The following is a 559,655-nucleotide window of genomic DNA, read 5'->3' on the forward strand; positions in this document are numbered from 1 at the left end:
CCTTCAGCCTGGAGGAGGGGACTGCCGAGGACCCCCCCAGCAAGGGGGCGGTGAAGGAAGAGAAGAGTGGCGGGGCGGAGGAAGAGGAAGAGCTCTGGTCCGACAGCGAACACAACTTCCTGGACGAGAACATCGGCGGTGTGGCCGTGGCCCCCGCGCATGGCTCAATCCTCATCGAGTGTGCCCGCCGGGAGCTGCATGCCACCACGCCCCTCAAGAAACCCAACCGCTGCCACCCCACCCGCATCTCGCTGGTCTTCTACCAGCACAAGAACCTCAACCAGCCCAACCACGGGCTGGCCCTCTGGGAGGCCAAGATGAAGCAGCTGGCGGAGAGGGCCCGGGCGCGACAGGAGGAGGCCGCCCGGCTGGGCCTGGGCCAGCAGGAGGCCAAGCTCTACGGGAAGAAGCGCAAATGGGGGGGTGCCATGGTGGCTGAGCCCCAACACAAGGAGAAGAAGGGGATCGTCCCCACGCGGCAGGCGCTGGCCGTGCCCACAGACTCAGCAGTCACCGTGTCCTCCTACGCCTACACGAAGGTCACTGGCCCCTACAGCCGCTGGATCTAGGTGCCAGGGTGCCAGGGAGCCAGCGTACCTCAGCGTCGGGCCCGGCCCGAGCTGCCTCTGTGGTGCTTTTGCCCTCACACCTGGGGGCGGGTTGGGGGTGCAGAAGTCTTTTTATCTATATATACATATATAGATATGCATATATATGTATTTATGGTCCAAACCTCAGAACTGACCCGCCCCTCCCTTCCCCCCACTTCCCCAGCACTTTGAAGAAGAAACTACGGCTGTCGGGTGATTTTTTTCGTGATCTTAATATTTATATCTCCACGTTGGTTCCCCCCCCCCTTGTTTGGGGGCTTTTATTTCCTCTTGTTTTTAAAACTCTATCCTTGTATATCACAATAATGGAAAGAAAGTTTATAGTGTCCTTTCACAAAGGAGTAGTTTTAAATTCCATTTAAAATGTGTATTTATTGGATTTTTTAAAAAGCGAAAATAGTAATGGTAAAGGATCGGCAGGAAAGGCCAAAAGCGCTCCTTCCTGCCCCGTCTTGCTGGACCCAGCGAGCCTGGCCCTCTTGGGAGCTGGCAAGGTTCTCGCAGCCCTCTGCCCCTCATGAGCCAAGTGCAGACTGTAGCCACCCGGTCCATCCCTCCTGACAGATACGCCTTCCCTTCAGGGGAGGGAGCCCTCGGGACAGCTTCTGTCCTCTCAGTGGGATGGGAGAATCTGGAGAAGAACACCTGGGGTCCCTTTTCCAGTCACCGGCTTGGCGTGGGGGGCGGGGGGCGGGAGGCAGGTGCACGCCCAGGCCAGGCCCTGGAGATGCTGGCGGCGATCTCCCCCAGAAACCAGGTTGGAAGTAGACAGCTTCAAGCTTGCTAGTCTCCACACTGAATCCTCTCTGTCCGTTACAATAGATCAAGTCACATGATGTCACGGTTCCCTAGGCAGCACCTCCTTGATGGAGCTGGAGTTGAGAGGCTCTTAGGAGCCATTTCCACCGGGTTGACAAGCCAATGAATACTGGGCTGAAGGAATTTGTCTTAGTGGCGTTTTTTTTTGTTTTGTTTTTTTTGTTTTTTAATGCCCCAAAGCCTATGCTGTTATTGAAAAAGGGCTACTGTATCTCTAAAACAAGAAGTTGAACCCAAGCTGTGAAAAGCCGGCGTTGGCCCGTCGCCCGGCGCGCGGCGCTGTGCAGAGCCTGGTGCTGTCGTATCGTGCTGGGACTTCCTCGGCTCTGGGGCGGGTCGCGTCCTGCAGGGCTCAGCACGCAGTGTAACAGCAGTGAACGCATCTCTCTCTTCCTGGATTTCCACATTGGACCCTGGTGCAGGCCTCACCACCCAAGCCCACCCCCTCCCCGCCCTCAGGGGCGGGGGTGGGCTTGCACTTAGCAATTTTAAAATGCAGGAGTCCAACGTTTTCAGCAGGTAGCTATGAGTTTCCTCCCTAATTGGTGCCATTTCTCTATTCGATCATCTTCTCCTTTCCCTCCTTTCCCCCATCCACCCACTTTAACTTGCCCATTCTAAAATTCTGGTGCATTCGTTCAGTTCTTTGAAATGAGAATGTGGTGCTTCATTTTTGCAACATTGTGGAGAGAGGTTGGGCCTGACTGGTGGAAGCAACATTCGTGGACAGCAAGACAGACGTCCTGGCGTGCGTGTTTCTCCTGTGGTGTGAGCGACGTTGCCATCAAGCTGCCCGTGTGGATGTGTGTGGTGAGTGGGAGGCTTACAGCAGGACACGCAGAGGGGAGTATGGCCACACAGTGAATGAGAGCCAAGCCCTGAGATACATGTCCGGTATTTGTCGAGCAGTTTTATTCAGATGTGGGTCTTCGTAAAACGAGTCTAACAATCAGATGACGATGCTAAAGGCGAGTTCCTGAGCTTCCAGGTGCCTTGTAAGAGCTGAGAACCGACCCGCTGGGTGTTTGCTGCAGCTGGTCAGAAGCACTGGCGGAAAGTCGCTGTAAGACGTCCTGAGCATTTATGTGGTCTGGTTTTAACTGTACATAGTGAAAGATTTTTTTAAGCACTTTTGCCTAGATTTAAACAGCAACTTGAAAAAAAAAAAGTATGTTTTAACATGTAATTGTGGGAGAAATTGTAAATAGTAGCTGAATATTTAACGTGCTTTGTCTATCCTTCACTTTTACCATATTCTGTAAAGTTGCATTTATTTTACAGGACAAAAATGAAATATTATTGCTTTTGAAATAAATACCCAAGAGCTTATCAGGATTTAGAATTATTCAGAACTCAGATTTATAGGAAAACCTCTGACCTTCAGTTTGACAAGCTAAAGGAAGCAGAGTCTTTAATAAGCATGCTAAGTTTCTAGTTTTGAGGAACAGTTGGGTCCTTTAAATGCTATTTTGCTTATCGCGTCAGTACTTTTATGCAGGTCTCATTTGACTCCGTGCTTAGGTAGATGCGGGGGTGCCTTGAAAACTTCATTTTAAATGATCTTAAGCAAGAAATACAATATTTTACGAAACATTTGGAGAATGTGACCGTCTGTATGACCCGGGAAAACCCCAGGTTGGCTGTTGGTTTGGAAGGTCCCGAGTGTAACCCAGGTGATTTGGATACTTGGCATGTGTGAATCTTCCCGACGTCTGTTAAATATCCTCTTCCCCTCGTCACCCTTTGGTAGCAAAGCCATTAGATGAAAGGAGAAACCGATACAAGCTCAAAGCATGCGATGTCTGTCCCCGCAGCCCCAACAGCCTTTGGTCCGTAACTAACTCTCTAGACTAGCACACAGGCTGCTGAGAGGTGAGTCAAGAGGCAGTCTCCATTGGATGTCCCCGTTCCCCTCAGAATGCTGTTTCAGAAATTAGGTGGTGCTGTTGCCATGCTCGAGTCCGTGCTGATTTTTACACACTACATGTATAACCTACCTCAAATCTCAGTCATTAAAATTAGCATGCTTTAGACGTATATTTAAAAAGTAACTATGCACAGCTCCTTATTCCCCCCCTTGCTGCTGAAGGTTTCTTAAAGAGAAAAATCAAATTTTTATTTTTTACTGGCACTATCATTTTTTAAGTCCTAAAGATGATTAACAGACATTTTTATCATGAGAAGAAAAATAAAGCCATTGCAACTAAAGAACCTACAGCATGACCAAGTGTTAGAGTACTATTATAGCAATGAGAAACGACGGAGTCCTAGAGTCCTCTCCCCAGTGTGCCCTGTCCACAGACACCATCCACACGCACTGCGAAGATCTGGTCTCCCCCTTTGTTTGGTTTCCCCTGCCTTTTGCATGCAAGGGAAGTGCTTGCAAAGTTCTGTGCTAAGAGATTTTTAAACTCATCAATCGCTTTGCGGCAGGTTCTCACAAAATAACTGGTGCTAGCTCAAGACCCCGTTATCAGAAATCGTGACTAAAGTTGTTTCATGGATTTTGAGGTTTTGTTGTTTCTGTTGTCGTTTGAGGTTTTTTGGGGTTTTTTGGCCAGGGCTTAAGTTTCCCACACGCTGGCCTCGTGGGTACTGCTTGCCCTCTCGCCGGGGTGACCGGTGCGCATGGAAAGAGATCGTACCCTGCCCCCTCCTGGTCCTTCCACCAGCCTCTTTTGGAAACGGTAGTTTACAGAGCAAGGGACTTTTAAAGTGCTAAAGCCAGGAAAGGAGCCGAGCTCAAGTGCTTTGTATCAAACAGCGCTAGATGCGTGAGGACAGTTGTTGAGGAGTAGACGGTAACCCGGTCTCATGGAGAGAAATCCAGCCCGACTTTGTGAAGTTGCGCCGCCGCCAGATCTCAGAACCAAGGCGACGCTGGGGGAAGAGTTCAGTGATCTCCCTGACGTGCCTCAACCGTCTCTTCCCTTTTGTTACTGAAGTGTGTTTTATGGACTAGCAAGCATTTTTATGAATTGAAATAGTCTAAATAAAATGGTGCTATGGTGTTTTAATGTGACTGTCCCTGATCCTGTCCTGCTGCGGTGCTATCAAGGTTCTGAAACCACAACCAACCAAAAACAAGGTGGGCTCCAGTCTCTCTTGGCTTCCCCCTCCCCCTTTTGGTGCTGTCTCCTTAGACCTCTGTTTACCGTGCTGAAACCTGCTCTGAGCAGTTTTTCTGTCTTGTTTTATTCTTCTTCCCTTGGTGGCCGGACACAGAAAGGCAGGTTCCGACGGCAGCTAGCTCCCTCACGTGACGGGAGTGGCCCGCCTGGCGCGGCAGGTGCTCTGCTGACACCTCTGTCCTCTCGGGCCTGATGAGAAAGGAAGGGTGAGGGCTTTTTTTTTTCTTCCCCTCGTTTCTGAGGAAGGGGAGTCTGGTACTCTTGCTGCCCCTTCTAACATGGCAGGCATTCTCGTAGTTTCTTCCTGCAGCCCAGGGTGCCAAGTAGGCACCCCTGAGGGGCTCAGAGGCACTCACATACCAAGGTGTTCCACGTGGACCTCCTTCCTCCCCTGGCGCTGCCAGGCCACGGCGGGCGGCGGGCTCGTTCCTTTGCTCCTCACAGCCCTTGGCCCAGCATTGCTCCTGCCTGTCTCTCCTCGTGTTCCCACCGAAGGAAGGAGCTTTCTTTGCTCACTTGATGCCACTGAGGCTGCTTTTTAGTTGGTGCTACTCTACATTTTCTCTTGGGTCCACATAAGTTGATGTTTGGAAAACGTAACAGGAAGCTCCATCTTGTGTCATCCACTGTCACGGTAATTTTTTTAAATACCTCAAAAACAGGACATTGTGACAACTTCAGTAAAGTAGATTCCGTGAGGGTCTGACACCTGCAGGTGGTCCATCTGATGACTGACTTGACCTTAAAGAATCTGGGGTCACTGTATTTTTCACTCGTCAGCAGTTAATCATGGCAGAACATCTGAAGGAAGGAGTGTGGCTGACTTCATTGTGTGTGCTTTGTACGTTTTGCTTTCGGATAAAATGTGAATCTCCTGTGCCCGTCTCATTGAGCTTTTTCAGGCATTGTTGCTGTCATTGGAAATGGCTTCCTCAGAACCTACTTTACTAGCCAGCTGCGTCTGCTGTAGGACATGGCCAACTTCGACATGCCCTGGACCAAAAGTTTTTGAGGTGCACATCCCAGCACGGGTTATACCGCCCCCCACCCACGCGTGCGTAGAGCGTTTCCACGTGAGACCCTGTCTCGGCGCTCCCGGCCCCTCCTCCCACAGAGCAAAGCAATAGGCTTCTCCCCCGAGCAGAGGCTGCAGCACAGAAACGCGAGGTCTAAAGTCGCTTTTTGCCGAAGGACCAGTGAGTGATTGGCCGACTTCCTCAGTTGCTTCTATTCTGATATCAGGGATGCTTTTTGTAGCGGTATCATTTGCGCTCTTCTCATTTTGACTACCCGTCGTCATTCAGGGAAAACTCATCACTATTCACATGGGGATTTAAAAGATACTATTAGGCTCATTTGAACATCCAAAGTTTCTTGATTCCGGTACCTTTTTTTTTTTTTTTTTTCTTTTGAGGGGAAAAAGGAGGAGAAAAACAGGAGTGATGTCATTTCTTTTTCGCATATTCTAATTATAAAAAGAAATAAGGGCAGGTCATATTGTGGCATATTAATGCATTAGACTTAATCTAGAACCCCTGTAGCTTTTTGATGTGTTTTATTTCTTCTTTGAATTCCTGTTTGGTTACTTGGCTTCCAATGGAGGTGAACTTAACAACCATACTTGAATATCCCGTCTTGACTTTGTAACTGTGGCTACTTGAAATGAAGTTTATCTGGGGTTGATGGATGAATGGTAGATTTTTGCAATGTCTCAAGGCAATAGGATGTGTATTATTAAACTGTAGATATTCTTAGTACAGTAAATTTATGCTGATAATTTTATTTTGTATAATTTTTACCTTTTTGTTAATATTTTTTCCTCCCACTTTCTTGGTTTGCCTCCTGAGCTACCCCTCCTTACCCTCCCTTCTCCCCCAGTGTTTCAGTAAATTTTAATTTAGGGTGCCTAGAAATTGCAAGTATGTATCCTTTTTTTGATTTGTATTTTATTATAATTTACACAAACAGCTGGGTTTGTGAACTGTATTACTCCTGGTATCTTTAAAATATTGTGGGTGTTTTAATAAATTTTATATTTATTTTTTGCACTCAAATTCAGAGTGGGTCATTTTTTCCCCTCTTGCTCTCCAGCCCCCCCCCCCCCCCCTTGAGCCAGGCCCAGACTGTGGCACTTAAGGTTCCCTATAGCCCTGCGCTCCCACTGTCCATTGCGGATGTGCCACTGAAGCCCTCACTAACAGCAGCCGAAGAGCCTGGCCCGGTCTCCTCCTGCCCCCTGCGTAATGCTCAAGGCCATCAGCTTTTAGAGCGCATATCCAGGGGCAAAAGGGAGATGGCCCTTTTCTCATCTATGTTTCTGCTTTTCTTTTTTCCCCTTTTATCCCTTTTTCAATTTGGAGACCCCCCCATTAAGATTGTTCACTTCTGATGTAATATTTGCTAAAGAATGGCTGAAGCCAGCTTCGTTCTGATGACCTGAACACCCCGTGTAGTAGGAAGAGCCAAATATGGAGCCCGAGATTTTTTGGTCTGTGGGGAGAAGAGCATTCCCATAAGGCCCCCTTTTAATTCAGATCGCCAAGCCTGCTGCAGCAAACGTGGTTCTAAGAGGGAAGTTGATAGCAATACAGGCCTACCCCAAGCAGCAAGAAAAATCTCAAACTAACCTTACAATTAAAGGAACTAGAAAAAGAAACAAAACCCAAAACCAGCAGAAGGAAGAAAAGAAGATTAGAGCAGAAAGAAATTATATAGAAACAAAAAGGAACAGACCAATGAAACCAGGCGGTGATTCTTTGAAAAAAATCAACAAAATTGATAAAGCTCTAGCCAGACTCATTAAAAAAAAAAAAAAAAAAGACAGACTCAAAATCACTAATGAAAGAGGAGAAGTAACAACCAACACCACAGAAATATAATTGTAACAGAATATTATGAAAACTCATATGCCAGCAATCTGGACAACTTAGAAGAAATGGGTAAGTTCCTAGAACTAAAGAAGAAATGGAAGATTTGAACAAAGCAATTGCCAAAAATGAAATTGAATCAGTAATCAGAAAACTCCCGACAAAAGTCCAGGACCGGAAGGCTTCATAGGAGACTTCTACCAAACATTTAAAGAAGAGTTAATACCTATTCCTTCTCAAACTATTCTAAAAAATGGAAGAGGAAGGAAAACTTCCAAATTCATTCTGTGAGGCCAGCATTACCCCGATACCAACACCAGATAGACACTACAAAAATAATAATACAAGCCAATATCTAATGAACATAGGTGTAAAAATCCTCACCAAATATTAGGAAACCAAAGCCAACAATACATTTAAAAAATCATACACCATGATCAAGTGGGATTTACTCCCAGGATGCAAGGTTTGTTCAATATTTGTAAAACAATCAACATAATATATCACATTAATAAAAGAAAGAATAGGGGCACTTGTGTGGCTCAGTCGGTTAAGTGTCTGCCTTCAGTTCAGGTCATGATCTCAGGGTCTTATGATTGAGCCCCATGTTGGGCTCTCTGCTCAGTGGGGAGTCTGGTTCTCCCTCTCACTCTGCCTCTGTGCGCTCTCTCTCAAATAAAATTGTAAAAAAAAATAAAAGGATAAAAACCATATCATTTCAATAGATGCTGAAAAAGCATTTGACAAAGTACAACATCCATTCATGATAAAAACCCTCTGCAAAGTAGGTCTAGAGGGACTATGCCTCAATGTAATAGAGGCCATGTACGAAAAATCCACAGCAAACATCATACTCAATGGTGAAAAACTGAGAACTTCTCCTAAGGTCAGAAACAAGCCAAGGATGTCCACTCTAACCATTTGCATCCAACATAGTACTAGAAGTCCTAGCCACAAGCAATCAGACAACATAAAAGGCATCCAAATTGGTAAGGAAGAAGTAAAACTTGCAGTTTACAGATGACCTGATACTCTATATAGAAAACCCTAAAGACTCCACCAAAAAACGACTAGAACTGATACATGAATTCAGTAAAGTCACCGGATACAAAATCAGGGTACAACAATCTGCTGCATTCCTATACACTAATAATGAAGCAGCAGAAAGAGAAATTAAGAAAACAATCCCATTTACAATTACACCAAAAACAACAAAATTCCTAGGAATAAACTTAACCAAGGAGGTGAAAGACCTGTACTTTGAAAATTACAAAACACTAATGAAAGAAACAGATGCAAACAAATGGAAAGACATTCCATGCCCATGGATCGGGAGAACAAATACTGTTAAAATGTCTATACTATCCAGAGCAATTTTAAGATTTAATGCAATCCCTATCAAAATACCAACACCATTTTTCACAGATCTAGAACAAGTGATCCTACAGTTTGTATGGAACCACAGAAGACCCCGAAAGGCCAAAGCAATCTTGAAAAAGAAAAACAAAACGGGAGGAATCACAATCCCAGATTTCAAGTTATATTACAAAGTGGCAGTAATCAACACAGTATGGTACTGGCACAAAAACAGACACATGGATCAATGTGACAGGATAGAAAACCCGGAAATAAACCTGCAATTAATGTGGTCAATTGATCTTTGACAAAGGAGGCAAGCGTATGTAATGGCAAAGAGTCTCTTCAACAGATGGTGTTGGGACAACTGGACAGCTACATGCAAAAGAATGAAACTGGACCACTTCCTTACACCAAACACAAAAATAAGCTGGATTAAGGACCTAAATGTGAGACCTGAAACAAACAAAACAAAACAAAAAATCCTAGAAGAAAGCACAGGTGGTAATTTCTCTGGCATTGGCCATAGCAACATTGTTCTAGATAGGTCTCCTGAGGGAAGGGAAATAAAAGCAAACACAAACTACTGGAACTACATCAAAGTAAAGAGCTTCTGGACAACAAAAGAAACAACCGACAAAACAAAAAGACAACCTGCTGACGGGGAGAAGATAATTGCAAATGACATAACCGATAAGGGGTTAATATCCAAAATATATACAGAACTGATACAACTCAACACCAAGAAAACAAATAATCCAATTAAGAATGGGCAGAAGACACGAACACCCATTTCCCCAAAGGAGACATCCAGACGGCCCACAGCCACACGAAAGGGTGCTCATCAGGGAAATGCAAATCAGAACAGTGAGATACACCTCACACCTGTCCGAGTGGATAAGATAAACACAAGAAACAACAAGTGTTGACAAGGATGTGGAGGAAAAGGAACGCTTGTGCACTGTTGGTGGGAACGCAAACTGGTGCAGCCACTGCAGAAAACAGTACGGAGGTTCCTCAAAAAATTAAAAGTAGAATTACCATATAATCCAGTGATCATACTATTGGGTATTTACCCAAAGAATAGGAAAGCACTGATCTGAAAAACACTGGCCCAACGTTTATTTATTTATTTATTTTTAAAGATTTTATTTATTTATTTGACAGAGACAGACAGCCAGCGAGAGAGGGAACACAAGCAGGGGGAGTGGGAGAGGAAGAAGCAGGCTCCCAGCAGAGGAGCCTGATGTGGGGCTCGATCCCATAACGCCGGGATCACGCCCTGAGCCGAAGGCAGACGCTTAACCGCTGTGCCACCCAGGCGCCCCCTGGCCCAACGTTTATTGCATTTTTTTTTTTTTATAATACCCACATTACGGAAGCAACCGAAGCATCCAGTGAGAAAGGAATGGATACAGAAGAAATGGTGTGCGTATATATCTGTATATATACACACTGGACTGATCCTCAGCCATAAAAAAGAATGAAATCTTCCCATTTACAACAACATAGACAGATACAGAGGATATAATGCCAAGTGAAATAAATCAGTCAGGGAAAGGCAAACACCATATGATTTCACTCATATGCAGAACTTAAGAAACACAACAAATGAACAAATTTTAAAAAAGGAAACAAAAAAACCCCCAGACTCTTAACTATAGAGAACTGGTGGTGGCCAGAGGGCAGGTGAGTAGGTGGACGAATGAAATAGGCGAAGGGGACAGAGGGCATGCTTGGCGTGAAGAGCACTGAGTAGTGTATAGAATTGCTGAATCACTGCATTGCACACTTGAAACCAACATAACACTCTATGTTAATGATACTGGAAATAAAAAAATTAAGTTAAAAAAAAAAGTGCTGCCCCCTTTACAACAGTCATCTGAAGTGCAGCCCTCTGTGCCCCACTTTAGGGAAGATCAGAATAAGCCTTCCCACACTGCGGTCAGAGCATACACTAACCTCCACACGGCCTGCAACAGACCGTCCAGACGGAGCCCATTGTGCAGGAATAAACAAGACGGAGGGCCAAAGATGGAGTCAGTGTTGTCAGCACTCCCACAGTTGCCTAGTACTTCCCCGTATGGATGTAGCCGCATTTAATCATCCATATATTATTATTGAACTCTAAGATCCCAACTTTTTACAATTATAAATGGAACCAATCTACGTCGGCCTCCATAAGTCCCACCTACTGAATTTCTTTCTACTCTAAGAGGCAGCCCCAGGACTACATCCTTAATTCCCTGAACCTCCTGGGGACATAGCTCTAGATCCTATCCTACCTGCCCTTACCATGCCCCATCTGTACAGACACGGCATCGTTCCTTATATGGGGATCCCTAGAAATAAACACTGCCTTCCGGATGTGATCCGGCTGACCTGAGCCAAACAGGGACACCACAGAGTCCCATGTTCTGGACGTGCCATCCTTACAAATGCATGCCAAGGCTCATTAACTTTTCAAGCAGCTGAGTCATGCTCAGGGCTGTGTGGCTCAGTGAAAAGAACATGGATGGCCCTTTAACGTCCCGATTGTGTGATGGGGAGATGAAATGGCTCATCTCCTATGTCATTTTGTCTGTAAAATAGGCTGAGGACACCAGGTAAGACTGATACGAGCAACAAAAAATACTACACAAGTAAAGGTGCCAGACATTCGGGACACGTCAGGTAATAGAACCTATATCGTTATTACTCTTGGCACAAGTCCAAGATGTAGTGACCTCAACCTCTTATGTGAACTCCTGTCAAGTCCACCAACCTCCAGCCTTCCTAATCCATCCCGTGTTTTTAATTCTACACACAGCACCTGAAGTTTAGCTGTTTTGTTTTTTTATGAGAGAGAGAGAGAGAGCGTGTGCGCGAGCGAGCGAGCACACAAGCAGGGGGAGGAGACAGAGGGAGAAGCAGGCTCCCCGCTGAGCAAGGAGCACGATGAGGGACTTGATCCCAGAACGTTAGTATCGTGACATAAGCCAAAGGCAGCACTTAGCCAGCTGAGCCACCGAAGTTTAGCTGTCTTAGACTGCTCAACTCCTCCTTCCTGTGCGTGTTGAGTCCTAGCTTTGTCCATATTGATTTATGCTGCCCAGCTACGCAAACTTGCTCAACAACCTTATCACAGGCTCATCGGCTGATGCTCTTGGGGCTCCTTAAGCTTGGAGAGCTGTTAGGCGTCCATGTCTCCCGTAGTACTCACAGTAATTGGCACTCACCATCGGTTAGAGGACAGGAACCCTTTAGTACCCCCGAGGCATGGCGGTTTTGCCACAACTACATTCACCGCCGAGAAACCTCACATTCTTATCAGAGCCACGAGGTCCCCACCGAAGATGTGAGCAAAGCTTCTTCAGAGTCTAGGTCCCTAACCCCCTCCCCACTCACACGTCCAGAAGCTTTGGCAGAGGCCTACTCTCCCTATCACTGAGAAGCCCAATCCCAGGCCCCACGAGCTTGCCCAGTTTCCCTTCCCTGTCCTCCAGCATCTTCCCGTGCTTCTCTCTTCACACACTGATCCCTCCTCCTCAAGGCTCACCCCGCACGCCGCTGCTTTCCATCCAGCTGCCCCTAGGCTTCCCCTCTACGCCCTGCCCCAGCAGTCCCCCCCCCCTGCGCTCCTCTCCTGTCTGCGCGCAGGGACCGCGCGGTGCTGCTCCGTCCTCGTGCTCCCCGCGGTTCTCACTGCTCTCCATCAACACCACACTCCTGCAGGCATGGACCACATCCCAGCCCCAACTTCCACACCTCCCTCCCACTCCGAGAGAGCTTTGAGGCCAATGCGTCCATCCTCACTGACTTCTCTGAAGCTTAGACTCCAAATGCCCTGGAAATCCTTCGCTCCACTGGACTACCAGTGACATTCCACTGTCCCCAGAACTTGAAGCTCTCTGGCCCTCTCCTTAGGTGGCTCTTTGTGCCCTCATGTCGTTTAAACACATAGGACATGCACCCCCATTGCTGGAAAGACGGCAGAGGAGGAGGACCCTAAGCGCACCTCTCCCAGGGATACAACTAGGTACCTCACATGGGTGTGAGTAACCCAGAGGACGACCTAGGAGAACGAACGCCACAGCTCAATGTAGATCGGAGGCCACATGGAGGAGGGTAGGAAGGGCAGAGACATGGTGAGAAGTTAGCTAGACCCTGGGACTGTCCGAAGGAGGGAGGGACCCACAGTACAGAGAGGGGAGAAAAACAGATGATCGCACCAGCGAGCCCACATGGGGAAGACAAATCCCCGTAACATTTGGCTTTGAAATCCAGAAGGGCCAAATTTCATGAGTTCTTACAAGGAGGATTTAAAACCTGAAATTTTAAAAATCAGCGGGCTCTGCTCTGGAAGAGCCAGGAGCACAAAAGGAAACTGAGTCCCCACCCCTAAGGAGACAACAGAATAAACAGCTCACGGAGCAGCAGCACAGAAGCAGCAGCTGGAAAAATGCTTGGGGCATATGGGAGGGAGTGTTACTAGTCTGGGAGAGCCAGAGGGGCAGGGATGGCAAGGGGAGACTCCTCCAGGGACAAAGGAGCTGGCAGGCACCATTTCCCTCCCGTGCCCCCCAGCATAAAACACAGCCACCTGTGGAATCCAGGCAAGGCCGACACTACCTAACCTTCCAACACCCAATACCTGCCTCCCTCCACACCTCCTTGCGCTTCAGCGGCTCCGCCCCCTCCAGCCAGGCCTGCCTCAGTCCCAGCACTGCAGGTCCCTCCCCGACGGCAGGTGTGCAAACCTTGCAGGCACTGTGCAGCCTGCCCCGGGCGTGTTGCGGATCGCTCCCTCCAATACACTCTTGGCCAGAGCCCACCCGAAGCGGGACCACGAGCCTGGCAGCGTGCCCACAGCCCCAGCAGGAAGCAGCACCTCTCCACGCTGACTCCCGCCCCGGGGAGAGGAGAAGATAAATGCACACACCGGTCAGACTGTGACCCCAGCAGTGGGCTGGGGGCAGGCAGCTGGTCTGACTGCAGGCCCCGCCCACCACCAAAAGCGTCTCGGGGCACAACACAGGGAGAGCACCCAGTTCTGTGCTACTGCATCTCCGGCAAACATCTGCTCTGACTCAACTAAAGCCCAACACGGCCCCAGCCTGGCCCACAAACATGGGGACCGAACCCTGCCCACCACAGGCCGAGAGCCAGTGCAGGTGACCGGAGCGAAGGCAGAAGCAGCTCCGCCACACAGCAGGGCGCACGCAGCACAGGTGAGAGACCGTGAGGCGCCGGCACTAGGGAGCAGGGGCCACTGCACCACACGCACTGCGGGACCTCTTCTTCCTAAGGCCACAACTCCCGAGCGGGAGATGCAGCTGACTTGCCTAATACGGAGACACAGAGAGAGTGAGACAAGATGAGGAGACAGAGGAATGTACCCAAAGAAAGAGCAGGACAAAAATCACAGCAAGAGACCTAAGCAAAATAGAGACAAGTAATATACCTGATAGAGCATTTAAAGTAATGGTCATATACAGCCACTCTGGAAAACAGTGTGGAGGTCCCTCAAAAAGTTAAAAATAAAGCTACCCTATGACCCAGCCATTGCACTACTGGGTATTTATCCCAAAGATACAGACGTAGTGAAGAGAAGGGCCATATGCACCCCAATGTTCATAGCAGCATTGTCCATAATAGCTAAATCGTGGAAGGAGCCAAGATGCCCTTCAACAGATGACTGGATTAAGAAGATGTGGTCCATATATACAATGGAATATTACTCAGCCATCAGAAAGAATGATTACCCAACATTTGCAGCAACATGGATGGGACTGGAGGAGATTATGCTAAGTGAAATAAGTCAAGCAGAGAGGGACAATTATCATATGGTTTCACTCATTTACGGAACATAAGAAATAGCAGGGAGATCAGTAGGAGAAGGAAGGGAAGAATGAAGGGGGCGGGAAACAGAAGGGGGAATGAACCACGACAGACTATGGACTCTGGGAAACAAACGGAGGGCTTCAGAGGGGTGGGGGTGGGGGAATGCGATAGGCCGGTGATGGGTATTAAGGAGGGCACGTATTGCATGGTGCACTGGGTGTTATATGCAAACAATGAATCATGGAACACTACATCGAAAACTAAGGATATACTGTATGGTGACTAACAGAACATAATAAATTAAAAAAAATAAAGTAATGGTCATAAAGATACTCCTTGGACTTGAGAAAAGAGTAAAAGACATTAGTGGGATCCTTAACAAAGAGATAAGAAATAACCAATCAGAGATCAAGAACACAATAAATAGGATTAAAAATACTCTAAAAATGGAATAAATGCTAGACTAAAGGAAGCAGAAGAATGAATCAAGGACCTGACAGACAGAGTAATGGAAGGTAATCAAGCTGAACAGCGAGAGAGAAAAAAATTGTGCAAAATGACAACAGATCTAGGGAACTCAGTGACACCATCAATTGTAATAACATTCGCATTATAGAGATCCCAGAAGCAGCAGCAAGGAAAGGGGGCAGAAAATATATTTGAAGAAATAGTTGAAAACTTCTCAAATCTGGGGAAGGAAACAGAGATCCAGATTCAGGAGGCACAGAGGTCTCCCAACAAAATCAACCCAAGGAGGTCCACATCAAGACACATAGCCATTAAAATGGCAAAAAGTACTGGTGAGGAGAGAATTTTTAAAGCAGCAGCAAGAGAAAAGAAGAGTTACATGCAAGGGAAGCTCCATATGCTATGGCTGATTTTTCATCAGAAACTTTGTAGGCAGGAGGATAGTGGCCGGATATAGTCAAAGCGTGAACGGAACAGATCTGCAGCCATGAATACTCTATCCAGCAAGGCTAGAAGGAGAGATAAAGACTTTTCCAGACTTTCCCCAGACAAAAGTTAAAGGAACTCATGACCACTGAACTAGCCCTACAAGAAATGTGAAGGGTACTCTTTGAGTGGAAAGGAAGATCATAAGATTAAGAAAAGCAGGAAGCACAAAAGCAGTAAAAATAAGTATATCTATAAAAATTGGCCAAGGGACTCACATAATAAAAGGATGTAAAATAGGATACCATACACCTACATTGCGGGGAAGGAGAGGAGTAAAGAACGCTTTTGAACTTAAGTGACCATCAACTTATATAGACTGCTAGATGCAGATGCTGTTATACCCAAACCTAATGGTCACCACAAATCAAAAACCAGTAATCGATAAGCAAAATAAAGAGAAAGGAATCCAAGTATGTCACTAAGAAAGCCAACACATCATGAGAGAAAAGGGAAGAAAGGAACAGAAGAACTCCAAAAACAACCATAAAACAAGAAACAAAATGACAATAAATACCAATAATTGCTTTGAATGTAAATGGACTACACAGTCCAATCAAAAGACATAGCATATGGCAGAACGGATAAAAACAAGACCATCTATGTGCTGCCTACCAGAGACTCATTTCAGACCCAAAGACGCTGGCAAAGTGAAAGTGAAGGGTTGGGGAAACATTTATCATGCAGATGGGCGTCAAAAGAAAGCCAGGGAGGCAATACTTTTTTAGACAGACTTTATTTTTTTTTATTTTAAAAAAGATTTTATTTATTTATTTGTCAGAGAGAGAGAGAGAGACACGGAGAGAAAGTGTGCACAAGCCGGAGGAGCAGTAGGCAGAGAGAGAAGCAGGCTCTCTGCAGAGCAAGGAGCCTGATGTGGGGTTCGATCGCAGGACCCCAGGACCATGACCTGAGCTGAAGGCAGATGCCTAACTGACCAAGCCACCTAGGCGTCCCATCAGACAGACTTTAAAACAAAGATTGTAACAAGAGACAAAAAAAGTCACTATATAAAGTGGACAATCCAACAAGAGGCTATCACAATTATAAATATTTATGCACCCAGCATGGGAGCATCCAAATACATAAAGCAGTTAGTAGCAAACACAAAAGTAGTTGATAGTAACACAAAAATACTAGGGGACTTTCACATCCCACTTACATCAATGGACAAATCATCCAAACAGAGAATCAACAAAGAAACATTGCCTTTGAATGACACATTGGACCGGGTGGATTTAAAAGACGTATTCAGAACATTCCATCCTAAGACAGCAGAATACACGTTCTTTTCAAATGCACAAGGAACATTCTCCAGAATAGATCACATATTAGGCCACGAACAAGTCTCAACAAATTGAAAAAGATCAAAGCCCTATCCCGCATCTTTTCTGACCACAATGCTATGAAACTAGAAGTCAACCACAAGGAAAAATCTGGACAACCATGTGCGACTACATAAAGGTGAAATATCATGCTACTAAACAATGAATGAGCCAATCAATAAATCAAAGAGGATTTTTTAAAAAACATGGAGACAAATGAAAATGAAAACAAAATGGTCCAAAATCTTTAGGATGCAACAAAAGCTGTTCTAAGAGGGAAGTTTATAGCAATACAGGCTTAACTCAAAAAGCAAGAATAATCTAGGAGGAGGAGGAGGGGGCAGGGGGAGAAAAATCTCAAAATAACCACCTAACCTTGCACCTAAAGGAGTTAGAAAAAGAACAAACAAAACCCAAACCCAGCAAAAAAAGGAAACAAAGATTAGAGCAGAAAAATTATAAAAACTTAAAAAAAAAAAACCCACAATAGAACAGATCAGTGAAATCAGAAGCTGGTTCTTTGAAAAGATAAACAAAATTGATAAACCTCTAGCTAGACTCATGAAACAGAGAGAGAGGGAGGGAGGGAGAGAAGAGGGAAGGAGGGAGAGAGAGGGGGGAGGGAGAGAAGAGGGAAGGGGGGGAGGGAGAGAGGCTGTCTAAAATTTAAAAATCACTAATGAAAGAGGAGAAATAACAGCATGAGAGAAAGACAAAGGATTGTAACAGACTACTATGAAAAGGTATATGGCAACAATTTGGAAAACTAAGAAATGGACAAATTCCTAGAAATACATAACCTACCAGAACGGAAGGAAGAAACCGATATAGCAAATTTGAACAGACTGGGTACCAGCAATGAAATTGAATTAGTAACCAAAAAACTCCCAACAAACAGAAGCCCAGGACCAGATGGCTTTACAGATGAATTCTACCAAACATTTAAAGAAGAGTTAAAACCTATCCTTCTGAAACTATTCTGAAAAATAGAAGGAGAACTTCCAAATTTATTCTGAGGCCAATATCACCCTAAAACCAGATAACAAAACCAGATAAAGACACTACAACAGGGGCACCTGGGCGGCACAGCGGTTAAGCATCAGCCTTCAGCTCAGGGTGTGATCCCAGCGTTCTGGGATCGAGCCCCACATCAGGCTCCTCGGCTATGAGCTTGCTTCTTCCTCTCCCACTCCCCCTGCTTGTGTTCCCTCTCTCCCTGGCTGTCTCTATCTCTGTTGAATAAATAAAAAAATTTTAAAAATCTTTAAAAAAAAAGACACTACAACAAAACAAAACACAACAAAACAAAAACTACAGGCCAATATCTCTCATGAATATAGATGCAAAAATCTTACCAAATATTAGGAAACCAAATCCAACAATACATTTAAAAAATCATACACCATGATCTAGTGGGATTTATTCGCAGGATGCAAGGGTGGTTCACTATTTGCAAAACAATCATCATGATGTATCAACAAGAGAAGGGATAAAAACCATACGATCATTTCAACTGATGCTGACAAGGCATTTGACAAAGTACAACATGCATTCATGATAAGTAACCCCCTGCAAAGGAGGTCCAGAGGGAATGTGTCTCAATGTAATACAGGCCATATATGAAAAGCCACAGCAAACATCATACCCAATGGAAAAAAAAACTGAGAGCTTCTCCTTCTAAGATCAGAAACAAGCCAGGGATGTCTACTCTAACCATTTGCATCCAACATAGTACTAGAAGTCCTAGCCACAAGCAGTCAGACAACATAAAGAAATAAAAGGTATCCTAATTAAATTAGTAAGGAAGAAGTAAAACTTGCAGTTTACAGATGACCTGATACTCTATATAGAAAACCCTAAAGACTCCACCAAAAAACGACTAGAACTGATACATGAATTCAGTAAAGTCACCGGATACAAAATCAGGGTACAGCAATCTGCTGCGTTCCTACACACTAATAATGAAGCAGCAGAAAGAGAAATTAAGAAAACAATCCCATTGGGGCGCCTGGGTGGCGCAGTCGTTAAGCATCTGCCTTCGGCTCAGGGCAGATCCTGGCGTTACGGGATCGAGCCCCACATCAGGCTCCTCCGCTAAGAGCCTGCTTCTTCCTCTCCCACTCCCCCTGCTTGTGTTCCCTCTCTCGCTGGCTGTCTCTCTGTCAAATAAATAAATAAAATCTTTAAAAAAAAGAAAAAGAAAAAGAAAACAATCCCATTTACAATTACACCAAAAACAATAAAATTCCTAGGAATAAACTTAACACAAAGAGAGAAGATTTATACTCTGAAAATATAAAACTGATGAAAGAAATTCAAGACAACGCAAACAAATGGAAAGACATTCCATGCCCATGGATCGGGAGAACAAATACTGTTAAAATGTCTATACTATCCAGAGCAATTTTAAGATTTAATGCAATCCCTATCAAAATACCAACACCATTTTTCACAGATCTAGAACAAGTGATCCTACAGTTTGAACGGAACCACAGAAGACCCCCAATGGCCAAAGCAACCTTGAAAAAGAAAAACAAAACAGGAGGAATCACAATCCCAGATTTCAAGTTATATTACAAAGCGGCAGTAATCAACACAGTATGGTACTGGCACAAAAACTGACACATGGGGGCGCCCGGGTAGCGCAGTCGTTAAAGCGTCTGCCTTTGGCTCAAGGAGTGATCCTGGCGTTCCGGAATTGAGTCCCACATCCGGCTCCTCCGCTGGGAGCCTGCTTCTTCCTCTCCCACTCCCCCTGCTTGTGTTCCCTCTCTCGCTGGCTGTCTGTCACATAAATAAATAAAATCTTAAAAAAAAAAAAAACAGACACATGGATCAATGTGACAGGATAGAAAACCCGGAAATAAACCTGCAATTAATGTGGTCAATTGATCTTTGACAAAGGAGGCAAGAGTATGTAATGGCAAAGAGTCTCTTCAACAGATGGTGTTGGGACAACTGGACAGCTACATGCAAAAGAATGAAACTGGACCACTTCCTTACACCAAACACAAAAATAAGCTGGATTAAGGACCTAAATGTGAGACCTGAAACAAAACAAAAAACCCTAGAAGAAAGCACAGGTGGTAATTTCTCTGGCATTGGCCATAGCCACATTGTTCTAGATAGGTCTCCTGAGGGAAGGGAAATAAAAGCAAACACAAACTACTGGAACTACATCAAAGTAAAGAGCTTCTGGACAACAAAAGAAACAACCGACAAAACAAAAAGACAACCTGCTGACGGGGAGAAGATAATTGCAAATGACATAACCGATAAGGGGTTAATATCCAAAATATATACAGAACTGATACAACTCAACACCAAGAAAACAAATAATCCAATTAAGAATGGGCAGAAGACACGAACACCCATTTCCCCAAAGGAGACATCCAGACGGCCCACAGCCGCACGAAAGGGTGCTCATCAGGGAAATGCAAATCAGAACAATGAGATACACCTCACACCTGTCCGAGTGGATAAGATAAACACAAGAAACAACAAGTGTTGACAAGGCTGTGGAGGAAAAGGAACCCTTGTGCACTGTTGGTGGGAACGCAAACTGGTGCAGCCACTGCAGAAAACAGTACGGAGGTTCCTCAAAAAATTAAAAGTAGAATTACCATATAATCCAGTGATCATACTGTTGGGTATTTACCCAAAGAATAGGAAAGCACTGATCTGAAAGGACACTTGCACTCCAATGTATATGGCAGCAGTTTTTACAATAGCCAAATTACAGAAGCAGCTTAAGTGCCCATCAATAGAATGAATAAAGAAGATGTGAATACATCTGATATACAATATGTGTGTGATATGTAGCTCAGATCTTCTTTACACACACACACACACACACACACACAGGAATATCATTCAGCCATAAAAAGAATGAAATCTTGTCATTTGCAGCAACAGGGATAGATCTAGAGAGTATAATGCTAAACAAATTAAGTCAGAGAAAGTCTTCCTGTCATCGGATCATCCCCTCGGTGCCTCCCCCCGCCCAGGCGTGCGTCTCAAATACCAAGGGGCTTTCAGGCTCAGGGTAGTACAAGTAATACCACCGAGAACTCACTCCTTTTAAAAATCTATTAAAATATTTACATAAACTATAAAACTACTCCAAATAAGTTATCAACAAGAACAAAAACATCAATGAGATTTTACTCAAAGAAGTCTGAATAAATAAGACAAGTTATCTGAAACCAAAGAGAACTTTTACCGCGCAAAGAACATACATTAAGAATTCAAAGACAGCAACGACTCCCTCGCAAGACGCAAGTTTCGACAGGGGCTGCTATCTATTTTCAAAAAGATTAAAAAGAGTATCTCGCCTACTGAACAAAATCAAGATTACTAGCTAACGGACCAAACGTTATCTATGCCGAAAGCATAACTGATGTGCAGAGAACAGAAACCAAAGTAGATTTGGCAAACAGCTGTTTGACGGGGAGGGCAACGCGCGAGGCCACAGAAGAGCAGGAGAGAGTGCTGGCGCGCCTCCTGAGAATAGGGACGGTCCCCGTAAAGGACATAGAATAAATGGCTCTGCATCAGCAATCCAAGGTCTATGGGAACAGAAATACCCTGAATGAGGTCAGAGGAGAACGGACAGCTCCGAGGCACCTTGGGCTGTGGCTCATGCCGCTGAGACGTCGGAGTCCTGGAAATTAACTTCCTCCCCATCACCCGAAGACGCATTTCTGCAAAGATATTTTGACTCTTCAGCATGCTCGCATTTGGAACCTGGAGGAAAAGCTGCTGCCGCACGTCCCAGGCCCCCCCTCTCCGTAGCTGGTGCGGAGCACCGTGCTCTTGGCCGCTGCTGTGTGGGGCGCTGGGCGCGTGGGGCCAGGCCCACACGACCAAGCAGTTACATGTGTATTTTAATATTACTGTGTATCGTATATTTTAACATCTAGTTACCACTAGTTAACAGCTAGTGTACCCTCATCGCGCTCCCTTCTTGGGAGTTTCCTAGCTGTACTTGCATGTTTATTTTTCCATAAGAACTCTGGAATGAACCTGCCTAGTGCCAGGAAAAAAATGCTTGCTGACACTTTCATTTGACTCACATTAAACTTATATAAGTCACTTAGAACTGACGTTTTTACGCGGTTGAGTCCTTCTATACAAAAACAAGGTTACATTTTCCATTTGTCCAAGTCCACTTCCTGTTCATTTACAAATTATCACACATGGGCTGCAGGGCAGGCCTGTAGGTGAGGAGTGATGGGGGGTGGAGGGGGGTTGGAGGAGACCCAGGAGGCAGCGGATGCATGACGCGTGACAAGGGGATGGGATGGGGGCTGGTCAGGGAGGGACCTAGAAGGAGCCATGCCCCCGGGAAGCACCACTTCCCACCCCCTGCACCTGGCCTGGGACACAGAGGGATCGGTTTGACTTCGAAAACCACACACAGTGGGAAATTGCAATTCTTGAGAAATACATCCCATGCGTCAGGGACGGGACAGAGATGGACTCAGCTATGCCGAGCACCTCAGGACCTTTTGAAGAAATACCAACCTAGAAAGAAGTCAAAGGAGGAAGGATACAGGCACACATCATGGAAAGCTTTCCCTCCTACCCTGTGAGCCAAATAAGTGATCACGCCGGGAAGCCCTAACTGACCTGCCAGAACTTGACGTCACAGATGACTGTGGAGTGAGCGGGCTGTGGTCAAGACGTGCGCAGGAGAGGGAATCGAGCTTTCATGACACACAGACGACAGATGCTCACGGGACAGCAACTTAAACCAGGTCAAAGACGATCTGAGCAAGATCGCAAGAAGACTGGCAGAGCTCAGCAGTGTGTTGAGAAAATGATGCTGACAGGAAGGTTTTAAAATGTAGATGGTGAAAAGGCACACCACCAAGCTCAAAAGCATTGCCGATGGCGGAGGACAGCAAAGCAGAACCCGCATCGACGCTCCAAGAAATGCTACCGTGGGCCGCGTGACTATTAGATCCTCATCGTTCCAACATCTTGCAGGAGATACAAAGGGTGGAGGCAAGGAGGAGAGCGAGGACGGGAGAATCAACGAAGACGTACAGACATTGATCAACGGGCGATAGCAATCAATGAAATGTTCTTGGAAACAGGAAAGGCAGCTGAATCAGTGATCGGGAAAATGTCACAGCTGGCAATCGGAACGGTCAGGCCAGAGTCTGAGCCTCGCAGAGACATCGGAGGAGGACACTCGGCCAAAGAAGAGTACCGTGTCTGAGAGCAGTCTTTCCAATTCCAGAGAAGGCAAACCAGAGGTCAAATCTGTTAGCAAATCCAAAAAGAAGTTACGGCTGTCCCTAAGAATAAATAAGTCTCCCAAACAGAAAAAGGAACTCATTGCTTCGGTGAATTCATGATCTTCAAACCCCAAATTCACCGCTTCCAAAGCCTCAAGTGCAGGGGCTATGATGCTAGATGATTTCAGTAAACTTCCGCCTCGACAAAGAAGGAAGAAGCTATAAAAGAAAGTCAATGGATTAAATAAAGAAATCCAGATGGAGGGGCGCCTGGGTGGCTCAGTCGTTAAGTGGCTGCCTTCAGCTCAGGGCGTGATCCCGGCGTTCTGGGATCGAGCACCACATCAGGCTCCTCTGCTGGGAGCCTGCTTCTTCCTCTCCCACTCCCCCTGCTTATGTTCCCTCTCTTGCTGGCTGTCTCTCTCTGTCAAATAAATAAATAAAATCTTAAAAAAAAAAAAAGAAGAAATCCAGATGGAGATGGATCGAAGAAACGGCATAACAGAGATGAAGAATGACTCTAAAACCCTCAAGGAGGAGACCCAGCCAGTTTGGGTCACAGGTTCACAGAAATTGCCCCAAAACATCAAAAAACTGTGACAAAGTCTGGCTGGCTGAGGTTGAAGGCAGGCTCCCAGCACCAAGCCCGACAACAGAGGAAAATGTACAAACCCTCCAACGCCAAATAATGGTGCGCAAGCCTGGAGGGCGCCACAGAGGAGCCGAGTCCGGAGGGTGAGGTGCGTGTTCTGGGCACGGATTTTAACAGTGCGTTTGATGACAAGGAAGCCCTTCCCACCGTAGGAAGGTGTAAAGCTCTCTGAGTCTGCGAAGGGCAGAACCAAGGAGAAGTCCCAGCCCATGACGCAGAACTGCCCAACGGCAGAGGAAACAGGAGGTGAATCTGCCTGGGAGAAAGGAAGTGAGCAGGGTTACGTTCCCACTTCCTTTGTCAGAGTCTGTTTGGTCAAAAATGCCAAAGGTGCTAAGTTGTAGATTTCATATCTCTTTTAAAACTTTGTGGGAAAGGGAAAAAGGGAAAGGGAAAACGGGAAAGGGAAAAAGGGAAAAAGGGGAAAAGGGAAAGAACTGGAATGGTTTCTCCCCACAACTGAGATTGTTACAGTCAGGTCTTCAAAGCACAGGATGGATGGGCCGCGCCAAGGGACAGGTTTTTACAGACTCCCATAGTAGGCTTCTAGGCTTCGTACGCCTGTTTCCCCTCAGTTTTTGTTTTTCCTAGCTAGACAATGATTTTATGGCTTGAATACACAGACAAATTTATGCCACCAGGACAGAGGCTGTGGATAACTGGACTTTCCAGCTGGGGGTGGGGAGGTGGCGGGGGCAGGGGACGACTTGTTCGGTCTTAGAATATCGAGCCATCCGGTGATTATAGCTCTTGGTCAGAATATAGTCCGAATTTAGCATCCTTATCCTTCCTGTTCCTCTCAAGATGTTTTCAAATAGCAACAGCTTTCTTCATCACATGGTAGAGACCCTCAGGAGCAAGTCCTTTGGCCTTAAGAACTCTCAAGATCGTACTGCTGGTCACAAAACATACTTGTGCGACGCCGTGAGAGTCTCTGCGGCTCACTCCGATTTCCCAGGAGCGTGCACACGACCCACGATGGCGGTGCTCACACGGTGGAAAGAAGCCCAGCTACTCTGGACTCTAATCCAGTCTCTCGTGCTAAGAGAAAGCTTTGCACCGAAAGCTGCCAACTTCCCACTTACACTCGTGCCACTCGAAATCTGATAAACCGTTTTTCTTTTGGCAGCATCTGTATACAACAAAAAAGCTGGATTCTACCTTCTAACCATTGTTTTTTTTTACCACAAAGGATAGCATCATGTGTGCAAAACACTTCAGCTCTTTTATATACACTCCTACCATCAATTAGACTGCATCAGAATGTTACATTTTGTAACTTAATAAGTAGACCTAAGCTAGTTTGTTAAATTTTCCCATCACTTACTTAGGGGAAATCATGAACAAAATAAAGTCTCACTCTTCTTGAGTAAAGAAGTAAATGAGAAAATACTTTTACTGGTAATAAGCCTTCGTATTTTTCCTTAAATGCAGTTAAGATCGTGGTCACTTCATCGTGATTATGCTAGCATGTCTATTTGATCCCACATAACCAGTTGAAATTGGAAAAGTTTGGACAATTAGCCTGTTGATTGTTACACATGACATCAGCGGACCTCTCTCTGCAGAACTAACGCAGAGGATCAGGTGTTCTCACGCCGTACAGACATGTTCACATGCACACAGCGTTTGTCTACTTCTCAGCCACCCTGGTTCTGTTTCAGCACGTTCCGTGGCAAGAGGAGCTGTACTCAGCTCAGACGTCCCTAGGCCGGCCTAGAACTAGACTACAGTGTGGCAGCAGCTACAGTCACCCACAGACACTCAGCATAGCGCTTCTCAAAAGGTGGATTTTTTAAATCATTGGTATCTTTACAACTTCACTTTCAAATTGACTGAGATTTTTTAAAAAACATTTTATTTATTTATTTGACAGAGAGAGAGAGTGCACAAGCAAGGGGAGCAGCAGGCAGAGGGAGAGGGAGAAGCAGACTCCCCGCCGAGCAGGGAGCCCAATGCAGGGCTCGATCCCAGGACCCTGGGCTGAAGGCCGATGCTTAATTGACTGAGCCATCCAGGCGCTCCTTGACTGGGATATTTAAAAAGCAATAAATGTAAAGGTTCACTTTAGAAAATAATATGATTAACTTCAGCAAGAATAAAATAAAATGTTCTCACCAACTTTAAAAACCTGCCCACATAGGATTTGCATTCTTAAATTGGCACTGAGGCGGGAGGACGGATAGTGAAACTAGTCACATGCATAGACAGCTACCAAGCCGAGTGTTTAATCACGCTCAGTAATGAGATCTACCCAGAGACCAGAGAGCCAGCTATTAAGTTAAATGGGTCAGAAGAAAGGTGTCAGGTTGAGATGTTCTTCTTCTTTTTTATTATTATTTTTGAGAACTATTTATTCATGCCCTTCCTACTTTTAGACAGGAAAATTAGCTTCCTGTTTCTACACTATGGGCTCATTTCATAAGCTCAAATCAGAGGATCAGAAAGTGGCAGGACAGGGGCACCTGGGTAGGGCAGTCGTTAAGCGTCTGCCTTCGGCTCAGGACGTGATCCCGGCGTTCTGGGATCGAGCCCCACATCAGGCTCCTCCACTATGAGCCTGCTTCTTCCTCTCCCACTCCCCCTGCTTGTGTTCCCTCTCTCGCTGGCTGTCTCTCTGTCAAAAGAATAAATAAATCAGAAAGAAAGAAAAGAAAGAAAAGAAAGAGGTAGGACGGGAGTCACGCTTGCTGCTCCGCCTGGCTCCGGTTCGAGGTCCCAGCAGTGAGTTAGCGTACATTTTACAAGGGCTACCAAAGCGAAATGTTGTGGACTTCACTTGACGACAGCCTGACTTCCAGCTATACAATTTTCTAAATTTTATAATGAAAAGCTCTGTTGAATTATGCCTTTACTGACATGATATTGACAACGCTACTCATCTTGACCCAGACCTCTTCAGGGGAATCCAGTTCTCTTTTCTCATGTATTGTAGCAAGAAAATCAGCTGCGCCGCGAACCATGAGGATTGGTTTTCACGAGCTGGAAATGCCTCTCCACACTGCGGCACCAGTGGAATCCCAGCTTCGGACTTCTCACCAAACGAAGGGGAGACTGAGGACACAGACAATCTGACCTCCCTATACTAGACGAGGGGCTCATTTCCAACTTGTTAGCCACCAGAGAGGGCAAAATAAATACTGAAAAAGCCTAAAATGGGGCAAGTCAACATTAGCTTCTAAAAAGCCTGCCTTGAAAAACATCCTGTTCTTTGAACTTTTTTTTTTTTTCCCTTTAGAGTTGTGCAAATTTGATTCAGAAAATAGCTCTGTTGGTTTGCACAGGGCGGGGCAGGCGGCTGTGTGCACGACATCCGTTTACGTCGTCAACTCGGCTCCCAGAACAGAGGAAGATGCGGGGCAGGGGTGGAGCAGCTTAAGATAGTTTGCATTTTCAGTTCTGCTAGTCGATGCCTGAAGAATTAGAAAAAGTACAATTTCCAAGGCATCAGAACTTTCTACTTCCACCCAAAGTATTCTTTTTTCTTCCAACAGTTCTCTGTTAAATAAAAGGACAATCTCAGCTTGTTTATAAGGTTTTCTTCCTTTGTCTCTAATTACACGCTTACAGGTTAATAATGTGTGTGGAGAAGCCTCTCCTACCTAACCTTGTTTATAAATCTACCAAACCTCACCCAAGACAATGCTGTCTTTTAAACCCATCCTGTCTGGGGGAAGCTGCTACTTTCTGATGCCTCTAACTCAAGGCACCTGTTTTATTTTTAATAATGCCAGGGCACTTTTTTGGTGTGGTGTCTAAGATGTGATGATTTAATGTTTGCCAAAATGTCTAGGATAGAGTGACTTTCAATTGGCCAACTGGATGGTGACTTTTTTTATACTTTTTTTTTTTAAAGATTTTATTTATCCATTTGAGTTAGAGCAAGAGCACCCAAGAGAGCAAGAGAGAGAGCACAAGCAGGGGGAGCAGCAGAGGAAGAGGGAGAAGCAGGCCCTCCACTGAGCGGGGAGCTCGATGCGAGGTTCGACCCCAGGACCCCGGGATCATTGCCCGAGCCGAAGGCAGACGCCCCACTGACTGAGCCTCCCAGCTGCCCCTGGATGGTGATTTCTTTTGCAGTTTTGTCTTTGTTACAAAAATTGCTTTCTGTAGCAAAAACTGGTAATAGATATGCAAACAGTTAAGAGAAAGGAATCCAAGTATATCACTGAAGAAAGCCAGCAAACTGTGAGAAGAGAGCAAGAGAAGAAAGGAACAGAGAAGAACTACAAAAACAACCATAAAACAAGCAATAAAATGGCAATAAATGCATTCCTACCAGCAATTACTTTGAATGTAAATGTACTAAACACTCCAACCGAAAGACAAGGTGACAGAATGGATAAAAAAAGCACCATCCGTCTATAGGCTGCCTATCAGAGACTCACTTCAGACCTGAAGACACCTGCACATTCAAGGTGAAGGGACGAAAAAGCATTTATCATGCAAATGGAAGTGGAAAGAAAGCCTGGATAGCAATACTTATTTGGACAAAATAGACTTTAAAACAAAGACTATAACAAGGGACAACAAAGGACACTACATAATCATAAAGGGAACAATCCAACAAGATATAACAATTATACATATTTATACACCCAACATGGGAGCACCCAAATACATAAAGCAGTTAAAAATATAAAGGAAGTCATTGATATTAATACAATAATAGTATGGGACTTTAACACCCCACTTATATCGATGGACAGAACATCCAAACAGAAAATCAACAAGGAAATGTTGCCTTTGAATGACACATTGGACCAGATGGGTCCAACACATATTCAAAACATTCCATCCTGAAACAGTGGATTACACATTCTTTTCAAGTGCACATGGAACATTCTCCAGAACAGATCACATGTTAGGACACAAAACAAGTCTCAACAAATTCAAAAAGACTGAAGTCACACCATGCATCTTTTCTGACCACAATGCTATGAAACTACAAGTCAACCACAAGAAAAAATATGGAAAGAGCACAAATACACGGAAGTTAAATAACATGCTAAATAACGTGCTACGAAATAATGAATGGGTTAACCAAGAAATCAAAGAGGAAATTAAAAAAAAAAAATACATGGAGACGAAAATGAAAACACAATGGTCCAAAACCTTTGGGATGCAGCAAAGGCTGTTCTAAGAGGGAAGTTTATAGCAATACACCCCCACCAACTTCAAGAAGAAAATCTCAAATAAACAACCTAACCTTACACCTACAGGAGCTAGAAAAAGAAGAATAAACAAAATCCAAAACCAGTAGAAGAAAGGAAATAAGAAAGATGGGAACAAATAAAATAGAAACTAAAAAACAATAGAACAGATCAGTGAAACGAGGAGCTGGTTCTTTGAAACAATCAACAAAACTGATAAACCTTAAATGAGACTCAGAGAGAGAGAGAGAGAGAGGACTCAAAATCAGAATGAAGGAGAAATAACAATTGACACAACAGAAATACAAAGAATTATAAAGATTATGAAAAATTATATAACAAACTGGACAATCTAAAAGAAATGGATAAGTTCCTAGAAACATACAATCTTCCAAAACTGAACCAGGGAGAAATAGAAAATCTGAACAGATTGCTAGTACAAAATTAGATTGATAATCAAAAAACTACCAAAAAATAAAAGTCTACCAAACATTTTTTCTAAGATTTTTATTTTTAAGTAATCTCTACACCCAATGTGGGGCTCAAACTTATAACCGTGAGATCAAGAGTTGCACGGTCTACCAACTGAGTCAGCCAGGCGCCCCCTCTACCAAACATTTAAAGAAGAGTTAATACCTATACTTCTCAAACTATTCCAAAAAAGATAGAAGGGGAAAGAAAGCTTCCCGACTCATACTATGAGGCCAGCATTATCCTGAAACCAAAAGCAGAGGAGACACTATAAAAAAAAGAATGACAGGCCAATATCTCTGGTGAACATAAACACAAAAATCCTCAACAAAATATTAGCAAACTGGGGCGCCTGGGTGGCGCGGTCGTTAAGCGTCTGCCTTCGGCTCAGGGCATGATCCCAGCATTCTGGGATCGAGCCCCACATCAGGCTCCTCTGCTAGGAGCCTGCTTCTTCCTCTCCCACTCCCCCTGCTTGTGTTCCCTCTCTTGCTGGCTGTCTCTCTGTCAAATAAATAGATAAAATCTTAAAAAAAAAATATTAGCAAACTGAATCCAACAATACATTAAAAAAGTCATTTACCACAATCAATGGGATTTACTCCTGGATACAAGGGTGGTTCAATATATACAAATCAATCAACATGATGGATCACATCAACAAGGGAAAGGATAAAAACCACATGATCGTTTCAATTGATGCAGAAAAAGCATTTGACAGCATACAACATCCATTCATGATAAAAACCCTCTGCAGGGGCACCTGGGTGCTCAGTCAGTTAAGTGTCTGCCTTCAGCTCAGGTCATGATCCCAGAGTCCTGGGATGGAGTCCCAGGTCTTGTTCCCTGCTCAGGAAGGAGCCTGCTTCTCCCTCTCCCTCTGCCACTCCCCCTGCTTGTGCTCTCTCTTGCTCTCTCTCAAATAAATAAATACAATCTTAAAAAAGAAAAAAAAAAAAACCTTTGTAGCGTAGGTTTAGAGGGAACATACCTCAACATAATAAAAGCCATATATGAAAACCCACAGCTAACATCATACTCAATGGTGGAAAAACAGAGTTTTTCTCCTAAGATCAGGAATGAGACAAGGATGTCCCTCCCCTCCCACCACTTTTCAACACAGTACTGGAAGTCCTAGCCACAGCAATCAGACAAGAAAAAGGACTAAAAGAAATCCAAATTGGTAAGGAAGAAATAAAACTTTCACTATTTGTAGATGACATGAGATCAAATACAGAAAATCCTAAAGACTCCACCCCAAAACCACTAGAACTGATAAATGAATTCAGTATGTTGCAGGACACGAAATAAATATACAGAAATCTGATGCATGTCTATAGAGTGTAATGAAGTAGGAGAAAGAGAAATTTAAAAAACAATCCCATTTACAATTGCACCAAATATAATAAAATAAAAATACCTAGGAATAAACTCAACCAAGGAGGTGAAAGACCTATACTTCGAAAATTGTAAAACATTAACGAAAGAAATTGAAGAGGATGCAAAGAAATGGAAAGACATTCCATGCTCATGGATTGGGAGAACAGATATAGTTAAAATGGCCATACTGCCCAAAGCAATCTGCAGATTTAATGCAATCCCTCTCAAAATACCAACAGCATTTTTCACAGAACTAGAATTTGGATGCAACCACAAAAGACCCCAAATAACCAAAGCAATCCTGAAAAAGAGCACAACTGGAGGAATCACAACCCAGATTTTAAGATATACTACAAAGGTATAATGATTAAAACAGTACGGTACTGGCACAAAAACAGACGCATGAAATTAAAAATAGAACTACCATATGACCCAGCAATTCCACGACTGGGTATTTACTCAAAGAATAAGTAAAGACTAATTTGAAAAGATCTATGCACCCCTGTGTTTACTGCAGCATTATTTACAGTAGCCAAATTAGGCAAGCAACCCAGGTGTCCATGGATAGATGAATGACTAAAGATGTGGTGCACACACACACACACGCACGCACGCACACACACACACACACACACACACACACAGAGGAATATTACTCAGCCATGAAAAAGAATGAAATCTTGCCATTTGCAACAATGTGAATGAATCTAGGGAATATAATGCTAAGTGAAATCAGTCAGAGAAAGACAAATACAATACGATTTCACTCGTATGTGGAATTTAAGAAACAAAACAAATGAACGAAGGGGAAAAAAGATAAACCAAAAAACAGTCTCTTAACTGCAGAGAACAAACCAATGAGTACCGGGGGGGGGGGGGAGAATCACAAAATGGGTGATGGGGATTAAAGAGTACACTTACGATAAGCACTGAGTAATGTACAGAATTACTGAATCACTAAATTATACACCTGAAACCAATATAACACTGTATGTTAATTATACTAGAATTGAATTTTTAAAAAAATGATCAAATCAAATCAGGGATATGAGAGTATTATGCAAATTGCTTTAAGCTGAAAAAACTAAACTATTATTTATGCTCAACCCCAAACATTTTCCCCAGAAGGTGAAACACACTGCAAATCTGAAATCCCTAAACACCCAAATGCTTACAAATATGGGTGCAGTTCCAGGGTGCCCTCAAAGAAAAGGTTTCCTGTGACCATATGTGGTTGAGGAGTATGTTTTTGGTGTCTAAGGCACAGTTCTTCTTAAATCTAAAATAAGCAGAGGCTAGTCTTTTTTTATTTTTATTTTTTTATTTTAAGTAACTCTACACCCAAGGTGGGGCTCAAACTCACGATCCAGAGATCAAGAGTGGTATGGGTTTCAGAGGGGAGGGGTGGGAGGATGGGGTAACAGGGGCATGGGTATTGAGGGCACGTGTTGTGGGGAACACTGGGTGTTATACACAAGTAATGAATCACTGAACACTACATCAAAAACTATACAGCGGCTAACCGAACATAAAAAAAAAAGAGTGGTATGCTCCTCCGAGTGAGCCAGCCACGGACCCCAAGCACAAGCTTGTCCTTAATGACAAAAACAATTGCTTTCTGTCAAACACATCCATCATTACCCCCACAGAATTTATTGATACACACTGCTATTTAAAAACTAAAAGGTCATCGACAGCAAGGAAATTCTGAGAAACTGTCAGGGCCAAGAAGAGATGGAGGGGACATGACGATGACAGGTAATGTGGAGCTGTGGAGGGGACACCGGGGACAAGATATTAAGGAAAAACTAAAGAAATGTGAATGAACCAGGGCTTTAATTTGTAACACCGAACCCGAATCAGCTCATTAATTGTAACAAATGTGCCACGCTAATCTCAGCTGGTAAGAGGAGGGGAAGCGGCGTGGGATACACAGGCATTCTGTACTATCTTCTCCATTTTTCTGTAAATCTAAAATAGTTCTAAAAACAGTTATATAACCGTCCTAAAAACCGTTTATTTTAAAAAAGCTAACATTATTACTTGATCTTCAGTTGTTCTCACTTTTTACTCTTTCATCCGCTTGTTGAGCTGGCTGCTCTGCTCCCTGCGGCCCTCTGTGCTTGTATGGCCGCTGGGGACCTGGCCACCTGGCCGGGGTTACAGACGCTCGGGGTCTGAACCAACGGCGTTTGAATAAAGGTGAACGCGACTGAAGACACAGGCATCTTTTACTTGTACCTTCTTATCTGCCTCCCTAATAAGCATTATATTTTTCTAAAACAAAACAAAATTAAAGTGCATACACTTTCTTTGAAATTCCCAGTGTCAGGGTGTCTTACCACGACCTAAGAAATGAGCTCAATTTCCTGAAAGGAGGCGCCTAATGACAGACTTAGTCCTACCAGCGTTACGAGAGCAAATGCAAGCAGAAAACATGTCAAAAGTCGGCTCAGTTGGCAAGGGGAGAACTGCGAGGTACGGCTGGTGTGGCTTAAGGCCGTCTGGGTTGCAAGTAAGAAACAACTCTGCTGACTCAAGCCAAAGGTTTCCGACACGCACGCGGGCACACGCGGGGGCGGCTTACCTTGCGGGCCCGAGGGAGCGCAGGGTAGCGAGGCTGTGCGCGGCGGTGCCCCGGAAAACTCGGGAAACTCCCAGCTGGCAGAGGCCTGGCTCCTTTTTCCTCGGATCCACAGGCTGGATCCCGCCTAGGGCAGGTGGGGGCCCCGGGGGCGCCCCCAGCTCAGGCAGCATGGGTGCCCTCCCACCATTCACCCCGTGAAGTTAGGGGGTGGGGGCAGCCCCCCCCCAGGGGGGTAGGGGGTGGAGGCGAGCTGGCAAACTGACGCAAGCGCAGCAGCTCCCAGGAAGGAAAGCGGGTGGGCAGGGCAGGCCTCACCCAGGTTTGGGGGCAGAGGTAGGGGTCGGTCCTGACTCACGAAGCTCTAAGGCGTGCGGGGCGGTTCACGGCTGTATTTAACTGCCTGGTCTCTGCCTCGTGCACCTGGGAACGCCCCAGGTGTGAGTATTTTTAAACACCCCAGGTGGTTCTCATTTGCCGCAGGATTGAGAATCACTGTCTTCTCTATTCCCCAGTGTCGGCTTCCTCTCAACTCAGATTTGCCGATGCCCCGCCTGGCATCTCCCAGGCCATTTTTCCAACTTCTGTTTCTCCTAGATGGAATCTCTCCTTATTTCCTGATTTGAGTGCCCTTATTGTTTGCCTGGAGCTTTCCAGCGGCCATGAGCTGTCCTTGGGTCATTGACTCTGACCTTTCCAGTTTGGATTCCCAAGAAAGAATTGGATTCCCTCACTCTTTGCCAGGGCTGGTATAGGGGTGGGGCTTCGTGGCCCCCTTCCCCTCGCAGGTGCAGCCCAGCCGTGCCCTGGCTGCTAGTTGGGTGGTCTAATCAGGGGAGAGTGGGGCATTACATGAACCCTTGGGACCAAAGGGCCTGGAGGAGGGCTGTGTGTGGGGTAAGGTCCCTTAGATTGACTTAATCTGGTCAGCAAGCAGCTATCTCAAGATGCTTTAGATTTTCCACTGGAAAACTGGACACTGTTTTTAAAAGGACACTTGACTCAGAAATTGTACCATCTCGACTCAGCAAGTAGCACTTAATCACAAAGCTAAGAGTTGGCTGTATAAACAATTTATTCTTGTTTAATCAACTAAAAAGAAACACCGATTCCTCCAACTTTCCTTTTAACCTTGAAGGGAGAACACCTGCAGAGGGGGTAGGGGAGTTACTTGAAAAAGTTCTTGTGGCCAGATTTGGGAACAGACATGTGGCTGTGGTAGGGCTGCCACATATCTCGGGGCCTGAAGAGTCGCCTGGGGTGGGGAGTCGGGGCGAAGCCAGGGAAGACTCCGAGTTGCCCCGGTGTCCCCAGACTCCCAGCGGGCCTGCTGGACCCCATCACCTTCCCTCCAGCCACGAATACCTGTTGTTTGTCCCCAGCCTCTTCTTGGAACAGAACCCCCACTTTTTGAGGCGACTGCTGTTCTCTCCAGTCCAGAGAGAGGCTGCCACGTCACGTGCCTCCTGGGTGGCTACTGATTCAGGGCGGGCCCCGCCAAGGCCTTCCCTGGCATTCTTTGGACTGGAACTTGGAAGGAAAGTCTGCCCTTCTCGAGGCTTTGACATACAAATTAAGAGCTATGGGGTGCCTGGGTGGCTTAGTCAGTTAAGCATCTGCCTTCGGCTCAGGTCATGATCCCAGGGTCCTGGGATGGAGTCCCACATCGGGTTCCTTGCTCAGCAGGGAGGCTGCTTCTCCCTCTGCCTGCCCCTCCCCCTGCTTGGGCTCTCTCTCTCTCTGACAAATAAATAGATAAAAAATCTTAAAAAAAAATTAAGAGCTATGGGCAGTACAGCGAGTGAGCCATAGCCTGGCAGTGTGTGGTGAAGGCCAGTCTACAATAAATGTATCTATAATAAAGCTGATCTGCAGAGAGAAGCAGACAGGAGACGTGGAGACCCAGGGGTGTCGTGTGCTCCTGACGTTTAGCCGTCCCCGTCCTTTCTGCAGTTTGGCCCTCCACCTCTTCTCCAATATGTGAAATGCCCCCGTGTCCTGCCCATACTGCACAAGCGTACCAATGCACACAGTTATCTACTGCTCTAGAACTTACCTCGAAACTTAGCGGCTTCAAACGACAAGTATTTATTACCTCCCAGTTTCCGTTAGTCAAGAATTGGGAGTAGCTTAGCTGAGTGGTTCTGGCAAGCTGCAGTCAAGATGTCCGCTGGGGCGACAGTTGTCTGAAGGCTCAATGGTGACTGTGACTCAGAAGGACCCACTTCCAAGATGGCTTACCCAAATGGCTCTTGCTTTGGCAGGTTTGGTTCCCTGCTGGCTATTGGCAGGCCTATTTCATTGGCTGTTGGTAAGAGGCCTCAGTTCCCCACATGGACCTCTCCACAGGCTGCTTGAGTGCCCTCACAACATGGTGGCTCCCTTCCCTCAGAGGGAGCAATCTGAGAGGAGGAAGCCACGGTGCCTTTATGACGTAGTCTCTGAAGCGGCCCCTTGTCCTTTCTACTGGATTCTGTTCTTTAGAAGCAGATGACTACGTCCAGCCCACTGTCAGGAGGACAATTAGGCTCCACACGAGTAACCAACATGTATCTAATTCTGCGATCTCTCTGTTCTCGCTGACTGCTACCTTCTTCTGGCCCCTCGGACTCCATTCTTCGGTGTTTCGTCACTACGCCACCTAAAAGCTGTCCTCTGGGGCGCTCCTTCCAAGCTGCCTCTGATCCTCTGTTCTGTTGTGTCCTGGCTTTTCAGCTCTTACGCAACTCAGCAAATCTATTCCATGTAAAAGGCGGTTATGCCTTGGCAGGACACCAATCCCTCCCCCATACTGTGGAGATAGAGAATATTTTTAAACCCCAAAATGGGGGCATGGTATAGGAACAGAATATTTAAAATTTGTGCTGCTCCAAAACTCGGGCCCAAGGTTGTTTCAACCACATTACTTAGGGAGGTACTAGGGATCTTCAGAAACGAGACCGACCACTGGACTCCCTGGTGAGCAGCACGACAAAGGAGGCATCTGAGGAAGGAGCGGACGGGCAGCCTGCCATCACCGGGGTGACCGGGGTGCCGAGGACTGAGTGGCAGTGGACACAGTCTCTCAAAAAGCTGCCCAGGAGGGATGTGGGGGTGGGAAGGCAGGAGCCACACTGTGAGGGGCGGATGAACCCATCAGGGATCTCTCGCTTGCAAGCAACAGACACTGACCAGACTGATGTGAACAATAAAGAATTTAGTGAAAGGACATGAAACAATCACAAAACATCTAGGAAGACTGGCGAACCAGCTTCTGAAATGGGCAGGAACAGGAAGGCTCTGTTACCAGAGCCCAGATCATGCCACAGACCCAGACACCACTACCACCACCACGGACTCCAGAGACAACAGCTTGTGACACTGACTCGGTCACTGCCAGCAGCCAGGACGCTGGACACGCTGCCGCAGCGGCCGGAGTGGATGTGCCGCTTCCCCTCCTTCTTGGCTCACCTGCTCCCCATCCGTCTGATGGGCTGAGTCTAGACCAGCGACCTGTACGCATATGCAAGGGAGCTCGGAAAGCGGACCTTTCCCTCTGCTGCTGTGGGAGACGGGCTACACCTCCAAGATGCAGAGGGCAGGGGGTCTTCAAACAGGAAGAAGACCTTGATCCTGGCATCCCAGACCCCTCTAAGTCCACTCCAGGGAGTCGGAAATTGAAGGTCTAAGATCATTCTTGTAAGAGGTTTGGAGGGGAAGGGAAAGAGAGGCACGCAACTGAGGGAACAGCAAAACCAAAGGGTATTTTTTTCCTCTTCTCTTTTTTTCTTTTGGGTAAGATTAAGGGGCCTTAATAGTTTCCTAGAGAAGAAACAAGAAAGTCTCTTGACACGACAGAATTAGCTGGCACTCCCCTCAGTGCGTAGCAGCAGGACAGGAGCGTCCAAGGATGGGAGAACTTGGGACAAAGGACATTGCCTCTGAAACAGAGGAACTAGACGAATCACCAATGACTCTTCAAAAGGTTTCGGTTGTCTGTTGCCTTTAATTAAATTCTAAATAGAGGACATATTCTACAATTACAATACGGAAATGTCTATGAACAAAATAGATAACTTTTTTGGCAAATGCCTAGAAAAGGATGGTGTCAGCCAAGTTCGTCCAAGGCGTTAAGCAGCAGCATCTACGCGGCCAGGATGTCGTCAGTGTTTGGGGACGGAGGTAAATATCCGCAATCCGTGCATTCCTTTGATTTCCTCTTTCAGTGCCTGAGTAAGGAGAAGAGCATCACTGTTTCGCATTCGACACCGACTGCGTAAGCCTCTATGAGAGCATCTGTGTAAAGCTCTGTCTCCGCAGGAGGCTCGCATGGGCTTCGTCTGAGCAGTTTTTCCTTTTTTTTTAGAAAATAATATTTTATTTTTTTTGAATTAATGTCTAATGAGGCTCAAAAATCAAGTTATAAAAAGGCAAGCAGTGAGGTATCCCCCCACACCTGCCCTCCACCACCTCCCATTCCCACCTCCATCCCCCAAATGAGAGAAATGGTGTCAACTTCTTGTATGTCTTTGCAATGATTGAAAAATGCATGTTTAAGCTAATATGAATATATATCCACGCTGCCACCTTTTGATAACACAAATGGCAGCACGTCAAACACATTGTTGGACACTTCCCCTTCTCCACTAGCCACTGGAGATCTTAATCGTGGACTGCCGGTGGACCTACCCATATGCTCGCTATTAGGTAGCTATGTGCCTCTGGCCCAGCCTGATTGGTCCAGGGGGTGACATGTGACCCAAACTGGGCCAATCAGAATCTCTGCCGGGATTTTTCAGTGTGAAGCCTTGTCTCTGGGGTCACTGTTACCTGAACGATGTCAGTTGGAGGTGGCTGGGGGCCATGTTCTCCAACAAAAAGAGAAAGCCCATCTCCAGTGGGAGAAAATGAGGCCAACGCACGGAAGCCAAAAGCTCAGCGAGGGGGAGAGAGAGAACATGAAAAAGACCAAGCAGATGAAGTATTTAAGACCCTGAATCTAGACATGCCAGGCACCAGATAATTTAATTGCACGGGCCAATAATTCCCTTTGTTTGCTCTTGCTAGCTTACAACAAAACAATTCCTACCACGTGGAGTCAGGTTTATAGGGAGAACAATCCTTAGCGATAATCCAGTCCTATTCCTTTCTTTGATAAAAAAGAAATAGAATCTACCCCCCTGTCCAAACTCAGCATGCGAGGAACAAAATCAGGACATGAACCTGATGTTCTGGCCACTCCTCGTTCCCCTTGGGCTCCTGTCCAGCCCTGAAGCCAGGAGCTGCTGTGTGCTGGAAGCCAATGAACTGCCCTGCCCCTTCCATATTCACCTACAACCCCTCCACTCTGCAGACAAGAGAAATGCCCTGGGGAAAAAGCTTCATGTTGGGGGGTGGGTGGGAAGAGAACACAGCTCCATAGGCCACAAGCTCTCTGCTTTCTGTAGGCACAGAATGCTCCCTAAAGGCTGTCCCTGTCCCTGTAATTGGGCTGTCACCTAGGCCACAACCCTTAAAGCCTCCTTGGATAGGCGTGGGCCCAGCCACACCTTCACATGGAAGGCCTTGACCCCTCGTGTTCTGTGCACTTGGCCCTCCCAACGCCTTCTACCAGTTCTCTTGCAGGCTTCTAAGGGCCTGTGACCCAGGTCACAGTATCTCTCAGCTACAGAGGGCCTTAAACATCACGCGGGTCACTTCACAGTTGAGGTCCTGGTAGGGAAGTGACTTAGCCGTAGCCCCCCAGTTTCTAAGATGTAGTTTGGCAAACATTTTTCAGCGCCCGCTGTTGTGCTGGGGTCACAGGTGCAAAAGGCATGGGGAAAGGATGAGAAAGGTAAAGGGAAGTAATACAAGGGCACAAAAAATGGACACGGTGGACAGTGACAGGCGCTGCTGGACCACGAGGCCACAAGCGCAGCTGTGGGTGTTCACGGGAGGGAGTCAGCACCTGCGCTGGCCGTTCGCGCAGCTGGGCAGCTGGGAGTGGGACGGGCAGAGGGACCAAGCACCGGGCCCAGGAGGGAAGGCCAGGAACCTGCCACAATTCACCGGGGGAAGCCTGGCTGTGAGTCAGGAGCAGGCGGTGTGAGACTGAGGCAGGCCACAGGGGGGAGGGTGGGTCTGGACTCCTGGGCATTCCAGGTACCCGCTGCAGGGCTCTGGGCAGCGGAAGCATGGGCAGAGGCAGCCTCAGGGGCGGGTGAATGGGCAACAGACAGGAAAGAGGCCAGAGAAGGGGAGAGGGTGCCTGCTATCGCCCGAATGCCTTCCACATGCGTCACGATGCCGGGCACGTGCGGCCAACACCTCATGCGATCTTTGCCAACACGGACACTGAGGCTTGGGTCCCACTGTGAAGCAGACAGCCGAGAAGCAACCAGCTTCCTCTGACACAAAAGGGAGCTCAGTGCTCACTTGTCTCCCTGTGGCTGTTCCCCAGGGCGGGAATAGGATGGACAGCATCCCTGCGGCCTGGCCCAAAGTCAAGACCAGTGACTATTCCAGAAGAGAAGTCTGATGAACCCCAGCAGCTGAAAGAGGCCAGGCTACACGTCGGCAGGGTCCCTGAGGAATGGCGCATTCCTGCTGAGGGTGGAGCAGGTGTGAGTCTGGAGGGCGGGGACGCCCTGTCCCCAGGGAATCAGGCAGGGACTGTCTGACCGGCAGTGGATTCCAGTATCAGATGGACCAGGTGGCCTTTTCAGGGCCTTCTGGCCTGAGAGTCTCGATTCTATTAGGGTGACTAAGCACGATCAAAGAGGAAAGCTGCACCCCAGCCCAGGACCACCAGGCCCCCACCCGGGAGCCGGGGACCCACAGCATCCAACCATCACCCTCCCGGAGAAGCTGCTGACTCAGCACCCACGGAACAGAAGCCGCGGCCTGGATCTGCTCGCCTCACCTCCACTCCACGGGCCCCTCAGAGCTGGGATTCCCAACACCAATAAAGACGGGCAGCGAACTCCGGGTCCAGCCCAGGCCCTGCAGGCCATCCGACCTGCTCTCGAAGACATTTCCTTCCGTTCCTCCCAGAGACTCCCTCACAGCCAACGCCTGCAAATGCAGTCCTCTGAAGATGCCCACGAGGGCACAAGTCCTTGCGGCGGGTGCGCCAGAGCCCCGCACTTGCCGTGCTAATGCGGCCTCCGCGCGGGCTACGGGGCGGGCTCAGCAGGCGCCTGGCTGTGGAACCACACGGCCCGCCAGTAGGGCCCGTGCGGGTGAACGGCAGCGCTCGGAGGGCACAGAGCTCGGGGGGCACAGCACGCTCGGGGGGCACAGCGCACTCGGGGGCACAGCGCTCGGGGGGGCACAGCGTGCTCGGGGGGCACAGTGCTCAGGGGACACAGCACACTCGGGGGGCACAGCGCACTTGGGGGCACAGCGCTCGGGGGCACAGCACGCTAGGGGGGGCACAGCGCGCTCGGGGGGCACAGCGCACTCGGGGGCACAGCGCTCGGGGGGCACAGTGCTCAGGGGACACAGCATGCTCGGGGGGCACAGCACGCTCGGGGGCACAGCGCTCGGGGGGCACAGTGCTGGGGGGGGAGCACAGCGCTTGGAGGGCACAGTGCGGCGGCTGCGGTGCCCCGGGTCCAGAGTGCACCCGTGCCAGCATGGCGTGCTCTGAAACAGGAGCGTGTGCGGCCACCAAACACTTCAATAGTCTGTAAGCCCATAACCATACCAGGCCAGCTCTCCTTACTGCCTGCAAACTCTCAGCAAAGACTGGTGGAGCTCCCTTAGGTGGCAGCTGCCAGGTGTGGGAAACACCGCAGTGAACGAAACAGAGCCAGGGCCGGCTGCGTGGAGACGGCTTCCCAGGGCAGCGGCAAGCGCCGTGCAGGGCTCTTCTGCTCGAAGGGTGCCGGGGAAGCCCGTGCTCTGCAGGGGTCCTGAGGAAGCCTGGAGCCCAAGATGATGTAGGGGACAGTCCCCCAAACCCAGGGAATGGCCGCCTTTCCCCTAGACACATAGCGGGCTCTGCCCAATGCTGAGGACAAGGATGACAATGGAGACGGCCGCTGACGTTTACCGAGGGCTTACGAGCTGTCAGACAGCATTCTCAGTGCCACGCGTGTGCTCTACCACTAATTTTCAAAACAGCCCTTTGAGGCAAGTACTGTGTCTCTCCCCGGTGACAGATTAAAGAACCGACGCACAGGGAGGTCGAGTAAGTTGCTCAAGATCACACAGCTAGAAGGTAGCAGAGCCCACGTGGGTAACGCGGGCAGGCACACTCCGGAACCTGCATCCTCAGCCACTTGTAATGATGGCCCCAGGCCAGGGGAGGCGCTCAAATTCACAGCACCCTTAGGAGCCCAGGCGCAGCAGGCAGCCCTAGGAGTTTTGGGGACAAAACCCAAAGTCCTACCGGTTGGGGATGATATGGGCCAGTGAGGTCCTCCCGGTCTTGCCTTGGCTCCCGCCCCTGAGATCACGTGGGCCGAGAAGCACTTCGGGGGAGCCGAGTAGCTGTTCCACCCCAGCCCTCCCTGCAGACCCGCAGCACACCACATGGCCGTAGGTGTCCGCATGCAAGTGAAAGACTAGGCTCCGTGAGGAAGTCAAAGACGAATCCGAAGGGGAACAGCCCACAGAGGGATGACAGGGCTAAGGGACAGACAGCAGGGACGTAAGTATCCAGGACGCAAGGCAGAAAACGCTGGAGTCGGAGGCCGCGGGGACATTCCTTCCCTGCCAGGCAGGTGGAAGGGGGCAGCGTTTGAGCTGGGTGCCGGAGGAGAGGAAGGGAACGCTGATCTGGGCAAAGGTCCAGAGGCACAGACAGAACAACGGGCAGGGAACATGGGAGGGTTCATCTGGAGAAGGGTGGGGAAAGGCCTGGAATAGCAGTCTGGGACACCTGAAAAGGGGCCACCCAGGGATTCTCATGACCAGAGCTGTGCTGGGCAAAAATGAAACTAGTTCACAATGTGCAAGACCTTCCGGAATGATGTCAGACACACCTGCTGCAGGGGGTGCTTTGCAGATACAGGCCAGGGGCCCAGGCTGGTATAAAGTCCAAGTAAAACAAGCATAGATCATGAAGAAGCTGGACCTTAGTCTGGTTAAATCTGATGTTCCAGACTCCTGATATCCTGTCACTGGGTCTGGGGCAGCTGGAGCAATTCTCAATCATGCCGTGCCTCAATTTACCCAAAGAGATGCTAAAAAAAATTCTTCACATCTACAAAAACATCTATTATTTAGTACTTGTATGTCTACAAATATATACAGTAAACATTAGTAGTATTATGCAAAGAAACATAGAAGGAAATGTAAACTAACTATTGGGTGGCTTGTTTTTAATTCTGAATAAAATGCCTATTTGCCCACAGTCTGATTCCAGATAGTTCCAGATTACCTTTTGCTCAGGTCCTGAATGCTGTCTGCATGGCGTAGTATTGCCTTATTCTTTCCTGGGCTGACAGTTAAACACCAGCCCCGCTCGTCAGGCCCTTTCAAGACGCAGGAGACCAATGGCAACGGAGCCGTGTTGCTTCTACTGACCTGATTTACCATCTGGTGCTGCTGGACAGTTCTCTTCTCCTTAAATTCTTCTGACTCGATCCGGATTTCATACATCGCCCCACAGCCTCCTGAAATAAACATGACTCAAAAGTGTTTCAGTGATTAACTTACGGCAGCCACCGCCCCATCTGTCCTCAAAGTTCCGCACAACCCAAAGAAGGTCCGAGTATTCTCATCTAGCAGGAAGTTGCTAACTTGGCTAGAAACACCTCATGGCTGGGGCGCCTGGGTGGCTCAGTCAGTTAAGTGTCTGCCTTCGGCTCAGGTCATGATCCCAGGCTCTTGGAATCGAGCCCCGCATCGGGCTCCCTGCTCAGCCAGAGGCCTGCTTCTTCCTCTCCCACTCCCCCTGCTGGTGTTCCTCTCTCTGTCAAACAAATAAATAAAATCTTTAAAAAAAAAAGAAAAGAAAAGAAAAGAAAAGAAAAGAAAAGAAAAGAAAAGAAAAGAAAAGAAAAGAAAACACCTCATGGCTCATGGCTGATGACCTGACCACCATGCCCCGTGGGCAGCCTGGGTCCAGAATGTGCTCTTCCTTTTGCAAGGCAACTGCACTTACCCAGGATTATTCCTTGTGGGGCATGAAAGAGAAGGCACAAAGCACAGAAAGCCTAGGAAATGTAGGTTTGCCTGTACTTCTGTTGAGTAGACCAAGAAACCCCCTGGAAGAGGGAGGGGAGAGGCCGAATTTCAGGGTTCAACCTTCCAAAGGAGTATTTTTAAAAATGCAAAAATCAGTATTTTTAAAAATGCAAAAATACACTAAAGTTTGGTTTGAATAAACCTGTGTAATACTAACCCAAAGAAAAGACAGGAACAGAAGCAGGCGAGAGACAGGGGCACAGCAGGACGGGGGAGGCCACAGACATGCTGGTCACGAAGTTGCGTGGGGCGCTCTCTCTCTCTCTTTTTTTTTTTTAAAGATTTTATTATTTATTTATTTGTCAGAGAGAGAGAACATAAGCAGGGGGAGCGGCAGGCAGAGGGAGAAGCAGACACCCCACTGAGCAAGGAGCCCGATGCGGGACTCAATCCCAGGACCCTGAGATCATGACCTGAGCCGAAGGCAGACGCTTCACTGACTGAGCCCCCAGGCGCCCCTGCACGAGGCTCTCTTCAGCCCCTCCTGGTCTGTGAGCAGCCTCAAGGGTCTCGTGCTAGGCCTCCTCGGAGAGGGAAGAGCTTTCTGGTCAAGCTGTCAAGGCAGAGCTTGTGGTGGACATATCCACCCCCACCACCTGGCTGGCGAGATTGTGCTGATGACCGACGGAAGCGTGCTGCCCCCACACGAACCAACGCGGGCGAGAGAATGCGGCCCTGGTGCCGGGAGCACCGGCCGCTTTATGAGAAGCGCAAGGTACTCAGCAGACTTTACGCGTACCAGGAATCCGAGCTTTGGTTAACCAAGCTTCCCAGTCTCGATTCCCTTTCCACACTCAGTACCAGGAACCTGAGCTTTGGTTAACCAAGCTTGCCGGCCTCGATTCCCTTTCCATACTCTGTTCCAGACCGAAGGTCAAGTTCCAGCTCTGCCTGACCTGGGCAGGTAGAGGACTGGGAACGTCGAGGTCTCAGAGCTGCCCTGGGACGCCACAGAGGGCTCGCCTGACCTCCCGTGCCGACAGGTCTTTGGATCCATGAATTTATTTATAGTTTCAAATAAAAACTACTTTCTAAACTTTCTACCAATGCTTGCAGATGTTTGGTTTTCAGAGAAGCCAGTGAGCAGAGGCGATGACGGCAACGCAGGGTGCCAAAGACACGTGGATATGGAGATGCAGGGGGACACCCGTCTTACTGCCCCTGCTAAGCTGTCCCACACATGCGTCTGACGAAGGCCCTGTCCTCCTGGCCGGTGGGTGCAGAACCCGCCTCCCAGCCTGTTCCTAACACGCAGCCAGTCAGAACTTCCGAGGTGCCTGGGGCTGGTAACCGGACTCAGGACAGAGTCCGCCTGTGTCCCCCCGTGTCCTGGTGCTGGTTCCAGCTCTGCCACCTCCTCCCTGGGAGGGGCTGGGCAGGTTCTTTGGCCTTTCCGGGCTCGGCTCTTCATGGGGAAAGTAAGGAAGTTACTTTCAAAAGCATAAAATCCTTCTGGGATCCGTTTAAGCTCTAACATTCTAGGGTGTCAGAAGAATGTGGAGAAATTAATGTTTATCTCGAAGTCAAATTAAAGACTGTGGACCTGAGCCCCAGGGTGGCCGAGAGGGACCTCATCCGAGCCAGGCCAGGCTAGCAACCATGAGTCCTCCCAGCTGGGTCTTATCCCCACACACTTTCCCTCTGACGCTTCCACATCCCCACCTCCGGCCGTTGGCTGGGAGGCTGAGTTCCATCTGTCCAAAAGCCACACGTGTGGAGAAGCCGCTGATGGCGAGGGCACTCTGCCCAGGCCCTGCCCCCTGCCCCTGCTGAGGGCAAAACCCTATCACGCCCTGTGGGAAGACGAGTGAAAACCTCACCTGAAATGTCGGTGACTTGGATAGCTGTCGCTCCAGGAAACTTGTCTTTGAGAATTTGGGTCACCTTGAGCTCCCCCTCAGTTTGCGAGGTAAACATCCGCTGGGCACAGTGGAGAAGAGGAAACTGCCACAGAACGGAGAAGAGTCAGGGCCGAGCGAGATGATGGCGCCCCCAGGCCGGGCTGGGCCACTGTGCAGGCCACCTGCCATTGCGCTGCCAGGCAACCCGCACCCGGCAGCGGGGCCACAGGCTGCATCCCAGGGACCACATGGCAGTGCATGTCCACTAAAGCTCCCCAAGACACAGAATAAACTTTTGGGGGGAGTAAGTAGAGGTGGGGAGTGGAATTGTAAATAACTCACTTTGACTCCAGAGCAAGACAAACTTAACCAATCTTGAACTCACGATAATACCGTGAGAGAGACCCCATGATGAGGTCCGTCTTGGAGGTGAAGAACGGGGGGACTAAGGCAAGTGCTAAGGTTGGGCCCACTGGTAAGATGCGGAGCCAGAGGCCGGGCAGCCTGCCTCAGACGTGCCTCCCCAGGCCAGTGTGCCACCGACCACGCACTGCTGAGACCAAATGCCACCTGTCCTTTAGGCCTGATTCACACCCTCCAGTGGGCTGTGGCCTTGTGACTGACTGCTCACTAAGCCAGCTACACTTTGTGACATCTACTAATTCTTACTGGGGAGAAGCAGAATTCTTTTAAATGACCTGAAGGAGAAACATTTTTAGGTTATTTACCACCGGCAACAACACTCCCTCTGCCCCCAGTGGCTACCGTGGGAGCCAGTGCTTCTGATGGGAATGTGTCAAACCAGGTCTGCAGCCCCTTGACTGGGTTGAGCACATGCTACAAGCGAGACTGAAAAGAGAGCATGGCGGGCCTTGGAGTTTGTTAGGCCTCTTGATGGCAAAGTAACCTGCACAGAACGGTGCCTTTTGAAGCTAGTCAGGGAAGATGCCCAGATGAGAGGTATTGCCTGGGCTCGGGCTGGAGGGGGATGGCAGGTGGGACACACGAGCGCTGTTCATCTAGTGTTGGTGCTGAAGGTACCGTCCCCTCACCCTTCAGTCCTACCTGTCTCAAGCTGTTCCTGATGGCCCAGAGCAGGGTCCTGTGTTATAGACTCTCAAAGCACCTCTTGTTCTTTTCTAAAGTAGGTTCCCCACCCAGCGTGGAGCCCAACACAGGGCTTAAACTCACCACCCTGAGTTCAAGACCTGAGCTGAGATCAAGAGTCGGATGATTAACCAACTGAGCCACCCAGGTGCCCCGTGAAGCACCTTCTTTAAAATGACCTGTGCACTGGCTCTTTCACCAGCTGGTTTCAAAGGCCAAGACTGAGTCTGTCCTGTTACTGTAGCCTTCCAAAGTTGGGCCAGCACAGGCCCTCTGGGAGACTTGGGTGATGGGTGGATGAATGAATGAACAAATGAATGAACAGAAGGAGCACACTATTCAGGGCATGCCTACTTGCACCTGCAAAGAAGTCTCCGTTCTAGCAGACAGTTGAAATGCAGGTCAGAAGAAAGATCTGGAGTGAGACTGAGTGCTGTGTGGAGGGACAGAAACTTGATGCTGTGGGCCTGGCTAAGATTGGGATGGGGGGGCTGTGGAGCTTCCTCTGAGGACAGAGCTTTGAGAGGCAAGGGCAGAAGGTAACCCGTGGCAGGCAGAAGCAGTAATCGCTAAGGGCTGAGGGTACTTAGCATTGCTGATTTCTCGGGAGGTCTTTCCTCCATTTTAGCTAACCTGTAGGCAGCGGCCGTTACACGAGCAACCTACTGACAAAATCCCTAGAATCCTGACTGTCCACGCTGAAAGCCACCCGCTCTTTAGGTTGGGGGCAGGCTCAAGAGCGGCAGGAGGGAAAGAAGACGGGGAGGCGAGCAGAGTGGATGAAGTGAGGAAAGGATGAATCAGGAGCGAGGAGAGAAAATTCAGAGAGCGCGTGGTGAGTGCCCTCTGCTGGGCTTCTACGCAGGGCGTGTGGGGCTCGGAGAGGGTTACGGTCGCAGAGGTGGGAGGACTTGCCCAAAGCCCAGAGCCCAGAGCCCTCGCACTCTCCGGCACCAGGACGCCGGGCCGTGACTGCCATGTCCCCGGCGCAGTACATCAACACCGCTTTCTCGGCGCCCGCCGGATCATGACTGTTTCTGTGTCTGTCCCCCTCGTCCCCCACCTCCACCGGCTCGGGAGCTCCGCCAGCGCGCGCCGGGGCCCGACGTTTCTCCGAGGCCCGCCGCCCGGGCCCACTGAAGAACCCAACCAACGAGGAATGAATGAGAGAAAGGAAGGGGAGGCCCCCCGGGCCGGCGCCGCGCTCTCCGGGAGCCCGTCCTCGAGCCGCGGCCGGCCCCGCGGTCCCTCCGCAGCTCCCGCCCGGGAAGAGCAGCCCGGTCCCGCCCGCGCTCACCCCGCGGATCCCGCGGAGCAGCGGCGCTGCAGCGGCCGGGCTCCACGCCGCCATGCCCGGCCGACGCGGCCCGCCGCCCGAGGTCGCCGCGTCCTCTGAGAGGCGCGGAGCCGGACTCCGGGAGCCGCCGCCGCGGGCGAGGCCGCCCCCTGCCGCCCGGAGGCCGCGAGCCGCCCCGCTCCGGCCCCGTCCTCGCCCCAGGGACGCCTCCCCGGAGCCTGCTGCTCCGCCGGCTCGCGACCCTCGCCGGCCCGGTCCTCGCCGCGCTCCACCAGCCTCCGGGGGTCATGCCACCAGCGGGCCCTTCTTGCCCAGCCTGGGGACGCCCGGGGTTCTCGGCCCTCCGATCTGAGCTGCCCACACGCCAATGCCCGTCGCGCCCTAGGTAGGACATCTCCCTTGCCGTCCCCACCGCCGGCAACCTCGCTTCCAAACTGGAGAGTGTGGGTTTCTCCCTCCAGAGCAGGGGAGCCGTGGAGGGACTTTAAGCAGGGGAGTCGTGTTCAGATTTGCGTTTTAGAAAGATCGTTCGGGCTCCTGCGAAGAGGAGGGGCTGTTGGGGGCTGACACAGGACAGAAGTTCTGAGGCTACCGCGGCGGTCCGGCTGAGATTTGAGGTCTCAGCGAGAGCTGGGGCAGCAGGGATGGAGTAGTGCATCTGGATACTTGGGAGGGGAAGGGAAGGGAGTGACTGGATTGGGCGGCGAGGGTGAGGAAGGGGTCTGGCGTGGACAGTGCAGTGGGTGGAGGACAGCTTGGAGGTTTGGAGTGAGGGGCGCCGACAAACTTCGTTTTGGTTTTCCCTGCTTTAAGGTGCCTGCAGGACCCGGCAGCAGAGAAGTAGCCCGGAGCCACAGACCGTGGAATCCTGAGATTGCAGTGGAAGCTGCCGCCCTGAGGACGGGTAAGATTATCCAGCAAACCTGCCCCACCTCTGGACTGATTCAGACAGACGTTGAGGCCAAGTTTCGAGCGAGCCCTTTCTCTCTCTAGCGGTCTATTTTGGCAGCGTGTGGTCTGGTATACCCTGCAGGCTTCCCCGGTTCTTTTTGCTCTTGCGTTCCAGCCTGTGCAATCAGTATGTTCATCCAAGCGCAACGCTTGGATGAGCTGGACGGACCTACAGTTGCTCTTTGAAGTGATCACCTAGATATATGCTTATTCGGTCCAGTATTGAGTGACTTCTGTTCTGGGTCTCACAATTTCTCCTTTGGATTACTCTAATAACCTCTCTCACATTTTCCGCTTGATTCCTTAAACATCATGGTCGGTGGGATTAGGGATAACTTGCTAACTTTTCATTTTTCTTCACAGGTATAATTTAAATTACCAAAAATATGTTTCCCATTGTGTAGTAGTCAACCGCCCTTTGCTCCTCATACCACGTGGTTCAGATGAGGTGGACCTATCCCCAGCTCCGGGAGTGGTCACATGACCCAGGTCTGGCCCCTCCGGCCAGATTGGTTTGAGTTGGTGGCATGACCTGAGCCAGACCAGTGAGAGTTGGTCTAGAGACTCCTCTGGCACTAAGGAAAAGAAACGGTCCTTTCCCCCTGAGTTTCTAAACTGTTAGAGGGCCCCGCGCTGGTTGCCATCTTTGTAATCCTATGCGCCAAACCCATTCTGGGAAATGAAGTCAATACAGAAGGAGTTGTTGAGATGTTTGACTCTGTTTGTCACGTAGTTCCAGAAATGAGCACTAAAGTCATTTTAGTTGGATGGGTTTGTCACTTGTAAGATACCCACGTTAAACTCACTGATTTTGCCAAATTCCTCCTTTATTGAAAATCAGTACTTTTGCTTATCTTCAAACTTCCTCTTCCTCCTAATTTCGTGATTGCTCACATTATTGTTATTTTGGACCATCACTCTGCCCTAGTAGTCTTCCCTTCACGTCTCCACACTGCTGTCAGAGGCATCTGAAGTGAAAACCTGTCCATGATTTGCTTATCTAAAATCTTTCTGACCCTCCCTCACCTACTGGCAAAAACTCAAATTCTTTCCTATGATTTAACCCCTACCTACCTGTCCCTCTGACATCCACCCTTCAGTAATACTGGACGGCTGGTACCTCCCCGTACAAGCCATGCTACAAGCTTGCTTCTGCGGTTCCCCACCTTATAAGCCAGTTTAAGAGTTGTTGTTCTCCAGGCAGTCACCTCTGATTGCCCCACAGTAAGCTTAAGGGCCCACAACTTGTGCCTAACTTCTATTGCACATGTGGCAATCAGAGAACTCTACCAATTTATGTAGGTGTCTGTTTTTCCCAGTGGTCCCTGAGCTCCAGCCCAGGCTCTTGATTTAATCCTCTTTGTCAGCTGCCCAGCATGGCATAGAACAAAAAGTTCACACACTAGGATTACTGAACAGAGCTGAACAGTGGTTTAGCCATTCTAGCTCCAGAGTGTGAATCTGAACCTCTTTAGGAAAGGATCTGCAGAACAATCTCACCAATCTTAGGCTTCTAATTAGTTCCAACTTAACATTTCAAGTGTAACTTTTTATGATAGAAGCAAATAAAAGGCCAGTTTTACTTTGTTATGATTAAAAGTAAAAAGCTTTAGTCCCGGGAAATGGGTCTGTCCCTTCTGCATTTACCCTTTTTCGCCGTGAACTTGAGATTCTCTGATCTTCACTTGTATTAGTCCACGGTCACTCACACTTACATTTACGTCTGAGCTAATCGCAAAAAAATCCTTCAGGAGGATCTCTTTGAATACATCTTTTTTTCACCTCATAGGTATGAGTATAAACTGCAGTCATTTTGTTTTTTAGAGACTCGTAGCACTCGTGAGCACACAGAATTTTTACAGATGCATCCCAGAGAAAAAGACTGGCCTCGCTGTGAACTAGCGATTTGAAGTCAGAGCATTTGTGCCACCTTCTGAAAAACACTGAAAAATTCTTCACATACCTCTCAGTTACCACCCCCTTGCCAGGTGGCTATAAGGATTAAATAAGATAATCTGCTGAAGGACTCCCCCAAATGGGTAGGTTCCCCTAAAGAAGTGATTTTCAAAGCGCTCCTCAGCCACAGGAAAAGAGCTTGGCCAGAATCTGAGTCAATAATTGACTTCCTTCACTTAGCCAATACACTACAAAAAATGTCAGCTGAGCTGAACAGCGTGCCCAGAAATTTACATTCTAGTGAAAACTCCCTTGTCTTTTCACACAGCAGGAACAAAAAGTTCAGAGCAGGAGCCAGTCCAAATTTTTCAAACATGCAGCATCAATTTTGCTGTAAACTCTAAACCTTCAAGTAAAATCCACAAACTTCCCCAGCCTCTCTAACAGCCAGGACAGAGGAATATGACCTAGGATCCACGGAGTCTGAGGCGCCCATATATTTGTTTAATTTGTCACCTGTGTACACTTTTTGTTAGGAAGAGACAGGAAAGGAAGAGAGTCTTAAGTAAAATTGTTTTTTCTAGCCAGGGCTGATGCATCTAGCTTTTGGGAGGCAGGGATGCAGAGACTGACATCTCACGGCCAGCAATAATGGTGCAGGCTGTAGTGTCCATTCCGAGCCCTTCAGCAATGAGTTACTAGCGAGAGGGCCCAAGACACGGTTTAGACACTGTTCTGGCAGTGTAGCTTTCAAGCCTGACTCTGGCCCTTCCAAAGATTATTTGGGTTATTCTACTACTCATTTATAAAGTTTAAAATAGCTATCAAACCAGACATTAGACACCATTACGTTTTTGTGAGTGATTTTTAATCCTATTGAAATACAACAATCAAAAACTGATCAAGAGTTTATATTTTATACAAAATAGGGAGTATTAACCCATATTATTTAGCCATATTAACTTCTAAATTTTAACTCTAATCAAAAGGTCAGAACAATTCTAGCATTGCTATTTTGAATTAAAATAAGGCACCTGTAATTTGGACCTCTAAAAATAACTAATACTTTCTCCTACAGGAACAAAAACTGGCTGTTTGGGGTGGGCGGTGTCTTGTAGATAGGCTGAACACTCAGTTCAAGGTCAGAAAATCGTGAGTCCATTCTCTCCTCTTCCCTTTTCTCAGTCTCACAACCAGGAATATGCACAAGAGCTCGGCTTGGTTAGTGCAGGAGGAGACTACTAATTTTTGTCTGGGATGGGTTTTAGCCACTGTAATCATAGGCTGAGTTTGTTTCTTGGGGGCTGGGGCCCTAGTATTATAGAATATTTATTTAGGGACTTCCCTTTCCTCTAAGCTTTTAGGAAACATTTTAGCTACTAAATGATAAGCAAAGACAAACTTCTATAGAAGCAAAAATCTTAAGTTTCACATTTAAATAGAAGTGTGAGGGGCACCTGGGTGGCTCAGTCGGCTTGTGTTTGACTTGATTTGGGCTCTCGTCATGGTCTCAGGGTCATGAGATCCAGCCAGTGTTGAGTCTGCTTGCTTCTCTTCCTCCCCCTCTGTCCCTCCCCCCTCACTCAGGGGAATATGCATGTGCACTCTCTCTCTCTCTCAAATAAATAAAATCTTAAAAAAAAAAGAAGCAGCATTGAGACATACTTTAAGCAGTCATTTAATATATTTTATTCTGATGAAGTTACAAAAGTAGATACAAAATACTTTCTTTAAAAGTACAATTAACTGACTTAGAAAAATAGATAAAGCCCCTAAAGTTTTAAAAATACAACATAAATTTTCATGTAAAGAACATTTAAAAATATTTTAGATGGTAACCAAGACTAACTTATGCCAACTATTGCTGATGTGGACCAAACACAGAATGTTCTATAAAAAAACCCTATAGCACACTGGTAATCCATTTGGGTTTACAAAATACTTGTTTGGAACAGAATTTGAAAATGAGAAAACCCAAGTGAATTTCAGTGCAGCTGCTTCAATAAAGCAATTACACTGCTATCACGTGGAATACCATCCCCCAAAGCCTGTTACCGTCTGAAAGAGCAACATCTAATGTGAACACACAGGAAGACTGAGGGACAACTATTTTCCCTCTTTGCCAGAATTCTACAATAGTAAAAATCAAATCCACTTAACTGAACTGACCTCAGGAAGAGAGACCATCCCTGTTGAAGGGGCTCGGTGTTTGGGGTCTCCGCCAGCGTCAGGCCGGAGTTCTCGGACAGGAGGCAGCCTCCCGTAGCCAGGGAGGGAACCCCAGCACCAGGACTGCTGCTGCTCAGAAACGAATTTCTCAGACTTGGACTCTCTGGGGCGGATTTGCTTATGCTGATGAGGTAATGATGTTATGTTTAGAAGCTCCACTTCTAGGACAACCTCATTGCTCCGAGAGAGCGCCAACAGTGTAATCAGAAAACCTCCACAATGTCTGCACAAGTTAAAGCCGTCAGCGGATCGCTCCTCTTGCCTCTGCCCTACTAGGAAAGCCTGCCTTTTGTTATCAAAGGCCTGATGAGTGCACATCTGCATTTCTCCAGCAGGCAGTGGCTTACAGAAGCCAGGGCTCTACAAGGCTAAGATGAAGGGAAATTTGTTAGCTGGCAGCCCTCTAAAAATCATTTTATTCACAGTCTGGAGAATAAAGAAGACACTTGGCTATCAAAACAAAAACCGTAGTATGAGGAAGTTTCAGTATTTAAACAAAAGTCTGCACGTCATTGTCTAAAAGTTTTTTAAAGGCCCGGAAATGAAGCACCATAGGACTACCTGCGTAATTTAGCAAGCACTCTCCCACCCCACGACAGTGTCAGACGCTGACAGGAGGTGACCTCTGATTCGGAGGGCAGGGAGGGTTGTGGAACAGGCAGAGCCCAAGCACAGGAAGATAAATCACAAGGGATGAGTCCAAAACAGACTGATTTCTTCCAACTCTTCTCAAAGGCTGGCCCTCTAGCCCGGTCAGGAGGCCTCCCCCTCTCCCCTTTCTCCAGTTCTCTGCTCGCTACTCCCTGGCTTTAGATGGGAACAAGTAGTGTTAACTTAATGGTTAGGTGCACTGTTGGGTAAGCCTGATTAGCCTGGGAACCTGGTAATGTGTGTTTATTTTAAAAAAGGACATTCTGAGTCTCAAATTACTGACAAATTTTTATTTATGTCTAGCATGTGACCATCTTTGGTTTGTTGGGATGGACTCATGAAGAGAGGGAGGATTTCTATCACTGAAAACTAAATGGAGAAAAGAACTCCTTTAAGAATCATTTGAAATATGAGAAATGATGGAAAGTACAATCCTGATTGAGAAATAGAATTTCATTCCTTGAAGACTTAATTAAAGCCAAAGTTGAGAGGCAGTAACATTCTGGGTGGCATCTGGAAACCTGCTTTCTTGTTCATAAACGACCCACACAAACACACAGAACTCCAGACAGGGACCTTTAGATAAGCTTAAAACATGGAGTGTGGAATGTTTCAGAGGGCTTTTCTCTCTTTTTTTCATAAGGGATTATACCAGTTTTTAATTCCTGAAACAATGATGTATGCTTTCAGCCTAAATAGATGAAAGGTTTTGTTTCCTTTAAAATTCTGTATATCTGGATATGAAATTGAGTTACAATAAAAATGGAGTTCCTAAGCAATTTTTTTCTTTATACTTTAGTGGAATAATAAAAATAAATAACAACAACAACAAAAAAACCCTAACCAATCTAACCTTTTATCAAAGCCATCAAGGGAGTTGGTGAGCACTCTGCAAAAATCCCAGCTCTGAAATCACACAGAATGCTGGACTTCAAGCAATGCCAGTCAGACAAGTCTTCAGTAGACTTATGCCCAGTACATTCTTGACAGGCAGCTGGAGTTTACTAAGTTCTAGAAACCTAATGAAATAGACCTTTATTTCACTAAAGGGGAAGATTTTTTTTTAAAATCCCAGTAGAAATAGAAGAATTTCAAGTTTTGATACAAAAACAATTAAAACAGGATTAAACCACTATCAGGGCTCAATCCATCCTTTGACCACTAAGAGAATGAAGATCTTTTACGTATTCCTCCCATTTTGTTTACACACTTACACACACACACACACACACACAGCAGCACACCAGACTTAAGCCGTGTTATAAAATGTGCACACCTTCAAGGTTTTTTATTATGGTCTTAAATGTTATCCTTGTGGGGGTAAAGTTTGGGCATTTCTGCACTACTCTTAACTAAGTCTCAAGTCACAATACAAACACATAGAAGCAATTCCTGTTTTTGTTTTAAAGGACACTCAAAAGAAAATAATCAAGTACTCTGAGTACTTCCTTTCACTCTCCTTTGCAGGATCTCAGGGGCTCTGAAAAACAACATGAATGAAAATAGTGGTTCTGAAACCTAAATTTGTCATAATTTTTTGGAGTTTTCTTTCTTAGCCAAAAGCTACCTATTAAAATTAATCTGAATGAAGCATTTCAAAATAAAAATGTACAAGACTATCCTTACATGCTTTAAGAAAATTATTTCTGATATACATATTCCTAAAACTTTAGACAGGTTTATGTGAATAAAATCCCAAATAAAGATTAAAAAATAAAGTCATTTTAGAAATAACTCTCGTTACTCCCATACCACATCGGTCATATGAGGATTTAAACTGCAATCATGGATTCTGAAAAAATAAAACATATATATATAGTCTTACCTATAAAAACACTAGCATACAAACTTCAAACTAAAAGGTTATCCAAAGTAACACACAAATGCTCTAAATCTTAAGGAAACTTAAAAATACCTCTTCTATTTGTAAATAAAAGCAGAATAAAACTGATCTGATTGCATTATTAGGTAATCTGTCCTGGAAACTTGTTAATAAAGTATTGGCGGAACTTCTCAATAGCCATTATGCTAGAACCTGAAGCACTCAATCATTTTCTTCAGTAAAAGAATAAGTAAACTAATAGACTGCATGTTAGTCATCACATATTACAACGAAGTCTGACCTGACAATAACAGGAGTGGTCACACAGCACCTCAGACTCGGCGCCTCTTGAATTTCTCACGGAAGGATCAGGCCAATCCACCTGTGGGACAATTTTATCAGTAGACACAAACAACAGGTGTCTTTTTATCCTGTTCTCTTAAAGTCTGTATCACTAGTCTATAACAGATAGCAATGAGATAGCTCTAGCAGATGAAGCAAGAGGGTAGCTGTGTTCTAGAAGAAACATTTATCTGTCTTTCGATCCGAGCTTCTCAATTAATTCCTGAAGAGGTGCCAACTCACGCCTATCAATCAGATTAAACTCCTAAAAAGAGAAGAGAAGTAAAATTTAGAAACAGGCCTAAAATTGAAACACTATAAATGTCATTCAGAGAAGGGATTCCCAGTCCTGGTTTTTTGAAATCCAAAAAAATGATGAAATGATCTCTGTGCACATTTTTAAATGGGATCATTTTTCCTCACTTTTTAAAATATAGGGGACTTACCAAAGAAGCAACTGTATGTATTAGCATGAGCCTCACTGCGTAAAACATTAAAATCAAACCTGCATATATGTTTGCTGTCGTTCCTAGATCTATACTATACCTACACCCGCAGACCTGTGTGTCTATACTCCAGCTATGCTACTTTTCTATACTCCGTCTGTATCATATCTACCCTGTGTCTGTATCTACATACCTGTATCAGCACCTATACTCTATCGAGACCCATGCCATGCAACAATCTCAGAAGGAAGACAGAAGAGCACAGTACCTTCTCTCTTGTGTGGCCCATATAATTGAAATACACAGTATCTACTATAAAACTACTGGCTTTTCTATCAAAAAACAGTATCTAGACAGACATATATGTACATTTTGCAGAGAATTATATCTCTCTAAAGTTGCTAAAGGAGTCTCAATTCTCTAATATCTTTCTCAAACAACGCAAATTATTTTGATTTTAAAAAGTTCGAATTCCAATTCAGGCCCCATTAGGTAATAGGCCACATCTTTGAAGGGGTTGGTCCTTTTTGAAGTTTCTGGCTGCTGACTTCATAAGATTTGGCCTGAAATGGGACTTCTGGAAGCTTAAACCAAGAGAGCAGCTAACAAGTTCATCCAAAAGTTTCTCTCCCAGGCACAGACATCTCATGAAACAATCGCCAACGTTTTTCCATAGCATCTCTTCACTCAGCAGCGGTGATGGAACAGAACGGTGTGGACAAGCTGCCCTGGGGTTCTGAACTGTCATATCCTAACCAGAGACCTGGCTGGGGCAGCCAGAGGCAGAAAGCCCAAAATGGGGGTGATGCTTTCTATGTTGCTGTGCCCACTAACAAAATAACACGGAAAAGAGCTCTACTTCTACTTTGCTCTACATCTATAAATTAGACAACTCTATAAATTATGAACAAATGAGTCCAAGTCAAAGGACAAAGAAGTCAACATGGTTCAACTTACCTGAACAAAGAAAATAAAGTGCTTAAAGGAGGTGTTGAGGTGGGCCTCCTCTTGCAGCTGCATCACAGAATCAAAGTGCTGGTGATAAATATGGGCATAAACCCGGAACAGACGCTTCAGAATGGTCTTTGCCACAGACATGAAGTTTTTGGGAAATGGGACACCTGTAATCAAACACACATATGTACCAATTGTCTTTTACGTAACTGAACAGCAGAAGGTTTAGAAGCTGCATAAGCAACTCCATCACACAAACACACACATTCACAATATAAGCCTGTTTTCCATATAAACATTTTTTTAAAAGGCAAAGAAAAAAAAATCCCAAACATAAATACATGAGGTATCCTCACGTAAGCATACTTTTTCTGACTGCCCTAGAAGAACAGGCACTGGAATCAAGTTTATAAGGTGCTGCTGAATCAAAGTTATAACAAACATAATTTTAACTGTTTAATACTGGAGAGTTTCTTCCTAAAATTAACGCAACAAATATTTTGACTGTAAATAAAACTTTTATTTTTGTAATTCGTAACTCTAAAAAAAATTTTTACACACACACACACACACACACACACACTCTACTAGGAGTGAAAACTAAGCAAGAGAAAAAGGCATTATAATCTACTGTCTACAAAAAGTATTTATCTTCTGAATTACTCTGAAAAACCCGTCTTCTTTCTTTAATTAGGAGTCCCCAACTTTTTATCTTTTCAAAGTGCTATTTTCATTTTCCTGTGGAATACAAGATAGGGACAAACTTCCTGAAAAAGGGAGGAAGAGCACCTCACTATTTTGCAAAGAAAATAAACACTTCCTTAGAAAAGAACCGGGAAAGGGTTTGGTAATCTCTCTCCAAGCAGTGCTGGTGGGGATGTGACTGCTCCCATTCCTGAGAATTCCGGCTGACAAGATCGAAGTCTTAGGAAACAGGGACAGTAGAAAGACAATACAAGTGGCACTGAGTATAGTATATAAACACATTAAGAAGTCATCAGCTTCCAAAATAACCTAGATTAGACAGCTTTAAAGGCTATTCCACAACACTACTCAAGGAACATTTCCTTTTCTTCAATCTTTTAGAAAACAAAGGTTAAAAACTTTTACCTTTCCTACATTTTAATTTATTTCTTAACCAGTCCTTAAAAGCCTGAAATTTAGTGTATTCTGCTCTTGCAGAATTTTTCTGGTCCCTGCCCCCACCCCATCTTAGGTAACAATTGGGATTTGCATTTTTTTTTAAAAACTGTATTTATTTAAGGTAAGCTCTACCCACAATATGGGGCTTGCACTCACGACCTCCTGAGATCAAGAGTCAGTCGCATGCTCTACGGACTGAGCCAGCCAGGAGCCCCTAACAACTTGCATTTTCAAACTTTATTCTGGAGCTTGTGGGCATGTTTTTCTGGACTGGGGTCTCGTACTCACATACTGAAAAGCTGGATTTTTAGGTCAAACTCCTTCTCTCAGAATTTACAAATATGCATCTTGCTAATAAAAGGAACAGTAATAATTTAGATGTATTAGTTCAAAATGAGTAACAGTTCTATCTAATCAGAATAAGTAACTGGGAGAAGTAAGATGTAGATAATAGCCTAATTGAGGGGGGAAAGGATTCCAGAACGTTAGGCTGGATTACTGAAGAATGGAAAGCCGAGAAAAGAGAACAAAGTTTTAAGTATTTTTTATCTTCCATAAGCGGAAGACTTTAACGAATAAAGAAACAGAAGTAACTGGTCTTAAACCAAGCACTTTCCGAGCTGAATTGAACAGCAACATTCAAGCACGGTCAATATACAATAAAGAATCTGTGAGAAAGGAAATAAATGGTTTAATAATAAAATAGAAAACCTGACCAATAGCAAACAGACGGGGTGTAACATGATACACGAGTTTTTCTCCCAAAAGAGCCACTAATTGGACCGCAAAAAGGAATCTGTTAGGGTCTGAATATTTGTGTCCCCTCAAAATTCCTATGTTGAAATCCTAACCCCCTACGTGATGCTATTAGGAGGTGGGGCTCTGGGAAGTGATTAGGTCACAAGGGCAGAGCCCTCATGCGTGGGATTAATGTCCTTATAAAAGAGGCCCCAGAGAACTTCTGCTGGCTCCTTCCACCATGTGAAGACTGAGAGGCTGGCAGTCTTCAACCCAAAAGTGGGCTTTCACAGGGACCCAACTATGCTGGCAGCTTGATCTTGGACTTCCAGCCTTTAGAACTGAGAAACAGATTTCTGTTGTCACAAGCCATCCAATCCCTGGTAGTTTTGTTATTAGCAGCTCAAACAGACAAGACAGAATCCAATGTTATTTGTAAGACACTCTTAAACTAAAAATGAAAAGACTGATCTCATCCATAAATACCGATGCCAAATTTTTTTAACTCTTATTTTTTTTAAAGATATTATTTAATTATTTGACGGAGAGAGACAGCCAGCAAGAGAGGGAACACAAGCAGGGGAAGTGGGAGAAGAAGCAGGCTCCCAGTGGAGCAGGGAGCCCAATGCTGGGCTCGATCCCAGGACCCTGGGATCACGCCCTGAGCCGAAGGCAGACACTTAACGACTGAGCCACCCAGGTGCCCCGCAATGCCAAAATCTTAATCAAAATATTAACAAATAAAAAATACTCTCCCAGTAAAACATTTAAAAAAATACTGGAGAAAACCTTATGGTAAAAAAAAACAGACACTGGGAAAATATCATAAAACTCAACAACCATACCTGCTTTTTTAAAATTTACACACCTCTAACCAAAAGCAAGATTCCTGCTTACTGCTGAAGTACGAGAAACACTTGCATAAAAGTAAGTACACAAGAAAAGGAGGTCTGCCACATCATCACCATTACTCAGCACTGCTCTGGGGCAATGAGATAAGAGTTACACAAGAAGTATCCATATCAGAAAGGAAAAGGCAAAATTAATATTACCTTAGTATGATGTGATTGTATACTTAAAAAACTCAAGAAAACCAACCCAGAACAACTGAAGCAATCAGAATCAGATGGTCAATTTCTGCAAAATTTTATATAAAAATCAAAAGCTTTCCTATATACTAAACAATAACCATTGGGAAGCCAGATATCAATTTAAAAAACCACAAAACGTCTAAAAATAAACTTAAACTTGAAGTATTAACATAAAGTAAACTATAGAACTTTACAAGAGGAAATTAAAAAGAACAAAAAAAAGAAGAAATGAAGAAATGTACCTTGTCCTTGGGTAGACCCAGTTTTGTCGAGAGAACAAGACTGCCTATGTTAATCTACAACTTGAATGAAATAATAATCAAAATCTCACAAATATTTTTATTTTACCTTGCCAAAATGATTCTAAGTTCTTTGGAAGAACAAATATCCCAGAATAGTCGTGAATATTCTGAAAAAGAAGAGCAAGGAAGAGAGACTAGCCCTACAAGATGCTCAAAGATACAGGCTATGGTAATTAAAACAGTGTGCAATTCCTATAGGAACAGATGAAGAGACTGAAAGACTCCAAATTATGTGGCAATCCGGTGTACACATATGATAACCCGGGGAGAAAAGACACATGTGTTTGATAAATGGTACTGGACACACTGATTAGCATTTATAACTAGAAAAAAAAATAAAGGGAGCCTTAAGAAGAAAATTTCTGGCAAGAACAAAGATTTAAATGTAAAAACCACAAAAGTACTAAATGAAAACAAGGATATTTTTGTAATCTTGAAGTAGGGAAAAGCTTTCTAATCATTATATTAAAATCCACACAACATAAAGGAAAAAATTAATAGGATAAAGTAAGAAAGTTACATATGGCAAGAATATCTCAAGAACAAAATAAGACAAAGGCAAGCTGAGGAAAGATACATATGACATATATGTCAAAGAATTAATACCCTTACCATACAAAGAAACAGACAAAGGATAGAACAGAAAACACACAATGATCAATAAACCAAAAAAATCTCAATGTCATCAATATATTTTGAATGTACATTCAAACTTATTTACCCAAACTGAAGAGATTAAAAAATGAGTAGCCAACCAGTACTAGTGAACAAACACAGGCATACACAAACATGGATGGAAGGAGTATGCATTTACAATCTTTTTGGAGAGGAATCTGGCAGTCTTTACATTTTAAAGTAACAGTATTAAAAAGAACGCAACATATTTATCAGTTAAAAAGGAAAACAGTTCAACATTAACTCACCAATCTTAGAAGGAAAAAGAGTTTCATCATCAAGCTGATCCTGAACCCAAGTCATCAAATAGTCAATGTATTTTGGTGCAGAACATTTGATTGGCTTTTTAATATTAGTACCATCTGCCCAATGATATTCGTATCTGGAGAGAAAAAGGTTTTACTGATAAAGTTTTCAAAAACAGTAACAAATATACAACTTGTAATCAAAGTAGGTCTACATTTTGTAAATAACTTAAAATTACTTCAAGTTCTATTGAAGGTTACTCAGGGTTCCCTATAGAATTACCTGAAATAGGAGAGTTATAACTGGAAGACAAGAGGAGGATAATGTGGCAGCTGACAGTGCCAGAATGGATGTTTTTTTAACACAGCCCTGGGAAAGATAAAGGAACTACACATTCCTGGCAGAGGGTGCTAAGGACTGGGTCAGGGACAGATGGATCTCCCACATCCTGCAACAGCTGGCCATCAAGGTATCAACAAGAGAGTCAATATAATAAGACTCTGTTTCCTGGAGGCGCCTGGGTGGCTCACTATGTTAAGCATCTGCCTTCGGCTCAGGTCATGATCCCATGGTCCTGGGATCAAGCCTGGCATCAGGCTCCCGGCTCAGTGGGGAGTCTGCTCTTCCTCTCCCTCTCCACCTCCCACTGCTTGTGCTCTCTCTCAAATACACAAAATCTTTTAATAAATAAATAGTAAAAAAATAAATTCAACTGGAAAAAAATCCAAAATCTTAAAAAAAAAAAACAAAAAAACAGACTTTCCTGGAGAGGGTATGAAAGAAACACCCTTAGGCATGCATCTTTTCCTCCCTCCCTTTGCTGAACTAGAATGCATAATAAGACTTCTGCAAAACTTCACTGTGTGAAGCATTTAAGCCATAGATAAGTTTAATTTTCTTATTTATTTTTTTTAAATTTCTTTTAAGGAAGTCTGAGAAATAAAACTTAACACAAAATAAAAACATCCCTCCAAAATACTGTAATTAAAAATAGAATTACAAACTCACTGGAGACCTTTTTTTTCTCTTTATACCTGTAGCAGATTCAGGAAAGAATTTTTTCCCAAGGGGTAAGTATCTTGATACCATGTATCATCACATAAAATCAGTCATTTATTATTGGGAAAAAAATTAGAAAGAAACACTAAAACATTAATCTCATCACACCTTGACTTAACATTACTAAGGGTGATAAAAAGTTCCACGTTTCTTAATGTTTCTTAAAATTTATCATAGTCAATTTTTTTTTTTTGAGAGAAAGAGACGGCACAGGTGCATGCACAAGGAGGAGGGGAAGAGGGAGAGAGAGAATCTCAGCAGACTCCCTCCTGAGCACAGAGCCTAACAGGGGGCTCAATCCCATGACACTGAGTTCATGACCCGAGCCAAAATCAAGAGTCAGCCAGCCACTTAACCAACTGAGCCACCCAGGCACCCCTATAGTCAAATTTTTTCAGTCTAGCATCTTTAAGCCAGATAATTAAAGCAGCACCATTTGGACATAATTAACACTAAATAAGCACAAGAAAAAAAAATTGAACATTCATCACTTAGTATAATGCAATTAAATACTAATACCACATACCAAAATATTTAGTAATAACTAAAAGCTTATAGGGAAGTATTCAAGAACTCATAAAATTGAACTGCTTTTACAGAGGCAAACAGATTTAAAAAAAGGTTTTATTGTTTAATTTATATCAATTAGTGATTAGCTATATTTAGTACTTCAAATGCCTACGTAACAGGCAGTACATATACCTTGGACCTGCAGACATGACTGGACAGCTGGCTTCAGTGCAGAATTCTGTAATAGTTCCATACAGCATGTTGATCTGGTTGAAGAAATCCACAGCTGGAAACGTAATAGCAGAATTGTGTTAAAATGTTTGTGCAAACACAATAAAACACCCAACCTGGCAGCTGAAGGAAAAATGGACAATGCCTTCTAGTTCTTGAATAAATCCTTAAGAGAGGCAATGATGCAGAGGTGCTGCACACTGAAAACAGAGCTACCCTCTTTTAGCCCCGAAGTGGACCCACAACTCTCTGGTCAACTCATCTTCGACAAAGCAGGAAAGAATATCCGATGGAAAAAAGACAATCTCTTCAACAAATGGTGCTGGGAAAACTGGACAGCCACATGGAGAAGAATGAAACTGGACCATTCCCTTACACCATACACAAGCATAGACTCAAAATGGATGAAAGACCTCAATGTGAGACAGGAATCCTTCAAAATCCTTGAGAACACAGGCAGCAACCCTTGACCTCAGCCAAAGCAACTTCTTCCTAGACACATCAGCAAAGGCAAGGGAAGCAAGGACAAAAATGAACTATTGGGACTTCATCAAGATAAAAAGCTTTTGCACAGCAAAGTAAACAGTACACAAAACCAAAAGACAACCGACAGAATGGGAGACGATACTGCAAATGACAAGTCAGATAAAGAGCCAATATCCAAAATCTACATAGACTGTATCAAACTCAACACCAAAAGACCAAATAATCCAATCAAGAAATGGGCAGAAGACATGAACAGACCTTTCTCCAAAGACGACATACAAATGGCCAACAGACACATGAAAAAGTGCTTAACATCACTCAGCATCAGGGAAATACAAAGCAAAACCACAATGAGATACCGCCTCACACCGGTCAGAATGGCTAAAATTAACAAATCAGGAAACGACAGATGTTGGCAAGGAAGCGGAGACAGGGGAACCCTCCTACACTGTTGGTGGGACTGCAAGCTGGTGCAGCCACTCTGGAAAACAGTATGGAGGTTCCTCAAAAAGTTGAAAATAGAGCTATCCTATGACAGCACAACTGCACTACTGGGAATTTACCCCAAAGACACAAATGCAGTAATCTGAAGGGGCATGTGCACCCCAATGTTTATAGCAGCAATGTCCACAAAAGCCAAACTATGGAAAGAGCCTAGATGTCCATCGACAGATGCATGGATAAAGATGATGTGGTGTATATCTACAATGGAATATTATGCAGCCATCAGAAAATGAAATCTTGCCATTTGTAACGACATGGATGGAACTAGAGAGTATTATGCTAAGCGAAATAAGTCAATCGGAGAAAGACAATTACCATATGATCTCACTGATATGTGGAATTTGAGAAACAAGGCAGAGGATCATAGGGAAAGAGAGGAAAAAAATGAAACAAGACAAAAGCAGAGAGGGAGATAAACCATAAGAGACTCTTGATCATAGGAAACAAACTGAGGGTTGCTGGAGTGGATGGGGATGGGAGGGATGGGGTGGCTGGGTGATCGACACTGGGGAGGGTATGTGCTATGGTGAGCACTGTGAATTGTGTAAGACTGATGAATCACAGACCTGTACCCCTGAAACAAATAATACATTGTATGTTAATTTAAAAAATTCCCTTCTCTTTTTAAGTTGTCACATCTAAATTAACTTTTAATATATATTCACTTTAATATAGTAAGTTTTCCAGCACAGAACAGCAGGAAAATAAAATCTTAGCAATAATTCTAACTTAATGGTGACTATTATATCATTAGAATATATAATTTAATTATATCCAAAGGAATGAAAAAAATCCATTGTTTCCTATTGATCGGGACCAGACAATACTATTTGTGTTGGGAAAAAGCAGAAAGCATTGTAGAAAATTCTATGAAGGAGAAGGTGTATCAGCTGAATCAACAGGCATTGAAAACATCTTATCATAAAAAACCTGAAGCCTAATGCATACTGAGGACATAAAAAGGACACTGGAGACTCCAGCTACCCGAAGGGACAAAATTGAAAGGAATAATAAACGACATGTAAGCGTTCAGAGAACAGGCAGCATGTTGAGGGGCTGAGGTAGTCAGGGAGCACTTCCTACAGGAGCTTCAGCTAGATGTGAAAAAACATGGAAGAGGAAGGGGGTAAGAAATGAACGTATCTGAGTCAAATGTTCCTCTGCAAAGACACCCACATAAGCCTTGGAAAGTTTTAAAAAATGTTTTAGTTCCCCGTCCAAAGGAGTACCTAAAAACCAACTAGGGCTTTTCCACGTTTCTTAAAAATGTGGATAAAAAAAAGCTCCATCTTGTCAAAAGGAATTTTATATAAAACCCCCTCACTTCTTTTTTTTTTTTTTTTTTAAGATTTATTTATTAGAGAGAGCGAGCAGGGGAAGGGGCAGAAGGAGAGAGAATCTGAAGCAGGCTCCACGCCCAATACAGAGTTTGATGTGGGGCTCGATCTCCCAACCCTGAGATCATGACCCGAGCAGAAATCAGAGTCGACGTTTAATTGACTGAGCCACCCAGGCGCCCCTAAGCTAATTTTAAAAGATCAGGAATTGCAATAAGTTCTGTGAGGAAAATAACACAAGGTGATGAGAAAGAAAGTAACAGAAGGAGAAGGCTTTTCTGAGGAGGGGACGTCTACGCTGAGACCCGAAGAAGAGGAGAGAGCAGCCATGAAAACTCCCTCACTTCTAAACCTTCCTCTTACTTAGTCACATTTCTAAGAAAGTAATACTTAGGCACTCAATATTTATTCAAAACAAAGAGTATGCCCAGATAGTGTGCTGGTTTATTGGTCTAAAGCAGCTGTTCTCCAAACATGGTCCCTGGATTCCCCTGTTTCAGGGGGCATATGTGAAGTCAGAGCATTTCAACTGCTCCTTTCACTCTGATTCTCTCAGGAGGCACAGTGGAGTTGTCCAGAGGCTCCTGAGGTGGGACATCACAACAGACTGAAGGCAGAAGTGGACAGGACAATCCAGTTGTCTCCTATGCAGCCAAATGTGAAAACAGATTTCTAAACATGCACAACAATGCCACACTTAATACTAAAATTCATTTTGGAAAACACTCATTTTTCATAAAAATATATTTATGTTAACATGCAATGGGTTTGTTATTTTTAGATGAATTTAAAAATAAGTATTTAAAATTTCTCAGTTTTAATTTCTAACACAGTATCACTAGATACAAGCTACATAACTGAAAGGTCTTTCAGGTTCTCAATAATTTTTTAGAGAATATAGGGATCTTGAGGCTAAAAGGTTGGAGAACAGCCTCTCTACAGCAAAAAGCCTCAAAGAAAAACTGAAGGCTGAAGAAGGCCAACAGATGCCTTCAGAAACACAGATGATAATTTGAGTTCAGGTTAAAAAACCCGGGAAAGGTCTTGTCTGAATACACAATGCTTCACAAGGTTCACAAAGATCTACAAAAACGTACAGTGATAAATCTTCATCCCAACCACTCCAGCTTCCCCCTACAGATAACCACTACATTTTTTTTGGTCTCCTGCCCCCTAAGCACCTGTATCCTGTCTTACACAAAAGATTCAACATATCACATAGTTCTGCACCTTGTTTTTTCTTTTAGTAATATGCATAATGGCTTTTTAATGTACTGAAAAAAAAAAAAAAACTTTTCTTAATATGACTCCTAGAAAGTTTTAAATTTGTAGCTCACGTTATATTTCTATCAGACAGTGCTGATCAAAGGAGTGATTATCAACAGCTGAACAATACCACATAACAAGACAGCTAGACACTATGGAGGGCATTATGGACACTGCTGGAAGTATATGCCAACACTCAGTCTTCCAAATAAACAAATTCAAACCTGAATTTGAGCAACACTCCAAACCCATACTAATGTGGGAGCCACTAGCCACATACGGCTACTTACATTAAAATTAAATTTAAAATTCAGTTCCAGTCACACGAGCCGCATTTCAAGAGCTAAAAGGCCACAGTACAGATACAGAACATTTGCATCATTGCAGGAAGTCCTACTGGGCAGTGCTGCTCTGATCTACCATTTATAGGAAATAAAAGGAAGAACAGAACATGATAATGGATGCCTTGGGGATACAATCAACAAAATTCATACTGTGGGAAATAAATGAACTGGTTTCTTCAACAACAACAAAATAGCAAGGAAAAAAAAACTGCAACGAGGGGAAACCTGTGAATTAAGAGATTCAAGAAACATTACATATAGGCCTTATTAGTCCTGATTTAAACCAACCGTAAATTTTTTTAAAAAGAAACATTTAGAAGACAATCAGGGAAAATGTGAACACTGACTGGATATTTGCTAACATAAAGGAATGGCAGTATTGTCATTATCTTTAAAAGGGGGAGTTCCTGTCTTTTAGAGATATGGAATATTTATAGATGAAATAATGTTTTTGGGATTCACCCCAAAACAATCAGGGTGAGGTGGGCTGGCTGGGTCTCAATGCCAGTGTGGACAAAGTAGGGGAGAGACAGATGAGTGGGGAGAGGTGGAGAAGGGAAGGAGGTGGGGAGGGAGGTATTAAAATATGAAAAAAAAATAATAATAATCAGGGTGAGATACAGAAGCATGAACTGGCCATGAATCGACTGTTGAAACTGGACAATGGATGCCTGGGGATTCACTGTACTAGTTTCTCTACTTTTTTATGTTTGAAATTTTCCATCAAGAAGTTTAAAAATTCCTGGAACATCTGAAATTCCTAACAGATTTAAACCTTGTCATCTGGCACTGATCTCACCTCAAAAATGATAGGCTCAAATACGCAAATCCCTAGCCTCAGTATATATAACTTACCACGTCGTGCCCTCATTTTCTTGAACTTGAGTGACTTTCAGCTCATGGGTCCCTCCTAATTTCTCCCAATCTCTCAATGTCCTTCTGACTACTCTTAAGCCACAACCATCACGTCACTGCCCACATGAACTGCAATGGACTTCTGTGTATACGCAGGCAGATGAGAGCTGCTGGGAATTGGGGGTGCAATTATGAAGATGGGCTCCATGCAAAGTCATGGTCTACCACAGGTAGAATTTTGTATTCCAATCTTTCATTTGACCTTATCCAATAATTCCTACCATTCCATCCTCAGAAATTACCCCAAAGCTCTCAACATTTCTCCTCAGGTGTCTCTATCCAGCCATACGAGCTACATACCCAAGTACTCTGAAGAGAACAGAACAGTTTTGGATGTATTTGTACTTAGGAGTTTCTTTACAGATAATCCATTATACTACAACAGTTATACCTGTAAAAGAAAATTCATTAACAAAAAGATTTTAGCAAAATTCTTCTATACAGCAGCAAAGCTGAATGTTATTAGAAACTTACTGTTAACAGCAATCCATTCATTGAGGTCCTCTCCCTCTGGCAACATAACAGCTTGTCTCAGATTCCCGCTTCCTAGAGTTGCTTCTGCATGTTTTAAGAGTTCATACTGATGAGAGCCCTCAGGGATATTCTTCTTTGGTTTGAATGTTTTAGAAGAGCGGCTACTGCTGTTAGGTTGAAAGTAAATCAATTTTTATCTTAGGACTGAAAGCAGAATGGCATAATTTTAGGCATACAAATTGTTCTGAAAATAAAAAAATACTCCCTGAAAAGTGGCAGGATGGGGAGGGGGTGATGATCACAGAAAAAGAAGGCTTTAAATTTTTTTCCTCACCTAGATTCAGGATTAGCAACACAGTTGCCTACAGAACGCAACTTTGCTATGCCTCATGAAGTAGTGTGGTGTAATAGGATTCCAGTCCTTGATCTGCCACTAATTCTGTGACTGTCTGAGAAAACGAACTTCCTTTTGGCTTCAATTTCTACCTATAGAAAATGGTGGGGGAGGGAGGTAGCCCTAAGTTTGAATAGCTCAAAAATCCAGTCTGCTGTATCAAAAGATTTGTGATGCCATCAAAGCAAATCACAGATGTAACATTAACATTTTGAAGTTACTAGCAGGGAAAATAACTGAGAGACAACTGGTTACTGCAAAAAAAAAAAAAAAAAGTTTTTCTGTAAGGAAGCTAACAGGATATGAAACCCAGAAAAAATGGAGGGGTTTCTAACCATAAGAATTAAAATTTCCATAACAGAACAAAGAGACAAGTAACAAAAAAAAGTACCCACAACATGTATTACAAAGTATTAACTAAAAAAAAAAAAAAAAAGAGTATTAACTAGATAATAAAGGGCTTCAATAATCTGTTAAGAAAAAGGTAAGGAATCCTTTAGAAAAATGGGCTAGTGATCAACAGGGAACTCAAATAAAAATACAATGGCCAATAAACATATGAAAAACCGTTCAACTAAAATAATTTATTTTTCCTTAATCTGAATGTCAGATTACGTTACAACAACTATATTAAGTGTGAGCTAGGGTACAGGGAAATTAGTATTTTAATACACTTGATGAAAGTGTAAAGGGTATTTTGGGAAGGCAGTATTATAAACAGTATCTATAAACACGGAAGTGCTCCCAATCCATCCCTTCTAGGTATCCCTCCTAGATGTGGATAAGGATGTGCTTCCCAAGATTGGTTTAAGAGTGAAAAACCTGGAAACAATCCTAAAACTCATTAGAACAGGAATAAAAAATTTGATCTATCCATAACATGGAATACTACATAGTTAAGAACAAGTTACAGCTACATGTATATCTCAAAGTCATAGTTAAACATACTGAAACCAAATGTACAACAGAAGCCCATCTTGTAAATACATACAAAGTGTCAGAAAGGGGGCACCTGGCTGGCTCAGTCGGTAGAGCATGCGGCTGCTGATCCCGGAGCTGAGTTCAAGCCCCACATTGGGTATAGAAATTACTTAAAAATAAAATCTTAAAAAAAAAAAAAACTAACATGAAATGATGTCTCAAGATTCAATATGATCTTCATCTAAATTAATACTTTTGTGGGGCACTGGGTGGCTCAGTCAGTTAAGCTTTCAGCTCGGGTCATGATCCCAGGGTCCTGGGATGGAGCCCCACATCGGGCTCCATGCTCATCAGGGAGCCTGCTTCTCCCTCTCCCTCTGCCCCTCTCCCCCACTTGTGCTTTCTCTCTCGTTCTTTCTCTCAGATAAACAAAATCTTTAAAAAAAAATTTTTTTTAGGGGCGCCTGGGTGGCTCAGTCATTAAGCGTCTGCCTTCGGCTCAGGGCGTGATCCCAGTGTTATGGGATCAAGCCCCCCATCAGGCTTCTCCACTGGAAACCTGCTTCTTCCTCTCCCACTCCCCCTGCTTGTGTTCTCTCTCTCTGGCTGTCTCTCTCTCTCTGTCAAATAAATAAATAAAATCTTAAAAAAAAAATTTTTTTTTAATTCTTACAACTCAAAAACAAAAAACAACCCAATTTAAAAAATGATCACAGGATCTGAAAAGACATTACTCCAGAGAACATATACAAATGGCCAACAGCATACCCAAAGGTGCTGACCATCGTTAGTCATTAGGAAAATGCAAAGTAAAATCACAATTAGATAACATTTCACATCCATCTGGGATGACTATAATCAAAAAGACAATTAACAAGCGCTACCTATGGTGTGGGTAAACTGAAACTCTCATACAGTACTGGTGGGCATGCAAAATGGTGCAGTGCTTTGAAAAACTTTGGCAGTTCCTCAAAAGATTAAACATAGCATATAACTCAGCAATTCCACTTCTGGGTATTTACCCAAGAGAAATGAACATATGCATCCAATAAAAAAATCTGAACACAAAAGTTCATAGCTGCATTATTCATAATGGCCAAAAAGTGGAAACTCAAATGCCTGTCAACAAAAGTTTAAAAGAAAAACACAGCGTCACATTTCAAGCCAAAAAGTAACTAAGCAACTGAGCATCCACGAACCAACCACTAACTAAACATTAACTCACAGGAAAAAGACTTCGGGGTGGAGGGAGAGACTGTTCCAGTAATATGGAGATTTACAATTACAATCTAAATCATACAAACTTTCAGACATGGTAATCATACTGTGTAAACCGTATTTCTAAAAAATAATTGAAAGGCGGGGAAAAAACATTTTGAACAAGGATATTCTCAGTAGTGCTATTTTGTAATAGCAAAATACTAGATAGAATCCAAATTGCCGTGTATTGGTTTGATAAGATTTCAAATCCACTTGTTTATAACAGGTGAAATTTATTTTAATCCACTTGTTTAGGACAAAGACAGAAAAAAGGTTTTCATGTAAGAATGAAGTAAATTGTGTCACGATGTCATCATCTCATCTGTTCTCACCCGTGAGAACTCAGTAGTTCAGCTGCTGAAGGGGCCCGCTGGGGCTTATCAGTGAAAACTTAACGAAGAAGCAACTAAGCTAGGAGACATTCTGACTATAAATACTATAAATTTGTGCGGAGTACTCCAGTGTGTTCGGTCTGGGCAAAGTGACGCTTTGCTGATCTAAACAGCTCTCTGAAAACCTGGAAGCAACTGGCCCCTGCCAGGCAAATGCCCAGACCAGAAGGAAAATCCACTTGCTGGTCAACGCCAGCGCCTGGCAACAAGAGCTTTCACATTAGTGCTGGCAGTGGGACCTCAGCACTGGGCTGGCTAAGCCCAACCCCTCTTCTCAGTACCAACTCCCGTAAAGGTACATCTCAACTAAACTTGGACTTTATTTCTTTCATCTCTCCTTGTCTGGAACAATAGTGTATTTAATCTATCACGGACTTGGAGTATTGCATTAGTTTAATAAAAAACACTATCCGGTATGCTATTGGCCTACGAAATTCCCACAGCAAACTTGTGTTAAATACATTGCCCACAAAGGCAAACTCAGTCTCTGAGCATGTGACCCCCAAAGCAAAACATTCTCACAATAAGGAACTGGATAAACTCTGTTTAAGGAACGCTACGTACTTTAATAAAATTTAATAAAAATGTCAAATATGTGAGTGATGTCTTCACACAACCCATAAATTTAAGTAATGTAACCAGGTAGAGAGAGCCACCTGAAAATATTTTCAGCAGCATTGTTGGAGCTATGCTTCCCAAACCTTCACATGCTAAGAATCATCAGAGAATTTACAAAAATGTCCACTTAAGCCTCATTTGGGCCCCAGACCTTATCTCTAAAATAGGATTCTACCCAGGAAAAGTTCATTACACAAAGCCACAGTGGTGCCTGGCTGGCTCAGTCAGTAGAGCACGCTCCTCCTGATCTCAGGGTTTTAAGTTTGAGCCCCATGATGGGTGTAGAGATTACTAACTAAAATCTACACAAAGTCACAAAGCGGGCTGAATCCGAATTGGACAGGAGTCTGCAGGCAAGGCCGCAGCTTAACTTTAAGCTTCTCAAACTGCGGCACTCCACGGTTTCCTGGGGCAGCGTCTTTCCGCGGGGGTAATTTAATACTGAAGATAATAAAACTTGACAGACGGTGGAGTAAAAAGCTAAGTCAGCATGGATCGGTACTAGAAGGCTCCAGACTTGAGAGGAATCTGGAGCCCAACGGCGGGGCTCGGGGCTCCGCCCCCAGGTCGTCCCTCCGCCTTCAGGGGCGCTGGGGCGGAAAAGTTTGGAGGCACTGCCGGCCTCGGGGCCTCTCTACTCCGCAACCCTCTCGCTCCGCTTCCTTTGCCTCGACCTTCACCTCCGTCTGCCTGGGCCCACGTCCGGGCCTCTCCCGCGGCCCGCGAGGGGAGAGGGCGGGGGGCGGGCAAAGCAAACGTCCGCCACTCCGACCCCGACCCCGGGGCCCTGCCCTCTTCTCAGGCGTCAGCTCGCCCCCTTCCTCGCCCTCGCCCTCGGCCTTCAGCCCTCGGGGCCCTCGGCCCGGCCACACTCACAAGAGGAAGCTCATCTTCTATCCTCGGAGGGGAGGGGCCGCTGGCCCCCGCCGCGGTCTGGATTCGGAGCCCGCGCGGGAACCACGAGGAAGCGGACAGTCCTCAGCTCGCGGCCAGCGGAAGCACCGGTCACCGCTGCTCTGAACCGAGGGTCGAGCCGGTGCAAGTAGCTGCGCTAGCCTCCCCCACCTTGCCGACCCGAAATGCGGAACCAGCAAAATCTCGCGAGCGAAGGCTTCGGCACGCCCCGCCCCTGCGAGAGGGACTCGACGCACCCCTCTTCGCCCCGCCCTCTCTTAAAGTTCAGCCAATCAGCGGCCTCCAAGCCGGGACTTCCTCCTCCTGGGGGCGTGGTCAGTTCGTGGTCCCTGGCCTGGGGGAGTGGCTCACCTTGTGTTTGGTTCGGGTGGTTGCGGTTGGTTTGCAGGCATCGTCTTGATAAGGCTGGGGGTCTCCAAAAGCGCTGCAATTTTTAAGAATTTATTTTGCTTTTAAATTAAGATATAATTCACATAACATGAAATTAATGCTTTAAAAATTTACACTCCAGTGGTATTTTTCCTCTATTCAGAGTTAGCAACCATCACCTCTAATTCTAGAACATTTTCATCACCCAGAAAAGAAACCCATTAGCAGTCATTCCCCTTCCTCCCTCCTGGCAACCCTTGCCAACAACTAGTCTACCTTTTTTTTTTTATATGGACTTGCATCACCTGGACATTTCACATAACTGGGTTTACACAGTAAATGGTCTTGTGACTGGCTTCTTTCACTTAGTATAAAGTTTTCTAGGTTCATCTACATTGTAGCATTCCTTTTTATGGCTGAATAATATTCCATTGTATGACTGTACCTATTTTGTCTGCCCATTCATCGGTTGATGGGCATTGAGTTATTTCTACTTTTTGACTATTATAATTAAGGCCGCTACAAACATTCCTATAGTGGTTTTTGTATGGACAAATGTGTTCGTTTCCTTGGGGTATTATACCTGGGAGTGTCTGGGTCATGTGGTAACTATATGTTTAACTTTTTGAGGAACTCCCAAACTGTTTTCCGAATTGGCAGCATCATTTTACATTCACACTGGCACATGTCTGAGGGTTGTAATATTTCCATATCCTTGATGACATTTGCTATTGTCTTTTTTTTTAAGTGTTTCTGGCTGCATTTACCTTTTTTAAAAAAAGATTAATTTATTTATTTTAGACAGAGAGAGAGTGTGTATGCAAGCAGTGGGAGGGGCAGAGAGATAGATTCCCAAGCAGACTTCCCACTGAGACTGGAGCCCAATGAGGGGTTCCAGATGGGGCTTGGTGTGGGGTTTGATGCCATGACCCCAAGACCGTGACCTGAGCTGAAATCAAGAGTCCACTCTCAACTGACTGCGCCACCCAGCCACCCCACTATTGTCTTTTTTATTGGAGCTATCTTAGTGGTGTGAAGTGATAATCTCATTGTGACTTTTATTTGAATGTCCCTGTTGGCTGCTGTTGAGAATCTTTTCATCTGCTTATGGGCCATATGGAAGAAATTTATTTTTATCTTCCTTTAAAGTTATCTCAGCCCCTTAAAGGATGGTACAACAACATAAAAGGGTTTCCAGTTCAATAACATAGTTCACTGTCTCCATGAGATCACCATCCCTCTGTTCCTCAACACCCGTCAGTCCAGATTCTGCACTCCACCCAGCCTCCCGAAAAAATTTGGCTCATCAAGCTCTCCAGTGTCTTAGCTTCTATATTCCATGGGTATTTTTCAGTCCTTATCTTACTTGCCACTTAGTTCTATCTGGCCCATCCTACCAGACTCATTTGATCACAGTGATTTCATTTTTCAAGAATCTCTTTCTTAAAAAACAAAAAAAAACTCTTTCTTACTCGCTGTGATCTGGTATTTTAAGGTGCGACTGGGGGACACAGAAAAGGGAAAACCATGGCCAGAATGTTGTAATAGTTTACTTTAGCCACATTTTTTTGGTAACAAGTGACAGAAACCCACATTGTTTGTATTTCCATCTGAACTCTTATATTTTCTTTCCGACTAGACTTTGAGATTAGTTAAAAATAAAGTCTTTAAAAAATAATAATAAAGTGAAGCAAGATAGAAGAGTGACTAAAAAGCTCAGATGACTGTCTGTGTTTGAAACCTGCCAGTGCTACTTAACAATCACATGAACTTTTAGGTATTTTATAACCCTTTGACTCAGTTTTCTCATCTGTAAAATGGGGAACAACCTCATAGGGTTACGGGGATTAAACGAGTTCAGGTATAGAACTCGACTTAGACTATTCTTGGAACATATACTGTATTAACTTTTGCTATTTAAAAAAGAAGACATTTTGACATGTCTTATTGAGACAGAGAAACTGAAGGGACCCCATGAAAAAAAAAAAGCTTTTTTTCCCCCCTCTTTGCTTCTCTTCCAGCTTCTATCCTTGCTAGGAGCTGCACCCCTACCCCACTCTACACACACCTTGTAATGCAATAGTATATGTCCTCCTTGTGAGGGACAAAGAGATAATAATGTCTTTGGAGTCCTCCACCACAGTATATGATAACATCTGTGGAGTGACCGGGTGAGGTCATCATAACGGTTCTCTAAGACCACTGACTCCAAATACCTTGATGCCTAGACACCTGGCTTCAGGGAATGAATGATTTATGGACACCTGGATCCTATCCTTGTTCTGACCAGTTCCTGAATGCCCAAGAGGATGCGTGCACTACAACAGACCACAATCACTAATAAAACCCCAGGCCCCAAGCAAAGAGGAGACTTATACTCTTTTCCCTTCCAAATCTCCTGGAGGTTCCGTCTGTATCTCTCTCACTCTCTCTGTGCATATATATATATATATATATATATATATATATTCAATAAACTCTGCTTTCACCTACTGCTGGCTCAGGTTTGATTTCCATCCTGCATGAAGCCAAGGACCCTCTTCACTAGTCCTGTGGGACCCCCTCTGGGTCCTCAGACCAGTCCCACCCATGTCATTATCCCCTTTATTGGATGGCCAACTTCCTGACAGCAAATCTCTGATTTATTTACCTTTGTGTTTTACACGTGTCTACTGTGGGGCCTTGTGTCAGAGTAGATATTCAGAAAATACTTGCCACGTGAATGCAATTGGATAGCTGGCTATATATTATTTTATTTAATTTATGATTTTTTAAAAATTTATTTATTTATTTTAAAGAGAGAGAGTTGGGGGGAGGAGGGAAAGGGATGCTGAGCACGGAACCCGACTTGGAGCCCAATCCCACGACCCAGAGACCACGACCTGAGCTAAAATCCAGAGTCAGATACTCAACCAACGGAGCCACGCAGGCACGCCTATATATGATTTTAGACTAATTCCTTAACTGATGTAGTCCCTGAATTTCAGTAGTTTTGTGTAGCTTGGGAAGAATTTATATCTCTTTGCCCAGAAAGTACATGCTCACTTTTTTTTTTTTTTTTTGGTCTTTTATCTACCATGGGTTTCCCCAGTGGAGAACAATTTTTGATCACATGACTGTGAAATGACCATATACGGCAGTACATATGTTCTGGGAGTGATGGAAGTGCCTTCCCCAGGCACTTTTACCATGTGGGAGAACCACAGAAATATATCACTAGGATACTGGAGGGAAAGCTGAGGAAATTCTGTACCCGTGGCTTCTGAGAAAGAACCCAGCCATTAAATGCTAGAGCAGTGGTAAACTGGAAACTAGGTCTATGTGTTTTGGATACCCATGTGTTTCCTATGAGAATTTTTTATATAGTATTTTCAGCTTGTTGTACACATGTTCTCTTTCTCCCTCACACACAATTATTCTAGACCATGTAGTCTTACAGAATTACAGTGTGAGCTGCATGTGTAATTTAAAACTTTCTAGGAGAGAGAGAGAGAGTGAGAGAGAGGAAGAGCATGAGCCGGGGGGATAGGCAGAGGGAGAGGGAGAAGCAGAGTCCCCGCTGAGCAGGGAGCCCACTGCTGCCACTGCCACTGCCACTGCTGTGATGGCCACTGCTGTGATGGCTGGGGCTGGATCCCAGGCCCCTGGGATCATGACCTGAGCCAAAGGCAGACACTTAACCAACTGAGCCACCCAGGTCCCCCTCTAGGGTATATATCTTAAAAAGCAAACATAAACACAAACAAAAACCCCAGGTGGAATTAATTTTTTTTTTTAAAGTTTTCATTTATGTGACAGAGAGAGAGAGAGCACAAGCAGGGGGAGCAGCAGGCAGAGGGAGAAGCAGGCTCTCTGCTGAGCAGGGAGCCTGAAGCGGGACTCGATCCCAGGACCATGGGATCATGACCTGAGCCAAAGGCAGATGCTTAACCGACTGAGCCACCCAGGTGTCCCCAGGTGGAATTAATCTTGACAATATATTTTATTTAACCCAATATACCCCAAATAATGTGATTTTAACGTGGAATCAATTTTAAAATATTGAATGAGCTTTGTTGCTTTTTTTCATTCTAAGTCATCAAAATATGATATGAGGGTATTTTACATACACGCAGCTTAATTCAGACTATCCACATTTCAAGTGCTCAGTAGCCACATATGACTAGTGGCTGCCGTATGGGATGGTGTCGTTCTCCATCAACTGTATGACCCTCTGATAACACAATTTCAGTACCGTGGGTCCATTTGTGCTTGCTCTTGTTGATACCAAAGTGCCAAGTTGCTATGATCTAATGAAACATTAACAGAAGCAAATGATGTGAAAACAATGCATTAGCACCAAGTGAGAGCTACATGATGCCACGTTGGAATGAAGAAACCAAGGAAAAGAAAAATTGTGGGAGAAAAAGTCATAGCTCAGTAGATGGTGGTGCACGATGCCCAGTGCCGAAGACCTTGCCCCGTGCCCGTCACTAGCATATCCGTACTGCAGGTGATTTCATTTCCTCCAAGTATAGCCCGCACGTTAAGTGATGATGGTATTTTGATTTTATGAACTTCAGTAGTTTCGTTGGTGTTTAATTTATAACTGTGTTTATTGATAGCTGTTAAAAGCTATAAACATAATCGCTTCTCGGCCTTTTGGCTAAGATCAAGTGTAAAAAGCTATAAACATAAAATCATGTATGGACTTATAGTTTTATAATAATTTATATTATTTAAATAATGTAATTACCATGAAAATATTTCCAAACAGCATGGGGAGAAAGGAATTCATGAAAGTTCTTCCCACTTTTAATGGGATTGTTCAAGTTGGGCGTCTCCTCTGAGGATATGAAAGGCCACCCATTTATTAAAAATCCTTTCAGGATAGCTAGATTTAGGGGTGGGGGAAGTGAGGAGTCTCAAGTATTGGGGAAAAACCTAGGTCAGTATTTGACCAGGATATCAATATACTTCACTTAGAAATCAAAGATAAGATTTCTGAGTTGGGGGATGCCTGGGTGTCTCAGTTGGTTAAGCGTCTGCCTTCTGCTCAGGTCATGATCCCACAGTCCTGGGATCAAGTCCCGCATGGGGCTACTTGTTAAAGGGGGAGCCTGCTTCTCCCTCTGCCTGCCCACCCCCCCCCTTATACTCTCACGCTCACACTCTCTGGCAAATAAATAAATAAAATCTTAAAAAAAAAAAAAAAAAGCTTTCTGAGTTGGGGGAGGGAGATCTCGAGCTAATTACCAATTGCTGCAGGGCAATTGCCCCCTTCCCGAGCCAACATGCACAGCCTATAGTTTATGAAGACCGGGGAGGTTTACTCCCTCCTTGGCTCAGTTGGCTAAAGAGATCATTGCCCACCATCTGTTCACAGCAGATGCTGAAAGCAGAAGCTAAGCAGTAAATTATAAAGTAGCCAGTACTGCCTTTTCTGAACCTCTCCCAGCCCCCACCGCCACCCCCACCCCCATTCATCACGCAGTTCCCCTTTCCAGCTCTCTCGGACAGCATTTGCAACCTCGCATTTTCATTCTCTGTAAGTGTCCTGTCTCATCATTCGCAGATCTCCAGCTTTGCGCACCCACCCCACCCACAGGCAGGGCCTCTTCCCACGTGGCTCAGGGCAGGGTTCCCGCCCCTCCCGGCTAGCCGGGTCTCTCAGCAGCAGCTAGTGTTTCAGCCCCGGTCACAAGTGAGTGAAAAAAGACAGCAGTGAAGTTCCTAAGCCGTTCTTGCCTGTTATCTCAGGGCTCAGGTGGCAGATTGTGAAAGAGAAATCCCATTGTATCAGACACCGAAAACAATCAGCCAAGAAGCCGGATGAACGTTCCCACTTTGAAAATATCTTAAGTCTAAGGTCAGACCTCTGCCAGTCACCTGGACTGGTGAATAAAATACATGGTCCTTGTCCTCCTGGAGCTTACATTCAGTTGGAGGAGATAGGTATTAAGCAAATAATCACAGAGCTACTCTTAGGAGGAAAAGCACAGAATGCATTAAGAGCCTTCTGAGAGGGTCATGAGAGACTTAAGAGAGCCTGGGGAGTCTTAGGAAATGCCATTGAAGCCGAGCCCCCAGAAGATGAGTTAGCCAACTGTAGAGAGGGGGAGAGGGTCCACCCTGAGTCAACAGCATTTGCAAAGGCTTTGAAGTGGGTGTTTGCTCTGATCAAGGCACCGAAAGAAGTCAGCAAATGTGGCAGGCAAGGGAAAAGTGAAGGGAGCAGAAGGCAGTCACCGGGAATCTTGGATCTTATGTGAAGCAAGGTGGCCAGTCACCGAGAGGTTTTCAGAAGGACGATGCCAGCTACACTGTAAAACGCTGAAGCAGTTAAGAGGTTATTGCCGTTGTCTGGGCGGGGGGGATGGAGTTGAGCTGGACTGGAGCTGCTGAGAGAGGTAGATGGAACTGAGATCTATTCTGGAAAGAAAGAATAAGCAGGTCTCAGTGCAGAGCTGGATGTGGTCAAGGCTGGGTCCTGTGTTTCCGGCACAAACGACTAACAGGTCGCTGGTTTGTCCCAATTACTAAGCTAGAAAAGACTGGGAGGAAAAGCACCTTTGGGTGTAGATTGGGAGTTCTGTTCTCAATGTGTTAACTCTGAAATGCTGACAATACAGATACACTCAGATGTGGAGCTCAGAGAAGAGACCAGGATGGGGCTAAACCTGAGAGTTAGCAGGGCGCCTGGGTGGCTCAGTCGGTTAAGCATCTGCCTTCGGCTTGGGTCATGATTTCCCGGTTTTGGGATCGAGCCCTGCTAGAGCTCCATATGGGGGGGGCGGGTGGCGCTCAGTGGGTGGCCTACTTCACCCTCCTCCTCTAACCCTCCCCCTGCTGGTGTGCGCATGCTCTCCCTCTCTCTCCAATAAATGTTAATATCTTAAAAACAAAACAACTTGGGAGTTAGCAGCATGTAGGTATTTACAGCCATGGCAGAGACTATGGCAGAGACTAAAATAGCCGAGGGATGGGTAGAGAGTGCCAGGATAGAACCACATATTTAGGGGCGCCTGGGTGGCGCAGTCGTTAAGCGTCTGCCTTCGGCTCAGGGCGTGATCCCGGCGATCTGGGATCGAGCCCCGCATCAGGCTCCTCTGCTGGGAGCCTGCTTCTTCCTCTCCCACTCCCCCTGCTTGTGTTCCCTCTCTTGCTGGCTGGCTGTCTCTGTCAAATAAATAAATAAAATCTTAAAAAAAAAAAAAAGAACCACATATTTAAAAGCCACATAGAGGGGCGCCTGGGTGGCACAGCGGTTAAGCGTCTGCCTTCAGCTCAGGGCATTATCCCGGCGCTATAGGATCAAGCCCCACATCAGGCTCCTCCGCTATGAGCCTGCTTCTTCCTCTCCCATTCCCCCTGCTTGTGTTCCCTCTCTCGCTGGCTGTCTCTATCTCTGTCGAATAAATAAAAATAAAATCTTAAAAAAAAAAAAAAGCCACATAGAGGAGAACTTGGAGGAGAAGCAGCCAGAGAAGTAGAAGGGAAAGTAGGAGGGGATCTTATGAAAGCGAGAGCAGAGTTTCGAAGGATAAGAGAGAGGGTCAATCCTGCTGAATGATCTCAAAGTTTCCAGTAAGATGAGGACTAAAGGGAAAGTCTATGAAAGCAGCGACCGTGGGGAAATGTGACAGCTTTCTCAGCTTTAGGTTTCACCTCAGTGATTCAGGACAGAAGCCTTGTAAGCCGCCATCCGCGTTGGGGGAGGGACCCGGGCAGGAACCAGATGTACTGATGAAAACCTCTGTCACCCAGGCATGGCCTGCTCCACTCACTCAAGAGCAGCTTTCTCTGAAAGCAGTCTTTCTTGAGTGAGAAATGGAGAAACAAAATCAGGTCAAGTTGCTCTCTGCCATGGAGACCCCAATGACCCCAAAGTTTTAAATGCCTTTTCTCTCATATTTTTTCACCATTTTACTTTGCTCTATTAATTCTGCCACTTACCAGCTGTGCACTGAGGGCAAGTTATTTCAGCTCTTTGTGTCTTACTTTCCCCATCGGTAAAACAAGGATAATAATACGATAGGTGTGAGGATTAGATAATACATGGAAAACACTTAAAACTGTGCCTAGTGTATGTTGGCTATTGTTAGTCTCAAAAACCAAAGTTTGGGTTATTAACTTCTTTCCTTTTCTCTTAATGTTCAAAAACAAATTTTCTTGGCGTCTTCAAGAAGGAAAGGTGGGACACCTGGGTGGCTCAGTTGGTTGAGCGGCTGACTCTTGGTTTCAGCTCAGGTCCTGATTTCAGGGTCCTGGGATCGAGCCCCCCACGGTTGCACTCTCTGCTCGGTGGGGGGTCTGCTTGTGGATTCTCTCTCTCCCTCTCACTATCCCCCAGCTCTCTCTCTAATAAATAAATAAATCTTAAAAAAAAAAAAGGAAAAGAAATGAATTCTAAAATTAGATCTGCTATTTACTAGCCATGTGATTCTGGGAAAGTTACTAACCTCTCTGTGCCTCGGTTTCTTGACCTATAAAATAGGATATTGTAGTATACTACTTTATAGGGTTATTGTGAGCACGAAATGAGTTATTAAGCATAAAGCATTTAGAACACAAAGCCCGGCACACAGTAACAGGTAAGTGCTACCTGTTAGTTACGCTGTTCTCTGCGGCAAATCATTCCCCTCAATATTAGTACCACCTTTAATCTTAAATGGGATAAAACCGGGACAAATAGAAAGTGTGTAGAATTATTTTCATGATAGGGGCGCCTGGGTGGCACAGCGGTTAAGCGTCTGCCTTTGGCTCAGGGCGTGATCCCGGCGTTCTGGGATCCAGCCGCACATCAGGCTCCTCCACTATGAGTCTGCTTCTTCCTCTCCCACTCCCCCTGCTTGTGTTCCCTCTCTCGCTGGCTGTCTCTATCTCTGTCAAATAAATAAATAAAATCTTAAAAAAAAAAAGAATTATTTTCATGATAAAATACATGTTGTAATTGATTTATAATTAATTATAAGGAGATAATAAGCAAGAACATCCTGGATTGGCATCCAAGTACTGATATTTGGGAGATAAGCAGAATTTTCCATAACAATCCTTGGTGCTGCTCTCAGAATCATGTATTTTTAAGCACTCTGGTAAAGCAGCATCTCTATTTTTTTAAAAAAATATTTACTTGAGAGAGAGTGAGCACAAGCAGGCAGAGGGGCAGAGGGAGAGGGAGCAGACTCCCTGCTGAGCAGGGAGCCCGATGTGGGGCTCAATCCCAGGACCCTGGGATCATGACCTGAGCTGAAGGCAGACACTTAACCCACTGAGACACCCAGGCATCCCTATCATCTTTATTAAAAAAAAAAAAAAATATATATATATATATATATATAGTCATACAACATTTTTGTAAATGGTAAAAATTTAATGAGTTCATTTTAGCTGGCAAAAACAAAAAAAAAAAGGAGAAGGAGGAAGAAGAAGAAGACAAAGAAGAAGGGGAAACAAAGGAAGGCTTGTCAGAGTATAAGCTTCCGGGAGAATCATGTCCTTAAATGTTCTATAACCTTGTCAGGATTCCTTGTTCTACATTCTGGCCACTATCTTCTGCCAGATGCACTGTCTTCCATCTGACCTAACACGACAGTGATAGACATGTTCTGTGGAAGAGCATTAGTTCTGGATGAAGACACACCTATGTTTAACACTGGCACTGCCATTACGAGCTGCTGATCACGGGCAAATTACTTTAAATTTGTGAATTTGTCTCTTCTATAATAGAGATAACAATAGAATGACGTCCCAGGAATGATAAGATTATGTGAGCAAATGTAAGGCAAGTACCTAGCACAGTTCCTGGCATGTGGCTAATGGTTTATGAATTTAGTTCCCTTCTTCTCCAACCTCTCACTCCCTGTCCCCTTTCCTTTCCTGCCAAATACAGTCAGGTTTACTTACTTCTCCTTGAAATTCTAGGGGTGCCTGGCTGGCTCAGATGGTTAAGCATCTGCCTTCGGCTCAGGTCACACACGGGGTCTGGGGCCTGGGCTTGGAGCCCTGTGTCAGGCTCCCTGCTCAGCAGGTAGTCTGCTCCTCCCTCTCCCTCTGCCTCTCCCCTCTGCTCATGCTCTCTCTCCTCAAAGGAATAAATAAAATCTTAAAAAAATAAATAAAGAAATTAGAAGAAAACTGAGTTGTATCACTTCAGGGTACCACACTGCTTCCCCCAGATACAGAGGAACCCCTCAAACTGAAGGACCCCCCAGTTCAAAAGACAAGAAAGAGAACTGAAGAAAGAACCTAAATCTTGGAAATTCTGAGGCCAGTATTCTCCAAACACAAGATTCTTTTTTTAAATTATTATTATTTTATTTTTGAGAGAGAGAGAGCTTGCAAGCACGAGCAGGGGGAGGGGCACAGGGAGAGAATCTTTCAAGCAGACTCCCAGCAGAGTGTGGAGCCCCACTCGGGGCTTGATCCCACTACCCATGAGATCACAGCCTGAGCTGAAACCAAGAGACGGATGCGTAACAACTGAGTCACCCTGGTGCCCCATTCCCAGCTTTTTATGAGCTAGGATGTACTGCCTGTGAACCTCCGGGGCTTCTTTTCCCTGTCAAAGGCCCTGCCAAAAAGGCTGGATGTACTCCCTGGCTTCCTTCTCCCAGCTTACATTGTCACTATGGCCATAGAGGCGATTCCAGTCTAAAGTCAAGAAGAGGAATTTGCCATGAATTATGGGTCCCTCCACTAAGCTCCCAGAGCCCCCTGGGCATACCTCTATCACTTATCCACTCAACTGCTAACATGATTTGTCTTTCAGCCCACTGGGCTAAAAATCTGGGTAGTCTGAGTTTGCATTTTACTTGACAGTTTTATATCCTTACTTCCAAGCACAATAGTATTTGTTCACATCTGCTGTCTTAAGGGTTCTCAGTACCACATTTTTATTTTTACTTTCTTTTCTTGTTCACTGTTACGTCTGCCTTATCCCCAAACGCCATGAGGGCAGAAATTTTACTGTTTTTTTTCTTTTTTAACTTTTTTTTTTTTTTTAAGATTTATTTGAGAGAGAGAGAGAGAGAGAGAGAGCGAGCAGGCATGAGCAAGTGGGGGGAGAGGCAGAGGGAGAGAGAATCCTAAAGCAGACTCCCCACTGAGCACAGTGCCAGACCCTGAGATCATGGCCTGAGCCAAAACCAAGAGTCGGCTGCTTCACTAAGCCACCCAGGTGCCCCACTAGTCTTTCTCTTTTTTAATTTTGAAAAAATTTCAGACCCATAGGAAGGTTGCAGGAAAAGTTCAGAGCTCTTCACCCACTTCCCAGTTGTTAATATGTTACATTTGCCATATGGTGTATCAGTTTCTCTTTGTGTATATACATTGTCATGGACTGCATTGTGCCTTTCCCAAAAGTCATTTATGAATCTCTCATCCCTAGTACTTTAGAATGTGACTGTATTTGGAAATAGAGCCTTTAAAAACATAATGAAGTTAAAGTGAGGTGGTTAGGGTATCTCCAAATCCAATCTGACTGGTGTCCTTATAAGAAGAGGCAATTAAGATATCCAGAGAGACATAGCAGAGGTGTTCTGCCATAGGGAAAAGGCCACATGAGGACAGCGAGAGGGCAGCCATATGCAAGGCAAGGAGAGAGGTCTCAAGAGAGAAAAAGCCCTGTGGACACCTTGATCATGGACTTCCAGCCTCTAGAACTGGGACAAAATAAATTTCTGTTGGTTAAGCTACCCAGTCTGTGATATTCTGTTATGACACCCTTAACAAACTAATATTTATACAGGTGACCCTTGAACCACACCGGTTTGAACTGCTTGGGTCCACCATGTAGAATTTTTCTGATAAATACAGTACTATAAATGTATTTCTCTCTTCCTTGATTTTCTTGATAACATTTTCTTTTCTCTAGCTTACCTTTTTTTTTCTTTCTTTATTCATTTATTTGTCAGAGAGAGAGAGAAAGAGAGAGAGAGAGCACACAAGCAGGGGGAGTGGCAGGCAGAGGGAGAAACAGGCTCCCCGATGAGCAAGGAGCTTGATGCGGGACTCGATCCCAGGACACTGGGATCATGACCTAAGGTGAAGGCAGACGCTTAAGTGACTGAGCCACCCAGGTGTCCCTTACTTTTTTTTTTAATTTTAAAGATTTTATCCATTTATTTGAGAAAGAGAGAGCATGAGCAGGGTGAGGAGCAGAGAGAGAAGCCAACTTCCCACTGAGCAGGGAGCCCGACACAGGGCCAAGCCCAGGACCCAGAAACAGAGCGTGACCTGAGCCAAAGCCCGATGCTTAACTGACTGAGCCACCCAGGCGCCCCTCTCTAGCTTACTTTATTGTAAAAAAATATGTGGATATAATACATATAACATAAAGTATATGTTAATTGACTTGTTATCAGTAAAGCTTTTGGTCAACAGTAGGATATTAGTAGTTAAGTTTCTGGGGAGTCAAAAGTGATACAAGGATTTTCGACCATGTGAGGGTGTGCATAACCCCCTGTTATTCAAAGGTCAACCATATTATATTATGCTATGTTATATTATATATATATTTTTTCTGAACCATTTGAAGACATGATGTCTCTTTATTTCTAAAGGCAAGTACATTCTTTTATGTAACCACAATATGATTAGGTAAAGCAGGAAATTAACACTGATACCATGCTATTAGCTGATCTACAGACTTTATTAATATTTTGCCAATTGTCCTGTAATATCGTTTACAGCAAAGAGAAAGGAAAAGAAAAGTGAAATAAAGAGAAAGAAAAATAATTTTTTTTGGTTCCAAATCACATGCTACATTTGTCATGTCTAGACTTTTCTAATCTAGAACACTACCTCATGTTTTGTTTTTCATGACTTTGACATTTTTCAAAAAGCAAAGGCTGCTTTTCTTGTAGAATGTCTCTCAGTTTGGGCTTATCTGGTATTTCCTTGTGATTAGATTAAGATTCACCAGTATATTCCAAAATTTCAGGAATATGGCTTTTTCTGGGACTGTTTTAATATTCCAGGTCTGTGTTCTCTCCTCTCAACGTGTAAATGAAAAAGCTGTAATAGTTTTTAGGGGGCTTAATGGTTTAGGAAAAAATCACTTCATTCAATTTGCAGACTTGTGAAGAGTTACGAAGTGATGTGTCCTCCTTAATGCATCATAATGTGTTTGTTCCATTACTGATGGTGTTAACTTTGATCACTTGTTTAAGGTCGTGACTTTCAGGTTTCCCTGTTGTGAATTTACTATTCCCCCCCCCCCCCTTTGCTATTAGTAACTATTTTGTGGGAGAGATACTTTGACACAATGCAAAAAGGGTAGCCAGATAAAATACAGGAAGCCCAGTTTAATTTTAATCGCAGATGACCTTCGAATACTATCCTAATACAAGTATGACCCCTCCTCCTAAATTATTTATCTAAAATTCAAATTTAATTGAGTGTCTTCTATTTTTATTTGCAAGATTTGGCAACCCAATAAGTACATACCTTGTTCCTCATCCAGCTTCATTCGGTTGTTTTGACATCCATTGATGATCCGGTTTTACTATGATTTTGCCAAATAGTTTCTTTCTAACTCCATCATTCTTCTATCTGCCTGTCTTTTTATCTACTTTCTACGCTGCCTGGCACACAGTAGGCGCTCGGATATTTCTTCAAGCAATGAATGAACAAACTCTCGCTCGCGCTGGCCCGGCTTCCTTGACACCCGCTGCGTAGGCAGGGGCTTGCCTTCCTTGGCCAATCTCTGCAGGCTACCGAGGCTTCCGAGCCTCCCAGGGCCTCGTCGCTGGCTCTTCTTGCCCCAATCACAAGCAGGGCTTTACTGGGAAGGGGCCAATGGGTGCGGGCGGGAGGCGGGGCCTGCCACGCGGCCGCGGTATAACCGCAGGGCCCGCGCGCGCGCTTCTCTCCTGGCGCGGACCTTGGCGCGGGTGATGGCTACTGTTTCCATCGTGTCTACGTTGGCCACCCGGCTGCTCCGGCCCGCGCAGAGCTGCCGTCTCCGTCATCGCCCCTTCCACCTTTCGGTAGTTCGGTAAGAGGGTCCGGGAGCTGGGTCAGCGCCGAAAGCCGAGGGGGACCGAGGGTGGGGGGCCGCCCGGGCTCCGGAGGAGCGCCGAGGGTTCTACTGAGCATCTCTGTCCCAGGCGGTGACGGGGCGACGTGGCAGCCGAGCGCGGCCGCAGTCTGGGCGCTCGCTCCGTGGGGCGGGCTGATGCCCGGAGCCCGCCTTTCAGACGGAGCCGGTCTCCGCAGCCCCGAGGCGTCGCCCTCTCTCGGGGCCAGTCCGTAGGCGGGACGGGGCCCACGGCACGGAGTGAAGGCGCAAGCTGGCTCTGGGGCGCCCGGATTTACACGGGACCGCTCGGAGGTTACCGGCCAGAACCTGCCGATCGCCCTTGGCGGTATTGCCAAGCCGCTTGGCGAAGCAGAGGACACGCTTTGGCGAGCGCGGGGAAGGGCTCTGAATGAGCAGCCTTCAGAGCGCGTCGGGATCCTAGCGGCGGAGGGGGTTGGTGCAGTCTGATGAAATCCCAGAGCCGGCTTGCTTGCCGGGTACCCGCTCTTCCCTCCTCCTTCGGGAGGTGGATGTGGCTCCCGCAGTTCTTCAAGCTGCCCCTCTCCTTCCCAAGAAAATAAATGTGCCGTGGTCACCAGGGCTTTGATGAGGGCCACCCAGGGCTAGTCACTGCCAAGCTGAGTAAATTGAAGACAAAAATACCCTAGAGGAGGAGAGAAAGAGCTCTGTTTGCCTTTTCTTAGGGAGGTAATAGGATTTTTCTGATCTTTCTAGACCTCAAACTCCCTTTTTTTTTTTTTTTTTTAATATTTATTTGACAGAGAGACAGCCAGCAAGAGGGAACACAGGCAGGGGGAGTGGGAGAGGAAGAAGCAGGCTCCCAACGGAGGAGCCTGATGTGGGGCTCGACCCCAGGACTCAGGGATCACTCCCTGAGCCGAAGGCAGACACTTGACTGGGCTACCCAGGCGCCCCTCAAACTCCCATTCTTAAATCTAGGTGGAAGAGTCTTCTGGGGGCCTATGATTTCTCTCCCTAAATCTGCGCACTCCCGCCCATCTTTAGAGCCTTTGCATTGCCAGCGAGCTGAGCCTTGTAACAGCAGCCGCTTCTTTCATCCAGGCACCGCGCTAGGCAGTGTGAATTCAGGGATGGTCATAAGTCCTGTTTGCCAGTGGAACTCACTTACCTGTCAAGGGGCAGAACACGTATGTACTTTCCACTCAGTGTAAAGAAATGTTATTAGAAACATTGCAAAGGTGCTGTCGTAGCACAGAATGCCCATTAATGCGTTCTTGAAAGAAGACCTGGGATACTCAGCCCTTTTCTTCTTCTGACCCTGACCTGCCTTTCCAGCCCCATCCCTCATTACTGCCTGTTCTCTCCATTGCTCCCTTCCTGAGTTCTGGCTGCGTGTGCCTGTGGCTTTCATGATTGAAGAGATTTGTAAAGACCCTCTAATTCATCACCTAGAAAACTGAACCAGTTTATTCACTCTCCAGTAACAGATGCCCTCCTTTCACTTACGTTTCTGAATGAACAAGTAGACTTCCATATCTCTGAAGGCAATACTATGGTATTTATGGTTTCCTTGTTTGGCTTTGATCACTGCTGGCTAGTAAATGTAAAACAATAATATCTTTTATGAGTCTGCACGTCTTGCTTTTGAGGGGGAGGATTTCAGGAACATAAACTCATGGTTGGAGAGATAGTACTATAGTACACTGGGAAAAATGGACTTTGGAGGCAGGGGTTGGTTTGCATTTGAATCTTGTTCTACTTTCCCCTTATGTATACCAGTATTAGTATAATAACCCCGAGGTAAATGAGAGTAATGTATGTAAAACTCTTAGCAAAATACCTAGTGTTTAAGAAATGTTAGTTCCATCCCCCTTTGTATGTAATTAGTAGATACTCGAACTCTCTCCAGAATAACCTGATCATGACTTGTAAAATGCACCTAGTAATTGTTTTTATGGAAAATTACAGTGCTGTAAGCTACTGAATTGGGAAAGCAAAGATACTGCTGAGTTGGATTTTAGTTTTGAATTTTATTTGAACAGTCCTTGTAACTTTTTTCTAGTCTGTTCACTCATTTTATTTTGTTCTCATTTGTAATTTTAATGAATTATTAAGCACATCTGTGAAAAGCATTTAATTCCTACATGAGCGTTAGCTAATATAGTTAATACATTTCAGATTCCCTGTGGGACTGAGCTGAGCCTCTGTTTCTGTTTCTTTTGGGGTAGCAGTTACTTTATCTGCCCTTTGGCAACAGAGATGATGGGACATGAGGTCATGACTCACTGGCAGGACTGTGTTTCACATTTTGCAGAGTTGTATATGCACAGGACGGCTAAAGCGGCTGATAGTACGGAAGATACTCACTGTATTGTTGCTTTGTTTTTGGTTCTTGTTGCTCTTTGACAGTTTTTTAAAAGCTAATTGGCATAACATCCAGAACCTGCCTTTGGGACTTGGAACACTGGGTTCTCCCAGAACCCTGTGTTCTTAACTGTAGTAGATCACTCTTAGCCCAAATGTGCTGCCACCATTTTGTCTAAGTTCATTGCTTTCAATTTTTTTTTTTAAAGATTTTATTTATTTGAGAGAGTCAGAGAGAGTGTGGGGTGGGGTGGGTTTGGGTGGGGGAGGAGCAGAGGGAGAGAGACAAGGGTGGAGCCTGATAGGGGCCTGTCACACAACCCTGAGATCACAACCTGCGCTGAAGGCTGACGCTTAACTGACTGAGCCACCCAGTCACCCCCTCAAAAGGAACTTTTTAAGGAAATGCAATTTAAGACTTAATTGAATATTTATATGTGTGTATATATGTTTATGTACATATCCTTATGAGTAAGTACATATATATTATATAGAGTAAGAAATTAATTTTTATTGAATATATATGCCTTGCACTTTATATATGTTATTTCATTCAGTATAAATCACTGCTGTAAGCTCTTTTATAGTAATCTTTCATTCTTCAGCATTCCAGGGTTGCGAATGCATTTCTGGACTGGGGCTATTCCCCAGAAGTGCTGCCAGAGGTGTTCGTGTCCAAAGCCCTTTGAATGAAGTCCCCTTCAACTCTAGTTCTAAAATAGATTTGCAAACGTTAACATGTTTTCAGTTCCTTAATATACCATGGGTGTATGTGAAATGCTATTATATATTTTGTGCTATGCTAGTATCATTACATAAAATTTGGGTGAAAGTACTGTTTGCTATAAAATTTTATCTTTTTAATACCTTCCAAGATACAAATACAAATTAATATAAGGTTTAGATATAAAATTACTGCTTTATATCTAAGACATTTCGATCTGGTTTAAAGTAGGTATTTAATCTTAATGGAAAGGAAGCATGGAAGGTTTAAAGACTGTTGAAGCTTTAGGGGCGCCTGGGTGGCACAGCGGTTAAGCGTCTGCCTTAGGCTCAGGGTGTGATCCTGGCGTACTGGGATCGAGCCCCACATCAGGCTCCTCCGCTATGAACCTGCTTCTTCCTCTCCCACTCCCCCTGCTTGTGTTCCCTCTCTCGCTGGCTGTCACAATCTCTGTCAAATAAATAAATAAATAAATCTTTAAAAAAAAATAAAGACTGTTGAAGCTTTAAAATTCCATTTTAATTAGCAGTGGTCTTAAGAATGAATCATACCTGGGGAGCCTGGCTGGCTCAGTCGGTGGAGCGTGCGGCTCTTGATCTCGGGGTTGTAAGTTCGAGCCCCATGTTGGGCATAGAGATTACTTAAAAAAAAAGAGAGAGAGTGAATCATATCTGACCATTCAAGATAACCAGTACCTTGGTGTTATCCCTGAGAATTAAATACGTGCTATAAGGGGAAATTTTTTCAGTATTTCAGACAATCGTGTGTCTCATTGGTCTTGAGGTTGAAGCGTTCTTCATGATACCGAGGACAGAAAGGAAACTAAAGGGAAAGACTTGTTTCCACTGAGACCTTTATGCTTAAAGAACAGATGCTCATCCTACATTAAGAACTGGGAACTTTATTATGGATATGTACAGAAATAAGAAAACCAGGAATCTTCTACATTAGAATCCAGGAAGAGCTGCAGAAACAGTTCTTATTGGGAAGAAGTGGTCTTTCAGAGATTGGAACATGGTTTTGGGAACTGGAGTTTCTTCTAGACCCTGAATTTTCTCGTTGCCCCATCAACAGCAGTTTCCGCATCTCTTACTCTGTCCTACCATGAGTGTGACTGCTGTTCTCTCTGTCTCTACTTTTTTCTATGTCTTTCTTCAGCTCCTCCCACCAACAAGTCCTCTTTGGTTCTAGCGCGTGAATGTGTTTCGGGGCGAAGCTCTTACCAGTCTGGTTAGCTATACCATCGCTCCTGTCGCACTGAGCTTGTGCGCCAGCTGGACCGCTGGCCAGCCTAGAAGTTGTCCTTGGCTTCAGATACTCACTCCTGGTCTGTCAGCTGTGGATGGGCCACTGGGGTCCCAGGGTGGAGCACACTGTCACCCACGGGGTGGACCCTCCTTGTTCTTACAGAAAGTCTTCTCCAGGAGGGGCTGTGGGGAGCAGTGGTAATTTTGAGGTTTGACCTGTCCAGAACAGTGTCTGTTGGTTTAATTGCATAGCATAATTTGTATATTTGAAAGCATCATAGAAATTAAAAGCCAAGTGACTTAACTGGGAAATGGTTTGAAACACATGACTGGATGCTAATAACACAGGCATAACACAAACTACAAAATGGCATATAAGCACAAAGGAAACACAAACCTCATAGTGGTGACAGGTCGAATAAAACAATTCGAATTAAAACAGTGGAAAACTTTTCTTTTTGTTTTTGGTCTATCAATCTGTCAGTGATCGGGGGCAGGATGGTGCAGTGGTAAGAGCCTGGCCTCTGGATTCAGACAGAGCTGGCTATGAAAGCCAAGCTTCCGGGTAACGACAGTAACTATTTCGGTCAACTTCATCTCCCTAAACATGTGGCTGGACACAGATTTACCATGCTGACGTTGCCCTTCAGATTTCCGTTGTCCCTTGGCGTGGGCACCATATGTTTTCATCTACTTTTTAAGTTTGGGGTATTTAATAACTTTTTTTTTTTTTGGTAGTCTGATCTTTACTTTTCACAAAAATTTAAACTACTTGGTTTTGTGACTGTTGTTGCCTCCTGCAGAAATGAAGCCGTTGTCATTTCTGGAAGGAAACTTGCCCAGCAGATCAAGCAGGAAGTGCGGCAGGAGGTGGAGGAATGGGTGGCGTTGGGCAACAAGCGGCCGCACCTGAGTGTGGTTCTGGTGGGCGAGAATCCTGCAAGTCACTCCTACGTCCTCAACAAAACCCGGGCAGCTGCAGAAGTGGGTATGTGTTCCTCGCAGGCCCTGGCTGCTGTCAGATTGCGGCTTCTCCAGGCCAACTCCATTGTCATTCGTGATTCTTTCTTCTGATTAGAAGACTCAAGCAGAGGAGGCTGTTGGGATTGAACTGTATCCAAAATGTGGTCATAAAGAAATTAGGCCTATCTGTTGAGGAGGCTTCTAGACTAGGATGGAAGGAATATGGTTGGTATTCTTGGTGTCTTCTGGAATATAAGCTAAATTCTGTCTTTAGTCTTAGCATCGGACAAGGGACCTTGACCACGGTTTACATGTGCTTTCCTTGACCAATAGTGAGAGTCTGGCTGAAATGCTTGAGCATTTGGTTGAGGAGGCCTCAGTGCTATGGCCTAGAACACAGTCCTTGGTTTGAAGGATGTGACTGACTTCTGGGAAATAGCTTTCTGCTTCTCTACCAACTGGGTCCAAAGCCAATTAAATCATACAGTCGGGGGCACCTGGGTGCTCAGTTGGTTAAGCACCAACTCTTGATCTCAGCTCAGGTCATGGTCTCAGGGTCCTGGGATCGAGCCCCACGTCAGACTCTGTACTCAGTGTGGAGTCTGCTTGCGGATTCTCTCTCTCTCTTTCTCTCGCTCTCCCTCCCCCTCTGTCCCTCCCCTGCTCTCATATTCTCTTGCTCTTTTACATTAAAATCTTAAAAAAAAAATCATGCAGTGGTTAGAGTTTGGAATGGGTGATGGGAAGTTTGTGTTCAAGGTCTCACTATACCACAGACTCTGTGTGATGTAGACCTGGGGTGGGTGGGCTTGGCTCTGCCTCTTCCTGCTCCTCTGTGGGTCGGTGGTATGAGCCCTGGGTGCCCTTCCCTTCTGAAAGGCTGTGAAACCACTGGGGCTGTGGGGCCATTGACTGGGCCGTGAGTTCTTGATATCACTAAGGATTGAGGCCTGCCCTTTTCTTCAAAAAACCTTTAGAACCTCTAGAAAATGGCAAGCTGTGGCTTTTTAAGATACCAGGAGGAAGCACAGTGCAATGGAAAGAACACGGACTCCAGAACTGGAAGGACTGCCTTCATCATTAGCTGGCTTATGTTTCAGTTCTGCTGAGCCTCAGTCTCCTTGTCTGTAAATTGTAGCTCATGAGAATAGTGTAGAATAATATAGATAATTGTCCAGCCAGCATTCTCTAGCATGTATATTTGCGAAGTTACTTTTTTAGGTGCCTTGGGAACTGATTTGGGCTTTTTAGCTACCAGGGTTGGGTATGATAAAGAATGTCTATGTTAGGATACCAGGGCAGGCAACTTAGCATTGCTCATTAAATGCCTCGATATATTTTTTTTTACCTTGGAATTTTCTTATAGGAATCAACAGTGAGACAATTGTGAAGCCAGCTTCAATTTCCGAGGAAGAACTGTTGAATTTAATCAATAAACTAAATAATGATGATAATGTCGATGGCCTCCTTGTTCAGCTGCCTCTTCCAGGTGAGTTTTGGACTGTCACTCAGAATGATTTCTGAGTAGAGGATTCTTAGCTACTTTATACACCTGGCCCCTCGTGGATCTGACTTACACAGGAGGTAAACTAGAGAGAGTGAATATTTTATCAGGTATGTGCCGACTATTCAGAATACCAGTTACTCCTTGAGTTGGAATTGAGATCTTGATCCAAACTGGCAACGGAGGGAAGCAGTTGTACAAGAGGGGACTGCCTTTGGTGTTGGCATTTGGCTTTGCGTGGTGTGTGTTCCTTCTGTGCAGACCAAGAAGTCAATCACGGAGAAAAGTCATGGAGGGGGAACGGGTTTGCACGATAAACCAGATAAGCTGGAGTCAGGCAGCGCAAGTATGCAACAGTGACTTCAGGCCGCTGCTCTGATTTCTCTTTCAGAGCACATCGACGAGCGGAAGATCTGCAACGCTGTTTCCCCAGACAAGGATGTTGATGGCTTTCATGTAATTAACGTAGGGCGAATGTGTCTGGACCAGTACTCCATGTTACCGGCTACCCCGTGGGGTGTCTGGGAAATAATTCAGCGAACCGGTAGGTGTATCCCATAGTTGTATGTCTGTGTTAGTATCATGAAAACAGAACTTGCCTGTGATAGCAGTACCTACAGTCGCAGAGTGGACACTCAGGCCACACGTCCTCTGGTCCTGCCCCCAGAGCCCGCCTCTCCCTGCGGTTGCTTGTTTTGACTGTATTTGCCTGTATTGACTGCGTTGCTGTTAATCCAGAAGCCTCCCTGAGGGGAACGTAAGGTTTCATTGTGTTGATAGTGCACACTCATAACATTTTGTAGCTTCCAGGGTGCTTTCTCTCATGTTCTTTCCGCCTTCAGGATGGGTAGCAAGTGGTGGGCCCCCTTGACTGATGAGGCAACAAGCTGAGTAACTCCCTTCCTTGTCACAGTTAGATTCATGTCCTAGGCCCTCTGCCTGCCTTCTTTGATGCTCCTTCTGACATAGTCTGGCAACTCCTTTTCATGCAAATATATGTTTCTTCGTAGGCATTCCAACCCTAGGGAGGAATGTGGTTGTGGCTGGGAGGTCAAAAAATGTTGGAATGCCCATTGCAATGCTGCTCCACACGGACGGGGCGCACGAACGCCCTGGAGGTAAGGAAACGGCTTTCAGAGGAGTGTCCCTGCTCCCTGCCGTGCGAACCTTCAGAGGGTGTCCTGTGTTTGTTAAACTTTGTATTTGTTGCAATTTTGTTAGCAGAGATTTGGGGAGTAATCTTTGTAGGAGAAGCTAACTATCACTTGAGGCTACTTATATTCATTTGTTAGGGAACTAGTACAGAAATGGGTATGCCTCAGAAATATATTTGAGTTCTGAGTGTAAGCACGGTCGTAGGCAATCAGACATTTTCAGTTATGGCTTTGATAGTTTGAACTAAGAAACAGTTCAAAGTTGGTATCCCATTGTCATTTGATAGAAAAAAAATCTTAGACCATTGCAAAGGATTGACTTGATAGGACTGTAATGTGTCATTATGTCAAGTTCTGATAATTTGAGAAAAAGACTCAAATCAGATAATTTGAGAAAAAGACTCAGAAATCAGTTGTCACGTGTGGTTATCACAGGACCTTACATGATTATATCAGAAATAACGGCAAAACTATGTATTTTTAGATACCTTTTAGCACGCTTTTTTTTTTTTTTTCCAACCTTGAATAATTCTAGTGATACTTTGCTTAGGAAAGGTAAAATTCTTGAAAGACTGCTAAATAGGATAAGGAATGAATTTAATTTTAAATGATTCCAAAGAGCTAGGATGAGGGGATAAAAGTTATAAGAAACTGGGTATTCACCCAAGGGATACAAACATAGTGATCTGAAGGGACACCTGCACCCCAGTGTCCGCCATTGCCAAACTATGGAAAGAGCCCAGATGTCCATCAACAGATGAATGGATAAAGAAGAGGTGGTATATATACACAATGGAATACTACTCAGCTGTAAAAAAAAATAAAAAAAAAAAAAGAGAGATCTTACCATTTGCAACCATGTGGATAGAACTAGAAGGTATTATGCTAAGTGAAATAAGTCAATCAGAGAAAGGCAGTTATCCTAAGATTTCATTCATGTGGAATTTAAGAAAACAGGATCCTAGGGGAAGGGAGGGAAAAATAAGACGAAATCAGAGGGAGACAAACCATAAGAGACTCTTGACTAGAGGGAACAAACTGAGGGTTGCTGGAAGGGAGGTGGGTGGGGGGATGGGGTAATTGGGTGATGGGCATTAAAGAGGGCACTTGGACTGAGCACTGGGTGTTACATGTAAGTAATGAATCACTGAACTCTACTTCTGAAACTAATAATACACTATATGTTAATTAATTGAATTTAAATTAAAAAAAAGAAACTGGGTATTAATTGCTGAAAAGCAGCTGGTACTTAGCTGTCCAGAAAATGGGGTACACAAATTAAGTCAGTTACTTCTTAGGAGATGGTGAATTTCTAAGCTGGGTTGCCTAGTTGGGACCTAATCCAATCTCAGCTTTGATTCCGAAATCAAGAATGTACTTTTTAATTCCTAGGTGACGCCACTGTTACAATATCTCATCGATACACTCCCAAAGAGCAACTAAAGAAACATACGGTTCTTGCAGACATTGTGATCTCTGCCGCAGGTAAGAACCTCAGGGAGGGGATGGAAGGACTTCACCTCACAAGGGAGATGACAGACCTCTTATCGTGCAATTTGTCTGCCTCCCTGCTGCCCCATTCACCATTCTCCTAGCAGTGATACTGTCTGCGGCCCATAAGCATAAGGAGAGAACCGCGTTTGCGGCATTGGTTTCTGGCATTCCACTCTTGACTTGATGGGTGAATGTTACTTCAAAAACCTCTGAATATGTCTGTCCACTGTATGAAGTTCCAGTGGTTCCTTGGCTAATGGTTTTTACAGGTTTTCATCAGAGAAGCTAATTAGTTCTTCCAAATCAGATAAGACTGACTGAAATTGAAAATTGAAATCAGATAAGACTGACAAGTAGAATCTTCCTTTCAGGACTAGTGATCATTCCTCTCATTCCTCCCTCGTTTGCAGGCATTCCAAATCTGATCACAGCAGATATGATCAAGGAGGGAGCTGCAGTCATCGATGTGGGAATAAATAGAGTTCAAGATCCCATCACTGCTAAACCCAAGTTAGTTGGAGATGTGGATTTTGAAGGTAAATGGTATAATTTTCTTAAAATATAAAATCAGTAAATACTACCTTTAATGGACATTTAGGACAGATCATTTACTTTTAACTTACTTACTCTGGGGGCACCTGGCTGGCTCAGTCAGTGGAGCATGTGACTCTTGATCTCAGGGTTGTGAGTTCGAGCCCCACGTTGAGGGATAAATTACTTTAAAAAATTAAAAAAAAAAAACAGCTTATGTTACTCTGGTAATTCAAAATGCATTCCACATGAATTAAGAGAAACTTAAATTATAGTCATTCTAGAACCAGTTTAGTTGTTCATATCATAAAATTAGGGGGACCGGGTATAAACTTTTCAGGGAGCTGTTTGTTCTTTCCTTAGGGTTACTTAATAATTAAAATGACTCCATCACTTTTAACAGATCTGAAAATTTAATGAATGACTCTCTGAAACCATTGAGTCTTCTAGAAGGTGTTACAGAGTTATCATTTTCACATTGAAAGGAGAGATCACAGACCTGGAATAGGAAAAATGGTCCAGGAAAGAGCACGTTCCTGGATTTTAAAATATATTAGATTTCTCCTTTCAGTTCTTATCATGTTTATCTCAATTTTAGGCTGGTAAACCTATTTCTAGTTTTCTATTTCTAATAAAGCAATCATACACAAGCCTAGGTATCTAAGTATTTTTCCTTTAAGATTGGGTTAGAAAAAAATCTTCTCAGTTTCCAGAAAATTGCCTTGGTGCTTTGGGCAAACAGTATAGTTAAATAAATATAGTAAATAAGATAGAGTAAAAGTAAGAAAATGTTGTAGGCAGGTATTAATTGGTAATATATTAATAATATAATTATACGTCACATATAGTTAACCCATTGAGGTATTTCTTTTTAAACTGATTTAACATGGAAGAAAAGTATGGATGGTAAATTATAGGTTATTTAGGTGTATAAATATTCATTGAACAACCCTTATTACATGTTCTTTTAGTATGTTTAAAAGCCTTTACTCCTGAGTAATGTAGATAGGACTTTTTTTGTTCTTACGAGTTTGAGGCTTATGAAGGTGCTTATGTATATTCTTTCTTTTTCTTTGAATGCTTCTTCCGTGGTACGTTAAGATGCATACATTTCCTTTGCCATGATTAAGGCAGTCTACCTGTCTTGTTTCTACGTAGGAGTCAGAAAGAAAGCCGGTTACATCACTCCAGTCCCTGGGGGTGTTGGTCCCATGACAGTGGCGATGCTGATGAAGAACACCATTATTGCTGCAAAAAAGGTGCTGAGGCTTGAAGAGCGGGAAGCACTGAAGCCTAAGGAGCGTGGAGTAGCAACCAACTAACTGTTGTGTCTTCTGTCACGAACACCACGCCAAGCCAGTCCGAGAGGCGAAACAGGCCAATAGAAATGCAATATTTTTTATTTATTTTACTGAAATGGTTTAAAATGATGCTTTGTATTTATTGAAAGCTGAAATGGGTGGGTGTGTGTGGGCATGGCTCTGCCATACCTCACCACGGAGCACGCCGGCCTCCTGCTGCGTCGCGTGAGCTGCCAAGAGACGCCGTTCATCTGGCGATGAACATGGAGGACATCGTCCCATTGAGAGTGGGTGCTTAACTTGGTCAGGCCACTTCAGTTAAAATTTGCCTTTTCTAGGATTGCATTTCCCAAGTGCTATTCCAATAAGAGTTGATACTCGCTTTAGGTTCCAAACCTTTTGAGTTCAACTGGTCAAACCAAAGGAAAAATGTTGCTAGAGAAAATTAGGGGAAAAAGTCAAAAGGAAGAAATGATAATTGAGTAGAAAAAAACATTACTGTAATTTTACATACCGATAGTATGTAAAAGTACATGTGAATGATGTCCTTAGCTGTCATTCTGTGGCTTAGTCATTGGGAAGACATTCAGGGTAGTTCCGCGTGCTGTCAGTCCTCGTCCCACATGTGTTACATTCACAAGGCTTTCCCATTTTTCTCTAGGATTGAAAGGCTTATTTTATTTTATAGATTGTGTGTGTTGTCATATTTGGCTTTTCCTCTATCCTTAAACTTCATTGTTACATCTTTGTACTCTTGGGGATGTCTGTATGGTTTCCTTGGGATATCTTGAAACCTATGTTTGAGAAACAGAACTTGGGCTTGATAATCATTAGGATTAGGGCAGCTTGTATAAGTAGGCAACTTACTTTTCCACCAAAGACTTGTCAGCAGCTGCCTGCTTTTCTCTGATGTACCTGTTGGCTTTCCCCAATGGGTTTTTGAGAACTTGAGTTCATATTGAATTTAATCAGACTTTCTGATTAAAAGGGGTTTTTTTTGTGTGTGTTTCACTATTTTATTTTTTTTTAATAAAACACTTCTGACTGGTGTGGAATGAGTTTTCCAAAATACGGTATCTTGCTGCTACATAGTTGTGATCTAATCATAATTAATCTTTCTCACTGGATGTAACGGATGTCGATATTGCTATATTTGGTGACACCTAATCCTGTGCCTTAACCTGATACAAAGCGCTGTGGAGAAACCAGTCAAGTCCTTTCAGTCTGATGTCCCAACAGCTGTGCCAAGCTGGGAGTTTAATCTGTAAGAGTCATTTAAGTGGTTAGGCTTGTTCTGGGTGTTTTCTAAACCATGCAGTTCAATTTACACATTGTTGGATTTACAAAGGACTTCTTGATGTGCCTGCTGACAGCCCCCTCCTTCAAGCTCCCCGCTCTCTGCTGTCTATACAATTATTTTTTCAGTGTGTGTGTTTGATTTGACAGATAGGAAAGTATTTGCTGTGCACATTTTGAGGCTGGGATAGGTCCCTGTGTATCCTCTGTTCTCTACCAGGGCTGAGTATTTTGGCTTCCAAGCAGATCCCCCTGCTCCTGCTCCAGGCAGCTTGAGGTAGAAAGAAAAGAACAATGGGGAGCTGACTTCCTCCTTCTGCCAGCTGCCTTTATTCTTTTGATAGTTTCCTGGAGATGAAAGAGGATAGTTTGCTGGAGATGTTTTTGTAAGTGAGGTTTAGCTCATGTCCACATCCCATGTTTGCTGACTTGACCAAAATTATTAAACATGGAGCAAGGTGAGCAGACAGGGTTAAGTTTTATTGAATTATAGTTACAAGTGGAATTCTGACCTGCTACATGGAGACGTAACAATGTCAACCTGTTAAAAGCTGTCAAAATTAAAATGTTCATGTATATACAAAATATAAATGACATAATAAGGTGAAAGTTACAGTGATCAATTTACAGCAACAAAAAATTAACATTGTAGTTTCCAACTTGATTAATCAAGCACATTTACTCCGGAATCCATAACATTTCTACAGTTTAATTTGGACAAAGTGCTATTGGAAATCAGCCAAGTTTTAAAACTGAAATGTTAAGGGTCGATTGTTAGATCTCCCAGGATTGGTGCAGCTGAAGATAGAGAATTTATCCTTAAATTCAGGGGATGGTTCTGGATTAGTGAGCAGCTAAGTCATTTTGCTGCAATCAGTACAGCAGGAGAAGTTTAGAGCTTTACCTCTTGGCAGTATCCCTTGGAAGGGAGCTCTGAGATTTACTTAATCAACACAGTTTTCTAGGGACCAGGCACTGTATGAAGCTCTGAGGATCGCAAACACAATTAGCTGTCCTCGTACCCAAAGTGTTGATGCTCTAGTGTCATTTGTCTTTTTAAAAAACAGAAAAGAACGAAGAAAAAAAAGCACCTGCTTTGGTCATCATGAGTAAACGTAGTAACTAACCGAAGTGATTTCCTTGAGATTCAAATCCATAGTTGTTTCGGAGAAAGTACATGTCAGCTGCGTTGTGGCTGTCAGGCACATAGTAGGTGTTGAATAAACAAGGTTGGTGTTTGGTAAGTGGGGATTAAAGATAGACTGGTAGTAAGTTTCATGAGGAAGGGTTTGCTTATTGAGTTATTAATCTACCCAACTTCCAATCGTTCCTTTAAAGTACTAATCTAATACTGCAAAGTTATAATCATTTTACATTAGCGCTGCTTAACACGCAGTGGACCTGTGGGTGGGCGTTTGACTTTGGGAGCAAGGCCACTGAAAACCTGCAGGAAGGACCTACCCGAGGGTGGAAGGAAGTCTTACTCTGGATGTGGAAGACCAGTGATATTAACTTAAAGGATCATTTTGTTGAGATAATGTGGTTGAAAGTTTCATTTTAACAAGAGCGATTTTATTTTGAAAATGTGCCCACTTTCATGTGTTGGTTCTTTCATTAGCAGACTTTGGGAACTGGCTTTTCAGTCTGGGGACGCTCCAGTCACACTTCTGTGCTGGCCCAGGGCCCACAACGCATGCAGATGGCGCAGACTTGCCACAGGAGCCTTAGAAAGCTGCACGAGATGGGAAGGGAAGATAGGGCCTTCTATGCATTTCTTACTATGCCAAGTTGCAAAACAAATTTTCCAACTTTGGTCTACTGAAGTATGAGCGTTTCAGTGGTTTGTTCAAGACCATCTAGATACTTTAAAATCTAAGCTTTAAAAAAAAATCTAACTGGTATTTGTTTCAATAAAAATTTACTATTGCCCCCTTTATCTCAGCTATATTTTAGGGGGCAAGCATTGTTTTCATTTCAAGAAACGTTACAATTTCTATCCTGGACTGCATTTTAAAATAAGGTACCATGTTTCCGTTGGTTGTTTTCATAACTACAGAAAGGAGGAGACAGCTTTGCACGTAAGTAGTACTTTTCATCCACAGATCAGTTTCCTATCGGAATGACTCCAGCTGTTTGGCAAATAAGGAAACCGGCTCAGAAGTTCAGGGGTCTGGCCCAGACCGCACAGTGACAATGCAACCGTGCCCTCCCACGGTGAAGCTGAAGCCCTGTCTGGGGGCAGCTGTGTCCTAGAGGGTGGTCTCGCCATCAGTTTCTCTTCCGTATCTGTCCACGTCTGTGAAGTCACAGTCTGACTCCATTTCTATCTTCACCTGTGGCACCATGAACACTGGGCTCTGTGAATAGTTGAAAGCAGGTGAAGCTGGACAGGAAATTCTGAAGTGCAGTGTGATGCTGGATGAGAAAAAGAGGGAAAGAAGAGGGCGTTATCTAGTACTTGGTGTTTTCCACGCTCTCGCCCGGAGCAGGGCTCTAAAGCAAGTGGTTTGGTCCTGGCTTAGGAACTGAACACGTCAAGGTAGCGAGCGGCATCCTCTGCGCCTGGCCTGCGGCTGTGCTTGCTGAGCTAGTCTCGCCAGGGGCCTCAGCCCGGTTTTCACATTGCTGCCAAGGCGAGCTTTCTGGATCACAGATCTGTCTGTGATTCCCACCGTTCAAGAGGTAGAATCCAAGCTCCTTAGTGTGGCCACACAGGGCCTTCTACTTTGCACTCCTATTTCTGATTTGACTGCCTGTCCAGCCCAGCAGTCTTCACTGTGGGTCTACTTTCAAATGGTATTTCAGGATTGTTCCCACTGCCTGAAATGCCCTTCTTTTGTCTCTTTTCTTCTTTATTCTGCGCACCTGGCAGACTCCCATGTATCGTTCTTGGACTCTCAAGATAAGGCCGATCCCCCCCTCAGACACTGTCCTTTCTCTTATGTGTGCTCCATTGTTCTCGGCTCGCGGAGCCGTAAGTCTTTGTTCGAAGGCCTGTCTTTCTAGACCCCCAGGGATTAAGCATCATGCCTGGGGAATCTCGGATGCTTAACCTTTGTTAAACTAGATCATGTTGCTGAGCCTTTTCCTTCACTGAAACGGACCTGTTCAGTGGTCTCCTTCCACCTACTTACACAGAGCTGGTGAAACACCAGTGCAGCTGTACCATGTTTGTATGTGGAAATGCCCCATCCTGGTCCATATTTTCTCTCCATGGACTGAAATTGGAGCAATTAGAGGTTCGATTTGGTGTAGGCTACTTAAAAATGAAAATAAATCAGGATAGACTGCTTTTCTCCCAACACCCTCATATATAAAATCAGTGGCATTCGTGTAACGGCGTAGGAACCCTGACTGGGGAGGTAGGATGAGAAGGCAGGCGGCGATGTAATTTGGACGTGTGACACTCCTAGGCTAGAGTGCCCTTGGGTCTGCTGTACGGGGGCTTGTTACGACGTCCCGTCTCATCCTGGCAATGTGCTAACAACTTTGACTTCTTAGACGATCTCATTCATGTTTTCTAAAATCTCGTGGATGACTGCATCTAAGCCCGGAGGTTATTCTGCCTGTAGCCTTGGGCTAGCCTGTGCCTTTGCTCGTGTGTGATGTAGTACAGTGATTCCCATCCCGTTTAGGGCACCACGTAGGGGCGCCCTACCATCTTCTCCAGTAAGAGCTGAGGCTGACTTTCTCTTCTATTTTTGAGCCCTCCTTGTTTTCAGTCATCAAGTTGTCCACTTTTTTCATGGCTTCTCATTAACAACACTAAGGTATCACAGTTGGCACAGGGGCCCCTGGAAACTAGGCCTGGAATCCTTTCTTGACTATTCTCTCCATTTTTTTTTTTTTAAAGTAATCTCTATGCCCGACCTGGGGCCTGAACTCACTATTCCGAGATCAAGAGTCGCACGCTCCACTTAATCTTTGATGTTTAGTTAGGCTTCTGACCTTTCCTAATTAACCATGCTAGTACTTTATTCCACAAAGTACTGGAGTACCTAGTGTTGATCTTTGAGCTCAGTTATCCTGGCATTCAATAATGTATACTTCAGTCATATGTGGTTTTTCTCTATATTGTTTTCCCCCCAGTGTTTTCAGTTTTACATAGTATTTTGTAATTTCCTTTTCTAAAGTAGAATACCTTCGTGTATTGTAATCATGTTATGTCAGTAAGAGGACAGATTTGTTACTTGACACCAATAATCAGGTCTGACCCCCTCTGTCTCCCAAGGTGGACCGGCAAAGGCGTTTTACTGAGACACTGGCTAACCTGGGAAATCCTAGTCCCTCCACCCTCCTGGCCACTGCTTAGTCTCTTATCTAATACCCAAGGAGTCTAGCCCACGGCCATTACCTTCGGTCGAGTTCTGAGTCACTGAAGGAAGAATCAGAATGAGTAACTCCAACTGGAAGATCTTTTTCCTGGCAGGAAAATGACAACGTCAGTTGTGGAGCAGGTTTGAGGAGGATGCTGGAGAAGACCTTTCTCTAAACCCAACAGCCAACACTACGGAAGAGGAAATCAGGGGCCTCACAGATTGCTTCTGGCTCAGTTACTCCTTCCCCAGAGGGCTGTCAGCCAGCATAGGTGGGTGTGGGGCAGGGCCAGGGCCAGGGAAGAGTGAGAAAGGGTGATGGAAGTATACAAATGGGAAAGAGAGTTAGCAACTAAAAAAGAGGTACTAATGACGGAGATGTGGTGGGAAGCCCCTCAAGGGCCCTGGCAGGAGCCTAATCTGGGTCTTTTAGCAAAGTGGCAAGCTCTGCATTAAGACCACCGAGATGAGGACTCAAGCGGGATCTTTCTGATTACTCCAAGGATAGGCTATGGTCTTGATGACAAGACCGCCCTCCGGTAGGGAGCTGAAGCTGGGAGGGGGTAAAGGCAGCCACCGAATCCCCCAGGATCTTTGTAAGCAATGCCCAATCCCTCCCAGGCAGCCTCCCTTTCAGCAGTTAGTCATCCAGAATCACAGCCCAACCACTAGGACCTTCCAATTTATGATCCAAATGCTTTGCTGCCTGTTTCTCTAAAGGGGACAGCTCAGCTTGGATTTGAACCCTCAATCATTTTCAACAACCACTGGAAAGCATGGGAGGCTCAGCAGGTCATGTTTGGATCGATGTGGTCTGACACAATGCAAGAGAGGGCCAGATGGTGCCACCGGCATCAGGAGGTACCAGGGGAAAGGAAAGAATGAGGGGCTTTGCCTAAATGGAAGTGAAGCTTGATCTGGCATCTGCAGGATTTGATTTGGGGATTCCACTGGTTGAAGTCTGAATCCTTGTGGCCCAGTTCTCACTGAACTCTGCCTACCACAGGAGTCCTCTAGCATCTAAGACCATTAGGTCCCCCTGAGTTAAAGATGGAAGTTCCTTGGAGGAAGAGGTGGAGAATTAGTAGTAAGTAGGAAGGGAGAGACACCATGTGTTTTACTTACTGGCAATGCAGTGGATACCATTTTGGGAATCTGATTGGACACTTTCCATGGGAATCTTTATAACTGAGGGAGGAGGGAACTGGGGCTGGAGAGAAACAGTGGGAAAAGCTGATAAACACCACCAATTCAACAGCTTTGACTCTCTTGCCAAGTTGGAAAATACATGCATCCACAATGTGCCAACCACCAATCCTCTCTACATCCAGTCTAAACAGGGTGCCGCAAATCCTCTGGGGCTCACTGAGGGGCAATCACAGTTAGCCTGCTGTCCTAAACAGGACAGAACTCTTCCAGGAACATTACTGATCAGAACAGTTTCAACTGTCACAGTAACCAATCTCTCAGGAGTGAATCTCACACTATAGCTGCTGTTGCTGTAAAGACGTGTAAAATGAATTTGTGCAAATTGAATCCCATTTTTCCACTGAATATATCATGCTTTTCCCCAACCCTGAAATAGTTCCTGGCACGTGGTAGCCACACAAATATTTATTGAATGAATCAATGAAAGAGTAAGCATTTGTCTTTAAAAGGCACTTAGATTCTCAGTTTCTTTGTTCTCAAGTCCTGTCTTTGCAAACCATCTAAATTGTCAATGAAAAACATGTGAATGAATGATGGGCCTCTTCCTACCTGGAAGAGGAAAGCAATTAAGGACAGGGGAGTTTGGATCTATCACTACCATCAGAAGATGATTTGATTGCCACCAATCAGCCAGCAAATGAACAGCTTTGATCTGCAAAAGGCAAAACCACTAGGATGGTTCAGGTGGATACAGGGATGTGGGTTCAGGTCAGGCCTGGGAGAACGGGAGCCAGGCATGTGGCTAGATGGCATGGACAGCTTAGCATATTAGAAATGATCACATTCAAAGTCAGGAACAGGGGGCGCCTGGGTGGCTCAGTCAGTGAAGTGTCTGCCTTCAGCTCAGGTCATGATCTCAGGGTCCTGGGATCTAGGCCTGCATCTGGCTCCCTGCTCAGCCGGAAGCCTGCTTTTCCCTCTGCCCCTCCCCCCACTCATGCTCTCTCTCAAATGAATAAAATCTTTAAAATAATAATAAAATGAAAAATCAGGAATGGTTTTCTTAATTCCCTTTTAGACATTTAGCCATATGTCCATCTTGGGTGAACCACTTCCCTTTTGGAGGACCGTTTCATCATCTGTAATGAGTACTTGAACTAGACAATCTTTCTGCTTCACATTTTGTGAACTCTAAGTCTGGACTGGCTTCCTGTCTGTTGACTCCCTGTTTTGGGGGTGGGATGGGGAGGAAGCATGAGAGAAGAGTAGATGGGGCAACCAGGTGGTCCCCAGCATCTGGGGAATGTAGCCACCCTCCTTCCAGTGAGGACATGCCTCTCTCCCCACCTTCTTCCCTAATACCCCAGGGGCAGGCAAACCTTGTTCCCAGTCCTTCCACCTGTCCAGGAGTCCAGTCTACTAATTGGTGCCCATCAGACTCTTCCCCTGAGACCTACTCCATTCTTTGGAGGTCGGTCCTCATAACCTCCCCCATGATGGAGCTGAGTCTTCTGCCCTGTTCCATCAAGGACCTGCCCTGCTGTTGATAACGGCCCCAGGAGCTCACAGAAATGGGAAAGAATGGGTGTGGCAACCAGCCTTTCCTTGGGTTGGGGGCGGGGGGCTCATTCACTATGGCCCACGCTGAGGATACTCCCATAAGCAGACAAACTCTCAGCACCCCACACCAACACAGGCAGAAGCCTCAGCTCATCCCAGACTAGGCCCAGGTGATCACAGCTGGCCACCTGACCTGGGCAGAAGTGGAGGTGATCACAGCTGGCCACCTGACTTGGTCTCTTCCCTCAGCCCTGGCCTCACATTCTCCCCACCTCCTCATCACTGTCTTCATGGGTCCCTTTCCTTCTCTTCTTCTTCTTATCTGTCTCCTTCTTCTCCTTCTCTGGAAGGATGTTGTCAATCCAGGCCAGATCGTGCTGGGAGAAGATGAGGTCCAGAAGCCTTCGAACAATGATGAGGCCCAGGATCTGTGGGGAGAGTTCAGAGAAAACCATGGGCTCAAGGATCCAAACTCAGACAGTTTTTTCTCCCTCAGCTATGTTTAGGAACTTTCTCTGGTATCTTTGGAGCCATCTCAAGAGCTCTGACAAAGCATCATTTACCACCTGCCCAGCTTGGTTCCTCTCATCTGGCCTTTCCTCAGTTGAGTGGCAAAGCCTACCAATGAGCCAGGGGACAGAGCCTGTGATAGCTGAGGTGGGGGAGCCAGGCAGAGACCAAGGGCCACAGAACTACAGTTATTCTTTAAATCTGTGATCCTCAAACTTGAGCTTCCATCAAAACACCTGGAGGGCTGTTAACACATACACTGCTGGGGGCTACCCCCAGAGGTTCTGCGTCAGCAGGTCTGGCGTGGGGCCCGAGAATCTGCATCTCTAATAAGTTTCCTAGGAGATGCTGATACTTCAGCATCAGAGACCATGCTCTGAGACCCACTGTCCCTCTGTCCCTATTTCTGAGAGCTGCCAATCTCTCTGTTAACAAGTATAAAGTACACTGAATAAAGTGTACTGGGATATCAGGAATTTTTACAGTAAACTCTAGAAAGTTTGGTTCTGTTCAGCATACACAAATTAAGGGGGGAAAAATGTGTGCTTTGGGGAAGGATTAAATACTGGCCTTTTAACAAACTCAATGGGCCCAGGGTAACTAGTTATAAATATTGCCCCTTCACTCCCAAGAACCAGCCACTAAGTGAAGTCAGGGAGAAAACCAGCCAGGATTTAACTCTGGTTCCTCACTGACCTGCTTCTTGGGAGCAAGTAGAGGTTGAGAGCTGGACAGACCTGGGTTTTAAAAATCCTGGCTCTGGGGCGCCTGGGTAGCGCAGTCGTTAAAGCATCTGCCTTCGGCTCAGGGCGTGATCCTGGCGATCCGGGATCGAGTCCCACATCAGGCTCTTCCGCTATGAGCCTGCTTCTTCCTCTCCCACTCCCCCTGCTGTGTTCCCTCTCTCGCTGGCTGTCTCTCTGTCACATAAATAAATAAAATCTTTAAAAAATAAAAAATAAAAAATAAAAAAAAAATAAAAATCCTGGCTCTGAAAACAAATTAGTGGTTGCTAGGGGCAGGGGTGGGAAGAAGCACTGTCTGTATAGAAATGGCATGAGTGGGGGGCTCCTGGGGGGCTCAGTCAGTTAAGTGTCCCACTCTTGATATCAGCCCAGGGTTGTGAGATCGAGCCCCCTGTCGGGCTCTGTGAGAGGCATGGAGCCTGCTTAAGAGTCTCCCTCTGCCCCCTCCCCCTTGCTCCTGCTGTTGCACATATGTGCTCACTCACTTTCTCTCAAAAAAGAAAAGAAATGGCTTGAGGGAATTTTAGGCGTGACGGAACTGTTCTGTATCATGACTGTGGCTGTGGAACCACTAACCTGTGCATTTGTTTTTTTGTGTGTGTGTGTTTTTTAAAGATTTTATTTATTTATTCGACAGAGAGAGACAGCCAGCGAGAGAGGGAACACAAGCAGGGGGAGTGGGAGAGGAAGAAGCAGGCTCATAGCGGAAGAGCCTGATGTGGGGCTCGATCCCATAACGCCAGGATCACACCCTGAGCTGAAGGCAGACGCTTAACCGCTGTGCCACCCGGGTGCCCCAACCTGTGCATTTGTTAAAACTCATAGAACCACAGAGTGAATTTTACTGCATGTAAATTTTTAAAAAATCAATAGGGGGAGGGTATGGATCTTGGCTCAGGTCCTTTCGGTTGTGCGGTTTGGGTCACTCACACATGCTCTCGGAGCCTCAGTTTTCTCACCTGTAAAATGGGGTAGTAGTACTTCAAGGCTGCTGTGGACTAAATGAAACAGCACTCCACACATGCTAATCGTGCCCATAATTTCCTTTCCTTTCCTCTTGTTACCGCTAAACCCCATGAGGGCCCTGTTGGAGGGGACCCATTCCCTTTCCCTGGAGTGGTGGTTCCCAACCTTGACTGCACATTTATGCTCACTTGCAGACTTACTACAGGCACCAATGCCTCGGTGTCATGGACAGATACTGATTTAACTGATCTGGGGTGAGGCCCGGGAACAAGTTTGAAAAGCTCCCAAGTGATTCCAATGGTCACCCAGGGTTGAGAATCCCAGGTGGGCATATTTCAAATCCTGCCTCTCTGTCCTCACTTTGGCCCCCAGTCCAGCCCTGTACGCTTTCCCGAAGCATTAGCCCACAGGCTCCTGCACTGTCCCCCAATACCCCCCTCTCTATCTGGCCTGGTCTCATGACCCGAATCTTGTTCTGTGCTTGCCTCTGTGACCCTGAGAGAGGCGGGCCATCTGTGACGGCGGATCTCCCCGCCGGGGACGCCTGCCCAGGCCCAATTGGCCGAGCAGGATGGGGAGCCCGCGCCCACCTTACCATGACCGGGAAGATAATGGCGGCCATCGTGGACTTGAGGATCCAGAGCACCGCCAGGCAGAGTATCTGCACCAGCGTGAAGAGGTGGATCCGGCGCAGGGGCACGTGCCGCAGGAAGGCGTGGTCCGGCTGGTGCTTGGCCGGCATCAGGAAGAGCTTGCAGCGTTCCCAGAACTGGTGGAGGGCGCGAGCTCAGCCAGGCAGTGGGGACCCCGCGAGGGAGGGGGCCCTGCTGGGGGCTTGGGACTGCGGGAAGGGGTGGTGCGGTGGGGTCTCATAGAAGGTAGCCCCTTGTCCGGACTAAGAATGCACCGGAGGGGGACTGCAGGTCTAGGAAGACACACAGGGAGCCCTTAGGGGAGGAGGCCTGAGCCCTGTCTGTGGGGCACAGGCCTGAAGCCGGCCACAAATGGACACTGCCCCCATTCAAGGAAAATGCAACTAATTGCAACACAAAGATATCCAAGACATCTGGTGTATCCTGCTAAATAAAGAACAAAACAAAAGAAAACATTTTCTTCTGCTGGAGTTGCCTTAGAGAAGAAGAGAGATGTAGTGAAAGGCTCACTGGAGTCAGCCCCATCGGTGTTGTGAATCATGAGCCTTTCCCTCGTCTGTAAACTAGGTTTCACGGCACCTATTACACAGATCTCATTACAGAACATCTGTGAAGGGCCTGGCATAGTGATTTTACTTGGCACACAGTATATGGTAGTATCTTTATCACCCTTATTCTTCCGCTGAACTGGGAAAGGAAGCACTTGGGGTTTTGGTAATATGGCAGCAGACGTGGAGAGCTGACTCCGGGGCTCTGTGGGGTGGGGAGAGCTTACCTGGATGCCATTCAGGGAGGCCACGCCCATGTAGAGGAAGACTCCATACAGCACGGGCATGGGGATGTACTGAAAATGAGAGAGGGAAGCAGAGCTTTGGACTGGGTCTTTGCCCGGGGCGGGCTGTTGGCCACCCTGTTCTGTATGACAGCATCTGCCAAGTCACAGAGGCAGCCTGGCCTGCCTTGGCTTTCCCCAAGCCATGAAGGAGCTGGATGTTTAGGGGAACTGAGCCTCTGAGAGCAGATCTGGAGCCAGTGTTGGTGGGGAGGGCTGTCCTGCCCCCTTCTCTTTATGCAGCTGCTCCCCCAGCCTAGACGCCCTGCTGTCCTGCTTCTGTCCCTGCAGCAGCCATGTGGTTTGGCTGAAGACACACCTTCTGGGACGTAAGAAAGCTCCATAGAAACCCCCTGCTTGTTCTTGTCAGCTCCTTTCCCCTCCCAGCCCCAGCTGAGGACCCCACAAAGCTGTATTGCTCTGGGAATCTTTATTGAGCTGACCTCCCTCAGCAGAGCACGTGCTGATTAACAAGAATTACATACCCTACACAATTGGATTTAAAAAAGAAACAAAACAGATGTGCATAGGTAAACCAACCACCACTAATTGCCAACTAATGGCTAATGGTCTGGTGGGCATCTTTCCTTCTGATCATGCTCACAGGTAACTTGTTAGCTTTTTCAAAAATTGGACCATATCACTCATACTGTTCTACAATCATCATTATGACTCTTTAGAAGCCTTTTGAGGTATTTATCCAGTCTCTTTAAGCTATATTTCTGCTTCTTTCATTCTTCCCCCTCCCCCACTTTTTTCTTTTTTCTCTTTCTTTCCCTCTTTCTTTTTTTTTTCTCTCTCTCTCTCTCTCTCTTTCTTTCTTTCTTTCTTTCTTCCTTTCTTTCTTTCTTTCTTTCTTAAGATTTTATTTATTTGACAGAGAGACAGCCAGCGAGAGAGGGAACACAAGCAGGGGGAGTGGGAGAGGAAGAAGCAGGCTCCCAGCAGAGGAGCCCGATGTGGGGCTTGATCCCAGAACGCCGTGATCACACCCTGAGCCGAAGGCAGATGCTTAACGACCGCGCCACCCAGGCGCCCTCTTTCTTTTTGAGAGAGAGAGAGAGCAAGGGGCCACGGGTGGGGCAGAGGGAGAGGGAGAGAGAGAATATTTTTTTTTAAAAGATTTTATTTATTTATTCGACAGAGATAGAGACAGCCAGCGAGAGAGGGAACACAAGCAGGGGGAGTGGGAGAGGAAGAAGCAGGCTCATAGCAGAAGAGCCTGATGTGGGGCTCGATCCCAGATCGCTGGGACCACGCCCTGAGCCGAAGGCAGACGCTTAACCGCTGTGCCACCCAGGCACCCCGAGAGAGAGAATCTTAAGCAGACTCCATGTCATGCCCAATGTAGACCCCAATGTGGGGCTCAATCTCACAACCCTGAGATCATGACCTGCACTGAAATCAAGAATCGGATGCTCAACCAACTGAGCCGCCCAGCACCCCCTCCTCCTTCCCTTTATCTGCCCCTTTGACATGTGCCACTGTGAACAAGGCTCTGCCTCGGTTCCAGGGCAGTCATGTTGGAACACGTGGGAAATACAAAGTCCTGTGCTCAACTTTAAGATGCCACTTAGGATGTCCAATAAATAAGTAACCTCTTTTAACATAAGTTAGACTGGGTTCATTTTTTAAACACAAACCATGATTCGGACCCATATGCTGTAAACCTCAATCCAAGACATTTGATCTTAAAGTAAAGAAGGGAAATATGGGCCACTGCTTCATTCCATTTGTATGTGGGTTATGAGATTTTTTGCCCAGTTATGAAACAAAGTAAAAATTCCCATGAACACTATCCTAATCATTCTCAAAATGTGGGAGCAATTGAGAGAGAAATAAAATCTTTTTTTCCCTAAGATTTTATTTATTTATTTGAGAGAGAAAGCAAGTGAGAGAGAGCACAAGTGGGGTAGGGGGCAGAGGGAGAGGAAGAAACAGGCTCCCTCCTGAGCAAGGAAGCCCAACATGGGGCTTGATCCCAGGACCCTGGGATCTTGACCTGAGCCAAGGGCAGACACTTAACCATCTGAGCCACCTGGGTGGCCCACAAAATAAAATCTTAGATAAAAGACTTAGCTATAGTCTGTAATAACACAAATTCTAGATGGCTTAAAACTTCCCTTTGGACCTCATGAGGAGAACTGGGCTAAGTGTTAGAGAATTTGCAGTTATCCATGCCTGATTGAAAAGTCACCCTTCAACCCTAGGAAAATATCTCCTGTCCTGTCATTTGCAGATTCAAACAGCTTGCTTGGCAAATCCCAAAGGTCCATGACATCACACTGACAAGTGATGGGGCTGTGATCTAGAATTCTAGATTAATCCACACAAATCTTCCTAGGATCCCCACAGAAAGCCCTTTTCAAACATTAATGAAACAGTAAAATGGCAAAAAAGGTGCCTCTAGTGTTAGTTTTTTACTCTATGTTGGAGGAGTTGACAATGATCACAATCCCACAAACATAAGGACATTGCAGCCTTCCCATATGATTTGCAGCTGAGACCATGAGAACACCTCATGGGGATCAGAGGGGGAGCTTCTGATATGGCCAGGGGTTCCCCTGAGGCAGAATGCTGAAACCCACGGTCCTGAAGAACAGCGGCAAGGTGCGAGCAAAACATGAACAGAACAGGACAACCCCTCAGGGCTTGGGAAGGACCAGGGATCTGCAGAACAGAGTGTGTAAGGTGTTTATGCCACCTGTCAGAAACGTGGCCACCTCATCCTCCAACGCCCTCACTTGGCAAGATAACCGAAACTTTGCAGATTGGTGATGACAGGGCTGAAGATCATCACTGATCCTCTAGCACTAAAAATCACTGTGTCTCAATCAGTACAACCATCCACTGAGAGAGAAATTTCATCCCTTACTGCTCAAAGTGTGATCTTTGGACCACCATTACTGGCATTGCCTGTGAGCTTGTTAAAAATGGAGAATTTTGGCCTACAGGAGGGGAGTTAAGATGGCGGAGGAGTAGGGGACCCCTTTTTCAGCCGGTCCCCTGAGTCGAGCTGGATAGGTACCAGACCAGCCTAAACAACCACGGAACCAGCCAGAGACGCAGGAAGATGCATCTGGATCTCTACAAATGAACATCTCCAGCGCTGAGTATTGAGGTACAAAGCAGGGAGCCGTGAAACCGCGCACAGATATCGGAAGATAAACGGAAGGGGGAGGGAGCCGCCGCGTTCGGGCGCCGGGAAGCGGTAGCCAGCTGCACGGGGGAGCGGGCGGACTCGCGGACGCACCCGTGAGAGAGCGGACTGAGACCGTGAGCCGGGGAACACGCGACCAGACTGAAACGGAGCTCGGAGCTCCTGTGTGCTCACTGGAACCAGGCTGAGACCGGGAGCTCCGGGAGCGCGTGGGGGCGGCTGGCGGCTGGCAGCGTTAGAAACACAAAGGACAGAGACGCGCCGGCCCTGGAAGTGAGGGCTGGGACGCTGGGTGTGGGGCGCACATCCCGGGACACTGCAGGGTTGAGCAGCACCAACAGAAACAGAGTTAAAGTGGCCAGAACCTCAGTGGAGAACGGTCTGCAATCCCTCTGTTCTGAGACAGAGGCTGAGATTCGGCCACTGCTGCTCTGACTCTCAGAAGAGGCACAGCAAACCCCCAGGGAAAGCCGCCAGAGAACAAAAGCCTGGAAATACAGGCTCACAGTGTGCCCATCCCCATCCCCCCTCGCAGGGGACACGGAGACTCTACCCAAACGGGGCTGCCTGAGTATCGGCGCGGCAGGCCCCTCCCCCAGAAGACAGGCTGAAATATCAAGAAGCCCACATCCCTAAGATCCCTATAAAACAAGGGCGCATGGCCTGGGTCCTGGTCAATAATTTGGGCTCTGGACAACCCCGCAACCTCTCCTCATCAGAATGACGAGAAGGAGAAATCCCCCCCCAGCAGAGAAAAGACAATGAGTCTGTGGCCTCTGCCACAGAACTAATGGATATGGATATAACCAAATTATCAGATATGGAATTCAGAGTAACAATGGTCAAGATGATGTGTAGACTTGAAAAAAGTATTAACAAAAATTTTAATGAGAATATGGAATCTCTAAGGGTGGAAATGAGAGTGAATCTGGCAGAAATTAAAAATTCTATGAGCCAAATGCAGTCAAAACTAGAGGCTCTGACGGCCAGGGTGAATGAGGCAGAAGAACGTATCAGCGAATTGGAGGATGGGTTAGTAGAAGAGAAAGCTAAAATAGAATCTGGACTGAAAAAAATCCATTCTCATGAATGTAGGTTACGGGAGATTACTGACTCAATGAAACGTCCAATGTCAGAATCATCAGCATCCTCGAGAGGGTGGAGAAAAACAGAGGTCTAGAAGAGATATTTGAACAAATTGTAGCTGAAAACTTCCCTAACTAGCAAGGGAAACAAACATTCGTGTCCAAGAGGCAGAGAGGACCTCTCCCAAGCTCAACCACGACAAACCTACACCACGTCACGTCATAGTGCAATTCGCAAATATTAGATCCAAGGATACAGTATTGAAAGCAGCCAGGGCAAAGAAATTTCTCATGTACCAAGGCAAAGGTATCAGAATTACATCAGACCTGTCTACACAGACCTGGAATGAGAGAAAGGGTTGGGGGGGCATTTTTAAAGTTCTTTCAGAGAAAAACATGCAGCCAAGGATCCTTTATCCAGCAAGGCTGTCATTCAGAGTTGATGGAGAAATAGGGGTGCCTGGGTAGTGCAGTCATTAAGCGTCTGCCTTCGGCTCAGGGCGTGATCCCAGCGTTCCGGGATCAAGTCCCACATCAGGCTCCTCTGCTGGGAGCCTGCTTCTTCCTCTCCCACTCCCCCTGCTGTGTTCCCTTTCTCACTGGCTGTTTCTCTGTCAAATAAATAAATAAAATCTTAAAAAAAAAAAAGAATTGATGGAGAAATAAAGACCTTCCAGAATCGCCAGTCATTGACAAATTTCGTAACCATGAAACCAGCCCTACAGGAGATATTAAGGGGGGTTCTATAAAAGTAAAAAGGCCCCAAGAGTGATACAGAACAGAAAGTCACAATCTATAGAAACAAAGACTTACTGGCAACATGGCATCATTAAAATCATATCTCTCAATAATCAGTCTCAATGTAAATGGCCTAAATGCTTCCATAAATGCCACAGGGTTGCAGATTGGATAAAAAGACACGACCCATCCATTTGCTGTCTACAAGAGACTCATTTTGAACCTAAAGATACATTCAGATTGAAAGTAAAAGGATGGAATACCATCTTTCACGCCAATGGACCTCAAAAGAAAGCTGGGGTAGCAATTCTCATATCAGACAGATTGGATTTTAAACTAAAGACTACAGTTAGAGACACAGAAGGGCACTATATTATTCTTAAAGGACGTATCCAACAAGTGGATATGACAATTATAAATATATATGCCCCCAACAGGGGAGCAGCAAGATACACAAGCCAACTCTTAACCAGAATAAAGAGACATATAGATAAAAATACGTGGGACCTCAACACTCCACTATCAGAAATAGAGCACCCATGCAGAAAATTGACAAAGAAACAAGGGCTTTGAATGCCATACTCGATGAGTTGGACCTCATAGATATATATAGAACACTACACCCCAGAACCAAAGAATACTCATTCTATTCTAATGTCCATGGAACATTCTCAAGAATAGACCATGTTCTTGGTCACAAAACAGGTCTCAACCGATACCAAAAGACTGAAATTATTCCCTGCATATTCTCAGACCACAACGCTCTGACATTGGAACTCCCACAAGGAAAAATTTGGAAGAAACTCAAACACTTGGAGACTAAGAACCATCCTGCTCAGGAATGATTTGATAAACCAGGAAATCAAAAATCAATTTAAACAATTTATGGAGACCAACGAGAATGAAAACACAACGGTCCAAAACCTATGAGATACTGCAAAGGCAGTCCTAAGGGGGAAATACATAGCCATCCAAGCCTCACTCAAAAGAATAGAAAAATCTAAAATGCAGTTTTTATATTCTCACCTCAAGAAGCTGGAACAGCAACAGAGGGACAGGCCTAATTCACGCACGAGGAAGCAGTTGACCAAGATTAGAGCAGAAATCAATGAATTAGAAACCAGGAGTACAGTAGAGCAGATCAACAGAACTAGAAGCTGGTTCTTTGAGAGAATTAATAAAATTGACAGACCACTGGCAAGACTTATCCAAAAGAATAGAGAAAGGATCCAAATTAATAAAATTATGAATGAAAAAGGAGAGGTCACAACCAACACCAATGAAATTGGAAGGATTATTAGAAACTTTTATCAACAGCTTTATGCCAATAAACTAAGCAATCTGGAAGAGATGGAGGCCTTCCTGGAAACCTATAAACTACCAAGACTGAAACAGGAAGAAACTGATTTTTTAAACAGGCCAATTAATTATGAAGAGATTGAAACAGTGTTAAACAACCTTCCAAAAAACAAAACTCCAGGCCCGGATGGTTTTCCTGGGGAATTCTACCAAACATTCAAAGAAGAAATAATACCTATTCTCCTAAAGCTATTTCAAAAAATAGAAACAGAAGGAAAGCTACCAAACTCATTCTATGAGGCCAATATTACCTTGATCCCCAAACCAGGCAAAGACCCCATCAAAAAGGAGAATTACAGACCGATTTCCCTAATGAATATGGATGCCAAAATCCTCAACAAGATCCTGGCTAATAGAATCCGACAGTACATTAAAAGGATTATCCATCATGACCAAGTGGGATTCATCCCTGGGATGCAAGGGTTGTTCAACATTCGCAAATCAATCAATGTCATAGATTTTATCCAGAAAGAAAAACTCAAAAATCATATGATTCTCTCAGTAGATGCAGAAAAAGCATTTGACAAAATACAGCATCCTTTCCTGATTAAAACCCTTCAGAGTGTAGGGATAGAGGGTACATTCCTCAATCTCATAAAAACCATCTATGAAAAGCCTACAGCGATATCATTCTCAATGGGGAAAAGCTGGAAGCCTTTCCCTTAAGATCAGGAACACGACAAGGATGCCCGCTCTCACCACTATTATTCAACATAGTACTAGAAGTCGTTGCAACAGCAATCAGACAACAAAAAGGGATAAAAGGTATCCAAATCGGCAAAGAAGTCAAAATGTCTCTCTTCGCAGATGACATGATACTCTATATGGAAAACCCAAAAGAATCCACTCCCAAACTATTAGAAGTTATAGAGCAATTCAGTAATGTGGCGGGATACAAAATCAATGCTCAGAAATCAGTTGCATTTCTATACACGAATAATGAGACTGAAGAAAGAGAAATTAGGGATTCCATCCCATTTACAATAGCACCAAAAACCATACGTTACCTTGGAATTAACTTAACCAGAGACGTAAAGGACCTATATTCTAGAAACTATAAATCACTCTTGAAGGACATTGAAGAAGACACAAAAAGATGGGAAAATATTCCATGCTCATGGATTGGAAGAATTAACATAGTTAAAATGTCCATGCTACCCAGAGCAATCTACACTTTCAATGCTATCCCGATCAAAATACCGATGACATTTTTCAAAGAACTGGAACAAATAGTCCTTAAATTTGTATGGAACCAGAAAAGGCCCCGAATCGCCAAGGAACTGTTGAAAAGGAAAAACAAAGCCGGGGGCATCACAATGCCGGATTTCGAGCTGTACTACAAAGCTGTGATCACAAAGACAGCATGGTACTGGCACAAAAATAGACACATAGACCAATGGAACAGAATAGAGAACCCAGAAATGGACCCTTGGCTCTTTGGGCAACTAATCTTTGATAAAGCAGGAAAAAACATCTGGTGAAAAAAAGACAGTCTCTTCAATAAATGGTGCTGGGAAAATTGGACAGCTACATGCAAAAGAATAAAACTTGACCACTCTCTCACATCATACACAAAGATAAACTCCAAATAGATGAAAGACCTCGATGTGAGACAGGAATCCATCAAAATCCTAGAGGAGAACATAGGCAGCAACCTCTATGACATCGGCTAAAGCAACCTTTTCATGACACATCTCCAAAGGCAAGAGAAACAGAAGATAAAATGAATTTGTGGGACTTTATCAAGATAAAAATCTTCTGCACAGCCAAGGAAACAGTCAGAAAACCTAAGAGGCAGCCCACGGAATGGGAGAATATATTTGCAAATGATACTACAGATAAAAGACTGGTATCCAAGATCTACAAAGAACTTCTCAAACTCAATACGTGAGAAACAAATAAACAAATCATAAAATGGGCAGAAGATATGAACAGACACTTTTCCAATGATGACATACAAATGGCTAACAGACACATGAAAAAATGTTCAAAATCATTAGCCATCAGGGAAATTCAAATCAAAACCACACTAAGATACCACCTTACGCCAGTTAGAATGGCAAAAATTGACAAGGCAAGAAACAACAATTGCTGGAGAGGATGTGGAGAAAGGGGATCCTTCCTACATTGTTGGTGGGAATGCAAGTTGGTACAGCCACTCTAGAAAAGTGTGGAGGTCCCTTAAAAAGTTAAAAATTGAGCTACCCTATGACACAGCCTTTGCACTACTGGGTATTTACCCCAAAGATACAGATGTAGTGAAGAGAAGGGCCATATGCACCCCAATGTTCATAGCAGCATTGTCCATAATAGCTAAATCGTGGAAGGAACCGAGATGCCCTTCAACAGATGACTGGATTAAGAAGTTGTGGTCCATATATACAATGGAATATTACTCAGCTATCAGAAAGAACGAGTTCTCAACATTTGCTGCAACATGGACGGCACTGGAGGAGATAATGCTAAGTGAAATAAGTCAAGCAGAGAAAGACAGTTATCATATGATTTCTCTCATCTATGGAACATAAGAACTAGGAAGATCGGTAGGGGAAGAAAGGGATAAAGAAAGGGGGGGGTAATCAGAAGGGGGAATGAAGCATGAGACACTATGGACTCTGAGAAACAAACTGAGGGCTTCAGAGGGGAGGGAATTGGGGGAATGGGATAGGCTGGTGATGGGTAGTAAGGAGGGCACGTATTGCATGGTGCACTGGGTGTTATACGCAACTAATGAAACATCAAACTTTACATCAAAAACCAGGGATATACTGTATGGTGACTAACATAATATAATAAAAAAATTTTTTTTTAAATGGAGAATTTTGGGTCCTACCCAGACCTACTGAATCAGTATCTTTTTTTCTTATTAAGTTTTAATTCTAATTCCAGAATAGTTAACATACAGTGTTATATTAGTATCTTTAACAAGATTCCCAGGTAATTATATATATATATTATATTATATATTATATATATATATATATATAATATATAATATAATATATATATAAAATTACCTGGGAATCTTGTTAAAGATTATATATTATATTATATTATATATATATATAATATATATATACACACACACACATACACATATATACACACATATATATATACACACATACAAATAAATATATATATGATATATAAATAAAAAGAAAACATTTTTTTCCTTTTTTTAAAGTAGGCTCCACGCCCAGCATGGAGCCCAATGAGGGGCTTGAACACACAACCCTGAGATCAAGACCTGAGCTGAGATCAAGAGTCAGACACTTAATTGACTGAGTCACAGAGATGCCCCTCCCAGGTGATTTTTATACACATTAAAATTTGAGAAGCCCTAGAGCAGAATTCTACTGGAGAAACTGGTACAAAGGTATAGTTAATAATTGATTTAGAAACATTGATAAAAATAAAAACACTAATAACTAGGATCCAATTTGCACCCTCTAAAATCTGTGGCACCAAGGAGATCTCTTCCCTGTTTGCTACATAAACAGGAATCGAAGATCCAAGGACGCCTGGGTGGCTTAGTCAGGTAAGTGTCCAACTCTTGGTTTCGGCTCCGGTCATGATCTCAGGGTCCTGGAATCAAACCCTGCGACAGGCCCCATGCTCAGCAGGGAGTCTGCTTGAGGATTCTCTCTCTCTGCCCCTCCCCCCTTCCCTCAAATAAATAAATAAATCTTAAAAAAGAAAAGAAGTTAAGATCTCAACTGGAGTATGTCTTGGGTAGACTGCTGTCCAATGTAAGTTCTCTGAATCTGGTATGTACTCAGCTATGCCTAATTTGACAGACATGGGCAAACACACAGTTGCAAAAATTTAAATAAGCTTTATGGAAAATTTTTCTTTCAAAATTTTATGTATTTATTTGAGAGAGAGAGAGCGTGTATGCATGCAAGAGAGCACAAATGGGGGGGGGGGCGGGGGGTAGAGGAAGAGGGAGAAGTAGACTCCCTGCTGAGCAGAGAGCCTGACACCAGGACCCTGGGATCATGACCTGAGCTGAAGGCAGACGCTTAACCAACTGAGCCACCCAGTTTCTTCTTGGTGGAAATAAATGCAGGGATTAAATCTAGGACCTCAGATCTGGGTTGTTATATTTTTCTTGAACTGGCTATATAAAATATCTTCCCTTTAACGTAAAATTACCCTAATATTTAGTACTGGCGTCAGCTAGTGATAATGCTTTAATCACTTAACGAAAACGATTTTGAAAGCCAGTCTGTTGTTGTTGTTGTTGTTAGAAATGATTTTATTTTGCTTGGTTAAGATGGAAGACCATGGATAGTTGTCAAGTTGTGATGGGGAAGGTCTGCCTCAAGGACACTTAAGCTATTATGCCAAGGAGCAGTTTTGAGCGGAATCAGTTTGTCCTTGAAGAGCTATGTGCAAAGTTGTTGACTTCTTCTGAAGGCCTATCTTTATAAAAAGGTATAAAAATATAAATAAACACATAAAATGAAAAGATATATACCTTAATACAATCAAATGAGAAATCCTAAATCTTATGATCAATAAAAATCTAGATAGGTCTTCTCTGTTATAAAATTTATCAAATAGATAATTGGTGGTGAATACAATATTATATTTTTTCTACTCTTATTTGAAAAGAACCTGGGTAAGATTTTGGGGGGTGGGGTAGGGTAGGATTTTTCCGATCGTTTGTCATTGAATACAAAGACAATATCAGACAGAGCCTTTGGAGCCAGGCAGACTCACGGAAATTTCTCCATGATGGCCAGAGCAATAATCAACTTTTCCCCGTATCTGGCTTCAGAAGAGACCAAACCTGGTGACACTCTGATCATGAACTTCTGTGCGAAAATAAGTGTTTCAGCTGCCCGGTCTGCGGTACTGTGTCATGGCAGCAGGTGAACAGAACAGGTGAGCAGCTGAATGGCAGAGACGGAGAAACCTGAGCAGAGAGGGGTCGTGGACGCCCACTCGGAACGAACTCCCACTTGATTTCGTCTCTTCCAGGTGGTCTGGAGGGACGTGAGCAAAAGGAGCTTCAAACCATGTGGGGGGAAAATCAGTTACGTGCCCAAGACATTGCAAGACAGAGGAGCGGAGAACAGGCCACAGGAAAATCTACAGAAGCCTTCCCCTGTAAGTGTGAAGCTTCAGACGACAGGTGAGCAAAGAGGTGTCTGGCGAGCCCTAAACCACAGCGTGGAGACACAGCCAGCTCGGCAAGCTCCTGATCTAAGCAAGGATGGGACTCGGCCAAGGACGCCGGGGTGGCTCAGTTGGTGAAGCGGCTGCCTTCAGCTCAGGTCATGATTCCAGGGTCCTGGGATCAAGTCTCACATTGGGCTCCTTGCTCAGTGGGGAGTCTGCTTCTCCCTCTGCCTGCTGCTCCCCCTGCTTGTGCTCTGACAAATAAATAAAATCTTGGAAGGAAGGAAGGAAGGAAGGAAGGAAGGAAGGAAGGAAGGAAGGAAGGAAGGAAGAAGGAAGACAAAAGGGATGGAACTTGGCCAAACTTTCTGAGGGAGGAGCGTCCTCCAGAAAGGGGAGGATGGACCCTGGGAAGAGTGGAAAAGAGCAGTGAGGATTGCCTGGTGCTGCTAAACAATGCAATATTCCAGAAAACAAGGATGATGATGAAACCTCTCTTCGGGTCCTGCCCCTTGAGGGTCCACATGGAGACCCTCTCCCGACCCCTGACGCATCCGGCCGGTGCTCTCGCAGGCTGACAGGCCCTGGTGGAGGGCGCAGAGCCTCACCTTCAGGACAGGGGCCAGGAAGACAGAGATGCCCGTCAGGATGAAGACGATGGTGCCGGTCACTCTTTGTTCCCTAGCAGACAAGGGCACACGGTCAGGGTGGACTGGGAGAGGCTCCCTGACCATTCTAGCCTCTGGCCCTCTGTGTGCACCGAATGGTGGTGTCCACGCCCTGGCCTCTGCCCTGTTCCCCCATTCCAGAGAATAAACCTGCTGCCTGAGGCCCTGACCGGCTCATGGGAAGAGAGGGAGCCCTGACGAGGCAGCTGGAGGGGCATTTGGGAGGGTGTCCAGTGCAGTGACTAATGGTGGAGGTGCTGGAGCGGTGACCTCGAGCTCAGCTGTGTGGCATCAGGCGAGGCCCTCCATGTCTTCAGCCTCAGTAGAAGCAAGATAGTGGCAACTGCCTTGGGAGTCGTTGTGAGGATGAAATGGGAATGTGCACTGCTAATGATCCCTGTCCTTCGACTGCAGGAAGATCCCATGTCTGTGGGGCATGACTAAGGGAATCGGAGGCTGGCAGAGCCGGCGTGAGGGACGGGAGAGCAGCTATGCTTTCCTGAGTGCCCAGGCCCAGGCAGCAATCCAGGTGCCAGCAGGGGCACACTGCTCAGGCCCAGTCCTCTGGGGCTCAGGATTCCAGGACGGGACCCTGCCCTGGCCAGAGAAGGCTCAGCCGGGGCAGGCTGGGTAGCCCAGGTGTCCCGAGGCAGTGAGGAGAAAGTCTCTGGACAGCCAGTGTCTGGTGTGGGCTCACCCTGGAGGCCCTAAGAGGTGGAAGATGCACATGGCTGCCAGTAACAGGTAAGGGAGCAGACGCGGGCATGAGAGGAGGAGGAGGGCATGGAAGTGACAGGCCATGGGCCACCATCTAGGGAGTGGGAGTGGTCCTGGGAAGACTTTCCAGAAGAATGGAGACTGGGGAGGACCTGTACCCACAGGAGGAGCTGGGGAACGGTGGGGGCGGGGGTCTTTAAGAAGAAGAGACAAGAGGACGGGTCAGAGGGGGCAGTGGGGACATTGAGTAGCCCATGCAGGTGAGAGGTCAGTGTGCACGTGGGTCGTGGTGGCGTACTGCTTACAATCCATTACCAAAAAAGCACCACTTAGAACTGAATTTTTGTCTCCCTCCTCTCTCCCTTGGGAATATCACTCCTATTCTCACAGTTGCTGGGCTGTCAGAACAGGGGCCCTTTTTGCCCAGATAACTTGATGGTAAGAAAAACCTGCTTCCCTTCTCCCCACCTAAATACCGCTGCTCGGGTGGTCCCCAGTCACTGCTCCCCACCTACCTGACCCCTAGGAACTGGGGCTGCTCCCCAGGGGCGCTGGTCTCCGTCTCCATCTTGAGGCTGTCAATGTGGGCGATGGAGATGACGGTGGCCGCCACATACCAGGGGAGCCCCATGAAGGAGCACAGGGCCATGAGGATGCCCACCCAGAACAGGTCCAGATGGTAGCCAGCAGCCTTCTGCATGGGGTAGTGGGAGGGGAGAAGCTGTCTCGGGGGTCTGCACCTGACCACCTGTTGGTTTGGGGGGAGGGAGATAGAAATCTCCCCAGAGCAGCCGTTTTGTGGAACATGGCTCAAAGGCTCCCCTCGGCCTCCGTTAGGTACTCTTAGGATGTCACCACCCTGAGGTGTTCAGGCATCACCAACCCCAGGGTTTGTTGAGCCGGGGAAGAGACACAGGAAAGGGAGGCGAGGGGCATTTGGGCTTGGAGAGGCCCTGGGCTTGGGTCCTTGGGAAGAAGGGCTCCTACCAGGGGCCACAGTATCTCTGCAATTCATGAACGAGGGGTCTTGGCCAGGGCAGGCTCTAGGCCAAGCTAAGAGTGGTTTAGATTGGGATGGGGGAAGGGTAGCCTGAATCTCTTCAAACCCAGAGGCAGGGAGGGGAGCTGCAGGGACCAGGAGGGTTAAGGATTCTCCTCTGCCTCAGGGTTCTGGGTCAAAACCCCAGATGCGCTTGGACTCCCAAGTTCCTGGTCAGGAGGCACAGAGCTGAAAGGCCACTTGGGGACAAGCAAGGAGCCTGTGCCTAGTGGCCCACCCTGGCCTTGGTCCTGGTCCTTGGATCAAATCACCCTGGCCCTGGTGGCCTTACCCACATCTGGAGCATCTGGAGGTCACATCTGCCCACACATGCACCAGAACTCCAGTCTTCTGACCTCACATCTCGCTTTATAAACGGCCCCACATTTTGATAGACACACCATCTTCCTTCTTTGCTCCTTCTGACTTTGGGGGAAGAGAGAGGTTGTGCTCCTGCCCCCAGCAGCCGCCTTACCCTCAGCTTGTTCTCCTTCCGGTTGACTATGACGGCGGTGATCTGCTGGTCCATGAAGATCAGGATGGTCACCAGCAGGGCGGGCAGGGTGCTCGCCAGGTACACCCACCAAGGGTTCTTCCCGAAGGGGGCCACGAACCAGCCTCGGTCAGGCCGAGTGGGCTGAGCGGAGCAAACGGAAACGGCCCCTTCCTCTCTCCCCTGTCCCAGTGCACTTGCGGCCCAGGGCCCCACTCTCCCTGACCTCCCTCCGCTCCGGGGTGCTGTGTGAGTGCAATCTTTTCCTGTCAAGGCCACAGATGCAGACAGCCTTGGGAAGGGCATGGTGTCTGCTGCGCGGGGGTTGGCTGGGAATGGGGAGGTGCAGAGCCACAGGCTGTTGGGAGAGAGCGTGCAGTCCACTAACTGCAAGGTAACGAGACGCAGGAATGAGGCCCAACAGGTGAGAATAAGGAATTTGACGGGCCTGGTGCCTGACGCTTCTGCCTCTCCTCTGAGTCATCTGTCTGGGGAGCATTTCAGGATGGTCTGTACAACCCCAAACATTAATTCAGACTTGCATATTAACAACAAGGGCTCGTCTGTGCAGGAGCTGGGCTGAAATCTTTTGTTTTACTTAAGAGCAAGAGGTACTTTTTGTGTTTAAGCTACTAAAGAGAACCCTGAAGCAATCGTGAGAGGTCAAGCTGTCAAAGGCAGGGAGGGCCCGTGCTAGACCCTGTACCCACGCCCAGGGTAGGTGGTTCGTGCCCCTTCCTGAGGGAGCCGGCTTGAGCTGAGCTGCAAGCAAACAGCGCCAACTCAGGACTGATTGGAACTTGCTGCGGCAGTCATTCTCAAGCTCGGCAGGCCTTTTCAGGGGCGGGGGTGGGGGGCGAGGAGCGTTGATTAAAATGCAGAACTCTGGGCCCCATCCCCAGACTTTCTGATTCCACAGGTCTGGGGTGGGGCTGAGAAGATGATTTCTAACAAGTTCTCAGGTGATGATGTGATGTTAGTCTGAGGACCACATTCTGAGAATCAGTGTTCTAGGGATCATTTTCAACAGACCCCAGGTGACCCCGCTTAAAGACTGCTGGAGCCAGGGGACCACAGCCCCATAAGTGGAAGTCAGGGGCCTTCTGCTGGGCTGGCGGGGGTTGGGGGGCTCAGCACCTTCCCCAGTCCGTGACTCCACAGCAGGATTTCACTGTGAATATGTCCCCAACCTACCATCCCAAGGGACTGCCCCCTGGGAGGCTGTGTGGAGGAAGGGTGGAGCATACCCAGAGAACCCCCCAGGTCGGTTGGCTGAGAGTCTACGGAAGTTCGATCGGCATAGAGGGGAAAGGAACTGCAGCTGGTGGACAGGCAGGGCTAATGCCTAGAGCAGGGGCCAGGGGCAAACCTTGATGACACTGGGCACGTGCAGCTTTGGGGTCGCCAGGCCGAAGCAGGCATCAATGCCACAGAACAGCAGGATGGAGAAGATAATGGAAAAGTCGGCTACCAGGGCCCGGACCTGCAGGAAGGAGATGGGCAAGTGAGGGAAGCACCTGCCCACGTCCCGGAGGGCTCAGTCCTTCCCTGCCCCACGAGGAGCACAGGTAAGAACTCGGGCTTCAGCGTCAGCAGACCGAGGCTCAAATCCTGGCTCTGCCCTTGCCAGCTATGTGACTTTGGGGAAGCAGGGCATCTCTTGGAGCCTCAGTTTCTTGATCTGTAAAATGGACATAATGATAGCACCTACCTCATAGACATAAGTGCTGCACTATGACACATTCAGAGGGCTTGGCATAGGTTCGTGAATGTGGGAATTGTTATCAGCCATGTGGCACGTCACCACTGCTGAAAACATTTTCCAGTGTGACAGATGGAACTGGGTCACGCGTAAAGGGTGGTGAGGGCAAGGCTGAACGCTAAAGGAAATCCTAGCTCCTGAAAATGTGTGGCAGATGGCTGCGCGGCCACGTGGGCTGGGACGGAGGTCCCCGATTCTGCTGGGAACCCGTCTGCTCTCAGACCTTCTGTCCACTAGGAGTCCTTCATCTCTTGCTCCTGTGTCTCAGGATGCCCATCCTAGGCCAGGTTCCCGACCTCACGCCCCCTGCCCTCTGACCAACGTCCACACTGCTGCCTTTCCTATATCTCCTCAAAGAGAGCAGTTTCCAGAGAACAACAGGGAAAGAGGTTAGGCAGGGCAGGGCAGGTGATGGCACATTGAAAGCATTCCCTGTACCCCCACTCCCCTTTAAAATTGTTATTAAAATAACATCTGTAATTAATGAAAAACCCATATGGTGTAGAAAGCCAAGTCTGCCACCTCACCTTTCCTCACTCCAGATGTACCCATATGTCTGCTTGATTTTAGTTGTTCTGGTGGTTTCCTCCACGTCATTATCTAATACGCTATACTTTTATATTTTGATTTATTAATTTAAAGCATGATCTACTGATAAAGATTTGGCTTACTTGCACCGTTCCTCCTGCCCTTTCCTCAATCCCAATCTTTGAGAGTTATTTTCAAACTCTATGGGTTTCCTTTGTACTTTCAAATCATACAGTGAAGCTTCTCTTTCTGCTGACTTTGCCAATCACTGGCGTGCCCCGTCATGTGAGGCTAGCTGCCTCCCTTCCCACCACCTCCCCTCCCCATCCTGTTCCGCCTGTGACCCTTCCCTGTGGATCTTTACATTGCCAAAGCTGAGAGCACTGTGTTCCATAAACACATGTCTTCTGTAGTTTATCTGTAAGGTGATTCTGAAAGTTGAAAATCAATAGCAGCTTTATAGTACTCTGACCATGTAAGCCAAGCAGTGTGCAGGGTTACAGTTGTTTTCCTGCAATATTCCCAGCATCCAGATCAAAAAGTTATTAAGTTAAACCATATGAATTTGCCGTTTTTTTGCAGGGCAAAACAGTCCAATGCACTCCATTTCGTACGGTCTGACCTAGCATAAAGATGGCTATGATGAACAGCTGTGAACTCCCCGTACCTTATGAAAATATACCCAGTCAATCCTTCTCTGTGATCCAGTGGCATCCCTGTCTCTGCTCTCTAGAGAGACCCACGGCTCAGAATTTGGACTTTATTCTTCCCACAAATGTCTTAATACTTTTACTAAATATGTATATAGCCCTAAACAAAATATGGTGTTGTTTTGCACATTTTAAAATTCTACATACATGGTTTCATATTATTTGCAATCTTCTGCAATTTGCCTTATTTGCTCAATATTATGTTGGTGCTATTTTTCCTTGTGGATATAGTTCTGGTCTACGTGTATGTGCACTGCAGCTTAATGTATGACTGTTTGCCATTTGTTTCTTCATTCTCCTCTTGATATATCAACTTAGATTATTTTCATTGCTTTCCTCTTATTATCAATACTTCTGTGAACATTCTTGCACACATATGAGAATTTCTCTGGGGTGTATTCCTGGGAGTGGAAATGCCCACTGGAAGGTCAAACCCATCTTCAGCTCTATCGGAGAGGGCCAGCGGCTGAACTGCTTGTGCGTATTTATATTCCCCCCCCCCCTTTTCACCTCCAACACTTGGTATTCCAAGACCTTCATATCTTTACCAATCTGATGGGTACGAAGTGGTATAGTCTCATTCTTCTCTGCAACACTAAATTCCAGGAGGTAACAGAGCAATTCGTAAGAATTTAAGGGGGAAAATGTTGGTGATAAAAGAATTTCCTACTATATGAATTATATTTCATCCTTCAGGAAATAGACCATCTCAGATGTAATCACTGCTCTAGATCTTTTACAAAAGAGCTTACCTGGATATGATCTGGTTGGAAGCAGGGAGGAAGGGAGGGAATTTGTCTTAAGGATGCATTTGTGTTGCAAGCACACTGTTTTTTCCTCAGCTCGTACATTGCAAAACTTCTTAAACAGTCTTTTATTGTTAATAAATATTGAGAAAAATTCAATTATTTATATCAATTTTATCATCATTATCATCAGGTGTAGTAGTAGTAGTAGCAGTAATATTTATTCAAGATGGCTTTAGGAGAGGGGTGCCTGGCTGGCTCAGTAGAGCATGAGACTCTTGATCTTGGGGTCATGAGTTCGAGCCCCACATTGGGTGTAGAGATTACTAAAGATAAATAAACTTTAGAAAGATGGCTTTAGGAGAGTGCTTGTGGGATTTATGGTGGAAGTGTGTTGCTGAAATTCTTCTGAGCATCCCTCCCCATGGCACAGCTATTGCTCATGTATGCAAGTGCTGTTTTGATTAATTAATGTTTTATTCTGACTACAGAAAATGCAATTAAAATTAGTATTTAATATGTCAATAACACAAAAAATCAAGGGCTTAAGATTAAATCTAATAAAAAGTGTGCAAGAGCTTAAGGCCAAAACCTAAAAAAAAAAAAAAAAAAAAAAAAAAGAAGAAGAAGAAAAAAGAAAAAGAAAAAAAATGGAGAGAAAAAAAGACCCAAATAAATGGTGAAGGACAGAATATTCATGGATCTGAGGACTCCAAATTTAAAAGGTGTCAATCCTCCCCAAATTGACATTTAGGGTCAATGTAATCCTATCAAAATTCCAACAAGTTTTTATTTTAGTAAAATTTAAGATGATTCTTAGAAAAGGACGACAAAGAGGGAGAGTTTGGTCCATAACACATACAGACTTATTATGAGCCATACAAATGAAGACTATGAAATAAGCGGAAAAATAAACCAGTGAAACAGAATAAAGAACCTAGAAACAGACCTCATCATATCTGAATATTTGACATCTGGCAAAGGAAGCATTGCAGAGCTGTGGGAAAAGACAGTCTTTTTTTTAAAAAGTTCTATTTATATACATATAAAAAGAAACACTATCTCACACTGTATGTCAAAAGTAATTCTGATATAACATGAAAGGAAAAACAATAACACTTTTAGAAGACAACAGAATATCTTCTTGTCCAATATTTTCCTTGAGGAAAATTCTGATACATTTGATTACAATAAAACTAAGAATTTCTATTAGTCAAAAGATACCACTAATAAAGTAAAAAGGCCAGTCACATAAGAGAAGATATTTGCAACACATATGATTACAAAAAGTTTTCTATCTAGAATATGTAAAGAACTCTTGCAAATCAGAAAGAAAAAGACAGATTGCCCAATAGAAAATGTGTGAGAGTTGAATAGGCACTTCCAAGAAGAAAGTCAAATGGCTATGTGGCCAATAAACACACAAGATTTTCAACTTCATTAGTTACTGGGGAAATGAAAAATTTAAAAACACAATGAGATACTACTGCACAGAAAGACTAAAGATAAAAGTCTTACAATACCAAGTGTTGCCAAGAGGGCTTGATAACAAGGGAACTCACTTCTCTCTGACTCCAAATCTGTGCTCTCAATCTGGAAAATCCTGGTGGGTGAGCCAGTGCTGAGGTAGTGGTATACATCCTGTCAGTGGGCCAGAACCCTCAGAGGGAAACTCAGTGGGGTTTCCTTCTGAACTGCCTAACTGCAGGCCCCTTCCTCACTGCAGGGTGAGCTTACCTTGGTAGGGAAATAGCGGCTGAATTTGAACTTCTTCAGGGTCAGGGTCATGGAGTACGTCCCAAAGAAAAGGATGAAGGACATGAGTGCCAGGTCTGGAATGAACTGGCAGGAATTCCCAAGCAGCTGCCCACCGTAGTTCAGACACTCCTTCTTGCTCAGCAGAGACCAGTCCAGTGCTGTGAGGTTAAGGGGGTTGTACTTGGAGACCAAGCACAGGAGAGAAAGGGTCAGGGCCTTCCTGGGGAGTCAGCTGTATCCTTGCCCCTAGAGTCCCTCAGGCAGCCCCCACACCCCTCCGATCCTCCACAGGGCCCAGCAACAGAATTATGTTCCTGGAGACAGGCTGTGTCAAGGAACAACAAACTGCAGGGCCCCTGGGAAGATTAGGAGCTGACAAGTGTTTCCAGTGTGTTCTAGGATGTACTGCTGAGTTAGTGAGGAGAAGCAGCTCGGACGGTGGGATGCCCTCTCCTACGGCAGGCTTGGCTACCAGCTCAGTCACCTATGGATCTCTTTCCTGGAGCATGTTATGTTTATTCTTCCTTTCTCTTCCTCTATGCACAGCTTTTCACATGTTGGGGCTTACACCCCACCCTCGTCAGATCTCTCTTGGGTCAGTCACTTCCCCTTTTCATGTCTAGATGACTAAAATCCAGGTACACAAAACAATTACATATATGGAAATATATATATATATATACACACATCTCAGTGTATGCATGAGTGCATATATAGACATACATGTGTATATACACAAATACGTGTTCATACACGTTTCTAAGTGTAATAAAAGCAGAATAATTTATAATAAAATTTCATATACATTTCAAAAAATTACTGCATAAATATACAGGAACCTGAAAAATGAAGTAAACAGGTGTTTGCAACCACCTGTAATGAATGTCTGGATTAAGGGGGGTGTGGGACTTTGATATAATAGTGGTTTCCAATGACTCACGCCTCCCTGTGTCCACATGCCTCCACGTTACACCAAATGTCATCTCATCAAAAAGTGGTCTATTCCTCCACCCTTTTGAACCTGGCCTGGCCCTGGGTCTGCTCAGACCAAAGGAATGGGGAGGAGGTGGCTCTGAGCAGGTTCTGGAGCCAATGCCTTGAGGAGCCTTGCAGGCTCTGCTCTCACCCTCTTGGAAATGTGAGACCGCCATACTGTGGGACAGCTCAGGATCAGAAAACACCACATGAAGAGAGAAATCCAGATTTGCAAGACATCTGCTGAATGTCAGGGCTTCCCTCAGTCACCGAAGCTATTAAAGCTGCCCCCTGTCGGGCAGGATGCTTCCACTGCCCCACCAGTGCCGCCCCACATCTCTCTCCCAGCTCATCTCTTGTGGTTCCCACACCCTCATGCTGTCTTGGCCGGGCTGGTCCACTCACTGTCCTCAGGACATGTTTTGTGTTTTCCTTGTTTGCCCTTCTGTCTGTGCTGGTCCCTGGGCCTGGAATGTGCTGCTCTCTAGGGAACCAACTTTCCTGACCTTCAAGACCAGATGACATTCCACTTTCTGAGGCTTTCTTCTCCAGCTTGCAGGGTGCCTCCTGTCTCCTTGGCTGGAAGGACACATTTGACCTATATTTGACACATGGCATTCTCTGCTTCTCTGTCCCGTTAGCCTTCATGTTCATCTCCACACGTATATTACACGCAAGCTGGAAGGCAGGCAGGGGCCACCTCTGGTTTTTTGTGTCCTTTCAGCCCTCAGAGTGTACCCAGTACCTCACACATAGTAAGTATCCAGGCATAGGCACTGGCTGATTCCATTCTTCCTCCCTCGAAATCAGATATTTGAAAGACCTTAGGTTAAGTTGCCAACTGAGCAGTGGGCTGCCTCTGCAGGGGTGACTAAAGGAGCAACCTCAGGGACACAGAAAGTCCAAAGATCTCCCCCAAAGCCCACCAGGAGCCACTCTGCTGCTTCTGGACTTCCCACCGTTGGAGCCACTCAGGCTGGGCCCCTCTCCTGAGGGCCACTGCTCATCATTCTGGGGAGAGGCAGACCAGACATGACAGGGACTCGGAGCACACAGGAGATCAGACTCAGCGGGGGGGGGGGGGGTAGCAATAACAACCTTTCTGGGGCTGGGGAGTGGCACTGTTAGGTGGGAGTAGGAGGTGCTAGGTGGAAAGGCAAGGAAGAAGGTGGAAACCTGGCTGGGAAACTGTGTTCATACTGCTGTTTCTGCAACCATTCCTCACCTCTGCCTCCCCTTCATGTGTGTGAGCCTGTGTCTGTGGTATTTATGCACATGGATTTAATAGGACATGTTTTAAAGGGGAGGTTTTGACAGTATATACTTACAATAAAAGTATGCATTTACACAGCTCCACAGGTGACCCTGATGTGCAACTGGGACTGACCTTTGCAAGTCTGGCTTGCCATGAAATGGCCTGTTTCCCAATTTCTCTCACTCTCCCCACAAAAGCCCTTGAATGTCGGAGTAAGAGGAGAGGACACTTACCAGAGAAGTGTTGGTGTTTGGTGTCAGCAGGGCTGAAGCATTGAACACGGTTGTATTCGCTGTGGATGAGCACAGGACACGGAAAGGGTCAGCAGCTGCTGGGCTGGGAGCCTGTGGCCCTCGCCAGGTCCCCACATTTTCCATCTCCCGCCATTGCTCAGAGCCCAGGAGTGACTTCCCTTGTGAGGGCAGCTCATCGTGCCCTGGCCTCTCGCCACTCTCCTCACTCTGCCCAGTGAGGACAGGGGTGCTGGAGGAGCCTGGGTCAGAGCTCTGACAGACCCACTGGGTCAGTCTAGGACAGCTCCTGTCTGACCCTGAAGCGCTGGCTTTAAAAACCAAAGTAAGGGACCTGCTGCCAAGACACAGTGCGGACACAAGCTGGTGGGTAACGGGCCTTGTGAATCCCTACCAGCACCTGGATCCACATCTGTGCTCTAAGACATTTTCAAGATTCACTCTAGGCCACACACTATGCCAAACCTTACACACATCATCTGGCCAAGTTCCTAAACTCCCAAGTCGTCTCCCCCCTTTTATTTTTTTTTAATTTTTTAAAGATTTATTTATTTATTTGACAGAGGGAGACAGCCAGCGAGAGAGGGAACACAAGCAGGGGGAGTGGGAGAGGGAGAAGCAGGCTCCCAGCGGAGCAGGGAGCCTGATGAGGGGCTCAATCCCAGGACTCTGGGATCACACCCTGAGCCGAAGGCAGACACTTAATGACTGAGCCACCCAGGTGCCCCTATCTCCCCCCTTTTTAAAGATGAGGTCACTGAAGCCCAGGGAGGTTAAGTAACCTGCCCATTGCCCCAGTCGCACAGCTCGGATCCCAGGCAGACTGGCCCAGACTGTGTGCCTCCAAGCTCTACACGGCAGGTGTCCCTTCCTGTACAAATGCTGCCGTTCTCTCCCAGCCCCTGTCCACATGTGCTTTTTGTAGGTCAACTGTAAGAACACATTGGCTTTGATATTGAATTTTCTAACCTGCCCCTAAATGCATGCTGCAGAATATTAAACCCAAGTCCAGGACCTGAAGGAGAATCAGAACCCAGAGTGCTGCTCTGAGCGGTTGAGCACATCCCTCGTCTGGACACTCCTCTACCCAGCCTTGTGTCCCGAACTGTAAGTAGAGCATATAAAAGGGCTCCCATCACAGGCCACGAGAAGAATTGAGAGCTGTAATTCCCTTCCTGGGGGATGTAGCCATTCCTTAAAAAGGCAGGCCTTGGAGGCTGCTGTTTGCCTTTTCTCTCACTCCTGCACTGCATGGGTGGAGAAGGGCCAGGTCCTCCTTGCCTTTCTTCACCCAGTGAAGGCTCATTAAGTAGTTTCAATGCAGCAGGTTTGGGGGTGGGAGGGAGGCGGCCAGCTAGGCAGCTTGCTGGCAATAAATCTGAAATGCATGGCAAGCTATTTGGCTCCTGCTAGCTGTCCATGGTTGGTTAGGAACCCAGAGTGAAGTAGAGGCTATTCTTGAAGCTTCCTTCAACTTCCAAAAAGCTGTCATGGGATGGATGTGATCACAGGGCCCCTCTCCTCTGTGTTGCCCACTTCTGGGGTAGTTGGGGCTGGGAGCAACTAAGGAATTCATTCTTGACCCAGGGCAGAATATTCCTAAAAGTTCTACAAACCAGAGATATGTTATGATTATTCTGAAGAAAGCTTCACTTACAAATCAGGACATCTGCTGCCTTACCTCATACCACTGACCAAGACAACATGACGCACAGTTAACAACAGAGAAGAGAAAGTGGGCAAGGCTAACTCAGGGCTACCCTCACAAACACTAGAGGACTCCCAGTCGACACTTGAGCCTAGGGAGTTCAGGCGCCTTTCCATTGCCCAAGCTTGTCAGACCAGACACTCCTTTGATGTCTTCTGCTTAGGCTGAGCCATTCTTTTTTATTGGGTAGGGTTTATCTGAAAGCCACTTTGAGATGAAGAAGGATGAAATATAACATGGAAAATTCCAGAAACTGTCCAAGTATCAAATACTTTTAAATTCTAGTGTTTACAAAGTGGTACTCACTTGGGATTGAAAGCAGCCAAATCAGTGTATGCAGCATCCATAAATAGAATACAAACCAGTTACAATGGAAACAAGATTAAATTTAAAAAGAGCACCCCCACACAATGAGCTCTTAGGATCAAGAGTCAAGAGTCGGGAAGAATGATAGGGTGCCTTTGCCAGACTGGACTTTGCAGTAAAGCTAGGAACATGGGACATTTGGTAAGCAAGTGGCCCATGGACTGGGAAAGAAACCCTCCTCACTTAGGTCCCCCCTCCCCCATCTCCTGTGGTCAAGAACTTTCCTTTTCATATTCTAATCAAAATGAACTGGTCCTGATTCCAGTTCCTTTACTCTTGGTGAAGAAACTGAAAATCTAATCTTACCAGGGTTAGTGGCTAATAATGGCTACACATTACTAATAGTTCAATAGAGCAATTCTCAAACTTAAGCATGCATCAGAATCACCTGGAAGGCTTACTATTCAGCTAGTCCTACCGCAGAATTTCTGATTAACAGGTATGGGGTGAGACCCAAGAATTTGTATTTCTAACAAGTTCCTGGAGGTGCTAATGCTGCTTTATGAGGACCACACTTTGAGAACCATGGCAGTAGAGTGACCCAACATGATGAGGTGACATCAGGCACCTGGGCAAGACCAGAGGGGGCGCTATTTGGAGGCAAATAGATTTTATTAAGGCCTTCAAATCCAAACCTATGTCCCCTGTTCTTAGGGCATGTCTGTTTGGTTTCTCCTGTGGACAGATGATTCTCAGAACGACCAAAGTGCCACATATGACCCCAGAATTTGGACTGTTTCTAAAGGAGATTGAGGCCATGTACTTCCAAAAGCCATATTTGTGGGAACATTTGTGTTCAGTCAGTACAACGAAGCCACCGTCCAGTGGGCACAAGCAGCAAATGGGAGTGCCCTGATGGGGCCCAGGCCACAGAGGAGAGACTCAATCCAGGGCCGAATGAAAAGGGCCTGCAAGTAGGATCTTTTCCATCCCCTGGGCAAGCAATATGTTCTGGCTTGGGACAAATGATAACTTCACCTATTGTTGGATTTTAATGAAATAAGTCTAAATTAATGATAGAAAAAAAGTAAGTCTAGAATTCTTTACAAAACCAGTGCAGTAGCAGAGAGAGAGGGGGTATTACCAAAACTATACTACCTGAGGTCAGGAGATCTTCCTCTCCATGAGGCCTAGTCTAAAGCAAGGTGCACAGTGACCGTACAGTAAATATTTTGGATTGACTTATGATCACTCTTTTATCAATAACATGTGTTCTAGTGTTAAAGAACACAAAATCTACTTGTGTCAAATTCCAGTCTAATCTGGTATAGATTTGAAAGCCTCACAAGAGTTCCATGAGACTGGCTAGGGCCAGCATTGATATCCCTCTTTCACACCTAGGGAAACTGAGGTTCATTGTGTCCCTGGGTGGTCTCTGGACCTCAGTTTGCTCTCTGTGAGTCCATCTTGGTGGTGCTCAAAGATATATGGATGGGTATCTCTCTCTCTCTCTCTCTCTCTCTCTAGATCTATGTATCTGTGGGTGTCTCTGCTCGCAGCATCCTGGCCACCCCAGGCACAGCCCACTGAAGGCTTTGAGGGCACGACTGGACTGTGAAGGGAGGCCAGGGGTTGAGATTATAGGAAGCCCTAACTATACAGATGACACTGTTTTGGTCAGTAAGGAATGCCACAGGAACGACACTGAGTATTAGCGGGTTGACCAGTTGGTTGATTCAACCTCCCACCCAGTGCAGGCTTTTTTTTTTTTTTTTTTTTTTTTTTTTTTTGAGAGAGAGCAAGATAGCAGGGATGGTGGGGAGCAAAGGGAGAGGGGGAGAGAGAATCTTAAGCAGGCTCCATGCTCAGCACAGAGCCTGATGCGGGGCTCGATCTTATGCCCTGACATCATGACCTGAGCCAAAACCAAGGGTCGGCACTTAACCGACTGAGCCACCTGGGCACCCCAGGAATTCTTTCTACATAACCCTTGGCAGATGGACATCCAGGTAGTGTTCAGGTCACTTGTTACCACCCAAGGGGGCTGATACCTCTCAGGGTGGTATCTCCTACATTTGAGTAGAGAGCTGTGGTGGGGGGAGAGTGAGTGGTGGGGGCCCAGGGCACATCTGGGATTACCGGTCACCTGTGTCAGGGGCGACACACTCGCATTTGTAGGTGGTGATGGAGTCAGGCTTGAAGTCCACGTTGATGGGGTAGTACTTGAAGGCGCCAATCATCTTCTTGATGGCATCATAGATGAAGATGAAGCTGATGAGCGTGGAGAAGCCCTCTTCGGTGAAGCGGGTGATGTACTTGATGATAAAGCTGGCATCCGTGGCCACCAGGATCAGGCACTGGACGGCGGAGTGGAGGCCAATCCAGAGGCGGAACTCCATGTAGTCCAGACCGTTGCCTCTGGAAGACAGAGGGAAGGAAGGGGCCTCGAGCCCAGGGCTCTTGGATGAGCTTGGCCCCCCAGACCCACTGTTAGTGGCTCATCTGTCCCTCCTGTGGCACAGATGCCCTCCTAGGAACTGTGAGAAGACCAGGGACAGGGACAGTTCCTGGGTGGGGTTGTCTCATCTTTGCAAATTCTGGGAAAGAATCTCACAGGAGTGGCAGGAAGGTGCTAAGACATCTCAATTCTCACACATTTGGTAACAAACACCCAGGGTAAATGGAAAACAGGAAATATCAGGGTGATGGAGCTAGGGGGTGGCCTTAAAATGGCCTCATGTTTTAGATGAGGCAACTGAGCCCAGAGTGGTGACAGGAGCTGCCTGGTTCGGGGTATAGCGTTCGGACATCCAGCTCAAGGCCACATTGACTTCCAGTCATAACTGTTCATAAACAATTAGTGAGAATTGTCTCCTCTTGTCTTACCTTGGTGTCTCCCTATCAGCTATGCTAAAATGCACTAGGATGGCTAAAGGCAAGTAGCTGGAGGGAGTCAGGGGGGACCCCCTGGCAGTCCTTCCCATAGGTAATAAAGGCAGCTTTGGTACCTCCTCCTCACCCCTGCCTCCCTTTTGGGCCTATTCCCCTGTCCTGGCCTTGGTATACTGCCCTAGGTGCAAGAGCAGGCACCAGGGGCTACCAAAGGCACCTACTTGCTGAAGTCGAAGAGGAGCTTCTCAAAGATGAGGATGGGCCCTGTGCTGCTGAGAATGATGAGAGGCTGTCCCGAGAAGAGGCAGAACAAGGAGCCGGCCATGGCAGTGCCCAGGAAGCTCTCCATCACTCCCTGGGGGCATGAGGAGTATGAGGCTCAATGGAGGCAGGAGAAGGGGCCTCTCGGTACTGGCTAGAACCCAGCCAAGGGCTCAGGCCACAGTGTTCATCTTTTCTTTTGGGCCCTCTCCTCCCAAAATTCACTATGTTGTATATCTAATATAACTAATATAAGATTGCATGTCGACTATACTTCAATAATAAAAATTAACAAAAAAGAATAGAGTGCAATTAACACTACTTAATACATATAATAAATGTTGAAAAAGTTTGATTTATGTCATCCTCACATTTGGACTTTAGAAACATGATTTATCTTTAGGTCTTTTCAAATGTTGGCTTATTATTTTTTGAAGGGTAAAGGATTACTAAAAATGATGGTCTGAACCCCATGGCGGATGAAACCCAAGCCTTGGTTTTGGGGTTATGGGATGAAGCTCCTTACCGCCACCTGGTGGCAGCAGGTCTTACGGAAGTTTGCCCTCCTGGCCCCCGCCCTCACACACACACCTGATAATTGTCAGTGGCATCCCCCAGAAGCCCACCAAAGGTGATTGCGTTGGTGATGCAGCCGAGGTAGATGAACAGGATGGCAGAGATGGACTGGATGTGGAAGCCATCGTAGAAGTCACTTGGGAACCAGGGCAGCTTCCTCTTGATATCCAGACACAGGCCACCGAAGAACCTGCTCAAGACAGGCCCAGGGGCTGCTTTCTCCCCACAAACACCAGCGCAGGGGCAGGGGTATTTTACAGGAGCTGCAGAATCTGGGGCGAGGAAGGGAACTTGACTAGAGAGGGATGGGGACAAATGTTCTACCAGAACACTTAAAGGCAGGGAAGGATTTTCACGGGACTGAAAGTTTGTGGTCAGCATCATCCTCACTGCGGTGGTCGTGGACAGCCTGGATGGGGGGGGGGCCTGATGGGGAGGGTCCTGGAGTAGACATAACATTGCATGGGGAACAGGAATCACGCGGTCTACAGAAGTCTGGCCATCCTCCTCAGATATGTCCCTGATCATCCGTGGGGCACCTGCCTGTGCTTGGTAGACATAGGTGTGTCCAACTTTAGGGGAGAGAGACATCCCAGGTTCATCAAGGGCAGGTTCTGAATCTTATAACTGGTTTCCTTATTCTCTGGAACAACTGAGTGGGGAATTTTAGGTTTGGAGACAGTGTTTATTGGGTCTACTATTCCCCACAGCTCCTAATGCAACGCTTGGCACGGAGCAGGGTTTCTCGGCCTCGGTACTACTGACACGTCAGGCTGGGTGCTCCTTTGTCGTGGGGCTGTCCTGTGCCTCGTAGCACGCTGAGCAGCATCTCTGGCCTCTGTCCACTAGATGCCAGCAGCACCCCCTCTCTAGTTGTGGCAAACAAAAATGTCTCCGGACATTGCCAAATGTCTCCTGGGGGAGGATAGCGGTGCAGGCAAAGTTACCCCCAGTTTGGAACCGCTGGCTGGCATAAAGCCAAAGGTATATAAAACATGATTCCATTCTCAAAGTCGATTTCCACATAGCTTTGCAGGGCCATGTCCTTTCCTAAATTCAAAGCGACCTGAATTATTCTAAGAGTCAGCTAGGAAACCCAACCCAATTTCTCTCTGTTAAAGAAAGAAAAAAGAGAAAAAAATTCAAATGGTACTGTTACGGATTAAATTGTGTCACCCCCAAAGACACATTGAAATCCTAACCCCAGTACCTGTGAATGTGACCTTATAGGGAAATAGGGTCTTTGCTGATGTAATCAAGTTAAGAGGAGGTCATGGGGGTGGGCCCTAATCCAATATGACCAGTGTGCTCAGAAGAGGAGAAAAGTGCCACAGGTGGGGGGAACACCACGTGAGAACAGACGCAGAGACCAGAGCCACACTGCTGCAAGCCAAGGATACAAAGGATCCCTGGCCGCCGCCAGAAGCTCAGGAGAAGCAAGGAAGGATGCCACCCAGAGTATCAGAGGGAGCTTGCCTTGCCGAGGCCTTGATTGGAACTTCTACCCTCCAGAACTGTGAGAGAAAACTACTGCTTAAGCCACCTACAATGTGATACTTTGTTAGGACAGCCCTAGAAGACTCATAGAGTAACAGTGTTTAGAGAAAAGTTCGGCTTCCTCCACTCATGTGCTGGGCGCCACTTCCCTACTCCTGCAGCAACCCTTTGCCAGATCCAGAGGGGTTTGGGGGGCGTGGGGAGGAAAAGAGTGCCGTGGCCAGATCCCGTGGCCGGGAGGGGGCGCTGCAGGCAGAGGTGGGGAAGGTGCCCGCAGCTGGGTGAGAAGAAGGCAAGCCTAAAGGTTGGGGGGCATCATCGTCAGGCCTGGGGTGGGCACCTTCCTGTCCAGATAAGCTCTTCCCCGATTTCGTGCATGGCTGGCATCTCTCCGTCATCCCCGTTGCTCCCTCCGCCGGCCCCGCCGCCACTGCCACCGCCACCGCCTCCGCCTCCTGCGGCCGCCCCGCCGCCTCCCCCTGCAGAGCCGTTCATCTGGCCTAGCTCCATCAGCGAGAACACGGATTTCCTGTAAGGAGCACGGGGGAAGGGGACTGTGGGACTCCCAATCCTTGGACGAGCTTAGCCCCTCCAGAACTGTCCGGAGAACACCTTACCTCTCCCACAAAAATCATGAAATACATTAAAATACAGAGACAAATGTAGAGAATGATCTCCCAGTACCATGTACAGGTCACCCAGATGTTACAGACGTTCACGTGCAGCATATTGCTTGTTTTTTGTTTGTTTGTTTTTTGAGAAATAAAATGACACCAGAAAAAGAAATAGTATAAACCCATCTATGCTAACCAGAAAAGCCATGGACAGACTCGGGGCTCCCTTTGAACCACTTCCCTCCTTGCCACCCCTCCATCCACATACACACCTCTTGTCAGCAGAGGGAACTTTCTTGGGGGGTTCAATTCGGATATTTGGGTCCCATTCCCCAGGGGGAAGGACGATGACCTCATCCAGAAACTCATCAATCCCCGCTATCAGATCTTCCCGATTCCGGGCTTTATAGGCCACGTCACTGAAGAGCTGGCAAGGAAAGAGGAAGGGGACATCTTGAGGTCTACTTCTTAGCCACCTCTTGGGAGCACATCACGTATAGCGTCGGAGAAAAATCTCCTGCCAGCTCATTGTCTGTCTTTAGGGAAGGACAGAGCCCTGCAGGTGAAATTCTGCACAGTGGGGAGCTGCGGACCTTGGGGGAGGACCTGAGGGCCAGGTCTCCTTGTCCTAGCTGTAGGACTTTGGCTGAATGACTTCACCTTTCTGCTTTCAGTTTTGCATGGAGCAAGCCCATTCAAAAACTTGTTCAGAGCCCAGTCCCAGAAGCTCAGATATTTTAGATCTGATTATAACTTCCTAACCCCTCATCCTTGGAGGGTCAGGCTACACCCTTCCAGGCTGTGTCCAGGGCATTCTTTCTGACGTACAGATCGCGCCTGTGTTGAACATCTTCTAGGCTCCCCATCACCTCTGGGACAGAGAGAGCTCGAAGCTGTGCCTACAGGCTCTGTGTCATCTCCGGCTCCCCTCCTGCTCTTGAAGTTCTTACACTGAGCCTAAGTTGAATCACTTCTATCCAGCTTCTCCATCTCCAAGCTTTGGCTCCTTTTCCCTTTGTCTGGAATGCCTGCCTCTTAGGCTTGTGCGGGGTAGACCTAACTCCTGCTCATCCTTGCAGAAGGCCCTCTTCTGTGTCAAGCCTTGCCTGGGACAGTTAGGATGGGGTTCACTTCAGAGTTACAGGTCTGTCTCTCCCACTTAATTGGTGCTCCTAAAGGGCAGTGACTGTCCCCCGATTCTCATAACCCTCAGCACCCTGGCACATAGATGCTTGAATGTGCCTGTTGGATAAGTGAGTGAATGAAGGCCCAGTGCTTATACAGGAGCCGTGACGGTCAGGAGTACGTGCTTCTCGTTACCACTTACATCGTCTACCATGAGGGTTGCAATGGCTCGGCCAATTTCATTGTAGGATTTTGCTCTCCCAGAAGGTCCAAGCAGTATGAACAGAAATCTGCAAGGAAGATGGAGGAAGAGGAGGAGGAAGAGGAGGAAGAAAGCAAGAAGGAAAAATAGAAGCAGGTGAAGAGAGGGATTCTCTGGCCCTGGACATTACTCATTGTTAATTCATGAATTGACCACACACTTGTCTCTTTCCTCCTTTGAATCCCATATTTGCTCTGGAAAGACATTTCTTCTTCACCTCCACCAGCTTCCCCTTGAGCATCCTCACCATTGTCTTGTTGCCCAAGCCCAGCCAACAGTGTCTGTCTCAGCTCCTTCTTTTTTTATGATTATTTTAAATAAACTCAAACTCTCCCTTAGTCAGAAAATTTCCCTCACCAGCAATTCCCTAATTTTCCTTCTACGTTTCAGGGTTGTCTCCAACAGCAGTTTGTGATGACTGCATGGACAGCTGGCTTCCTTCAGGTCGGTGGGGGGAGGTGTCAGATTTCAGTGACCCTCACCTGGTGGGGACAGGGACCTCAGTCACTCCTCCCAGCATGGCCGACTGGATGAGACGCACAAAGGCAATGAACGGCTGGTCCAGGAAGTCCACCTCGCCCACGAGCACGTTGGAAGCTTCTGAGTCCTTGGGGATCTTCTTCATGAATTTGTTTTTCCGCTGGTCAGGGAGGGGGAAACAAGATGCCCATGGATATTCTCATCAGTGGTTTCAGCTCTCAGTCCCCCCCCCTTCAGATTGCTCTGAAGGCCTGACTTTAACAAATTCTCCAAGCGCTCTTCAGGAGACAGAAATAACCAAATACTTTGCCCTGTTCTGCAGATGAGGAAACGCAAAATGGGTTAACCCCAGGACCAAGCAAGCCTTGGGAGACAGGAAGGAACAGGCAATGACTTGACCCCTAAGACATTCCCAGATGGGTGGGAACTTTGCTCAACTGAAGTGTGAGCCGAGGGGTCAGACAAGAGAGCCCAGGCTTGCTGGACACCAGGCCTCACCCCCCAGCCCCCTGCGGCCCAAGCAGATGGGAGTCAGCTCTTTCATGCTGGGCGCCCAGCCCTCCCTCTCTGTCTTCACCTTGGATGGCTGTGGGAAGGATGAGGCCCATTCTGATGACCAGGGCAGACATGTTTTGTTTTCCCTTTGCCATCAGCTTCCGGGCTGACAGGAGCCCCTGGACCCCACCTCCCAATCTGCAGGAGACTTCCATGCCCCCTAGTCACCCCCAGGGGAACTCCCAGGAAACTCATAGCTTCTTAGATTTTCCAACTAAGACCATCGAAATGCTAGGGGCTAGTGTCTGTTCAGGACAGGAAGGTCAAATAGGCAGAGAGAGTGGGGTCCAATATGAGAGGTACCGGAGACAGGCCCTTGTCCCAAACTTATTCCCACTCTCCACATGTCAGACTTCATTCCTAGGGGTTAAGACACGGACTCCTTCTGAGTCCCACTGTACAATGAAAATGCCTCAGGGACAGTCACATACAAGCTGTTCCTCGTCTTTAACATCATAGGATGCAGTGGTTTCTCAGATTGCTTCCCCTCCGGCAGCAAGGGGGTGGGCAAGGGACAGAGATCACTTTGTACAGAGAGGATGGGGACAGAGGCTTTTGTGAGGGCAGGGATGTTGGAAGTCCACAGTGGCCAACATAGGAAGAAAGGGCCAGAGAGGGAGGCAAGTGCTAAAGAGAGCCTGTGGACACCACAATTTTGCCACCCTTTCCTCCTTGGCTGGAGTCTCTCCTGTTTCTCATAAGCACAGTGAGGACACAGACTCCTTGTGTCTCTTCCTGTCCCTGGGCATGGGCATGGCTCACAGCTGGTCCCTGATGGGGGGTATGATACACACGGGGCTGGGTGGCCTACCAGCACAAGGAAAGGCACATGAGTGACGGCTACACCCTTATCATCTTTAAAATCCAAACAAACAAACAAAACTCTTCACAGGCCCCCAGGCCACAGTCCCAAGGACACTAACACAGCAAGACTAAGCGTGGCCAGGAGTTAAACAGGAAGGCCAGAGTCCCTCCGTTGTAGGCGCTGTCAGCTGATTCATAAGCAGCTGGGGGTTCCCTGGGCAGCTGCGGTCCCCCTGCCAGTTCCGTGCCCCTGAGCTTCTAGCAGGGAGGAATCCAGGGGACAGGAGGAGAGGAAGGGTGGCAAGAGTGCCCTGGAGAACCAGGCTTTGAAAACAACAAGGGTGTTGTTCCAAGCAGCACACCCATAAACCAGGAGAGGAGAAGGGCCGGGGTCCTCCCTTGCAGATTGTGGCATGTTTGCTAAGGAGGCTGCCCTGGTGGCATCCCAGATGAGCCACACTGGCCTTCTGGCCATCCTGGCTCCGCCACAGTCTGAACATGGGTTTATCCAATGTTGACCCCACTTCCTGAACCCCGTGGGGACTCTGTCCACCTCTGCTGAGTCTCTGCACACAGCGAATCCACGCTCTGCTCACTGGGAACCTGCTGGCCTGTCCAGGGCGGGTGTGGGGTTTCGAAGGAAGATGCATCTGAGGGGCACCCACTGGCTTCCAAGCCATTGTGCCCACCAGCCACGCAGCTGCAGATACGGAGAAGCAGTCCCACTTGGTCAAGACAGCTGGACGCTGGGCTCCAACCCCTAGATCAAGGCAGTATTACCCAGGGAAAGCGACAGCTAGTATTCTTAGTACTACTTAGATAGTTATTAAAATCGTCTCTGAGAGACTTTCACCGGGCAATGCTTTCTTATCATGGCTTCACCGTCTGTGTGCATGACTATAGTAAAGCAGGATTCCTCTCTAAATAACATTCCAGAATATTCCTTCCTACGTTGCTCCCAAAGTAAGGGCTTTAGAATCAGACTGCCTGGGTTAAATCACAGTTCTGTTACCCTTCAGCCGCATGGACTTGGGCACATTATTTAACTGCTTTAAGCCTCAGGGTCCTCACCAGTAGAGATGTTAAGAGCACCTTCGCCCTGCACACAACAGCTTAGCACGGGGTAGTGTGTGCAGTGTGTGGACCTTAAATGTGGGTTTATGTTGTTCTTCTTATTTTAGCCACCAAAGGGCCCTGAGACTCTGAGATGAGGGACTGTTTTTGTTTTGCCTTCCACCAAACTTCGGGGTGCCTTGAAGGCCTGGAGGTCCCCCAAGCTCCTGAGGGGTTCTCACCAAATTTCAGGTTTCCTTCATCACCTCTCTTCCTATTCCTGGGGGTACAGGCAAGGGGACTGCTGCCCTCAAGATGTGTGGGGGTTGCACTGGAAGGGGGCTCCCACTGGGGTTCCCCTGGGGGCTCTAGTCATGGGTTACCTGGGCTGTGGGCCTTAGAACTTGGACTCAACCTGTTTGTAGGGTTCTGATCTGCTCACGGGGGTTTCAGCCAAGCTGGTGGGAGATAAGAACTGACATTATCTTCCCCTGGCCTAGGATAAGACCCACTTGTGGGCAGTCCAGGGGATCCACCGGCCCTGCTGTCTTCACGGGGAGGCCCCACTGCTCTTCTCTGCCAGCCCAAATCCCCACTCCCTCCTTAAGGTTGCTCGGGGGCCATGGAGGAGGTGAGACTCTGTGTGCTGGTCTCTGTCCAACAAATCCCAAGCTCAGGGATGGCTGGTGTTTCACCTGATCATGCTTCTCTGTCCCCCACTGCCCCCAGTGCCTGGCACAGCGCCCACATATAAGGCTTGATCAGTACCTGACTGATGGGCTGGCTAGTCACCAAGGCAGCCCTGAGCCCCCGCCTGGATCCTTCCTGGGGACTCCTACTCCTTCATGGGAGTGGAGTTCTGCCCGTAGGGCCTCCCTGCCCCTGAAACCAACGGCGCCTTCCTGCCCTGCGCCTTCACAGCAGCCAGTGCAGGGTCTTTACTACCTGGTCTGTGTTTGGGGTGCGAGAAATATCATTCATGCTTCTGCTCTGGGCGTGACCTAGGAGAGAAGGAAGAGAAGGAGAAGTCAGGTTCTTGCAGATCCTTTTCCCTTGGTCCCTACACACACTTCTCCCAGCTTCACAACCAAAGCAAGACCCCTTCTCCCCTCGCCCCCTGGAGCTAGCCTCTACTTCTTTTTCTTCTCTTTCTTTCCTTCCACTGCAGGTTCTCTTTTTCCCTCCTCACTCCTCAGTCTGTTGCACTCCACCCCTCCACCCGCCCCTCCTTGGGCAGAGACCAAGATGTCTGCTCTGTGCCAGGTCCTGGGGGGGGGGGACACGACACATTATCAGGAGAGTTGCCAGGTGTCACTGAGCTTAGACTTGGAGAGAGAAGACCACTTTCACCTCTGTCCTCCATGACCCATGTGAGTGCTACAAGATGGTCAGGGGTTTGGCTGGCAGAGGGAAGAAAGGTGGGGCTCTCTGTGGGGAGAACAGTGATGGCAAATTATTTGAACTTCCCAATGGTTCCTTCCCCTGTCCAGGCAGGAGAAAGTCAGCTCTCATTTCCCAGCAGCAGCCACATCCAAGGGGCACTCTCAGACCTGTTATTTCTTGGCTTTCTGTGGCCTGTCGCACCCCCTGGTTTCCAGCACTCTGCCCTCCCTTGGCTCCCTTCTTATTTGTATCCAGGATCCTCTCCTGCTGGGCTCAGGGCCTTGCTTTGCCTTCACTCCCTGCTGCGGCTTCACCCCCTCCATCCTTGTTCAATCAGATCTACCCGCATCACTTCATGCCCACCCTGGGCTGAGGATGCCCAGATTGGGTCTCTGTTCCATACCTCTCTCCCGGGCCCCAGAATCTACCGGGCAGCCCCACCTGGATCTTACACTCAACACACTGGGAAACAGAGCTCACTGACTTCCACCAAATGACTCCCATTCCACACCTTACTCTGCTCAGTGTCCCTCCCTCCCATCACCAGCCTGGGTGCCAGCCTTGCCTTCTCCACTTCCTCACCTCCTGCTTCTCGCATCCCACCTTGACCCTTTCCTCTCCAGTCTTGCTCTGACAGTCTTTCTCTTCCAATCTTGTCCCCGTTCTTTCTCAAATAGGAATCTGATCCTGGTGTGCCTCCACTTAAAGCTTCTCCGAGGTCCCCATTACCTTCACAATAGAGGCAGGGAGGGTCCTTTTGTAGGGCATGTGGGCCCTCTTCAGTTTGACCTTCTTGCCCTCAGGCCCTGCCCTCCTCCTGAAGTGAACCGCCCCCTTCACAGTGCCTTCCTTCTGCTCTTTGTTTCTTTTGCTTAGAACACCCTTCTCCCCCATCACCCTCACCCCACCACATGCTCCTAGAAAACCCCTATTTATTCTCCAAGACTCAGGCATGTCTCCTCTTTGAGCCTTCCAGGGGCCACCGTGGGGTAGGATGGTATGCACACAAAAACCTTTTCTCTGGGCCTCCTTCTCCATGGTGTTGGGCACAAGGGTGACCTCAGACACAATGAATAACTGGGAGGAAGACTTGCCCCAAAGCCATTTGGTGCCTGCTGCCTCCTGGCATCCCTACATGTAATAACCAAGGCCAGGAGGACTAGGGACCCAGGGGCACCAACAACAGAGAGAAAAGACTATAGCTGAGGCCTTGGCCAGGGCCCACACTGCCCTCCAAATCATCCCTTGGGCTTGGTCAGGGCACAGCTGGTATAACTTGCTCATATTTTGGCCTTTTAGTAAAAGTACTTAAAGGAACATACCCTTCTCACTCCTTTTTCTTTTCATTTTGCAGATTCTCTCTTTTCTTTGCTTCACAGCTCACCTGTGTGTTTCCCCCGATGAACTGCCTGAAAAGCCCTGTCTGTGACTGTGCACCTCACAAGCCCCTTCACCCATTCCCAGGACTCGGCGGGGGGCGGGGGGGGGGGGGTTGTGACTGCCAGCATCCCATGGTCGTCATGCACAAGGCTGTCATCCAGTGATGGCAGTGTTCTCTGACTGTCCCAGGGGAAAGTTCCAGGCCTGTTTCTAATTCAGTTTCGAGGAAGATTTCTTACCAAAAATGGGACTGATGATCATTTTGGTGGAAACAAAGGTACAGACTAAGACAAAAATGCCTAGCACATAGGATTGGGTACTGATCATGCGAGCACTTGATTTAGACTTGCATCTGTCAGAGCAATTACCTAGACACTTAGGGTAGTAAGTTAGGCCCCAAGGACAGCCCGGGTTTGGGGTGGAGGTTAGATTTCTCCCGATGCCTGTCCTGAGAATTCTAGATAGGCCCTGGCCTTTATCTCCCCGACCCACGAAAGCTTATGGAAGCTGGCATGCCCCAGCCGCCACGGGCAGCTGTCGTGTTGTCGTGCGGCAGCCGAGAGCACACTCACACAGCTGGCCGTAATTGGCACTTTGTCGCATCCTCAGGTCCTCGGTGGAGTGGTGGAGGCTCGGACCAGCCACTGGGCCCCGCGCTGGGCTGCGATCTGGGGGGAGGAACAGAAGGAATTTGGCGTCAGCAGCCTGCTGTCAGCATGGCTTACATTTCCAGTCATTCCACCTAAACAAAGCTGGGCCGTGAGACGTGTCTCTTCCCCTTTCAGGAAGAAAGCCTATTTTGGTTGTTTTATGTTTTGCCTTTGAAGTAAGTTAATAGTCTGAACAAGATTCCAGAGAAAGTATTCGTACTCTTGAGAGTGAGATAGATACACAATTATCAAATAGGCAGCAGGTGTTGTAGACTGCTGGGTTCATCCCCGACTCCACCACTTACTAGCTGTGTGATCTTAGGCAAGTCACCTAGGCTCTCGGTGCCTCAGGCTGCTCATCTGTAAAATGGGGAGAACAAGAACAGCACCCAGCCACAGGGTTTCTGTGAAGATGGAGTGAGTTAACGCATGTGGAGCACTCAGAACAGTGCCTGGAACATGCTAAGCGCTGACTCTAACCTGCTGTTGTTACCATGCTAAACACTTGCCATTCTAAAACAATTCATCTAAAGAGATTCCTCAAGGTTCTTTCTTTAGCAACCTCATCGACTTTGTTCTGATTACTGCATTTATCTGGCAGGTTCAGCGAGGCTACTGTCTGGGCGTCTCGACTCTGCAGTATTAAGAGTGGAGGATTGCAGGTTGGAGATGTGTGCTTGGAACAATCACTCTCCCTAACGGCCCTAGGCTCTGCCAATCACAGTGACACAGCTGCCAGATTTACAAGCCCAGGCACACTTGAGATGAACCCAGAGCCTTCTATCACCTTGATGTACTTCATTTTCAGCCAAGGCTCTTGGCACTTCTTGGGGATTCAGTGGGAGACTTTCGAGCTCCTTCCACACACATGCCATCTCTACCAGCATTTTGCAATCCCAACCGCACAACAGAATCTCCTGGGGAGCTTTCTAAACTCCCCGTTCCCAGGCCATACCCCAGACCAACTGAATCCAACTCTCAGGGTGAGGCTGAGGCACTGGGACATGTTTCATACTCCCAGGTGATTGCCATGTGCAGCCCAGGCAGAGAACCAGCTCTCTTCCTAGGACTAGTTCTGTTCTGCTGGTGGGGACAACATTGCAGTATGGCTGGGGTCTCTGCAGGCCTGCCAGAGAAGGAAGCTGAGGGATCCCCAGAGCCTCAGAATTTCTCTGGGAATACAAAGTCCAGGAAGCTTCCACATTGCCAAGACTATTCAGCCACCAAGGTGGGCTCACCCGGACCCTGGGACCTGACACCAGCCCCCACATGCCCATCGCCCACCAGCATATGGCCCAACTCACTGGTGGTGGAGGAGACAGACTTTCCAATGTCGACCAAGGAGCGGTGGATGGGCTTCTTGGTTTGGTGACGGTGTTTTCTCAGGAGGACATAGCTGACCCTCTCCCGGAGCTCGGGCCGCAGGAGGCCGTCCTCGATTTGCTTCTCAATGACATCATCTAAGTGGGGAACAGACATGCCTCGTCCATGTGGGACAGAAGGACCAGGCGTTGACGGGGGGGGGGGGGGGGGGTGTGTCTTCGGTTTCATCTGTTATCAGTGGGATTAAAAGTGACTAGAGGAGGCAGGAGATGTGGAAATAGTCCCAGCTTTGCCTCAAACTGTGGAAACATGAGGTCACAGACCTGTGGGTATGTGTACGCATGTGTGTCTATGTGTGTGTATATAATTCCACACTCTATCAATGCTATTGTGAAAAGTCAATGAAGTACCCTAAGAAGCACAAAAGTGTTCTGTGTTTGATGGTTTTACTCCTAACATGAATTCCTTTTAGAAAAGCATTTGGGGCAACATACTTGTGGCAAATCTGAATGTGGTAGAACAAAATTTGCAAAATGTTTTAGGGACAAAAGACCAGCCTTATTGTCTCCCTTCACCACTCCACCAAATGAGAGCTGATTTCCTAAAGGTAAATGATGATCCATTTACTCTGACCAGAAACAGGTTGCCATGGCAATAGGTATCTGTGTCAATGCTAGGAAGCCCCTCTCCCTTTTGCTCCCTTGCTGGATGGCGATTTAGAGGATGGTGTTCTCCCCGTCAGAGCTCTACATGGGACCGAGACCTGGAAGTCACTGTGCCGCTGTCTTGGGAGCGTCAGACCCAGAGCCTGGTCTCTGCAGAATCCGGCGGGTGTCACACAGACCCGGCGCGGGCACGAGGCTGCCAGGGCTTTCAGGGGCCTGGAATTCCCTGCCTCACCTATGATCTGTGGTAAGGAGCCACTGTCCAAATCCAGCAGCACCGTCCCCGTCTGTAAGCAGGTCCGCAGCTCGAAGAGGCTGTGCAGCGACAGTGTGGACACGTGGGGCTTGCTCCAGCGTTCGCCTCCTTCCTCTACCTTTTCTTCAAACTTTATCCACCTGGAAGGGGTTAGGATGGGGCTCAGCGTGGCCACTGCCCTCAAGAGCAGCCCCCACCGGCGGGTCTCCTCGGGGCAAGGGGTATTGGCCGGCAAGTCATGCGCATGCGCTGCATGTCGGGATGTCTCACAGGCAGAGGATCTTGGGAAACCCTTCACTCTACCCCCCACTTCTGATGTTGTGCTCAGAGTAAAGTGACATTCCAGAGGAGGACATAAACGGGCATGAGGGGTCTTTTTGCGGGTGGCAGAAATGTTTCTGGTGATGGTTGCACCTGTTCATTCACCAAAAATCATCTAATTGTACAGTTAAAATGAGGGAAGTTGACGATAACCTATAATTATAAAGCTGTTAAAAAAAAGTATCAACTGGAACCTGGCTATCCAGGGCCGGTCTCACATGTGTGCAGGGTTTGCCTTACAGGGGGTATTGTTTGTGGGGAACAGAGAAAGCGTTCCTGATAAAAGTATTTCCCCACAGCTTCTGCTGCAGGGCCTGGGGATTCTACACGTCCACTCTAGGTTCTGGTTCTCATAGTTCATCTTAAAATCCATATGTCATCTGGGGAAGCAAAGAAATTAAACCAAGGGCGTATAGGAATTCGTTCTTTCTAGAAGACAGAACAGAGGCTGGGTGGACGAGCCCAGTGGAAAGGCCCGGGGCGGCCCAGCAGAGGGCAGCAGCAGACAGCCTGGAGAGCTGCCAGGAGCGCACCTCCAGCAGGCTTGCTTTGCAAGATGTCAAGCCCAAGTTAGTGGGTAGCTTCAAGCTATTCCAATCAAAATCCCAAAAGAGTAGTTTTGGAACTCATGATTAATTCTGAAGTTCTTCTGAAAAAGTAAATGTCTGAAAATGGTTGCGGAATGTCTAAGTAAGAAGAATGGGGATGGCTATGCTGTTAGCAGATACAGAAACTTGCCTAAAAGCTGGCACGTGGTTCCAGTCCAGATATAGACAAAGGGATCAATGAACAACCGTCCAGAAGCAGACCTAGGCCCTCATGGGAATTTCGGTTTTGATAGAGAAGTTGTTTAAAAGATGACCAACTTAAAAATTAAAAATAAAAAAAACTTACCTGCCACCTACTTCTCAGCAAACTATTAAATTCTACATGGATTAAAGTCTAAACATAGGGGCGCCTGGGTGGCGCAGTCGTTGGGCGTCTGCCTTCGGCTCAGGGCGTGATCCCCGCGTTATGGGATCGAGCCCCACATCGGGCTCCTCCGCTGGGAGCCTGCTTCTTCCTCTCCCACTCCCCCTGTTTGTGTTCCCTCTCTCGCTGGCTATCTCTGTCAAATAAATAAATAAAATCTTAAAAAAAAAAAAAGTCTAAACATAAAGTTAAATCTATGATAGAATATTATTGACTCTTAAAAATAGAAGAAACTCTGACACATGCTACCACATGGATGAACCTTGAAGACTTTCTATTAGGTGACAGGAGCCAGGCGCAAAAGATGAACACTGCGCGATTCCACTTCTGCGGAGACCAGACCTGAAGTAACTAAATTCGTAGAGACAGGAAGTAGAGTGGTGGCTGCCAGGGAGCGGGGAGTGGGAGCTACCATTGGATGAGTAGAGTTTCAGTTTTGCAAGATGAAAAAAGTTCCAGAGATACATGGTGGTGATGGTGACTCCATCACCTTAGGTGACTGTATCTAAGGCCACTGAACTGTACACTTAACAACGGTTGAAATGGTAAAATTCATGTTATATATATTTTACCACAATTAAAATAAATAATTTAAAATGTATAAACAACAATGCAAATATACTAGAAGAGAATATAGGAGAGTCTTCTTATATTCTTGGTTGTATAAAAAGAATTCCTAAATAAGATATAAAACCACAAAAGAAAAATGGGCAGCTTTTGGCACATAATAAAATTTCTGTATGACAAAATAAGACAAAGTTCCAAGAAATGCAACAAGTGGGAAAATATTTACAACACACAGGGCATCAAAAAATTGGTATTTATAACACAATTCCTTCACATCAATAAGAAAAACTCAAATTACCCAACTGAAAAGTGAACAATTCTGGAAAGAAATGAAGATGATCAAGAGACTTTCAACTTTACTAGGAATTGAGAATATTCAAATTACTGCAGATGGAATGACATTCTTCATTTCTCGTATTGGCAAAGGTGAAAAAGACTGGTGACTTCTGGTGTTGGTGAGAACATCGCCGCGGGAAGTGCGAGATTAGTGGGTGTGCGTACATAGTGTCTGCATGTGTGCATACGCTGTATGTGTACAGAGGAACAGCACAGTCCTGGTGTGGGGAACTGGGCAGCTGCTTTCAGCATTTAGTGTGCATGTCTTTTGATGCAGTGGTTCCATTTCCAGGAAATTATCACAGAAGTATCATTACATACCTGCATATAGTCAAATGCATACAAGGATGTTCACTGCAGCTTTGTTCATTAAGGTGAAGGACAGGAAACTGCCAGTTTCCAGTAGGAGGAAGGTCACAACGATTCCCTACATCCCGGCTGCAGAGGTAGAGTATGAGGGTGAACTCTGCATACTGACAGGATGGACAATACCATCCCATTTTAAAAAAAGAAACACACGCATCCGTGTGTTTGGCCACAGGTGTCTAAAAGTGCCTGGCAGAAGCTTTGGAAGGCTACCTGTCAAATAGTTATAGGAGTCTGGGGAGAGGGGTGGGTTTGCTGGTGGAGGAGGGGCTAAGAGACTCTGACTCTGGGTTAATTAGCGTAGTAACAGGGCAGCCTGTGCAGCCAGACAACCAGGCTGTGAGTCCCAGCTCTATCATTTATTAGCTGTGGACCTTATCATTTTGTTTTCTTCAGGAATAACAATACTATGTAGCAGTTAGAGCAGAGCCCAGCACAAAATGCACATGATGTGTTAGCTATTAATGTAAAAATAAAGAATATTGCTTTTGTAATTTTAGAAACAAAAAATAAAGTAGAGGCATTCAAAGATCTCCCAACCAGAGGACACTATGGTTGATATTTTGATGACTATCATTATTATTATTTAATTTTTAGAGAGAGAACACACTTGTGCATGCAAGGGCGGGGGGTGGGCAAAGGTGGAAGGAGAAAAAGACAGAGACTCTTAAGCAGGCTCCATGTCCAGCGTGGAGCCTGATGTGGAGCTCGATCCCTCAACCCTGAAATCATGACCTGACCCGAAATCAAGAGTTTGACACTTAACCGACTGAGCCACTCAGACGCCCCTCCATGACTATCATTATAGATCTCTGTGTGCGTGAAAGCACGTGTGTACATGTGCGCACACAGTTTTACATTAATGACACCATAAGGACATAACTACTGGACATTCTTTCATGTCTACAAATGTCTATAAATATTTATATCATTTTAAAGGCTGTTTAGTATTTATTTTACTGTATGAATAGACCACAATTGATATGAATAACCCTCACTTGGTGGACATTTAGGTTCTTTTTTTTAAGATTTTATTTATTCATTTGAGAGAGTGAGTACGAGTAGGAACGGGGAGGGTCAGAGGAAGAGGGAGAAGCAGACTCCCCACTGAGCAGGGAGCCCCATGTGGGGCTCAATCCCAAGACCCTGAGATCATGACCCGAAGGCAGACGCTTAACTGACTGAGCCGCCCAGCCGCCCCCTAATTATTCTTTATTATAAACAAGGCTGGCTTGAATATCCTTGGCCCTGCTCAATAATTTCCTTAGGATAAATTCTCAGAGGTGGAATTGCTATGTCTGTACATTTTTAAGTGTATGATATACATTGTCAAACTGTTCTCCAGCAAGCTTCTGCCAATTTACATCTCCACCAATGTACAGGAAACCTCGCCTTCCTCTGAAGTCTTTCAAACCCTGGTATTGTCATTCTTTTTCACTTTTGTTCTTTTGGTAATTGAAATTTTACATCACATTTGCATTCTTCTGATTACTAGTGAGGCTGAAAATGTTTTCCTTTGTCAGATTTCCTCTTTACACAATTGTGTGAGTACTTTGCATTATGAATGTCTAACATCCTGATTTAATGCGTTTATTTGAGACCAGTTAACCAGGTGCCTGGCAGGGCCTTGAGGGCTTGAACGGATACAGGATGGGAGGTTTGATTAAAAGAGGCTTGGGAGGTGAAGACCTACGACATGGGGGCTGGAGCGGAGACCACACATACACTAGCCTCAGGGTTTACCAAAGTGTAGCGGACTTTTTTAAGTGGGAAAAATCTGCTTGGGAAACATCAGCTAAATTATGGTAGATCCAAGTCTGTATGAAGTCAATACAAAGTTTTTCTAAAAGATGTATTAATATAAGGGTTGGTAAGGAAGAGATCAAAGGATAAGTCCAAATGTTTTGATTGAGAAGATGCTTACCTTCTCCCTGAGTCTTTCTCCCATACAAGCAATCATATTGCCCTGTTTTTTCTCTAAAATACACAAGATAAATTATACTATCACCTTGTCACTGAAGACCCTTTGCTACTCTACGGCCTTGCCCTATCCACCCAACGGTGTGATGTATCCCAGTGCACGGGGCTCTAGGGTTGATTGCTCTCTACACTGTCTCATAAACATCCTGGGTGGACATTCTTGGGCAGCTCTCTGCCATGACATCTGTTCTTCTGTTTTCTGCCTATACAAATGCAACTCTACCCAGAAGGAGTGGGTGAGAGCATACCTTCTCTTTGAAACATCTTCTGTTAACTCCAGATAGCAAGGACAATCGGTTCTCTCTGCCTCCCAGAACTTCAACTCTTTGCACTGTGTTAGGTCCCCACAAAACATCAGCTCTACAGACACACACACAAGGATGTCAACCTACCTGAGCACAGTCTGCAGAAGAGCAAAGTTACCTTTTCCAGGTTCAGGGCAATGCCAGCATCCCTGGAGAAACTGATTTCAAAAAATTCCAGGATACTCAACAACTTTACTAGGAACAGCTGTCCAGGTCCTCCTTGCAACTATTTTGGGAATCCAGATGTTGGAACAGTGAGCCTGTACCCTGAAACTTACGTTTTTGGTGGCAACTACTAGACATTGAGCTCACTTTTGCCTTGAGTAGAACATGGAAACATGGAGGACCCAAGATATGCAGCAGTGATTTTTAACTTTGGCTATCGATTAGAAGTGCGTGGGGAGATTTTGTAAAATACAGATGCCTGGATGGTCACCCCTTCCGGAGTGTGGCCTAGCCACGAAAGCTCCCAGTTTATGTGACTGTGCGAGGGTTGAGGAGCCCTTGCTTTGGAATCATATAGAACTGTGTCACACAGGGATAGCTGGACTTGTCTGGGGTCCCAGTGCAGACACACAGCTCTGTGCACATGGGTCCCACTCTCCTTATACAACAGGAAACATGGCTTTGAGAACACCAGCTGAAAGAGCAGAACCATATCTCCAGAGTCTCTTTCCTAGCATGGCCATTTTTTTGTTTTTGTTTCTTTGACTTTTATAATTGGAGTACATACTCTGCACCAGTGTGTCTCACTCAAACTTTAATGTACATACAAATCACATAGAGATATTGTTAAAATACGGATTCTGATTCAGCAGGTCTGGAGTGGGGTCCCAGATTCTGCATTGCTAACAAGCTTTCAGGCATGCCTGTGCTGCTGGTCTCCAGATTACTTTTGAGGGTCATGGATCTATACAGTGAAATGTCCTCTTTCCTCTCTGTTTTCCAGATCTGACCCCTTCATTCTCTACTTCATTCCCAGCAAGAGGGCCTCTTCCTCTCAAACCTTTCCCAGTCACCCTGGTTATTTCTCCGATAGTAAACACTGAGGACAGGGTTCTCAAACTTAAGCACACATCAGTATCACTGGAAGGCTTAGGAAACACAGATTACCGGGTCTCACCAGAGTTTGAGTTCATAGGTCTCGGGTACAGGGGAAGGAGCACCAAGAATTTGGACATTTCTTACAAGTTCCCAGGTGATGCTGATGCTGTGATCTAGGGACCACATTTTAAGAACGCCTATCCTAGGATAATGATTCTTAAAACGGGCTGCACAGAAAAATAACTCGGATGCTTTTAAAACCTTATTGTCTAGATCTATCCTAGACCAATTTACATCAGAATAGCTGAGTAGGGGGCACCTGGGGGGCTCAGTGAGTGAAGTATCTGCCTTCAGCTCAGGTCGAGATCCCAGGGGCTCAGATCAAGATCCAGGGTCCTGGGATCGAGCCCCACATCAGGCTCCCTGCTGATCAGGGAGCCTGCTTCTCCCTCTCCCTCCCGCTCCCCCTGCTTGTGTGTGTGCTCTCTCTGTCAAATAAATAAATAAGATCTCCAGAATACCTGAGTGGGACCTAGGCAACTCTGCTATAGACTATTCTAGGTAAAGTTCCTGACTTCTGGGGCTCAGAGGCTAAAATAAACAATTAATTGTAGTCAATGATGTTTTTTGGTTATTTGGATATATACCTGCTTCCCCAAATAGACATTAAGCTTCTTGAGGACAGGACCACTGTTCCCTCACTGGTGTCCCCTTACCGTCATTAATTGCTTGCTCCCTCCTGCTTGAGGGTAGTGAGGCTGATCACTTTGGGTGGACGCCTAGCTAGGAGGAAATGACTGGAGAAAAGAGACAATGGTGGGTCTTAACTGTATTTAAAAATACTGAGAACAATCTAAGCAATGACCATGAGTCTAGCACCATCACAGACACACACACAAAGATCAGTGGGGCCGGAATGGCCTCCTGATAGAAGTAGACACTGCCACCTGTGAAATAGGCTTCTGAAAAAGGCAGACAGGAATAAGACAAGCCTAAACCCCACCATCACTTTATAAGAAATAGAGATGTTAAACACCATTGCAGAGACACAATGCAATCCAGAAGGTGCAAAACCTATAGGACGAATGATGCCGTTTCTTTAGCAATAACAATTGCGAAGGAAAAATAGAGGAGGAGGAACCTGTAGAGTAAAAATGACTTCAGAGGCCTATCTCCCAAATGCAGTATGTGGACTGATTATAGATAGATAGATAGATAGATAGATAGATAGATAGATAGATAATGCCACCCGAACCACCCAGGCACCCCTGGACCAATTATACTTTTAAAAATAGGAGATGATCTGGGAAATATAGACATTGCCTAGATAATTCCATTAAAATAAAGAATTAGGGGTGCCTGGGTGGCTCAGTTGGTTAAGCATCCAACTCTTGATTTCGGCTCAGGTCATGATCCTGGGGTTGAGCCCCATGTCAGGCTCCGAGCTGGGCATGGAGCCTGCCTAAGATTCTCTCCCTCTGCCCCTCCCCCCACAAAAAATTTTTAAAAATGAAGAATTAGTGTCATTTTCTTAAAAAGATGGGACAGTGACCTTACGCCAGTTAGAATGGCAAAAATAGACAAGGCAAGAAACAACAATTGTTGGAGAGGATGTGGAGAAAGGGGATCCCTCCTACATTGTTGGTGGGAATGCAAGTTGGTACAGCCACTCTGGAAAACAGTGTGGAGGTCCCTTAAAAAGTTAAAAATTGAGCTACCCTATGATCCAGCCATTGCACTACTGGGTATTTACCCCAAAGATACAGACGTAGTGAAGAGAAGGGCCATATGCACCCCAATGTTCATAGCAGCAATGTCCACAATAGCTAAATCGTGGAAGGAGCCGAGATGCCCTTCAACAGATGACTGGATTAAGAAGTTGTGGTCCATATATACAATGGAATATTACTCAGCTATCAGAAAGAACGAGTTCTCAACATTTGCTACAACATGGACAGCACTGGAGGAGATAATGCTAAGTGAAATAAGTCAAACAGAGAAAGACAACTATCATATGATTTCTCTCATCTATGGAACATAAGAACTAGGATGATCGGTAGGGGAAGAAAGGGATAAAGAAAGGGGGGGTAATCAGAAGGGGGAATGAAACATGAGAGACTATGGACTATGAGAAACAAACTGAGGACTTCAGAGGGGAGGGGGGTGGGGGAATGGGATAGACCGGTGATGGGTAGTAAGGAGGGCACGTATTGCATGGTGCACTGGGTGTTATACACAACTAATGAATCATCGAGCCTTACATCGGAAACCGGGGATGTACTGTATGGTGACTAACATAATATAATAAAAAATCATTAAAAAAAAAAAAAAAAAAAAGATGGGACAGTGATACTATGGTTGAAATGATATCCAAATAATTGAAAACAGGGTCTTGAAGATGGTCTGTGGATCAAGATCCATGGTCACAGCTTTATTCACAATAACTAAAATGTGGAAACAACCCAAGCGTCTGCCAACGGATGAATGGATAAGCAAAATGTAGTATATGCATACGGTGGACTATTACTGATCCTTAAAAAGGAAGGAAATTCTGGCATATCCTACAACATGCATGAACCTGGAGGACATTATGCAAAGTAGAAGAAGCCAGTCGTGAAAAGATAAATACGGTATGGTTCCAGTTCTAAGAGGTATTTAGAGTCGTCAAAATCTTGGAGACAGAAGGTAGAATGGTGGTTTCCAGGGGCTGGAGGGAGGGGGAGAAAGGAGAGTTATTGCTTCATGGGTACCAGGTTTCAGTTTTAGAAGCTGAAAGAGCTGTGAGGATGAATGGTGGTGATGGCTGTACAGCATTAAGAATGTATTCAAAATCACTGCACTGCATGCCTAAAAAATAGCTAAGATGGTAAGCATTATGCTAAGTATATTTTACAATAAAAAAATGGAAAAGAAAGGAAGAAAGATGCATTATCTTTTAGAAGCATACACTGAAATATTTGCAGATGGAATGCTGAATGTCTGGGATTCGTGTCAGCGTGATCCAGTGTGTGTGTGGCGGGGGGGGGGTGGCTGGCAAGCAGGGGAGAGAGACACAAGATTGGCCATGAGTTAGCTGGTAACCATTGAATCTGGGTGATGGGTACGTGGGGGTTCATTCTACTACATACTACTTTTAAATTTAAATTTTCCGTAATAAAATGTGTAACCACTTTTCTGAAGGAATGAAGGCTTGGGCTCTTTAAAGAGCCTTTGACCAGAGCCTGCTTTAAAAACTCTCAGAAGCCTGATAAAATGGTTAATGTGTGATCCCAAGCAACTCATTGCAAAGTGACCTTTATACCGTGGTTGGCTTCAAGAAAGTAGGGAATTAGAGTTAGAGAAGCAGGTCAAGTGGAAAGAAAATCTCCCGCTAGGAAAGAACCCGCAGGGATTTTGTCCAGGCTCGGGGGCGGGCACCAGGTGCCCCTCTTGTGGCTGGGGTGGAGCTGAACAGAACCTTGAAGAGTCACATGTCCCAGAAAGCAGTTCCCTGTCACGCAAAGAGGGTCTGGAACAGAGGCCTTTTCTGTGACTTGTAACTCGGCCACAGACACAATTAGAGAAATCACCATTCAGTTAATATCTAGAGTGGTAGAAAGTGTCATGGGGGCAAGCTACCTGGTACAGCCAAGGCTTTCCAACACTTAAACCCAGGATGTGAGAAGAAGAGGGGGTTCTCCTTTTAGGCCCTGGAAAGAGGCGAAAACCAGGAGACCTGATTCTAGCTCCGTGGATGGAGACTTAAATTATAACCCCACTCACCCTGCACTGGCTAGCGTATCCATCACTCTTAATCTCAGCTGCACTAGTGTCATCTGGGAGCTTGTGACAAATTCCAACACCTAGGGCTGAACCCCAGAGTAACGACATCAGAATCTCAGGGGCCTGAGAATCGGACATCAGTACTTTTAGAAAGACAAAGGTCTTTAAGAGGACAATGAGCAGGCCATTAGGTGTGCTTACCAAAGAGTAAAATCTGGAGAATATAGACAAACATTTTGATTAGAGCGAAGGTCTTGCTGTGCTTATTTTGCATATCATTATCATTAGATTATGTCCTGGTTAATTTGTTCGCAAAATTCCCCTAGAACATCCTAAATTTAAAGATTAAAAAAATGTAGGCATGCAGGGCTGGCTCAGTCAGAAGAACACGCGACTCTTGATCTTGGGGTTGAGTTTGCGCCCCACGTCGAGGGCAGAGATTACTTAAATAAACTAAAAACTTCAAAAAAAATAAAGATTAAAAAAAGTAATCTCCTATAAAATGCAACCTTCAATGTTAAGGTTAAACATTTGCCTCTGAACATTTGTTGTAAGACTTATATTTGTGTGAATTATTGCTTAGATAAAGTTATGTTGGGGCACCTGGGTGGCTAGTTGGTTAAGCGCCTGCCTTCAGCTCAGGTCACGATCTCAGTGTCCTGGGGAGCTTGCTTCTCCCTCTGATTCCCTCTCCCTCTGCCTGCTGCTCCCCCTGCTTGTGCTCTCTGTCAAATAAATAAACTTAAACAAAAAGTTACATTTACTCGCCTGAAAGTTGAGAAGTACATACTACACTGTGGTAATTCTCCATCTACTTGGCCTCACTAACTTTATTCTGTACCTCTCCCATCCCTACCCCATCACCCATTGTCCAAAGACTTGACTTCCATGTATCAGTTACAAAGCATCAAGACATGGTGTTTTTGCTTGCTGCGTGGGGCCAGCTGGTAAAAAAATTTTGTAACTTTAACAGATTCATTTAAGAGTGACATGAATGTGAGTTTTCCCCCATCATCCAGCAAAGCTATTTAACTTCACTTTGAGTCATATCAATATCCTGATTTTCCAGTAGAAACCAAAAGCCAGAATCTTCCTGGAGATATCTGAAATAGCATTAGATATTCCCTAGTTTCAGTCTTTGAAAGAGGCACCAAGAGATGATACTTGGAAGAAAAGTTTTTCAAAATGGGGACTCCTAAACAAATTCTTGTCCATTCCTACAATTTACTTGGCAAATTCTTCCTACATAATGATAAGCACATGCATTAAATATAAATGTAAAGTAATAAAAAAGTTATTTCTACAACTGACTAAAATTCCACATATTGTATTTATGTTCACAAACCAAACTTGACAGTGAATTTGAAAGACTATAAAGTATAGAAGACTGAGTGGGCAGGCATGAGTCAAGGGTCAACATGTATATGCAGAAGTTTAGAAGGTACCAGGAGGAGAAAAACCTCACAGGTCTCTTGGGGAATCTACCCCAGACTAGACTCAGAAATTTGTCTTTTTATTGTCCCAGAGATGATTAGTTCCAAGGCTATGACTAATATTAACCAAGTTCACAAGGACTGATGTATAAACCCAAATTTACAAGGAGGTTTCCAACAGTTATGGAGTTAGTTACTGTCATCTTGCAGCCCTTGCTTTCTCTCCTTTTAGGCAGATGCATGGGGAAAGCCAAATTATCATCAGAAAGATACAGAATCAGAATTGAGGCTAAGTGACTCAAATGTTTAATAGACAGGATAAAATGTCTGTAATCTTACATCTCTGCAAATGAGATTTGTCTGGGACTGGGACCAGACAAGTGGGCACCTCAGTTGTAGACTGTTCTGGAGTGAACCCCACATGCTTCCACGGCTGACTAACTCCCTGTGATTGAAAATCTTTCCTTTTGCTAGCACAGGAGTCTCCTCTAAGGGCCTCTGGTTATGCAGTGCAATTTGGGCATTACTGGAGCACCACTTCTCAGAAAGTGCACCCAGCAGTTTGCCAGCAGGGGGCAGGCAGAGCTGTGTCATTCCGGGAGCTGTTGTGAATGGAATGGGGGTGGGCACTCTGCCCCCAAGGTCATACATTTGATGAAGGGTCCGTCCTGCTGCATATCATGTCTTCATTCAGGGGTAAGGGGGAGCCCCTAGCTAAGTGAATGCCATCAGACACAGCTACGGCAAATTCCTAACTGGTTCCTTCAGGGAAAGGCTTCTGGAGCCAGATCTCTCTGAAGGCCATTTGTCTGTGTGTCCAGGAAGGACCTTGGCTTGACGGTCTCCCTCAGAGTCTGCTGGCACCCGCTCCTCCCTGTCTCTCAGGAAAAGCACTCTTCTCTATGTGGGTGCTCCCTCCCTCACTTCTGCTATTCAGGCCCTAGTTCAAAGGTCACTTCATCCATGCAAAGCCTCCCCAGGGACCCAGCTTGAAGAGACTACTCCTTCCTCTAACTCCCATCCCATCCTGTGACATTTACCACATGGCACTTAAGATAACAACAGTGGCTAAAGCTTACTGAGCACATACTATGCACCAGGTGTTATACTAAGAGCTTTACATATATTATCTCACTTAATCCTCAGATCAGCCCCTTGAGGAAGGTCTGTTCTATTCTCATTGTCCAGGTTAGGAGGCCAGAGACTTAGAGGACAAAGAACCTGCTCAAGGTCATGCAGCTATAAGAGGCAGGGTTTGCGGGCGAGTCTTTTGACCCCAGAGCTCTGTTCTGACCACTTCACGGAATGCCCCTGGGTTTTAGTTATCTGTGTCTATGAGCCCATGCCTGCCTTTTACACTAGATTGGGGTTAAAAAACCACATCCTATGTGTTAAGAGTGCCTCACAGTTGCTTTTGTATGGCCAGCTAAGAATAGTGTTTACATTTTTAAAGGGTAGTAAGAAAGGAGGAAGAAAAGGAGGAAGAGATCATACAGGAACAGAAAGCCTAAAATGCTTACTACTGCCCCTTAGAAGAATTTTGTTGACACCTGCACTAGAGCATAAGCATCTCAAGAACAGATTCATACCTGTCTCATTTCATTTCTCCCATAGAACCTAACACAACATCCCCTACAATATTTTTAGAATGAAAGGAGAAAGCCTGAAGACTTCTGGAAATTCTGGTTGGCATTAGAAGTACAATTGCAGCCAAAGAATAGATTACATGAAGTGCATATCTTCACTACTACATATGTGAAAAAGACATATTTGGGATGTCTGTTCTGCTGCCATTCATGGGGATATGTTCCCCAGGCCAGCTCACCCCATAGCTCCCCATAACTCTGATATGGGTCACAGTGATGGGACAACCAAAGTTAGGCAAATCAGATGCTCTTTGAAAAATTAGGAATTGGGGTTAAGAAATAACTACACATTGTAGGATGGTCCCTTGAGTAGAACAGACGTAAACATGGAAGCTAAGGAATTTCCAAGGACAGGGACAAACGGGGGCGGGGGGGGGGGAGCCAGCTGCAGAAGAGTGAAGACGCTGCTCAGAGAGAGGGAGAGACCAGAAACAGAGAAAGAGGGCAGCCTGGCTTCCTGGGCCCGGGCCTTAAGATATCCGACCATCCCTGGGTACCATGAGGTCACCCCATATTCTGCTGATGCTCCCTCTTTTTGCATAAGTTAGCTTGAGCAGGCTTTTGTTACTTGCAGCCTAAAATGCCCTAACAATGACAGGGCATTTCTCTCTCCCTTGGCCATCCTGCACAGGCCCTGACAGCTCACTTGAGCTTAGGCTGTGGCTGGGGAGCTCCATGGATCAGATGGGGAGGCTCTTGCCTTTAGCACAAACACCACCTGACAGTGTTTCCAGGGAGTCTATTCCTTCAGCATCTCCGGAGTCTGACAGCTCTGATCCCAACAAGACAGGAGACAAAACAACCAAAATCAATGTGTGGACCTTGTTTTGATTTGAAGTTGTACAAACCAACAGTAAAGGGATGTTTTTGAGAAAATTAGGGATATTTAAATGTAGACTAAATGCCATATTAAGGAGTTGCTCTCAGTTTTGTCAGGAGATATGATGGCATTGTGGTTGTGTTTATAAAAGAAGTCTAATTGTGTTTATAAAAGAAGTCTAATTTCATAAAGTTGTATACTAAAATGTTTACAACATGTGGGATTTTCTTTAAAACATTGTGGTAGAAACAAACAACAAAACAAAATTTCTAAAAGCAAACAAAAAAAGTGGTGGAGATCAATATTAATCATTGATGAAAATGGGTATAGGAATGCCTGGGTGGCTCAGACGGTTAAGCGTCTGCCTTCAGCTCAGGTCATGATCCCAGGGTCCTTGCCCATTGGGGAGTCTGCTTCTCCCTCTGCCTGCTGTTCCCCCTGCTTGTGCTTGCTCTCTGACAAATAAAATCTTAACAACAACAAAAAGAAATGGGGTAATAGATACATGGGGACTCATTACACTGTTCTCTCTACTTTCTGTGTTTGAAACTTTCCATAATAAAAAATTATAGATATTTAGATATTTAAAAGTTAAATATATATATTTAGATTTAGATGAATACATATTTACATATATATCATATACACATATATATGTATGTGCGTATATGTCTATGTCTATAAACCAACTGTCGTCTTGTCAGGCAAGGTCGTCTGATGATGGGCTTTCTTCCCTCCTGACAACTGCATCTGAGGGAGCCACCCGAGGATGTCCTTGGTTGTGGAGAGGTGATCCTTCCTGCTGGCCAGCCTCTAGGGGTTCTGAGGAACTGACAGCCAGTCAAGCCACATCTGTGAAGCATTCTGCCCTTTCCTCACTTAGCCCACTCACTGGCTGGCTAATCCTATCTTGCCGTCCTGAGTCCACCAGGTAATGGCCTTGTGTCACTCTCTGGCCGTCCCCATGGGGACGGACTGGTGCTTACCCAACCTGATGCTTTGAAGGCACTTTGAAGGTGGCCCCTCCTGGTGTGTTAGGCCTCAGGCAGCCCCCACCCTGAGCTGTGCTAACTAGAAGTGATCAGGAAATCCCTGGGGGGACACACACCCTGGCACAGTACTCCCTCCCCCATTGTTCTGAGTTCACACAACTCACAGGTGAGAGCGCTGGCTGCAACCAGGGCCTCTGAGGCCTGGGGGAACACTGCCTACTTCTACCTGGGCCTTGATCCAAGTTCTGCTTTGTATAAAATCACTTCTTCCCCACTTACCCAGCATAAGTGTCAGGTATCAGTGTTTGACTAGCCGAGGGAGAGGGAAGCACCATGTTAGCTACTGGGTGTGTAAGCAGCTTGATAAAGACTGTGTGACTATTCAGACCAGGAAATAAGCATCTAGTCAAAGTCAAAAACCTTCAAAATGTTCATCTGACCACAAATCTCCATATGTGGCTCCACTGCACTCAAATGGGAGGCCCCAGGACCACCTGGCCCCCTATAGCTCCCGCAGTCTGCTCTTCCGCTCCACCCCCTCCTCCAACCACCACCAGCCCTCTCCACTCCTTCTAGGAGACCCCAAGCCTCGCTGCAGCTGCCCTGCCCTCTGCTCCTTTCTTGGGCCTGTCACACAGAAGGGGTGTGGCCTTCCTAGCTGGGGGCTCAGGGCCCTGCCCCCTCCCCCAGCAGCTCCTCTCTGGCTCATGGATCTTTACACCACTCTCCTTCATCTGGCTCCTTTCCATCAGTGTTCAGCATGCTCAGATCTCTCACGCTCACAGACAAGGAACAAAAGCCTCCCTTGAGAGACCTCACTCACCGCCACTTTTCACAGACAAGCATCTTGGAAGAACCATTCCACTGAACCCACCCACCGCCCCATGTCTCCCCTGAGACTGCTCTCGTCTCTCCATCCTATGGATATTCTTCTGTTCCTCCCCCACTTGGTGGCCACTCCTTCCGTCTTGAATGTCTGCCCCTGGTTTCCAGGACACGGCACTCCTCTTGCTCCCCTCCTACTTCTCTGTGGCTTCTTCCCAGTCTCTGTGGTGGGTTCCACACCCTCTGCCCACCCCTCAAATGTTAGTGACCTGGGGGGTCTGCCCTGGGAACTCTCTTCACATCACAGTTCTCGGGGGCAACCTTACCATTTTCTATGGGTTTGATTCCCCTCTAGACGCCGAGCACTGACAAATCTAGGCTTCTGCATGGAGCTCTAGACCTCCGTACCTACATGGTGACCTGCTGGACACCTCCACTTGCAGTTTCCCCAAACAGAACGTGTCCCACAGGAACCTCATCACCAGCGTCCACCAGAACAAAACACAATGCCCAACACAACAAGAACTTGCTATTCCTCTTGTGTTTCCTCAATTGCTACCCCGAGTTACGCACTTGCTCAAGCGGGAAAGCTGGGCATCTCCCGGACTCTCCTGGTCCCCAACATGGCACCTGTCACCAAGTCCTGTCAATTCTTCCTGCTGAGACAGGTCTCACATCCTGTAAAAGGAGCAGTGGCTGCCGGGGAGTAAGGAAGAGAGCGACGTGAATAAGCAGAGCACAGAGGATGTTTAGGGCAGGGACGCTACTGTGTAGGATACTCTCATGGTGGGTGCATGTCCCTCCACGTGTGTCCAGACCCATAGTAGGTCCAACACCAAGAGTGAACCCTAATGTAAACTCTGGACTTTGGGTGATGACATGCAGTGCAGGCCATCAACAGTGACAAAAGGACCACGCTCATGGAGGACGTCGGTCACAGGGGAGGCGCTGCATGCTCAGGGGCAGGATTCACATGGGAACTCTGCACCTTCTGCTCACTTTTGTTGTGAATCTAAAACTGCTCTAAAAAATAAGGTATATTTAAACGGAATATATATATTAATATATGTGTGTATATATATTAAATTATATGCTCGAAAACATAGGTCTCAAATCCTCCCCTTCTGTTCCCACTGCCAACTTCTTGGTTCAGGGTCCCATCTTTCAATGGTCTTGCCTCTTTTAATACATTCTCCACCCTGAAGCCAGAGTGGCCTCTCCCAGACCATCTGCTCCTCTCCCCCTCGGTGGTCCTCTGAAGCTCCCAGCATCAGGTTCAAACTGCACAGCATGGCCTGTGTAGGCCTCCACGACTGGGCCCTCTGCAGCCCAGCCACAGGGCATTTCTGCGCCTTCCTCTGTGTGTCTGTTCTCCGTGTTCCCAGAGCCTCTCCTGGCCCCCTCCATACCCTCTCCTGGCTAACTCTGACCTATCTTTCAGGTCTCAGGGTGAACACCTCTTACTCCTGTTTGTCTTTCTTAACCCCTGCTGTCTGGGCTACGTGCCCCCACACTGTGCTTTCACAGCACGCCGTCATCAAATGCCTGTTCATCCACTTTTGTGCCCCATTCGACGGAAGGCCCAAGTGAGTCGGGATGGCATCGGCCATGTTCATTTTTGTATCTCCAGCAGCTGGCTCAGGTTTATAGACAGTAAACACTCTGTAAATCATACTTGAATGAATGAGGTTTGCTGACCTCTGTGCTAAGAGCTCTCAGCTTCCTACTCTGCTTTAATCCATAGAATGGTCCCAGGTGAGTAGAGAGACCAGAGGGCTGGGGGTGCATTCTGCCCCCCTCCCAGGTTAAGCAGGGAAATGATACTAGGAAGGCATTCTACAAGATCTTAAGTGGGAGCAGTTTCAAAGTTGAGACAAAGTTCAGGCTTCCCCCTCTATCACATAGGGAATGTGCCAGCATCTCCACACATAGAGGCTTTTGAAAATATACTGGTCTGGTTTGACCCAACTAAGCTGACCCACTTTTTCTGCCCTTCTTGCTGCCCTTTCCTAGTCATCACACAAATGTCCTCAAAGCATAGGTGTCTCATAAGAACCTCTGGAAAGTTCACTCTTTTGGTCTGCTCTGAGTTGAGATCAGAGGCAGCTTGGATTTGGAATTTTCTCTCAGAAGTCTTGGAAAGCTCTAAACTCTTGGCTATCTCTGAGTAACCCCAAAGGGCCCTCCACACTTGGGTGGGTTCCAGCCCAGGTCATTCTTCTCTTCCTGTCCTTGCAGCCAAGCCGACTTGGGTCTGAGAGAGGACAGCATTCTGGGTAAACTGTTTGCTAGTAGTGAGGGGGTTGTGTGCCCCCACTCACCTGACCCAGCCCTCCCTTCAGGCAAGGTCAGTATCAGCAAACAGCCAGCTGCATTTCCCTCCCGGGAATGCTAAAGAGATCGAGTTAGTAAAAATCTATCTTGTTAACAGCCTGACCTACCAGCATTGATCACACTAGAAGTAATGCCTGCACACACAGACTCCAACATGCACGCAGGGCAAGGCTTCAGTGGAGCTCAAAAAGCCATTTAAATCCGTCCAGAGGTGACTCCTTCTCCGAGGGCTCAAAACATCCCTCAAACTAATAACCCCTGACAAAGCACCACCAGGGAAAATTCCTTGCGGATTTGAGATTTTCACTCTGTTAATCTCCTAACTCAATAAAGCAAATACTCCTGCCACAAATTAAATACTTTTATTAAAGGGTCCCCTCCTCTATTCCCTTTGATGTGGGTGTAGGCCTGCATCCCTCCCAGGGCCTGAGTGTCTGTGTGAGGGGTTATCCACCCCCTACACCACCATCATTTTCTCCCATTACCCCAAGGAGGCCAGAACCCACTAGGATTTGCAGATTCTTGGATTCTGGAAACTTCTAAGACCTCTGGCTTCCCGGAGGAGATCTCACAGCCTGTCAGCTGAGGGAAATGCTTCCCATTCCTTTGTGGGGGTGTGGCCTGGCCCCAAGCACCTCTACTGTTGCAGTTTGCCTGGAGGAGTCGCCGGCACAACTATCCAGGCCAAGGTAGATTTGTTGGCCAATGGTCAAGCCCTTCCTCTGAACTTTCTACAGGCTTGTTGGTCAAACCTCCAACAGTGAGCTGCATACCTGATGTGGTTAGCTGGACAAAAGATTAAAGGAGGCAAGGTAGAGAAAGGGGACTCGAGGTAGGGAGGCCTGAGCTCCTCTCCTCCCATTGTTTCCTGCTCCAAGTTGGACGCCAAGCTGCTTCCCCCTCACATCTGCCTGGAATTGGGTTCAGCCATTTTAACTTCTTCTACCCATTACTTTCCTCTCACTATTGATTTGAGGTCCACTCAGGACCCTTCTAGGATCACCTCAGATGCCGTCCTCACAAAGCCTACCTTGCAGGGAAACCCACCAGCTTGCACATGGTAACTGTCAAATCAGACTCCTTTCTATTTCAGGAGGAGCCTCCTTCTAGAAACACCACCTACAGTTTATCAGTTTCATTACAGGGTCTAGAGTGCAGAAGACTCAGTGAATCCATTCTCAGAGAGACCAGAAACAGTATTTTGTCTATGGTGGCAATCCTGTCTCTGAGGGCTCTGAGACCTTTGAGCAAGGGCTCTGTGGGCGTGTATGATAGGTCCTCGTGGAAGGTCTGGTCCTGGCATTTGTTGCCAGGGGTCCTTGATGCAGACCTTGCCCAGGGGAGAGAACACCCTCTTCTTACTGGGTCTCTAAAAAGGCCCTTCTCAACGTTTCTTCTATTTGCCCACCTTTGACAAGAAAGGGAGAGGAAGCACTAGCTCCTCACAGGCATTAAGACACCATAGCCCAGACTGGGCCCTGGTCTTTTAAAACATCCTACTCTCTCTTCTCAGCCCTGAATAGAAGCCCTGGGCTCTGTGACTATCTCCATTTATTTCCCATCCCAGTGAAATTGCCTCCAGACTCTCATGAAAACCCAAACCGAGTCCCTGGAAGTTGGAGGAAGGAGAGGGAGGTAGCTGAGAAAATGGGGAAAGGATGACAAAGTACATAAGCCCTCAAGCTAGGGTCAGACAGGCCTGGGCTAGAAGCCAGACTCAGCAGCACGCACACTCTGACCCTTGCAAGCTATTTCCCCCTCTAAACCTCAGTATCCTCATCTATAAAATGGAGATAATAATAGCTCCCACATCCTTGGGGTCATTGTGCAGCTTGCTTAGATGAGCCTGTAAACTATTTAGCATATGGTAAGGGCTCACTGAATGGCTGGTAAGTAGAGGCTCAAGAGCTTCCAGACAGAGATTGGGGCAGGCCACGAGGCTAGAATTCATTCCTTCCCAGAGGCCCGCAGGGATTTGGAAGTCCACCCAGTGGCCTTTCTTCCAGGAGAGATTAGAAGGGGGAGGCTTGGGGATGTCCAAACTTGCCCTTCCTTACTCTGCAGAGCAACTGCCCAGGTGAGCGAGGTTGGTGGGTGAGGGAGGAGCCCAGGCCATGGATGGAGCAGGGGCCAGGATCTGGGCGTCCTGGTGGCCCCCAGGCAGAGCCAGTCCCAGACACAGGTAGCGGTTAGTCCAGGCATTCTCAGCTGGGGCAATAGCAGCCCCAAAGGGGTCTTGGGGAAGCAAAAAGTTTTAGAGATTGCCATGGTTTATGGCATTCCAAAATTCAAGCCAACATGACAGAATCACATCCCTTGGTATTTAATTCCTCTCGTTAGAAATAAATTAAATCAAATACTAATTTAATAAAGTTAATTTAAACTAAAGTTTCTTGGGCATGAGGGCACACTAATACAAAAATAAGGTTGAGAAAAATTGGTATGTATGGTCCATCTTCTGGACTTTCTCAACTTGCTTCCCAGGGTCCCTCCTCTCTCACCAGCTCTTCTTGCTGCCTCCTACCATAGCCTTCCTTTTCCTTAGACTCTTGGCGGCATTTGGTGTTGCTGACCAGTCCCGTTCAGTTAGGCCACCTTGTCCCAGGCACTGGCTATGACCAGCGGTACTCCTTACTCCAATCCTCCCTTGGCCCCACATCCTCACCACGTGGTTCCCCAACAGTCTTCTGACTCTTCTCCTTCTACTGCCCCTATATTTGCAGTTCCTCTGCCCCTCACATGTGCCTCCAGAGCTCCACTCTGTTTGTCCCACCCCAAACTCTGAGTTTCTTTTCTTCAGAGGCCCACTGGACCACTCCACTTGGATTTTTCATGACATACATTTTTCTTCCTCCAGGAAGCCCTCCCTGCCTACCCCAGCCCCTTGGTGCTTTCCCTTCTCCTATAGCATTTAGTTTGAAAGATTTGACAAGAAAGAATATATGTCCTTGTATTATTCTCTCATGGCCTCATGGGGGTCTGTTCTACTTTCCCACTTGGATTTTAATTTGAGAATAAAGAAAGTGATAAGTATCTGTGTGCTCAGTGTCCAGCCCAGTTCTGGACACCAAGGCAGGCAGATGTGGAGGTCTTTAGGGGCCAGGGAGTGCCACAGCTGAACACAAGGTGCAAGATGCCACTGGTCAATGGTCCTTCCCACCAGGAGGGTCAGCTCAGCCTGGGCCCCAGACAGACTGCCGTGGGAAGCCACCTTCTCCCTTTCCCGGGACTCCACCTCACCTGGCTGACTCCTTCCACTCCATCTGGTCTCCATCGTGCTGCAGAGTGTCCATCTCTGTGAAGAGGGTGGGGTTGGGAGCCTCATCTTCCTCCCCCAGGATGTCCTGGAGCTGCTCAGCAGCTGGAGACCCTGCAGAAAGAGGGCAGCAGGGTCTGCTGAATGGCCTGCGGGAGGCTAAGGGCTGCAAGGCCAACTGAAATGCAGCAGAAGCCAAGCTCAAGGGAAAAGTATTTCCAAAGTTAGTAAAACTAAGTCCAGCTTCCAGGTGAAGCTAGACTCAAGCCTCTGTGGGTTAGACGTGGGTGAGATATTCTTCGCGATAAAGGGGATAAGAGGATTTGGTCTTCATTCAGACACCAGGGTCTTGTAGCTGACAATGAAAAAGGATACAAAATGGCCAAAGGTGGGCAGCAGCAAGGACGGGAAACAGAGAAGTGAGAAGTGAGGAAAACTCTGACCCAACTTCAGCATAACAAACCCAGAGGGACCCCTTTTCCCACTGGGCGCCAAACCAGTCAACTCCCAGTGTTGGCCTTGAAGGGGCAGTCAGCCTGTGAAAGGACGTGCTTGTACCAGTGTGCTGGGGGAGCCCACCTTCTTCACGGGCATGGTGACAACCTATTCCTGAGCTCCCATGCTGCTTTCCAACTGCCCACTGCATGTCACCTCCTGGCTGTCTCTCAGGTACCTCAAAAGTCAGCGTTCCAGCACTGAACATGTACCCTTCCCCACACATGCTTCTGCTTCCTGTTTTTTGGGTTTTTTTTTTAAGATTTTATTTGACAGAGCACAAGCAGGGGAATGAGCAGCAGGCAGAGGGAGAGGGAGAAGCAGGCTCCCTGCTGAGCAGAGAGCCCGACATGGGGCTCGATCCCATGATTGACCCTGGGATCATGAACTGAGCCAGCCAGGCATCCCTTTTCTTTCCTTTATTTCATGAAAGTCTACTATGTGCCAGGCATTGTTCCAGGTGTTGGAAAACAAAGCTGGAATGAAGGCCCATACATCCCTGCTCTCTTGAATGTCTATTCTAGTGGTAGAAACAGACAAAAACAGGTAAGCAAAAGCATAGCGATCATTTCAGGTAATGATAAGCATTCTGAAAAAAGATAAAATAGAGCAACAGGAGAACTACATTAGAGAGATTGGTTAAGAAAGACCCCTCTGAGGAGTGTGTGTTTGAATTGTGACTTGGAAGAGGAGAATGAGCCACTTCTGCATTTCTGGAAAAAGAGTGCTCCAAGTGTTTCACAGACCCTGAAGTGAGAATGTGTTGGCCGTTGTGTCTAGAGCACGGTGAGCAAGAGAGAGGCAGGATGTGATGTGGAAAGCCTTGGTTAAAGGCATAGCTGTCCACCCAACTGTACAGGCTAGACACCCTTGAGTCATCTTCACCTCAACCACTTTCTCTCACCTCCATCCCCCTATTGAAAGTTTTCAAGAATACTTCCCTCTTCACCAATCCCTTTGCCCCTGCCCAGTTCAATCTCTCATTGATTGTCTCCTGGGCTCCATCAAGTCTTCCCCTTCCTCTTCCCCCCTCCGTCCCCTCAATTTATCATCCCCACTGGCCCTCACTCATTTCTTCATGGATTCTCAATGGTCAATAATTTCAACTACTTGGTCATCATACTCCCCACTCTTATTCCTTGACTTCCCAGTAAAACCAGGCAACCAATGGCAAACAAGAATTCACTGGCCCAGTCCACCTCTACAAGAGTGTCCTGGGGGCACAGGGAGAGACAGTGTGATATTGTGGTATGGTGGAGACAAGGCGCACAATGGGCTTGCAATCCAGCTCGATGTGGGTATGAATCCAAGAGTTGCCACTTGCTCATGGGTGTTTAGTCTGAGTGAGCAGGGTTGTTGGGAGGAGCAAGGAGGTAAGTCAGATAAGGAGAATAAGATGCATGACACGGCCTGGAGTGTATCCCCTTCACCACCAACCCCAGCACCCAGGCTCATGAGCCGTGATGGAGAAAACCATCCAACTGTGCAAATAGAGGGTTTCCATTCCAGCAGGTCTCAGAAGTGCCGCTACCTCCCACACATTCTTGTCAGCACCATGTCCCATGTCCCTCGATGCCATTCCTAACCTTGCTCCTCTCTACAAGCCTCTTGGTCCATCTCCTACCCACCTCACCAAGGAAATAAAGGCCTCCAGATGTGAAATCCATTGCGCTCTCCCTTCTAGTTCTTCTGTACCCTTACCACTTTGTAGTCCATTTTTGAACAAAGGAGTCCTTCCTCCCGCTTAATCTCTGGCCCTATTTATTCTCTTCTGCTGGATTCTTATTTTATCAACTAGCCTTTCCTTACCTTTGTCTTCAACTTCCTATCTCCACTCTTTTTCTTCCAGCCTATAAACAGTTCTTCCTAACCTAGAACATTCTCCCCTGACCCCGCCTGCCTTCCAAGCTCTCTGCTCTCCTTTCCCTCCAACTTCTTGAAGTAGTGGTCTCTACTTGCCATCTCCACTTCCTCCTTGTCCAACCAGTTTCCAATCTGCTGCAACTGGTTCAGCCCTACCACACTAAGGGACAGAAATTTCAAACTGGCAGCTCAAAGTTATGTTTAATTTAGCCCTCACAGAGTATAAAAGTTTTTGAAATTGTTGCTAACATAAAGAATTGTGAGATTTCATAGAACAATCCAGATTTCTGAAAATTCAGATGCTCTGATGACTGTGCCTACATTCCTGCTTGGCAACAATCAACTAGGGCTGAGTGATGGCTGCTTTTAGGTGGGCATACATATTTTTTAAAAGTCCTTCTATTTGAGTATAGTTGACACACAATGTTATAGGCATATGCATTTTAGTTTGCCACAGCCCCCACTGCTCCCTACTCTACCCTACTAATCTCATTTATGTTATGCACCTGAGTTTACAACCCTGCCCTCAGATCACTCTTCTCTTATTCTCAAACCAGTAAATTAATAAAAGCAAGCAAACCAACAAGTCTGGCTTATCAGTGGTGCTTACTGCTCCCTCTGAACGGACATTCTACTCTTGGGTCTCATAACAGTACTTTCTTGATACTTTTTCCTATGTCTTTGTGGACTCCTAAGTATCTTTCCCTGGGCCCCTCTTGCTGGTCTTATTTAAATCTTCATCTTTCCCAAGATTTTCTCCTTGGCCTTCTTTTCTTTTCTCTTTCTACACTCTACACTATCTTGTGTTCTTTATGGCGTCACCCTATAGATGAGGTCACCATGTCTCCAGACCCTGCCTGTATTGAGCATTTCCAACAGTCAACTGGATTACTCCAGCTGGGAATTCTGCAGCCTTCGCAAGTCAACCTCAGTATATTCAAAACGGTTTCCTTATTCCAGCACCCCAACCCTGCCCTTCTCTGTTTTGAATGATAGCACTGCTAGCTACCCAGCCATCCAGATAAGAAATACTGGACTCACTCCTGAAGCCTCTCTCTCTCTCACCATTCATGTCCAATCAGCCACTAACTTCTTTCCCTTGCTTCCTAAATGCTTTTCAGCCCTCCCCCCCCCACTTTTTTTTGCACACTGCCTCCATTTTAGTTCAGGTTCTCATTATTTCCTGATCCTATCACTGTGAGAGCCTCCTACTGCTCCTATGGCCCCGGTTGCATAATCCACCCCCCACTCCCTACGTGGCAGCAGTTTGCTTTTAAAACATTTCAAACATATTCACGTGATACACTTCTGGGAGTCATGGTGCTCCTTGGGCAGCACCATAAAATATTTTGCATAGGAGTTAGAAATAAATTAATAGTATTTTCTGCTAGTAAAATTATCTGTATATAGCTCAATCTACCTTTAGATGAATTTTATTTCTGAATTTTTCTGTTACTTTAAACATAGTCTTTTCATTGGGTTGATTGCTGACACTTGCTAGCAGACATCAAAGGTTAAGGAAGTTTTATAGAAGAAAAACTAACAATTGGACAAATAACTTTATTTTTTTCTTTAGACTGGGAGCAGACTAGGACTCTGATTCTGAGAGGACATACCAATTCTCCATGAAACCGGAGTTCAAGAACTACTCTTTTAAAATGTAAATTTGATTATGTTACTCTCCAGGTGAAAAACCCCTAATAGGCTCTGCATTACTTAGAGCTGAGGGTCTAGGACATGGCTCAAAACAACCCTTGTGATCTGGCCCTTACCTGCCTTTTTAGGTTCTATCACGTTCCTCAGCCAAATACCCGAGAACCTGGTCACCCTTAACCCCCGATACCCTTGACCCCAGCCACTCCCAGTGTCAGATACCTTTGACCCCAGCTATCTCTGACCACAGACACCCCCAGACCCCAGCGACCCCCAATCCCAGATGGCCTGCACCGCAGCCACATCGGACCACAGACAGTTCTCTGAAGAGGAGGGCACCTCACGCCCTGGATCCTTCTGCCTACTGCTCCCTACGTTTGGAATTCCCCTTCCCCTTCAAGGCCAGATAAGAAGACAATAGATGGAACAGTCATAGAGAGAGGAGACAGGGCAGAGAGCGGGATGCCTGAAGCAGCCCTGTCTGGGACATTACCTGCTCCCTGGAACAGCTGAGCGCTGCGGTCTCCGGCTGTTGGCACTGCCTCTGGCCCCAGCCTGTTTCTGCTGCTGCCCCCCTGGCCACTGCCTCCAAACGTCCTCTTCCCCGCCGGGTCACAACAAACTCACTTTTGTTTCCAGTTAAGCACCAGGGGAGGTGTGGGGAGAGAAGAGGGAGAGAGAGACAGACAGACAGACAGACAGACAGAGAAAGGCAGAAAGAGAGGCAGAAAGAGAGGCAGAGAAGGAAGGTGGGAAAGACTGGGGAGGTGGAGAGAGAGGGCTGTATGGGGGAGAGAAGAGAGATGTAGTAAGTGTGAGAGAAATTGTATGTAAGAGAGAAAGGCTGTGTTGAGGGTGAATTAAAGATACCGTGGGTATGAGAGAGGTGTGTGTGTGTGTGTGTGTGTGTGTGAGAGAGAGAGAGAGAGAGAGAGAGAGAGAGAGAATGTGAGAGAGCAATGTGAGGGGCGGGGGTCCTCAAGTGCACTGGAGAGAGAAGGGCTCAGTGGCGCCACAGAGGCTCCAGCAAGCAGCCGAGGCTTCACAGCAGCAGGGGCGGTGGCGGCGGGCCTGTGAGAGCGCCGGTGGAACTGCCCTGTCCCCCCTCCCCCATGAGGGCTGCAGGAGAGCCCAGGCACCTCGCCTCAGGCCCCTTTATAAAGGCAGAGGTAGGATTTGCCGGGAGACTCCCTGGGGCCTCCTTAAGAGCCTTGGCCACAGGTGAGCTGGTGGAGAGCTGGCTGCCAAGGCAGCGTTCTCTCAGCAGGACACGGCCCCAGAGGAGGCGGGTGGTTTGGGAGGGTTGCTGTGGGGTCTCGTGTTTCAAAGCAACCACGCTTGGTCAATAAAGCTCCATGCACCTGGCTTCTCTCTGTCCCCAACTCTAAACCCAAACTCCTCATCCTCTCCGTCTTCATCTACTTCCATGACAAAGTGCCAAACACCATCCCTCCGTGGGTGTTTCCTGAGAGCCCGAGGACGGACGGTGGGAACTGGTCACTTGAGGGTGTGTGGGGAACCCCACTGGGGAATTATTTTGCTCTGCTGAGAAATTCCTAATCTCCTGGGTTCGGTTCAACAAGTGCTTACTGCCTACTTAGAATGTGCCAAGGTTGATTAGAGGTCACTGGGCGGCTGCTGCTCCGAGGGCTGCTCTGTCTCTGCGCTAGGGCGGCGTTCAGCCGCTGTCGAATCCACAAGCCCTTTACTTCCCAGATGAGAAACTGGAAACCCAGTTCACACCACAGAAGGCCCCAGCAGGCCCCAAATTTGGGGAGCCTAGAGGAGAGCAAAGTCTGCCGACGTCCTCTAACCCACACTGCCCACCCGTGGCTGGCCCCACTCATCACATTTTCATACCTGAGGCTCAAGGATCATGGACGCTCGCTTTCAAGTTGAGGAAACAGCAGCGGAAGGGCAGGGACGTGTGTTTAGGTGCCGGGCTCCAAGCAAACACCACCGTCCGGGACTTTCTGCCAAGGCAGACTCCTCAGCAGGACAGGACACGGAGGAGACAGGCCCCTCCCCAGGGTCCCAGGCTCTACAGGTCACACTGCAATGTGGCTGAAGCCAGCCCATCTCCTGAGCGCCCCTGGGTGGCTACTACACGCCACACTAGGTCAGGGGCTGGGGGTGGCCCCGAAACACCACAGAAACACCCAGCGAGAGCACCAAGGACGCCAGAGGCTTCTCTTTATTCCTGCGGTGCTTTAAGAGCCCAAACCTGGGCTTAACACCTGACTCCGCTAATTACTAGCAGTAGGAGCTGGCAAAGCATGAAGCTCTCGGAGCCTTAGTTTCCCCCTCTATAAAGTGGGGCTAATCACGCATACCTCACTAGACTGTGGTGGGCATTAAGTGAGATAATATATGTGATGGGGCTGGCACAGTGCTCAGTATACACCAACCACCCAGTACAAGCTCCAGCTATTACCATTGCTGCCAATGGGTCTGACGCCTTTCTCCCTTATTACCAGTCATCAGCCTGGCCCTTTTCAAATTGCAAGGGCTCGATCCTTTTCAGGCTCTAAATGCCCACGCGGCTTCCGTGCTACCTCCTGACCCTCCACCCCGAGGCCCCTCCACTCTCTCGGCCCCTCCCTCCTGCGCACAGAAGGCTTAGCGCAACCACATGCAGGGCTCCCGGATCAGGGTGACTCTAAAGCACTGTGGGCCCCACGTGCAGGCAGCACATCAGAAGTTAATCCCCATAATGAGGAACGCCACAGATAATAGCCCCTGTGGTTGACAGCACACAGCTGAGGCTCACATAGTGACGGCTGGAGGACTGGGCTCCAGCAGCAGCTGCTGGGAAAAACATAACCGAGCAGGAGCCAGCTTCAGGAAGCCCGAGAAGAGAGGCAAGCAGAACTGTGCTTTCACTGAGTGGGGACTGTCCAGTCACTGGATGAGCAAAGCACAGAATGATCTAGTGGACTACAAACCAGCAAGGCTTCAACCCTAGTAAAGACCTGGAAGGTATTTAGGACAGTCAGGAAGTCAAGATGAGGACTTGGTCCTGGGGCCCTGGGCTCTGGGGGAGCCCTTTCAGAGGTTCCCTCCCTCTCTCTTGGACTCCACGCGGATCTCTAGTTTGCCAGCTTTGCAAGGTTGGAGTCTGCCTTGCTCCGGTCATGCTGCTGGCCCCCAGCACAGAGCTCACACAGCATGGGCACTCAATAAATATTTGCTGGGTGAATGAATTTCACTGATTAACACTGAGTGTATCAGCTGGGATTAGGCTTGGCAAGAAAGGAGCCAAGGACAAGGGAATGCTGCTGGGGGTGGAGCTGGGTGGGGACTTTGGATAGCTCAAGGCCACTGAATACTGGGGAGTGGGAGACTGACCTAGAGTTCTAAAGCCATTCTTGAAATTGTATGAAGAGGGTCTCGAGAGGCGATGTGAAGGCTCCAAGTCCTAATTTCATGGACAGTAAAGTTCTTTTTCTAGGAAGCTCTCCTAAAACTCCAAATGTACTCTCTGAGAGAAGATGAAGAGAATCTGCCCCCGTTAAGTGTTTACAGGGATTTAGAGATTTCAGCCCAGCCCATACCCCTCCCCAAAATGATGACCCTCTGGTAGCTATGTTGGTGGAATGTAGGACCTGTGCCCCTTGGCTACAGGTAATCAGACCACGAACAGTTCACTGATCATCTGACCCAAGCCTGGAAACTTTGAATTGGGTCTCTAAGATAGCTGGGGTCTTTCCTGATGGTCTCCGGAAGAGAGAGAGCATGTAAACTGGAAGACAAGGGCACAGAAGATGCAGAAAAGGTTACAGATGGAGGGGAATGGAGCAGAACCACAGGAGAGGCAGAGGAAGAGGCCATCCATCCTGGAGAGGGGATTGAGAGGTGCTGTGTCCACTTGCTGAGCCTGGCTGTTTATTCTGCTTTGGGACCGTGAGAGGCTTCTTTGGTCTTATGATATCAACAAACACACACACACACACACACACACACATTCCCTCCTTGCCCAAGCCAGCTCAGATAGGTTTCGGATACTTGTGATCAAATTACCTTCTTAATCATGAGTGCCCCTTATATGAAATTCTAGGGTATGGAAATTTTCTTCTATGTACCTTCTCAAGAACCCCAAGTGTAAGAGTTATAAAGGACGTTGAGTCACTGTAGTAAGAACAGTTAGGATAAGAAAGAATGGGGAATTAGTAAATGAGGGGAGAAAAGCAATGGCAGAGCAGGCCAAAAGCAAGAAAAGAAGTAAGGTCAAGGCAAAGAAACCCTGGCCCTGGCCCTGGCCCTGGTGGAGGGCGGAGCTGCGCCAGAGGATGGGCGGAGCCTGGCAAGGGCACTGCTGGCTCCCTTACAGGCCCGTGGGTGGAACCAAGGCTGGAAGATCTTGGTGTGCTGGGCAAGCCGGAGACTCACCCAGATTCAAATAAGAGGTTCCCTCAGCCTTCCCTGGGAAGGGCATCAACCTCAACAGGAAATCAGACTTGGAGCATTTGCAGGAGACTCCCCAGAGAAAAGAGAACAGTGACACTCCTCTCGCTGGAGCCCTGCGGGAGGAGGTTCTAACAGTTCTGGGGAGACAAAATAGTAAGAGGCAATTGATTGTACCATAGCCATTATTTATCGTGTAAGGTGTGTGAGATGTTACCAATAGTCTTCAATTCACATGTTTTGTTTTAGTGACAATAAATGCAGTAAAGTGAAGAAATTGTGATTTAAAATCAAAACAGACAGTTGCTGCGTCTCCTGCCTAGGCCATCAGGGATGTGCGGGCCCCGAGTCACACAGGGAATCCTGACATGGCCTGCAGAGGCCCATGGGGAGGGGGAAGGGGGAGAAGGAAGCGGCAAGCCTCTTTCAGGTCTTCGAAGGGCTAGACTTAGAGGAGACGGTCTCTGTGTTTAGGTCCACTCATTATGTGGCCTCAGCTGTGCGAAAATGGGCCCTGAGCCAAGGAGGGGCGGAAAGAGAAATTGTTGTGACTGAAAAGTGAGGGGACTGGGTGTGTGTGTGTGAGGAGGGGGCTCAGCGCTGAAAGCAAGGAGATGTAAGGGGATTTGGGAGGGGACAGGGGCTGGGCAGGAGTCCCCCCAGAATATGGTGGGAGGCTGGAACTGCAGAGGAGAATGCCCAGTGGGAAATTTCCAGTGGCCAGAGGATTTTTAAGAACAGGGATGTCTAGTATCTCATTTTAAAAATTGTGTATCTCTGCGACATTAAACTTGGTTCTGAAACTCTGGCAAAGCCTGCCCCTCACAAGTATGCCATATGTGACCAATTCTGGAGAAACCAAAGAAGGTATGAACTCCATGCCTGAGCTGGCCTGGAGGTGAAGGCAGAGGACAGGTATAGGAGGTGAAACACAGGGAGATGACAGGGAGGGACTTGGAGCCAGGGTGACACTGAGATTGGCAGCCCTGGGAATACACAGCAATTTCGGCAAAGACGTGGACCTCCCCCAGGATGAAGCCAGGGAGACCACTTCAGCTAATTCTCCAGGAACACAGTAAACCTGGCTAACGTATGGTGTATGAAAACTATCCAGTATTAGCACTTTCCTTGGTTCACTTGCAAACTTGGACTCTCAACCCCATTTTCCCCTCAAGGTCTTAAGGTCACTAACTCAGGATTCTTTTCTAATAGGATTTTTTGTTTGTGTTTAGAACAGCCCTCATGGCTAGGGAGGGAATGCTGTATATGTTGATAACTCCAGGAGATCCAGGTTTTAAAGTGTCAAAGGACAAGAAGAGAGAGAAAATACATGCTTCTTTTGGGAAATATGTTTTAATTTGCTTTCCTGCCTGCCCCCCCCAGCCCAAAGGGGGCATATAAAGTCTGGAACGATCCTCATTCTTTCTCCTTTTTTGTCTTCCTTTCTCCTGTCTCTCTCCAAGTTGTATTCTTCCAAGACACAAATTTGTAAGGTACACAAAGGGAAGGTAGCTACCCCATTTTAAAGCTTCAAACTCTAAAAGAACCTCGACTGTCTTTGCACCTATGTTGGAAATAGCCTGTTTCAGGAACTATTCTGGAGGAGACGCTTTAGAGACAAGTATGTGTTCTGTCTCAACCCGTGCTCCTTCCTCATCAGAAATGACAACAGAAGACCAAATGAAATATATCCTTGATCCTAAGGCCCTGGGATGAAGCTCAATATGAGGCTGAAATGCCTGGCTGGATAACAGCCTTTCTCTCCTTTACTGCTCATCTTGGGGTGGTTTTAGCAACCCCAGAGTTAATACCGGGCAAGTAGAAGAAGACCTTAATAATTTTTCACACCCCTCCCACCAGAAGGATCTCATAAGCCCTTGGTACCAATAAGGACAGCCAAACCAATATCCACTTGTAGAGGAAAAAGACTTGGGATCCTTGCTCTTAAATTGGGTTAATGTGTATTAGTTGAACTAACATCTATTAAGCGCCTACCACACACCCACCATATTATTTATTTCTTGCCTGCCTCAGGAGGGACTCAGCAAACTCAATTTTAAAAGGGCATCTCATCCCTATATGTGTGTGTGGGGGGGTTTACAGGTGAATGCCCCAGAAGGGGAAGGTGAGGCATCCAGATCCAACATGGGGAGCAGAAGGTCTTCCCGGGGCGCCTGGGTGGCACAGCGGTTAAGCGTCTGCCTTCGGCTCAGGGCGTGATCCTGGCGTTGTGGGATCGAGCCCCACATCAGGCTCCTCCACTATGAGCCTGCTTCTTCCTCTCCCACTCCCCCTGCTTGTGTTCCCTCTCTCGCTGGCTGTCTCTATCTCTGTCGAATAAATAAATAAAATCTTTAAAAAAAAAAAAAAAAAAAAAAAGAAGGTCTTCCCAACAGGTTGCTTGCCTCTGGGTCTCTGATGTTCCTACCCCTGAGCTGGTCCATGTGCGCATGCGTGGTTTCATCAGCGCTCATCTCTTATGCTAGAAAGCTCCAAGGGACTTCCATTAACCCATCTCCCATATAGACACGTTTACTCTGAAAAAGCCACAGGCCTTGGTGGACTTGGTGCCAAGGAGAGCAGTTGTTCAGGGCAGCTGCAAGGTTGGCCTTTGGGAGCATGTATGTCAGATCTCTTCCTACAGGGACACTGAGACACTGTTACTGCCTCTGATATTCCTTTGAAGGTTTAGATGGTAAAATAACTAATTTTGCCTTGCTCAAGACAGTGGAAATATATAATAGAGACCATGAAATACCATTTATTGTGCAGATTTAGGATATGCTGGGGTGAAATCATGTCCCTAGAAACAGTGAAGTCTCAAAAGAATAAAATGTCACAGCTGGGCTCTAAGGATTCCAGTCTTTTCACTTTTCTTAAGATTAAGACTTTTCTTTCCACAGGAAGGAATGAAAGATTGATTTTTAATCAGCCCAGAACTGATTTCTGCAGCAACAGCAGAAGGCCTCAGGGGATTTGCTGGCCTGGGAGAGAGCTTCCCAGGGGTCTGCAAGCTACCATGCAGGTGCCTAGACAATTCTGTACCATGCCTTCAAGCTCCGGTGAGGAAAGAGGGTGGAGGTAATGTGATGTGAAATTCAGTTTAACTGAGCACAATGCCTCCTGCCAAACAGTCAAGTCTGTGGTTAGGGCAATGGCTGTGTGGCCCCTAGGAATTTGGAAATGAGGAAAGAATTAAACCATGAAATCAAGTTGGAATGGATCAGAGCGGAAGTCTCAAAGTCACTAGAGAGAGAGACGGGGCTCAGCCTGACTAAAGGTGTCCCTGGGCAAGGAGGTTGGTCTGCAGGGGCAGCAGAGCAGGGGGTGCTGAGACCCCTGACCCCAGTGGGACATCACTGAGTCTCCAGAGGATGTCGCCGCATCTGGGCTCCCCAGCAGATGGCTCCCCCCAGATGCGCCCCCCAAGAACTCACGGGTCCTGCTGACATGATCCACATTGCTGTCCCGGCTGCTTCCCCTGTTGCCCGCGCCAGTCAGTTCCTGCTGCGGCTTGTCCGGCTGGAGGCCCCAGCAGACCTTTTGCAGGCCCGGAAGACGTCCCTGCTGGTCTCTTTTCCTTTGAGGGTAACTGGGGACTGAAAGCCCAATGTGGATGGAACGGCAATCTGTGGGCACAGCAAAAAAGGGGGGTGGGGCAAGGATTACTGAAAATGGGCGTTTCTCCCTAATGTCCTGCAATTACAAAGAGCTAGGGCCACCAAAGCAAAATGGAAGACATGGGATTCCTGGCCAGGGCCACTGCCCCGAGTCTTGGGTTTGACAGAATTCCATTTCTGAACAACCCAGCAGTTGCTGGAAACGATACCCTTAGTGCTGTAGTTAGAACTCAATTGGAATGAGCAGAACTCCCATCACTCTGTTCTTGCTTGTCCAGAACATCAGTAACCACGTAACGCTTATGACACATGGCCTGGGATATAGTCCCTCAGTGAGTCACAGATTTAGTCCAAAATGCCAACCCCCCTCTTTGGGAAAGCTGTATGTATTTCCACTGAGGGCTGCTTTTACTCATAACCAAAGACTACATAGAATATTTACGAGAAAAGTGAGTGACTAAGGATTTCTCAAAGCTGGTTTTGTATACTAGCATTTTCAAGAACTAGAATCACCAAGAACCTTAATTTCAAATTCCACTAAGAAGCCTGGCTGCTCTGTGACGCTTCCGGGGGCCTTTGCACACAAAAGTCGCTGAATTTTTCCAGCTCTCAGGATGGACATTCTGCTATCAGTGTTACATATGTTGGCTTGAATTGGTCAAAAGTTTTTAAAACAATCAATAGATTTAGTTTTATATTTACAGAATTGAGCAGATAGCACATAGGAAGCTAGACTTCCATCCTACCCACCCTCAGACCCCCACTCCACAAACAGTTTCTCTTATTTTTTTTTTAATTGAGGTAGAATTGACATATAACACTGCACTCGTGCAAGGTGTGCAACATACTAACTTGATAGATGTGTATGTTGCAAAATGATCACCACAAGAAGTCTAGTTAATATCCATCACCCCACACAGCTGCACTTTTTTCTTGCAATGAGAACTTTTAGAATCTATTCTCTTGACAACTTTCAAATATACAATACAGATTGCTAACTATACTTACCATGCTGTACACTCTATCCCCAGAACTTATTTATCTTATAACTGGAAGTTTGTACCTTTGACTACTTTCACCCCTTTTGCCCACCCCCAAACTCCTGTCTCTGAAACCACTGATCTATTCTCTGTTTCTATGAGTTTGGTTCTTTAGATTCCACATACAAATAAGATCATACAGTATTTGTCTTTCTCTGTCATTGCCGAGACTGCCAAGGAGCTAACCCTCTGTGTTTTCTTCTTGGCATTTTGTTGTTTCAGGTGTTACATCAGTCTTCTATCCATTTTGAGGTGTGTGTGTGTGTGTGTGTGTGTGTGTGTGTGTGTATGGTGTAAGATGTAAGATAGTGGTCCAATTTAATTCTTATGCATGTGGTTGTCTAGTTTTCTCATCAGGGAGACTATCCTTTCCCCCACTGTATATTCTTGGTTCCTTCATCATAAATTAATTGAACTTAAAAGTGTGGCTATATATCTGGGCTCTCTATTCTTTTCCATTGCACTATGTGTCTGTTTTTATGCCAGTACTATACTGTATTGATTAGTATAACTTTGTAATATCTTTTGAATCAGGAAGCGTGATGCCTCCAGCTTTGTTCTTTTGCAAGATCACTTTGGTTATTCAGGGTTCTTCATGGTTCCATACAAATTTTAGAATTATTTGTTCTATTTCTGTGAAAAACACCATTGCAATTTTGATAGGGATTGCATTGAATCTGTAGATTGCTTTGGGTAGCATGGACACTTTAAAAATATTAATTCATCCAATCCGTGAGCATGGAATATCTTTCTATTTATTTGTGTCTTCAGTTTCTTTCATCAATGTCTTATAGTTTTCAGCGTATAAGTCTCTCACCTCCTTTGTTAAGTTTATTCATTCCTATGTATTTTATTCTTTTTGTAGCAATTATAAATAGAATTTTTTTCTCAATTTCTCCTGAAACTTCAATATTAGTATATAGAAATGTACTTTTTGTATTGATTTTTGTATATTGATTTTGTATCCTGCAACTTTACTGAATTTGTTTATTAGTTCTAATGATTTTTTGGTGGAGTCTTTAGGGTTTTCCATATATAATGTGTCATCTGCAAATAGAAACGGTTTTACTTCTGCCTTTCTAATTTGAATGCCTTTTATTTCTTTTTCTTGACTAATTGCTCTGGCTAGGACTTCCAGTACAATTCTGAATAAAAGTGGTGAGAGTGGGCATCCTGATCTTATTCCTGGTTTTAGAGGAAAAGCTCTCAGCTTTTCATTGTTGACTATGTTAGCTGTGAGCTTGTCATATATGGCCTTTGTTATGTTGAGGTACATTCCCTCTATACTCAGTTTGTTGATATTTTTGATAATGAATACATGTTGAATTTTGTCAAATACATTTTCTGCATCTATTGGGATGACCACATGATCTTTATCCTTCATTTTGTTAATGGGGGTATATCACATTGATTGATTTGCAGGTGTTGAACCATCCTTGCACTCCTGAAATAAATCCTACTTGATCATGGTGCAAGACCCTTTTAATGTATTGTTGAATTTGGTTTCCCAATATTTTGTTGAGGATTTTTGCACCTTTGTCACCAGAGATATTGGCACAAAATTTTTTTTTCCCTGTAGTGTCCTAGTCTGTTTTTGATATCTGGGTAATGTTAGTGTCATAAAATGAATTTGAAAGTGTTCCCTTCTCTTCTATCTTTTGAAAGAGTTTGAGAAGGATTGGTATTAATTCTTATATAAATGTTTGGTAGAATTAGCCAATTAAGTCCTCTGTTCCTGAACTTTTGTTTGTTGGGGGGTTTTTCATTGCTGATTCAATCTCCTTACTAGTAATTTGTCTGTTCAGGATTTCTGTTTCTTCACTACTTAGTTTTAGTAAGTTGTATCTTTAGGAATTCATCCATTTCTTCTAAGTTGTCCAAATTGTTCACATATAACTTTTCACAGGAGTCTCTTTTGGTCTTTTGTATTTGTGTGCTTTCAGTTGTAATGTCCTTTCTTTCATTTCTAATTTTATTTATTTGAGTCTTCTCTTTTTTTTCCCCCTTGGTAAGTCTAGCTAAAGATTTGTCTATTTTGTTTGTCTTTTCAAAAAATAGTTCTTAGTTTCATTGATCTTTTCTATTGTCTTTTTAGTCTCTATTTTACTTATTTCTTCTCATATCTTTGTTATCTCCTCCCTCTACTAACTTTGGGCTTAGTTTGTTCTTCTTTTTCTAGTTCTCTGAGGTGTAAAGTTAGGTTGTTTACTTGGGCTCCTTCTTTTTTCTTTTCTTTTTTTTTTTAAGATTTTATTTATTTATTTGACAGGGAGAGAGACAGCCAGCAAGAGAGGGAACACAAGCAGGGGGAGTGGGAGAGGAAGAAGCAGGCTCCCAGCGGAGGAGCCTGATGTGGGGCTCGATCCCAGAATGCCAGGATCATGCCCTGAGCCGAAGGCAGACGCTTAACGACTGAGCCACCCAGGAACCCCTCCTTCTTTTTTCTTAATGTAGGCATTTATTGGTATGAATAGATTACCCTATTATTAACAATTTGCATTAGTGTGGTACATTTGTTATAATTAACCAACCAAAATTGATATATTATGATTAGCTATAGTCTATTGTTTACATTGTTTCACTCTTAGTGTTGTATAGTTTAATGGGTTTTGACAAATGCATAATGACATGCATCTACCATTATAGTATCATACAGAATAGTTTCACCAGCCTAAAAATTCCCTGTGCTTCACCTATTCATCCCTCCCCTTCCTGAATACTAAAGCTACTTTCCTCTTTTGGGCCTTTACACTTTGTTGTCTTTTCTTTTTTTTCTTCTTTCTGCAGAGAAATGAGAATGGGTGGGGTAAATGAGTGGGAAGATCTTTTTCTCTGCTTATGTGAACTGCAGCAAAAATGTTTGACAACCACTAGTTTAGGATAAGTTTGAGTCTGGAATTCCATGGTGACAATTTTCCAAAGAGCAGGCTGGACAAAAAATATTATTGTAACTACAGTAATTCCCCCTTTCCACAGGGGATATGCTCCAAGTTCCCTAGTGGATGCCTAAAACTGCAGATAGCACTGAACCCTATATATACCATGCTTTTTCCTACACATACATACCTATGATCAAGTTTAATGTATAAATTAGGCATAGTAAGAGATTAACAATACTAAATAATAAAATAGAATAATTGTAATAATATTTTATAATAAAAGTTAGGTGAATGAGGTCTCTCTCTATCTCTCTCAAGATATCCTATTGTGCTGTATTCACCTTTCTTCTTGTGAAGATGCAAGATAATAAAATGCTTACATGACGAGATGAAGTAAGATAAATGACACAGGCACTATGACATAGTGTTGGGCTGCTACTAACCTTCTGATGATGTGTCCGAAAGAGAATCTATTTGCTTCCAAACCATGGTTGAATACGGGTAACTGAAACTGAAGAGAGTGAAATCACAGATAAGGGGGGACTACATCTTTTTAAAGCCCAAGGACGGCAACTGAGAGTTGAAAGCTGCTGCAGAATGGGAAATTAGACTCTGTGTTCTTACGTCAAGATCTACATTAACTTGATTTTATTTTCCTTGAGGGGAGGTCTGCCTCTTGGCTCAAACTTCTGAAATGCAGCTGCTAATGTCTGGGCATTCATTGACTGTAGATATCACACAGAAACTACATCAGCTGAACCTTGGAGAAGCATATCTACCTAAGCCTTTTAGAGATATGTTGAGTGTCTACTCTGGTGAAAAGACTCGATGAGTCATTCCTAGGCATGGGAAAGTGAGTTTAGCTGGATGTCAGTGTCCAAATCTCTTTAGAGCCCAGCTCACCTGAGCTTACCTCACTGCTCACTCTTCGGAACCTCCAGTCTTTCTTGGCTGTAACCAGGAAGGTGAGGTGGAGATTTTTATGAAGTACAGCCTTGCTTTCTAGTGGACCAATATCAGAATGTTGGGTGCTCCTCCTTCCTTCCCTCCTCTCCCTCCAGTATGGTGTGACTTCCCTTGCTCGAGTCTACCATTTCTTTTTTTTTTAAGATTTTATTTTATTTATTTATCTGACAGAGAGAGACAGCCAGCGAGAGAGGGAACACAAGCAGGAGGAGTGGGAGAGGAAGAAGCAGGCTCCCAGTGGAGAAGCTTGATGTGGGGCTCGATCCCAGAACATGCCTTGGGATCACGCCCTGAGCCGAAGGCAGACGCTTAATGACTGCACCACCCAGGCGCCCCACAAGTCTACCATTTCTTAAGCAAGCTGTTATTCGAGTATGCCATGGACACCAGTAAGAGGTAAGTAGTTTTAATCTAAAGGCTTAGCAAATGAGTTCCTATTCTCCGCCACTGAGGCCAGGAACAGAAATGAGAGGCAGCTGATATATCAGAAAGACCTCTGCCAAGAGTCACCTGCCCGGGATGCTCCCTGGCTTGTTCTTCACTTGCTCTATGGCCATGAACATCTGCCTCTCAAGGACTCAGTGTCCTCACCTATAATGTGGGAATAAAATCCCTTCTCTACTGTCTGGGCAAGGTTTTTGAGAAGATATAATGGGATGGTATATGGGAACATCATCAGAAAATTGTAAGGGCTATACACATGAAGAATATGCTTATTAAAGAAATCAGGGGATATAGGTATCAGGAAAATATGTTACTTTCTGCCCTGGATCTAACTTGTCCCTTTTCTTCCTCGCTCCCATCATGATCATCAGAGTGTGGCTGAGTAGCTAGTGAACTGTGGAGAATGGCTAGCCCTCTCCCAAGCCTCCTCCTTCGTTCTGCGGGACCTCTCCACTCACTGTGAACATCTTGCAGTTTGACTCAGGACAATGCCAAGTTCTCCTAGAAACTCCTCAACGGCATTCTTCTCCATTGACAGCCCCAAAATGGCTCTACACATTCTGCAGCTCAGCAAACATCCAGCTGGGCAGTGAGATTAGTGTTTCCTCCAAGTGGGGCTGGGGCAGTGGCAGGACAGTAGCCTGTCTGGTTGCCTCTTCATAAGTCCTGTGGTTGCTTCTCTGTAGAGTGTAGGAATTTAGGTCTTCTGCATCAGCGATTTTGGAGCAAGAGATACCCCCATTCAATATCCTCTTGCACTAGTTTTAACGGAGCTGTCATTTTTAGAATCTATATAATGGTGGCATCTTGTATGGTTTGCAGATCTTATAAAATTAGGTAAGTTGAATTTTGTGTTGGGGATGCTATGCCCTAATTCATAGAAACAAAGCACTAGTTTCCTGTCTTTGGCCCAACTATGTGGTCTCTTTAAGATACTGTGAAGCCTGGTCCCATTGGATCCAGAGAAGACACCATGCGTGGATCAGGGAAAGGGACCAGCTCTCTAGATTTCCCCACTGGAGGTATGTTATAAGGATATTTAAGAAATTGGCAGACACCCCTAGGATTTGCATCAAGTTCTCAAAATGACCTTACCTTCCTGATCCTGACATCTTCTCCTGTAGTTAGCGGGGTCCAGCTTCCCTACCCCAGCCTTCTCTTCTTCCACCTTCATAACTATAAAAAATGAACACAGCCTCAAAATACATACAACACAAAAAGGTAGGATTCAAGGAGAAATGGCCAGATCCACACCCATAGTAGGACACCCTAAAGCAGATGAAAAAACTAAGGCAAAAGAATATAAAACAAATTGAAGAAGCTCAAATAACTAACTCTAACAAATAGAGAACAGATCTCTTTTTCAAGTACAAATAGAACATTTATAGAAAGCACATATCTAGGTCACAGGAAAGCCTTAGTAAATTTCAAAGAATCTGTATCATACTTCTACAGCAAGAATGTGTGTGTGTGTGGAAGATGTAAGATATTCTTACATATATATATATATGTAATACACACACACATATATATAACTTTAGAAACTAAAAGTAATTTCTACTCATGGATTTAAAAGGAAACCACAATGGAAATTATTAAATATTTAGAACTCAACAATTACAACCACTAAATGTTGAAACTTATGGGATGCAACATATTTAGAGGAAACAGGGAAGGAAGTAGAGGAGGGAGGAAAATAAATGTGATAAGCATTCAACTAAAGAACCTAGGAAAAAAAAAAAAGAAAACCCAAAGAAAGTAGAAAAATGTAAATAAAAAATAGAAAACCAAAAAATAATGAAATAGAAACAAGAATAGATGGTTAATAAATCCAAAGAAAATTATTTGAAAGATTATTAAAATAGGCAAACTATGCAAAACTAACCAAGAAGAAAAAGGAATATTCATGAGTAAACAATATTAGGAATGAAAAAGAGACATAACTAAAAATATAGTGAAGAATTTAAAAATTAAAAAAGAATGCCATGAAAACTTCATGCCAATACATTTTAACTCTGATAATAATAATAATTACCATTTCAATGTGCCAGGAACTATTTTAAATGCTCTGCATGAATGACTTAATTGCGTCTTCTCAACAACCTTATGAGATAAGTAACATTATTATTTCCATTTTACAGATGAGGAAACTGAGGCACAAGAGCTTAAATGACTGCCCAAATGAAGGAACAGAGATTCAAACCCAGGCAATCTGTTTCTGGAATTAAAGCTCTTAGCCATGAGGCTGATAAATGGATATTTTATTAGAAAAATAACAGAAGTGATCAAAGTTGACTTTAAAAGAATTAGAAAACCTCAATTAACCAATAACCATTAACTGAAATGTTTCTGGGAAAATCATTACAAACAGTCTTTCCCATATACCATGTATAATTATTGAACCTGGATTATAGGTACAAAAGGATCATCATTTTTTTCTATTTTTGTTTTGTCTGATTTTTTTCCTATAGTGAAAAGAAAAATAAACACCAGGAGCAGACAGTTTTAAAAAAATGTTTTATCTGAACCTTCAAGGATTAGATAGTCTCTAAGTGATACAAAATGCTCTTGAAAAGTAGGAAAAAAAAAAAGGAAATTGGAGGCAGTAGATGCATCTAAAGACCAGAATACAGGGTAGAACTAAAAGCAGGAAAGTTGGTTGAAAATCTTCATAAGGGGTCAATTAAACCCTCAGATATCTCTCTCTCAGGCTCCAGGCTCTTAGCATGAGCCCCCCTCTAGAATATGGAGGGGTTAAGCCAGAAGACCTCTGGATAACTAAGGGCAAGAAGGAGTCATTTCATTGAGGGAGAGGTGGGGAGAGGATTTAAGCGAAGGCAGTAAGCCACTCAGCCCTCTGCCTACTTGATTCCTAGAACTCTAATGAAGGTTACACACTCCAGGTGGGAAATTGGAGGACTTACAGATCCTGACATTTTGGGGACCTCTAACAAATGGTGAGGGCTCCACCCAATTGCCCAGCATGAGTCTATCATTCCATAAGTCCAGACTGTCAAAAAGTTCTTTGACAGCTCCACTCCAAAATGATGGCCAGCCAAGAATCACCAGAAAGAGACCAAAACAAACAAGAAGAGAGGAAGTTCAAGGGAACAGGAGCAATACAGGCAGCCAGAGAACGATTTAAAAAGCAGGTAATTCACATCTTCAAGTAGACTAGAAAAGACCTTGTATCCATGACAAAAAGAAAACTAGAATGCTATAAACCTGGAACTTTTAAAGAATAAGAAAGAACTTTTGGAAATTAAAGACATATCAGAAGAAAAATTTCAGTAAAAGAGTTGGAACATAAAGTTGAAAAAATACTTGAGATAATAAAGCACAAATACAAAAAATTTCTTTAAATAGTAGGAAAAAAACAAGGAAATCAGAGGACCAATCCAGGGGTCTAACATCAAAGCAACAGAAGTTCTCAAAGAGAGATCAGAAAAAATAATGGAGGGGAAATTATTTAGGACCTGAGAATATTTCCCAAACCAGCATTTGAATTTCCTGGTGGAAAGAACTTGCTGAGAGCTCACAAAAATGAATTTAAAACAAAATCCACTCCAAGTGACATCATTACAAAGTGTTAGAATACCACATATAAAGAGAAGACCCTAAAAACTTTCTAGAAGAAGAAAATCAGTCACCTACAAAGAATCAGATGTGAGAACTGGCATTGGACACAAGGGAAGCTATAAGACAATGGAGTTATGCCTCCGAAAGTGAGAAAAATTTATTTCCAACCAAGATTTACAGTCCAAACCAAAATATCAAATGTGAGGGTAGAAAAAGGGCATTTTGGGGACAAGAAATGTCTTAAAATTTTACCATGTATGCACTTTTTTCAGGAAGTAGTTGAAGGAAGAACTCCAGCAAGATAGAAGTACATCCAAGAAAGGAATATAGCATCTAGAAAATGGGATTCACCACAGAAGATTGTTACAGCAGGCCCTGGGAAGAAGCTGTGTAGCAGTCCAGAGAGCAGTGGGTGCATCTTAGATCAGGCTCTGCATGGGTTCTCCAAGAAAACTTGAAACTCATCAATTATCTGGATGTGTTTCACTGTTTTGAGAGGATACCAAGATTCTTTCAAGAATAAAGAGTCATGGAAAGGAAAGGTGATCATTGAACATTATGTAACTCAAATGTGACCAATATTTACATAGTCATAATACATAAAAATGAATACTAACTTAACCAAAAACTGTGATATAAGCAGGGCTGGTATTCCACCAATGTGCAGTATTATGCGTATGTTGTTGTTTGTGGCTGGTGTTCAGGTGTCCATTCTAATTGGTCAGTGTCAATGCCATATGGGTTATTAAATACTTTTAATTTCTACATTGGATGTAACTATCGGGAGAGATGAGGATTGTCAGGGGGAGGAGGGTTGTAAGACACTTGTAGAGGACACTGCTAGCTACCTGCCTGATGTCCATCCCCCTTCCTGTTCTGATTTTATTCAGGGCAGCAATGAGGCTGACTAAAAACAATCACTTCCCCCAATTGCCCTTCAGCAATCTCTAAAGAGATATAGGAGAAAGAACCTAGGATAAGATTCCTTTCCTGGATGAAGCCTCTGAGGAAGAAAGTTCCTCCATTGTTCCTTCTTCCTTCCTGGATAAGGTTGCCAGATTTAGCAAATAAAATAGAGTTTCCCCAGTTAAATCTGAGTTTTATATACCCAATTAATACTTTTTAGTATAACTATGTCCCATCCAACATTTGGGACATACTTATACCAAAAAGATTACTCATCGTTTATACGAAATTCAAATTTAACTGGGCAGACTGTATTTTATCTGGGAAACTATTTCATCTCTGTATCTGAAGCATAGACATGATGCCCGGAAGTGCAGCAGCCATCTTGCCATCATGGAAATGGAGGCCACATGCTAACTGTGGATACAAGGGGAGGAAGGATCCTGAATCCTTAATGTCTTCACTGAGTCATTCTACAGCACTGGACAGCCCACACTTGGGTTTCCCATTATGGAGAACAGTTAAACCACTTGTTTAAATACTATAGTTCACTTTTCTGTTACTCAAAACCATACCTGGGTCATAGGACAAAAGACTCTGGGACCATATTTACTGGGCAAATAAGATTGGGTTCTGTTAGTAAGGAAAACAAGGGGAATGGGCACTGAGTGGTCATGTAACAGTGTCTGCTACACTTTCCAACACCCATTCCCTCCTTGTCTTGCCTATTCTGTTCAGGTAGAAACACAGGGTCCTTCATTGCTGTAGACACCTTCCCCAACTCCAAGCATGAATTGTGATCTGTCTAAATTATTTATGATAATCATATGGCCTTTGACCAGTAACCAATCTTAGGACTAGTCATGTAACCCTATCAAGCCAGTGAGATTTAAATGAAAGTCCATTGGGTAGGACTTCCAGGGAAGCTTTTATTTCCCTAATAAAAAGTGACAGACCCCTCTGGAATGCACATTTGGCCAATTACCCTCCCTATTTTTCTGCACAGACCTTGGACATGAGACTTCTAGATGAAGCAGCCCTCTTGCAACAATGATGTGACAGGTCTGAAGAGCAAAGGCTCGGGCTGAGGACAAAACAGAAGGCTAGAACAAATCTCGGTTCCTGATAATGTCACTGAGCTCCAGACTGCTTATCTCTGGGCTTCCTGTTATATGAAAAGAAATCTACTTTTCATATTTAAATTGCTAGCCAAGGTTTATGTTACTTTTAGCTAAAGACCTGCCCAGGGGTGCCTGGGTGGCTCAGTCAGTTAAGCATTCAACTCTTGATCTCAACTCAGGTCTTGATCTTGGGGTCATGAATTCAAGTCCTGTGTTGAGCTACACACTGGGCGTGGAGCCTACTTAAAAAGCAATAATAATAAAAATGTAAAAACAAAGACCTTCCTAACTGATACATAATGGAATACTATGGGGAGTTCAAACAAATGAACTAGATTTCTGTGTATTGACATGTATAAATCTCAAAAACGTAAGAAGTAAAAAAAGCAAGTTGTAAAGATACATAAACAAAATGACATTATTTATATAAAACTTAAAAACATTGTTTTAAATTTTATTGTTTTCTGCAATAGCAGAAAATCACCCAGAGGAGTGAGACACACTGACTTCAGGTTACTTCTGGGGAAAGATAAAGTTTAATGCTGATGTTTTAGCTGTATCTTTGATATTTTGGATAGATAGAGATGGAAATGAAGCAAATATGATAAAATGTTAATATCTGTTAATTCTGGACAGTGATAGACATTTACAAATTTGAAATATTTTATTATTACAAAATTTTAAATGAGTTTTTTTAAAAGAAATAAGAGAACTCCCCACCACTATGACATAACAGTCTCAAATAAAATGGGCTGAGTACCCTGCACAAAGAATGACTGGTGGGAAAAATCCTCACACTTTGATATGTCATTGTGAAATTTTAGAACACTAAATAAATGTGAAGAAAAAAATCCTAAAAACTTCTAGAGTGAAAGAAACAGGAACAGGTCACCTACAAATGAATAAAAATCAGACTATCTGATTTCTCATCAGCAACTTGGATAACAGAAGATGATGGAGCACTTCATCCAAAATTCTGAGGGAGAATGATTTCCAACCTAGCATTCTCCACTCAGCCAAACGACCAGGCAAGAGCGAGGGTAGAAGACATCTTCAGCCATGCAAGAAACCATTTTACTTCTCGCTTACAACTTCCTACAAAGTTAAGTCTGTTACCACAATGAGCCAAGAAGGGGAAGACAACGGGATCCAGGAGAGGGCTCCAAGCTGAAGAATAACGAAGGGAGGTCCCTAGCTGGCAGCTGCGCTGCAGCCCTAGTCCCTCCTCAGTAGAGCTAAAAATGACATTTCAGAAGGAGCCACCCAAGGAAAAGATGAAATGCCAGAGATCTGATACACTTCTTGGGAATGTGGAACAATTCAAGACAGTGACAAAGACAGAAAATGCAAAGAAAGGCAATTAGAAGTACTAGGAAAAAATTGAAGTTACAAGAAATAAAATGATTATGGTACACGGTCATAAGAGTATAAACACTGATTTTTGAATTAATAAAAACAATGATGATATATCTACATTGGGAGAATGAAGAAGAGATGGGTGTGGTATAAGATAATTACTTACTGTAGGTGGCTAATATCCAACTCTGTTAAATAGCAGGAGATACATATATAAAAATAATATGTATATATTATTAGAGGGGTGTAGGTAGCCAACAGAAAAAGCTAAAAGAATTTCAGGTGATCATCTTTAGGAGATGGAACAGTGGAGTGTTTAGAAAGCTGGAATGGAGTTTTCTTGTTTTTTATTATAAGCTCTTACATGTGTTACTTGATTTTTAATTATGGTTATACATTATTTTTATTTTAAACATTTTAAGGCAAATAATTTACTATGACACGTATACTCCCACTTCATGTGATAATTGTATCCCCCTGAAAATCCATGGTTAATTTCAAATTCGTTCATTCAAAGTGAATCATGTTTACATATTCAGGAAAACTGCAAAACAAAGAACCTTTAAGAAAATGGTTCACAGGAGTTCTCAGACGTAAGCCTGTGTCAGAATCATCTGGAGGGCTGGTTAAAACCTAGATTTCTGGGCTCCACTCCAGAGTTACCGATTCTGTCGATCTGAGGTGTAGACTGAGAGTTTGCATTTCCAACAAGATTTCACTTGATCCTGAAGCTGCTAATCCAGGGACCACACATTGAGAACCGCTGTTTTAAGGAAATAACTTCAATTTATATTTTCTGTTAAACTGAATCACCATACACAGAGTTTAATTCACATGAGTTTCACATACATAACAATATCACATCTTTGCGTTCAAACCGGGCATTGTGAACTGGTAAGCTTAGCAAGGACACACTAGTAGCTCCAATTGGTTGGTGATTTTTTGAGAGTTGATATTTTCCTCGACCCTCGTAGCATGAGGAAAGAAAAGCTGAATAACAGATCCTCTCTTCCCATATAGAACCACCTCCAGAGACCATCTCTCCCCAGCCACAACCAGCAAAGGCCATGTGACCCAGCCTGGCCCATCAAACACTCCCCATTTCCCCATCACAGAGATTGGTTCCGTGCTGATCCCACGCCCAAAGCTGGGCCACTCCGAATTTTTCCTAAGACTTCTCCACTTGATCCATCCAAAACCTGCCTGCTCTGGCTCTGGCTCTGGCTCTGGCTGGTGAAGCTGATAAGCTTGGATGCTACTATGTTGCTTGCCACAGGGAGGGAAGCATCCAAGAAAAGTAGAGAAACAGAGTACTGGTAACACTGTAACTCCCTGAGTCAGTTAATTCTGAATGGGCCTGACTAATACAAATGAAATAGAATTTTCCAGCATGTTTTAAAAACATATTCTTTCATATTTCAAGTACTATGGATTTTCGGATTGGAAACCAAACACAAGTGAATGCAAAATGACGAACAGAGGTAAACAGATGAAAACTTTATGGAACTATAGAAGCACAGAGATGTAATGTGGTTCATATTCAGGTAGATGCATACCTCCCAGTTCTGCACTAGTTCAGACCATTCCTTTCCCCACTCCTCTGTGCTGGGTCCTACCTCCTCACAACTCGGGAGAAGCTCCCTTCCAGGAGGATGCAGAAGTAGGAAAAAAACCCAGGCTGCCCCAGAGCATCTTCAACGGAATCCATTCGTTTGCAACAACTCAAGAAGAGCGCTACCATATGCAAAATGGTTAGATTATCAGCAGCTGCACGGCTGATGACAAAAATTTGCAAAAATGACCTATCTCTTGAAACAGAATTTCTATCTCCACCATTCTGTATAATGTACATTAACTGAATGTCAGATGTCTTGCTTTCATAATCTCAATTAATCCTGATTAAAATTCAGTGAGGTGCATAATTTTCACCCCCATTTTATAGATGAGGAAATGAATATTCAGAGAATTAAGACATTTTTCCTGTGTCACAGGCAGAGCTAAGATTGAAATTGGATTCTCTCTGATTCCCCAACCCAAGGAAGAAAGGAAGGCAGGGAAAAGAGAAAGGGAGGGAGAAAATGAAGGGAGGTAGGGGGGTAGAAGAGGAAAGAAAGACGTGAAGACATAAGAGACAGAGAAGTCTGGAAGAAGCCATCGACTTCTGAGTTCTAGGCCCTTCCTGAGGTCTAGCTGAATTCCCATCTCCAAGACCTCCCAATATCCTTATAATGAACTCCTCTTTTCTCTTTAGCTAGCTTTAGTTGATTTGAGTTATTTGCATCCAAGAATATTAACAGGTACAACCATCCACCACAATATGTTGCCAGAGGAATTTGTTAGCAACACACCAGCCCCGGGCATGCTACAAATGAAAGAACTTGTAACAGCAGTTTTTCCTACACCAGCCCTTCCACGGCTTCATTCCCTTATCATTATTCTCCCATCTTTAGACCCTGGGGGTGAGTATGGCTCTACTATGAGGGATCAGACCAAATTCTCTTCTGTCCTGAGTCACTTAAGGGACCCATTCCACTTTACTACCCTGCCACCAGCCTGGAATCCCATGGTGGATCCCTGAGAGTACAAACCCTACTGACAAAATCAATGCCCTAAGCCTGTAAGGCTAAGCACCAGAGTGCTACACCAGGGAACAGACACACAGGGTCCCTACCCAAGCCGCCTTCATGTCCACTGCAGCAAGGAGGGGCTGATACAGCCAACCTGATGTGCATACAGCGCATTTTGACTATCATAACCCTGGTGATTGAATCGTGGGCCATTTAACACTGCCCCCTCCCCAAGCCCCCAGAGGCACATCAGGTCAGTCCAACAAATCCACTTTGTTTCAGATACTTGCTCTAGACAATGCAAACAAACAGAACAAAATAGTTTACTAGGGAGGAAGGGCAAAATAAATGGGAATAAATCCTTAAGACTGGACATCCATATGTCCAGGGGGAAAACGAACTAGAAAAAAGATTGCATTGTGTCACATGCACTGGTCAGGCTTTTGGGAGCCTTTCTTCCCATCCCATCTTTTAAGCCATCTGACATTATACCTAAGACCAGGGACCAGCTCAATGTCGAATCCAGTGAACTTCTCTGAGAGCTCAAAGTATTTCAAAAAAGGACCTCCCGGAGAGCTCATCTGGGATGGCTTTGTGAGCTGACCTGACAAAAATGACACAGGGTCCTGCTGGGTTTTAAAGACTAAACTTAGAAACTACAGAAGGGCCACCCTCCCAACTGAGAGCTTATTCATTGTCTCTGGGCCCATGCATGCCCCAGAAGAGGAAGAGAAAACAAGCAAACAAAACATCCCCTAGCAAACCACCAGTAACAAAACCAGGTGCAGTATCCAAACCTAACAACAGAAATGTGTAATGAAAGGAGGCTAGCCATTATTTCGTTTCTATCCTGAGAAGTTATATCAACAGATGGAATCTATTTTCCCATAGTTTTCGGGGAAAGAAGGGAGTCTCAGGGTTCTTGCTTACTTCCCATAAAAATTTCAGCCAGTCTTGTGAATTTGTCAAAGACAAAAGAAATTTGCATTTCCTAGGAGAAAAAGATTCTCAGTTCCATCAGATGAGAACAAAAATGAACTAACTTGCCAGAGTGTCAGAGAGAGTGCGTTTCATGCCATTTCGGTTAATTTGGTGTGAGGTTTTATGCCCCAAACCAGTGAACTCAAGACACCAGGGTGACGATAACAGTATAATTTTTTTAAAGAAAAGGCAAATATCCAATGCTCATTTGGAGGATTTATTCAGCTTTCATGGTATTCTCCTTCTCAGTGCGCATGAAGCTCACTCTCAAATACTGTGTTTGCATTGTCAAGCACATTTTTCCTTATCTGTATAGTTTTGTCTACTATCTCTGAAACTCCAAGCTGCAAACTTACCTTCACGCTCTTAGCACTGGAAACCAGGATCCAATCTCAGGAAGGCCAGAGTCACTTGCTCTGGTGCTGTTAGGTGGCAAGAAGGACGCTCTGTGATTTCCAGGCTGAACAGTATTTGGGGCATTGGAGATTGACTTGTGGGGCTCAGTGGAGGCCAGCCATGTGACCAGGGTGGGGGAAGGGACACTCCTGCAGGGCAAGGGACCGATGCCTGCTCGGCTGACATACCAGGGTAGAGCAGGGTCTGAACAGAGCTGGCCATAATTATAGGCAGACTGCTTTGCTCTGAATTTCTTCTTGGATTTTCACTTAGTTACCTTCTTATGGCAGGGTTGTGTCTCAGCCTTGGTTTTTAAATGCTTGTTTATCTCCCTACATGATTTCCATCCTAAGTCCTTTTTGGATTCTGTCTTGGAGGGATGTTAGAGCAGGAAGAGACCTTACAGGTGATCAGGACCACCCCCCACCCCAGGGTCACGCATTTTACAGATGGGTGGCAGCACTTCCAGGAGCCTGCAGAGGCCTGGGTTTGGTATTGTGTACTGGAGGACCCCAGCTGCCTGGCACCCCAAATTACAGCTCACTTGAATATCTTCAACCCTTAGGTCGTTAGAGCTTTGAGGACCACTGAGATGCCAGTAATGAATCTGACCACACTGCAGGTGCCTAAATCTGCAACTGTCAGATTAGGCCATGGCTTAGAAATTGTGGCAGTTTGTATTTGTGGTCAAAGAGTTTATATAGGGGCTCCTGGGTGGCTCAGCCAGTTGAGCATCCGACTCTTGATTTCGGCTCAGGGCGTGATCTTAGGGTCCTGGGATTGAGCCCCACCTGGGGCTTTGCACTCAGCTCGGAGTCTGCTTGTCCCTCTCCCTCCCCCTCTGCCTTATCCCCCCTCACTCATGTGCTATCTCTAAAGTAAATAAATGAATCTTTTTAAAAAGGGGAGTCTATATAAACGTGTACTTATGCTTATGTATCTCTATCACAGTCTTCTCAAAACACTCCAAGATGATCTTTTTGAAGGAATTAGGGGACATCAGGAGCTGAAGAGATATTTGATCTTAAAGACCCTGAAAACTTCTCAGGACCAGAGCCATGTGAGTAGCCTTCTAGTTCACCTCTGTTTCTCCACCCAAATGGTCTGTGCTGGCTGCCTGCCAACCAAAAGGGGGCTAGTGGTAATGACGGTGGCAACGGTAGAGGGAGAAGTGGCAGGGGGAACGGTAGCAGTGGCGATATGGTAGCTGGGCATACACAGACGTCGTAGAGGCATCAGTGGAGGCGGTGGAGGTAAGGATGGAGGCGATGAGGCATAGCTGGAGGTGATGAGGAGTAAAGGAGGTGGCGTAGACAGTAGTGGTGATGGGGGAAGGGGCAAGAAGACCCCCTGAATGAGAGAGTAGGAGATTCTTGTTACTGACTCTTAGGCCAATGACCCCAGATGAAGCTGACCTGCTGGGATGTCAAGTGTGAAATGGAAAGTCATGGCATTAGAAGTCTGAAGAACCGGGGCGCCTGGGTGGCACAGCGGTTAAGCGCCTGCCTTCGGCTCAGGGCGTGATCCCGGCGTTCTGGGATTGAGCCCCATGTCGGGCTCCTCCGCTATGAGCCTGCTTCTTCCTCTCCCGCTCCCCCTGCTTGTGTTCCCTCTCTCGCTGGCTGTCTCTATCTCTGTCAAATAAATAAATAAAAATCTTAAAAAAAAAAAAAAAGAAGTCTGAAGAACCTCATTCTGTCCCCAGAACTGTGCAGTCTTAAGGTAATCACTTCACCTCTCTGGAGTCCAGTTTTCTTGAAGTAGAGTTTGCACTTAAATGGTACCTTGTTGGGGGAAACTCATCCCTCTCCCTCTAAGCCCTTTACCCTTCCCTGTAAAGCAGTAGCTTCTGTCCTTTCCAAAGTCTGAAAGAGTACTCTTCACTTACCTCCCCACCTCCTCACTCACTTTCACTTAGAGGAGGATGAGTGACTCAGACAACTGGCACATTTGGGAGAATAAAATGGGCACGTGCCATGGCTCAGATCCGTCTGAGAACTGCCTGCTTCAGAGAAAGTCCAAGCTGTGCTCCTCTCCTCCTCTCTTCACAGCAAACTTCCAGGGCAGGTAGGGAGTCCTCCAGGGTTGGGTAGACAAGCTTAATTCTGGGGGAAAAAATTAGGAAACCTGATTGTGGTTGTACATTCTAAACCAAATTCTCCAATCAGCTTTACCTGTTACAAAGTTATTTTGACTTCTACCTATGGGACTTCTGTACCTTATTATTTCTCATATGATTCCAAGCATAGAGGGAAAGATTGTAAAGAAGTATCCTCCTCAGATCCCAATGCTGATGAATTAATGAAAGAGCATACGTAGAGCTGATTGGACTAAACGGTCTCTAAATTTCCTTCAAGTTTAACATCCTGTGATTCTACGCATCTGTGTCTCTGGAGTAGAACAAATATTTGTGAAGCTGGGAGGAAGGCTGAGACTCTTAGCGGACAACTTCCTAATCTCTGACTCTCCTCTTTTCTGCTTTTCAACCCGATGAAGACCTCTAGTCTCCAGACATCTTCCTCTTCTTCCCCTCCACCAGCCCTGCATGGCTTCTTTACCCCCATTCTGGTCTGGACCCCATGATGAATCACTTCACCCTTCCTTCACTGATACCCATAACCTCCTGTTCCTGCCCTGCCGATCTTTTGGTCTAAATCAGCCCCACTGCTACACTTCTCCTGTACTGAGCTCTCTTTTGTCTCTGGAGAAAGCCTGTATTCAGGGGGAGAGAAGAGCAGAACAGCACCAAGATAGAGAGTGGTAGAAGTGTGTGTGTGTGTGTGTGTGTGTGTGTGTGTGTGTGTGTGACTAAGAGACAGAATGGAGAGAGACAGACCTAGTCCAATGGTACCTATGGCCAGCTCTACCCCTGCCCTTCTCCATGGTTTCATTTCGTGAGTGAAAAATGTTGAAGGAAGATCTGGCTATTTCATTTGTCTCCTCTCCCTTACCTCTGGCCTCCTTCACTTACTGCTAAGGAGACTGGTTTGCCCAGCTGGCATTAAGCACTTGGACAAATCTTGAGGGCTTTCAGTCCTTCCACACCACCAGAGTGATAATGGCTGAGACCAATGCATTGGCTTAGGAGCAAGGGAAAAGATTGGACCCAGTGGGTTCTTAGTCAGAATTGCCCCCCCCCCCACTCGCCCAGGGGACATTTGTCAATGGCTGGACACATTTCTGGCTGTTAACACTGGGATGAGAGTCCTACTGGCCTCTAGTGGGTAGAGGCCAGAGATGCTGCTAACATTTTACAATGCACAAGACACCCCCACAACAAAGAATCAGCTGGCCCACAATGTCAATAGTGCCAAGGTCAAGAATCCTGGATTAGACTGCTCAGCCCCCTGTGGCTCTAGAAACCAAAATGCCTCTAACCCAGGCCAAAAGAGTATTTCACACGGGCTCACCTCAATCACCAGGATGCTACAAGAAGGGAGGAAGGGTAAAGATCCTTAGTAATTTGCAGTTTTTGACACCTGGGCCTCCATCTCCTTTGGAGACCTGGCACACAAGGGTGGTTACTTCAAAGGGACACATTCCCTTCCATCTTCTGGCTAAATGCCACCTGAACCCCACCCGGGTTTAATAGATGGCAGGGCTTAGGCAGATTTGACATTGGGTCCTGGCATAGGGGGTGAAGTCTCACAAAGGAAAAATGAGCTTCCTACCCCTGTGTTGGTGGGAATAAGGATTCATTCGGGGCCCCAGCAGGCTTACCTAGAACTTTTGCCCCAAAGAGGTTTTCCACAAGCTGGGCAAGCCTCATGCCAGTATGTGTGATTTTTGGCTCTCAGATTGTTTGTACCAAGCTTTGGCGGGTGGTACAAGACTGGCTGCCCCAGATTCTTGTCCACTTTAGCTGCTTTTGAACTGTATCCAGGGTTGAGGAGGGAACATACTGTGGCATGTCAAGACTGTACAGGAAGGCAAGAAAAGCTGAGAGATATCTTAAAGGGAAGCTGAGAAACCTGAGCAGGCCAGGCTCAGGTTTTGCAGAGGATGGGTTCTCTCCCTCCTCCATCTCCATCTGCCCCCAATCACTGCTGTGGCCTGTGGCCAGCAATAGCATAGACCTCGGCTCACTCTGCACCAACCACACTGCACGTCCTATCATCCCTCCAACATCCCAAGCTCATTCCCACCTCAGGACCTTTGCACTTACTGCCTCCCCAACCTTCAGCTCTCTCATGTACTCAGCTTTCTGGTCAAATGCCATATACCTAAGAAAGTCCTCCCTGACCAGCCTATCTAAAATGCCCCTCTCTAGTCTTTAACTCTGCCTTATTGGTCTATATTTCTATCCAAAACCACATTATGTATTTGTTCATTCGTTACTTTCTCTTCCTCTGATATGGCAGGGACTTTGTCTTGTTTACTGAGGTATCTCTGACACCTATAATACAGGCTTATAAATGGTTGGTTCGAATCCTGGCTCCACAAACTATGGGATGTTGAGCAAGTCACCTGTCTACTTTTTTCTTCAACTTCCTCAACTGAAAAATGGAAATATTAATCATACCTACACCTCAGTGGTTGTTATGAGAACTGACTGAATCCCTGTATATAAAATCTTAGGTCAATGTCTGGCTTGCTGAAAATAATTAGTATCAAGTAGTAATACTATAATTATTATACTCCCAGGAAGTTCACGCCATGCCTATTCTGAGGAGGTGGGGAGTGGTATTCCTGGCAGTTTGCAGGAATGGAGCGGTCATTGTTACTTCTCTAGGAACCAAAATCCCTCTGCAGGGCGCCGGGACCTTTTCTCTCCTCTGGACCTGCTCTCTGCTGCCCTCTGAAGGCCCTCGGTGGAGGCTGGCAAAAGAGAATGTTAAGGACTCCACGGATGACATATTTCTCAAACAAAAATGAGCCATCCCATATATATGTATGTATATATATGTATATACACATATACATATATACATATATAAAGATTTTATTTATTTGACAGAGAGAGAGGGAACACAAGCAGGGGGAGTGGGAGAGGGAGAAGCAGGCTTCCCGCAGAGCAGGGAGCCCAATGCGGGGCTCGATCCCAGTACCCTGGGATCATGACCTGAGCCGAAGGCAGACACTTAACTGACTGAGCCACCCAGGCGCCCTGCCATCCCTTTTTTTAAGCAAGCCACACTCCTCAGGTGGTAAGCTTGGCCCTTGACAAAGCTGCCACTGGAGCCATCATTTGACAAACTCAATTATGAACCACTGAGGCCACAGAGGGGACTGCAGGTGCTTGGGAATCCATCCCTGAGGCTCCAGGAGGGACAGCGAGTGGGAACCCCCTTCTCCCTTCCCTCAGGCTGTACTTCCTGAGCCTGGGGACAGTGATCTGAGCCACCTTGGAAACCAACCTGAGCCACCCTGGAAAGCCATTCCTCACCCTGTGCCTCATTCCCTGTTGGACTGTGTGTCCCCATGTGGGTCAAGTGATCTTCATGTTGTCCGCCTAAAATGAGAGGGAAAGCCACTCCTCTGGGGGCTTCTGGATGGTGATTCATTAACAAGAATCTGGAGACACACACACGCTGTCTCATAAAAAGATATAATGGGGGGAAAGATTTCATTTTCAAAAGGAACAAAACTCCTAAAACATCTAGAAATAAACTTGCCTAGAAATGCATATTTTATATAAGAATGTATGAGAAAATTTTGCTAAGAAGTGTAAAATAGGTAACATATTCCTGAATGGGAAAATTGAATAGGGTGTATATGTTCAATATTCATAAATTTATATACATTTTAAATATGACAAAAAATCATGGTTAAGATATTAGCTTAGAATTTATGGAGCTTTTACTATGTGCTAGGATCTGGGCTAAGAGCTTTACAAAATTACCTCAGTTAATCCTATAGCAACCCTATGTGATCGTTATCATTTATGAAGGAAAGGGCCGGGCAGTGGTTAAGAGCAGGAGGTCACATGACTTTGGGCAGCCTACTTCTAACCCTGAGACTTGGTTTCCTCATCTGTAAAATGGGAATGATAGTATGTATCTCATGAGTTTCTGCTTAGGATTAAATGAGATAATTTGGAATAGTGCCTGGTAAGTGCCAAGCACGTAATTAATATGAACTACTGTTATCCACATTTATAGATAAGGAAATTAAAGCTCTGAGAGGATAAAATAACTTGCCCAACTTTACATAGCTGGTAAATGGCTGAACTAGCCTGGGGGGTGGAGTTAGGGAGGTTTTCCTAAAAGATATAGAAAATTACAAATCATAATAGTTAAAACAGGAAGCACACCTTATATAAGGCATTTACATATGCCTTGCAAAATAATGTTCTGAATGATTAGCTAGTGCCTGCTATTGAATGAATGAATGAATGGCCAGCCTGCTATTTTCTTTACTACAAATTCTCTCTCCCCCATTCAAACAGCCAGACCATTCCATGCTTTGCCTCAGGGAGGGCATGTGAAAGCAGAAAATAGAGCTAAAAGGAGCGTTTTCCCTCAGGGCAACAGAAAAGACTCCTGACCAAACCTAGACTGAAGTATAGGAGAAGATGGCTATGATGATCAAGGCTGTCCCCTCCCCCTCATCCAAGGTGGCACAAAGATATGGAGAGGGACTCGGTGCTCCACAGGGACTTCTAGGTACCAACAAACAAGGACTGATGGGACAAGCACAGACGATGTCAAGGGGAGGGGCCTTTGTAGGTCCCTAAGAATCCAGCGACCCACCCGCTCTGACCGTGAAACGGAAACTGAACTGACAGGGATTTGAAAAGACAGCACATTTTTTTTAATGGGGGCCCAAAATACATATGGAGACTGTTAGAAAATAAACTAACGTTTCTTATATGCTTCAGTTTAGAGGCTGAAACTGGGATTCCAAAGGATAGATTTTTAAAGAAAATAGCGTTGGAGAAATGCGCTATTAAAATTTTCCACTTACAGGAGAAGCTTGGGCAGTGGACAAAGGCAGCAATGTATTTATTTATTGGACTCAGCACATTCATCTCTGCCCTGAAATTAAATGTGATAGTCCTTAAGACTGGGGTTGAACTTGCATCCCAATTTGCCTTGGACAGTCACCATCTGCCCACTTGTCTTGGCTTCATTGTGAGTACTGCCCCCTTTCATTCTCAAAAGCCTTCCAGTTTGGGCAATAAGTTATGTGGTTCCTCTGTTAAGATTTTAAAATTCAAGCAATCCTGTGGGTGAGCAACTCTTAGCTAGATGCTATGAAACAGAAAGTAAGAATGTCCAGGCCTGGGCGGCTAGAGGACAGCATAGCAATGAAGCGAAGCCTCTGGAGGGGCTGAGAATCTCGCCTGGATGGGAAAGGAAGGGGCAGGTGGCGCCTCGAGAGAGGAGTCTTGGTAAGGTTGAAGGTCGGGTGCTGTGTGGAGTTAAGAGGACACTGGCTGGGTTAGAATGGGCTGTTTGAACTTAATCTTTCACACATGAAACAGCTCAGGGTGTTTCAACAACAGCGTGGCCCAGGTTATGCCCACGGAGCAGGCAAGAAATGGAACTTAGATTGCGTCTGGGGTTAGGGACTGGGGAGCTAAAGAGAGACTTGGAAAGGGGGGATGTCTACTCCATACCCTTTTATTCCTATTAAATTTTTAATCTTGTGACTGTATTGCCTATTCAGAAAAAAATAGAAGCAAAATGGAAATTTTAAGGAACCCAGGCTACCTTGCCCATATTCTCTAGATAAACCGTGAAATCATTTTGTCAAGTTTTTAAAATGCCATCAGTAAAACAAGTGGCCTTGAAACATTTGAAAAGATGTTCGACCTCATTAAAAAAAAAGGGGGGGTGCACTTGGTTTGCTCAGTCGGTTAAGGTTAAGTGGTTAAGCATCTGCCTTTGGCTCAGATACTGATCTCAGGGTCCTGGAATCTGACAGTCAGGCTCCCTGCTCAGGGAGAGTCTGCTTGTCCCTCTGCCCCTCCCCCACTCATGTTCCTGCGTGAGCGTGTGTCCCCCCACATGCATGCGCGCGCTCTCTCTCTCTCTAGTAAATTAATGAAATCTTCAAAAAGAAGCAAATTAGAGCCACAGTAAAATACCTCTTTTTAGCTTTCAAATCCACAAATATCAAAAGGTTTCACAACAGCAGCAGTGGAAGGAAATAGGCCCTCTTCCACACAATGGCTTGTGGCCCTGCAGTTGCGCACAGACCCTATGGGGCCACTTTGGCAATATTTATAAAACTTTAAAATGCGCATACCTTTGGGTAGCAGCAACTCTTTGTCTAGAAATTTATCTTACGAATATACTCCCACCTGTGGGTAAAGACATATGTGTGGTTTGGGGCAGTTACCCACCTCCCTGCATTTTTACATCTGAGGATTATCATGGGAATTAAATGATATAATACATGGAAAGAATGTTAAAGGATTTAAAGATGACACATAACGAATGCTCAATAAATCCTGGCTGTTATTATTACAGAATGGTTTGTGGCAGCAAAGCACTGGAAACATCCTGAATGTCCCTCTATCAGGGACTGATAAAAAAAGATTTGTCTGTACTTTGGAAAACCATGAAGGTTTTAAATAGAGTGAATACACTTTAAACAGTGCTAGGAAATATTCTTTAGAAATATTAAGTGGGGGGAAAAAACAAAGTGTAGAAGAGGGCTTATGGTTTGTCACCATTTGGGGGGGCAGGTGGGCTTGTGGGGGCATAGCCTCTCCAGGGAAGAAGTCAGAAGAACCTGGTTTCACTGAAGATTCCTGCTTCCTGGGAGCAGAACCAGGAGGCAGGTGCTCAGAGGCCGCTGGTATAGCCTCTTGTCCCTTTTATATTGTCCACATAGGGATGTATTTGCTATTCAAAAACAAATAAATGTCTACTTCTGGATATATATCCCAAAGGGTTAAAAAGCAGGGGCTCAAACAGCTACTCGTATTGTATACCAATGTTCATTACTCACAATAGGCAAAAGGTGGAAACAACCCAAATGTTCATCTATAGATGAATGAATAAACAAAATGTGGCATATCCATGCAATTCAATATCACTCAGACTTTCAAAGGGAGGAGGGGTGCCTGGCTGGCTCAGCTGGTAGAGCATGTGACTCTTGAGCTTGGGGTTGTAAGTTCGAGCCCCACATTGGGTGTAGAGATCACATAAAAATAAAATCTTTTTTTAAAAATTTAAAAATGAAAGGAAAGAAATTCTAACACATGCTACAACATTGCTGAACCTTGAGGACATTGTGCTAAGTGAAATAAGCCAGACCCAAAATACTGTATGATTCCATTTATGTGAAGTACCTAGAATAGCCAAATTCATAGAGACAGAAGACAGAATAGTGGATCTGGGGCTGGGGGAAGGGGCAATGGGGAGTCACTGTTTAAAGGGTACAGAGTTTCAGTTGGGGAAGATGAAAAAGTTCTGGATACAGATGGTGGTGATAGTTGTACAACAATGTGAATGTACTTAATGCAATTAAATTTGTACTTTCAAAAATAGTTAAAATGGTAAATATTGTTATATATATTCTACCACAAAAAAATAAATAATTTAAGTTTAATTTTAAATAAGATAATATATAATTTTAAATACTTTTTTTGATAAAGATTTTATTTATTCATTTGAGAGAGACAGACAGACAGAGAGAGCTCCCAGGACCTGGAGAGCATGACCTGAGCCGAAGGCAGACGCTCAACCATCTGAGCCACCCAGGTGCCCCTAAACACTTTTTTAAAATAGTCCTTTTTTTACTTTGATTGGAGTTATGTTAGATGTAGAGATTGATTACAAGGAGCTATAATGTATGAAACACAACAAAGAATAAGCCCTAAAAAAGGACCCTTGGTCTCCGAACCCTGGCATTCTCCGTGCCAGGTGAACCTACTGTGCTGACTGGCTTCTGGGGGATTCCTGATACAGAGCAGAGGTGAAAGGCTGAAGCAGGACCAAGGGAGGAGGGCAAGCAACTTCATCCAAGACAGGAAAGAAAAAGGAAGGCAAGAGATGACGGGTAGGGGCAGAAGCAGAGAAAATTCCCACCTGACCACATAGATTTTCTCCATGAGGAAGGAGGTAAGGGGTGGGAGTGTGTGCCTGGGGTGGACTTTGAGGGTAGTGGAAAGGTTGACCTTCAAGGGGTCAGACCAGGGATGTGTAAAAGAATTGCCATGTCCCCCACTGAGGACCCTGGTGAGGCTGGAGAACAGATATGTGCAGAGCGAATTTTCCTACTCCTCTCACCTCTTCTCCCTCCCCACACAATAACCCTGAAGTGTTCACAGACCCCTGGGAGCTAAATAAGTGAGGAGGAGTAGAAACCAGGACTTTCCATCCAGACCAGCAACTACCATAGGCCTCTCTTCCTCAGCAACACCAGGCTGGGATGGGAAGAGGCCCCAATTTTAAATTGAGATCGAGGTTTGGATTATCACTGGGATCAACGTTATAATTTCTGAAATGAGACCAAGGCCAAGGGTTACCAGAACAATCATATGACTTGTCTAAATTTCATCCAGGGGCAGAGTAAGATTCAGTCACACAGAATAAATTTAAAAGAGCAATCAGAGGTGAAAACCAGGTTGCTTTCTGATTTTACCCCATGAGTCATGCTTGTTTAATGCAACACTTATAGTATCTTCAACTGTTACTTAACATGCATATATCTTGCACCTCCCTCTAGATTGTAAGCTTTCTGAGGGCAGGGCCCATGTGCTATTTATCCACATATTGCCACCACAGCCCAGCAAAGAGCCTTGCATGTCCTCAGTAAGCCATAGGGTTATATGATTTGGTGCGTGGGGACAGTATCGCTGACAACATGACTAGTGTACACGTGTACCACGGTAAACTGGCTAAGCAGCTAGCAGCAGCCAGCCAGTACTTTCGAAATTCCTTAGCTAGATCACTGAGTTCATGAAATACACTTTAAGAAAGGGGGGAGAAGGTCACCTGGGTGGCTCAGTTGGTTAAGCATTCGACTCTTGGTTTTGGCTCAGGGTCCTGGGATGGAGCTCCACATTGGGCTACTTGCTCAGCGGGGAGTCTACCTCCCCACCCACCCCTGCTCTTTCCCGTACTCATGATCTCTCTCTTTCTCTCTCTCTCAAATAATAAATCTTTAAAAAATCAAAAAGAGCCTGTGTTCAAGGAATTCTGATATAAAATGATGTTGCAGTTTGCCCAGATTTAGGGTAAAAGGCATAGAAAGGACGTAGATGTGGATGGTCACGTTCTGTTTCTCTGCTAGAGCCGCTCTTGTTCTGAGCTAAGGGGAAGCAGGCTAAGACCCAAGAGGAGGGTGTGATCAGACCCGGCTCACGCCCTGCGATAGCAGGAGTGAACACGGCAGTGCCCCATTAGGCTTCAAACCAAGCTGAATCCATTTCTGAGTAAGGAATCTTAAAGGGCTCCTGTCTTCAAGATTATATAAAATGATCCATATTATGTACTTCTGAGAGAATAAATTAGCAGAAGCAGCACAGAGCCCAACTCTTTAGATAGGGAAGTAGATCTCAAGTAGCTCAAGAAGCAAAATTTTCCACAGATGAAGGTTATGAGAAGGAAACTTAAGACCAGTTGATTCTGGTTTGCAGATGGTAACATCGAAGAACACACTCTGCCGTCTATTTCATGTGACTGCACCTCTTGTGCTGAAGTACCTCCTTTGTGGGCATGGGCTCCGTCAACAGTCACAGAGCGGGGAGGGAGAAGGGGAGACATTTGAGCATCTCCATCAGTACGTCTAAGTGCGTGATTACTGTCTCTCTGAGAAGATGAACTGAACTGAAGGGAGAGTGGGCAGGCATTCAGTCAAGCACAAGCCACTTCCTGAGCACCTTCAACGGATGGGAGAGATGGCTCTCCGCAGACTGGGCAACCCAAATAAGCTAGGGGGCTGAGGGGGAGAAAGAGCATAGTTGGTGGCTTTTTAGGATACTCCTGAGAACATTCCTCAGCTCATGAGCTCACAGCTCAGTCCCAAATCGTAAGAAAGTAAAAAACTCTTCCTCAGGGACAGAAGACCACAGAGCTGAGGGCTCTGGATTTCTAAGTTAGAATTTCATCAAGGGCTGGGTGACCCTTTCTTGGATGGACAACTAGATCCCCAGAAGTCCTGATTCGCAAAAACTACAGTCCGTTACATCTAGGAAGAGAGATGAGGACTAGCTCCCTGGCTTCTCATACATCACCTCCCTCCCATTCCCTAGAGCCCGAAAAGCAGATCCTTGGTAAAGTTCACCTCCTTCTGGTAGGAAAGCTTAGTTGAAGTGGGGATTTTTATATAAGTCTCATGTTTCCTGGACTCATAGGAGCCTCCAAGAAGATGCTGGAAATAACCCTTATTGAATTGGAAGAAGCTTGAAGTAAGCACAGGGCCAACCACGACTTCCACGGCTGAAGAACATGGGTTTAAGAAGGGCAGTTAGACCTCCGTGCAGAGAATATAACTAGATCTAGATCTCAGCCCCTCAGAGCACAGCTGACGTTGCACAGATGCACGTGCACGTAGATGCTCCCCTCTCCAAGGTGGGGGCAGGGGCACGCAGAATAGCAACACCACCACAGGACAACCTGGTCATTGTCTCACCTGTCCTTCACCATGATGAAATAGTTAAAAATTAATTGAAACAACAGATTGTTCCTTATCTTTGCTCTCTAAATCTTGCATAGGCCTTTAGCAAAAAGCAACAAAATTCTCACCTGACCCTCCGTGGGCTGGAGATTCCTGCCTATACTACTGGGTTCATTCATTCGCATCCCCAAACCAGAACCTACAACCAAGCTGTTAACTCCATAATATTTAAAATCCACTCTACTCACCCCGGAGCAGTAGCCTGTTGCTCCCGGAGCCCTTGAATCCAATCCTTGAGGGTGGGCCTTGCAGTTGGAACCCACCCACTGTTCCTTTTTTCCTACCTCCGCTATTAACATAGCGCCTCCTCTATTACCTCACCAATCAACTATTTTAGAACCAAAAAGTCTTTGTCTATTCACAGACACTGTAAAAGTAACATTTGTTTTAAGTTTTTAAATCTAATGTCCGTGTCTTCCACAATTCTTATTGGTTTATCTAATCAGCATGTCCTAGGAGGTTCATTACTTGCGGGTTTAGCTTGCCCAAGCACATCGGAGCCAGCCGAGGCGTTTCCCCGGACAGAACCAGCTCCTGGAAGAGACAATCCCCGGGAAAGATGTCTTCAGAGGCCTGAGATCAAGAAGCACGTTCCACATCCCACAGCCCCTCCAGCTCAGTAAGCCCCAATTCCTGACTTTTCAGAGAAGAACATGGACAAGAGAAACGAAGAAGGCATTTGAACAAATCAAACCCTACAAGAAAAACATTGAATACTTTGTGATTTTTCTAAGTTTTCTGCTGATTTTTGCCCTCATTTTAACTGCTTTGTAAGTAGGAAACATTTAACGAGGGAGCGATCAGTGGGAAGAGGGCAGGGAGAAGGCAGAGACAGTGAGTAGGAAGTGAGGGGAAAAGAAATGCTAGTGGGGGAGGGACACACAGTGTTGGGGTGTGGGCGCACAGTGCTGGGGGACAGACCAGAGTGTTGGGGGTATGGGCACACAATATATGGGTGCAGGCACACAACATTGGGGGTCAGACACACAGTGTTAGGTGTAGGAACACAGGGTTGGGGTGTGAGCACACAGGGTTGGGATGTGGGCACACAGGGTTGGGATGTGGGCACACAGAGTTGGGGTGTGGGCACACAGGGTTGGGATGTGAGCACACAGTGTTTGGCTGTGAGCACACAGGGTTGGGGTATGGGCACACAGGGTTTGGGTGTGGGCACACAGGGTTGGGGTGAGAGCACACAGTGGGTGTGGGCACACAGTGTTGGGGTGTGGGCACACAGTGTTTGGGGTGTGGGCACACAGTGTTGGGGTGTGGGCACACAGGTTTGGGGTGTGGGCACACAGCATTGGGGTGTGGGCACACAGGTTTGGGGTGTGGGCACACAGGGTTGGGGTGTGGGCACACAGTGTTTGGGGTGTGGGCACACAGGGTTGGGTTGTGAGCACACAGTGGGTGTGGGTACACAGGTCTGGGGTGTGAGCACACAGGGTTGGAGTGTGGGCACACAGGTTGGGGGTGTGGGCACACAGGGTTGGGTATGAGCACACAGAGTTGGGGTGTGAGCACACAGTGTTGGGGTGTGGGCACACAGGTTGGGGGTGTGAGCACACAGGGTTGGGGTGTGAGCACACAGTGTTGGGGTATGGGCACACAGGTAGGTGGTGTGAGCACACAGTTTGGGGTGTGAGCACACAGTGTTGGTGTGTGGGTACACAGGTGGCGATGTGAGCACACAGTGCTGGGGTGTGGGCACACAGTGTTGGGGGTGGGCACATGGTTTGTTTTGGGTTGTTGGCACACTAAGTAGGAGGGATGAGAAAGAGGAGCATGCTGAAATCTCTGGTAGCCTAGGCATCTCTGGACACCAAGCACTGGGCTCAGTGACACACACACCTTCCTTATTTAACTCTCAACAGTCCTGCCAGGCGAGGATTTTCATCCCCAGATGAAACCTTGCAGATACAGAAACTGAGACTCAGAGAGTGTAATACTAGCCCATGGACTTACAGATGTAGGCAGCAGAACAGGGGTTGGAAGCTCCATTGCGAAATGAACTCCACCCCTTTTCTTACCCAGGCCCTACTGTAGATCTACTGAGTGTCTTCAAACCCACATTTCAGGGTTTAGCATTTCTTTCAGCTAGAAAACTTACCATCTTATAAAGTCCTCACTCTGTTCCTAGCTCACTGGGGTTTCATGCAGCAGACAGGTGGGAAGGTGTGTTTTGGAGGCCGTGGCTGAGCTGTAACTTTAAGCCTACATCCTACTTTCTTTCCATAATGCATGGAATCAGACTAGCGAGACTAGGATGACAGACTCGCCTTGGTTTGCCAGACACTCTCCTGGTTTTAGCTCTGAAAGAACTGCAACCTAGGAAACTCCTCATCTGGGGCAGATAGTACAGCCTGGTCCAGAAAACACTGCCTCCAGCCTCAGGGAGTTTCCAGCAAATCGGGGATTAGGCAAATACACAAGCAGAAGAGTGCAAGGCCCCATAAAACAGCACAAAGGGAGGCAGGGGTTCAGTAAAAGAAAAACCATATGTATTTAGAGGACTGATTCATTTCACAAATGGTCACTGCTTACCTTGGAAGTCCTGGGCCGTAGCTTAGGCCCTGTGTGTTAAAGAAACACTTCATGGAGGGGCAGCTAGGTGGCAGAATTGGTTGAACATCCAACTCTTGATTTCTGCTCTGGTCATGATCTCAGGGTCATGAGACTCAACCTGCAGAGGCCCCACGTGGGCCCCTCAGGGAGCTCCATGTCGGGCTCTGCACTGGGCATGGAGCCTGCTTAAGATTCTCTCTCCTTCTCCCTCTGCACTGCCCCCTCACATGCACACTCTCTCTCTCTCTGGAAAAAAAAAGAGAGGGAGGGAGGGAGGGAGGGAGAGAGAGAGGGAAAGAAAGAAAGAAGAAAGAAAGAAAGAAAGAAAGAAAGAAAGAAAGAAAGAAAGAGAAGAAAGAAAGAAAGAAAGAAAGAAAGAAAGAAAGAAAGAAAGAAAGAAAGAAAGGAGGGAGGAAGGAAGAAAGGAAGGGAGGAAAGAAGGAAAAGAAGGAAAGAAGGAAAGAAAAAGAAACACTTCATGGAAAAAATGGCCTTCAGTATGATGTGAAGGAAAAGGGTATAGGGGTGGGAATTTGGAACAGCAGGCAGGAGGGAAGGAGCCATAAACACAAAGACCTAAGTGATGGAGGAATGCAGTGTACCCCAGGAACTGGGGGGCAGTTTCCCTGGTACAGGGCAGGTTTGGGGAGGAAAAGGATTGGGCCATTCTAGGGAGAGACATAATTGTCAGCAAATGAGTTGGAGCTCCAAGGAATGTGGAGCAGGACTTTGTATGAGAATGGAATGATTGGCTTCGGAGTAGATTGTAGCACAGCAGGGAAGACCCGTTGAGCTGTTACTGCCAAGCATTCCAGGGAGACCCTTTGGTTTCTACCCACCCAGGTTTTGCTTAAATCATTTGGGTATTTAGTTCAGATATTTTAGCTTTTGATGTCTGTTTTTGTTTTTCACTTCATGCAGGAATTAGAGGGTGAGGTTCACCCTGGGTAGTTGGTGAGGGGCCAGGATGCACCAAGGGAACAGGTCTGCAGGCTGAGGATCCTTCCTGATAAAGGAAATAGGGAGGGGACTGCTCTGGCAGCAAAGGGCTTTCCTGCTTGTGTCCCGTGTCCACTGAGGGTTCACTGGAGCGCTTGCCTCTTCCTCTGTCCAGCTCTAATGATACCTTTGCTGTCAACCAATGCACATTCTTACTCTTTTTTTTTTTTTTTTTTTTGCTTAAAACAAAGCACATAATTCTAAGAGTTCTTATTGACTGTGAGAGCCTTTCTGCCCTGCTGTGTGTGAGCAAAGGGCCAGGGAGGGTGGAGGCTGGGGCACACGGCCTGACATGCCCCCACTACCCCCGACTGCCACAATGCCTGCTGTCTTGGGGCCACAGGGCTGTCCCACTCTGCCTAATTCTCAGGGGATCCCTCTTCTCTCCGTGTGAGGAGGCAGTTGCTCAGCAAGTGTGATGCAAGTTCAGTTTACGTCCAGAACTCTAGCAGCAAGGGACACTGAGAAATAAGGTGTGGGGCTTTCCAATCTCTCCAGTTACGAGGGTGAAACGATAGGCCATTAAATAGGCTCAAGAGAGCCTATCCAAGAACGTACCACAGGGTTTCTAAGTCTTGACCAATGGTAAAGCTGTATTTGGTCTTCCAATCGACGATGATGTGTCTCTTCCATAAAATAGAACCCGAGGTGAGGGCGGGGGGGTGGGGTGGTGAGAGGCATCCCTTCCCCTCACTGTGCCCCAGCCTGAGCCATTCAGCCACAGCTAGGAAGCCGGCTCTGCAGGAACGTGGCCGTCCCACCTGAACCACGCGCATGGAGTGAGGCTGGAGGACTTTCCTGCCAACGGGACAAGTGCTTGGTGTCAGATCCTAAAGAATCTACCGCACAGCAATCCCTCCTTCCCCGCAGGTTCACCTTCTGTGGTTTCGGTTACCTGCAGTCAACTGTGGTCCGGAAGCAGGCGCTCCTCCTTCATTAGCAGGTCAGCAGGAGCCTAAGCCTACTTGCATCACAGCGCCTATGTCATTCCCCTCACGTAGTCTCATCACGTAGGCATTTTATCATCTCACAGCATCACCAGAAGGGTGAGTACCATACAATAAGCTATTTTGAGAGAGAGAGAGAGCACATTCACATAACTTTTATTACAGCATATCATTATAATTGTTCTATTTTATTTTTAGTTGTTGTTAATCTCTTACTGTGCCTAATTTACAAATTAACATAGGTATGTATGTATAGGAAAAAACATAGCATATAAGGAGTTCGGTACATCTGTGGTTTCAGGCATCCACTGGGGGTCTAGGAACATATACCCCACAGGTAAGGGCGAACTACCATACTTGTTTTCCTGCACTGCTTTGGAATTTTTCCCTTTTCTTTTCTTTCTTTCCTTTAAAAAACTGTAGTTTCAGTTGAACTTAGGGAGGAGAGAGAAGTAAATGTAAGGGTTCGGTTCATCTTTTTTTTTTTTTTTAAGATTTATTTATTTATTTATTCGACAGAGATAGAGACAGCCAGCGAGAGAGGGAACACAAGCAGGGGGAGTGGGAGAGGAAGAAGCAGGCTCATAGCGTAGGAGCCTGATGTGGGGCTCGATCCCACAACGCTGGGATCACGCCCTGAACCGCCCTGAGCCGAAGGCAGGTGCCTAACCGCTGTGCCACCCAGGCGCCCCAGGGTTTGGTTCATCTTGAACTAGAGTTTTTGATTCCTATTAAGGCTGAATTTTTTCAGCTGGTATTGAACAACTGGATTATTTGTGAATTGTTATTCATATTTATGTTTATATTGGTATGTTTCTCTTTTCTTATTTATGCATAAGAATTACTTATCATATATTGTAATATTTTTCTAAGTTTGTCATTTTTATTCAATTTTAATGGCCTTTCCTTTTTTTCCTTACTGAAGGGCTTCGTGTATGTGCATGTGTGAGTTTTAACAAAGTCAAATTTATCCATATTTTTCCATTAAGGTTTCTAGTTTTGTTGCCAATCTCAGAAACACTTTAACCATCCCCAAGTTTATGTACACCTATATTTTCATCTAGTTCTAAAAGTCAACTGACTTAAATTTAGCGTATGGTGTAAGATAAGGATTTAACTTTATTATTTTCCCCCCTGCTACATCACCATTTGTCAAACTATGTATCCTCTCTCCAATAGTTCGAAATGCTACTTTTATCACATCCTAAATGTCTCTGTGTGCTGAGTCTGTGCTCAGCCAACCATCCTGACAGCATGTTACACACTCAGTTACTTTTTGCTACCACTCACTCTCCCCTCAAACCACTGTGCTGGGATTTTTGCTCCCACTGTGTTACAAACATTCCTCTGGCAAAGCTCATCACCAGACTCCTAATAGCCAAAGTCTGTGGATGCTTTTCAGGGCTTAGAATTCTTGATAGACCTCTCTGGTATATCTGATATTGCAGACAATTCTTTCCTTCTTGAAATCCCTTCTTTTGGGTTGATTTGTTTGCCTGTTTGTTTTGGTATATTTGAGACATTTGGATCTTTAGGTACATGCATCTTCATCTTTGCTGAATCCTGCCACGGTGTTCTCCAGAAGGACTATGGTACTTCACAGCCCCACAAGCAGTGTGAGATAGTCTAATGGGGTTACTTAGGGACAAGCGTTGGTAGAGCCGGGACGCTCCGGATCTCTGCCCCGCAGCATTTGCTCAGCTCCCCACAAATCTCTCTCTTGTGAACTTGAAACCTCCTGCCTGCCTTAGCTAACCCCATGACCATCCCCACTCTCCCCACAACACAAACCAATTGAGAGATTTAAAGGCTCACTTGCCTAAAACCTCGTGTTTGCATTTTGTCCCCTGTCCCAAAATCACCAGAGGCTTTCCAGGGCAGTCAAATAAAGTCTGAGCTCCTTGGATAGGCAGCCAAGGCCTTCCCTTTGCCCAGCTTCCTCATTCTTTCCAAGACTTATCTCCCCCCACTCTCTATAGGAGAACACTTGAATCCAGGCAAGGGGACCCATCCTGGTGCTGGGGGGTAAACCAGTACAGCCACTCTGCAAAAACATGTGGCAATATTTAATAAGGATGAAAATACACATACCAGGGCGCCTAGGTGGCACAGCGGTTAAGCGTCTGCCTTCGGCTCAGGGCGTGATCCTGGCGTTATGGAATCGAGCCCCACATCAGGCTCCTCCGCTATGAGCCTGCTTCTTCCTCTCCCGCTCCCCCTGCTTGTGTTCCTTCTCTCGCTGGCTGTCTCTATCTCTGTCGAATGAATAAATAAAATCTTTGAAAAAAAAGAAAAGAAAATACACATACCAAACGACCAAGCAATTCCACGTTCGCACATGTGTACCGGAGCACGTGAACAAGGATATTTATACAGCATGGTTTGTAGGTACTCAAACTTGGAAGCAACCCAAGTGTCCATCGAGAGCAGAATGGATAAGTTCCAGTCTCTGTACCCTTTCTCACTCTGACCCTCACTGACCTAGCATCAGTGGGGATATTTCTTTTTCAGATAACATATCTTCATTTAAAACGGGAGCCCAACTGCCTACTTTCCAAAATAGTTCGGATTCTTTCCCCCCACTTAAAAATGAATTTCCTGTATCACTGTGTAAACATGTAGGAAAACTCTAACAAGTTGTGGTCAACTACTTGTTTTATCATTGTGTCCATCTAAGTCCATTTTTCTTTATTAATCCACTTTTAAAAGTTTATATACAGTAAAATCCATTCTCTTTTAGTGTTCAGTTCTAAGAGTGTTAACAAATGCATACAACCTATCCTTTGCTTTTTTAAATTTATTTATTTTTTACAAAGGAGTATCAACATGGGTCTCACGTAATTGATCTTAGATTTTATCCACTGAGATCTGAGACTTTGGAAAACAAAGTTTGATTGGACAATTTGGTAGGCAAGTTGTGTTTACTCCATGAGTTCACAAAAGTTTACCTGTTTCACTTGTTGGTCCTTGCTCAATTGTTTGCATATGTTCTGATTGTCTAGAATGGCCAGTCATGGGCTGACCCTCTCCACCAAGATCAGAAGGGAAAACAGGCCTGGATTTCAACTCTCTATGGACACTTGACAAGCCATTGCCGCAGGTGAAGTGTCCAGCCAAGGATCTTCTAAACAAGGTGTCCTCAGCTGCCAAGTACGTAAGCGACCTAAAACTCCAGGAGAGGGTCTGCCACTTCTGAGCTACCTTGTCATCTAGAAAGTGCCCAGATCTGATAGCCTAAGCATTGAGGGAGAGTGAACACTTGTCCCTACACTTCTCCAAGAAAGGCAGGAAAACTTGGACCTTAGTAGGCATACAGTTTTCAAAGTACCTTAAATCAACTAAGTTAACTTTTTAACCATAAGTCCACCAGTTCGTTTGTTCTGACATGATGCAATGCAAAAAATGTTTAATATTTCATTGATTAAAACCTAGAAATACTTGCATGCCATCCCACCAAGAGACCAACTACTATCTCACCCAATATTTTATCCCTCCCTACCCCAGTTGTTTTGACTTCTATTCTTCAGTGGATGACCTAAAAAATGGGATGCTAAGCCTCACCAAGATGGTGACCTTGATGGCCAGCGCCTCTGGGGTGGCCAGCGCCTCTGGTGGGCTATTAACTTATCTTACAAATTTCCAGGTGGTGCAGATGCTGGTTGTCAGGAGACCACACTTTGAGAATCATAGCTGTAAATCTAAAAATTTATAGGAAATATGGAAGGCAGAGGAACCTATTAACACCATGAGGATATATTTTAAATCCAGACTCTGAGAAATAGTTCCTTCAACACATAAATTATAAGGCAAAAGAAAGCAAGAAAGAACCTACAGACAAAAAGAGACTTAGTAGGCATGGAGAGTAGGGTCAAGATAGTACAGTTGAAATACAAGCCTTGACCTCTGTATGAAGCTGAGTGTCAGCATCTATCAGATTCTGCCCAGTGCCTCCAACAGCAGCTACAGGCTGGACTTCAGGCCACCCTACTTAGACTGGTCACCTCCAAATCGCTTCAAAAGGGAAGGTTTCCTATCAACTCGAGTATAAAATATCATGGGAGCTCTTTGTTTGGGCACCAGTAGAAATAATACCCTATCATTGCTGAGGAGATAGTGACAGATTCCAGCTTCTACAGTCTAATCTGGTTCCAGGATGACACTGGGCATAGTGCTTTCATTGACATTTACTTTATAGATCAAATGACGCCTTTGACTTTAATATCCTTCTGCAAAAATCACTTCAAGTGGGTAAAGCAAGTATCTAAGATGTCCAATGAATCTCAAGAACTAGATACTCAGCCCAAGTTGGATCTGGGCTTCAAGGAAGGACAGACCATCAAGTTGAGTAGTAGGAACATTGCAACCAAGAGATGATGGGTCTCTAAGCCCAGGACCACAGGGCACTGGGGACCTAAGTTTACTCCCAACCGCCCTTGGAGGCAAAATCACTATTCCCCTTCCACCCTCAGAGGATGCCATGAGCAATCATGTTGCCCCCATCACCCATTCCAAATCTAACCATGGAGGCAGTGACACAGATAACCTTTTAGGATGGGCTTCTACTCCTGTCATGACACCAGCTCCAGTCTCCAGACTCCAGTCTCTCCAGACTTGGGGAGACTTTGGCCCTGCATCCAGCTCTGTTCCAAACCTGGCACCACAGCCATCCAACTAAGTCCAGGACTGAATAGCCTTGGCAGAACATCAAGAACGGACTTGAAGAATAAAAATGACCACGAGAAGATAGGGAAGAAAACCCCATCCTTGATGAAGAAAACAGATGAGGTGCAGAAGAGATTTTTTCTAAACAATTGCAATATATATTTTTTTGGGGGGTGATCAGAATACTTACACAGAGGAGCCAGCAGATATTCTTGAAGACCTTGTCATAGAGTTCATCACTGAAATGATGCACAAGGCGATGTCAGTTGAAAGACAAGGTCGAGAACAAGTTGAAGATTTCATCTTCTTGATTTGAAACGATCCAGGGAAACTTGTTAAGGTTACTCGTGATTACTGTGAATGAAGAATTGAAACAGGCTGGAAAAGAATTTGATGAAGCCTACTATAGATCCTGACATGTTTCTAATTTCTGAAGCTTCATTATCTTGTGGGGCAGCCATATATAATAACTGAATATTTTCAGCAGTAAGGTCTATGTAATTGGAAGATGGGAAAACACAAAATCTTCATGTCTTCAATTTAAGAGTGATATTTGAGATTTTAATTGCCTGCTTTGATATTACCATACTTGAATTACTTACTGGGTTTCAATGACCACACAAAAGTTATCTTATCTTGCGAACCACACAGTTCCTTCTGACTTTCGAAGATATGATGAAGTAGTACTTGTATTAGGTGTCTTTCTGCCATTGTAAGCTATACTATAGCTGTTTAATATGTGAAATCTAAATGTCACTTTTGACCCTGTGATACCTGAAATATGTTTCATGTATTTTCAAGTTTCTAGACAACAGTAATCTAACAGATTATTAAAGATAGTGAACAGTTGAATCACTATATTGTACACGTGAAACTAATATCACACTGTATGTTAACTGGAATTTAAATAAAAAGTGAAAAATAAAGAGAGTGAACTGGTTTGTGTTTCTGTTAAGTAGATGATATTGGAATATAGTCTTTGGTAAGAATGTTTATGTCTTAAAAAATAATTTGCTCTATCCTTTTCATTAGATAGCAAGTGATTTTTTGGAGAAACTAAATTTCATGTGAATGCTTGCATCGGAAAGCTTTTTTGACTTGAAAGGTTTGGGGCTTATACACACTATATAGTCAAGCTGTAGGAGAAATCATTCTCCTGGATCAGATTAAAGCTTCTAAAATACATGCTTTTAGTAGTAGTTGGAATGGAATTGCTTAAAGACCTGATGGCAGAATAAGCATTTGGGGTAGTGTTTTATTAACATATTTGTTAGTTCCTGTTCATTGTGGAAAGACGTACTTGATTAAAACCAAATATGGCCATGGAAGCCACTTCCTCACCTTCCTGCAGTTCAGGATATACGTATTTTGCGTGTATTTAGCTACGCTTTATTAAATTATTATTGCACTTAGTTTAAAATAAGGATTTAGGGGCGCCTGGGTGGCTCAGTCGTTTGGCGTCTGCGTTCGGCTCAGGGTGTGATCCTGGCGTTCTGGGATCGAGCCCCACATCAGGCTCCTCCATTGGAAGCCCACTTCTTCCTCTCCCACTCCCCTTGCTTGTGTTCCCTCTCTCGCTGGCTGTCTCTCTGTCAAATAAATAAATAAAATCTTAGAAAAAAAGAGGAAAAAAATAAAATAAGGATTTAAATTGCATTTAAAGAGATCGGTGAATGTTACTATTTGTGAAATGGAGCATTTTGTGTGCTGTTTATAAACATTATAAATCAGTAATTGGGAAAACTCTACTTTCTTAAGCTACTAATACCAGGAATAAAATATGAAAAATTAAAAACAGATGACCCATGACCCTGGGGACACAAATCTTTAAGTTGGAAAGCCCTTCTCTGTCCCAGAACTAAAACTACTGGACAGTCTTTTTCTTAACTTTCCCATGGCGTGCAAGCTGGTTTGTGGTTCCCTTTGACGTTACTTGCTGTGTATCTGCCATTTCCTGCCCATTAACAAGGCAGGCACAGTGGGGCTTACTGTGAAGGGCTCAGCAGGCCAGGGAGAAATGACCCCTAACATCTGCTAAAATTCTTCTCCACCTTTTACATTTCATGTCCTTCAGTCATCTCATGATCCTTGCGCACCTCTTTGTGAAGTCTTACTTAGCAATTTCAGGGACAAGAAATCCTTGCACTTCCTTTTCCCCTGAGCTGATTCTCTGAAAAGGGATAGACTAACCTGAGCGACTATAAATCCAGAATTTGGGCAGGGGTAGGGATGGAGAGAGTTGTCTTCTCTGGGCGCTGTTCTATACCCTTCTTCAAGGCATCCAGGGCTGTCTGCAGCTCCATCACCCTCTTGTACGTTCACACTTCCCTTCCTATGGGAGAAGGTTGTGTCGATGACATCTCCACTATTCTTTTCTGTTGGTTGGAGAAGCATATCTTTGGCCTGTAGGTGTGGCTTGGATGAAGGAAGTACAAGGGGCTGCTCTCAGTTATATTCTAGGGAAGTGTTTGTTTTCTTGTAGTTCCATCCTGTTGCTGCACGTGAAGCAAAGCTTTCCTTGGTGCTTGCCCCATTGTTTAATCATTGGCACGTTTAGAATTTCTAACCTGACCTGTGGAGCAGAGAGGTTGAAACCACTTAGCTCATGATGAGTACCTATGTTGCCATGCTGCCTGGGTATCTGCCCATTTCTGTGAACATTTTTTTTTTTATCTGTCTTAAAGTTCTTCAGTAGAAATGTGTTACATTATCATTTACAAAGTTGAAGGGTCATAGCTCCAGCTAATTGACAGGCTTCCCAAAGTGAAGGCTCTAGTACCCAACACCTAGAGAACCTCAAAAGCAGGTTGCTCTCCCACCACTTTCCCTTCCCCCAGCCTCCTTTTTTGTGTACAGTGCTATGAGGAGAACATTCCTTCACAGGTCAATGGGCCCTATCAATTTGTTTAATTAATGGGCAACTTGAGGCAGAAATAAGAGGACATAATTTCTTCTCTTAGCACGTATTTGGATGCTGTTATGGACCGAATGTATGTGTACCTCAAAATTCATGTTGAAATGATAGTATTTAGAGGTAGGGCTTGTGGGAGGAGATTAGGTCATGAGTGTGGAGCTTCATGAATGGGACTAGTCCATTTCTAAGAGGCCAGAGAGCTTGCTTATTCTCTTTTTGCCATTTGAGGATCCAAGATGTCAGCTGTCTGTGACCAGAAGAGCACCCTCTCCAGTACATGACCATGCTGGCACCCTGATCTCAGACTTCCAGCTTCTAGAACTGTGAGAAATAAATTTTTGTTGTTGATAAGCCAGCCAGTTTATGGTATTTTGCTGTAGCAGCCCAAGCGAAGATAGATGCTTGCAATCTGAATGAAGGAAATCCTTATATTTAATTTCAAAATACATTCTCTCTTGATTTCCCTCCTTTACCTCTTCCTTATTTTGGGTCCATTTTTTTTTCATTGTACTCCCGTTCCAGCAGCTCTATGCTTGCAGAGCCACGGCAGGGAATCTTTAAACTAAAGTTTTAAATAGAAAACACTGAAAGGAAAATCTCAGGGCACCTGAATGGCTCCATTGGTTAAGCATCTGCCTTCAGCTCAGGTCATGATCCCAGGGTCCTGGGATCAAGTCCTGCGTCAGGCTCCTTGCTCAAGAGGGAGCCTGCTTCTCCCTCTGCCTCTCTCTCTCTGTCTCCCATGAATAAATATATAAAATCTTAAAAAAAAAAAAAAAAAGGAAAATCTCTACAATCATTAGTGACTAAGTACTGGCAACTTATGTTCTCAATCTTCCTTCACATTGTATTTTTTGTATTCTCAAGACGATTTTATATATATGCGTGTGTGTGTCTGTGTGTATATATATATGTATACATTGCTGACACATTAAAAATAAAGTTTAAGGCATATGCAAACAAAGCATATGTGTTTTAGTGCAATAATGGTAATTTAGAAAGAGGGACTCAAGAGACAACTATTTGTAGTGTATTGTCTTTTCTTTGAGCCTTACCCAAACACACATGCTGTAAAACAAAACATTTATGAGACAATCAGGGTAATCTGAACACTGGATATTTGATGAATTAAATTTTTTAGATGTGATAATGGTATTATAGTTTTCTTTAAGAACACTATCTTTTAGGGATACTAAAATACTTTGAAATGAAATGATAAGATAATGCCCAGGATCTGCTTCAAAATAATCTGGAGGGAAAGGAGAGCAAAGGGGTATAGAGGAAATATAATTGGTCATGAAATGATATCGGCAAATGGAGATTCATTACACCCTACTCTCATTTGAATGTTGAAATTTCCTATGAGAAAAAGTAACAAAACAAAACACAGGATGACAGACATATTTACTCTGACCCCAGTTATTTGGGCAAGATGAGTCTAGGTCTCACTCCCAAACTCCCCAGGCTTGCGGAGAGGAATGGAGATCAAATGTCCCAGGCCACCCCTTTGCGCACCTCAGCGGTAGTGGCCATGTGTCCCTGGAGCAGCAGTGCCTGTTTCAGCTGGCACACATCGTACAGATGAAAGCAGCCTGGGTGAATGACATGTTTCTCAATATACCTGGAGGAGAGGGCTACATGGAGCGTAACACCCACAGGGAGGCAGGAGGAGCCCTCACCCGCAGAGCCCATGTTCTCCAGGTGCCCCTGGGCCTTCTCGACAGGGGTCAAGGTATTCCATCCTACAAAGCTTCCCCATTTGGGCACCTGGAGCTGTGGAACCCACATGCTCGTGCTCGTGGTTTGCTTTCAGCCCCAAGGCTGGGTAGGGCACCATCAGCTCTGGGGCACTGCACGTTTCCTAGGATGAGCCAGCAGAGGCTCAAGTCTCTGTACTGTCCCCCATCCTTGGTACAGAGTGCCTCACTAGGCCTCTCTCCCCCATCATCACAGCCCAGTTTCCAGAACCATCTTGGGCCCCATGAGCAGCTCCCATTGCCATCCACAGGCAATGATGCTTGCATCAGCTGTCTGCCATCCGCTGGCCACCCAGCTTCCACGATTATTGGGACACAGTGCACACATGCTGCTCTCTCCCCTTTCTGGCCACCATGACCCAGTTTCTGCTCCCTCTACCCCACTGAGACTGCTCTGGTCAGCTCACCAGGCATCTGACAATCAGGTGCTACTTTCTAGAATGCAGCCACATTACCTCTGAGCTATATCAGAGGCTGCTCACCACATCTCCTGAATCCCTCCTCCTTGGCCCTGACATTTCCTCTGGGAGCCTCTGCAGGCTCTTGAACACTTAGGACTGCCCTCCCCGCGCCTGGACACTCTCCTCAGGTGACTTGTGGCCTCACCTGATTTCCAGGCCTTCAGTTGCTTGCTCTGCCTTGACCAAGTCCTGTAGGCCAGTGCCCTTCTGTTCACTGTGCTACTTCAGGACTTGGGGGACTGCAGGGCATGGGGTCTGGCTTTCCTGGTGGCTAAGTAATACAATCCCAGCAAGTGAGGGAGAGCAAACACCTCACAGGGCAAACTTGGAGCAACGTAAGACAGAAGACAGGAAGGAGAGCAGGTGAATCTGCTCTCCATCCCTCCCTCAACCCGATGTAATGTTGCAGCCAGGCACGGTGTTTGTGAACAGTCTAACCAGAGACAGCACACATGGGCAGGTGGCTAGCTGTGTCTTGGTGAAGCAGTGGGCAACTCATTAAAACAAACCTTGTTTCTTCTCCTTCCCTGCCTAGTTTCCCTCCCCTCCCCTCACTCGCAGTACTTTGGGACTGCAACTACTATAAAGCACTAGCACTTCAGCTTCGCCTCTGATTCGGTTTTCTAAGTAACCTGAATTAAGACCCTACACCTCACCCAAACCAACCACCACTGACACAACTCATTCCCCAAACCGTATCTCCAAACCAGACTTCGTGCTGAGCTCCAGGACTCAGCCAGCTCCAACTGCCAAAGGCCATCTGCACTCAGACATTCTTACAAGCACCTCATATCCATTTCCAAAATGAAACTCACAGTTCTCCTTCCCAAACACGTACTCTTCTCCCTGTGTTTTAGGGGATGCCAAGATAAAAGACATCCTCTAGGAACTCTCAGTCTGTCTACAGTGGGTGACCAAGGGTAAACTGATGACTACAATGACAAGAGCTGCTTCCCAGTATGAAGCTGGCATGCATTATCTCTTTTAGCCTTCACGGCAACCCTGGAAGGCGTCATTCTTCCCATTCTGTTATTGAGAAAGCAAACCAAAAGTTAGAAACCTTGTCAAGGAACAAGACAACTAAATCCAAGCACACCTGGAAAAAATGTTCATATTCTCTGCTCCCTCCAGTACAGGAGCACCCAACAGGTCACAGGAATTGGAGATTTCCTAAGGTGTCAATGCCAGAGCTGTCCTAGTAAATGAACAGGATGTCAGCTGAGGTGGGGTGGGGCAGGAGGTGGCTGGCTGGCTTTCTGGGCAGGGGCAAGGGGCCTGAGAGAGCACAGGGTGGCAGAGCAACTGCAGGGATTCACTAAGGGAAGACCACCATGCACACGTGGACAAGTAGCCCCAAGAGAGGCTGGAGAGGTGGGCAGGACCCAAAACACAAATGGCCTTGTGTGCAATTCTAGTGCATTTAAATTTTAAGTTCTAGATACTTAGAGCAACTACTTTAGGATTTTATTTAAATTTCAAATTTTAGTTGGAAGAATCATTTCAGGAGTTAAAGCAGGGAATAACATGGCCCAGTTTAAATTCTGGAAAGGTCCCTCTGCTGTGAGTGGGAACCGGTTGACAGATGCATGGAGGTAGGGTGGCTGATCCTAAGTCCTAGCTCCCCTAACTCCATAAATAACTTAGGTGTCAAGCCCCTGGTCTAGCCCTTTTCCCCTTGTTCACAGTAACTTCCTGCATGTGAATGTGAGGGGCACACCGTTCCACTGGTCTCTACAGAGAGGGGCCCTCGAATCTGGCACAGCCAAAGCCTCCTCAGGATCCCTTCTCCTCCACTCCTGCTCTGAACCAAAAGGCCCAAGTCTCATTCTCAACACCACACGGAAAGCACTGAAGCAGAAGTTGCTTTAATCAAAGGGTGAAGTCCTCTATCAGGGGGACCTCACTGAACCTTTGGTGGTGGGGTCTCAGCCTACCCCCCACATGCCCTGAGGCCCCTCAGGAAGGAGGGAGCAGCTGAACAGCAAATCCTGGCAGAGGCCAAGGAATGGAAATAGGGGAACCCAAGTCAAGGGGCAGGGGTGGGCACTGACAGGTGGACGTGAAGCCGAACAGGGCAGGGACAGCTGTGCACACACAGTTCTACAATGGGGACTAGCTGAGGTGGCTGTGCATCGGGCAGAATGGCACGAGGAGGGCGGAGGGTAGAAGTGGATGGGGCGGAAGGAGCACTTAGGAGATGAGGCGACCATGAAGCTGGTGCAGCTGCTCCTGGGTCAGCACCAGCCGGTGTCGCTGTCCAAGGCCAGCGGCGCACGAGAAGATCACTTTGCCCATGTAGACAGTGTCGTCTTGCTGCTCTTCCTTGGCCTGGGAGTTGGCAAAGAGAAGAGGCCCCCAGGTCAGAGGCTCACCTGAGCTGTGTGCCCAACAGGGACCCTGAGCACTGAGACCAAGGCAGCTCCCACAAGACAGACTTTAGGGCTCCCAGACTATGGTGACCACATACTCCAAATCAGAACTGGGATACATAGTCTGACAATGGAGTTTTGAGCCTCTCCTGGTGCCAATTCATAAAAGATGTTCAACTGCTAAAATACTGGAATTTCTGGAAGCACTGCAAGGACTCCTGAGTTGCTTACGAGATTTGGCCAGTTAACTCAGGATGTGCAGTTGTTGGACCTGAGACCCCAAAGGCCTCTTCATATTCTGGGGGAGAGGGGAAGGACCCACCTGAGGCCTCGATACTGCCTGAACTCCTCCCCATGCTCCCTCTTACCCTAAGGAAGGCTGACGAAGGGAAGGTGGCAAAGTCAGTGGGGACTGTGGCTCCAGGGCGCTGAGATACGGTCTCCTTAAGGACCTCATCCTGGCAAGGAGTAGAACAAGGGTTCATTTTGGGGACACCCCCAAGGCTAGCCCAAAATCTCCCTGGTTTCACAGGGACACTAATATCAGGAGGAGAGCAGGGACTTGGTCCTCTCTGTCACCATACTTTTGCTCTCACTCCAACCCCATCCCCACCCAACATCCTTACTTTACAGATACCTATCCTTTGAAGCCCAACTCAAACTCCACAGCCTCTGGGAAGCCATCCCCAACCATTCTACCCCACAGTGATCTCAGCACTGAAGAAGCTGTACCCAAACCCCACACTCTAAAAATGATCCCACGGGGCGCCTGGGTGGCTCAGGCATTAAACGTCTGCCTTCGGCCCAGGGTGTGATCCCGCCATTCTGGGATCGAGCCCTGCATCGGGCTCCTCCACTGGGAGCCTGCTTCCTCCTCTCCCACTCCCCTTGCTTGTGTTCCCTCTCTCGCTGGCTGTCTCTCTCTGTGTCAAATGAATAAATAAAATCTTTAAAAATAAATAAATAAATAAATAAATAAATAATAAATAAATAAATAATAAAAATAAAATAAAAATGATCCCAGCTCAACCCATTTTGTTGATGAGACTGTGTCTTCTGTTTGCACCATGACAGTGAGCTTCTGAGGCAGGAACCCTGCCTTGCCCTCTACCTTCTCCCCAGTGGGCTGTCTAGCACAGGGCTGGGCCCACTGGAACTCTGGCAGTGCCTGTGGAAATGAATGTGCTAAGGGCTCCAGCAGGGAACGTTATGAAGCAAACTCTGTAGACTGAGGAAGGGCAGGGTCTGAGCTAACCTTGAGTTTCTCGATGGTGTCACTTAAGGACTTGAGCTGAGCCACCTGCTCCAGGAGTTGGGCCGACGGGCTCTTGGCAGCTGTGGGGAAGGAAGGCTAGTGAGGCTCACCAAGGCCCAGGCAGGCCGCTGTACTGGATTAAGGGTTAGGCGTGCAGATATTAGACCCTCTCGTGGAGCAGGTACATAAGAGAATGGGTGAATCAAGCAAACTGACCACTGAGGCCAGAAAGCAATGCTAGGAAGAGCCTCTACGGTATGGCAGCTGCCTGGGTAGGGGTTATATCCCCAGGGTAAAGAGAGGCGGTATGTTATACATCTCAGGGGTTGGTGGGTCCATACCAGGGCTGGAACGAGTGATATCTACTACGTGGGTGTGTGTGCTCAGTTGATTCAATGTCTCCAACAGCTGGCTGGTCTTACGATACAGCGCACCAGCTGCTAGCTCACTGTCAGGGCCCTCGTGAGGTGAGGGGGAGAGCTTTGCCACATGCAGAGGGGGCAGGGCTGCTAAAGATGCCTTCATCTGGGCTCCCTGTGGGGGGAAGAAGAGGAATGGTGGTAAGAGATGATAGAAGACCCTGCCATCTATCATCAGTGGGGCAGGTAGACTCCACCTGCGCCCCAGTCCTTCCTGTGACGCCCTCACCTTGAGGATGCTATTCTCATGCTGGAGCTGGGAGATGTGCAGCCTCATGGCCGAGATCTGCTGAAGCAGCAGTGGTGAGTCCTTCACCAGCCCGGGGCCTGGCACAGACCCTGGAGCCTGCCCAGGTGCACCGCCTGTGTGTACCAAGACAAATGTCATCAGCCGCAAGCGCAGAGGGTGGAAGATGGGCCCCAACCCTGCTCATCCCCTTTCTTATCCTCTCCCACCTCCAGTCCTGGTTGCTCCCAAGGAGGGAGTCTTTACCCTGCTCCCCCAGACCCACTTCCCACAACCCTGGTAACCCCTCGCCGAGGTGGCTCTCTACCTCGCTGCTGTTCTTCTGTGCTCGGGATTGCCCATGGGGGAGCAGGAAAAGAGGAGAGAGGAGTTAGATGATTTGGGGGCTAAGGGGCCACACCAGAGGAATCCTGGACATGACCTACAGGAAAACCCTTTCCTAACCATCACTCCCCCCTAACAAGACGCTGCCCTTGCCCTCTGCGCTGGAGGAAGAGCAAATATGTGCGAAAGAGGGGCGAGGTGTGAGGAAGAGTGGCAGTGGGGGTGCGTGCTGGAGGAAGCACTTGGGGCAGGAGGTGTTCCTGCTCCTTGCCTCACACTCCATCTCCAAGAAGGGCAGAGGGAACACTCCCGAGACCCTAAGACGTCTGCACCCTTGGTATTCTGCAGCAGCAAAGCTGAAGTTAAAGGTGCAGCCGCATTCCCTCCTCCTCAGGTTCCCCATTGTGCTGGGGTGAAAAACGCTCTTTTTTGGTGGGAAGTTTCATGAATCAGAACCAGTATCTGTTTAGAGAGCCTGTGCTATGACAACACAACGTGGTAACTCTGGAGACCCTTTGGCCAAAGAACAGCAGCCAACTGTACCACATGAGTCCAAAGCCAACAAGTACTCGGTCACCAACCAAGAACAAGAGGCACCAGCGAAGGGGGTTTTGTTGAGAACAAGACAGGCATAGCAGGGGAGCTCTAGAGATCCTGAGGGCTTCAGGGCAAGAAGTCTGTCTTCTGGAGGTAAGAAAGAAACTGAAAAACTACAGAGCAGACGAGAACTAACATGGCAGTGACCACCTCCTTGGTCCAGGAAAAGTGGGGAGACTGGGCCTCAGAACTAGAAAAACTCCAGGTAAGGAGCCCTGACCACACTAGAGACCAGGCAGAGGTCAGAACACAAGCCCCAAGTGGAACTGGGAGAACTCAGCAATGGAAGAGACAACCACACCACAGGGTAAAGTCACGTGAACTCAGTAGGGAGAAATACAAAGTGCAAGCAGAGGAGCAATCAAGAGCAAGCATCAGGCATGGCTGGATACAGCAGCAGAGTTAGTCTAATCTGCTGCAGGCTGATGACCCTCTGGGATATAGGGCTGGCACAGAAAGGCCAGACCCAAAAGGGACATCTGCTAGAGTATAACTGTTGTTCTAATTCTGAGCTCCACTGAAAAGCTGGTAATGCCCCACCTTGACCAGGGGGACTCTGTGCATATCTTCAGGAGAAGTAAAAACTTGGTAAAAAAGCTTTCATAGAGCGAAACTGGGCGAACACATTCCTGGCTGAACATCCAGTAAGCGGGGGGCAAAAGTCAAACTGAGGCAAAGACAGGAGGGAAGCCATTCAATCTCATCTGGGCCGACATTGCCTATCCCACTACACTCACCACCAGCAATGCCAGAGACCAGGGTAGCAATACCCGAGGGAGGGGGCCCCCGGAGCCCCTCGATTGTGCGCTTCGACTGGCTGTTCAGCCGCTGCTTTAGCTCTGCCTTCTCTGCCTCTAGCTGGTCAATGTCAGCCTGGAGTGCGTCCATCGTTTCCTCAAACTCTCTGTGAAAGAGAATCTGTGCTTGGGCAGCGTCCCTTCCCCAGAGCCCCCCTTCCCCACTTCTCAGGCCTGACAGGTCCTCGGAGTACCCCTGCTGGTGACGAGCCAGGAGCAGCACATGCTCCGCTGGGATGACACAGTGGGCTTGGCAGTGGGGAAGCAAAATGGCATCTGTTCCCCGGAAGGGGTCTCCCTCTGAGAGGGCCCGGGGAGGGGACGGGTTAGGAGGGACAGCAGCTGGCAGGAAGGAGGAGGGCAGTAACCAGGGACCCGGGGAAGGCGCCTGACTTCTCCTTCTTCCGCAGCAGTGCCTGCGTCTCCTCCAGCCGAGTCTGGACTTTCTCGATGCGCTCGTCTGCATCCTTGGCAGCGCTGTCCAGCTTCTTCTCCAGGAGACTCAGTCGCACATTGGCCTCACTCAGCTCCTCCCCCTGGACAAGGGCAGAGAGTGTCTGGTTCCCTTACATCCTCTCATGGGCCCCAAGAACCTGGGACAGACCACGAACTAGAAAGCTCCTAAGAGCCCGTAGGTGCTCCCCCTACTAATCACAGGTGCCACTTCTTCCCTTAACCCCCAACCCGTCTCAGTCCCAGGAGATCCCCAACACTCAGTGTTGTCCTATACCTCAGCAATATTTCCTGGCCCCCCAGACCCTGAGCCTACACTACACCCTCACCTTGATTTTCAGTGACTTCTTCAACTCCTTGATAACTGTCTCTCGATCTTCAAGCTTCAAGCCAAGGCCTTCAGCATCGGTGATCTCTGCACGAAGGGCTGCAGCCCTCAGCTCAACTGGAGGAGGCTAGGAGTCAGGTGGGAGCAGAAGGCAGGGATGGGGAGAGGAAGTCACCAAAGTCCTCCTTCCAGAGAGAGCTGGGTATAGGGAAAGCCTTGCCTTCCAAGCAGGGTGGTGCTCTCCGGATTCCCTTCTCCTGCCTCCCAGCCCTCCCACAACCAGCAGTAGCTCTGTAAGTCCGGCTCCTCTGGGATCCTCGAGCCCCTCTAAAGAGTTCCCTACCCACCTTGCTGGGGGGCCGCTCTGCATCATACTCGCCCTCCTGCATGGCTGTGGCCAGTTTGTTCATGGTACTGATGAGAATGTTGCTTGACTGGCGCAGACACTCATAGGGGCTGCTGGAGGGGGTCCCGTAGATCTGCAGGAGCAAGGGCAGCAGTGAAGATCCCATACTTGCCACATGACTCCATCACCACCACCTCCACCCAGCCGTCCAGGCCCACCTGCTCGCTTGCTTTGAAAGCCAGCTCCTCCAGGGCAGCCACAGGCAGTCCCTCATTCTCTGCCAGCGGGGCAATGAGCTGGGCAGCAGCAGCTGCCACCTCCTGCAGCACAGCTACCACCCATGTCAAGTGTTTCCTGCAGTCTAGGAGCGTGTCCGACACCTGTGCGACAGTCCAGAGTCAGGAGCCCACCCTGGGTCCCACGCCACAGCTCCCAGCTACCTCAAGACCATTCTTGTTCCCCGACCAGAGGCAGATCGCAACACTCGAGGCCCCTCCTGGTTCTACTCAGCTTCCTTTCCTTCCCCCTTCGCTGCCCTAAACCTGTGGTCCAAAGGCCAGTGCAGCTGGGATCCCAGGAGCATCTGTCCCTGGCATTCGCCTTCGGATCTTCTTGCAGAACTGGCGGATGTCACTGCATGATGTTTCCAGGTCCCGGAGTAGGAGGGCAATATCTGAAGCCTCCTGGCCACCCTACTCAGGGAACAGGAAATAGATGGGGAACCAACACAGCATCAGGGCAGGAGGTGAGGAGGTGGGGACTAATGAGGAAGAGGAGGTCAAAGAGATCCGGCTGTGCTCTCACCTGCAAGAAGGCACGCAGCCGTCCCACCTCCACGCTCATGCAGTCCAGGGCACTCTGGGTGAACTGTAAGGAAAGATGCCTGTGGTTGTCAGCTCCCAACAGGAGCCCTTCTGCCCCATCGCCATTTCTAAGTAGTCCCCACCCTCCACCAACAAAGATGTCGGTTCTCCACCTTCCCCGATCTGACTGTTCCAGTCTTATGGGACACCCCTTGAAGGCCAGATCTCTTGACCTGATGTCCTCCACTGCTGATCTCTACAGGGGGCTCAACCACTGGCCCAGACACCTCACCTTAATGTGGTCAGCCAGCTGCATGGTACTGTCCTCGGGCTGTTCGGCAAGATGGATACTATACAGATGCTGAGGAGAAATGACAGAGAGACAGCCTTTAGATGCTGGAAGGATAGAGAATTCTTCCCAAACTGCAACTTGAGCACCGGTCATCCTAGGACTCTGGAGGTGTAAGAGAATCTGAGACCCCAAGGCGCTGCATCCTCAGGCAAACTCCTTTAGGGGCAAGCCAAGCCTTAAGCAGCCGGCCTAGGACCCACAACCTTGGCCACGCTGGCAACAGCCCCAGCAGGAGAAACCTTCCCTCCCTGCTGTGCCAAGCCGAATTCTCGCCGCCGACCTGGTAGTATTTGATGGCCTTGGTGAGAGGCTCTACGTTGACAGTCTCGTCCAGCTGATCCTTGTGTAACAGCTCAATGAGGAAATCCAAGGAGCGCTCATGGGCACTCATCTCAGGGTAGAGGCTGCCAACCTTCTTATACACGTCCACGTTGCACTGAGAGAGGGCGCTAGAGACCAGAGAACGGTTTTCTGAGGCCAAGGCCTGCCAGGCAATCTCAGTTCCACCCAATCTTGGCCCTGTGGTCTCAGACCAGGGGCCAGGGGGTCACTCACTGCTCATAGCGGTGGAGTGTGGCCTGCAACAGACTCAGCGAGTACACCAGCCCAGCAGCAAAGCTCAGCTGCTCCCCTGCAGCTCCTCGGAGCCCGGGCCGCTCCGAACAGTTTTCACTTAGTTCAAACTTCTCCTGGGCCTGCTTCCGGATCAGCTCTGCCTGTGGGAAGAAGCACCAGGGACCTGGGGCTCAGAGCAGAGGATGGAGAACACAGACTCAGGAACACAGGACACAAACTAAGCAACTAGGTGGGGCGGGGCGGGGGGGGGGGGAGAGACACACACATGGACACACAGAGGAGGAAAACAGAAACAGCTCTTAGATGGGGAGGGAGTCTCACCTAGGGAACGGATAATGCTGTGATTATTGGCGGTTGTGAGGATTAGGGATGTGGAGAAGAAAAGGTAGTGAACCAGTGGGACCGAGCTCTTTCCTGCCTTAAAGCTACTGCTTCTGCTACCCTTTTACCTGAATTCTATCCTGACGGTTATCCCCCAACTAGCTCCTAATCATCTTCTGGGTCTCAGTTCAAATGTTCTTCCTCCAGTGCCACCCTTCCACCTAAATCAGAGCCCCAACGGTGCTGTTTCAGAGAAGCCACCTGCCCGTCACAGCCCAGCGTCTGTAATACACATCCACCTGCGACTTGGTTAACTACCTTCCTCCACTCCACGATCAACCCTCTGTGAGCAGGGACGCCGACTGCGATCCTCACTCGGCATCCTCCAGGCCTGCTACACAGCAAGCTCAAAAGAGTCTTCCTGTTGAACACGGGATTAGTCTGATTGGTCATACCTTGCAAATGAGACGAGGCATGAGCAGCAGCACCAGGACGCAGTCATGGTCCCCACCCGGCCGAAGGAAGCTGTCGGGCATGAAGGCTGTCAGCAGGGACATGTGCCGGTTGGCCTGGGCCACCTCCATCTGCCTCAATTCCATCTCAATTGCCTGTGAGGTGGACAGGTAGGTGGGCTCTCAGCCAGGCTGGAGAGAGCCTCGGAACTAACATGCCTTGTTCCACCAGGTCCCCTACTTCTGGGACAAGCCTAGGCCAAGAGGCTTCCAGACCCCCAAGCAAAGCATCCCCTCTCCTCCAGCCACATGAAGTCCAGATCAGCCTACAGCCACACCCAGGCTGGATCCCCAACACTCCCCACTCTCTGGCCTAACCACTGTCCTGACCTTGGCATGAGCCTTAGTCTCAGCAAACTTGATTTTGAAGTCAAAAGTCTCTGGGGGTGGCTGCTGCTGCCTCTCCACAGATGCTTCTTGCTGGTTGGTCAGTTCGCGATTCACGTCCTGGGAGGAGAAACAGACGATGAGGCACAGCTGAGTCACGAGGGAGCCCAGGGTGACTACGCGTGGACAGGAGGGGGTACACGGGCACCTGAAGGTGGGCGGTCAGCTGGCGGTACTTCTTTATGGTTTGCTGGTAGTCTGCGACCGTCTCCTGAGCTGCCTCCACACGCTTCTGGGCCTCCCGGACCCGTGCGCCCGCCATGTCCAGCTGCTCCCGCAGCTCCAGTTCCGTCTCTCGAGCATTCTCCTGCAGCTCATCGTTCATCTCATTCATCGCTTCCTGGGAGGCCACAAGGCAGCAGGGCAAAGGAAAGGCAGAGTCAGGGTGGCAGGTCAGGGTGGGGCCACTCACCACAGCCTGCTCAAAGGTCAGGAGTCATGCCAGTCCCTCTTTCAGCAAGTGCCTTCCAAATACCCTCCATCAGGGTGGTAAGTCAGGGGTCTATCCTCTTACCAAGTCCCCCACGGTCTCTCTCAATTCTCGCACTTTCTCCTCTAGATTCAGGTTCCGGTCTGTTAGCATTTCCACCATCTCCTCAGCACCCAGAGCAGCGTCCACCTGCGTTACAGGGAGGGAACAGGGAGAAGGGCTGCCAAAAGGTACCTGGAAAGAGGCAACACCAACCTCAGAGGAGAGGGGTCCCCTGGGCCAGGGCCTGGGCTCCCCTGACCTGCTCCTTGAGCTCATCGATGGTGCTCTCTGCCTGACTTAGCTCCTCCTGCAGACGCTCCCGCTGCTGCCTCACAACCTCCAGCTCTTGGTTTTTCTTTTCCATGAGCTTCTGGAGTTTCACATGCTCCTGCTTCTCTGAGGAAGAAAGATCCCGCATCCTGCGGGGAAGCAGGGAAGGGAGAAGGGAGAAAGGATGTCTGAGTCACTGGCGGTGGCCGCTCTAATACATCTACAGACAGGAGAGTGAGCCCAGGAGCCAAGCAGGGAGGTGACCCTACCTCACTAGGGCATCCTTCAGGCGGGCGTTCTGCTCCTCGAGCTGCTTGAGCTGGTAACTGGACGCTGCCCCGTCTGAGCCTGGGGAAGACCATGAACATTTTCAGACACGGTTCCAACCCCACTGTCTGGCCCCCAGCAGCTCCTGGCCCCTTACCCTTCTCTTCAATCTCCGCTTTGAGGATCTCTAAGTCAGTGGTGAGCTCATCCACACGTTCCTTCAACGCCTCCACCTCCTGCTGCAGGGACTCAGCCCGCTCTTCAGCCATCTCCTTGTCCAGGGTGGCCATCTCGATGGCATCGGCAGTGTCAGCCATCTCCTCCATGTAGCGCTCCTTCGCCTCCAGTGCCTCCTTGGCTTCCTGAGGGGTGGAGGTTGGTGGGAGTGCAAGCAGAGACACGCCTCATGTACCCTTTTGCACAGGCTATTCCAGGCTCTGGCCTAGTGTCCAGTGCACCGGCTTGGGTCCTAAGCAACTCAGCTCCCTCGTTCCCCCCAAGTCCCACCTTCCGCGCCTCCTTGAGGCGTCGCTGCAGGTCCGCCTGCTGCTCCTGCATCTTGCTCTTCCATTCTTGCACCTGCTCCAGCTGGATCTTATGTTTCTCCAGCTCTTTTAGTTTTGCCTTGTCTTCTGCCCGTTTCAACCGCAGGGTCTCCAGTTTCTCCTCCAGGTCCCGCACCTGGGCCCTCAGCCCCTCCTCCTCCTGCAAAGGAGAGACCTCTCAGTAGGTGCATAGCCTCCCCCTCCTCCCCACCAAGGCTGAGCTGGAGCAAAAGGACAGGAATGTATGCAAACATCATTCCGGCCCCAGGGTCAAAAGCAAAAGTGGCCTATGAGCACGTGAGAAAGGACGGGTGCATAAGGGGAAAATGTGGAAGAAAAGCAGAAAAGAAAGGGTAGCTGAGTGAACGGCAGAACCATACTCTACATCCCCACCCTTCAGAGCCAAATTCTGGGTCTCCCCCAACCATGGAAAATTTCTAAGATCCTGCCTGGGGTCACAGGCTCCCCTATGTCTTGGTTCTTCTTCACTCCAACCCCAGTCCTTACCTTGGAAGGGGAAGGCAGTGGGGGTGCCGCTCCAGGAGAGGTGAGAGCCGGTGTGGGGATGATGGGTGCTGCCAGCGGAGTCTGAGCCGGGGTGCTGGGCTCACTGCTGCTCAGCTCACCTGCTGATGCTGAGCCAGAGGGGCCCAGGGAGCTACTGGCCCCAGCCACCCCAGTACTGGCTGGGCGGGTGGGCTATTCAGAGAGGGCAGAGGAAGGCCAGAAAAAGAACATGGGTGGTGAGAAAGGCAGAATATGAGAATCCACCAAGGGAAGGAGACAGAGAAGGAAAAAGGCAGTGAGAGAGTATCAAAGCACAGTGAGAACAGAGAAGCAGAGTGAAGGGGAGAGGAAAAATGACACAGAGTCAGAGACAGTGACAAAGGATGGGGGAGGCAGGAGGCGGGCAGAGGAGAGAGGGAGGAAGTGATAGAAGACGTAAGATTATAATGCTTCTCCCTTGGCACTGACCCCATATTCCTCCCAGCTCTGGCACTACCCCCTTAGAGCAGAATCCCTTACTCCCCAAACCTCCCCTCTGTGACCCAGTTGTGATCATTCTAGCAATTTCTTAATACTCCCAGTCCTATCGTTGTTCTGGGCCTGTACTCTCCTCCCCCAGGAAGAAAAAGTGCCTCAATGTCATTCCCAGAGCAAAAGAACAAATTGGAGTTTGTTCTCTAACTTTCATGTTCCCAGAGAAGGCTGGGCTAAAAGTAGGGGTACCAAGCTCTGTATCCCACTCTTTGGGAGTTGAGCTAATTCTCCCTCCCTTGATCTACTTTAGGGACCTTTCAGGTAAAAGGGCCAAAGTGGAAGTTGTACTCCTAGGCTCCCCCTTGAAACATGGTCAGTACAGCTGACCTTCTGTCATCTCCCTCCCCCAAGACAAAGGGGCTCTAACCAGGCAACATTTACCCAGGCCCCCATGGGGCTGGGGCAGAGCTCCCTGAAGCCCCAGGCCCTGGAGAAGACAGGCCTGCCCAGTGCTCTCCCTTGCAGTACGGAGCCCTGAAGCTCTCCTGATGGGCTGACACTCAGAGATCACATGCTACCCACAGATAACCCCAGGTCCTTATCCCCTGACACTGACACTGCCAAGTTGTTCTTCGCCTTTCTTCCAACTTCCACTCCCAGTCATGCATCAAAAAACTAGTCAAAATGCTCTTCTTCAAGAAAGCTAGCCCTGATTGACCACAACCATTCTTGTTTCTCTTCTGCACTCAGGCTACTGGCTCAGACAATCTCCTAAGAGCCAGAAGTCATTTTCCCAGGAGAGGCTTGCCACCACCCTCAGTCCCCACACTCCTCTGAAAAAGAAGACCCAGGATGCACTGCGACCACCTTTAACTTGTTCACACACATGCCCACACACATGCACATGCCTGAAATGTGAGTCCATACTCAGCAGTGGCTTGTACAGAGGCCTTTATTTTTCTCACCTTGGGCCGCCGAGTTGTGGTCTGGACAGGCAACAGGAGCCAGAGGAGGAGGAGGAGTCAGGAAAGAAAGGATAATGGCAGAAAGACAGACAGCAGAAGGGACAGTAATGAGAGCAGAAGAAGTACCAGGAATGGGGTTACACTTAACTGCCTCCCCGCTCCCATTCCCACCCCATCCCCTTTTCCCTCCAGTCAATCACCTTGTTTCTACTCCAGGACCTCAGAATCCTATTCCCCATTTGTTGCTTGTCCCACTTATGCCCAACCCTTGCAGATCTCACACCTTCAAACACCCTAAAAATCCCAGAAATCCCCATCTCCTAGGCTGAGCCACAGGAGACCAAAGGCAGCAGCTGGTGGAGGTCCCTGGAGACGGTCCTTCTTACACTCCAGCCCAGAGCCAGAGGCCCCGCCCACCCACCACTCCCAAGGACTTTCCCAGGTCAGCCCCTTCCTCCAAGTGCCAGACTCCACAGAAGACCCCCTAGAAATAACATGTGAGCAGAGTGATGCTAGAAGCCCAGAAGTGAGTGATATGACCCCAGCAGGGGGGCTCAAGCCCCCTAGGCAAAACAGTGCTGCTGTCCTCCCTACCCTATCCCCTCCCCCAGGGCCAGATCCTGCAGCAGTCCCCATCCCTAGGGCAGAGGGCTCAGGTGTCAGGACCATGAATACTGCATTAACCAGAAGCCCAGAGCTCAGCAAAGTAACCCCACCCAAGCTGCAAGAAAGGACATGGGGGTGGGCAGCAGCATAGAGAAACTAGTGCCCTAAACAAAAATAGATGATTAATCCCAAGTTCCAAATTGTGTTCCTGCTACCCAGTATCTTACAGCAAAACAGCAAAAACATATTTAGCTTGGACTCTACCTCTAGGAGACACTGAGTCCAAGGAGATCAAACCCCACCCCTCCTACCCTGAGCTAAGCCTCCATAGCTGTTCTATGGTCCCCATAGAACTATTCTAGGGTCTCCATCCCACCCTGGAAAAGCCCTTTAATACAAACCCTGGTGGAGAAGGGATGCTGGGAGTACAACCGAGAGGCATCCTAGCAAAGGATAAGGGTGAGGTCGGCCTGCTAGAGGCATGAAGACACTGGGACCTGCTTCCCCACATCCTCTCACAGGAAACTCCCAGAGCCAGTTTGCAGCAAAAGCTGACTAAAGCCCAAGGCTGTGAGGCCACTGGGTACGAGGCCCAGAACACACAGTCAGAGCCCAGAGCAGGGGGCAAATGCCCAGGGTGTGGGGCATGGCAGTGACACACACCTCTCCCTGGCCCCCACCTTCATCCCCACCCTCCTCCCCCAACCAGGTAGACAGATGAAGTCAATCAGCCCCCACCCCCACCCCAGGAGGCTGCTGCCACCATCGCCCTGGCAACCCGGCAGCAGGACCAGAGCAAGCAAGAGTACCTTTCGGGCTGTCGGTGCCTGTCTCATCATTGCAGAAAACCAAAGAAAGCCAGGAGAGGAAAGAGAAGGAGGGACAGAGGAGGATGGACAAACACACAGAGGAAGGACAGACGAAGGGAGGGAGGGAAAGAGACCGAACAGAGGGAAAGGCGGCGGAGACAGGAGATTAGTGCATCAAATCCCAACAATGCAGCCTCAGCTTCCCGGCAGGCCGGCTGCCCAGCCCGCAAACGGCTGTGGCTCAGACGCAGAAGTCCCCCGCAGGTGCGCAGTGGGACAGCCAGGCTCCGGCAGGCACTGGAGAGGCGCCCGGCCCAGTTCACCAGCTAAGGCTGATGGCAGCCTCAGTGGCCGCAGCACCAGCTCCACCTGACGTCATGCACCCACCCTCCTCTGATCCGTGGGGGTGGAGCCACTGCTCCTCGGTCACCTAGCAACCGCCGGGCTCTGCCGGCTCCTCCTCCTCCACATGACTGGACAAAGTCCTGCGCAGAACCCGCCCTGCTTCTTCCTCCATAGAACAGGTTCTGACTCCTCCTACCCTTCCCTCCCACCCCCAATCCCCAAGAGTCTGCTCCAAGAAACTGGGCTAGGGGCCATCCCAGAAATGGTACTCTCCAGGGCCGGGGCATGACTGGGCAGGGCCACGGAGCCTCACTGCTCCACCAGCCTCTCATACACTCCCCTCCGCCCACAGCCCCATCAACTTCACTTGTCTCATACACACGGACAACGCCCTGACGGTTGGTCTCTCATGAGGCACACGCACCCAGAATACCCCTCCTGTGACAGCATCCGCTCTGAGGGGCACACAATGACACTAAGAAACCCTGGGGAACATTCAGCAGCAGCTCTAATGGCAGTGTTTGGCTCCTCTCCCAAACCTCCCCTGGTTGCTGGCAGATTAAAACCTGTCTCTAAAGACCTTCCAGAAGGGCCCGGGCACCTTGCAGCGACATCTGGGTTCTCTTCTGCTCTCCTCCTCAAAGTTCCTTTTTTTTTTTTTTTTTTTTTTTTTAAGGTTCTGGTGCTAGCTCCCTGTTCCCCCCAGGTGGTGAGAACACAGCCCTGGGCTAAATGGTCTGCTGTGAGAGAACCACTGGAGAGGAAGACCTTGCTGGGGACTTGACTATTTGACCAGCACTTTGCACGCGAGCAAAGAAGGCCCTGTATCACAGCACAGGCAGCCTAGGCCGGGCTTTGCCACACTTCCCCAGGCAGCTGCCAAAACCCCTGCTTCCGGACATAGCTCAGGCCCCGCCCAGGCTCAGGTCCGCCTGTGGCGAGAACTCCTCCATGGATATCAGACTGCAGGTCCGTGCTCTTCTCTATTCAGAGGCCTGAGGCAAGACTGGGAGCCCAACCAGGAGACAAGAATCCAGGGAAGAAGCCAAGTTTCTATAACCTTGTAATGGGTTCAGCATCCTTTAGAGCATTATACTCCTTCTTACATCCCCACTCCCACCTGAGCAGGACCTCAAAGCAAATACCAGAATGTGGTCTCTTCCATGGCAAGACTCCAGAGTGAGGACCCATCAACAACCAGGAGTTGAAAAGATGTTTTCCTCTCCCCACCCACTGCCCCAATCCAGTAGCTCTCCATGCAGGTCAGAAGGGCCTGAGACAACTGGTGACAAGGAAATCACAAAACCATACATGTGGCACAGGACATACAGGTCAGACAGGCACATGCAGGTCAGAGACAGCTTGGGCACAGGCCCAAGGCAAGGGCTGGTGTGAGGAAGTGGTCAAGGCAGTGACTTAAGGGTTTAAAAAGAATCTGGGGGTGGCCCAGTTGAGTCCCACACAATGACGGCTGATGGAAGGCTGCCAAGGGTGGGAGCTGGGCCTCAGGCACAGCACCAGAGGCAGGAAGAGGCAGGGAAAGACTGATGGAGAGCAGAGCGAGGGTGGGCATCCATGGCTAGCGCCCATATAGAAACAAACACACAGACTCTTAGGCTTTCCAACTCAGGACTGTTCTTCCTGTGCTCTGCTCCCTGGCCTCCTGCCTCCTTGCCCAATCATCTCATTTGGTACTTTCTCCACTCCCAACCTCCCAGTGTTTCCTTCCACTGCCCCCAAACTCAGACTGAAAACCCAGTGTAACTCAGTAAATTCCCTACTCCACGCTGCTGCTTTACATTTACAGTCGAAATGCTTGGAGCCTCTGACTAGAAGTGCTAAGGCAGTGGGGAAGGGGACAAGTAGGTGCAGAGGTCATCTCTAATAAGTGCCACCTGAGCCTGGACACTGAGCAGGATGTCCTTGCATCCCTCAAAGGAACCTGAAAGCCAAGGCCACCATTTCCTCTGGCCATCCCAGCCCCAAGGTCACACAAACATGCATGCAGCAGCCCAAGGACATGCAGGACAGCTGGGGAGGGGGCTCCTGGCCCTCAGCCACCCAGGCACAAATAGTAAACACACCACCTTCTTAGGCTTCAGTCCCCGCTGCATGAGGAGTAGGAAAGGGCAGAGTTAGAGAACAGACATCACAGTGTGCTAGCTGGCCAGACATCCTGGGTGGGGGGTGTTAAGACCAACTCAGGTATACACAGGTAAAGGGTAGAGTCAGGTCACTGCCAACTCCTGGGTAAGTGAGATGAGGGGTCCCTCAAGGATCAGCTTCCAGGACGTCTACACCCTGACCCAAAGAAGCTGGAGGGTCTGAATCCCCACCTCAGACACCCTGCGCAGAGCAGTGGAGGAGAATTAAAATGGGCCCTCGGCATGCAGCCTAAAACAGGCAGCAGTAGCCCTTACCATTCACTTGTGAACAGGAGAGCTCCTTCTTCTTCTAGCTCTCACCTTACCCCTACCCTCCGACCTTTAAGATCCTGGAAGCCTTGGGTACCAAAAGGTAGGAAGCTGGCAACAACACTACTAGGGTCACACATGTCTTTCCTATCATCCCTAGCCTTGCCTCCATGACCCTAAACTTCTGGGCCCTAACAGTTCTTCCTTGCTACCACCTTTACCCCTAAAGCAGCAACTCATAACCAGAAAGCTTCCTTCTCAGGGAGGTTGGAGACTGGAAGGCTTAACTCCGTTTACTCACCTACTATTTCTACCTGCCTAGCAGTGGTCTCCCTCCTCTTTCTCCTTTCCCTCTTTCTCTTACTCTCCACTCCCACCCCCAACCACTCACCAGTTTGCTGGTCTTTGCAGTTGAGTCTGTTCCCTCTGTAGAAAGCAAACAGAAACAAAGTGTGTGTTTGTATAGAGGGGTGGGGGCAGAGACCATCGTGGTGAGGTAGAAAAGACGTAACAAGGGAATATGGCGGTGATGGAAAAATCTCAGGAACCACTGTGGCCCTGTATTCTGGGGAGAAGTCCTGGGGACTCCTGGATGTGGGAAGGCAACTTAACTGGGTGGCTGTTACCTCTTTTGAGGACCTTTGAGGCAGAAGAATCAGGTGTCTCTGGGGAAGTAGTATCTGCTCCATCTTCAAATACCTGGATCTGAGGCCAGAGAACAGACTCAATATAGCCAGATCAAGGATGACTGTGATCTGGGCCACTCCCCACGTGCCGAGCAAGCCTAGGGTACAGGGCAGCTCACAAAAGGATGGACATAAGGATGGATCACCAATCTCCCCTCCCCCACTACCTCCCACTCTCTCAACCAGAGACGTACACTCATGCACAGGAAAAGGGAGCCCCCCACAAAAGCTGCACAAGCAACAGAGCACGTGCACGTGCACACACTCAGAACAGTGCATAGGTACCTGGGACTGACGCACAAAGATGCCATGCCCTTCATCACAAGTGAAGTACTTCCTGCCTTGGACAGTTCCATCATTCTTGCCCTTTGCTTCATCCAGGATCACGCCGACCCATTTGCCAGTGGCAAAGAGAGTGGCTCCTACATAGGCCACAGTGCCTCGGTGGCCTTTTCCAATCACCTCCACACGGGAGCCCACTCGCAGAGGCCGGGCGCTTGCCTCTGCGCTCATTCTGCTGCCACTGGGCGTCTGAAAGAAAGACACGTGCAAACATACGCAGTTAAAGGCCTCAGGTTGAGGGTGTCATCCCAATGCACCAGAAAGGCCCCAGTCAGCATCCTGGACTGAAAAAGGACAAGAAGTCACTTCCCTGAACCCCATGTTCAGGGTGAAGTGGACCCCAAATTCCCTTTTGAAAAATACCAGTGATGTTCTAAGACTTCTCCGAACTCCTCTGGAATCTGCCACAATTTTTAAGAGTTTATATTTAAATTTTATAACAAATCAGAATTCAATGCAGACCTGTGAATGTCACCACATGGCTTCTTTCTCAGGAGCACTGCCCCCAAGGAGGGGAATGAAGCTCAAGCGAATAACTCAATTGAGACCAGGCTCTCCAAACAAAACCCAGTGCCCTGACTCAGGTGCCTAAGCTGAGAAGACAGGTGACTCATGGGTGACCCCACAGGATCCTATTCCACTCCCCACTGCTGTCTGTCTTCCCTGTGATACAACAGCTCTCTTAGGCCTCTCCCTTTCAAAAGTACACAATTGGGCCTCCTTCCAACCCTCAAGTCACCATCACTCCTTCCAGACCCGACTCCCCCCACCCCATCCACACACCCACCATGACATTCCTAAATGCCTCACCGCAGCCCATTCAACCATTTAGCTCCCTTCTTCCTGGCCTGAGCCCTGTTCTATCAACCCTACCCCAAGCTCTAGAGATCCTTCCCCCACACTATGTTGCTATAAAAAGAAAAACAAAGGCCAGGTAAATCAGGTACCTCAGATCTGACCTACACTGTCCCCTAGACTCTGCCCAGTGGTCCAAATGGATGGCTTATCACCCCATGGATGGACAAGGCAAAGGAATAGACTAAACATTGTCCTTCGGAAGTTCTCAGCTTCTGACACATCCGTGATGACAGGACACAACATGAAATTAGGTTTCTAAAGAGGGCCATGGTTTAGAAAAAAATCACACCTAAGCCATTTTTAGCAATAGCAGCTCCTTGAACCAAGGGCCTTGCAGCAAACAGATGAATGAGGCATGAGAAAGTGACTCCCTGATTCTAAAGATTCCACAGGGCTCCCTCTGATGCTTCCACTTGGCTTCAGAAGGGAGCCCTGCCAGAGCCTGTCACTCCCCGAATCCCTTCCCCAAAGGGATCATCCAGGAAGATTAAGGCTATAGCTAGCAGGGGCTCCAGGACCCCAAACTGCACCTGGGACATCAGGGTTGCTCTCATGGATCTGACAACAAAAAGAACTGACAGTGACATCAGGGCTAGCCCCAAACTCAAGAGACTCCCTCAACCTCCCAACCCTAATAAGCCTCTCAGAACCAGGTGGACACAATAGTGGGTACAGATTCAATCTCAACCAGAAGACAGAGAAAGCAAGTGGCAGACAACAGAGCAGCTCTAAAGAAAGGCGTCACTGTAAGGCCATTCCAACCCACCAGCCCCACTGAGAGTCCCCAACATAGTCTGATCCCTTCAGAAACCTCTAGCCAGAGGTCCAATTAGAGTCAAAGGTCAGGCCTTGCCAGCCCCCACTGAGGGCCCAACTCTGGGAGGGGAGGCCTGTCCAGCCTAACACCATCAGTCCCTGCTGCGAGTGGCCCCAGCCTAGCTCCAGCCTGTCTCCCCAGCCCCCACAGCAGTGTCCACAGGCACCCAGGCCTTCTCCAGAAGCCCTCCCAGGGCCATCCCAGATAAGGACCACTTACCCGGCTGTACATATGCCTCTTGCTCTGGGCCATGTTGCTCACCCGGCTTCTACCCCCTCCCCCAGTGGGCCAAAGACAGAGAGAAAAGGCAAAAACCTAGGCAGGAGGGTCAGGGCTCCAGGCCCTCATGGACAGACACAGAAGCCGTCAGGCGCGGCCCTCCCCAGTCCATGGACCTCACTCGGTGGCCTACCGGGGTAGGGATGGGGGCAGAGATGGGGGCTGAGGAGCAAGTCCTCTCTGCTGCCTGATGATTCCTGAACCCAGAGACACCGAATCCTGCTTGCCAGCTGATGAGTCTCACTCTGCGCTAGTGCTGCTCTAGACTTGTCAGGAACCGTGTTAGCCTCTGGGTCCTAGTGCCCCCCTACTTCACCTGGGCCAGACAAGCAAGGCAGGACTGGGGGCTCCACCCAAACCACAGACCCTCAGCAGTCACCTCTAGAGTAAACTGTTACTATTTCGGGCTGGGAGCACAGCCCTGACTGGTCCTCCTAGTCTGTACCCCTCAGCATCACTGCTGCCACCCCTAACACTTCCCCCCACAATGTGCCTTAGCAGGACCACAGCATCAAGTGACACTCAAAGAGATCAGCTACCTACAGGCCTCCACGCAGCCAAAATAAGGGTCTCTTACACCCTCTTTCTGGGGCTCTTCTTTCTCCCTCCTTTTTCTAAACTCTAGACTCAGGGCCCAAACCCCTATAATTAGTCTGGATTTCAATTTCACCCTGGGCTGAAGCAGCCAGACGCGTGCGCTGCACAGCAAAGGAAGGGCAGTAATGGAGGTAACCTCATACAGTAAGGCAAGTCAAGTACCCATGTTCCCCCCACACCGGCAAAGCTTGCCAGACCCTTTCTCTCTTCCGGCTGTTATAAAGGGCCAGGCTCAAAGCCCAAGACTATCAGGTTCAACTGGATGAATAACCGCAGAGAGCTCCGCATGCCCCTTGTAGCTCAAGGCCCAGCCCTCCTCAACCACCTGCCCCTTACACTCTTGGCCTTGCTTCCCAGCCATCTCCTTAACAGAAAAAACGAGATGGCTTTTTTTTCTACATTTCACCAAATTTCTTTAATAACCACATATTACTTTTATAATTAAAAATATTTAATTTAATAAGATTAAGCATTCTAGTGAGAGGTCTCCAGAGGGCTAAGGGCTATGTCATGATGCCACTGAATTCGTTTACCCATCTAACACGGGCTAGGAGCCAACACACCATGCTCCCTGCCCCTGAGCACTCAACAAGGTTGGCTTGAGGTCTGACCCGTGTAACTCCACTAGCTGCAGTGTGGATCTAGGGATACCTGTCTTGTCTACGCTGGACTTCACTGGCCAAACAGAATCTTCCTCCTCTTCACCCTCTTTCTAAGGCAGGCCAGATAGCCCAACAGTAGAATGACAGTCAACATCCAGATATATGGCCCCAAAACACCTCTCCACATCTTCAATCCTGGCCAGAACCCCTAGGGAGCCATTTCTCTTGGCCCCACAAAAATCTCCATGTTTGCCCCTTCCCTTCCCTATTCACATTTATTCAGGTAGGCAGGGCCATGCAGCTCCTTGCAGCCTGGACTTCGCATGTTCAGAGCACTTTACAGTCTACAGAGCACCTTGAAAAACATAATTTTATAGTACTATGGTTAAGAGTGCTGTTTCTAGACTCGGACTGCTTATGTTCACTTCCTGGCTTCACCACCTGGGAACCACCTTGGTCCAGCTACTTAACATCTCTGCAATTCGATTTCCTTATCTGTCATTTGGGAACAAAGAACATATCTCAGAGAGCTGTTGTGAGGATTAGCCAAGATAATCCATGTAAAACATTTAGGACATTGCCTGGTATTTACTAAGTACTCAACAAAAGTCAGCTAATTATCGAGGCTGTTATCCTCATATTTGGACATCACAATAACCCCACAGAGAGGCAGGCCAGGGACAGTGCTGACAAGGAAACTGAAGCCGAGAGAACTGAGCAACTTCCCTGAAATTACACAGAAGGTGAGGAGTGGAGCCAAAGCTGGAACCAGAGCCTGACCCAGAACCCTCTGCACTTTCCACTAGCCTCAGTGTTGACCGCACATCTCTCTAGGCTTCTTCTTAGGCCGTGCTCCTCCCCTAGACCACACTGTCTCCAGAGATTCAGGAGAACTCATATCTAAGAACCCTCACAACTCACCAGTCACACAGGTTAATATGGTTACCTAAATTCTTGCAAGCTGTTTCTTCTCCTATAAAATGGGAATATCATCAGCCATCTCTATGTTAACGTTACTAGGCCTGAATATGGTAAAGCACATTAAAGTGCTTTGCAAAAAAATACAGAAGCTATAAAGTGCAAAAAATTAGCTGACATAATAGATGATATATAACTCTAAAAATAACATATTGACATTATAACACATGTTATAAGGAATTACAGACAAAAGAAAGGTGAACTAAAAAGGGGTTAAAAATAAAAAAGAAAAAGAAAAGGGGTACCTGACTATGCCTTGAATTACGGGCTCTTTTCTGGATATGTGAAAAGGCCTACAAACGCTGTAAGCTGTGAATACACTAAGTAGAGACAAAATAATTTTACTTCACTAGGGAATATTAAAGAAGACTAGGTTGCCTTTAGTAAAGAATTCTAGATGAGTTGTTCTATCTAACTCTAAGCCTTTTAAAGCACAGCCCACAACATCCCTCTTTGTGATCCCATCACCCTTAGCCCACGGAGTCAAGTATTTATTGAGTAAATAAACACACATCAATACTGAGAGGTACTAGAAGGTAAGTATGGGTAGTCAGCGAGTTGAACGTTCAGGTAGAGATAGGTAAGTCCATCTTCATGATCCAGTAACAACAACCGGGTCTCTTCCTGAGCAGGAGACTGGCATAATGAAAACAATGTCAGGAGGCTCAAACAGGTGGCAGAGCAGGCTGGAGGGGAGGCAGGAGCAACTGAGTAAAGACAAGAAAACAGCAAGGAGACTGCTACATAATGAGCAAGGGGTGAGGAGGGTCTGAGCCAGGGAAGAGAGGGAGAGGGAAAGAAGCAGGAGAGGATAGGAGCTAATTCAGAGAATGTACAAAAATGCCCTGAGAAGGCCCTAGGGTAGATCACGCATGGGGAAAGAGGCAGAGCGCCTGCATGGGCTTCAGAGACACACATGACCTAGATATAGCTTTGGTTCTCTGTATTTCCTCACCTGTATGACTCTGGTCAAGATATTTAACTTTCCGAGCCCAGCTACCTCATCTGAAAAACAGGGGAAATAATACCTACCTCACAGGGACGTTGTGAGGATTAAATAAGATTGAAGAAAGCATTTAACACAGTACCTGGCACAGAATATACACTCAACAGAATGTAGATATCGTCTTCATCATTATTGAGAAGATACATCAATGATGACTTACACACAGAAGGAATTTAAATGTTGCATGAATAAATGGATGGATGAATGAATGCATGAACAAAAAATGAATGAATGAACTCAGGAGCTTTCAAGCATGAGTAATGGAAGAATGATGATTGAAAACATTAAGAGAATTGGGAGGAAATGGGAAAACAAACTGAACATGTTAGGAGAGAGAAGATAAGTCTTGTTCTTAGGGCCTTGTCTAGTGCAAATTTAACTGTATAAACGAACACATGTATTTCACTATCTCCTTCCAAAATGCACCTGTGATGCAGACAAAACAGATAGCATTATCTCTATCCTATAGGTGATGGAACTGGGTCTCAGAAGTCGAATGACTCTCCTGAGTCTCACGGCCAGAAAATGGCAGGGGGGCACATCTGACTAGCTGTACAGACAGTGATCCTTCCATAGCACCCCTGGGCCCCATTCCATGTCACATAGGACAATTCTGAGTTACATGTTCCCTCAGCCAGAGATGAGACCAATACGCCCTGGATTTAATTCATTTTCCTCCCTAGGTATATTAAATACTGTTGAAATATCTAGGAAAATGGGAAGAGAGGAGGGAAAAAATCTCAATCTCTGTCTGATAAATAGGTAACCAATGGTCTTGGAGATTATTTCAGAAAATGACAGGATTGCAAGTAGATTGTTAAGAATTAAGAAGGAGGGGCGCCTGGGTGGTGCAGTCGTTAAGCGTCTGCCTTTGGCTCAGGGCGTGATCCCAGCGTTCTGGGATGGAGCCCCACATCAGGCTCCTCCGCTGGGAGCCTGCTTCTTCCTCTCCCACTCTCCCTGCTTGTGTTCCCTCTCTCGCTGGCTGTCTCTCTCTGTGTCAAATGAATAAATAAAATCTTTTAAAAAAATAAAATTAAAAAAATTAAAAAAAAAAAAAGAATTAAGAAGGAACAAGTAAGAAGGAGAAACTTCTTTGGCACCGAGCCTGTACTATTCCTACCTTGCTTTTACTAGCACCCCAGCATCCTTTGAGCCCTTGACCTCCTCTTGTCTCATCTCACCTAACCTCGATCCTGAGCTAACCCAACTGTCTGATTTCCCTCATCTCTCTCATAGAGGAGCTGGTATGAATCTCAGGGAGTCTCATAGCAGGGTCCACACACTTGAACTGCACTGCATCAGGCACTGGGTATACAGTAGTTTGGTTACAAAGATAAAAGAAACATAATAGTAACTAGCAAGATCCAGATTTTCTTCAGACTAGGACAAAATTGTACAACTCTGAAAGTACTGGTAAGGAAGGCATAAATGTGGATGTAAGTCCCTCAGGAATCAGGAAAAAAGAGCTGTTTGCTCACTGAGTGGGGAACAGAGGCTGGAAGGGGAACTAGAAGCATGGAAGGCTGGGATTCAGATACACCCAGAAACCCAGAAAGAAGACATTACACAGCCCATTGCTCCAAAGTCCTCCTCCAGTATCTGCCTTATAGACCTCTTACAGATAGGGCCTAATCCTAAATGGACTTTCTTTACCTTTCCAACTCCTTGTTATCCCCAGAAATGTCTGCAGCCCACTCTCAATCTGAATGCAACTTGACCTCCTCCCAAAGTATCCCCTTTCCCCAAGAATACCCAGTGACTGCCAGGCCCACCTCCAAAAGTCCAGACCTCCAAGAGCCAGGAAGGAAATCTACACAATATGCCTCACTTAACCTCAATAAAGGAACTTTCACAGGAAGGCGGCAGGTATGCGAGTAGCCCCCAGCCCCATACTCAAGAACTACAACCTTCCCAGTGCTAGCAGGAGTCCTGCTTGTCAGCGTGTTTGAAGTTCCTGCTGGTTCCTCCCCATGAATCAACCAGCAATTCTCTGGCACTAGGACCCTGCAGACAGGGAACCCTGAGCCTGCGCTCTAAAGAGAGAGATGCACCATTTCACAACTTCAGCAAAAGCCAAGGCAGCCAACAAAGCCACAGCCACCTTGGCTGTGCTTGGGCTCTGCCTTTTGGGCAGCTCACCGGCCACTCCCCAAAAGCAGAGCATTCTGTCCTTTCTCTTTTTAAATCCACGTCATCATTTGATCATAATGGAAATCAATCTCCTCAAGTCACCACGCAAAGGCGTATCCATAGCAACCACAAGAGGAAGGACACGGAAATGATGCTCCAGTAGCTGCAGCGGCGAAAGGTAAGCCGTTTCTCTTCCATCCATGCTACCCCACCATTCTCCCCCTTCACTCAAGTGCGCCTTACCTGCAAATTCTATCCCGTTAAAGGGGAAAACATAAAAGGTGAGTGTTAATAATCTATGCTATTATGTAAGGTTATAAGTCTGCCTACTCCCGTATCTGGCAGAAAAAAATTCTCTTTTTCTGGTTGGATGGGGACAATTCTCTTTTAAGTATTCACTGTCTCAGGTGACACAGTCTCAGCCTGCAATACCCAACAAAGTCACTTGTCTTTCTAGTCAGGATGCTGGTCTCTTTCAAGGACTTCAGAGTTCCCTATGTAGTTGTAAAAGGCCAGGAGCCACACTGCCCCCACCGCCCTGGCCACCCATGCCACCCACACACTGGCCAGGTAAGACCTGCTTCTTAGCAGCCCTAGACTCCAGCCCCCCAAGGTCCAGAAACTGGGAGCTGGGATTCAATTTCTGCCTCCTCTGATGCCTCAGAGGAAAGAGTGCGATTTCTGCAGAGGTAAGAGACTCATCAAGCGTAAGCACTACTAAGCCTAAGTAATCCTCCATGCCTCCATTTCCTCTTGTGCAAAATAGAGACCTTAACAATACCTTTAATAGAGTTGTTGTGAGAATGCCTGAAAAGCACTCAGAAGAGTGCCTGGTACGAAGCACTCAATAAACATCAGCCATCATTACTGTGAGAAAGAGGAAGGAGGGGCCTACAGTGTGAGGTTTAAGTTCTGAGGGTACTCAACACTCTTGGAGAGAGTCTCGGGTCTGATCTCCGCCCCTTTCCTCTGGACAGTTATTTCAAGCTTCCCTTACTACTTTAAGTCCCTATTCCTATCTGAGCCCACACCAGCACCTCCTCCCCTCAGCAATTAAAGTTGCTAAGAAAGAAAACTGAACCTATTAGAGAATTCCTTTGCAAATTTAGATATATCTGCCACCATCACTGCCTCTTTCTTCCTACATTGTCTCCTTTTTTCTGTCATTCCTCTTTCAAAGAAAATGAGGTCCCTTTCTTTACAGGGCCAACCCCTCCACCCGCCGCTGAGGACCTGATTTAGCAATCATCTTTTCTCTTGTGCCTTCAACTGCAGCCCCTCTACTCGCTCTCACACATTATCAGGTAACCTATGCTCGAGATTTCTATTCTGGGAAAAACCGTCTCTAGTCTCTGCTACCTCCTCCGTGAGATGCACCATCTCCCTTCCTTCCCTGCCAGGCTACTCAAGTGAGTACACCCTCCCTGCCTTTCCCATCCACTGCTCTATCTGGCTCAACCTTGCTCCTGTCCCTACCACTTTTCAGAAGCTGTTCACACTAAAAAAGTAAAAGAGCCCTGGTTACCACAATCTCCTAACTGATCAGTCTCAAGGTGCATTTTCCAAGCTCATCCTACTTGACTTCCCTGTAGCAAGCGAAGCTGCTGACCCTCTTCCTGGAACTTGTTCTTCTCCTAGCTCCCTGGGCAACATTCTCGCGTACCTTGCACACCAATCCTTCTTGACTCCTCTGTCATCTTCAGCCTCCTATAAGCATTGCCAGACTCATCCATTCCCATGGCATCAACCCCCACTTACACCTACTGCCCCAGGCAGACTCTCTTCTGAACTTCAGACCCACGCTTCCACCTGTCTGCTATGTGCCACAGATGCCCCCCAAGTTCAACATAACTCAAAACACACTTGGTATCTTTCCCCTCAAAAAATGTTCCTCTTCTATATTCCTCTTTCCTACTGGCACCACCACCCACCCAAAACAGAAAACGGAGTCATCTTGAACAACTCCCTCTCTCATTCTCAACAACAGTTAATCACTACATCAGGTTGACTGTCTCTCTGGTCTCACTCAGAGTCATCTCCTTTCCACCCCCACTGACCTAATCCTTAGTTCAGTGTTATACCATGCCTATGTTATATTACAAGAGTCTCCTGATGTCCCTGATCTAATCTCCCCTTAGTCTACTACCACAGTTAGCCTCCCAAAATACAATCACATCACCTCTCTGCCTGCAAAACTGAATCTTCTTAGCATGGCACTTCGGGTCATTAAAAACCTGGCCTCATTATGAATATCTAGTCTCATCAATCACCTCTCCTCTGATCCCAAAGTTCTTATATTCCAGCTACATGGATCTACTTACCTTCCCCCTTATGCCTCTATAAATGTTGCAAAAATCACCAGGGCCATTCTCTTTCCTCATCAAGGGTCAGCTCAATTATCGTCTCTTTCCTGAAGATTCCCAATGTCTCCATGCAGAGCTAGTCATTCCCTCCTGTGCCCTCACACAGCACTTTGGACATATCTCTGTTACAACATCACATTTTTATTAAAATACCGTCTCCCTTATCCCATCATGAACTCCTCCAGGGAAGAGAGTTTTTATTCATTTCAGTATCCTAAGCACTGAACACAGAAGACATTCAATGTTAAATGCAAGCCTGTACCAACACCAGCCTCTAGGGATATAAGCTGGCTCTGACAAGTTTCCCTAAGTAGCTCCAGCCTTAAAGACCCCCCACCAGGGAGGAAATTAAGTCATGTACACACGAACCCCAGCAGATGTAGCTCTTTCCTCTCCAGACGGGAGCCTAAGAAACTAAAAATGGAGGGACAGCCCCATGTCCTGCGTAATTTGGTAATGACACTAGTTCTCAATCTCATATGTTTCCATGGTGAAAGGACCACAGAGAGACCTCTAGGCTCTAGGGCAAATGCAGATCTGGGAAAACAGCTTCAGTGAGGCTTTAGGGGTGACAAAGGTCTAGTGTTTGCTTAAGTGAATCCCTCATGGGATATGTAGGAGCATGGGGACGCTCAATTTATCCATTAGCCAAGTGCTACTGGTACTAGCCTGAACTTGAAAAGAAAAATGATAGAAAGCCAAATCCAGAGTCTCCAGGATGGCAAGGGCCCTAAGACAGATTTGAATCAGTCAACTGCTCAGCACTTACCTCCTCAGGGGACACTGAGGATTCAGTTCTCATTGCCCTTAGTATGGGGCAGACAACCCAAGTCCCCACAATACCACCAGTAGCTGCAGACAGGCCAAGCAACCTGCGAATCCTCTGCTACAATCCCTCCCAACCCGTAACTCCAGGCAGCCACTAGCAATGACAGAGATGGGAGAGTAAAATCTAGAGTGGAAGTTGTCAAAGGTATCACAATTCTCCCATGTGTTCTGAATCCTCCCTAACAAGTTCTTCTCCTTTGTATCTTTCCATCAGTCAGGCCCAAATTACCAATTCTTAGTAGCACCTCCCACATCCCTCTTTTCTCCTCCATTACCACTGTCATCTCTTTGGTTGGCCATTAAATAGCTTTGAGAATTGAGGCAAACTATTTTCACTCTTTGGTGCCTCATCTACAAAACAGGATAACAACTGCTCCACCTACCTCACAGGATTATTAAATAAAATGAGATCATGCCTGCGAGAAAGGTTCTGTAATCTGTAAAATCTTATACATAAATATAAGGCATTCCTGTTATCATCAACCTAAGTCTTCTATTACTGATACGTGAAGCATATCTGGCTCCCTGTCTCGCTCTCCATTTCCAACCACATTACATCCCACGTAAGACAATGACACACGCTAAAATACTGTTTTGCCCATATGCCCCCAGATCTTTCACTGACATACCATTTCTTATTTTAATCCAACAGTCCTGGCTCTGACATGCAGTGTCATCTCTGCACCACCACTCTGCTTAGGACGTTTCCCTAGTCCTGCAAGCCCCACCCATGCTTCAAAGGCCAGCCAAAGCCCCTCTACACTCCACACGGAAAGACTAAATTTCAGCAGAGAAAACTTGGTGGGAAGTTATCATCTAATACTTTAAGAGTCACCTTTTTGAAGGTGGACTGTACTTTTTTTTCTGTTCAATTGTAAAAGAGAACCTACAACCAACAGGATAGAAGTTACAGAGACATATTTCAGCAAATTGAAAACTTCCTTACTAAGGTATCTCAAGATGAAATGTAGTAAGTTCCCCATTATTAGTAATGTTCAAGCCCAAATTAGCTATTTGGGAAGGATATTTTAGATGGACTTCCACTATCACAAGGGTAACTGAATTTGAATCACAGCATTTTAGATCTGAAAGGAATCTTAGTGCTCTTCTAGTCCAGCCTCCTATTTTACAGGCCTGGACAGGTGAAGTGGCTCACTCAAGGCAGCAGTGTTTGTATCAGAGAGCAGGAAGGAGAACACGGTCTCTAAATTTCAATCCAGTGATCTACACCCTTGCTATTCAAAGTGTGGTCTGAGGAGCAGCAGTAGCAGCAGCCGCAGCACCTGGAAACTGGTTAGAAATGTAGACCCAACAATGCGCCATTCAAGTTTGAAAAGCACTGACCTACACTGTCCCCTCCAAACCTTGATTTTCTAATTCTGGAATTGCATTTCCCAAACTATTTCAGATGTTAAACAGAGTCAGCACCCAAGAAAAACAGCATTTCCTGTTCAAATCTGGGAAAGCCTCCATACCATACTTTCAGTGTGAGATTCATGGTAACTATCTTTAGCATATTGAAGGCTCTGAAATATTCCGTAGGAAACTTTAACCATGAAGTTTCTAAACATATTTGAGCACGAAATGCCTTAAGGAAAAAAAAAAAAAAGGTTATGACAATCTCCTTTAATATCCCCGTAGCTCAGGCTCTGGCTGTACACCAGGTAAAGAATGTCAGCCTGGACCTGCAGTTCTTCGACTCTCAGTACCTTAAACGTACTGGATTAGTAAGTGGTCAACATGGGCTTGATGTTCTCATCACTGCAGTACAGGAGGGGAAGCTTCTAAATCACTGCCTCTTTAAAAACAGCGGAGTTCCTCATCTGTGTGTTTACCTGTGCTTCTGCCTAAAGACAAGCGGAATGTGCACGATGACTTCTCAAGGGTCATCCTGCCAGTTAAGGCGGCCCCCAAGCGTGGGAGGCACAGACACACCAAACCCATATCCAGGCCCCCACGCTTGAGTCCTCTATGGTTTTCTGGTTTTCGTTTGACACAAACTTCTCAACCATGTGCCCACAGAAACCTGTGGCTTGGAATGGGTTCAGGGGTTGCCTCAGACGCTCCCGGGAAAGGAGGGAGACCCTCGCCGCCGCGGAGGAATTCGGGGGCGCAACCACTCCGACCCCGGGAGAACACGGCCAGACTGAAGAGCGCAGGTGGGTCGGACAGGCCCAGACGCTGGCAGGTGCCCACCCCGCCGCGGCCCATCCCTACCATCCCCGCTCCGCACACCGGACTCCGCGCCGCGCCCCAGCCCAGCACCGGGGCCCCCCCGTCCACAGCCGGGAACCTAGCGAACACGCGGGGGGCGGCGGAGGAGACGGTTGGCAGGGCGGCCGCCTCCGTACCTGTCCTGTCAGGGGCTCCGCGCCCGGCTCCGGTCCCACCACCGGCGACCGACGCCCAAGTCCTTGCCAGTCCCGCCCCGCCCGCCCCGCCCGCGTGGGCTGCCCGACGCGCCGCCCGACCCCTTGAGGCCCGTCCCACACCCGCTCGCCCCAGAGGCCTAGTGACGCTCCGGCTCCAGGGAACACGCTACTGTCCCCCGAAGACCAGCCCGGGTTAAAAACTGAGGGCTGAGCGCAGCCGAGGAGACCTGGGTCAGGCACAAAGCTGGACACCTGGAGCGAAATGTGCGCGTGCGCACTGTGCCTGGGAAGCCAATTAGGACCACAGGAGAGGGGCGCCTCTAGGCATGCGTCCTCTGCCGGCCGAGGGGAGGCATCGCTCAAGGGACTGGAGGTTTCCTGGCTCTGCGCAAATGATTTTCCAGGGGTCACTAAGCTTTTGAGCGCTAAACTGCTAATTAAAACATTAGTGATAACTATATCTGGTCAGTTAGCTTGAGGAAAAAACCAAATTTTGCGGCTACTCGACGTTATCCGTATGGGGATACAGGCATTCTCATGCCCTCACGATGGGAAAGTAAAGTAACACCAACGTACTTGTAATGGCATTTTGGCTTTTTAATTTAAAAAGAAAAAAATTAAAAGGACAAACTCCTTGTCCCAATGTACCCACTTCTAATAGTGTAGTCAAAGAAATGAAATAATAGGGCAAGTGTTCAAAGATACTTGTACAAGGATGTTGGGAGAGCCAGGTTTTGATAGATGGGGGGTTGAATTCTGTGATTTACAGGCTGTGCGAGATCTTGGGTGGATTACTTAACCCTTCCATGGCCCTGTTCCCTCATTTGTAAAATGGGAATGTTAATTATATTATCTATATTACTAGGTTGTTAGGAAAATTTAAATGAATCCATATAAAGAGCCTGAATAATAACCATTGTAATGTTATGTTTGTCTCAGTTCATCTAAGACTGAAAACAACCTGAAAAGTCCATAAAATTGATGGTGAGGTGGGGGTGGAAGGATAAATGGTAGAAATGATGAATTGGGCAACGTCTCCACCATGGCCCCGTTTTTTTCCCATTTTATCAATATTTCTAATATATTGAATGGATAATGCATTTGCATAATTCAAAAATCAAAACAATATAAAGAATATACACTGGAAGGGGTGCCTGGGTGGCACAGCGGTTAAGCGTCTGCCTTCGGCTCAGGGCGTGATCCCAGCGTTCTGGGATCGAGCCCCACATCAGGCTCCTCCTCTAGGAGCCTGCTTCTTCCTCTCCCGCTCCCCCTGCTTGTGTTCCCTCTCTCGCTGGCTGTCTCTCTCTGTCAAATAAATAAATAAATAAAATATTTTTTAAAAAAAGGAATATACACTGAAAAACCTCCCTTCAACCTATTTCCATCCACTCCTTCCTTCTGCTCACTACAGGTAACCTTTGTTTTTAGTTTCTTGTTTATCCTTTCAATGCTCTACGCAAATGCAAGCAAATATATAGCCTTACTCCTCCCATTTCTTATGCAAAAGGTAGCATGCTATATACACTTGCATCTTGGTTTCTTCACTTAATATATCCTGGATATCTTTCTAAATCAGTTAGAGATCTTCCTTATTGGTTTTTTGTTTTGGTTTGGTTTTTGGTTTTTTGTTTTCTGTGGGTTTTCTTGTTTTTTTTTTGTTTTTTGGGGTTTTTTGTTTTTGTTTTTTTTTTTTCAGAGAGAGAAAGAAATCAGAGGATGGGGGAGTGGGGCAGGTGGAGGAGGCAGATGGAGAGAGAGAATCTCAAGCAGGCTCTGTGCTGAGCCACCCAGGCACCCCTCTTATTTTTTTCACCACATAGAACTCTATTGCCTGGATATACATAATTTATGAACCAGCCTCTTCCAGTGGGATACTTTGTTTCCAATCTTTTGAAGCTGCAAGCAAGGCTACAGTGAATCACCCTGTACATATGACACTTCATATGTGGGCAGGTATGTACAAGTAGGATACATCTGGTCAAATAATAAATGCATCTGTAATTTTAGTAGAAATAGCCTCCATCCCCTTCAATCAAAGAGAAACGGCGTATAAAAATGAATCTAGGGGCTCCTGGGTGGCTCAGTCAGTTAAGCATCTGGCTTTAGCTCAGGTCATGATCCCAGGGTCCCTGCTCAGCGGGAAGCCTGCTTCTCCCTCTCCCTCTGCTACCCCCCCCTCCTCCGCTTGTGCTGTCAGATAAATAAATAAAATCTTTTTAAAAAATAAAAAATAAATCTAAAACATACTACCTGCACATACCTTTTATTGTGGTAACACGTGCATAAAACTTCCCATTTCAACCATTTTTAAGCATACAGTTCAGTGGAACTAAGTACACTTACATTATTCTGCAACTAGAGGGACCAAGGGCAGTCTGCCCCAAAATGTGCCACTTTGACATGCAGATTATTTCAAGCTAAAACAATCAAGGACCAAGGGAGGAAGAAATTTTGACCTCCCATCTAACTGCCTAAAATAATTTAGGTGGAGGACCTGCTTCAGGAAGAGAGCTCTCACCATAGATAACTACATTATAATATGAACAAGGGGTGGTAGAAAGGGAGGACACTAGCAAGGCCTGTTTGATCAAAATTCCTTCTATGTCCCTTGTTTCTGGATGGCCCAGCAACTATTTATTCACCAAAGATTTACTCTTTTCATGTGCCCATGACTTGCTTTCCTTCCATTTGTAGTCCCAGACTTCTACCCCCCTTTCCTTGGTTCAAGATGACATACACACTTCCATTTGCTTGATTGCTTTGGAATCTCGTGTCAGTGTGGACTCCCTGTATGTGTGTAATTAAATTTGATTTTCTCCTGTTAGTCTGTCTCACGTCAATTTAATTCTTAGACCAGCTAGAAGAATTTTGAAGGTTAAAGGAAATTTTCCTTCCCCAGCACAAGCATCACCATTATCCATCTATAGAACTGTCTCATCTTTCCTTTCTGAAACTCTGTACCCATTAAACACAAGTTCCCTATTCTCCCCTCCCCCAGACCCTGGGCACAAGGGTTCTACTATCTGTCTCTATGAATTTGACTACTCTAAGTACTTTATATAAGTGGAATCATACAATATGTGTCCTTTTGTGCCTGGCTTACATTTTCAAGATTCATTCATATTGTAGCACGTGTCAGCATTTCCTTCCTTTTTGAGGCTGAAAAATATCCCCTCGTGTGTATACACCACATTCTGTTCATCATTCTCCCATCAATGGCCATTTGGGTTGTTTCTACCTTTTGGCTATTGTGAGTATGCACATATTTTTTTAAACATGTATATCCCACTCGTCGCATCACCCAAGATCCCTACCCAAAGCAGCTCAATGCCTGTGTTTTGTTTGTTTTGTCATTCCAGTGTCAGGCTCTGAAAACTTAAGCATTTTAGATGCAAATGGCAGCTTCCTAGATCTACCTTCCGAACCTTGTTTTTATCTCCACTGGAAACTAAATCCTGGAGGTTGTCTATATTAGCACATATTGATCTCTTGAAAAATTTTTTGAGTGTACATTTTTTGAGCTGGAGTCATCCTTCTGAGTGACTTAAACAACCTTTAACAGATGTGCTGAGTTTTCATGTGAAGCAGCCAGGCCCCAGGTGGAATGAGAATGGGGACACAGGAAAGACCCAAATGCTTCTCAGCACCACGAAAGGGGGTCCCACCGAATCTAAAGGACAGTATGCGCTAATAGGAAAAATATCGTTTCTTTTACATTGGATTAGGCTACATGGTCTTCAAGGAAAATTAATATTTTCTTTGTTCTATGTCTGTTTTCATAGGTCCCAGCCTGAGGGTCCCTCTGATGGGGAATCCCAATTTGCATGACTGGAGTCCATCCTCCCAAACTGTGATGCTGAACAGAGAATATCTGTACTCTTCAGGTGGAATCCTGTGCATTCCAAAACATGGGAAGGAACCAAGAGGGGAATACCTCCCCTTGAGGAAAAGAATGCTGTTTCCTAGAGGGAGGAGGTGGTCTTCAGGCTGAGAGACTTGGAGAGGCAATTGGGTAAAGGTAGACAGCAAGACACATGCAGAAGAAGGAAACTGGACCATTTTCTTATACCATACACAAAAATAGACTCAAAACAGATGAAAGACAAAAAGACCTAAATGTGAGACAGGAATCTATCAAAATCCTAGACGAGAACACAGGCAGCAACCTCTTTGACCTTGGCCGCAGCAACTTCTTGCTAGACACATCAGCAAAGGCAAGGGAAACAAAGGCAAAAATGAACTATTGGGACTTCATCAAGATAAAATCTTTTGCACAGCAAAGGAAACAGTCAACAAAACCAAAAGACAGCTGACAGAATGGGAGAAGATATTTGTAAATGTCTTATCAGATAAAGGGCTAGTATCCAAAATCTATAAAGAACTTATCAAACTCAACACCCAAAGAACAAATAATCCAATCAAGAAATGGGCAGAAGACATGAACAGATATTTCTCCAAAGAAGACATCCAAGTGGCCAACAGACACATGAAAAAGTTCTCCACAGCTCTCGGCATCGGGGAAATACAAATCAAACCCACAATGAGATACCGCCTCACACCAGTCAGAATGGCTAAAATTAACAAGTCAGGAAACGACAGATGTTGGCGAGGATTGGAGAAAAGGGAGCCCTCTTACACTGTTGGTGGGAATGCAAGCTGGTGCAGCCACTCTGGAAAACGGTATGGAAGTTCCACAAAAAGTTGAAAATAGAGCTACCCTATGACCCAGCAATTGCACTACTAGGTATTTACCCCAAAGGTACAAACATAGTGATTCAAAGGGGCACCTGTGCCCCAATGTTTATAGCAGCAATGTCCACAATAGCCAAAATATGGAAGGAGCCCAGATGTCCATCAACAGATGAATGGATAAAGAAGATGTGGTATATATATACAATGTAATACTACTCAGCCATCACAAAACGAAATCTTGTCACTTGCAATGATGTAGATGGAACTAGAAGGTATTATGCTAAGCAGAATAAGTCAGTCAGAGAAAGACAAATATATGATTTCATTCATATGTGGAATTTAAGAAACAAAACAGAGGAGCATAGGGGAAGGGAGGGAAAAATAAGATGAAAACAGAGAGGGAGACAAACCCATAAGAGACTCTTAACTATAGGAAACAAACTGAGGGTTGCTGGAGTGGAGGGGGGCTCGGGGATGGGGTAACTGGGTGATGGGCATTAAGGAGGGCACTTGATGGAATGGAGCACTGGGTATTATATGCAACTGATGAATCACTAAATTCTACCCCTGAAACTAATAATACACTATATGTTAATTAAATTAATTTAAATAAGTAAATAATTTATAGTTGAAGTATATTCATGTAGGCAACTTGTTTGAAACATATTTAGAAGTGTTTGAATACTGGATTGAATATACATTTTTAAACTTAAATTTAATTAAAATTAAAATTGAAAGTTCAGTTCCTCAGTCACATTAGCCACATTTCACGTACTTAATAGCTACATGTGGCCAGTGCTTTTGTATCGGACAGTCTAGAGATAGAACTTCAACCCTTCTTCCCTCTGCTTTTTTATACTTTTATGAGAGTTCTAGCCTTTCAAAAAGAACCGAATGTTCAATTCATCATTGCTTGGCTTTGTTACCACACACTAGTAGAGTGTGAGGGGACAAGGTGGCCCAGGGAGAGCCAGGCCTGCTGTTCCCCACTCCTTTCTGGGGTAGGGGTGGGGACAGTGTGAGGATGGTCCCTCAGGGGACCTTGAGGACTATGTAATAAGAACCCACTATGTGGGATAAGCCAGAACAATCATAAAAAGTTTCTCCTACAGTGGGAACGTAGGACCACACAAGTTCTATTGTAGAAATCATGGGAAAAACCGTATCTACAAATACAGATGTTTTGTTACATCAGGATCTCATTAGATTCCCTAAAATCAGGAATACAGAGATGTCCAATATGTCTGGTTCTAATCAACATTATATTTTAGAAAGTAACTGATAAGATAAAAAAGATATAAAAAAACATAAAAATTAGAAGGAAGAAATTAAACTGTAATTTCTCACAGATGATCTGATGACCTACATAGAAAATGTCAAAAGAATCTGAAAATTATTGGGACACCTGGCTGAATCAGTCAATGGAGTGACTCTTGCTCTCAGAGTTGTGGGTTCAAGCCCCACACTGGGTGTGGAGATTACTTAGAAATAGTCTTTAAGGGGTACCTGGCTGTCTCAGTTGGTACAGCATGCAACAACAAATCTCAGGGTTATGAGTTTGAGCCCCACATTGAGTGGTGATTACTTAAAATCTTAAAAAAGTTAAAAATAAAAATAAAGTCTTTTAAAAAGGAATCTGAAAATTATTAGATTTGATTTAAAAATAGCAAAGTGGCTAGATACAAAATCAACATAAAAATCAATTACATTTCCATAATCAATAATGAAAAGTTAAATAATATAATTTTTAAACAAAGTTGATGCATGTAGTCATAAACTTAACAAAATATGTGAACAACCAAATTATAAAATTGAGGACATTAAAGTTAGCCTAAATAAATGAGAGATATAGCATATTCACAAACAGGAGAATTTAATGTCATAAAGAAGTCATTATCCCATATTTATGTATTTGAAAGAATCCCAGTCAATAACCTACCAGGATATTCTAGGAACTTATGCTATCAAATTAGTCAATCTGTAGAGAAGAGCCCAGGGCCATAAATAGCCAAGAAACTCCTCCAGTAAAAGAGCACAGTTCAGGGGGCAGTGCTTATTTTAAAGTTGTTGTAATTAAGGCAATATGGTACTGATGTAGACAGAGAAAAAAAAAAGGAGACCATTAGAACAGAAAAGAGTCTAGACCTAAAACAAACACAAATACATATGAATGTTTGATATTTGACATAGTTTATATTATTGGTCGGTGGAAAAGAGACACACTATTCAACAAATGGTGCTGGAATAATCGGCTATACAAACACAAAAGGAGAGAAAGAAGGGAGGGAAGGAGAGAGGAAGGAATAAATGGGTGCTTCCATTTCTGGCAATAGAGGACTAAATATCATGGAAATTCCACCTGATATAGTGCAACTAAAAATGCTGGAATGCAACATTCACACATGCACGCACACGGACACGCACACGCACCTGCCCCCTGTATTGCCTAAATGAATTGGTGGGAAAGTAAGGGGATTCCTCAGAAGCTAGAGATGATGTGAAATTATAAATCCCAAGGCACAGATGATTACTGGAGCCAGTGTTTGGTAAACCAACCCTGAGTGGCCTGGAACTGGGGTTTAAAGGGCCTTAAGTAGGGACAGAAGACCACATCTGGGGTTGAGCCGAGAAGATTGGAATAGAAAACTACCACCCTCCTACACACACACATGAAGCCAAGAGAGTCAAGGAGTAACACCCCAGACATTGAACTTCAAAAAAAAAAAAAAGTGCCCCACGGGGAAAACAGTAGGATAAAAGCTTCTCATCCTTGGTTGAAGGTGTAATGGGAGAAAATCAAAATAATTCAAAATAATAAGCTTGTATTCACATAAGTTTGGGACCAGAATGTATATCACATGAGTGGCCAAAAAAATTCCAAGACAAAATCTAATTTAAAACGGTCCCAAATTGATATAGTACTCCCGGGAACTTGGCCAAACTAAATGTACACTTTAATCCCAGGCCTCCAATGAGTCCTATAGCTATAGTTCCAAGAACCATGAGTGTCCGAAGTTACCAAACACACAGAGAAACAAGCTACCACAAACTATTCACACCTACAAAGGTTACTGACACTGGAATTTTCAGTTACAGTATAAAAAATGAATATGTTTAATATGTTTTTAAAAACATAAAGGGGGAGCGCCTGGGTGGCTCAGATGGTTAAGCGTCCTGGGATCAAGCCCTGTGTCTGGCTCGCTTCTCAGCGGGGAGCCTGCTTCTCCCTCTCCCTCTGCTGTTCCCCCTGCTTGTGCTCTCCCGCTCTCTCTGTCAAATAAATAAATAAAATCTTTAAAAAAAAAACAAAAAACCAAACACAAGATCTTGGTGGCATGCTGCTAAGATCCTGTTAAAAATACATACATACATACATACATACATAAAGGGGGATTTACAATATAAGGAAGGAACAAGAGATTATTAAAATTGACTAGGTAGGGGCACCTGGGTGGCTCAGTCGGTTGAGCAGTCAGCTCTTGGTTTTGGCTCAGGTCATGATCTCGTGGGTTGTGGGATCAAGCCCTGAGTTGGGCTCCCCACTCAGAAGGGAGTCTGCTTGAGGATTCTATCCCTCTGCCCCTCTCCCCACTAGCCCTCGCACTCTCTCTCAAATAAATAAATTTTTTAAAAAATTGACTAGGTAGATTGGCAAAACAACCAATTATGAAACATAGTAATAAAACCGTAATTATTGTAATATAAAGTTATTGGATGGAATTAAAAAATGCAATCATGGTTGAAGGGAGAATTAGTAAACTGGAAAATAGATTTTAAAAAAATGAATCAGGGGCGCCTGGGTGGCTCAGTTAAGCGGCGGACTCTTGGTTTCAACACCCATCATGATCTTGGGGTCGTGAGATCGAACACTCCGTTGGGCTCTGCAGTCAGCACCGGATTCTGCTTGAGAGTCTTTCCCCCTCCCTCTTCCTCCCCCTCTGCTCCTCACCTCCCCACACACTTTCTCTCTCTCTCTCTAAAGTAAGTAAAATATTTTTTAAGAATATAAATTAAAAAATAAAAATAAAATAATAAATAAATAAATAAAAATGAACCAAAATACAGCTTTAACATACAAGAAGGAAAATGTGGAAGAGAGGTCAAGAGACATGAAGGATAAAGTGAGAAGGTCCAAACTTTATCTAATTGTAATTTCATAAAGAGAGAAGAAAGATAATGGAGGAGAGGCTGTGTTTAAAGAGAAATACAGGGGTGCCTGTGTGGCCTAGTCAGTTAATCATCTGCCTTCAGCTCAGATCATGATCCCCAGGTGCTGGGATCGAGTCCCACATCAGGTTCCCTCCTCAATGGGGAGTCTGCTTCTCCCTCTGCCCTTCCCCCTGCTCATGCTCTCACTCTCTCTCTCAAATAAACTTTTTTTAAAAAGGACAAATACAGAAGAAGCTTATCAGTGTTGGTCTTGGCAATGATTTTTTTTGGACAAGACGCCAAATGCACAAACTCAAAAGTAAAAATCAACAAACAGGACTACATCGAACTCAAAAACTGCACAGCAAAAGAAACAATGAACAATGACAGCCTGCAGAATGGCAGAAAATTTTTGTAAACCATATATTGGAAAAGGAATTAATATCCAAAAAACACGAAGAACTAGCACAATTTAACTACAAAAACAATCTGATTAAAGAAGGCAGAAGAATTGGGGCGCCTGGGTGGCTCAGTCGTTAAGCGTCTGCCTTTGGCTCAGGGCGTGATCCTGGTGTTCTGGGATCGAGCCCCACATCAGGCTCCTCCGCTGCGAGCCTGGTTCTTCCTCTCCCACTCCCCCTGCTTGTGTTCCCTCTCTCGCTGCCTGTCTCTCTCTCTATTGAATGAATAAATAAAATCTTTAAAAAAAAAAAAAAGGCAGAAGAACTAAATAGACCTTTTTCCAGAAAGGACCATCAAAATGACCAACAGGTACATGAAAAGATGCTCAACATCACTCATCATCAGGGAAGTGAAAATAAAAACCACAGTGAGGTACCACTTTAACACGCCTGTTAAAATGGCTATCATTACGAGCACAAGAGACAGCAGGTGCTGGTAAGGCTATGGTGACAATGGAACCCTTCTACATTGTTGGTGGGAAAGTAAATCAGTCCAACCACTATGAAAACAATATGGAGTTTCCTCAAAAAATTAAAAATAGATCTACTGTACGATCCAGCAATTCTACTTCTGGGTATATACCCAAAGGAAATGAAAACAGGTTTTCAACAGGACACATGCACCCATGTTTATCCCAACATTATTGACCATAGCCAAAATAATATGGAAACACCCAAGCACCCATCAATGGATGAATGGATAAAAAAAGATAGCTAGCTAGCTAGCTAGACGGGTAGATGATATAGAGAGCATATATACATGTATGTCTGTGTATATGTATATATACACACAATGAGATATTATCAGCCATGAGATAAAAGGATCTCTTGCCATTTGTGACAACAAGGATGGACCTTGAGCACTATGCTTAGTGAAATAAGTCAGACAGAGAAAGACAAATACTGTATGACATCATTGATATGTGCAATCTAAAAAAAAGTCAAACCTATGAAAAAACAGAAAGTAAAATGGTGGTTCCTAGGAGAGGGGGGATGTGAAGGATAAGATTAATGGTGTTTAAGGGCATAAACTTGTAATGAGTAGTACATAAGACGTAGAGCTCTGATGTACAGTATGATGGATACCCACAATAATATTGTACTGTAATGAGGTGGTGCGATAAATACTGCTTCCACAGCAGTCGTATTACAACATATAAATGTATCAAAGTAACATGCTGTATACCTTAAATTTTCAAAATGTACCATGTCAAATCTACCAAACAAATAAATAGAAATACAGGAGACATATATAACCTCAGATTCAGGAAACCCAAGGGATTCCCACCAGAATAAACAAAAAGAAATACACATCTGGATTAACAGTAGTGAAACTGCAGGAAAGTGATGACAAGGATAACATAATAAAAGGAGCAAGAGACAAAAAAAGCACTGTTAGAGTAACATCTGACTTCTCATAGCAACAATGAAAGCCAGAAGAGGAAAGATTATTATCTTCAACTGGATAAAAGACAATATCTGCCCGCCTATAATTCCTTAGCCAGCAAGATGATCCCTCAGAAATGGTGAAATAAAGACATTTTCAAGCCAATAAAACTGAGAAGGTTTATTATCATTAGACCCTGTATGAGTTTTCTATTGCTGCATAACCAGTCACTACACTCAGTGGCTTGAAAGAACCCATGCATTGCCTCACGGTTTCTGCGCGGCGGGAGTCTGGGTACAGATTAGCTGGATCCTCTGCTCAGGGTGTCGCCAGGCTGAAATCATGATGTCAGCCAGGACTGCAGTTTCATCTGGGCTGCAGGGGCTCTCCCAGACTCACTGGTATTGGCAGAATCCAGTTTGTTATGGCTGGAGAACGGAAGCCTTGACTCCTGGAGGCCAGGTGGTCCTCTCTACAGTGTGGCAGTTTATTTCTTCATGGTAAACAGGACGATCTTTCTGAGTTCTGGGAAGACCTGAACAATTTAAAAGGGCTCACCTGATAGGTCAGGTCCACCCAAAATAATCTCCTCTTTGATGAATTCAAAGTCAGCTGCTGACAGAGTTTAATTACATCAGCAAATCCCGTTTGTCAGCATATAAGGTAAACACGGGAGTGAAATTCCACCACATTCATGAGTTCTGCTCACAGTTGAGGAAAGGAGATTATACAGAATGTGTGCACAGGGAACTGTCTTAGTAAAATGCTGTGTACCTTAAATCCTCATCACAGGAGTTCAAAAGGATGTACTTCAGGTAAAAGGAAAATAATCCCAGGTGGAAGATCTGAGACACGAGAAAGAAGAGTAGGCAAAGAAAACATTAAACATATGGGTAAATCTACACAAATATGAACTACTTAAAATAACAACAGTATATTTGATTTGTGCAATTAACAAAATAACAATATCATCACAATATCAGGTTACAAAAGCATACAAATTCACAGAGAATAATTGTTAAAGAATTCTAATGTCTATGTATTTTTTGAAGGAAGTATAAAAATACTGACTAAAGAAACAACATGTTAAGTCTCTAGCACCTGATTGGTTCAGTCGGTTTAGCAGCCAGACCCTTGGTTTCAGCTCAGGTCATGGTCTCAGGGTTGTGAGATGGAGCCTTGAGCCTTGAGCCTCTCCTGGGCTCTGCACTCAGCGAGGAGTTGCGGAGTTGGCTTGAGATTCTGCCTCTGCCCCCCCCCCCACTCGCTGCTCTCTTTCTAGAATAAATAAAATCTTTAAAAAGAGAGAGAGAAACTGCTAAGTCAAATATGCAGGTTGAAATTTTTTTATTAACCACTAAAGAACAGATTATACACTTTCAAAACAAGAGAGGGAGTTTAAATTGGAAAAATCCTTCCACTACTCTCTGAGGCGCCCAACCAGCCTTCTTTCCCTTCTTCACTCAGGGTCAGACTCAGATCCCAGTGTGGTAGCCCTCTCAGCTTCTCCAGCTTCCTTCCCATTTTCTCTCGCAGCCATTTCCCCTAACAAGTTTCTTATACATTCAATCTCAACTTGGCGTCTGCTTCTCAGATGATGCTCCTGGACTAACACGAATCCCCAATTCGTTTTATGAAATGAATAGATCCATGACAGTGAAATGAGACAATGGCAATATGGGTAAAGAAAAGTACAGGCCAGGGGTGCCTGGCTGGTTCAGTTGCAAGAGCATATAACTCTTCATCTTGGGGTGGGGTCATGTGTTGGAGCCCTGTGTGGGGTATAGAGATGGCGTAAATAAAACTAAAACTTAAAAAAAAAGTGCAGGCCAGTCTCATTTATGAACATGGTACAAAGTGCTAAACAAAAACCTGAGTACGCTCAATTTAGCAATGTCTGTACAACACAGTGACCCGGAGGGCAAGGCTGTTATCGTGTTTACTTCAGAAATGCAAGCTTGGTTTAATACTAGTAGATCTTTTTCTTCTAGAAAAAGAAAAGAATAGTGGAAAGGGAAGAAGTAAAGCTGTTATTTTTCCTAGACGGTGTGATTTTCTATGTAAAAAAACCCAAAGCACCTACAGATAATTCATTAAAATAAGTAATTTATTATAGTCATTTGATAGACAATCAGCACACAGATTAAAGCATCATTTACAATAGCATAAAAATGAAGGTACCAGAATTAAATATAATAAAACTGGTGTAAAATCTTTACAGATAAAATTATTTAACATTTTGTAAAGATATTAGAAAGAGTTAAGTAGGTAGGAGTATACCTTGCTCGAGGCTAGGAAAACAATATCATAAAAATGTCAATCCTCCCAAGTAGATGCAATGGAACCACAGAAAGGTCCGTGTGTGTGTGTGTGTGTGTGTGTGTGTGTGAAATTTGAAGAGCTGATCCCAAAATGTATATAGATGAACAAAGACCCTGAGAGAAAAACAATGGGCTCCCAGCACCAGACTTCACCGACCTCGTTGCTTGGCTTATTGCTTGCGACGTTGGCTTGGTCTGATGGAAAGGTGGAACGATCATCTGCTCAGCTACAGTACCAGTTGGGAGACAACCCTCTGTGGAGTGCTGTCCTACAGGATGCTATAAATGCTTTAATCCAGAGGGCACGGTGTGGTGCTGTCTGCCCCAAACCAGGAAGCACACATGAAGAAACCAAGAGGTACACGTGGAAGTTTCCCTTCTCACCAGGACCCCTAATTCCCACTGGAAGGAGTTTGACTCCCTCTCACCACAAAGTGGGATTCTGTAGGTTGGGAGATCCTAGTAGCCAAGGGAGGAATACTTTCATCAGAGAACTGGCAGTAAAGTAGAAGCTGAAACTATCCTCTGGCTAATGTGAGCTTTCATGCCCCCGAGCCAACAAGAAGAGGAAGTGATCGCTATACCAAACAAGAAGATTGATGCTTGGAGCCAATAAACAAAAGGCAGATCAGAGTAAGGGCTGGGAGTCGACTGAATGGCAAGTCAGGGCAGGGATCCCAGGGCATCAGTCCATCTTATCGAGGTTGGTTAGCCGGACCGAGGCATTCCAGAGGCTTTGGGCCACTTGAGGATCCTGAGCAGCTTTAGTGGGAAGAGTTATCATACAGGAGCTGCTAAAATATTTTCCAGAAACACCGTCCAGCTCCTTTGCCAAGCTCAGGTAGAGGACTGGGATCGCACCTTGTCTGATGTCCTGTAGAGGGGAAGAGGAGTCAGGCCAAGCTGTCTCTCCCTTGCTGGGGACACACAGAAGCACAGCCCTGCCCCACCCTGTCCAGGCTGAGCCAGCTCCTCCCCTCCCCACCTTACAGAAGAAGGAGAAGAGCCAGAAGACGAAGCGGTAGGACCAAGAGAAATGCTTCATGATCTCTGTGTATACTACACCTGGGTCCACGGAGTTCACAGTCACACCTGAGAGGACGAGACACAGGTACAGTGCAAAGTGAAAGGAGAGGGGGCTGTTGGGAAGAAAGAGGGAAAGGCTGTTGGGAAGAAAGTGGTTCTCCAGTGTGCAATGACGGGAGGATCCTACCAGGTCTGTTGGGCAGAGGTCACTAGAGACTCGGGGAGGCGCCAGGGAAGTCAGTCCTCCGGAACTTACACAAATGGTGGCATTCAAGCCAATGAGGAGCCGGATGTATTTGAAAGTGCTGGATGAAATTTAGGAGGGACAATGGATGGTGTTGGTTTTGGAGAATACTGAGAGGAGAAGGGTGTTGTGAGTGGTAAGAGAGTTGGAAAGACTGAAGAGGAGATGTGAAGACAGGGTTGAGGGAAATAGAGGCCGCACGGGTGATGAATGGAGATTAACAGCTGGCCTGGAGGACACGGGGAGTAGTTTATGGCCAGGACATGTTGGGATGAGATGTGAAGTGCTAGGAGGTGGTGCTGGGGATAGAGGAGTAGGGGGTGTCAGAGGCAATTACCTGTCCCTTGAAGTCTCCGGGCAAGCTCCCCAGTGAAGGAGGTCAAGAGCAGTTTGCTGCAGTCATAGTTCTGGTTAAAGGCCAAAGGCTTACCAGCGCCTGTCAGGTGTTTCTCATCAACATACCCATATGCATGCCGAAAGGAAGACACATTCACTACCCGGGCTGACCCTGCCCGTTGTAGGGCCCCTGGTGGAAAGAGGACCACACTCCTTCAATCCAAGTTCTGGAGTGAACTCCCATACCCACTCCCCAGCCTGCCGCTCCAGGAAACTCAAAGAAAGTAGAGATCATCCAGGGCTTTCAGGATAGGGTCAGTGGGCCCCCCAACCCCATGTTCCCTGGGCTAGGCACAGGACAGCTCAATGTGAATGGAAACTTCGTTTTCATTAGTTATTTTCCTAACATTTTTCCTCCACTTTTACTGTAGTGTTTGGATTTTTGTCTTGCTTTTCTTCCACTTGTCAGCTGGAGCTACTTTAACTGACCCCTGTTTATGTTTTCCCTCACTGGTGGCTAAGAGAGAAAAGCAAAGGTTGGAGACACTGTGAAAGCTGTCTTTGCTGCATTCATCACATGAATGTTCATTAGGTGTCTGGACTATGGCAAACACCAAGACAGATGCTAAGGACATAAGGGTGCTAGGTTGAGGGGTGGAAGAAATGTATGTAGAGATACTTGGGAAAGTGTTTTCTTAAAAATCTAGCTATCAGGACACCTGGGTGGCTCAGTCCGTTAAGCATCTGCCTTTGGCTCAGGTCATGATCCCAGCGTTCTGAGATAGAGTCCCGCACGCACGGTGCTCCTTGCTCAGCGGGGAGCCTGCTTCTCCCTCTGCCTGCAGCTCTCCCTGCTTGTGCTCTCTCTCTCTTTCCCTGACAAATAAATAAATAAATAAAATGTTTAAAAACCCAGCTATCTTCCGAAGTAACAAAAATAGAATTACAATCAATACTACAAGTTAAATCTTAAAAAATTATCCTACTATATATCTATATCTATATCAAGTCTGGATTATATAAAATATGAAAAATAGTAGTTGTCACATACGAGTTTACAGTGTTAAAAATGCCAAAACTATTTTGAGCCGTACATTTAAATTACAAATCACAAATGAAAAACTGAGGTGTTATTTAGCCCAAATTTACTGGAGAGAAAATTATTCTTGAAGAGAACAGACCCCAGACTTGCAGGCATAGTGGCATAAAGACCAAAGGGGCTCACACCCTAGTTGGAGACAGGTCCTCATGGAACAATGTCGATGTGGGAATGGGGATGTATACAGGGCTGGGGAGCCCTGTAAATGGGGGGCTCCTGGGGGAGGCAGGGCAGGATCCACAGCACAGGCGGTATCTGGTCTGTCTTGGCAGAGGAACGAAAGTCTGTCAGCTAAAAGAGTGGGAAAGGATATTCCACATAGAGGCGAGCACATGTGCAAAAAGGAGAGCCAGAGGGGAAAAATACAAGGGCCGAGAGCTACAGAGCATAGCTACAGACTGCTGGAGAGGAGAGAGTGGATTAAGGAAGGGTGGAAGGTGAGGCTCTCAGTCTGTGGGGGGGTCTGTGCATGGAGAGAAGGGACTTAGAGTTTCTCCTCTAAAGGATAGAGTACCTTCCAAGGATATTAAGCAAGTGGTATGGTGAAAAGTGATTGCTACAAGTGGCAGGAGGAAGAATAGAGAAGGGGAGGAGATGGGATACCTGGGTGGCTCAGTTGGTTAAGCGTCTGCCTTCGGCTCAGGTCATGATCTTAGGGTTTGGGATGGAGCCCCACATCGCATCACATTGGGCTCCTTGCTCACTGGGAGCCTGCTTCTCCGTTGTCTACCACTCCCCCTGCTTGTGCTCTCTCTCTCTGACAAATTATTAAAATCTTTAAAAGAGAAAGAGAGAGAAGGGAAGGAGAGAAGACAGTTTAAAAAAAGAGAGAGAGAAGGGAAGGAGAGAAGACAATTTAAGAAAATACGACTAGGCAAGGTGCAGACAGGGTGTTACGATTTGTCGAAAGGGGGACAAAGTTACTACTTGCGAATGCATAGAGTTTTGCCTTGCTCTTTGTTCCCTTTCCAGTTGGGGTTAATTTAATTAGCCACTGAACAGCCCATGAGATCCTGAAAACAGGAATTGCCTCCCAAGAGGGGAATGGGTAGCTGATTTCCAAGGAGAGGAGGAGACTTTTTAAATGTAATCTTTTTTGTACACTTTCAATTTTGTGTTTTGGACACGTATTACCTAACCCAAACAATTGATCTGATTTAAGAGTTTATTTATCCCACAGAGAGAGAGAGACAGCGAGAGAGGGAACACAAGCAGGGGCAGTGGGAGAGGGAGAAGCAGGCTTCCCGCTGAGCAGGGAGCCCGACATGAGGCTCGATCCCAGGACCCCGGGATCACGACCTGAGCCAAAGGCAGACGCTTAAGGACTGAGCCACCCAGGAGCCCCGATTGATTTTATTTTAAGGAGGCTATTACACAGTCCAGGAGAAGATGTCAGGAGGAAGGCGCCTGCCCCTCACTCTGCCCCAGCCTCCCCAGGAAGAACCTAAACTTCCTTAATCAGAAAGTATTAAAAAATCAGAAAGTCAGAGGACTCCGGCCCAAGACAGAGATGTGTTCTGTCTCAATTCCTGGTGGACCTTGAACTATCTGGGAGCAGGAAGTAGGTCTTCTTGGTGTCTATGTTCCTAGTGGTCTAGCGCTCCCCTTAAGAAGCTTTTGTGGAGATGACTGACTCTACCGGTCTAGGTAAAATGCCGAGCTAGGGGAAGGAGAGGTGAGATCTTAAATCCCTTGCTGGTTGTATTGGGGGCTGACTGATTTCATTACCAGCCTCCTACTCCTGACTTGTGTCAGGTGGGTTCCCCTGCTGTGTATGTGTGTTGAGGGGGAAGCATACTGGGTCATCACTCAGTGAGCAGCTGGGGCCAAGGGAAAGGAAGTGGCCATGGGGACAGTAAGCCACAAAAATGCCAGGGGAATGGAGAAGTAAGGGCGGCACAGAAGGGAGGCACCCATTCTTCCTTACCTTGGAGTAGATTTGTAAGCAGGAAGGGCCCAACATAGTTAGTGGCAAAGGTGAGATCAAGGCCCTCTAGGGTAAGTGTCCTGGGGAATCCTGGGAGGAGAGGAGAACACAGACAGCGGGTAATGGAAGGAGACAAGATCTGGGAGCTAGATTGGTGTCCGGTAGAAACGCACAGGGACATGTATGTGCAAGGCTGGGGGCAATAACTTAAGGTAGGCTTGTTAAGGTTGTGTGTGACTTCAGGTTTTTCAGCAGGAGGTGCAGGTTAGGTTTGGTGGATGCCTGCTTTAGGGTCCCTGAACTGGAAAGGGGGCTCCTGAGATATGTCTGGGGAAACATACCGCAGATGCCAGCATTGTTAACGAGCAGATGTATCTCAGGGTACTCCTGCAGAAGCCACCGGGCAAAGCTCCGGATGGAGGCCATGGAGCTCAAGTCCACCTGGCAAAGCAGGAGAAGGTCGTCCTTTGAGGCTGCTCGGATCTCAGCCAGGGCTTGCTGTCCACGCTCCCAGCTGCGGCAGGCGAGAATCACACGGGCCCCACGGCGGGCCAGCTCCTGGGATACAGCCTTCCCGATGCCTATAGAAGGGCAGCTTCAGAGCAGGCCAGCCTTGGCAGCGACCAGAGGTGCTGGTCCTCAACCCCCACCCTCCCCACCGGGGCTGCTGGGGACTGAGGCACCCGGTGAGGCAGCGGGATGAGAAGAGCACTCACCGCTGGTGGCTCCAGTGACCACCGCTGTCTTCCCAGTCAGGTCTGCAGCGCACCGCTCGAGGTCCCAAAGATAAGACTCATGCCAGAGCCGCACACTTCGTCTAAACAGGAGGACCAGCATGAGCAGGACAAAGCCAGGGCCCCGGAGCGGGGCACTGAGGAGAGACCACCGCGACATGGCAAAGACTGGCCGGTCTGCCGCCGAGGAGCTGGGCTGCGGCGGGCAGGCACGGCGGGGAGGAGCCGCACAGAGCTGCGCGCGGATTAGCAGTCAGGCTGGTGCGGGGCCGAGCACACAAGATTTAAAGAGGCGACTCTCAGATTTGTTCACGCACCTGTTTGGACTGGGGAGTGAATTCCACCTTAAATCGCAAGCCGGACATTTGATTGCCTCACCGCTATCTCTGGCCCAGAGTCAGCACTCCTTTGAGCCTTGTGCAGGCTGATGGTTGTCTCCAAGTGAAACCTGGACTTGCACCCTAAACTGAATTGGTGAATTCCAGGGATTGGAGAAGCAAGATATCAAATTCCTCCTGTCTTTAATCGTGTGCTTAAGCAGGGCCGTCAGCTTCCTCCCCTAGTGCAAGGAGACTCTGAGTGATTCCAGCTGAGACAGACCCGTGTTGCGGCCCTTATGGCTACTCCTTTGTGGAGAGGGGGATGGCTCTCCAGAATGCCTCTGCTGGGGAGCAACAGTGACCCTAGTGCAGGGTCTCCCAAGGGTGGAAACAGGGTTATTCCCTGGCACCAGTGTTCTCTATTCTTCTAGAACTGCAGGACAACTGCTCCTGAGTGAACACCCTTGGAAGAAACTCACAGAGACATCAGGCCAACTCTTAAGGCGACTCAGGTGTTTATTCTGGCAAGCAGAAAGGAGGACCGGACTGCCTGAGCTTCAGGGCCCAGAAGAGGGCGGGTGCTTGGGGAGGGGTGACCACACTTTGGGGGTTGGGTGCTTCACCAGTTGTCTCACGGACACCTGAGGCTTTGGGGCATCTGTCTGGATGGGGTGCAGTTCAATGGGGAGAGAGATGCCGCTTTCTTTGTCCTCCTGCTGGGGTACTGCAGCCCTGAGCAGCACCTGGGTGCTTGGGTTCCGCATGCTCACACCAGGAGCCAGCTTCATTGCATCAAGCAGCAACATGGGCTTCCACATCACCTGGGACGTGGCCTCAAGGACTCGGGGTGCTGTTTGTGGCCACCTGTGAGGATCCTGACCCTCCCGGTCCCTGGGATCCAGGCCCTGTGGATTTACACGGCTACGGCCGGCCCACATCTCGCTCAGCAACTCAGCCTCCCCCTCCCAGCCACTGGGCCACTTGGCACCAGGCCACAGTTTGGGGCTGGGGCTCCGGGCCAGATCAGGGAAGGCTGGGTGCGTGGCAAGAAAGCCAAGCCCAGGTCTGGGAAAGGGCAATTTTGACCCAAAGCCTGGCGATGGTAGGCCTAAGCTTAAAGTGGGGGACTGGAGGCCAGGGCTCCGGCCCAAGGCATGGAAAGGAGCGCTAGGTGGGAGAGAGAAGAAAACTGTCGGGGAGACGCAGACACCGGGTCCGGGTGCTAGTGGTCTGGCGGGGGGCTGGGGAGCCTCGGACTTCGCAACCCTTCGGCGCCCGCGGTAGGCTTCCAGGGGGCGTGCCTCGGAGTCCGGAACCAGAACCTCGACGAGCGGGCGCACCCAATGGCGTGGCAGGCGCGTGGGGTCCAGACGCACCCCAGCCTTGTGGCCCATCCTGTAGGGAAGTCGGCCCCGCAGCGCATCCGCGAACCTGGGCTGCCGTGGCTCTAATGAGGCGAAGCGGCCCAGCGCGGTGGAGGCGCCCACGGAAAGGCCGGCCCCCGACACCCCCGAGTTGATGCGGGGCACATCCTCTGTCTTGCGCTTCAGCCCGTCCCCAGCTACATGCGGCTGGGACGTGCAATAATGGAGGTCCTCCAGCAAGGACTGGGAGTCGCGGGGCTGTGCCCTCGGGGCCAAGGTCTGGGTGCTGGCTACTTGGGACAGCTCCAGAGAAGGGTGGGGACTGCCATCCGGAGCCAGCTCCACCGACGGCTGGCGGCTCACGTTCAAGGACCGCACCGTGGCCTGGTGGTCTCTAGCCTGGACGTCCAAGTCCACTAAAGGACCCCCAGACCCTGTCTCCTGAAACAGCTCTGGGGTAGGTGGGGGGCCCGGAGTGAATTGCAGCTCTGGAGAATGCTCCCAAGATTCCATCTGCTCCTGAGAGCCTCTCGCCATCACTCTCCCTTGGTCCTAGGGAAATGCATCGGGGGTTGGGGTGGAGGGTGGGTAGTGAGACGTGGGAAAGAGGACAGAGGAACTAAAGGTAGAGGAGTCCAGGGAGGCCCTGAGGAGAAGGAAGAGGCAGCAGGGCTCAGGGTAGGGGGGTGGGGGTCGGAAGGAGCTGGGGGCTGGGCTTACCTCGCCTTGGAAGATCTCCTCCGGCCCCATGAAGGCGGGCGCATGCAGCACAGGCACTGATCCCTGAGCCCAGGCATCTGTCGTGCATGCAAAGGGTTCCTCGTCCTCGCCCCACGTGGGGTCCTCGGCCACTGCAGATTCTCCCTCATCCCTGGCCAGGAAGCGCCACTCAGTGATCTGTAGCATGGCTTCTCGGGCCTGGCTAATGGTGAATGGAATGCACTATGGAGGTGAGAGAGGGTCTCAGCCCAGGGGGGGGGCCGGAGGGATGGGTGGGTGGGTGAAGAGGGGTCTGGAGAACCTGGATCCAGGCCCACCTGCTGGGTCAAGTAGACTTTGAAGGCAGAGTCTATGACACGCGCCAGCAGATCAGCCAAGATGTCCCCCACAACATCCTCTCCCTCCTCTAGAGCCATGAGCGCCATCCATTCAGCCTCCGTGAGCCGCCCGGGCACGATGTCCACCTGTGGCACCTGCACCGCAAGAGGCCGCGCCTTTTCCGCCTTGGATCGGGTCACCCCGCGGTCCCGGATCTGTCTCTCCTGCCTCTGTGATGAGAAAACAGGGCAATCAGGGCAGGAAACAGAGAAGTGGAATGGAGAAGCAGCTATAAGCTAGGAGGAAGCTTTCTCAAGCTGTCCAGTAGGAAGGAAAAGCCTTTTGAAAGGAACGATTTACGAAAAACCTACTATATTTCAGATGCATTTTAGATGTTTGACCTAGCTAATTTATTTTTTTAAGATTTATTTATTTGTTTGAGAGAGATGGGGGGAGGGTCAGAGGGAGAGAATCTTTCAAGCAGACTCCCCGCTGAGTGGGGAGCCAGACATGGGGCTCCATCTCTGGACCCTGAGATTATGACCTGAACTGAACCCAACAGTGGGAGACTTAACTGACTGAGCCATCCAGGTGCCCCTGATCTAGCTAATTTAATTTTCATAACAGCTCACTAAGCCCATTTTACAAAGAAACTGAAAGGACACAAGTTAGCCATTGCTTGCTTGAGATTACAGAGTACACACTGGCTATGTATCGCTCTAACGCCACAGTCCCAGCTATTGGCACTAGCTCAAAAGGTTCAAATTTCTTGAGAGTTCAGAGAAATTAAGAACAAGTCAATAAATGGTTAGTGTTCTGGGGCTCCTGGGTGGCTCAGTCGTTGAGCGTCTGCCTTCGTCTCAGATCATGATCCCAGCGTTCTGGGATCGAGCCCCACATCGGGCTCCCTGCTTGGCCGGAGGCCTGCTTCTCCCTCTCCCACTCCCCGTGCTTGTGTTCCCTCTCTTGCTGCCTCTCTCTGTCAAATAAATAAAATCTTTAAAAAAAAAATGGTTAGTGTTCTTTAGAGTCTCCTCTGTTCCCCCAAATCAACTTAGATCCTCATTTTACAATATACATCTAAATAAACTCCAGATGGATTAAAGGATACACACACACAAATGAAACAAAAATAAAATGTAGGAATAAATAGGTTAAATTGTCGTATAATCTCTGAGTTAGAAAAAACTGCCTAAGCATAAAAATCATGTACAAAATAATAAAGAAATAGCTAGAGAGGTGTATACATATAGGCAAAATTTTCCTATACTTATTTTTAAGACACTCCTAATTACAAGTTGACAGTAGTTACCATTTATTGGCACTTAAGTGTAAGTTAAGTTACAAGCATTGACTCAAGTCCTACATTTTTATTTTCTTTTTTTTTTTTTTTAAAGATTTTATTTATTTGTTTGACAGAGAGAGAGAGAGAGCGTGAGAGCACAAGCAGGAGGAGCGGTAGGCAAAGGGAGAGGGAGAAGCAGGCTCCCCGCTGAACACAGAGCCTGACGTGGGGACGTGGGGCTCGATCTCAGGACCCTGGGATCAAGACCTGAGCCAAAGGAAGATGCTTAACTGACTGAGCCACCCAGGTGCCCCAGTCCTACATTTTTAGACTACATACTATTTTTATCCTCATTTTACAGAATTTGTCCAGATGACACAGCAAGGAAGTAGTGGAGTCATAATCCATATGCAGGTCTGTCTGACTCTAGAGCCTGACTTTATCCTGCTTTCCAAAATAAAATTTTAAAAAACTGCAACAAATATAAAAAAGGTTAAATATCCCCAAGTATATTAAAAACTCATGTAAAAAATAAAATCATAAGACCCCAAGGATAATAAGCAAAGGACATGACATTTCACAAAAATGGAACTGTAAATGACTAAGAAACATTTGAAAAGATGTCCAACCTTCAAAAACATCAGTTCCAGTTTTATGAACACATCCAAAGGCATATCCTGAAATGAAAATAAAAATATATCCTCCAACATATTCCCTGTGTTGTCATTTATAATAGCAGAATATTGAAAACTTATTTCTAACAAAAAGAATACATATGGCTAATTGTGTGTACCCTATACTAAGGAATTTTATGCATCGATTAAAGATAATTTTATTTTGCAATAGGATAGGTAATGATAAATGAGAGAAACAGGATACAAAATTACATACCAAGTATCATCTCAGATATAAAAACCAGTATACGTTAAAGAAAAGGAAAACACCAAAACTGTAACAGTGGTATGTTTCTTTCTTGTGCTCTTCTCTATTTTATAAGTTCTCTACAATGAGTCTCTTTTATAATCAAGAAAAATCCACATTAAAAGAAAAAGACTAGTTCCATAAGTTCATTTTAGGGACATAGGAAACTTACTAGCAGATTCTTGGGAGCCTTCTCATTTTCCTACAAGTCTCCCTGAACTTGGTTCCTTCCAAAATTTACCTCTAAAGGTAATCTTCCCAAATCTCTACCTCCTCACCCTCGACCTATTGCCTCATACCAGATGTCCCCTCAAATTCATTCTTCCCCATATCTGGTGTTTCCTAAACCTTACACTGGACTCAAAATCCCTTACGACTCATTTCCCTTCTCTGGTAATGAAAACAGCCCTGGTGACAAGCCCAGGGAATAGCCCACAGCCCAGTCCAGGCTTGGGCAGAGCAGGACAGGTAGGGCTGGGAGAGGAGAGCCAGTTCCTTAGACTTACTCTCCCAGCCTCACCTGTGCCACCCTTGATAGTGACTGTACCTAGATGTGGCCTGACCAGAGAGGTCAGAGATATTATTACACAAAGTCTCCTCAAATCTGCTTTATTAAAAAATTTCCTGGCTTTTGGGGCACCTGGGTGGCTCAGTAGGTTAAGCCTCTGCTCTTCATTTCTGCTTAGGTCATAATCTCACAGTGGTAAGATCAAGCCCCCAAGAATGGAGCTCCCAGTCAGCGGGGAGTCTGCTTGAGACTTTCTCTCTCCCTCTGCCCCTCCCCAACCGCCCCTCTCGCGCGGGCTCTCTCTAAAATAAAAAGAAGCCTTAAAAAAATTATTGGTTTTTAAGCAATTTGACTTTCAAGTGCAGCCTCAGAGTTGTTGTTTAATCAATTCCTTCCTCCTAAAAGCCTTGAAAGGGAGTTTCTTTAGCAACACCGCTCCCCAAGGCCTGACCAATTCTGATTTATCCATTTAAATGGGCGCCTCAGTGTAAGAGACTTATTACATGCATCAGCTGCTTCCAAAGTCAGTTCCTGCTCTTGGGCTCTGCACCATACATTTGACTTTTTCCCTCAGGTTCCGAGTGTGACAAAGCGTGTTAGTGTGCGTGGCGCAGGTGCAGATTTTCTGCCCAAGACCGACGTGGCTTCCTTGGTGACCATGAACGCCCGCATGGTGGGCGGGCGGCGGCGGGCATGGGGCCGACCCATGGTTCCCCACACCGATTTTAAAGCGGATTCCGGCTGTGGCCCACCCCCAGCTGAGCTGAAGCTCACCGAGCCTTCGTGAGCCATCGCCGCAGCTGTCGCTCCAACCCCGGGGCTGCCGCGGCTTCCCGGCCTTGCTCCTGCCGCCTCGCCTAACCGTCGCCCTAGCAACGGCGCGGTGCACGCTGCGGCTGACCCAGAGTTGAGCGGCTCGTCCCGCCCACGGTTGCCTTGGCAACCGCGCCGCGCTCTGCACGTTTGGGTTGCTCGGCCCCGCCCAATGGCCGTGCGTACGTGCGTCGTCTCTATGGTGGCGGCGGATTCGCAGGGACGAAGGATTCCCAGAGTCAGGCAAGCGACCCTGGGGCTGCGGGTGTGACCTCTGGCCCGGGCCGGGGGCTTTGGGGAGCCAGCTGAGAGAAGAAGAGTCTGGGGGCTACCCTGTCTCATCCGCCTAAGCTCGGGCGCATGGGGCCACCGGGTCCTGTGCCATCACCATTCCTCCTTTGGGATTCCCCCATCGCCCCTTTGACTCAGCCCTGGGGCTCCCCTTTCCTGCTCCCCAAGACCTCCCCACGCCAGACTCCCCTGTTGCCGTCCTCGGGTTCCCCATAGCATCCTGACCCACTCTCAGTAGTCTCCTTCAGTGCCTCATGACTGCATCCCCCATTCCTCCCGCAGGAATCACCACTGCCGTCTGTTTCCTGCGCGCCTGTGATTCGGCCCTTTTCTCCGCTAGGATGTTCCGCCGGGAGCGCTCTCTTCCCCTTCGAGGTTCGGCTGCAGCCCTATGCAACAACCTCAGTGTGCTGCAGGTGCCCGCCCGAAACCTCACACATTTTGGGGTAGTCCATGGACCCAGCGCCCAGCTTCTCAGCGCTGCTCCTGAGGGTGTGCCCTTGGCCCAGCGCAAGCTCCACGCTAAGGAGGGAGCTGGAGTGAGCCCTCCACTTATCACCCAGGTGAGGCATAGAGTTGAGAGTGGTGATGCTGAACCCAGTTCTGATCTCTGTCCTTTCTCTCCAAGCCTCAAGGAATAGGCCTTCCCTAACCCTCTGATTTTCCACTCTTTTGAGCCCTCCTATCCTCCACTCTGACCACTTCTTCCTACTCTGGGCCACTTCCCTTTAGGTCCACTGGTGTGTCCTCCCCTTCCGAGTGCTGCTGGTACTCACCTCACATCGAGGAATACAGGTAAGAAGAGCTTCCTACCCTCCCCCACTAGAGGCTTCTCAACTCGTCCCCCAGGCCTGTAAACACTTCCCCACTTGCCTCTAAACACTTACAGACTTTTCACATGTTTAGCCCATTCTTCCTTATTTCTCATCTTCATTCCTTCCATCTTTTCCAATTCCCAAGTGCCATCTCCAATACCTGCCCCTTTACTAGATGTATGACCTCAGGCAATTTAATTTCTCAGAGCCTCAGTGGCCTGAGATGGGAATAGAAGTAGTGCCTGCCTCCCAGAGTTGTTTTGAGGATTAAACGGGCTAAGGCTAACATGAATGTGTGAAGTACTTGGCATAGCTCAGCAAAGGTGAGCTGGATTGTGCCCCCATCCTTGCTCTTGTCTTCCAGATGTATGAGTCAGATGGCTCTGTCATGGTCTATTGGCACGCACTGGACTCTGGAGATGCGTCTCCAGGTACCTGCAGGACTGAGTGGGGTGGGGGTAGGAAGTGTTTGGTGGGGCTGGAGGAGATGCTATTTCTAATAGTTTTCCCCTTTCATTCTCAGTACAGGCTGTGTTTGCCCGAGGAATTGCTTCCAGTGGCCGCTTCATCTGTGTGGGTGAGGGGGCCAAAGGCCGGGCATTGGGGGGTGCTGGGGTATAAGGGTGTGGGCTTTGGCCAGGAGGATGCTGAAACAACGGTAATCAACGGAGGAGCAGAGCAGTTGGAGCAGTGAGTGGTGGGTTTGTTATGAAGGTTTCTGGGATGGAGGGAGTGCTATGTGTGGTGCCTGGAGACTCGGGAGGATCAGGAAGCCATCAGTGGGGCACTGGTTCTGCAGGAACGTGGTCGGGCCGTGTACTGGTGTTTGACATCCCAGCCAAGGGTCCCAACATTGTACTGAGTGAAGAGCTGGCTGGACACCAGACATCAGTCACAGACATTGCAACCGAGCCTGCCCAGGGACAGGTGAGTGGATTCCCCCTACCAATTCCAGTGAGCCTGGGAGCCTTCCCACTTTGCCAGGCAGTAGACCTGGGTTTAAGTCTTGACGCCACTGCCAAGCCACTGGATCACTTTGGGCAAATTGCTGCCCTTTCCCAGGCTTCAGCAACCTCAAGTCCGGTGGTAAAGCCTGATTGTCCATTTACATGGCATGTAATAGTTCACGAACACTTTTCAACACTGGTGTGAATTGAGGAGTTGGGACAGATGGTGTCTAAGATGCTTTCCGACTCTGACATGTGCAGCTTCCTTTTCTGGACTTGGGCAAGTCCTACCTATTCAGGCCCACCTCCAGTGCCACTCTGTTCGGGAAGCCATCCCCCTATTCCTGCTCTCACTGACCTCCCTTGGCTGAGCCCTGAATTGGTACTACCCTCAAAGAGAACTCGTCTCCTTAACTGGATTACACACCTCTTGAGAACAGGATATGTATGTTCTAATTCATATCCTCCACTGCACCTTACCCAGAGCTGGGCCCAGAGCTATGTTGGTTGCCTGGGGTTGGGGGATGTCAAGAGGCCTGGACTCTGGTCATGACTGTGACTGGCTCACTGCAAGACCTCACACTATGGTGAGGACAGTTATATACCCTGCTCCCCACACATGGTTTGTCAGGTCAGGGGGAGTGAGACTAAGGAAGCCAAGGAAGGCGCTTTATACATCCTGAGGGAACCCTGCATCCAGCCGGTGAGGGCTCCACAGTTTGCCCTTTCCCTGGAGAGGCAAAGACGCACATCTGCCTCTCTTCCCCTCCTGCTCTGTATACAGGACCCAGCAGGGCAGGAAGGGAGGGACTGATCCTGCTTTTCTCCTCAGGACTGTGTGGCTGACATGGTGACGGCAGATGACTCAGGCTTGCTGTGTGTCTGGCGGTCAGGTCCCGAATTCAAATTAATGACCCAAATTCCAGGATTTGGGTAGGTGAGGTGGAAGGGGGCTGATGCCTTCCTGAGCCGTCGGAGGAAATTAAAGTGGGTTATTACCCTTGCAGGGTCCCTTGCCCTTCCGTGCAACTGTGGCATGGGACAGTAGCAGCAGGCTACGGGGATGGGCAAGTGCGTCTGTACGAGGCCAGTACAGGAACTCTGCACGTCCAGATCAGCGCCCACGCCCGGGCCATCTGTGCCCTGGACCTGGCTCCCGAGGTGGGCAAGGTCAGTCTCCTCTTCCATCCCTACATACCCGTGTTCCTGGTGCTGGGATGTTGAGAAGAACTCCACAGGCTTGTCTGCTACTCAGTGGAGCCCTCTCCCTGGGCACCTGGGCAAGGCATTCCAGCTTCTACTTGTCCCGTCAGCACGTGCGAATGCCCACTCATCCAACCTCCTTTTTTTTTTTTTTTTTTTTTTTTAATAGCTTCTCTCTGCAGCTGAGGACACCTTTGTACACATCTGGAAGCTGAGCAGAAGCCCAGAGAGTGGCCACACCGAGGTGTGTGTTGTGGGAGGAGCGGAAAGGGGGGCCCAAGCATGAGCAGCAGGCCCTGAACAGCCCTCTTCTCCCCCAGGTGGAACACTGTCATGGTGAGTGTGTACCTGACACCCAGGTGTGTGGTGCCCGATTCTGTGACCCCTCAGGCAGCTCCTTTGCTGTGACTGGCTATGACCTTGCTGAGATCCTGAGATTCAGCAGCGTGTGAGAGAAGAGCAGCCCTCCCTTCACCTTGTGGTATTTATAAAGTACCCCTCCACCCAGCGCTTGTCTGATTACTCAGTACCACAGTTGTACCTCACAACTACCGGTCAACTAAATTCCAGAGATGAGGGGATGGGGCAGGCCCAGACCAAGCAGAGAGGCAACCCGTCCTCAAGCACCAGGTGAGGGCTGCAGTTAAATAACTTTAATGGTTGATGTGAGAGTCACAAGGGAGGTGCACTCCCTCCCAAGGCTCTTCAGTGCCATCCTCAAAGCTGGTTAGTGCAGGGAGGTAGGGCAGGATTGGTTCCAGTTTTCTCCCAGGAAGGGTTAGGGGGTCCCAGCCAGTCCCAGGAATGAGCCCCTCAGCACCTTGGCAACCACAGCTGAAGAGGGGCTTCTGCTCCCCCTCCCTAGCCTCCCCCCAGTCCGGCAGAGGAAGGGGAGGCCAAGCTGGCCAACCTGCTCCTGACAGCGCCACGTCCAGATCCCAACTGCACATAGGTCGTCTTTTCCGCTGGCCAGATCCTGTTGCCAGCACCTTTCTCTCTCATACTGGTGACTGGAGCCAAGTGCGGGGAGGGCCTTTGTTGAAGAGGCCTCTGGACCGTGGGGATCGCTGCTGGGGGAGAGGGGCAACCGAGCGGGGAGCCCCAGGGGAGTGGTCTGGGGGGACAGCGTCCAAGGAGAATGTTCGGGGTCGCCCCCAGGGCATGGGGTGGGTCCGAGCTGGGGCTGGGGCCACTGAGGCAGGTGAGCAGGGGTTAGGCAGGGCAGGCTGTTCTGTAAACATTGCTAGCCAGGGTGGGGTTGTCTCCAGCCTTGCGCCCTCCCGCTGGGCCAGGATGTCTGTCACCGCTGCGATGTCATCCAGCGGCTCAATAGCTGTGACACCAGGAAGGGGTTGAGGGGAGGGGCCAGTCAGAGCTCAGGGCCCAGGCCCACCCAGCCCTGATCATCACCTGTCACTGTAATAGGAGGAAAGCAAAGCCCGGATCTCAGCTGAGATTGTGTTATCCTGCAGGAGAAGCCCCTCACCTGGGCCCCGTGGAGCTACGGGCTCTGATAAGACTATGGGATATGGGGTGCGGGGGGATGGAGATGAGGGGGTGGGCAAAAGTGGGTGAAAAAAATTAAGAAAGAGGAGGAAACTGAAAGCAGTGCCAGGCAAGTGAAGGGTCAGAGGAAGAGACAGGAATCCGCATGCAGAAAGGGAAACAGAGAAGAAGAAATTAGGAAAGAAATCCATGAAATGAATCTGGCTCTTTGGGGGTCTGTTTGGAACTTTGGTGGAGATGGCTCTAAGAAGAGCTGGAGAAGAGAAACAGATACAACAGGACTGAGAGGGCCTTGGGTCCCCAGAGCTCTGCCTCAGCCTATTGCTTTCTCTCTGTTTCCATTATCTGGGCACCCCTGAAGCCCCCAACCCCACTTCCCATCAGGTTCCCAGAGTGTACTTTCACTCACCCATCTCGTGGTACAAGGACCCCTGCTTGGCCAGTACTTGGGGTGTTTTCCGGGGAGCAGGGGTTTCAATCTTCATAATTTCATCACAGCACTGCTTCCACTGGCCTGAAGGGACAGCAATTACTGGGGTGGGCAGAGGAAGACCGAGAGGGCCAGGCCATCCCCTCCCCTGCTACATTCCATTCCACACTTTCTGGAAATAGAGGCCTTTGATAAAAATGAACCCCATCCCTCCCCAAGGTTCAAACCAGCCCCTTCCTCTTACTCATGTCAAAGAAAAGCTGCCACAGAGCCTCCATCCAGCTGTGCAGGGCTCCTCGACTCTCTGTCTGAAGGGTGTGTGTCACTTCGTCCTCCCCATACCGGTTACTGATGGTCAGCGTGAAGGGCCGGCCTACAGTCTGGTCCAGCTCACCTGCCCGCACTCGAGTCTCCTGCAGGGGAAAGAAGGGGTCTGCTTCCACCTTCACCTTGGTCACAGAAGTCAGCAGTGATCTCAGAGGAGAGCCCTGCTTAGAAGGAGTTGCTGGTTGGGTCTCTCATTTGCCTCCTATTGAGCAGAGCGGGAAGGAATGGCAGGAAAGGACTGGTGATGAGACAGCGCCCTCAGTCAGGAAAGAGCAGCAGACAGAGACAGGGCAAGAGAGACTGAGTAAGGCACGGAAGGCATGGGGGGGGGGCAGGAATGCCGAGGCCTAATGTCCCTCAGTACTGTCGTAAAAGTCATCAGGAAAGCCAGCAAAAGGGCTTGGAATTCAAGAGGGGTCATTGGACTTGGGTTGGGACAGAAAGCCGGAGAGGGTGAAGAAGATGCAGACTGGAATCTGAGGGAAAAGGCGGAAAGAGGATGAAAATCCTAAACTGGCCGCGAGACCCTCTGGGACTTGGCAGGGGCTGAAACTGGTGAGTAGAAGAGCCTTTTCCAGTGACGCTCATTAGAACATTCTGGGCCCTGAAGCTGGGTATGGTGCTGTTAGGAGCAGGAGGCTAGACTTCCATCTATCTGCACCCCCCCTCCTGGGACCTGAAGGAGATGCTCCTGGGCCCTGGCACCTGGTAGCTTCACCACCAAGGGACCCATCACCTTGTTGATGGCAATAGTAAACAACGGCTCTTCCCCAGTGTCTGCGTCTTCGGGTTGCCGGTAACAGAAGAGGCTTGTGCCTTTCAGGACTCCATGCACTCGCGCCCAGTCCTGCAGCTCCCCAGCTTGCTGCATAAATGACTCAAGGTTTCCTGGGGGAATCACACCCCCAACACCCTTCTTCCCACTCCCCCATTGACAGTCTGCTCCTTTCTGCCCACCCTCGTGTCTGATCCTCCTGTCTTCTTGCCGTAACCCTCCTTCCTCCACCCAGACCTTGAGTTTTCAATAGTCCTGCGGTGCCTAAATGATCCACCTCTCCTTTGCCTCCTCCACATTCCCTTCTACACCTCAGGGCCCCTCACCTGCACCCTGAGGGTACCATTTGCAGTAGGCTGAGTCATGCAGAGAGGCTGAGCCACCAGGCGGCAACACACGCTACCATAAAGGGGAAGCCAGGCGGGGTTCTCCTCTGGGGGACAGGAAGTGCAGGGTAAGGGTGGGGAACGAGAAGGAACCATCCAACAGCCCCCCTTCTCACTGTCCAGCATCCCCTCCTCTCCATAACATACCATGGCTGGCGAGGGTGAGGTCGTGTGTGCGGAACCCATCTTGCACTGCCGCCAGGGTGAGCGTGGTGTGAGCCAAGAGGTGGTAACGAGGGCCACTGCAGGACAGACAGAGAAGTGGGCCTCAGCCCAGCGATGGGCATCCTAGACCGCAGGAGCTCTGAGGGCGGAGCAGATCTGCCCCATTGTTCAGGCTGTCCCACAGCAAACTAGCTTGCCTTCCCCACCGGGGTGAGAACACTGACCCAGCTCCTGCTAAGTGCTGCGTCCTGTGCTTTAAACATGTTATCCCACTGTATTCCCACAACAGCCTTGGGAGGTTGGCATTATTTCGTCAATAGATGAGACAGCTTGAGGCTTAGAGAAGTCAAGAAATTTGCCCATAATTTATAGTTGGTAGTGGTGGAGCCAGAATTTGACCTCCTGTCTGTCTCCAAAGGCAGCAAAGTCACTGCCCTAGAGCTTCTCAACCTGCTTCTCAGAGACCCAGTGTTTCCACTGGGTGCTTCCAGGTGCCAGTAGGCAACCCCTCAGGACCTAGGCTACTTTGCTCCAACCAGGGCACTCTGTTCTATCCACATAAGAGGCATGTGCTGCTGCAAAAAACCGAAGACCCGAGAACTTAGCTCTCCCTGCATTCCTACTGGTCCTCTCGGGGGACCTCGGCCCAGCTCCAGGGCATAGGCCAGGGTGCCTCCCAGCTGTGCAGCCACTGCTTACTCATGTAGGACGCACGCTGTGGCAGCAGTGCAAAACGGGCTTGCATGCTCAACGCGGTTCAGAAGCCACCTGTGGCCAGGATAGACACAGATGAGGGCAGTGGGGGGATGTAGGGCCTTACCCCACAGCCGGGGTGGGGAGCAAAATGGGACTGCTCCCCGAACCCCCAGCACTCTCCAGCGATGCCCGGACACGCCTCCCTGAGGAGCGGCCTAGGGAGCTGCTGAGTTTGGTGGCAAGCCTCTTGGGGGCTCCAGCCAGGGCCCCCTCCTCTTCCATGCAGGCCCCATACAGCTCCAGTCGCAGCTCAAAGTCTGGCCCTGCCTCGGTGCTATAGGAGTGTGGGAGGAAGAGAGGAGGCTGGTCCTGGGGAAGTGGGGGGGGGGGGGCACGAGGGGTGGGAGGGGTTGGAGGATGGATGTGGTGCCAGTACAGGACAGCTCCCCAGGGAAGGCCCCTCCTCCCCTGCAGCTCCATCGGAGGACTGCAGCAAGGGCTGCAGCAGAGGGGAGAAAGGAGGGAGCCACAGGGCCGAGGCACTCACAAGAGCACGTTGTTCTGAAAGGAGATGTCTGTGAGGGTCCTGTCCACCAGGATCATCTCTGTGTCCTGAATGTGTTCCCCTAGCTGCAGCAGCAGGAACACAGCCCAGCGGTGCAGGTCTGGGGACAGAGGCCCAAACTGGTAAAGACAGTGCCCCACAAGAACCTCCGACCTCAGGTTACTCCCCGTAGTTTGTCCCAGCATGTGTAGAACTCACCGCCTTTGTTCTTGAAATATTCTGTGTCCTTCCACATGAGTGGAATCCGGAGGTCTGAGGGGCAGAGGGGCAGGAAGAGACGTTGAGACGAGCAGGAGTTCTTGTGATTGGGCAAGGAGTGCCAGGGGCTGGGGGGGGGGAGGGGGCTGTTCTTCTTACCGGAGATGCAGACGCGGCCTCGGCAAGGGGAGCGCTCAGTAGGCGGCCCACTGTCAGAAGGCCTGTGGGCAAATCACAATATTCTGGCCTGGCCTCTAGTCATTACTCCCCTGTCCCCCCGTTCTGGTTCCCAAGGGCTCTAGGACACCTCCAGCCCAGGGCCTAGCCCCCAGGTCCCCAGCCAGGCTGACAGGGCAGGGCTGAGGGACTGTTACAGCTGTCAGTGGAACCCAGGGGTTCTCTGGGCTTGGGTCACTAGAAGCACATTAGCTCACAGGCAGTACCAGCTCCAGGCTCCTCCCCCTCCAAGCACCCTCTCGGACCATCCCCCCAGGCCCCTGCCAGGCACAAGTGAGGCTTGAGGGAACAGGTGCCTGCAGAAAGACTCCTTTTCAAGGGCTCTTCTCCACTAAACCCCAGACTTGGAGGAGTTCGCAGGCTTTCTTTTTAACAACAGAGGAGGCTGTTCGTCACCATCCTATCACTTCTTTGATATAGGAGAACACTGGGTCAGTCAGAAAATCAAGAACCCAAATAAAGAACATCCGTGTTCCATTTGCCACAAACCTCTCTCTTCCCTCCCCCTCAGCTTTGATTTCTCCTCCTCCGTCCCTAGGTCGGCTGAGCCTTCTCAGTACCCCAAGTTCCTCAGCCCCCAATGCAGGGCCCCAGACACCTGGCCTTTCTCCCCTCCCCACCCATCAGCAGGACTTACCAAGCATGTGTCTCTCCTAAGGTGACAGTCAGTTTAGCCATACAAATTCATAATGTCACTAATGTAATTAGCAACTTAGGGCCTTAAGCTAAATGATGTGGCACTGATGGCAATGCGTTTAGTTGTCAGTGATTTGGGGTGTACTTCACCCCACACTGCCTAGACTGTGTGGGGACTTGGGCAGGGCAGAGCCTGTTGATGGCTGCCTCTCAGGAGACAGCACATTCACACTAGGACCTGCCCCCTGTCTGCTCGCCCGTTAGCTTTGGGGGGAAGCCACAGAGCTGGTTATCTGCCTTCCCCTGGGGGCTTCACGGGTGAGCTCTGGAGGGCTCCTGGCCACCTCTCCTTGTGGCAGCCTTCATGGCAGAGCTGGGATGGGCATCATGCCAGTGAGCAGCTGGGACGTTCTCCCCACTAAGCCTTGTGGAGTCAAGCAGGCTTACTTTGCCAGAAGCCAGTTTTCCAAATGATCCGTTTACCAAAAGTGGCCAATTCTCAGAATGATAAATTTGCCAGGTATTTTCTCCAACATTTTAGTTTTACTAGAGCCTCGCCTCAGCCATTTCGCTGCAGCTTTGTCAGATCGGCAGCATCGAATGTCAGCGTAGCTGGTGCTTCGCATCCAAAAGCTGACCCCTTTCAAAATACGTGATCTAATTTATGTGAATGGGCAGGCGTTCCCTTAAACGTGTTTTTATGATTTCCTTTCTCCAGCACTGCTCGTGACGGTGAACCTCAGGTACACAACACTCAGTTTGTGGTAAACCGGCCATCTGGTGAACTGACTTCAAGAAAATTAGCTTTCCAGAAGCCAGCCAGCCCGCCCCATCAGATCACAGGCAGGGCCTAGCAAATGAGCACTTTTACATGATAACCCCTTAGCCTGCCAGCCTTTCCCCAGATACGATGGCTTTCCTGAGTCCAGCCCTAGCTACTCACTCGTGCAACTCTGGGCAGCACAGTGTAGTGATAAAAGACCAAGGGGTCTCCCAGGCTTCTGACAAGGCTTCGTGAGGACGTCATCTTCAGGGTGATCCACGCTCCGAACACACGCGCCCCGCACCACTACGCCCACGAGGCCTCGCCTCCCCCGTGCTCACCGGCGGCCGCTCTTCCCCAGCACCTGCGCCTCCTTCCGCCGCTGCAGCTCGCCCATGTAGCTGAGGATGCGGCTGTTGCACACCAGCAGGCTCTTGGTGGCTTCCAGAGCCTGTTCCCTCTGGGAGCAGGCCGCCAGCAGCTTGCAGGCCCCTTCCCTCATCCGGATCTCATGGTCCAGCTTTCTCTGCAACTCTGTGTCCTAGACACAGTGGGGAAAAGGATGAGAAGGAAATGGCAGCTGGGGACAGGCTGAAGCACCCTCCAGTCCCCAAGCGGGCTGTGTCCCAGGAGAAACAAAGAAACTTATGTTTCAGGCAACTCAACCTCAGCTGCCCAATAATAACCAGAGAAGCTTTGTGAAAATACAGATGTCCTCGTGCATTTGACAGTAGGAGTATAAATGCCTTCAGCTGCTTCTGAGCACAATTTGGAAAAATCTATGAAAACTAGAAATTCACATATCCTCTGATCCAGCTAGTCAATATCTAGGCGTTTATCCTACAAACAGAGTTACACATGGGAGCAAAGCCATATTCATCGCAACATTGTTTTAAAACACCGATTAAAAGTCCTTCACTCAGGCATTGGTTAAGTAAGTTACGGCATTCCCTTGGAATATGGAATATTGCAGACATCAAAGACTGAGGTAGACATATATATGCACATATGAAATAATCTTCAAAATATATGAAGTGAGGGGGCTCCTGGGGGCTCAGTCCATTAAGCATCGGACTCTTGATTCTGGCTCAGGTCATGATCTGAGGGTTCTGAGATTGAGCCCTGTGTCAGGCTCTGTGCTCAGTGAGGAGTCCACTTGGGATTCTCCCTCAGTCCTTCCCCCTGCTTGTGCTTGCACATGCGCTCGCTCGCTCCTCTCAAAAAAAAAAAAAAAAAAAAAAAATTTTTATATATATATATATATATATATATATATATATTGCACAAATGGTAGCATGCTGTAATACTGTTCTACTCTCTTTTCTCACTTCATATATATATGTGCATAAAATAGAGGTTGTGGGCCTGGGTGCCAGGAATGGAAAACAGACTTATACTACTTTTTAAAAAAATATATACCCTTCTTTACTACTGTACTATTGGAAACTGTTACCCCCCCCCTTTTTTGGAGAGAGAGAATCTCAAGCAGGCTCACCCCCAATGGGGACCCTGATGTGGGGCTGGATCTCATAACCCTGAGATCATGGCCTGAGCCAGAATCAAGAATCGGATGCTTAACCAACTGAGCCACTCAGGCACCCCTTGTGTTACCTTTTTAAAAAATTAAATCTTCTCAGTTAAATGCACATACACACACATTACCAGGCTCTACTTCAGACTTGCAGAATAAGAATCTCTAAGAATAAAGTGGGTACTTTTTTTTTTAACTCCCCAAGTGATTCTGAGGTATAGCCAGGGTTGAGAACCACCAACTAAAGAAAACAGACAAGATAGTAAAGACCATCCTGGGTTACCCAAAGACTCAAGTGATGGGGGGGGAATCTAGTTGACAAGGGACCTGTGAAGAAGGAGCATACCCCCTACAGAGTTCACCCATACTTCACAGAACCCTCTACACACTCCAAATCAGGGGCTCTGCCACCTGCTGGCCCTCCGAGGCTGGGAAGCTGAGGACAGAGGCAAGGATTGGGGATGGGAAGGCAGATAGGGCAGGAGATCAGGAGTGAGAGGCTAAATAGGCTGTGCATAAGGGGGGGGGGGTAGACACTGAGAGAGGCACCAGGATTCTCAAGAACATTCACTCAGAAGGAGCCCTGGAGGTCTTGACAGAGACCGGAGGGTGAGAGCACCGGTTTGACATAAAACGAACCTGGGTCTGGGTCAGTCCTGCCAGTCTTGAGAAGCTGGGAAGAAACTTATTTAAAATTTACTCAACCTCGCGAAGACTTGGTTTCTCCATCTATAAAATGAAGTTGGAAATAGTCCGCACATGCTAGGGTTGTGAGGACTCAGTAACCAGGAATGTCAAGCACTTAGCACAGTGCCCAGCACACAGTACCCACGAATGGTGAGGATGCTTTTTTTAAATGATGCTACTTTGACGGAAGTAGCATTTACCAACACACCCTGGAGCATCCCTGCGCTGTCTGAGGGTCTGCATTTAAAATCCAGCTGGGGGGCGCCTGGGTGGCACAGCGGTTGAGCGTCTGCCTTCGGCTCAGGGCGTGATCCCGGCGTTATGGGATCGAGCCCCACATCAGGCTCCTCCGCTATGAGCCTGCTTCTTCCTCTCCCACTCCCCCTGCTTGTGTTCCCTCTCTCGCTGGCTGTCTCTATCTCTGTCGAATAAATAAATAAAATCTTTAAAAAATAATAAAAATAAATAAAATCCAGCTGGGCGGTGAGAGATGCAGACACTAATGGCTGCCCCATAAGTGCCCTGTCATGGCATCCACATGCTCACAGGAGACAGGCCCCATTTGCTTCTGGCTGAGGTGACAGGGAAGGCTTCAGAGAAGAGGGGGAAGACTGAACTGCATTACAGTGTGAGATCCGTTCGAGAGAAAGCGAGCTGGAGGCACCAGGCTGGAAGAGGGGGGTAAATGGGATCACCTAAAACCTGTCTTCTCCCTCACACCAGCTCTCACACTGTGCACTTGCTTCTGTCCCTGGTGGCTCCAGCCTTCAAGTCTCCAAGACCCAAACACCCTAAATTCCTACTTTCAAAAGCCTTGTCCAGACTCCCTGCACACTCTTCCTTCACAATTTATTTCCTGGGCCACCACCAGTCTAGGCCTGACTTTCATCACCCCTCTCCCACAGTTTCTATTCCTGACCCTTCAGAAGTAGGCCAACTAAGTCCCAATGCCCCCTCCACCAGGAAGCCCTCCCATACTACACAGCTCCCGCCGCCCCACTCCCCCAGCCTCTCAGTCTGTCTGCACCAGAGTCCCACCTCTGCTAAGCTTTCCCGCTTGCCATCCCCCATCCCATTCTGCATCCAGCTTCTGCCACAAACACCAGCGACGGATGAGAGAAGGGGGGAGGGTAGGGACAGAGGAGCGTTCTCAAGCCCTCTCCTGGCTAGTCTCTTTGTCCGGGCCCCAGCACTCACGGATCCTTCCCTAGCCCTGTCCATTGCGCTTGAGGCACCAACGCTGGCGGCGCGCTCGGTCGGGGAGCCGCAAGTGCCCCCGCCCGCCCCTGGCGCTCAGGGCGCTGGTGACATCAGCTCCCAACTGCCGCGAGAGCGGTCAAGGGGCTCCAGGGTGCAGGCGGTCTTTCCCTGTGCCTGGCGGGGCTAGGCTCCAGGGCTCGGGGCAGCGGAACCACGAGACCTAGCCGTGTGCAACATTGCCTCCTGGAGCTCCCATGTCGCCCTGGAAAGGGCTTTGGCCTTGGTGCCGATAGAGCTGCAGGAGGCCAGAGGCCCCTCCTGCTTTGCGGTTGCCCTCCAAGGTGACCCCTTGCCCAGGAGCATGGGGGAGGGAGGAATGTGTATAAGTTGGAAAAACTGGGCTGTAGAAAAGTCTCTGGGCTCAGCCTGGATGAGCCGAACACCCCTGCTACCACCCCCACCCCACTCTGGCCCCAAATCCACTCTCCTACTGTTCCAGGGAGGAGAGGGCCCTAGAAATCCTGGCTCCCACCCTTTGGGCAGAGCATCTCAGGAATCCTGGCACTGTTTCTTGATCCCTGTGCTTTGTCCCCATCTCGCCACCCCAGGGATAGCTTCTGGTCCCCCCACCCACCCACAAACCCCTTTCTCCTGAAGTAGGCAGTGCACCAGACTCTCCTGGGAAAGAGCCTAGAGCTGGATGTCAGCAGGACCTGGGTCAAGGCCCAAGGGGCTGAAGGAGGATGAGTCATGGGCAGAAGCCAGCACACATTAGGCCCTCCGTGGATGTCTTTTCCTGTCCCTCCCTCCCATTCTTTTCTATCCCTGACTTACTGCTCTGCTTCTCATCACCTCTGTTCCCTTCAGAATCTCCACTGGGGCTAAATCCAAATCCTGGCTTGGGAATTTGACTAGCTGTGAGAACTTAGACTCTGGAGACTGTTTGTAAACTGGGGAGTGTCCCACCTCCTTCATAGTATTGTTTGAGAATTAAGTGAGAAAGTCTAATTGCTACCTTGACCCAGCACATATTCAAAAACAACCTTTCTCTCACTCCCACCTTCCCTTTACTTGCAGTTTAAGTTGCTTCCTCCAGAAAGTCTTCTTGGATTTACTTTGCCATGACTATCTCTCTGCCAATCTCTGAATTATCGACGGACCTCTCTCTTGAGTGGGGAGTGGGGGTAGGGGACTGCTAAGTTTCGTGGAAAAAGAACACAGCAGCTTCAGCCTGTACCCTAGCTGAAGGAGAGGTGACCAAAGTGAAATCTAAGCCTCCTTCTCTGGACAGACCTCCCATGAAGAAAAATTACATGGGGAAGGCGGGGGCACAGGAGACCAGAGAGGATGCTGAATTTAAACATTTAAATACCCAGACCAGCTCTGTTCAATAATATCTCCTGCAATGATGAAAATGTTCCATAGCCATCTTGAAATGTGGCTCGAGCAACCAAGGAATTGTCTATTTCATTTCAAGTCACTAAATTACACATTTAAGTAGCCACATGTAACTACCAACACCGATGGTGCAGAGGAAGAGACTGTATCCCATGTGCTAATACCGGACTACAGGTAGTATCAGAGTCCCAACCGGCTTATTGAGCACCTTTCTGCAAGTTAGATAAAGGTGGCCCCTCCTGATATACCCCGAAACGCGGCTGGGACTCCTGCCTCTGGCTGGCGCCCCTGTGAAGGAAACAACCTGCCCAATTTGTGCCAAGGACATGCTGAGCAAGACTGCGGAGTCCACGTCTGGCTAGCTGGTCAAGAGCGCCGGGACTGACTCGCAGTGTCTGCTAAGGTCCAGGGAGTGGGGGCCGGGGCTGAGAGGGGCAACACTGGCAATAAATTGCCATTCCTGATCTGGACTCTTTACAGTCCCACCTCAGACCTTCCTCAGCAGCAAACTCTTGCCTCACCCAGGAGGTCACTTCCATAGCTTCCTTCACCTCCCCCATCTCAGTAAATGGCCACACCACCCAGCTGCTTAACCACACACCTGGGAATCACCCCAGAGCTCTCTCTTTGCCATGAGGCAAATCCATCCATGCCCAGTCCTCACAGCCAATCCATCAACAGGCCCTGGTGATCTACCACCATCATATGAAATCCACCCCCTTCTCTGTCTCCACCATGAGCACTTCCATCCATACCACCAGGTTCACTCCCCTAAGGCCATAACCACTTCCTATCTGGTGGTCTTCTGCGACCTCTCTTGTCAACTCTCCTCTCTCCCACCCCTGCCCCCCCCCACCGCCTGCCTAGCCTATTCACCACAGAAGCCATTATTTTAAAACATTAAATGGGTCGTTCCCCTGCTTAAAACTCTTGGGTAGGCCAACATCACCCCTAGAGTAAAAGGCCTTGCCGAAGGCCTTAATCTGGGCTCTGCCCATGATCTCAGCCCCAACTCCTATGTTCCAGCCACACTGGAACTGGGACACGTTCTCATTTAAGAGCCTCTGCCCTTGCTATGCCCTCCAGCTGGAAAGCCCTTCCTCCAGTCTTCACATATCTTCATATCTTTCTGGTCTCGGCTCACGATCTCATCACAGGCCTTCTCTGACCTCCACACTGAACACCGCCTTCCCTACCTGATGTGTGTTACATCCCCATTTCTATCATCACTTCACTATGGGAGATGATCTCTGTGTTCGCGTGTTTATTGTGTTCCCCCAGGCGAATGGGCCTTTCCTGTCTGGTTCACTGAGGTATCCCATGGTCTAGAAATGGGAGGTGTTCAAAGTGTTTAAGAATAAATAAACGAATAAACAGCTCCCTGCCATCTCCAGGGCCACCAGATCCTTACAACCTGTCACAGAGTCCCCTTCCCCTTCTCTAGCAAGGCCACATCCTTTCTGCAAACCTCTCTTACACTGAAGTCTTTTCTTCCCACACCTAAAAGGACTCCTCAGGCCCAAAACACACATCCACACCCACCCACAGAGCTTTCAGAAATCGGCGTAAAGACCCTTTTACCAACGTAATGCGCTGGTTGGCGGAACTGAGCGTAGGTCCGCACACAGCACTTAACACAAGTCATACAGGACCACCTGTCCCTCTCCCCACTTTGAGCCCCCCCATCCCAGCCCGGGCAACACTGGACAGGGCACACACTGAGGCTGGGTTGCATGCAGAGGAGGTGCACTCCGGGGGGTGGGGGCGTTACCTCCAGGCTGAGCGCCATCTGCCGAATGTAGAGCATATTCAGGTCCTCCAGGATGTGCAATCTGTCCTGCATCTCTGTGCCCCCAGTTCCCCTTCCCTTGTGGACCCCTCCTGAGGGGGGGTGCTGGGCAGGCACTGCGCTGCTCCACAATTCCTCCTCCCGCTGCTCCCCTGGTCTTGAAAGAGGTGGGCAGAGGGCAGAGGCTGCCCCTGTCCCTCTGCGCTCCTGTTACACCCCTCTGGCTGCTGTGACAAACCTTCCTTGCCTACCACTGTTCCAGTGCCCTGCTGGGAGCCAGGCATGGGGAGGAAAGGAAAGCGAGGTGAGAATGAGCAGGGTCCCAGGAAGAGAGGCCAGCTGCAGAGGGGGCTCTGGGCACAGAGCGTCCAGTCTTGTTTTGGTGGCAGCTGTTCTCCCAGCTGTGGAAGAAAAAGGCCCTTTCATTCCGACTCTGGCCCCTCCCCAGCCCCCGCCCACATCCCTGGCCTGGTGGACAGAGAATCTGTGTGCGGGTAGGGCGTGAGGGGCAGGCACAGCTGGAAGGGGGCAGGGAGGGGACGCCTCATGCAGGTTTTACAGAGTTGTGGGGGTTGGCAGGAGGTCGGAGCTTTCTGAGAGGGGTTCTCACTCTCTAAAGAAGAGGGATGGAGCTGAGGACTTGTGGGGAGAGTGAGCCCAGGGAGCGGGACAAAGGGGTAAATTCGGCCCAACCCCCAGGGCCACCTCTTCCAACTTGGGGCCCTAATCCAGCCTGCCCCACCCTGGGCTCACAATTACCTCGCTTTTCCAGCAGAAGGGAGGTGTGGGAGGGAGAAAGGCAGGGGTGTGCCTGTCTGCTGCTGCCCCCGCTCCCCTCTGCGGGCCCCTTCCCTTCCAGACAGGAAACCAGCCCCGATTCCCAGCCAGCTGCAACTTTGCCACCCCCCCCCCCCTCCAACCCGGGCCCACGGAGTCACACTCCCCTCGGCGGCCGGCGGACCCTGCGACTCCGCCCCGGCTCCTCTGCTCCGGCCCCGCAGGCCCAACTTACCCCGGGGGCGGCCCCAGCCCACAGGCCCCTCCTCCTGGTCCCCGGGCCTCGCCTCTCCCTCCCCCACGCTGGCCCCGCACCGGGTTGCTGGTAAGGGACCCGACTAAGCCCCTCTCCCCCAGGTCCTCTAGCTCCTGAGTCAGAAAAGGCCCGGGACACCAGGACGTGGATGTGAAAGGGCCTTTGTTCTGGGCCGGCTGGGGGGAAAGGGCAGAAGCCAGGCCTGGAATCCCGGCCCGGAGGGAGAGGGGGGCGGGAGGAAGGCCCCCTCACTTAACGCTTTTCTGGCCCAGCAGGGTAGGAGAGCTGACCTCAGCCTTTTTGCTGTCGCCACTTGCCCTCTCAGTCCTAGCTCAGGCCCACACCTTTCAGCAACTCCCGAGTCTCTACTGGGAGTAACAGGTAGGGCTCGGACCCGGGCGAGGGTAGAGCGGTGGGCCGGGGGAGGAAACTGTCAGACTAGAAGCGGGACTACAAAGTTTTGGTGTGGTAAAGAACCCAAATCGTTAAAAGGGACCCCCCCCCCCACACACACACACTCCCAGCCCTTCAGGGGCACAGAGGAGCAGCTGGGGAGGGCTTCAGCGAAGTGGTCAGACGTGGCCTAGAAGTCCAGTTGAGAATGAAGGCTGTCGCAGACGGCTGAGACCGGTTGTGAGACGGGGCTGCCGGCCGGGGAAGAAGCGGGCGCCCCGGCCGAGTCTGAGCGGTCTGGCGCCCGCCCACCTGCCCACCGCCCTTTGCCGGGGGATGCCCGGGAGGGGCCTGGTCCAGGCATATTTTGGGAATCGAGCCTGCGGACCCTTACGCTGAAGCCAACCCGGAGTTTTTCCAGGCAGAGGCAAGTCATCGCAACTGGGCAGGGAGTGTCCGAACTTTCTGAGGGGTCCGATGAACTTCCTGACGGTCCGCGCCTCACTTTTGAAGTCAACAACAACCGGTTTGTACCCGAACCGCGGCGTCTCCGCCCCTCGGCGTGCGCGCGGGCGGGGGCGGGGGGCCGAGACAGCTAGGGCTGCGGGAGCCGGGGAAGGGGAAGGCAGGGACGTGGGTCTCACCTCGGGCGGATCACTGAAGAGGCTGAGTCGGAAGCGGCCGCGTTTGAACTCCATCTCCAGGGCGGAGCCCCTGGCCACGGTGACCCGACTCCGGTGGTTTCGCGAGAACATGCTGACGGCCCCGCACCTTCACCTGCTCGGTGCGTTCCCTGAGCCGCTTGGCTGTGTCTGGTCTCGTCCGCTTCTGTCCCTCGACGCCCGTCCGCCAGTCCGGCCGGGAATCTCCCCGCAGCCCGGTTCCCAAACTCCGCCCCCGGAGACGACACCTGGGCCGGGCAGGGCGCGGCACCCTCCTTCTCCACCCCCGCCAAAGGCCCGGCCGGCCCGGCCAGTCCCAAGACGCCAAGCAGGCCCGGCCCGACAACCCAACAGCCAGGCACCCTACACCTCTCGAGCACTGCGGGGGCGCACCATCGGGTCGCGTCCCAGTCTCAGGCGCCTCACCTGGGCAAGGGGCGGGCCCAGGGAAGCCCCGCCCCACCAGCCACCCCCACCTGGCAAGCCCCACTCCCTGCGCGCGGAAAATCCCTTGGCCACAGAGATAGCCGCGTGGCACACTGCAGTTCTGGCTGGGCCCTGGGACCGCGCCCAACTGCACCCCTAAGCAGCTTCCGAAGTGATCATTTCAACTTCCTGAAGTCCCAAATGTCCCTTCTTCGTCCCCCTCCCGCTTTAAGTTCCCCACTCACTGCTACCGGCCCATCCACCCAATTCGTCGGTCTGTGCTTAAGCACGTCTAGGAATCCCGTTCTGTCACTTACTAACCGTGGAGGCTTGACCCAGTCATTGAACCTTCTGAGCTTCAGTTTTCTCATCGGTTCAATTGGGGGATATAGTGATCTCCATTCTTCAGGTTGCTATGAGGATTACATACGAGCATGGGTATTTTATAAAATGCCCAGCATAGTGCCTCACATAAAACAAGTGCCCGGTAAGTGGAGCTATGAAGATAAAGACGCAGGTGCAACACCTTGTGCCCTTGGATGGGGCACAGGTGACCTCAGCTCCCTGGACCCAGACCTTAAATGCCTTAAGAGGGTGAGTTGGTAATTGACCTCAATAGTATTTTTCAACTGCTGCTGGATGGCCAAGACAAGATTACCACTCAGTATGTGCACAAAAGGGAGCTCTCCTCACCCCTACAGAGCCTAGTGAGAGAGAAGGATTAGCTTGCTGACCACGTTGGGGAGTCTTTTGCGGCCTCCAGAACTTACTGGAGAGAACTGAGAGAGAGTGAAGCTCCTTCATAGCAAATGGGCTGGAGCGAGGGAAATGCTCCTTTAGCTTTAGAGATGATAGAATTGTTATGCTATGGCAAATTACTCCGTGTTCTAAACAACCTGACTTAAAATTACTTCAACAAAAGGGGAAATTTATTGTCTTAAGGAACTAAAATGTCCTGAGGTCAGGCTTTAGAGGTGGCCTGACCCAGGCATCCTGTGTCACAAAGATCCTGTCTCTACCCTTCATCTAGCTCTACTTGGCTCCATGTGGGCTTCACCCTCCACAGCACATCGTTGCCAAAAATTCTGGGTCTATATATTTTTCAGGGGAAAAGATAGCACCTGTTTCCTGAACCTCCTAAACATGTCTTGGATTCACTATGGGCCATCTGGGATCTTCTATCCAACCTCTGTAGCCAGAAGGGTGGCCTGACCTGAACCAATCACTATGGCTAGGGGGGATTCTGTGTGCCAGCCAACCAGGCCTGGGTCACTTGGCCACTCCTGAAAACAAGCTGGCACCTACTGAGCTGGGAGAGGAGGGAAGGGAGAGGTAGTTTCCCAAAAACTGTTTCAGTACTACCACCAGAAGGTGAGGGAATGGATGCTGGACAGGAGGGACAGCAAACAGCCTCGACATACAAAAACTACATGGAGAAGGGAGTTCTGGTCCGGAGGAAAGGGAGATCAAAAAATTTTATAAAATCTGTGGCCTCTGAGATAAACTTCAAAGGATGGGTGAGGAGGAGGAAGGGGAAAGGCATTGTTTCTTTTCTCTTCCTTTCTTATTCATTTTTTTATTTTTTAAAAGATTTTATTTACTTATTTGAAAGACAGAGAGTGAGCGAGAAAGAGAGAGAGAGAGCACAAGCTGGAGGGAGGGGCAGAGGGAGAGGAAGAAGCAGGTTCCCGCTGAGCAGGGACCCCAATGCGGGCTCAACAGGGGCTTGACCCCAGGACCCTGGGATCATGACCTGAGCCAACCTGAGCCCAAGGCAGCTGCTTAACCGACTGAGCCACTCAGGTGCCCCTCTTTCTTTCTTTTCAGTAAACTCTACCCCCAACATGGGGCTTAAACTCACAAAGCCAAGATGAAGAGTCACATGCTCCACTGACTGAGCCAGCCAGATGCTCTGGAATTGTTTTGTTTTTTAATTATTATTAACATATAATGTATTATTTGTTTCAGGGGTACGGGTCTGTGATTCATCAGTCTTACACAATACACAGTGCTCTCCACAACACATACCCTCTCCAATGTCCATCAGCCAGCCACCCCATCTCTCCCACCCCCCTCCAGCCCTGGAACTGTTAATTCTTCAAATATCTATTGTCACTTCTCTTAAGTGTAAGCTTCCCAGGGAGGAACAGTCTGTCCTGTCTACTGCTTTATGCCCAGTGTCTGGCACATAGGAAGTACTCGGTCAACCATCAGTGAAGTAAATGACCACAGGAAATGCCTCAAGGAAACATGAAGATCTCAGAGCACCTGACTGGGATGAGCCCTGCTGTTGAAGTAAAACAGTTCATTTCAAACACTTGGTTTTTTAGCAACAGAATTTTTTTTTCTTTTTCCAAATGAAATCTTACCTGGAATATGTGAAATAGAACCAGCTGCTATGATGGAAGCAGGGCTGGAGCTTCATGCATTGTCCTCTCCACAGGTCCTCAGCAGTGGCCCACAGGCTCTCGGGAACGGTTTGGAAGCCCCTGACAAGAGGTAGGAGAGTGGAAGGCATTCAGAAATGAAACAGAGCTCAAATCCTGTCTGAGAATTTGGATTCCATGTGACTGAAGATTTGCAAAAGAAGCTGCACAGCTAGAGTTGTATTTTAGAGATTAGAATCTGGCAGCCTTTTACATAAATCAATTGGAGGAGGGTGTGACTGGGGTCAGGGAAGCCAGCTGACACTGTTCATGACTGAGAGTGGAGAAACAAGGGTCAACAGTTCCGTGGATTTAATTATTTTTAAAATTAAATTCCTTTTTGAAGACACACGTATAGTTTTAAAAAACACACTCCTAATTGTACCATTTAAAAATAATATAAAGTAAAAAAAATGAGAATAAAGGCATGCCTTCCCTACCATCAAAGAAAAACACTGAGACATTTGGTGCCATGGTGTACTGAAGGCCCACAGGGACTCATAAGAGACAACTGCTGAATTTTCCAGAACTGTGCATTCCAGGTGTTAAGCCCAGCTTTAATTAAAAATTAAATCTAAAACCCCACAATTAGGGGCGCTTGGGTGGCTCAGTCGTTAAGCAGCTGCCTTCGGCTCAGGTCATGATCCCAGCGTTCTGGGTTAGAGCCCCGCATTGGGCTCCCTGTTCAGTGGGAAGCGTGTTCTCCTTCTCCCACTCCCACTCCCCCTGCTTATGTTCCCTCTCTCGCTGCCTCTCTCTCTGTCAGATAAATAAATAAAATCTTAAAAAATAAAAAAATAAAAAATAAATAAAATCCCACAATTAAATAAATTATATTAAAGCAAAGGTGATAAATACTCAAAGATCATCACTTCCTGATTATTTCACTGTGTTTTCCAATTATCTCTTGAGGTGATTTGCTCCAATAGTATCTATATGGTGGAAATGCTATGTAACAGTGAGCTATTGCGTATCTCTTCCTCAGTTCTGTGTTCCATCATGTCACCCTAGAAACTGGGTATGGTGCGCTCTCGGCCTTAGCACCATCTTCTTGGAAACCTCTGCGCCATGAGAGGCGAGTGGAGGAAGAAGCGAATGCGCAGGCTAAAGCGTAAAAAAAGAAAGATGAGGCAGAGGTGCAAGTAAACCGCTAGCTTGTGCACCCGTGGAACCACAGGAGCAGGAATAAGGAAAGCCAGAGGCCAGGGACGCTGGCACCAATTGTTGGACTGCATGTCTACTTTCTAGGAGCTTGACTGAATGGACCTAGACCGTCCATCACCATCTGATCTTAACGACCACCTTTGAGAGACCTGCCTTGTTCATACCAAAACAGTCCCTTTTGGTCCTTTGTCCTGCACCTGTGACTTTCGGGACTAATTCGGTTTTCATTTGTGGCTGAATGTAACACGTGTACAATAAATCATCTCTTCTGCTGTCTTAGCTGAAGGGAAAAAAAAAGAAAAAAAAAGAAATTGGGTATGGTGGGAACAGTTACACAACAGAAACAGGTGAACACTATAAAACAGGCCCTCCCTTTTCCCCTGGGGGCTTTTGTTAAAAATTTACCAGCATACCACTGGTTTGCTGCATAATCTTTCCAACCTTTTCCTTTGCTTACATATGTATCTCTGTCTCTCCAGCTATGAAGTAGATATTTGGAGAAGGGGTTGTTGGTCACCCAGTGTTCAAATCATCTTCCTGTTTCTGCATGGTCCCCTACTGTGGACAATATTGGTAGGCTGAGGCTCTACCCTCTTTATGGCAGCTGGAGAAGGTCATTCAGCCTCTCTCCCACTTCTTCACAGCCCAGGGGTAAGCACTTGGCCTAAGCCAACCAACTGGAATGCTCCCAACTGGACTTTGAATTTTGAACAAGTGGAAAACAAGACCCAGGGAGAGTTTATGATATAATCATTGTACCTGCAGTCCTTGAGGGGCGGGTGGCTGTGCCAGCAGGGAAATCCTCATCAGCAGGTTACTGTGGTGTGACTGGTGTAGCCTCCGTGTAACCTCAGCCACATGTTCCTACTTCCTGGCCTCTCTTGGTTCCCACCCCTTATCAAAGGAAAGTACAAGATGAACCCAAAACATTTTGTAGTGTGAGGAAGTAAAAAGGTGCTCAAAGCATGATGGAGACATGTCAAAAGAACACAGAAATCATCTTAGAGAAATGCCCACTGACCAAACCTGGGACATATTTCAGCATCGAGATAAATAGTGATAGTAATGGACTACAACCCACTGACTGAACTAGGAAACCATGCTGATATAAGCAAATACATATATAAAGGAATGGAGGAGGAGAAAGCTCCTCTTCACAGTGGCATGCCCACTTGTACATTCAGATGGAGTAATGGGAGTAGAAAGTTTCCACTGGTGATGATTACAGTGCGGTTGATACATACAGTATTCATCAATGGATACTAAGCCTGGTGGATGGAGGTTTGATGGGGAACAGGATATTAGAGCAGTTTCAGAGTATTTCCCCAGAAAATAGCTCATTAGTTACAAAAATGACAATGGTAACTTTACAGTGGGGAGAATGCAGACACCATCTTGACCAGGAGATCAAGGTGAGCGTCGTCAACGGTGCCTCCTGATAGGATACGCTGAGAAGAGCACAGCAGAGTCTGTGTGTGTAGTACTCCTGCCAATAACTGAGTCAGGACATGAGCAAACACCAGATGGATCCAGGTTGAGGGACACCCTAAGGAATCAAAGGCCTGTACTCTCTTTTTTTTTTTTTAAGATTTTATTTTTAAGTAATCTCTACACCCAATGTGGGGCTCGAACTTCCAACCCTGAGATCAGGAGTCACGTGCTCGGGGCGCCTGGGTGGCTCAGTCGTTAAACGGCTGCCTCCGGCTCAGGGCGTGATCCCAGAATCCTGGGATCGAGCCCCACATCGGGCTCCATGCTCCGCTGGGAGCCTGCTTCTTCCTATCCCACTCCCCCTGCCTGTGTTCCCTCTCTCGCTGGCTGTCTCTCTCTCTCTCTCTCTGTCAAATAAATGAATAAACAAAATCTTAAAAAAAGAAAAAACAGGAGTCACATGCTCTGCGGATTGAGCCAGCCAGGTGCTCCCAAAGGCCTGAACTTCCTAAAACTGTCAAGGTCATGAAGGATAGGGAAACGGTGAGTAAATGTTCCGGATTAAAGCAGATCAAAGAGACATGATAAGGGAAAGTACTGCGTGATTCTGGGTTTGGGTCCTGGGCTAGAAGGGAAAAGAAGACATTGGGCAGCTAGTGAACTTGAATGGGGTCTGTGGGTTGGATGGTCATGCTCTATCAATGTTAATTTCCTGATTGGGAGGGTTGCACAAAGGTTCTAGAACAGAGTACTTGTTTTGAGGAAATACACAGTGATATACTTAGGGGTGAAATGTCATCATGTCTGCAACTTTGTCTCAGATTGATCAGAAAAGGAATAACAATAATGGGGGGAGGGGTAATAGTAAATGTTAACAACTGCAGAATCTGATTTTAGGAAGCAAGAGAGTTCTTTGTATTCTTCCTGCAACTTTTCTGTATGTTTGCAATTATTTCAAAATAAATTATATTTAAAAAATAAGGCTAAGAACTCTTTCAGGAGAATAAAATTCTTCCTTTTAGCCTACAAACATGCTCAAATCTCTTCCATTCTAAACAAAGCAAAAACAAAACAAAACAAAATAATGAAGCCAGTGGCTACTTGCTGTCCCCACTTCCTCCCTGCTGGGCATCAGGATGTTGAGGAAACACCACTGGGCCTGGTGTCAGGAAGCCTCTGTTGGAAGCTGGCTCTGCCAGTCCCTAACTATGTGACTTTGGCCAAATCGCTTAACCTCTCTGAGTCTCAGTTTCTTCAAGATAGTATCTCCCTTATGGAGCTGCCATGGGGGTCAAGGGAGAGAAGGGATATGAAAGCCGGTTATAAGCTATAATGGGTTTGACAAACACTAACTGCAGGCGATCCCTCACTTGAATTCCAGACGATACAGCACTATTGCCTTCACACCCTAGACTGCATCCTCATCTCGGAGCTCAGCCTGCCCTCTTCAGGCCAGTACAGAACTGACCGTAGCCTCTGTCTGATGATACTCTCTGCCCTTGGGCGCCCTTCTTGCCTCTCTCTTGACTTCCTCTTCTCAACCCTGCCTGGCCGCTCTGCCTGCCTGTCCAGGACAGCTGCTCACTCAGGTCTGTTCCTGGTCCTTTCCTCATCATCCGTTTGTTCTGAAATGTCTCATCTATTCCCATACCTTGGGGGCCACCTCTGTCACTGTGCCAATGATGCCCCTACTCACACCTTTGGCACTGGCTTCTCTGGTCAGCATTCCAACCGCGCAGGCACCTCAAATTCACCTTGGGCAACACTGACTTGCTGCGGCTCCTATGTTCTCTTTCTTATTTAAAACACAACACTCCCCCTAAATACTTGGGCTAGAAATACATAAGTCATTTATTATTATTGTCATTTGCTTATTGAACATCCACTACTTCCAGATACTAGGTGCTCTGCATTCTTGATTTGCTTTTTTCCTTGAAAGACCCCTCTATAGTAGATCCTACTTCATTCCATCTTACAAGGCTGAAATCTAGGGTTCAGAGAGCTTAAATGACTTTTGAGTTCAAGGTTATACAGCTAATAAATAGTGGAACTGGATTTTTGTAATAGGCTTCTCTGACTCCAAAGTTCATTCTGTTAATCTTTTTTTTTTTTTAAGATTTTGTTTATTTAAGAGAGAGAGAGAGAGACAGCCAGCGAGAGAGGGAACACAAGCAGGGGGAGTGGGAGAGGAAGAAGCAGGCTCCCAGCGGAAGAGCCTGACGTGGGGCTCGATCCCAGAACTCCGGGATCACACCCTGAGCCTAAGGCAGACACTTAACGACTGAGCCACTCAGGCGCCCCCATTCTGTTAATCTTAATCATTATATAACACTGACTTCTTCCTGAATTCCTACATATAATTTCATTGATTCCTTTTAATTTCGTCACTGAAATGTCTCTTGAATCAGTTCTTTTTTTGTTCACTGATGCTACCTTTTTCAGACACAGACCTTGTACATATTTAAATATATGTACATAGTGGTACATTTTTCTAATTATCAATGTGATATACACTGGCTGTTAAGAAAATTCATTACAGGGGCGCCTGGGTGGCACAGCGGTTAAGCGTCTGCCTTTGGCTCAGGGCGTGATCCCGGCGTTATGGGATCGAGCCCCACATCAGGCTCCTCTGCTATGAGCCTGCTTCTTCCTCTCCCACTCCCCCTGCTTGTGTTCCCTCTCTCACTGGCTGTCTCTATCTCTGTCAAATAAATAATATAATAAAATCTTTAAAAAAAAAAAAAAGAAAGAAAATTAATTACAGATCTAGATAGTGGAAGTTCCCCAACCCCCGACCTCTTTTTTTAAGTAGGCTCCACGCCCAGCATGGGGTTTGAACTCAGGAACCCAAGATCAAGAGTCACATGCTCCAATGACTGATACAGCCAGGGGCCCCTCCCCAACCCCAGCTTCTAAAGATAACCACATTAAGGTGTAGTATATATTCCTCAATTTTCTTCCTGCGTATATAGAACATATTACACTTTTTAAATGGGATCACATCATACTGAAACTCACCTTTCTTATTCCATATATCAGCACATACAGATCTACCTCATTGTTGTTCTTTTTTTATTCCCCCAGAGAGAAAGAGAGCATGCACTCGTTTGAGCAGGGGAGCTGGGCAGAGAGAGAGAGAGAGAGAGAATCCCAATCACGCTCCGCTTCCAGGACAGAGTCTACGAGGGGCTCGATTACATGGCTCTGAGATCATGACCTGAACCAGAGTCAAACCCTTAACCAACTGAGCCACCCAGGACCCCCATCTTTTTTTTTTCTTTTCTTTTTTCTTTCTTTCTTTTTTTTTTTAGATTTATTTATTTTAGAAGAGAGAGAGGGAGTACGAGTGTGAGGGGCAGAGGGAGAGGGAGACTCTCCAGCAGACTCTGCCCTAAGCACCATGTGGTGGGGGGCAGGCACGCACACCAGGATCCAAGATCCCGACGTGAGCCAAAGCAAGTGTCCCACGCTTAACCGACTGCGCTTAACCCAGGCACCCTACCCCCTTCTTTTTTTAATTAGGTAAAATCGATACATGTTTTATACAAAGTTCAAAAGGCATAAAGGTGTATATTATGAAAAATAGTCTCCCTTCACCCTTGTTCCCCAGTCACCCACCAGAAATGATGTCACTAGCTTCTTGGGTAGCATTCAGAGGCCTCACTTCTTTGAAGAGCAGCATAGCTGCCCATTGTATGGATGTACCCAAATCCATGAACCAAATTATTCTGGTGTTTCATTAGAGGGGTACTTAGATTGTTTCCGATGCTATTACCCACAGGATCTAAATTCCATGTCAATCTTACCAATTACTTATCACTGTTAACTTTTGTTAGCAATATAGTGTTCCAGATTGTATCGATGCACCATAATTCGTTAATCCATTTCTCTAGTGATGAGAATGTAGGCTTAAATACCGTTTGCCCTGCTCCTAGGGCACTTGTACTACTAAGCACTTCGGCCATTTTGGCCGCAGCGTAGTTCCTTAGGTACTCCTCCCCTGCACTGTGAGCTCCTCAAAAGCAGGGGAAAGTGTTCATATCCGTCTTTGTATCCTCATAGCCTAAACCCCGAATTTGGTCCAGAGTATACACTCACCACGTTTGAGTGCAATAATAATTGAATCACCCGCGCTGAGTTCTGGAATCGAGCGCGGGGAGATGGAGCGAGGGGAAAGCCAAGCCCTTTTGAGCTGTCCCGGCCTCAGAGGGCCCGGAACCTTTTTTAGAAGCCTCATTGTTTCTCAGGGAGGGTTTTAGCCTCAGCGCGTGCCCCGCACAAGCATGGTTGTTACGCACCGGAAGTAGCCTCTTATTTTGCAGGAGTCGGTTTTTCCGCGGGGCGGAAAAGGCCTGTTAGCATGTGTCCCTACAATTTCCAGCCCCTTTTCCTTGCAGGACCCCATGAGTAAGCTGTGGCGGCGCGGGAGCACCTCTGGGGCTATGGAAGCCCCTGAACCCGGTAAGCGCGGGTCGATAAAGCAAGTTAGGCGTTCGCAGAAAAGAGTCCCCTTTTTGCTCTTCCGAGCCTCCGGGGTACTTCGCCACAGGTGGGAAGGAGAAAGGCGGGGCTGTTGTTATGGTAACAGCGTGTACCGCGGGAAGAGTGGAGCCCCTCCGGGGTACTGGGTTCTTCAAGGCTCTCCCTGCCCCGCTCTTGTCGTACACCGTTGACAGGCTCTCCTTACGCAGGGGAAGCGCTGGAATTGAGTCTGGCGGGTGCCCACGGCCATGGAGTGCACAAGAAAAAGCACAAGAAGCACAAGAAAAAACACAAGAAGAAACACCATCAGGAAGAGGAGGCTGGACCAACGCAGCCATCACCTGCTAAGCCCCAACTTAAACTCAAGATCAAACTGGGTGGGCAGGTCCTGGGCACCAAGAGGTGAGGCCAAGGAAGCCAAGGTTTTACTTGGGGAACTTTAGGAGCAGGCAGAGATAGAAGGAGAAGCTGGCTGGGCTTTCCAGTAGACAGAGAATGGACACTGACCTTGGGGCCCAGGTGGAGGCAGAACCCAAGAGGGTGTAGGGGAATGCTGGTTGTAGCTACCAGGCAGGAGGAGAGAACTGCTCAGCTTACACAGTGGTTGCTTCTCTGCAGTGTTCCTACTTTCACTGTGATCCCTGAGGGTCCTCGCTCACCCTCTCCCCTTATGGTTGTGGACAATGAAGAGGAACCTATGGAAGGAGTCCCCCTTGAGCAGTACCGTGCCTGGCTGGGTGAGAAGAATCTGGAATTGGGGAAACTGGGTTTCTCATTATACCTGGTTAAAGGAAGAGGGTTGGTTCTGAGGAGGGTAAGAATTCTGAGTGTCTCATTATTAACTTGGCCAAATTAGGGTTCCCCAACTGAACAATACTTTTAGCTCTCCAACTTTGCTTTCCAGATGAAGACAGTAATCTGTCCCCATCCCCACTTCGGGACCTGTCAGGGGGCTTAGGGGGTCAAGAGGAAGAGGAGGAACAGAGGTGGCTGGATGCCCTGGAGAAGGGGGAGCTCGATGACAATGGAGATCTCAAGAAGGAGATCAATGAGCGGCTGCTCACTGCTCGACAGGTAGGTTGGTTCGTTCTTTGTTCACTGGCTAAATATATATTGAGAACTTCCTATGTCCCAAGAATGTTGCTAGGCAGTGGGGATATCAATGGTGAAAAAAAGGAGAAGGTTTTTCTCTTTTCATGGAGCTGGTATTCTTATGTGTGTGAATGTGTGTGTTGGGGGGAGAGGGGTAAGTAAATAAATAATTTGGAAAAGTACAGTTTATAACCAAAAATAGGGTGATGAAACAAAGTGGTGGGAAGAGACAATATTAGATAGGGAACTAAGGGAAGACCTCTCTGACAAGGTTACATTTCTAGAGGAGCTTTTCAGGCAGAAGACCAGCAGGTGCAAAGATCCTGGGAGTGGAACTTGCCTAGTAGTGGTCAAGGAGAAAAATAAGTGTGATTAAAGCATGGAAGGACTGTATGCAAGAAAGTGATATATTTGATTTATATTTCAGTAGATTACTTTGGCTTCTTAGTAGAGGTAAGGAGTAGAAGCAAGACCTGCCAGGAAGCTATTGAAGTAGTCAGGTGAGAGATGGTGGTGGCTTGAACCACGGTGAAGTTGTGGAGATGGAGGAAATCAGATGGATTCTGGATATTTTTGAAATAGATACTTGTGGGGAGTCAGGGAGTGGGCAGAAAAGAGGAATCAAGGGTAACCCTGAGTTTTGGGCTTGAGCAGTTATCCAATTGATGCTATCCATGATGAAAAGTTTTTTTTTTCAGGAGAAACTTTATTCAAATCTTGTGTCAAATTAGAGTACTTCCAAAATCAAACAGAATATTAGTCAGATGTTAAACTAGACAGACAAGGCAAAGCTTCAGAAACAAAACAAAAAATCTGAAGGAGTTACTGCTAACAAAGTCATCCCCCTAAGTAGCATCATATACTTGTCATAAACCTGTAATTTTCTATTTTAATTTAAACACTATATTCAAAAGAAACAAAAAGAGGGTTGTTTGAAATTTGTGTAATGTGTTAGCAAATTGTTTAGCAAAATAAATCCACCTAACTGATTAGAACATAACACATTTAAAGGGAGAAGAAAGATCCTAGATCCATATATGCAGCAACGCCACTATAAATACACTGTATAGTCACCCTGAGATCTATTTTGTTTTCAGTGCGTATCAAAGTTTTCAAAAATGACAGCTTCTAGTGACCACATGCTCTCGATTTGCTCAGATGCTCTGTCGGTCTGGGGTGAGATGCCACTTAAGAGCAGCTTCTGCCACATCTATGGATCCACTGTTAAATCCCTATCACCTCTAGACCCCCTTTCTTCAGTTGTAGTGTCATCCGATGACATGGAGTAAATAAAGATCCTTTCCCACTGTTTGGAATGAGATGAAAAGACTTCAAACAGAAAAACAAACAAAAAACACCTCTAGGGAGGTGGTAAACAGAGTTTTGGTACTCAGGGCAGGCAGGAAACATCAATGTTTTTCTTCTTTAGAGTCAAGGATCTAAAGATGAAAGTCTGGAGATCTGGGAAGAGGCAGTACTAAGGCACCTGGAGAGGGTGCACATTCCACCCCTTCTCTCAAGGCCAGCGCTCCTCAAGACCCTGCTTTCCAGATCCCCACTTTCCCTTCCCCTCGTTTGGGCAGGCCTCCCCTCTCTGACACCACTCGGTCTTTCTCCCCAGCGAGCTCTGCTGCAGAAGGCCCGGAGTCAGCCTTCCCCGATGCTGCCGCTCCCGGTGGCTGGGGGCTGCCCGGCCCCGGCCCTCACCGAGGAGATGCTGCTGAAGCGCGAGGAGAGGGCGCGAAAGAGACGGCTGCAGGCGGCTCGGCGGGCGGAGGAGCACAAGAACCAGACTATCGAGCGTCTCACCAAGACGGCGGCGCCCAGCGGGCGGGGAGGCCGAGGGGCGGCGCGGGGGGAACGACGGGGAGGGCGGGCCGTGACCCCGGCCCCCATGGTGCGCTACAGCAGCGGGGCACAGGGTTCCACCCTTTCCTTCCCACCTGGCGTGCCCGCCCCTGCGCCAGTGTCTCACCGCCCCTCCCCATCTGGCCCTCCTCCTCGGTGCTCTGTCCCCGGCTGCCCACACCCGCGCCGCTACGCCTGTTCCCGCACCGGCCAGGCGCTCTGCAGCCTTCAGTGCTATCGCATCAACCTGCAGATGCGGCTTGGGGGGCCCGAAGGCCCTGCATCCCCCCTTTTGGCTACTTAAGGCCCTGACCGAACCCGGACTCTGCGCCCTCTCCCCTGCCCCGTTTTCATTATTTTCCCCACCCTATTATTAAATTTCATCTGGTGCCTCGACTTGTACAGAGTTGGGGAAATGGGGTATGGCAGGCCAATGCCCCGTACACACACTTTGTCCTCACGGAAGATTGCGTCGACACCTGGGAAACGGCCACTAGGCCGCAAGAAAACTTGGGCGGACTTTTGGGGACCCCCGAGCCACCAGCCGCCCCGCCTCTTCCAGTGGGATTACCTGGCTTGGTCGGGTCTTCGGCGTCATGCTCGAAAATAGCGCTCAAGCCAATCAGTGGAAACTTTGCTTTTCTGGACGGCCGTTCATTGGTTGGTAATGCAGGGCCCGTTCTGTTGTCCATATTGGCTATTGTCGCTGTCAGTCAGGGCCCCTGGGTCGAACCTTGCCCCACTCTTTGTCTGTGTAAGCTCTTGTTGTCTGGGAGAGTGGCGGAGGCGCTGCTGTAGATTGGTCACTGGCAGAAACCTCTGGTCCGTTCCTATTGGCCCGGACGCCGGCGGGCGTCGCTGATTGGTAGGGCCGAGCAATCTGGGTCCTAGTTGGCAGAGCTCTCCGCGGATGGAAGCTCCGGCCGCGGAGTGATGGTGGCGGCAGGGAAGATGGGCCGGGCAGGGACCATGGCGGTGGCGGCAGAAGTGGCAGGGGCGGGGCGCCTGGCGATAGAGGAGGCTGTGGTCTACAGGGGGCTGTAGGTCGAGGCATGGCTCAGGCCAGCAGCGGGAACGGCAGCGAGGAGGCCTGGGGAGCACTTCGCGTGCCGCAACAGCAGGTATCCCAACTGCTCCAAAAGCCTATCACGACAACCATTTATTTCTCTTTCTCCTCTCCTTGTCCCTTCCTTTTGGGGGGTTGGGGAGGAACTCACGTAGCCAAAGATACTGTGAGGTTCCTAAATCTGTCCCTTCTACTCTTTGTCTAAACTTTGTAACGTAGATGCAGTTGACTTTGCCTGCAGCTTCTTAGACCCCCCCCCCCCCCATCCCATGGCTGCAGTGGAAGCTTGCAGTGGCTCTCCAGTGACCAAAGACATAATGAGGCCCAAGGAAGCTCCCTCTTTCTTACAACAGTTATTTGTGATGTTTTTCTGTGTGCCTGTTGTCACAACAGAGTCCGGCAGTGTCTTCTCTTGAGGGAGCAATTTGGAGAAGAGCTGGAACCCAGACTGGTGCCCTGGATGCCATCCTTTATCATCCACAGCAATCCCATCTGGTTGGGAGCACTGCTCTGGGTCTCATACGGCCCTTCCTTTACCCTAGGAAGCCTGAGATCCAGGGGTGGAAAGATCCAGCATGGGGGTGGGGAGGCAGACTGTGGTTGGCAGCGAGGATAATGAAAGCATCTTAGCATTGGAAATTACCTTAAACCCCTTACCCATTGTCTGAGACTTTGAGATAGTTCAGACTGCCCCCTGGCTTCTGCCCAAACACTCCCTTAACAGAAAACATCCTGGGGAGCCAGCCTGAGTGTGAGAGAAGTCTCTGTATGCAGAACTGAAATCTACCTCTTTGTATGTCCACACCTTGCATCTTGTTCTCTAGACATATTCCTGTTATTCCAAATCCTCTTCCATGTCAACAGCCCTTCAGATATTTGAACACTGAGGAGTGTTCTCTCTCTCACCATCACTCTTCCCCTCCCCACAGATCTTGAGCTCAACTTGGCTCACAGGGTTGGACTGTGTCCCTGCATGCAGAGGGGGTGGGGGTGGACAGTGCCTGGGGCTGGAATCTCCCTTGGTTCTAAGTGCCTCCTTGCTCCCAGCTTCGAGAGCTCTGCCCAGGAGTGAACAACCAGCCCTACCTCTGTGAGAGTGGTCACTGCTGCGGGGAGACAGGCTGCTGCACCTACTACTATGAGCTCTGGTGTGAGTCTCCAAGGGGGCTGATCTCGGGTCCTTCCGCCCACCCTCCCTTGGGCCTCAGAATTCCAACCTTCATGGACCTTTCTCTGCCTGGGAGGTATCTAAGACCCTCCCTCCTCACCCCTTGCAGGGTTCTGGCTGCTCTGGACTGTCCTCATCCTCTTTAGCTGCTGTTGCGCCTTCCGTCATCGACGAGCTAAACTCCGGCTGCAGCAACAGCAGCGCCAGCGTGAGATCAACTTGTTGGCCTACCATGGGGCATGCCATGGGGCTGGCCCTGTCCCTACCGGTTCACTGCTTGACCTTCGTGAGTGGCTTGAGGCTCTGGGCTCACTGCCAGTGGCCCCTCCCAACCCAGAACCCTGAATCATCCCCACGTTCGCTTTTCAGACATTTCAAAGCACACTTTTCCTAATAGCAAAGATACCACTACCCCACCACTAGTTGCCCCACCAACCATGCCATTCTTTCCTGCAGGCCTCCTCAGCGCTTTCAAACCGCCAGCCTATGAGGATGTGGTTCACCGCCCCGGCACACCGCCGCCTCCTTACGCTGCAGCCTCAGGCTGCCCCTTGACTGCTTCCAGTGACCACACCTGCTGCTCCTCTGCTTCTAGCTGCCCTGCCCACTTCGAGGGAACAAATGTGGAAGGTGTTTCCTCCCACCAGAGTGCATCCCCTCATCAGGAGGGTGAGCCTGGGGCAGGGGTGAGCCCTGCCCCCACACCTCCTTCTTGCCGCTATCGCCGCCTGACTGGTGACTCAGGTATTGAGCTCTGCCCTTGTCCTGACTCCAGCGAGGGCGAGCCAGTCAAGGAGGCTAGGGCTAGTGCCACCCCACCAGATCTGGAGGACCCCTGTGTGCTGCCCCTTGATCCTGTACCCCAGGTATCTCCTGTGGGGCTAGTTTCCTGTGAAGGGGACATCCCATAAACAGTTTTGGGAGGGTGGGTGGATTCGTTGCCCACCAGAAACAGCCCCAGGCCCAAATCCTCAAGTTCTCCTTGGCCTCTCCCTGCCGCCTCAAATCTGCCTGCAAGGGGTGGAGTCCTGAGGAGAGTGGCACTGTCTGGGGGACTGTGCTAGCTCTACCCCCAAAAAACATACACAGGAGCCTTTGATCTCATTAAAGAGATGAGAACCAGCTGCTTGTGAATTTGGGTGCAGTAGTGCTCAACTTGCTGCGTTGCACTTGACATAACTGGATTTGGAGGGGACATGTAATGGCCACTTTCCCACCCTCCTCTGAAGAACAGTAGGCAGCCCTAAGGTCTAGACTGAGCTAAGACCTCTTGGTGAGGCACAGTTGGCAAAAGCAATAGAGTTTGGCATGGTTTCCCAATTTATTTAGAAAAATAGACTCTGAATTCACATTCACCCCAGGGCTATGTGGGATGACAGTAAGGAGACACCTGAGATGAGCTGAGGAGGGTTTGAAGCACTAGTATCTGAGGGCTGGGGGCAGAAGCTAGAGATCTTGTCCTTCTATTCCAGAGTGGGGGCCTGGCACCCCTCTCATTCTCCCCCTTCAGTAGTCTTCAGCCATGGCCAGTAGGACAAGACTGGTCCAGCCTTGGAAAGGGCGGCAGCCCATGCCCCGCCCATCCCGGTCACTGTACTGCTCCCAAAGGAAACCTGTGGCCTGATACTGCCGCCACACATTGCCCACCACATTGGCACGGAGCTCACTGTGGAGCTTGGCAGCCCGGGCCTGGTGGGGACCATCCAGACGTCCATAGTGGTAGAGAGCTCCCAAGGCCAGGTAGTTGACATTGAGCCACACAGCACCCCGCCAGTAGGGAGGATCATGCTCTGAATTGCGCTGGCCATAAAAGGGGCTGGAGGCTGCAAGGGAGCGCAAACCAAAGGGGCTCCAGAGATGGCGGCTGTCAGCTAGAACATCTAGCAGGGGCCCAAGGCGGGAGGAGTTGGGGTCCAGCAGCCGCAGCAGCATGGGAAAAAGACTGACGTAGCCCAAGGCATCCACATACTGTAAGCGAGGGTGGGGCCGGCCCACTACCCGCAGCAGCCCCTGAGGGGGCCGAGGCTTCAGCTGCACTGCTCTTGTGTGGTTCCCAAAGTCTGCAAAGACTCCTAGCTCTGGAGCCCAGTGCAGCTCATCCAGGCTCTCTTCTGCCTCCAGTGATGCAGCCAGAGGGCCCAGCTCCGCAGCTGCCTCAGCCTCTCCCAGCTGCTCTGCCAGCCGCACCAGCACACGGGCTCCCAGCGCCACCCAGCACCGAAGGTCCAGGTGCCGCTCATGGGCTGAAGGGTGTGAAGCCCGGGGATAGTCATCCAGCCCCGAAGGCAGTGTCTTAGGGTTCAACAGGGTTGGCAAGGCAGGGTCCCGGCCCCGCCAGCGATAAGATAGCGGCACTGGCCCTGCCTGGCTCTTATGGAGCCAGGAGAACCAGGCACGCAGACGGGGGAAAGCCCTGCGGAGGAAGGCAAAATCAGCAGGGTCACCACCCTCTAGCATGTGGGCTATCGGCAAAAGCAGGGTTGGGGGGTTGGCATGGGCTGCCCTTTGCACCAGGAATTCTGGGGGCACACGGGCTCGGGCCTCATCCCCCAGCACCTGCTCCCGTCCAATCCAGCCATCAGCATTGAGCAGCCCCAGCCAGTGACCTAGGACCTCCCGGGTAAGGCGGGGATCCCACCGCTGGACCACCAGCTGGTGGAAGCCCTCATCCCAAAGAAAGCCTCGTGGGAAGAATGACCGGGAGGGCACTGCTGTGAAAAGAGGGACAGGTGGAAAGAGGGCTGGGTCCACCTTCTGCTCAGACCCCTCAACCCCCATGTCTGCCAACACCAGACCCTGTCCATAGAAGTAGCCAATCCCACCAAGGAGGCCACTGAGGGCAGCCTGACCCAAAGCCTGCTCCTCAGGGCTCAGGCCCTTCTCCTTCAGTTGAAAAGTCTTCTCAAAGTGCTCTCTAAAGGCTTCAGCATGGCTCTCCAGGGCTTGGGTCAGCAGGCTGCCTGCCAGCTGCTCCAGGGGTTGGCTTCCTCCTCCCCGGGCACTGCCTGATTCAAACACCAACTCCACAGAAAAGGGGACTTTAAGTGTCACCTGTTGTATCAAGAATTGCCCTTGTCCCTGTCCTTGCCTACTTGGGCCTTTGTCCTCCCACTTCAGAGATCCTGGCAAGCCGAGGTAGCGTTCAGGGGAAGCCCCTGGTGGCCGGTGCTGAAACCAGCTATTTAGGCGACTCTTCACCATCTCTGTCAGCAAGGGAAGTCCTGGGTTGGAGGACCAGAAGACATTGTAGCTTGAAGGGAAAAAGATAAATAGGGAAAAATCACTCAGGAGAAAATGGTGAGGATTATAAAGAGAAGTAAGAGGAGACTGGGAGTCAGGATGGAAGGGTCTTAGCAATGCAGGGGACATGGAGCCTGGTGAGAAGGGAAATAACTGGTGGAAAGAAGGTAGAGTGGGGGAGATAGAAATCAGGCTAAGTCAGCATCCATACCACCCCTACCATCACCCCTACATGCTCTCTTCCCCCAGTTACCTGCTATACTTGGGGGCAGTGTCCCCTGGATTGGTTGGTGTCATAAGTGTAAAGCGGAAGTCACCAAGTTCACTGGAGTGCCCACTGATGAATTTCAACTGCCCCTTGGCCCCAACCTCTGGCACTAGGACTTCCTTGCCATCTGTCACCACATAGAAGAACAGGGACACCAAAGGTAGGGCAGAGGTACCTGAGGTCTGGGTGACCAAGGAGGACAGAAAAATGCAGCATTAGATTAGCAGTATCTCTTGAAAATTCAGCCTTACCGAAAGGGGCACCATGCAGGAGCAACACGGTAAACATACATCTATGGTGTTAAGGGTCAGGGAGGGTAAGCACCCAGCGAGATGAGGTATAGAACTTTGCACAGGGTTCTCTGGGAAATAATAGAGTGCTTTTGTGTCATGTACTATCCTAAGAATTCTACACATAATTTTCTTTCATTTTTACAATCCTGAGTTAAGTTCTATTTTTATCTCCATTTTGCAGACAACGAAACCATGGCTCATGGATAGTCAATAGAGATGGTCAGACAGACAAACGTTTAAGGCAGGCAGCCAGACTCAGAGCCCCTGCTCTTAACTGCCACATCATACTGCATTTGCTGGCAGCAAAGAAAGGGTGGAGGGAGTCTGGGCTGGGGGAAGGGTGTCCTGAGGCCCTGACCTGAGGCTCTACAGTCACTCTCCAGCTCCAGTCCCCTCCGTGCTGACCCCCAGGCCTCTTGACGAACTCAGTGGTGAGCCTTAAGGCCCCATCCTGGATGTGTTGCCGCCCGAAGGAGAGACCGTCGTGGAACTCCCAGCCATAGGGACCCACGCCGTCCCCCTGCTCACACGTGTGCCTGAGCTTAGGGGTCCCTGGGGTGGCGCCCTGCTGCGCCCACATCAGTCCTGGGGGTAGAATGGCCACGTAAGTCAAAGAGCAGGGGAGCTGTCCCTCTGGGTCTCCGAGAATTTCAGGGTCATCCCTCCTCATAACTCTCCTGAACCACACCCCTCCCCACTCTTGCTCTGGCATGAAGCTGGGGCTCCCACATTAAAAGTCCGCCTGCCTACCCGCCCGCCCCGAGGCCCAGTTACCGGTGAGAAGGGGCTTCGGGCTGCGTGTCTTCATGCCGAAGTAAACATGAGGGCGGTAGGTGCCCCAGAAGAGGTCCGGGGCCACGGCGGGGCTGGAAGAGTCGGGAGGCAGTGCCGGGGGCGCGGAGTGCAGTGTGACCGCCCGCCGCGCACGGTGCCACGCCAGGAGCCAGCACCCTGACAGGCCCAGGGCCAGAGACAGGACCACGACGCCCAGAGCCGCTCTCCACGCAGAGCCACGGGCCTCGCCGCTCCGTCGTGCGGGGCCGCCCCGAGCCGCCCTTTCAGTTGTCCGCGCTCCGTCTGCCGGCGCTCCGCGGCGCCGCCGCTCGCCCCGAGCCATCCTAGCACGGAGGTCGGCGTTGCGGGAGCTCGGAGAAGCGGCAATGGAGCCCGGGTCCTGCTTGCGCGCGGCGCCCCGGCGGCCACAGACCTGTCAGCCGCACCGGCCGGCCCGCGCCTCCCGCTCCGCTTCCGCCTCCTGCCGGAAGTCCCACCCCGCCACGTCAGATTAAGTCTCCGAGTCCGGACCCGCCGCCAACGGCGTGGCAAAGGGCTGGTTGTCTCCGGCTCTAGGGTTAACGTTTCTTTGGCGTCCCGCGGATTTCACAGGGTAGGAGAAAAAAGTAATCTCACATTGTTTGTTTTTTTTTTTTCCCAAATGACTATATATTAAGAACCTGAGACGCCATCTGAGTGTTTTACATTTAACCGCCCCGATCAGGTGGCTGAAAAGTGGCACAGGAAGCTCAAGTAACTTGGCCCTGGCCACAGAGCCAGGGAGTGGCTAGCTTGGAGCCCAGGTGTATCCGAAACAGACTGGATCACTTTGCCAACTCCCGTGCTTTCTTTCCTACTTAAGTGGAGCGTGCCAGAGTGGACCCAAGAGGAAGCCTGAGATGTGTTCCAACAGTGTCTTTAAGCGACCCTCTGACTTTAGACAAGTCAGATCTCAGTCTAGAATTCTTTATCTAGATGAACCATAATGGATCATAATGGTGGTGCATGCACTTTAAAGAATGCATTTTACTCCCTCTTTTATACAACCCAGAAAGCAAGGAAGCTTAGAGGAAGGATCAAGTATATCCAGGTCAGGGAAGTCTGTAGGGAGGAAGTGGCATCTGCACCTCGGGTAGACTTAGGAGAGTTAACATTACAATTACTGGTGGTTCAGAAAAGCAACTTGGGGGGCGCCTGGGTGGCACAGCGGTTAAGTGTCTGCCTTCGGCTCAGGGCGTGATCCTGGCGTTATGGGATCGAGCCCCACATCAGGCTCCTCTGCTATGAGCCTGCTTCTTCCTCTCTCACTCCCCCTGCTTGTGTTCCCTCTCTCGCTGGCTGTCTCTATCTCTGTCGAATAAATAAATAAAATCTTAAAAAAAAAAAAAGAAAAAAGAAAAGCAGCTTGGATTATTACTTGCTTCTTACCAACAGCTTGGCATAAAAGGTATTTTCATAAAGTACAAGTCCCTATCATCCTTTAAAAAACCCTACTCAGGGGTGCCTGAGTGGCTCGGCCGTTAGGCATCTGCCTTCACCTTGGGTGGTGGTCCCAGCATCCGGGGATCGAGCCCTGGGTCGGGCTCCCTGCTCCACGGGAAGCCTGCTTCCCCCTATCACACTCCCCTTGCTTGTGTTCCCTCTTTCGCTGTCAAATCAATAAAATATTTAAAAAAATAAAAAAAAAACCCTACTCAACACCATTATGCTACTCTAGCTTTTATCATACCTCCCATCCAAACTCACTATATAAAATACTATATGTTGCATGTCCACTTTGTTTTGCTATAATCTGATATCTGACGGCCCCCATAGACTTTTTGCTCTTTCAACAATCACCTTCTGACCAATCCCAATAGTCACTCCTGTCTTTCTTGCTACCATTGCATCTAGTTCATATCTCTATTGTAGCACTTACTACATACGTGGGTTTCATTATTCATCTTTGTATGCCAGTACTAATCAAAGTTACAGGTACAAGGTAGATAGTAAATATTTATAAATTCAACACGTTTATTGCACACTGTGTATCAGGCAATATGCAAAGTGCTGGGGACACAGAGAAAACAGCCCCAACCTCAAGTTCACAGTGCCAGCATTCAATCTATGTTTACAGCAATGTTTGAACCATCCCCATTTTTACAGATGAGGAGAGTGGTAAAATCTGGCCAGAGATAACAGCCTGTTAACCATCGAGCTGGAGAACTAAAAATCTAAGCTGTCGGTATCCTTTTGGCTATACCATAAGGCCTCTTAGACAACATGTATTATGCTTCCAGTAATGTTCTAGGCGCTTTACAGATATCAACTCATTTAATCCTCTCAACAGTCCTAGGAGATAGGTATTATTATCCCCGATTTACTAGTGAGGAAACAGGCACTGAGACTAATTTTTCCACAGTCACAGAGCTACTTAGGGACAATGTTAGGATTTCAACCCCAGGAATTCTGGCTCTTTACTACACCGTACTCCCTCCTGGTAGGTTGTTTTTTGATAGTTTCTTTTTTAAAGGGGGAGGGGGGAAAAAACAGCTCTTGAAGATAGCACTCTTTAAAGCAGAGCAGCAGTGTAGCAACGCTGTAGCAAAGTCATGGAAAATGTATCTGGCAAAGGACATAGCAGCCAGTGCTAGAGATCCTTTATTGCCTAGCTAAGCGTTCTCAAGTTCTCTAAACCAGTAGCCATCAACCATTTTTTCCTACAACCTGTGGTAAGAAATAATTCTACACTGCAACCAAGGATATAGATAGATAGATAGATAGATAGATAGATAGATATGTATATATACACTTTCTATTTTATTTACATATATTCATGATTATAGGCTAAAAACTTAAATTTCTTAAAAGAATACTTCCCATTCCCTGTGCCATGCCCTCTGATACTTTTTTTCTTTTTTACTTTGTTTTTTAAAGGATGATTTATCCCCCTAAATTGATTTCATGATCCACACTAATGGGTGGTAACCCAGTATGAAAAACACGTTAGGCACAGTGTGACACAAGTAGTAACAGGACATAAAAACAGTGATGTACTTTGAAAGATAAAGTTAAGCAGCAGCAAAAAATGATCAGAAAAAAGGAGACTGGGTGGGAGAATACAATGATACAGTTAAATGAATGGGAATGGAGAAAACATTTCAGAAGCTTCTGTTTCAGACAGAATATTCTGAACTTACTGACTGGATAGACAAGGAAAGGGAGAAGGCAGAACCAGAGATAATGCTGTGGTTTCCAGCCCCGGTGGCAGAGCAGATGAAGTGCCTTTAAAAGGAATGGGAAATTTAGGGGAAGAGGCAAGTATATGTGTATGTAAGATTGTCAATTCTATTTTGGACAAAGAGTGTTGTGGAATTTGGAGGAAATCGGTAGTATGTAACCTGACTATAGCACAGCAGTTGAGATTAGAGCCAAACAAAAATGTAGGGTTTAATCCGAGAGGGTAGTTCAAGTTATGATAGAGAATAAGATAACCCAGAAATAGAGAAGAAAATGAAGGATGAGAGCACTACACTTTTATGGTTAAAAGGAAAAAGACCCAAGAGGAAGAGAAGTTCCACAAGGGAGTGAATTAAAAGTGGCAGATGCTACTGAGATGGAAAGACCAGGACCGAGAAAAACAGCACTGGATTTGGCTGATAAGAGTTAGAAGTACCTTGAGTGAGTGATGGGAGAAGCCAAATTCAAAAGGGTTAAGCACAGGACGATGGTAAGAAAGTGAAATAAACTCAAGTTTGTCCAGACCCCTATCTGATCGTGTCTCCTTCCAGAAACATTGGTTGTATCAGTAATCAGAGGGTCCTCTCTCTCTCTCTCTCTCTTTTTTTTTTTTTTTTGGCGCTTCGTGTCCCTCCAGATGGTGATTCGAGTGATGAAGTCTCTCAAACTCTTCTCAGGTAGGTATCCTAGCAATCCCAAGCTAAAATCTGCTTGTTGGGCTCTTCTGCGCTGTCAGCGCCCGCTACCAGCGCCGGGCTTGTCCCCGCTCCCCGCCGTAGCCCTGGCCTGGATGTGCGAGGCAAAGGCTATGAGCATTTCCTGGGCGGTGAGGTGAGCGCCACGCATAATCAGGCGATGCCCGTCTCCTGGGTAAGAAACAAACGATTCAGGGACCGGGAGGACAGCGGGGCCGGGACTGAGGACGCGCGGGCTGCCTGGCACCCCTCCCGTCCGCCTCCCCACCCGAGCCCACCGAACAGTACGTCCACGCAGGGCTCGGAGCCGTCGTGCCTCACGTCCGCAATCACCGAGCAACTGAGGTTGGTGGAACGGACCTTCTCGCTGCTCACCGCCTGGAGGAAGGTCCTGCGGAGGGAAAACTGCTTGAGCGCCCGGCCGAAGGGGCTAGAGCCCCGGCGGGAGGAAGACGCGGCCCCTTTCCGTCCCCACTCCTTCCCCCTCGTACCTCGTTGACTCCACATTCTTCTCGAAGGGGCAGAATTGAACTCGAACCTGCTTCACAGACCGTAGGCCGAGCCGAGCCAAGGACGCCGCCATGGTGACCTCCGCCCCGGAAGGTCTCGTGCGGCCGGAAGTGTCCTCTACCGCCGCGCTCCCCTCCCTTCCCCTGGCTGCAGCTCTCCGACCCTCCGACTCCCGCGCCAGCGTTCCGTGGTGCCTGCCCCCCGCCGCCCTGGGCGGGCTCCCCAGCCGAGAGGAAGAGGTGCTAGAGCCCCAGCAGGGAGGGAGGTGGTTTCCACACAGGGTATGGAGGGCCCCAAAGTAAGCGGTCAGTAAATACTTATCATTAATAGTCCTCTTGTACCACGGTGAAGACAATAAATAGTGCAAAAACCGTTGCGCCAGGCTCTAATAAGACGTCCCTCTTCTGCAGTCTTTACCCCTTCCCTACGCTGTACGTTGCTGTGCCAGATCTAGGTTAACACCATCTTAAGCCTGGTCCCTTCGGTGAGGGCACTACCATGGCAGGGATTATACAGCTACCGGGGGTAAACCCTACTCAGGTAACTGAAGATTAAACATGCTGAACTCTGAGTAACCAAAGTTTAAACGTGAAGGTCCTTTAGCCCAGTATTCTTAAGTGACTGAAAATAGTTACAAGATGGGGAGCATAGGGTAATACAACCCTCCGGACTGATCCAAGCGTAGAAATGCCTATTCCACCTTTGTGGTTCCTGATGAACTAACTTTGTGTTTAGCCTGGCTCCTGGGACTTCAGAGGAAGTGGCAAACTAGTCTCTCAGCTTTCTATTGCTTTTTCTTTTTGCCTTTCCTCTGGGATCCAACCCTATGGCCCTTCTCCCAGCGCCTAGCCCTGAGAGGTCTTCACTGTTGGGGAACTAGGCCTGAGCCTCCCGCAGATGCTGACCTTCAGGTTCCAGGCTGTGGTTTGGCCCTTTACTCTGGATGGCAGGCACTGGAGTAATCTTGGATGCTTTGCTTGTAAGTCCAGGCTCTGCGTAGCTTGTGGTTCTCAGGTAGCCTTTCTTCTAAGCTCCCAAATGTAGGCTTCATTGATATACAGTTCTAAATGTCTGGGCTTTTCCAGCCAGGCATAGGGAGCTCTGACTTTCTGGCTCCTGGTCCCACGCTCCTTAGGATTCAGGACTGATCCCCAGGCAGGAAAGAAAAGGCAAGTGCCAGCGGGGGCGCTGGTGCTGCCTCAGGGCAAGCCAGGCCTGCTGATTTCCCACCAGGTAAGCCTCTGGGCTAGGTCCCCCACCCCGTAGTGTGCTTAGCAGCTGAGCTGTCTGCGCTGGGGGTGCTCCAGGCCGAAGAGGGGGCTCCAAGCTTTCCAGGTTGTTGAGACTGCTGCTGGACAATTCCATGGACTGCACCTCATTGCATGTACCTGGGAAGGCAGGAGTGGAAGACAGGCAGTGGGCAGGAGGAAGGGGTTTGACCACTATTGACAACCACACGAGGTCACTGATGAGGATGGGAGGTAGGGCACACAAAGTAGCCAGGGGCAGGGCAAAGAGAGCCTAGAGTTGGGGAAGAGTGACTCACAGCAACACGGAGGCCTCCTCTGGACTTCAGGCTTGGGCAGGGGCTGCTGGAATAGACACATCAGGGCCCCATCCAGCCTCTGGAAGATGTTGAGCGAGAGTAGAGTCTGGCGAAGTTCGGGGGACAGGCCCCACTGCTCCTCCTCCAGCAACTGAGGGACCACTCCAAAGTCTTGTCTGAGCTGCAGCGCCCCCTGCAGGCTGAATGAAGGCCAAGGTACAATGTGGCCACCTGCCTCTACTGCCTCTCTAAACTGCTCTGCCCCACCTATCCCCTCCCGTTTTCCAGTTCCATTCAGCCCTCTGCCATTGCCTCCTTTTCTTCACACCTGAACCGGATCCCATGCGTAAGGATGTGGTCAAGCCAGGCATCCAGGATGGCTGTCAGTGCCTGGCCAAGGGCAGGGGCCTGGGCTTGGGGTGGCAATCCCTGCAATCCTTGCAATACAGGCTCCAGTACGGTGCGAACCACCAACCCAGCATATTCACTAGGAATTCTGGGCAGTTCTAGAGTGAGAGAAGAGAAAGGACAGGATATGAGGCCATGGAGATCCACTGACCCCCAACAGAGTGTTTGGGGGAAGATGATATGATTTGCAGGGGCAGAGAAGGCGAGGACGAGGGCAGAGACAGAGGAGTGGACCCAGGATTTGGAGGGGTCAGGAGACCATTACCCCTGGGAACTATGGAAGGGGATGCTGGGAAGAGGAGTTACCAGGAGAGAGGTGATGCCGCCAGTACCGACCCCGTGGCATGTAGAGTTCGAAGCCCTGTGTGGCTTGTTTATGACATTCTTGAAAAAAGAGATTTAGTGACTCTTCAGGCAGGAGCTGTGGAGATACGGAGAAAGTAAAAGGGGCTTATCTATTAGGGACTTGCCAAGTTATGATGTTCTTCTAAATCTGAGGTGTTTAACCTGGCTTCCATAAAGCCCCGGAACAGAATTGTAAGCATAATTCTGTGGGCTTGGGCGGTTCTGAGGAGAGATTCCCTAGCTCTTATTGGGTTTTCCTAAAGGCGTGGACCCAGAAAAGATTATAGACAATTGCCATAGGATTACCCTGCTCTCCTCAGCTTGGTTCAGCATCTAGACATCCTCCAGGTTAATTTTACTCTGTAGGAACATCAATAGGACAAAAAGAGGGAGACACCCTCACCACTACGAATGTTCCAAAGCAACTGCTAGAGAGAGGGGTCTACACGATCTACAAACAGGCAGAGGCTGAAGAGAGGGGGGAGTACGTGATCTTCCATCATCTATGAAAGGAAGGCAGGAACTATACGCAGACCAGGAGCAATGACTGTAACTTTCTGAGATTCAGGAACCTTTGGAATGTCCTTACACTGAATGTTTTTTACACCCTACTTCCATTTCCCCAGAGTAGTGTAACCTATAGAGCAGGAAAAGCCCATGTGCTGGTTTAGTTTCTGTGCTTCGATAGGTTATCTTTTTGGAATGGGAGAGCAAAAAAGAGGGGTGTCTCAGCCCATCTTGGAGAGGAACCCCAAGAAGCAGGTAATGTGGTAGCTCTGTCAAGACAAGGTGACTGAATGCCTGTTATTCTGAAGAGAGGAAGGGGCCTGGGGGTCGGACGGAGGGGAGAGGGGAGTGGAGCTCATGTGGCTCCTGGTACATATCGTGACAACAGCCTATCCTAAATCCAAATTCTTCCTCTCTTCTCCTGAAAACCAAAACTCCCTCTTATTTATGCCAAGGAAATTACCCTTTTGTCAAATGACATTTGTTAGGAATCTCCCTGCACTCAACACTGAGGAAACACAAGGTCATACTATGAAATGTCTTTCTGTCTGGGATGTTACAGTCCAGTTGGGGAGAGAACTCACAACGTCTGATTCTTCTTTCCCATCCCAGTGCCATATACGGTGGAATGCCCAGAGCAGATACCCAACAGTGCAATCACCAGGCAGAGGAACATGGCACACAGAGTCCTTCCCACAATGGTTAGTTCACATGGTAGGCACATCGTCCCTATCCCTGTTCTCATGACTACCCGGAGCTGGACGCTTCCCTTATGTCTCCTCACCTCCCAAGCTGACCACTACAGCTGGATCGGACTCTATCACGGTCTCCACTGTTCCCCTCTGCTCTTCCCACGGCTTTCCATCACTCATGAGACAAAGCCCAAATTCTGTGGGCTGGTGTTCAGTGCCCTCCACAGTTTTATGCCAACCTGCTTTCTCCTCCACAGTCCCCCACCCAACCTTAGACAAAAGTGTGTGTGCACACGCATACACACACACAGAGTTTCTGCCTTGGTCAGGTCATCTTCCCACTACACCCTCAAGGAACTATGAACTGCCCACCTCCAGTAACCCCTGCCACTTGTCTGAGGCTGCCTAGCCACCAGCTCGAGCCACAGACCCTGTATGGAGCTTCTGTAACGACATGCCTGCTGTGGCCTTCCTTCCTCAGTTCCCATGGCCATCACTGTCCAACATCCTCATAAGGAGCCTGCTCTGGGGTATGTTGAGTTGAAGGAGGCAGCAATAAATTGAGGTGGAACAGGCAGATGCAGATGGTAGATTACGGCTAAACTGTGTGTGTGTGGGGGGGAGGCACATGCATAGCACCAAGGCACTGTGGGTAAGCAGGAATGTGGAAAGAAAAGGAGCAAAAGGGCAAAGCCTGAACTCTATAGCCTTGCCCCTACTCAGGGGAGAGGAAAAACTTGTGCAGGAAGAGAAAACGAAAAAACAGAAACATCTTCCGTAGTAGGAACAGGTACTGTGCAACATGGGGAAAAATTAAAATAGAAGTATAATAATTTTATTTATCAGTTTGGAAGAAAATAAAATATTAGAAGACAGACAAGAGTGGATGAAGGTTATCACTGTGGAACAGGAATCAGAGGTGGGGTGGGGGCAATTAAAGTGTTATTTTTTTCATTAGAAGCCTTCTAAAATAATATCCTATTTCACTTTCAAACTATGGACATGTATTACTTTAATAAAAGTGTAAATGATACACGTAGAGAAGAGAAGAAACATCATCTCAACGCTAGTAAGTAAAAGGAGGGGCCCCTAGGTGGTTAAGTGGCTGACTTCGGCTCAGGTCATGACCTTGGGTCCTGGGATCCAGCCTCTCCACCCCCACTGCTGTGCGCTCAGCAGGGAGTCTGCTTCTCCCTCTCCCTCTGCGTCTCCCCACAAGAGAGCTCGTGCTCTCTCTCTCAAATAAATAAATAAAAGCTTTTTAGAAAAAGCTAGTAGGTAAAAGGAAAGATTCAATCATTTATCTTGCTTTTTCTCTACAAAATATACTTCAAAGTAACCAAGTAATTAATGAGGGCAAATTTCCTTTATAGGAGTAAATCAACTAATAAATGAAGATGTGATAGAATTGGAATATCACCACTTTGCACCCCCTAATGAAAGAATGGATTTAGGCAGTGATCATCAGTGGCTGTTAACATCACAAAATGAGAGCCTGACATATAGATGAAACAAAATTGACCATGAGTTGATAATTGTTAAAGCCTCAGTGGTAGGAATATGGGGTTCCATTATACTCTACTCTCTAATTTTGTATATGTTTGAAGTTTTCCATAACAAGCTAAGGAAAGAGAGAACAAAAAATGAACAGAGCAAGAGAAGATAAATTCAGCAGAGACTCCAAGGAGATTCCAAGTCACTGGAATGTTCCACAACCACCACCACCACCACCCCAACCCCAAAACTGGGCACAGAACTGACTCTTAAACTGCCACTGTCAGGGCCCCTGCTCTTCTCACCTGGATCTGTGCAGTTAGTTTCTGGATCTCTAGGCCCAGCTGCTGCTCCACTTCCAGGACCAAACTTTCCTCTGAGGCCAGTCTAGACAGAGCTTCTGCCTTGTGCAATAGAGGCTTTGGCAGAAATAGGAAGTGAGATTTGAGCCCAGCCCAGGCTGCTCCCCTTCCCACTTGCTAGCTACTCACAGGTAAGTTCTTCTGGATCAGGACCAGCAAGGAACCTGGGGCCCACACTGCCAGATGCTGCTGAATTTTGCCCAAAAACCAGACCAAAGTGGTCTGCAGGGTACAGAGCCCCAGAGCAAGTGGTGCAGGACCTGGGGAGAGGAGGATGGAGTATCTGAGGAGTCAGAGAACCCCCCTGGGAGGAGGCGGGCTTCAGAACAGAGTAAAAGAATAAAGGGGACATCTTGAACTGTTCTGTTCCTCCATCCCCAGCACCTCGTCTCACCTGGAGGCTGACAGAGGAGCAGCCCTGACCTGGGTTCTCGAAGGGCATCCAAGAGAGGAGGGAAGAGCTGTTGCAAAAGTTCAGTGGTATGAGAGGATGAGGGAAGGCTGCTCTGATCTTCACCAGCAGATCCCAAGACCTGGCAGAAGCCTGAGGATGAGGGATACGGTTTGATGAGGAAGGGGCAGTCTGGGGCTGTTTCACTCCCGATGCCCCTTTCTTCTCACCTTGGTCCCAGCTCCAGGTAAGAGACTGATGAAATAGGTTGCGGCACAAAGAAGCCAACTCCTTCTCACACTCCTGAGGCAGGGATGCTAGTGGGAGAAATGGCTCTGGAGCCTGAAAAGAAGGCCTCTCTTTTCCAGAACGACTGCTCATTCAATGATGGGGGAAGAGGGGAGGCTTCCACCAAGACTCAAGACTTGAGTGGAAAGCAAGACTGGTCTTGAAAGCCCAGATGCTATAGCCTGTCGGGTGGGGAGGAGGCTTGGGGGGAGGTGGGAGTAAGGGGTGGGGGTGACCGTGTTCATTATATAGGGCCTGCTTTTGCAGTCTGGCTGGCAGGGGAGTGACATGACTAGGGAGAAGAAAGAGACCCCAGTCTTCCCAAATGCCCACCCAGGCCCATCACTCACCCTGACCCAGTGCCTGACTCAGCTGTTGTGCCGCTGCCCTGCGGTCCCTCCAGGGTCCTAGACTTAGTTCCAGACTCTGCGCACAAGCTGCCCACAGCAGGGTCCAGTACCGGCTCCACAGGGCTCCAGCCCCTTCAAGCCCCAGTCCACTGCTGGCTGAATCCGCCACGCCCCCCAGCAGCCCCAGCAGCCCGGGCAGCAGCTCCCGCTCCTCTTGGCACCGACTGCGGAGCTGATCCCGCAAGCCCGGTCCCTTGAGCGCCTCATCTAGCTGACCTGCCACCTGGCAACCCCGCTCCCCCGTCAGGAGGTGGAGCACACGGGCCGGCGGGAAAGGGCGCGCTGCCCCGGGGACATGGCTCAAGGCTTTTCCCTGCAGCTGGTGGTAGGCGGGAAGCGCCAGCAGCGCGTCGGCAAGTTGGGAGGACAAGCCAGGGCTGGCCGGCTCCCGACCCAGAGCCCGAAGCTGCATCTCGATGGCAGCCTCCAAGCGCTGAGCGGCCAGTCCGACGGGGCGCGCCAGCAGAAGCGGTATGGGAGTCTCCCGTAGGCCGATTCGCAGGACAGCCCCTCGAGAAGAGTGCGGTAGCAGGTCGCCGCACAGCTGAGGCAAGGGGCCGGCGCCGGAGACTGGCGCGCTGGGACTCAGGATCCTCAGGAGGCGCACGACCGCCTGTAGGTAGCGGGCGCAGTCTCGGGCTTGGAGGAGCTGCTCCCGCTCGCGAAGCAGCCGCAGCAACACGGTCCGGAGACGCTGCAGCGCGGGAGGGATCGGGCGGCCGGCTGCCGGCTCCCGCCACCAGTCCGCGGCGCCCTCCTCGCGGTGCTCTCCCGCGTCCGCCGGCGCCGCCCACCACGGCCGCCCTCCCCGAGCTCCACCGGGCCGCGGCTCCAGGCAGGGGATGCTCCCGGTAGCCGGCAGCCACGGCCAGCCACCAAAGTCTCCGCGAAGAGTCCCCGCCGGCCTTCTCTCCCACTGCTCCTCCACAGCGCCTACGGGTTGCGCCCTCAATGGCGGCACGGTAGCGAGCGGAGGCAGAAGGCCACCAGAGGGAGACGCCTGGGCCATGGGGCGCCGTGTCCGGAACGAACCTAACGATTCCCACTTCCCCGCACTGCCCAACGCCCGCCGCCGCCGGGACTCCGCCCCGTCCCAAGAGCCGTCATCGCTAGCCCGAGAGCCGCCGGGAGCGTCGTGAACTCTCTCGCGTTCCGTAATCGGAGGCTTCTGCCCCTAACAAAGATGGCGGCCTACCCTGTCCTACTCCGCCCCTCGGCGCTATCAAATACCAGACCATCTTTCACTTTCGGGTCACTGTTGATGGGAGATGGCGCCGATTCCGAAGACGGTGGGGCGGATAAAGCTAGGTAAGCAGGTGTGACAAGACGGGAAGGGGGTCCAGGAGGGGAGGGACAACCCCACTTGGGTCTACCTGTTTTCAGTAGGGTCTTGTGCTTCACGCGGTGGATGGAGGGCTCCGGCCCGTCCATCCCGAGCCCCTTGACGCGCCGCCGCCTTCCTTTACTATAGACTGCCCTCTGCGGCCTGGCTGCCCGCTGGGGGTCGCTGCTGTCCCCAAACTCTGCCAGGAGTTCGGTCCTGAAGACTACGGCGCTGAGGTAAAAGGACTCCTAGCTTTCCCTCGCCCTGTTTATCTCGGTTACGCCTCTTTCCAGCCAGCTGTGCTGAGCCCCGCCACCGCCGGGCGCCACACTGGGCTCCGAGGGCTCCGTAGAGGCATAGCCTCGGGCTCGGGCTTGGATGAGCGCGTGGCAAATGGAGGGTGATGGAAGTGGGCAGGATTGGGCGGACGAGGGTCTCTGAGTTGAGAATTGGGGAGTGGGTAGGAGTTCCTTAGAGTAAGATACTATGAACAGAGGGAAGAATGTGAGCAAAGACGCCAAGGCAGGGAAAAGTTTACAGAACTTCACTGAAGTGAGACTTGAGTAGTTTGGTTGGAACTGTAAGAAATGAAGGCAGCAAGTGGCTTGAAATGCTTTGTCTGACACAAGGGCTTGGATGTCCTAAAGTAGGTGATGGGGTTATTGAGGGAGGGACAGGATCAGATTTGGGAGCACTTGAGAAGCTGTATTTCCAGCTGCTTCCTGGTTATCTCCAAAACCTCAAACTCAGCAAGTCCATTGGTTAATTCATCATCTTTGCAAGTTGGTTGCTTTTCCTCTAACCGTAGTTTTGGCTGATAACACAAACTGATATCCAGTTGCTTAATGCAGATATCTAAGAATCATTGTATATAATCCTTCCTTTCCTTTACCTCACATAGTCATTCACTAAAATCCATTTCAGAAATGTCTCTTGGCCCAAGCCCATCATTTCCATTCCTGATCCTGCTGCCACTTATTGGCAGCCTTAGTTCAAGAATTCATTCTTTCTGGTCTGAATAGTCATAGGGGCTTGCTAACTGAACATTCCACTCCTAGAATCATTTCCTTCCCCAGTGCTGTTTCACTTGAGTGCTTCACTCTCCAGATCAGGCCCACTGCCATCACTGACAAGACAAAGTCCAAACTCACTGGGTCCACAGGGTTCTTCAGACCCAGCTCCTGGCTGCATCTCTAATAGAATAGTCTCCTCATCAATCTCTCTGCCTTTGCTCATTCAACACACTTCCTGAGCACCACCAATGTACCAGGCACAGTTTTAGGCACTGGAAGACAGCAGTAACCAAACACAAAAATCCTTTTAGTCGTTGAATTAGTGGAGGCAGCTGGTCAACAAATAAACAATGTGGTATGCCAAATGTGAAAGAGGCAAAGAAAAGTAAAACAAGAAGGATAGGGAGTGCTGAGTGAAGTTGAGTTTCTCTTTTTTAAAAGGAGTAGTCAGAAAGGGCCTCCTGGGGAAGGTTTAAGCAGGGATCTGAAGGGGTGAGCCATTCACTGGGGAAAGAGCATTCCAGGGAGAGGAAGTAACAAGGACAAAAGCCCTGAGATGGGAGCACACTCGGTGTGTTGTAGGAACTTTAGAGGAGACCACTGACCAGTGCAGCTAGGGGTAGGACCAGAGGGTAGGAGATGGTTCATGGAGGACTGAAGAGCCAGATTGTGTTCGGCCATGTGGTGAATTAAGAGAGTAGCATAGACTATGCTCTGGGGAGAGGTAGAAGGTCAAGGAAATCCTTTTTTTTTGGTTTGTTTTTCGAGATGGCTAGACTGGGCCAGTTAGGAAGTTGAATTAAACGCACCAGGAAATTGAATTTGAGAATAAGACTTGATGAAAGCACACAGCAGTGTCAATGAAGATGCTGTTGAGTCAGGACTATCTCCTGAAGGATACCCTGGCTCTAAAACTGTTTAGGAAGTTGACTACAGGGGCGCCTGGGTGGCTCAGTTGGTTGGGCCTCTGCCTTTGGCTCAGGTCATGATCCTGGAGTCCAGGGATTAAGCCCCACATTGGGCTCCCCGTTCAGCAGGGGGTCTGCTTCTCCCTCTGACCTTCCCCCCCATACTCTCTCTCCACACTGTCTCTCAAATAAATAAATAAAATCTGAAAGAAAGAAAGAAAGAAAGAAAGAAAAAAAGAAAGAAAGAAAGAAAGATGACTACACCTCAGTGATCTGAAGTCCTTCCTATGCATTAGTTGAGCACTCTGGAGTTTCATGTGGTTTCTAAGTTTCTCAGTCAGTGGGCCACCACCTAGTCGGATGTGTGCCCTGTTTAGGCCTGAATAGGCCACACAAGGACAAGATGACTCCTGTCCTCCTCCAAAGCTGACACTAACTAAGGAAATGATTCTCGTAAGAACCACAGAGTGTAACGGGCGAAGCCTTAAAGAGTCTTATCTCATTTTGTGAATGATGAAGACAAGGTTCAGAGAGGTTAAATGACTTGTCTAAAATCAAAGAGCCAGGCAGTGGCAAAGCCAGAACTAAGATGCAAGCAGCAAAGTGTTCTTTCCGGCTCCATGCTTCTTGCCAGTTGAGAGAGCGATAAAAAACAGTGAATAATAAGATTCTAAATTGTGGGGGCGCCTGGGTGGCACAGCGGTTAAGCGTCTGCCTTCGGCTCAGGGCGTGATCCCGGCGTTATGGGATCGAGCCCCACATCAGGCTCCTCCACTGTGAGCCTGCTTCTTCCTCTCCCACTCCCCCTGCTTGTGTTCCCTCCCTTACTGGCTGTCTCTATCTCTGTTAAATAAATAAATAAAATCTTCAAAAAAAAAAAGATTCTAAATTGTGTAACACAGGCTATGTGAGTACAGCTTGGTTGAGTGAGGGCAGAGATCATTGGAGATGAAGAGGTTTGAGGGAAGATGGAATTTGAACTGGACCTTGGAGGTGAGACAAGGTGTGGTGAGAAGCTCCGAGCCAGGAGGGGTTCGAGCACAGTTGGAGGGAAGATCCCAACACTGGAAGAAACCTGGTAGCGGAGGGATGACAGCAGCGAAGCAGGAGCGAATTACAGAGGAAGATGAGGAGGGTAAGCCAGGGAGCTCTTTGGAAGGCTCCAAATCACAGGCTGAGGAGCTAGACTCAGTCCTGCCTGCGGCCCTGGCAGCAGGGGATTACTGGAAGTTTCTGAGTAGGGAAGGAACGGCTGAGAGCTTGGTTTGGGGGAAACCAGATGACATGCAGCGCAGAGGCCGGCCAGGAACTGCCGCACCCATTTAGGCATGAGGTAGCCCGAGTTCTATAGGATTGCTCATATTCAAGGGTAGGCCGGGGGCACAGCCGGAAGAGCAGGTAAGAGGGCTCTTTTTGGGCCTCAGTGTAGCTGACCTAGTGGCAGGGCAAGGGGAGGAGATCTTGTATGGTGAAGGGTGGGCTGAAGGCCACACAGAAGCCTTGGGAAGCAGGAGAGTAGTGAAGGAGGTGACATGCCAGGAAAACCAGCGCAGCATGGCTTCAGGCACTGAGTGGGCAGAGGTCAGCCAGTAACGTTCTCCAGGCTGGTTGGCTGGTTTATGGTCAGCGTGGTGGAGGGGTCAACCCAGCCAAGCCCCTCGTTCTCTCCTAGAGCTCCCCTCAACACCAGCCTCCCCTCCCCTCCCCCTCCCAGGACATAGTGGATTTTCTTCGACGGCTTGTGGAGAGTGACCCCCAGGGCCTGCACCAGATCCATGTGGACGGGAGCAGCGGGCGGCTACAGCTGCAGCACCATGGTGGGGCGTGCAGGGGCCGGGCCCAGGGATCGAGGCTGGTACCCTGGGGAGGGCTGGCCCTCAGATGCTCCTCTCTCTCATATAGTTTTTTCTTTCCCTTCTCCCTGTCCCTCCTGACAGATTACCTCCTGGACCATTTCTGTGACGAGGAGAAAACTCCTGAACAGAGTGACATGGCCAAGGGGGTTAAGGGACTGGGCACCTACTGTGGTCTCCGAAAGTCCTTCCTCTATCCTCCCCAAAGGTCTGAGCCCCGCCCTAGTCCCTCTGCCTCCGCCCCTGGTGGCTCAGACAGCCTACTTCAGGTGGCCATGCCCCAGAAGCTCCTGCTGACTGAAGAGGTGAGACTGTCAGCAAGGGGCTTCACCCCTCCCAGGGCTCTTCCAACTGCCATATTCCCTCCTCTCTCTGCCCCCTAATCTGGACTTTTCAGGGTCCTTCCATCCTGCTGGCCTCCCCTTGGCTTTCTTGTTCTCTCTCTCTCTCTTTTCCTGTCACCTGCCTTTCCTTCTCCAGGAAGCCAACCACCTGGCTGAGGAGCTGGTGGCTGAAGAGGAGCGCATGAAACAGAAAGCAGAGAAGAAACGACTCAAGAAGAAGGTAGCTGGAGGGCAGGAGGAGTGGGAACCCAGAGGGATTTGGGAGAGGGAAAGAGGGATACTTTGTGAGGACAGGAAAGAACTCAAGGTGGCCCATAGTGGATCCTCTTGCAAGAGGGGGCCAGGGGCTCAGAGCCTGGAGGTGAGGGTCTCGTGGAAGCCATATGGTGTGGTGGTTCTGGAGTCACACTACACCTGGGTTGGAATCTGCCTCTTTCTTACTGGGAGACCTCTGCCTGGTGACTCTCCTGTCTGCTTTTTCACCTGTAACATAAGGATAACAACAAAACCTGCCTCATGGAGTTGCAGGGATTAAACGAGAGCGTATGCAAAGCTCTTAACCCAGTACACGACCTGTAGTGTCTATTGTACACGTAAAGAATTGGCTTCAGGATACAAAGTGTGTGTGTGTGTGTGTGTGTATTTACATACATTGTTCAAAATATATCATCAGCATCATCATCATTATTGTTGCAGCGTCAAAAGGATCGCAAGCGACAGGAGCGCTTGGAGCAGGAGTGTGGGGAGCCCAAGGTGAGTGTCTCCAGGCAGGTACGAAGAACACTAGGTGCCAGGAGGGTAGGAGCTGAGAAGGCAGGCAGCTCAAGGTGATCCCCATCTGCCTTCCCTCCAGGTCAAGACCACCCCAGATGGGGATGGGAGCCCCCCATCCAGCCCCGGGAACCCTCCTCAGGGACAGTGTGGTGAGGAAGAGGTGAGAGTCCCCTTCCTTCCCTTCCTGGTCTCAGCCCACCCCACCCCTGCCTCCTCTTTCCCCTACTCCAGGACATACTTCATCCCCACCCCCTCCTAACTTTCCTTTCTGCTCACAGGACTCACTGGATCTGTCTAGCACTTTCGTGTCTCTGGCTTTGCGCAAGGTTGGGGATTGGCCTCCCAGTGCCCGCAGAGAGAAGGGACTGAGCCAGGAGCCTCGAGGCAAAAGCCGGAGCCCCCAAGAGAAGATGGGCCAGGAGGAAGGGAGCTCTCCAATAGAAGAGAGCCCCAGGCAGAGTCCTAAGGCAGAGGTGAGGTGACCAGTAGAAGGAGTTCTCTGGCTCTAGGATTAAGAGACTTGGGGTCAGGCTCCATCACTGACACTCTGACCCTAGGGTAGTTTCTTCTGCAGGAAGGTAGGGCTAATAACCGTCTTGCAGAACTGTCATAAGAATTACATAAGTTGGGTGATGCTGACTGCCATATTCGTTGTTTGAACAAAGGAGAAGGATCTGGGGAGGCTGAGGCCTGAGTCCTGCTTGACTTTGCTCCCCATCCCTAGGCATCTCCGGGACTGCTGGCAGCTGCCTTACAGCAGAGCCAGGAGCTGGCAAGTGAGACTCTCTCTCTCCCTCCCTCCTCACCCCGCCCTCCCTGGGATAGCCCCATCTGAACCCTTCCACCTCTCCTCCCCAGCTTTGGGTACCAGCTTTGCCCAGAATGGTTTCTACCACAAAGCTGTGGTTCTCTTCACTCAGGCTTTGAAGCTCAACCCCCGGGATCATCGGTGAGTGGGGGCTTGGCCACTGTGCTGGGAGGTCAGAGCAAGGCAAAGTGTTGAGGATCCAGACTTTTGGCCACTTTGTCTTCGTCAGGTTATTTGGAAACCGCTCTTTCTGCCATGAGCGGCTGGGTCAGCCCATGTGGGCCCTGGCCGATGCCCAGGTGGCCCTTACCCTGCGACCTGGTTGGCCCCGGGGCCTCTTCCGCCTGGGCAAGGCCCTGATGGGACTGCAGGTAAGGGGTCTGGGGTTGGAAGCGTAGGTGGAGTTCAGGTGGCGTGGGGTAGGGATTGGGTCTATACTGACATTTTCTGGTAAAGCTCCTAGTACCACAGTGTCACAGTGTTAGTGGTACTGGTCGCTGAGGCCAGTTTGAGGAAGAGGCAGTTTTAATTTCCTTCACCCCCTTGATATCTAAACTCTCCTCTTTCTAATCCCTCTGGGACTGAAGCGTTTTGAGGAGGCAGCTGCTGTGTTCCAGGAGACCCTGAGAGGCGGCTCGCAGCCTGACGCAGCCCGGGAGCTCCACTCTTGCCTTCTGCACCTCGCTCTGGTACGGGAACCGGGCCCACTGGCGCGCCGCCGAGAGGGGGCAGCAGGAGAACGGGCTGGGATCTCCACAGCGGGCGCTGCTCCCTTCTGCCTCCGCTGGTAGTGGGGGCAGGGATGGGTGGGATGAGGGGCATGGGCTGTGCTGCTGAAAAGGAGTAGCAGGTGCCCCCTCTCTCCCTTCTCAGCAGGGTCAGCGAGGAGGAATCCGGGCGCCACATCTGTCAACTGGGTTCCCGCAGCCATTCTCCCTTGCTGGGCCTGGCACCTCAAGCCTCCTGTCTGTCAGCCCCCTTCCAAGCACTGCTGTGAGAGCCGCTGGCCTTCTGTCTCCACCCCTGCATTATCCCCCATGTCACCTGAGCCACTCCAACTCGCCCCTCCCCCAGACTCGCAGTAGAAGACCCCACCCTCTCCATCTCCAGGGCGCCTCAAAGGGCTCTGGTATCCTGGAACTTCAGCCCCAGCGTCTACCTCAGGCCAGATGATGGAGGACCTGTCCCTCATAGGACAAGGCCATGTGTGCATCCCCCAGTTGCCTGCATATCTTGAGACCTTGTAGTCGAAAACCATAATTAAAGATAGCCCTGGTGGCCATTCCTCTTGCTACAGAGACGTGATGACAGAAAGGAGCCCCATGTCCACTGAAACAACCTTTCTTGGATTCTGAAGCTGATGGCTTTCTCTGGGGACAGTAAGGAAAAATAAAATCCACCAAGGCTAAGGAGGGAACTGTACAGAAGTTCAGGTTTTCAGACTATAACAGGCCCAGAAGGGAGCATGTGGGGCTTGCTCTGCTTCTTGGCCTTGGGGGACTCATTCACCAGCCAGAGCTCTATGCTCCGGAACAGGGTCAGGTGATGAATGAGGCCTGAGTCCCACCCTTCACCTTGATAGATGCTCATGTCTTCCTGAGCCCAGCTCTCACCGTGTTTCTTCTAGCTGCAGCCCCTCATGCCTTGTTTCCTGTCATTTGGTACATATTCTGTCCTCTCCTTTGCCCAATTGTCTCACCTCTCCAACTGCTAGAGGATTCGCCCGGGTTTGCATTTGGGAAGTCCCTTACCAGCTCCTGCCTGGAGCTGTCGGGGCTCACACATCTCCACATTCCCCACTGCCGGCCCTCCTGCTGATGGGACCTCAGCAGGCACCCGGGCTGCTGCTCCTGTGGCTGTGCTCTGTCTCCACTGAGCACTGGGCATTGTAGTGAGCGATTCCCCATGTCAGTTTACTCAGTATTTCTACCAGGGGTCACTGCCCCCGAAGAAGGCTGTCATTCCCTCCTTCCCACGTAAGAATCATGATCTTACGGTTTCTTCTCTAAGATCCTGGCAGCTGCCCCTGGCTGCTTCCTCCCTAACCCTGCCCTGGACGCTTAGCTCATTGAAATGTGGGTGTGCAGGGAACTCTTGGGTCTCCCAGAATGCCTTGCCCCAAGGAACCATTCATTAGGATAAATGATTCTTGCTGCCTGATGGTCTTGCTCAACACCATTCACACCTGTATAGGAGATGTTGAAAAACCTTTATAGAGGGCTTTCCCAAATTCTTTTTGTTTATGGAGCAGGCTCGTTAAATACTGTATAGCAGAATGAAGTCTGCCATCACAAGTTGGGTCACCTTGGGCAGTTCTCTCAACATCTGTGCCTCAGGTCCCTCATCTGTAAAATGGGGGCAATCCCTACCTCACAGGACTGTTGTGAGGACTGGAAGTCAAAGTGTGAGAAAATACCTACTAAGTGCCTGGTACATAATGGGTGCTAAATAAACTGGTTTTTATCTGCAACAGTCCTATATATTCATGATTCCCCCACAGTGGAAAGAGAGAAGTATGAGCGAACTGTTGCTTATTTCACAAAATAAAGAGTTCCTGGGGCTGTGGCTCTCCAAGTGCAGTCCCTGGACCAGCAGCAACCTGAGAACTCGCTGCAAATGGACAGCCCTTCTAAATCAGGCAAAACAACAGTGGGGCCCAGCAGCTCGCTTTTCATTAAGCCCTCTGGTTGATCCTAATGCCCACCCACTTGTTCTAGGCCCTGCTAGAGGCTGTATCATCTGGAGGCCATTTTGGTGGGAGAGGCTTGAGTTTTCATAGTCACCCAAAGCCTGATTATGAGAGGTGGAAGCACTGGACAGGAATTTAGGAGGCCTCAAGTGGAGGGAGATTATAGCTCCGAGCCAATTAAACTTGACTCAATCATACCTTCCTAACAAGAATTACTTGTTCTGGAAGTTCTTTGCTCAAGCCTAGTTGGGGAGAGGTGGTTGTGTTTGTTTGAGGGGTGATTATATTATGGTGACTCCATAGGAAGACCGTTCATGTGGCCTTGTTCTAGGCAGCAGGGAGGTACTTCTCTGGGGACTCCACTAGGCTTCCTCAAAGAATGGGCATCCACCACCACTGTGTGGTATCTTTGCTTTCGGGCTGAGCTGGCTCCTTGCTTTTCAAGCCTCTCAAAGAAATGTCCCCTCCCCAGTATCCCTTGACCTATCCTGGACTTGAATCTTCTCTGAGAGCCACAGGACTCCGGACACCTTTTGCCCCATGCTCACACTGCTAACTGGTAGGGTTCCAACCCAGCAGCTGGAGTTCTGAGTCCCTAGGGTTGGAAAGCACGGTGACCAATCATTCTGGTTTTCCTGGGACGGAGGGACTTCCTGGAGTGTGGGACTTTCCGTTCTGAAGCTGGGAAAGTCCTGGGCAAACAGGAATGAGTCAGTCACTCCAAAGGTTCCACAGAGGCAGCCTTAAGAAGGGGATGAAGGGAAGAAGGAGGGGCCCTGAACCAGAACCAGGGTGTGTGTGTGTTGTCTATGTGTATTAAAAGGGCAACACAGATGCAAAGAATACTTTTTGTACATAATGGCTGACAAATTCTTAGCTCTACACCAGTAGTCATTATTTCTGTCCATGACGCCAATTCCTCTTCCAGTTGCCCAGGTTTGTGAGGTTGTCATTGATGGATGCAATCCTTGGTCACTGGTGGATGCAATCTTTGGGATAATCATACAGATTCTCTTTCGTTACAGCCTCCCCCCACCCCAAGTCTGGCCCTGAATTCCCTCGGCTCTTACCTTCTGCAGTGGCCAGAGATACACTCCTTGCTCAGGCCTCTGTCACCTCCCAGTCCACCCTACACTTGCAGCCAGATGAGCCTGCTCGAACACTGCTGCCATGCCTCTCCTCTCTAACACCTCCACGGACCATGCTCCACAGTACGATGCCTAAATTCCTACCTTGGGCCCTTTCTCCTCTGCTTTCTTCGTAAACCGTTTTCTTTTTCCAGTTAGGCCCAGTCACAGTTACAGGGACAGAACCTGTAGTGGCCGAAGCATGAGCCCCTGAGTCAGACAAGCAAGCAGGTTAGTGCCAGCCCCACCACTTACAAGCTTCAGGACATGACCAACTCTTCTTGGGATTCTGTGATTCAGCCTCTTTACACTTAAACTGAAATTAAAGTCTCATTATCTCCTGGGATTACGGTGAAGATTAATCCATGCAAATCACTTGAACAGTGCTCAGTAAGGGGCAGCTATTGTCTAACAGCACCAGGTCCCCTTCTGCCTTCCAGCCTTGTTCACTCTCCCTGAAAGAGCCTCTCCGGGGACCTCCACCTGGAACTGAGGCCCTAGCTGACTCCCCTTGAATCCTGGAAGGGTCACTCTCACAGCATACTTGAGAATGAGATGGTGGCATCTGGGCAGAAGCATGGGTCTGAGGGGGGACGAAGGACTGACATGGAGAGAGGGGGCCCGGAAAGGAGCCTAAGCATGGTCTTCTGAAGATCAGCAGGGATGGCCCTGCATGGTAGTAGGCCTTTTCCCTCCCCATCACACTGCCAGACAGCGAGTAATTACCCGCGGAATGAATTTGCCTCAAATGTCCACCGGTGGGGGTAGGCTGTTGATTCTACCCGCAAGGCCCCAAGCTGCTACTCCAAGCTCCACCTCAGCCAGCCTCCCCATCCTCCTGCCAAGGCCACCATCCTGGTGGGGACATTTCCTGCCTAAGTGCAGGGCAGAGGTCCTGGAAGTAGGGTTGTGCACCTTCTCCTTGGGGGCTCCACTTTGCCTGTGTCTCAGTATAGGGTTCTCTGTGAAGGTAGGAAAAGGATCAGGACCCCATTAACAAGTAACCTCAGGGTGGGAAAAGGGTAAAATCAGGCAGGTCATTGCCACTCTGGGGCCACCTAGAGGTTAGGAGCAAGGTGGGGGGGGGGGGGAATCAAAGGCCTGGTGGAGTCCTCCACCCAAGGCAGTCAGTAGGGGTGGGTCGCCCAAAGCTACCAGAGTCCCATCTACCCCTCAGCTCGAAGTTTCCAGAGCACTGTCTGGGCTGACAAGCACTGGCTGTGAAGTCCAGGAGGATGCATAGGTCCAAATCTTGACCTAGTGATTCTTTCTGTATGAAATGAGCATAATTATATCACCTACCTTATTGAGTTGCTAGGAGGGTTAAAGGAGACATCGCGTTTAAAGCCCTCAGCCAAACGCGGAATCTGCACAATAATCCACAAAATTTGCTCTTACCACTCCGGGGGCCGGGATTGTGGCCTCATGCGACTGAGTCAATTTTATTCTCAACAATTGGGAAAAGTGAGCGTCTGGACTGTGAGCCGGAGGAGGCCGGATCCACACCCTCCCTCCACCCCGGAACCCGGACAGGGCGCGGGGCACGAGGTGAGGAGTCCGGGGCCCCAGAGCCAGGGCGCGCTGGCGGCGGCTTTGCCTTCAGTCGTCCACCTGAATCTCCTCTTCTGACAGGTGGGGCCCGGAGTCAGGCGGGCCGGGGCCGGGGCCTGGGGCACCATCCGGCAGCTCGAGGCGGCACTGGACTTCGGGGGACAGCGCACTCAGCGAGGCCACGTCCGCGCGCATCTCCTCCACGTCGCGCTTGAGCTTGGCGCGCCGGTTCTGGAACCACGTGACAACCTGTGCATTGGCCAAACCGAGCCTCGCCGCCAGCCCGTCGCGCTCGGAAGGCGCCAGGTACTTCTGGAAGACGAAGCGTCGCTCCAGCTCCAGCACCTGCTGCGCGGTGAACGCCGTGCGTGACTTTCGCCGTCTGCGGCCGGCCGGGCCAGGACCCAGAGCAACCCGGGCGCGGCCTGCGGGGATAGGGCGGGGGTCAGTCTCTGGCCTGTGGGAATCGGGCTTCTGCCGGGAGGAGAAGCTGAGGCGGGGCGATGGGGTGGGGGAGAGCTCTAGCCAGGGTCGGGGAGGAAGAGGTGGGAGGAGGGAGACGGGAGCCAGAACCGTGGTCCCTTACCCAACCGGGGTTCAGGCCGAGATGGGAATGGGGACATAAAGTGGAACGGGCCACTAGGGTATGGGAGGCAGCAGGCTTGAGGGCATCTTGCGGAGGTGAGACAGCGGGAGGAGGGCGGGATAGGCCAGAGAAGACCTGGCGCAGGGGCAGGCCATCTGGGGCGGGACCTCCGAGGCCTTTGGGAGCCCCAGGATAAGTGACCTTGTGGGTTGGGGCCGGCACCCGAGGTGAGGCCCGACCATGGTCAAAATAAAGGCAGCTAGCCCGGCATGATGAGTGTTAATAGGACCCGGATCGTGCCCTTCTAAAGACTCATGGGTCATGATGGGCACTCTCGGTTTACCCTTCTTTAATGACACGGCGCCCCCTCCTCGAGCCCAAAAGGGAGGTATGGGGGATCAAAGGGTAAGGAGAGGCGAAGTCCGTAGTCCCCGGACCCTTGCTGCCCCAAAGACTTTCTGCTTCTGTGCCCTCTCCAGAAGACAGCGGCGTGGAGCAGAGCGAGGTCACCCGGGGAGGCCCGAGCCTCGCCCCCCAGCACTTTCTGCACCGCCCTTGCCCTAGCTCACTCGTTTACAGCCTCCCGCTCAGGCCTTTTGTCTCCGTCTCACCAGTCTCTCTCTGTCGCGATTGCCCCGCCTACAGCGAACGGACCCACGGGTCACTCAGTTCTCGACAGACCGGCCCTTCCCCTCGGCGCTGGCGGCCTCCAGGAGCGGCCGCGGAGCCTGGGAACTAACGGAGGGGAGGTGAGGAGCGGGAGATGCACGTCCCAGCACGTGCGCTGAGGGCAGGGGGCAGATTAGGGTGGCGGCCAGGGTGAACGAAGGTTCGAGACCGGGACCTGGAGGAGAGAGATGGGGAGAAGACCGAGTCAAAGTGCGCGACTTCGCCGGCGCTATACCTTCAGAGGACTCTGGAGCGTGCCCGTCAAGTCCGCGGAAAGTTTTACTGGTCAGCTCCTCCAGCGCGCACAGAGGCGACGTGGGACCAGGGCTCGCCTCTGGAAGCTGAGACGTAGAAGGTCCTCGGGGAACCATGCGCGGGCCTAGGATGTCTGCGATGCTGAATAGTGTCCGGGGTGTCCGGGGCTCGGGTCCCGAGTTCATGGCCTGTCGGGCTGTGGCGGTCCCGCCGCCGGCTGCGATCCGCTCCGCAGCTGCCTGGGCCCCAGCGCGCGGCTCCCGATCTGGGCCCCCCGCCTCGGACCCGCCCCCCGCGCTGGGCCCGAGCCCCGTGTGCCCCTCCTCCTGCGCCCCCAACCCCCAACTCGGGGCCGCCGTGGGTCTGGAGCTGGTAGATGTCTCGGCAGCGGTATTTCTACAGGATGGGGAGGCTCGGAGAGAAGCCCCAGAACAACCTGCCGCACCGGGGCGCCGAGCTGCTCCGCGCTGCGGGGCGCGGCCCGGTGCACATTCTGGCTGGACCCTTCCTGGATTCTGTGTGCCACTGACTCCCAGATTCTGTGTGCCACTGACTCCCCGCCAACCGCTGCTCTGGCTCATAAACTAGTCGGCAATAAAATTGCTTCCCCTGGCCCCAGCGGATGGGGATTTGCAAAATTGCGAGGAGGGAGGTCAGAGCTGTTCTAGGATCTCTCCTAGGAAGGACCTCAGTCTCCTGACCTAGCCCCCTCGTCCCCGCCCCACCCGCGCGGAACGCTCTTAAAGAGGTCCTGGCGGCTGGAAGTTATTAGTGCGGCGCGAGGGGGCTGGGGGAACTCGAGACTCGGCAGGACCTGGCCTGGGAGAGCGTCTGCAACCGGGACTAATGGGGATGCGATGTGGAAGCAAAGGCAGGTGAGTGGACTCCTCCGGCTCTCGGGACCCAGCCCGTGGCTCTCGGGACCCAGGCCGTCCCACCACGGCTCAGAAGCCCGCGGAAAGTCAAAACGCACGGAGAAGCGGCGGAGAGGTGGGCCTCAGGAGAGAGGACACAGCAAATCCCGAGCCAGCGCTACTGCCTGGGCTGGGTCTTTGCCAAGGAAGACTGGCCTCCACAGACACCCACCAGTCGGTCTGTCTTTGCCTCCTTATTAAGCTCCTGTAGTTCAAACAGGGATTCCCCAGCCTGAGAAGCCCAGAAACCACGGTGCAGGAGCAGCAATGGAAAGAGCCACTGGTCACTCCCCATAGAAAAGTGACTTGAAGGTCACACTGCATGGACCCAACCAGATCCTGGGACAGAAACCCCTGCCAACTCAGGGACAAACTCTGAGGTCTGGGTTATTCATTCCTTTTTTTTTTTTTTTTTTTTTAATATGACAGCACACGCAGGAAGCGCAGGCTTTCCCCTGAGCAGGGGGCCTGACCTGAGGCTCAGTCCCAGGACTCCAGGACCATGACCTGAGCCGAAGGCAGACACTTAACCGCTTAACCAACTGAGCACCCCTCCCCCCCTCCCCCGTGCCCCAGGATATTCATTCCTATTTTGTGTCCGGTCTTTCTCTTTTCTCCCACACCTATTCTAGTCCTGAGCTCACACTTAGGTGAGCACCCTACAGCTCTCCTTTGTAGGAAGAAGGCAGCTCTGGAGGCCCGACAAGGGAAGGGTTTTGTTCATATAAACACCCCAAATAGCTAAGGGATTCACAGCCCAGAGGCAGAGAAGTCCCACTGCTCCTGAGGAGCTCACCATTCCTAAGGAACTTGCCTCCACAGAATTCTAGTTTTTTTCCAACAGTGCCAAGAAGGCCCTCCTGGACTGTCCATTATGTCACCTCTGTGGACCTCTGCACCTCCCACCATTTGTGCAATGATCCTCTGTGCCTGTTCCCTGGGGCAAGTGGAGCCTGCAGCTGAGGTGCCCTAAACAGAGCCTGGGAGATCTAAGGCACCCGGGCCAAAGACTCGTTAACAAGGACAAGACGACACTTTGATAGTGGGGGTGAGGGAAACTCACATAGCCTGAGGCACTGGCCTGGCCCACCAAACAAAGATGGAGAAACACAGGGTCTTCTTGATAAGACGCCCCCCTCCTCCAGACACACCGACACTTGCATAGTACCCTCATGGCAGCCTAAGCAACACACTCAGCCCAGTGGGCCACTGCTGGGGCAGAGAGCAGAGCCAGGCCACAGCAGAAAGCTGAGATGCCTCGGGACCTTGCTAATTGGTTATTAATGGTAGGAGGTGGAGGGGGGCCAAGAGACCCTCCTGGCTGGAGGCCTGTCCTCTGAACCATTATCCGGTGGTTTCACTTAATCTGCATTTAAAGAGGGTCCCAGGAGGCTGCTGGAACTCCCTAGCTCATGTCCCAGGCCTGTCACCAAACAGACACTCATGCGTCCTCTATGTAGCTTTTAGGCTGTCTCTTGCTCCGCTCTCAATTACCAGTGTGTTTGTGGTGAGCACCCTCTCTCCTGAAGGGCCTTTGCCTTCCTCCCCTTCCATCTCTCCAGCCTATCTTCTCCCCCCAGCAACCAGGCTCAAGTAACGGGGTTGGACAAAAGAGTTGGGCGATCCCCATTTGGGGGACAAAAGGAAAGGAGAAAGTAGTAAAGGTAGGAAGCCCCTGACAGCAGAGCCCATTAAGGTCAGCCCAGCGGCCAGGGAAGTGTCCAGACGATGGTGGGGCCACAGTAGGGGACTTCTACCAGCAAACCCTCTGGAACCTGAGCTGGGAAGAAACCAGATCCGCTGATGGGGGTAGGAAGAAGGTGAATGATTAATGAGGGAGATTAAGAGATGAAACCTGGGTTCTGGGCTGGGGGTGGGGAGGAGGTTGTGGCGCTCAGCTGTCTTGTAGGCTTCCCCCACCCATGCCTCCCACCCCAAGGTCCAACCCTTTCTGTGCTGGGCCTCCTTCAGAGTGGTTCATAGATACGCACCTTCCCCCGCGGTGGGCGGTTTTCCTCTCTCAGCATTCTCAAGCAACCCCTCGTGGTCTCCCACCTCCTCGGATTCCCCTCGTTGTCCTTTCAGACATTTGGGGTCCTCTGCTCCTCCCCTTTGTAGAGATGCCCACATTCCAACTTCTACTCCCTCAGGAAGGTGCCTCCACTCCTATTTAAGGATGCTTTCTCACACTTCTGTTCATCACCCCCTTTCAGATTTCCCTTTCCTTGTGGCCCCCACCTTCTCCCTCATTCCCTGACACCGCACCTCTCAACCATCTGGCCCACCTCAGCCTCCCATCTGGGGGGGGTTCCCTGACCCAGGCCCACCCCCAGCCTGATGCCCCTCTTCTTGGCACAGAGATCTGCTCAATAAACAACCTTTAGTCTCCAAATTTCCCTCCCTGTGCATTCCTTTGAATTCTGTGAATGTAAAGGGGCTACTGGGAATCCTCTGGATAACCCCCTGGGGGAGGTAGACGAACAGGGATAGTCACAGAGAGGGGCTTAGCCGCCCCTCCCGATCCTTAGGGAAGTCGTTAGCCAGCGAGAGCGAAGTGGGAGTTAAGGGAGGAAACTTCTGGCAGCCGGGCGAGGGGCGGGGCAGCTGTCCATCTCGCACGCTTCCGAGGTTGTTTTCTCTTTCAGAGAATGAACGGAATGAACCGACTCAGACACTTAACATTTTAGTTTCGTTTCTTCTAGGGCCTCGCTCGGGTCGGTGATCCCGTGGCAGCCCTTTACGCTGGCTCACAAAGAGCTCTGCGTGCCTGCCGCTGTTCTTCGGTGGTTGTGTGCGCGGGGGACACGGGATGCGGCGGGATTCTCAGACCCTCACCCTCGACACACACACACCCGAGACCCACTGGTCCACTACCGGTGAAGTCCCTTTTCCCTCCTGTTCTGCCCACCCCTGGTGCTGGGAGAGACTGGTCAGGGTGAGAGGGACCGGTTCTCCCCTGTGCCAAAGGTGGGGGCAAATCTCGGTGCCCCTTCCCCCCAGGTGAGTGTGGACAACGGAAAAGGCTAAATGAGAAAGGGCGACAGGGGCAAAGGCCAGCTCTACCCTGCGGGTGAGGACTGACGCCTCCACCCGGAAGAGCCTCGAGGTCAAGGGCACCACCCTGGAGGGGCCAGCTGCGTATTGGGACAGCCCCGAGGCCGCCTCTTTGAATGCAACCAGCATATTCTGGGCCACACAGCTCAACAGAACCCTGGGCTTGATTCTCCCCCGTGGCGCAGATCCTAACCTGAGGGACCCTGGGGGACAGGGTCTGCGCGGCACAAGCCAGGCAGGGGGACAGTGGACCCATAAACAGAGGAAGAGCAGCGCTCAGCCCTCAGCCCGCAGCTGGCCTGCATCAGCCACCCCGGGAGACGCACCGCAGCTGCCTCTGCCATAGCCGCTGACAGACAAAAAGAAGGTTCTGCTGAGCTGGGGGCCAGGCGAGGCCGCCCACTGCACCCCAGATCCCCACCCCTCCAGCACCTTCGGCTGCTTCTTGGCCTCAAGCCAAGCACCGTTAAAAAGCCTCATCCTGAGGCTTGGTCCCCAGGTCAGCCTTATCTTCTAACTGGGCCTTCTTGATGCCAAGCTGCTGCCAAGCCCCAGTCAGACTACTTCCCAACTCCTGCAGCTGCTTGGGGACCAAAAATTCCTCAGGAGCATTTCTACTCTCCTTCCTCCTCAGCCCACCCCTCTCCCTGGGGGGTCATTCCTTAAAAATGCCCTTTCACCCACAAACCCCTTGAGAACAGCCTCAGTGTGGCATGCTTGAGTGGGCCGTGGAGTCCCAGAGGACATGGGGGGAGCCCTTACATATAATTAATCCCAAACCTCAAGATATACGCCGGTGTAGAGGCAGGCATGAAGGGGTGGGAAAAGCTGGGTTCTGGCAGAGAGAGGGTTTCCTGGAGGAAAGGATACTTGGGCCTTGAAAGAACAGCTGAGTATGGGGTGAGGGATAGGCGTTCCAGGCGTGAGGCCAGGCCGGAGACATGGGAGCTTTGGGAATCATGGAGATTCTGTCAGGCTGATTGTTCTGCAGTGTCCCCACCCTGGTCCTCATTGTCTGCCCATCACACCTGAGGGCTCTTCCTTGCTTTCTGCAGTCTCTCCACATTGTGCTTTTCTCACGGCCTACAAGCTTCATCTGTGTGGAGGGAAGGCCAGGTCTACTATGCATTGGTCACTATGCTCAGGCCCCTCAAACCGTGTCCCCCTCCACCTCCCGCCGCCCCAGTCTCAGGCTCTCAGCCAGTTCATACCATTTTCACTGTACACCTCCCCTAGGTCTCTGCCACCCCATCTCTATCCCTGGAAGCTCTGTGCCTTCAGCCCTCACCAGTTATGCACCATGACCCCTTTGAATTCCCTGGAGTCAAACTTAGGCCAGTAGAAGACTTAGGCTTTAAAGTTGAGTTCTGGCAACATTTCTGGTGCCTGCTTCATCCCACTTGTCCCAGATTCAGCCACGGCCCATTAGCTCCCTTCAAGAACTCGTTGCTTCCTCCTCCATGTGTTATTGTCTCAGTCAGGCAAGTTTCTGACTACCCTTACTGAAAGGCCACAGAAGAGGGAGACTGGCTGAGTTTACTTCCAGAACCCAAGGCTCATGTCTGGGCTCATACAGACAAGGGATGTTTGCTGAATTAATCAAGAGACTTAACAGCCTTGCTGCTTCCCTCTTGTTACCTGAAGCTGTCCTTGCTCTCCTGGACACCAGTTCCCTCTCCTCACTCTGGCTTCACCTAATCCAAGTACCTGAAGGCCTACTGAATCCTATATGGACAACCATGTCTCCAATTCAACACCCTTGTGCTCCCTGCGTCCTACCCACCAACATTTTTTTTTTATTCCTCCTATAGTACAATTCTTCAGAATTTTCTTTAAAATATCGCTCTTCAGTCCTATAGTGGCCACTGTCCAACCCTAGCCCTACCCTCACCACTCTTGAATTACAACACCTCCACTCAAGCCTGTAGCATATGCTACAACATTCAAGTACAGTGAGAACTCCCCTCCAGAAAGCCTTCCCTTCAACAACAACAACAACAACAACAACAACAAAGGAGCTGGTATGGGTAACCTGGTTCCACTTCGCTCACCTTCTGAGTTTTATATGTGTAGGGTCCTCTACCCCTCTCCTTTGGCAATTCACTGAGGGACCACGAACATAGAGAGGCCCTCCTTCATGATGAAACTCAGAGGATTTCTGAGGGAAGCAGAACACAGAACAAAGCATGAGTGTGTGGAAGGAAGAAAGGAAGAAAACAGATGCTTTTTAAAAGTTTTTATTTCAAAAAATAGAGCCGCAGTTAATTTCACATAAATATCTGGGGAGGGAAAGGGACAGGGATGTGGTGGGGGCTTGGCCCCTACCTCCTCTTCTCTTTCACACTGTATTGTAAAAGCAAAGGGGATGGCTAAGGAGAGAACAAGCAGAAGAAGCAGTCAGTGGGCGCGTTCTTACCCAAAATGCCCCCTCAGCCCATTGCTGCCCTGGGGACTGCCTTGGTCCTGGCTTACCTTGCCGAACCAGCGGGAGAGCCATATCTGCTTCATGGTCATGTGATCTGGGAGAACTTCATTGTCAAAAAGGAGCTGTACCTAGGAGGAAGATGGGGGCACAGCTTTAGGAACTGCTTTCTCATGTAGGTCAAGAACTACCCTGCTCTACTACAGACTCTGTCCCTTCCCTTCAACTCCTTCCTTCCCCAAAACCTACTGTGGGAATACTCACATGCTGGGGATTTAGCATTAAGCGGTGACACAGGACCCTCCGGAGATGACGAACTTCAGCTCTAACAGAACATCTGACATATTTGTTCTGGGGATAGGGATGGAAGGCAAGAGGACAAGGTGTGTGAGGGAAGGGCCACAGGGAGGTGAGTCTCCTTAGAGAGGCCCTCCCCTCAGCCCCTCTCACCTGCAGGATGCTTTTATTCTTGTCTTTGCCAGAACTGGGGGAAACAGACACAAGTTAGGGAGTCCGATTCTTCCCTGTCCCCCACCCAGAGTTATATGGTATACTCTCTTCAGGGGAACAGATACTCCCTCACTGCCTGCCCTCTCACCAAGCCCCTCCCTGGTTCTGAGTCACTGACACTGTTACTTCAGACGGCTCATGACCGGATTCTTACCTCAGCCGTTCCAGGCATAGGCTCAGCTGCTCATCATAGCGATAGTAATGGGCTTTAGAGTGGTCAAAGCTGCTAAAAGGGAGGCCGAGGTTGCTCAGGGCTGGCTCTAAGAAAGAGTAGTGAGGAGAGTGGCACAGATTCCATATTCCTTTTTCTCCAGAAGAGCAAAACTGGGCAAGAGGGGTGTTCTGGGGGCTTTATCTTACCCTCCTGCTGCCAAGGGACATACCTTCCCCACTGGGTTGGGTGACCCGGTCCAAGCCTCGGGACTGGTAGAATTCTCGAATCCGTTTCTCTTCACCTAGAAGGGAGGGGAGTGTGGGAAATAAAGTATTAGCCCTCCCTCATACTTTGTCCCTTTGACTGTCAACCTCTTTACCTATGTGATTCTCACCAAAGCCCTTGTCATCTCAAGTTGCCACCCAGCATCAGTCCTCTAGAGGCCCCTCAAAGTTGGGTTGGTCACTCACTGTCTTGTAAGCCAGGCACTAGCTTGTACACGATGTCCTGCATGACCCGGTCCAGTTTGAGGTTGAGCAGTGGCTGTGTCTCATGGATCTTAATGTTGCACATGGGGCAGTACTTACTGGTTTGGAGGTACTTCACAATACAACTCTTGCAGACTGCAGGAAGAAAAAAGCAGACTCTCAGGCCCTCTGGGAATTGGGTTCATGGGCTGGGTGGGGTGCCTGGGTGGTTGGGGTAGGCAGTGAACAGTCTGGCAACCAGCTTGGTGGGGACTAGGGCCTGGAAGAACCAGCCAGGGTCCAGGGCACTCACAAGTATGAAGACACTCTGTGATGGTAGTAGCATCCACGAAGTAGCCAGCGCACAGGCAGCAGACGATATGCTCATTCAGGTCTTTGATCTTTACTCGGACCTCCTCCTGCGGACCCACTCTCCGTCACCAATCACCCCCTCCAAACCCAAATCATACGCCTTCCCAGCTGGGTAGATGCCTTTCAACAAACCCCACCGCCAAGCCTCGCACCCTGCGCGGTCCGCAGGGCATTACCTCCCGAGAGCTGACACTCCCCCTCCGCCCAGCAGGGGGCTCCGCGCACAGCGGGGGCTCCCTTCCCGTGGACTCGCCCGACCTTCCTTTCCCAAGGGAGACTACACGACGTGGGCGGCACAATGCGCAAGCGTCCTAGCTCTGAGTTTGGCAACCGACCACAATCGCGCAGGCGCATTGGGCACCCTGTCTCTGCGCAGGCGCACTGGGCGCCGGGCCAGCCACCGCCCGTCCTCTAGCCGGCCCCTGTTCGCACCGCTAGCCGACCACAGCAGTAACCCTACCGCCCCTGCACCTCGTTCCGTAGCGGGTCCATCTTGTACACTGACTGGAGCTGGTTCCGAAGCCTCATCGCGATCGCAATCTGGCCCCCCTGAGGAGACGCCATCTTAAAGGCTGATCCCGGCCTGCCACTTCCGGTGCCGCCTGCGGGGCGGGACTTGTCGCCCAGCAACGAGGGCTTAGGTCTTCTCGGATTCGCTGACCCTCTGTAAGGCCCCGCCCATGCCCCTTTCTCCCCGTGTGCTCACCTGAGCCCCACTGGCCCCTCCCCCTCCTCAATCCGTAATAGGGGGGGTGTGTGTGAGGAGTGGGTCCTATCTCATTGACCTCTTGTAGTAATCATCACAATAGACCCTTCCCTACCGCGGGACTAACTTTTGGAGCCTGCAAAAGACTGCCCCCTTCTACTCCAAAGGGCCCAGCGGTCTCCGCCCGCCGCCGCTCAGGGTCGTCGATCTCCTGTGACCGCGACCCCGCTAAAGAAGCCCCTCCCGGGTCCTTTTCCTCGTAATGTCGCCCTCGTCGGCTGACGCGTCCGTGTTACGGAGCTTCGTCCGGATGGCAGGCCTTCTCCCGGCTCCACGGCGGGAGTTTCTTGGGGGCTTTGCGGAGTCTCGGAAAGAGTGGCGGGGAGGGAGGGACCCCCAGGGACTTGGTGTAGTGATCTTATTCGCCCCCCCCTCCCATCCTCCCCTGCCGCCGGGGCTTGTGAAGGGGGGGGCAGACCCTGGTTAATGATGATGATTCAATCATCGGCGCCTGCGGAGGCCTGGGACAGACTAATGCAGAGCAGATGCCGAAGGAGGAGGGGAGGAGGATTGGGACACTACCGCACATAGACACGCCGAAGCAGCCAGCGCCTGCAGTAGCATAGGCCCAGCCCCGTACTTGGGAAGGTCGCAGCAGCTCTAGACCTTGCACACCGCCATCCCTAGATACTTCCAGTGGGATTAGAAACCAAGGATAAGTTTACTGGGGAGTATTAACATCAAGTGCAGTTGGAGATTCAAGGGAGAGATCCCAATGGAGACCACCAAAGGCTTTCTGGAAGAAGTGGGACTTTGTGTGGGTACAATTTAGAGAACGGGGGTGGGGTGCGTGGATAAGAAGTATTGTGGAAATAGAAAAGAAAAGCAAAGTGGAGGGGAATGACCGAAGAGAGGGACAGGAAGAAGGCCAAGGTGTGGATTTGAGAGTAGTGGTAGAAGCAGGGCCTCATGGAGCTGTGACTTGAGCCTAAGGGCACTAGGGAGGTAGTAGACTTTTCTTTTTTCTTTTCTTTTCTCTTCTTTCTTTCTTTCTTTCTTTCTTTCTTTCTTTTTTTTTTTTTTTGAAGGGAGGGAGTTACCCTACAAAAGAAACATTTTTGCTCATTTATCTTTGAATAATTGGAGTGGGTAAGCAGCAAGAAGTTATGAGATCAGTGATTTTTAAATCAACCCCTTCTCACTACAGCCACTGCTTACCTCCCTGGTCCAAGATACCATCATCTGTCCTCTGGATGATTGATTGCAGTGGCTTCTAGCCTGCTTTCCTTGCTTCCACGTATCCATATGAATAAAAAAAGGTATAAGGAAAGTTTTTTGAGTTGACGGATGTGCTTATTATCTTGATTGTGGTGACTTTGTGTGTGTACACATACACTTTTATACCTTTTATGTACAGTTTATCGTATGTTAGTTTTGCCCTAAGAAACCTGTTAAAAACAAAAAAATTTAAAATCAGGCATCTTTTCCTCAACCTTCCAATAGCTTTCCTTTTCAGAATAAAAGCCCAAGTCCTTATAATGCTTCAAGACCTTGCATGGTCTTTCCAGCCATACTGGACCACTTACTGTTTGTTCCACAGATAACACCAAGATACACTTGCATTATCACCAACTTGAAATGCTCAGTTATCCAAATGATTCCTTTCTTCCTCTAGGTCTTTATTTTGTGAGGCCTTCTGTGAACACTTTAGATAAATCATACCCCCATCCTTTCACTTCTCCCCTTTCCTTTCTTTCTTCTTCTTAGCATCTATTATTACTTAGTATATATTGTCTTGTGTTTTACCTGCCTCCCCCACTAGAATATAAACTTTGTATGGCGGGGATTTTTCTTTGTTCTGTCTGCAGCTCTATCTCTAGTTCCTGGTGCATGGTAGGTGTTCAATCAAAATTTTCTGGATGAACAAATGAATAAATATAGATGGTGGTGATGATGGCCTAGATTAGGTTTTATTAGTGGGAATGGGAAGATAGGGCTGTATATGAGACATTTCAAAGGGAGGCATAGGAGGGAGTGAATGAGGATCTTGGGAGGGGAGCACATCCTGCAGTCTGCTGGACTTTAAGGTGGCTGCAGCAAAGGTGGGTGGAGCTGGCCAGAAGGTTAGGACAGAGGGGCTGGAACACAACAAGTGTCAGAGCCAAGGATAGAGGTCCCAGAATTTTCTGAGTAGATATAATAGGTGGGACTATTAGAATGGGTGAAAGCTTGAGCAGATAGAGAGGGAAAGCTGAAGTCCGAGCTCTGAGAACACTCAATCTTCAGTGGAAAAAGCAAAGTCGGTGGAGAAAAAAAGTAAGAATTGACTATGAAAGCCTAGGATGTAGAATAAGACAATATTACAGAAACCAAGAGGGATATTTCAAGAAATAGTTGGTAATCAACAGAGCAATATATGTCAGAGAAATCCTCAAAAATAGACACTGGAACTCTTTGAAAAAGAGTGTGGTGAAGCCAAGTTATAGTGGGTTAAAAGAATAAATGATGAGGGACGCCTGGCTGGCCCAGTCAGTAGAGCCTGCTACTCTTAATCTTGGAGTTGTGAGTTTGAGCCCCACGTTGGGTGTAGATATTACTTTAAAATTAAAATTAAAATAATAAATGATGAGGAAGTAGAAGCAGTGGTTGTGCAGAGTACAAGCAAAAGGGAAAACATAATCTCTCTTGAAAAGTCAGGCAAAGATTTTTGTCCAGGTAAAAGAGACCTAAGACAGTTGGGGGTAGGAAGGACTAAGCTAATGAGAGAAGTGATGATATAGGAGTGGGGACCATCTTGTGGGAAAGACACTGTGCGAAAAGCAGGAAGGAAGGGACAGCACTGGAGCACAGGCTGGGAATGTGCCTCTCCCTGTGAAGGGGACCACATGCATACGGGACATGGTGAGACAGATACAAAGGAGTGTGTATGGGAGGTTGGGCTTCTGACCCCAGGGCCTCCATATTAGTTATAAACTAGCAGGAACCACCTTTTCCAGGGAATCAGGGCATCCGGAGAGGTGGAGAGGAATTCCTAGGACTGTGGCTGACAGACTTGGATACCCTTTGTCCTTGAAGTAGGGCACTAATTTCTTTTTTTTTGTAACTCCCCAGAAGAAGACGTGTATACATTACTGGGTTTGTGACCATTCTCCAAGGGTCAGCTGGGCAATCTCTGGGTGGCTGTGCCATCTGTGCTGACCCCAAAAGGCAGGATGAACCGTCAGCTGTATACAGATCTTCCTCCCTCACTGATTCATTCAAGCAGGATTTATTCAGCCAGATTAGAGACACACTAGTGCCCACCCTTTCCTCAGACGCGTACCGTACCCACTAGAGTGGGGAAAAGGACCAACAGATTCTTAACCTGCAGGCCAGTCCCCTTCAGAGTCTTTATTTACTTTGCTGTCTCCCTAGGCTCTCTGTTTTCATTCAGGGGATCCAGCCCAAGCGGCCTCTGGAGGTTTCCCTAAATAGCAGATGTTTCATGCCCCCTAGAAGCCCCACCTCTCTACTGCTGAGAAAGGGTGCTTGGGCTTCTGTGAGGGGCTAGGGGAGGTGATAATGTCTGTCTTTCCCACCAAGATAACAACACAGCTGCCAAATTGGCAGGAGCCCCCCTCCTCCCCTTTCAGAAGGGGCTATTGGCAGGGTGGGAAAGGGCTGGAGATATTGGGTAGTGGAAGTGGACAAGAATTTGGGGGAGGATGTCACATATTGATGCCAACTGCCTCCCTCCTCTATGGTTCACGCCCTTCAGACTGAGACTTCGGAGAACACTGAGGGAGGGCCTGGTGGCTTTAGTGGGGAGAGTCCATTCCCTTCATTCTCTGTCTTCCTGCCCAGATGCCCAAATATCGTTCCCAGTTCCCTGGAGAAAAAAGACCCCTCACCCTGCCTCAGGCGCAGGGCTGCAGCCCATCTGCTAGGGAGAAAGGAGCGGCAGTCTTTCCCAGGAGATCCTGGAGAACCAACTGGAAGATCCGTGCGCCCAGGGAGACCCATCTACTAGACTTAGAAGGCATTTCGGCTTACACGGGTAACAGGCCGACCGGAGCTGAGCACCAGAGTGGGCTGGGGTCTCGGGCTAGGGCTGACACAACAGGGTGGGGTCCTTAAGCCACCACGTGTCCAAGGCAGGCCAAGCGCCTCATCCGTGCCCACCCGCCTCGGAATGGTAGGAACACCCCCCTCCCTGCGCCCAGTCTCACCGGCTCGGAGGCGCCAGGGCCCCCCCGGGGCCGGGGCGGGCCGGGGAAGGTAATGTAATTCCGACCCAGCTAACCCGATTATGGCGGCCTGCACCGGGCCGGGCGGCGGCGGGGGCGGGTCTAAGGCGCAGGGGCCCGCCGGGCCCGGGTCCCATCCCGGGAAGGACGCAGAGTTCACACACTCCCAGCTCCTGGGTCCCCGGCCAAAGGTCACAAGGTCACCAAGCGCCTTCAGTCTTTCCCCACCTCCCATCCCTGACACACTCCAGGCACAGTTTCTGGGGTTTGGGTAGGGAGAAGCGTCTGTGGAAAGTGAGGCGGCTGAGACCGCCGATGGCTTCAGTGAGGAACCACGTGTCGCCTGTGGCGATTTTGTCCTCCAGCCTTTGAGGGGGGAAGTGTGCGAGAACTGACTCCCTAGGCGCAGAGTGGAGGGGCAGAGTCCCGCGTTGGTTGTCCCCTGTGGGGGGCGGAAAGCCAGCCCCAAGCTCTCATCCGCCTGACTTAGCCCGGGTTGAGCCAATGGTCCGTTTTACACCGATTTCAGAAAATCGAAATTATTAGAAACACAGGGCACCAATTACTGGCGTTCCGGGAAGGAGGTAGGGGCCCTACGGGAGAGGCCGGGAGGTGCACTATGATCGCTGGCCCAGAGCGGTTGCTCCCCGCCCTAGCCCACCAGACGCGCCCTGCCACCCCCTTCCCACACCTGTCCTCTTCCCGGGCCTCCAACTCGCCGGCGCCGTTCCCAACCGCTTCCCATCACAGCCAGGAAGCCACAACGAGATTTGGTCTTCGAGGGCACTTAGGCGGGGGCCACAACGAATCTGGGAGTCGGCAGGCAGGACCCATCGCGAGGCGAAAAGTGGGGACTGTGGGAAGAGGCACCTGCGAGGAAGCCGGTGAGGCCGTGGAAGCCCAAAGGCGGAGGCCGGCGAGGATGGAGTTGCTGTGCGCATCTCGCCTGACTCAGCGCGCAGCGGCCCATGCTCTGGCCCCTCCCGTGCTGAGCCTGGTTCCTAACACCCTTGCCACCTCCCCCCTTACCCCCACCATCCCCGCCCGCCAGTCGTCCGGGCGTTTGGCGCAAACAGGCGTCTCTTTCCCTTTAACGGGTACGGCCCCGCCCCTGCCCTACCCCCAGCCCCCACTACCCACCCAATGCTGATCTGTCAGTCACTGCCCCATCCCCAGCCGGCCAACCCTCTCCACCCCGGACTCGGGCAGAGGCCCCGGCAGCCCAGCGTCCATCTGCGGCTCAGGGACAGCAAGGGCGCTCCTGGGGCCCCCGCCGGTCGCGCTCCCCCGGGATGCGAGTCCCTGCGCCGACGCCCGGCAGAGGCCGGCACGGGCGCGGCTACTCCCGGCGCACAGGGATGAAGCTGTCCCGGGGGCCCCGGCGACCCGCAGCGGCCAGCCCCGCGGGCCCCTGAGGCCGCCGCCCCGAGCGCTCCGCTACTGGGCTCCCGGAGTTCCTGGGGCGCCCTCCCCAACCGCCAAACCTCCTGTGGTCCTCCTTGACCCGGACCCATGGAGCCAGCGGTCCTGGCCTCGCACAACCTCCCGCACCACGAGCCAATCAGCTTTGGCATCGATCAGATCCTGAGCTGCCCGGAACCCCCCGGGAGCGGCCTAGGCCCGGGTCGCTCAGGCCAGGGCCATGGGGAGAGTACGGCATTCTCGGGTGGATTTCATGGAACCTCAAGCTACGGTCCCGCGGGTTCGCTGGCCCCGCTACCTGGCAGCTCCGGCATGGGCCCAGGCGGCGTGATCCGCGTCCCGGCTCATCGTCCAATGCCAGTGCCGCCGCCCGCGGGAGGCGCGCCAGCAGTGCCTGGACCCTCGGGCTTGGGCGGAGCCGGGGGCCTAGCCGGACTCACCTTCCCTTGGATGGACAGCGGCCGCCGCTTTGCCAAGGACCGGCTCACGGGTGAGGTTGCCCGACGCTCCAGCGTCCAGCCCCACATTCACCCCTTTTCCTCATCTTTGATCCTTCTGCTCCAACTCAAGTTCCCCGTAAACTCCCCGCCCGCATCATCCCAGGGGATCCTCCCCCAACATGTATCTCTTGGACCTGCTGCTGAGAGAGGCAATGGGGAGGGAGCTGCCGTCGATGTCCGCACCCTCCTTTGCAGTCTACTGTCCACACTGCGGGTAGCGCAGGGTGAAGTTCCGGGGGCCGTCTCTTCCTCACTCAAGGGGGAGGGCCATTTCTTCCCAGGCCCTTTCTTGTCTGGAAGCCTTTGCTGGTGCGGGGCCGAGCTTGGGGCACCTGGAAGGGCCGTTCTGAAAACCCTGCCCTGTTCTTTCTTCCTCCCTGTAGCCGCTCTCTCGCCCTTCTCCGGGACGCGCCGCATAGGTCACCCCTACCAAAACCGGACCCCCCCGAAGCGGAAGAAGCCGCGCACGTCCTTCTCCCGCTCGCAGGTGCTGGAGCTGGAGCGGCGCTTCCTGCGCCAGAAGTACCTGGCCTCGGCGGAGAGAGCAGCGCTGGCCAAGGCCCTGCGCATGACCGACGCACAGGTCAAGACTTGGTTCCAGAACCGGCGCACCAAGTGGCGGTGAGGCTTGGGGCGAGCGAGGGCTCGCGGGCGGCGTCAAGTGGCGGTGAGGCGCGGGGCGGGTGAGGAACCGCGGGCCCGGCCGGTGACGAGGAGGCGCGGGGTGGACGAGGGCGGGCCTCGCTGACCCGGCGTCTCCGCTCGCTTAGGCGCCAGACCGCGGAGGAGCGCGAGGCGGAGCGGCACCGCGCGGGCCGGCTGCTCCTGCACCTGCAGCAGGATGCCTTACCACGGCCTCTGCGGCCGCCGCTGCCCCCGGACCCACTCTGCCTGCACAACTCGTCGCTCTTCGCGCTGCAGAACCTACAGCCCTGGGCCGAGGACAACAAGGTGGCTTCTGTGTCCGGGCTTGCCTCGGTGGTGTGAGCGACGCCTGCCCGGGGCCAAGTGCTCTTTAACGGACTGAGGCGCCGCGCGGAGCGCCGGGCCCAGGACCACGGGGCGCGCGGCTGACCACGCCGTGGTGCCGTGGTGCAGTGGTGCTGTGGTGCCGTGGTAGCGGAGCTTGTGAGGAGGAGCTGGCTTTGAGGCTATCGTCGAGGGCTCCTCGGCCACGGCGGGCTCCTAGGCTAGCGTTTCGCGGTTGTGCCGCGCGTTTAGACGTGGCCTTTCCCGCCATTTCCCACTTAACTGCGGTCGCACCGCTGCTGGAACCTGAGGAGCCGAGAAGGCGGGACTTGCAGTACGGTAGCCAATGAGGTGAGGGGAGGGGGCGGGCTGGCCAATGGGAGCTGCTCTCCTGAGGACTTTGGATTCTTCGGAGGGTGGGTTGAAGCTGGGGTTCTGGACGCGCAGAGCAGGCTAAAAGTGGTGCTGGGGTGGAGCGGCGGCAGCTCGCACTGCCTGGGTCCGTACCAAAGGTGCGAAGGAAGGAAGACACTATTGACAGCGGAATAACGGAAGAGGTGCTGGAGGGCAAGAGTCTGACTGTGACAGGAACCAGAGGGTTTTACACACTGGGCATCTCATTCTTCAACTGTAAAATAATCGCTAAGGATACCTTTCTGACTTTGAACCTCATGTTGTCGTGTGTGTTCAAACTGCTGACTCCCTCCTCCTCCTTGAGCCTCACAACGCCTCCTGGGCGGCAGGCAAGACGGATACTTATACACCCGATGAAACAGAAAATCTAGGAACACTATTCTGGCTCTCGTCTCCCGTGGGGACAGAGAGGGGGAAACGGTGAAGCAGTGGATAAAATTAACAGGCCCCGTGGAGTTAGGGTGAGCAGATTTTGGCAAACAACTAGGAATATCCAAGAAGAATCAAAGATGATTCCAGGGTTGGAGATGTGGAGGATCAGGAGATCAATGGTGTTGTGGATAATGAAGTGGAAACTGAAAGTTTAGAGCAAGATAACTACAGGAAAAAGTGAATGCTAGACCTAAAGAGAATACAATCTGGAAAAGTGCTTTTGAGGGAGGTTGGGTGACATCCACATAGAGGTGGAGATATATGGAATGATGAGAACAGATAGACTCTCCAAGGGAAGACACTGAGAGGAGGAAAGCAGTGTTCTAAGGATTAAATCTTTCTTTCCACCAGTTTCTACAAACACATTTACAGTGTGCAGGATGATGGAAGATATCAACATTAATAATTTAAAGGAAGAAAAGCTTTAGTGTGCTGGTGGGCCAGGGGCTGCTGGGAAGCTTGTTGGTGGGAAGCTGAGAGTTCGGGGATGGCTTCATTAGCCTTGAGGTTTAAGAAGGAGCTGGATCTAAGTTGTATGTGGAAAAAAAGGAAGATTTTGTCTGATTTCTTATAGCACTCTCACTCTTCCTCCCCTGTAGGTGGGAGCAAGATAAAGGGAAGTAAGCTTTGGGCAGGTTGAGAGACCACCTGTAGTCAAACTACATGTTTTCTGGGTTAGTGACAGCTGGTCATTCACACTGCAAAGGCTTGACTACAGGCAGGAACCAGGCGAGAGGATATTGCTGGAGGAGTTGGATGAAACTGTGTCATCTCTAACTCATGGATGTTGTACATGCTGCCGCAGAATCAAACGCAAATTTGGCACCACAGGGAAAGAACTTTGATAGATGAAGATGAAGCGCACGAAGACGGGTTTGGCCTACGTTGGGGACTTGGGGGGGGGCATATCAGTCGTCCTCCACGAAACAGAAGAAGGCTAAGGAAAGGGCCCAACCTTATGTATACTGTGGCTTACCCAATTCCCTCTATTCTCAGTCCACCATTTCTTAAGACTCAGGTTCCAGGATTTACATCTGATCCTAACCTTTGGCTGGCTACCTTTGTGATAGCCTGAGAGAGGATCTAATGCCTTCAGATGAGCTCAGTTCCATTCCTTAGGCAGGTCACTGCAGGACACAGGCATCTCCAAACTCTTGGGTGGAGGGGGATTCACTCTCTATTGCAGAATCTGCCATTTCTTCTCTCAGCTGATTCAAGAGGTCTCTGCTCTCACTGGGAGGCAAGTTACTCAGGAAGTAAGGAGGGGCCAACTCTACCAGCCTGATAAAGAGAGTCACAATTAGATGATTTCTGTATCCTCTCTTATAATGCAGATTCTTAAACTTCTTCCCATTCCTTCCACAAGCCCTGTCCCCTCAAATCATAGTCACTACAAACCACTAAGATATCCTCTTCTTCTTAAAGTTCTCTAACTCCCCAGCCATAATTTTGGCCCCAAGAAGAAGAATGGGCAGTGTAAGAGGGGTGTCAGGAAACTCACATCTGTGGCTGAATCTCAGAAACAATGGAAAGGCAGTTGTCTTTGGAAATGGAGAAACTGTGGTAAAGCACCCACGGGGGTCTGGCTGGTGACCTGCGGTTTCGGTAGCAGCAGTATGGGGAGAGCTGGGCCACATGCTTATGTGTCAGGAGCAGGTAATTTCCAGTCCCATCTGTGTCTCGAGCCACCTCATTAAAAAGCAAAGATAGTGAAGGAGTAAGTGAGGGAGAAGAGAAAGGCAGTAGAAAAAAGAAAAGGGGGCTGAGAAAGAATTAGGAAGGCTGGTGAGAGTATCAAAAGTAAAGCATCATCTCTAGGTGTTAGAGTCCCTACCATATGGCATTTCCCATAGCCCCCTGTACCCCAACACCTCAAAGGAAAACTTTCTCCTTGTTCTACAAAATCCTTTGAATGGTCACTTGGACCCCAATTTCAGTGGTGGCATATCAATTTTTGGTCCCTCTGCTTTCTGCTCTTTTTACGACCTTTACCCCAACTCTTTCCCCTAACCTTAAGGAAGTATCCTGACACCAGCGCTTTCTGAAGGTTTCTGCGGTTCTGCTCAGAGCCAAAGGCTGGCTGGGACAAGGGAAGTTCAATTCGTTGCATGAGTTCTAGGAGTTCACCTCGAAGTTTCTGGGCTTGGCACAATGCTGCCCAGTTTAGCCCCCGAGCCTGGCACCAAGCCTTGTCTGCTCCACCTACAAGAGGAAAGGGAACACCTACAGCTGCAAAGAGACCCCCAAGAGAACCCAGCCCTTGGCCAAAGGGCTTCCTCCTCCTCCAGCTTGTTGCACTCTACTTCCCCTCTTTGGAAAATCTGGGATTTTATAAGAAGATGCAGAGTGGGCTACTCACTCTGTATAAAGGCTTCATACACCTGGATCAGAGAACTGTGATCACCATCCATATGTTCCAGGGCCCGACGCAAGGCAGCTTCTTCTGCAGAGAGTGGAGGATGGGTGAACCCAGGAGCAGCTGGAGGAGAAGAGAGGAAGGTCATTTTGGGGAATGAGAAAGGATAGCAGTACAGAAGGAAGGGTGAAAAGGTAGGAAGTGTCACTTTGGGAAATTTATTAAAAAGACATTGATAACTTCTAGGCGCTTTGCACTTTATTAGACATTGAGGATAAATAAACGAAAGGCAGTCTCTGCCCTCAAGTAACTTAGAGTCTGGTGGGAGAGATAAGCAAACTTGATCAGCACAACAGGTATGTGGGCCAATATTTGGAGTTTTTTTTTTTTTAAGATTTTATCTATTTACGCCAGAGAGAGAGAGAGAGAGAGAGTGTGCGTGCGTACACGCACAAGCAGGGGAGCGGCAGGCAGAGGGAGAAGCAAGCTCCCCACTGAGCAGGGAGCCCAATGTGGGACTCAAAACCAGGACCCTGGGATCATCACCTGAGCTGAAGGCAGACACTTAGCTGACTGAGCCACCCAGGCATCCCAATATTTAAAATTTTGTTAGGAATCAGCTCAGTAGAGAAGGGGTGGAGAGAATCTGAACTGTGGGCATGGCAAGGCACAGAAATTAGTAGCACAGCCTGTGTGGAGACCTGTACGCACCTAGTGAGGGTCGGGCGAATGGCATGTGTGGCAGAGTGGCAGGAGATAAACTGGGGAGGTAGGTATGGGCCAGGTCATGAGAGGCTGGATGTGCTGTGCCAATGAGTTTACATTCCGTCCAGAAGATAAAGAATAGCTGTTGAAGAAGAGTTTTGAGGGAAGAGAGTCCAAGTGTTTAAACCTGACAAGTTAGGAGGCTAAAGGAATCTATGCTGAGTGGTGGTGAGGATCTAACATTGGCACTGATAATGAGAATGGAGACAAATAGATGAATTAAAAATAAAATTTTAGGAGATAAAAATGAAAGAACCTGGAGAAAGATTAGTCTAAGATGATGGTAGTGGAGCTGCAGAGACGATGGCATGATTTTGTGGTGGTGGTGAGGGAACAGTTTAAGCAAGTGCTCGAGTTCGGATCTGGGCTGGGGTACCGTGGCCAATTCTGATGGAATGCCCATCAGGCATGGGATATATAAATCTAAGATTCAGAAGAATGGTATCAGCAGGGAGATAGAAGGTTTGGAAATTTTAAGTGTAAAGATGGCACTTCAGACTATGGGTGTGCATGAACTTGTTCAGAGTTCAAGGAACGAGAAGGCAAAAGGGTCAGGGATGGAACTCTGAAGTCCAATTTACAGCGGATGAGCAGAGGACAAAGAGCCAGGGAAGAGGTGAAGGGAAGGGCGGCAGAACAGCCAGAAAACCTGGAGGAGCGAGTCCCAGAGGCTTAGGGAGGGGGCAGTTCCAAGACCGGAGTGGTCCACATTTTCAAGTGTCAGAAGGTCATAAGGAATAAGGACTCAGAACTATTCAGTGGGTTCAGCCTCGGTGAGGGTGGGGGGGCGGTCACTGCTGAGCTGAGAGATTTGTCAGTGTTGTTGTGGGCCTGAGGCTGGGATGCAGTGGGCGGGAACACACTTGGCCGATTGGGGTGGAGGTGATTCTGCATAGCTGCAGGGGAGTAGAGGGTGGAGGGAGAGGGGTGTGGAGCTTTAGTAGTAACAGAGAGATTTATGCATGTTGGGGGCAAGAACCAGCCCTGGGAAAAGGCTAAGGAGACAGAGGAGGGCTAAGTGGTTTGGGCTGGTTTTTTGGGCGCTATAGGGGAGCAGAGGGGAAAGAGCTGGCCTTCGGAGCACCAGAACACCAGAAAGGGCTGGAAAGGCCTGAAGTGGCTGCAAGAGTCGGGGAGAGAAGCGATTTCTACCAGTGAGCATGGCGGCGAGGGTGAGCATCTCATCCACGCAGTCAAACTCGCAGGAGGCCAGCAGGGCTTTGGCCAGCTCAGGGGGCAGCGGGATCTCCGACATGATGACTCCCAGGTCTGACAGGTTCCCAGCATCATCCAGGGCTGCCAGGTAGTCTAAGTCTTCCAGGGCCTGCATCAGTGCTTCTGGAGCTGGTGAGGAAATACGGCAGATAGGGCAGGGAGTCTCAGAGCCTGCAGGTCAGACAGCAGGACTTGGGCAGGGGGGGTGCTCACCAGGCCGGTCCAGGAAGTGACAGTCCCCTGGCTCTGCAATCTGTCTCCTCTTTAGAAGTAACACCAGGGGGCTCAGATTCTCCTCACATATCCTGGGTGTGGGCAGCGGGGGAGCCTCTAGTTCTAGGAAGGACTTAGGATACAGGCAGAGGCAGGACCCTGAGGGGAGAAAGACCTCGGAAAGAAGGCCTCTGTAGATTTCTCAGGGTTTGCATGTGGTGACTGTTTTCACGTCTGATCTCAGTAAGGGCAAAGGCTCTTACCTGGTGGAACCCCTCTTGCCCGCAGTTTTCTTGCCTCTGCCTGACACTTGCTGATTGGTCTCAGCACTTGGGATTCTGCTCGGATCTGAGGACTGTACACCTGTTTCCACCCCCCAACCAAGGCCAAGACAGATCAGAGCGAACCACTTCTATCTTTAGCCCCCACACCCCCTCATCTCTCTCACTCACACTTCGAAGCTCCAGTCCTGAGTCAATGACATGTCGGATGGAAGGGAGGGAGAAGGAGAAGTCAGCCAGCCAGTGAGTGACCACGACCCTTCGAGCACCCAAGTCTATGTCCTCGTACGCAGCCTGAACTGCTGGGCCATGTCCTGGGTGAAGGGGCAGCACCCGTAGTGGAGGCCCCGTGAGAGCCAAGGGCTCCACCTCCCTGGACAAGGATTCACAGCACAGCAAAATTTCCTGAAGAGAGGGGTGGGGCATTAAGGCAGTTCTCACGTTTTTGGCGACGAACCCCTTGAAAAAACTGATGAAAGCTATGGCTTTTCACTCTGAAAAAATGCACATACTCATAAAGTTGTTATAATTTCAGGAATTCCCTGAGCCACAGTCTCTGTGTTAGATGGAGTCAAAAAAAGGGATGGTAGACCTCTTTACGCCAAAATCCTTGAGTTTTTCCTAAGGACTCCAACATAGTAAACACTACAACTTCAGTGTTCCTCACGAGCATTGCTCCAACTCCCCCAGGAAAGGAAGGCGGCGTACACGAGACCCTCCTCCTGCAGCTCATCTTTACCTCCTCACTGGGCAGGTACACAAGCACGTCTCCTGGAGCCTCCTTCGTACACAATTCAAGCACAGCTTGGCAGGCAGCTTCCACTCGATCGGTAGGGACAGTGTCCCTGTATACAGGGGTGGGACACACGCCAGGCCCTCTGGGTACACGCACAATAGGAGGATTGCCCCAGAAGGCTTGGAGCTTAGGTTCAAGGGCAGGGTCGGTAACCACAACCACTCTCGAGTCCCCTGGAAGGTTTCCCAGCCTGGCATTTCGCAGTAGCCCCTGGAGCAAATCCGAGGCCACTGACCGCTCCTGAGCCTCATCCAGCACCAGCACGCCCCAGGCTCCCGAGCCCCGGGTTGAGGCCACCTCCTGTAGAAGCAGCCTGTCCCAGCAAAACCTGTTGACATTGGCAGTGGGCAGAGGAGTCAGTGTGGACACTGAACATCTCCAGAAGTCCAGGGGAACGTCTTCCTGGGGGGCCTAGATTTCGATAATAAGGTCAGAAAAAGACCCCATGAACTTGTATTGAGACCCACAACCTCACTGATGGCGTTTTTTTTTCACAGGCTGTACTCCAGCTGGGAAAGTGAGGCTCACGATGAGGGTGAGGTTGAATATCTGAGGTCCCTGGCTGGGGTTGAGGGCTTAATTCAGCATTGTGTTGTGCATGATTTAAAGGGTGACATGGGCTGAGGGAGGGTTTGGCAAGATGTCAGAGGACCGGGCTTGTTTCTACTGGGTGAGGGAAATCAAATTTGCGTCAGGCCTGCGAGAGGCCTCACCTGAGCAGGGTGTCTGGCCCAGTGCAGTCCTCCTGGGGAATGCTGTATCCAATCTCATGACCCAGGGTTAGGTCCATTTCATCGGCAACCCGCATGGCCAGGCTCAGGGCTGCCAGAGGGTGGGGCTGAGTGACAGTTACTCGGCCTTCCTGGAACCCCCTGGCCAGTGCAAACTCTGCACACCACTGAGGGATCTGGGGTAGGAACAGGAAAGGACAACCAGTCAGTGAGATGCAGGACTTCAGTCAGAAGTGCAGGGGGAGCTGTGGCCATTCTCATTTGGGGAGTCCCCTGGTCCTTCACCAGCCACCCAGGGGCCAGTCTAATCTGGTTGCTCTTTGACCACTCCCCTAGAACCCCATGCAGCCCAATCCCCACCTTGCTAGTGGAAGGACCAGTTCTCTAGTCCCTCCCTTTGTCTACTCCCAGAATCTCCCCCCACCTGGGTGCTCTTGCCAGAGCCAGGCTCTCCAGACACCAGCACCACTCCACTGGGGCTACTCTCCAACTGCTCCAAGAAGATAAAGCGAGCAGCCCAAATGGGTAAGGCTCGGCGCTGCTCAAGCAGCTCGTAGTAGCGGGAAGAGAAGGGGAGCCCGTCAAAGGGGTTCACAGCCAATTCAGACTCCCCAGGGCTTGGGCCAGACTCTTCTGCCAGCCCAAGATGCTGAGAGGCCATGGTAGCTGACAGGCAGTACCTACAGAAGGCAGGGCGGTGATTAAGAGCCTTGTATTAAATGACTGACACCAACTTCCCACCCTTGATCCCTAAACTGTACCCTCAGGTGGTAATACGCTGGGCTCCATCCTTCCCAGCATTTCTTGCCTGCCAGGAAACAGAGGAGAGTTGATTCTGGAAGTGAGGGACTATGAAAAGTGGACTATTAACCTGATAGTCAGGTAGTAGAAATCCTGTGACTAACACAAAGGGCCACCAGGGCAGCAGGAATTATGGTAGCCTGTGGGAAAGTCCCAAGGGGAAAAGGATAAAGAGAGAAAGAATAGGAGGAGGAAGGGGTAGGAACCGAGGAGCAGGGGCCACAAGGATCCTGGATTCAAACCTGCTTGCAGCTCTGAGACGTGTCACGATGGCAGTCAGTTCCGACCCACCCAGCCACTCACCACCAACCCAGACCCGAGTGAAGTACAAAGGTAAATTCCGGCTCCACCCTGGGGCTCGGCTTAAACAGGAATCCTTAAGGCTGGTTTTGGGGTGGGGCCATTTGCTCCACCTTAATTTAATCTGTCAGAAGCCTATGGAAAACAGGTTCCGGGCACCACACCCGAGCTTGTGTTCTCTACAGTCAGTGTACATTGTGCTTGTTAGTGAAAGGCATCTTGGGACTTGTAGTTTTGCAGCTGTTTGGTCACAAGGCTGAGCTGAACACCCAAGCTAGGGTCCAGTTGCCGCTGGTCTTCAGTTCAGTTACACTTCCATAATATCACTCATTTCTTGACACGAAGGGGTGATTTCAATACTTCTCACAAACCCAAAAGGAGGCTCTCACCCCTGTTCCCTCCAACCAAGGGAAAAGGAACCTGCTCAGTAGGCTTTTGAGCCCCAGAGAGGCAACAGAGACCTTGAGTGAAAACCCTGAATTTAATGTGATTTTGGGGGGAGCCCCATCCCTCCCTTTTTACCACCCACCCTTCCAGCCAGTTGTAAGTTGGGTGAGGGCTGCCCCCAGTCTCCGTCCTGCGGCTCTGGGTGCCATCCTGTGCTCAGTCAGCCTCCTGGGCCTGTCTCTCTGTGAATCTCCTGCGAGACATAGGAAGAAGACATTGTGTGGGCTTTGCCACATTAGCTCTATAATTAGCTCTCTTTTCCAGCCTGCCCCTTCCTACCCACTGTCCTCTAAGCCTCTCACCTTCTCGCATATTCATAGAGTGCCTGCTTGCGCTCCTGTAGGCTCTCCTGCCGGGCCCAGGAGGACTTGGCAAATGTGAGGGCTGTGGGCTGAGGGGTCACCGAGCCAGAGCTGGGGAACTGAGGTGATCACAATGTCAGAGGGCTTGCGAAGTCATCATCATTAAACACGCATCGAATGCCTACTTTGCAAGAGAGGCACTGTGCTAGGGTCTCAGGATCAAAAAAGAGACATCAAGGAGAGGGAGTATGTAGACTGCCCATTCCAGCCCTAGGCCTGGACCTAACCATTTCCTGGGTCTCACCTTGGGGGCGGAGGCTGTGGGAAGGGACTGGGTCCCTTCAGTGATATCTTCAGGCATGAACGCTACAGCTCCCTCAAGCAGATTAGTGATGGTCAAGTCTACACAGCCAGTTCTGGCTGGGGAGAGGGGAAGAGAGAAGAAGGGAGTCTGTTTCCCTGCTCATCTTCTCCCCTCACCACCCACTTTTCCTTTCTGCGCCTGTCTCCTGTGTGAGGCTACCCTTTCCCATACCCAGGTCTCTCTGGATGACGCCCAGTGGCACATGGGGTAAAACCTCCTTGACTCTCTGAGCCAGAGTTGCCAGCTGCACATCAGGAGAAGGGCCAGGGGAGGGAGGGAAAGAAGACTGGGCTGCAAAAAAGAAATCCGAAACATGGTGAGTGGAGAACTGGGAGGAAGGAGAGGCTGACTAGCACAGGAATAGGAAGGGAATCACAATAGGCTGAGAAAACCCAAAGAACTTTGTGTACAGAGACCACAAACCTGACTGAGGGCGCAATCTGGGGTGTCTTTGTCGTTTCATGTGCTCTGCTTTGTCTGCTGGAGTGAGTCGTGTCCCTGTCTGGCCTAATTCTTTGGCCACCAGCTAGGGAGAATTGTAAGGTTGGAACCGTCAAGGTCTCAAGCCTTCCTCCTCCTAACCTTAAGGAAAAATCCCACCTCCACCCTGCCTGTGTACCCCACCACCTGTTGTACACGGAGGGCAAACTCCTCATTCCCCTCCCCCAGCTGGCGATGAACAGGAGGGAGCCACCTGCAATAAATAAATAAGTTAATTAATTAAAAAAAAAAATCCAGGACCATGTTGTGTGCAGCTGTCACACAGCCCTCTCCCCACATTGATACTTCATGTAACAGTTGTGATTAGGGTGGGGGGATAGTAAACACTTTGTACTGCCTCTGTGACAGAACCTTGATACTAAAAGATCTGGAAATGGACAGGGAAGAGGCAACCTCCCTGACCTTGAGGTGAGCTTCTCCCAGCCACCAAAAAGCGAAGACAGTTAATACCTTACTTGATACACTGTGAAAGGGACGAAAAGTGACCACAGCAGTTCTGAGACCCAGGAGGCATCGGACACCGTCTGAAGGGAGGGCATGAAGTGAGGTCTAAGCCTGGGCCAGGAGTGGGAAACTTACCCTCCAAGCCCCAGAGATTCCCTGTCCAACACACACTCACCACAGAGACTAGGGGTCTCTGGACTCGCAGTGTAAGAGGTTGTACCACATCCTGAATAGAAAATGGCCAGGAACTGGAAGATGAAAGAGAGAGTAGGATGGGATTCTAGCCAGCTGGTCAGCACCTGACTCAGAACAGAAAACTGTCAAACTGTACAAGCAGATAAATGAGGAATAAAGAAATACAAAGGGGAAAGAACTAAAAAAAGAACAGAAAAAAAAACCAACTAGGACAGAAGGGGTAGGGCTGAAAATTGTGAAAACTCAAGGGCCCCCAAGCCCGACCACCTACCCAGCTGGAGACCGATACCTGTGCTCACCCACCTGAAGCGCAGGAGCCCCTCCCGGCCATTGGTGGCCTCTTCCTCAGGGAATAGCAGCAGAGGAGTGGGGGGAAGCCTCGTGGAAGCACAGAATCTCTTGAGTGATTCCACCAACTCCCCCCGCCCATCCATCTCCATGAAGCCCCGAGACCAGCACACAAAACTTGGGGGACTATTGAGTAGAGGCTGGGAATCGAGAAGAGAGAAAGCAAGAAAAGAATATTGGGAAGTGAGAAAAACTGACATATGGGTAGAGAAGCGGGATTAGGGTAAGGCTTAGTATTTCGTGGTCCCCAAGGGAAACAAAGGGGAGCCTCGGGCTGGCCCCAGGGAACCGCCCCGTGGAGCTCTCGGCTTCGCCCCCCACTCACGGTGCTACAGCTGGTGAGCAAGTTGACTATGTTATGGTCGAAAGGTGTCACGTGATTGGAAATAAGGACCCTGACGCGGTGATCCCGGAGTCCGGAGTCCTCCTGCCGGGCCACGAGCCCCAGCACCGCACACATGGTCCGCACCACGAATCTGGGGACGCAGGCAGTGGTGACTTCACGGCCTCGGGCCAGGCCCAGCCCAGACCCTCCCGGAACCCCCGGGTCGTTACCTGCGAAGGACACTGTCTGGCAGAGCGCAGCTGACCAGGAAGACGTGGATCCCAAGAAAGAGGCGCAAGACGAGGAGGCAGAACCCGACTGGAGCGTAGAGCAGCAGCGCGAGGAGCAGGAAGCCGTCACCCGGGAGCCTGGGGGCGAAAGGCGGGGTGATCGGGCGCCGAAGGCCGAGTGGACGCGGGAGCCGGCCTCTTTCCGCCAGGGCTCTTACCGGTGCGAGTCAAAGAGCCGCTCCGGCCCCAGCGCCGGGGAGGGCTCCATCGCCGCTGCTTTAGGGATGTCCGGCCGCCGCCGCCATCTTCGCGCCCCGCCGCAGGGGCTCCTGGGAAGGCGGAGTCTTCGGGCATCCGCCCAGGGTGCCGGCACCCGAAGTCCTGAGGCGCCCCGGAAGGGCTAGCGGTCCCAGCATGCCTCGCGGGCCCTTGGGCCACCTCATAACTCACGTCCCGCGGGGACCACAATTCCCGGCATTCGCGGGGCGGGGCGGAGTCGGCCTGCCGGAATCCTGGGTCCCGGCGTGCACTTCTGGAGGACTTCAGGTACCGGCGTGCCCCGCGTCCCTCTGTCCGCCTGCTCGCGTCCAGGGCGCCGCCTCTGTGTAGGGCGGGCGAGGAGGCAGCCGAGGCGGAGCTGATGGCTGCACTGAGGGCGGGGCGGGGTGCAGTCTGGAACCTCCGGGGATGGCGGGCTGTCGGGGGCGTTCGCTGGGGGAAAGGACCCCTGTTGACCCCTGACCTCCGGGCCTTGCTGACGTCAGGAACTCCTGACCCTCGGGCCGGAGTGACTTATGGGACCCCCAGTCTCCGGGCCCGGTTGTCTGTGGGGGTCCCTGAACCACGGACGTGTCTGCAATCGGGGACTTCGGATTCCCGACCACGGCTGACTGCAGGGACCCCAGATCCCAGGACCCGGGAGGTCTCAGGGACCCCTGGAACCCGTCCGCGCGTATGGCTGGCGGTGGCGCTGGGCGCTGGGGGGGCAGTGCTGTTGTTATTGTGGGGCGGGGGTCGGGGTCCCCCAGCGGTCCTCGCCTCGGTCCTTGGCTCGCCGCCCACCTCTCCCCGGAGCCAGTACAACTTCATCGCAGACGTGGTGGAGAAGACAGCACCTGCCGTGGTTTATATCGAGATCTTGGGCCGGTAACGGTGGGGAAGAGCAGGAGGCACCCAAGCCGCGGGTTAGAGGGCGGGCGAGCCGGGGTCTGAGCCTCCTTACATCCTTACTTTCCCCCCAACCCAGGCACCCTTTCTCGGGCCGCGAAGTCCCTATCTCGAATGGCTCAGGATTCGTGGTGGCTGCCGACGGGCTCATCGTAACCAACGCTCATGTGGTGGCTGATCGGCGCCGGGTCCGTGTGAGGCTGCTTAGCGGTGACACGTATGAGGCCATGGTCACAGCTGTGGATCCCGTGGCAGACATTGCCACGCTGAGGATTCAGACTAAGGTGGGGGTCTGGGCAGGCAGGGTCTGGGTGGGGCTGTGAACTTGCTCACATCTCCAGGTGACAGGTCTCTTATATCCATTCTCCCTCAGGAGCCTCTCCCCACACTACCCTTGGGACGCTCAGCTGATGTCCGGCAAGGGGAGTTTGTTGTTGCCATGGGAAGTCCCTTTGCACTGCAGAATACGATCACTTCTGGCATTGTCAGCTCTGCTCAGCGTCCAGCCAGAGACCTGGGCCTCCCCCAAACCAATGTGGAATACATCCAGACTGATGCAGCTATTGATGTGCGTTCTGACATAAGAGAAATGAAAAACTAGGTTGAGGGTTGGGGGCTAGGCTGTGGGGTGCAGGCACCAACTGTGATAGATGGTGGATGAGCCTGTATACAGAAGTCGGGCTGCACATATGTGGCCACTCAGGTTGGGCTGGGAAAGGAGAGAATTTGGAGAAAGTGCCTACATCTCGGTCATGCCCCCAGGCATAGAGTCCCTGGATCTCTTCCATATTTTCTCCTTGTCCTGCAGTTTGGAAATTCTGGAGGTCCTCTGGTTAACCTGGTGAGTGGGACATCCTTCTTTCCAAGAATCCCTGCCCCAGGTCAGTGTGAGAAGGGGTGTGCTTCCTCTAATTCAACGATGTTGGTCAAATTTCTGAGCAGTTTCCTGTTGGCTGTCTCCCAGAATCCAACCAGGTCTCCCCAACTCCCCAGTACTCCCTGCTACTCTTGTTCAGATATCCCCATTTCCTGCTATGTGTCTGGGCCAGGGAATAGTGGGCTCTATCCCTGCAGGATGGGGAGGTGATTGGAGTGAATACCATGAAGGTCACAGCTGGAATCTCCTTTGCCATCCCTTCTGATCGCCTTCGAGAGTTTCTGCATCGTGGGGAAAAGAAGAGTGAGCCTGGCTTAGTGGGGGAGGAATTCCTTTAAGTGGTGGGAGGGGCATTCACTGGGCTTTGCTGGGGGGGGGGTCGTCTATTGGGAGGAAAGGGTCGGGGAAGGAAGGAGGTAGCTGGTTGAGGCTCATTTGTCCCTCTATCACAGATTCCTGGTTTGGAATCAGTGGGTCCCAGCGCCGCTACATTGGGGTGATGATGCTGACCCTGACTCCCAGGTATGAGCTTTAGGGGCAGTGACCTGTAGGACCACCAGTGTATTCAGTTGTGGGCAACTGGCACTTGTGTTGAGGTTTGCTCTCAATTTTATCTTTATCTAAGATAAGTTGCCTCACGCTTGGAGCTATCAGAAGAGCTGTTCTCTCTCATGATCTTGACTTTCTCACTCCAATCCATCTTGTACACCTGCTACCAGGTTGATTTCATCCTGTTACTGGTTTGATTTAAAAACTTCAATCCATTAACCTGGTGTTTAGGGGCCATTTTCCATTTGTCTCCAATTTAACCTTCCAGCTCTGGCTTCTTACATGAATATATTTTGTTCCAGCCAACCTGATTTCCTACTTCCATGGTTTTATTTATGTTGTTCTTGATTTATATAGTTAAATACCAGAACCATTCATTCTAGGCTCAGCTTAAGTTCTATTCTCTCCTTAAAGTTTCTCTTAGAATTCTAGAATGACATTAGTGTTACTGATTTTATACTATGTATCCCTTGGAATTAGTTACCTTTTATGTACATGTCCCACTTCCTAACTTCCAGAAGGCAGAAAGCCAATTGCCTTTGTATCCGGAGTATCTAGTGCATGCCCTTGTCCATGCAGTTGTCAGTGTGTTGATGCGAGATTTGAGGTGAACACAAGATGGGGAGAGTGCCTTGGTGTGGTTAACAGAGTGATCTCTGTCCTTTCAGCATCCTTGCTGAACTACAGCTTCGAGAACCAAGTTTTCCTGATGTTCAGCATGGTGTGCTCATCCATAAAGTCATCCTGGACTCCCCTGCACACCGGTGAGGGAGGGACTGCATTGTGAGGTGGGGATGGGTGAGGTGTGCATGTGCCCTTGAACTGGGCTGTCTATTCCCTCCTTTCTCTCTCTCTCTGTCTTTCACCATAGGGCTGGTCTACGGCCGGGTGATGTGATCTTGGCCATTGGGGAGCAGCTGGTACAAAACGCTGAAGATATTTATGAAGCTGTTCGAACCCAATCCCAGCTGGCAGTGCGCATCCGGCGGGGACCGGAAACATTGACCTTATATGTGACCCCTGAAGTCACAGAATGAGTGGGTCAGCAGGAGTACGAGACTCCTGCTCTGATTTCCACCTTGCTTTCCTGGCCTAGGCTCTGAGGGTACCTGGACAGAGGATTAAATGAACCAGTGGGGGGCAGGTCCCTCCAACCACCAGCACCAATCCCTGGGCTCTGAGGAATCATAAAAATGCTTTTTATATAAAATAAAATTATACCTAGCATCATGTTATAGTCAAAAATAAGGGGGGGTTATAATAAAAAAACATTAAAAAAAATAAGGGGGGGTACTGATCTTTTCCCCCACAAAAAGGCTAGAGGTAAAGCTGTATCCCCCCACCTCAACTGAGGGGAGATACTGGAGCTGACCATTCTGACCTCCCTATTCAAGATGACCAGCTGCTGCTGTCTGTTGTTCTGGGCAGTTAATCAGGTGCTGCTCTTTGTTGTGTGCTTGGCTCAGTGCTGGGCCTGGGAGCAAAAATTCCCCACACTTGGCCACAGATCCAGCAGCTGGCGTAGGAAGGAGGGCGATAACCTTGGCTTGAGAGTTCCACATCCATAGTGCACACTGGATGAGGGCGGCCGGCCTGCTGACATCAGGGGTTCCTTGGTAAGCTCCTGAGGTAATGGCAGCCTCAGACCCCTGCCCTTAGGGGCCAGTGGTGGTTTGCGGAGAGGGCGGCAGCACCTCAGATGATCTGGTTGCTGGTCTGGCCAGGGTAGCGCTCAAACCTCCGGTTGGCCTCTTCACTGAAGGCATCACCTAGAAGGTGAATGGATGGTTTAGGTGGGGAAACAGACCCATTGTGGGGAAGGGTGGGTAGAACTGGAGAGGCTGGGAGATCCAGAGGTGGGTGGGAAGACAACCAACTTAGGCAGATGAGAATGAAGGTCTTTCCCTCCCATCCCCCAGTCTCTCTCAGCTCCTCTTCCCACCAAGTACCAATGTGGCAGTTGTGCACCCAGATGCGGTGCCCATCGTATTTGCAGTTACATTTCATTGCATTGTTGGTGAAGTCGCTTTCTGCTACTTCGAAATTGGGGTTGATGACCACCTGTGAGTGGGAGAAAGGCAATGTAACCAGTTGCAGTCCTCAAATCCCAAGGTGTCTTTAACAAACATTCCTCCCACTTGCCAGCTGGATCTCAGGCCCCCAGCACCTGCAGAATGTAGTTTCCTGGCTTCACATCTGTGATGTCAATCCATTGGCAGTCGATGTCATGCCGGTAGAGATCCCAGCAACCCACGGTAATGCCCTGTTCTCCAAAGTTGGCACACTCATACCTCTTGGAGACATCTGAGAGGGATTGGCATATGTCAGTGTGAGGCAAGGCTGTGGGATGGAGACACAGGTGTCTGTTCAAGGCCCAACTCACCCTCCTGACATTCGGTGTCTTCTAGACAGAAACTAGCTTTGTGGCCCTCAGCCACTTTGGTGCCATTGGGGGTCAGAATATCATAGTGGGTGAAGATGTCCATGCTGTGGTAGTGCCTGTGGGGACAAGGGGACCCCTGTTTCCTTCCCTACCCCCAGCAGGCTTGCCCCATCTCCAGTGACCTTGCCCTTCTGCTTGCCCCTCTCACCCATGACACTCGTGCCACACCCAGGAATGGCGCCCAGCTTTGGGCCTGAAGTCAGCTCGTCCCAGGTTGTGGATCTGGGAGGAGAACCGGAGTAGACGCCTGTGGCCGTATGGCCAGTTGGCTGAGCGGGCCGAGCGGGCCAGGCAGTTTTCTTCTGCGGCGCAGTAGAGCATGTGCAGGGGCCGGTCCTCGATGTAGGCTGTCTCCTGCACCAAGGCCGAGTGCAGCAGCAGATCTGATGCAGCTGCCCCAAGGAAGGAAGCAGAGTGTGGGAGGTCACTGATGGGGGGGGCGGGGACAGATAGGGGTGCTTCTTCCTCCCCCTGTGGAGGGGGAGAGGCTGGTTTTTCACAGGCAAGGAGTACCCCTCCGGCTTACAGCTCTCTTTTTCTCTCCAAGGGGGTGGCCCAGAGCCTCCCTTCCCTGGCTTCACTCACTCTCAGAACAGATGACCCCAGCAGTGAAGCGGGTTCCTGTTCTCTTGCAGGCAACGTGGGTGCCATGATGAGCACATTGGTCCAGGGACAGCTCAGACCCTGTGCAGCGTACTCCACTCATCACCACCTCTGTGGTATTCCCTGAGTCCCAGTACCAGGTCTCCTGGGAACATATGTTGGTGTTTCTGTGAGGCCCCACCATCCAGCCTCTTGGGCCAAGGGACTCATTTCCACAGTCCTCTGCCCCAAACACAGGCTTTGGAGGCAATGGCCTTGGTTTCCCTCTCCTCACTCACCTGCAGGCCATGGCTGGCATAGCCCAGTCCAAGTTGCCTACAGGCCACCATGGCCTCCCGTGTCCCCCAGTCATCCCCACAGATGAGGCCCCAGTGAAGGGACCCAGGTCCCCCTATTTGCACCTCCACTCGCCCCTCATGTCGGCTGCGGCCTCCACTGAGTCGGATCTGTAGTGACACAGAATGGAAGTTCTGGGTAAGCTTTTGGGGAGGGGAAGTGGGTGTCCATAGCAGGCATGTGGCTGACGGGTGATTCAGAGGCACATAAGGGCTGGCAAATGGAGGCACTGGGTGGGAGTTGCTGGGTGGTGGGGGCCTGGGACAGTGGGCTGGGAAGCTGTCAGTCTGCAAATCATGACCAGGACTGGAGAGGAGACCAGATCCCTGAACCGAACTGGAAAGATAACTGACCTTGGTCTCTACCCCAGTATAGGGCAGGTTGCATCGTACTCCAGCATCCTGGCTATGGGAACAGTCCTCGGCTGTGATGTTCTTGTGGGGGCACTTCCAGAGGGAGGGTTCCTGTCCAGAGCATCGAACTTCACTTAAGTGGATGGCACCCATGCCTAGGGTGAGAGGTCAAAGATCAGGAGGTTATAACTGGACCTTCACTGTCTGTGTCGGGGTCTCCTTCCCAAGGAATGTACCCCCCAGGAGAGTGTGTACCTTCTCCTTCCCTCTTCCTCCCATCTTCATCCCCCTCACCCTGCCCCATGCGGGCACCACTCAGAGCCTCTCGAGCACTCCCGAAGCCCAGCTCCCGACACACCACGCTGGCTGCCTGCAGGTCCCACTTGCGGTCACAGACTGTGCCCCACGTGCTGGCCTTCAGGACTTCCACCCGGCCCTCTCCAGGGTGGGCCCCACCCTTTAGACGCACTCGGGTCTATAGAGGAGAGAGATGTGCCCAAAAGCAGTGAATGGAAACATCAGCACAGAGCTAAGTAGACCTGGGAGATGAATGAGATTCTGGTTGGGGAGGGGGGGGTGTCTCAGGACTGTGGCCCACCCCCTGGAGAGAGGTTCCTTTCTGTCCTCAAAGGTCAGGGCTGTGCTTAGTCAGGGGGTGGCTAGGCTCTGGGGTTCTCCACCTGGGGTGGGGAAAGTTATAGTCACTGTCTCACACACCTCCCCCTGAGGCTTCGACTGTTGTTGCTTCTTCTGGCCACTGGATGCTGCGTAGAGAGGGCCTGGCACACAGCTCACCACCGCAGGGGCCCCCCCAGGGCACCTGGTGGTGTCATTGGCACGATAGAACTCCAAGGAGCAGAGGGAGAGGTGGGCCTCGGTGCCCACGCACGCCACCCCATGCAGACCAAAGGAGTGTTGCTGCCGCTGGGCCAGCAGCCTGGGGGGACAGGAGTGGGGTGTAGTAGGGTAAAACAATGCTCCTACCTCTGCCCACAACCCTCCTCCCCTCCATGCCTCCACCATCCCCCAACCTTTCATGACCACTTTATCCCTTTTTCATCCCCTCTTCTCTGCTGCGTTTCCCTCCATAGAGACAAAGGGCAAGTTTCCAGGCTGAAAGAGCCCAGATTACCCAGACAGGAGGGTTCTTGGGGGACCTGCAGCCAAAGACCCCTCTGGGCAGGATAGCTAGTGTTGACTTGCCTGACAGAAACCTTGCTCCCATTGGTTTCAGGCTGCTGGCCCTAATGGAGGCTGGGGTTGAGGTTCCTGTGCAGAGAGAGTGGGAAGCCAGGACAGCCCGGCTGAAAGAGATGGGCAGAAGGGAGTGGCTGACACAAACAGGAAGTCTGAAGAGCCAGCGGGAGCGCTCAGCCTTCTATTATACTGAGGCTGAGATAACTGAATCAGGGACAGGATGCAAAGGAGTGAGTAAGTCTTGGGTCTAAATGGCTTGCTTCTCTGAGGCTGAAGAGTCTTCCAGGCCAGAATATGATGGGTAGTTATGAGAAGAATATACCAGAAGGGAAGGACTGGGGCTGGCACATGTGGGAATGAAGATGTATAAATGCAAGACAGACAAAAGTTAAGAGACCACATGACCAGAGGAGAGTGAATATGCACAACAGAATGGCAGAGAGCTCTCCAGACCTGAGCTGAGCTTTAATAAGGTAGTCCATGGTTCTGCAATTTAAATGTAACAGAAGGAATGTTCTGTAGCCACCCGAGCATGAAAATGGGACTAAACTAGAGACGTTAAAACTTGGAAGCACCTCAGAGAGATGCCTTGTGAGAACGAGGGGGCTTGTTTGTTGACACTAACAGAATAAGAGATAGCAGTGGGGCGCGCGATGAGAGCAGTGCCCAGAGGGGAGGGCGTGTGTTGGTGAGGTGGGCCTGTGAGGCTGACTTGGCAGTGAGTTATTGTAGTAATGTGCCCATCACTTGATGTCAGAGAGAGGAAGGGATCTGATGACTTGAAGTCATTGGCTAGAAGACACAGAGAGGAGGAAAATTTATAAACACAACAGACACAGGAAGCCTGGAGACTTTACAGAATACCTTTGGAGGCTCAGGACCAGTGGATTCTGAAGCTCAGACAGATCAGGTACTCTCCCAAAGTCCTGTATGGCTGAAAATAAAAGTCAAGGAGGCCATCACAGGAAAAAGATATAGCTTTTCTAAACTTCCGCCTCCCCTTTCCCCATAAGGAACACAGTAAAAACAGCAGTGTGCACTTGGATTTGGGGTTCAGGGAAGACCAGAGCATGGCTATGTTGGACACAGATGATCCTTAGCTAGAAGGCACTACAAGAACAGCCCCGAATTCCAAGTTCCTTTGAAGCCACCAGGAGGAGCTGGGGAAGGAGGGCCACCAAGGGACCACTGGGTGATCCTAGAATGTGCAGAAGAGAGGAGGGGATGGAAGAAAGGGATGAGTTCTCTGTGTCTTCAGCCACTGCTGAAGAAGTTATCGGGGAGACTTCTCACATGCAAATGGCCTTTGGAAGCCTAGTGAGAGGTAATCACTGGGGTTGGAAGCTTTCCATTCTCTTGAATTCCAAAGGAACCCATGAGAAAATTAGGGAACTGGGAGCCTAATTGTGTCAACTGGGCCAGAGACACAGGGACTATAATCTGAACCCATCCCTGGCAGAGGTTCCAGAGGGGACCCCAAGTCTCACCTCCAAGCTGGTAGCACCTATTTTTAAAAAATTAATCAAATAAAGATAAGCTGGGAACATTGATCCCTTAGGCAAACTGAACTTCTTGAGGGAGAGGCAGGTGTGGCATCTGAAGGACAAAAGTGCCAGAGGGTCTGCTAGAATTCACTGGGGGAAGATAAATAAGCATGTGGAACAAGGGTAGTCAGTGGATGAGCTTCTATCAAGACTCGCAAAAATCCTGTGACAAGCATAATTCCGCAGAAACATAAGGGCCAGCATCACTTTATGTTTCAGTGAATCATCTGGAAGGTGGTTTGTAATAGCTACTGCTGCTCCTCCACGTCATGGTGGGGGACTCCTGGACCCCTTCCTGACCACAGCCCAATTGCCCTGACTCATCCTCATTCTGTGCTCTCCCTCTCTTCACACCCAGCCTGAACTTCATTTACCTCTTGACTGATCCCCTGCCCACTCGGGGTTTGGGTTTGACTTTAAGCTTGGTGATTGGTCTGAAAAAAGGAGAAAGAAGTTAGTGGAGGTAGTAGTTAGGTATGTGGCCCAGGAAAGGTAGAGGGTTTTTTTTTTTTTTTTCCTGTTTCCAGGAAGGACCCTTTATGCAGAGTGTGGGAAGGAGTAAAGTGAAGGGGCCAGATTTTCCACACACACGGACTGCTACACACCACTGAAGTCCATTTTAGGAACTCAGGTTGCTCTCTGGATTCCACCACAGTGATGAGAATTCTAGTCAGTCCAGGGGGTGAGGGGAGAGGGGATAAGAGGTAAAGGGAGGAGAGAGAAGGGGAATGTGGATGAATTAAGGGGGAGTGAAGAGTAGGGGGTAGGAAGCATGCAGGTGGCTGAGGCTGGAGTCCAACCTATTTAGGGGAAGTATAAGGATACGGAGGCTTCTCCTCAGCCATTCCTACATTATTTCCTCCCTGTGCACTCTAAGATCTAAGCTTGCCCATCCCCATGCCTGCCTCCCCCGCCCCATGGCCATTTTGCAGTTACATCTCTAATTCATCAGCTTGGGTTCTGGGATGGACATGGATAGGCTGCCTTCCATCCATCCACCTCCTCGGGCCACAGGGGCGAGCAGGAGGTCCCGGGGCTCTTGCCCCATTACCTTCCAATGGGCTTGGGGCCTCCGGCCGAGGCTTTGGCCGCTCGCTTTCTCAACTTTCTGCGAGGATAAGACAATAGCAGAGTCAAGATCAGTCTAGAACCGAGTGGGAAAGGCTGATGCAGCTGGGGCCAAGGGCAAATTACTTTTCCAACAGGGAAGCTGGAAAGTCAGCAGAATGTTATGAGATACTCCCAAGGCTCAACCCTTCCCAGCTGTTTGGCCTTACATGCCCATGACCAGGCTGACGAGCAGCAGTGAAGCACACGGACTCAGGCTAATAGAGCCCCTATACCAGCACCCACAGAAATCAGGCTGGGGCAGATGGGCCATGAGGACTAGGGTCAATAGCAGGGTTGATCTAAACCAGAGGGGAGGGCTATGGGGAGGGTATAAGTAGGAAGGTGTTAGGACTGTTAAGATTGTCAGACTGACCAGGCAAGGAGAGAGAACTGGCCTGGTTATAGGGAGGCTGACTGTCTTTTATTCTTGGATGCTCTCTGACTTATGGCATTTCCAGGTCTGAGGGCTGTGGACCAGGACCAAGGCTGGATGTCCAAGAACATTAACTTGGTTTGACTGGGGAACATGAGGCCAGGCGGGTTAGGATGACAGCATCCTTCCTGCCTAAATTAAATCCCACATGCTTTAGTCATTCACAAACGGAGCTCAGCTCCCAGACTTACTTCCAGAGAAATAAATTCTAAAACTTTATTTCTTTTTAATTGGCCTAAATATTTGACCTATTTTATTCTTCAAGAGGTTGCCTTAAGTCTAATGTCTGGAAACTAGGTCTGTTTCTCCTCTCATTCTCCTTTTGATTTTAAAGACTAATTTTGCCCCCTCTCTGTCCTGTCCAACTTTGTACAGATGAATGCAGATCTTGCTTGTCTGTTCTTATAAGTTTGTGGGACTCCCTGTTATCATCTTACTTATCCCCTCTTTAAACATGTTCTTACTCTGATGTTTTCTCTTGAGGAGTCCTATCTGGACACAGTATACTGTGTGCAGATGCACTAGGATATTAATATATAGATTTGAAACAGCGCTGGAGTTGCTTGGTATTTCCTGCCCCGGCTTCTTCCTGAGGATGTATTTAGTTGGTATTTTTGCCAAAATATCCAATTTGTCCAAAATTCCTAGGAAAGAGTATACAATAACTCTCAGGTCTCTTTCCTGAGACATTACTAAGAGTTTAGAACCTCTCATCATACAAGTATAGTGTGAAATTTTTTCTCCAAATGTCTCTTCCTTGGATCTGTCTGAAATGAAATATATTTTGTGTGTTCTTTCAAGATTATCTTGATCCTCTCGCTAGTACTCAGAAAAATGTATTATTATCTAGAAATTTAGAAGTACTTCTTCTCTTAGTTATTTATAAGGTTTTATATTAAATATCATATGGCATACCTAGTTATATATAAGGTACAATACAGATTATATTAAGAACCTGGTGCTTATTTAGGACCAGTACTGATATCTGTCTTTATTTACACTCCTTCATTCACAAGTGTGCTTGTTTCCCCCAACATGTGTTTCTTCAACCATCAAATATAAAAACCTACCTACATCTGTGCACCCTCTTCTCATGCCAACCATCTCTCTTCTCTAAGGCCACTCCCCCCCAACGTTTCTGAATTCCATCTCTTAGGACCTCTTTTTCTCAATTGAAAAGTCATATACAATCTCTCCTCAACTGAATTGTTTTAAACCTGTTCTGATCTCTCCTATACACGCCTCCCACACACACCCTGCACCCCATAACTCCCCCATTCTTCATAGAAAACACTGTCAAGAGTTGTCAATACTCCATTTCTTTATCCTCTCTCTTACCACTCATTCCTTAACCCGCTCTTTTCTGGTTTTCCCCATCACTCTGCGATAATAAATCTAGTAGACAGTTTCAGTCTTCATCTTATTTACCTCTTGGTAGCATCTGACACTGCTGTTCTCTTCTTCTCTCCTTCCTTGGCTGTCTTAACACTACTAGTCTGGTTTGATTCCTAATTCTGGTTGCTCTCTCTTGGTCTTCTTCACAGGGTCTTCCTCTAGCTAGTCACTTAAATTTTTAGAGCCCTGTCTGAGGCATTCTACTCATTCCATACCCTCTCTTTATTTGTTCTCATTTATACCTAACCTTATATTCCATTGCCTTCTTGATGTTTCTACTTAGATGTCTCAAAGTTTTCTAAAATGTAACATAGGTCCAAAAAATAAACCCATAATTCTTTCAGTAAAATCCACTCCAGAAACCTAAGAGTTAACCTTGATACTTCTTTTCTTGACTCCCAAAGTCAGTCCATAACCAAGTCCTGTCATTGTTACTTCCTAAACATCTCTCCAGTCCATCCACTCTTGTTCATCTCCAAACCATTCTCAGAAATTCTGTCAGAGTGATCTTTCGGAGCCCAAAACCTCCTCATGGCCTCTCACAACCCTCCTCGTGAAAACACTTCACTTGTTTCCTAGGGCTTTTATTATAAAGACCCAAATCCTTAATGTAGACTATAAGGTCTTCCATGGTCTCTCATCACCTCTGTGTTCTCAGCACCTTGCACAGTGCTTTTCAAATAGCAGGAGTTCAATAAATAGCTTTCAGCTCTTAAGCTCTTAGAACCTCAATTTCTTTGCCTGCAAAAGGACAGTAAATGATCAATTATCTTTACATTCTTTTCCTCTTCTAAAATTCTACAACTTTCACATGTTCTAGGGCAGAACTATAAAACCAAGTTGAAAAATGATAAATGCATCATGTTCTGATTTTTTCATTCCCCAAATCTTAGCGGCTTCCTCTAAAAGCGAGCCGATGTATCTTCTGTCTCTAAGGAAGGCGGACTTCTTCCTAATAACCTTGCCTATCCTTTATGTGATTACCTGTGCGAGTGCTCTGTTTGTCTGATGTGACCTGTGAAAGGAAATCTAGATCAGAGCCCCATCACAGAATCTCCCAGGACTCCTGTAACCCCTTTCCTCACTATGAATGATCTCTCTACTTAGTATGTGTCCTCCAGCCTTTATATCCCAGATTCATTAACGGATTGCAATATCTACACAAATATTCCTGATCTCTGAAAATTACTTCATACCATGCATACCTAGGGATAACTGCTGTGTCTCAGACTTGCTGAGGACGGCTCACTCGGAAGCTAGTGCACATTACCTTGAAGCCCAGCCCTGATGGCACACACCATCCTCCTCTCCAGCAGCTTCAGGGGCATTTCCCGTATTCCTCTTATTTTCTGTTACCAGTCATCCTACAGCTCTTCATCCCCTTCCTCTTGGTTGTCACCCTCTGAATCAGCTTCACTTTTATAACAAACTCCTAACTAGTCTTTACTGCGTCCAGAACCTCCTCCCTCCAGTTCACTACTATCGGGTAAACTTTAACAACACTGGGCTTATTTCATCAGTGTCCCATACAAATACTTTTATTTTTTAAAAAGATTTTATTTATTTATTTGACAGGACAGAGACAGCCAGTGAGAGAGGGAACAGAAGCAGGGGGAGTGGGAGAGGAAGAAGCAGGCTCCCAGCGGAGGAGCCTGACATGGGGCTCAATCCCAGAACGCTGGGATCACGCCCTGAGCCGAAGGCAGACACTTAACAACTGCGCCACCCAGGCGCCCCCAAATACTTTTATTTTTAATTTTGCCATAAGATAAAGATCAATCTGGCATAAAAAGTGTTCCATTTTCTGGCTTTTAAGTATTCAGATCTTCCTTCAATTATTTTTCAGCATGACCTTCTACTCTAGTCAACCGTCTTTTGAAAAATATCCTAGTCACTGTCATCTCTGTCTGGGTCAGCAATGACTCCATTTTGCTAAATCCAGCTTTTGTTTCTCAGTCCTTGTGCTTTTAGACCCACCAGCAGGACTGAGTCAGGTGATCACTCGCTTGCTCCCTCTTCCTGAAGCCCTTTACTTGGCTTACAGGCCACCACACTCCCCTGGTGTTCTTTTTACCTCACTTCACTGTTTCCATGTTCACTTTATCTTCCTGACCTCATAACATTTTAGCTCTCAGTTCAGTCCTTGGACCTCTCTTTTCCTGTTTACACTCACTACCTTGGTGACACTATCCAGTTTCAGGACTTATAATACTTTTATTCAACTGAACTCTAGAGTCATATACCCAATTGCTTACTCGGCCTCACCATTTCAATGTCTTAGAGAACGTCAGATTTAACAGGTCCAAAACCAAGTTTTAATATACAACACCCTCCACCCCCTCCTCACACAGAATGTGCTCCACCCACTGTCTTCCTTATCAGAAAGGCCAACTCCATACTTAGCTCAGGCTCAAAACCTTGGAATGAACCTTAATTCCTTTCCTTCTCTCACACCACATTAAATCCATCTGCAAATCCCGTTGGCTCTACTTTCAACCATACACAGAATATGATCATTTTTCACCACTCTCGCTGGTCACCATCACCTCTCACTTTCTTTACTTGGCTTTCAGGAGACAATAACCTCCTAATTAATTTCTCTGACTCCCTGACTCTACTGCATCCCTTACAGTCTATTCTTAAAGCAGCCAAAATAATACTTTAAAAATGGAAGTCAGATGTCACATCTCTGTTCAAAACCTTATCTCACACAGACAGCAAGCCAATCTCCCAAATGTCCCTATGTGGTCGTGAGTGGCCTCCCCATTCTTTCCCAATCTCCTCCTATGTCACCTTTCTATCATTTTCTCTCTTGTTGCCTCAGCTGCAGCCCCAGTGGCCTCCAGGAGCATGCAAGAGTGCCTTCTCCCTCCTTCTACCCCTCCCCCATCCCCTAGGATTTTTTCATTTACGATCCCTCTTCCTGTAAATGCTCAGCTAGATTTCTACACAGTTTGTGCCCTCACCTCCCTTAAATCTTTTCTCAAATGATGCCTTTTCAAAGAGGCCTTCTCTGACTGTTTTATTTAAAACTGCAATCCCACTTCGACATCCTAACTCCTTCCCGGCTTTATTTTTATTGATTACACTCTTTGCCATCCTTACATTTTAAAATTTTACTATTTTCCAATTCTTCCCTAGTCCATGAGATCAGGGATTTTTGTCTGTTTTGTCTACTGTTGAATCCCTAGTGTCTACAACGGTCCCTGGCACCCTGTAGACACTCAATAAATCAATACCGAATGAATGGATCTCTTCACCCTTGTTCATGCTAGCCTTGTCACTTGAAATCCCTGCTTTTTAAATTGTGCTAATTGTTCGGAACCTGATGTTTGGGTTAGGGAAGGTAAACAACAGCACAGAGAAAGAAATATAGCCCCAACACAGATTATAGTAAAGGAGCACAGCACATAGCTATTTTAAAACAGTTTGAGTCTCTAGACCAGATAAAGTATATTCCTTGGGGCTGAAAGAACTTTCAGATGTGCCAAGAACCAAGGCAAGAAAAATTGAGCAAGTCTGGAGAAGACTAGAGGTTGGATAATATATGTTTACTTTCAAAGAGAAGAAAAATGATTCCTTAAAGAATAATACTCTAGAATAAGTTATTAAATGGAAAGTTTGTGAACAGTGAGGAAAATATATGGCGATCCTTAGAGACTTAGAAGGATTTCAGTAAAAATTAGTTCAAACCACCACGTTCCTTTTTTGATAAGATTACTAAATTGGAAGGCTGGAGAATGGCCATGAATATATCCGGATTTTAAGGGAGACTAACAAAATCTCCCATGATTTCATTATAGATAAAATGGTGAAATGTTGGCTACGTCATTGTAGTGTTCAGTTTGTTCCCAATTAGTGGGAAAAAACATTTCACAACTAATGAGTAAAGACTTGATGAGTAAGGAAGAGTTAGACTTTGGTTTTGAACATTTCAACAATTTTAACAGTCACTCTGATGAAGGCAGAAGGCATAGCTATCGTATATATCCTCCAGAGGAAGCTGGGAGGGATGACAAATGGAAAATAATGTCAAGATTCAGGATAATCTCATGGACTCATCATGGCTTTTTAATGGCTTTTAAATGATGTATCTAACTAATTTAATAGCGTAAACTCAACATAGATTTAGGTTCAAATAGGCTTTTCTATTAGTATCAAGGATAAGGGAAGATCTGAATTGGTTTTAGATGATTACCAGTTCAATACGAAAAGTGGGGTGTTTCCTCAACAGAAAGTCAATACAAAGTCTGGGCATGCTCTACCCAAAGCTGAGCATTTCTACTGTACCCTGCCCTGATCAGACCATATCTGAAGTTGTGTACCCAATGGAAGGTCACCTAGATGTCAAGAGGTCTTTCTGCAAAACTCAACTAAGGAAGAGCTGAAAAGAAATTAGCATTTTAGCCTTCGAAATAGATTACAAAGAGACTGTCAAGATTTCTAAACTCCTCAAAATGACCGCATGATTCTCCAGGGTAGCGAGGCGCTGTAAGCACAGAGCCGTTCACCAGTGTGATCCGTTACTCTGGAAGCTAGGGCGTACACCAGGGCAGGTGGAGAGGGCCGGGCGCCTCCGCCGAAGGATATTCTGGAAAACTTGCCTAGAAGTCCCGGGGGCAGGGCCTGACCTCTCCCCCGCGCCCTCCGACCCTCGGGGATTGGCTCTCTGGCGGGGACACGCGCGCCCAGCTCCGCTCTGGACACACCCAGGCACCGCCTCCGCAGGGGGCGGCCGCGCGCTCCCTGAGCTCCGACGGCGGGTCCCGGGGCCGCGCCCTGCGCCGTAACCGTAACCGCTCGCTGGACCGCCGGCCGCTGGGCGTGGCCTCGCGAGGCTCGGCGCGCACCCCGGGGCGCCGAGAGTCTGCCTGCCAACAGATGGCGTCATGGGCCCGACCCGCGACCGGCGCCACTCGCCCCGCCCCGGCTGCGGACCCGAGAGAGCAGGAGCCTTGCTTGCCCCAGTTCAGCCTCGCCCCGGGGAGCCCCTTCATGGTCCCACAAGATTTCTCAACTCTCCACTTCCGAAAGGGCCTCCATATTTCTCTACTGTTGCAGAGCCCCGGACCCTCCCAGAGGTCGAGACACCACCCCTTAGAGAGCACCCCTCACTCCCAGTCCGCTACACTCAGCGCCCACGTCCCTTCACCTGTAGAAGGCCGTGTTGACTCTCTTTTCGCTAGGGAAGCCCAGCATCCCGCAGACCACGTGGCTGTTATGGGCGCTCCAGCCTTTGTCACACACTTGGGACCAGCCGTCGGGAAGCTTGACTTCGACTAGTCCCTCGGTCACTGGCAGGGGCCTCCTGCCCCGCCCCACAGCCGGTCGAAGTCGCACCTCCTCCACTTGCAGCTGCTGTTCTACCTGGGATGGGACCACAAGCGCAGGAAGGAGTCTCAGCGCCTTTTACATGTCCTCCCACCCTCGTGGAGCCCTGATCAAGTGTGTTTGCTGTAAAGCCCGTGGCGAGTACGGGCTGGCACACCTGCTGTCTGTGGTGAACCGACTCTCCTGGACCACGAGAGTGGAAGGGCGTGTGCTCCGAGAGGTGATGGAGGGTGCTGAGAAAGCTGAGGAAAGGAGCGCCCAAGGAGGCCAGGAGCATGAGGGAGCAGTTCACAGAGGAAGAGGCATGGAAGCAGTAGGAGAGATAGGAAGGGAGATGTTCCAGGAGAGCAGGATGAAGCTGGAGAGGCTCATGCCAGGCTTAGTAACTTGAATGCCAATGCTAAAACAAACCTGGGCTTTACTATGTCTAGGAGCTCTGTCGTTTGTCGCCACCCTCTAAGCCTCCCACCAACCCAAATTAGCCTGTGGGGCATATGGGATCCCCTACCTTCTAGTATCCACTCTAACCACATATAACCACCCCGGCCATCTTGGGTGGTGTGTGTGTGTGTGTGTGTGTGTGTGTGTGTGTGTGTGTGTGTGTGTCTGAACGGCAGACCTCAATGACATTAGAATCTGAGAAGCCTGGGAGGCGCTGGTCCTTGCAGATGACTCCGGCATCCTCATCGTGGGTACAGTCACTGTTCCCCCAGCCCCGGGAGGCACATTCAGTCACACTCTGCTCAGTCCCACTGCAGCTCAGGTTGTCCAGCCAGATGCGGCCTGTGGAGGGAGAGATGAGGGGATAGACAGGCTTGTGGAGGCAGGATGGAGGACGTGGGGGAGTGATGGAGATGTTGGAGAGAGTGAGCCTAGAAGCTTCACATCTGGCCAGGATAATCCCATTTTTCTGGTAAGTTAATGGGTGTGCAAGAGATAGGACACTGTGGGAGGAAAGGGAGCACAGGATTGATGGGGGGTTAGTGCTGATCTGGGGGATACTCAAGAAGTTGGTAGGGTGAATAAAAAATCAAAAGAGTCAACACTGAATTTCTGATCAGTCCTAACCTATTCAATAATAGCTACAATTAATCAAGTACCTGTTGTGTGTTAGGCACTTTGCCATGTATACATATACATGATTATTCTTAGAGCTGCCACCATTTTATGTAAAGAAATTGGGGTTCAGGGGCGCCTGGGTGGCACAGCGGTTAAGCGTCTGCCTTCGGCTCAGGGTGTGATCCCGGCGTTATGGGATCGAGCCCCACATCAGGCTCCTCCGCTGGGAGTCTGCTTCTGCCTCTCCCACTCCCCCTGCTTGTGTTCCCTCTCTCGCTGGCTGTCTCTATCTCTGTCGAATAAATAAATAAAAACTTTAAAAAAAACAGAAATTGGGGTTCAGAGAAGTAACTTGCCTAAGACCATACAGCCAATACATGGCGGCTTAGGGGTTTAAGCTGTTTGTGAGACTTGGAAATCTAAGTTCTTTTCACCCCAGCCTTGCTTTCTCCCATGGGCCTGCCCTGTCTGTGCTGCCACATTGCCCCTTGTTTTTCTTTCTGCCTGGACCACACTGAAATGAATATCTGATTTGTCAGGGTTGGATGGACCCAATTCCACATGGAATTCCACCCAATGTGACTAGTCTGTCCCAGCCAATGGCAGGGATGCATCATGCACATCCTGACAGGACTCACCCAGCTTCTGCTGGGATGCCTACTTCCAGCCCCACCAGGCCACTGGAACCATCACAGAGTCCTCGTGACTATGACCTTCCCCCACCAGGTCTGATTCAGTCCTTTGATGCCATCCAGAAAACTCCCTCAGCCAGATGACTGTCCTTACATTTGAAGACAACCTTCAGGTAAATGCTATCCAAAGCTTTTTTCTTTTCATACCAAACATCCCCGGTTTCTTCAGCTACTCCCTCTTGAAATTTGGCTTCCAGCCTTTCACATCTGGGCAGCTCTCCTCTGAAAGTAGTTCCATTTTCTACTGTCTCTCTTAAATGTGGCACTTACAAGGCACACTTTATTCCAGAAGTGGTCCAGCCAGTGGGAAGCGGGGATGCGCTGCAGACTGCACCGGCTTCTGTCCCTCAATCCTACTGTGGCTCATACAAAGTAAGCACCTTCAGGTCGCAGAATTCCTCTGAAGCTCCTCCCCCATTCTTGTCTGAAGAGTTTATTGTTCTTAGTCAGTGCCAGCTTGCTGGTTTCAGCTCTTGCCTCTAATCTGATTTTGTCAGCGGCAGTATCTGTGATCCCTTCTGGTTTGGGATATCTGGACATCATTTATCTGCTCTCAGCTTTCCACCAAACCAACTGTACTTTACTTGTACAGGGCTCACCTGTATCAGGGCTGCCCTTGCATGTGTCTTTGTGGAATCATACATTTGCAGAAGAAAGGAACTTAGAGATCACCTGGTCATTTTGTACATAGCATATCTGAAGTTCAGAGAAGGCACTGACCAGCCTAAGGTCACGCAGGCCTGAGAAGTGACTGTCAACCATGGGTTACTTGACACTGGCTGTTTTTGGTGTCCTGGGTCCCTGTGCCTGCCCTGGTGTTCCCTCTCCCTGCATTAAGGCAATACCTAGGCCATGCATGGAGTGTTGCTCACCTGTTCCAGGGCCATATTTGGCACTGTGGGTCCAGCCCGTGGCCTCTGTGAAGCCCAGCTCCCGGCAGAGGACGTGAGCAGCTTGAAGGGTGAAGTCGTCATCGCAGATAGTGCCCCACTCGCCAGCTCGCTGGATCTCCACGCGACCCTCGAAGGGCTTCCTGGGGAAGCCGGCCAGCCGGAAGCGCAGCCCCTGGCTGCCAGCCCTCTTCTCGGGGGGCGTGGATGGGGATGGAGATCCCAGGCAGGAGCTGCACAGCAGGCACAGCAGCAGCCCCCATGGGCTCCACTGCCAGACACTGACAGGTCGCATGGCAGGGAAGGCCTGGGTGCCCCAGAGAGAGAGCGTGTAAGAGACACTGAGACCAAGCCGGGCCTGGGTCCCAGAGAGAGGTCAGGAGAGGGAGAGAGACACCAAAGGACAGAGACAGAGACTGTGTGAGAGAAAGACAGGGACCCAGGGACTAAGTGAGAAAGAAACACAAACTAAATAAGAGCAGAAGCACAGAGTCAGAGAGGTGCAGACTAGGGAGGGGGGAGAGAGAGAGGGAGACAGACAGAGACACAGAGATAGGCTCTCCCTCACCATCAGTTGTTCTGTCTCTCGAGGTCCTTTCCTAGCTCTGTCATCATCCCCTCATTTATCCCCACGCACTGGTCTAAGAGACCCAAAGATCAAAAGACAGTGATTAGAGACCAAGAGGCAGAGAATAGTCGAGAGAAAGAGATCGGGACTGAGCAAGAGGAAGACCCAGACAGGATGTGAGAGGAAGGGAAACTGTGGGAACGAAAGGGGATCAAACAGAAAGAGACAGCAGAAAGAGACAATGTGGAAGATGGATAGAAGGTGACCGTGAGAGAGCCAGTGCACACAGCAATGGAGAGACACAGGCAACAGGTGAGGAGAGAGCCTGGCAGGAGCCAAGGAGGGGTGGTGGCCAGGACCCAGATGATTCCATTCAGCCAGACAGAGGACAGCTAGCTACTGATTGTGGAGAGAAGCAGGTGAGGGGGCTTACGAACCCCTCAGATCTTAGGTTCCCTGATTGGGAGCCAAGCCCAGAGTCCTGTCTGGGCAGATTCTGCGGCAGAGCCGGCAGAGACCAGGATGTATGGAGAACCCCCCCCTCCCACACACACACCCTACCCAGCACACAGGCTCTCACATGCCCTGCAGGGTCAAGGGGCCCAGGAGGGCCAGGCCTCAAGCTGGGAGGGGTAATGGGGTGGGGTTGTCCAAACCTCCTGCCAACACTGCCATCGCTGTCACTGGGCAACCGGAGGCCAGGGTGCCAATCAGCACCTCAGCCAAGGCCTTCTCTCTGTCTGGGACTGAGAACAGCCCCTCTCCTATAAGGGGCCCCTGAACATGCTTTCCCCAACTCTTACAAACAACACAACAGGACAGCTTTGTTCTGGGGACATTTTGGCTTGGGGGCCCAAGGGGTAGGGCCTCACAGAGGAGCCTCCAGCCTTAAGGCCCTGGCGGCTGCCCAACTTGGAACACCCCGCAGCCCCCCACCCGCCAAATATCTGCCTCCTCTCTTCTTGTGTCTCTTTTTTTTTAAACAGTGATAAAACCCTCTGTTGGTTGGTTTACCCTCGACCCCATCCTGCATCACCCCTTTTTCGTGGTCCCTCCACCATCCTTTCCATCCGAAACTCCCCTTCCTCCCGCGGCAGCGTGACTCCCCCTACCTTTGGCTGAGCGGGGCTCTAGGGGCTGGGAGAAGAGTCCAGGTCCTGGAGATCAGTCCTTGGACTTCCCAAAAAAAGTGCTCGGCCAGGGGAGACTGGACCCCCCTTCTCTCCCCCCCTCTCCTTTCGTCCCTCCCACGTCCTCTTGAGCCCTCCCACATTCCGCCTTCTCCTTCCATTACTCCCTGGCCAGTTCCCTCCTCTTCTCCTTTTGATCCTCCCCTCCCCCGTGGAGCTGGCCGCGGCCGCTCCACCTCCCCCCACCCCCCCACCGCCGACCCTCCCCGGCCTGCTCAATGAAGCTTTCTTTTCCCGCGGGCTGGAGGCCGGGCTCCTGCGGTCAGGGAGCTGGACACACAAGAGGCCACGGGGCCGAGGACCGGCCTGGGCGGCAGCCCCGAGAGGCCGCGGCTCAGCTCCGGGCTCCGGGAAGCCTTCCAGTCCCCAGCCCCTAGCCCTTCCCCCACGTCCCGGGCTCCGCGGAGTGTAAACAGCCGAACTCCAGCCGGGCTAGGGGAGGGTCCGGCCTGGAGAACTGAGGCGATGAAGGCCCGCAGAGTCCCTCCGGTGCCCCAGGGTCCCCACTGGCATTTTCGGGGTGACGTCACGGCCTTCAATCTGATGTCACGTTGAGCCTATGACGTCCTACACAGCCCATAAGCCCAGGCGCCAGAGCCCTCTGGCCGAAACCTCGAAGTTTCCTCTGGTGGAGCCACTTGGGAACGTCCTAGAGCTGTGGGTAGGGGTCTGAAGGTGGGGCACCGCCCAACTTATCTGGGGACCCCCTCCCCTTTCTTTTTGCTGCTCTCCTTGCTCCCCTGTCGCGGTCCGCGGAGGCGGGAGGGGGGAACGCCTCCGGGAGCCCGGCCCCGCCCCCGCCCCGCCCCTAGCCCTCAGGGCCAGGAAGCGCGGAAGGAACCGCCGGGGGCCATGGACGGAGCTGTGATGGAGGGGCCGCTCTTTTTGCAAAGTCAGCGTTTCGGTACCAAGGTAGTCGGGGGCAGGAGTTGCGGAACCCCATAAGACTTAGGAGTGGGCTGTAGAGCCCAGCGGGAGGGAGGGGGAGGCAGCGGGTTGGAGCGCGGGCCAGGAGCTGGAGAGCCCTCTGACGTTCCCGCGAAGTTGATTTCACACTCCGGAGAAGGTCCGCTGCCCTCGGGGTACGCCCTCTCTGGTCCTGGGGAGACGGGGCAGCATCCTTCTCGGGAAGCTTCGCCCCCAGTCGGGAAGCTGCAGACCCGAAATCGGCCTGCGCCAGTCTCTTCCGTCGGGGCCCGGACCGCTGGTGCTCGCCCGCTCTCTCCCCAGCGTCACGCTCTCTCTTCCCAGAGGTGGAGGAAGACCTGGGCGGTACTCTATCCTGCCAGTCCCCACGGCGTAGCGCGGCTCGAGTTCTTTGACCACAAGGGGTCGAGCTCTGGAGGGGGCCGAGGGGGCTCGCGCCGCCTGGACTGCAAGGTGATCCGTCTGGCGGAGTGTGTGAGCGTGGTCCCCGTAGCTGTGGAGAGCCCCCCTGAGCCTGGCGCCGCAGCTTTCCGCCTGGACACCGCGCAGCGCTCCCACCTGTTGGCTGCAGACGCGCCGTCCAGCGCCGCCTGGGTGCAAACACTGTGCCGAAATGCCTTTCCGGTGAGGGTGCCGGGGCTGCCCGCGAGGGGCTGGGGCGAAACGCACTGGGCCTAAGAGGTGATGCGGGGTGGTGGCGGTTACAGTAGCAGAGGGCCTAGGCTGGCTCGGACCCTGGGAACAGCGGCGAGGGAATTGCAGGGTCCTCGATATTCTCTCTACTTACCCCAGAAAGGTAGCTGGGCTCTGGCGCCTGCGGAGAACTCACCCAAGCTTTCTGCCCTGGAGATGCTGGAGAACTCGCTGTATAGCCCCACCTGGGAAGGTAGACGCCTGAGAGGCCTGGGCAGGGATGGGGTGGAAAGGAAGGGTGTTCTTGGGAAGGGAGTGATTAAAGGGTCAGGAACCCAGGGGGAAGTAGGAAGCTCCTGAAGCTGGTTTCCAAGTGAGTGCTTGGACAACCTGCCCTACGTCCCCAGCGCCCTCACCCACCAGTCCGGCTTCGGGCCGGGCGCCAATCTAACTGTGTATTCCTTCCAGGATCCCAGTTCTGGGTAACGGTGCAGAGGACCGAAGCCGCTGAGCGTTGTGGCCTGCATGGCTCCTATGTGCTGAGGGTGGAGGCTGAGAGGCTGACTCTCCTGACCGTAGGGGCCCAGAGTCAGATACTGGAGCCACTCCTTTTCTGGCCTTACACTCTGTTGCGCCGCTATGGCCGGGACAAGGTGCGGGGGCTGTCAGGGAGCACCGACTTCCTGGGTCGGGATAGCTGTGGGGTGGGTGGGGTGAGGCAGGACAGGAAGGCGGGAAGTTCTGTCCTCTGGATAACCCTTCCTTGCTTAGCCCACGACCCCACCTCCCTCCCCAGGTAGTCTATTCTTTGTAGATCCTCTATAACTAGGACAGGCCCTGTGACTCATCTCCTTTCAAGGCTCCTGGTAATGTGTTTTCCTCCACACCTTCTTCAGGTCATGTTCTCTTTTGAGGCTGGTCGTCGCTGCCCTTCAGGCCCTGGAACCTTCACCTTCCAGACAGCGCAGGGGAATGACATCTTTCAGGCAGTTGAGACTGCTATTCACCGGCAGAAGGCCCAGGGAAAGGATGGTCAAGGGCAGGATAGTCTCAAAGCTGATTCCCATGAAGGAGAAGTGGCAGAGAGGAAGTTGGCATCCCTGCCTGGCCCTCAGGAGCTCCTGGGTTGCCCTCCTGCCCTGTATGCTGAACCCTTAGACTCCTTGCGCATTCCTCCAGGCCCTTCCCAGGATTCCTTATACTCAGACCCCCTGGACAGCACCCCTGCTCAGGCAGGGGAGAGAGTACAATTCAAGAAACCTCTTTATTGCGACTTGTACGAGCATGTGCAGCAGCAGTTGCTGAAGGCCAAGCTGACGGACCCCAAAGAGGACCCCATCTATGATGAACCTGAGGGTCTGGCCCCAGCTGTTCTCCGAGGCCTTTACGATCTGCCCCAGGAGCCCAGGGATGCGTGGTGGTGCCAGGCTCGGGTGAAGGAGGAGGGCTATGAGCTCCCCTACAACCCTGCCACTGATGACTACGCTGTGCCACCTCCTCGGAGCACAAAGCCCCTCCCAGCTCCCAAGCCCCGGGGCTTGGCCTTCTCTGAACCTGGAGCTGCAGCTGGTGGTGGCAGCAAAGGCCACAGCTCAGACACTGTCCTGTACAGCCAGGTCCAGAAGAGCAGTGCCTCAGGGAGCTGGGAATGTGAGCTGTCTAGAGCAGGGGCTGGGACCGGGGTCAAGTCAGAGGGCTCCACATGAGAGGTAGAGCAAGGCTGGGGTTGCTGATAGGACCACCACGGGGAGGTGGCACTGGGGATCAAAGAAACCTATTAGAACCTGCAGAAACCAGAGGGCTGGAGGATCTTGTGTAAGCCAGCCCAGGGGACTGGAGGGATCAGGGGAGTCAAGGGAAGGATGATTAATCTCAAGAAGTCTTAGAAGTGGGAGAGATGGCAGGGGTGAGGGATGGGACCTGGGAGAGACCAGCAACCCCAAGTCACCCTCCGAAAAGGAATGGACAGCTGCTAGACCAGGTCTATGAAAAGGGGTGCTTGGTCTGAGTTGGTGCAGTTTGAGGGGCCTGCATGGAGGCTCTAGGGTGATGCTGGACTGTGCCTGGATTCTTGCCCCTGCATTGTTCTTTGCCAGAGACCTAGATTTTAAGAAGTTTATTCTCATTAAAGTCAGCTTGGGTTTAAGAGGTCTATGTGTGTGAACAGTCACAGAGGGGACATGGTGGCAGGGTGTGCTGGGTGGGTGTGGAGGGGGTCAGGAGAATGTATTGGGGGCCGAAGAAGGAGGAAGGGGTCCAGGGAGGTGAGTTGAGCAGTGTGGTGGGTGAGAGCCTGGGTGGTCCAGTCAGGCCCACTTGGGCTTGAGCCTGTCTCTAGGATGCTGGGCGAGTTGTATAACATCTGTAACCCTCAGTTTCCCTCAATGCCCCTCTGTAAAATGGGAAAACCCAACAACAGACTCTACTTCACAGGGTTGTTTATGTGAAAGGAGTTAAGTTTCTCAAATACTTAGTGCAGTCTGAAGCAGAGATTAAGCATTTTATAAATGGTAGTTATTCTGTGGATGGAGAGGGCCAACAGAAAGGTGGACAGGCTCGGGGAGAAGAGAATAGGAAGGGAATAGGTCTTTTTCACACCATCTTTCCCTCCCATTCTCAGCTATACGACACCACCTGCCCCAATACACACAAATACACACGTGTGCACACACATACTTTACCTGTAGGTACTCAAGCATCAACCATTTTTCTGTTTGAGGGTTGAAGGGAACTGCTCTGTGGTGGGTATAGTGGGAAGAGCATAGCTTCGGAATGAGGCTTAAATTTCAATAGTACTTATTTTTCATGAGCTCTGAAAACCCTGTCCTAGTCTCTTGAAGTCCAGTTTCCCAAAGGTGACCTGACCTCATCTACTTGCTTACAGGGAACTGCAAGGAGAAATTCGGGGTTGGGATTGCTCCTAACAATGGTAGAGACTTACTGGGTATTTAATCCTCATCTGTGTTAATGGTATCAAATGATCCAAAAGAAAATGAGCTGGTTGGAGAAGGAAAAAGTTCAGGTGTGTCTCTTCTGGGCCTGGGTGGCGGGGTTGGGGGCGGTAGCCGCACTGAAGACGGAGGAGGGGAAGGCTCTGTTTCCCAGTCACCTGGAGCTCACAGAGGCTCAAGTGGACAGAAGGCAAGTGTGACCACAGAAAGCCATTCACTGTATGAGCCTTAGTATAGATGTGGTTGAGCAGGGCAGCAGGGCTCTGGCGCTGGGGACTCAGGGCCCTGAGGGATACTCCTCCTCTTTCTCCTCCCTCACTTCCTTTCTGGAAGGCCAGAAGAAGGCTTCTGAGGAAGACTTGTGGGCTGCTGGCATCTGGGGGGCTCTGCCAGGGGTTGGAGTCATAGGCAGGGGGGCCACTGTGGCTCGAACTCGGTTTGTCTGGAACTGCCCAGCCTGCAAAGAAAGCAAGCAGACTTCTCTGAAGCCCAGACCACAGTTCCTGATCTCCTCTCCTGTTCCCTGTTGGGCCTCCTGTCTTAACTCCTTCCTGTGTTCCATCCCTTGAGTGACAGCCTCAAGGCCCAGGGCAGTGGAGTCCCCTGGGCTTGTCTTCCTGGCTGAGTGTCCCTCCTCTGTTAGCCTGCCCACCAGCTAGCTTGTGGTGGGCTCTGTTCTCATCTCTAGATTGATTGTAATTTGGAAAGATCTTTCTCTTGTAACTTCAGCTAAGGCAAAGCAGGAGTTTCTAAAGGCTCTGTTACTGAGAAACTAGGAAAAGATTAATAGGGACAAAGGGAAATATCATTGAATATGAATTTCATAAAAATAACCCCACCCTCAATTCCTTTTCTCTCTTTAACCCTTGTTGCTAAAGATCTGACTCCAGTTGACTAACTTGGGTCAGCCTCCTTTTCCTCATCTGTACAATGAGTATTAACACTTACCTTGCAGGGACGCTGTGAGGATTAAATGAGAAAGACACATGTGAAAGCACTCGTCACAAAACCTGACAAACGGCTGGTGTTCAGTAAATGCTAATTTCCTTCCCTTTGGACATTTCTTTTTCCACCTTCCATTTAGCCTTTTCTTTAAACAGAAGCTGTGGTCTCAGTGCTGTCAGTTTGCTTAGTGGGCCAATGGTCTGTTAAATGACTAATGAGTTATCATAAGTGCTACAGTTAAGATACCTAAATATTACCATATGTAAATATCCAGTGCTGGGGCAGAAAAGCGTCCCTATCGGGCAGGGGTTGTAATTTCCTTTGTCCAGGGAAAAGCACTGTTCTTTTTCTTCTTCTCCTGCTGGCTTGGTTTTCCCCTCCACAGGGGAGATCCAGGGAAGAGGGCTACTCCCTTGGTTGGGGGGAGAGGGGAATTGGGGACAGGGTAGGAGGGCTCTCTTGGATTCTGGGCGTAATGGGGAGGAAGGGGAGTAGGGAGGGAGCTGTACCTTTCTCAGGGCCCGGCTCTCTGAGCTTGGGTGGAGCCGGCCCTGAGGCCTGATAAAGGTGCTGCTCAGGTGTGAGTACAGGTGGCTCCAAGCCTGCAAGGGGTTGTAGGTGGGCTCTAGTTCCAGGCTGTCCAGCACGCTCTGAGGAAGAGAGAAGAGGAGCCTTACCCAGGGAACCTGTGGTCACAGAACACAAGATGTGAGGCAGAGTATGAGAGGCTGGAGGATCTATGAAGACTGAAATAGATGTGGGGCCCATTGGGTGTCCTGGCCCCCTGATCTGAGTGCTTGTGCTGATGTAGAGTTCCGGCAAGAGTGCAACAAGTAGGTGCAACCTTGAGTGGTTAGGGACGCGGAAGACTCTGGCCCCAAGAAGTGTGTCATGGGATTCTGAGAGGGGCTGGAGTGCTGTGAGGTTACAAGGGATCCAGTGTGCACGGCTGTGAGGGAGGGGTGTCCAAGGCCTGGGGTGCTCACAGTCTGCTGGGAGCACACTGAGTTCTCTGCCTGGCCTGAGAGGTGAGCATAGCCCGAGGACACGCAAGCACAGCATTCCTGAGTAGTCAGGTTTTCCGGCCACAACATCCTGTGCCAGGAACCACTGGCCCCGAAGTGAGACACTGAGCGAGCCATGGCCACTCGTGCCCACCTCTCTCTGCATGCCCACAGCCGCCAGGGCAAGAACACAATCCCAGGCTCTGTCCTCTTTGCACGTAAGCCAGTGATCCAGCAGTGATGTGGTTCCAGTTCTCCCTGCCCAGAGCCCCTCCTCCTGCCTTCAGCCAGGGGAGGCTGGCAGAGGAAATCCAGAATCCAGATCCAAGGAAGAGAGGAGGAGGAGGGGGAGGAGCGGGAGGCATGGGAGAAGGAGGGAGAAAATGGCCAGCAGCGCAGTTCCCTCTGTTGCCTAGGAGTCTCATTTTGAAGCCCTTCCTATCTTGGGCACCTACATTGGCTACCTTTTCCTCAACAAAAATAGATGCACACAAACAGGTACACACATCTGCACACACACAATGCAGAGAAAGACCCGTGGGAACACACCATCACACAGACCCACATCACATTACTGACCCTCCACCACCTTCTTGGCACAACCACTTCTCCCTCTGCTCCCCAGTCTTCCCCCAACAGGCTCGCTCCTCTCCCTCATGCCTTTCTCCAACTCCCAACTCTTCTCTCCCTCTGTCTGTCCCAAGAGCTCTGAGCTCCACTTGCCTCTACAATCTTAAGGCTGTCATCAGGTGGGTCCTCAGGCAGCAGGGGGAAGGGGCTGGGCAGCATCAGTTCCCGAGTGGCCACTGCCTTCACCAGCAGGGTGGGGGAGCGTGATGGCACAATCACATAGAAGGTGCTGGCAGGCTGTCTCAGGCTGTCTCCGCTCAGGGGCTCCCCTTTGGCCAACAGCAGCCATTCTCTTTTCTAAAACAAAGACATATGTAAATGCTGGTTCACCTTCAGTCTTTTGCATGTTTTAAAAATCAATCCCCATCAAGAGTTCCCCAAGTTTCTCTGGAGGTATCAGGGAGGCCCAACCCATTTTACTCTCACCTGGGAGAGAGGGACTTCCTGCCTGAGTTGTTAGTGCCCCAAGACACTGCTCTTCTTCCCAGCTTGGAGTTGTACACAAAAGGGTTAACAATACAGAGACAAGTTAAGAGATGCCCTTTAACCTGAAGTAGGTGTTCACCCCGAGATGGCTAACATCCTACTCAATGGTAAATGTAGAATTTTAAGAATTATAATTTTTAAAAACAGAGACTTGTGTTGTGAAAATTCATGTCTTATTTTGAGTGTGAAAAAATCTGGTTGTGTTGCACAACTGAGATCAGAGTGGGCTGGCTAAGGGAATATCTCTGGAATACACAGAAAGGGTTTAAGAAGGTGGTCAAAGTCACCTGCCAAGCGAGAGGAGGAGGAGAGAGCAGGGAGTGAAAAGCTTAGGTATGAGTAGGTACATGGGGGACAGGGCCCTTGAGATCAACCCAGCTGTCACAGGACAAAAAGAAGGCTCAGAATTCTGGGGCAGGACTCTGAGTGAAAGCTACTTCAGAACAGAGGGGTGACTCTTTGCCATGTGCCATGGGTAAGGAGAAGAGACATGTGGACATATCCACTGATTTTGTAGGTGTGCCCTTTTAAATCAGGCATGGGAATAAGGCAATTTGCTGTGGTAGTGTTTCAAGGAAAACCACTAAACTCCAAGAAATGTGGAGTCAGAACTGTTACAATCATCTGTAAATTGTGTCCTCTTGCTGGAGGTGATCACCACTTACACCTGGCACAAACATAACAACCTCCCTGCTACAGAAAATGAAAGAAAGCACACTAGCTCTACTCCACTCTTAACTTATACAAAAAGTTGGAAGAAATAATGAGAGCAAAGGCAGACAGAGGAAGCAAGATGTTAGGGGATAAAGGAACATCAGTGCCTTGTGGAAGACACTGGAAAGTGACATAGTGAAGCACATGAGAAGCCTTGCTGTAGCATTAGTGTTATACCCCAGGGGGAATGCGCTGGGCTGGAGGTGGTGTGGAAGGTTCTGGACACTTAAAAGCAGTGTTGTCATTTCGTGCAGCACAGAACTCTGAGGAGGTCTGGTAGGCTGGGCAGGTGGTAGGTACCTTCAGAAGTTTATGTTTTCTTTTTTTTTTTTTTAAAGATTTTATTTATTTATTCGACAGAGATAGAGACAGCCAGCGAGAGAGGGAACACAAGCAGGGGGAGTGGGAGAGGAAGAAACAGGCTCATAGTGGAAGAGCCTGATGTGGGGCTCGATCCCACAACGCCGGGATCACGCCCTGAGCCGAAGGCAGACGCTTAACCGCTGTGCCACCCAGGCGCCCCAGAAGTTTATGTTTTCTTAACACCTTGCTTATACCTGGTAATGTGCTGTCTTCTTGAAGAACAGATCCAAAATGCGATGGAAAGTCTACCTGACCCTTCTCAAATCCATTAAACTGTAAATAGATGATGTAGAAATCATGGTGCATTTTTATGTGTGGAGGGATTTGCCCTTGCTCTGAGGACATGGCCTCTTTAAGCCTGGAAGAGATGTTCTCTGGAAGGGATAAGTAGCAAGTGGCAGGGCATTCCATTTCAACTGGTTCAAGTAACTTCTCATGTGGATCAAGCTTGGATTATTACAATTATTTAATCTTCAATTTTTATGCTGGTTTATGCATTGTTTGCGAATTAGTTTATCTATTAAGAATGTATTGAGTGCCTGTTATGTCCAAGCACTAGGCATGAGTATACAGAAATTCATTAGACATGTTCCTTGCCCCGTGAGAGCTTATAAGGTAGTAAAGGGAAAGTTTGTACATTAATGTTAGTCCAGTATTTAGGATGACCAACTGTTCTGGTTTGCCCATTTTTAGTACTGAAAGTCCTACATCTCAGGAAACCCCCCAGTCATGGGCAAATGGGGGTGGTTGGTCACCCTTCTAAGACTCCACAGAGAATAGAATATCTGTCACTGTAGCAAGTCCCTGGGGGCTAAAACCATGACAATGGACCTTTTTTGGACTTTTTAAAAAAGCAATGTGACATTTCTTATACCTTGGTGTTATGGAATAATTTCATGACTGCTATACTGTAGGGTTACTAAGAAACTTTGAATGCTGCACAAGTAAAATTATGGATCCCTAGAATTTGAGCCTATGGATTTTGAGACAATAGTTAAGTTTCTGTTAGAGAAATAGTATGCAGGATTGAATGAAGCCTCTCAAAAGTAACTCCTGATGTGTGGAATATCAGAGGACTGGCAAGAGATCGAGTTGAAAGGATTTTACAGAATGACTTAGAACATCTGGGCTGATTTACAGAGAGGTTAGCAGAAGGCTCTGGAAGGAAGAGAGACATATACACTTGTTAGTTTGATAAAGATATTAATTTATCTGTAATTCCCAGGAGCATTTGGGGAAAGTGAGAGATAGGGAAGTTGAACTTTAAGGCCCTTATTTTGGACTCTGAATTTCTAACCCCTTCCTGGATAGTGCTTAATGGCACTAGAGATCTGAATTCCAGGATCCAAGCTTGAACATGTTACCCAGGTCATGGGTTGACTTGTAGGTACAGGCAGTTGTACCTGTGATGGAAATGGTTAGCTGCCAGGGCAGGTATGCGAGGCTAAGAAAAGACATGGGGATGTCTCATAAGACTAGCTTTTGGGCTCCTCAAATTGAACAATGCTTAATGGTGGCAGATGATAAAATATGCTTTTGCTAGTTCTATTTTTTTTAATATTTTATTTTTAAGTGATCTCTATACCCAACATGGGACTTGAACTCATAACCCCAAGATCAAGAGTCACGTGCTGTACTGACTGAGCCAGCTAGGTGCCCCTTTGCTAATTCTAAAATAAGAAGAATGAGTTAGATGCTGAATTTACCAGAAAGCAAGTAAAAATGTGTCTGTATTTGTTGTGTTTGCTACAGAAGGTGCTAGGGAGCTTAGACTTTAGAAGGTGGGGACTGATTCTGTTTAGAACAGGTATGGACAGGGGCAGAGTTGAAGGGCATTGAAGGGCATGCCATACTCCAAGCTCTTTCTCCCCCACCTCTGCCCTAACTTCTAATTTCTAAGGCTGTGAAAGAAAGTGTGGTAACCACTGTTGGTTGACTGGCCACTACTCCCCCACCCCTCTCCCTTCTTCCTTCTCTCTACATATTTTTCAGTCTTTCAGTGATTGGTCTGGGATAACATGTGACCGAGATTTAAATAATGAGACATAAGCAGAAGTTGCTGTGAGACTTCTGGAAAAGCTTTGTAATATGCTGGCAGGCTTTTTGCCTCTTGACCATACTCTTTTTCCCTAGGACAGGACCAGGTCTTAAGGCACAATAGCCACATGAGGAACAGGCATAAGGATGAAGCATATTTGCTATGGATGCTGCAGTGACAAACCGCAAAGATTCCGGGTCTTTGATGGTATCAGTCTCAGAATTGTCTGTCCCCACACTTCTTGTTATATCAGAAAAATTCTTAATTACTCAAGTTAGAGTTGGATTGGTTTTTTGTTAGTTGCAGCCAAAGGAATCCTTTACAGATAGTAAAGGAAAGGAAGAGGATATAGCTAACGGGGAGACAGAAGTAGAAAGGACAAGTTTAATGGCACTGGTATAGGCCCTGCTAGGATGGATGGGAATTTCTTATAGCAGGTAAAATCTTTAATCTCACCAAACCAGCACTTCCTTGGTCTGCCGTCAATATGATGTCTTGGGACCAAATTCAGCAATTAGTTTTTGGGAAGTCCAAAGTTATACATGGATTTTTGACATGGGAGGCTGGTACCCCTAACTCCCTATGTTGTTCAAGAATCAACTGCATTTATCACAACCACATGGGATTTATCCCAGGAATGCAACGTTGGTTTAATACCCCAAAATCAAACAAAGTAATATACCATGTTTCTAGAATAAAGGACAAAAACTATATAATCAGCTCAAAGGATGCAGGAAAAGTATTTGATAAGATCCAAAACCCTTTCATGAACAAATTAGAAACAGAGTGGAGCTTAACCTGACAAAGGGCTCTACAAAAATCCCACAGCTAACATCATAAGTAGTGATGAAAGACCAGAAGCTTTGCCCCTGAGGTCAGGAACAAGACAAAGATGTCTGCTCTTGCCACTTCTATTCAACATTGTACTGGAGGTGTATTGAAGACCAGAGGGACACTCCCCACATTTTCTGGACTATTAGGGCTCTAGGATTCTGAGTATGAGCCAGGGAGAAGCACTCATAAAGATATTGGGTGTGTCAACATCCTAGTTCTTGGGGATTAATATTTTCTAAACTTGGGTTAGAAAAAAATACAATAATATGACATTTCTCACACCAGAATGCTAAGGCACAGCCTCATACCCTTTATTACTGCTGTGAAGATCAGGATAGATGTGAGAACCAGGTACAAGAGTGGGATAAAGGGCAAAAAGATGAGTGGGGGCAGGATGTGGTGGGGGCAGGAATAGCTTCCCAGTGAAGGTATTTAAGCAGAATCTGGAAAAAAAATGAGTAGATATTTGTCAGGTAGAGGCAAAAGGAAGGGAGCAGCATGAAGAAAAGGTATGGAGGTATGGAACAGTTTGGCATATTTGGGGGACATTTAGCAATTTATTAGTGTGACTGGAGTAAAGGATGGAAGGGGCATGGTAAAAGATGAAGCAAGAGAAACAGACAAGGCTGGGTCACAAGAAGCCCATGGATCCCATGCTAGCCTGCTGTCTATTCTAGCATCTGTCTGTTTCTCCTGCAGCCCAACACTCTAACTTCATTCCTTTTTTTTTTTTTTTTTTTTTTTTTTTGCGGCTCCTGACCTGCTATCACCCCACTCTCAACTTGGATTCTTGTTCTTGACTCTTCGCCTAATGTAACCAAGGACTTTCCATTTCCCCACCCATTTACAGCCCAACCAGGTCATTGCCTATGTAGCTAGACCTCCTGCTGGACACATCCTGGCTTGAATTCTGTCACTTCTGTGGCCAATTACGGCAGACATGGCTTGTAAAGCTCTGGAATGTGTCTCCAGAGACTCTGACATTTTAAGTAGGAAATTGAAAGACCTAGGTGGTATTTTCATTTCTTTTTCTAGTTCATACAGACATGACTTTGTAAGAGAAATGAGGATGTGGAAAGTGAGTCATTAGCTACATAACTGGGACTACACAGTAGGATTTGGTAACTGAAATTATGTTTTCCTGGTAATGGATAGATTAATCTCATAAATACTTAGAAAAATTACTTTTATTTGTGTGTGTGTGTGTGTATATATATATATATATATTCTCTACCATATTCCACAAAGCAGTTATGCCAGTTTAGAAAAATGTAACAATACAAAAAAGATAAAATACACGAGGGATTGGGCAAAGGAAAAATAAGGGTAGGGCAATAAAAGAGCCAAGATTAGGTAAGCTCAGAGAAATGCAAACCACCCACTTTTGCTAAAAGGGACTCCACAGCTTTTCCTGATAAAAGTGTTTGAGAAGTTATCTTATGGAGCTAGTGAATGTATTTCAGAGAACTCCTGCAATCAGTATGATAATGAGTTTCATATGGCTTTAGAGTGATTAAAAGTTTGGGTCCTGGAGTCAACCTAGATTCCATCCTGGCTCTACCATTTACTACCTGTGTAATCTTGGAAAACTACTTAACTTCTCTGAGCCTCAATTTCTTCATTTGTAAAACAGAGATAATGATTCCTACTTCAACAGATGGTTATGGAGATTATATAAATTAATATTTGTAAAGTATTTAGAACTGCTTCAGGCACACAATAGGCACCATGAAGTGTTAAATTTTTTAACAAAAATATATTGAATAATTATTAGATAATATTTATTAAATTTTGTGAAATTAAAAGTAATTTATAATTCTTAGATATAGATTTATAAAAGTTCCACAGAATGAAGTAAAAACACATTGTTCTCTGTGGTCTGGATTGATCTAAGAGTGAAATTTATGGGAATGGATGGATGGCACACATCTTCCAGGAAGGGCCAGGGAATGGGTTTATTAAGAGCCTTGCTTATCTGATGAAGTGATATTCTTTTGAGGAAAATGAAGTAAAATACTAAAATAAAACAAAATAATCTATGAGGAGGATGGAAAGATATAACAGTCAATTCTCACGTAAGAAAATCAGGGGATGGAATAACACTTAAGGCTGTAGTTGACTAAGATTTAAAGCTTGTGTAAAGTGTAATTAGAAAAGTTACGTAACATTTATAGTTGATGAGGACTGGTGGGCTGGCACTAATGACTAGAATTTAATTATGGCAGTGTGGACTTTGTTCAGAAGAACTACTCCAAAAGAAGGGGGAGAGGAAGAGACAGCATTGAATGAACTGAGCTATGCTTATAGTTGTAAGGAAACCCAGGAGCCTGAAAATGAAAACTTGGTGGAGTCAGCCAACTGGCTGAGAGTAAACCAGAAAATGTATTACAGGCTGTCTAGCCGAATAAGGGATGTGAAGTGGGAATGAAGATTTAATAAACATCTCCTTCTGCATCTGAGTGGGACGGAATGGCCAGAGGCACACTGGTTCTCTTGCCTAGAACAACTAGAAAAGTTGGAATATACACAAACAATTTGTCTGAAGGCAGTGAGGAGGTGCTGAGACAATGAAAATGAGAGGTAGCTAAGTTTCTGGAGGGGGAAGAATCCAGAGAGATGAGGAAATTACTGCAACTGCTTTTACCTTGAAGGCGCATGTTAATTCTGAGCTAGAGGGAGAGCAGATGGGAGCTGAGAATCTAGGATTTGCATATGCTGAGGCACTTGCAAGAGAACAGAAAAACCAGCAGATCTTCTGGTGAGGACCAGCCAGGGCTGGGGTGGGTGCTCAAACCAAATTTTCACTCAGCACGTTTATCAAATATGGGGGCTACAGGAAGCAGGAGTCAAAAACACCCAAGAGAAAGCTTTGAGAAGCAGAGTATCTTAACAGACTTGGGATAGAGTGATTAGAGTTGGGATTGTCCAAGGGAAGGGGATGCACACAATATACCAGGTTTCAGTGGAAAATCATGGAAGGCCAGGAGCAAACCAGGTGTAAATTGAACCTTAGTGGGACTGCAGTCCAGCCTGGACTCAGTACAGCTTCTGAGTAGAATAGGATGATTTGTCACCACTCTATTTGCATAGTGCAAGTCAGGATGGACCCTCGCTAGAGGAATACCAATTGGAGCCTCTGCAATTTATTTAGACACACTGAGCATCTTTCATTAGAATATTACCAAATGAACCAAAAGACAAGACCACATGCCTGAAAATCAGAAGAAAAAAAGAGAGCTAAAAGAAGCCACAGGTGATCCAGGTATCAGGATCAGCATACGAGAACTTTAAAATAGCAATGATTAGTATGTTCAAGAAAATAGGTGAAAAAGGGATGCCTGGGTAGCTCAGTAGGTTAAACGTCTGCCTTCAGCTAAGGTCACGATCCCAGGGTCCTGGGAGCGAGTCCCGCATCGGGCTCCTTGCTCAGCGGGGAAACTGCTTCTCCCTCTGCTCCCCCTGCTTGTGCTCTCTCTGATAAATAAATAAATAAATAAATAAATAAATAAATAAATAAATAAAATCTTTTAAAAAATAGGTGAAAAAATGGAAAGTATCTCCAAAAAATTAGAATCTATTAAAAAAAAGAGAAAGAAATGTAAATCATAGAACTGCTAACCAACCACCACATGCAAATCATATGCCAGACATAAGCTAGGTGCTTTAAACATGCAATATTATTTAATCATCTTACAAACTATATGAGATATATCTTGTTGTCTCTATTTAACATGTGACAGGGACAAGAGTTATTAATGTGTCTGTCATGCACCTTCTCCCTTTTTTTCGTTCTTCCCCACTCTACTTCTACTCACAAAAGGAGAAGCCTTGTGAATTCTATTTCTGGATCTTTTGAACAGGAAGAGAGAGACAGGACCCTGAGGGGGAGATAGACTATGTCAGAAGGTCTAAGCCAATCTACAGAATATGTGTATAGCTGAGAGAGGGAGGAAGAAGGTAGAGGAACAGGGACTGGTGATGTAGACAGAGTTTTAGTGTTTTTTTTTTTGTTTTTTTGTTTTTTTTGAGTGTGTGTGTGTGAGAAAGGCTCTAACCAGGAATAGCTCCTGGTTAGATATAATTGAGGAGTGAAGGAATAGTATTTGAGAAATATCATTGTGGGTTATGAACTATTTCCTCTTTGCTGTTCTTTGAAAGCACAAATAAATTTTAAGATTACTTTTTGGCTTCTGGATAGTGCTTCTTTGTATACCATTTATGCGGAGATTAGCCAAATGGGGCCACTAGGTTTTTTAAGGTTTCAAATAAATGAATATACTATTGCATAGAGAGGTTAAGTATGTTACCTGAATTCACACAGCTGGGAAATAATGAAGCTGTCAGGAACCTAGGGCCATCTGATTCCAAAGCTCATGCTTTTCATGTACAATACAAACCACATTTTACCACAATAGATTAGAAAGCTGCCTTGCCTTGACTCCCCAAAAAGAGAGGTAACAAAGGGAGAATTTCTACTCTTAACCTAACTTTGACTAAGGCTGAGAAATCAGTTGGTAAAATGGGAATGTGGTAGAAATGCCAGGAAAAGGCAATCCTGTTATTCTGGAGTTTGGGTTGTCAGACTTATATCACAGACTTTAACCCAAACCATAAGATCATATATTTGAAAAGCTAATAAAAATATGCTTTTCCCTAAAAAGAAAATAGAGCACACAAAGTTCTAATGATAAATAAAGGGATCCAGAAAAACCTCATTGCAGAAGTACCATTTGAGTTGAGTTTTTCAGGATGGGGTAGGGTTTGAACATATTGTGAGAGAGGAGAAGGGACAATATGAACAAAGGTTTAAAGGTGTGGCAATTTAAAGTTTGTATATTAATTTGGCTGGACTCTATGGGGCATGAAAGGGGATGAAGGGAAATGGACTAAAGTTTGAATACTGGCTAAGGAATATGGACTTTATAATCAACAGTAAGCCACAAAATATCTTTAAGCTGAAGGGTGGCAGGATCAGTGCTGTGTTTCAAGAAGATTAATCTGGTGGCAGTATATATAATGGACTGGGAACGGAAACACTAAAGGCACTGAGACAAGATATTATTGCAACATCATAGGGAAGAGGTAAACAGACTCTGAAATAGGATAGTGATGATAAGAATGGAGAGGAGGAAAACATGCAACAGATGCTGTGGGGAGAGAACAGGCAAGGCTTACGTCGCTGGGTATTGGCACCTCCGAAAAACATGTGGCAGTCAGGGGAGTACTTCAAGAAGATTAATGTGGTCCAAATTAGGACCACAAATTAGGGCAAATTAGAAGAGGGAGAGATTGGAGGTAGGGAAACTAGTTAGGAGTTTACTGAAGAAGTCTTGGGGAGAATAAACAGTGGGAACAGGAAGGAAAGGACAGTTACAACTCATCTTATGAGAAGAAAACTGATATGACTTAGTGATGAAGTGGGTGTAAAGGATGAGAAGGCTGGAGGTCACTGAGGTTTCAAGGCTGGGTGAGCAGACAGTGGCGGCGCTGCTATTAACAGAAAGACAGAAGTTAGAATGAGAAGGGGAAACATCACAGTAAGAAACAGAAGATGAGAGTTACACAGGGAGCTGAGGACATCAGATTTTAAAAGACCATATGAAAAAGGTGTAAGAAAGACTAGAAAACCAAGGAGTTAGAGAAGTGCTGCAAACTTGTAAATACAGGATCAGAAGTTTCAAACTCTAAATAAGGTCTTATCACATAGTAGGTACCGGAAAAAGATTGGTTGAATGCATCAGAAGAGGCTTGTGGGGAATTCTCCCTTCTATAACACACTGCCTTTCAGGATTTTTGCTGCTCAGATACGTCATGTGAAAAGCAAAGAAGGAAGAGCCATTCAAACACTGTTTTGCTTCTGTCTTTTCCAGAAAAGGAGAATGTTCTGTCTTTTCCAGAAAAGGAGACAACAGTAACGCAAGATGGGTGAGGAGCTATTACAAGTACCCCATCATTTCAAGTGAATTCAAGTCCTGCAAAGTGCAGAACCCCGGGGTGGTACATGAGGGGAGAATCAGCCTAGGCTTGTAGGCTGTGTTTATCTGGCTACATCCGGAGTACGGAATTTAGCAAGGAGGTTAAAAGCATAGGCTTTGTAGTCAATGAACTCAGTTCCAAATTCTGACTTGGCCACTTTGGTAGCTATGTGACTTTTGGTAAGTTACTTGATCTCTGTAGACTTCAGTCTTCTACATGTGTAAAAATGGGGACAATAATCCCTACCTCACAGAATTATTGTGAGGATTAAATGAGATAAAGTATCCAATGCACTTGGTTAAGTGACTAGCCTCTAGTAAGTGCTCCCAAACATGGGTAATCTATTAGTGGTGGGTCAACCACATACTTGTGAATTTCCATGATAGAGGAGTGATCAATAAGTCTCTTTGGCCTTTAGAATGGTACCTGGCATATAGTACTCAATAAATATTTGTTGAATGAATGAATGAATGAATGAATGAATGAATATTAGATGCTCAAATGCCAAATTCAGAGGCAGGAAGAGTCTGATTTATATATGTAAACTATGAAGGAGTAGAATACTCTTTCTCATCCTTATTTTTAATGGCTACATAATATTTCATTGTTTGGCTGAATTGTTGATCCCATAACCTTTCCCTTATTTCAATTTAACCATTTCTCTATTTAGGACATTCAGGTTGTTCGAATTTTTTACCACTGTAAATAACACTGAGGTAAGCATGCTAGTATATATATCTTTGCTCCCTTTGCTGATTGTTTTCCTGTGCTACGTACTCCCCCAGCAATCGAATTAAAGTTTTGAAGTAGCTATCACTTTCTAGAAAATTTACACTCCTTCTAGCAGTGAACTAAAATTCAAATGTCTGTTTAAAATATCATGTACTATAAGAATGTAGGGAAGCCACTTGAGGGAAATTCCTCCCGAGTGATGTGGCATCTCTGAGATCCTGAAGAATGGGGTGGAGTAAATTGTCAACTGAGCTGTTGGGCTCTGACAGTCAGGATGTATCTGTTGTCTCTGCTCTGCAAAGACAGGGGATATGTGTTCTTCAGATAGGAAACAGGAACTTTGTGGGTGGGCCTAAAAGGGAGTGTGGGCTTTGAAACAGGAAAAAAGAAGCCTGCTTCTGATAGTGAAAGAGACACATTGCTGTGCTGGTCTGATCACCCATATGCTACTAGGTCAAACTGTTCCTCTATTTCCACTCACAGTTAGACCTGTCCTCGATTATATTTGCAGTTGTTTTATTTTGCTTTCTAAGTGTTTCATGCTCTTTTCTAAATGTTTTTAAGCTTTTTTATTTTTTTCCATTTCAGGAAATGGACATCCACTTAGATATTCAATCAGAAACCAAGCAGTTATTTGATACCTCACTCCTTACATCCAATCCTTCACCAAGTTCTGACTCTCTCTCTAAAATATGTCATTTTTTAAATTAAAGATTTTATTCATTTATTTGAGAGAGAGAGAGAGAGTGACAGAGCATAGGAGCAGGGTAAGGAGCAGAGTAAGGAGCAGAGGGGGAGGAGCAGGGGGGAGGAGGAGGAAGGAGGAGGGAGGGGGAGGGAGGGAGAGGGAGGGGGGAAGAATCTCAAACAGACTGCCCGCTGAGCAGGGACTCCATGCGGGACTCATCTCACGACCCTGGGATCACAGCCTGAGCTGAAACCAAGAGTCTGATGCTTAACCAACTGAGCCACCTAGGCGCCCCTAAAGTATGTCTTTAATTGGTTTACTTTTCTTGACTTCAACATTCTAGTCCAAGCCACCATCATCTCTTGCCCAGACTACCATCATCTCTTGCCCAGACTACAGCAATCCTCTCCCACCTCATTTTCTTGTTCCCGTTCCTCCTTCTGCCAGTTCATTCCCCACGTTTGGTGTTAAGTAATCTTTTAAAAACTCAAATCATCTCTCATGATTTCTTTCTGCACTTAAAGTCCAAGGTCCTTAACTTGACCTACAAAGCTTTGCATGATTTGACCCCTGCTCAGTTCTCCAGTCCACCTTTTGGCTCTCTCTCCCTTGATTTCTTTGTTTCAGTCACAGTGGTCTTTCCATTCTTGATTCTTCTCTCAGCTCTTTCCAGCGTTGGGGTCTTTGCACATGCCTTTCCCAGGCATTCTCCTCCTGCCACCATTCACCTGCCTAATTTTCATTCTCATAAACTGACAGGTCTCAGTTTAAATGTCAGTTTCACAGAGAGGCTTTCTGGCAGCAGCCTCTTCTTTTCCTTCATAAACTTCTCACAATTAAGTATTTATATATATAATTACATTTTATAATTATGTAATTTGTATATATAAAATTCTAAAGTATAATTTTATATATATATATATATATAGTCTGTCTCTTTTATTACAGAGTAAGTTTCTTGAGGCCATGGATAATGTCTATCATGTTACCACTGAATATCTACAGTTTAGCAAGATGTCTGGCACAGTCTGGGTGTTCTTCATTTAAATAAACCATAATGTCCAGCCCAGTATTAGAGAAGTGTTAAAATATAGTTACTTATGAAAAATATCCTGTTTCCATTTAAATGTACAAAATTAGGGATTTTCAAGTTTAGTGTCATATAACTGAGTACAGGAAGTATTCTCTATAGCATGAAAACAACAAAGAAAAGTCATATTTAATCCACATTTTAGAGTATTTCCATTTTTTTCCTGTCCTCTTGAACATTGGGTCAGGTTTGGGATCAGGGCAGGATTAAGCTAGCTACTTTTCTGTGATTGGTGCCTTACCACTCTTCTTCCTCACCTGGGGACATGCATACTCACCAGCAGGCTGTGACACAAGGCATGGAAGTGCTGCTGATTTGTCTCTAGTTCATCCCAGTCCAGCTGCCAACAGCTTGTGGGTCTGAGGATGAAGGGCAGTCCATATGTCAATGACTCGCAGATCCCACTGGAATTTAGAGCCCTGGCAAGAGACAATGGCAGTTAAAGTCTCTTCAATGATATGCAGAACCTTGACACCAGATCAGCTTAAATTCAGCTTATGTCTAAGACTCTATTGTGAAATCCTTCGTGTTAGGGCCCGTGAATTATTCACCTCAGCATGGCCAGCACCTGGCAAGGTATCTGGCACATAGCAGATTCTCAAAGCCTATTAATCAATGAATGAAGCATCATCATGAAAAGCCATCTAGACTCTGATGGATGTTTCTTCTCCTGAGCTTATTCCATTCCAAGTGACTTTTCTGGGGACACTCCCAGAACACCCCTACTGTAATAACCATGTAACATGATAGTATGCTAACCATTTGCATCCCAGTCCTGGCTCTCTTGTGGCAAGTGCTGAGAGAGGATGCATTTAAGAAGAGGATGAGCTGGGGTGCCTGGGTGGCTCAGTCAGTTAGGTGTCCGACTCTTGATTTTGGCTCAGGTTATGAGCTCAGGATCGTGAGATCGAACCCTGTGTTGGACTCTTCACTGGGCATTAAGCCTGCTTAAGATTCATTCTCTCCCTCTATCTCCCTCCCCCTGCACCTCCCCCCACTCACTCTTGCTCTCTTAAAAAAAAAAAAAAGAAGAAGAGAATAAATTTAAGAAAGTTTCCCAGCAGCATCCGCAGTCACAAACCCATGGACAAGCTCACTCAGATACTTGTGCACAGACGCTGTGATAGGAACTAGGAAGCAGTAAAAGTGGTCTTTGCCATCATTGCTAATTCTACCCAAGAACTGGTTCCCCAGAAGCAGAATTCTAGTACTTAGAGACATGGCAAGGCAGGAGTAGATCCTATCTACCCCCTTGTTCCTTGAACGTCAGACCTCTGTCCTGATGCCCAAACACAGTAAGGTATTCAATACACAGTTGCTGAATGGATAAACACTGCTGATCTTGTTTTTCTTTGTGTTCAGAGACTTTCTGGATTTCCAATCCTCATCCAGTCTTCAGAATGTCCTACTGAGGCATATCTTCCACCATCTGCCCATTCGTCTCCACATGCTGAGCAGCCGGAGCTTGCGCTTTCACTCCCATAACTGTAGTTTCTGCTTTGGAACTGACTCCCACCTCCCTGAAACTTGGCAATGCCCTCTACCTCTGGACTTCCTAGCTGGAACCAGGAAGAATAGGCATTTGCATGGATTGGGAAAGTTCCCTTCTCCCATACTTGATCACCCGGAGCTTGTAACGAGAGGCTGACGACTGGGAGGCCATCTGGTAGAGTGTGCTGAAGTCTCCTTTGGGGTCATCCATTCTCAAGGAGCCGTCAGCTGTGCCAGGGAGCAGGGACGGGCTGAGGAGTCGCTCTTGGAGATCACATTTCAGGCACACTACAATAAAAATGACATTGGGGAGGGATAGTTTGTCACAAGTTACCTCAGGCTATGTGATTAAGAGACAACATCTGCTACCCATTCCACATCCACCAGGCAAGTAAGGCTTGGGAGGAGGCAGGGGAGTGGAAAGGGGAAAGTATGACTGGTTTGGAAAGGCAGAGCAGGTCTGGACCTACAGTATTGCTCAATACAATAGTTAACTTATTTTCTACATCTGATATGGTTTTTACTTGTTTTACTTCTGCGCTGGCTGAACAGTTGCCTCATAGTGAGAGATCTGGCTTGTGATCCAGTCTGAGAGGAACATGGGCCCTCTGTTGAGGAGACAGATAACACTATGATTTGCAGAGGCCCTTTGCAATCACAGATGGAAATCTTGCCTCTGCTGCTTCCCTGTGGCTAAGCTTTGGCAAGACTATAGGTCAGATGAAGGAAGAGCAGGAAAGCAGAAGTCAGGGAGTCAGCTGACAGCTACTGTTTCTCTGTGGGCTCTTCTAGGGACATTCAGGGGAGGAGGGGGAATAAGTTCCTAAAATGGTTTATTTTTTAATTCCCCAAAGAAACCTGAGGGTAGAACCTTCTGGAGCATCATTGTGGCAAGAGACAACAGTTCTGAGGGGGCTTCACCCAGGTATGAATTATTTATCAAGGTATTATGCCCTTCTGTATTAAGGTTCTGCTCTGGCAGGGACATTCACATGCCACAGTGTACGATGTGCTGTTGCCTGAGGCTTGCAGCCTTGAGACTACAAAATGTTTCAATAAATTGTATCCCAGGTTTGAATACTGTTAACAAACATGACGTAAAAATAAAAGCAGAAATAATGTAGAAAAAGAGATAGGATGGCAGAATAGAGGTCAGATCCAGCTGGCCCTCCTGGGCCCAGCAATCAGACGTAGCCATTAATTCTGGGTAAGACGGTCTTGGCCTGCTCTGTCTCAGAGCCCAGGAAGTCAGTAGGAGGGGCTTGGCCTAGGACTCCCCTCATTTCCTCTGTGCCTGACTTCTCCATTGTTAGATATCTGGGCTTTAGAACTAGAGAGCTGTATTCATCTGGCTGAGATTATCAACTCTGGTTGTAATAAGAATCACCTTTTTATTAAGGAACTTTTAAAAGATACTGATGTCTGAGCCCTACCTCACACTAGTGAAATTGGGATCTCTGGAGATGGAATCCAGATACCCGTATTTTTAAAAAGTCCCTCATGTGATTCTTACTGCAGCCAGGGCTGAGAACTACTGGGACTATAGTCTCAACAGTGTTCTGAAGCTGGGAAAGCTGTCTTAGCAGGACTTGAGTCTAGAATCAGGTGTGCTTCTCACCACCCTGAACCCATGAAACGAGAAAAGACACTCATCTGAAGCTGACTGTGCACTCTGTCAGAAGGAGGCCTCTGAGGGAAGCACCTAGAGAAGCCGGTGAAGGGCCCTGGGCAACTACAGAAGAAGGTGGAGTGGGTGGAGAAACTTGTAAGGAGTCAAAGTGAACATCTGAGGAGCAGTCCTCAAAAGATTCTAGAGTAGGAGAGCTCAGCGTTCTGTATTGTTTTGTTTCATTTTTTATAGTGAGCCACATTTCCAGGAATCCAGTGTGGTAATGCACCATATTTTTAAAAAAAACAACGGATAGCTATCGCATGGTCTTTTTGCAGTTGTATAAACTCTCAGGTGGGTCACACCCACCCTGCAGGAGGGCTACTTTCCCTAGACCTCACTCCAAGTGCACCTGGTCATCTGGATTCCAGTGTAGGCCTCCCTAGCAGAAGAGCTGGTGAATCTGGATCTAAGTTTCACCATGCACCCAGAAGACCTGCAGATTTCCAAAAAATGACTGCAGATAGAGATAAAGAGTCTGGCTCTGACCCTGGTACTGAAAGCCATGGAAAGAGGGAGGGGAAAGGTAGAGAAATTCTCAACTATACCGTGGGAAAGTGCTGTACAACAGTTGAAGAAAGGCTGGTTGCTGGAGTTCCCAGCCTTGGAGGGCCCCAGCCCTCCTTTTGAGAGAAGTGCCCAGCATGAGGCAGCATCTTTGTTTAGAACTGCCCAGAGTGAAGCAGGTTGTATAGTAGGTAAGGGTCCAGGTTCTGGAGGAGACAGACCTGGGTTTGAGGAATGTTTTCTGGGCTGAGTATAGTCAAATGTACAAAATACAGATTTCTAATCTTAAGAGTTAAGAGTGGGCTCTGGAGTTGCCTAACTTCAAATTCTGCTATTAATTTTTCTGTGCTGTCCTGGGAAAATGTCTAATTTCTCCAAGTCTCAGTTTTCTCATCTGTAAATCAGGGAGATAATATTGGTATTTAATTGATTCTAAGACACATTTTTCTCCCCACATACTAACATCTCTATATGTGTCTTAAAATTGCCATTGGCCAGACACACAATCCAAACACTTACTTACTACCTTAACTTCTCAGTAAGGACAAAATAATATTTCTAAGGGATAAGAAAGCACTGTGTCATGTTTAATTGGCAGTGTTTTTCTTTCTTAGTTGTACATAAAGTAATGGTGTATCTCATAACTGACAGCATCTTAGATTCAATGACATATGATAACAGTACCTGCTTCATGATGGTGGGTGAAGATGAAATGGGATAATGCAGAAAAGGAGGTAACATGGTGCTTGGGGAAAAATAGATATGAAGTGGATTCCAGAAGATGGGACAGGGAGGAATTGGCACCATCAGCCTTGGACAAAAGGAGTGGAAAGGAGGTCCAGGGAAGATTTATACACCAAGGAAAGACAGATTGAAATCAAGGTAAGTCATCAAAGGCATCCCAGGCCCTAGGTTGAAATGGGAGTGTGGGGAGGGGTGGGTGGGTAAAGATCTGATGGCTATCCCCAGAAAGAAAGGATCACCATGTGTCTTCCCCTTTGGTGGTGGGAGTCTATACCCATATTTCTCATTGAACTCCTGCCTCTACTAGTTGGGCTACTAGTTGTCCTCCGTGGGGCCCGCCTCTGTAGTTACTTTCGTTTACCTCAGTTTGGTGTCCTCCTATCCAGAAGATCTCTATTTAATCTTGGTTTAATCTTGGTTCTTTACCTTCTCACAGGCTGTGTTGTTAATTGTTGAGGTACCAGCATGCCTCAAGTTATTAGATCAATAATATCTACTACAATTCAAAATGAAAAACTTGAGGAAAATATATGATTCATTCACCTCTTATTTAGTTTAGGTGCTGCCCTATTATTGAGGTATCTAAGTCTTTGCTCCTAAATTAATTGACCCTTGCTGTCTAGGCTTAATTAGGTTCAGTTTTTCTAACTGTGGTTACTTTTTAGAAATTCTTTTCTTACTCCTTGTGCTTACACTGCACAGCCTCCTCCAGTCCCTAAACCTCAACTACTGTGTATTCTGATGACTCACAAATCTACAGTCTTAATCTGAGACTAGGATAATCATAGCCTATATAATATGTCTTTTGGGGGTGTGTACTTGAATCATCTCTGGATCTGGAAATGTTGCTGAAACACTGTGAAGGAAGAAGAAGATGGATATGTTCTTGGTCTGTTCCATTGTTATGTAGCCAGGCTTTGAAGAAAATCTCCATGCTGACAACATCATTGTCTATAGTCTGGAGGTCAATGTCAGTTCCCAGGATAGAACTCTCTGCAGAAGAAAGGGAATTAGTGGGTAAAGTGTTTAATTCTTTAATTGTAAACTTTGAAAAATGTAAAAATTTATATGTACCCATCTTTTGACTGTAAATTCTACCCCCTAGATATCTAGCTTAGAGACATTCTTAGATAGTACATATGGACACATATGCAAAGATGTGCAGTACGGCATTGTTGTAATAACAAATAATCAACACCTCAAACAGGAAGCAATTCAAATACCCATCAATAGGGGAATGTTTAAATAAATTATGGCACACTCAACCTTTGGAGAATTATGCAGCTGTTAACAAACTAAGTTAAGTTAAATGTAAGCTAGGAGACGGTAAGTAAATAAGTAAAGTTGTAGAACAGATGTATAGTATGAACCATTTATATAAAAATAAAATTAAAAAAAAAATGAAACCCTTGGCCTAAGTACATACATATGTATGTAAATGCCTTTTACAAAGGTCTGGAAGGCTACCATCAAACTGTTAATGGTGGGCAGGAGTGGAAACAGGGCAGAGTTCTGAAATATGTTTCTTTTTTATTATTCGTACTTCTCTTCTGTTTGAATTTTATTGTATTTAAAAAACACTCTGGAGGGGTGCTTGGGTGGCTCAGATGGTTAAGCGTCTGCCTTAGGCTCAGGTCATGATCCCAGGTCCTCGGATCGAGCCTCAAGTTAGGCTGCTTCTCTCTCTCACTCTGCTGCTCCCCCTGCTTGTGCTCTCTCGCTCTCTCAGTCAAATAAATAAATAAAATCTTAACAAAAATAAAAAAAAAATAAAAAACACTCTGGAATACAAAAATAGCCAAAAAATAATAGAGCAATGCAAGTTAAATACTTAGTTAACGAGGGGGAGCTTCAGCTTCTTCAGCTCCTATTATTTAGTTATTTAAAAAGATTTTATTTGTTTATTTATGAGAGCAAGAGAACACAAGCAGGGGGGAGCAGCAAAAGGAGAGGGAGAAGCAGGTTCCCCACTAAGCAGGGAGTCCAACGATGACATGGGGTTCGCTTCCAGGACCCTGGGATCATGACCTGAGCCAAAGGCAGACACTTAACCAACTAAGCCACCTAGGCACCGCTTCTTCAGCTCTTATTTCACAGGAAAAATGTATTCAATTATTACTTCTGCTATAAAAAACACATTTTTTAAAAAAGTAAAAGAAAAAAATAGTGCACTCCTGAGCTTCATCTCAGACATAGATTATACACATTTGTCATTGGCATGCTGTAACTTACAAGTGTGATTAGCAGCCAGGAAGACAGAAATGGTCTAGTAGAGTGTGATTTGATTCCAAATCTGAGTGAATGGACCTGGGTATGTGGGGTGATGAGGCTTTGCTGGTCTACTTCCTCTTTTAGGCAACACTTGCTCAGGAACTGGGGTCTGGGTCTGCAGGTAAAGGTTATCAGTAAAAGCCATATATAAGGTAGTAGAGGAAGCACAGAGAGAGGAAATGAGGCAAGAGCTGGAAAGAAACCTAAGAGGAACCTGATTTTTTTTTCTCCTTACCATGAGGGGCTCTCTCAAATACTTTTACAAAGAGCCTAAGAAAATTGATGAATTAACTTCTGTGTATGACTCATAGACCCCAGAGAGAAGGCTGGTTTATTTCTAGAACGACATTCCTTGAGGACAAGGCGGCAGAGGTGGCCGACTCTCCACAGGGAACAAAGGGCTTCAGTCCAGCGTGTTGGTACCCACACAGGGGAGGTGTGGTGAGACTCAGATGACTTCATGTCATATTTAATGACTTATTCTGTGGCTGAAAAGAGTCTCCAAATGCATTTCTCTTTGACCAGTATGATTAAAACTCTGCCATCTTCCATGAACAGTTCTGAGGATTCATTAACCATGTATTTCATTCATTCTATCAAGCAGTAATTTTAATTGTGTACTATACAGAAGATGAAATATTGTACACAGCACAAAGATTATATGATACTCTTTTCCCTTAAGAAGTTTATAAAGCTATGTTATTCTTGACCATTCCTCCTCAAACTGTCATCTGCCACATTTATGTACTCGGTACTACTGTGATAAATATGAAGTCACCGCCCAAGAAATGTTCCTCGTGAGTAAAGAGAAAGTATCTTTTTAACAACATGAGTTTTGTCAGAGGCAAAACAAGAAGTAATTTAATTTTTCTAAGCCTGAGGCCTGGGCTTCAATTTGAGTAACAAGTATGGAAAGAACTGAACCCAAAACTTCAGAAAGGCCATATCATTATTAAAGCATGAGAAGGCAGATACAAAATGAAAGACATGGAATTGAGTGAAGGCTCTTTAAAAGTGGAGAGGATAATAGGGTTTAGCTTTCAAACAACAGATTTTGCAGAAGAGAAATAAGTGTTTCTTTTCTTTTTCCCAGGGAAAGAGTGGAAGATTAGAAACTCCTACCATGGCAATATAAGGAGACCACAGCAACTTATCTCCCACCAAAAACCTGGAAACAGAAAAACAGGACTTTCCTTAGATAGTTAAACTACAATATCAACAGAGTGGTGAGGCCAATGAAAAATAGTTACCTTAAGAAAAGAGAATGGCTTACTGACCAGAGCAAGATTTGGCTATAGCCTATGGATGAGACTGGCTTATCCACAGAATGAATGTGTCCATTAGAAGGGGAAAGGGTTGGCCGGAAATGGAGCACAGAGAAAGGAAGCAACAGGAGAAGGCACAGGTAGTGCCCATCTGAGTGTGACTCAGAGGAGAGGGCATGCTGGCGCTGGCTGTGTTTGTCAAGTCTCTGCTGTTCTTGGTGTTATGATGGTTATGGTTCTCCATCTAAGATATTCTGACTTATACTTTGGTCTTCAGCGGTAAGGTGAGTCTATCTCTGAGATGCTGCTGACAGAATCAACTTTCTAATCCTGCAAAGCTGAAGAACCAAGCCTGAAATGTGCTGCCTTTATGAAGGAAAATGCCAGCCTTCCCTGCAGACACCCCATCAATGTTCCTGAAGTTTTTTCCAATTTCTTAACCTACAGGTTCTTGGGAGATCCACAGAGCTTCTTCATTTGCAAAAGTTCTCATGTAATCCCCATAGAGGCTCCGTACTTCAGATTTGAGTCCACAGTTTTGCAGGCTCAGAAGGGAGTCAGCAGTTTCTCAGGGACAGTCACATTGGCCAAGCTAAAGACGAATCTGGAAACCAGAACACACTAGAGGGAGAACTTTTTATCCATTTTCTGTCACTGGTTCAGGCATTCCTTTCCTTGTGCCTGGATCATGGCAGTAGTGTCTTAGTTGTCCTATCAATTCCATTCCTTCCCCTCCAGTACTTATGTACTACTACCAGTTAATTTTTCTAAAACATGGTTTCATCAGTTCCCTCCTTTGCTAAAGACCACATACTGCCTTCCTTGGACATTTTCTTTATTCGCCTTACTCACCCTGTACACTTGATTCTACTCATTATTCCTCAAATACCCCACTCTTCCCTTCTGTGATGGCTCATACGGTTCGTCCCCACCCCTCCCTGTCGAGATCCTATATGCCTATTCATTCCCCATTCCCTAGCTCAGTAGCTAGCTTAGAGCTGAAGCTTAGCAAATGCCTGTTGAGTTCAACAATGCTCCCCCTCCTCAGCTCTAACTACTTTTTCCTGTAACTCTTCTGCTTCAACTAAATTAGTCTCCTTGCCACATGACTTCCTTCCTTCCTTAGAGCGTTTATTACTCTGTCAATCCATGGCTCACTCCTCCCCCAAAACTCAGCTCCAAACTGACTCTGTCCCGGAAGTTAGGTTTAATTATATCCTCCCTTATTCGGGTTTAATCATCAACTCTTGCGTATCTGTGGACTTCATTTGGGCAATACTAATTACTCTTGCTAATCTGTTTCTTCAGAAGGGTTTTCTTCACTTTCCGTGAGTTTATGAAAATGGTGGGATGTGATGGAAAGAGCAGGATTTGAATTGCAACTTGAAATAGTTATGTGACTTTGGACAAAGTGGGGGTAGTACAACCTATTTCATAGTTATAGTGAGACATGAGAAGTGAGATGATTATCTATGAATGGGATGCCTAGGTCCAACAAATGGCATTTTCTTCCTTTTCTCTCATCAACAAAATGATTTGCTCTTACAAGATAAGACAGTGCTTTCCTTTTTTAAAAAACTTCTCCCCCCCGTCACTTCCCTTGGCGACTGCTTTCTCCCCACCACTAACATGTAAGAACACCAAAGGCAGAGAACTGTGTTTCTCACAGATACAATGAAATGTGCTAAACCGGGCACCTGGGTGGCTCAGTTGGTTAAGCTTTTGCCCTTGGCTCAGGTCATGATCCCAGGGTCCTGGGATGGAGCCCCACATCGGGCTCACTGCTCGTCAGGGAGTCTGCCTCTCCTTCTGCCCCCACCCCCAACTCGTGCTCTCTCTTCTTCCCTTTCCCTTTCTCTCACAAAAATAAATAAATAAAATCTTAAAAAAAAAAAGAAATGTGGTAAACCTGGGGAATGGGAAGAGACCTGTCTCTCCCCAGATGTTGAAGAGCAGCTCCCATCTTGACTAGAGAGCAGGGCACTGGGCACTGAATGAGACGGTCCCACTGACGGTATGAAATAAGAAGGTTACAGGAGTGTGGCTCTGAGTATTTGGGCGGTGAGGACGAGGAAGGACTGGTTCACTGCCGCCAAGCTGTGGTCAGCATTCACATTCAGTGTTTGGACTTGCCCTGCCCTCCTGTGGCCACAAGTAGTGACACCATTTACTGAGCTCTTGTGGAAGGCCCACAATAATAGGAAAAACTAACAGAGCCAAATGATTGAAAATAAGGTAATGCCTAACGCAGTCCTTCTCAGAATTCAACCCAAAAACAAGGTTACAAAATGGAAATGTGTTTAAGATAGGAGAATGCAACACTTTAACACACAAACAGACATAGAATATCTAAAGTAGAGACCTAGGAAAATGATGCTCCAGCTTAGTCCTGTAGATCCTCCCCAGTCCCACAAAGGCCCTGACCTATAGGCCAGAACTGTTCCTTTCCAAATGGCCCTCATATGGTCTGTTCTTGAGCAGGATGGACTTTAGAGGTTCTGGGAACCCCCTGAAATTGTATATAACTCCATCTGTATGTGCATAGGTGTATTCTAATGGGGTAGAGGAGGGGGACAGGTCCTTAATTTTTATCAGATTCTTGAGAGTGCTGTGACTCCAAAAATGTAAAAGGCCCCTGCAAAAACTATGGAACTGTGATATCTTGGCCTTCCCAGGCCAGTTGGCAATCAGTGTTGTCTAGCTTCTGAATATGGGAGTAGTACAGGATGTTAATAACTAGGATAAGTAATCAGAGTAGACAAAGTTTGCTCAGGAACAACTGTGCAGAGTCATTTAGCCACTGTATTTAAAATCAACAATGGCATGAGGGTAATCTCCAATAGCTCACAGTGTTGGGGGCAACCTGGCTTGTCTTTCTGAGCTAGTGTGCCTCATTTATGGAGGTGATGCTTGGACCCTGGGAAAAAGGAGAAGCTCCTTGAAAGGAGGTAGCAGGGTAGTGATGATTATAATGGTGCAGACTCTCTAGAGAAGTGAGTGCAGGACTGACCAAGTGGTGACCATCTTCCTAAGGTTCTAATCTACAAGAGCAAAACATCATTAGAACTGCAATGAGAATAGAGAGACTTTATTTCCCAGAACTCTTCTCAGAGAGAGTAGTGATGTCATTCATTCATTCATCCTTTCATTCATTTGTCATTCAAATAATTATTTATTAATGCCTTCTATGATCCAGGCACTGATTGTGTCAACAAAGAAAGAGACAAATTCTCTGCTTTTGTGGCTTACATTCTAGTGGGAGAAGAAACAATAAACAATCAATAAACAAACAGTGGAAACAAAAAACAATTACAGATAATGATAGGTACTATGAATAAAAATAAAGCACGATAAGGGTATGGTGTGTGTGTGTGTGTGTGTATAAGACAGAGAGAGAATTTTTAGTTTGGGGGTCAGGTAAGTATTCTCTAAGAAGGTGATAATTGAGCAGAGTCTTAAACTAAGTGAAGGGGTGAGTCATGAAAGTGAAGGAGTGGGTCTTGCTATCCATGCTACTGGAGGAAAAACAAGAAAGCTAAAGAAGAATAAGGGAGGAAGTAAGGACTGGCTGATAAGCTGCTGGGTGAAGGATGAGAACCTCAAAGGAGCATGCTCAGGTAACAAAGGTAGTCATTGCAGTCGCTTCTAAGAAGGGTGGGTTCCATTACTGCAAGGCTTAGGTTTTCCTTAGGAAAGTGTGCAAGATGGGGGCAGAGCAGGGCCAGCACTCCTTTCCTTTCTCTTTCTAGCTTTGGCTCCTAAACAATTGTTGAATTAGTATTTTAAAAATATTTGTTTGCAGGTATACAAAACTATTAGCTTGTGTGGAATGCCCACATGTCTCTGCTCAGCCATCCCACACGTTATTTCCTGTTCTGTGGTGGTAGTGAGTGGTGGTGGAAGGAGAGGAAAGGAATCTGGGAATCCCATGAGCAGAGCTCAAGCAGAGACCCATCAGCGTGGAGTGGACATGCCTCTTTCCTAGCTCTAGGTCGTTAACCAGAGAGTTCCATGGTAGACGGTCAAGCTGATACAGCCTGAGGTGGGCTAAAAAAAGACTCAACTGTTAACTAAAGAGTAAAATCATTGCAAAATGATTTACAGTGGCTGCTTTACACTGTTAGTGACAAGCTCAGGAACAATGCCTCCCCCCAGCTCTGACACAGATACCAACCTAATTTCAAAGTAAGCATATGAATTAGGAAAAGAAAATATTTCCAAAGCAATTGCTTTGGCTGGGAGATTTTAGAATCTCTTTTTCTCAGGCTGTATATTTCTAAAGGAGCAGAAGCCTGTGACTACTGGTGGAGACTGCTCCGTGGGGAGAAGCTGCACTGCATCCCTACACCTCTGGAGCCCTGGGAACAATCCCGAGTGACAAGGAGCTGACAGTATTCCCTGCTAGCCAATCTGTTTTGAGTTGCATAACTTGCCCTGCTCTGGCCAGCCCCAGCCAAGAGGAGATCCTGGAGACAGATGCAGGAAAGGAGAGTCTTGGTTAGTGAAGGGGGTGTGTACACCTGAGGGCACCAGGTGTAGCACCTTATCCCCCTCTGTGCCTGCAGCACTAGCACAGTGTCTGGCATACAACAGGAGCTCAGTAAATGCTGCACCACCAGCCTGTTGCTTGCTTTGCGACCTTAGACTAATCTCTTCATCACTCTAAGCTCAATTTCCCATCTGTAAAGTGGGAATGGTAGTAATACCGAGGCTTAGGGCTCATTTGAGTATAAAACGATGACACCTGAAAGCACTCTAACTTTAAAGCATCACGCAACTATAAGGGATGGAAGATTAGAAAGCTGTCTTGCAGCTGTCTACATGTGAACATTTTAGTCAGGAAAATCCAGTGCCATTTCTTTCTTTTCTTCCTTCCTTCCCTCCTTTCCTTCCTCCCTCCCTTCCTTCCTTCCTTCCTTCCTTCCTTCCTTTCTTCCTTCCTTCCTTCCTTCCTGTGATATTTTTCTCTTCAGGAAAGTATATGATCCAAGTTGTAAGAAAATACATTTTATCTATGGGCCTTAAGAGCTCTATTTTCATTTTATAAAAAAAAAATGCAACCCACATGCAAAAGAGGTTGGTCCCTACTGATTGAGATATATCAAAGTCTAAGCATAGTTTGACTTGGAAAACACTAGACTTAGAAGGTATTTAAAGGGTTCTCTTTTTCTGCACAAACATATTTACATATTCTATAAGCAAAAGAGCATTTGATGTAAATTGCAATGCAAATCTGAAAAGCTGACTGGGAGAAAGTGTTTTCATAGGCAGTGCGTTGAGGGCGAACAGGGAAATGGGTTATTTAGGAGGTTTGCATGAAGAGGAAGTGGGGCTAGGAAGGCATTGCATCTATTGGTATGGCCCCAAGAACTAGCCTAAGGAGATTTGCCTCTGTAATGCCCAAGGAAGCCAAGGTAAAGATTTACTCTGAAGTGAAAACAAAAGTAGGAGGAACCAAGAAAGAACATAATATTCACTGGGGAGCTAGGCAGAAGAAGGAATAGTTTTAAAAAGACATGGAAGCCTAAGAAAATCCTAAAATATGTCTAGACAGACTATGTGACAGCTTTGTGATCCTGCATATGTATATACATTTTTGTATTTTTGGAGGTGTGTCTTCAAGGTATTGGATTTCTAGGAGTGGGAGTGGCGAGTAAATGCACATGCCCCAAAACCAAATAATGTAATTAAAATGTGGGCAGAAGACATGAATAGACAGTTTTCCAAAGAAGACATACAGATGGTCAACAGACACATGAAAAGATGCTCAACATCACTGATCATCAGAGAAATGCAAATCTAAACTATAATGAGAGATCACCTCACACCTATCAGAATGGCTAAAGTCAATAATACAGGAGACAACAGGTGTCGGTGAGGATGTGGGGAAAGGGGAACCCTCTTGCACTATTGGTGGGAATGCAAACTAGTGCAGCACTCTGGAAAACAGTATGGAGTTTCCTCAAAAAGTTAAAAATAGAACTACTCTATGATCCAGCAATTGCAGTACTAAGTATTTACCCAAAGAATTACAAAAATACCAATTCAAAGGGATACATGCACCTCAATGTTTATAGCAGCATTATCTACAACTGCCAAACTATGGAAAACAGCCCAAGTGTCCACCGACTGATGAACTGATAAAGAAGATGTCATATATACATATGTATATACATATACACATACACACACATACATATATAGAATGGAATATTACTCAGCCATAAAAAAGAAATCTGCAATGAAATCTTGCCATTTGCCATTGGATGGAGCTAGAGAGTATTATCCTAAGCAAAATGAATCAATCAGAGAAAAACAAATACTATATGATTTCTCTCATATGAAGAATTTAAGAAGCAAAATAAACGAGCATGGGGAAAAAAAGAGAGGGGTGGTTGCAAACCAAGAAACAGACTCTTAACTACAGAGAACAAACTGATGGTTACCAGAGGGGAGATGGGGAGGGATGGGTTAAATAGGTGATGGGTACTGAGGAGGGCACTTGTGATGAGCACCAGGTGTTGTATGGAAGTGACGAATCACTGTATTGTACATCTGAAACTAATATTACACTGTATGTTAACAAACCGGAATTTAAATAAAAACTTAAAAAAAAACTAAAATAGAAAAATAAATGTTCAATAAATGAATCAACAAAAACAAAAACAAAACAAAAAGTAAATACACATTTCATTTTGTTAGATATTGCCAAATATCCCTCCAAAAGAGTTGTGCACTGTACATTCTATCAGCAATCCAAATGTGTTCTCATACTTTTTAACTTTTGCAAATCTAATAGATGGAAAGTAGTATGTTGGTGTGGTCTTAATTTTCATTTCTCTAATTATGAGTGAGGTTGAGCATATTTTCATATGTTTAAGGGTCATTAAAAAATATCTTTTGAATTTTCCTTGCATGTCTTTTGTCCATTTTTCTGCAGGGTTTTGGTCTTTTTCTCCAAAGTTTTTAAGTCTTCTTTTTATATTAGAGATATTAGCCCTTCCTCTCCATGTCCCCACCACCCACCCAAGATATAAACTGCAAATACTTTCTCCAATTTTTTCAGTTATCTTTTGACTTCATTTATGGTGCCTTTTGGCATGCCATATTTTTCTTTTGCTATATTTTTATTTTTACATAGTTAAACAAATTACTGCACATGGATTTTGAGTCACAGGTAGAGAAACTTTCCCTATTCTAAAATTATAAAGGTATTCACCAATGTTTTCTTTTACTACTCTTTAAATATTATTCTTTACTTGGAATACTTTCTAGATGGTAACCAGTTGCCCCAGCACCTCTTTCGGAACAAGTCCATCTGTGCCCTTGTAATTTGAGAGGCCACCTTTATCCTATACTAAATTTATGTCTGTATTTGTGTCTATTTCTGTCCCCAATTAGTCCTTGTATTGTGCTAACTAGTGCTCCAGTGCTAGGTATATGATGGGGCTGATTTCAGATGGGGAAGTGGCCAGATTGTCCAAGGCTGGGTGGGAATAACACAGGTCATTCGCCGAAGTAAAGCAGAAGTATGTGCTTCTGTAGGTGTTAGGGGATGAGAAGGAGAAAAGAGGAGGAGAGAAAAGTTGGGATTTAATCGGAAGAACTTTTAAGTCATAGTCTTGTAAATACAGAGAGAAATGATGGAGGACTTGAGTTTACTGAAGTGAATGGAATATAGAAAAGGAAGTAAAAAGAAAGAACCAAACTGATCAATAGTGAAAGGGGTCTTCCAGTCTGGTTGGGTTCTAATTTCCTTATAAATAATAGCTATAAACTCTAGATAATATAGTTTAAAAAAGCAACAACTATCTGAGGACTGTGGAGACTGAACAAAGGTAGATTTCAGAGAGGAACTGAAACTTGGGAGCAAGTGACCAGCAAAGAATGAGTTCCCTGAGGGTGGCCCAGTTGTAACAGTGTGAACTTAGTATAGCAGCTAAAACTTCACTAGAAAGGCCTCAGTCTTTTACTGGCCTTACCAGGGGAAGAAGCCACGGGCAACGAGAGCCCATAGAAAGTGAGGAAGAAATCCAAGAAAGGAGAGAGCCTGAGAACGCTAAATTATGTGTTTAAAACTCAGTCCAGGCACCTTGCTGACCCTTGCACTACATGTGCATGGGACAAACTGAAAGCAGCTCATAGTTGAGGCTTAAAGAATGCAACTGAGATCTGAGTCCCTGACTACTGCAGGCCAAGACAGGTTGCACTTTGCATCTAACAAAGTTAGCTGTCTACCAAAACAAACATTTTTCACAGTAATATACTAGAATCTGGAGTTCCGATAACAACATTCACAAAATACAACCCAAATGTTTTTGGCATACAGAGTCAGAAAATGTGACCCAGTCTCAAAGGAATATACACTCAACAGATGCAAACACCAATATGATAAAGGTATCAAACTTATCAAAGATTTTAAAACAGCATAATTATATAACTATACATATAAATTATAATTATGCTCAACAAGGAATGGAAAATATGTTCATAATGAATGAAAAGATAGGAAATATCAGGGAAATAGAAAATATAAAAAATAATATGGAAATTTTAGAGCTGAAAAATATAATATCTGAACAAGAAAATTCACTGCGTGGGTTTGGGAATGAGAGATGAGAGGCAATGAATTTAAAGATAGGTCAATGGAGATAATTTAATCTTAAAAAGAGAAAGAAAAAAAATCTGAACAAGATAAAACCAACCACAGAGGCTTGGAAAACTGTAAAACAATTTAAAAAGGTTTAACTTGTGGGTAATTGGAGTCCCAGAAAAAGAGACAAAGGGGAATGAGATGGAAAAAATATCTGAGGAGATGATGACAGGGAATTTCCCATATTGAATCAAGGATATAAATTTATAGGTTGTGATACTGTGGCTTATAATAAGAAATACATATTTGGTCTTTGTCTTGTTTCTGGCAGAGCTCCTAAAACCTTTGGAATTTCCTAAGTGAGAAAGCAATAAAGGTATCTTTTGTCATGTTAATGAGGCGACGTTTGGAAAGCACCTAAGGATGGGGTCAGTTGCTAGAGGAGTCAGTCCCGTGATTAGAGGTTGGAACTTTCAGTTCCACACTGTGACCTCTGGGGAGGAGAAAGGGACCCAGAAGTTGAATCACTTGTCGACCAATGATTTAATCAACTGTGCCTATGTAATGAATTCCCCATGAAAACCCCTAAAAGGATGTGGTTCAGAGAGCTTCTGGATTGATGAACATGTAGAGATTTGGGGAGAGTGGTGTGCTGGGAGAGGGCATGAAAGCTCTGATCCTCTGTTCTCACACTTCGTCCTATGCATTTCTTTTATTGGGCTGTTCCTGATTTATATCCTCCTATAATAAAATGGTAATCTAGTAAGTAAAATGTTTCTCTGAGTTCTGTGAACCACTCTAACAAATTACTCAAATCCAATGAGGTGGTCATCGGAACTTCTGATCTATAGCTGATCAATCAGAAGCATAGGTGACAACCTGGACTTGTGATTAGTATCTGGTATGTGTGTGTGTGCGTGTGCACATGTGTGAGCTTTTTTTGTGGGACTGAGCCCTTAATTTGTGGATCTGATTTGTCTCTGGATACCGCCAGAATTGAGTTAAGTTGTAGGACACCCAGCTGGTGTAGAATTGCTTGCAGAAAAATGCCCCTACACATTGAAATTGGGTACAGAATGGTTATAGATTCAAGAAGCTCAGTGAACCCTAAATAAGAAATCTGTGCCTAGTCACATCATTGTAAAGCTGCTGAAAAACAAACATAAGGAGAAAATTCTTAAAAGCTGCCAGATAAATGATCCTTTACATACAGGGGAAAGTGATTCAAGGACTGTGATATTTAATTAGAAACCACGGAAGGCCAGAAGATAGTGGAACAACATTTTTAACATGCTGAAAGAAAAAAAATATTCTGTCAACCCATAATTATATATACAAGAAAAATACTCTTCAAGAATGAAGATGAAATATGCATTTTCAGATAAATAACAACTAAGAGAATTTGTCACCATCAGAACTAGCTATAAGAAATACAAAAATTCTTTGAGCTGAAGGTCATAATATCCAAAGGAAACTTGGATCTTCAGGAATGAGTGAAGAGCATTGGAAAAGAAAAGAATATTTTTCTCTTAGTCTCTTCAAAATACATGATTGTTTAAAGCAAAATTTATAATACTGTCTTGTGTAATTTATAACGTAGATGTAATCCACATGGCAACTTCTAAATAAAAGACAGTATGTGTCTGTGTGTGTGTGAAGGGGATAAATGGACCTACATGGTTGCAAAGTTTATATATTTCACATGAAATGGTTCTATATTAATTCTAAGTAGGCTGCAGAAAAGTTAAAAAATATCTTTTAATCCCTGTAAGGTTTCTACATTTTATGTAAAATATAATAATCTTATTTTATTTATTTTATTTATTTATTAGAGAGAGAGAGAGAGCACAAGTGGGGAGGGAGTAGCAGAGGGAGAAGGAGAAGCAGGCTCCCTGCTGTGCAGGGAGCCAGACGTGGGGCTCCTTGGGATCATGACCTGAGCTGAAGGCAAACAACTGATTGAGCCACCCAGGTACCCCTCTTATTTTTTTTTAAGTGACCTCTATACCCAATGTGGGGCTCAAACTCACAATCCAGGATCAAGCGTCTCATGCTCCACCGACTGAGCCAGCGAGGCACCCTAAAGTATTGTAATCTTGCAGCTTCTATGTTTTATGCAAAGTGGTACTATACTGACTCTGAGTAGACTGTGAAAAGTTAAGGATCTATAACATAATCCCTAGAGAAGCCACTAAAAAGTAATGTAAGGAAATATAGCTAAATTACAAAATATAAATTAAAACAGAATTCTAAAAATATTAATAATCTAAAAAAGTGGGAAAGCAGTGAAAGGGTGAACAAAAACCAGAGGAGACAAAAAATAAAATGGTATACCTAAATCCAACTGTATCAATACTTATGGTAAATATTAATGGACTATATACTCCAAATAAAAGGCAGAGATTAACAGAATGGATAAAAAGCAAGACCCATTTACATGCTGTGTATAAGAGGTACACTTTAATATAAAGGCACAAATGGGTTGAAATAAATGGATGAAAAAAGATGAACAATAAACACAGTAAGACCCAACAAAAATAAAAACATGTCATACAAAGATTTGTTTATGGATATTTGCAGCAGCTTTAGTCACAATAGCCAAAAATTGGAAACAACTGAAACACCCATTAACAGGTGAATGGTTAAACAAAATGTGGCATATTCATACAATATACCACTAGTCAGCAATAATAAGAAACTATGGTATAAACAACAACATAGATTAATCTCAAAGTCTGAAACAAGTACTATATGATTCCATTTATGTAAAATTCGAACTAATCTACACACAAGAGATACATCGTAGCATACACTAGGGAATGAATCGGGAGGGAAGGAGCGTAAAGGGGCAAAACGAATCTTTTAAGGATGATAGAAATGTTCTGTATTTTGATTGTAGTGATGATTTGTTGGCATATGCAACTGTCAAAACTCATTGAATTTACACTTTGAATGGGTACAATGTACAGTGTGTAAAATATTTCTTCATAATCTTGGAGAGGAAATTTTTAAAAAATTTCTATTTTCAAATAACTTTAGATTTTCTGTTGAACTCTAAAAAAATTCTTTAATTCAATTTAAAAAAGGGAAGAACTAACATTTTCTGAGACCATGGCTTCTGTTAATGAAATAAGCAGATGTCTCTCTGTATTGAAAATCTTTAGGTAATAAATACAACAGTGGTTCTAATTTAGTCTTAACACCACAGGGAAATGACTTTAATGTGGTTATCAAAGACAAACTCAATGAACAGCTGCGTTTTCTGGTCTATTTTCTAAGACACTGGCAGGGGAAACAATATGTGGAGTTTGACAATTGCACTGAAGCATGAAGCATATAAGTTTTGTTTTTGTTTTTGTTTTTACTTTTTTTTCTGAACTCCTTTAGGAAGCAATGAATCTTTACCTTCTATGTTTGGATTGTTAACATTGGTGTTTTCTGAGAACACATATGGATACAATAGCTTTCCAAAAGAGTTGATATTAATCCCTAGCAAAGTCTAGAGGAAATACTAAACAGATGGTTTGTGAGCACTTAGAAAGGGAACCTGATATCCTTGTGTACAAGGCCGAGAAGTGCAGGCTGGCTGACAGCATCGTTAGGTTGATTTGTAACTGGCTGAAAGACTTGTATACTCAACAAGTACGCTGCTGTCAGTCTGGACAGATGCCCTCTGGATGCCAAAGTGCATTGATCATACCAGCCATTTTAATTCTGGTATATTTATTACTTAGCCATTCTTTAGAAAGCTATTATAAAATTTTTATTATATGCAAATGAACACATGGAACATTTATGTAAGCTATAAGCACAACACCAATAGGAACATTCATGAATCCTTTATTCAACTTAAGATGTAGAATATCAACAATACTACTAAGATATCTGTATCCTTTTTCCTGATCTTCTCCAAGGGAAACCTTGCCACATTGAATTTTTTTTTTTAATTTTCTTTTCCTTTTAAAAGTAGTTTCATTATTTTAAACAAATGTTTTATTATTTTAATTTTGCTTGAACTTTATAAAGAGGTATCATATTTTATATCTTTGGTTATCTGCTTTTTTCTCAATATTGAGACAATTCATCCACATTGTATGTAGCTGTGGTTCATTCATTTTCATAACTATATGATATTCCACTTCGTGAATATACCTTATAATATTTATTCATGCCTCATTCAATGGACATTTTGAGTGGTTTCTAATTTTTTGACTTTTTGAATAATATCAATATTCACATTCCTGTATGTGTTTCTAGGTACACATTTGTAGAAGTTTTTGTGGAGATATTCTCCTAGGAGTGGAATTGCTGGATTATAGGATATTGTGAATGTAACTTTACAACAAAATGACAAGCTGTGTACCAAATTTACACTCTATCAGTGTATAAGAGTTTCTACTGCTCTGCTACTGTAAACACTACAGTGAAACTTCTTGCAAACTAGTGGGCATAAAATGATATATCATTATTTCAATTTGTATTTCCCTGTTTAATAATGAGGGTGATAAATTTTCTTATATTAATTTACCACTAACATTTCCTCTTCTGTGAAATGCCCATTCAGATCTTTTGCTCATTTCAAAATTGGATTTTTTTAAGAAGTTGTTTAATGTGGACACCAGCTCTTTATCGGTCATTTGAATTAGATATAGAGTTACGATTTGTCTTATCACTTTCTTTTTTTTTTTTTAAGATTTTATTTATTTATTTGACAGAGAGAGAGACAGCCAGCGAGAGAGGGAACAAAGACAGGGGGAGTGGGAGAGGAAGAAGCAGGCCCCCAGCGGCAGAGCCTGATGTGGGGCTCAATCCCAGGACTCTGGGATCACGCCCTGAGTCGAAGGCAGACGCTTAACAACTGAGCCACCCAGGCACCCGTCTTATCACTTTCTTATGGTGTCTTTTGAGACTGGGGGGTGTATTTGGTTGTTTTCTTATTTCTTTTCCCCTTCCTTCCTTCCCTCCTTCCCTCCCTTCCTTCCTTCCACTTGTGGAAGAGTTTGTATAGGATTGGACTGATCTGTTCCTTGAAAGCTTGATAGAACTCAATTGTAAAGCCATCTAAGATTGGTACATTATGGGAACCATTCAGATCTTTTATTCGTGAGTTAAATTTGATATCTTTTTAGGAATGTGTCCATTTTTGTCTAAATGTTTGAATTCATAGTTCTATCTGCAGTTATGTTCCCTTTTCCCAACCCTAACATAGTTTCTTCTGTTTTTTTCCCTTCTCTTTTTCCTTCATTAGTTTCACCAGAGGATTCTCTGTTTATCAGTTTTTTCAAAGAACCAGTGTTTGAATTGTTATTTCTATTGCCCTTTTCAACTAGGGCAGTAAAGAGAATGGTAAAGTATGGGAGATTTGGAGTCAGACTGCTTAGACTTGAATCCTTATTCTATCTCTTAACTGAGAAACCTTGGGAAAGCTAATGTGCACAAGGAACTATGCCATAGTTTCTTCATCTAGATACATGAGGATTAATAAGATAATATGTGGAAACTATTTATTTATCTATCTCTATATATCTATATATTTCAGAGAAGGAGGAGGGGCAAAGGGAGAGGAAGAGAGAAACTCTCAAACAGGCTCCATGCCCAGCACATGAGCCCAATGCAGGGCTCGATCTCATAACTCTGAGATCATGACCTGAACTGAAATCAAGAGTCAGATGCTTAACCAACTGAGCCATCCAGGTGCCCCTGTGGAAACGATTTAGAAAAGAAAGTGTTTGGACAGTAAGTGTTTAATAAATGTTGCTATTATTATGATCCATAAACAAAAGTTAGAGTAGGTTAAGAGACTGTGGCTTTTATTTCATATATCTTTTCCTTGAGGCTCAGAACTTACTTAAAAATGAGTAAAGCTAGCAGCATTATTCCCTCCATCAATGGCTCTTTTATGGAGTTAACTTTGGCTGCTGGAATTGCTCTCCTAGACCCTAAATTTATGATCAAGATCCAGCATTAGGGATCTGCTCTAATGAGCAGGGTTGGCATATATGTAAAGAGGGCATATAAAGATAAAGAAGACCACCAGCTTCCCCTGTGAGAGGTATACCTCCTCATAACTCTGTTTCACAGACCAACACTTCTAGTCCTCTTTTAAGAGCAAAAGAGGAACAAAATGGATAAATAATGGAAAAGAAAAGCTACAAAAACTGTGGGAAAAGTTTTATAACATTATGTTACATGAAAACAAAATACCACATATGTGAATTATAACTATCTAACCTAAACATGATTGTGAAAACCGAGAAACAACGTGCAAAAATAAAATCAGTATAATCAGATAGTAGAATTATGAATGATTTTAAATCTAAAAAAAATTTTATGGTCGTATCTTTTTTCTCAATAAAATATTTTTAGAGTTTGAATTTTTCTCAGTAAAAGGGCATATATAAAAAGGTTCTACTACTACTACTACTTTTTTTTTTAATTTTATTTATTTATTTGTCAGAAAGAGAGAGAGAAGACACAAGCAGGGGGAGCAGAGGGCAGAAGGAGAAGCAGGCTCACCGCCAAGCAATGAGTCTGATGCAGGACTCGATCCCAGGACCCTGGGATCATGACCTGAGCAGAAGGCAGATGCTTAACCAACTGAGCAACCCCAGCGTCCCATACTATTACTACTATTAATATCACAAATAATGTTTATTTACTGCTCATATGTGCCAGGCACTCTTCTAAGTGCTTTATATGCAAGGTGTATTTAATCCTCATAAAAACCTTATGAGGCAGCTACTCTTATTAGCCCTATTTTGTAAATGAAAAAATTGTGGAATAAAAAGTTTAAGTAACTGTTCAAGGTCACACAATTCTTCAGTAAAATGTAAAAATCCAACTGGATGGTTGAATAAATAGTGATGAATTTATACAGTAAAATGCTTCCTAGCTGTTAAAAGGAATAGATTAGTTCTCTATGTGTCAATATGAAAAAAAAATTGGATAATAAGACAAATGAAAAACTAAAAATGTAGACAGAACAGTGAGTACTGTATAGTTACATTTTTGTGAAAGTGTTGATAACAACAATGTTACATGTGTGTCCATATCCATGTAGTGTAAGGAAAATTATTCAGCAGAATGTGCCCTGCCCTGCTAATGGTGGTTATCTCTGGAGAGCAGAATTTTGGGTCATTTTGAATGGTCTATATTATACTTATGCAATATTTTAATTTGTACAACTTGTAATAAAAAACGGTAAAATGACCAGACAAAAGCTACTACAAAGAGAGCTAGACTGGATCTTCCAGCTAAATTTTAAAATAAAGAAAAAATGCACCAGTTAGACCAAGCAGGAGCAGATGAAAAGAAGCACCATTTATGGGGCGCCTGGGTGGCTCAGTCAGTTAAGTGTCTGCTTTCAGCTCAGATCATGGTCCCAGGATCCTGGCATCGAGTCCCACGTTGGGCTTCCCGCTCAGCGGGGAGTCTGCTTCTCCCTCTACCCCTCCTTCTTGCTCGTGCTCTCTCTCTCTAAAATAAATAAATAAAATCTTAAAAAAAAAAGAAGCACCAATTGTGTGGTTGAAAGAAAATATATAATAGGCTATATGGTCTGAATATTTATAGAAAACCTTAACTTATATGAATGTGATTTAAAGTTACTCTTTTCATTTTGGATTTTGTTAAAAAATTTTCTAAAATGTGAATCTACTTTCTTCATTCCTAAGTTCATTTTTATTTTGATGATTCTGGATCTTGCAGTCTCCAAGTCATCTTTATAATTAGTTCTCACTGCGTAGGACTGCACTAAAGGAGGCAGAATTTTGACTGATTGAAGGACATACTCTCACAGTTATTTTTAAAATGAATCTGCATCAACATTTCCCTGTAACTGGTCTCTCTAAAAGTGGAGTAGAGAAACTTTCTCTTTAATAGATGATCATGGTTACCAGAGTTAACAAAAATTAGACTCCAGAAGTGCTTGAATTAATTCATGATATTCATGGGCTACAAAGGGAAGCTATGAGTGTTTGACATATGAGCCTAACTATTTGAGTTGACGTCTGAGAGGGTGACCATCACCTCTCCCAAGTCATTTGTTTTTTTCCATTAATTCACTTATTTTTTCAAGAAACATTTATTGAGAATCTACTATGTGCCAGGCTGAATGATATATGCTGGTGATACAAAATACATCAGACACGGTCTTATCCTCAGATAACTTACAGTCCACTTGGGACCTGGCCATTAAAAACAAATCTCAGAAATATTAAACCACCCATATGCAGAAATTTTCAGAAGTATTAACAAGATTAGCTGACTTTTACTGAACATTTATTATATACTAATGAACACACATCATCTCATTTAATCCACACAATTACTGCATAGGGCAGGAATTAGTAACTAAGGCTTAGACAGACTAAGTGCCTCACTCAAAGTTACACAGCTAGTAAGTGACAGAACTGGAGTTTAGACTCAGACAACCTGATTCTGGAACTCTCACCTTTTTGAGAATGGAGAAGTTGCTTTTGCTAATCTTTTCATAAGGACACCAAGATGAGGCAAACATCAATGGAATATAATAGTTATGAGGAAAGTACAGGCAAACTGGGAAGATTTCAAGCTATGAACCATACATATACTTAGCCCACAAAGAGGAATTACAAGCAATTTATGGGGTGATGCATTATTTATAAGCAAATAGGAGGTTACAAGATCATCAGCAGTGACACAAGGTAGAAAGCAGTCTTCCTGAATGTAAAAGCTCTTCTATACAGCTCTAGCCCACCAACTATTCTAAATAAAGGCATCAGGTGACCTCTCAGTACTCTGAGGTCTGTGCCACTAGAGATACAGGAAATTCTTAATGGATACAGTCACTGAAGGGAGAAAAGGACATAGTCCATGCCTGATATATCCATGGCCAAAGAGAAAGAAAAAGAGCTTCTCTCTCGCAGATTCAGTTTGAGAACATACTAGGGAGGACTCTGGTGACCTGAGGAACTACGATGGCCTCACCTGGGTGATGGCCCACTCTTTGACCAGGAAGGTAAGGTGTTACTAGAGAATGGGGATTCAGGGGATGCTGGGCAGACCTAGATCTTTCTCCACAGGTGTCATCAATTCATTCAACAAATATCACCTGTAATCTAGGATATGCTACACACTGAGACACAGAAATGAGTAAGACAAATTCCTAATCCCAAGGTACTTAGAATTTAATCCAGAAAGAAAAGGTACCAAATAGTTTACAGATTAGAGGAGAAGATAAAATTATCACACAATTAAACAATGGTGAACAATTCTCCATGGCATTTAATCAAGTGCTAAATTGTTTGGTACACACCACAGGTGATATTGTTGTTCTAAGGAGAGGAAAATCAATATAGCAATCAGGAACATGAATTAGACCTTAAGGGTTGGGGAGGATTTGGCTGGAAGAGGATAAGGGAAGGAACTCAGAGGAAAGAAGAGGGAATTCAAAGGAAAAGACAACTATAAGTGAAGAGATGGAGAGAGAAAGAAAGACATTCAGTGAGGAGACTGGCTTGAGAAAAGCAGAGTGTGCCAAGTGGGTAAGAGCTCATAAGTCACACAGCTAAGGCTGTTTATCCTTCCTTCTGGACCAGAACAATGTCAGTGGCCTCATGATGCTGGAAGGACCTACATGTGTCAGGATTTGAGGGGAAACACACTCTTAGTTTCTAACTCTCTGACCTAATTAGTGGGTTATCTAAGTGTGACCAGGAAGAGATCAATAGTATCAGAACAGGGACTCCTCCCATGTGCACAACCTTGGAGAAGGCCAATACATCCAAAAAGGACTGCTGAAGGGTGAACAGTAACTTGAGTGTTGGATAAATTAAAATTGGTTAAAAATCTCTTAAACTCCATAATTTGGGAAACTGTCCTTGACTTTCTGACCAAAATCTTTTCATAAATTTCCACTGCCTTAGAACGAAATCTAAATGTCTTAGAATGGCATGTATGACCTTTCTTTTTTTTTTTTTTTTTAAAGATTTTATTTATTTATGTGACAGAGAGACAGCCAGCGAGAGAGAGGGAACACAGCAGGGGGAGTGGGAGAGGAAGAAGCAGGCTCACAGCGGAGGAGCCCGATGGGGGACTCAATCCCGGTACGCCGGGATCACGCCCTGAGCCGAAGGCAGACGCCTTAACGACTGCGCTACCCAGGCGCCCTTGTATGGCCTTTCTTGATCAAATCCTTGCCTACCTTTACAGACTTACTCCTGCTTCTGCCTGACCGACTCTAGTCATAGGGAAACATGGGCACTGCCCTGGAAGTTGATTAATCTTGCTTTCTCATGCCACCACATCTCATTTTGAGTGCTCTTTTCTTCTTCCTCTACATGACTAATTCCTATATGTTTTTTAAGACTCAGAATATTTGCTATTCTAGGAAATTTAGAATTATTAGTAATTTATGTAGGATTTATTGGCAGGGACCTGGGCACCAGCGGTTGCTGGGTTGGAGTAGGCAGGTTGGGGACACCAGAGCTGGGAAGCTAGCAACTGAGAACCCCATTATGGGGAGGTGGGAAGGACACAGGAGGCAGAGCATGCATGAGATGACACTTTAATCCCTTGGCACATGCTCCATTGTTTCACCAAACTTCACTTGTAAAATATAAATTCAAAGATAAAATTATTAAGAATTTCAAGAGAGCAACCAAAGAGCATTAAATCCTAAGCATAGGGTTTTTCTGAATGCTGGGCCCTGTGTGACTATACTGGTCATAAGTCCATGAAACCAGTCCTGCATATAAGTCTGTTTATTCAGCATTGGTTATAATAGCGAAGTGTAATAAACCAAATTGGTCATTAATAAGTGATTAAACAAACTATGGTCCAAACACAGTAAGAAAGTCATGTAGCCAGTAAAAAATAAGACAGATCTATAGACACTAACATAGATAGCTGTCAATGCACAAAGAAGGTTATAGACTATTATGTATGTCATGATCCTGTTAAAATAGTAAATATATACTTAATATATATTAGGCTTATATATACACTTAAAAACACCTGTCTGAATTGTAGTGAAATCTGTTGACTTCATTTCATTGAAGAACAAAAAAGACCATGGAAAATAATCTTCCTGACTACTCATTAAAATTCTTTTTTACCTTTTCCTTTAATTCTTACCATCACTGCTAGGCTCTTCAGCAGGGGATACTGAGTCCGTATACGCTAGGTCTCCCTTTGTGATCTCAACCACCTGAAGTCTCCTGACCCTGCCTAGGTCTGTATCTTTCAATCCTTCCTCCAGTTGTTTGACCACCTCTTTTCCAGGCTGGGAAGTCAGAACAGTAATCTGGAAATAAATCCAAGAATCAATGTGTCTACTTTCCCTGATGTACAGAGTGAAGAACATAGCAGGTTAGATCTGGAGGACAGACACAGCAGAAGTCTGTGGCAGTGGCTACTGTCTTTGAAGCAAAGAAGAAGATTTCATGGTAACTTACAAATCAAATTTCATTTGACAGATTCTGGTGGGAGAGGTCTGGTGGGACAAATTGTCACAGGACGCTTCCCAACAGGTGAGGCCTACCCCAGAAAGTGACCAGTGAGAAGTCATTCCTGTGTTTTAGTTTTTTAAGATTGCTTGAAGCACTGGTAGCATCTCTCATGCTCAAAATGCTTTGATTTTACAAGGCAACAAAGAAATAGAACCCTTAAATTCCAGTCACTAAGTGTGTACTAAATATCAGAGAGCCTCTATGCTTCTTTCGCATGGTGGTGCTTCTACATAGATTTCTCTCCTTGTTCAACCTGGATACACGTGAACTGTTTCTTTTGTTTTCTTAATTCTAAGATGTACTCACTCTTTTTTTTTTTTTAAAGATTTTTATTTATTTATTTGACAGCGATAGAGACAGCCAGCGAGAGAGGGAACACAAGCAGGGGTAGTGGGAGAGGAAGAGGCAGGCTTCCAGTGGAGGAGCCTGATGTGGGGCTCGATCGCAGAACGCCGGGATCACGCCCTGAGCCAAAGGCAGACGCTTAACGACTGAGCCACCCAGGCGCCCCTATAATGTACTCACTCTTGATCAATGTATCTAACCTGAAGGAATATTGAAGTGTTTGTGTATAATCTGAATGTTTTATTTCACCTGAATGAATATGCTGTTACGTTTTCATTAGCAGTTTTGTCTTGAATTTAAAAATCTGGAAGGCAAATATTAAACATATGCAATTCTCTTTTGCACCTGGACATTTTTTTTTGGTACTTGGATTTTTTTTTTTTTAAGGGAGAAAGAGTTGAGTGAGAGCATGGAGGGAGTGCATGCAAAGGGAGAGGAAGAAAGGATTTTAAGCAGGCTCCACCAGGAGCATGGAGCCTGATGCAGGGTTCAATCTCACGATCCTGAGATCATGACCTGAGCTGAAATGAAGAGTCAGACACTTAACCGACTGAGCCACCCAAATGCCCCAGGGCTTGGACATTTTTGATTAATGAAGAAGGATGCAGATAAAAGCACAGTTATTTTTTTAAATGCATCTGTTTGATGCCTGAGGTTTCCAAAGACTGAATGTGTTTTAACTCACAGTCACTCATGCACCCAGTGGCGTACCCAGGCATGACTTACTTAAATTTTTTAAGATTGTCTTAGTCTGCACTAGAATTTTAGCAATCTTTAAATTTGCACATTTGCTAAGTCTGAGAAAATTTACTCAATTTGATGCTAAAATTTGATTAAGAACAATCGTAAATTCTTAAGGGTGCCCAGGAAATATAAATACAGACACCAATCTAGGCAGTTTAAGAATTACTTTACAAGTTTCAAAAATTCAGAGGCAGATGGCATATTCAGATTTTATTTTGATTTCAGTTTCATTATAATTCACTTCAGCCCATATTTTTAGCATTTCTCTCTATGCCAGCTCTGTATTAAGAATTGCACAGGCTATAGGAAAAAAGGAACATATCTCTTGCCTGCAGGGAGATGAAAATCTAGCCTTGAAAATTAGCATCAAAGTGTATGTAACAAAGAACAATATATGGATGATAAATAATGAAGCATCTAGATGGCCTGAAATGGGCTTAGAGAACTAAGGCCAATATCTCTTACCTCCAGGGAAGTGTAGCTCAGAGATGCACCTGTGGTCATGTGTCTGCTGTATTGTTTGAACTGCTGGAGCCCATCCTGTACTGCCAGCTGCAGAGAAGTGCCATGTGGTCTGAAACAGCCTTCTCTCTGCAACATGCGGAGTTCTGAGATGCAGGCCTGCAGCCTAGCAAAGTTCCTTTTCACTTGCTGCAGAGAAAAACGAAGCAAAGATCTTTAGCGACCCAGGTTCCAGATTAATGGGCAGTCTAACTTCATTATCAATTACTCCTCAGGGGTCCCTTCCCTTCCTGAAGATTTATTTATTTGACCAACATCTACTCAATGCCTACTATGCTCTAAGCACTGCACTAAAATCTTCCCTATACCAGAAGAAAGAAAATTTGCAGCCAAAGGGCTTTGATTATGTGGAGTTACCAGAAACACGAAAGGAAGTGTTTGAATTCATTTACTCACCCAAAGGGAAGTCCAGTTGTGACTGCTGAGTTTTACTTTGGGGTGGTTTGCCAACTGAAGGCCTAGCAGGGTCACTCTTAAGTATTATCTTCATTTCTTAGTCAGTCTAGGCACTGGGAGCCTCTTTACTTCCCAGAAATGAGGATTTTGGTGTGGTTGATCATCTCAGAACTGATAAGGTCCTACCCAGTCTGCTCCTCAGGATGACTTCAGTAAAGGGATGGTTGGCTTAGTCTAAAGTCAGCTCAAGAAGCCAACACGTAAACCTCTTGGTTCTATCTCACCTCCCTTTATAAAAAGGGAGTAATCTAATATAATCTGAATCTATATCAATGTTACCTCTCCCAAGGATGTATACATTTTGGATAAATGTGGAATGAAAATATGTGACACTATTTGAATTCTAAACATCAATAACAGATGGGGGTTGGATGGGGAAGAATTATATTTGGGATGAGGAAACCACCCTGACAAAGAGCAGTACTGAGCAATGTTTGCAAAATGCACATAAAATTCATAAGCATGAGGTGCAATACTGCCAGGGTACTTAAGTCAACCCCTGCCCCACTCAATTTCACAGCTGCTTACTTTGCTAACATGCTCCTCTTCCTGAATTTCTGGGAAAAACACAAAAAATAGGATGTAATTCTTACACAAAGAGAATTTGTAATTTAGATGGGAAGATAAGAAACCTACTCAAAAAAGAAATGAGAACAAATGAGACCATATATATAGACTAGTGGCCTTCAAAAATTTCATGTACCCCCTAAAAGAATCTGAAGACTGATACATTTATTTATTTATTTATTTATTTATTTATTTATTTATTTATAGTTTTTATTTAAATTCCAGTTAGTTAACATACAGTGTAATATTAGTTTCAGGAGTGGAATTTAGTGATTCATCATTTACATACAACACCCAGTGCTCATTACAAGTGCCCTCCTTAATCCCCATTACTCATTTAACACCCCCATTTCCCCTCCAGCAATCCTTCGTTTGTTCTTTATAGTCAAGAGTCTGTTTTATGGTTTGCTTCTCCACCCGCCACCCCCCAACTGCCGTTGTTCATCTGTTTTCTTTCTTAAATTCTACATATAAGTGAAATCATATGGTATTCCTCTTTCTCTGACTTATTTTGCTTAACATAATACTCTTTAGCTCCATCCACATCATTGCAAATGGCAAGATTTCATTCTTTCTTATGGCTAATATTCCATCGTATATATGTACACTACATCTTCTTTATCCATTCATCAGTTGATGGACCTTTGGGCTCTTTCCATAATTTGGCTATTATTGATAATGCTGCTATAAACACCAGGGTGCATGTGTCCCTTTGAATCTGTATTTTTGTAATTTTGGGTAAATACTTAGCAGTGCAATTGCTGGATCACAGGGTATTTCTGTTTTTAACTTTTCGAGGAAACTCCATACTATTTTTCAGAGTGGCTACACCAGTTTGCATTCCCACCAACAGTGCAAGAGGGTTTACCTTTCTCCACATCTTCACCAAAACCTATTGTTTCTTGTGTTAATTTTACCCCTTCTGACTGGTGTGAGGTGATATCTCGTTGTAGTTTTGATTTGTATTTCTCTGATGATGAGTGATGTTCATGTGTCTGTTAGCCATCTGTATGCCTTCTTTGGAAAAATGTCTATCCATATCTTCTGCCTATTTCTTAACTGGATTATTTTGTTTTTTGGGTGTTCAGTTATACGTTCTTTATATATTTTGGATCCTAATTCTTTCTCAGGTATGTCATTTGCAAATATCTTCTCCCATTCTGAAGGTTGCCTTTTAGTTTTGTTGATTGTTTCCTTCACTGTGCAGAAGTTTTTTTTTTTTTTTTTAATCTTGATGAAGTCCCAATAGCTCATTTTTGCTTTTGTTTCCCTTGCCTCAGGAGACATATCTAGTAAGAAGCTACTATGGCCAATGTCAAAGAGGCTACTGCTTGTGTTCTTCTCCAGGATTTTGATGGTTTCTTGTCTCACATTTAGGTTTTTAATCCATTTTTTTTAACGTAGCCTCCAAGCCCAGCTTGGGACCCAACTCGGGGCCCAAACTCACAACCTCAAGAGCAAGACCCAAGGCGAGATCAAGAGTTAGATGCCTAATCAACCGAGACAACCCAGGCACCCCAGTCTTTAATTCATTTTGAATTTATTTTTGTGTATGGTGTAAGAAAGTGGTCCATTCTTTTGCATATTGCTGTCCAGTTTTCCCCAACACCATTTATTAAAGAGACTGTGTTTTTCCATTGGATATTCTTTCCTGCTTTGTTGAAGATTAATTGCCCATATATTTGTGGGTTCATTTCTGGGTTTTCTATGCTGTTCCACGGATCTACATGTCTATTCCTGTGCCAGTACCATACTGTCTTAATCACTACAGCTTTGTGATATAACTTGAAGTCCAGAATGGTGATGCCTCTGAGAAAGGGACAGGTGGGTCTAGGTAGGGAGAGATAGGTAAGGGGGCTACGTGATCAGGATCATGGAAATTCCAAAAATGTGGAGGTATAAGGGAATCAGAGATAAAGGAACACTCCAGGCCACCCTGCCCTAGGTGTCCAAGGAGGAAGTCTTATTTATGACAGTCTCCTGTGGTCAACAGAAAATAACCAGACCCTAAAAAGAAGTAAGCCATTAAAGATGTTATCACTAGTCCTTAATCAATGGTGTCGCCAGTAGAGAAGTCAAAAAGATTTAAGTTCCCTGGTTAACTTTCTATAAAAGACCAACCCTAAAAGCCCTCAGTGGCAATCCTGTTGGGATCCCTCTCACTCCTGAGAGCTTTTTCTGTATCCTTGCTTAATAAAACTCTATAGCTTTACTCACTCCTTTTGTCTGTGAGAGTCATTCTTTGATTCTGTGAGACAAGAACCTAGCTTTCCCACTTTACCTCCAACTTTGCTTTTCTTTTTCAAGATTGCTTTGGCTATTTGGGGTCATTGGAGTTCCATATAAATTTTAAGATGGTTTGTTCTAGCTCTTTGAAAAATGCTGGTGATATTTTGATAAGGATTGCGTTCAATGTGTAGATTGCTTTGGGTAATATAGACATTTTAACAATGTTTGTTCTTCCAGGGTGCCTGGAAGTTGGTTAAGCGTCTCCCTTCAGTTCAGGTCATGATCCTGGATTCCAGGGACTGAGTTCTGCATCAGGGTCCCTGCTCAGCGGGGAGTCTGCTTCTGCCACTGCACCTCACCCCACTTGTGCTCTCTCTCATTCTTTCTCTCAAATAAATAAAATCTTTTAAAAAAGTATTTGCTCTTCCAAACCATGAGCATGGAATGTCTTTCCATTTCTTTGTGTCATCTTCAATTTCTTTCTTCAGTGTTTTAAAGTTGTCAGAGTACAGATCTTTTACCTCTTTGGTTAGGTTTATTCTTAGGTATCTTATGGGTTTTGGTGCAACTGTAAATGGGACTGATTCCTTGACTTCTCTTTCTGCTGTTTCATTATTGGTGTATAGAAATGCAACAGATTTCTGTATGTTGATTTTGTATCCTGAGACTACTGAATTTGTATATCAGTTCTAGCAGTTTTCTGGTGGGGTCTTTTGGATTTTCTGTATAGAAAATATCATGTCATCTGCAAATAGTGAAAGCTTGACTTCTTCCTTGCCAATTGGGATGCCTTTTATTTCTTTTGTTGTCTGATTGCTGAGGCTAGGACTTCCAGTACTGTGTTAAATAACAGTGGTGAGAGTGTACATCTCTGTCTTGTTCCTGACCATAAAGGAAAAGATCTCAGTTTTTCCCCATTAAGGATATTAGCTGTAGGTTTTTTGTATATGGCCTTTATTTATGGTGAGGTTTGTTCCCTCTAACTGTACTTTGTTGAGAGTTTTTTTTTTTAAATCATAAATGGATGTTGTATTTTGTCAAACGTTTTTTCTGCATCTATTGAAAGGATCATATGGTTCTTATCCTTTCTTTTATTAATATGGTATATCACATTGATTTGTGAATATTGAACCACTCCTGCAGTCCAGGAATAAATCCCACTTGATTGTGGTGAATGATTCTTTCAATGTCTGATTGGATTCTATTTGCTAGTATTTTATTGAGAATTTTTGCATCCATGTTCATCAGGTATATTGACCTGTAGTTCTCTTTCTAAGCGGAGTCTTTGGTTTTGGTATCAGGGTAATGCTGGCCTCATAGAATGATTTTGGAAGTTTTCCTTCCATTTCTATATTTTGGAATAGTTTGAGAAAAACAGTATTAACTCTTCTTTAAATGTTTGGTAGAATTCCCCTAGGAAGCCTTCTGGCCCTTGACTTTTGCTTTTTGGGAGATTTTTTATTACTGTCTCAATTTCTTTGCTGGTTATAGGTCTGTTCAAGTTTTCTATTTCTTCCTGTTTCAGTTTTGGTAGTTTATATGTTTCTAGGAATTTGTCCATTTCTTCCAGGTTGTCCAATTTGTTGGCATACATTTTTTCATAATAGTCTCATAATTGTTTGTATTTCTGTGGTGTTGGTAATTTCCCCTCTCTTATTTGTGATCTTATTTGGGTCCTTTCTCTTTTCTTTTTGATAAGTCTGGCTAGGGGTTTCTCAGTTTTATTAATTTTTGCAAAGAACTAGCTCCTGGATTCATTGATCTGTTCTATTGTTTTCCTAGTTTCTACATCATTTATTTCTGCCCTAATCTTTATTATTCCCCTTCCCTTTGCTCTCCTTTCCCTCTTCCCTGCTTGCTGAAATACAAGCATAAAAATGGCTAACTTGGCCTACAAGATAGTAGATGTGTTGCAGATGGTAGTAAGATGGTGGAGGAACGAGCCAGGAGGAGCACGGCTCCTTATTGATCATGGAGTTGCCACACTAGCCCTAGATTGCCTAAAATTATTTGAGAGAGAAATAAACTTATATCTTATTTAAGCCATTTTTATTTTGGGGTTTGTAAGACTCACAGCTGAACCTAATCTTAACTGATTCAATACTATTAAAAAAAATTCCTCAACTTTCTTTTAGGTAGTGTTTTGGCAGGAACCAACAGTAAAACTGTGTTTCCAACAGTCAACTTTGCAATAATCAAAAGACTATACTTTTCTGCATTTTTCTAAAATGAAAACATATTTTCTTTTATCAGAAAACACGGGGCGCCTGGGTGGCACAGCGGTTAAGCGTCTGCCTTCGGCTCAGGGCGTGATCCCGGAGTTATGGGATCGAGCCCCACATCAGGCTCCTCTGCTATGAGCCTGCTTCTTCCTCTCCCACTCCCCCTGCTTGTGTTCCCTCTCTCGCTGGCTGTCTCTATCTCTGTCAAATAAATAAATAAAAATCTTTAAAAAAAAAGAAAAGAAAAAAAAAGAAAACACATTTCTATTTTGAAACATGAACCAAAGAGCTTTACTTACTCCTTAATTTTATTTTATTTTATTTATTTTTTTTTAAAGATTTTATTTATTTATTTGACAGAGATAGAGACAGCCAGCGAGAGAGGGAACACAAGCAGGGGGAGTGGGAGAGGAAGAAGCAGGCTCATAGCAGAGGAGCCTGATGTGGGGCTCGATCCCATAACGCCGGGATCACGCCCTGAGCCGAAGGCAGACGCCCAACCGCTGTGCCACCCAGGCGCCCCCTACTCCTTAATTTTAATTAAAATTAAAAATTAAAAAAATTAAAATTAAAAAATAGGATGACCTCCTGATATCTCTGCCAGGAGGTTACAATAACCTTTAGGAGAAGGAAATGATCTTCTAACAAGGTTTGAAAATATTGCTTATTTGAGTACTGGAAAATTCTGCCAAGTGCAATGGTTTTGGAAATATTGAAAATTAAGCTGTTCTTTCTTACATTAATCAAATAATAGGGCCATTAATCAAATAACAGGGCCACTTACTGCTTGAGAACACTCTTGGTTGATAACCTCCTGTAGCAAGAGGCCATGTGCCCAATTCATCTAAAAGATTACATCATTCAGAAACAAGCTAAACAGGAAGTAGGCTAAAACATAACTATGTATTATATCCCTTGAAAATGGTATCTGATCTCTCAGGTACTCACTTTGATTCTGAAAGTGATTTTAAAATGCAGGCTTTGCAGAAACTAATTGCTTAGAATGTGAAGAGCTCATATAGCTTGGCCGGGAAACAATTTCCACATATCAAAGGTTGATGACTGATGAATGCTACAGAAAGTCCTACAGTCTTAGCTTTTTTTCCTCATGAATTGCCTAGGCAACATTCCATACAGCACAGTGTAAATAGTTCAGACCTGAGTTCCAAATCCAAAAGATGGTGTCAGGGACCGATAGGGAGCTGTTAGATAAAGAGAGAGAAAATGGGTGGTAGGGAGATGAGGTCTGGTGTCTCTCAGCTGGAATTTTGCCATTACCTGCAATCTGTAATCTGAACAGTCAAATGTCTTAATTTCTCCTCCTCCTTCTTTCCTGGATGGAAAGTTTGGGATTTCCATTGTGGAAGATTCAAATGTGCTTTAGGAAGTTGCTACGTTGAAATGTAGCCCAGTGAATCAGGTACTTAAGTTGTCTACAACATTGTTTGGAGTTATTATCTATTATATCACAAACTCAAGTTCTTTGTTGTAGATATCTGGGTGGGTTTCAAGGTGCAGAGTGGAGTCCCTGATTCAGTTAGATGGGCTTTGCACAGAAAGGTGAAGGTTGGGATGAATGGGTAAAGACTGATGGACCCTCACTGGATTTCTTTCAACTTTTTGTGCAGACTAGTGGTATAAATATGCCTAGAAGATGTTCTCTCCCTAGATCTAGTACCAGTGTGTTCTCCTTGCTCTAGGCAGTTTAGGACAACTCAGATTGATGTCTCATCGGAAATCAAATGAAAAAATTAGAACATAGTTTAGGTCATTGATTTTGAAAAATCTTTTTATCAGTATGAACTTCTATAAAAAATAAAAAATTTTAATTTTAATCTCTATAAAAAACTTTATATTGACTCTCCATATATAAATTGCATTTTATTAGCACAATGTATTTTCAAAATTTTGTTTTTATTTATTTTCAATATATAATACATGCACATGATTCAAAATTTAAAGGTTATAAAATTATATGTGGAAAAAAAATCACCTTTCCACTCATCCTTCAGCTAACCAGTGGTTTCCTGGAGGCAATCTATATTGGTAGCTTGTTGGATATCTTCCCAGAGATTTTTTTCTTTACATGAAAGAAAATATAAAGATAAATTTGTTCTTCTTACCAAAAGAAAAGAGACTATGATAGTCTTTTATATCTTGATTTTATTGCATAGTGTTCTTGCACAATCATTTCAGTCAATAGATAAAAAATGTTCATTTTTATAGCTACAGAGTATTCCATTAATGGATGGAACATAAGTTTATTTAACCAATTCCCTATTGATAGACATTAGATTGTTTTCAATCTTTTGCCACTGCAAACAGTGTTGAAATGAAAATACTTAAGTCATTTTTCCACATACGAAAATATATCTGTAGGATAAGTTACTAAAAGCAGACTTGCTGGGTCAGAGGGTATGTAAATTGTGATACTGTCACCAAATTGCCCACCATAGAAATTGTGTTAATTTATACACCCATAAATGGCATGTGTGCCTATTTCTTTAAAACCTCATGAACAGTATGTTATTAAACTTAAAAAAAAACTTTGGCAATCATACAGGTGAAAAATAATAGCATCTTAATGTACAGTAAGGTTTCTTTTTCATTTCTAAGTGAGATTGAATATATTTTGATATGTTGAAGGGTCATTTATATTTCTTTTTCTGAAAACTATGTATATAATTTCTTATTTCTTGTTGGATTATTTGTCTTTACCTTATTGATTAGGTAGTATTTTTTTTTTTTTTTGCCAAGCACATATTTTCTATTTTTATACAGCTGAATTTATTAATCTTTTATTTTTGGAATTTTGGGTTTTGTGTTATGGTTAAAAAAGCCTTTCTTACTCTGATATTTTCCCCCATGGTCTGTGAGCTAATTATCAACTTATTGCCTCTCAGATCCAATTCACCTTTCAATATATCTCTGCAGTAATGGACAGAATCCCTTTAAACATTTCTCCTTTACATGGACCATCATGTTAAGCATTTGAATAGAGAGCAATGGAGGAACACTGCAGGAGGAAGGTGCTTTCCTGCTGAAAGCAATGGGGTATGAGAACATCTGATAATGCTCCACATGAGCAGATATTGCCCCAAACTAGCAGGCCCTTGATGTTACAGACTGAATGTTTATGTTCCCTTAAAATTCATATACTTAAGCCCTGACTCCTAATGTGGTAGCATTTAAGTGTAGCCTTTGAGAGGTAATTAAGTTTAGATGAGGTCGTGAGGATGCAGTCTCCATGATGGCATTAGCGACCTTCTAAGAAGAGGAAGGACACCTGAGCTCGCTCTCTCTTCACATACATGTGCTGAAGAAAGGCCATCTGAGCACATAGCAAGAAATCTGTCTGCAAGCCAGAAGAGGGCTCTCACCAGAACCTGGCTATGCTTGCACCCCAATTTCTAATTTCTAGTCTCCCAAACTTTGAGAAAATAAGTGTGTATTGTGTAAGTTGTCTAGTTTATAGAATTTTGTTGTTATGACAGCCTGAGCTGACTAAGACACTGCAAACTCCTAGCTCTGACTTGGTGATTACCTTACAGCAGTCGTCTTGGCACAGACACTGCCTGCTTTAGGCCTCCTGCCTGCACTAATGTCTCACTCCCTCTGCTCACCTCAGAGGTTTGTCTCCTGTGGCCCTCCCAATGATGCTGCAATTTCCATATGGATGCTGTCTGCTCCAGGCATCCTGTCCACATTGGTATCTCCACTCTACACTCTTACACACCAGTCACTGATTATAGCTCATCTATACCTGGAAGACTGCATCTTGCTTTCCCAGTAACCATGGACCAGCTCTGGCTTGGGAAAACCAGTAAACTTCTCTGCATCCAGTCAGCTGCAACTATACTGGTCCTGAACTCCAGCTTTGGGAAAGGAGTCCTCTTTTCAGATTTGTCTTTCCTGGAGATCACTCCCTCAGCCCTAAGGTACCATAAAAAGTTCTCATATCTTACAGTTGCTTTATTATCACAGTTTAGTATGTTAAACGATGTTAAAGTTCTCCATATACACTTCCCTTATTTAAATCACTGTGTAGTTTCTTGCTCCTGATTGGACTCAGACTGATACAGTCTGTGCTCCTACACAAACAGTTTCAATTTTTATATTTAAAACTTTGATCTATCTGGACTTTATACTGATGTAAGCAGTGAGTATGGCTCTAACTTACTTTTTTCCTACATGGCTATCCAGTTGACCCAAGCATTTACTGGATAATTTTTTCCAATATATTTTATTTTTTTAATTTTTAATTTTTTCTACATTTATTTAATTTGAGTAATCTCTACACCCAACATGGGACTCAAACTCACAACCCTGACATCCAGAGTCTCATGCTCTTCTGACTGAGCCAGCCAGGTGTCCCTCCAATTAATTTTATTTAATAAATTTGTTAATTTATTTAAGAGAGGGAGAGAGAGGTGGGGAGGGGCAGCGGGAGAGCAGAGAAAGAATCTTAAGTAGGCTCCACCCCCAGCACGGAGTTTGATATGGTGCTCAATCTCACCACTCTGAGATTATGACCTGAGCTGAAATCAAGAGTCAGATGCTTAAGTGACTGAATCACCCAGGTGCTCCCACTCCAATTAATGTTAAATACCATCTTTATTATATACTAAATTCCTACATATCTTTGGGTCTATTTTTAGACTTTAAAGTATATTCCATTGCCCTATCTTTTCAATCTCCAGTATCACACTTTGAATATGTTTAATATTTGAGAGGGATAGTTCCTAGCTATTTTTTTCTTTTCTTTTTTCTTTTAATTTGAACTTTGTTACTAGGATGTCCAGTTTTCCTGTTGGAAATTCTATCAGGAATTCCATTATATTTACAGATTGATTTAGAGATAATGGACATCTTTTTGGTCTGAATCTTCCCCAAAACTTCCCCAATGACTTTTAATTTGTGCAAGTCCTTTGTGTTTCTCAATAGCATTTTTATTCATATAAGTCTTGCACATCTATTATTAATTTCAATCCTAAGTATCTGACAATTTTGGTTATTGTATGAGATCTTTTCTGCCACTTTAACTTCAAACTTGTTGTTTGGAATATATGAAGGGTATTAATATCTGTATTAGTTCTTGCGCCAGACTATTGTCATGAGTTCTTTCATTGCTTGAAATAATTTTGTTTATTCTCTTGGACATCATTAATCTGCAGGTAACAATCATTTGATCTCATTTCCTATTTTTATATTCTAATTTATTTCCCTTGTGCAATTGCATCAGTGAAAATCTCCAGAATAGTTTTAAATAATAGTGATAACACAGGAATATATTTAGTGTCTTTTCATTAAGTATGATTTGATTCTTGAGCTGTCATAAACATATGTTGTGCTCAGGGATAGTTACCTATACCTACTTTATTAAAGTTTTTTTTAAAAATAAGACTAGATGTTGCGTTTTATTAAATGCTTTTTTTCAGTATTTATGGACATGAACATGATCATATTTTTTTCTTAGATGTTTTACTATAGTAAACTATATTAATGGATTCCCTAATATTACACCATTTTTTTTTATTCCTGGTATATGATCTTTTAAAATATAAGCTGGGGGTGCCTGGGTGGCTCAGTCAGTTAAGCCTCCAACTCTTGATTTTGGCTCAGGTCATGATCTCAGGGTCGTGGGATGGATCTCTCTGTCAGGCTTTGTGCTCAGTGGCGAGTCTGCTTGAGATTCTCTCTCTCCCTTTTGATCTGCCTCCCCGCACCCACTCTCTCTCTCTTTCTAATAAATAAATAAATCTTAAAAAAATATGTATAAGCTGGATTCTATTGCCTGTGCTTTATTTGGGATTTTGAATAGATATTCATAAATGAGACTTGCTCTAGTTTTTCTTTTCATGCAATATTTGTTGGGTTTTAGTATCAATATTATGTCAACTTCATAAAAAGGATTTGGAAGGTTTTTTTTTCTTTCTGTTGTATCAAACAGTTAAAAAACATAGTAATGATCTGTTCTTTAAAAGTTTGGTATTATTCCCCTGTAAAATCATTTGGTCTTAGTACTTTATTTTGGGGGAAGTTAGGGTCTTTGGCAACTTTGTTTTATGGGAAATGGTGAGTTCAGATTTTTCTATGTCTTCTGAATTTAATTTTGGTAATTATATTTGCATGGAGAATTATGCATTTCACCCAAGTATATCTGTAGTTATTTTCTCCTTATCTTATTTTGTGTATAGGCAGCTTCTCCTGCCCTCCTCAAACTAAGTTTACTAATGGTTTATCTATCTCCTACCCTTCCCCAAGGAACAAACTTGGGTTTATTAATTTGTTCTACCATTCTCTTATTTTAATATTCATTATTTTTTGTTTTTATTTTTATTATTTCCTTCCTTCAGCTTTCCATAGGTTTGTCTTTTGCTCTTAAGTTGCATGCTTCATTTATTTTGTTTTTCTTGTTTACTAATACAATTTAAAATAAATTAATATAGTTTAAAGATATGAATTTTCCTTCTAGCATTGTCTTTTTTATAACCCATAGGTCTGATATGTAGTGTTTTACTATTATTATTTTCTACACATATTGCAATTTTAGTTTGGATTTCCTCTTGACTCCAAATTTATTTAATAGTTAAAAATTTCCATTAGGTAGATACTTTTTGTTCTCTGGTTTTGTAATTTATTTCTAGTTTTATTGCAGGGTGTTCAGAAAATCTTGACTGAACTATCTGTACTTCTGGAATTCATTAAAGTTTTGGGTTTATTTGTGGCTTAATATATGACTGACTTTTGTGAATATTCCATGAGCACTTAAGGAGGACAGAGATTTCACAATATTATGATCCTATTTCTCTTAAAAATGTTGATGCCATGTTATTTGGTACATAGTTAATCAAAACTGATATATTTTCTATAGATTCCCTCTCCAACAAACCTTCTGTACTGAAGATCATCCATAGTGTCTACTCTTCTCTTTGTGTCTAGCATTAAAATGACATTCTTAGTGTCATTTAGTGCTTTTTGCTCCAAATTCAACCTTGTCTGATATTAAGATCATGTTCTTTTTTTGGGGGGGAGGTTCATTTGCCTAGCCCTTTGCCCTTTCTTTTATTGCCAACCTTTCTGAACAACTTTGTTGCACCTGTATCTTTTGAACACAGTAGAGTTTTTAATAGGTGAGTTTAGCACACTTATATTTATTGATATGACAGACATATTTGTTTTTATATTAACATAGACTTTATTTTCATAGCCTTTTTTTTTTTTTTTAGATTTTATTTATTTATTTAACAGAGAGAGAGAGAGCATGTGCATGTGTACAAACTGGGAATGGCAGGCAGAGGGAGAGGTAGAAGCAGGCTCCCTGCTGAGCAGGGAGCCTGATGCAGGGCTCAATCCTAGGGTCTTGTGATCATGACTTGCGTGGAAGGCAGAGGCTTAACTGACTGAGCCATCCAGGTGCCCCTCATAGCTTTTTTTTTTTTTTTTAAAGATTTTATTTATTTACTTGAGAGTGAGAGCATGTGTGCGGGCACGTAGGAGCAGGGGGAGGGTCAGAGAGAGAAAGAGGGAGAAGCAAACTCTCCACTGAGCATGGAGCCCAATGTGGGGCTCCATCTCAGGACCCCAGGATCATGACCTGAGCTGAAGGCAGATCTATTTTCATAGCTTTTGAAAAATCACTATACTGTATAGCTTTTTGTTCTATATAAGCTTTTATTGTCATAATTAGAAAGGTTCGCATTTGTTTTAGTGATTAACTACGTTTGTATAATTCCCTTATTTCTTTAGTACTATCCATTAATGAACAATAACAAAAATCTTCACTATAAACAATGACAAAATTTGTATATTTCCTTTTCTTACTCTGCCCCTCCCTCTCCTGTAGTACTCAATTATAGTTTATTATATTAGCTTTTTTGTAGTTTACTCTTATAGGGTTTAATGTAATATATCCCTATTATTTGTCACTTTTAAATAACTTCATTTGAATGTCAGCTATTAAGGATGAGAAAGTAAATGTTATAGCCAAATTAGACCACTGTTAGTCCTAAAATTCCACTGTAGATCATATATGGTTTAAATAATTCCTTTGTTCTCATGAAAAGGTAAAAGAATTGGTAAGATACTCACTGTAAGGGAATTCTTCCAAAATTCTGCTTTGAGAGGAGATTAATCATTTTGGTCAGATTTATTTATATTAAGGGCACAATGGATATAAAAGGAATTCTAATATTTTAATTATGATTCTTCTGTCATTATTCCTTATGAAAAGCTCAGGGTTATACTCAGAAATGAAATACTCAGAAATTAAATATGAAGAGATGTACTGAAGTATTCATCTTGGGCAAGGCTTCCTACCTGCTATCTTTCACCATTATATTTTGAGCTAACTTTGCAGACAGAAAATGTTAGAAACGTATATAGGTTAGAGACAGTGGATTTAAGATAACATTTTTCCTTAAACAAAGATTGTGTTGTTCTATACATAAGGTAATGACATTTTTCCAGTAATTTTCTTGAGCTTTTAAATAGGTTGAACTTATTGTTCTTTTGGAAGGATTTTTGGCTTGCAATTTTTCCTGAGTTACTGGTCAGTGATTTTTAGTGTAGAAATGTCTGCCTTTCCCAATGGAATGATTAAGGGACCAAAGGATTTATCTAGGGCTAAATGTACTGAGGAGAGCGTGAAGCATATAACATAGCCACTTAAGAAAGGGAAAAAAAATCCTTTAACCTTTGGTATACATGAGCTCATTTCTCAAAAACCCTCCTGTGTTGGATATCTTCCATTTGCCCTTCTAGATCACTCTCTACTTTTCTCTATCCCTATGCCTGACAGAAGATAGAAAAAGCCAAATGTGATCATGGGACAGACGTGTACAAGGAAAATGGAACAACAGAGGAACATAACCTGCCACATGACTGCAAATATCACTATCATTTTCATTGTGTCCTCACTGTACTAGTAGGGTATACATAATCACAGATTATATACAGTGAGAATTATACATTTTGTTTACCCATTCACCAGTTAATAGACATTTTAACTGTTTCCAGTTTGCAGCTATTATAAATCATGTTGCCATGAACATTCATGTAAATGTATTGGTGTAGACATGTTTTCATTTCTGTTGGTTAGATTTCTGGGGGTGGAATTGTTGGATTACATGGCAGGTGTATATTTAACTTTTTAAGAATTTGATAAACTATCTTCTAAAGTGGTTGTATCATTTTACCTTCCTGTTAGCAATGAATAAGGGTTATAGATTCTTCCCATTGTCACCAACACTTGGTATTGCCTGTCAGTATTGCCCATCTTTTTCATTGTAGCCATTCTATAAGTGTGTAAAATCACCTTTGTTTTTCTTTAGCTTTTTATTTTGAAATAATTATAGATCCACATAAAGTTGCAAAATCGTGGAGAGGTCCTGTGTACCCTTCACTCAGTTTCTTGCAGTGGTTACATCTTATATAACTATAGCTAAATTTTAAAACCAAGAAATTGACTTTGCTACAATGTTTGCATTGGGTTCTATACCATATTACCACACCTGTAGATTTACATCTTGCTAGAGGTTTGTCAATGTTACTGATCATATTGAAGAATCAGCTTTTTGTTTCACCAATTTTCCTTTTTTTCTGTTTTCAATTTTATTCATTTATACTTTTCATTATTTCCTACCCTCAGCTTGCTCTGGGTTTATTTTGTTCTCCTTTTCTAGTTTCCTGAGGTGGGATCTTATATTACTGATTTTGAATTATATATTTCCATTTCTAATGTAAGCATTTAGTGCTATAAATGTCCTTCGCAGCACTGCTTTAGCTGGATTCTACAAATTTTGACATGTAGTATTTAAATGTTCATGCAATTCAATATATTAAAAAAATTCCCTTGCCATTTCTTTTTTGATCCATGAGTTATTTAGAAATGTGCTGTTTAGTTTCCAAGTGTTTGGAGATTTTACGGTTATGTTTCTGTTATTGATTTCTACTTTGACTCTATTGTGGTCAGAGAACAAAGTGTGTATGACTTCAATTCTTTCAAATTTGTTGAAGTTACTTTTAAGGCCCAGGATATGGTCTATTTTGCTAAGTGCTCTGTGGGTGCTTGAAAAGATTGTGTATTCTGCTCTTATTCAGTGGAATATACTTTAAATGTTCATTAGATCCTATGGGCTAATAGTTTTCTACATGTAGATATTCTTTCTAGTTGTTCTATTACTTGTCAAAAGGGCATCTGAAGTCTCCAACTATAATTGTGGATTTATCTATTTCTTCTTTCAGTTCTATCAGTTTTTGCTTCATGTATTTTGCAGCTCTTCTGTTTAGTGTGTACCCATGTAAAATTGGTATGTCTTCTTCTTGGTTTGACTCTTTTATCATCATTTAATATTCCTTTCTGTACCTGATATTCTTTGCTCTAAAGTCTACTTTATTTGATATATTAATACAGCCACTTCTGCTTTGTTTTGGTTAATGTATCAGGGTATATCATTTTCCATCCTTATACTTTCCAGCCTACTTCTGCTGTGTTTGAAGTTAGTTTTTTACAGAGAGTATATATGGTTGGGTCATTTTTCCCCACTCTGCCAACCTATTTCTTTTAATTGATATACTTAGGCCATTTACATTTAATGTAATTATTGGTATGTCAGCCTGCCAATTTGTTGTTTTCTGTTGTTCCCTCAGTTTTTTGTTTCTCTGTTTTCTTTTACCTATCTGACTGTGGGTTACTTGCAATTTTTAAGAATTTTTTAGAATTCCGTTTTGATTTATCTATAGTGAGTGTCTTTGTATTGATCTTTAAGTGGTTGCTCTAAGTTTACATTATATACATATTTTATGTAGAAGTCTCTTTACTCTTCCCTGTTTATAATGCAATTATTTTAAATATTTCCTCTATATACATTAACAGTCACATCAATGTTACAAGTTTGGCTTTAACTGTCAAATATATAATTTAGAAAACTCAATAGGAAGGCTGTCCTGCTCCCTGCTCCCTTGCAGTATATTCAGTAAACTTCTATCTCCTTTGTTCTGCCTTGGATGAATCCTTTCACCGCCCATGCCCGCTTCCACCCCATCATTTTGCTCCACATTTGGGGGCCCCCATCTGATTGAGAGAGACACCACACCTTCCTGCAGCTCCCACAGGGCCTCCACTCTGTCTTCTCAGACACCACCTCAATAGGGAGAGGGAGAAATACCCTGTTAATATTGGGTACGTGGGTGGGAGTCCAGGCTCTGTTGTTGTTCCCATAGACCCTAGAGGGAGGAGGTCTTATTCCCACCAGGTAGGGATAAAAGTTGTGATTTTCCACTTGGCCTTCTCTGACTACCCCTGCAGCAAGGCTATCTCAGGAAAGGGATGCACTAGAACCTCTGAGGTCTTTCCCATCCCTGTGATTCTGAACTTTATATAAGTGAAGATTTGCATTTCTTTGAGGAGGAGAGACAGTTGTCTATGTGTGAAAAAGCTTCATAAAAGCACTGTCCCTGGCCCAGTGTTTGCCTTCTGAAATCTGAGGGGGTTTTTCACCTGAGTCCTATGGGGAACTGTAGAGAAAATATTTTCATGTGTCTTCACAGTTAGGCTTTCTGAGCAAAGAAAGCTAGAACTTCGGATAAAAGACAAGTCTTGGAAAATAAAGGATAATTTAGACAGAGACCTCTGAAGACACTTAGACTTATTTCCCTGTATTTACATTTCAAACGGGGATGAAAGGGGTCAGTTGCTTACATTCCAAAGGACTGTAAATGCCAAGGTTTCTCTCTATCTCAGGAGTGGAGCAGGGGCAAGATGTGACCTATTTACACACTCAGATTAATAATTCTGGAGTTCCTCTTCTGCAGTATAAACTGTGGTGTCTCTCTCGATCAGATGAGGGCCCCCAAATGTGGGGTAACAATCGGGTGGAAGCCAGTGTGAGGCAGAACAAAGGAGACAGAAATTTATTGAATATACCCGAAAGGAAGCAGTGGGCAGGACAGCAAAGGAGAAACTGCCTGCAAGGAGGCAGTGAATGGGGCTGTACTTAAAGTGGGAAGGTGAGGTGGTATGGGGACATATGGAATTTTCCCTTTTTTGTTAACTGCCTGGTCCTAAGTACCCCACTGGTCAGTTAGGGCTTATCGATATTTTGAGGTGGGTTGTCTGATGGGCTTGTCTCTATTCAGCCAGGTGGTTGCTGTGTGCCCTTCTGCCTTCATCAACTTTCCATGCTCAAGCCTGTTGCCTAAAAGCGGCCTCTACATAAACCCTTCATGTGCAGGATGACATCTGGCTCTCCTTATGTTGCCTGTGGGGTATTGGATGTGAAGAATGGGCACAGTTATTGCTGTAAGTAATAATAACTGTGATCTCTGCTCCAGAAACCTCATATTTGTTTTCAGGATCAAATGATCAAATATAGATATACTCACCACAAAGGGAAGGATACACTCATGTTGATTTTGTACCACATATAAGCTGAAGAGGGACATGCGGCTGGGGCCCATCAAGCTGCAGGCTAGAGAGAAAAAGTTCTGCAGAGCCTCACAGAGGTTGGAGCAGGTGTCAGCCCAGGATGGTAGGGCAACTTGCACAATGAGAAGCCTTGGAGGTTGCTGGTAAATCTGCATGGGTGTGGAGGGTCCTTTACCAGTGCTTCGCCCATGATACATGGTAACTAGACCAGAGATGAACTGCAGCCACTACCTGGATATTCTCTATACCTACAGGGAAGGAAAGAGAAATCACTGGGTTTCATAAAACTGAATCATGCTTGGTTGAAATGATGAACACAGGCCTAGAGGACTAAGTCTAGAAAGGAGTCAGGCTGGGTACTAACTCAAGTTTCTCTAGGCTATCCCATCTTAACAGCTCCCAAGGGATCTAGATGTTTACCTGTAATGCAAGGCTGAGCGAGCTTACAGATGCTGAGTGGAACTAAACAAAAAGAGACACAAAGGCCAAATTTCAGTCTCAAAGTAAGTTATCTGCTCTCATAAACTTTATTTCTTTATCAGCATTTATTGTACTGTATTTATAATTTGTTTCTTTGACTGCCTCCCCAACTACACTGTGAGCTTCCCAAGGCTGGAGAACTTGTCTTGTCAACTTTATTTATTTATTTATTTATTTATTTATTTTTTTAAAGATTTTATTTATTTATTTGACAGAGATAGAGACAGCCAGCGAGAGAGGGAACACAAGCAGGGGGAGTGGGAGAGGAAGAAGCAGGCTCACTGCGGAGGAGCCTGATGTGGGGCTCGATCCCATAACGCCAGGATCACGCCCTGAGCCGAAGGCAGACGCTTAACCACTGTGCCACCCAGGCGCCCCTTTGTCAACTTTATTTATCAGTGTTTAGCACAGTGTTTATTTGGTACATAATAATTCTTAAAAATAAAAATATGACCAAGTTTTCTCCCATAGGACCTATGCAGGCAGAGCGTGCTAGGAAAATGGTGGAGTAGGAGGACCCTGGGCTCACCTGTTACCTTGTGGCTGCCTAGAGAACACCCACATCAGCATAAATAACCCAGAAAGCAACGGGAAAACTGGCAGAACAGACTCTCTGCAGCCCGGCATAGACAAGAGGCCACAGTGAAGCAGATCCACCCCTTCCAATCCCTCTTGGCAAGATCCCATCAAAGCAGTGCCGCAAGCCTGGCAATGTGTACGCAGCCCAGAGAAGGGTCAGCATCACTCCAAAGTGAGTCCTGCTCCAGGGAGAGGGGAAGATAACCACACACCAGTTTGACTATGACCCCAGCAGTGGGCTGGGGGCAGGCAGCTGGTCTGACTGCAGACCCCACCCACCAACAAAAGCTTCTCAGGGGACAACACAGGGAAAGTGCCTGCAGTTTGGTGCTATTTCATCTCTGGAAAACACCTGCTCCGACTCAACTGAAGCCCAAAACAGCCCTGGACTGGCCCACTAACACCACAGGCACCAGACTCTGACCACACAGAGAGCCATGGCAGGCTGGACTGAAGGCAAACACAGCTCCGCCACAACAGTAGGACACCCCTGTAGCAACACACGTAGGAGACACGCCTGAAGCACCATTTTCTGGTGAAAAGGAGACATTGCACTGCAAGACCTCTTCTTCATAAAGCCGCTACTTTCAAGTGCAGGAGGTGTAGCTAACTTTCCTAACACACAGAAACAGATGTAGCAATAGACAAAATGAGGAGACAGAGGAACATGTCCCAAATGAAAGAGCGGAATAAAATCAGAGCAAGAGACCTAAACAAAATGGAGATAAGTAGTATGTCTGATAGTGAATTTAAAGTAATGCTCATAAAGATACTCGGTAGAATTGAGAAAGAAGTACAGAACCTCTATGAGACCCTCCACCAAGAGATAGTAGACATAAAAAAGAACCAATTAGAGCTACTGGACTCACTAAATGGAAATAAAAATAGACCAACTGGAATAAAGAGCAAACAACAGGAAGTAGAAGAACTTATCAGCCACCTGGAGGACAGAGTAATGGAAAATAATCAAGCTGAGCAGATGAGAGGGGAAAACAATATGCAAAATGAGAATAGACACAGGGAACTCAGCAACACTGTCAAACGTAACAGTCACATGATAAGAATCCCAGAAGAAGAAGAGTGAGAAAAGGGGGCAGAAGATTTGTTTGAAGAAATAATAGCTGAAAACTTCCTGAATCTGGGAAAGGAAAGAGAAATCCAGATTCAGGAGGCACAGAGAGACCCCAATAAAACCAACCCAAAGAGGTCTGCACCAAGACGCAAAGTAAATAAGATGGCCAAAAGTTGTGATAAAGAGAGAATTTTAAAAACAGCAAGAGAAAGGAAAGCAGTGACATACAAAGGAAATCCCATATGGCTATCAGTGGGTTTTTCAGCAGAAACTTTGCAGGCCAGAGGGAGCAGCGTGATAAATTCCAACTGCTAAAAGGAGACAATCTACAGCCAAGAATACTCTATCCAGCAAGGCTTTCATTTAGAATAGAATGAGAGAGAGAATTTCCCAGAAAAAAAAAGTTAAAAGCAAAACCAGCCACGTCCCTGTCACACACGATGCCATCGGCCTGTGGGTCCCAAAGTCACAGTCCAGCTGCCCTCCTGCCTGAGTCAGCATGCATGGCCTGCCACCTGCTCAATGCCAAGTCAACACACCTTCACCTCAGATTGTCAAAGGCTCAAACTGGCACTCTTCCCCTCAAATTCCAGCCTCTGTGCTAAAGTTTGTGCACGAAAGTGGGCATAATTATTATAACAGCAGAATGAAGCAACCCAAACAGTGACACTATTTATGTGGAATATACAATGGATAAAAGGAGTGTGCTAGGCTGAGAACATCTCCAACAAGCATATCAAAGAACAATACATACAACATGATTCTGGTTAGTAAAAGAAACAAACCTGGGAAAAATAAGACAAAATCAGAGAGGGAGACAAACCATAAGAGACTCTTAAGCATAGGAAACAAATGGCGGGTTGCTGGAGGGGAGAGGGTGGGGGGATGGGGAGCTGGGTGATGGGCATTAAGGAGGGCACATGATGTAATGAGCACTGGGTGTTACATGCAATTGATGAACCACTGAACTCTACCTTGGAAACTAATAATACATTATACGTTAATTAATTGACTTTAAATTAAAAAAGGATCCCCCCCAAAAGACCCACGCAAGACCCTTTATGACTTGACCTTCAGCCTTATTGAAGGCTATTCTTCACCTCAAGCTTTTCACTGAAATAAAACCAAATATATGACTTTAAATTAAAAAAGGATCCCCCCCAAAAGACCCACGCAAGACCCTTTATGACTTGACCTTCAGCCTTATTGAAGGCTATTCTTCACCTCAAGCTTTTCACTGAAATAAAACCAAATATACCATTCACTTCAGTGTGTTTGCTAATACTCGTTTCTCTGTCTCCAACACCCTTATGTTCTTTCTTTTTGGCTACTCACATCTATGCCCAGGGCTCGGATTCGGAAAGGAGAACAAATGAGGACATAGAACCAATATTAGGAATGAGAAGGGGACATCTCTACATCCTTATAAATGCTCAAACATGGAGAGGATTATGGAAAGATAAAACTAACAACTTTATACCAATAAATTTGATAAAATGGAAAAATCACTAGAAGAATTTATCTAACAAAAGCAGCAAAAGACTATTCATAACAGTTTTGTTCACAATTACTGCAAATTGCAAACAACACAAATGTCAATCAACATTAGAATGGATAAATTCTGGTATATTTACACAGATAGCATAAAAATGAATGAAGTAGTTACATATGACAACCTGGATGACTCTAAGAAACATAAGCAAGACAAAGAATACATATAGTATTCACCCACATATATTTTAAAAATAAGCACAAATAGCTATATTGTTTAAGGATGTGTATATAATGGTTAAATCAAGGAAATAACTATCATAAAATGAAGGTAGTGATTTTCTCTAGAAAGGAAGGGGAGTATCATGATGAGAAGGGACAGAAGAGGAGGTTTTGGGGTATTGTTAAATGTTCTATATTTTGACCTTTGTTGTGATTACCTGGGTGATCACTTTATAATTAGTAAGCTGTATGTTCATATTTTATGAAATGTTCTCTCTATATATTTAATCATAAAATATTTCAAAAAGAACATTAGGATGGTCATAAAAGAAATTTTAAATTTATTTTTATTTTTTAAAAAGATTTTATTTATTTGAGAGAGAGAGAACATGAGAGAGAGAGAGAGAGAGAGAGAGGCACAAGCAGGGAGACAGGCAGAGGGAGAAGAAGACTCCCTGCTGAGCAGGGAGCCTGATTCAAGGCTTGATCCTGGGACCCTGGGATCATGACCTGAGCTGAAGGCAGATGCTTAACTGACTAAGCCACCCAGGTGCCCCAAAGAAAATTTTTTTAGATTAAAAAATCATTTCTGGGAACTAAAATAATTCTATGTAATTGTCTGTTAGCTAAAGAATGAAGGGAAAATAAAAACTTATTTGATATCCCCAGGTCCAAGACAAATATCGTATTTATAATAATTCTCAGAAACACTTTAGAATTTAGGATCTTGAAAAGTGATCTAAGAGTGCATAGATAAATGTGTTCCTCAAAATTAATTAGTGAAGTTATTCCCCTTCAAACTTTCCTTTTGGTTAGTAGAACTCAGCATTTGTTCATTCAGCAATTTTTTATTGAGTTCCAATTATGTGTTGGGTACAGCTGAACAAATAAGTGAATGAATACGTTAATCTATTAAAAGTAATCTTGACCTAGAAGTCCAAATCATTGACTAATGTATTCAGTAAGAAAGCACATATCATATCTTTTAACTGTACTTTTAAATTAAGTGCATGGGATCAATGTAATGCTGAATTTAAGACTAACACATAGATTCACATAAACAGGCACCCAGACAGAGGTCTTGTTTAATGTAGAATGAGCTTCTACTCCCCCTCTCCATCTTCCCTCACATCTAAAACTCTTGTCATTTTAGAGTATGGGCAGTTCTAAGTTTGCATGGTTCCAATATATATGAATCTCTTACTATAGTTAATGAACACCAGTCCCCATCAACATAGTTCAAATTTCAGTTACCATGGAATATTAACGCAAGTAATTACATAAAATATAAATCACAGCTAGCTCTTCAGTCCATAAATCACTACAGAAGTAACAGATGTTCATCATGATCAGTGATCAATTATGTCACTTTTTTCAAAGTTTGTCACTGACTGGTCCCTGCGGACACTTACTCAGTTTGAGCACAGACAATAAAGTGTGTAGTTGTTTTACCTCTTTGTCTGCTACTAATAAACCCATCTGACATTTTACAAAAATGGATAATTGAAAGAGGGAATTGGCCAAAATTGGCCATTTCGAGATGAAAGTGTAGCAAAGAAATGACACATGGTAATGGTAAAAAGTCGAAGTTGAATTGAACAGAAATGTAGTTACAGAAGAAAAAGCTGACTCTGAGAATGCTGACAATGCCACCATTTGACAGACTCTAGATAAGCAGCTAGAGAACTTTGTGAAGGTGAACTTAACATAAATGGGGAAAGTGGTTGTGACAAAAAGTATGAAGATGGCCCAGAGAAAGTGCCACCAACAAAAACATTTCGTATTAAAGGAACTCTTGGAGCTATTTGACAAAACTGAAAGCACAAAGGATATAATGTTGGAAGCTGATCCAAACTTAGGAGTATGACAATCAGCTAAGGCATAAAAAAGATGCTTGCTCGATCATAAGTTATACCATGAGAAGAAGACAAGCACAAGGGCGTTCAAACTATTCTTGATAAGTTTTTTACAAAGAAATAGGACATTCTTGGGGCGCCTGGGTGGCACAGCGGTTAAGCGTCTGCCTTCGGCTCAGGGCGTGATCCCGGCGTTATGGGATCGAGCCCCACATCAGGCTCTTCCGCTATGAGCCTGCTTCTTCCTCTCCCATTCCCCCTGCTTGTGTTCCCTCTCTCGCTGGCTGTCTCTATCTCTGTCGAATAAATAAATAAAATCTTTAAAAAAAAAAAAAAAAGAAATAGGACATTCTGATACCCAATGTTTCCAATGTTTTAAATTACAGTATGATTAATAGATATTAGTTTTACTATTTTTTATTTCCCACTTACGGCTGATAGTAAGACAGATTTTAACAATTTTGAAAGGTCCTGGAACAAATATAACTTTTCCCCATTGATTGTTCAGACTACTTTGAATGGTTTCAGCTTGCACAAGTCATTTTTAGATCCCACACTTGTGTGCAATTCCAAGACTGTACTTCAAATGAGGTAAGAGGCAGCCCTCTTCCCTCTACTCTCAAACATGATCAATTGATACATTTGATGCATCTGGGCATAGGACTAAGCAGGATTTGACTATTTTTGGTCCTGTGCTCTCCATTTTTGCCCAAACACCCACTTATTAGTGTCGCTCTGCAAACTTGTTAAACCTGGAACTGGGCCTTGAGCCACCAAAAGCCATCAAGTTACTCCCTTACTAAAAACCCTCCAGTGGCTTCCAATTGCATTAGAAATCCTTATCCTGGCTCTCAAGTTCTGCATGTATCTCCTTCCCAAGTCTCAGTCCTCATGCCATGGCATCCCCTGCCCAGCCCCCTCCCACCCTACCCCGCCCCTGAGGCGCCTTTCGGGTCCACAAACGCGTGGGCCTCTCACTGTGGCTCCTGCAGCTGCTGGAAGTTCTTCTCCATCATTACCCTCCTAAACCCTACTCATCTTTTAGGGCTTTGACTTCAGGCTTTATAGGTTAGGGCCCCTTTACGTGTCCTCACAAAAGCGCCTATACTATGCCTTTATAGCCCTTACTTATAACAGTGTCTGATAAACGATAAAATGGTTCTCCCTCCCGCAGGGCTATGTTAAAAATTTCTTGGATCTAAGCACTTTTGCCTTCGTGAGGCACTTCTTCATTAAAAAAATAATAATAAACATTAACTAATAGATTTTCGTGGGCCCTAAAACTTTCACTTTTTCCTCTGATATAAGAAAAAAAAATCAAAACACGTTCTTTGATCCTAAAGGGTCACTGTTTTCTTGACTTTACATGAAGTTCGAGCATTGTCCTGCCCCCTTCCCCCCCCCAAAGCGTCGACGGGCCTAGGCGCCGCTTCTACCGTGCCTGGCGGATTGGCAGCCCAGCCCCCAGGCCTGGGAACGCTTGCCCACCGAGTTGAGGTGGCGTCGCGATCCTCAGACACGTGTGTGGAGGAGGCGCTCGGGCCCGCGCTGTGTTAGAACCGGTGGGCGTCGGTGCTGTCCCGGCCCGGGCCGCCAAAACCTGCCTGAGGGCGGTCCGAACTCGGCCCAGGCCCACCCTGCGAGGCGCTCTCCTCCGCGCTCTCGGGCTTTCCTCCCGCTGAGGTCGTCCTCCCGCTGAGGCCCTCGGCACTCCTACTGCCCCGACGCAGGGAAAAGTGAGGCTATTCCGCCTTCCTTGGGAAGGCAGAGGCCCCATTACCTGGTCCTCTGGCTATCGGAGTGTGCCTGCGCCGCGGAAGGCGCCCCCGTCAGGCAGACCGCGGCTGCGCGGGGCTGCTCACTGCGCGCGCAGCCTCGGGGGCTGCCTCAGGGCCTATCTCAGGACCACAGTTTCCAAGTCTTTGGGCGCCAGGGAAATGGCCCTACTTTGGCCCTGAGGTAGAGTTTTATATCTCTGTTGAGAATGTTATGCTAAACTTGACACTTCCTTTTTAGCTAACTCCCAGCCCCATTTAAATATTCCAGTAACACCCCCCCTCAACATTCCAGTGGCATCCCCATTGTGTCCTTAGGTTTAACCTTTCTCTTCCACATCGTTCATTCACTTATTCAGTCGGTCACTCTTTTGTTCAATAAATACTTGTTGAGGGCACACTATGTGCCAGGCACTGTGATAGGATTGGTTTCAGTGGACATACAATGGTTCCAGCCCTCATGAAATTTATTCTTATTTTCAAGAAACTCTTTCAAGCCTTCAAACCTCTACATTCCAAAAGGGTCTGCCCGTTTCTACTCATGCTCATTCTCATTTGCTTGCTGTTGATTCCTACAGTCCCTTTGACAAAATTCAGTGGAGATAGGAGTGTCCTGCTGGCTTGCTGTATCAATCTCAAATGTCTGTTTTCCCTTCTAGACTAAGCAATTTGAATCCAGGAACTATGTTTTGTGTGTCTCTGCACAGGGGCCACACTAATCTTCTCTGTATCGTTACTATTTTAATATATGTGCTGCCCAAGCGAGCCCTAGAAACTGTATTTTAATCATCTTCTTACCTCTGGTACTTTAAAAATGGCTAGCACATAGTAGATCCTCCGTAACTATTGAATGCATAAATCAGAACGTGCACTTTAGAGAGATTACCCTGATGGCAATCTGAAAGGGAGAGATTGGAGGCAGATTTTGCTTTTTTTTTTTTTTTAATGAAACTATTGTATAGTCTAGGTGAGCAATAATAAAGTCCTGAACTATGATGATGATAATGGAAAGAAAAGGACAAACTTAAGTTATTTATGAGGCAGAATTAAGAGGACACAATGACTGTTTACATGTGGACATGGTAGCCAGCCTCCAGGATGGTCCCCTGCAATCCTTATATTCCACTCTTGTGTAGTCCCTACCCACAATGCATGAGAGTTGGCCTGTGGGACTGACAGAATATGGCAGAAATTATTATGCTTTACTTCTGAGGCTAGATTATAAAAGACATTGTGACTTTCACCTTGCTTTTTTGGGTCACTTGCTCTAAAGAAGTAACACTATATTCTGACATTCCAACAATCCCATGGAGAGGTCCATATGGAAAGGAATTGAGACTTATTGCCAATAGCTACTATCAACTTGCCAGGCATGGAATTAAGCCATCCTGGAAGTGGATCGTCCAACCCTAGTCAAACATTCAGATGACTGCAGCCCCATCCAATATCAGGACTATAAGCTCTTTTTATTTTTTTAAAGATTTTATTTATGTATTTGTCAGTGAGAGAGAGAGAGAGAGAGAGTTCACAAGCAGGGAGAGTGGCAGGCAGAGGGAGAAGCAGGCTCCCTCCTGAGCAAGGAGCACGACGCGGGACTGGATCCCAGGACTCTGGGATCATGACCTGAGCTGAAGGCAAATGCTTAACCAACTGAGCCACCCAGGCGTCCCAGGACTATAAGCTCTTGAGAGATAGGGAGCTAGACAGCTCAGCTTAGCTGTGGCTGAATTCCTGACACAGGGAAACTGGGAGAGATAATAAATGTGAGAGATAAAATGTTTATTGTTTTAAGCCACTGAATTTTGATGTTAATTTGTTAACATTTGTTACGTAGCCTAGATAACCAATGAGTGGGGGATGAAAGAGGATAAAGCAAAGACTACCTGCAAGGCTATAAATTGGAGTACTAAGTGCTTGAAGAAGGGGCAAGGAGGAATTGGGATGGGGAGATAGTGAGTTATTTTCAGGCCCTGTGTTTGTCTTGTCTGTAGGATATATCCATAGGTAGTCTTTCCCCCTCGCTCTCAAAGGCCTACTCATCCTTGAACACTCAGTTCAGTTGTCACTTCTGTGAAACCTTCATGATTTGCTCAGGCAAAACCTAAATCTTCTGAACATTTATTTCACATTATTATAGAAAACATAAATCACTTTGCATTGCAATGATCTATTTGCAGTTGTTAAATGCTTGCTAAAATAACACTTTTGAGAAATTTGGTGTGTGTACCCATTCCACACATATTTTCCCTATTAGTACAGATAACGGGCATTTGAGCTTTTGGAGCCCACCGAGCAAACCCGCCACTGGAAGACCCGGAGCCACACCTCCAGCGAGGCGCCAAAGTAGAACTCCCACCTATACCTAGGTCTAACTCCGCCTGTACCTGGGTTGGGCCGCTTCGTTCCTTAGCTCCGCCTCCTCCCAACTCCGATTGGCTGGAGAAGGAAATCGGCCCGACCATTAGTTCTTTCTTGAAGGGGCGGAGCCGGGTTGCGTTCTCGTCTGGCCGACGCAGGCCGAACCGGACCGAGGAGAACCGAGCGGGGCCGAGGCCGAGGCCGGCGGCGCGGCGGCTCTGAGCTGAGGTGGCAGGGCGCACCCCACCCAGCGGCCAGGCGGAGCCAAAGATGCTGGCTTCTGCCACGCCGCCCCTCTCGGGCTCCCAGCCGCCTCCGGCCTCGCCCTTCCCGCTGCTGCTTCTGGCGGTGCTGAGCAGCCCGGTATCCGGCCGCGTCCCCCGCTCGGTGCCCAGGACCTCGCTTCCTATCTCCGGTAAGGCGTGGGCGCTCTCGCCCTCAGCCCTTCGCGCCGCGCCCAGGCCCCGCCTGCAGGTGCCCGCACCCACCTGCCCTACGTACGGACCCGGGCAAGCGCTCTGGGGCCCTTCCGCGCAGCGCCGGGCGTCCCGCGCCGCCCACGCCCCGCAAGGACCAGGGCGGGACCCCGCACGCGGTGCTGCTCCCAAGACACGCCCAGGCGGCTCCCGCGGCCCTTTACTCGCGGAACCGCGGTTGAGCCCCTCACCGAGCAGACGCGGACACTGAGGCCCAGGCAGGGGATGGGGGTTTCCTGAGGTCGTCCATTTCGGAGTTCCTTCTCCCTTATTCCGTCTTCCCAGATATACACCTGTGTCCCTCACGCCAGCTTGACGCCCTTTCTTCTTCCAGCTCATTGGTCTTTCATTCTACTCCAGCTACCCATCCTTCTCCAGCTCAGCATTTCCATCTGCCCACTTCTCAAATCCATTCCCTTATCATCCTTTATACCTCCCTGCAAGCTTTTTGCCCTGCTGGTAGCCCTCCTCTCCCTAACCTTCACTTCCCAGGCCTCTCGCAGCTCTGACACAACTCCTGTTCTCTGATCCATGATCCACCGTAACCCTCGTAACTCCTCAGCATTCCCTGCTCTCTCTACCCGTTCGCTACATTGAGTGTTGGGAAACCGTTCAGTGAGTTGATTTAAAAATCTGTTTAAATGATTTCTAAAATCTTCAGAAGAAAAAAAAAAGGGAGGAAGGAGATTTGGTCCTTTCAAAAGATGAGGAAGAAGCCAGGGGATGCCACAAGGTTAAAAATGGTCATTGGAGTGATTCACACTTTAATGGGTCTTTCTGAGGTGGGCGTGAGCATGGCCACTGACCTTGTTTTCTTCTCAGTGGGCAATGAGTGTCAGCACCTTGTGCAGACAGAACCAGTGAAGCTGAGAGGATAACCTGTTGGCAAAACCTCACAAGTGGGTAATAGTGTGGAGTCTAAACGTCAGCCTAGTGACATATAGGGTTGCTATGAATCCAGAAGACAAAGTTGTGGTCAGAGACTGGGGTTTGTTTGTGCGGGAGCAATAGCCACAAAATAGAATTGAGGTTGCCTGGCTGGGTTGATAACTAGAAATGCACAGAAGTCTAGATAGCAAGGTGAAACAGAGCTGAGGATACAAAGGGAGGTTGGGTGAACAGGGCTTATAATGAGCATGAGAGAAGAGGCAGGTACAGCACAGACATGAGTTTGGGTGTGCGAGGATGGGGTGGGTGGGGCCCCATGGATCAGCACAACTAGGAATGAATGGCTTGGAGCCGTTCTGTCTGTCTTGAGGGTGGCTGAGCAGATGAAGCGGGTGGAGCAGAGCCATGTTGGTGCTGGAATAGGGGCCCTAGAGTGAGCTAAGAAGGTAAATTCATGCTAACTTATTTGTCATAATCTTTAAGTAGAGTTTTGAATGATGATATGAAGTTTAGGTTTGGCCCAAATGGAACACATGCCTAAGTAAGAAAGAAAGGAGCCATTTTGAAACATGTAGTACATGTCAGTTGCTTCCACATATGTTATCACATTTAATTCTGTCAACAAGCCTCGTTGTTGGCGTTTACAGATGAGAAAAGTGATGCTCAGGGCAAGTAACTTACTCAAGATCATACAACTGGTAAGTGAAAGAGCCACATTTAAACTCGGGCTGATCCATTTGGAAAACATATACTCTTGCCTACTCTTTACCTCTTTGGGTGGAAATGGGGTGGGGTTGGGGAGGACAAGAGCAGTGGGAAAGACAGGTGATAGTCTCCTAAAGTGTTGGTGAAAAGAGTGAATTGTTTTCCTTCTAAGTAAAAAGAAGTTAATAAGTAGTGATTAAAAAAAAATTAGAGAGGAAAGTACTTGTACCTTCTATAAGTATTTTCAAATTACGTATCATGTTGCTATGAATAGAAATTACAGACTTAATATTTATGCTGTTATTTTAATGAAGTGTTTTATTTTTACATAAAAAGCATAGTTGACTCCATTATCTGCTAAATATTCTGGCCTCATCAGTTCTATCTCTTTGGGGAGGTTAGATGGTTGGCCTGTCAAAGCTCTGTTTTTCTCCCTCATGGCTGCTAAATAAATAGTACTTGGAAGAGAACAGAAATTGAGCCCCTGGGTTTTGCCTTTGTGGCCCCAACCCTTATGAAGCAATGGCTGATATTACTGTCTCCTCTCACCCTCTCTTCTTGCCAGAGGCTGACTCCTATCTCACCCGGTTCACCGTCCCTCAGACATACAATTACTCTGTCCTCCTCGTGGATCCTGCTTCCCATATGCTTTATGTCGGCGCCCGGGACACCATCTTTGCTTTATCCCTCCCCTTCTCAGGGGAGAGACCCCGAAGGGTGAGAGATGAAACTGGGGAGGATCCAGACCCAGAGCATGTGATCAGATACATAGTTTTATGGGATTGGTGGTGGTGGGGTGTTCATAATAACCAAATATGTAACTGGTGGTGGTAGGAGGGGGAGTATTCGTGAAAATGAGCATAGGAAGAATATTCATTATCTTCACTAAGGGTGATGGGGGTGGTCATGTGACTGGGAAGGCTATGAGGGAGGTTTATGATGGGGAGGAGGCCACAGTGACCAGGTTTCAGGTCACAGTGGGCAGAGGAATCATTAGAATCACATTTCTTTAGGACAATAGCTTTTCACCTTTATTGACCACCCCTTAGTAAGAAATATTTGATACATTTTGACCCAGGACAGGTAGTGTGTATTGAAAGATCCCTTTCTTGAAACAATATCTTTTCTCCTATATGTGATACATTCTGATAAATCCTATTTCATTAAAAATAAAAGCAATTGATTTCATTACTCATTAATGGCTGGAGACCTCCAGTTTGAAAAACAGTGCTCTCATCCGTGGTGGTGGTGGTGGTCGGGGTGGGGGTGCGGGGCTCTGCAGTTGTCAAATTGATGGACATTGTGGAACTGTTTTACCTACCCTGACTTGAGAGGAATTTGGGGAGAATGTGGGAGAAACAATTACTCTTCTTTTCTCAGATTGACTGGACGGTGCCTGAGGCCCACAGACAGAACTGTAGGAAGAAAGGCAAGAAGGAGGTAGGTGTGAATCTTGTCCCTGTCCTGAGTGTCAATTAAGACCTAGTTCCAGCCCTGACTCCGTGTCTGTCCCCTGCAGTGCTCCCATCCCAGTGGGCCCAGGCAGGGGCTCTAACACCATGTCATCACCTGTCATCTCTAATCCCAGAGCTGCATCTAACTGTCCTGACACTACCCTACCTCTCCTTGTACCTGCTGCTTCTGATTCTCTCTAATCATCTCTGACCCCCAGGACGAATGTCACAATTTTGTCCAGATTCTCGCCATTGCCAATGCCTCTCACCTCCTCACTTGTGGCACCTTCGCTTTTGATCCGAAGTGCGGGGTTATTGTGAGTGACGGGTGGGAGGATGGGAAAGGTCTTCTGTGAGTGACTGTGATGGGAGCATGCTTAAGGCAACACTTGTGCATGATACACACAGGGGTGAGGGATGTCCTCACAGGGTGGAGCCTATGTCTGCCACAGAAGGGGGGTAGGAGAGGGAAGGGGAAGGAGGTAGAAGGTGAGGTATACTGAGTCTAAAGAGAGAAGAGGGATGGTAAAGGGGATTAGGGATGCTAGCTAGGCCCAGAGGATGATAAATCCAGGAGAGACTTTAGAGGCCAGTAATTCTTGTTTCCTTTGCTCTGTGTATGCTTTGTCCAGGCAGCCTAGGTCCATTTCTTAATCAGCACAATCCATGCCCGTGTCTTCCTCCCATGGCATGTGACCGTTTCTCACCCCCTTCTCCCACCTCTACTGCCAGCTTCATTCTGTGTGGGCTGTGACCCTCTGCTCTCATGGCTCCTGAGGTCACTGCCCACTAATGTAGTACTTGGATCTTGCCTTCAAAGTGGCCACTCTATTAGTCACCTTTTCCCCGAGGTCCTGTTCATTGCTGCTGGAGCGCTGGGCATCTCCACCCTCACACTCAGGCAGACTTGAGACATGTATATCCCTGATCATCTCTAGGCTAGTCATGGCTTCTGGAGTTAATGGGACCAGTGGCATCTCAGGAAGGTCTTAATGTTTTTGAACCCTTAGCTTTTCCCATCAGTTATTCAAAAGTCAGTCACTGGTCCTCTGCCAGCACACAATTGTGTCAAGAATCTAGGATGAGTCAAAAGCCTCCCATGTTCTTTGTATTCAGTGGCTTCCCTTTCTGCTCCAAGGAGCAATAGAAGGAGTGCAATGACTCCCTTTCCTGGTTCTGATCCTTAACCGTAGATTTTGACTTGACCCTTCTGCAAACTGTAGTACTCCTTGTCACCTGGATCTCATCAGTGTATATGTCCGAACCCCTCCTTGTTGAAGACCATCCTCATATCTCTGGCTTTGAATGCTGTAATTGTATGTGCTTGATTGCCCCAGTCAGTCTCTCTGGGCTGCCCCTGAGGTTAGTTGGGTTTTTGTTGAGTGTTTTTTGTAATGTGGATGAAAGACTCACCACCAGGGTGTGGATAGCTTCCTCATCTTGGGAAGGTTTCTAGTTTGGGGTGGTGTTGAAAATCTCTATATCCCATCAGGTGATGTTGAGGGTATGGTTTCCTTACAGTTCTCACAAAGCTCGGAAAATAGTGGTAGAACTACCATTGCCATATAGGTCTTTTTCCAGTTTGCACACACTTGGGAAACCCATGGGTGTGAATCCCGGTGCCATGGCTCAACATGATCACTTCTAGTTAGTCTCCTAGAGCCTTCTATTCTTCCGTGGCTCACTGAGGGAACCTAATGGGTGTTATATTCTACAGACATAAAATGTTGTGTACATCCTGTCAGGATTCTATTTCTATCCATTCCTGAGAAAAATCAGTAACCAGAGTGAAGAGAGGGGTCTGCCTTTGCACTCCCATGACTTTTAGCTCCTTCTCTGAACTCTCCTATCTAGCGGGTGTGTGAAATGAAGAACCATCTTTTGGTCAAGGCTTGTTTGTAGGAGAATATAGGGCATAGCCCCCTGCCCCCAAAGTCAGCTGTGTTAACTCTTCAAGCCATATACTAAGGCTGCCCTCTAGACTTCTTCAATGCTCTTGTGCCTTTACTGTTTGATCCTGCTACCTGGCAACTCCTGTCTGCTTAAGCAAGTTCTTGCCTTATCCTTAGCGTTGGACCTCTCATGTCCCAGACTGATGATTTTGAGACCATGTATAACTATTATGTGAGAGCTTTGACTAGCTGATCCAGACACAACAACTCACTCAGAGTTGATTGCTCAGAGAAACGAACGTTCTTACAAAAGGCAATTCAGGCACTGGACGTACCAGCTCTAACAGTATGGAGTGCTGCCATTCAGTGACAGCTCATTGGATATTGGAGGGAAATATTTTAGTTTGCTTTGTTGAGGGAATTCTAGCAGTTAACAGAGAAAAATGCTAGACGTAACAATAGCAATGACAAGACTTCCCATTCAGTTGAAAATGTACTCTGTCCTAGGCATGGTACTAGGGACTTTACATTCAAGATGGAGTTTAGTTCTTAGCACCACACTGATATTTAGCTATTATTTATATCCATTTTACAAGCAAGGGAATGGAAGTTCCAAAAGGTTGGGTACCATGTCTAATATTATGTAGCTGGCAGAGGTAGAGCCAAGATTTAAATCCAGCTGTGTCTGGTTCTGCCCCACTACCCTGTTCTTCTAGTCTAGCCTGCAGCACAGAAGACCTTACATGGTTTCAGTGTCTTGTGACATTTGTCCTGTTTCATGTGACAGGGACCATCATTTCTTTTCTTTTTTTCCCCCTAACCACTTTGGGAAGGTCCTTTGTCTGTCTTGTACTCTTTTTGGCCAAAGCCAAAGGATGGATTCCAACCCTACAGCTCAGTGAGAGCCTTCCTGCCTAGCTCTGTCTTTCAGCTGGAGGGACTTGCCTTTACGACAACTGGTGATACAATGAGGAATCTCAGCATTCAGACGGAGACTCAAGGGAATGGTCTTACCCCTTTCAGACCCTAATTAAATGTCACTTTGACAAGACAGTAATCATAACCTATCTAGTTAATAGGAGCCTCATTTGCTTAAAAATTATAAACCTACATAATACAGTGATGCCGTTTGGGGAAACTGGATGAGGACTTGTTTTGACATACTGAGTTTTAAGGGGCTGATAGGCTGTCTTTGTGAGGAAGTCCAGCTGCCAAGTGTAGACACACCAGAGATTAGAAGGCATCCGAATTTCAGAGAATTTGGGGAATAATTCCAATAATTTCCAGTTAGAAAGCCTAACTGGAAATGTAAGAATGAGTGAGGTCATTGAAGTATATGTGACAAGGACTAAGGATAGATCCTTACATGGTTAGGGGCTAGAAAGGAAAATAGAAGCAACCAAAGGAGACAGAGAAGCAACAGTTAGGTAGGAGGAGGATGGTAGACTTTTAAGAGAATCAAGACAGACTATTTGAAGGAGAGAGTGAGTAAAAAATATCAGATGCTGCATATACAGATTAGGAGGATGAGCACTGAGAAAAGGAATCCTTGGTGAAACGTAAGGGAGTGGTCTTAGGCACAGGGGTGGGAAAGCATGATTTGTTTTCTGGGAGTAACAAGTCTTGATCCAGGTCTGGTTGGAAGAAAGTGTTCATTTCGAGCAGTATTAGAAAGGAAGTAATTTGGGCTAATGGCTTTGTATTCTAGGCAATGGTGAGCCATTTTGTCACTCTCTTGCTCAAAAATTTATCAAGGCAGTGACTGATACTGTAAGAATATTAATCTGTGGCGGATATGCAGAGTAAATTGTGGGCAAGTCTAGGCAATATGGAGAAGAGGCGGTTACTGCTGTAATTTTGGTGAGAGGTAAGAAGAGCCACCGCAGCATGTATCTCCCTTTGTCCAAAGTGCCGAGACATCTTGGTAGTGTCTCACTGAGCTATCATCCATCTCTTTTCTCAGGCCAGGCTGCTCCCATGGCCACACAGGTGAGATGCTTGTGCCCTTGTGGGACCCCTCATTCCAGAAGACTCTCTTGACTCAGTGTTCCCTTTTTGGGGACCTCAGATCACATCTGATTTTAATAGGTCGTGTTCAAGGCGCTCTCAGTAAAACAAAACCTTATTTGCCCACTATAGCAAATAGATGAGCGGTCAGAATGGGCCCGTAGCGTACTTATACTCAGGGGATATATATCTATGTGGCTACTTCAACCACCAGCAAAGTAGTTAGGCTCCAGCAACACCATATGCCCCCCCTAGTGAACTAGAGGTTTTGTGTCTGGCTCTTCCGTGCCATAACTTTGATTCCTAACCAGCCACAGTTAACTTCCCTGCCAGTCTCTGGCTGAAGTCATCCCTGGTTTCCATTTTTAGATGTTATCTTGAAGGCTGTCTTAGTGCCGGATGCTCAGGTAAGGTAACTTCTGGCTGGCCCTGGTGGACTCCTACATCTCTCGCCTCCTGTCCAGTTCAGGCCTGCTGTAGTCCCTGAATGAAGAAGGCAGTTACTTGCCAAATCCTCAAATTCTGACTTGAGTTTCAGATCTTTGCTAACTTTGCAGATTCCCTTCCCCCTTTCTATGTATCCTTGACTCTGGTCCTGTCCTTTATCCTTGAGGTAGGAGTAGGGGAAGACAGCCCTTCTCTCTAAGGCTCTGGGCTTCAGATGATCTTATATCAGCCTGTACTCTTCTTTACCCTTCCTAAGAGCTCCAGCCCTCAGGAGGCCTGCTTTCTTCCCTTCGTCATCCTTGTCCTGTCACATAGTCCCCAGCCAGTTGCAAACCCTAGCATTTCAGAGGAAAGATCTGCCTCTTAGCCTCTTAGTGTCTTCTCGGGCCATCCATGGGGTTCCTTCAGCAGGGCATGTGGGTGTTGGTATTAGGGGAATGGAGGGAAGAGGAATACACTGGTGAAAAGAGGGATGGCAGAGATGGGAAATGCCAGAACGGGTGGGGGAATTGGGAACAGCAGACTGGGAGTTATGGGGATGGTAGCGGATGAATGGGAGATGAATGGAAATTGGGCTCTTCCTTCATCTGACCATCTTTGTAATTCTCACCGTGAGCAGCCTCTCCATGACCCTAAAACAATTGCCCCCTTCTGGTCTATAGGATGTGTCCAGTTTCCAGCAGGTTGAAAGACTTGAGAATGGCCGGGGGAAATGTCCTTTTGAGCCAGCTCAGCGGTCAGCAGCTGTAATGGCTGGTGAGTGGGGAGAGCCCAGAACCTGTGGCTCCTTGCTGTAATTGCCTCCTTCCCCACCCCTGCTGTTGGAATTTCTGTGTCCTTTCTTTCCTTTCCTTGCAATGTCTATTATTCCCATGTCTCTTTCTAGCCTTTCCTGTTCTTCCCACGGTGCCTGTGTCCTCCTGCTTTTTCCCAGATTCTTCCCCTGGGTTTTCTCTAGAGTACGTATCCTCTGCACCTCTAGTGTGAGTGTTTGCTCTGTTAACCCCTTTTTCTTTTCTCATGGTGCTCCCCTTCCTGCCCTCGTTTTTAAGAGGAATCTACTACAATGCATATTGTAATACATTTGGAAAAAGTATGAAAAAGAACATAAGAAATCTTGTAGAATAGCACTGTCCAAAAGCACTTTGTGGGACAATAGAAATGTTCTATGTCTGTGCTGTCTAAAACGATAGCCACTAGCTACACGTGGCTCTTGAGTCCTTGGACAATGTGATTAATTTGACTGGAGGAAGGAATTTGAGTGGCTAGTATCTACCATCTTTGCACAGTTCTAGAGTATCAGAAAATCACTGCCAATGTTGTGGGGATGTTTCTTTCTAGCTTTGTAAATAAATGTGTGTGTACTTCCATATGCACTCATGCATATAAATTTTGCTGGCCGGTCCTTTGCTGGCCGGTTGCTCAGAGGAATCAGTAATCATTAATGACTGTTAAATACATTCCTGCTCTTATTTCCTTTGACCAAGCTGTATACAGTTCAAGTGTGCAGTGGTTCAATCACAGTTGATGCCTAAATCTTTTCTGGAGAATGACTTCATAATCCTTCAGCAGCCACAAAGTGAATTGTTTGTGTGGCATGTATTTAATTTTGAATTGTTTTATGTAACTTTTTATCATAGGCATTTCTATACAATTTGAAATTTTTAAAAAAGATTTTATTTATTTATTTGAGAGCGAGAATGAGCAGTGGGGAGGGACAGAGGAGGAGAGAGATAGAGAAGAGTCTGATGCCGGGCTTGGTCCCAGGACCCTGAGATCATGACCTGAGCCAAAGGCAGATGCTTAGACTGAGCCACCCAGGCACCCCCAATTTAAAATTTTTTTGTGAAGAAAATTTTTAATAATAGGATGCTACCCATCCTGTGAGCATACCATAATTTAATTAAGCAGTCCCAAGTCATTTATATAAGTTTATTTGATTTCCAGGTTTATTTAATTTACCTCAAAGTTTTTGCTAGTACCCATAACACTGTAATGAACATTTTTGTGCATAAGTGTTTATCCTCATTTTAGATTGTCTCAAGATTCCTGGAAATGGATTACTATATCAAAGGGTGTGAACATTTTATGGCTCATTATTTGTTGCTAATTGAGTTTTTAGAAAGAGTGTCCCAATTTACACCCTAAATCAGTAGGAATGAGAGTGTTTTGCTTTTTTCTCACATAAATTTCACTAGAATAGTATCGTTGTCATTTTGAAAAATCTTTGCTAATTTGAGGCTAAAAAATGGCACCTTGTTTTAATTTGTATTTTTTGAATATTCGTGAAGTTAAACATTTTTCATATTTTAGTACTTATTTTTATTTCTTCTTTGGTAAATCTCCTCATATTCTTGGGCCAATTATCAGGTGGGATATGTGTTCTAATCTATATCTTTTCCTTTTGTTTTTAAGCTAAATCCTTCTTCAGTTAGAGAGCAGATAAAAATTTTTCTTCTTACAGATTTTTCCCCCAAATGTGTAACTCTTTGATCTGTGTGGAACTTACTTTAATGAATGGCATGAGATGGAGATCTAAATTAATTTTTCCCAATTAGCTAATCAGTTGACTCAGCAGCATTCATCGTACTGCTTTTTCTTTCTTCATTGACTTTTGCTGTTCATTATCATAAAATTAATTTTTACCCATTCTTTTGGACTACATTTTATGAAAAACAAAAATTGGGACACAAGATCTAACGGTGAAATTTTTTTTTCTTACTCATGGCTTTATAGGAAAAGTCTTAAAAGCTAGCTATACAAATTAAATCACTCTTAGTCATACAGTTAATGACTTTTCTGAAAAGTTATAAAACAAAAAGTTTTTGAAAATGAACATTAGTTTATACAAGGTTTGTCATTTTTATCATTCATTTGCAATTGAAATTGATGAGACCTTGTTTATAGTCATATATGTTTACATAAAACAGTTTAGTGAATAGTTTTCTTGGCTTTTTATCAAGCATCTTTGGCAAAACTCTGAGCCAGTCATTGGGTCATTAAGAAAGATTTATCAGTTTTAGCAGTTGTCTCTTGATTCTACATGATTTTTTATCAACAAAATGACTTCTCAATTACAGCAATCTAAGGTAATCAATTAGCATCCTTTCTTTGTTTCAAGCAGTGATGTTTATACTCAGCCTTCTGCATGTAATCTCTCTGTGTTCCATTCAGTTAGTGAATTCACATTAGCATGTGGTTTAAGAACACAAATTTCAAAAATAAGATCATTTTATGACAAAGAACGTTTTCAAAAAGGAAAGCCATTTTTCAAAAGGGTTTCTCAATTCTTTTTTTTCCAGATAATAAAATTCAGATTACCTTTCATCTGATAATTGATGGAAATGATCAGAAGTCACTTTCTAACTATTTAGAATGGAGAGCTTCTCCATGTGTCTTTCTGTCTTTGATCCAAATCACAGACAATACCAATATTCTGTATTTTCCTCTGAAGTTCGTAATTTATAGGGCTATAATTTAAATTTCTTTAAACTTGACTTAAGTGCCAGTATTCAGTTGGAGCTTTCAATGTTGATCTATTATGCTCTGCTGACCCTTTGTTTTGAAAATAGCAGTATAGAAAATTGTGACGTTATGGAAGAACTAGAACTTAAATTCCCAGTTAGGATCTGTAAAAATGTCCTTAAGGGCAATAGAGGTATTTTGAAATGAAAAGAAGAGCTTTTAGTAATGAAAATATTATTAGAATGTATTAACAGGAGCATTTCTTGTTTTAAATTATAAAAATTACAGTGTGCATTATGGATAATTGAGAAAATATAGAAATATAGAATGAAGGAAATGAAAAACTAATTGTAATTCAGTCATCACCAGGTAGCCACTATTACTATTTTCGAGTATTTTCTTCTACTGTGTCTGTCTCTGTGTATATTTGTAATACATTGGAATTATCGTGCATATTTCACTTAATATTGTATACTGAACATTTTCTCATAGAATTAATTATTAAAAACATGATTTTTAGTGATTACATTCTCTTCCATGACTTGAATGTAGCAGTCTATTGCCATATAATTATACATTCAAAATGTAAAATAAATTATTGCTTTTATCAATAATGCTGCAGAAGAAATCCCTTCACATAGATTTTTATGTAAATCCCTTACATGAATCTAATTAATTGCGTATTAGTCAACCCACAAAGTACAATTGCTGGGCCAAAGGGTGTAAAGGTTTTTATGGTACTTGGTGGATTTGGCCAAATTGCCCTCCAGTTAGTCTTGTCAGCATTGATGAGAGGACCCCTTTCATTGCACCCTTTTCAGTCCCAAGTAATACAGTTAATAAACATATAGTGACCACCCCCTCCAGAGCCCAATTTTATATATTTTTGCTTGCATCTCCATTGGTGATGTTGAACAACTTTCCATTTGTTTATTGGTACTTCATTAGGAAAAATCCTCAGAAATCTTGTCTTCAAATATGACATTTATTCATACTGCATTTAGATAAAATTAACAAAATTTTCTCGGTGTCTCTTTTTGCACTATTCCAATTTGGAAAAATGCAGATATTTTGACAATAATGTTCATGTTAGCCTAAGAACACTGGCAGTTCCTTCTGTCTCCTTTAGATGGTCTTTGTCTTCCACTCATCCTTTCAAGGTTGGTGTTCCTTGGACCCCCTCTCAAGGTCCTGTTCTCTTCTCATTCTATGGTTGTAGTTGTGGTCTCCACCAGCCTCACAGATTTGTTTCCACTGCATTCTGATGCCTCCCAGACATTATCTGGAGCTACAGACCACATATCTAGCTGCCTTCCAGGCATCTCCACATAGATGTCCCACAGAAATCACAAAATCAACATGTCCCAAACCAAGCTCATCCTCATTTACCTTCCCCAAACCTGCTCCCCCACCAGTGTCCCCTCCTCTGAGTGCACAGTGCTGTTACCCTCCCAAGTACCCCAGCTGGAAACAGCAGTCGGTCATCCTTGGTTCTTCCTACCAACATCCTATAACAAATAGGGCTTTTATCGAGAAGAGCAGAAGGAGGGAGTATTTGTTCTTTCTCTTCGGGAATCTAGCCTGTGTTTTATCATCTCTGTTTGATCTCATTGCATCTTGCGATTACTGCATCTGCCAAGAAGCACTGAAAATATTCCAGATGTACTGGGTGCTGCTGGCATTTTGGGGTCAAGCCTACCTCTTAAATTCGGGAGTGTTTTCGCCAAGACTAGCATTCACACACTGAAACAAGACAGTTAGAAATCTTGTGTAACCAACGGAGGAAAAGGTAGAATAAACACTGCATCTCCAACTATCTAATTATGTTCTCATCATAGGCTGTTATATATATTTTAAAAAAGTATCCAGCTGGCCTAATCCTTAGATAAGGAAATGGAGAATATTAGGCTAGGAGCTATCTATCCTACAGAGCTCTGACTGTGTGAAGAAAAGGGAGTGGAGGGTGGAAGGCCAGGGCGTTTAAAATCTCCCCCCTTTTTTTAAAGCTAGTGAGTGATTATTCCTATTATAAATCTTCTTTTGAAGTGACCATTTTGATACCAAAGTGAAAAATTAAAACCCCAGGGTGGAGTGAAGTACTCACTGCCATGGCGCATGCGAGGCTGTCAGTGTTGGGTTGCTAACGCACCCGCGAAGCCTATGTCACAGCCTTTACACTTGGGCGAGGAGAGAACTATTTCCATACATAATTGTGATTTTTCTTTGGTTGTGACTCTTCATCTTTTGTGTCTTTCAGTCTCCCCCCACCCCAGTATTTCCAAAATGAAAAATATCTTAATTTGAGGGGTTATAAAAGTAAAAGATGGTAACTACAACAAACATTCAGTGAGTACAAGAAAGTAGAAAGGAGAAAATAAAAATCATTGTAATTCCGTTAGTCAGAAATGTGTCATTAACACTGTAGAGTTGTAGCTCCTTCCAGTCCTTCCTATGTCTGCAGACATATACGTTTTGTTTTTTTTTAAATGGATTATATCATACCTGGTGTTTTTCTTTTTTTTCTAACCAGCTTGCTCACCGAATTCGCACTGTGGGCATCATTCTCTTTTGCACGTCATCTTTTGCCAATAGCTAATGCGTGTTTTAATGTTTACTGAATTGATCCATTCAGTACTAACTTGCCAACGATTGCACATACAGGGTATTTTATTATTTGAGCAATGCAACATAATATTTGAAATTGAGACTGTCCTGGAGAATCTAGGACATGTGGTGATCCCTTGTCCTCCTGAAATCGTGACCTTGATGGCTTCTGTTCCTTCTCCTTGGGGCCTGTGTGAATGTGTGTGTGTGTGTGTGTGTGTGTGTGTGTGTGGCAAGCCCCTTGATATTCCTGGAATACCTGGAACCCTGCTACTTCCCCCCCAAAGTGTCTGACCCCTCCTGCTGTCCCTTAGTGTCAGTGACCTTCTGCTCTTTCACTCCGAGTGAGTGTTCTCTTCAGCAATTCTAGGCTCCAGAGTTGCTGACTGCCCCCATTGGTCCCTTAGAAACTTCTGGGACATGTTACTTCCATCTATTGCTGGGTCCTTACAAAATACTAGTTTGTTGCACGCCACCCCCCCCCCCCCCCCCCGCCGCCCACCAAGTCATGCTCCTAAATATTTGTAACTGTCTTCTCCACAGATCTCTCTCCATTCTCAGGGTGTCCATGACACAACTGCCGGGTTTTGGTTTTAGTGTTTTGTGTACAATGCTCATAGGGAGATTTTTCACTGTAACTCTGGCTTCTGTATCAACTCCCCCCCCCCCCCCCCGGAAGTACAGAGGGTTGGCTCATTTGCTGCCCCACGTGCTGTCAGACTATGCCCTCAACATGGTTTTCTCCTTCCTTAAGTACTCTGGGAGGGAATGGAGTGACATTTTATAGCGCACGCCTCCCCCTACCTTCTGGCAACAACTCAAGCCTGTGGTCCCTGGGGTTTCATAAGGAGCCTCAACTCACATGCATTGAATGGCAGCCATGCTCCAGGCCCTACGTGGGCTCTATGTTTGTATGGCATTTAACCCTCAGCACAGCTCTGAGTGGAGGGTGGTATTATCTCCATTCTATGTTTGAGGTACCTGAAGCTAATTTGCCCAAGATCATACTACTTATAAGTATTTAGGGTCCAAAGCCAGGCCTTCTGAGCTCCAGAACACTTGGATTCTTTTCACAATCTCCAGGAATAGAATAGTCTCTCCTCCCCACCCCACAAGGGTATTTCTAACCCTCTGCTGCTGCCCTCAGAAGCTTTCTGACCCTTTTTTGCTTTGTATGAAGTATTTTTTAAAAATAGTGGTTATTTTTCCAGTACCTGAGACAAGCAACTTTGCTCAAGCATTTGTGACCCCAGGATGGTTGTGCTTCCCCCAAAGTGGCCCTACTCAACTGCTTCCTTCAAGGTGCATGAGTCTGCATGGCTCTTGCTGGGCCTCCCTTGCACCACCTTCCAGCACACTAGTCTCTCTTGCTTCTCTAGCCTCTCTGGCTTGATTTTCCTAGTTGTTTTCAATTGCCTCTCCCTTTAAATGGTGGTATTCCCAGGGACCTTTTTTCTCACTTCCTCTTTCTCTCTGGCTATCACATTCATGGTGTGGCTTAAGCCTGACTCCCAAGTTGCCTGACTGGCCCTGTTACCTGGGCCCTTCTGTCTGATTGCCTTCCAGTGTCTCCAACCAATGTTCTGAAGGGACTTCAACCTTAGCACTTTCCACATCTGGAGTCCCAACTGCCTTCTTATGGGCTTTCTCCTACCATTTTTGGCTTTGCTCATAGTATCACCCTCTGCTGTCACCCATCTTATAAGCTGGAGATGTTAAAGACATTATTTTGTTCCATTCTTTCACATCTCATATTCAGTTGATTTTCAAATCTCGTTAATTGATTCTGCCTCAGAAATATCCCCCTAATCCAACCTTCTAATTTTTACTTTTTCCTCCCTTCCTTCGTTCCTTCTTTCCTTCCTTCCTTCCTTTTTTTCCCCAGCCCTTTTATTCCCTCTGCTGCTACCTTAGTTCCGGCCCTCCACTCTTGCCTGAATTGTATGAATGGCCTTATAACTAGCGTTATCTTCTTAAAACCCCAAACTGATCATGACAGTCTCTTCCTCAAGAAAATCTGCAGTTTTACTCTTATCTGTAGGATAAAGTCTACATTCCCTGACACAGCAGAGCAGACTCTTCACAGTTGGGTGTCCATCTTTTCCCCTCCAGCTCCATTTGTGCTCACTAGCCCAGCAGCCCCTGTCCCCCCCAGAACTGCTGCCACAGGGAGCCCCTCACATCCCCCCACATGGCTCCTCTCTTCTCCAGCTGCTTGTCTTCCTCCCTGAAGTCCAGCCCCCTGGCAAATTGCTCCTTCTTCAGACCCAGCTAGATGTCACCTCTTGGATGCTGTTTCCCCTGGTTAGATGTGGCTGGGTTCTCCTCTGTGCTCCCCCACACATCTGTTAGTCCATGTCTCCTGGTATCTGAGCACATGTTTGTCTTCCAGACTCAAATGGGGGCTCTTGGAGGCAGTGATGTGCTTATTAGCACGTGGCACAGTGGCTCTGACGTAGTAGGTGGTGAAGGAATGCCACTCTGTTCTCTCCAGAGTTCCTGGGATACTCAAAACCACTCCAGGGGGCTCATGACCTTCTAGTACCCCTGAGAAATTTTCTACTAGTTGTTTCTGAGCCCTTGTTTGTGTTACAGGGTGGCTGTAGTTGTCTTAGATTCCTCCCACAGAGCCATACCTCCTCTTCCTGCCGAGTGTCTGTGATTTCTCTCTTCTCCAGTCCCACCATCCCTACAGCACCTCTGCCCCTGCACTGTAGCAGGAGGGAGGATCTGACTCCTCATTTGCTTCTTCTGGCTGCCTGTGAAGGATTCCTTAATCCCTCAGGCTGGTGTTCCTCAAAGTGAGGTCCTGAATTACCCACATGCAGTAACTCTGCTTGTTTGAAAACTTAGTTCTTGGGCCATCCCCTAACTCTGCTGGGGGAGAGTTGCTGGGCCCGGGGCCCAGGAATCTGTGTTTTGATCAATTCCCCAGTTGAGGCTGGTATATTCTAAAGCTGTGACTTGTTCTAGAGCAGTGTCCGCCCCCAATCAGAAAGAAAGAGCACCCGTTCCCTCAGACATGTACCAGAGTGAGAGAGTGGAAGTGAGACCGGGGCATGCTGCAAAGCAGGCCCCCTTCCTGGAGAGTCACAGTATCATCAGTACAGTAGGGAATAGAGGCGGCCTGAAAACAACGATGACAACAGCAAACAAGCCAATAGACAAAAACAAAACAAAACAAAACAAAAAAAACCCCCGATTTTCACAAGGGTAGCCCTTATTCTTTCTTCCTGCATGTTAGCATGTGGACAGTTTTCCCTTAACATGGGTGGCCTTTTCTACCCTGGAGTACTTTGTGTCTATGTTGATTGTGAGATGCTGCCTGTCAGGTGCTTGGCAGTGCGTGCTGTGCAGTAGGCACTCAGCTCTTGAGGGTTCCTGCCCCCGCTTCATCCCCTGCTCTGCCTGCAACCCCCTCTGCTTCCCTCAGTCGTCTCTGACAGCCCATCTCCTCCCTGTCGCCCTGCAGGGGGCGTCCTCTATGCGGCTACTGTGAAAAACTACCTGGGGACGGAGCCAATTATCTCCCGGGCTGTGGGTCGCGCCGAGGACTGGATTCGGACAGAGACCTTGCCATCCTGGCTTAACGGTGGGGAGAGGGGGACGGGTGCTCTGGGGGACAGGGCTGGCTGAGGCCGGGTGGCCCCAGGCTGTGTCTGTTGTATCTGAGGCCACTGGTCTCCCCAGCCCCAGCCTTTGCTGCAGCCGTGGCCTTGAGCCCAGCCGAGTGGGGGGATGAAGACGGAGATGATGAGATCTACTTCTTCTTTACGGAGACTTCCCGAGCATTTGACTCATATGAGCGCATTAAGGTCCCACGGGTGGCCCGTGTTTGTGCGGTGAGACCACTGTCCCAACTGTCTGTCTATCCTCTTCTGCTCTGCCTGTCCTGTCTTTTCCTCTCTGGGCCTCCGTCTTTGCATCTCTCCTCTCTCTCCTTTTCCCCTCTGCCTTAACTTTTTTCTGGGAGCTTGGAGAATGTGCGGAAAGGGCTCTGGCCTTTCACTCCCATAATTACCCTTATGACACACTGTCCCCAGGAGGTGGACTAGTGGAGAGGTCAAAGGCCGGAACTGTTGAGAGCTAGTCCTGGGTTCAAGTCCCGGCTCCACCAGTTCCTGCCTCTGTGACTCTAGGCAGGTTCTTTAGCATCTTTGAACCTCCTCTGTAAGATGAGGATATTAGTGACCTCTAGCTAGAAGGGTCGTTTTGAGGACTTAATGAGGTGACTTATGGAAAGCATGTAGGGCAGTATTTTGTAAGTACGCAATGAACTCAGTCACCATCATGGTTACTGTGACCCCGACCAGCCCCGGACCTCCTTAGCCCCTGCAGTACTCTGTATCTCCATCCTTGCGTTTCTTGCATCTGTCTTCCCGTCTGTCTGTGTTCGCCCTGAAGACAGGGAAACCTATATTGGTGTCCACATGCCTCCCACAATGTTGGTCTTCTAAAGAGAACTTCCTATGCGCTTGTCACCCCAGGGGGACCTTGGAGGCCGGAAGACTCTCCAGCACCGATGGACGACATTTCTGAAGGCTGACCTGCTATGTCCAGGGCCTGAGCATGGCCGGGCCTCCAGTGTTCTGCACGATGTGGCCATTCTCCGACCTGAGCATGGATCGGAGACCCCCATCTTTTATGGCATTTTTTCCTCCCAGTGGTGAGGGGGCCTGGCGTGGGGGAGAGTTATTGGGTGGGAGATATGTGGGGGATGGGTGCAGTGCCAGTGCTGTCTGCTCCAGAGGGGCTGGGCTCTTCCTGGAGTGGGCTGCATGGCTCCCTTGGCATTTCTCATGGGTCCTCTCATTTGATGGGAATGAGTTGCTGCTCCCTAGTTCCCTCCAAATATCTGGTTCCAACCTGTGACTGTTACAGGGAGGGGGCGGCCATCTCTGCTGTCTGTGCCTTCCGACCACAAGACATTCGGACAGTGCTGAATGGTCCCTTCAGAGACCTGAAACATGACTGCAACAGGGGACTGCCTGTCATGGACAACGATGTACCCCAGCCCAGACCTGGAGAGGTGAGGGGGTGGGGCATCTCTTCACTTCACGCCTGCATTGCCGCAGGAGAGGAAGGGCCCAACTAAGCATCACGGACTCTTCCCGGCTCCTGGGAAACTGTCACCCATCCTGTGTTTCCTCTAGTGCATCACCAACAACATGAAGCTCCAGCAGTTTGGCTCATCGCTCTCGCTGCCTGATCGTGTGCTCACCTTCATCCGGGACCACCCCCTCATGGACAGGCCAGTGTTTCCAACAGATGACCATCCCCTGCTTGTCACTACGGATACAGCCTATCTCAGAGTTGTGGCCCACAGGGTGACCAGCCTCTCAGGGAAAGAGTACGATGTGCTCTACCTGGGGACAGGTATGTTTAATAGTCAAGCGAGTTGCCCATCTGTGTACACATGCTCCTGTCACAGAGCGGCTCCCCTACGTACAGGTGTCAGAGTCCCCAGGCACGGGTACACTTCTATCATTATGTCTTGCCACTTGTCTGCTTCCTAGACGACGGACACCTCCACCGAGCAGTGCGGATTGGAGCCCAGCTCAGTGTCCTGGAGGATCTGGCCTTGTTCCCAGAGCCACAGCCAGTTGAGAGTATGAAATTGTTTCAAGTGAGTTATAGATTTTGGGGAGTCTGGTGGGGGAACATCTGAGTCCAGAGCCAGTTACTACCCTGAGGTCTGGGAGATCCAGCATATTCTTCTTCCTCACTCTCCTGTAGAACTGGCTCCTGGTGGGCTCCCGTACTGAGGTGACACAAGTGAACACAACCAACTGTGGCCGTCTCCAGAGCTGCTCAGAGTGCATTCTGGCCCAAGACCCCGTCTGTGCCTGGAGCTTCCGGCTGGATACGTGTGTGGCCCATGCTGGGGAGCATGGCGGGTGAGTGTTGCTGCGCTGGTCTCTTGCCTGGTGTCCCAGGGCAATCCACATGTTTATGTCTGTTTCTCATCTGTGGGGGCACCTGGCTCCTCAGTTGGTAGAGCCTACGACTCTTGATCTCAGGGTCATGAGTTCAGGCCCCATGTTGGGCATGGAGCCTACTTTATTTTTATTTTATTTTATTTTATTTTATTTTATTATTTTATTTTATTTTATTTTATTTTTTATTTTATTTTATTTTATTTTATTTATTTTATTTTATTTTATTTTATTTTTTTTATTTTATTTTATTTTATTTTATTTTATTTTATTTTATTTTATTTTATTTTATTTTTTATTTTATTGAGAGAGAGTGCAAGTGGGAGGCAAAGGGCGGGGGTGCAGAAGGACAGGTTGAGAGAGAGAGAGGGAATCCCAAACAGGCTCCATGCTCAGTGCAGGGCCGACGCGGGGCTGGATCTTCCAACCCTGAGATGATGACCTGAGCCAAAATCAAGAGTTGGAAGCTTAACTAGTTGAGCCACCCAGGCTCCCCCCATGTGGAACTACTTAAAAAAAAAGGGTTTCTCATCTGTTAATGCTGCCCTGCCTCTGTGTGTGTATTCTGTTGGTGTCACTTGTGTGTCCATCTGTCAGTCCATACTGACTCGTGTGTCTGTACATCTGGCGCTGCCTCATCACTGTCCTTGCCTCTGTGCTGGACCTGCCCTGACCGGGTGACTGAGCTCCAGGTTGCCACACACAAGAGCTCTCAGAAGTGTTTGCACTGTTGATTGCTCGTTTCTTACTTCCTTGCGGTACTCGAGCCTCTTTCCTTCTATGACTCCGCGTTCTCCTGGATTTCCTCCCTCCCCCACCGGTCTGTCTCCTTTACTGATTCCTTTTCCGTTCCACTTCTGAATGTCGGTATTCCTCAGGGTTCAGTCCTCTCTTTACACTTCCACACACTCTCTAAGTGATCTCATTCCCATTCTCTTCGACACTGAGTGCCGCTGACCACCACTGATGTGTCTTTAGTTGAGCTGTGGGATTCCCTCTCTCACCGCCTACCTGATATTCCCTTGGAAGGCATCACAAGCAACTCAAGCTTAGCAGGTCTTAGCATGCACCGTGGTTTCCTCTTTCCTTCACATGCTCTTCCTGTGGTTTTCATCATTGCACAAAAGGAACCTCCATCCCAGCCAGAACTTCCTGTGCTGTCGTGCAGTTTGTACTGACTCAAGCTCCATCCGTCATGTCTGCAGTCCACAGCCACTCCCCCCTTTCTCTGCTGCTATCTCCCTAGTCCAAACTGTCACCACTTCTTGACCGGATTACTCTGGCAACCTCTTAGTTGGTCTCCTTTTGACCACTGGGGGATCCGACCATCTCTTTTCCCCTCAGCAGCTAGCTTAAAATTGTATGTCACATTGAAGCAAATCCCTGACATCATATTCATCTGAAATATTTCAATATGTATCTCTACCAGGTAAGGACTCTCTCTCTTTTTTTTCTTTTTAAATTTTTAAAAAGATTTAATTTATTATTTGAGAGAGAGAGAGAGAGAGAAAGCACGAATGGAAGGAGAGGCAGAAGGACAAGCAGACTCCCTACTGAGTGTAGAGCCTGCCATGGGGCTCGATCCCAGGTCCCTTGGATCATGACCTGAGCTGAAGTCAGCACTTAACCGACTGAGCTGCCCAGGCATTCCCCCCCCAAGATAAGGACTCTGTTGAAAAACATTTTATTATAAGGAATTTCAAACATTCAAAAGTAGAATAAATACAGTGAATTCATATCATCTATTGCTCAGCTTCACAACTATCAACTCCTGGCCACTCTTGCTTCACCAATACCCTCACTTACTCCCAGTTATTTTATAGCAAATCTCAAACATTGTATCACTTTATCCATAAATCTTGCAGTATATATCTTTAGCACAGATAGAATTAAAAATAAAACAAAACCATATTATCACTATTATACCATTAACTTAATGTCATGAGACATCTAATCAGTGTTCCAGTGATCTCAGTGGGTAGACTTCAAGATAGTTGCTTAAGTTAGGATCCAAATTGTGTCCATCAAATGAAATTGATTGGTGTGTTTCTGAAGTCTTTTACGTTTTATGTGAGATTCCCTTTAATGAAACATTTTTATTCGATTGCTTGGAAAGTATTTTTTTCAAACTGACTTTGAGATTTCCTATTTTGAAGCCCAGTTAATTTACAGTACATTTTTACATATTACTGAACCATAAGGTTACCAATATTTTAGAAGTAAAAGTACTTGTTTTAGGAATCAGTTTTTCATTAAGAGCTTTAATCTGGTAGTTTCTCTTGAGAGAACTTTTAAATGTCGAAGACAAGGCAAGGCTTTATTGTTTTAATAGCCATTAAAGTAAGAATTTCATTGTTCTTGGGTATCCTGTGTACTTGAGCCTCAGGGTCCCCTTAAGACATATGGGTTGGGGTGTGTGGGTATGTGTATATGCTAGTATATTTCTTTGTAATACAAGACATTACCAAGTGGGTACTTTTTTTTTTTTATTAAGATTTATTTATTTGTTTATTTGAGAGAGAGAGAGCAAGAGCGCATGTGAGGGGTAAGGGCGCCAAGGCAGAGGGAGGAGGAGAGAAACAGACTCCCGGTTGAGTGAAGAGCCTGAGGCGAGGTGGGTGGGGCTCTATCCCAGGAGTCTGAGATCATGACCTCAGCCAGTATCAAGAGTCAGATGCTCCACCAGCTGCGCCACCCAGGAGCCCCACCATGTCCATACTTCTCTGCACCTCAATTCATGCAAGCGAGGAAAACAGACTGTGGAGTTCCTGTGCCTATAGCTGCACATATGGCTTCCCATGTTCCCCACTCTCAGCCAGACCAAGTGACTGTGGTTTTACTCAGAAGACTGTAATGTATTCTTACCAGTCTTGGAGCTCATTTCAGGGGCCTTGATTCATGTGCAAGGAGTTAACACTCAAATGGAGTCTATCTTTGGTTGAGGCTTTTGTGTGTTCAGATAGAACTTGATCTCCACAGATTGCTCGGTGGAGGTCTCCCTCTGGGGAGTGGTGACAGGGAGTTCAGAGTGGGCAGTCTGTCCTGCTGTCCCTGTGTCAGGCACAATCCATGCATATCCTGGAAGTACCAGGATTGTGTTGTTTGAAACAGATCCATTAGAGGCTAATAGACATCAACAGGTGTTGGAGACAGAAAGTTCCTACATAGAGATGAGCAGCTTTTATGAAACAAAAAGTCATCTCCCAGGGGAAGAGAGGAAAAAATGAAACAAGGAGAAACCAGAGAGGGAGACAAACCGTAAGAGACTCCTCATCTCAGGAAACAAACTGAGGGTTGCTGGAGTGGAGGGGGGTGGGAGGGATGGGGTGGCTGGGTGATGAACATTGGGGTGTTGTGGGGAGCACTGTGTATTGTGTAAGATTGATGAATCACAGACCTTTACGCCTGAAACAAACAATACATTATATGTTAAAAAAAAGTCATCTCCCTGACCCTCGTAGAATTTTGCTTAACTTTTATAGAAAAGAAGTTTTCTGTCTTAATAGAAAAAATGTTAACTGTAGTTTTTATGGTTTTTTTTTTCCCCCAGAGAAATCTTGTTGTGGATACCCAGATAACATTTCTTGGAACATTGGAAGCACCCTCCAAACACCTTTCCAACAGATCTGCAAATTTAATTCTCTGTGGTCTGCTGGAAATATGTGTAGAATTTATCATGGCCAGTGTCATGAGGAGTAAAAAGGGTATTGGGGGAAATTTTATTGATTAAGAGAATGTTGAGTGATCATTTCAGGAGTGATTTATGAGATGATGGGAGCTGTGATCCCATTACGTTACTGGTACCGAGGATAGTAGAAGAGGATGTTGACACTGGATTTACCAAATATTCTCTTCTATACAGGCTGGTCCAAGACATAGAGTCAGCAGATGTCTCTTCTTTGTGTCCCAAAGAGCCTGGAGGTCTGTATGGTTTAGGGGAATGTGGGTGGAGTGGGTGAAAGGGGCTAGAACACTGTCTATTGGGGATCCACTTTAAAAATTGGAAGATATGGCAGCCAGTGACCCATGGTCTTACTGTCTTTGGGAATCCCCTTTTTATCTTTGTTCCCATGGCCCCTTCTTGTGTCTGATACCATGCCACAGTTCGCTGCATTACATCCCAGCTGGTAGCATTACCACCATTCGTTGTCTTTGCTCTCCCTCTGCAGAACGCCCAGTAGTGTTTGAAGTTCCCGTGGCTACAGCAGCACATGTGGTCTTGCCATGTTCCCCAAGTTCAGCATGGGCATCCTGTGTGTGGCACCAGCCCGGTGGAGTGACTGCACTTACCCCCCGGCGGGACGGGCTAGAGGTGGTGGTAACCCCAGGCGCCATGGGTGCTTATGCCTGCGAGTGTCAGGAGGGGGGGGCGGCTCGTGTGGTAGCTGCTTACAGCTTGGTGTGGGGCAGCCAGCGGGGTCCCCCAAGTCAGGCCCACACAGTAGGGGCTGGACTGGCCGGCTTTCTCCTGGGGGTTCTTGCAGCATCCCTGACTCTCCTCCTGATTGGTCGGCGTCAGCAGCGACGGCGACAGAGGGAACTTCTGGCTAGAGACAAGGTGGGCTTGGACCTAGGGGCTCCACCGTCTGGGACCACGAGCTACAGCCAGGACCCTCCCTCTCCTTCTCCTGAAGATGAGCGGCTGCCCCTGGCCCTAGCCAAGAGGGGCAGTGGCTTTGGTGGCTTCCCTCCACCCTTCCTGCTTGATCCTTGCCCGAGCCCAGCCCACATTCGGCTTACTGGGGCTCCTCTAGCCACATGTGATGAAACGTCCATCTAAGCAAGTGACTACTAGTGCACGGGTGACCGCTGGAGGGGGATGACCATCGAGATGCTGGGGGTACTGGTCCTGGAATACAGTCATGGGCTCTGAGTTCTCTTTGGTCTTTGGGTCATCACCTAGACTTCCATGTCTGCCCTCTCCAGGCCTGGCTAGACTTGGGGCCAAGCCTGTGCTTGGTCTTCTGATTCCCATGAGAGATCAGAGCTGCTGTCTCCAGTGAATCAGGACTTTTCCCACCTCTGCCCTCTGAACCGCTGCGACCCCTTCAGCCTTGGCCCCTTATCTTGGGCCCATTAGTTTGGGGATGGGGAACAGGACATCGCTCTGACTTTGCCTTCTGGTGAGCCCTGGCCGGAAGGGAGAGTGCTAGAGATGGTGGGGGGCTAGTGTGCATTAAGTCCTTTTGTTCATTCTCTTAGTTTATCGGATTCTCTGTGGGGAGTGCATGATCCCCATGTTGCAACGTGAAATCTCAGCCCTGAGATGCCCTCCAACCCAGTTGTCCTTCCATGAAAGAGTGTGTGTCAGTACGCAGGTGTTTGGGGGAGGCCTGGCCACACGTGCATGCATGACTGGGCCAGTGCTCAGGTGTACTCCTGCGGGGTCAGATGGGGGAAGGTGGGAACGAGACCTTGCCTGCAGAACTTCAGACCCTGTAGCCAGTGAAGGAATGGCTTTCCTTTCTAGAAGGAAACAAACCACCAACCCATCCCCATCACCTCCCACAGCCCTTCTCTTGAGTAGAGGAAAAACTCCCAAAGTGACCTTTTGGGTGGGAGGGACAGCAGTACACATGACCCCATCATTCTCTTTATTTTTGCCTCCCGGCTGCCACCACTGCCACACACAGCTGTTTTTTCTCTGGCTGGAGTATAGGCTGAACCTCCTTTGGCTGCCGTTAAAAAACTTTACAACGTTCTAAGTATTAAGGGACAACAAAAGGGAAACAGTCATAGGAAATAGAAGTTGCATAAAAATAGGTTTGTATTGCGTTTACTCAGGTTGACACCCTTGCCCTAAGTCAAAAGTTCTCCACCTGGGGTCCACAGACTCCCTGAAATCGTATGCAAAATGTTGTCTGTACATGTGAGTCTGTATTTTTATGGGGGGTGGGGTGGGTGGGTATGGCTTTCATCAGCTTCTCAAGGCCTTAACGAAGTTAAAGGACTGTGCCTCGAGGTCGCCACCCAGTGGTCAAGCTGAGGGAGTGCCACTCAGCAGCAGTTCTTCCTGCCCCACCGTCCCTTCCCTGTGGTCAGCCCCAGGACTTGAAGCCGCTGGATGCCCTCTTGTTTCTCTGGTCCCTGGAAGCTGGGCTCTGTGTATATTTGAAGATACTATCAACTCCTACCAAACAAAGACATCTTCCTGCTTCACAGCTCCTGGATGCTCTAGGCTTCTCCTGCTCAGTTCTGGTCTTGGCCTGTGTATGTGCCTCGTTCATCCCTGGTAAGGGACCCCCTTGAACTCCAGTGAATGATCCAGCCCTTCCCAGTTGAAGTTTTCAGCTCTATTTTCCTTGGCAGCAACCTGTGAACTATTCAAAAGAGTCCCCTTGGTTTTGGAATTACCAGTGGCTTTGCCACTAATACGTGTATGATTTTCAGCAAGTAATCTAATGCAGGAACATTGGTTTACTCATCTGTGAAGTGGGGATAGTAATACCTACCTCAAGGTTGCTGCAAGGATTTAATGGGAAAACATGTAAACAATAAACACTATCTATACCATAGATGTTGTTATTGTAAAAATTGACCTATGATGCCATAATCCTAAAGCCGAACCGTATGATAACCGTGACACATGCAGTCCCTGTAAGCCCCATTCCGTGGGAGGATCATTGCCTCACGCAGATATCCTGTTCTGGGTCATCTCTGGCCAGATCTTAGCTGCTGGTGTCCAGGTTTTGGGAGGCCGGGCCTGTGGTTTCTATGATCCTGTGACATGCCTGAGCTTAGTGACCTTCTTAGTCCTATATGAGAATGGAGGAAGTCTTGTATTCTTGTGTTTATCTTTACTTTGTTCTCTTAAGGTTATGGGTTTGTTCCATTTTGGGGGAGGAAGAGAGGTGAGGAAATGTCAGAGGGGCCTGGGGTCTCCTAGAGGAGGAAAGGGACCAGATCAGAGTGGATTTGGGGCATTTGGCCTGGTTGGAGGAAAATGAGACAAGGGAAAAAATGAGGAAGAGGGAGATAGGCATGAAGGGAAAACAGCCACCTCTTGGTTGGTGTGAAGTTCACGGCCCCAAAGTGAGTGATCGCACAGGAACATAAAGCCAATCCCAAAGAAATAGTGAATAACTGATGGCATGATTTTTTACCTGTGAAGGTGTGTGAGGACGGAGAGGGTCTGTCTGTGGATAGGGGAGCTAGAGAAGGGTGCAGGGTTCCTGCAGGGAGAGTTGTGAGGATTCTGGCAACTAGAGATCTGCCTGGCTTCACACGTTAAAGCAGCCACGGGGAGGGGGAGGGTTGGGCCTTGTGTTTGTGTTTATCCCCTGATTCCAAAGATGGCACACTTTCTGGCCCTCACTCTTAAATTCTCCTCTGTTTTTGGCTCTGGCCCCTAGTCCATAAATTGTGATTCTCGGCTTGCCCCTAACCAGTGGTCTGCTGCTACCCACATGGCCTTACCGAAAGAGCCAGAGAGGATGCTTGCAGTTGACTCATACAAGCCAGGTGAGCTCCAGCACACTGCTGGCCCTAACCCAGCAGGAGGCTGACTCACTTCCTTTCTCAGGCACCCTCCCTTTCCCCAGCAGGACTGCAAGTTCACTGGTGGCTCAGGGATGGCAGGAAAAGGATTCTTTCCATATCTGCTGGGTCCTGACCCTCCTGGCTACTATGTCCCTGTCAGAGGGGGGCAGTCATGGCTACCACTGACTGTTCTTGGTCAACTGCACACGGATTGTGTTGCAGGGGTCTGGGGATAAGACTGGCCTTTTTGGTTGTAGCAGAGGCAGGACTGGAATTTTTAAAAAATCATCTTTACCAACTGAAGGAGAAACTAGCAATAAAAATAACAAAACATAGTTCTGCAGTTGTTTTTAAATGCAGACCCTTGGTGGGGTCTAGGGATGTACCTCTCTGTGACATGGCAATTTGTGTGGCCAGTAGATAGCAGGTGTGGTTCCAGAGTGGCCCATCTGGATTGATGCAAAACACCAGGTCCTGGTTGAGGTAGGGAAGGGCAAGCCACAGAATGATCTAGCTTCCTGAGGATGTTAGATGAAGCCAGGTATGGTTGGAAAGGTGCAGATAGGAGATCAGGGAGCTGCTCCAGGCTCAATGGAGGAATCAGTGCAAACCACGAACTCTCTGCCTCTCTCTTTTTCAAGAACTCCCAGCCATGGGACTAAGGCTTTCCCTAGACATCCGGGGCCTGGGACTCAGGGCTACAGGTGAATCTCTGACCTGCCTACTGGTAGGTATGGTAATCCTCATTTATGTCAGAGTTGGCACCCCTCTCGTGGACTCCGAGCTTGGCAGACCACAAGCTAAGGGCTTTCATTACCTGCGGCTGGAGCCACAGTTGGAACAGGAGGAATCAGCAACTGATACTGGCCCCAAAAACCCACGTCCCACCCTCAAGCTCAAGCAAGGACTTTGAGTTGAGGAGGCTAGGAATAAAATCCTCCCAGGGCTGGGTTCACTCCAGGGACTCTCTGACAGTTAAGAATTGAGGAGGCTGATTAGACCTCTCCGGTAGAGGCTTAGGCAGAGCACTCATGGGGCAAGTCCAGGCCTGGGGCCTTGAGAGGCATACTTCCTATCTGTCGGTTAAGGGGTTCTAATCAGCCTCAGATAGATTCGCTGGAACTCTCCCCTGCAAGCCCGAGAATGCCAGGACTTGGCACCCATTGGCAGCACTCTCCTTTTAAGACACGTCATTGTGTGTGATAGGTAAGCTCCTGTTCCTTCCCCTAGAAGAAGCAAGGAGGCAGGAGTGGCCCTTCCTTGAGGTGAAGATGGGGAATGGCTGTTTTATTCTTTAGTGACGTAGACTTACCCCTTGCCTCCATGCAACTTCTCCACAAGCTCTGGGGGGAGAGAATGTATGGATGTTGGAGACAGTCATGACCTTTGAGGTTATGGGGAAGTGTCCCCATGTTTAGTGTAGAAGGATGGAGCTGCCTACCTTTTGTCTCTGTCAGCTCAGATGATGAACTTCTCATCACTGATCATAGGAACCAGACTCTTCTGCCTTTCACCGGGAGCCGCACCAAGTTTCCTGAATTCACTTTCAATTCTAGAGAGAAGGATGGCCACCCCGAGATGGCTGAAATAGAATATTTTCCCCCAGAAGTGACTGGGAGCTGAGAATCAGTTAATTTGATTTATAGAAATAAAGTAATTTTTTTTTGTACCTGTGAGTTTATGGAGAAAAATTCATGCCCACTGTAACTAATAGCATTTCTGAAATTGGCTGAGTGCAGAGTGCTGGCATTATGAACTGGCCTATAGAGTGAGAGAGCAGACTGGATTGTGGGCGGGGTGGAGCTAAGTGAGCACTAGGGGCCTGAAGTGAAGAAGGAGGACCTTCCCCCAACCCTTTGCAGGAGCCATTTGCCCTAATGTAGCTTCTCCTCACAGATATCCACCAAATCAATCTTTTATCAGACTCAAAACCCATCACCTCTCACATGTACTGGATTTAGGTAATTTGTGGTTTTGTCATAATACTATAGCTCATCATAAGTTGTGATCACCTGTACTCAAAAAAAAAAAAAAAAAAAAAAAAAGGCACGTGAACCTATGGAGTCCTAGTTGGGAAACCAAAATGTCCACATGCTACTTTTACAAAGGTTTATGACAAAACCTTTGCTTTGCTGGATAAGTTTGTGTTCTTTCAGGCATTTACTGCTGTACTAGTCAGGACAGGCTTTGTTATGATATAATAACAAACAACCAGATACTCTTAGTGGCTTAAAACAGCCTGTTTCTTTCTTACAGTACTTTCAGGAAGTTCTGACACATTCTACAGCATGGATAGACCTTGAGGACGTGATGAGAAGTGAAGGAAGCTAGTCACAAACAGACAAATACTGTATGACTCCACTTCTGTGAGGTACTTAGAGCAGTTACAATCATAGTGACAGAAACTAGAATGGTGCTGACCAGGGGCTGGGGATGAGGAGGGTGGGGGGGATTGTTTAATGGGGACAGAGTTTCAGTTTTACAAGGTAAAAAGAGTTCTGGAGATGGAGGGTGCTCGCGGTTGCACAATGTGAATGTACTTAACACCACTTAAAGGTGGTTAAGATGGTAAGTTTTAGGTTACGTGTATTTTACCACAATAAAAAAAAATGGGAAAAGAAAGTGAGGAAGACATAGTCCCTGGCCCCTTGAATCTCCTAATTCAGTGGGGAGGCAGACAAGTGAGCAGATAACACACTTTGAAAAACACTGTTGTCAGAGTGTGTCCCAAATCTGGGCAAACCCAAAGACGCCCCTTTCTGTATACATCTCTTCTTACCTGGCAGCTTGAGAAACAGACCCAAGACACCAACAGAAGGCTTTGTGCCCCCTAACGACTGGCTCGAAGCTACGGACACAGTCCGATGTAGTAGAGTCTAGTGAGATCCGTATGCCTCATCTGGTCCTTGTCGTGTTTCCAATTTTACACAATAGAACTTTTAAAAACAAGATGTGCTTTGGTCTACGAAACTGGCAAAGATAAAAAAAAAAAAAAGATTGATGATACTTCGTGACTTTGTGGTGATGAGGGCTTGGGAATGGGGAATTGGGTATTCTATCCTATTGTTGAAAGTGAAATTAGTCCACGCTCTATGGAAGGCATTCTGGTGATATCTTATTAAAAACTTTAAAGTGTATACATTGTTTGACCCAGTAATTACACATCTAGAAATTTAAGGAAATAACAGTATATGTGTGGAAAGATGTATTTCTAAAGGATTTCATTTTAGTATTGTATGCCTAAAATATTAGAAAAAATCTATTTAACAAGGGAAATTTGGTTACATAAGACTCAATATTGACTTTGAAGAAATGTCCACAACGTTGTTAGGTGAAGAAAAGAGACAATCCTAAGGGAGAGAAGAGCAGCCCCTGACAGCCCCTGGCATCATGGTGAGGCTCTAGAGCTCTGTGTCACAGCACAGCAACGGCAGAGAAGCCCACTCTGTGATGTGATGGAGCCATTCCATGATCATGTCTGCACACAGATGAAATGGGAACATTGTCCAAACCACAAAAATGACCAGTTGTTCTCCTGTCCTGGTTAACAGTAGGGACTGCTGTTCCTTTACCAATTCTGCACCAGCTTTAGCCTCTACCTGGTTGTCCCTCCTTCTGGGTGACATTTATTAAGGCAGCCAATCATACGATTACCCTGCTTCCTGGCAGTGTCCAATCCAGAGCAGAGCCCAGATTCCTTAAACCCTCCTGTAAATCGCCTAGTTCAAACCCAAGTCCTATAAATTCTAACAGCCTCTTACTGAGACGCCCGTAGTGCCCATGGTGTGTGTTCTCCCTTACCGCAGACTGAGAAGCTCAAGTGCAGGCCTGTTCCTGGTGGTCTTTGGTTTGAAGGACAACCACCATGGCTCATTTGGTTTGTAATAGATATGTATTTCCATTGTCATAAAAATGTGTGGAATAATACACACCAAGCTGTTAGCAATGGTTATCCCTGATGAGGGATGATTTTTAATTTATTTTTGCTTTTACAATATGCATGGATGGGGGGAACGGGAAGAAGAAAAAGGGAGGGAATACTGAAGAGAGAACAATGTTGATGATGGCAATGGCAGTGGTTCTGAACTAAGTGTTGATTAAGTGTTGAGAATGGTGCTATTGGACGATCTTCATTTTCTTTGAATTTTCTACGATGAATATGCATTACATTTGAATATGAAAAATAGCAGACGTTATTTTTAAATGAAAGGAAATTGGGATTTTTTTCAAGGGACAATACTGTGGTCGTTCTTAATTTTTATTTTGGCGGTGTTATCTCAGGTGTGGCTAAAATTGTACACAAGTCATTCAGTTTGAAGCTTCCTGGTTTTCCAGGCCAGCTGCAGTTCAGTTAGGCTGCAGTAGGTGTCGCTCTTTCCAAGAGAATGGCACATTGCTAATGTTGGTGGGAAGTCCTCTGACCGGTGCCCAATTCTAAATCAATTATCTGTCTATGAGATACACCTAATCTCTAACCTTTGAGTACTATGTACTTGTAATATTCCTTCCTCTTGTAATTTTGATCCATGACTCAATCTAGATAAGAGGAATTACTAAAGTAAAACACCCTCCTTGTTCCTTTCACATAGTCTATCTCCACAGTAATTTGGAATACTCAGGCAGCTATTATATTACTGTATTTTACAGATGAGGAAGGTGAAGTTAACCAGGAAATTAAATCATTAACAGTTCATTGGTCCAGCCTTCTTTTCCCTCGTTGGCTGGTTCTAGAAATTAGCACATATGCAGCAAGACAACACTATTTGTGCTTTAAATATGTTAGTATATAAATGTAGCAACAGTAAAAATACATTTGGATTCACTTTCTGAGAACTGCCATTCAGATGATGAGAATCAACCCATGCTGCTTGTGCAGTGTGGTTGTACAAAGGGGAGCCCTCTCACCTTTGGGCAGGGTGGGCAGCCTTCAGAAGTCTGGGAGCTCTTTGCAAGCACCTAGGCATCCTTGGGGAGCATGCTGAATGTGAGCCAGGCTTGCCCATGACTTGGGGTTAGCATTATAAACATCAGCATTGTGCTCTGTGGTAGTGTCAGGGGCCTAGGGCTATGTGCTGCTGCTTCTGAGGTCTTGCACTTTCCCGGGTCCTAGCATGTGATTGTTCTCAGGCTGTCACGTCCTGATTCCTGCCGCATTCCCCTTTCCTCGTTTGCTTTTCTTCAAACATTATGGAGTTAGAAGTCAAACAACCAAGCCAGGAAGAAATGAGTATAAAGTCAAGTTTATCAGGTTCAAAGCCAATCTGTATGAAGGCATTTGTATTTGAGCATTCCTTCCTGGCTTGTACCTGAGTTATGGAAAGGTGATACTGACAGGGAGCTGGTCTGGAGACATGAGGAATGACTATGCCAGTCTCTTTTCAAGTCCCAGTATAATCAAAGCCAGTTTTGATCTCAGTCTACTGAGTCACCTTGGGACTTGCTCACTCACTCCAATACTGTGGCAATTGGAAGAGCATGTTCTAGGCTAGGGCAAGGATGTCCAGGCTTCTGGAGCTGACCTGACTGTCCTCTGATGGTATGGTGGGTTCTGCGCCAGGAGGGAAGTTGGTGGGGTGTGAGATGAGTATGAGGCAGAAGAGGCTCCAGGGAGGGCCTGCTAGATTATGACTCAAATTGAAACAGGGAGGCGGCAAAGCTCGTTCTCTTCCCGGCAGGTATTGAGGCCCAGTCAGGGCCTTCTTAGAACCTCCAGGATACAGAGTGGAGAAGCAGCATGAGAACTGGATGGACCACATATACAGCAACCTATGCCAGGCAGTTGTCTTCTATGAGGTGGGTGATGGCAGGTGCAGGGTTCAGACACGAAATTGTGGCCAGTAGGAATGAGATAGCAGAATGGACCCAACCAAGCTGTCTGAAGTGCAGGGCAGGGGCCCCTGGGAAGGGGAACAGGTGGGAGACATTTAAGGTCTTCAAGAGGTTACTGGATGAGGTTGCTGGACCTGGCATGCTCTGTGCATGACCTTCAGCCCAGTAGTGGGTCAGAGAAGCCTGGCATATGGAGGCTCGAGGCTGCCAGAATGATTTCTAAATCACCTACTGGGGAGATGAAAGCTTCTGCTGGATGACTGCAAGGAAGAGCCCTCTTTGGGCAAGATGGGCAGTCTGCAGAGGACTGGGAGTCTTTGTAAACAGCTAGGATGGGGCTAGAACTGGCTATAGGTGCTAATGTCAGGGGCCATGGTCACCTGGGGAATCAGGCCATACTAGGCTTTTCTGGAACCTACAGGTCTGGGGCTCCCCTTTAGAGAGGAAGTGACCAGGCAGAGTAGATCAGTTTGGGTGTTCTGGGAGATGAGGGTGAATTGGGAATTGCCCTAAGTCACTAACACTGACCACTTTAGGAGAAACACAGCTTGTCCCAATGACCTTGAAATGAATTTGCATGCACTCCCATATACATGTGTTTGTGGGCAAAGAGATTTATTGGGGTTTTTTTGGTCATATAAATATGCTTATTATAAAACATTCAGAAAATACTGAAAAGTGTCTTATATAAGAAATATAAGAATCACCAGAAACTCTGTAAGCAAGAGATATAATCTCTAAATATATTTTGGTAAACTTCCTTTCAGACTTTTCTCTATGTATATATTCAGCATAGGCTTATGCATATTTATGTTTTAAATTAAATCATAGTCTAATTCTGTTTTGTAACCTGCTTCGTCTATTTGATACCCTATCTTGAAATTATTCCATAATAATAGGTGTGGTTCTATCATCTTTGGTAGCTACGTAGGATTCTTTAGACTGATTTTCTTATTTTAATTAGTCTTCTGTTGCTTAACATCATATCAGCTGAAAATAGTGATAAATTTGCTTCTTCCTTCTTTTTCTTCTTTCAGCACATGGGCTAGAAATCCAGAACAAGCCCAGATTGAGCTCATTGTTGACTTGAACCTAATTTTAGTAACAGGCCTTTAGGATTTCACCGTTGTTTTTCATGCTCCCTATTGGTTTCTAATATGTTTGTAGTATTAATGGAGTCTCCTTCTATATCTTAAACACTAACAGGGTTTTATATTTTTAAGAGAATCAAGATGGAACACCTCTCTAGCATCCATTCAGGTGATGGTTTAGTTTTTCTCCTTTAGCCTGTTACTGTTCTGATGCTGAGTCTGCCTGCGTTAGTGATTTTGCAGCCTGGGAAGGGGACATTACTGCTCTCGGAAATCTTGTGGAAGAGGCATGATATGCTGCATGCCCTGTGCTCCACCCACTCTTTTTATTGAACAATGCATCCTGGAAATTGTCCCCTCTGGTTCACGGGGCGTTTCCTCGTTTTTCATAGGTACAGAGTGTTCTGTGGTGTGCTGTGCCACAGTTTATTCAACCAGCTGCCTAGTCCTCACCATGTGGGTTATTTCCAGTCTTTTGTGGCAGCATGGAACCTCACGGATACGCGACTTCATAGATGTGTGGGTATACTGTAAAAGAGTTCTCAGAAATGGGACTGCTGTGTGTGTAAGAATGAATTGGGAAGTGTTCAGCATTTTAGAGATAGATAAGTAGGCAGATAAACTCTGACTCAGATAACCAGAGCTTAGATAACTTGGCAATGATCTATTCCCGCGTTTGGTAAAACATCCATAGCAAAAACAGTTGGGCCTGGGACTCTTGCATGGATGTGTATGTCCAGGGTGGGGGAAGTGGTGGTTGGATCCTTTCATGCTTCCTTCTTGATACCCATGCTTTCTCATTGCCATGCACATTCTTCAGCCTTAAGGGTTATGCACTCAGGTTTTCCAGGGCACAATGGAAGCAGGGAAGATGATAATCGTGGCCACACATTGAGCCCCTTCCCCAGGGCCAGGCAGCAGGCTGAGTGCTGCGTCTTATTACTGACCTTTATTTTCACCATACCAGGAGCTCTTTGTATTCTTTTTACAGATGAGGAACCCAGACCTCAGTTTGCTTGAGAACCCCCCGCTAGGAAGTAGTAGATGCAGAATTCGAAGTCAAGTGTGTCTGCTCCATGGTCCTGCCCTATTAGCCATTTCCCCACACCTCTCTGCTGGCATTCCCATTCGACCCCTAACAAGAACCTGGGAAGGACTGACTGGTGGGGATAGGTCCTGATGGTTAAAAATGGTACCCTTCAGCTTCTGGATTTCTTAGGACAACAGCTCTGTGCTGCTAGTTTTATTCTGATATCAGATCAGGTCGGATTAACATCTGCCACATGGAAGGCATGAAGGCTAGTTGCTGTAGCAGATACAGAAGGGTAAATCAGGACTCAAACCTGGACAGACTGAAGCCCGGTCTTGTAAAGCAATGTGTAAGCTGACTGGTTAACCAAAAATAACTACCCCTGCCAGATAATTTGCCGAACTGACTTCCCAGAAGTGGGACTGTGTACATTATAAAATAGTTATAAGATAAATACTGTCCATCAAGACTGAGTTCTGCTCCTTCCCAGAGCTCTCACACCACACGCTAAAGTAAACTCCAGGCCTAACAGCTTATTAAACATCTAAATCAAGTCATGGAAAACCTAACAAAGAGTAGAGTCCTCGTTTCTATTATGGAGAATAACTTTATAAGAATTGAAACTACAGAAAAAAAATGATAAAGAAAAAGATTGGTAGATAATAATGGAAAATTTTAAAAAGAATTTAGATAAATGAGAAAATAAGATTATATGTGTTAGTGTGATATATTATACAAAAATTTATAAAAGACATTCTAAGTTTTACAATGAATAAGCATTATTTCTGAAAAACAGTAACTTAAACTCAAGTTTAAAAAAACTTATTCAAATATGGAAGAAAACAATGCCTCCACCCCAAATACTGACCAAGAGACATGGACAGACACAACAAGATAATCTGCCTGATTGTATTAGTAAACTCCAGGACAGGAGACACGATAAAGTCAGGAAAGGAAAAAAGTAAGAAAGTAATGTAGATGTCCCATAAAGATGTCCTTTAACCTAGTTATCCCCCTGCTCAGAATATAATGTAAGGACAAATTTTAAGGATAAGGAAGATAAACGTACAAGGAGCTCCAAGATAATTGGGAAATGGTAAACTAAACCATAGTGTGTTTTTGCAATGGAATATTATTCAATCGTTAATATAACCATTATGAAGACTTTGAGACCATGGGCTTATAAAGTAGTGTCAAACGAAAACTGCAGAACTTTGCCTGTGCAACTATTCCACTTCGGGAAAAGTAAGTTCTTAGGATTAAGGCCAGGAAATAAACACAGAAAAATGAAAAGATTCGTGTTTGGATGAAGGAATGGATTTTTTTTAATTCAGAAATTTTAAGTTTTTGGACAAAATTGGTTTTTTCTAAAGATTTTATTTATTTGTTAGAGACAGAAGAGCAGATGGGGGTGGGTAGGAGGGAGGGGCAGTGGGGGAGGGGGAGGGAGAATCTTGAGCAGACTCTGCGCTGAGCATGGAGCCCCACACAGGGCTTGATCTCATGACCCTGATATCATGACCCTGAGATCATGACCTGAGCCAAAACCAAGAGTTGGTACTTCACTGATTGAACCACCTATATGCCCCTGGACAAAAATTATTTTAAAAGAAAAAAAGAAGAAAATGGAGGTGCTGGGTTCTCCGGGCGGCTCAGTGGGTTGTACCAACACTGTCTACATCAGCATTAGGCACTAGGCCAGATGCGATGGTCGAGCCACCATCTCTGTAGCTGTGCCCAGACCCAACCTTGAGCTGGTGCCTTACACTCATAGAGTTCCTCTAGCCCACTTTAGCCTTCTGCCCACCCCTCTCTCACGCAGTGCATTTCCCGAACAACCCCCAGTGCTCAGCAGGGCTTTGGTCCAGCATAGCATGGAAAAGCCCCAGGCACAGCCACTGCCTTCTCTGGCCCCTCTTGCCCTCTGTCTTGAGATGCAACAGTGCAACCCAGCTCAACACAGCTTCCATATCCCATGCCCACGGGCTTCTATTACCCCTGCACCCATGTTTCCATAACCCTTAACTGAAGGAACTCCAACTGAATGAACAAGAACTGGACTTTGTCACATCGAAGGTAATAACCCAAGAAACGGGATGCTGTATTAAACTTTTATGATTTACCTTTTATATGACCAAATTGCTTTGTAAAAGGATTCATCCAGGTTAAAGTGTAAATTTAAAAGTCTTTGAATAAAGCCTAAGATAGAGGTAAAGGAGTACGGACAATTGACAGATGTAATGCAAGAATGAGAAGTAACTGAATATGGATTGTAAGAGTCTGGGCGTTCTCTGGAAAGTGGTGCTGAACACGCTCAGTCAACTTGCAGTTGTCTGTACAAGCGAAAGGGCACGGAAGGTAGCTGTGATGTAAACCAGGGCATGATCTGGGAAAGGCTGTTATTTATAGAAGAGTGGGGCTGGGAGGCCCCACCGCAGACAGGGCCACCCCCTCTTGTCTTTCAGCTCAGAAAATTCAGGGCCACCAGAGGCCCAGCCAGGATCAAATATGATCTGCTGCTGCCCAGTTCCAGTCCCCTTTGCCCTTCTGGAATGCATTCTAGAGGGTTTTTATTTTCCTTTATTAATTTCTTTTTTGCAAAGTTAAAATAGTCACATGATTTAAAAATAAAAACAATACAAAAAGTTGTATATTGAAAAGCCTCCCTCCTACTTCTCTTATTAATTTCTTACATAATCTTACTTCTAGGGTTTCTGTGAAAATACAAGCAAATCTGAAAATGTTAAAATGCATTTTATTTCCCACTGTTTCTAACACAGTCTATAGAGGAAATCTTTTCATAGCAATGCATGGAAATTTTCTGTGTTCCACTCTAAGATATTGCATGTAATGATGTACCATGGTATATTTAACTCGTTCATATTTATGGACCCCAGGCTGATTTCTAGTCTTTTGCTTTTACAACCTGTGCCTGCCATAACTAACCTTGAGCTGACGTCATTTGTAGGAATGTAAGTGTATCTGTGGGATAAATTCCCAGCAGTGCATTAGTGAGGTCAAAGGATACCTGCACATGGAGTTTTGATAGATGTTGCCAAATTGCCTTCCACTGGGCTGTGTCATTTTTCAATCCCATCAGTAGAGTAAAAGTATGCTGATTTCCCCATTGTTAGAATTACTCCTTGCTGGAAATCTGTCTTCCCAGATTTTATTCTGCATGGGCTAATATTAAATTATGTTTCGTCTTTTGAGTAAATACCAGTTGGCATCAATTGAGGGGCATTAGTTCTGAGGCGTGCTGGATAACATGGGGAACCAGCCTCGACTTAAAAACTTGGCATACCCAGTGCATGATTCCAGTGTATCAGTGTCTCTCACCCCAAATTAGCTCTTCTGTGAACTTCTCTTTGAGAGGCTATTGCTGAGAATAACCTTGGATGTTGGGCAATCAGGTGGTGAATTCTAATTTTATCCTCAAAGGGATTCTGTGGGACATGAGAGGTAGTTATTACGATTTCCAGTTGACAGACATAGAAACGGAGGCACAGAGCGGTGATATAGCACTCTTTTACTGCCCCTTCCTCTCCTGGGGTGGGAGTCAGAAGGAAGATTGAGGTCTTGCTGAGCTGGAGAGCATTTTGAGGGGACAGAACTTTGTTGCCTCCTGCTGGGGAGATGCAGGTCATGCAGAGAGAGTGGAGAGGAGCATACTGAAGGCTGGCTCTAGAATCCAGGCTTAAAAGAGAAAAAGGATATGGTGACTAATATAACAAAATAAATATTATTAAAAAAAATAAAAGAGAAAAAGGAAACAATCTTTAGTTCAAGTCCTACTTTAAAACCTGGTTTTCTACATCCCTGGTGTTCCTTGGGGCTAGGGACTGAAACTCCTTCTCCTTCATGTCTGTCACCTTGAGGATTTGCAGGATTCAGAACAAGAGTACAAATGGAAGATGCCAGCCTAATACTAACCCTAACTCCCTTCTCTTCCTTGGCCTGATTCCACCCTGCATCTCTAGGGAGACAGAGGTGGTTGGAGGCCAGTAAGCAAGAAAGCACAAGTACAGTATATGTTATGGGATGGGATGGCCCAGGGATGGGCAGGGAGGGAGGTGCCCTAGAGCTGGGCTCTTGTCTTGTCATGGGAAGGTACATGGAGTTGGCTGTAAGTGGGAACCATTCTTTTTCCTACAGTAATTCAAGTCTTCTGTCCTTTACGCAGAAGGCAGAGAGATCTGTAGACTCAGGCACAAGAGTGCTTCCCAGACTGCTGGTCAGGCCATTATGTTCCACCCAGATTCAGGGCTCTTGACTCAAACGATACCTGGTTAGGTTTGTTGAAACAGAACTTTACCTCAAAGATCCCTGCGCAGTATGGTAATGCAAAACACGTATCAACTGAGTAGTTGCATAAAAATAGAACTAAGTGCAAATACCTCCAAGAGAGTCAGGTTGCAGTGAGTTTCTTTGACTATCGGTCCTTCCCCACTTGAGAGTTTATTCAGTTTCTGCTGTCCCTTCATCTCTCCTAAATTGTCTCTACTGTTATTTCCATTTCACGTGATTAGGGACTCCAGCCAGTAAACCAACGCCCAGTTGGTGCCAGAACCAGTATTACCAGGTTTTACTGCATTTGGTCAAATCTTCATAAGCTCTGTTTTGCTTTCTCACAGAATCCTGCAGTCAGAAGGCGTTTAAAGCCTGATGCTTGAATGCTTTAAGTAACCAAGGTCTCAGAACCTTCTAAGGTAGCTGAGTCTACCTTTAAGCCACTCTGACTTCCAAAGGGTCTTTTTTAGGTTCAGCTGTGATCTGTCTTCTCCAATTTTCTAATCATTGATCTGCATTTGACCCCTTGGGGTCCATACAGAATATCTCCAGTTCCTTTCCCAGTTGATCACCGTGGCCTAGTTTAGCACCACAATCCATCTAAGTTGTCCCTGTGGATCAGAAACCTCTAGTGTCTTCAACTGTTCATTATTCTTCTTAAGAGCTGTCTCCTAAACCCACATGCTGAGTTATCAGTGCTTTAAGGGGCTCCAAGTGAAGATGCTGCATGGGCTGTTGGATGGATGGATAACCTGACATTCAGAACAGAGGACAAAGCTGATGGATATAGATTTGAGAATCATTAGCTTGTGTAGGGGGTGATCAAAACCTCAACAGTAGATAAGGTTGCCCAGGGAGGCTTCAAGGTAAAGAGAGGATGGAACCTGGGGAGAGATGGATTGTTCAAGGATGGGTGGATGAAGGGGACGAACATTCAAAAGACATGGAGAAGGAGTAGTTAGAGAGGCTGGGGAATTACTGGGGAGAGTGTAACTATGGAAACCCAGGGAGGAGAGATTTTAAAGGGGAGGGGTAGCAGTGATGTCTAAGGCAGCAGAGTCCCTGGCATTTGGCAACTGGAGAGAAGTGAGAGTGGGAGCTAGAGAATAGACAGTTGAGAATGGGAAGGGGGAAATGGAGTCAGTCAGCTGGGAAAGGAAGTGGGGACCTAAGGAAGGAGGAGAGTCTAGGAAGATGTATTTGTCTCTAGATTAGGAGAGACCTGAGCTTGTTCCAGTGCTAATGGGGAGGGGCCAGGAGAGAAGGAGTGGGGTAGAGAGCAGAGAGCAGGATGTCCAGCTTTCCCTTGACATAGTAGGTGTGGTCACTTACTGATGACCAAGGGGAGCAACCATAGAGTCTGAGAGTAAATACTAAGGTTTGAAATAGATTCCCCTGCTTCTAACAAAATGACATGTCTCCTGTCTGACTCTGAGTAGGGTCAGAGCTCCTGCTGCCTCTCCACCCCATCGATGAGGGTGACCCCTGTGGGTCCCATTGGTGGCCTGAATGGGACCCCAGTTTATTTCCTTTAACCTTGAGGTCAAATTGCTGATTAACATCTTAGTGTCCAAACTCTTCTCTTGGCTGAGACAGAGCCTGAGGGGCCAGGGACTCTTCCAAGTGCTATAAAAGTATCAAATGATTTACTACTGCAGCAACCGCATGAGGTAGGTACTATTATTATCTCCACAAGGAAACTGAGGTACAGAGAGGATAAAAAACTTGCTCCAGGTCTTTAGCTGGTAAATGGGAGAGCAGAGCTAGGATTAGAATGCCAGTTATCTGGTTCCAGAATCAAAGCTCTTAAGTTCCTTCATTAAGAGAGAGAAAGAAGGTAACATACAGAGCAAAGGAGAGAAGGAAGCTAAAGAGCGGGTGAGGGTCCTGATGGTGTCTGAGTCCCTGGTTCTAGTCCTCAAGGTCCAAGCTTTCCTGGTTCCTGCTTTCTTGAGACTTAATTCTTCAACTATGCCTTTGATGCTCTGAGGTACCCAGTGTCATTTTAATAAAAGGTGAAACTAGAGAGATTCTCCTGGACAGGCTGAGTTGTTTCTGGGAAACTGAAGTTTCATGTAGCCCTGATATCTGGGGATCTCTGAGGGGCAGGGTATGGTACTGACTCCAAGAAAGACTGTGTAGGATTCCCACTGTCTTGCTTGAGGAAGGAGATGTGGCAGTTGAGGTACTGAGCCAGACCTGGGGTGGGAGTGTCCAGCCACATTCGTCTCCTTTGTCCTAGACTTGCCTTTCCTAGGTTTCCCCATGCTCTGTCCCCTTGAGATCCTTGAGGATTCACCCACAGCCTGTCTAAGCTGGGACACTCTGGGTATCAGTTTTTCTGTTGTCTCCCTCCCTTCTCCAGCCTACACTAGCTACATTCTCATCAATGACCCACCACATGCTCTCCCTATGCACCTGTCAGGCCATTTCCCAAATGTGAAGTGGCCCTATTTGTCTTCTCTGTGGGAATTCAGCTAGAGAAAATTCCACAGCCAGGCTGACTGGTTCCAGAACAAATTTATGATTTCCAACCTCAGCTGGGTTCTCAATGTTGCTAAAAAATCTTTTTATGCCTCTATCAGTCAGTACTTTTCAGATACCCCAGGCTGACAGCTCTGAGCTCTGGCCGTGCTCCTTGAGCCCCCTCCCCTCTCACTCTCTGTAATTTCTGTCTGCATGTCTGGGGCAGGGATGAGATGCATATTGGCTGAGTAGTTAGTGAAGGTGGTGCGTGCTATGCCCAGAATATTAAAGGAAAGGAAATCAGAGGGCCTTCAAATCACAGTATGAAATTGGTGTCTGTGCTTCAGATCAGAAATATACAAAGTCACTGAAAAGAGTCGAGTTGGATCCCAGGCCTGGATTATGGTTTTTGACATATCCAAAAAGAATGTGTCCATTTACAAGTGTCTTGGTCAGCCAGGAAAGTCCAAGGAAAAGGGAGTCCCAGAAGCAATCTCTAGAATGAAACATTTCAGTCACTGAACAATTGCAACTGATCTCACACACACACACACACACACACTCACTCACTCATTGAATTCCACTGGGACCCAAGTGAGAAGGAAAATACGGCAAATTTGAGCATCATAATGCAGCCACTGCAGCAACACAGGGAACGATGAAAACTCTCCATGGCATTCATCAACCTTTCTAAAACATTTGACACAATCTTCAGGACTGGGGCTCTGCTGGCTAAGAAGCACATTTGGTCATCCTGCGGCTTTTGCTTTAGGCAAGGTTCCATGATGTTGACTCACAAATTTATATCTCTAGCCCTTTTGCTTGAACTTCAGACTTGTGTATCCTACTGTTTACGGAACATCTCCCCTTGAGTATTGAACAGATATCTCAAATTCAAGAGAACCAAAACTTAATTCCTCCTTCTGCCCGAAATCTGCTTTATCTATAGTCATTTCCAACTTGGTTAGTGTTCACGGTGCAGCTAAAATTGTCCATCAGCATTTAATGAAGAAACCTTGGCGATCAGGAACTGTTGTTGTTGTTTTTCGGTTGCTTTTCCCACCATAGATTTACCCTACATTAGCTCTCTGAGTAGTAGCTGTGTCGTTCAACCCTTCCTGGGCAGCCCCAAGACCTGGTCTCTCATCCTGGGGAGGGCTGGGCTGGGCTGGCCAGGACCTGAAGATCTTAGGGGAGGAAGCTCCAGGATCAGAATCCTGGAAGACTGGATTCTGTTAAGACAGGAAAGCAGAGCGGTCATCAAACAGAATGGCCTGGTTTCAAGTCTTGGTTTCACCACTTATGAGAACCAGGCAAGTTATTTACCTTAGAAGATTCAGATTCAGATCCTCATCAGTATAATGATGGTTTTAACAGTATCAATGAGGGAGAAGAGTGTTAATTAAATGAGAATATAAATAGATACTGGTGCGTAGTGAAAGCTCAGTGAAGTACTGGTGGTTATTCTCTATCTTAGGATTTCCTGAGCTAGGAGTAAAGGAATGAAATAGGTTTGAGAGCCTAAAGGAATTCTTCTGAAATTCATAAAGAGCAATACATAAAATACTCATTGAAGATTGAAAAGGAAAAAGATCATCTTCCCATAAATACTGGTGTATTGTTTCAGTTTTTCACATTATTCATCCCTTAATTCATCCATTAATCAACACACATTTATTGAATAGTCACTATATGCCAGGCACTGTTCTAAATGCTGGGAAAGGGGCACCTGGGTGGCTCAGTCGTTAAGCGTCTGCCTTCGGCTCAGGGCATGATCCCGGAGTCCTGGGATCGAGCCCCACGTCAGGCTCCTCCGCTAGGAGCCTGCTTCTTCCTCTCCCACTCCCCCTGCTTGTGTTCCCTCTCTCACTGGCTGTCTCTCTCTCTGTCAAATAAATAAATAAAATCTTTAAAAAAAAAATCCTGGGGAAAAAAATCAGTGAACAAAGCAGGCAAAATCCCTGTTTTCTAGACTAAGTTTTGATGGGGACCAGATATTAAACAAAATAAATAAGATGTATTTCAGGTTGGAAGGGTAAGGGTGATTCATTTGGAGTTTAAATAGGGTGATCAGGGAAGGCACAGAGGAAGATATAAAAATATCTTAAAATACAGTCCCAGCCCTCTAGAAATGCATGATGGAGACAAGGCAGCATTCACATGTCAATCAGTGATGAAACAAGGCATTATGCGAATGGCTGGTGGAGACAAGCAATGTTCTAGAAGGTCAGAGAAGCTGGAAAGCAGGGAAGGGATGCAGCCCAAGGACCCATTGGCAGAAATAGTCTGAAAATTTTCATGAAGGGAGTGGAATTTAGCTGGAAAACAGTGAAACAAGTTTTCTTCCTGCCCTTGCTCCCCTCCGTTGCTGGGAAGCAGCTTGTGTTGCAATGGGTAGAAAAGAAACACGAAACTTGGCATTTTCCAGGAAGATGCTGTAATGAGAAGACACTATAACAGGAACAGAAAACTGTCGCAGTGGCTTCAGTGAAAGCCCACGTGGCGGGTCAGAAAGAGCTGGAGGGAGAACACAGCTTTCAGGGCAATGTCAGGCTTTGAACTCAGTAGGAAACAAACTCCTGGAGACTCACTAACAACCTCCACCTCGAGGTGATTCCAACACTTTGAGCATGAAAATGTGAGCTGGCTGCAGGTAGCCCTTACTTCCCACCAGGAGCCGCCAGCAGGAGGGTCCTTCTGTGTCCTTCCTAAGTCTTTGAGCTTGCATCTGTTCTCCATGGATGTGGCCAAGTCCCACTACGGGTCCGTGTTAGAAAAGCACCGAGGAGTACAGACACAAGCCTGGGGGGGGGAGGGTAGCCAGGTGCAAATGGGGCTTGAGAAGTGTGAGTTCCTGGTACCCATTTTAGATTGGATTGCAAGGGGACAAAGAAGTCAGGATGTGTGAATCAGGAAATAGATTGGTTCTTTGGGCCTAAATGAGTCAACTCTCCAAGGAATCAAGTACATTAAATTCACCCCTGCTTGGGGAGGCAGGCACTGAGTTCTAACAAAGTAGGGGAAAAAACAAATGCTTAGGTAATTGGGGCTTTAGAGTTCACTGAGGATGGAGGAAGGGAGACTTCTTGATCTCTTTCTTCTTATTTTCCCTGTGGAATTGCTACTGAAGTCTTACCTTTATTTTCTCATGGTTGTTTGGCCTTAAACTTGAACTAGTATCTAGTACAACTCGTGTGCTTGGTAAAGACAGTAGCCCTTGTAAAATGTGGTTAAAAATGCCAAATAAGGGATGCCTGGCGGCTCAGTCAGTTAGGTGTCTGTCTTCAGTTCAGGTCATGATCCCAGGGTCCTGGGATCCAGCCCCGCATCGGGCTCCCTACTCAGCGGGGAGCCTGCTTCTCCCTCTCGCTTTGCCACTCCCTCTGCTTGTGTTCTCTCTCTCAAATAAAAATATCTTTAAAAAAAAAAAACACCCAAATAAGCAAACAAACAGAAACACGGGCTTGAGTTCTCTTCCTGCCTCCTTCCGTTACTAGCTCTGTGGCCTTGAACAAGTGACTACATCTCTCTGAGCCTGTGTCCTCACCTGAAAAATGGGTATAATGATAGTGCAAACTTCATGAGGTCATCGTAGGGGTCAAATGAAAAAATGCTAATAGAGCACAGCACCTGGCATGTGGCAAGTGCTTAACAAGTGTTAGTTATTACTACTATTTAGCCAACTGGGAATGAGGATGAATGATTATTAGGGGACAAATGTACAACAAGCTGACAGAAGAGTAAAAACTGTACTGCCTTGAAATGTACCCAGACATCTCCAACAAAGCTCCCAATTAGCAGGCCTTTATTCCCTCCAGAATGATCCCTGGGTTTGTCTGTTCCCATTCTTCTGTTCTCCTTCTCCAAACCTAGCCCCACAATCCTGAGCTTCATTCCTGTCTTCCTTGAAATCCAACGTGGAGTTCTAGCTCCCTGATTCCAGTGGCCAGAGGCCATGTCTTGGCCTCTCCACAGCCATCTGTGTCTCTGTTTCACCCCGCTCCTCTTCAGTTCCTTGTAACATTGCAGATGTCCTTGTTCCCTACCCTCTTTGTCCTTCAATGAGCTTCATCCAAATTATGATCATTTTCTCTTTGGGGCCACTCATTCTAGATGAACAAAGCTTGCAAACGTGTACATGGATGTGATCTTTTTTATTGCATTTTTTAAAAAAGATTATTTATTTGACAGAGAGAGAGAGAGAGAGAGCACAAGCAGGGGTATCAGTAGAAGGGGAGGGAGAGGCAGGCTCTCCGCTGAGCAGGGAGCCCAATGTGAGGCTCGATCCCAGGACCCTGGGATCATGACCTGAGCTGATGGCAGATGCTTAACCAATTGAGCCACCCAGGCACCCCCATAGATGTGATTTGAGGGTCAGGATGAAAGAAGTGCATTCATTCAGTTCAACAGTTACAAAACACAGTGGTATTTTTACAGAGGAAATTCAAATAACAGTTACCATTTTCTCTATGGCAAAGACAAGAAAAGAATGACTATAAACCTCGAGTAGATGAGGAACATAAATTTATATAATCTTTGTGGAGAGCAGTTCAGCAATGTTTATCAAAAGTGTTCATACCCTGACATTTTCACATACTCTTCAGTGTAGCAATTCTACTCATAGGAATTTAATTAAGAGCGACAGTGAAGATATACAACTTGTTCATCACAGCAATTGCTTAGAATCATTGAAAAAATGCAAATGATCTACATGCTCAGGAGTAGGGGATTGGCTGAGTAAGTGGAGACACATGCCTGTACAAGGTCACTCTGTAGCCATTATGGCTAATGTTATGTAAATCTCTTCACGGACAGTGAAAGATGTTTGTCATATACTATACAGAAAACCCGATTATAAAGCACCATGTAGGGGCAACTGGGTGGCTTGGTCAGTTGAGTGTCTGGCTCTTGGTTTGGGTTCGGGTCATGATCTCGGGCTTGGGAGATGGAGCCCTATGTCTGGCTCCACACTCAGCGCAGAGTCTGCTTGAGAGTCTTTCCTAAATGGTCCCCCTTTTAAAAATAGTTCTTAGTCATTTTAAAATGAAATAATGAGTCAAAAAATTATCTTTACTGGCAGCTAAAAAAATTATCACTGTACATGCTCTTGTTGTGTAGATGATGAAGGGTGTAAGAATGACTCCTCCCTTTCCCTCCCCCTCTGCTCTCTCTCCTTCCCCTGCCCTCCCCAGCTTGCACGCACACATGCTCTCACTCTCTCTTGAAATAAATAAATAAAATCTTTTAAAAAAATAAAGCACTGTGTACAGTGTGTTATAATGAATATTTACGTATTTTTAAAGCTTTGAAAGATGTATACCAATTTATACACTAGTATCTTTGGATTTGAAATTTACATAAGATTTTCTAACTTCTTTTTACTTCTCCATATTTTCTGATTGTTCTATGATGACTGTGAATTAGTCATGTAATTATAAGCCATTATAATTTGCATAAAATTGCCAGCAACATATTTTAGGCTTTGGAGATTCAAAAATGAATAAGGGGAAGAGAACAAACGTTTGTTGAAAGTTTCTAATGTGCCAGACACTGGATTGAGGTCTTTGCATAACTTAATTCACTTAACTTTCACCATAATTGCATGAGATATTATGGTCCCAGTTTACAGATAAGGACACTGAGGCTCACAGAAGATTAGGAACTGGCTCAAGGTCATACATCTGTTGGGATTTCAAACCAGGCCTGACTCCAAAGCATTTATATTATTCAAATAGATTTAAAATTTTCCCATGACAGCACAGGAGCTTGTAGTCTGGGAGGAACTTAGCACCCACATACTCAAAGACTTCTGGCCCAGGCAGTTCCCGACCGGTGGCATTGGCCTTGCACGACAGAGGGCTGTGGAGACACAGAGAGGCAGCCTCTGGTCACTGCAGTCAGGGAGCAAGATCCGACGTGGGCTCAAGGTCAGATTTCAGGAATCAGCAAATGGGGCTTGGGCTTTTCCAGAAGGCCAAAGCATGTGGGTGCAATGGCAAGGAGAGGCAGGTGGGAACAGATGAGGAGTCCTGGAGTTGCCGTGGAGAGGCTCCTGCACCAGCAGGACTGGGCTAGGGTTGTCTGGATGCGGTCTGCTGACTCATGTTTCCTGGTTGATCCCTTTGCACCTCATTTATTTTCTGGCAGGACAGCTTTTGTCTCATTGATTTTCACTCCTGGGTTTGTCTATTTGTTCGAAATCTCCTCATTTCTTTTTGATTAGTCTTTGTGCCCCGTTGAGCAGTGCTGCGTGTTTCCACTTCACGCTCATCGAAGAGCCACGTGAAGAGAATGACATCCTGTTCGCAGGGACCAGGCAGAAGCTCCCAGAGGCAGTGGCCAGGCAGGGTCCCTGGTGTGCTGCTCCATCTTCTCTGCTACCTGGAGGCCTCCAGGACACTGGAAGCATCAGAGAAGAAGAAAAGGAGAGGAGCAGAGGGCAGAGGGAGAGGCTGGGGGAAAACCTGAAGAACTAGGGATGGGGTTGGATGGTGGGGCAGAGCCCCAGGCTAGCAGGGCAAGGCTGGCATCTCCCTCTCTCTCTTTTCTGGCATTTGACCAACTAGGGATTCACTCGGGTTATATTTAAAAATATGTCTTTGAAAAATAAATGCAATTCATGATGTTGGATTGGATTCTGGATTGGAAAATTAAGTTTTAAAAAATCTCTAGGAAGATTAAGGGATATAAGTCAGTCATACATTAATTAGTTTTCTAAGCTTTCTTATTCTGTGGGAATAAAATAGAAAAATAAAGAGACATAGATTTTGGTTTAAGAGAGTAAAAATAATCCTAAGAAGAAGAATTAAAAGGGGACGAACCACTTTTCCATTTCCCATACTGTTCACGTTTAAGAGATGTTGCCTGACTGGTCTCTGAAAATGTGAGATTTATGAGTTGTATAAAGAGTTTGACTTTTAGGACCTCCAGGATGTGGGATTCTGGGGGTCTCTGAACCTTTTCTCATCCGTAGCACATTCCATCCATCCCCTCCTTTCTGTTTGTCCTCCCTTCTGAACACCTGCCTTAGGAAACCCTCCTCTCCCACCTCTCCCTTGCGCTCCTCCCTGGTGGGCTCTGTCTCCCCTGCCAAGGTGTTCCTGGTCCCTCAAGTGGCCTTCTTCTGGGTGTCATCCACGGACCTCCTGCATGGAAGAGATTCTGCAGGCCTTGACGGTTCTGGACTCCACTTCAGACCCAAGGAATCAGAACCTGGAATCTGCATTTTAACAAGCTGTCTTGGTGCTTCCTCTGCATCTGGGAGATGAGGAGCTCTTGTTCTGTGGCCTTGGAGGTTACTCAGAACCTCTTTCCTGAATCTCCACCTCCTCTCCCTCCTTCTCTAGTTGTAGTTGCCTTTCCTCAAGTGTCTTGTTGGCATAGAGATACTTGGTCTTGCACTGCGAGTGCAAGTGTGTGATCGGTGGTTTCTAGGGTCCGCCACAATTCCTAATGGTTAGTTAGAACCAGATATGACAGGAAAATGAGTTTGGAATTCTAAACCACCTTTGAAACTTTTAAAAAAATCTTGGGGACAAAAGCCATGAATGGTCTGGGATTGTCTGTACAGCTATTGCTGAGACTGCTAGAGTGTTGAGTATTTGGAAATCTGATTCCAGAAACAAATTGGCTATGCCCTCAGTCATAAAACAATGCAGTCTTGAAAGGCTTGATGGGTCAGGACAAACAGGGACAAGGGAAGAGAATGGGGAGGCTCCAGGACTGCATGCACCAAGTGGAAATGTTTGGCCTTTGGGGCCAGGAGCATGCAAGGAACAGCTGCTCCTCATGAACTGGGCATTTGGGACTTGTTGGACTTGTTGAGGGAGAGACGAGGTCTTGGCCTGGCTGACCGTCATCAAAACCACTCGTTAGAGGCATGGGTGCAGAGCTGGGAAGGCAAGTGCTCGTCTGTCACATGGAGGGCTTTGCTGATCTCTGACACTGGATATTCCCCCTTGCCCTGGTGCCAGGAATTAGGGGAGAGAGCACTCTGGGCCTGAGTCAGGGCCAGGGATGCCAGGCACAGGCGGGGAAGGAGCCAAAGAAGATGACTCTGATATAAAGTTCCGCTGCTTGAGGTGGAAAATAAATCAAAGAGACGGAATCAAGGTGGTTAGGGTAGAAAGCATGCACACGCTCACCTCAACTGTGGTTCCCATCAGGCATATTTCTGAGCAAGGCCCGCAGTAGCTGCCCTGCCAGTCCTGGCAGGCAGGCTTGGCAGACGCTAGAGCCTTCTCAGTGTTAGACAGACCTGGGTTCAAGTCCCAGTTCTGCTACTTTACTTACTAGTTGTATTACGCTGGGAAGCCCAAGCTCTCTTTCAGCCTGCTTCTTTATCAGTAAAATGAAGATCACGAGAGTACCTAGCACACAGGTTTACTTGAATGAGCTAACGTGCATAACATCTGCTCATGGTTGTCATTTGATAAATATTAGTTATCGCTGTTGTTATTATTGTTACTAGTCAGGAGAGGAAGATCATCAGAGATGTTTGGTCAAAAATGATCAAACCTTTCCCTAATCTCTTTCTCTATAGATTGCGATCAATCTGTTATCAAGTATCTAAAGAGATGTCATAATTTTCTGACTCTTTTCAGTGAAAAGTGTTTCTTCTCTGCATTTCTTTTCTATAGGTAGAGAACTGACAGGTTAGCACCATCTTAAACCTCACAGAGCTCACAGTCTGCCAGGGAAGAAGGAGGAGGGAATAAGTAATTTCATGACTGCCCAGGAGGAGTTCAAAAGGGGGAGGGCTTAACACACTGCAGTGAAGACGCTGCCGCCGCAATGGCCCAAGCTGCTGCCCCCTCGGGCCTCCCCTCCCAAAGCAGCACCTAACAGACCAGTCCACTGATACGTCACGGAGAAAAGTCTTTAAAGGTATTTCTTTTAGTTTACCTGAAATTTGAGGCCTGGCTGTAGGAAGTTGCTATAACTTGAATGGCATAGATATCTGGCAGAGGCTTGTAAAATCAAATGTGTACTCACCCCATCTAGAGGAATTATAAAGACACCTGTGATATAGTAAAAAGAGCCCTGGTCTTGGGGAGAGAAAAACTGGATATATCCTGGTTCCCGGTGCTGTATAACATTGGGCAAGTCACTAAACCACTCTCAGCCTTAGTTTCTTCATCTGCAAAATGGGATGAGGACATCTAACTCCCAGGGCGATGGAAGGATTACATACGATTGTAATCAAGACAACTGTAAAATGATGAAGAGATGGCATTGTTTATCTGGGAGTCTAAAAACCAGAATTTTCCAGACAGCAGAATGCTGAAAATAACAAGACTAGTTCAAGTATAAAAGACTAACATTGGAGTACTTACTGTGTCTAAGCATAGTAGACATATTTCATTTATTCTCATAAATAACTGGTGCAATAGATACTCTTAACTATCATTTTATAGATGAGAAACTCAAGGCACAGAGAAGTGAAGTAACTCACTCCATGACGAGTTGCCCTGAACTGGCAAGTGGCAAAGGCTGAACACACCCCTGGGTCCTTTCTCAGCGTGCTGTACTGTGGGTGCTCACATGCATGATCTCCTTTAAAATGCACAGCAGTCCTAGGAGGGCTGTGTTATCATTTCCCCTGAGCAGGTGAGGAAGGTAAGGCATTGAGAGAATAGTGACTTTGTCAAGGTCACAAAGTTAAAAAAACTTGGAGTTAGGATTCAAACCCAGGCAGCCTGACCTCGGGGACTGTAATCCTAGCTGTCACTCTAATGGAATTGTTCAAAATTATTATTTACATAATCAGTCACTTTCAAAAGTCATGGTGTTGGGGTGCTTGAAGGAAGAGCCGCTGTGGTGCAGAGTATAGGGCAATGGGATAACCCATCTGTGAGTGACCCAGATGATGACCTCTGGGGATGTCACAGGGGTCACTCTGAGCAATACAGGCAGAGTGGAGCCAGCTGTGATGGAAATCACGGTGACGTCATGGAGGGGGGCGCTGGTAGCATAGACCATTGCATGCTTAGGTGGTGAACGACTACGCTGAATTACATTTATGTAAATATGTATCATCAGTCCCCTCCCATTTCTGCAAAATGGAAAAAACATACCAAAGGGAAACCTCCGGAGGATGTGTGGAGGCTGGATCAAGTCTCTGCCCTGTCCTGGACTCCTTCAGGCTCCCGTCACCCAACTACAGTTCGCTCAGTTTCCCCTTTCACCTGCAGGTGGCAGCACGAGTGCCATCGCTGCGAGTCCAAGAGAGAGTAACTTAGAGACAGAAGAAAATGGGGTTGGATATAGAAATAAGATCCCATGAACTCCCAACTTAGGCTAAAACACGTCATTCATTTCAACCCCTCCAGTCTAGCTGAACTTGAAACTCCCCATGCTCAGGCCTCGTGGGCCCAGGGGAGCTGCTGTGCAGGGCAGGCGAGGAGGGCAGGCGCAGCATCCTCCGCCCAGCTGCGCCAGAGGCCTTGCGAGGGCCAGTGGGGGCAGGGCCCTGAGCAATATCCTGCCAGGATATCAGTCCGCTGGCGGCCATATTGCGGCACCAGGGCTGGCCCTTTGCCCTTCACAAGACCTTCTATCACGGCATCCATTCCACAGAGGACCCGCGCATGGTCAGCTGCCCTCCCACGTGCTGTCCCACCAGGGGACAGGCGAGGCCTGCCACTGCGCTTGTCCGAGGCGTGGGCTGCTGTGGGCTCCGTGGTGCTAGCTTCCCGCTTTGTGCAGGCCCCGGTGGGAGCAGAGGACTTGGTCCTGCCTCTGCAGTCTGGGGACGGGAGGCTTTTCCCTTTAGACTAGACAGGGTGTGCCACTTTTGCTGTGCAAGGACCTGTTCACCATCTCTTTCTTTGCCTTTTCTCCTCCCCTCAAATAAATACTCATCACAGGCAAACCAAAAGATTAGAGACTCGTTGTGGCCTTCCACAGGAGTACTTATGTTTGTAAGGAGAGAACTGGATACAACTGCGTGACAAGTCGAGACGTCTTTTCAGGCATGTGGACAGGCCGTTGGGGGAGAACTTTGGGGGCCGTAGGTTCTTTCTACAGTTCCTTAAATTATATCTCATAACTTATGCAAGGCCAAACATATGGCTGAAAGGGAAGTCTGACTTTTTGGCAAACCTCCTTCTCTTAGGTGAACCATGGAGATGGGACTTTATTAATCTGAAAAGCCATTTAGAATCTCAAAATAGAAAAAGCATAAAACTCAGAAACGTCTTTAATCAAAGCTGATTCTCTAGGAAATGCAGTTGCTTTTATTCAGCTACGGGTTTGGGAGACACCCATTCTTCCCATGGACTTCTGACAGGTAAATGTTCATCCCTGCTGTTTGTAATTATGATAATTACTACATGTGAACATCGTAGCTGGCATCCATTGTTATCTCGTGGTACTCTAGCACAAAGAATCATTAACTTAGTAGGTGGCACACTTCTATTAGTTTATCGGTGCACCCCCCCCCCCCGAAAGCAAGTATAATTATTCTCTTGTAAAATTACTCCTCCCTCTACTTTCCCTACCTAAATTTGTCTGCCTTTCAGTGAGCTCAACCTTCCGGTGAAGATTTCCACCTCCTCCCCTCCCCTCCTCACCTAAATTCTCCAGACTCCACCCTAGCTTGACCACCCAGGAAACTGTCTAGATTATACATTATGAAATTTGATTATAGTTGATTAAACGCATTGTTAAATATTGCTCTGACTTGTTCTCAGTTTTCTTTCTGAAAGTATAATCTTCTGAACTAGACTGTGAGTATCAGGAGGGCAAGGACCATATTCATTAATCTTAGGTTTAATAAGATGTATTAATAAGATTAATAGGATGCTTAATATTTGTTTAATAGACAGGTATCAAGATGAAAGTTTATTGTTGAGAAACAGGAAATTTCATCCACTTCATCTTTTGATGAACATTTCCTGAGTTTCAGCTTTGTGCCAACACGCTGTGCTGAACTGTGTCAAGGATATTAAATATGAAGAAGACAAAGTCTGACTCTAATTTGTAGGGAGATGATGCATTCCCACAGCTTACCAGAAGGCAGTGTAAATGCCTCAGAGTGTTGGAAGCAAAGAGACCTAAAGTTCAGAGGGGCAACGAGAGAGCTTGTGTGGCTGGTGGTCAAGGAAACTTCAGAGAAATAGCATCTGAGCAGGGCCCTTGGGTATAGGAAAGATTTCAGAAGGTGAAGATGCAGGCAGAGGAAATGGTATAAGCAAAAGTACGGGGATGGGAAATAAGTACTAAAACTTGGGAAACCAAGCAACTCGGTTTGATTGCAGTAATGTCATGAAAGTAACAATATCTGACATTTATTAAGAGCCTACTGTATGCATGGTATTATGCTTTATGTACTTTATCTCATCCCATCCTCCCACTAACACATGAGGTAGGTGCTGCTGATACTCCCATTTTATGGATAGGGAAGAAGAGGTTCAGGTAATTTACCCAAGGCCTTAGCACTACTAGGTTGGGATCTGACTCTGGAGTTACTCTATTCCACCTCACGTTTGTGGAAGGAAGTGAGAAACAAGATTGAGAAGATTGTTTGGCAGGTGATTTTAAATTGTGCCTTGAATGTTAGAACTCAGTTCAGTAAGCAGTGGAGGGCTGCCGATGGTTATTGAACAGGAAAGCCACCCAATGAAAGTCAGCCTTTAGGAAGGTTAATATGGGGGTTGGAAGTAAGATGGATTGGAGGGAACAGGAAAGCAAGTGGGGGATGAGAACTCAAAGTCTGAGTAGAGCAGCGAGAATGGAACATAATCAATTGTTGTAGAGACGTTTTAGAAGTAGATTCTGTAGGACTTGGGGACTTGGTGAAGTGGAGGGCGAAGGGAAAGAGTGGACAGTGACTCTAAGGCATCAAGCTGAGCCCCGAGGAAATGGCAGCAACATGGGCAGGGCGCCAGGAGGCAGGCAGAGCTGGTTCAAGATAGCTCCCTTTGCTTGGTCAGTAGTGTTGGTGGAACTACAGTGGACTATACTTTGGTGGTCATGTGTAACTGATGGAGGAGATGCCGGTCTGGAACACTGGAGTGAGGTTAGGGCTGAGGGTATAGATTTGGGAATCCTTCACAGTGAAGCCAGGAGAGAGAGAGCCCACCCAGGGAGACAGAGGAAAGAGAGGAATAGAGAGAGCCAAGGGGGGCCTAGGCAGAACCTTCGGGAGGAACCGGAGAAAGACAAGTCACAGAAGGCAAAAGAGGGACTGGTCCATGAGGAGGGAAACTGAGAGGACATCACAAAAGCCAATGCAGGGACTTTTCAAGACAGATGGTCAGCAGCATCAAGTACAGTGGAAAGTCATAGAGGAAGAGGACTGAATTGCTTTGGCAACTAGGGGGTCACTAGATCTAATGTTAGAGGATGAGATACACATATTATGCCATGTGTGTATGGTGAAATATTCTGCAGACATTAAAAAATCAGGCTTTCTAAGAATATTTAAGGATTTGGCAATGAACAGAATGTTAATATATACTGGGGTGTTTTCCTGTGTTTTCTGCCAGGCGCTCCTGCTTTTGTTGAGCTGAGCAGAGTTACAGGCAGCACTGAGAACTGGAATGGGATTTGAAAGGCTTGGTTGCTTGATATTGGAAAGGCCTTGGAGTGATGTGCATGAAGGATCAGGGAAGATGAGGAAGAGGGCAGGAAGGGGCAAGAGTGACAGTTGGTGAAGAAGGCAGAAGAGCCCAGGTACGGCAGAGAGCTTGTGAGTGGGAGGGAGGATATAGCTTGAGTTGGTGAGAGCTGGAGAAGACATAGAGGTCTGCGGATGTTTGCCATGTTTAAAAGAATGTGATTCCTTATGTGGTTTATTGGAAAAATTGAGGCAAAAGTATAAATTTATTTATTTATTTATTTATTTATTTATTTACTTACTTACTTACTTATTTATTAAAAGATTATTTATTTATTTGACAGAGAGACAGCCAGCGAGAGAGGGAACACAAGCAGGGGGAGTGGGAGAGGAAGAAGCAGGCTCCCAGTGGAGGAGCCTGATGCGGGGCTCAATCCCAGAACTCTGGGATCACACCCTGAGCTGAAGGCAGATGCTTAATGACTGTACTACCCAGGTGCCCCAAAAGTATAAATTTATTTTTAATGCCTTTTTGGATGTTGCATGGATGAGTTCTTTTTTTTTTTTTTTTTTTTAAAGGCATTTTGGGGCACTTGCATGGCTTAGTTGGTTAAGTGTCTGACTCTTTGTTTTGGCTCAGGTCATGATCTCAGGGTCATGGGATCAAGCCCCATGTTGGGCTCCACACTCAGTGGGGAGTCAGCTGGAGATTCTCTCTCCTTTTCTGTCTCCTTCTACCCCTCCCCTGGCTTGCACTCTCTCTCTCTCTTTAAAATAAATAAATAAATCTTTAAAAAAGAAAAGTTAAAAAAGCATTTCATGATGGAAAATTTCCAAGCATCCATAAAAGTAGAGAAAATAGTTTGATGCACCTAATTCACCTATCACTCACCTTCACCAATTACTAGTACATGGCCACTGTGTTTCACACGTTCCCCACATGCTCCTCCCTCTCCATATCATCTATAAATATTCCAGTAGCTAAGTCTAAAATAAATGTTCTTTGAACATAAACATAGTGCCAATTTCACACTTAGAAACTACCGGTAATTTCTTAGGTTACCAAATATTCAGAGTTCACAGTTTCTTAAATGTCTTATAATATTTTTAAAGTTTATTTAAATTGGGATCCAAAGCCCACACATTGCAATTATTTACTCTAGCTCATGAATCTTGTTTACACTGCAAGTTCCCCCCACTTCATCTCTTCTATTGTTCCTTGAAAAAAAAAATTTTTTTTCTCTGAAAAAATCCACTGTGGGATTTTGCTGATGTTGTCCCATGGTGGTGTCATTTAACGTGTTCTTCTGTCCCTTTTATCTCCTGTAGATGAATAGTTTTGTGTCTGGGTGGTTTTTATTTTCTTTTTTACATCTTTCCACATATTCCTAGTTTTCTACTCATCACTCCTTACTTTTATATTCAGAACTTAAGAAGTTAAAAAAAAATGTTCTTTAAGATGGCTTTAGTAAAAATTTTTCTTAAAAGAATGGATTCAGAAATTAGGCATTGATGGGGCTAGTCGGTTAAGCATCTGACTCTTAGTTTTGGTTCAGGTCATGGCATCAAGCCCTGAGTCAGGCTCCATGCTCAGCGTGGAGTCTGCTTGTCCCTCTCCCTCTGCTTCTCCCCCTGCTCATACTCTCTCTCTCAAACGAATAAATAAAATCTTAAAAAGAAAAAGTAATTAGGCCTTGATGAAACAATGGTGAAATTCTAATAAAGTCTGTAGAAACATTAATTTCTTGGTTTTGATAAGTGTACTACAGTTCCATAGGATGTTAACATTTGGGGTGGCTGGGTAAAGGACATATGGGACTCTTTTCACAATATTTGAAACTTTTTTATAAGTCTGAATTTACTTCAAAATAACAGAGTTAAAACTTTGAAAGAGGAATTTCAGTAAAGTGACAGAGATTGAAGCTAGATTGTAGGGAATTAAGAAATAAAGGGAGACAGGAAAGAACATGTTGCAATATCTGGCCATTAAAAATAGTGAAGTTAGGAAGTAGCTCAAGGAAGTAGCAAGATTACAATAGCTTTTAAATATTTTGTTTTTAAGACTGGAGGAGAGGGGTGCCTGGGTGGCTCAGTCAGTTGAGTGTCCAACTCTTGATTTTAGTTCAGGTCTTGATCTTGGGGTTGTGAGTTCAAGCCCCAAATTGGGCTCCACACTGGGTATGGAGCCTAGTTAAAGAAAAAAATAAAAGTTAGAGGAGAGCTGAGTTTGCAGGCAGGAAAGCCAGAGGAGTTTGAAGATATAAAAGTAAAATCTTTTGTATGTATTTAAAATTTTCTGTATTAAGTTTTTGTAATAAATTAATTGATGTTATAATGAGTGATGGAGCCAGACCAGAGATGGGTTTGCATGGACAAGGAAATAAAAACCTCACCTATTTCTCTGAAATAGGAGGAATCCAGGAGAGGATGGATGTAGTCAGAGAGAAATTCTCAGATGGAGAGAAACAGTTAAGGCAGACTTTTTACTTAACATGAAAACGAAAATGACATTCTCAGATGAAAGTGAGAGACATGGGGATGAAACTGAAGACTTGTCGATCCTAGAAAATTTTTGCAAGGGCTGGAGAGAAACAACAGTAAGCCAATGCCAGATGGATAACTGTGGGAGCAGGGAGGGCCCAGATGAAGTTGGGGAATGGAAATACTTAGCAGGCCCTGTGGTACAGTTGTGATACTTCTAGCAAAACTTGGCAGCCCTGGAGTGAGCAGATGGCAGGTGACCGAGAGTGAGGGTTGTTGGTGTTGGGAGCATTGGCAGGTAAAAGGGCCAAGGGGGCCAAGGATGTTAGCAAAGGCAGCACTGAATGGCTGTAGGCCAAGACCTCTGTGGTAGACTTGCTTGTCCCTGGTCCCATGGGGTTACATCAATCATCATGCCTTCGACCTTGATATGTAGAGTTCTTGGATATTCTTTGTTTAGCCAAGGGGGATAGTTGTTTCGGCAAAGGCCAAGTCATAAAATGACAGAGCCAGGGTTTACCTTGTTTGTAGGTTGCTCCACCTCCTGCAGCTCTGTTCTCTCTGGATGAGCCACTAGCGGGATGTTCGTGGTTCCACAGAGATGAGTCTCCCTTCTCCTCTGTGGTTTAACTCACAGTCTGAAATTCTTGGCATTGATTACTTCCTCAAGTGAGGAAAATGGGCATTTCTGTCCTGCAATTTCCAGTTAATAGATTTGGTTCTTTGATTTCTCAGGTGGGTTCTGAGAACAAACTGAGCAATGACCCAGAAAAGCCACCTGCACTCCCTCTTCAGGTAGATGAGCCTCCTATGGTGTTAGATACACATGCCTTACTCTGCAACCACTGCTTCTAGCCCTCTCAGGAGGATGGCCTTGGGGAATCATTCCTCATGAGAAATGAAGAAAAGGTAACTCAAAACCAGGAATGTGTTTCTAAAAAGATGGTGTATTAATTTGTTAGGACTGCCATAATAAAGTACCACAAATTGGGGTGGCTTTAATAACGAAAATGTATTGTCTCACAGTTCTGGAAGCTAGACGTCCAAGATCAAGGTATCAGCAGGGTTGGTTTCTTTCGAGGACTGTGAGGAAAGGGTCTGTTCCAGGCCTCTCTCCTTGGATTGTAGGTGGCTGTGTTTTTCTTCCTTATGTGTGTCCATGCCAGAGCTCAAATTTCCCCTTTTAATAAGGACACTACTCTGATTAGGACATACCTTAATAATCTCATCGTAACTTAATTATATCTGCAATGACCCTATTTCCAAATAAGGTCACATTTTGAGGCACTAGGGGTTAGGACCTCAACATATGACTTTGGGGGCGGGGCACAATTCAAACCATAACAGATAGGTTGGCATGGTGGTTCCTTCTTTGTCTCTTCTTCGCCACTTCTGTCCTATAGGCCCTCATGACCCTCTGCCTTGGGTGGTGAGATTGCTTCACATGCGTCCTTGTGTCCTGTCCCTCAACCTTGGTCCTCCTTGCATATTGCTGTCAAATTCATCTTCCTAAAATTCCCACTTTTATCATGATTCCTGATCACAAACCATCCATGGTTCATTGCCTAATGAAGTCCCAAAGCTTTCCAGTTTGTTGGAATCATGTGGCAAGTTTAAAGGAATACAGGTTCCTGGGTCTATTCTCTGACATTCTGATTTATAAGGTCTGACATTTTTTTAAGCTCCCCAGATGATTTTCATCATGAGATGCACCGATTTAGAGAATAGACTCAAACTCCCCACAAGCTGACCCAAAGTCATCATCTTCTAGGACCCTGTGTTCTACTTACTGGATCCCAATATATATCTTCAAGTTGGACCACTTGAGGAGGCTCTGCCTGCCCCTCCTTCTCCAGCCTGCTCTAGTTCTCAAGTTCCACCTTCTCTTTGGAGTCTGCCTACCACTCCGTCCCTCTGTTACCTCCCTCTTTGACCTCTGGTATCTTCCTGTCTGTCTTAGTCACTAGGCAGAGAGCTCCACCTTGTGAAGGTTCATAGATCACAAAACGCCAAGGCTGGGAGCACCCTAGAGACCAGATGTGTCTCAAAGGCCCTTGGGGTTTAGAGGAGGAAACTGAGGCCCCTACATGATTTGCTCAGGGTCACACAGTTCAGGGTGTGACTCCAAAAAGAAGGACTGAATAAAATCCTTAGACTTCTTATCACTTCCTCTACCCCACACAGCCAGTCAGTCATCCTTTGGCAGGGGGAAAACAAATGTGTTCTCCGCAGAGGCTGAGCTGAAGAAGCTTTGGACTTGAGGACTCAGAGCAGGGCACCTACTGAAAAGAGTGGAGTTAGGTGAGAGACCACATACCAAGCAGACTCCCCTCCCCTAGTGCACTGTCATCAGAAATATCTGAAACAAAAAACTGGGCCACTTCTATCTGAAGAAACTGACCAGTCTAAGAGGAAATACTGACAGAGAGGATTGATCAACAAAGTGGCTGATTTCCAACAAACCCCACCCATGTACATTGAGCTGTCAGTCAGCCTTTGGTCTCTCACTTTCACATGTGAATAAACAGTCACGATCACCAGAAACCCAAACAAACAAATGAAAAGTACAGGAAATAAGGAAGGTCTTATAGTCCAGAGAGGAGTACAAAAAAAGGAAAACAGATTTTATGTAAGGGACTGGGAGACTGAACAGCATAAGACTTTTCAATAGCAAGTTGGAAATTAGAAGACAATGGAAGAATACCTTCAATATTCTATGGAAAGTAGCTTTTGACTTAGATTTCCTTCTCCAGACAAACCATCTATTGAGTAGGCCAATTCAGACAGGCAAAATGCTTATCTCCCATGTATACTTTCTCAGGAAGATGGTGCAGGATATGAGCCTCTAAAACAATTAAACCAAGAAAGAGGAAGCCTGGGATTGAGGAAGTAAGGGATTTACACAAGAGAGAAGACACCCAGGGTGACGTGGAACACTAGGCAACAGGCATCAAGAAGAAACAACCAGACTGGAGCAGAGGGTATAGGGCTTCAGGAGGAAAGAAAATAAAAGAACTGATGGATCATCTCATACACTTGAGCATGTGAAAATTGTATTGAAAGGCTGAAACAGAATATGGGAAGATTTAACCACAGGAATAAAGAGACTAATGATGAAAACACAGGAAGGAGGACAGAGGGCAGCAAGGAAGGATGTAGCCAAGAAAAGAACTGAGCTGATAGACTCTTGATGTGCTTAGCTGTACTGAGAGGAGGTTTATAGTTCTATGTGAGGATTTGGGGGATGAAATTGAGACATAGAAAGATAAGGCAATTATCTAATCCAGGAAAAACAGAAAGCTGTACCAGAAAGGAAGTGTTACCGTGGGACATTATATGACTCAGTTATGAACAATATTATAGATCAATGATAACATAAATAATAAATATAGATTTAAACAAAAATTGAACTATAACTGTATTGTAAAGATTAGGGCATGATAAATGTGTGTGTGTATGTGATCCAGTTATTACACTATTGTGTCTCAACTTCAAACCCACCCTTCCACACTCTGCCCTGACGATGCTGGGGTTACTGCTCTGCAGACTGCCTTTCTCCTTTGCTGGCTCTGTGCGAGGCTCTGTCAACAGGGTAACTACAGTGATAGTGCAGAGCTGGAGAAGGAAATGGTTTACACCTTCCCATCTACTTCCTTCTCTCTCAGTATTCATTCATTCATTCAGTCAGTCAGTCAGTCAGTCAATTATTCAACAAAGATTTGCTTGACTACTGTGTGCCAAGTACTGTTCTGTTTTTTTTTAATGTTTTTTTATTATATTATGTTAATCACCATACAGTACATCCCCGGTTTCCAATGTAAAGTTCGATGGTTCATTAGTTGCATATAACACCCAGTGCACCATGCAACACGTGCCCTCCTTACTGTGCATCACTAGTCTGTCCCATTCCCCCACGTTTCCTCCCCTCTGAGGCCCTCAGTTTGTTTCTCATAGTCCATAGTCTCTCATGCTTCATTCCCCCTTCTGATTACCCCCCCTTTCTTTATCCCTTTCTTCCCCTACCGATCTTCCTAGTTCTTATATTCCATAGATGAGAGAAATCATATGATAATTGTCTTTCTCTGCTTGACTTATTTCGCTTAGCATTATCTCCTCCAGTCCCGTCCATGTTGCTGAGAATGTTGTGTAATCGTTCTTTCTGATAGCTGAGTAATATTCCATTGTATATATGGACCACAACTTCTTAATCCAGTCATCTGTTGAAGGGCATCTCGTTTCCTTCCACGATTTGGCTATTGTGGACAATGCTGCTATGAACATTGGGGTGCATATGGCCCTTCTCTTCACTACATCTGTATCTTTGGGGTAAATACCCAGTAGTGCAATGGCTGGGTCATATGGTAGCTCAATTTTTAACTTTTTAAGGGACCTCCACACTGTTTTCCAGAGTGGCTGTACCAACTTGCATTCCCACCAACAATGTAGGAGGGATCCCCTTTCTCCACATCCTCTCCAGCAATTGTTGTTTCTTGCCTTGTCAATTTTTGCCATTCTAACTGGCGTAAGGTGGTATCTTAGTGTGGTTTTGATTTGAATTTCCCTGATGGCTAATGATTTTGAACATTTTTTCATGTGTCTGTTAGCCATTTGTATGTCATCATTGGAAAAGTGTTTGTTCATATCTTCTGCCCATTTTATGATTTGTTTATTTGTTTCTCACGTATTGAGTTTGAGAAGTTCTTTGTAGATCTTGGATACCAGTCTTTTATCTGTAGTATCATTTGCAAATATATTCTCCCATTCCGTGGGCTGCCTCTTAGTTTTTTTGACTGTTTCCTTGGCTGTGCAGAAGCTTTTTATCTTGATGAAGTCCCACAGGTTCATTTTATCTTTTGTTTCTCTTGCCTTTGGAGATGTGTCATGAAAAAGGTTGCTTTGGCCGATGTCATAGAGGTTGCTGCCTATGTTCTCCTCTAGGATTTTGATGGATTCCTGTCTCACATCGAGGTCTTTCATCCATTTGGAGTTTATTTTTGTGTATGGTGTGAGAGAATGGTCAAGTTTCATTCTTTTGCATGTAGCTGTCCAATTTTCCCAGCACCATTTATTGAAGAGACTGTCTTTTTTCCACCGGATGTTTTTTCCTGCTTTATCAAAGATTAGTTGCCCAAAGAGCCGAGGGTCCATTTCTGGGTTCTCTATTCTGTTCCATTGGTCTATGTGTCTGTTTTTGTGCCAGTACCATGCTGTCTTTGTTATCACAGCTTCGTTGTATAGCTCGAAATCCGGCATTGTGATGCCCCCAGCTTTGTTTTTCCTTTTCAACAGTTCCTTGGCGATTCGGGGCCTTTTCTGTTTCCATACAAATTTAAGGACTATTTGTTCCAGTTCTTTGAAAAATGTCCTTGGTATTTTGATCGGGATAGCATTGAAAGTGTAGATTGCTCTGGGTAGCATGGACATTTTAACTATGTTAATTCTTCCGATCCATGAGCATGGAATATTTTTCCATCTTTTTGTGTCTTCTTCAATGTCTTTCAAGAGTGATTTGTAGTTTCTAGAATATAGATCCTTTTCGTCTCTGGTTAAGTTAATTCCAAGGTAACGTATGATTTTTGGGGCTATTGTAAATGGGATGGATTCCCTAATTTCTCTTTCTTCAGTCTCATTATTCGTGTATAGAAATGCAACTGATTTCTGAGCATTGATTTTGTATCCTGCCACATTACTGAATTGCTCTATAACTTTTAATAGTTTGGTAGTGGATTCTTTTGGGTTTTCCATATAGAGTGTCATGTCATCTGCGAAGAGAGACAGTTTGACTCCTTCTTTGCCGATTTGGATACCTTTTATCCCTTTTTGTTGTCTGATTGCTGTTGCAAGGACTTCTAGTACTATGTTGAATAATAGTGGCGAGAGTGGGCATCCTTGTCGTGTTCCTGATCTTAAGGGAAAGGCTTCCAGCTTTTCCCCATTGAGAATCATATTTGCTGTAGGCTTTTCATAGATGGCTTTTATGAGATTGAGAAATGTACCCTCTATTCCCACACTCTGAAGGGTTTTAATCAGGAAAGGATGCTGTATTTTGTCAAGTGCTTTTTCTGCATCAATTGAGAGGATCATATGGTTCCTGAGTCTTTTCTTGTTGATATGATGTATCACACTGATCGATTTGCGAATGTTGAACCACGCTTGCATCCCAGGGATGAATCCCACTTGGTCATGATGGATAATCCTTTTAATGTACTGTTGGATTCTATTAGCCAGGATCTTGTTGAGAATTTTGGCGTCCATATTCATTAGGGAAATCAGTCTGTAATTCTCCTTTTTGATGGGGTCTTTGCCTGGTTTGGGGATCAAGGTAATATTGGCCTCATAGAATGAGTTTGGTAGCTTTCCTTCAGTTTCTATTTTTTGAAATAGCTTTAGGAGAATAGGTATTATTTCTTCTTTGAATGTTTGGTAGAATTCCCCAGGAAAACCATCCGGGCCTGGAGTTTTGTTATTTGGAAAGTTGTTTATCACTGACTCAATCTCTTCATAATTGATTGGCCTGTTTAAAAAATCAATTTCTTCCTGTTTCAGTCTTGGTAGTTTATAGGTTTCCAGGAAGGCCTCCATCTCTTCCAGATTGCTTAATTTATTGGCATATAGCTGTTGATAAAAGTTTCTGATAATCCTTCCAATTTCATTGGTGTTGGTTGTGACCTCTCCTTTTTCATTCATAATTTTATTAATTTGGGTCCTTTCTCTATTCTTTCGGATAAGTCTTGCCAGCGGTTTGTCAATTTTATTGATTCTCTCAAAGAACCAGCTTCTAGTTCTGTTGATCTGCTCTACTGTACTTCTGGTTTCTAATTCATTGATTTCTGCTCTAATCTTGGTCAACTGCTTCCTCGTGCGTGGATTAGACCTGTCCCTCTGTTGCTGTTCCAGCTTCTTGAGGTGAGAATATAAAAACTGCATTTTAGATTTTTCTATTCTTTTGAGTGACGGTTGGATGGCTATGTATTTCCCCCTTAGGACTGCCTTTGCGGTATCCCATAGATTTTGGACCATTGTGTTTTCATTCTCGTTGGTCTCCATAAATTGTTTAAATTGATTTTTGATTTCCTGGTTTATCGAGTCATTCCTGAGCAGGATGGTTCTTAGTCTCCAAGTGCTTGAGTTTCTTCCATATTTTTCCTTGTGGATGAGTTCCAATTTCAGAGCGCTGTGGTCTGAGAATATGCAGGGAATAATTTCAGTCTTTTGGTATCGGTTGAGACCTGTTTTGTGTCCCAGAACATGGTCTATTCTTGAGAATGTTCCATGGGCATTAGAATAGAATGAGTATTCTTTGGTTCTGGGGTGTATTGTTCTATATATATCTATGAGGTCCAACTCGTCGAGTATGGCATTCAAAGCTCTTGTTTCTATGTTGGTTTTCTGCTCCGGTGCTCTATTGCTGATAGTGGAGTGTTGAGGTCCCCTACTATTAACGTATTTTTATCTATATGTCTCTTTATTCTGGTTAAGAGTTGGCTTGTGTATCTTGCTCTCTCGTGGTCTTTAGCAAATTACCCAACTTTTTAAAGCCCATGTTTCCTCTTCTGGAAAATGGTGTCCATCTTCTCAAGAAGTTGTTATAGAGTTTGAATGAAATAAGGCGTGTGTCTGATGCATGGTCACCACTCCAGAAACAGCACCTGGTATCAGCAGTAATTGAGTAGTATCTGGTGTCCCAAAGTTGTGTTGCTAGCATGTTGTTACTAACGGAAGTTGGAAGGCAGAAAATAGGGAGTGTGGCAGGAGCTTCCCTTCCCACATGTCCACTCCCACGCCAATTCCATGGTGCCCACTACACGCACTGCTGGTGTGGACAGCCTGGAGCCTGATACCCTCCTCCACCGTGGGCTCGCCAGGGAGCATCCACAGCGCCCTGAGTGTGAGTGACTATTTCTTGACGAATGGGCGGGACCCTGTAGCTGGAGTCCTGGAGAACTCCACACCTCCTCAGTCACGAAGGGAGGTTTTGCCCCAGATTGTCTGGGGAGCTGAGGGCTCTGCGGTTTGGGACGGTGGATTCTGGCATGCTGGGATGTGGAGAATCCTGTAAGACATCACTGAGTTCAGGGCTGCTCTTTCTATGGAGGGTAAACTTACACATTGTGTTCCTGTCATATGTCCATCTTTTTGTCCTTTTTAGTCAAATTAAATCCATTTGGGGGGTGGTATTTAGGGTCTAGTTAATAAAATATGTCATGAAAACCCAACCAGTCTGGCAAAAACCTCTTTGGAAATAATTACCTTAATCTCTACTTTACAGGTCTTCAACTGTTCTTACTGAACAGCTGACGTTTCTTAATGGGATTGTTACTGACCCACAGCCTGGGACTCGTACACTCTGGTCTGCAGGGCCAAGTCATGTCAGTGTCTCAACCAGAATTTGTGATGAACAACATACAAATAATCCTATCTGGCTTGCAATGGCCTCGGTTGAAAATATAGCCTCAAAAAAGACGTGCTGTTTCTCATCACATCCCGGGTTCAGGTTGAGGAGGCTGTAAGGCGATTTCTCTTCCTAGGCGCTGTAGCCCAGGTAAAGCTGACACCTGTGTGAATCGTGGGCTTGTGATCCAAGCAGACAGGTTTTTCCTAAGTATGGCTAACTGAGTCACAAACGATAGCACCCCACCCAACCCATTTGTGTTTTTTTTCCCTACCAAAATAAAAATCTCCATTAAAACCAAACAGCAATTAAACAATTTCTAATCTTCACCATACACGCAAGGCAACCTGCAATTTAGAGCAAGATTTAAAGAGACAGGCGCATCTCTCCGTTCTTTTCCCACCAATCTGCTTCACTAGCTGGGAATCTTGGTTAATCTGACTCCAGGTCTGTCTTTGCATCTGAGAAAAACACCCTGCATCTTCTGCGGCTTCTCCATGTCCCAGTTGCAACTTCAGGAACCCTGATCAGTCCCGTTAAAGTTGTAATTTAAAGCTTTTGGGAGGCCCAGGCTCTCTCTCTGAGAGACAGTTACCAGTTCTCATTATCAAAACCACTCATTCCCCCTTTGTTGCTCTGTGTAATAGAGAAAGCAGCTTCCTGCTCCTGGTGACTTGACAAAACTGAACTGAGAGAGAGCGATTATGGCCACGGCAGGTGTGCACAGCAGGGTCCTTCCTAAACCTCCTGCTCTGCGGTCCTTTTATTTCTTTTATAATCGGGAGTCAGTGGTTTCACCTTTCAAAGGGCCTGGTCTGCTCTGCCTCATCACAGGACAGAGGCGAGTCATGATTACATGAGTCGGAGTGCAGTGGATCTTCCTGCCCTCGAAAGTTTCCAGACCACTCTTCCACCACAGCCATATTAATTTCCAGAAATCACTTTTCACGTTTCTCTGAGAAGCACACACAGAGCTTCAAACATTAAGCAATGCCAAAAGGCTCAGGAGGAAAAACAGCTGTCTCCTGCTCCATTTACCCAAACTATTTTTTAGTTTTCTTTTCTTTACTATTTATCTCTGTTTTTTTTTTTTTTTTTTAAGATTTTATTTATTTATTCGACAGAGATAGAGACAGCCAGCGAGAGAGGGAACAAAAGCAGGGGGAGTGGGAGAGGAAGAAGCAGGCTCATAGCGGAGGAGCCTGATGTGGGGCTCTATCCCATAACGCCGGGATCACGCCCTGAGCCGAAGGCAGACGCCTAACCGCTGTTCCACCCAGGCGCCCCTGTTTTTTTTTTTTTCTTTGTGGTATGCATATATTGTTGGTTTGAGTCGTGAGTTTTCAACTTACCCGTTGGCTTTCTCACAGTTTAAATGAGCTTTCTTGCTATCTTTCAACCTCCACTCTCCACTCCTCTTTCTGCCAATGTTGTAATTTTTGGTTAAATCTGTTTTCAGTATTTAGGTTATCATGACTATGTAAGTACTGTTTATTGCAAAGCCAAGGACTGTATTATAATTATGCTTCCTTTCTTGTAAACTTTTTGATATTAGGGTTGATAATTGCCCCTCCTCCCCCTGCCACCCCACTTGAATGTCTTGGTTCCAAATGGATGGCTTCTTAACATGATTGTTCACATAGCTAAATGTATCAGATAACGTCCCAGGTAGCTTCAGATACCTTTCCTGCCTCCTTCGTCCTGCTCTAAGCTGACTCTGTAGCTCTCTGGGCCAGCAGCACAGCTGTGGCTCTGGAACTTCCCATCGCGATCCTGGAAATCCCCTTTGACTCTCACCTGTGTTTGATCCCATTTCCTGAATCCCATGTCTTTCTTTTTTTGTATTAACCTCCTCATTTTCATGGATCACATTCTCAAATAGCTTCCTGAGAAGAAAAGGCATGGGAGAAAAGTCTTTTGAGACTTTTCAAGCCTGAATTTTTCTTTATCCTCACCCTTGGTAGTTAATTCATCTGGGTATAGAATTATAGACTCAAAATGATTTTTTCCTTAGAATTTTAAAAGCATTGCTCCATGTTTCCTAGCTTCTGTATTACAGCTGAGAAGTGACCATTCTTATTGCTGGTTATTTTGATGTGATTTTTTTTTTCCCCTCCTTAACCTCTATTTTTTCCCTGGTGTTTTGAAATGTTATCATGATATGGATTGTATTTTTTTGTGCTGGCATTTCATGGGCTCTTTTAATCTAGAAACTCAAGTCTTTTTGTACTAAAATTTTTTCTTGAATTATTTGTTCGATACATTTGTTCCTTTGTCATTTTTCTGTTTTCTCTTTCTAGAATTCTTATTCTTATTGGACTCCTTGAATTAATACTCAATTGTCCAGCATTCCTGCTCATTCTTTCCTAATTTCTAGCTCATTCTCTCTCTCTCTCTCTTTGTTATTTTGTTCTGTTTTCTGGGAGACTACCTTGAATTTATCTTCCACCCCTCACATTAATTTCCCCCCAACTTTAGCTATTGCATATTTAATTTTCAAGTGCTCTTATAGGTTTCCTACTTCCTCTGTCCATTCCATAAGCATCCTCTCTTGTTATTATCTCTCCAAAGACTGAATACAATTTTTGTTCCTGAAGTTCTTTTCTTCTTGAACTTTTCTCTAAGTCTCTATTTCCTGTGTATTTGTTCTGTTCTTTGTTTTTTACTTTTGGGGTCTTTTTCAATGTCTATGGATTCTTAGCTGCTCATTAACATTTGAGTCAATTACTAAAATGCTGATGAGGGTCTCTGAGTGCATTGGTAGGGTTTTCTACTGGTGATCTTCACTGTAGGACGGTGGTTCTCAATAGGGATAACTCCTAGGGCCATTTTGAAAAGTTGTGAGGATTTTTAGTTGTCACAGTTATTGGGGGACTGTGGCATAATAAGAAATACATGTATATTTGGTCTTTGGCCTCTAGAGTTCTGAGAGCCCTTGTAATTTCCTGAGTAATAAGAGTGCTAGGAGTGTCTTACACAGAGTTCCTAAGTCCCTTGATTTATTTCCTGGTGATAGGAGCATCTTTTGTTCTAATGAGGTACCTCTTGTTGGGTTCCTGGACAGAATGGGAGCTGGTCATCAGAAAGGCCAAGTCATGATTAGAAGGTTGGAACTTTCAGCCCTACTTCTTATCCTCTGGGAAGGGATAAGAGGCTAGAGATTGAGTTAACAATCAGTCATGCCTACATGATGAAGCCTCCATAAAAATCCCTAACCTATAGTGTGTTGAATGCTTCTGGGTTGGTGTACATATTGGGGTGTTGGGAGGGTCATGCACCCCAAACTCCACTGGGACAGAAGTTCACTGCGCTCAGGACCTTCTAGACCTCACTTTAGGTACCTCTTCATCTTGTTGTTCATCTGTATTCTTTATTATATCTTTTATAATATGCTGGTAAATGCAAGCAAAAGTTTCTTTGAGTTTTGAGAGCTATTATAACAAATTCTCAAACCTGAGGAGGGGGTTGTGGGAAGCCCAAATTATAGCTGGTTGGTCAGAAGTACAAGTGACAACCGGGGACTTGTGATTGGTGTCTGAAGTGGGGGCAGTCTTGTGGGATTGAGCCCTTAACCTGTGGGGTCTGTGTTAACTCTGGGTAGTTAGTATCAAAATTGAATTGTAGGATACCCAGTTGATAGATACCTGAAAAGTTAGAAAATTTGATACATTTGATGTCAGAAATATTGTAAGTGTAGAGGAATCAAATTTTCTTTTAAAGGTCTACCAGTGTCTAGTATGTGGGGGCCAGGCATGCTAGTTGGCTTGCAGGACAGTGCCATACAATAAAGATTGCCATGTGTGAAGGGTTGACAGATGAAATATAGGACACCCAGTTAAAATGAAATTTCAGATAAACAAAAATGTATTTTTTTGTATTAGTATGTCTCAATAGTGCTTTTTTTTTTTAATCCGGCAACCCTATCTTTGTTCTGCTTTACTTTCAATGTTCTCCTGGACAGTTATGTAGGTAAAAAACTGTTTTTAATGATTTGATCTAGGATATATAAAACAAATAAATTGTTTGCATGGATTTAACATACCTTGAGATTTCTGTAAATTTGCATTTCTAAGAATGCAATGACCACCTAAATTAAGGGGACACTGGACTTTGTTTTTTTTTTTTTATGAAACAAAGTTTTTAATCAGATATAAAAATAATACAGGTTTATTGTTGTAATGTTATAAAATGTAGAGAAACAGTGGAAGAGTCACTTCCCAGGACATCACCGTTAATATTTTAGGAAGATAAATCCTTTCAATACTTTGTATACAAAATAAATGTAATCATTAATAGGTATTATACTTGAAATAGTACTTTGTCCCGTCCTTTTTCCTTTGGCAGTATAGCTCGAACACCTTATTATGTCATTACATATCCTTTTAAAACATGATTTTCTAAGGAGCTAGCTTAAGAGAAATTTTTTTAAGAGAATTTTTTTATATTCCCTTTTGCTTTAATTTTATTTTTTTATTTTAATGTTTTTTTATTTTATTATGTTAGTCACCATACAGTACATCGCTGGTTTCTGATGTAAAGTTCGATGATTCATTGGTTGCATGTAACACCCAGTGCACTATGCAATACGTGCCCTCCTTACTACCCATCACCAGTCTATCCCATTCCCCCACCCCCCTCCCCTCTGAAGCCCTCAGTTTGTTTCTCATAGTCCATAGTCTCTCATGCTTCATTCCCCCTTCTGATTACCCCCTCTTTCTTTATCCCTTTCTTCCCCTACTGATCATCCTAGTTCTTATGTTCCATAGATGAGAGAAATCACTTTGTTTTGTTTAAAACTTAACCAAGGGCTTGGGGGAGCCTGGGTGGCTCAGTCGTTGAGCATCTGCCTTCGTGATCCCAGGGTCCTGGGATTGAGCCCTGCACTGGGCTCTCTGCTCTGCTGGGAGCCTGCTTCTTCCTCTCCCACTCCCCCTGCTTGTGTTTCCTCTCTCACTGGCTGTCTCTCTCTCTCTGTCAAATAAATAAATAAATAAATAAATAAATAAATAAATAAATAAATAAAATCTTAAAAAAAAAACAACAAAATCTTAACCAAAGGCTGTTCACCATTTAGAAGGACATATCATTGACAACAGCCCTGCTTGTGATCAAATATGCTGAATTAGTCTGCAAGTAGTTGTCTTACTCATGGGGATTCAAATATACTAATTTAGATCTTATTTTAAGATGGCAAATATAAAAAAGATAACAAAATATAATGAAAGGAGTGTTAGCAAAATTCAGCTGAATATTGTGTAACTTATCTTAAATCCATGCTTACTCATTGTAAAAAGGTGAAAACATCCACTATTATGTTGCCCAAGTGCTTTCACAGTGAAACACAGTTAATTGTATCATAAATCACTTTCCTTCTATTTCTCCTTTGTAAGGGCACTATAATGGTTTTTTTTTTTTTTTAAATTATGTGTAGGCCGATTATTTTAACTGTGAATTTCATTCCTGATTGTAAACGGGATATTTCAAAATACTTATTTTAAAAAGAAGGTGTTGGCACCCATAGCATGGTCAAATCTCAAAATAATTATGCTCCATGAAAGAACCTGGGCAAAAAGAGTATATACGTATATATGATTCCATTTTAAGAAAATTCTCAAAAATGCAAACTAACCTATAGCAACAGAAAGAAGATCAATGACTATCTAAGGATGGGAGGTAAAAAAGGGAGTGGCAGGAGGGGGGATTACCATGGGGCATGAGGAAACTTTTGGGGGGATGGATATGTTCATTATCTTGACTATGGTGATGGTTTCATGAATGGATGTATATGTCAAACTCTCTAAACGTATACCCTAAATGTGAGCAGTTTATTGTCAATCATACCTCAGTAAAGCCATTAAAAAAAAAAAAAGGTGTTGAGTCTGATAGAGTTGAGGCCAACTGCCATAGGGCGACCAGGCAAAAATGGCACTTTTGCAATGAGGCACTTCCAAACGTCATTATCTGTAGGATCTGTAGGTCTTTCTCCACGTATGATTCAATTCTCCTGTTCAAGGTGCTTTATTCTCCTTCCTGGGGGATATGAGTCTGGCTGCCAGCATTCTAGAAACCAGGCAGGGGAAGGGGCAAGGAGGCCTCTCCATTCAGCAGGCAGACTTTTATTTCATCCTTGTCTTCAAGCCACCTCATATCTCACCTTCTGCTCTGCCTGCTGTCCCCAGTCAGACACTGCTCTCACTTCTGTTAATATTTCTCTAGAATACATACTTTACACTTGATCTTAGCCCGAAGGCTGAGAAGTGATAGAAAAATACATACTTTAAATATGCGCAAATAAAACAATTATAAAAAAGAAAAGACTTTCTGGCAATCACTTGTTAGATAACTCTTGGATGACAGAATTGGTTGCTTATTAAGTGAGACCAGGACAGATGCTTAGGGCAGGGGGATGGCATTTTAACCTTTTGTGGAGGAAGCCAATAAGACAACCTGCTCTCCTTCGGGCAACCCCTTGCTGCCACTGCCAGAGACAATATCAGGTAGGATGGGACAATTCAGATGTTCTCATACCTGGACACCAGCAGCTACAGGGCCAGGACCTAGAAAGGATTCAGGTCACAGAGTGCCTACAATGCTGGTGGGGCTTTGAGGTGTTCCCAGAAAGACTCTGGACAGAGATTATCAAGAGGATTGCGAGTATCTGAGGGTCCACCTGCAGGCAGCATTCCCTGGGTGCTCCCAGAAGAAACTCCCCATTTTTTATGGTGGCAGGGGAGCTTCTGCCACTTAAACAGTGGCTACCTTTTGGTGAGCACTTACTCTGTGCCACGCACTGTGTTAAGCACTTTTCATAAACGATTTCAGTGATTTCACAATAATCCTTTTGTTTTTTATCCCATTTCACAGATGAGGCAACTGAGATTCAAATAAGTTAGATAACATGCCTAAAGTCACTGAGCTGCGAAGTGTCTGAGATAGAACCAAATCCAGACAGACAGGCTCCAGACCTGGAGATTCCACCAGCATCCAGATACTATTTCCTCAAGAACTCCAGCTATGAGAATTTTAAGTAGAACTTGGGAACTTAAGGGAAAACTCTTTGGGATCGTTCTTGCTAGGACTGTGTAAGGAGAGCAGGTGCATGCAGGCTGCAGTTCAGTGGGGAACCACTTGTTCCCCTGCTGAAATATAGGGGGGCAATAGTCCTTTTAACTAAAAAAATTTTAATTGCAGTGTAGTTAACAGATAGTGTTATATTTGTTTTAGGTGTGCAATAGAGTGATTCAGCAATTCTATACATTACCCAGTGCTGGTCAGGATGAGTGTACTCTTAATCCCCTTCACCTGTGTCACCCATCCTCCCCACCCACTGTTTATTCTCTCTAATCAACAGTCTGTTTGGGGCTTTGTCACTTTCGTACCCTCTTTGTTCATTTTGTTTCTTAAATTCCATATGTGAATGAAATCATATGGTATTTATCTTTCTCTGACTGGCTTATTTTGCCTAACATTATACTCTCTAGATCCATCAACATTGCTGCAAATGGCAAGATTTCATTTTTTTGTGGCTGAATAATATTCCATTGTATATATGTACCACATCTTCTTTACACACTCATCTATCAATGGACATAAGGGGACACTATTCTTTTTTTTAAATAAAGATTTATTTATTTGAGAGAGAGAGAAAGAGAGTGTGCAAATGTGAGTGGGGGGAGGGGCAAAGGGAGAGAGGGAGAGAGAATCCCAAGCAGACTCCACACTGAGTAGGGAGCCTGATGCAGGGCTTGATTCCATGATCATGAGATCATGACCTGAGCTGAAACCAAGAGCCGGACACCCAACCGACTAAGGCACCCAGGTGCCCCAATGGGGACAATATTCTTAATAGATCATCATGTCTACTGCATCTTGGGCTTGCTGTCAGGAAACCCAAGCTGCAGTCCCCACTCTGCTACTAGCTCATAGTGTGACCTTGAGTGGTTGCTAATCTCTCACTGGACACTGGACACTGGGCCTCCATGTTCTCATCTGTGAAGGCAGAAGATTTGACTGGACAAGTCTAAAGTTCCTCTCAGCTTTAAAATGCTGGGCTTGCATGTGCTGTCTCTCCCAGAGGTGTTTGTATGGTGGAACCAAAGGACTTTGCTGTTGTCTCAGAGAGGAATTTTCCAATTCAGGGGATCTCTCCCAGTGCCCTGACCTCATCTTGAGTTGCTGCCTACCCAGGCGCAGCCATCTCCCATGCCAGGCTGTGGCAGCAGATGGGTTAAGTAGCACGCCTTGCCTTGCTCCAGGCAGAGGGGTTGTAAGGACTTAATCATGTTTCAGCTCTGCTGGCAGCTGTGACTCAGCGTGGATTATGTAAGCACCCGGGAACAGGAGGCATTACATACATGCTGGCAGCCCAAGACCTCTCCCATCCGATTCACTATTTTTTTTTTTTTCATCTTTCTTTTGGATACAAGCTTCTTTGAGTTCATCTTTGGAATAGAAACAGAAGCATTATTGGAGAACAGGCAGAGCGGGAATTGCCCATCAATTGGGGAGAACCCAGCCCTTGAAGGGAAGCTGGGCTTTGAATGTGGAATCCCTGAGCCTTGATCTTGCATGGCCAAGCCCTGAGTTACCACCCTCCGTGCCTCCCCACTCCCTCCCATCTGCATGGTCCACCTCCCTTCCCCAGCCATCCCCCAAGGTAGCCCCTCGGCTGTCAGAAGCCTTAGGCAGGAAAATGAGGCCCAGAGAAGGCACTGTCTCAGGGTACATGGAGTGAGTAATTGTGTGCTTGCATGTGTGGGGGGGAGTGGGTGGACGGGAATACGCGTCAGGATTCTGCAGCTGGGGCAATGACCACTACAGTACTTCCTCGGGGAAATGCTAGAAACCCATTTCTCAGATTCTTTCAAGCAAATGGCACACTGCCACTTCAGCTGGCACTCCAAGGGAAAGCTGTAGCTTAGATTTAAGCTGTCTCCCCATCTCCATTGCCTGACCATCTCCACTGTCAAACATTCTTTCTACTGCCAGGCTTAGTTCCTCCTGTGTCCCTCCACCTGCTGGGAAGCTCACCTCCCCCACTGTGCTCCTCATCACTCCCTACAAACTACAAAATGCAGGGGACTTATCACTCTTTCTGTCTTTCCTTTTGCAAATTTCTTGAACGCAGGAGTCTGTCCCTACTGCCTCCACCCCTTCCTCTCCCATCTGTGTTCCAGTCTACAGAGCAATGAACTGTCCTCGAGGTCCCTCGTGACCTCACTGCTCAATCCCAGGGCCTTTTTTTAGTCCTCATCCAATTGAATGATCTTGGCAATGTGTGACATGCCGGCCAGCTGCTCCCTCTTCTGTCTCTCCCCTTGGCTTCTGTGATCCATGTCCTTTACTACTCGGGCTACCTCTTAGGAAGAATCACCTCTTTCCTGGTTTCTTTCTCACTGTTTTCTCTTTCTGGGCCTGTCCGCACACGTGCATTTGTAGGTGGGCAATATTGATTCCCTGCTCAGTACAGCGCGTGGCATATTGAAAACATTTATTAGCTGTTGACTCCCAAATAGTTTACCCCCTTATACATGGAGAGGACAACAGCCAAGAAACCTAGGTGATTTTCTTAAGTTAATTAGGATGTGAATGATGGAGTTTATAATAAGGCCCCGATTTCTTCTGCCTGTTCTATTACTGCCTGTATAGACTCTGAAATGTTGCTCATCTTTAGTTCCCGGCCGTTCCTCTCTGGAAAATCCTTGCTACCCCGAATGAAGATCCCCTCAAGTGTAGGCACTAGTAGCTTGTGTTTATTGACACACGTTATAAGTACAGGTGCTGTTCAGCTCTAATCCTATTGCCTCAATCTTGCTGAGATCATTGTCTCTGTAATTTGCTGCTAAAACAGTCTGGTCTCAACGTGCACTGGGATTGCCAAATGCATTCAGAAGTCAGGGAGACGGTGTCTCAGTGCCAGCGACTGGCTGAGGACAGGGGCCACCAGCCTCAGCCAAGGCATTTGCTGGTCCCTGGTGCCAGGAGGACCTGGATGACCTGAAGTCAAGCTCATAGCTGGTTGGGTTCCCGAGAGCCACCTCCTCAGCAGCCCTCTGCCCACAGCCACTCAGTGGTGCATGTGTGTGTGTGTGTGTGTGTGTGTGTGTGTGTGCCTATGTGTGTCTCTGTGTGGGTAACTCTCCCTTTGGTGGGTTCAGAGACCTTGTGCCATTTCTCAAGATGCTACTTAGCCAAAAAAGCATTCCTGGGCCAGTGTCAGGGACTTGGTGTTGCAGTCATTCAGCAACACGTCTTCAGCCGGGGGTGGGGAAGTCTCATAGCGATTATACCCATATGAAGTGGTAGCGAGTCCCGATGCATCCCCGGAGAGAGGAAATATGCCAAATGCTCCACACAGTCACCTGGCTCCTATGTGGCTTTTGCACAAGGTCTGCCTGACCCTGGGCTGGGTCTTTTCTTCCATGCCTTGTGCCTCTTTCAGAAAAAGGGACACACTGAGGCCCCTGGATAACATACAAGGCACCCTATGAATATAAGTTATGTGTCATAACCTTCCCGAGGCTCCAGGATAGACGTGCTCCTAATGAGTGTGCTTGGGGGACATGTATGGGGATGCACCCCAGGCAGGAAAATCAGAGGCCCTGGAAAGCGGGAATTGCAAATCACAGTTGGGAGCGTGGGTTTCGTGAACACGTGGGGAGTGCCGCGTTGGTGTTGGGAGTCTGGGTGCCAGCTCTGGAATCTTAAGTGTGTTTCTCTCAGTTTCCCCATTTAATATGAGAGGTTGGGGGAGATGACCTTGAGGTTCCTTCCTTTCATAAGGGCTTTTCGTGCTGTGTCAAACTCTCCACTGAGTTGAATATTACTAAAAATTACAGCGAGCACATAGTATCTTTTATGTGTGTGGCGCTTCCTGAACACTTTCTACTGCACCTTCCCATTCAGAAGTGCGTCTCGCTTTATCTTGTTTACATAACACAGTATTTTTCATGCTACGTGGTAATTGAGTAATTAATTACTTATGGCACCTTCCCTCTGCTGTGCTCCAGGCAGAACACCCACTGCTTTCATGGCCAGGATTTTACCACCTACAGACCTCAAGGAGAGCAACAAGCAGGGTGGTGTCCATCAGGGGTGCGGACAAGGACTGGCCTGGGGAGAGGTGTGTGGTCAGCTGGCACTGAAGGCTCCAGAGTGTGGCAGTCAGAGAGGGCAGCCTGGAGAAGTAGCTCAAGCTGGTGGCCTGCAGCTGGCTCTGGTCTGGCCCAAACGGTGTTTTAAAGAAATTCAAAATAGTTGCTAAAATTGAAAACCAAGATATAGCACATTAGAAGTCAGTATTTGGGGCTTCTGTGGAAAACTGGGAAGATGCTGCTGAAAAGCGGGACGGGGCTGCATAGATCCGATATTCCCCCTTGAGCCCCTTTGGCCAGAGGGTCCTTCTTGGGGGGACACACACTGCCCAGCCCAGCCCGGACCTGCTCCACCTGCTTCACTCATCCTGTCACCTGCACTGTGGCCACCTTCCCCGAGTGTTCAGCCCACTGTATCCGGCTACATGGGGGCTAAGTCATGCTCCACAAACTTACAGGTGGTTAAATTTCCCACATGTACCACTGCGATTGGACCCAATCTTAATTGTGCCTCAAATAAGCTGCTGAAAGATGTGAGATTTTGGACATAATGGTGGATCTTATTTTCCGGAGTTGGCCAGGAAAGCAGACCCTCTCTGCTGGGATCATTTGTCCCATGCCAGGCTCTGTTCTAAGCATTTTAATTGCCACAACCACCTGGTACATGAAGCAGCTACTAACATCCCATCTCACGCATGGAGAAACAGAGGCACAGAAAGGTGAATCAAGTTGCTCTGTGTCACACAGCCAGGAAAAGGCAGGTCTGGGATGGGAACCCAGGTAGTCAGACTCTAGAGAGCATACTCCCAACCACCCTGCTACTCACCCCCCTCCCCCAGCCAGGTCAGACTTCTTGGAGTCTGTCTTTTTATTTGTGAGAAGTCTGCCGGTCATCCCTGCCTCATAGGGAGCAAATGAGATGCTGTGTGTGAAAGCACTTGATAACTTGCAATGTGCTCTATAAATGTTAGTTGTTACTGGTAATTACTATAACCTGCAGGTCAGGATTCAAGCCAGAAGCTTGTGGCTGAGGCTACCCAGCTTGTCAGTCTCTGTCCAGCTGTGGCTTGGTGGCTGCTGGATGGGGAGAGGGTGTCACTAGTGGAGAGTCTTGAAGTTCCAACATGTGTGAACAAGAAATGGATTAAAGGCTACACAACAGGGTGGTAGCTGAGGTGTGGGGCTGGTTTTCAAAGGCATAAAGACTCATTTATTTCAACACCCCTTCCTCCCACCTCGGAGTTAAGCCCACCTACAGTCGCTGTTTCTTGTTGGGAGGTCCAGGCTTGCCCACCGCCACGGAGAACAGGAGGGTTCACACAGCCCCTCCCTCTTCAGTTCCCAGAGCATCTAGCTTCAGACATGCAGTTTGTGGACTGCATACAGATGCCGAACAAGGGAATAGTGGGTACCGCAATTCAGCTCGTGCTCTGTTCACGAGTCGCATGTCTTGGTATGGGCTGCTCCTACAGAAGGATGCAGAGTCTTTCTCCTTGTACAAAGGTGCAGTCTGAGTGTCTCTGGTGTATCTACTCTATTGGCCTGCCTGACGGGGGCGCCTTTTTCCGTTCATTTAAGGGCTCCACGTGGGCTGGTGGCGCCCTGGCTGTGCACCCTAAGGAGACAGACTCCTTTGCGGCTCAGGGACTTAACCCTTACTTCCAGCTCCCAGTTCTCCTCAGCCGAGCCCATGGATTCCCTCTGCGGCAGGCTCACAGTGCTCCATCCAATCCATATTCCCCCATGACTTTGTGCCATTCATTTCCCTTCCCGCCCTCCATCTGACCCAAGGCAAGGTGCTCCAGAGCCAACTCCCAAGATCCAAGGCCGAACCCCATTTGTTTTCCCTTTGGCCTCTGTTCCTGGGTTCCTTTCCAGGTCACTCCCTAAGACTCCTACCTCTCTGCCTATGCTGTCTTATTGACCAGCCCCCAGACTGGAGAATTCTCCTAAATCCCAGAGCTCAGTTGCAGAGCTGGCTATGGAAATCTGCTTGGCCAGACTTCCAAACACTGTGCTGTTGAGACTGTCTGCACTCCATCCACCTGTGAGGCTAACCCCTGCTTCGTTCGCCACCTGTTTCCACCAGAACTGGAGACTGCCCATGACCATGAGACCCAGCCTCACTTGCCTGGCTGAGCATCTGGGATCAGGTTGGGCCAGAGCATTACTTCCTCAGTAGTATCCCACCATAAGGGTGAAGTTAGGCTGGTTCAGACACTCCCTGAAGGACTGTCTTGTGAGTAAATAAACCATCATGCTCAGACAAGTCCAGAGTGATGACCCACTGGGGAGCAAAGGTTCTTTAACTGTGTGTGTCCCAGTACCTTAAGGAATCCACACATGATGCCAGAACACAGGAGGTGCTTAGTAAATAGCTACTGAAACTTTTTGGTTGTCAGTACTGCAGCTATTCTTACCAGGAAGATGATTCAGAATTTTTGCAGGTGGGGGTGGTGGTAGTTGGGGGGGGGGGGGGATAAAAAAATCTCCCCTCCTTCTACTGCCCCCTCCCCCCAGTGGAGGCATATATTTTTGGGATCGCTGCACTGGAGTTTCTTTGTTGCCTTTAGCTCAGATGTGACAAGCTGTAGATATGAGGAGAAGGGATAGGTTTCTTTATTTCTAATTTGGTGTTTTCTGTACCATCTCCAGTCATAGATGCCTTTATTCCTATCAGCTTGGCTTCCTGCCTCAGCAGATGGTTTTGGAGAACTGAGGTGGATGGACCCAAAACTTGGCACAAGTTTGGGCTGGCTCTGCAGTCTCCAAGATTGAGCTGACCTGGGTTGAAGACTTGACATCCCTTATCTGCCTCCTGTCAGACTCAGACTTGCCAGGAATCTCCAGGGGGTTCCGGAAGTCCCCCTGGGATGCCACGATCCCACTTTACAACCCAGGAATGCCTAGTGCCTCACTGGAACAGATAGTCAAGCTTGGGGATATCAGTGGTGTTGGTTCTAACATTTCCTAGGCCCTCCCCTTACCCACAGGGGCAGACAGGAAGGGACTCATTATTCCTGCTAATACTCTGGTCCGGGAAGTGACAGAGCACATCAGAGGGCCAAGCCAGATGGGAAGCCAGAAATCCTGCCCGGCACCCCTCCTCTTGAAGTCTTTGGAGGGGCCGCTCTGCGGCTTCGCGAGGCAGCTGGGCTCACTCTGGTGACCTCAGCGGTCCAGGGTTGTGCAAGTCTCCCGGCTCCCGCCCACACCCACGCCCTACCCAGCCTGGCAGGGCCCTGACTCATTCCCACGTGATTGGACAACCAGTTTTTGGAGACTGACCTTGGCAAGAGGAGCGGTGAGGAGGGGCTCGGGGCTGACTGGGAAAGCATCCACCACGTGTCAGTGCTAGTCGCACTGAGGAGGGTGATTATGTGAAGTGGGAGACAATGGACCATGCTGTCTTCCTCCTCTTCTTCCCTCATTCAGCCCCCTCTCCCACCCTCTGGAACCCAGGGCCCACATGCTGCTACCCCTCACTCGTCAATGATCAAATCTACCAGGTATCACCACCTGGGGAATGCTGGGTGCTGAAGACTCTATGTTCAATTGTCTTCTCCAAGGCTTCCTCACTAGACCCCTCTGCTCTGCGCCCCGCCTGTCTGTGAGCCCCACCCCTCTGTGGATCTCCCCTCTCCTGGTGCCCCTCCTCCACTGCCCCTAAGCTTCTGATCTCCCCCACTGCTCAGCATGTCGCTTGGTGCCCCTCATGCCCTCACCACCCCCCCCCCCAGACCTCCCGCCTCCCCCCATCCACGCTCCTTTTTTGGTGTCCTGGCTTATTTACTCTGTGGTAGCTGATAGGCACTGATAAACTGGGTCATTCTACCTGGGGAAGAAAATCGTTGTTGTATGTTGCTGTCTTTCCCAGTAGTATATGCATCCCCTAAGTGTAAGCACTGAAAAACCTCTATGGTAGGATTTCAGACATTAGCGATAGGTCAATGGGGGGGGGGGAGGGGGATTTGCTGTTAGAGGAGTCTTCCTATTCACTATCAAATCACGCTTTGCAGGGAGAGAATTACCCAGATTGCCTTAGGAATGGTCCTTTGTTCCCTTCATTTGGCCCATCTCTTCAGGCTTCTCAAACTCAGAGCCCAGCAGCAATGCATGCGTTCAAACGGGGTCCTAGTGCAATATTGGCTCACGTGTGTTTGAGGGCTGGTAAAATTTTCAGTGTTTTTCCCATTTGTTGAAATCGGGGTGTCACTGACTCTACCTTTTCAGGCACATGCTCTCAGTCTGAACAGATTTTGGATGAGAAAGAGAAAAGGGAAAAGCAGCACCTTTCTGTAAGCATAATAGTAACATTTTAACTTGAAGTTGAGTGAGAATTTTAGAGGAGTCTTCAACATAGGCAAAGGTTTGAAGTTGAGTGACAAAAGGCTAAAAACACCTTATATGAATACATATATAAATGTCCTAGAGAATCTGGGCAGATTCTTAGAAATGAATTCGATTATTACTCTGGGGTGACCTGTGAATGCAACACAGCTGCAAACAGAAAAACTGGGGATGGCTGATATACATATTAATGCGCCTAACTACATAGTGACGGAAACGCGGAGGGATCGCTAATCAGGAATTCTGACAACCGCTCTGCTTCTGTTTAACTCAGGAGAAAAATGGGATTTTGCCAAAGGATGACTTATCCGGCAAGATTCCCGAATGGTATGTGAGTGTGGAACTCCAGCTGGCAGGCCCCACGGCGGTGGGAGGCCCAGCACCTGGATGCGACAGCTGTCGGCCCATCCCCGCCCAAGACTGCCGCTCAGTCTGTGCAGCAGACTATCATTTTGGGGTTTTGGCGACATTTATGATCTGAGGCTTAGAAAAGTCAGAGAATGCCGTGAAAGATGCCCAGGAGCCTGGAGACCACCCAGCTGGAACTGCTGGGACTGCCGTTGCCTAATTGCTGTGCCCCGTGTATTTTCTGGGGCCATTTTTGATGTTTGGGCTGGGACGTTAGACGCAGTTAGCATGTGGCTGAGGGCATATTTGGAGTCTTGCTTAGAACCAAATTCTAGGTCTACTACTTGCTACTTGGGCAAATTGCTCAAGTGTTCTCATGGAGATTTCCTTACCCGTATGGTGAGGTAGTAAAGATGCTGTGAGACTTCAAGGCATTCGCGTCACTTAAAATCGCATAAAATATCACTTACCGCTCAACACATAGTAGGCACTTAACAAACATTCACTTTTTGTTAGTTTTATTACTTAGAGAAAAATCTCAGATAGAAATTGCATTGGACTGCTAGTAAAAGACCGTAAGTAAGTGTGGTTTAAACAAAATACGAGTTGTATTGTATTATTATTTTCCTGTTTTATAAGAGAAGTGCAGAAGTTCAAAGCCCAAAACTGACATGAGAGACCCATATTCGGTTACTCTGTCCATCCGCTCTGCATCGGCATCTCTAGGTGGCTCATGGTCTAACACAGCTGCTGAAAATCCAGCCATCATGTGTGTGTTCAGGCAGGAAGCAGGAAGAAGTGGGGAAACACCAGAAGAGAGGAGCAATCCCCAGCTGCCTGTCCCCCTAGAAAGAGTTTTTCTGTGCACTGTCCCTGCCCCCCAACAACTTCACACATTTCCTTAGCTAAAATAATGTCACGTGGCCATATGGTTTTAAAGAATGATCAAAAATGCAATTACTCCAGATAAAATTAGAGTTGTCTTACTCAGGAAGAAGAGGAGAGTGGTAGTGGTTGGGTAGGAAACCAGCGGTTGCTTCCTAGTTATATCCAAGAAAGGAGCTCCTCTTATAGACAGGCTTGATTGGTTACTTTTATGTGTTGAGCATTTGGAAGATGGTAAGTGAGGTGAAAAGTATCTGTAGATACACGAAGGCCACTGATGAAGCTTTAATCAGGTTTAGAATTTAATATGGCACTTTATGAGTATGAATATCTTTATGAATTTCATTGATCACTGATCTGATCAGTTTGGTAAGCTTTAAAAGTAATAGCTGAGGAGAATTCTTGATTAACAGTTGTTAGTACAGCATCTCTCACTTTTTCTTTTTCTTTTTTTAAAGATTTTTATTTATTTATTTGAGAGAGAGACAGAGTGAGAGAGAGAGAGAGAGAGAGAATATGAGTGGAATGAGGAACAGAGGGAGAAGACTCCTTGCTGAGCAGGGAGCCCAATGTGGGGCCTGATCCTGGGACTCCAGGATCATGACCTGAGCCAAAGGCAGATACCTAACCGACTGAGCCACTGAGGCACCCCAATTTCTCACTTTTTTTTAAAAAAAGATTTTATTTATTTATTTGAGAGAGAGAGAGAGCACAAGTTGGGGGAGGAGCAGAGGGAGAGAGAGAGAGACAGACTCCATGCAGATCGTGGAGCCCAACACAGGGATTGATCCCAGGACCCTGAGATCATGACCTGAGCCAAAATTAAAGAGTTGGACACTTAACCGACTGTGCCACCCAGGCACTCCACTTTCTCACTTTTTCAATAAAGTAGCTGTGAAGTCGGGAGCAGGGAAACTTAAAACCACCCCAAAAAACTAAGTCTAATGGGCAGCATAAACCCAGAATTTTAGAGGAAACTTCAACAAAGGCAAATTAAGGTTAAGACATACCTTCCCCTTGTTCATATCATGAAAAAGAACATACATGAAAAACATAAAGACTCTTCAGACCTCCCCACTATTTATCTCTTGACTCAAAGACCCAACTGCCATTCTACTGTGGGGTCCTGTAAGACAATCAAGGTTGGTTTTCCTCCTCTTTCCTTGTTATCTCTGTGCATCTACTTAAAGACCACAAGTCCCCAGGAGTTAATTAGGTAGTAAGTAGTGGGATGGTGTGTGTGTGTGTGTGTGTGTGTGTGTGTGTGTGCACGTGCGCGTATGTGTTGGGAAACTCTGGATGGGGGCTGGCAGTAGTACCGGCATCCTGGGAGATATAACCCCTAGAAGTAAAGAGCTATTTAAGTTGGCATTGAGAGGGGCGCCTAGGTGGCTCAGTCGTTAAGCGTCTGCCTTCGGCTCAGGGCGTGATCCCGGTGTTCTGGGATCGAGCCCCGCATCGGGCTCCTATGCTGGGAGCCTGCTTCTTCCTCTCCCACTCCCCCTGCTTGTGTTCCCTCTCTCGCTGGGTTTCTCTCTCTCTCTCTCAAATAAATAAAATCTTAAAAAAAAAAGTTGGCATTGAGAGAGCTCTGTCAGAACCAGTGAGAACCGTAGCTTTTCAAGAATCACATTGGTTCGGAGTATCAGGTGCAGGGTTTAAATGGATGAACACCCACTGGAATCAGAACTGAGCTGAATGTTATGTACCCCAACCCTTCAACTGTGGAACTGAGAATGGAGTTTGACCTTCACACAAATAGAAATGGAGCTAGGATGGGGGCGCCTGGGTAGCGCAGTCGTTAAGCGTCTGCCTCCGGCTCAGGGCGTGATCCCGGCGTTCCGGGATCGAGTCCCACATCGGGCTCCTCGGCTGGGAGCCTGCTTCTTCCTCTCCCACTCCCCCTGCTTGTGTTCCCTCTCTCGCTGACTGTCTCTCTGTCAAATAAATAAATAAAATCTTTAAAAAAAAAAAGAAATGGAGCTAGGGGAAATCTACACACATTACCTGTTGTCAAAGTACTGAGTTTAAGTAGGTTTTACCTTTTAAAAATGATTTAAATATGACTGAGAGGCAGTGGAGCAACAATATTATGGAGCCAGACTGTCTGGGTTCAAATCCTGACTCCACCATTTATAGCTCCGTCACCTTGGGCAAGTTGCCTAACGTTGGTGTCTCAGCATTCACATCTATAAAATGAAGTTAATAATTCTTTCTTCATTGTTGTTGTGAGGGTTACATGAGTCAATACATGAGAAATGCTTTAGGACAGTACACAGTAAGCACTCCATAAATGTGAGCTATATTAAGGTGATGAGAATTATGATTAAATAGAAAATGAATTTAATATAGAATCTGTAAATAAATTACAGAAACAAGGGAAAGGAAATAGGTCAAAGATTCAGAGACCAAATAGATCTTCAGAAATAATGTACTGCAGGCTCCAAAAGAAAATTTCAGGAAGCCTCTTGGTATCCTCAGTAGACTAGAAGAGATGGCCTTTATGAAACAGGACAGAAATCCACAAAGAGATAAATGAATGAGATAACAAAATTTAAAAATGCACAGTGAGCCAATGAAGAACAGAACTGATAATATAGGAACAAAACAAGAGAGAAGTTTGATGAACACTCCTCCCTTTAGATAGAGACCTCAAGGGATGCTTGCAACCCTGCAGTAGGTTGAACCAGAAGTAAATAGGCCTTTAGAGGGATAGCAACTCAGCTTTAATTATTCAGCCTCCAAAATTGGGTTGATGTGATCCCAGGTTACTAGTGCTTCCAGGCACATGGCAGAAGTAACATAAATGCACTCTGGAAAAAGTTAAAGGTTTAGTTCACTAGGAAGATATAACAGTACTAAATATCTATGAACCTAATCGTATTATAAAATATTTTGAGCTGAGCAATAATAAAAATACTATATATTCACAGTTGTGGGATGTAGATAAAGCTGTGCCTAGAGGGAAATGTATATATAATATAGAAAAATTATAGATACTAAGTAATATAATATGTAAATATAACATTATATTTACATAAATATATTATGTGTTAAATAATACATGTATTAATAGGAAATTAATTAACTTAATACATAAAATAATATGTTAACCTATATGTCTATATAAATAAGAATACTACGGAAGAAATTAGCTAGCAGTATCAAAATTTGTTACAAAACTATAGCAATTAAGACTTTGTGGTGTTGACTCCAGGATGGATGAATTTATCAATGGATTAGAATACTAAAACACATATATGGACCCTTAATTATGTCAAAGGTGACACAATAAAGCAATGAGAAAAGTAGTCTTTTTAATGAATGTGCTGGGATATTAGAATACCCACTTGGAAAAAGATAAATATTAATTTCTGCCTCATACATAAAAATAAAATTCAGGTAAACTATTCTTTTAAAAGAAAAGCAAAACAATAAATTTCCTAGAAAATAGTATAAAAGAATATCTTCATGATCTTAGGATAAGGAAAGACTTCTTGAACAGAACATAAAAAAGCACTAACTATGATGAATCTATCTATCATCTATCTATCTATCTATCTATCTATCTATCTATCTACTAATACATTAAAATAAAAAGTTCTGTTAATCAAAAATAACATTAAGAAAATATAAAAGAAAGCCAAGAAAGGGAATATATACAATACATAAGACTAACAAAGGGCTTTTATATATGAGCCCTGGATCTTTATATATGAATCTTTATAGATGCTCTTTACATATACATTCATATGTATATATATATATATATTCATATGAATTCATACATATATACAACACACACACACACTGGAATATTACTCAGCCATCAAAAAATTAAATCTTGCCATTTGCAATGACATGGATGGAACTAGAGGGTATTATCGTAAGTGAAATAAGTCAATTAGAGAAAGATAATTATCATATGATCTCGCTCATATGTGGAATTTAAGAAACAAAATGGAGGATCACAGGGGAAGAGAGGAAAAAATAAAACAAGATGAAACCAGAGAGGGAGACAAAACTTAAGAGACTCT

General features: G+C 46.6%; 27 protein-coding genes, 1 long non-coding RNA gene, 1 other non-coding gene and 1 pseudogene across 82 annotated transcripts in view; 13 read left to right on the top strand and 17 right to left on the bottom strand.

Moving 5' to 3' along the window:
- The window catches only part of TET3 (tet methylcytosine dioxygenase 3), a 100,093-nt gene extending 93,478 nt beyond the window's left edge, over nt 1-6,615 (top strand). For both annotated transcript variants that reach the window (XM_026482689.4, XM_026482705.4), the window contains one exon: nt 1-6,615. This exon is cut by the window's left edge and continues 1,206 nt beyond it. In XM_026482689.4, the coding sequence (XP_026338474.2) occupies nt 1-569 (569 nt within the window). In that variant the 3' untranslated portion in view covers nt 570-6,615.
- Nucleotides 6,616-37,336: 30,721 nt separating this feature from the next.
- On the bottom strand, nt 37,337-47,879 carry BOLA3 (bolA family member 3). 2 transcript variants are annotated; one of them, XM_026482677.4, is made up of 4 exons: nt 47,775-47,879; nt 45,350-45,473; nt 42,867-42,955; nt 37,337-37,579 (listed from the first exon to the last, which is right to left on the bottom strand). In XM_026482677.4, the coding sequence occupies exons 1-4, from the start codon at nt 47,826-47,828 to the stop codon at nt 37,514-37,516; spliced, it is 333 nt and encodes a 110-aa protein (XP_026338462.1). In that variant the 5' UTR covers nt 47,829-47,879; the 3' UTR covers nt 37,337-37,513. The 2 variants fall into 2 exon arrangements, with proteins under 2 accessions (XP_026338462.1, XP_057165286.1); XM_057309303.1 differs by lacking the exon at nt 37,337-37,579 and having other exon boundaries at nt 37,699-42,955.
- A 72-nt stretch (nt 47,880-47,951) lies between these two features.
- LOC130543126 (uncharacterized) lies at nt 47,952-66,102 on the top strand. Its single transcript, XR_008958184.1, has 3 exons — nt 47,952-48,159; nt 48,588-48,678; nt 65,944-66,102. It is a non-coding gene; the product is annotated as an uncharacterized LOC130543126 (long non-coding RNA).
- MOB1A (MOB kinase activator 1A) lies at nt 52,287-73,105 on the bottom strand. Of its 2 annotated transcripts, none has more exons than XM_026482666.4 (6): nt 72,848-73,105; nt 68,387-68,553; nt 63,022-63,115; nt 61,263-61,396; nt 57,069-57,232; nt 52,287-55,930 (listed from the first exon to the last, which is right to left on the bottom strand). In XM_026482666.4, the coding sequence occupies exons 1-6, from the start codon at nt 72,859-72,861 to the stop codon at nt 55,853-55,855; spliced, it is 651 nt and encodes a 216-aa protein (XP_026338451.1). In that variant the 5' UTR covers nt 72,862-73,105; the 3' UTR covers nt 52,287-55,852. The 2 variants fall into 2 exon arrangements, with proteins under 2 accessions (XP_026338451.1, XP_044248086.1); XM_044392151.3 differs by having other exon boundaries at nt 68,387-68,550; nt 72,848-73,081.
- Nucleotides 73,106-87,066: 13,961 nt separating this feature from the next.
- On the top strand, nt 87,067-99,576 carry MTHFD2 (methylenetetrahydrofolate dehydrogenase (NADP+ dependent) 2, methenyltetrahydrofolate cyclohydrolase). The gene is made up of 8 exons (XM_026482640.4): nt 87,067-87,233; nt 92,378-92,562; nt 93,904-94,026; nt 94,433-94,585; nt 95,052-95,159; nt 96,588-96,680; nt 97,100-97,225; nt 98,379-99,576. The coding sequence occupies exons 1-8, from the start codon at nt 87,133-87,135 to the stop codon at nt 98,540-98,542; spliced, it is 1,053 nt and encodes a 350-aa protein (XP_026338425.1). The 5' UTR covers nt 87,067-87,132; the 3' UTR covers nt 98,543-99,576.
- Nucleotides 99,577-100,276: 700 nt separating this feature from the next.
- SLC4A5 (solute carrier family 4 member 5) lies at nt 100,277-228,564 on the bottom strand. Of its 2 annotated transcripts, XM_057308947.1 has the most exons (35): nt 227,920-228,564; nt 223,882-224,263; nt 223,033-223,280; nt 221,882-222,045; nt 219,121-219,284; nt 216,978-217,147; nt 216,641-216,880; nt 215,063-215,329; nt 212,707-213,052; nt 201,831-202,047; nt 190,132-190,212; nt 183,525-183,716; nt 171,657-171,786; nt 150,693-150,853; nt 149,774-149,929; nt 148,392-148,487; nt 146,002-146,057; nt 142,647-142,804; nt 142,105-142,192; nt 141,050-141,204; nt 140,504-140,692; nt 138,682-138,856; nt 138,051-138,184; nt 137,084-137,355; nt 132,906-132,964; nt 130,422-130,622; nt 126,308-126,421; nt 124,921-125,082; nt 123,922-124,100; nt 122,630-122,702; nt 110,493-110,561; nt 109,660-109,833; nt 107,115-107,270; nt 104,172-104,239; nt 100,277-102,232 (listed from the first exon to the last, which is right to left on the bottom strand). In XM_057308947.1, exons 11-35 carry the CDS (start codon nt 190,208-190,210, stop codon nt 102,067-102,069), a joined length of 3,462 nt encoding a protein of 1,153 aa, XP_057164930.1. In that variant the 5' UTR covers nt 190,211-190,212; nt 201,831-202,047; nt 212,707-213,052; nt 215,063-215,329; nt 216,641-216,880; nt 216,978-217,147; nt 219,121-219,284; nt 221,882-222,045; nt 223,033-223,280; nt 223,882-224,263; nt 227,920-228,564; the 3' UTR covers nt 100,277-102,066. The 2 variants fall into 2 exon arrangements, with proteins under 2 accessions (XP_057164930.1, XP_057164931.1); XM_057308948.1 differs by lacking the exons at nt 212,707-213,052; nt 215,063-215,329; nt 216,641-216,880; ... (4 more) ...; nt 223,882-224,263; nt 227,920-228,564 and adding exons at nt 105,259-105,343; nt 188,070-188,137 and having other exon boundaries at nt 102,211-102,232; nt 199,903-209,400.
- LOC113268269 (adaptin ear-binding coat-associated protein 1-like) lies at nt 216,698-221,716 on the top strand (annotated as a pseudogene).
- A 108-nt stretch (nt 228,565-228,672) lies between the features above and the next one.
- Nucleotides 228,673-258,509, bottom strand: DCTN1 (dynactin subunit 1). 10 transcript variants are annotated; one of them, XM_044392119.3, is made up of 31 exons: nt 258,424-258,505; nt 245,555-245,800; nt 245,210-245,288; nt 244,975-245,009; nt 241,825-241,842; nt 240,410-240,430; nt 238,971-239,162; nt 238,426-238,623; nt 238,076-238,280; nt 237,921-237,999; nt 237,641-237,800; nt 237,424-237,528; nt 237,058-237,249; nt 236,853-236,969; nt 236,466-236,618; nt 235,669-235,829; nt 235,394-235,562; nt 235,054-235,122; nt 234,763-234,825; nt 234,501-234,650; nt 234,177-234,338; nt 233,960-234,091; nt 233,614-233,739; nt 233,225-233,367; nt 232,772-232,938; nt 231,421-231,435; nt 231,096-231,229; nt 230,789-230,981; nt 230,448-230,527; nt 229,561-229,650; nt 228,673-229,151 (listed from the first exon to the last, which is right to left on the bottom strand). In XM_044392119.3, the coding sequence occupies exons 2-31, from the start codon at nt 245,780-245,782 to the stop codon at nt 229,014-229,016; spliced, it is 3,774 nt and encodes a 1,257-aa protein (XP_044248054.1). In that variant the 5' UTR covers nt 245,783-245,800; nt 258,424-258,505; the 3' UTR covers nt 228,673-229,013. The 10 variants fall into 10 exon arrangements, with proteins under 10 accessions (XP_044248054.1, XP_044248055.1, XP_044248058.1 ...); XM_044392120.3 differs by lacking the exon at nt 231,421-231,435 and having other exon boundaries at nt 258,424-258,509; XM_044392123.3 differs by lacking the exon at nt 241,825-241,842 and having other exon boundaries at nt 258,424-258,502.
- A 12,716-nt stretch (nt 258,510-271,225) lies between these two features.
- LOC113243743 (retinol dehydrogenase 12-like) lies at nt 271,226-277,097 on the bottom strand. Of its 3 annotated transcripts, none has more exons than XM_026482553.4 (6): nt 276,806-277,097; nt 276,431-276,670; nt 276,090-276,179; nt 273,065-273,253; nt 272,443-272,549; nt 271,226-272,331 (listed from the first exon to the last, which is right to left on the bottom strand). In XM_026482553.4, the coding sequence occupies exons 1-6, from the start codon at nt 276,981-276,983 to the stop codon at nt 272,143-272,145; spliced, it is 993 nt and encodes a 330-aa protein (XP_026338338.1). In that variant the 5' UTR covers nt 276,984-277,097; the 3' UTR covers nt 271,226-272,142. The 3 variants fall into 3 exon arrangements, with proteins under 3 accessions (XP_026338338.1, XP_026338347.1, XP_057165267.1); XM_026482562.4 differs by having other exon boundaries at nt 272,523-272,549; nt 276,806-277,078; XM_057309284.1 differs by having other exon boundaries at nt 271,226-272,549; nt 276,806-277,078.
- A 539-nt stretch (nt 277,098-277,636) lies between these two features.
- CUNH2orf81 (chromosome unknown C2orf81 homolog) lies at nt 277,637-283,180 on the bottom strand. Of its 2 annotated transcripts, XM_026482531.4 has the most exons (4): nt 283,034-283,180; nt 279,545-279,775; nt 279,228-279,449; nt 277,637-279,059 (listed from the first exon to the last, which is right to left on the bottom strand). In XM_026482531.4, the coding sequence occupies exons 1-4, from the start codon at nt 283,049-283,051 to the stop codon at nt 277,701-277,703; spliced, it is 1,830 nt and encodes a 609-aa protein (XP_026338316.3). In that variant the 5' UTR covers nt 283,052-283,180; the 3' UTR covers nt 277,637-277,700. The 2 variants fall into 2 exon arrangements, with proteins under 2 accessions (XP_026338316.3, XP_057165266.1); XM_057309283.1 differs by lacking the exon at nt 283,034-283,180 and having other exon boundaries at nt 279,228-279,429; nt 279,545-279,628.
- Nucleotides 283,181-283,238: 58 nt separating this feature from the next.
- Nucleotides 283,239-286,835, top strand: WDR54 (WD repeat domain 54). Of its 4 annotated transcripts, none has more exons than XM_026482449.4 (10): nt 283,239-283,315; nt 283,646-283,926; nt 284,096-284,158; nt 284,543-284,609; nt 284,702-284,755; nt 284,978-285,105; nt 285,958-286,058; nt 286,133-286,295; nt 286,498-286,572; nt 286,649-286,835. In XM_026482449.4, the coding sequence occupies exons 2-10, from the start codon at nt 283,705-283,707 to the stop codon at nt 286,778-286,780; spliced, it is 1,005 nt and encodes a 334-aa protein (XP_026338234.1). In that variant the 5' UTR covers nt 283,239-283,315; nt 283,646-283,704; the 3' UTR covers nt 286,781-286,835. The 4 variants fall into 4 exon arrangements, with proteins under 4 accessions (XP_026338234.1, XP_044248030.1, XP_044248028.1 ...); XM_044392095.3 differs by having other exon boundaries at nt 286,719-286,835; XM_044392093.3 differs by lacking the exon at nt 284,978-285,105 and having other exon boundaries at nt 284,682-284,755.
- A 131-nt stretch (nt 286,836-286,966) lies between these two features.
- On the bottom strand, nt 286,967-311,377 carry RTKN (rhotekin). 10 transcript variants are annotated; one of them, XM_026482267.4, is made up of 14 exons: nt 304,501-304,602; nt 302,453-302,544; nt 301,688-301,953; nt 293,354-293,553; nt 291,536-291,597; nt 291,377-291,430; nt 291,161-291,278; nt 290,738-290,947; nt 289,900-289,994; nt 289,693-289,799; nt 289,328-289,456; nt 288,509-288,677; nt 288,244-288,348; nt 286,967-287,661 (listed from the first exon to the last, which is right to left on the bottom strand). In XM_026482267.4, exons 3-14 carry the CDS (start codon nt 301,796-301,798, stop codon nt 287,327-287,329), a joined length of 1,695 nt encoding a protein of 564 aa, XP_026338052.2. In that variant the 5' UTR covers nt 301,799-301,953; nt 302,453-302,544; nt 304,501-304,602; the 3' UTR covers nt 286,967-287,326. The 10 variants fall into 10 exon arrangements, with proteins under 10 accessions (XP_026338052.2, XP_026338079.2, XP_057164922.1 ...); XM_026482294.4 differs by lacking the exons at nt 301,688-301,953; nt 302,453-302,544 and adding an exon at nt 311,251-311,377 and having other exon boundaries at nt 304,501-304,620; XM_057308939.1 differs by having other exon boundaries at nt 286,967-287,927; nt 301,688-302,544.
- Nucleotides 300,229-306,532, top strand: LOC130543099 (uncharacterized). Of its 6 annotated transcripts, none has more exons than XR_008958148.1 (4): nt 300,606-300,719; nt 300,926-301,031; nt 301,465-301,569; nt 305,569-306,532. XR_008958148.1 is itself a non-coding variant. In XM_057308943.1 (3 exons), exons 1-3 carry the CDS (start codon nt 300,244-300,246, stop codon nt 305,670-305,672), a joined length of 711 nt encoding a protein of 236 aa, XP_057164926.1. In that variant the 5' UTR covers nt 300,229-300,243; the 3' UTR covers nt 305,673-306,037. The 6 variants fall into 6 exon arrangements, 2 of the variants coding, with proteins under 2 accessions (XP_057164926.1, XP_057164927.1); XR_008958146.1 differs by lacking the exon at nt 305,569-306,532 and adding an exon at nt 304,100-304,507 and having other exon boundaries at nt 300,642-300,719; XM_057308943.1 differs by lacking the exon at nt 300,926-301,031 and having other exon boundaries at nt 300,229-300,719; nt 305,543-306,037.
- Nucleotides 311,378-311,454: 77 nt separating the features above from the next.
- On the top strand, nt 311,455-315,192 carry INO80B (INO80 complex subunit B). Of its 2 annotated transcripts, none has more exons than XM_057308940.1 (5): nt 311,455-311,613; nt 311,829-312,036; nt 312,253-312,371; nt 312,539-312,708; nt 314,348-315,192. In XM_057308940.1, the coding sequence occupies exons 1-5, from the start codon at nt 311,556-311,558 to the stop codon at nt 314,876-314,878; spliced, it is 1,086 nt and encodes a 361-aa protein (XP_057164923.1). In that variant the 5' UTR covers nt 311,455-311,555; the 3' UTR covers nt 314,879-315,192. The 2 variants fall into 2 exon arrangements, with proteins under 2 accessions (XP_057164923.1, XP_026338260.2); XM_026482475.4 differs by having other exon boundaries at nt 311,456-311,613; nt 311,844-312,036.
- Nucleotides 315,193-315,475: 283 nt separating this feature from the next.
- WBP1 (WW domain binding protein 1) lies at nt 315,476-317,942 on the top strand. Its single transcript, XM_026482488.4, has 4 exons — nt 315,476-315,695; nt 316,688-316,790; nt 316,918-317,094; nt 317,265-317,942. Exons 1-4 carry the CDS (start codon nt 315,627-315,629, stop codon nt 317,717-317,719), a joined length of 804 nt encoding a protein of 267 aa, XP_026338273.1. The 5' UTR covers nt 315,476-315,626; the 3' UTR covers nt 317,720-317,942.
- Nucleotides 317,943-318,110: 168 nt separating this feature from the next.
- MOGS (mannosyl-oligosaccharide glucosidase) lies at nt 318,111-321,887 on the bottom strand. The gene is made up of 4 exons (XM_026482158.4): nt 321,384-321,887; nt 320,968-321,194; nt 320,302-320,498; nt 318,111-320,058 (listed from the first exon to the last, which is right to left on the bottom strand). Exons 1-4 carry the CDS (start codon nt 321,724-321,726, stop codon nt 318,315-318,317), a joined length of 2,511 nt encoding a protein of 836 aa, XP_026337943.3. The 5' UTR covers nt 321,727-321,887; the 3' UTR covers nt 318,111-318,314.
- Nucleotides 321,888-323,376: 1,489 nt separating this feature from the next.
- On the bottom strand, nt 323,377-325,883 carry MRPL53 (mitochondrial ribosomal protein L53). Its single transcript, XM_026482501.4, has 3 exons — nt 325,789-325,883; nt 325,576-325,688; nt 323,377-325,468 (listed from the first exon to the last, which is right to left on the bottom strand). The coding sequence occupies exons 1-3, from the start codon at nt 325,878-325,880 to the stop codon at nt 325,335-325,337; spliced, it is 339 nt and encodes a 112-aa protein (XP_026338286.1). The 5' UTR covers nt 325,881-325,883; the 3' UTR covers nt 323,377-325,334.
- A 1,053-nt stretch (nt 325,884-326,936) lies between these two features.
- On the bottom strand, nt 326,937-333,410 carry CCDC142 (coiled-coil domain containing 142). 2 transcript variants are annotated; one of them, XM_026482170.4, is made up of 9 exons: nt 332,191-333,410; nt 331,783-331,869; nt 331,556-331,705; nt 331,291-331,421; nt 331,105-331,218; nt 328,068-328,182; nt 327,682-327,859; nt 327,354-327,553; nt 326,937-327,195 (listed from the first exon to the last, which is right to left on the bottom strand). In XM_026482170.4, the coding sequence occupies exons 1-9, from the start codon at nt 333,257-333,259 to the stop codon at nt 326,939-326,941; spliced, it is 2,301 nt and encodes a 766-aa protein (XP_026337955.1). In that variant the 5' UTR covers nt 333,260-333,410; the 3' UTR covers nt 326,937-326,938. The 2 variants fall into 2 exon arrangements, with proteins under 2 accessions (XP_026337955.1, XP_026337965.1); XM_026482180.4 differs by lacking the exon at nt 331,783-331,869 and having other exon boundaries at nt 332,191-333,409.
- On the top strand, nt 333,337-341,744 carry TTC31 (tetratricopeptide repeat domain 31). Of its 6 annotated transcripts, none has more exons than XM_044392039.3 (13): nt 333,340-333,558; nt 333,722-333,810; nt 337,210-337,312; nt 337,433-337,653; nt 337,829-337,912; nt 338,389-338,445; nt 338,546-338,626; nt 338,745-338,939; nt 339,191-339,242; nt 339,325-339,415; nt 339,504-339,645; nt 339,862-339,963; nt 340,151-341,744. In XM_044392039.3, the coding sequence occupies exons 1-13, from the start codon at nt 333,519-333,521 to the stop codon at nt 340,445-340,447; spliced, it is 1,554 nt and encodes a 517-aa protein (XP_044247974.1). In that variant the 5' UTR covers nt 333,340-333,518; the 3' UTR covers nt 340,448-341,744. The 6 variants fall into 6 exon arrangements, with proteins under 6 accessions (XP_048078478.1, XP_048078477.1, XP_044247974.1 ...); XM_026482345.4 differs by having other exon boundaries at nt 333,343-333,558; nt 340,148-341,744; XM_048222521.2 differs by having other exon boundaries at nt 333,337-333,558; nt 337,210-337,653.
- A 2,742-nt stretch (nt 341,745-344,486) lies between these two features.
- LBX2 (ladybird homeobox 2) lies at nt 344,487-346,411 on the bottom strand. Its single transcript, XM_026482459.4, has 2 exons — nt 346,132-346,411; nt 344,487-345,066 (listed from the first exon to the last, which is right to left on the bottom strand). The coding sequence occupies exons 1-2, from the start codon at nt 346,334-346,336 to the stop codon at nt 344,690-344,692; spliced, it is 582 nt and encodes a 193-aa protein (XP_026338244.1). The 5' UTR covers nt 346,337-346,411; the 3' UTR covers nt 344,487-344,689.
- A 3,321-nt stretch (nt 346,412-349,732) lies between these two features.
- PCGF1 (polycomb group ring finger 1) lies at nt 349,733-354,661 on the bottom strand. Of its 6 annotated transcripts, XM_044392020.3 has the most exons (11): nt 354,516-354,654; nt 353,986-354,091; nt 353,676-353,828; nt 353,435-353,506; nt 353,206-353,311; nt 352,992-353,025; nt 352,806-352,892; nt 352,592-352,672; nt 352,445-352,488; nt 352,171-352,277; nt 351,129-351,215 (listed from the first exon to the last, which is right to left on the bottom strand). In XM_044392020.3, the coding sequence occupies exons 1-10, from the start codon at nt 354,606-354,608 to the stop codon at nt 352,220-352,222; spliced, it is 834 nt and encodes a 277-aa protein (XP_044247955.1). In that variant the 5' UTR covers nt 354,609-354,654; the 3' UTR covers nt 351,129-351,215; nt 352,171-352,219. The 6 variants fall into 6 exon arrangements, with proteins under 6 accessions (XP_057165268.1, XP_026338222.1, XP_048078769.1 ...); XM_057309285.1 differs by lacking the exon at nt 352,445-352,488 and having other exon boundaries at nt 349,733-351,237; nt 354,516-354,661; XM_026482437.4 differs by lacking the exon at nt 352,445-352,488 and having other exon boundaries at nt 349,733-351,215.
- A 5,693-nt stretch (nt 354,662-360,354) lies between these two features.
- On the top strand, nt 360,355-365,237 carry TLX2 (T cell leukemia homeobox 2). Its single transcript, XM_026482421.3, has 3 exons — nt 360,355-360,888; nt 361,282-361,519; nt 361,669-365,237. The coding sequence occupies exons 1-3, from the start codon at nt 360,489-360,491 to the stop codon at nt 361,883-361,885; spliced, it is 855 nt and encodes a 284-aa protein (XP_026338206.1). The 5' UTR covers nt 360,355-360,488; the 3' UTR covers nt 361,886-365,237.
- On the bottom strand, nt 363,152-370,524 carry DQX1 (DEAQ-box RNA dependent ATPase 1). The gene is made up of 11 exons (XM_026482224.4): nt 369,495-370,524; nt 369,053-369,246; nt 368,283-368,667; nt 367,715-367,948; nt 367,526-367,625; nt 367,263-367,421; nt 366,987-367,178; nt 365,073-365,192; nt 364,725-364,915; nt 364,215-364,402; nt 363,152-363,994 (listed from the first exon to the last, which is right to left on the bottom strand). Exons 1-11 carry the CDS (start codon nt 369,729-369,731, stop codon nt 363,838-363,840), a joined length of 2,157 nt encoding a protein of 718 aa, XP_026338009.1. The 5' UTR covers nt 369,732-370,524; the 3' UTR covers nt 363,152-363,837.
- Nucleotides 370,525-370,633: 109 nt separating this feature from the next.
- AUP1 (AUP1 lipid droplet regulating VLDL assembly factor) lies at nt 370,634-373,696 on the bottom strand. The gene is given in 13 exon segments (XM_026482399.3): nt 370,634-370,811; nt 370,921-371,039; nt 371,225-371,340; nt 371,456-371,575; nt 371,708-371,810; nt 371,912-371,978; nt 372,236-372,309; nt 372,405-372,477; nt 372,728-372,912; nt 373,098-373,248; nt 373,328-373,465; nt 373,546-373,640; nt 373,643-373,696. Coding segments are annotated over 13 exon segments (1,317 nt in total). The 5' UTR covers nt 373,682-373,696; the 3' UTR covers nt 370,634-370,774.
- Nucleotides 373,659-377,150, top strand: HTRA2 (HtrA serine peptidase 2). Of its 2 annotated transcripts, XM_026482386.4 has the most exons (8): nt 373,659-374,473; nt 374,574-374,778; nt 374,868-375,062; nt 375,303-375,335; nt 375,569-375,674; nt 375,824-375,893; nt 376,589-376,684; nt 376,792-377,150. In XM_026482386.4, exons 1-8 carry the CDS (start codon nt 373,968-373,970, stop codon nt 376,955-376,957), a joined length of 1,377 nt encoding a protein of 458 aa, XP_026338171.1. In that variant the 5' UTR covers nt 373,659-373,967; the 3' UTR covers nt 376,958-377,150. The 2 variants fall into 2 exon arrangements, with proteins under 2 accessions (XP_026338171.1, XP_057165183.1); XM_057309200.1 differs by lacking the exon at nt 375,303-375,335 and having other exon boundaries at nt 373,900-374,473.
- Nucleotides 377,099-395,109, bottom strand: LOXL3 (lysyl oxidase like 3). 3 transcript variants are annotated; one of them, XM_026482193.4, is made up of 14 exons: nt 394,987-395,106; nt 393,289-393,613; nt 391,285-391,448; nt 390,487-390,701; nt 380,373-380,592; nt 379,950-380,130; nt 379,656-379,810; nt 379,245-379,412; nt 378,949-379,111; nt 378,512-378,755; nt 378,304-378,419; nt 378,088-378,224; nt 377,870-377,981; nt 377,099-377,689 (listed from the first exon to the last, which is right to left on the bottom strand). In XM_026482193.4, exons 2-14 carry the CDS (start codon nt 393,599-393,601, stop codon nt 377,616-377,618), a joined length of 2,262 nt encoding a protein of 753 aa, XP_026337978.1. In that variant the 5' UTR covers nt 393,602-393,613; nt 394,987-395,106; the 3' UTR covers nt 377,099-377,615. The 3 variants fall into 3 exon arrangements, with proteins under 3 accessions (XP_026337978.1, XP_048078677.1, XP_048078676.1); XM_048222719.2 differs by lacking the exons at nt 377,099-377,689; nt 377,870-377,981; nt 378,304-378,419 and having other exon boundaries at nt 378,156-378,260; nt 394,987-395,109; XM_048222720.2 differs by lacking the exons at nt 379,950-380,130; nt 380,373-380,592; nt 391,285-391,448; nt 393,289-393,613; nt 394,987-395,106 and having other exon boundaries at nt 390,487-390,556.
- A 173-nt stretch (nt 395,110-395,282) lies between these two features.
- On the top strand, nt 395,283-398,770 carry DOK1 (docking protein 1). Of its 3 annotated transcripts, XM_026482103.4 has the most exons (5): nt 395,284-395,976; nt 396,316-396,615; nt 396,784-396,877; nt 397,093-397,277; nt 397,521-398,770. In XM_026482103.4, the coding sequence occupies exons 1-5, from the start codon at nt 395,917-395,919 to the stop codon at nt 398,328-398,330; spliced, it is 1,449 nt and encodes a 482-aa protein (XP_026337888.1). In that variant the 5' UTR covers nt 395,284-395,916; the 3' UTR covers nt 398,331-398,770. The 3 variants fall into 3 exon arrangements, with proteins under 3 accessions (XP_048078781.1, XP_026337888.1, XP_057165282.1); XM_057309299.1 differs by lacking the exon at nt 397,093-397,277 and having other exon boundaries at nt 395,895-395,976; nt 396,318-396,615; XM_048222824.2 differs by lacking the exons at nt 396,784-396,877; nt 397,093-397,277 and having other exon boundaries at nt 395,283-395,976.
- A 1,043-nt stretch (nt 398,771-399,813) lies between these two features.
- M1AP (meiosis 1 associated protein) lies at nt 399,814-462,842 on the bottom strand. Of its 2 annotated transcripts, XM_057309305.1 has the most exons (10): nt 462,574-462,842; nt 444,659-444,844; nt 442,731-442,899; nt 420,306-420,479; nt 416,692-416,854; nt 415,353-415,494; nt 402,248-402,451; nt 401,030-401,170; nt 400,524-400,535; nt 399,814-400,032 (listed from the first exon to the last, which is right to left on the bottom strand). In XM_057309305.1, the coding sequence occupies exons 1-10, from the start codon at nt 462,811-462,813 to the stop codon at nt 399,853-399,855; spliced, it is 1,611 nt and encodes a 536-aa protein (XP_057165288.1). In that variant the 5' UTR covers nt 462,814-462,842; the 3' UTR covers nt 399,814-399,852. The 2 variants fall into 2 exon arrangements, with proteins under 2 accessions (XP_057165288.1, XP_026337918.3); XM_026482133.4 differs by lacking the exon at nt 400,524-400,535.
- Nucleotides 462,843-470,754: 7,912 nt separating this feature from the next.
- On the bottom strand, nt 470,755-470,860 carry LOC113247520 (U6 spliceosomal RNA). The gene has a single exon (XR_003313279.1). It is a non-coding gene; the product is annotated as a U6 spliceosomal RNA (small nuclear RNA).
- Nucleotides 470,861-472,568: 1,708 nt separating this feature from the next.
- On the top strand, nt 472,569-498,838 carry SEMA4F (ssemaphorin 4F). Of its 3 annotated transcripts, XM_026482078.4 has the most exons (14): nt 472,570-472,864; nt 475,084-475,235; nt 475,899-475,958; nt 476,191-476,289; nt 480,981-481,074; nt 489,860-489,979; nt 490,078-490,229; nt 490,875-491,053; nt 491,269-491,416; nt 491,541-491,763; nt 491,904-492,013; nt 492,124-492,284; nt 496,186-496,244; nt 496,493-498,838. In XM_026482078.4, exons 1-14 carry the CDS (start codon nt 472,720-472,722, stop codon nt 497,101-497,103), a joined length of 2,313 nt encoding a protein of 770 aa, XP_026337863.1. In that variant the 5' UTR covers nt 472,570-472,719; the 3' UTR covers nt 497,104-498,838. The 3 variants fall into 3 exon arrangements, with proteins under 3 accessions (XP_044247909.1, XP_026337863.1, XP_026337877.1); XM_026482092.4 differs by lacking the exon at nt 476,191-476,289; XM_044391974.3 differs by lacking the exons at nt 476,191-476,289; nt 480,981-481,074; nt 489,860-489,979; nt 490,078-490,229 and having other exon boundaries at nt 472,569-472,864.
- The last annotated feature ends 60,817 nt before the right edge of the window (nt 498,839-559,655 follow it).

The sequence above is a fragment of the Ursus arctos genome, unplaced genomic scaffold (genome assembly GCF_023065955.2).
Source record: "Ursus arctos isolate Adak ecotype North America unplaced genomic scaffold, UrsArc2.0 scaffold_8, whole genome shotgun sequence".
NCBI lineage: Eukaryota > Metazoa > Chordata > Mammalia > Carnivora > Ursidae > Ursus > Ursus arctos.

Excerpts from the sequence above, each read along its gene's own strand:
- BOLA3 (XM_057309303.1), bottom strand. The coding sequence starts at position 47,828 with ATGGCGGCGTGGAGCCCGGCCGCTGCAGCGCCGCTGCTCCGCGGGATC. Across the intron at positions 45,474-47,774 it reads TGCTCCGCGGGATCCGCGGG|TTTCCTCTTCTCCACTGTGC; the intron begins GTGAGCGCGGGC and ends GTTCTGTGGCAG. Across the intron at positions 42,956-45,349 it reads CCAAGTCACCGACATTTCAG|GAGGCTGTGGGGCGATGTAT; the intron begins GTGAGGTTTTCA and ends TGTTTATTTCAG.
- MOB1A (XM_026482666.4), bottom strand. Across the intron at positions 61,397-63,021 it reads GTCATGTCTGCAGGTCCAAG|ATACGAATATCATTGGGCAG; the intron begins GTATATGTACTG and ends TTTTCTCTCCAG. Across the intron at positions 57,233-61,262 it reads TCTTTTTCCTTCTAAGATTG|GTGTCCCATTTCCCAAAAAC; the intron begins GTGAGTTAATGT and ends GTTTGATTACAG.
- MTHFD2 (XM_026482640.4), top strand. The coding sequence starts at position 87,133 with ATGGCTACTGTTTCCATCGTGTCTACGTTGGCCACCCGGCTGCTCCGG. Across the intron at positions 94,027-94,432 it reads TGTTCAGCTGCCTCTTCCAG|AGCACATCGACGAGCGGAAG; the intron begins GTGAGTTTTGGA and ends TTTCTCTTTCAG. Across the intron at positions 94,586-95,051 it reads GGAAATAATTCAGCGAACCG|GCATTCCAACCCTAGGGAGG; the intron begins GTAGGTGTATCC and ends GTTTCTTCGTAG.
- SLC4A5 (XM_057308947.1), bottom strand. The coding sequence starts at position 190,210 with ATGAAGGTGGAAGAAGAGAAGGCTGGGGTAGGGAAGCTGGACCCCGCT. Across the intron at positions 109,834-110,492 it reads CCTCCCTGAATGGCATCCAG|TTCTGGGAACGCTGCAAGCT; the intron begins GTAAGCTCTCCC and ends GCCCTCCACCAG. Across the intron at positions 107,271-109,659 it reads CCATTATCTTCCCGGTCATG|ATCCTGGGCCTCATCATTGT; the intron begins GTAAGGTGGGCG and ends CTCTCCCCACAG.
- DCTN1 (XM_044392119.3), bottom strand. The coding sequence starts at position 245,782 with ATGAGCGCAGAGGCAAGCGCCCGGCCTCTGCGAGTGGGCTCCCGTGTG. Across the intron at positions 238,000-238,075 it reads AGCGGAGATTGAAGAGAAGG|GCTCAGACGGGGCAGCGTCC; the intron begins GTAAGGGGCCAG and ends GGTCTTCCCCAG. Across the intron at positions 235,123-235,393 it reads AGGCCATCAAATACTACCAG|CATCTGTATAGTATCCATCT; the intron begins GTCGGCGGCGAG and ends ATTTCTCCTCAG.
- LOC113243743 (XM_057309284.1), bottom strand. The coding sequence starts at position 276,983 with ATGTCGCGGTGGTCTCTCCTCAGTGCCCCGCTCCGGGGCCCTGGCTTT. Across the intron at positions 276,180-276,430 it reads TAACAATGCTGGCATCTGCG|GATTCCCCAGGACACTTACC; the intron begins GTATGTTTCCCC and ends CTCTCCTCCCAG. Across the intron at positions 272,550-273,064 it reads CCGGAGACTTCAAGGGACAG|GTGTGACTGTGAACTCCGTG; the intron begins GTAATTGCCTCT and ends TCGTCCTCTCAG.
- CUNH2orf81 (XM_026482531.4), bottom strand. Across the intron at positions 279,450-279,544 it reads AAGTCTACTTGACCCAGCAG|TGCATTCCATTCACCATTAG; the intron begins GTGGGCCTGGAT and ends TCACCTCCATAG. Across the intron at positions 279,060-279,227 it reads AGGAGATCTTCCAAGGCGAG|GACCAAGGGAGAGTGATGGC; the intron begins GTAAGCCCAGCC and ends GCATTTCCCTAG.
- WDR54 (XM_026482449.4), top strand. The coding sequence starts at position 283,705 with ATGTTCCGCCGGGAGCGCTCTCTTCCCCTTCGAGGTTCGGCTGCAGCC. Across the intron at positions 283,927-284,095 it reads GCCCTCCACTTATCACCCAG|GTCCACTGGTGTGTCCTCCC; the intron begins GTGAGGCATAGA and ends ACTTCCCTTTAG. Across the intron at positions 286,296-286,497 it reads TGGCTCCCGAGGTGGGCAAG|CTTCTCTCTGCAGCTGAGGA; the intron begins GTCAGTCTCCTC and ends TTTTTTTAATAG.
- LOC130543099 (XM_057308943.1), top strand. The coding sequence starts at position 300,244 with ATGGAGCTGAGGACTTGTGGGGAGAGTGAGCCCAGGGAGCGGGACAAA. Across the intron at positions 300,720-301,464 it reads GGCCCCGCACCGGGTTGCTG|GCAGAGGCAAGTCATCGCAA; the intron begins GTAAGGGACCCG and ends GAGTTTTTCCAG. Across the intron at positions 301,570-305,542 it reads TTTGAAGTCAACAACAACCG|TTCTGTGTTCCATCATGTCA; the intron begins GTTTGTACCCGA and ends TCTCTTCCTCAG.
- RTKN (XM_026482267.4), bottom strand. The coding sequence starts at position 301,798 with ATGTTCTCGCGAAACCACCGGAGTCGGGTCACCGTGGCCAGGGGCTCC. Across the intron at positions 291,431-291,535 it reads AGGCCGCGTCTGCATCTCCG|ACCTCCGGATTCCACTCATG; the intron begins GTAAGAAGAACA and ends TCTGCCCCTCAG. Across the intron at positions 290,948-291,160 it reads TTTCAGAACAACGTGCTCTT|CACCGAGGCAGGGCCAGACT; the intron begins GTGAGTGCCTCG and ends ACACTCCTATAG.
- INO80B (XM_057308940.1), top strand. The coding sequence starts at position 311,556 with ATGAGTAAGCTGTGGCGGCGCGGGAGCACCTCTGGGGCTATGGAAGCC. Across the intron at positions 311,614-311,828 it reads TATGGAAGCCCCTGAACCCG|GCTCTCCTTACGCAGGGGAA; the intron begins GTAAGCGCGGGT and ends CACCGTTGACAG. Across the intron at positions 312,372-312,538 it reads GCAGTACCGTGCCTGGCTGG|ATGAAGACAGTAATCTGTCC; the intron begins GTGAGAAGAATC and ends TTTGCTTTCCAG.
- WBP1 (XM_026482488.4), top strand. The coding sequence starts at position 315,627 with ATGGCTCAGGCCAGCAGCGGGAACGGCAGCGAGGAGGCCTGGGGAGCA. Across the intron at positions 316,791-316,917 it reads CTACTACTATGAGCTCTGGT|GGTTCTGGCTGCTCTGGACT; the intron begins GTGAGTCTCCAA and ends CACCCCTTGCAG. Across the intron at positions 317,095-317,264 it reads CGGTTCACTGCTTGACCTTC|GCCTCCTCAGCGCTTTCAAA; the intron begins GTGAGTGGCTTG and ends TCTTTCCTGCAG.
- MOGS (XM_026482158.4), bottom strand. The coding sequence starts at position 321,726 with ATGGCTCGGGGCGAGCGGCGGCGCCGCGGAGCGCCGGCAGACGGAGCG. Across the intron at positions 320,499-320,967 it reads GAGTGACTGTAGAGCCTCAG|ACCTCAGGTACCTCTGCCCT; the intron begins GTCAGGGCCTCA and ends TTGGTCACCCAG. Across the intron at positions 320,059-320,301 it reads ACTGCCCCCAAGTATAGCAG|CTACAATGTCTTCTGGTCCT; the intron begins GTAACTGGGGGA and ends TTTCCCTTCAAG.
- MRPL53 (XM_026482501.4), bottom strand. The coding sequence starts at position 325,880 with ATGGCGGCGTCCTTGGCTCGGCTCGGCCTACGGTCTGTGAAGCAGGTT. Across the intron at positions 325,689-325,788 it reads AAGAATGTGGAGTCAACGAG|GACCTTCCTCCAGGCGGTGA; the intron begins GTACGAGGGGGA and ends TTCCCTCCGCAG. Across the intron at positions 325,469-325,575 it reads CTGCGTGGACGTACTGTTCG|GAGACGGGCATCGCCTGATT; the intron begins GTGGGCTCGGGT and ends TTTCTTACCCAG.
- CCDC142 (XM_026482170.4), bottom strand. The coding sequence starts at position 333,259 with ATGGCCCAGGCGTCTCCCTCTGGTGGCCTTCTGCCTCCGCTCGCTACC. Across the intron at positions 331,706-331,782 it reads TACCTGGAGCTGGGACCAAG|GCTTCTGCCAGGTCTTGGGA; the intron begins GTGAGAAGAAAG and ends CCTCATCCTCAG. Across the intron at positions 328,183-331,104 it reads AACTAACTGCACAGATCCAG|CTCCTGCCTGAAGAGTCACT; the intron begins GTGAGAAGAGCA and ends GTATCTCCACAG.
- TTC31 (XM_048222520.2), top strand. The coding sequence starts at position 333,519 with ATGGCGCCGATTCCGAAGACGGTGGGGCGGATAAAGCTAG. Across the intron at positions 337,913-338,388 it reads AGAAACGACTCAAGAAGAAG|CGTCAAAAGGATCGCAAGCG; the intron begins GTAGCTGGAGGG and ends TTATTGTTGCAG. Across the intron at positions 339,646-339,861 it reads AGGCCCTGATGGGACTGCAG|CGTTTTGAGGAGGCAGCTGC; the intron begins GTAAGGGGTCTG and ends CTGGGACTGAAG.
- LBX2 (XM_026482459.4), bottom strand. The coding sequence starts at position 346,336 with ATGAACTCGGGACCCGAGCCCCGGACACCCCGGACACTATTCAGCATC. Across the intron at positions 345,067-346,131 it reads CGCTCCAGAGTCCTCTGAAG|GCCGCGCCCGGGTTGCTCTG; the intron begins GTATAGCGCCGG and ends CTATCCCCGCAG.
- PCGF1 (XM_057309285.1), bottom strand. The coding sequence starts at position 354,608 with ATGGCGTCTCCTCAGGGGGGCCAGATTGCGATCGCGATGAGGCTTCGG. Across the intron at positions 354,092-354,515 it reads TGGACCCGCTACGGAACGAG|GAGGAGGTCCGAGTAAAGAT; the intron begins GTGCAGGGGCGG and ends GTGGGTCCGCAG. Across the intron at positions 353,829-353,985 it reads CACAGAGTGTCTTCATACTT|TCTGCAAGAGTTGTATTGTG; the intron begins GTGAGTGCCCTG and ends TTCTTCCTGCAG.
- TLX2 (XM_026482421.3), top strand. The coding sequence starts at position 360,489 with ATGGAGCCAGCGGTCCTGGCCTCGCACAACCTCCCGCACCACGAGCCA. Across the intron at positions 360,889-361,281 it reads TGCCAAGGACCGGCTCACGG|CCGCTCTCTCGCCCTTCTCC; the intron begins GTGAGGTTGCCC and ends TCCTCCCTGTAG. Across the intron at positions 361,520-361,668 it reads AACCGGCGCACCAAGTGGCG|GCGCCAGACCGCGGAGGAGC; the intron begins GTGAGGCTTGGG and ends CCGCTCGCTTAG.
- DQX1 (XM_026482224.4), bottom strand. The coding sequence starts at position 369,731 with ATGGCCTCTCAGCATCTTGGGCTGGCAGAAGAGTCTGGCCCAAGCCCT. Across the intron at positions 367,626-367,714 it reads CAGGACTGGAGCTTCGAAGT|GTGTACAGTCCTCAGATCCG; the intron begins GTGAGTGAGAGA and ends GGGTGGAAACAG. Across the intron at positions 367,422-367,525 it reads GGCAAGAGGGGTTCCACCAG|GGTCCTGCCTCTGCCTGTAT; the intron begins GTAAGAGCCTTT and ends TTCTCCCCTCAG.
- HTRA2 (XM_026482386.4), top strand. The coding sequence starts at position 373,968 with ATGGCTGCACTGAGGGCGGGGCGGGGTGCAGTCTGGAACCTCCGGGGA. Across the intron at positions 375,063-375,302 it reads AGACTGATGCAGCTATTGAT|TTTGGAAATTCTGGAGGTCC; the intron begins GTGCGTTCTGAC and ends CTTGTCCTGCAG. Across the intron at positions 375,894-376,588 it reads ATGCTGACCCTGACTCCCAG|CATCCTTGCTGAACTACAGC; the intron begins GTATGAGCTTTA and ends CTGTCCTTTCAG.
- LOXL3 (XM_026482193.4), bottom strand. The coding sequence starts at position 393,601 with ATGCGACCTGTCAGTGTCTGGCAGTGGAGCCCATGGGGGCTGCTGCTG. Across the intron at positions 380,131-380,372 it reads AGTCGAAGCCTCAGGGGGAG|ACCCGAGTGCGTCTAAAGGG; the intron begins GTGTGTGAGACA and ends TCTCCTCTATAG. Across the intron at positions 379,811-379,949 it reads TGGTGCCCGCATGGGGCAGG|GCATGGGTGCCATCCACTTA; the intron begins GTGAGGGGGATG and ends CTCTCACCCTAG.
- DOK1 (XM_026482103.4), top strand. The coding sequence starts at position 395,917 with ATGGACGGAGCTGTGATGGAGGGGCCGCTCTTTTTGCAAAGTCAGCGT. Across the intron at positions 395,977-396,315 it reads GTCAGCGTTTCGGTACCAAG|AGGTGGAGGAAGACCTGGGC; the intron begins GTAGTCGGGGGC and ends CTCTCTTCCCAG. Across the intron at positions 396,616-396,783 it reads TGTGCCGAAATGCCTTTCCG|AAAGGTAGCTGGGCTCTGGC; the intron begins GTGAGGGTGCCG and ends TACTTACCCCAG.
- M1AP (XM_057309305.1), bottom strand. The coding sequence starts at position 462,813 with ATGTATCATGGGCGAAGCACTGGTAAAGGACCCTCCACACCCATGCAG. Across the intron at positions 420,480-442,730 it reads TGAAGAGCCTAGCAGTGATG|AGAGTTCTATCCTGGGAACT; the intron begins GTAAGAATTAAA and ends TTTCTTCTGCAG. Across the intron at positions 415,495-416,691 it reads TACAAGCTCCGGGTGATCAA|GGCTCTAAATTCCAGTGGGA; the intron begins GTATGGGAGAAG and ends GTCTCTTGCCAG.
- SEMA4F (XM_026482078.4), top strand. The coding sequence starts at position 472,720 with ATGCTGGCTTCTGCCACGCCGCCCCTCTCGGGCTCCCAGCCGCCTCCG. Across the intron at positions 491,764-491,903 it reads TGTGCTCTACCTGGGGACAG|ACGACGGACACCTCCACCGA; the intron begins GTATGTTTAATA and ends TCTGCTTCCTAG. Across the intron at positions 492,014-492,123 it reads AGAGTATGAAATTGTTTCAA|AACTGGCTCCTGGTGGGCTC; the intron begins GTGAGTTATAGA and ends ACTCTCCTGTAG.